This window comes from Pseudophryne corroboree, chromosome 3 (assembly GCF_028390025.1).
Source record: "Pseudophryne corroboree isolate aPseCor3 chromosome 3, aPseCor3.hap2, whole genome shotgun sequence".
In the NCBI taxonomy this organism is placed as follows: Eukaryota; Metazoa; Chordata; class Amphibia; order Anura; family Myobatrachidae; genus Pseudophryne; species Pseudophryne corroboree.
In genome coordinates this window covers 194,187,548-194,764,263 of record NC_086446.1, presented here as the reverse complement: position 1 = coordinate 194,764,263, position 576,716 = coordinate 194,187,548, and the positions used below count along the sequence as shown (strand labels likewise).

The 576,716-nt window shown below is 43.2% G+C and overlaps 4 protein-coding genes and 5 pseudogenes across 10 annotated transcripts; 2 read left to right on the top strand and 7 right to left on the bottom strand.

Annotated features, from left to right (window-relative positions):
- Nucleotides 1-37,618: 37,618 nt before the first annotated feature.
- Nucleotides 37,619-37,737, bottom strand: LOC134890151 (5S ribosomal RNA; annotated as a pseudogene).
- A 2,195-nt stretch (nucleotides 37,738-39,932) lies between these two features.
- LOC134897880 (5S ribosomal RNA) lies at nucleotides 39,933-40,051 on the bottom strand (annotated as a pseudogene).
- A 1,920-nt stretch (nucleotides 40,052-41,971) lies between these two features.
- LOC134897879 (5S ribosomal RNA) lies at nucleotides 41,972-42,090 on the top strand (annotated as a pseudogene).
- Nucleotides 42,091-113,357: 71,267 nt separating this feature from the next.
- Nucleotides 113,358-568,673, bottom strand: LOC135055101 (pulmonary surfactant-associated protein D-like). Of its 4 annotated transcripts, none has more exons than XM_063958750.1 (6): nucleotides 545,178-545,282; nucleotides 544,731-544,907; nucleotides 543,843-543,950; nucleotides 515,678-515,764; nucleotides 120,563-120,643; nucleotides 113,358-113,766 (listed from the first exon to the last, which is right to left on the bottom strand). In XM_063958750.1, exons 2-6 carry the CDS (start codon nucleotides 544,894-544,896, stop codon nucleotides 113,381-113,383), a joined length of 828 nt encoding a protein of 275 aa, XP_063814820.1. In that variant the 5' UTR covers nucleotides 544,897-544,907; nucleotides 545,178-545,282; the 3' UTR covers nucleotides 113,358-113,380. The 4 variants fall into 4 exon arrangements, with proteins under 4 accessions (XP_063814820.1, XP_063814819.1, XP_063814818.1 ...); XM_063958749.1 differs by lacking the exons at nucleotides 113,358-113,766; nucleotides 120,563-120,643; nucleotides 545,178-545,282 and adding exons at nucleotides 493,417-494,006; nucleotides 495,511-495,591; nucleotides 568,655-568,673; XM_063958748.1 differs by lacking the exons at nucleotides 113,358-113,766; nucleotides 120,563-120,643 and adding exons at nucleotides 493,417-494,006; nucleotides 495,511-495,591 and having other exon boundaries at nucleotides 545,178-545,281.
- Nucleotides 230,835-267,694, bottom strand: LOC135055102 (collectin-43-like). Of its 4 annotated transcripts, none has more exons than XM_063958753.1 (6): nucleotides 267,589-267,694; nucleotides 267,335-267,507; nucleotides 259,708-259,797; nucleotides 259,412-259,465; nucleotides 244,469-244,549; nucleotides 230,835-231,509 (listed from the first exon to the last, which is right to left on the bottom strand). In XM_063958753.1, the coding sequence occupies exons 2-6, from the start codon at nucleotides 267,498-267,500 to the stop codon at nucleotides 231,130-231,132; spliced, it is 771 nt and encodes a 256-aa protein (XP_063814823.1). In that variant the 5' UTR covers nucleotides 267,501-267,507; nucleotides 267,589-267,694; the 3' UTR covers nucleotides 230,835-231,129. The 4 variants fall into 4 exon arrangements, with proteins under 4 accessions (XP_063814823.1, XP_063814824.1, XP_063814825.1 ...); XM_063958754.1 differs by having other exon boundaries at nucleotides 267,637-267,678; XM_063958755.1 differs by lacking the exon at nucleotides 244,469-244,549.
- On the bottom strand, nucleotides 341,270-363,199 carry LOC135057584 (pulmonary surfactant-associated protein D-like). Its single transcript, XM_063963419.1, has 6 exons — nucleotides 363,126-363,199; nucleotides 362,872-363,044; nucleotides 361,976-362,065; nucleotides 361,684-361,737; nucleotides 356,685-356,765; nucleotides 341,270-341,939 (listed from the first exon to the last, which is right to left on the bottom strand). Exons 2-6 carry the CDS (start codon nucleotides 363,035-363,037, stop codon nucleotides 341,563-341,565), a joined length of 768 nt encoding a protein of 255 aa, XP_063819489.1. The 5' UTR covers nucleotides 363,038-363,044; nucleotides 363,126-363,199; the 3' UTR covers nucleotides 341,270-341,562.
- On the top strand, nucleotides 386,355-386,474 carry LOC134898444 (5S ribosomal RNA; annotated as a pseudogene).
- On the bottom strand, nucleotides 444,436-448,998 carry LOC135055986 (pulmonary surfactant-associated protein D-like). The gene is made up of 3 exons (XM_063960663.1): nucleotides 448,818-448,998; nucleotides 448,509-448,616; nucleotides 444,436-444,851 (listed from the first exon to the last, which is right to left on the bottom strand). The coding sequence occupies exons 1-3, from the start codon at nucleotides 448,996-448,998 to the stop codon at nucleotides 444,472-444,474; spliced, it is 669 nt and encodes a 222-aa protein (XP_063816733.1). The 3' UTR covers nucleotides 444,436-444,471.
- On the bottom strand, nucleotides 541,740-541,857 carry LOC134898299 (5S ribosomal RNA; annotated as a pseudogene).
- Nucleotides 568,674-576,716: the final 8,043 nt, after the last annotated feature.

The following is a 576,716-nucleotide window of genomic DNA, read 5'->3' as shown; positions in this document are numbered from 1 at the left end:
GGAAGTAGTACAAGTGGGCTTACGACTTCCCCTCTGGGATGACCATCGACTCCCAGCGGCAACAACAGCAGCGCCAGCAGCAGTAGGCGTTACACGCAAGGATGCATCGGAGGAATCCCAGGCAGGAGAGGACTCGTCAGACTTGCCAGTGACATGGCCTGCAGGACTATTGGCATTCCTGGGGAAGGAGGAAATTGACACTGAGGGAGTTGGTGGGGTGGTTTGCGTGAGCTTGGTTACAAGAGGAAGGGATTTACTGGTCAGTGGACTGCTTCCGCTGTCACCCAAAGTTTTTGAACTTGTCACTGACTTATTATGAATGCGCTGCAGGTGACGTATAAGGGAGGATGTTCCGAGGTGGTTAACGTCCTTACCCCTACTTATTACAGCTTGACAAAGGGAACACACGGCTTGACACCTGTTGTCCGCATTTCTGGTGAAATACCTCCACACCGAAGAGCTGATTTTTTTGGTATTTTCACCTGGCATGTCAACGGCCATATTCCTCCCACGGACAACAGGTGTCTCCCCGGGTGCCTGACTTAAACAAACCACCTCACCATCAGAATCCTCCTGGTCAATTTCCTCCCCAGCGCCAGCAACACCCATATCCTCCTCATCCTGGTGTACTTCAACACTGACATCTTCAATCTGACTATCAGGAACTGGACTGCGGGTGCTCCTTCCAGCACTTGCAGGGGGCGTGCAAATGGTGGAAGGCGCATGCTCTTCACGTCCAGTGTTGGGAAGGTCAGGCATCGCAACCGACACAATTGGACTCTCCTTGTGGATTTGGGATTTCAAAGAACGCACAGTTCTTTGCGGTGCTTTTGCCAGCTTGAGTCTTTTCAGTTTTCTAGCGAGAGGCTGAGTGCTTCCATCCTCATGTGAAGCTGAACCACTAGCCATGAACATAGGCCAGGGCCTCAGCCGTTCCTTGCCACTCCGTGTGGTAAATGGCATATTGGCAAGTTTACGCTTCTCCTCCGACAATTTTATTTTAGGTTTTGGAGTCCTTTTTTTACTGATATTTGGTGTTTTGGTTTTGACATGCTCTGTACTATGCCATTGGGCATCGGCCTTGGCTGACGACGTTGCTGGCATTTCATCGTCTCGGCCATGACTAGTGGCAGCAGCTTCAGCACGAGGTGGAAGTGGATCTTGATCTTTCCCTAATTTTGGAACCTCAACATTTTTGTTCTCCATATTTTAATAGGCACAACTAAAAGGCACCTCAGGTAAACAATGCAGATGGATGGATTGGATACTAGTATACAATTATGGACGGGCTGCCGAGTGCCGACACAGAGGTAGCCACAGCCGTGAACTACCGCACTGTACTGTGTCTGCTGCTAATATATAGACTGGTTGATAAAGAGATAGTATACTCGTAACTAGTATGTATGTATAAAGAAAGAAAAAAAAACCACGGTTAGGTCACTGGTATATACAATTATGGACGGGCTGCCGAGTGCCGACACAGAGGTAGCCACAGCCGTGAACTACCGCACTGTACTGTGTCTGCTGCTAATATATAGACTGGTTGATAAAGAGATAGTATACTCGTAACTAGTATGTATGTATAAAGAAAGAAAAAAAAACCACGGTTAGGTCACTGGTATATACAATTATGGACGGGCTGCCGAGTGCCGACACAGAGGTAGCCACAGCCGTGAACTACCGCACTGTACTGTGTCTGCTGCTAATATATAGACTGGTTGATAAAGAGATAGTATACTCGTAACTAGTATGTATGTATAAAGAAAGAAAAAAAAAAACACGGTTAGGTCACTGGTATATACAATTATGGACGGGCTGCCGAGTGCCGACACAGAGGTAGCCACAGCCGTGAACTACCGCACTGTACTGTGTCTGCTGCTAATATATAGACTGGTTGATAAAGAGATAGTATACTCGTAACTAGTATGTATGTATAAAGAAAAAAAAAAAAACCACGGTTAGGTGGTATATACAATTATGGACGGGCTGCCGAGTGCCGACACAGAGGTAGCCACAGCCGTGAACTACCGCACTGTACTGTGTCTGCTGCTAATATATAGACTGGTTGATAAAGAGATAGTATACTCGTAACTAGTATGTATGTATAAAGAAAGAAAAAAAAACCACGGTTAGGTCACTGGTATATACAATTATGGACGGGCTGCCGAGTGCCGACACAGAGGTAGCCACAGCCGTGAACTACCGCACTGTACACTGGTTGATAAAGAGATAGTAGTATACTCGTAACAACTAGTATGACGACGGTATAAAGAATGAAAAAAAAACCACGGTTAGGTGGTATATAATACAATTATGGTTGGACGGACTGCCTGCCGAGTGCCGACACAGAGGTAGCCACAGCCGTGAACTACCGCACTGTACACTGGTTGATAAAGAGATAGTAGTATACTCGTAACAACTAGTATGACGACGGTATAAAGAATGAAAAAAAAACCACGGTTAGGTGGTATATAATACAATTATGGATGGACGGACTGCCTGCCGAGTGCCGACACAGAGGTAGCCACAGCCGTGAACTACCGCACTGTACTGTGTCTGCTGCTAATATAGACTGGTTGATAAAGAGATAGTATACAATACTACTAATATACTGGTGGTCAGGCACTGGTCACCACTAGTCACACTGGCAGTGGCACTCCTGCAGCAAAAGTGTGCACTGTTTAATTTTAATATAATATTATTTATCATGTACTCCTGGCTCCTGCTATAACAACCTGCAGTGCTCCCCAGTCTCCCCCACAATTATAAGCTTTATATACAATACATTGATGTGCAGCACACTGGGCTGAGCAGTGCACACAGACTGAGTCACTGTGTGACTGTGTATCGTTTTTTTCAGGCAGAGAACGGATATATTAAATAAAACAACTGCACTGTCTCTGGTGGTCACTGGTCACTGTGGTCGTCAGTCACTAAACTCTGTCTGCACTCTGCACTCTCTTCTAATCTACAGTATCACAGCAATCTCTCTCTCTCTCTCTCTTCTAAATCTAATCTAAATGGAGAGGACGCCAGCCACGTCCTCTCCCTATCAATCTCAATGCACGTGTGAAAATGGCGGCGACGCGCGGCTCCTTATATAGAATCCGAGTCTCGCGAGAATCCGACAGCGTCATGATGACGTTCGGGCGCGCTCGGGTTAACCGAGCAAGGCGGGAAGATCCGAGTCGCTCGGACCCGTGAAAAAAAAAGTGAAGTTCGTGCGGGTTCGGATTCAAAGAAACCGAACCCGCTCATCTCTAATAAAAACTAATTCCTTTGAGACTAGACCTGACTCAGAGTGTCTTCAAGGGTTCCCACATTTCTCACCTCTCTACACCGGAGTGAAGAAAGTGAAACCTTAGTGGATCTCAAGGTAAACATACCTAATACATTACGCACCACCATGTGGGGGCAGATTACTATGTTGGGGAACAATATTGTGAGCTGTGAGGTGGTTAGATTGACTAGAAATTACTGGAAATTAATGTTATTGAGGTTAATAATGCTGTAGAAACAAAAAAAGAGCCAAATTATGTGATTTTAGCTTTGTTTGTCAATTTTTAGGAAAAATCCAAAACTAGAACCAGTCAAGGCAAAAATCCAAGAACAAATCCAAATTTAAACTGAAAAATAAATTAGAACCAAAACCATAACCAGCAAAAATGGTCCAATGCACATCTCTAATTATCACACACTGAAATTACAGTACATTTAGACTGAGAATAAATTGCAGTACATTACCTATCTAAAGTACTGTAAATGGAATTAACACCATAATATTAAATTAAAGTTTCTATAAAGTACCTATTCTGTGACTTAAGGAGTTTTTAGTTTGACCTGTGTCCTCTGAAATCCATGATAGCACACAGTCTGTAAACTAACTAGATCACCGCTGTCTTTCATACATGCTCATATCTATCAGGTTGTACTAAGTTTCTCTTTTAATTTTAGCAATTATACTGCTCATAGATTTGCTGATTTTTCTTGTAATGTTGTCCAACAGGAACTGTGGAGATAACAAGAATATATTTTTTTATATTTAAAAAAAAAGATATATATATATAAAAAAAAAAAAAAAATATATATATATATATATATATATATATAGGAAATGGAGAATACAAGCACCCAAATGTGTTATAAATTATATATAAAGGTAAAAGCAGGTGTATGGGATGATAAATTTAACCGGGTCACTTATCTGGTCTAAGTGGACATTGATATGTCAACCATCGTTTGGAGTTCAGTACATGAAAAATAAAGAAACAGCAAAATATAGTGTGTACCATTCATAAACGTATCATATAACACTGTCTGAATTCAAACAGCATTTTTAGGGAACTAGCATATTCCAACGGGTTCACTATGGTATGCCGGCGGTCGGGCTCCCGGCGACCAGCATACCGGCGCCGGGAGCCCGACCGCCGGCTTACCGACAGTGTGGCGAGCGCAAATGAGCCCCTTGCGGGCTCGCTGCGCTCGCCACGCCACGGGCACGGTGGCGCGCTATGCACGCCACTCTATTTTATTCTCCTTCCAGGTGGGTCGTGGACCCCCACGAGGGAGAATAAGTGTCGGTATGCCGGCTGTCGGGATTCCGGCGCCGGTATACTGTACACCGGGATCCCGTCAGTCGGCATACTGAAGACCACCCATTCCAGCTTGTAATCAATTGTCAGCCTCAGCAGTGAATAAGTTTAAAAAACATAAATTTAATAAAATGACATAAGAATGGCTGAATAACACACGTACAAGAATTAAAAAGTATATAGAGCTTATCTGTCCATATAGGAGATATCTGCAAAGTGTCCCAACGCGTTTCATCCATCCATGTCTGGACTTTATCAAGGGGATAAACACAAGGAATCTGGAGGCTCCATTTATACCAGGGAGAGGTAATTTCCAGTGTCCAATAGTTATGATCTCACTTCCTGTGCTCCTGAATTATTGTGTAATGAACTTAAACAAATGATTCATCTAGTGATATAACTTATCCAGTGATAGAGAGTGAGATTATATCCAGCTAGTAAGTGAAAAGAATAAAAATATATATAGAGTAAGCTAAAGTGACTTATTAGCGCATGTAATTGGCGCTAATAAGTCACTTTAGCCTACTCTATATATATTTTTATTCTTTTCACTTACTAGCTGGATATAATGTCACTCTCTATCACTGGATAAGTTATATCACTGGATAAATCATTTGTTTAAGTTCATTACACAATAATTCAGGAGCACAGGAAGGGAGGTCATAACTATTGGACACTGGAAATTACCTCTCCCTGGTATAAATGGAGCCTCCAGATTCCTTGTGTTTATCCCCTTGATGAAGTCCAGACACTGACGGATGAAACGCGTTGGGACACTTTACAGAAATCTCCTATATGGACAGATAAGCTCTATATACTTTTTAATTCTTGTACGTGTGTTATTCAGCCATTCTTATGTCATTTTATTAAATTTATGTTTTTTAAACGTATTCACTGCTGAGGCTGACAATTGATTACAAGTTGGAATATGCTAGTTCCCTAAAAATGCCGTTTGAATTCAGACAGTGTTATATGATACGTTTATGAATGGTACACACTATGTTTTGCTGTTTCTTTATTTTTCATGTACTGAACTCCAAATGATGGTTAACAGATCAATGTCCACTTAGACCAGATAAGTGACCCGGTTAAATATATCATCCCATACACCTGCTTTCACCTTTATATATCATTTGTAACGCATTTGGGCGCTTGTATTCTAAATTTCCTATAACTACTGTATGTGTCTAACAAAAACAGCTTTCTGTTTTACAAGCTGCCACTCATATAAAATACGAGAAGTGTTCGTTTAAACTTTTAGGTGTCTACACGCTTTTGTATAAGCTTAGTACCACAAATTGCACCTAAGCACGCCAGTTTCTCTGCTTCTATACATATATATATATATATATATATATATATATATATGTATATGTATTGTTATTGTTATTATTAAATAAAAACTCCTCTACACACCAATATTATTTGTTACAATTACCATTACCATTACCTAACTACCCACTGCCATCAGGATTACAGAGACGAGTCCTAGGGTTTGTTGAACCCAGGAGTGCTAAAAATAAATTTTATTTTAAACAAATGACAGGACACACACCAAAGAATAAAATATTTTGTCAAATAAAGACTCTCCCACACACCCTCTTTTACCCATTTATTATCCAGGGTTTGGGCAAAATTAAAGAGCCTTATGCTGGGACCTATCACGCGGTAAGTTAACGTCCATATGAATGAATAGGGATGGTCTGCAGTGGCACTCTACTGACTTTCGCTGTGCAGAAAAACTGTATTCATTGGATGCAGTGCTTTTCTGAAATTGATGCACATTCCTTCAGAAATTGTTGCACATGACATTAGAAATTATGTTTACTCAATGTTGACATGTGACTCTACTGTCTGTACAGGACTATTCACCAGTCAGGGCTCCATCCACTCTAGATGTAGCCATGCTCATTGTCGCTACATCTGCTGTTTGCAGGCATTTCCGGTGCGGCTAGGTGTGCCCATATATGGCTGCATTGAGCTGCGTTTAATGCAGCCCCCAATTCATGCAAATGGGGCGTGTGCATGTCTATGGCATGAACGCCTTTGACGGGCATAATGCTGCTGCAAACAAGGCGCAAATGCACCTAGATGTAGCCATGATGAGTGTAGCTACATATGTATGCTGTAGCTTTCATCAGAAAAGCACTGGCCACCCAGCAGTTAAGCTGTGTACTGTGTGGCATGAACCCTCTTAGCACTGCATTGTTACATTTAGGATGCATGTTTGGCACAACTGTGTACGAGGACACATCTGTAGCTGTCCACACTGTCCTATCTGAGGAACACTAGGTTCTTTTGTGTAGTGTCGGACTGGGGCATGAAGGGCCCTCCAGGGAAATGTAATGGAGGCCCATTAAGGAGTGTGGCCAGTTGCTGGAAGGGGTGTGACCATCCAAAGATGAGGGGTAAGCCATTAACAGATCACGATAGTATAGTTTATAAATAAAATTCCTATCATACTAGCAAGACATAGCATCATCTTTATCACAATAAGGGGAGGAACAGCAGACTAGGAGCAAGTGTGCTGGGATTGGAAGCAGAGGTGCTGAGATTTGGTGGGGAAGGGACAACAGACTGGGAGAATTTGTGTTGGGATGTGAGGAAATGAGGTCTGTGACAATTAATATAGCTATACCTCATTTCCTGTGTCAAATATGTACTTTTTATACCCATATCCATATGCATCTAATTTGTCTGTTTGTTCATTCTCCATAACATGTCCATTGCTGCTCACCCAATACTGTGTTTAAATCAACCTTAATATTGTTAATATATCCAAGTGTGTTATGTTATCTGTTACCCTTTAGATAATGTATTTATGTTAGACCTAGTTTCCTATTGTTTGCATACACCACAGTGGACACTCAAGGGTTGAGTCATATAAGGTACCATTGTCCCTTTTTGTTTACGCCCTATTGTCCAAAAGTGAGCTGAACAGGCAGGGTGGCTCTCTGGCTGATGTAATCACCTTGATTAGCATATGTATTGTATTCCAATGATGTAAGATCCTAAGACAAAGAGGTCACACACACCCCTGCAATATGAAGCTTCGGGGGGGGGGTATAAATAAGTAGAGCTACCCAGGGATCTGAAAGATAGATTCTTTGTCCCTAGGCTAAGAAGTAATATTCTGCCAAGGATCTGCGGTGGAATCCATTATATTGGATTTATCTGGGACTCTGTATTGCTGGAAGAGACTCTCTGCACTCAGTCTTATAGGCCCTACACACTGGCCGACATCACTGCATGATATGAACGATCTCGTTCATTAATGAACAATATAACGTTCATATCGTGCAGTGTGGAAGTACCAGCGATGAACGATGCGCGGCCCCGTGCTCGTTCATCGCTGGTGCCCCGTCAGCTGTGCTTGCAGGCTAATATGGACGATCTCGTCCATATTGCCTGCAGTTCTATGGAGTCGTGTGACGGGGGAGTGAAGTAACTTCACTCCCCCTGTCACTGCCCCCCTGCCACCGGGTCGCCCGTCAGCCGTATCCGCCGTCGGGCAGCTCAGCGACAGATCGACCAATGTGTAGGGCCCATAAGAAGTAATGTTTTATCAGTAGATTGTGGTGGGAATTGTCATGTGGAATTAGATTACAGAAGTGTACTGAGCTGTTTATAACCCATTCTGGTCAAAAAACCACTGTTGATTTTTCATCTACCACCATACCTGATTGATTGGGAACCCGGTATCTTCACATGGGATTTGGAGCAGGTGGGCTGGTACTGGAAAGGGAAGAAACAGCAGATTGGTAGATGGAGTGCTGGGACTAGGAGGAAAAAGAACATCAGACTGGGAAATGAGATGCTGGGACTGGGACGGGAAAGGACAACACAGAGAAAATGGATTTTGTGACTGGAAGCAGGGTTGTTTCAACTGGGAAGGGTAGAGACAGTACACTGCAAACAAATATACTGGGACTGGGGAATATGTGGTGGGAGCAGGGAGTAACAGCAACTTGGACAAGGGGTGATAGGAGGAGAAGACACAGCAGACTAGGAGCAACACTTACAAGAAGAAGCCCCAGTCACCTGGTGAAGCAGAGCAGGTCTCTCACACAGTCACTCCCATGAGGCTGCTGAGCATCTCCACAGGTTAGCGCAGCATATGATGAGCACCTCCAATCAAAGCTCAGCACATGCTGCTCTGACCCCTCAGTAGAGTCTCATGGCAATTATTTCCCAGTAGTGCATTGTGCAAGTAACTGCAGGACCCAATACCTCAAAAAAAAAAAAACTGCTTAAAAGCGCCTCAGAGATAAGCTGCGGTGGTGAAATAAATTCCCCTGGTAAATTGCGCTACTGTAAACACTATGTGGGTGTTTGTGGGGTAGGTAATTAAGGCAAAAAAATGGCTGCGCAGTATATCAGGGAAATAATTTTACAGGGTGAGATCCGACATGTAAAGATATAAAATTTATTAACAATAAACAAACTAAAATAAATGAAGTAAAATTGCCATAAAATACGTTGTTTAGCACACCTTGGTTATATCATAGATATTAGCTATATCATTCAACATATAACATTCAACACAGTATAACTGGTGCTGATTCTCTGGGTAAATGTCCGCAATCACAGAGAGAGATTCCAGCTCATGTGTACACTACAGAGCAATAAGCAGTGTTAACAGTCCCGGAGTTTCAGGGGCTTGCCGTCACCAAGCTAGGTGGAAATAGTAGTAATAAGTACCTCTCTTGTGGGCTGGCCAACAAACCGAGCGTCCTTGGTTGAGTGTCCTGCAGTGCCCACTAATGCTATGCAGCGGAGGAGGTTGAGGAGCCGCTGGGCTGATGTAGCTGGTTGGAGCCGCGTGCTGGAAGATGCCAGCCTGCGGGAGTGGACGGATCAGATAGGAGACACGCTGAATCAATGCAGCTTGCTTCTGATGTGAATACCTGATCCAAGGTGTGCTAGGAGGTGGGATCCTTACGGACATTTACCCAGAGAATCAGCACCAGTTATACTGTTTCATATGTTTTTGCCTTAATGGACCCAATAGCTGCCTGCTGCAAGCAGCCACCACAAGGTCAATCAAAACAGCCTTGATGACTGTTTTGGCAAGCATTTGCACTGCACCCTGCACCAACGTTGCTCTAGGACTGCCCTTTTGCAACAAGGGTTTGGTTACTAATCAGTGGGGACAACTGGGGATTTCTCCAAATCCCCAACAACCCAGTCTGAGCCTGCTTTTCTAGTCCAGTACTATATTGACTTACACATAGCTGTATATTTTTACTGCAAACATTTTCAGCTGAATATAAAATGTGTAGATGGAGCTATCTTTATCTTGGCCTTAAATAGGATTAACTGAACCAGAGTAGTCAGACTTAATCCCCTGCTGTAATGACTTAATCCCCTAATATATTGTTCACTCTGTATTGCAGCTGAGAACAATAGATGAAGGGCTTATGCTAATAAACCATGGTGTGCCTAGGTGCAGCAGAGAAGCCAAAATAAACAGGGCTCCATCCTTCACTTACTATGCTTAAAAATGGCACTTCTATATAATTCGTACAACTAGTGAAATAAATCATTGATAGAGAAGTCTGTGTAAGAAAAAAAGTATAATAACATTGATGTTTGCCCTAATCTCCATTATTCTTATATATTGGGTCCACCATTATCTCTGTATATATACAGTATATTTTTTTTCATTTATTGTATCAAATAGCAGAAATAGGAAGGAATCAGCGAAACAATTAATTTTTTTTTAAATAGTTGTCTGAATATTTGTCCAGAGTATGGAAGTGACTATAAAACTTGTATTACCTGTAACTTGTAATTTTTAGGTGACCTTTTTCAGAGAAACTGATTTCTAGCTTCAACTTTTATTTAGGCATTTAATTGAACATACCCTCTTAAGCTGTGAAGAGTCAATATTTTAAACAGCAAATTCTTCTCTAGTACTTTCTGAGAAGGAAATACTGTATGTAAAACTAACCTAATTTCATCTGATTATAACAAAGAAGTAAAAGTTTGCAATGTAAATGTTTCTTCCTTCTACAAATTATTATAATGAGACAGTGTTCCTAGCAGTGTTTGCCTAAGACAATATCACAACAACATCATTAGAAATTAAGAAATTATTTTAATTAAGAATGATATATTCCTGTAACATGCAGTTGTCTTTACTAAATTGACTGATTTATTAGAATATTTTTTTAAATAAGGGATTATAGATGATTTTAAATAATTAAAGCAAGATATAATTAAGGCTGATGGTGCCTCTAAATTGTGTAAACCCTGTTATTAATGGGGAATAGGTGCAGCAGGGTGCGCTAAATCTGTGAATGTTAGTTACACGTTTAAGCCCTTTAGCGTGAAGAAGCAATTTAAAACAATACTTCCCTTAATACTTCATATATGCATCCACTCTTAATAGAGTTCCATATGCAAGGAAACAGAGTGCTCCACTCCCCTGCTGCTACGCATTTCGGGAATGTCCCTTTATCAGGCACCTGCCTGATGAAGGGACATTCCCGAAACGCGTAGCAGCAGGAGAGTGGAGCACCTACCGGACTTAACCCAGGGGAAAGGCTGACCAGACGACGGTGTCGTGGACGAGGGAACCAGGTTCCAGAGCCAGTTGCCCTAAGGTTACATCTTAAATGCCCACTAACACTTTGTTTCTGGTAATCCTCCACCCTATTACCCTCCATTGGGAACTTTGAGAAAAAGACTTGTTTTAAATGTGTGATATTTGTTTTATCTGTATCTAATTTCTGTATTAAATTTTCCCTATACAAATATACTACACTATATGCTATTTTTCTGTTTCCTTGCATATGGAACTCTAATAAGAGTGGATGCATATATGAAGTATTAAGGAAAGTATTGTTTTAAATTGCTTCTTCATGCTAAAGAGCTTAAACGTGTAACTAACATTCACAGATTTAGCGCACCCTGCTGTACCTATTCCATACACATCTACATGTTCACTCTGATATAGGGGAATACCATTGGTGCAAACGGGGTTTGCTGCTCACAATCTGAATTGGCGCCACATAAGTTCTTTAAATCTTTCTATAATCATCCTGTTATTAATGGGCCTGATTCAGAGATTTTTGCAATGCCAATGTTGTACATATACACTGTTTATTTCTGATTTTTTGTGTATCAATATACAGGTTGAACTTGTTAATGGACGGCTGGGGGGCAAGTTTTAAGACACTCTGTAAAACTTTTTTGTTATGTTGGGACATAATTAAAGATGGTGTCATTATCTTTGGTGTGTGTGACTGAATACACTTTCTTCTTTTTTCTAACTTCACCTGTTCTTTCCCTCTTTCTAATGGTTGGTTGTTCTTCCTTTTTTTTGTGCAGACATTGTATGATCTGGTGGTTTCTTGGGGTTCCAGGCTAGGTCTAAAAGGTCTTCTTCTGTTTCATAATCATCTTGGTAATTTCTTTTTTTACATTTTTTCCTTGGTGAATTTGGCTGTGCAACAAAGTGCATAAATAAACAATTTCTTTAAAAGGAATCACCTAATTTCAGCTCCTCCTTCAGTTTCTCAGCTACTTTTCTAAGAGTCTAATAAGAGTAATTATGTGAATCAAGCTGACAGAGTCCGAAACGCACAGCAGTCCACTCTGTATGAGCGCAGCAGCTGATCCTGGCTAACAGCAGCATCACATTCATGATATGGTTGCCTGTCACTAGCGGTGACAAAGAGAAGATAGAATGAAGAAAACAGTTTGGCAAGCATACCAATGTACTGGGCAAGCACAACTCCGACCCTGCATTGGCACAGTGAGGGTCAGAAAAGAAAATACAGATATTTCTTTTTTGGAGGGAGGGGGGGGGGGGGGGGGGGACTGCAACCAAAATAACAGGCCAGGAGGCAAGGGGAGTGTGAAAAAAAAGCAATGGGGGAAACTGTAATAAAAAAATAGATAAGTTGGGAGAAGGGGCAATATAAAAAAAACAACAGTTGGGGCTAATACAAAAAAACAGACAGGAGAGGAGGGGGACTATAACAAAAAACAGAATATCCCATTGCTTCACAGAGCATGCGCATAACAGCCATGCATCATTAATTAGTGTATTTTGGAGCTCCTTTGCTGTTTTCTGACCAAAGCCCAAGAGCTACGGTTGTCTTGTAAATGGGGAAACTTCTTTAAGATATATATTTACTGGTGAGGAGAAATTAGTTCAAATGTCTGTGTTGTAGTGGGGGGTGTTCGCTTTTTTTAGGCTATCCAATTAGGTCTCTATTTTTTGCACCTGAAAAATACATAGATCTGTGAAAAGCCACAGACCTATGTATTTTTGTGGCTATGATCGTGGAAAAAAGGCTGCTTATCATGGATTTGGTAAGCTATGACATTGGGGCTAATTAGATAGTCCAATACAGTTTAGCTACTAACACTAAAGCCCACAGGCCATTGACTTATCTCTAAAGCTGGGTACACACTACAAGATATGTTGTCTATTCCCACATATTGGAGTGACATATTGTGCACATTGCCTAGTGCACAGGTTCTCGAACTCGGCCCTCTGGACCCCACACAGTTCCTGTTTTCCAGGTCACCTGTGGATTTTAAAATGTGACAGTTGGTGATACACAATGCACCTGCTGGGTGACCTCAAAAACGTGAACTGTGTGGGGTCCTGAAGACCGAGTTTGAGAACCACTGGTTTAGTGTGTACGGACTGTTGTGCAGTGCCATGGGTCGTTCGTTGCGTCTTCTGATTTGTCTGCAGTGTGTGTGTGGGTTGAGGAGTAGTGTTATGGATGGTTTGAAGCAGTGGTGCCCCAAATCCATGTCTTGCTCAAAGCATCATGAGGTGTAAATCTGCCACTGACAGTGGGCCTAATTCATGTTTGTATGCACATGCTTTAGCATGTGTGATTTTATCAGCTGATATTAGCAAGTGAAGCTGCCACACAAAAATGAAAAGAAACACCCACTGAAGCTATCACAAACTCATTCACAATTGCATACACATTCATAGTCTATATGCAAAAACTAGGAACATCAGGTCTAAGGGTTGGTCTATGGCTACTCAGTCTGGACATGGCAGTAGCATCACAGGCACTATGTGTTTGTACATACAAGCTTGCAGCTGTTGCCAATACATGCCCTGAAATGGGGCCAAGTCAAGCCTACCTTGTCAAAACCTCTCCCCGCTAATACATCCAAACCGTCACTTCCTGTCAATCACTTTCCCATGAAATCCTCATTGCGAGCAGGATCACAGTGGTACCTTGACAAATGCGCTGTGCAGTCTGCCGATAATCGCTCACTTGCGTGAACATCGGCCATAGCATACAGACATGAGTTAGGCCCATTGTTCTCTCAATCCACCAACGTGGAAGTCTATTTCAAGGTGATCACCCAAAATTTTAGTGTCATCTTGTCGATTGAAAAACAAATATTTTCTAATCAAGATTGTCCCTAGACTCCAAGGATTTGGTTTAAAAAAAGAGTGAAATCTCTGTATTTTATTTAACAGTTTGATATTAGTAGTGTAGAGAGCACTTTTTTTATCACATAAAAATGTGCTAATTGGTAGTGATAGTTGCTCTGCCCACTTTATATAATGTACCGCCTGCTTTATATAAAGTTAATATAAAGTTAATCTAAAGTTTATATATATTTTTTTGCGTGTTTTTTTAATTAACCATGACATCTAACAAAAACTGCTTACAAGACATGGGTTGCTTCAGATAAGGACTTGCAGCACAAAGTATGATATTAAATGAGGGATGGGGAACCTTCGACCCTCCAGCTGTTGTTGAACTACGCATCCCAGCATGCCCTGCAACAGTTTTAGCATGGCCAAATAGCAAAACTGTAGCAAGGCATGCTGGTATGTGTAGTTCAACAACAGCTGGAGGGCCTAAGGTTCCCCATCCCTGTATTAAATGATAGTTGTTTCGGTATTAAGAAATGATTAGCAGTTTGAAAAGTAACAGCATGATGCACAACAAGCGTATTCCGAAAAACAGGATTAAAAAAAAGAAAAAGTATTACAATGTTTTAAAAAGGGGTATATTTGAGTAGCTTTTTTTTAACAATACTTTTTATTGAACATTTTTCACAAATAAAGGGGATACAGAAAATGAGATAGGGAAAGCAAATAATATAAAATCAGACATTAGGGAAGCCAGATACACTTCATGCACCACATTTAATACCTGGTTGATCTTTAAGTATAAGAAAAAAATGAAATATTAGAATAAAAGTCATCAGAAATCCTACGAAGGAGAATGCAGCACAGACAGATCAGGTGGAGAGCTATAAATAGTGGAGTGGCCCATTTGTTCTCTATAAAGGTTCCAGCTATACCACTTCATAAGAATTAGAGATGAGCGCCTGAAATTTTTCGGGTTTTGTGTTTTGGTTTTGGGTTCGGTTCCGCGGCCGTGTTTTGGGTTCGACCGCGTTTTGGCAAAACCTCACCGAATTTTTTTTGTCGGATTCGGGTGTGTTTTGGATTCGGGTGTTTTTTTTCAAAAAACCCTAAAAAACAGCTTAAATCATAGAATTTGGGGGTCATTTTGATCCCAAAGTATTATTAACCTCAAAAACCATAATTTACACTAATTTTCAGTCTATTCTGAATACCTCACACCTCACAATATTATTTTTAGTCCTAAAATTTGCACCGAGGTCGCTGTGTGAGTAAGATAAGCGACCCTAGTGGCCGACACAAACACCGGGCCCATCTAGGAGTGGCACTGCAGTGTCACGCAGGATGTCCCTTCCAAAAAACCCTCCCCAAACAGCACATGACGCAAAGAAAAAAAGAGGCGCAATGAGGTAGCTGACTGTGTGAGTAAGATAAGCGACCCTAGTGGCCGACACAAACACCGGGCCCATCTAGGAGTGGCACTGCAGTGTCACGCAGGATGTCCCTTCCAAAAAACCCTCCCCAAACAGCACATGACGCAAAGAAAAAGAAAAGAAAAAAGAGGTGCAAGATGGAATTGTCCTTGGGCCCTCCCACCCACCCTTATGTTGTATAAACAGGACATGCACACTTTAACCAACCCATCATTTCAGTGACAGGGTCTGCCACACGACTGTGACTGATATGACGGGTTGGTTTGGACCCCCCCCCAAAAAGAAGCAATTAATCTCTCCTTGCACAAACTGGCTCTACAGAGGCAAGATGTCCACCTCATCATCATCCTCCGATATATCACCGTGTACATCCCACTCCTCACAGATTATCAATTCGTCCCCACTGGAATCCACCATCTCAGCACCCTGTGTACTTTGTGGAGGCAATTGCTGCTGGTGAATGTCTCCACGGAGGAATTGATTATAATTCATTTTAATGAACATCATCTTCTCCACATTTTCTGGATGTAACCTCGTACGCCGATTGCTGACAAGGTGAGCGGCGGCACTAAACACTCTTTCGGAGTACACACTTGTGGGAGGCCAACTTAGGTAGAATAAAGCCAGTTTGTGCAAGGGCCTCCAAATTGCCTCTTTTTCCTGCCAGTATAAGTACGGACTGTGTGACGTGCCTACTTGGATGCGGTCACTCATATAATCCTCCACCATTCTTTCAATGGTGAGAGAATCATATGCAGTGACAGTAGACGACATGTCCGTAATCGTTGTCAGGTCCTTCAGTCCGGACCAGATGTCAGCATCAGCAGTCGCTCCAGACTGCCCTGCATCACCGCCAGCGGGTGGGCTCGGAATTCTGAGCCTTTTCCTCGCACCCCCAGTTGCGGGAGAATGTGAAGGAGGAGATGTTGTTGACAGGTCGCGTTCCGCTTGACTTGACAATTTTCTCACCAGCAGGTCTTTCAACCCCAGCAGACTTGTGTCTGCCGGAAAGAGAGATCCAAGGTAGGCTTTAAATCTAGGATCGAGCACGGTGGCCAAAATGTAGTGCTCTGATTTCAACAGATTGACCACCCGTGAATCCTTGTTAAGCGAATTAAGGGCTCCATCCACAAGTCCCACATGCCTAGCGGAATCGCTCCGTGTTAGCTCCTCCTTCAATGTCTCCAGCTTCTTCTGCAAAAGCCTGATGAGGGGAATGACCTGACTCAGGCTGGCAGTGTCTGAACTGACTTCACGTGTGGCAAGTTCAAAGGGCATCAGAACCTTGCACAACGTTGAAATCATTCTCCACTGCGCTTGAGACAGGTGCATTCCACCTCCTATATCGTGCTCAATTGTATAGGCTTGAATGGCCTTTTGCTGCTCCTCCAACCTCTGAAGCATATAGAGGGTTGAATTCCACCTCGTTACCACTTCTTGCTTCAGATGATGGCAGGGCAGGTTCAGTAGTTTTTGGTGGTGCTCCAGTTTTCTGTACGTGGTGCCTGTACGCCGAAAGTGTCCCGCAATTCTTCTGGCCACCGACAGCATCTCTTGCACGCCCCTGTCGTTTTTTAAAAAATTCTGCACCACCAAATTCAAGGTATGTGCAAAACATGGGACGTGCTGGAATTTGCCCAGATTTAATGCACACACAATATTGCTGGCATTGTCCGATGCCACAAATCCACAGGAGAGTCCAATTGGAGTAAGCCATTCCGCGATGATCTTCCTCAGTTGCCGTTAGAGGTTTTCAGCTGTGTGCGTATTCTGGAAACCGGTGATACAAAGCGTAGCCTGCCTAGGAAAGAGTTGGCGTTTGCGAGATGCTGCTACTGGTGCCGCCGCTGCTGTTGTTGCGGCGGGAGTCCATACATCTACCCAGTGGGCTGTCACAGTCATATAGTCCTGACCCTGCCCTGCTCCACTTGTCCACATGTCCGTGGTTAAGTGGACATTGGGTACAGCTGCATTTTTTAGGACACTGGTGACTCTTTTTCTGAGGTCTGTGTACATTTTCGGTATCGCCTGCCTAGAGAAATGGAACCTAGATGGTATTTGGTACCGGGGACACAGTACCTCCAACAAGTCTCTAGTTGGCTCTGCAGTAATGATGGATACCGGAACCACGTTTCTCACCACCCAGGATGTCAAGGCCTCAGTTATCCGCTTTGCAGTAGGATGACTGCTGTGATATTTCATCTTCCTCGCAAAGGACTGTTGGACAGTCAATTGCTTGATGGAAGTAGTACAAGTGGTCTTACGACTTCCCCTCTGGGATGACCATCGACTCCCAGCAGCAACAACAGCAGCAGTAGGCGTTACACGCAAGGATGCATCGGAGGAATCCCAGGCAGGAGAGGAATCATCAGAATTGCCAGTGACATGGCCTGCAGGACTATTGGCATTCCTGGGGAAGGAGGAAATTGACACTGAGGGAGTTGGTGGGGTGGTTTGCGTGAGCTTGGTTACAAGAGGAAGGGATTTACTGGTCAGTGGACTGCTTCCGCTGTCGGCCCAAGTTTTTGAACTTGTCACTGACTTAATATGAATGCGCTGCAGGTGACGTATAAGGGAGGATGTTCCGAGGTGGTTAACGTCCTTACCCCTACTTATTACAGCTTGACAAAGGGAACACACGGCTTGACACCTGTTGTCCGCATTTCTGGTGAAATACTTCCACACCGAAGAGCTGATTTTTTTGGTATTTTCACCAGGCATGTCAACGGCCATATTCCTCCCACGGACAACAGGTGTCTCCCCGGGTGCCTGACTTAAACAAACCACCTCACCATCAGAATCCTCCTGGTCAATTTCCTCCCCAGCGCCAGCAACACCCATATCCTCCTCATCCAGGTGTACTTCAACACTGACATCTTCAATCTGACTATCAGGAACTGGACTGCGGGTGCTCCTTCCATCACTTGCAGGGGGCGTGCAAATGGTGGAAGGCGCATGCTCTTCACATCCAGTGTTGGGAAGGTCAGGCATCGCAACCGACACAATTGGAGTCGGACTCTCCTTGTGGATTTGGGATTTCGAAGAACGCACAGTTCTTTGCGGTGCTACTGCTTTTGCCAGCTTGAGTCTTTTCATTTTTCTAGCGAGAGGCTGAGTGCTTCCATCCTCATGTGAAGCTGAACCACTAGCCATGAACATAGGCCAGGGCCTCAGCCGTTCCTTGCCACTCCGTGTGGTAAATGGCATATTGGCAAGTTTACGCTTCTCCTCCGACAATTTTATTTTAGGTTTTGGAGTCCTTTTTTTACTGATATTTGGTGTTTTGGATCTGACATGCTCTGTACTATGACTTTGGGCATCGGCCTTGGCAGACGACGTTGCTGGCATTTCATCGTCTCGGCCATGACTAGTGGCAGCAGCTTCAGCACGAGGTGGAAGTGGATCTTGATCTTTCCCTAATTTTGGAACCTCAACATTTTTGTTCTCCATATTTTAATAGGCACAACTAAAAGGCACCTCAGGTAAACAATGGAGATGGATGGATACTAGTATACAATTATGGATGGACTGCCGAGTGCCGACACAGAGGTAGCTACAGCCGTGGACTACTGTACTGTGTCTGCTGCTAATATAGACTGGTTAATAAAGAGATGTAGTATGTATGTATAAAGAAGAAAGAAAAAAAAACCACGGGTAGGTGGTATACAATTATGGACGGACTGCCGAGTGCCGACACAGAGGTAGCTACAGCCGTGGACTACCGTACTGTACTGTGTCTGCTGCTAATATAGACTGGTTGATAAAGAGATGTAGTATGTATGTATAAAGAAGAAAGAAAAAAAAACCACGGGTAGGTGGTATACAATTATGGACGGACTGCCGAGTGCCGACACAGAGGTAGCTACAGCCGTGGACTACCGTACTGTACTGTGTCTGCTGCTAATATAGACTGTTTGATAAAGAGATGTAGTATGTATGTATAAAGAAGAAAGAATGAAAAACCACGGGTAGGTGGTATACAATTATGGATGGACTGCCGAGTGCCGACACAGAGGTAGCTACAGCCGTGGACTACTGTACTGTGTCTGCTGCTAATATAGACTGGTTAATAAAGAGATGTAGTATGTATGTATAAAGAAGAAAGAAAGAAAAAACACGGGTAGGTGGTATACAATTATGGATGGACTGCCGAGTGCCGACACAGAGGTAGCTACAGCCGTGGACTACTGTACTGTGTCTGCTGCTAATATAGACTGGTTGATAAAGAGATGTAGTATGTATGTATAAAGAAGAAAGAAAAAAAAACCACGGGTAGGTGGTATACAATTATGGACGGACTGCCGAGTGCCGACACAGAGGTAGCTACAGCCGTGGACTACCGTACTGTACTGTGTCTGCTGCTAATATAGACTGGTTGATAAAGAGATGTAGTATGTATGTATAAAGAAGAAAGAAAAAAAAAACCACGGGTAGGTGGTATACAATTATGGATGGACTGCCGAGTGCCGACACAGAGGTAGCTACAGCCGTGGACTACTGTACTGTGTCTGCTGCTAATATAGACTGGTTGATAAAGAGATGTAGTATGTATGTATAAAGAAGAAAGAAAAAAAAAACCACGGGTAGGTGGTATACAATTATGGACGGACTGCCGAGTGCCGACACAGAGGTAGCTACAGCCGTGGACTACTGTACTGTGTCTGCTGCTAATATAGACTGGTTGATAATGAGATGTAGTATGTATGTATAAAGAAGAAAGAAAAAAAAACCACGGGTAGGTGGTATACAATTATGGATGGACTGCCGAGTGCCGACACAGAGGTAGCTACAGCCGTGAACTACCGTACTGTGTCTGCTGCGACTGGATGATAAATAATGATATAAAAAATATATATATATCACTACTGCAGCCGGACAGGTATATATTATATAATGACGGACCTGCTGGACACTGTCTGTCAGCAGAATGAGTTTTTTATAGAATAAAAAAAAAAACACCACACAAGTCACACGACGAGTGTTTAACTTTTTCAGGCAATCACAATATAGTATACTACTAACTATACTGGTGGTCAGTGTGGTCAGGTCACTGGTCAGTCACACTGGCAGTGGCACTCCTGCAGCAAAAGTGTGCACTGTTTAATTTTAATAATATGTACTCCTGGCTCCTGCTATAACCTATAACTGGCACTGCTCCCCAGTCTCCCCCACAATTATAAGCTGTGTGAGCACAGTCAGATATATACATAGATGATGCAGCACACTGGGCTGAGCAGTGCACACAGATATGGTATGTGACTGAGTCACTGTGTATCGTTTTTTTCAGGCAGAGAACGGATTATATTAAATAAAACTGCACTGTCTGGTGGTCACTGTGGTCAGTCACTACTAAACTCTGCACTCTCTACAGTACTCCTAAGCTCCAGTAAATCAAGTGTCTCTGTCTCAAATCAATCTCACTCTCTCTCTTCTAATCTAAATGGAGAGGACGCCAGCCACGTCCTCTCCCTATCAATCTAAATGCACGTGTGAAAATGGCGGCGACGCGCGGCTCCTTATATAGAATCCGAGTCTCGCGATAGAATCCGAGCCTCGCGAGAATCCGACAGCGTCATGATGACGTTCGGGCGCGCTCGGGTTAACCGAGCAAGGCGGGAAGATCCGAGTCGCTCGGACCCGTGAAAAAAAACATGAAGTTCGGGCGGGTTCGGATTCCGAGGAACCGAACCCGCTCATCTCTAATAAGAATAGAGGACGGGGAGGAAGAGTATGTAGCACCAGCAGTTTCAAACAAATATTGGTTATGCATTTTATTCTGAATAACTAGCAAAGAGGGGACTGCCTCTGATTTCCAAAGCTAAGCAATCGCAGCCTTAGTGGCAACAAAGATGTGTCCCATAACATATTGATCCCCAGCAGACAGGTGACCTACATAAAGATGAAACAATGCTGTAGCTGGATATGCCGGAATAGACATTCCAAGAACATTACTCATCATTTGAAACACCTCCCTCCAAAGTGAATGTAATCTTAGGCAAGCCCAGAAAACATGATAAATACCGCCAATCCCCCCACATTTCCTCCAACAGTACGGTGACGTAGAAGGCCAGATATGATGTAGCCTCTCCGGGTTAAATATGCTCTCTGTATTAATTTAAAAAACATTTCCAGATGATTAATAAATTTAGAAAGTTTGAGACAAGTACCAAAGATTGAATCCGACTCTGCATCAGAAAAGGATCTGGCTAAGTCCCTCTCCCACTTAATCTGAGACTTTAATTTACTGTTTCTGCCATCATAAGTTTGGAATTGGTACCATCAGAAAATTCCCCCTTTATGAGAAGGCAAATCCAATTTGGCTTTAATAAAGGCCGGGAACATTGGTTTTCCATGGGTTTTAAACAAGAAAGTTCAAAGCCAACTTCTTATTTGTAAAAACTTGAAGAAATTGTGCTTCTGAATATTATATTGAGCCAGTAGCTGCGAGAAAGATAATAAACTATCCCCATCAAATAAATCTCCTAAAGTGGTTAGCCCACTACTAATCCAAGTATCCAATGCCAGGTTCTGGATAAATAACATCAGAGCATGCAGTGATAGAAATGAGGACGGTAAAGTAGCCTCCCCACAGTTTAAAATAAGTTTATGCCACACTACTATGGTGTGGTTGATTGATTTACAAGGGCCCACCCATTTGCTGGTAATGGAAGGTGGCATACATAGCAGATCAGGGAGAGTTACCGGATGACAACTACTACTTTCTAAAGTAACCCACAGCTTCGGTGATACCAGATCAAGCCAATCTCTGGTCTGGTTGATCAGACATGAGAAATGATATTTCTCGACATCGGGAAAAGCGACCCCACCTGCTGACTTAGGCAAAACTAGAATATTTTTCACAATTTTAGGTTTAGATCTCTTCCAAATATATTTAATAAATATCTGATTGAATTTAACATATAAAGGATTATGAAGAAGCAGAGGAATAGCGCAAAACAAATACATGAACTTCGGCAAAAGAACCATTTGGCAGCCGCTATCCTACCCAACCAAGAAACCTCTTGTAGCATCCAGTCTCCAGTCAACCCCTCAAGCGCCCTCAACAGAGGGCCATAATTACAATCAATAATATTGTCATCATTTTCCAAATTAATCCCAAGGTATTTCAAGGATAGAATCTAAAATTGTTCCAACAAAGCCAAATGTTTCCAGTGTTGCTTGTAAGAACACCCAATTCAACCTATCGAATGCTTTTTCGGCATCAAGCAACAATACTAAAAGGGGCTCCCCTTTAGACATGCAATGCTCTAAAACATTGATCACTCTTCTCATGTTGTCTGGGATCTGCGTGTTCAGCACAAATCCCACTTGGTCAGGTTTAATATTGGATGGGAGGAGGGATGAAAGGCGACTGGCTATTAATTTAGCAAATATTTTTACATCAGAATTAAGTAGACCTATCGGCCTGTAGTTTTGAACTGATGATTGGTTCTTACTCGGCTTAGGAATAGCAATAATTCGTGTTTCCATAATTTCTGTTGGGAAATATTTTGACCCAGAAGCCTCTGTAAACACTGACAAAAGGATAGGGGTCAGCTTATTTTTAAATGTTTTGTAAAAAATAGATGGATAGCCATCAGGGCCTGGGGCTTTGTCAATTTGCAACGAGTCTATAACTCGTTCCACCTCCTCCAGTGTCCAAGGTGCATTAAGAGCTGCACAGACCTCAGGCGGCAACGAGGGAAGACCAAGACCACTCAAAAATGACTTCACGTCCACCATATGAGGTTGGTGGATGGATTTGTCATCCTTCAGATTATAAAGTGTGGAGTAATAAGAATCAAAAACATTGGCTATGCCATTAGGGTCAAAAACCTTCATTCCTGTATCGGAATGGATATAGTGAATCCTTTCTCTTGCTTTCTTACCTCTCAATTTTCTTGTAAGCAATCTGCTGGCCCAGTTACTATACACGTAAAATTTCAGGTTAAATCTAGTGAGGTTACGTTGAACCTCAGCTAAATAAAAAACATTCACTGTGTCCCTAGCTGCACACAATGATTTAAAGAGAGATTTATCATGCGGGTTAGACTTGTGTGCAGTTTCTAATCTGGCAACTTTGGATTCAGCTTGCTCAAATTAATGCTTGTAGTACTTCTTAATTTTAGCTGCTATCTGTATTGCTGAACCTCGAACCACTGCTTTAAGAGCACGCCAAAAATTGAAAATGGTTGTTTCCTTGGGAGAATTGACACTCAAATAACAGTCAAGGGAAGATTAAAAGGCCTGCTTTGACTCTAACTGGTTGAGACTCTTTTCCCCAGATGCCAAGGACCAGGAGACGTCTTCCTATTCCCAATATCCCATACAATAGCCAATGGCAAGTGATCTGACCAAGTCATGGGGAGGATAGTAATATTACTAATAGACGATAAGGTCCACTTGTCAGATAATGCAAGATCAATCCTAGAATACTGTCATGAATGTTACATTCCTGATGCTCAGAACTGGAGAGATGTAGTGATGCGAGTTCAGAGCTCCAGAACGTGACGCTGAACTAAGGAGAGGTACGGGAATAGCCCCTAGCACCCTACCTCCATTGTCTTACCCGTGTGGTCGACTCACGCCTGAACGACTATGGTTTCTTGGGCCCACGGCAGCCGCGTTTGAAGGGCAGATTAGGTCTGCCAACTCCGATGCCCCCAGGTTTTAGAGAGAGACAAAGCGTGAACCGAGACAGGGTAATAACAAGGGGACCTCTAACTAAAACAAACAGAAGCTAGGGGCTACTAACAACCCTAAAACTAAAGGTATGTGCGGCACGCCGCCAAGGAAAAAGGACAACAAAAGATACCACTGTCCGTTCCCCCACACGGCACCGCCGAGTTCCGGGGAGGACAGTGAAAAGCGGAAACCTCCGCAAAAACCTCCAACACAAAAGTAATACAAAGTTAAAGCGGCCTAGACGTTACCAGGCAGGAACAGCATGCAGGAAGCTATCACCGGCGTCTGTGTGAGGCACTGATGAGGCATATAACAGGGAACCCTCCAATGGCAGTGCAGAGCCTGATTGATGAATGTCGTGCAGCTGCCTTGCTGCACGAGCAGGGGAGAACAGGTGTGAGTACTCTCATGGCAACGGGGAACGCGGTCCGCCTGTGGCGTCCCCGTTGCCATGGATCCGGCGGCCCTGGGTGCACGGCGTCCTAGCGTTGCCAGGGACCCGGCGGCTATCGCGCGCACGGCGTCCCGGCGTTGCTAGGCGCCGTGCGGGAGCATACAGAGCGAGAGGCTCGGTCAGAGCGTGGACAAAAACCGCCGCGCCTAACAGTACCCCGCCCTTGAGGAGGGGTTTAAGAACCCCTAGAGCCAGGTTTCTGAGGAAACTCCTGAAAGAATACCTTCTTAAGTTTAGGAGCATGTAAATCCTTATCCAACACCCAAGACCTTTCTTCAGGGCCATAACCTTTCCAGTGGACCAAAAAATAAAGCCGGCCACGAGAAAGCTTAGAATCTAAAACCTTCTCCAACAGGAACTCTTGTTGACCCTGAACATCCACCGGAAGTCTACCCTGGGAAATCTTCCGGGGGAACCTCCTGGAAACAATATATTTCTTCAAAAGAGAGCAGTGGAAAGTGTTGCCAACTTTAAGTGATTTAGGCAACCGCAGCCGAAAAGCCACAGGATTGACTTTCTTGACAATAAGAAACGGTCCAATAAATTTGGGTCCCAATCTAGCCGAGGGTTGTCGGAGCTTGATGTTACGGGTTGACAACCACACCTTATCTCCCACCTTAAGAGTGCACGGGGGTCGGAACTTATCCGAAATTTTTTTCTCTCGGAAGGCAGCCTTCTTCAGGGCAAGGTGCACGTTTTTCCAAATTATTCTGAGGCGGGAAGTTAAGGTCAATGAAGAGCCTGGAAAATGAGGATAAAAGGAATTGGCTCTAGGATGAAAGCCCAGGACCGAAAAGAAAGGAGACTCCTTGGTGGAAGAATAGCAAGAGTTATTATAGGCAAACTCGGCCAAAGGAAGAAATTCAGACCAATCATTCTGAAGTTTGGCCGAATACAGCCGTAAATACTGCTTTAATGACTGATTAACACGTTCAGTTTGTCCGTTAGACTGTGGATGGTATCCAGATGTTAAAGAGAGCTTCATATTTAATGAGGCACAAAAACGTTTCCAGAAACGGGCAATGAATTGTGGTCCCCGGTCAGAGACAATATCCATGGGTAAACCATGGAGCCTGAAGACATGGCGGAGAAACAAAACTGCCAAAACTTGAGCGGAGGGTAATCGGGGAAGAGCAATGAAGTGGGCCATCTTACTAAAACGGTCTACCACCACCCAAATGACCCGGAATCCAGATGAAAGAGGAAGGTCCACCACAAAATCCATGGAAATGTGTGACCATGGCCTAAGAGGGATGGCTAAAGGCATGAGTTGCCCGACTGGCAACGATCGGGATATCTTGTGCTGAGCGCAGACCTGACAAGAAAGGACAAATTCCCTTACGTCCTTAGAAAGATTAGGCCACCACACCGAGCGAGAAATTAATTCCAAGGTTTTAGTAACACCCGGATGACCGGAAACTTTGTTATCATGAAACTCAGGTAGAACATTGCCTCTCAGAAATTCAGGGACGAAGAGACAGTCCGCAGGAGTAACTTTGGGAGCCTGCTGCTGAAGCTGGACTAGCTGTGTAAATAAATCCTGTGTGAGGCCTGCCCGGATGACAGACGACGGAACTATGGGGGTAGTAGCTGGATGGTTATTGTGAACCGGAAGAAAACAACGTGACAAGGCATCAGCTTTTGTATTCTTGGAACCGGGCCTGAAGGTGATAATAAACCTGAAACGAGTAAAAAACAGCGCCCAACGTGCCTGTCGAGCATTAAGCCGTTTAGCTGACTCAATATACTGCAGGTTCTTGTGGTCAGTAAACACTGTAATGGTATGCCTAGCTCCTTCCAGCCAATGCCTCCACTCCTCGAAAGCCCATTTAACTGCCAACAATTCTCGATTACCAACATCATAGTTGGATTCTGCGGAGGAGAATTTCCTGGACATGAAGGCACAAGGGTGTAATTCCTGAGACTCCAGGTCTTCCTGAGAAAGGATAGCCCCCACTCCAACCTCTGAGGCATCTACCTCGACATTAAAGGGTAGCTCCGGGTTGGGGTGCCTGAGAACAGGAGCTGAGACAAAGGCCTGCTGTAAGGCCAGAAAGGCAGACTCGGCTTCAGGCGACCAATTGGAAAAGTCCGCTCCTTTCTTAGTTAATGCTACTATAGGAGCGACCAAATCAGAGAAGGTATGAATAAAACGCCTATAATAATTTGCAAACCCTAAAAAGCACCGAATTGCTTTTAAGTTCGTGGGTTGTGCCCAATTTAGGATGGCCTGGAGTTTTTTGGTTCCATGAAAAACCCCTTGGGAGAAATAATATACCCCAGGAAGGACACTTCTGTGATGTGGAAATCACATTTCTCCAGTTTGGCGTATAAATGATTCTCCCGTAATTTTTGAAGGACCAGTCGCACATGGGTAATATGTTGTTCAACAGACTCAGAGTAAATCAAAATGTCGTCTAAATAAACGACTACGAACTTTCCTAGGAAGTCCCGAAGGACGTCATTAATGAGATCTTGAAATACCGCAGGAGCATTTGACAGCCCAAACGGCATCACCAGGTATTCATAATGACCTGACTGTGTGCTGAAAGCCGTCTTCCACTCATCCCCAGATTTTATTCGGATGAGATTGTAAGCCCCTCTAAGATCGATCTTGGAGAAGATAACGGCAGACCGGAGCTGATCAAACAGTACTGAAATCAATGGCAAGGGGTAGGTGTTTTTAACAGAAATTTTATTCAGAGCCCGAAAATCAAAACATGGTCTGAGTGACCCATCTTTTTTCTCAACAAAAAAGAACCCTGCACTTAATGGAGATTTCGAGGGCCTAATGAAGCCTTTTTTTAGGCTCTCCTGAATATAATCATTCATTGCCGTGGTTTCCGGCCCGGACAGGGCATATAATCTCCCCTTAGGTAAAGAGGCACCGGGAACTAAATCAATAGCGCAGTCATAGGACCGATGGGGAGGCAGTACATCCGCATTACCCTTGGAGAAAACATCGGCAAAGTCCTGATATTCCAAAGGAATAAGTTCTGGGGTGACTGCCGCAACCCGGACTGGACGGGAAATACACTCCTTAACACAAAAGGGACCCCATTGGGAAATCTCCCCAGACTGCCAATCTATGGTGGGATTATGAAAGGCAAGCCAGGGGTGACCCAAAACTACGGGGACAGCCGGACAATGGGTAAGGTAAAATTCGATTTTCTCTGAATGTAGGGCCCCCACTGTCAGTTGTACTGGAGGTGTGTGGTGAGTGATAACCCCATTAGAAAGCGGACCACCATCCAAGCCGTGCATGGTGATACGTTTATCCAAGGGTATCTGTGGAACGCCTAAAGCCTGAGCCCAACCAAGATCCATGAAATTTCCCGCAGCTCCACTGTCGACGAAGGCCGACACCAACGAACTGAGGCTACCAAAGGAAATTTTTACAGGAACTAATAAGGAATCATTAGAGGAGATTAACTGCAGACCCAAGTGAACCCCCTCACTATTCACTTGGTCAGAGCGTTTCCCTGCTTATTCGGGCCATTACGTGCGATATGTCCCTTGCCACCACAATACAAACAAAGACCAGAATTTAGCCTTCTGGTTCTTTCCTCTGGGGACAGCCGGGAGAGACCCATTTGCATGGGCTCCTCGATGTCCTCAGGAAAAGTATATACACATGGACTAGGCCTAAAAGTAGCTCCTCTTTCAGCCCTCCGCTCTCGGAGACGACGATCAATTTTAATAGCGAGCTCCATGAGTTTGTCTAGAGTCTCAGGAGCGGGGTACTGAAGGAGACTGTCTTTAATAACTTCAGACAAACCGAGGCGAAACTGACAGCGCAGGGCCGGGTCATTCCAGCCACAGTCGTTCGACCAATGGCGAAACTCGGTACAATACGCCTCTGCTGGATTTTTCCCTTGCTTATGTGCACGCAGGTGGTTCTCAGCTGATGCTTCTCTATCAGGGTCATCATACAAAAGGCCTAAGGACTTAAAAAAGGCATCTACTGATAGCAAGGAAACATCATCCGCTCTTAGCCCAAAAGCCCTGGTCTGTGGATCACCTTGGAGTAAAGACATCACAATCCCGACCCGTTGAGACTCAGTACCAGAGGAACGGGGCCTTAAACGAAAATAAAGCTTACAAGCTTCCTTAAAATTAAAATAATCCTTTCGGTTACCCGAAAAACGGTCAGGTAAATGCATTTTTGGTTCTGGAACCATACTCGGGGAGGCTCGCAAAAGATCTTCCTGCGATCTCACCCGAAGAGTAAGGTACTGAACCATCTGAGTTAGTTCCTGAATCTGGTTGGCCAAAAGCAGGCTGGGATTTGGACCTAAAACTGCCGGATTCATGAGGCCGAATTTCTAGGCCCACCAATAAAAGAAAAAATTAACTCTTTTTTTTTTATGGCCGGTGATAATGTTACGTTCCTGATGCTCAGAACTGGAGAGATGTAGTGATGCAAGTTCAGAGCACCAGAACGTGACGCTGAACTAAGGAGAGGTACGGGAATAGCCCCTAGCACCCTACCTCCGTTGTCTTACCCGTGTGGTCGACTCACGCCTGAACGACTATGGTTTCTTGCGCCCACTGCAGCCGCGTTTGAAGGGCGGATTAGGTCTGCCAAACTCCGATGCCCCCAGGTCTTAGAGAGAAACAAAGCGTGAACCGAGACAGGGTAATAACAAGGGGACATCTAACTAAAACAAACAGAAGCTAGGGGCTACTAACAACCCTAAAACTAAAGGTATGTGCGGCACGCCGCCAAGGAAAAAGGACAACAAAAGATACCACTGTCCGTTCCCCCACACGGCACCGCCGAGTTCCGGGGAGGACAGTGAAAAGCGGAAACCTCCGCAAAAACCTCCAACACAAAAGTAATACAAAGTTAAAGCGGCCTAGGCCGCAACTCGCGGCAGAAGCCGCTACCCACAAAACCGATACCGAGACAGATACAGCTAAATCAGGAACAGACGTTACCAGGCAGGAACAGCATGCAGGAAGCTATCACCGGCATCTGTGTGAGGCACTGAGGAGGCATATAACAGGGAACCCTCCAATGGCAGTGCAGAGCCTGATTGATGAATGTCGTGCAGCTGCCTTGCTGCACGAGCAGGGGAGAACAGGTGTGAGTACTCTCATGGCAACGGGGAACGCGGTCCGCCTGTGGCATCCCCGTTGCCATGGACCCGGCTGCCCTGGGCGCACGGCGTCCTAGCGTTGCCAGGGACCCAGCGGCTATCGCACGCACGGCGTCCCGGCGTTGCTAGGCACCGTGCGGGAGCATACAGAGCGAGAGGCGTGGCGGCCGTGACCGCTGCTCGGTCAGAGCGTGGACAAAACCGCCGCTCCTAACAATGAACATGAGAGTAGAATGTAAAATCCTTTTCTGATGGATGTTTCGTATGCCAATCATCAAACAAGTCATATTCTGCTAACAAGAGGGGCCGACTGGAGAGTGGAGTTCTCTTATGCTATCTATCCACCAACAGGTCCAGGACTATATTAAAATCATCCAGTATTAATAAAGCACCTTTACGAAACTGTTGAATTTTAGAGCATAATTTCTTACAGAAAGGTAATTGCCTAGTATTAGGGGCCTAACCAACTACCAAAGTGGTCTCCACATTTTCGAGAACCCCAATCTAAATTAGGTACCTTCCCTCAGGGTCGGAATACTTGGAGTTGAGAGTGAATGAACAGTGATGCAAGAATAAAATTACCATCTCCCGCTTTCTTTGCTGGGCCATTGGCCATATAACAAAGAGGGTAGCTCATATTACTAAACTGAGGCGGGGACGAATGTTTAAAATGTGTCTCTTGTACTGCCACTATCTGTGCTTTATGTTTATGAAAATAGTTAAGAGCTAATCTTCATTTATGGGGGGATTTAAGCCCTTTTGCATTGATAGATATAACATTAACCATATTCATCGTTGGTAAAAACCTGAAAATCATGGTCAACAACTGTGCATACACAATAGAAATCAACTTTCTGGCAACAAGAAAAAAAAAAGAAAAAAAAAGAAAAGTAGAAATAAAAAAGGTAGATACAACAAAGAGGGAAAAAGAGTTAGGAACAGAAATAACCCCTCTTGGGGGCACAGTTGGACGCTGTACCATGGCGACACTAACAAAGAAGTGGGGGTGGTGGTAGTCACCCCACCCTCACCCGACATAACCAAAATGAAGAGGAGATCCTCACTGGGCAAGGACTAAAACTTCAAATCACTAGCAATATCATAAAGTAAAATTGTGGCTACATAGATAACAGTGTAAGATAAACTAAATAAACAAAACATACATCTGAGACATCTAGGGCAACGGACGTATAAATCACACAAGCATAGCTACTTCAAGCAGCCCTAAAAAAAAAACAGCATAGAGAATCTCCCTCAGCAGAAAAACTATAGATAACATGTTAATCAATACTCCTCAAAAATTACCTGTGAAGAAGCCCTGTAGAGAAGCAAATATATTATGCACATAAGAAGAAAAAACAAAGACCTGGAAGAACAAAAGAGTGGAGCATATAAACAATCATGAATTACATATTCTTGATACTTATGATTTAGTCCCTGCCGTAGCCCAGTCCCGCTGCAGACCATGGACAGGAGATGTAGTAGTAGAGGATTCTGCAATGTTCCACTTGTGTAAAAGGTTTTTGCCCTCTTTCAGGTCGACTATCACTGAAGTGAAGCCGTCACGTGTGCGCTAATAGCTTTGTTGGGAAGCCCCATCTATACAGGATATTGTGCCTGTGGAGAACTGATGTAATAGGGTAAAAAGAACGTAGTTTGAATAAGGTCGCCTGGGATAAATCGCCATAGACCTGAATGGGGCCCAAGATCTCCAAGGCATCATCTGATGATCTGGCAGCTTTGAGGATTGTTTCTTTAACATGAAAGAAATGTATTCTCAACAAAACATTCTTTGGGACTCCCTCCGGCGCATTTCTAGGTTTAGGGAGTCTATGAATACTGTCTATCAAGAGATCTGGCAGTCTAGTAGATGGCAACAGTTTCCTGAAGAGATCCGTTGCGAAGTCATTCAAGCTACTATTCGAGACGGTCTCAGGCACCCCGCATAGTTTTAAATTATTACGCTGGGATCTGTCCTCCATATACACGACCTTATCTTTAATGGCCACCACCTCTTCTTCTAGTAACTCATGGGATGTGATTAATTCGTTGTGTGAGCCAACTACCTCACCCATTTTGGTTTTCAGGTGGTCTCTTCCCCCCCCCCAGGTCATCTATAGACTGTTGACATGTTTGGAGAGTAGCTCGAAATTCCGCTGCAACCTCTTCCTTAAATTGCAACAGTAAAAGTTTCATAGTTTTTAATGTAACAGCGTTGTTGTCTCCCATAGGTTCCAGAGTGTTATCTTTTGGGAGTGGGGAAGAAGGGCCACTGTTAGTAGCCACAGCAAGCAAATCTTTCTTAGAAGTAGCCGCTCCATTATTTTTAGCACGCAAAGCTTGTGGGGAGGTCTTAAAGAAGGCCACCTGCGAAACCGGCTTAGAAGTTTTAACTTTCTTAGGAGGCATAACGAAGATGTATGACGTAAACAATCACAGAGACAGAGAAAAAAAATAAGGCTTACGGTAACACGAACAATATTGCACTCTGAGACCAATTAGAATATCATCACACAGATGGATTGAGCCAGCTCGGGTCAGGTGGGGACATTAAGGAGTCATATTAACGCATTGCCATCACTTGCAGAACTCTTGAGGGAAACACATTAGGCAGATGTGTCCTAACAGCTTCTGCCCACCAGATGTCCTTCCAGGATAACACAGCAGCAATGTGTAAAGGGCTTATAAACTGAAAAGACACCTCACAGTTACAAATCTCACTGTGAATTTCAATACAGTGACCTTTCTCTTTGAAGAGATATGTACTGCGGCTTGTGATAAAGGTAGTGCTTATTTCCACAGGGTCAGCTTCCCACTGCAGGGTACATAATTTTGCTAGGCCTTGGGGGAGAAGGGGAAGATGGCCAACCTGTACCACTCCCAGCTATACAGCAGATCCCTCCACTGCCCCACAGCTCCCCATACTGTGCCCTGCTGCTTGAAATTGAGGCCCCTGGCATCCTCTAGGTTCTGGGAGGAGAGTTATGATAGCCACCACTCCCCTTCTACCCCAGCAGAGAGGCAGCTTTCTGGAGCTACACAGCACCCTGCACTTTGCTGAGCAGAGCACTGGGAATGCGCCTGGTGTGCAGCACTCGCAGGGGACCTCCGTCCGGTCCCGCTATTCCACTGGCTTCCAAATTGCTGCCCCGCCTGTCCTCACCCATCCTGGAGCCCTCCACCAGCCACAACCGGACCACCGGTCCCCGGTCAAACAGGCGCGGACAGGCCGCAAGCTGCGGGAGTGCGATAATGCACTCCCCACAACTGCTGTGGATCTGCTGGGGCCCCTCTTAGCAGGCTGCATGTAGGAGCTGGTGAGTGGGGAGAGGGTAAAGAGGGACACTGGTGGGTTTAAATGCTCCGATTTGCCAGAGCTCAGGCCAAACACGTCCAGCTAGAATGGTGTCCATTCCATGCCCCCCATTTAAGTAGCTTTTAAGATCTATGTTACAGGAATTAAAAAGTGCATTTTTTTCAGCACTTATGGTTGTCACAGAGCTCATCTGTATGTAATTAGATATAACGACACCAAATTCTAACTATCTTACACAACTTCAACAATATTGAAAGCTTGTATGTATATGTGGGGTTTTAATATGTATGTTACAGGAATTAAAAAGTGCATTTTTTTCAGCACTTACGGTTGTCACAGATCTCATCTGTATTGTTCAGTTTGTTTAACTTTCAGGAAAAAGTAATACCTTATTACACAAGTGTTCGGGCCGCTGCGGCCGCTAAGTGTATTCGATAAACCTCTATGAAGTGTGTACATGCTGCGTAGGCATGCCGACACGCTGTGAGCACAATGTGGGGGTTGTGTAGCCACAAAAATATAAATTGCTATTATCACAGTAGGGTGCACAGAAAAAGGTCTCTTAAAATCTCCAGATGTTAAAGCACATGGAATAGCAACAGTGGGTGTGTTGAAATAGATACTCAAACTATCAAGCCCACGCGAAATAGCATTTAGAAGGTTTATTTGCTGAAGCCCTTTTGGTAAAATGAGTGCAGCTCCTATCAGGGTTTCAATAACTGTAGAAAAAACATAAAAACATGCTTCATTCTGGAATAAAGCACCACTTAACACATTGATTGTTTCAATTAAATGCTATTTATTTATTTATTTTTATTTATTTAAATTAGTTAAACAGAAAAATTAGACTTTAGGCAGAACATGTGGATACTGTTGCAGCATTGCAACAATGGTTTGGTTAAATTGCAACAGTTCCCATGACAATATTGAGAAGAATGCAGACTTGCCATTATCTAGGAATTAATTAATTTAATGAGCCATGCGGCACTACATACCTCAGTGGCAACAATAGTTAATATATTGATGGGGCAAATATTCGTTCATCACAATCTATCTACTTTCAAAAAGGGCATGCTCAGACTTGTTTTCTATATGTCTAATATATATATATATATATATAATTGATGGGATAAATATTAGATCATCACATTATATCTACTTTCAAAAACGGCATGCTCAGACATGTTTTCTATATGTCTAATATATGTGTCTATATATATATATATATCCATATATTAGATTTTCACAGAGGTTTAAAATCTTGTAGGACAGAGCAAACATAGTTAATCTAAAAAGTCTAAAAAAAATTCACAGTGGAGGGGGTTGGGGGTGGGTTTGTGGTCATAAAATATACGTTATGGTAAGAACTTACCGTTGATAATGGTATTTCTCCTAAGTCCACAGGTTCCACAGGATAACAATGGGATATGATGGAGCGACAGTGGATTTGCACCAATCAGTCAAAGCCTTCATGCCTCCCAGCATGCAACGGGCCCATTAATATATCCCCACCCCCTGGGTCAGGCAAGTCAGTTGCATTCCAAAGCTCAAGGCAGGAGCATCATGTTGAACCCTAATCCGAGAAGAAAACACATGCACACCCTTCCGTACAAGAAGGAAGAGATTAGTTAATGAAAGGATCCTCAAATCAGGTGCGTCAGGGTGAGGTCCCTGTGAAACCTGTGGACTTAGGAGAAATACCGTTATCAATGGTAAGTTCTTACCATAACGTATATTTCTCCAGCTGGGTCCACAGGTTATCCACAGGATAACAATGGGATTTCCCAAAGCAGTTTAGTGGTGGGGATGCTCCTGATGCACAGGAGAATCCTTCGCCCGAATTCAGCATTGTGAGAGGCAAAGGTATCCAAGGCATAATGTCTAATGAATGTGCAAACGGAAGACCATATGGCTGCCTTACATACCTGTTCTGCTTAAGCACCACATTGTGCTGCCCGAAAAGGACCTATCTTCTGAGTAGAGTGAACAGAGACATTAGCCGGAATAGGGAGATCAGCTAGAGAATATGCTTCTGAAATCATCATCTGAACCTATCTTGCCAGCATCTGCTTACCAGCAGGCCATCCTCTCTAGTAAAATGCATAGAGAATGAAGAGAGAATCTGCTTTTCTGATGGCACTGGTACAATCCACGTAGATCCCTAATGCACGGATCAAGTCCAGCGATGCATCTCCCGAAGAAAGGCCTGGAACCTGAAAAGCCGGGACAACAATTCCTTCGTTAAGGTGGAACTTAGTCATCACCTTGGGAAGATACCCAGATTTAGTTCTGAGAACTGGTTTATCTGGATAAAAAATCAGAAAATGGGGACAACATGACAATGCCCCTAAGTCTGATATTCTTCTAGCTGATTCCACAGTCAGTAGAAAAATACTTTATCTGTCAACCATTTATGATCCATTTTAATAAGTGGTTCAAATGGGCAACTTGAAGGGCTTTCAGGACTAACCTAAGTCCCATGGCACTGTAGGAGGAACAACCAAAGGTTGAATGTGCAGCATACCCTGGAAAAAAGTATGCATATCCTGTAAGTTGGTCATTTACTTTTGGACCCCTACAGTGAATGCCGACCCTTGCTCTTTCAATGAAGCCAACTTCAAACCTTTATCCAATTACTGCCTGAAATAATGCTAAGACCCTGGAAATTCTCAAAGATTTAGAGTCCAATTTTCTTTCACTGTACCAATGAATATAGGCTTCCCATATTTGGTGATAAATGCAAGCTAAGGAAGGTTTCCTTGCTTTGAACACAGTTTGAATTACCTGTTGAAAATATCCTCTTGACTTCAGGATAGAGGATTCAAAGGCCACGCTGTCAAAGACAGTCGAACCAGATGTCTGTGATAACCAGGACCCTGCGTTAGTAGGTCTGGACCTTGAGGGAGCAGAAGGAGAGCATCCATTGCCATTCTCTGCTGGTTTTCTTGTTTTAACTTTCTCACCACCCTAGGTAATAGGGTGATTGGAGAAACACCTAAGCCAGATGAAAGTCCCATCTCACCGATAAGGCATCCACAAAGATCGCTCTGGGATCCTTTGTTCTTGACCCGTATGTGAGCACTTCGTTGTTCAGACAAGATGCCATAAGATATATCTCTGGCCAGCACCTCTTGTTTTAGTAGAGTCTGGAAGATCTCTGGGTGTAGAGCCCATTCGCTTCCCTGAATGGCATGTCGACTCGAGAAAGTCCGCTTCCCCGTTTAGGATTCCCGTAATTAAAACAGCGGACAAGGTTGGATGATAAAGTTCTGCTCACTTTAGTATGTGACTTACCTTCTTCATCACTTTTCGGATGTGAGTTCCTCCCTGATGTTGAGGTACGCTACTGCCGTCGCATTGTCCGAGCGGAAGTGGAGTTGTATTCCGTGATGACTGTCCCATTCCTATGCTGGTGCCCTGTATATGGCCTAAGGTTCCAACCTTTACCGGCAGACAACTTTCTTCTTTGGGAACACAACCTTCCTGACACTGCTCCCCAGTGTCAGAATTTTCCCAATATGATATGAAAAAGATTTCCTTTTGTCCAGCTGGGATGTCTGTAGCCACCAAGCTAACGACCGTCTTACTTTTATCATAAGAACCATAGTCCGTTTTTATTATCTGATGCAATCCATTAATACCTACAGCACCTTGTATTCCCAGGTGGTCCCTCCAAGTACCAACTAGGCCAACATCGCTTAGCTTCCACGATCCGATTAGATTTGGGCACATCCAGGGTGGTGTGACTGTAGATTCTATTTGGTAAGTATCAGACGCTGCAGAGACCAGGAGTGGAATTGTGCATACTCCACCCTGTCAATGTAGATACCATTAAACCCATCACCCGCATTGCTGCGTGAATGGATACCATTTGACTGTGTAGCAAGTCCTGAATCCTAGACTGAACCTTGGATATCTTGTTGCAAGGTAAAAATTACTCTCTGCAGACCTGATCCAGTATAGCCATCAAGTGAGTTATCCAGTGTGACGGAACTGGTGACGATTTTGCCCAATTAATGAGTCACTCATGCCTCTGCAAACACGTTATTGTCTGTTGCAGATGACGTAACAGCAATCCCTGTGACTGTGCCAGGATTACAAGATCGTCTAGGTATGGGAAAACTGATGGAGATAAGGTATTATCACCCCCATATTCTTGGTAAATTCTCTGGAGGCTGTGGCTAACTCAAAGGGTAAGGCCTAGAACTGAAAATGCTGTTGGAGGATAGCAAACCTTAGATAACACTGATGGACAGTGGTATAGGAACATATAGGTAAGCATCCTGTATATCCAGGGATATAATTTAATCCCCTGGCTTCACATAACATAAGGAACGTAACGATTCAAAGTGCAACCGAGGTTCCACATGTGTTTGTTCAGCATTGTAAGATTAAGCATGGGCCAAAATGACCCATTTGGCTTCCAAACTAAAACCAGGTTGGAGTAAACCTTGTCCTCATTTGCAGGAGGAACTGGAATGACTATTCCTGACTGAAGCAATTTCTGAACTGCTTCTTGCAAAGCCTTGTCCTTCGTCTCTACTCGAGATGGGCTGTCTTGAAGGTGAAAGCATAACCTAGAGATACCATGCCACCTGAAGAAGTCAGCTACCCCAGCCTGGGTTCCCCCAGGCAGAGGCCCACACCATCAGAGTGAGGGTTTATTTTTCTACAGCACCTGGTATTCCCAGATGGTCTCCCATCCGAGTACTAACCAGGCCCAACACTGCTTAGCTTCCAAACTCAGATGAGATTGGGCCTATCCAGTGTGGTGTAGCTGTAGATCCCAACCGGACTTCTGGTAGCCCAATGCTTTCCTAGTCTTCCCAGACTTGTTGTATTGGCTTTTTCCTTTTGCTCTTCCTAGAGACCAAAAGGGGCCAAAATGCTGAACTTTAGGTTGGAAACTGTATGTGGAAGAAACTTGGCCTTCTTGCAATCTGCTTCTGACTCCAGAATATCTGTCAATTCTTTACCAAAAAGAATATCTCCAGAAAGGACAAAGATTCTAAAACCTTCCAAGATTCTGAATCCGCTTCCATGTACCCAGCTAAACTGCTCTGCCCCGGGGGGGGGAAATTACCCATATCCAATGCTAGTTCTCCAGGAACATTGCAGTCTGTTTTTTTATATGAGCTATATGAGATTTTTGCTCTATTGAAATATCTCCTTCCAATGCATCAGCCCAGGCAACCACTGCCTTTGCTATTCAAGCCGAAGCCAAGGCTTGGCCTTATGACTGCCCTAGACATGTTGAAAGCAAAGATAATGTAGAGTTTTGCACTATTCGCTTGCGTATCTACTTTAGGAGCCACCTCTCCTTTTTAAACAATCCCCAACTGGAAGAATATATTTAGAATTCCAATTCTTAGGAATTCTAAACTTCTTATTGGGTGTAACCCAAGCCTCTTCCATGATTTCCGTCAGCTGATCTTACCCTGGAAACTCAGGTTTTGGGACGTTTAAACACAGGTGCCTTGGTTTTTAACACAGGCTCTGCTGAATCCTCTAAGGATAGAATGGCTTCATCACTTTAATTAACTCAGCTATATTCCAGAGCTGAGACCTACCTCTTTTCCGTATGATGAAGTAGAATAAATTGGGCTTTCATCTTACAATAATCTGAACAATATGTAGCCTGTGAGGGTGAAGATTTACATATCACTGGGTCTGAGAAGCTGCTGCTGGGAGTGATACACCATAGGTGGATCTGCATGTAAAGGCTAATAATGTAACCCTATTCCTGGTACAGGATTTTGGAGGAATTATCCATTTAGCTTATTGGATCGAGTCTGTGCAAAGATAGCCCAAGGTGGATACATTTATACCTGAATCTGCCTTGTATTTTTGCTGAAGTTAACACATTATGCACACAACCATCCTGAACCAGACCATGAGAGGATAATACAACTTTGTAAACATGGTATGAGTGTCTTCACCTTTGCTGCTATTATACAAGAAAAATAATCAGCACTTCCACAGTGTACCATACAATTTTGTGACAGTAATCACTTTAACCTTTTTAAAATGATATCCTTCCAAACCTACCCATGCACCAGCATTGAGGATTTGCAAAACAAATTGACATATAGTAAAGTCAACATCATACTAGCAGTCATTCACATGTTATACATTAGTATAATAAGCAATATAAGTACATAATCAACTCCAATAACATTTTAAGTATGTAGGAGAACAGATTTACTGAATCATGTTTTAACCACGTAACTGATGATTTTTCCCTTCAAAAGCATTAACAACATTGTTTTTTAAAATTAATTTTATTTAATAAAGTTGAAAAAGTATTTTTTTAAATATTTAAACATTTTATTATGCACATCTGCAGAATGGATCTCCTCGTCAAAAATGGGGGGACAGGATGGGACGGCACAGCTGCATGATATCTGACCATGAAAAGAGAAAAATACAGAAGACTCTTGTGTGGGTGCACTCTTGTTTTATATATTTGTTGATATGACGATATTAAAACATAACTTTTATTTAGTATTCAATCTAAGAAGAAATCCACACTTATGTAATCCACCACAATTAATTCATTCATGACAGTCTGTATTACTGCATACAAATATGATTCAGCCCATCAACTCCTCTGAGGGATACCATATCTGTTGATGTGGCTGATCAGACTGAACAAGTTGCGGTGTGTATGAACCGCAAAAAATGTTAAAAGCTTAAAGAGAATAGGGAATGTTCTGGTTAGTCTCTATGGCAGACTTAAGGAGGGATGTAGACACTATTTCTCTACATCCTTCTCCTATCCCAACCAGCACAAGCTATGCTTGTATTAATAGGACCTGAAGGTCAGTGTACCAAGATGTTGAGAGGAGTTAGGATCCTGATTGGTATTGGACCAATTGGATCTGTGACGTATCAAGAGAGGCGGTACTGAAGGTAAGCAAAAGGAATGATTGTAGAAGAAAATGGTGATCCTGCTGTTGGCTTTGAGTCGAGTAGAACAAAAATTACAACACCGGGTATTCTCTGGGGGTCACCCTCACAGATACTGACCCAGCCCACCACTGTTTTGCTTCCAAGATCGGACGAGATCGGGCTCTATCAGTGGGGTATGGTTGTAATATCTCGGGCCTACTAGTGGCCGACTCGCCAATGAGAGTGCATCTAAAATAAGAGGGGAGGGGGGGGGCGGGAAAGGTAGGAGAGAAGAGTGGGGTGGGAGAGACAAGAAAAAAGGGGCGGATCTGCTGTCTATGTTAGGCACAGGGTAGACCTGTGGATCATGGATGAGAGTCCGCAGATGTAAAAAGAGAGAGGAAGGAGAGGAACAGAGGAGAGAAAGGGAGGGGGAGGGAGGAAACTGAATAAGGCAGATAACAATTATCCTCTGGTGTCTAAAACAAGATTAGTCGGAGTTGTCAGCAACTAGGCATAGATCAAATTGACTGGCAATAATGGGTATATTCCGTAGGTCATTTGGATTCAGGCTAAAGTATGGACAAAAGTTGATATCTCAGCCAAAATCTCATCAAGCACAATTGAGATAATAGGACAAAAGTCAGATTCACTGGAAATGCTGCATAAATTTCCGTAATCACTCATGTAAAGAGATAATTACCTATGCGTACTTGAGTGGAGCAACAGAGCTATAGTACCTGCCTATTATCCAGATAACACAGTAATTGACAAACAGAATATTTTACAGTATGCTCCTATTAGCAGTATAATAAATAGGAGGAAAAAAAAAAAAAAGGGAAAAAAAGCCAGCTTTTGCACATGCTACTTGGTTGAATACAATTACTAAATTTTCTAATTAGTATAGTGCTATAATAAATGGAGCGATAGGCTGTGCTACATGTCTATTAAGCAGATTTCACGATATTTGTAAAATAAGGTATGTTGGATTGTGCTCCTATTAGCAATGTAACACATAGGTGGAGAGGTAGGTTTCTGTGCATGCTGGTTGATTATGTACGATTGTCAACATGTTTAAATGGAAAAGAGGTGGGGAAAAAAAAAAAGGGGAGAGAGGTAAATAGAAAAGGTGTCGATAGGAAAAAGAGATGCTGGGAATTTCTTTAGATTGCTAGTTCTGGGTGTAGCAGTCTTAGTCCAGATCCCTGGACTACTTTGCTTAGGCCAGAGATAGAAATTCTCATGAAATGGAGAGGGAAAAAGGGGGGGTGTACCGGTCCCTGCCCAGGTCCCTGGGTCAGTCACTCAAATGACAGGGTGCCAAGTAAGTTCTCCTCAGGTCCTTAGTTCATGTTGAAAAAATTCATGCTGGAATCCTGGGATAGGTAGGGCTGGAAAACGCGTTTCACCCATCCTGCGGGCTTGTTCACTTCCAATGCTGCATTGGAAGTGAACAAGCCCGCAGGACGGGTGAAACACATTTTCCAGCCCTACCTATCCCAGGATTCCAGCATGAATTTTTTCAACATGAACTAAGGACCTGAGGAGAACTTACTTGGCACCCTGTCATTTGAGTGACTGACCCAGGGACCTGGGCAGGGACAGGTACACCCCCCCTTTTTCCCTCTCCATTTCATGAGAATTTCTATCTCTGAGTGATTACGGAAATTTATGCAGCATTTCCAGTGAATCTGACCTTTGTCCTATTATCTCAATTGTACTTGATGAGATTTTGGCTGAGATATCAACTTTTGTCCATACTTTAGCCTGAATCCAAATGACCTACGGAATATACCCATTATTGCCAGTCAATTTGATCTATGCCTAGTTGCTGACAACTCCGACTAATCTTGTTTTAGACACCAGAGGATAATTGTTATCTGCCTTATTCAGTTTCCTCCCTCCCCCTCCCTTTCTCTCCTCTGTTCCTCTCCTTCCTCTCTCCTTTTACATCTGCGGACTCTCATCCATGATCCACAGGTCTACCCTGTGCCTAACATAGACAGCAGATCCGCCCCTTTTTTCTTGTCTCTCCCACCCCACTCTTCTCTCCTACCTTTCCCGCCCCCCCTCCCCTCTTATTTTAGGTGCACTCTCATTGGCGAGTCGGCCACTAGTAGGCCCGAGATATTACAACCATACCCCACTGATAGAGCCCGATCTCGTCCGATCTTGGAAGCAAAACAGTGGTGGGCTGGGTCAGTATCTGTGAGGGTGACCCCCAGAGAATACCCGGTGTTGTAATTTTTGTTCTACTCGACTCAAAGCCAACAGCAGGATCACCATTTTCTTCTACAATCATTCCTTTTGCTTACCTTCAGTACCGCCTCTCTTGATACGTCACAGATCCAATTGGTCCAATACCAATCAGGATCCTAACTCCTCTCAACATCTTGGTACACTGACCTTCAGGTCCTATTAATACAAGCATAGCTTGTGCTGGTTGGGATAGGAGAAGGATGTAGAGAAATAGTGTCTACATCCCTCCTTAAGTCTGCCATAGAGACTAACCAGAACATTCCCTATTCTCTTTAAGCTTTTAACATTTTTTGCGGTTCATACACACCGCAACTTGTTCAGTCTGATCAGCCACATCAACAGATATGGTATCCCTCAGAGGAGTTGATGGGCTGAATCATATTTGTATGCAGTAATACAGACTGTCATGAATGAATTAATTGTGGTGGATTACATAAGTGTGGATTTCTTCTTAGATTGAATACTAAATAAAAGTTATGTTTTAATATCGCCATATCAACAAATATATAAAACAAGAGTGCACCCACACAAGAGTCTTCTGTATTTTTCTATTTTCCTAGTCTGTTTCTGACTCTGGGTGCACCACCAGACCCTACAATCACAACACGAATTACACGTGGATATTAGATGTTATTCTGGTACTGTAGTATTATCACTATCATACATTATCCTTTAGAACCTTCAGAATACTGGTGCGGAATCACGTCTACTTCGTGTGATATCTGACCATGCCAGTTAAGTGGTTTTAAACAGATCTAAAGTATTCAGACGCAATGCGAATGATACAACAGCAATGGTATACAGACTCATATGAAATAGGCACTTATCTAACTATTCGTACTCAAAAAGTAGATAGAAATTTAGTGCTGTATTACCTGTACTCAGTAGAGTGGGATACAGGGAGACTCACCCCCACTTCCAAGATCGATCATATGTTAGAAAACGCTGAGTGGATCCAGATGCTGCTAGAGTACACTGCCGCTCCATTAACCTAGTGAACACAGACGCTCAGTGAACACAGATGCACCAGTCACACAGCCACCTATGCTGCGACCGGGTCCACTCGTGATAGGGCTCAGTGAACACAGATGCACTGGACCCACAGCTGCCTATGTTGCGACCGGGTACCCTCGTGGTAGTATCTGGGACGGAAGCAAGGAAGCAGTTCATGACGGGAGACTCGGCGGAAACTGGTCATGAACCGGGGGTAGGGGCAACCAGGAGATCATCTGACTCCCCACTGCTGACATCAACTTTAGGGATCGCTGCATCATACTATACCTGGAGCCGCTTATCCCTAAGGCCTAGCGCTGGTGCACCCGGGTTGGCAGCAGCGTCAGCTACTGTTTGTTAGTCTCCTCCCAAAACAGTGCGGCTGTGTCCGTATTCCATCTACTAAGCGGAATCAATGCCTTACCTTCTCCCCATGCTCTGGCCACAGCCTGGTAACGTCTACTGGACCTGTAAGTATATCTGACACAGACGTCCGCCGAAACAGCACTTACTCATGGGTAAGCGTTGTTGCGACCCGTCGGAGAGTTGTTGGAGCGACTCTTTCTAAGGCAGCGTATAAGATGTTGTTTAGATAGATCACTCAATAATTACTAAGACTATAACAATAAAATAAGAATGCTTAGGGCTGCTAAAAAGCAGCAGCCCTCTGACCATGGTCCGGCTTCTGCCGCACCAAACAAAAAACTGATTTGCCTGAGCCAGGGGGCGGGAATATATGGATGGGCCCGTTGCATGCTGGGAGGCTGAAAAGCTTTGACTGATTGGTGCAAATCCGCTGTCGCTCCATCATAGACCATTTTTATCCTGTGGATAACCTGTGGACACTGCCGGAGAAAGTGTAAATAGCAATTATCACAGTATGTTGCACAAAAAAAGGTCTCTTACAACCCCTGTTGTTAAAACATATTGCATTCCAACAGCATATTGTGTTGGTATTGAAAATAAAGCAATCATAAGTCCATGCAGTGTATTTAACATTAAAACATCCAAGGCTGGATTAAAGGCCACATAGGCCTGGAGCTGAAACTATTTAATGGCCTATTGTGAGAAATGGGGAAGGTGTGATCAGTGCTATGTTGGTGTGGCCAGAACCATGTGGGTGTGTACACCCCTACAATGTCTCCTTAAATATAAAAAAAATATAAAAAATATAGAATTTTGTGAGAGAAAAAGAAATGCAATCCTAATTATTATGATTTATGTGTGACCATGTGACCAGCTGTTGCCTAGTGATCATCATGCTGCCATGGTGATGGGCCTACTTTTATGTGGAGGCCTGTAGCTGGAGCTCCATCCGCCCCATTGTTAATCTGGCCCTGAAAACATCTGGTATTACAAAAAAATTGCACAACAGATATAGCTTGCGATGCTTTTGAAAACCAAGCATTCAAACCCATGCGGTGTATTTAAAAATACATTGACTTTTATTTTTTGTTATAGTTTCAAAAATAAAGCATAATTCGGAATAAATAAATATATATATATATATATATATATGTGTGTGTGTGAAATGGTGTTAGTGTGTCCTAATGTGCGCTATTGTTAGCAGCCCGTGAATGATCTGCCAGATGGGACTCCAATATTCCGCGGATTGTGAAAAAGTAAATGGAAAGACCATATGGTGTAGTACGTGTTATGTAAATTTCATATATAGTCAGGTGACTATATATGAAATTTACATAAAACGTACTACACCATATGGTCTTTCCATTTACTTTTTCATAATCTGCTGAAAATTGGAGTCCCATCCGGCAGAAGATCCCTCCAAGACGAGTTTTTTAGGAAGACTGTACATCGCCTTGATATACAAGAGCTAAGGAAAGTTTCCATCATTCATTAATTCATTAAGTTAACGCCTGTATATAAATTGCTTACCAAACATATAAATATATATATATATATATATATATACTTTCCGGTCAAAATGGGCAATTAAAAGCAAAAACTATATAGCCATTATTCTTTTATTATGTATTCATTTGTTGTGTTCAGAAAAGTTTCCATATGCATATATATATATATATATATATATATATATATATGTAAGCGCAAATCTGTACTTTTCAGCCTATTGCATTTCGTGCATTTTTTAGTATAAGTCATATCAGAAACCTGGAAAATGTTTTCTACAGTTTTGGTTCTGTAAAACACGTCAACATATATATATATATATATAATATTACACTGCACAGTCCAGAATATATTATTTAAAAATATATGTGTTATTTCCATAATCATCTGTAGAAACATGTCATATTTGGTTTTAAAAAGTATTAAAAAAATTGCCGCTTTGATGACATTATAAATATTAAAATAAAATAAATGAGAAAGATTATGAATAGTTTCAGAAATAAAAGCAAATATCTATACAGCGAAAAAGAAAAAAAGTGTACTCCCAATTGAGGACTGTGACATTGCAAATGTTGGGGGCTGTAACATCATAAAGTGGCTATATGAAACAGCCTGTGTGAAAAGGTAAATATGTCTTTTATTATTAATGCTTAAAATGTTATATATATATATATATATATATATATATATATATATAATTTTTTATTTTATTTTTAAGCATGTAATGGAATGATTGTTTGTTGATTGTTGGAATAGCTTTTATTAGCGGTGTTAGATTTTAAACTAAAGGTGCCCATACACTAGTGCAATTTTGCCGGAAGTGCTGCACTAATGATATCTCATCCCACAGGCATGGCGGGGATCGCATGTGATACACCATATGCAAAAGGACCGCATATGATGTATCATATGCAATCCTGCTAACTGGGGAGCAGCTGGGTGGTTCAAGGGAAATCTTATGCAACTTGAGGGCCCGACCTGTCGCTGTAGTGTATGGGGCCCTAAATGCATAATTACACTATAATGACAAAATCTGATTGTAATATTATAAATATAAATTATATTATTTTATTATTAGTTTTGCCATTTGTGAGCGGTCCTATATGTTATATTTTTGATTGTGAAACCCCTTTTACTTGTGCACTGTGTTGTGATATGGTTTGTCCATTGTATGTGTTTTTTCCACCCCTATAATATGTTGTAATTCTGTGATTTGTATTATTAGTGTTTGAGCTAGTTAAGCTCTTTCAGAATTTACACTGTTGATGAAGTTCAGTGCAAATTATTGTATGACATTATTTTTATGCTAATTTTCTTGATTCATAAGAGTTTATAGATAATTATTTATTATGGGTTGCATTTGTATGTGTTTGTATGCTACTTACACAAACCTTTTAGAAATGTTGCTGTTAATGAATAATGTCATGTATTTTTTAATAGAAAGTATAGATAATTTTTTTTGTGGGCTTGTGTGTGTGCTATTGAGAGAGGCATTTCAGAAATTACTCTGTTAAAGAGCTATGTAATGTATTTTTTAATGGAAATTGTACAGCCATATTGTTTTTAGGAATATAGTGGGAATATGTACAGTCTGTATTCTGTAACAAACACAAAAAGTGTAAATAGCCAATGGTGTTTTTTGTATTGCAGTTTGTGAAGAAATATCTAAAAGAGTTAATTCGTGCAAACGCTATACCATAATGTAGGTCTGTGTTAAAGCTATGTGCGATGTGTAGATTAAATACCATTTATTGACATTGTACTTTCTTGTGCATATGTAATTTATGACTATTTTAATAGCGCCTGTGTAACAGGCCGTGATAGTTACTGTTTCAATAGCTATTTTACTAATGTATTTTAATTGTTTAAAATTGTAAATTAGTTTAAGCATGTAAGTCATTAAAAATGCATATGTCCATTAAGAAGGACACATTAAATATTTGTTTTAGAACTAACAGACATTGGTTGCACTATATTTTGTTTCATAAGCAGAAAAAACAAGCTATGCATGCTGTGTGGTTTTAAATACTATATTTTAATTATTGTGCCCTAGCTACTGACTAATTCATTTATGTGTGGTTTTCACCGACTTTTTAATATGTCATGATAGTCACTGTCTCAATAGCTGTTTTCTTAATATATTTTAATTGTTTAAAAACTGATGATTAGTTTAAGCATGGAAATCATTAAAAATGCATATGTCCATTAAGCAAGCCGCATTATATTTTTGTTATAGAATCAACAGACTGTAGCGGACAACAGCAATAATACGGTGTACATCCCAGTTTATGAAATGTTACAAAGTTTTTTTGGTAAGTTAAAAGTAATCATAGTGTAATTATAGCATCATCACAGTGTAGTCATAGAGGCTATAGGTTTTTGATTTATTACTAAAAATTTAATTTCATATATTTAACCAAAAACAGATTCTGTAAATTCGGAAGCCTGCGTTGCTAAAAAGCGTGATCTAAATGGCTCTGATTACATATTTGGTGCAGATATTTCAACATTTCAAAACACATTCAACATAAGGAGAAAAATCAGAATCTAGTTGTAATTTTAAGAACATGTGTCAGGAATTGGTTTTATACTTTTAAAAGAAAGTAACCAGAAATGTTTGCATTCAATAGATAATACGACAATTCCAAGTGGTACAGTATACGGGCTCTCTTAATGGATGTCTTAAGTTTGCAGACTTCGCAAATCTACATGCCATATACGGTTTAACTGCTTTTTATACAAAGTAAGTTAATCACATGATGTTATATGATCGGTTGTCTAAAAGAATGTTATTTATCCACAGGGAATATTTAAATGATACTGTGGAATAACTAATTTATATCATTATTATTTTTACAGATGCCAATGTAGCGAGTTGTTACGAACAAGATATAATACAGAAGCAGAGTCCAAAGCTATAACAATGGAGACAGAGCATGCTGTTCAATCAATCACAACGTCACAGATTTTCTATGATGATGTCAACAATTATCGCTGTACAACACAGCTGAAAGCACATTACCATCTAAAAGATGCTCAGACACTGATTATGAACAATGCAAACTGTAATACCAAGCCAAACAAACAAAGGAGAGGTATGCAAAGTGCAACGCTAAGGGGTCATGCTCTAAGTGCTAAGCAGAATGCCAAGTGTCTAAAAGAGGAAATTAGACTATTCAGATGAGGTCCCAGCTAAGCACAGATGCCTTTCAGTGCTGAGGGATGACAACATTATTGAAATACACAGTACAGAGAGACCCAGTACAAGTGACAATGCAAACTAAGTTATCACAACAGCAGAAACGCATGAAGATGAACACAACACAAAGAAATCATGGCGACTCTCAAGAAAAAAAAATAAGATTAAAATGCTACTACAATCTAACATTATAATAATACCAGACACACAGTTTGACACTATAACTATAGCAGAAAAACAGCAAGATTTAAATGCCAAGAGTTTTATATACAAGGATCGCATAACACCAAAAATTATTCAGAAACACTAAATACACTGGGTTATGTGGTTGCATCAGATAACGATTCTGCAGTAACAGAAGCCACTAGTGCATTGGAACCTGATGCTTTGGATTCTTTTGCAACAGTGTCAACGGCCATCGCTATACTGGGTGATGTTAATGCAACATCAGTCGTTGTAGCGAGCGGTCGACAAAAACCAGAACACTCAGACAAAGAGGCAATACAAATTTATGCTTTGCTGGGTAGAGTTTGTAAAGATGTTACATTTATGACACAGACAAAAAAAATCATGACAGCTTTAATGAAAAAGTTAATGAACAATGGTAAAAGACTGTCATACATTCTTGAAAAATTTATCACACCATATATTGATGCCATGTCAAAAATCAGAGAGCACTCTGACAAAATATGGGCCTTTGTTAAAGATCATGTAACTAGGCATGACTGGCTATGGTCTTGTCAGGTCCGGGTGTTTTTGTGAATCCGTTAACCTGGAACCAACCACAGGTGTAGGTGCTGGGGTATGAAGAAAGCAGGGAGGACGAAGAAAGTTCCGTTTCATATATTTATTAAAAATAACAATTCAGTAAAGAGTTAAATGACAAGTTGTTAATCATCATATTATACTGAAGTATTGCAGGAATGGCAGAAATAATATGCAGGATAAATCTCAAAAACAAATAAAAGAAATGTTCATGGAACTGTATATAAAACAAGCTGATGAATAAATGTTGAATTGTCCAAATATAAACAAGCTTTGATGCTGAACTGCAGAATGTGTTTAACTAGGTAATGCAGACATGAAGAAATAACTGTAAGGATTTTTAATGAAGTTTTGAGAGTTAACTGAGAGGCTGTGAAGAATTATCCTTGTTATGGTAACATAAAAAATAAAAGTACTGAATTGGGTTACTTGCGGGTTCCGGAGATCACTGTGAAAACTGTAGCAGATGACAAGGTGATGAACAGGTTTAATGCAGAGTAGAACAAACGAACAGCTGAGGGTAGTGGAATCCTCCAAACTTTGTATGATTGAAGGCAGGCAGACAAGGTAACCTCATGCAAGACTCTGGGAATCCAACTGTTTCCAGTAGGTGTGCAATTAACTGACAGCACAGCGGAGAGCCGGTGGATCTTTAGCAGTGAAGGCTGCAGACGGACCTCTGGGAACAGAGGCGATATCTGGGCCACGGGAATCACACAGGAATGCACGGAGAGAGCTCAGAGCTAGAGCACAGCGTTGATACAACAAAGCACTGGCCCAGAGTAACATAATCCCAGCCTACTTAAAGGCAGCACAAGCACGGGATTGGCTTACACCTGCCCACAGGTGTTTTCACAAGTGCTCTGTATTACCTATTTGGTCTCCAACATGGCCACCTCCTATACAGCAGAAACACCGCAGTGCCTTAGGCCATTTGGTCCCCGCACTCCCAGTTCCCAGACTCTGCATTACCTGTGCCACTGATCACGCCGCGTCCCCACACGGGCGCACAGCACCGCGAGCAACCGCACTGGCAACGGACGAACCCCAGAACCCGCAGAGGTGAGAGACCGGTTCGTGACAGTACCCCCTCTTCTAAGGGTGGTCTCCGAACACCTTTGAACCTTATCAGGATTTTTGGAGAAGTATTTCTGTACCAGTCTTGGAGCATGAACATCTTCAGAAAAAACCCAGGATCTCTCCTCCGGACCATAACCCTTCCAGTCGACCAAAAGCTGTAAACGTCCATATCGGGAACGTGAGTCCACAATCTCTTTAACTTCAAATTCCTCATCCTGCAAAGAGTGAACTTTAGGAGATTTGGACTGGGTAGTACGGAATTTATTGAGAATCAAAGGTTTCAATAAAGATGTATGAATGGCGTTAGGAATTCTCAAAGACGGTGGCAACTTGACTTTGTTTGACACAGGATTGAGTACCTTTACAATGGGAAATGGACCAATAAACTTGGGAGCAAATTTCTTAGAAGGAACTTTGAACCTGAGATTGCGCGTAGAAATCCAAACTTGGTCTCCCACCTTGTAATTCGGTACAGCTTTACGTTTTCTATCTGCAAAAGATTTATAACGAGCGGAAGTTTTGACCAACGACTTACGCACACAACTCCAGATTCTAGATAGACGTTGAAGCTCCTGATCTGCTGCTGGAACATCTAGGGCTGGCAATGGATGGAACTCTGGCACACGAGGATGAAAGCCGAAGTTAATATAAAAGGGCCTAGATTCTGAAGACGAATGGAAGAGATTATTATGAGCAAATTCTGCCAATGGAAGGTAGTCAACCCAGTCATCCTGTGAGGACGATATATATAGCCGGAGAAATGTTTCAAGGTCTTGGTTTACTCTCTCAGTTTGTCCATCTGTCTGAGGATGATATGCAGAAGAAAAATTCAACTTGAAATTTAAAGATGAACAAAGCGACCTCCAGAACTTGGCCACAAACTGTGTTCCCCGATCAGAGATGATCTCTCGAGGAAGGCCATGCAACTTGAAGATTTCAGAGATGAACAATCTGGCTAGTAAAGGGGCTGATGGTAATCCAGTTAATGGAATGAAATGTGCAATTTTCGAAAATCGATCCACTATCACCCAAATGGTATTTCGCCCTTTTGATGGAGGTAGATCGGTCACGAAATCCATTGAGATATGAGTCCATGGTTGTTTGGGTATGGATAATGGATGTAATAAACCCGGTGGAGAACTTCTTGGACTCTTATGTTGGGCACATTTAGGACATGCTGCTATAAACTCTTGGACATCGGCTTTGAGACGTGGCCACCAATAAGACTGTTGAATAAATTTGAGAGTCTTTAGAACCCCAGGATGACCCATGAAGGAAGAGGAGTGAGCCCAGGTAAGCAGCCGTTTACGAAGATTTGTGGCGACAAAGGTCTTGCCAGGCGGAGGAACTGGAGAGGTTCGAGTCATTAAAAAGGACGTAGGATTCACAATGGCTTGATTCGTGGTAGCATCATTTAATTCAGAAGAAGCAAAGGACCGAGAAAGGGCATCTGCCTTTTTGTTCTGAGACCCTGGTCGATAGGTGAGCTTGAAATTGAATCGTGTGAAGAAAAGCGCTCATCTAGCTTGTCGTGGATTCAAGCACTGAGCTGACTGCAGATATAGAAGATTCTTATGATCAGTATAAACTGTAATGCGATGTTGTGCTCCTTCTAGAAGGTATCTCCACTCCTCAAATGCCAACTTGATGGCAAGTAATTCTTGCTCACCGATTGCATAATTACGTTTGGCCGGGAGGAACTTACGGGAGAAATATCCGCAGGGATGGACCTTTTTATCTTCAAAGACTTGTGACAACACAGCTCCTACTGCTTCTGTAGATGCATCCACCTCTAGTAGAAAGGGACGATTCAAATCAGGCTGTCGAAGAATGGGGGCTGACACAAAGGCTTGCTTTAAATCAGAGAAGGCTTTGATTGCTTCAGAAGACCAGATCGTAGGATTTGCTCCCTTGCGAGTTAGGGCTGTAATGGGAGCAGCTAACGTAGAATAATTCTTAATGAATCTCCTATAGAAATTAGCAAAGCCAAGAAATCGCTGAATCCCCTTGAGAGTCGAAGGAGTGGTCCAATCTCGGATAGCTTGTACCTTACCGGGATCCATACATAGCTCTGATCCAGAAATGATGTAACCAAGGAACGGTATGGAAGATACTTCAAAGGTGCACTTCTCTAACTTACAATAAAGTTGATTTTTCCTCAGACGTGTCAGTACCTCTTTAACTTGGTGACGGTGAGACTTTAGATCCTTAGAGAATATTAGGATATCATCCAGGTACACTACTAGACACTTGTAGAGAAGATCACGAAAAAGTTAATTCACATAGCTTTAAAAAACTGCAGGTGCATTACAAAGACCAAAAGGCATTACAAGGTATTCGTAATGCCCATCCCGGGTATTAAAAGCAGTCTTCCACTCGTCCCCTGCCCGGATGCGGATTAAATTGTAGGCCCCTCGGAGATCCAATTTTGTAAACACAGTAGCTCCCTTTACCCGATCAAATAATTCTGGAGTTAAGGGTAATGGGTACTTGTTTTTTACAGTGATCTCATTGAGTCCACAGTAATCTATGCATGGTCGTAACCCACCGTCCTTCTTCTTAACGAAAGAGAATCCGGCTCCTGCAGGTGAAGAAGATGGTCTGATAAATCCTTTGGTTAGATTTTCCTGTATATAATCAGACATAGCTTGCGTCTCTGGGATGGATAGCGGATAAATTCGTCCCCTAGGAGGTGTTTTGCCCGGAACCAGGACGATTGGGCAGTCCCATTCGCGATGAGGAGGTAGAGAGTCTGCTGCTTGTTTACTGAAAACATCCGCAAAGGATTGATACACCGGAGGTAGGTCAGGAAGGCTAATTGACCGGAGAGGTACAATTGAGGCTAGACAGTCCTTGGTACAAGATTTACCCCACGAAAGGACTTCCATGGTTTGCCAATTAAGTTGAGGATTATGTTTCTGCAGCCAAGGTAAACCAAGTATCACATCTTGAGAGGCTTTGGGAATCACGTAGAAGGAGATGTATTCGGAATGGAGCACACCAACTTTCATCTTGAGCCATACGGTTCGATGAGTAATTATACCATCTGGAATTCGACTTCCATCCACTGCTGTAACAGCAACTGCTGCTTCCAGAGGCATGGTTTGAACTTTAGACCATAAGACAAAGGCTGAGGAGATGAAGTTCTCGGCTGCCCCGGAATCTAGGAGAGCTGAAACTTTCACTGTAGAACTTGGAACTTCTAATTGAATAGACAAGGTCGGCTCTTTCCCAGAACGTGATTCTAAAGTAACTCCTAGCTTAACCTCTCTTGAATAAGCTAGTAGCGAGAGTTTCCCGGTCGGAGTTTGCAGAATTTAACTAAATGTTCGGAGGACCCACAGTACATGCAGAGGTTACCCTGTCGACGATGAAGTCGTTCCTCCTCTGTGAGGCGAGAGCACCCAATCTGCATAGGTTCTTCTGTCGTTACCGGAGACTGTGATGAAGAATCTTGTCGAGGCCTAGGATGATAACGTGGACTGGATCGCTCTGCCCTGGATTTCTCTAAACATCGCTCCCTGTAGCGTAGGTCAAGTTTGTTACAGAGAGAAATCAATTCATCCAGTTTAGTTGGCACATCCCGGATAGTTAAATCATCCTTGAGTCTCTCTGAAAGTCCATTCCAAAATGCGGCGATCAGGGCCTCCTCATTCCAGTTTAACTCTGAAGACAACGTGCGAAACTGAATAATATATTGACTGACAGGACGTAAACCTTGACGTAGACGGAGAATCTCCAAAGATGCTGAGGTGGTCCTGCCTGGTTCGTCAAAGATTCCCCGGAAGGATGATACGAACTCCTTGTAATTAGAGAGGATAGGATCACCTCTTTCCCATAATGGTGATGCCCACTCCAGAGCCTGACCGGAGAGGAGGGCAATAATATATGCAACCTTAGTACGAGCTGATGGGAAACTGGCGGACAACAGTTCGAACTGGATCTCGCATTGATTCAGGAATCCTCTGCAAAGTTTTGGAGTTCTGTCAAACTTACTCGGAGAGGGTAACTGCAAGCGGGACGTATGCAGCGTCACAGGAGAAGCTGTAGTGGTAACTGGGACAACCGAAGTTGGAATCTGGACTTGAGACGTTTTAATAGCCGTATGAAGAGTCTCTAAACGGTCTGCCATAGTTTGCATAAACTGCACTATTTGTGTCTGTATAGACTCCTGGTTTTCCAGACGGGAAAGGATATCTGACGTAGCACCGCCTCCTGCGAATTGGTCACTTGACGGATCCATGTGGCCAGTGCTTACTGTCAGGTCCGGGTGTTTTTGTGAATCCGTTAACCCGGAACCAACCACACGTGTAGGTGCTGGGGTATGAAGAAAGCAGGGAGGACGAAGAAAGTTCTGTTTCATATATTTATTAAAAATAACAATTCAGTAAAGAGTTAAATGACAAGTTGTTAATCATCATATTATACTGAAGTATTGCAGGAATGGCAGAAATAATATGCAGGATAAATCTCAAAAACAAATAAAAGAAATGTTCATGGAACTGTATATAAAACAAGCTGATGAATAAATGTTGAATTGTCCAAATATAAACAAGCTTTGATGCTGAACTGCAGAATGTGTTTAACTAGGTAATGCAGACATTAAGAAATAACTGTAAGGATTTGTAATGAAGTTTTGAGAGTTAACTGAAAGGCTGTGAAGAATTATCCTTGTTATGGTAACAGAAAAAATAAAAGTACTGAATCGGGTTACTTGCGGGTTCCGGAGATCACTGTGAAAACTGTAGCAGATGACAAGGTGATGAACGGGTTAAATGCAGAGTAGAACAAACGAACAGCTGAGGGTAGTGGAATCCTCCAAACTTTGTATGGTTGAAGGCAGGCAGACAAGGTAACCTCATGCAAGACTCTGGGAATCCAACTGTTTCCAGTAGGTGTGCAATTAACTGACAGCACAGCGGAGAGCCGGTGGATCTTTAGCAGTGAAGGCTGCAGACGGACCTCTGGGAACGGAGGCGATATCTGGACCACGGGAATCACACAGGAATGCACGGAGAGAGCTCAGAGCTAGAGCACAGCGTTGATACAACAAAGCACTGGCCCAGAGTAACATAATCCCAGCCTACTTAAAGGCAGCACAAGCACGGGATTGGCTTACACCTGCCCAGAGGTGTTTTCACAAGTGCTCTGTATTACCTATTTGGTCTCCAACATGGCCACCTCCTATACAGCAGACACACCGCAGTGCCTTAGGCCATTTGGTCCCCGCACTCCCAGTTCCCAGACTCTGCATTACCTGTGCCACTGATCACGCCGCGTCCCCACACGGGCGCACAGCACCGCGAGCAACCGCACTGGCAACGGACGAACCCCAGAACCCGCAGAGGTGAGAGACCGGTTCGTGACAGGTCTGAAACATACTGTAATAAAGAAGTTGTCATTAAAAAATGTTGTAATGTGGAAGTTGTCAAAAAATGTAATCAGGAAATCAGTAAGATTTTTATTAAAATTGTAGAAACATAATATGGCCAAAGAGTTTAGTGAGCGGAATGACAGCTTAGCACAGGTGCCAACTCATGGAATAGCACCTGAACCAACATACTCAGATAATATTGCACCATTGTTTTCACCAGTAGCACCACATTATATTGCACCAGCATACTCACCAACACAGCCACGCAATGTTTAACATGCAGTATCACCCATACAAGATGCTGCACACAGGCGTGCAGTATCGGATAATATCAAGGCTAAGCAACCTGTATTTTTTAGAAGCAATTTATAGTTTTGAACGTCAACGCCCAAATTTCAGAGCAACTGAATACCATCATCATTATAGTTTTGTCAACTTGTATAGGATTACATCCTTTGTTCAGGGCATTCATGCTGTACACGAGGCTATTCAGGCTATGCTTGATAGTTTTCTATCTGATGTTGAACCTCATGACCACATTCAGCTAAGGTTGGACGGTGGTGGTTTACGCAATGCAATTTATTCACACAGACAGCTGCATGAGGCATTAGATGCCATTAGTTTCTTGAATCAGATAACAAACGCACTTCAAAGCATTGCTGAATTCTTAATATCAGATGACTTACGATTTGTGATAAGTGTTTTTAGAAATAGTTCTGGAGGTTCTCTTACAGGTCGATGTCTGAGATGTATACCACACAGTCTTACTATTGAAAAACAAGGACGTTTGTTGTATAATTTCAACAATGTCGGTAACAAGCTGCGTTTTGCCGCCAGCGTCTGCAAACTTCTGGACACTGATAATTCCAATGACTCTGTGATTTGCGAGAGAGCTCAAGAGCTGTGTAAAGCTTTGAATTTACCACATGACAATTGGATTTAGCGATGTGCACTTAAAAGTAAAAATTAAGATAATGTATTACAGCAACTCAGATTGGCAATATCTTTGCACAGACTGGCAGCAACATAGATAAAATTCTGTACATATTTCATCATGACGATTAATTCTATGGCATTTTAGGCATTAAAGCCTTTGTAGGGGCCCATTTCTTTTGCACATATTGCCACAGAGCATATCACCAAAAAATAACCATCAGTGCCTTTTGTTTTGCATAGCTTGTCTCAGACAGGAATGTGTTCATTCTGGCATGGCCGTACTAAGGTGTTCAGTTTGCAAGGTATTTTGTTAGTCAAATTATTGTTTAGAGACACACAAGGCTCTAGCATTGTCTCACAAGATACCCTGTCTTAAATGGCTTTATTGTTATCGTTGCTCAAAGTATACCATGCCGAACCATAACTGTCAGGGAATGAAGTGCCGTACATGCAAGTTATATGTTGATGGTTTTGCGGATCATTTGTGTTCTATACAATGCATCAAACCTGAGAAACCTACAATGAAATATATATTTTATGATTTCGAATGCATGCAGGATGAAATTTACCACTTGCCAAATAACCGCTACGCTCTAACACTAGTGGATGATGAATCCTGGGAGTTTAAGGGTGTTGCTTGTTTCGAAGATTTTGTAAAAAGATTCATGAGGCCTAAATTTGCAGTTTATACATTCATAGCACATAATTCAGGGCGTTCTGATGCATACTTTGTAATGCAACAGCTGATTAATGAGACAATTAAGCTGGATGTGTTGGCACAATGTGGTAAACTAATGTGCGTAACAGTGTCCGATTTAAAGATACGATTTATCGAGTCTTTACATTTTTTACCCATGCAAAAGCGATAGGTTTTGAAGGTGCCAAAGGCCATTTCCCACATTTTTTTTAACACAGCTGCTAACCAAAATTATATAGGACCGATGCCATCAATAGAATATTTTAGTGTACAATACATGATGGCTGAAGAAAAAAACGATTTTACAGAATGGTATAAAAAATACAAGCATAACTCATTTAACTTTCAGGATGAACTTGGACGCTACTGTAAGGCGGATGTCAAAATATTACAAACAGCATGTAGCTCCTTCAGAAATGCTGTTATAGCTATGACAGAACAGGAATTTGTAATAACTAAGACGAAAGGTAGCGCCATTGTTGAGAGGTATATTGACCCCTTTCAACTGACGACGTCAGCAGCAGTTTGCATGGCTATGTACCTTTGCAGTTTTTTACAGCCAAATACCTTAGCACTTGTACCTGCCGATAACTATCACAAAACGCAGACGCATTATTCAACACCTGCCATACAATGGTTGATGTACATAGAACACAAATAAAATATAGAAATAAGAAACACTTTACAAGGGGGTGAAAAGAAAGTTGGTTACTATCAACTGGATGGTTATGCCGTGATTAACGGCGTACCCACGGCTTTTGAATTCCAAGGGTGTTTTTATCACGGTTGTGGTGCATGTTACAATGCCGATGATGAAAACAAACTGACTAAAACGACCTACGGAAAACTGCGGCACAAAACGCAGGTGAGAATTAACTTTCTGAAATGATGCGTTTTTCACATATGCGTCATTTGGGCATTTGAATTGAAAAAAATGTTAGAGTCTGGTGAGAGTCTACATTTTTTCTGAAGGGTAAAGAATTACCCGAGCCCTTGGACCCATGAGCAGCGCTTTATGGTGGTCATACATATGCCATAAAGCTGTATCACAAAGCACAACAGGATGAACAAATACACTACTATGATTTTACCAGTCTGTACCCATTTGTTAACAAAACCAAAATTTATCCAATAAAGCATCCAAAAATAATATACCGTGATTTTGGGGATATTACAAAGTATTTTGGTATTGCTAAGGTGAAAGTTTACATGCACAGAAAACTCGTCTTTCCGGTTCTACCTGTTAAAATGCTTGGTAAACTGGTCAGGCTGAGCAGTTCACTAGTCAGCTCGCCTAGATAATCTCCCAATGTTGGATTCCAATCCCCGGGCCTGCTGACAAAAATCACAGAATCTGTATCATGGTAAATACAATGATCTTGTAATCTATCCAATAGTTTGTACAATACAATATGTGTGGATGATAGGAATGGATTGGATGATTTTGCATAATGATCTTTGCATACTTCCAATTCAACATTTCTGTGTGATCATCAATAAAGTCTAAAGCAGACACCTCATAGAGCAGTAAAAATGCGTATTCAAAAAGCTTGTCGGGGTCGGACACTAGACAAGTGTTGGACATGTTACTACGTTGTCCAAACTTTCCCCATAAGGAGTTTAAAAATAATTTTAAAATTTGTCTTTTTACGGGGTTGATTTCTATGTGGTCGGGTCGTAAAGACATGCCTTCATTTTTTTCATATGCGTCTATATACGCTTTCGTTTCATTATGTCACACATGCGCTGAGTCTGGACAGACCGAGCCATGCGATCATACTGCAGAAAGTCGTTCGATTATCGGAACTTGGTGTAGACAAGGGGTACAAAGTGTGTAAAATCTATGAGGTGTGGCATTTTGGTGAACGATCTTATGATTTGTTTTCAGGGTACATTAAAATGCATCTCAGGGATAAACAAGAGGCTTCTGGTTATCCCGATTGGTGTACAGACTCTGAGAAACGCAAAGCGTATATATACGCATATGAAAAAAATGAAGGCATGTCTTTACGACCCGACCACATAGAAATCAACCCCGTAAAAAGACAAGCTTTTTGAATATGCATTTTTACTGCACTATGAGGTGTCTGCTTTAGACGTTATTGATGACCACACAGAAATGTTGAATTGGAAGTATGCAAAGATCATTATGCAAAATCATCCAATCCATTCCAATCTTCCACACATATTGTATTGTACAAACTATTGGATAGATTACAAGATCATTGTATTTACCATGATACAGATTCTGTGATTTTTGTCAGCAGGCACGGGGATTGGAATCCAACATTGGGAGATTATCTAGGTGAGCTGACTAGTGAACTGCCACCAGGTTCCCATATAACTGAGTTTGTCTCAGCAAGCCCCAAATCATATGGCTATCGTCTAAACAATGGAAAGACCAGTTTAAAAGTTGAAGGCATAATGCTCAATGTTGATAATGCACAACATGTTAACTTTGACAGTCTGAAAGACCTGGTCTTAAATTATCCATTAAACCCAAAAGGTGACAGTCAGAAAAAGATTGTGATCCTTTAAACCGGTACAGTACAGCTTAAAAAGTACAGGCAGATTGAAACATGCACATTGCAGAAAATGCTAAAGTGTGTTTACACTAAACGGACACTTACAGATCACAACACTTCCATTTGGGTATTAAGATGGACACCAGACTACAACATCCCTGTTCATGTATTTTAGTTGGCCTCTCCAATTTAGGGAAAAGTTATTTTGTGAAAATGCTGTTGCAAAATTCTGCAACGCACATGCCTGAAAATATTGTTTGGCTTTACATATGTTGGCAGCCTATACAGTGGGGATCGAAAGTTTGGGCACCCCAGGCAAAAATTCATTTTAATGTGCAAAAAGAAGCCAAGGAAAGATGGAAAAGTCTCCAAAAGGCATGAAATTACAGATTAGACATTCTTATAACATGTCAAAAAAAGTTTGATTTTATTTCCATTATTTACACTTTCAAAAGAGCAGAAAACAAAAAATGGCGTCTGCAAAAGTTTGGGCACCCTGCAGAGTTAATACCTTGTACTGCCCCCTTTGGCAAGTATCACAGCTTGTAAACGCTTTTTGTAGCCAGCCAAGAGTCTTTCAATTCTTGTTTGAGGTATCTTCGCCCATTCTTCCTTACAAAAGTCTTCCAGTTCTTTGAGATTCCTGGGCTGTCTGTGACGCACTGCTCTTTTAAGGTCTATCCATAGATTTTCAATTATGTTGAGGTCAGGAGATTGTGAAGGCCATGGCAAAACCTTCAGTTTACGCCTCTTGATGTAATCCACCGTGGATTTTGAGGTGTGTTTAGGATCATTATCCATTTGTAGAAGCCAGCCTCTCTTTAACTTCAGCTTTTTCACAGATGGCATCAAGTTAGCGTCCAAAATTTGCTGGAATCTTATTGAATCCATTTTTACTTCTACTCATGAAATGTTCCCTCTGCCACTGGCTGCGATACAACCCCAAAGCATGATTGATCCACCCCCATGCTTAACAGTTGGACAGAGGTTCTTTTCATTAAATTGTGTGCCCTTCCTTCTCCAAATGTACCTTTGCTCATTCCGGCCAAAAAGTTCGATTTTTACCTCATCGGTCCACAGAACTTTATTCCAAAATGCATTAGGCTTGTCTAAATGTTATTTGCAAACTTCAAACGCTGATTTTTGTGGTGAGGGCGTAGAAGAGGTTTTCTTCTGATGACTCTTCCATGAAGACCATATTTGTACAAGTATCTCTTTATAGTGGAATAGTGTACCACAACTCCAGTGTCTGACAGATCTTCCTGGAGGGATCGTGCAGTCAAACGTGGATTTTGACTTGCTTTTCTCACAATCCTGCGAGCTGTTCTGTCTGATATTTTTCTTGGTCTTCCAGATCTTGCTTTAACTTCCACTGTTCCTGATGACTGCCATTTCTTAATTACATTCCGAACAGAGGATATGGGCATCTGATAACGCTTTGCTATCTTCTTATAGACTTCTCCTGCTTTGTGAGCGTCAACTATTCTCAGTTTCAGTGTTCTACACAACTGCTTAGAGGAACCCATGGTGCTGATTGTTGGAGCAAGGTCAGATGAGTCTGGGCTTTTAAAACCTTTGAGATTAACATCACCTGGTCTTTCCAGACGATGATTGAGAACAATCCATGACACTGCCAGGTCTCAGCTATCCAAATGGGGCAGTACAAGGTATTCACTCTGCAGGGTGCCCAAACTTTTGCAGCCGCCATTTTTTGTTTTCTGTTCTTTTGATAGTGTAAATGATGGAAATAAAATCAAACTTTTTTTGACATGTTATAAGAATGTCTAATCTGTAATTTGATGCCTATTGGAGATTTTTCCATCTTTCCTTGGCTTCTTTTTGCACATTAAAATGAATTTTTGCCTGGGGTGCCCAAACTTTCGATCCCCACTGTATATGATCAGCTTCTGCATGATTTCCCCGGCATTCGTTTTATAGAGGGTCTACCAGAGATTTTTAACGATGACCAACTTTTTCTCCCTGATATGATTAATTTAGTGGTTGTTGATGATCTGATGGAGTCGGCTAGTAAAAATTCTGAGACTGACAAAGTGTTCACAAAGTATGTACACCATAGAAATCTCAGCATTATGTACTTAGTGCAAAATGTATTCTGCCAAGGTAAAAAGAGCAGGATGATACATTTAAACACAAAATATATGGTCCTTTTCAAAAACCCCAGGGATAAATTGCAGGTGACAACATTGGCTAGACAGATTTATGCAAATAATAGTAAGATCTTTCTGGAAGCTTAGCAAAATTTGACAAGTTTACCTTATGGATATTTACTGGTTGATTTAAGAACCAATACGCCTGACGAGTATCATTTATGAAGCGGTTTATTTCCACCCGACAGGCCTGTGGCCTGTGTTATTAAAAACGCAGTTCTAAATAGCTATAATTGTGCAACTTTTAGTCATTCGTCATAGTTCTATTAACAGTGAACATGTCAGCTCGGGTACGACGTAATTGGGCACTATTAAAGACGTTTGTAAAAGCGACACCGACCCAAAGAACTGCTAATTTATCCAATGCTTCTAATGATTTGGTGACAGCCATTTGTGAGATAGCCCTCAACACACTTAAAGGAAAAATTCCATTGTCGCAACGCCAGTTGAAGTACCTTAAAAAGAAGCGGGCCCTTATAAAATCGCTTTGTAATAAGAAATGTGCCATTAGTAAAAAGAAACATTTGGTGAAACAATCTGGCAGATATATTGGATCCCTGCTTGGATTTGCTATTCCACTAATAACAGGGCTTCTGACTAATCAATGATGGAATACGCTGAGAAAATGTATCTGGTGCCTCAGCAACAGATAGAGCATTTACACAACAAACCGAGCAGCGATGACATACGTAAAACAGCAACACAAGGTATAGATGTAGAGATAGTCAACATACTACAGAATAACATTTTATCAGAATATGAAAAGGCAAAATGATACACAGCTGCGTTGCAGCGGTATCTGGTGTTGAGTAAACAGTCTGATAGCGAACTGTCAACATTAACTCTTTTATTGCCCAGTGCAAATGTTGTTGATAAATCAATTAACGCTACACAGCCGGCTGCTGCCGAAAGTGTTTATCATGAAATTTTGAGCTGCGTTAATACGAGGTATAAAAAAAACTGTGAAATACTATTGAGTAAAATGACAAGCTCTAAACATATCACAAACTGGAATGGTAAAAGCGAGTTTCTTTATAAAGATGTTGTTGTACCTGTATCCAACATGTTAGATTTAATAAGAAGCATCAAGCAAAACCACAGCGTGTCGAGTCATAAGATGCCAAATGGTTGGCCTGAATTTATACGTGCTATGTCTGGATTAAACATTCCATCCACTGTAGTTGGCAATGTCTCAAACAGACTGTACCTAGATCGTTTAAAAGCAGACCCGCAGGATTACTCTTATGGTACTGTCACAGAAACCACACCACTGCAGACCATTAAAAACACCACACGGCTAAATACTACCTAGAAAAAGAGCTGTAGAGCTGTTTCAGGAATCACAATAGTTGACTTTATAACGTATAACTATTTAATATTGTTTTGTTTTTATGTACATTAGAATTTGTGATTATTTTGTACCACAATGTTTGTTTTGTATTATTACTATATACTTCATATTTTAAAATGTTTAGAAAAGACGTGTTAAAATAATGTCACGACTACATATCTGTAAATAAATTTTTTATGCAACAATAAAATATGTTTATGATTTAGAAAGATCTGTGTTGTTCTTTGGTTCAGTGCGTTTGAAAGAAACTTACGATTACACAACATAAAGTTTAAAATATTGTTATTAATTTGAAAAAATCATAATAGTTATGATACATTGTACATAAAATGTATCAAACACAGCGGTTATTACAAGTTACACAGTTCTGTATATATTTATCAGCATAATGACTCAAACAATGACTTCTTGGCATGCGTCTTACTAAGTTGGAAACTATACAATCATTTAGTTTTGTATCATTACTAAATTGTGTCAAGAAATCCTCATATTTGTAATTTTTACACATAAAAATTATGAAATAAATACAATATTGTCCTCACACATCGCTTGAAACAGCTTGCAATTGGCATTTTTGGTGGTGAATACTTTTTTTAAAGTGTAAAAAATTGCTTATATTCTTTGGGAAAATGGTGCTGTCCAGTGAGAAGCCATAAGAAAAATAAATAAAGTCGTATTTACTAAAATAAACTGCTAACCAGTGTTCACCAGGTTGTTCGTTAGTGTGCGTGTTGGTTACAAATGCGCAAGGGTATTGTGTCAGTTTACTAGCCGGCAGCATATCACATGGATAGGTTCCTTTAAAAACATGCCGTGTGCTTGGCGTCAGGTACAGAATGCAATTATCTGTATTGCGTTCATTTTTCAGCATAGTAATGGTGCTTAAAATATGCAAAATATATTAAAACAAATTTTAATTTATAGATAATCGTACAAAACATCGCATCTTTGATTAATCTCGATGATATTATCAAATAGAGCATATATTATCACATTGACTGTATGGTCCAGTGCTTCTGCAAAGCGGAATTCAGCATGTAGGTTGCCTGTTCTTATTAGTGATAGGTGTTCCACACACTCCTGTTCAGGTGGCAGATCAAATGTGAAAAGTGTGTAACCATCTAGGTACTCATCGCGGTCAATCAGTATACCATAATCTGATTTCTGCTTATTTATAATCTGAATGAGCGACATGTACTCACTGCACCACATTACCGTGTTCAAAGTCCGATTGAAATGGTTTGGCTGGGTGAGGTGTTCCATCTAGGTAGAGGGATGCAAAGTTTATGTTTTTATGTTCAAAATGTAATGGGTTTCAATCATAGGTTCCTGAGAATGCTTTGTTGTCTACAAATGCTGCTATGACTGTTTTTGGTACTTGTCCTAAAAACACATTTTCTAAATTAAACACCCTACTGCCTACAAGCACCCTGTAGATCTTCATCCCAACACAGTCAATCGCATATTTTGCATTGCCATTTAGCAAAGCCTGCGCGTGTCCAATCTGGATGGCTGGCGAGACCTGCACTCCTTTCACAAACACCGATGCTGCGACGATTAAGCAGAATGAGTCTTTGTTTCTGGTTAGTTTTATCTTCAATCAACGGCATTTAAGATTAGTTTATGTTGATGAAAAAGGTCACAGTGAAGAGGCCCCAGTAGTTCAACTGTACGACTCTGCGCCATTGCTCTTGCGCATGTTATAAATCCTGTATTTGCTCCATCCAGAGCCCTGTTGTTATGTTCCCAAGCCACATCTTTGTAAAATAATCCTTTGGTGTGCTTTGTGGATAAAGCCTCAGAGCTTTAATTTAAAATGCTCTCAATGTAAACTCGATAGACGTAAAGATTGTTGGATTGTGATATGAGCCTGTCGCCTAAAGAAACATTAACCTGACTAAATAAAGTCGCTATGGGGTAATTAATAAGGGCAACCCGAGTCCCCTGGGCTATAGGATTGTTATCGGGTCGTACAATCTTACACGTCACATACAGCACCGTGTTGTTCAGATCAAAGTAGTGTTCGCCGCTGGCCGCTATATAAAATTCAAGCAGCGCTGTATCTGATAACGCTGCTAAAGGTTGAACTTCAACATATAGACTTTTCTCCATGCTAGTTTGCATTGGTGGTGCATCAAAAAGATCCAGCTCTGATTTTGCGCATTCAATGGACTCGTTATGTATGAAAGACATGGTTAAAAAATATAACCGACCCTTCGCGTTGATTTTCTTTTCTTATTTAAGTTGCGACATCTCCAGTTTTTGTTTAAAAGGGAATGCACCAAGGCGGATGTGTTGTTGACCACTTCCATTTTCTTTTACCCGCCCCTTACCTTGCATATACTAAACCAGAGCCTTCTTGTTTTGTTTGATTCACTGCATGTCATTTATTCATTGCCACCGCCGTAGCTTGTCCGATTACATCTTTTGCGATATTACGTGCAGCACTTTTCACGTGCGGTTTAGCTAATTCTAATCCTCTTTGGAAATGAGGAACCGCGTTTCTGAACAGGCTTCAAAAAATTCCACCTAAACCACAACCGTACATGTACGTGCTGCTGTGAAACCCCGGTAAGCCATTACCGGCTTGTGCTTTATAATATTGCGCGTACAATGCTGGATCACCATAGTTTTTAATGATGACTATTCTGTCTATTTAATAAAAATCAGTTTTGCGCCGTCTAAAATGCATTTTCACTATCGCTTTCCCAAACTTAAATGAAATGTACTTGTTCTGGTCGTTCTTTATCTCTATGTCTATCGTGTCAAAATAAGCTTTGCACAAAGGCACGTAATCGGGCTTCCCGTTTCGAATTGTAACCACCTCATTGTTACGACCCTTAATTACAACAGTGCAAAGCAGTGGTACATTACTATCCCCGACCCTCTGGTGATCGATAATGTCTGTGTACACATATAACGTATATTGACCCCCGTTGATATTGGCGCATGGTTTTAAAATCCTAGTTTTAGGCTGTAAACCCAATACTCTTGTCAGTTTAGCACCTGTTGTATGTTACAACACGTTCAAATCGACCGTACATTAGTCTTAACCCAACATCCAGTTTCTGTTGTTCAATTTCCGTGTTGATTACGCTCAGTAGCGCATCGATTGTTTCATAAAAACGAGTTTAATACACACGTTTGCGACTCTCGCCACTGAGTGATCCCCATTTTATTTGCAATCTACTATCGGATAAATCCAAAGTATTCCAAGTGTGAGGATATTGTATCTCTGTAAGAGCGACTTCCCATTCACTGGTTAAGTCTATCGCCTTTGACAGTTTTGTTGTGTAGTTAGATATTCTGTTTTGCAGAAATGTGTCTGCTGAGGCGTTACTCGGCCAGGTTATGTAGAACGATTTGTCATCCATCGTTTGCTTTGTCTTAGAGCCTGTAGTGTTTCATAAATCTTTTATCTCTGTTGCTATGACCAAACTGTTAAATTTTGCATTGTAACCGCACCACTTGACAAGTGTGTATTTCTGACGTCTGACCGTCTAATTTATTTAAATCTTTTCCACTTTATAAATTCTATTATAGATTTTTGGTACACTTTGAAGCTCTTCGGGGTAAAAACTGCCTGAAATATCTTTGCCGTAAAGATCCACCAACATATAAAGCGGCTTAAGTATTACAAATATTTCCTCTGAAAAATTCTGTTCATATCCTTTCTGAAATATATCCTTATATTTAAAAATACGTACATGATCACCAATGGATAAACATGGTGGATATTTCTTAGTTCTAAAGTAATCACCGTATGTCGTCTTCAAAATTCTCAAAGAGTTAGAGGGGGTCACTTCGTATGGCGTACACTTAATCGTTCTGTAGTAAGTGTTATTATAACTGTATATGACATTTTGTAAAACATCTATACATCTATATATCTGTGAGTATTCTTAGCTGTGAAATAGCACCACATACGTGTTTTTAAAGTTCTATTGAAGCGCTCTATAACAGCCGCTTTCACATCATTATTGGTCACAAAATGCTGTATACCGTTTTTTTATAGCACGTTTTTTAGGACCTTGTTTAGAAATTCTTTACCACGATCAGTTTGCAATTGTTTTTCCACGCTTTCCTGCTGAAATATTTTTTCAAAAGTGTTTGCGACTGTTATAACATTCTTGGATGTTAGACTGACAGCCCACGCTCTCTTACTAAATATATCTATAATGGTTAATATATATTTAAAGCCATCGTTGTACTTGCAATGTCTATGAGAGAAACCAGATCACATTGCCACTGCTGATTTATAGCCGATACGCAAATCATGTTCCTTTTATAGGTTTTTTGCGCTGGCATATGCAACGTATAGGCATCTTGATTTTTAAGCAATTTTTTTATGTCCAATCTTTTAAACTCGCCTTTACTAGCCTTATAATATTTATCAATGTTACAATAACTGCTGGGGTTTAACACACTGTAATAGCTTATTTTCATCCTTTTTTTAATATGTTTGTTGTGAATCATGCTGTTACTTTTCAAACTGCTAATCATTTCTTAATACCAAAACAACTATCATTTGATATCATACTTTGTGCTGCAAGTCCTTATCTGAAGCAACCCATGTCTTGTAAGCAGTCTTTGGTAGATCAGACAAGGCTAATTGAAAAACACGCAAAAAAAATAATATAAACTTTATATTACATTTATATTAACTAGAGATGAGCGCCTGAAATTTTTCGGGTTTTGTGTTTTGGTTTTGGGTTCGGTTCCGCGGCCGTGTTTTGGGTTCGAACGCGTTTTGGCAAAACCTCACCGAATTTTTTTTGTCGGATTCGGGTGTGTTTTGGATTCGGGTGTTTTTTTCCAAAAACACTAAAAAACAGCTTAAATCATAGAATTTGGGGGTCATTTTGATCCCAAAGTATTATTAACCTCAAAAACCATAATTTACACTCATTTTCAGTCTATTCTGAATACCTCACACCTCACAATATTATTTTTAGTCCTAAAATTTGCACCGAGGTCGCTGTGTGAGTAAGATAAGCGACCCTAGTGGCCGACACAAACACCGGGCCCATCTAGGAGTGGCACTGCAGTGTCACGCAGGATGTCCCTTCCAAAAAACCCTCCCCAAACAGCACATGACGCAAAGAAAAAAAGAGGCGCAATGAGGTAGCTGTGTGAGTAAGATTAGCGACCCTAGTGGCCGACACAAACACCGGGCCCATCTAGGAGTGGCACTGCAGTGTCACGCAGGATGGCCCTTCCAAAAAACCCTCCCCAAACAGCACATGACGCAAAGAAAAAAAGAGGCGCAATGAGGTAGCTGTGTGAGTAAGATTAGCGACCCTAGTGGCCGACACAAACACCGGGCCCATCTAGGAGTGGCACTGCAGTGTCACGCAGGATGGCCCTTCCAAAAAACCCTCCCCAAACAGCACATGACGCAAAGAAAAAAAGAGGCGCAATGAGGTAGCTGACTGTGTGAGTAAGATTAGCGACCCTAGTGGCCGACACAAACACCGGGCCCATCTAGGAGTGGCACTGCAGTGTCACGCAGGATGTCCCTTCCAAAAAACCCTCCCCAAACAGCACATGACGCAAAGAAAAAAAGAGGCGCAATGAGGTAGCTGTGTGAGTAAGATTAGCGACCCTAGTGGCCGACACAAACACCGGGCCCATCTAGGAGTGGCACTGCAGTGTCACGCAGGATGGCCCTTCCAAAAAACCCTCCCCAAACAGCACATGACGCAAAGAAAAAAAGAGGCGCAATGAGGTAGCTGTGTGAGTAAGATTAGCGACCCTAGTGGCCGACACAAACACCGGGCACATCTAGGAGTGGCACTGCAGTGTCACGCAGGATGTCCCTTCCAAAAAACCCTCCCCAAACAGCACATGACGCAAAGAAAAAAAGAGGCGCAATGAGGTAGCTGACTGTGTGAGTAAGATTAGCGACCCTAGTGGCCGACACAAACACCGGGCCCATCTAGGAGTGGCACTGCAGTGTCACGCAGGATGTCCCTTCCAAAAAACCCTCCCCAAACAGCACATGACGCAAAGAAAAAAAGAGGCGCAATGAGGTAGCTGACTGTGTGAGTAAGATTAGCGACCCTAGTGGCCGACACAAACACCGGGCCCATCTAGGAGTGGCACTGCAGTGTCACGGAGGATGTCCCTTCCAAAAAACCCTCCCCAAACAGCACATGACGCAAAGAAAAAAAGAGGCGCAATGAGGTAGCTGACTGTGTGAGTAAGATTAGCGACCCTAGTGGCCGACACAAACACCGGGCCCATCTAGGAGTGGCACTGCAGTGTCACGCAGGATGTCCCTTCCAAAAAACCCTCCCCAATCAGCACATGATGCAAAGAAAAAGAAAAGAAAAAAGAGGTGCAAGATGGAATTGTCCTTGGGCCCTCCCACCCACCCTTATGTTGTATAAACAAAACAGGACATGCACACTTTAACCAACCCATCATTTCAGTGACAGGGTCTGCCACACGACTGTGACTGATATGACGGGTTGGTTTGGACCCCCCCCAAAAAAGAAGCAATTAATCTCTCCTTGCACAAACTGGCTCTACAGAGGCAAGATGTCCACCTCATCTTCACCCTCCGATATATCACCGTGTACATCCCCCTCCTCACAGATTATCAATTCGTCCCCACTGGAATCCACCATCTCAGCTCCCTGTGTACTTTGTGGAGGCAATTGCTGCTGGTCAATGTCTCCGCGGAGGAATTGATTATAATTCATTTTAATGAACATCATCTTCTCCACATTTTCTGGATGTAACCTCGTACGCCGATTGCTGACAAGGTGAGTGGCGGCACTAAACACTCTTTCGGAGTACACACTTGTGGGAGGGCAACTTAGGTAGAATAAAGCCAGTTTGTGCAAGGGCCTCCAAATTGCCTCTTTTTCCTGCCAGTATAAGTACGGACTGTGTGACGTGCCTACTTGGATGCGGTCACTCATATAATCCTCCACCATTCTATCAATGTTGAGAGAATCATATGCAGTGACAGTAGACGACATGTCCGTAATCGTTGTCAGGTCCTTCAGTCCGGACCAGATGTCAGCATCAGCAGTCGCTCCAGACTGCCCTGCATCACCGCCAGCGGGTGGGCTCGGAATTCTGAGCCTTTTCCTCGCACCCCCAGTTGCGGGAGAATGTGAAGGAGGAGATGTTGACAGGTCGCGTTCCGCTTGACTTGACAATTTTGTCACCAGCAGGTCTTTCAACCCCAGCAGACCTGTGTCTGCCGGAAAGAGAGATCCAAGGTAGGCTTTAAATCTAGGATCGAGCACGGTGGCCAAAATGTAGTGCTCTGATTTCAACAGATTGACCACCCGTGAATCCTTGTTAAGCGAATTAAGGGCTGCATCCACAAGTCCCACATGCCTAGCGGAATCGCTCCCTTTTAGCTCCTTCTTCAATGCCTCCAGCTTCTTCTGCAAAAGCCTGATGAGGGGAATGACCTGACTCAGGCTGGCAGTGTCTGAACTGACTTCACGTGTGGCAAGTTCAAAGGGCATCAGAACCTTGCACAACGTTGAAATCATTCTCCACTGCACTTGAGACAGGTGCATTCCACCTACTATATCGTGCTCAATTGTATAGGCTTGAATGGCCTTTTGCTGCTCCTCCAACCTCTGAAGCATATAGAGGGTTGAATTCCACCTCGTTACCACTTCTTGCTTCAGATGATGGCAGGGCAGGTTCAGTAGTTTTTGGTGGTGCTCCAGTCTTCTGTACGTGGTGCCTGTACGCCGAAAGTGTCCCGCAATTTTTCTGGCCACCGACAGCATCTCTTGCACGCCCCTGTCGTTTTTTAAAAAATTCTGCACCACCAAATTCAAGGTATGTGCAAAACATGGGACGTGCTGGAATTTGCCCATATTTAATGCACACACAATATTGCTGGCGTTGTCCGATGCCACAAATCCACAGGAGAGTCCAATTGGGGTAAGCCATTCCGCGATGATCTTCCTCAGTTGCCGTAAGAGGTTTTCAGCTGTGTGCGTATTCTGGAAAGCGGTGATACAAAGCGTAGCCTGCCTAGGAAAGAGTTGGCGTTTGCGAGATGCTGCTACTGGTGCCGCCGCTGCTGTTCTTGCGGCGGGAGTCCATACATCTACCCAGTGGGCTGTCACAGTCATATAGTCCTGACCCTGCCCTGCTCCACTTGTCCACATGTCCGTGGTTAAGTGGACATTGGGTACAACTGCATTTTTTAGGACACTGGTGAGTCTTTTTCTGACGTCCGTGTACATTCTCGGTATCGCCTGCCTAGAGAAGTGGAACCTAGATGGTATTTGGTAACGGGGGCACACTGCCTCAATAAATTGTCTAGTTCCCTGTGAACTAACGGCGGATACCGGACGCACGTCTAACACCAACATAGTTGTCAAGGACTCAGTTATCCGCTTTGCAGTAGGATGACTGCTGTGATATTTCATCTTCCTCGCAAAGGACTGTTGAACAGTCAATTGCTTACTGGAAGTAGTACAAGTGGGCTTACGACTTCCCCTCTGGGATGACCATCGACTCCCAGCGGCAACAACAGCAGCGCCAGCAGCAGTAGGCGTTACACGCAAGGATGCATCGGAGGAATCCCAGGCAGGAGAGGACTCGTCAGAATTGCCAGTGACATGGCCTGCAGGACTATTGGCATTCCTGGGGAAGGAGGAAATTGACACTGAGGGAGTTGGTGGGGTGGTTTGCGTGAGCTTGGTTACAAGAGGAAGGGATTTACTGGTCAGTGGACTGCTTCCGCTGTCACCCAAAGTTTTTGAACTTGTCACTGACTTATTATGAATGCGCTGCAGGTGACGTATAAGGGAGGATGTTCCGAGGTGGTTAACGTCCTTACCCCTACTTATTACAGCTTGACAAAGGGAACACACGGCTTGACACCTGTTGTCCGCATTTCTGGTGAAATACCTCCACACCGAAGAGCTGATTTTTTTGGTATTTTCACCTGGCATGTCAACGGCCATATTCCTCCCACGGACAACAGGTGTCTCCCCGGGTGCCTGACTTAAACAAACCACCTCACCATCAGAATCCTCCTGGTCAATTTCCTCCCCAGCGCCAGCAACACCCATATCCTCCTCATCCTGGTGTACTTCAACACTGACATCTTCAATCTGACTATCAGGAACTGGACTGCGGGTGCTCCTTCCAGCACTTGCAGGGGGCGTGCAAATGGTGGAAGGCGCATGCTCTTCACGTCCAGTGTTGGGAAGGTCAGGCATCGCAACCGACACAATTGGACTCTCCTTGTGGATTTGGGATTTCAAAGAACGCACAGTTCTTTGCGGTGCTTTTGCCAGCTTGAGTCTTTTCAGTTTTCTAGCGAGAGGCTGAGTGCTTCCATCCTCATGTGAAGCTGAACCACTAGCCATGAACATAGGCCAGGGCCTCAGCCGTTCCTTGCCACTCCGTGTGGTAAATGGCATATTGGCAAGTTTACGCTTCTCCTCCGACAATTTTATTTTAGGTTTTGGAGTCCTTTTTTTACTGATATTGGTGTTTTGGTTTTGACATGCTCTGTACTATGCCATTGGGCATCGGCCTTGGCAGACGACGTTGCTGGCATTTCATCGTCTCGGCCATGACTAGTGGCAGCAGCTTCAGCACGAGGTGGAAGTGGATCTTGATCTTTCCCTAATTTTGGAACCTCAACATTTTTGTTCTCCATATTTTAATAGGCACAACTAAAAGGCACCTCAGGTAAACAATGGAGATGGATGGATTGGATACTAGTATACAATTATGGACGGGCTGCCGAGTGCCGACACAGAGGTAGCCACAGCCGTGAACTACCGCACTGTACTGTGTCTGCTGCTAATATATAGACTGGTTGATAAAGAGATAGTATACTCGTAACTAGTATGTATGTATAAAGAAAGAAAAAAAACCACGGTTAGGTGGTATATACAATTATGGACGGGCTGCCGAGTGCCGACACAGAGGTAGCCACAGCCGTGAACTACCGCACTGTACTGTGTCTGCTGCTAATATATAGACTGGTTGATAAAGAGATAGTATACTCGTAACTAGTATGTATGTATAAAGAAAGAAAAAAAAACCACGGTTAGGTGGTATATACAATTATGGACGGGCTGCCGAGTGCCGACACAGAGGTAGCCACAGCCGTGAACTACCGCACTGTACTGTGTCTGCTGCTAATATATAGACTGGTTGATAAAGAGATAGTATACTCGTAACTAGTATGTATGTATAAAGAAAGAAAAAAAAACCACGGTTAGGTGGTATATACAATTATGGACGGGCTGCCGAGTGCCGACACAGAGGTAGCCACAGCCGTGAACTACCGCACTGTACTGTGTCTGCTGCTAATATATAGACTGGTTGATAAAGAGATAGTATACTCGTAACTAGTATGTATGTATAAAGAAAGAAAAAAAAACCACGGTTAGGTGGTATATACAATTATGGACGGGCTGCCGAGTGCCGACACAGAGGTAGCCACAGCCGTGAACTACCGCACTGTACTGTGTCTGCTGCTAATATATAGACTGGTTGATAAAGAGATAGTATACTCGTAACTAGTATGTATGTATAAAGAAAGAAAAAAAAACCACGGTTAGGTGGTATATACAATTATGGACGGGCTGCCGAGTGCCGACACAGAGGTAGCCACAGCCGTGAACTACTGTACTGTGTCTGCTGCTAATATATAGACTGGTTGATAAAGAGATAGTATACTCGTAACTAGTATGTATGTATAAAGAAAGAAAAAAAAACCACGGTTAGGTGGTATATACAATTATGGACGGGCTGCCGAGTGCCGACACAGAGGTAGCCACAGCCGTGAACTACCGCACTGTACTGTGTCTGCTGCTAATATATAGACTGGTTGATAAAGAGATAGTATACTCGTAACTAGTATGTATGTATAAAGAAAGAAAAAAAAACCACGGTTAGGTGGTATATACAATTATGGACGGGCTGCCGAGTGCCGACACAGAGGTAGCCACAGCCGTGAACTACCGCACTGTACTGTGTCTGCTGCTAATATATAGACTGGTTGATAAAGAGATAGTATACTCGTAACTAGTATGTATGTATAAAGAAAGAAAAAAAAACCACGGTTAGGTGGTATATACAATTATGGACGGGCTGCCGAGTGCCGACACAGAGGTAGCCACAGCCGTGAACTACCGCACTGTACTGTGTCTGCTGCTAATATATAGACTGGTTGATAAAGAGATAGTATACTCGTAACTAGTATGTATGTATAAAGAAAGAAAAAAAAACCACGGTTAGGTGGTATATACAATTATGGACGGGCTGCCGAGTGCCGACACAGAGGTAGCCACAGCCGTGAACTACCGCACTGTACTGTGTCTGCTGCTAATATATAGACTGGTTGATAAAGAGATAGTATACTCGTAACTAGTATGTATGTATAAAGAAAGAAAAAAAAACCACGGTTAGGTCACTGGTATATACAATTATGGACGGGCTGCCGAGTGCCGACACAGAGGTAGCCACAGCCGTGAACTACCGCACTGTACTGTGTCTGCTGCTAATATAGACTGGTTGATAAAGAGATAGTATACTACTAATATTATATACTGGTGGTCAGGTCACTGGTCACTAGTCACACTGGCAGTGGCACTCCTGCAGCAAAAGTGTGCACTGTTTAATTTTAATATAATATTATGTACTCCTGGCTCCTGCTATAACCTATAACTGGCACTGCAGTAGTGCTCCCCAGTCTCCCCCACAATTATAAGCTGTGTGAGCTGAGCAGTCAGACAGATATATAATATATATAGATGATGCAGCACACTGGCCTGAGCCTGAGCAGTGCACACAGATATGGTATGTGACTGACTGAGTCACTGTGTGTATCGCTTTTTTCAGGCAGAGAACGGATATATTAAATAAACTGCACTGTGTGTCTGGTGGTCACTCACTATATAATATATTATGTACTCCTGGCTCCTGCTATAACCTATAACTGGCACTGCAGTAGTGCTCCCCAGTCTCCCCCACAATTATAAGCTGTGTGAGCTGAGCAGTCAGACAGATATATATAATATTATATATATAGATAATAGATGATGCAGCACACTGGCCTGAGCCTGAGCAGTGCACACAGATATGGTATGTGACTGAGTCACTGTGTGCTGTGTATCGCTTTTTTCAGGCAGAGAACGGATTATATTATGTACTCCTGGCTCCTGCTATAACCTATAACTGGCACTGCAGTAGTGCTCCCCAGTCTCCCCCACAATTATAAGCTGTGTGAGCTGAGCAGTCAGACAGATATATATAATATTATATATAGATAATAGATGATGCAGCACACTGGCCTGAGCCTGAGCAGTGCACACAGATATGGTATGTGACTGAGTCACTGTGTGCTGTGTATCGCTTTTTTCAGGCAGAGAACGGATTATAAATAAAAGTGGTGGTCACTGGTCACTATCAGCAAAACTCTGCACTGTACACTACTGAGTACTCCTAATGCTCCCCAAAATTAGTAAATCAAGTGTCTCTCTAATCTATTCTAATTCTAAACGGAGAGGACGCCAGCCACGTCCTCTCCCTATCAATCTCAATGCACGTGTGAAAATGGCGGCGACGCGCGGCTCCTTATATAGAATCCGAGTCTCGCGATAGAATCCGAGCCTCGCGAGAATCCGACAGCGTCATGATGACGTTCGGGCGCGCTCGGGTTAACCGAGCAAGGCGGGAAGATCCGAGTCGCTCGGACCCGTGAAAAAAAACATGAAGTTCTGGCGGGTTCGGATTCAGAGAAACCGAACCCGCTCATCTCTAATATTAACTTCATATAAAGTAGGCAGGACATGATATAAAGTGGGTGGAGCAACTGTGACTACCAATTAGCAAATTTCTATGTGATAAAACGTGCTCTCTATACTACTGATATTGCAACTACAATAGTTAAATGCATACTGCAGTTATTTTTAAGATAAAGAGTCCCTATTTTGCCATTTTAAAATATGAAAGCTACAGTATACAACTTGTATAGTCTGCATATAACTTTGGTGAAAATATTTACATAGGAATAAAAAGAAATTTCAATGATCTCAGTATGTCAGTTTAGGAAAGCACAGCATTGATATATGTATAATAATTTGTTTTCTTCATTGCTTCCCAATACATTTTTGCATCAAAATAAATAATACATTTTGTATCTTGAAAATGTCAGGGTTGTTTGTATAATATAGTACCATTCCACTGGTTTTAGTAAGGGATATGATTAACCAAATGTAGTTTTTTCATTGGTGTACAATTTTATAATATTAAACCATTAGTTCAGGGGTGTCCAAACTTTTTGCAAAGAGGGCCAGATTTGGTGAGGTGAAAATGTGTGGGGGCCGACCATTCAGCCTGACATTCTTTGAACCATTAATCACCTCAGAAGACTAACAAATAACATGTCTTACCTGCTTTAATGTGAAGGGTGATTACGAGATCTCAACTGCAGTAAATAGGCCAGGTCTGGCTCAAAGACAGTGGTTTTGATGTGGAAGATGTGACACAGGTGAGAGTCACTTAGGGGGACATTTACTAAGCATTGATAAAAGTGGAAAAGTGAGCCAGTGGAGAAGTGGCCCCATCAACCAATCAGCAGCACTGTATCAGACTATAGTATGCAAATTATAAATGTTACTTCAGTGCTGATTGGTTGCCATGGGCAACTTCTCCACTGGCTCACTTCTCTGCTCTTATCACTACTTAGTAAATGTCCCCCTATGTCTTGTCCTCACGCGTTTTTTGTTATAGTTCATAACCGAGAATGTCTTCTCGCACAAGTATGTCGAGCCAAACAAGCTCAGCATTTTCTTAGAAAATGTTCGAGTCTCTTGGAATCTGCCTTTATCCAGCTGGCGGTAAAAGTTGACAAGAGGGAGCTGTTGGCAGGGCCGCCATCAAGGGGGTGCCCTGTGCACAGTTGTCCCGGGCCCGGACACTCTGACAGAGTAGAGGGCCCGGGCTGCTCAAACAACCAGCCGTGAATATTCCCGGCAGCTGCCACCAGGGACACTGACCGGAGCTGGCCGCCTGTTAGTGTTACTACCAGTTACACTGCCCTTCAGATCCCAGCATCCGCTGTCATTGAGACAGCTGCCACCCACCGCTTGTCGCTCCCCTTCTGCTGAGCTTGCACCATCACTGTGCAGCTATCCTCACGGTGGGCTGCCTGCCTGCCCACCCACTGCCACTACCCGCCCACACACTGCCGCTGCCCGCTGCCCGCACCAGCCGCACCACTGATCACAATCAGCAAGCATCAGCTTGCTGTTTGATAAAGTTTTTTTTCTTCTAGATGTGGCACACCATGACGTCACACCATGTCAGTGAGTAGGAGCCACGGTGGTGAAAATTGAAGAGCTAGGACAGCCAAGAACAGCATGGGAGAGAGAGAGCAGAGAGTAGGACTCTCAGGCGGAGTAGGAAATGTAAGTATGTGTTTTTTGTGTGTTTTTTTGTGATTCTGAGAAGGGGGCCTGGGGCTGGCTCCACTATAATGTGAATGTGATGCATCATAACACAAAAAACCTCCGGAATTTTGCATGTTGGTTTGCCTGCCACTATAACCTCACCATTTGCTTCAACCATCTATAAACATCACCCTGTGGCATACTGTAAATAATATATAACATCATCTGACATACTGTCACACTGTACAGAATAAAATAATAGGGAATATTTTCTGAATAAAAGTGTATATAGCCGGATAGAAGGTGTGAAAGGACTGCATTGTGATGCATGAGAGTTCTCTGTCTCCCACTTTCACCTTCCAACCATTTCTTTTAAGTCCTGTCTGTCTTCAGCTGCCTAATAATGCAACCCAGTTGTGTGTGCTCTGTATAGTGCCGCACCTATATCCTTACACTCGTCTGATTGTGATCTGGGACTAAGTAAATAATAAGAATTTACTTACCGATAATTCTATTTCTCATAGTCCGTAGTGGATGCTGGGGACTCCGTAAGGACCATGGGGAATAGCGGCTCCGCAGGAGACTGGGCACATCTAAAGAAAGCTTTAGGACTAACTGGTGTGCACTGGCTCCTCCCCCTATGACCCTCCTCCAAGCCTCAGTTAGGATACTGTGCCCGGACGAGCGTACACAATAAGGAAGGATTTTGAATCCCGGGTAAGACTCATACCAGCCACACCAATCACACCGTATAACTTGTGATCTGAACCCAGTTAACAGTATGATAACAGAGGAGCCTCTGAAAAGATGGCTCCCAACAATAATAACCCGATTTTTGTAACAATAACTATGTACAAGTATTGCAGACAATCCGCACTTGGGATGGGCGCCCAGCATCCACTACGGACTATGAGAAATAGAATTATCGGTAAGTAAATTCTTATTTTCTCTAACGTCCTAAGTGGATGCTGGGGACTCCGTAAGGACCATGGGGATTATACCAAAGCTCCCAAACGGGCGGGAGAGTGCGGATGACTCTGCAGCACCGAATGAGAGAACTCCAGGTCCTCCTCAGCCAGGGTATCAAATTTGTAGAATTTAGCAAACGTGTTTGCCCCTGACCAAGTAGCTGCTCGGCAAAGTTGTAAAGCCGAGACCCCTCGGGCAGCCGCCCAAGATGAGCCCACTTTCCTTGTGGAACGGGCTTTTACAGATTTTAGCTGTGGCAGGCCTGCCACAGAATGTGCAAGCTGAATTGTACTACAAATCCAACGAGCAATAGTCTGCTTAGAAGCAGGAGCACCCAGCTTGTTGGGTGCATACAGGATAAACAGCGAGTCAGATTTCCTGACTCCAGCCGTCCTGGAAATATTTTCAGGGCCCTGACAACATCCAGCAACTTGGATTCCTCCAAGTCCCTAGTAGCCGCAGGCACCACAATAGGTTGGTTCAGGTGAAAACGCTGGAACCACCTTAGGGAGAAACTGAGGACGAGTCCTCAATTCCGCCCTGTCCGAATGGAAAATCAGATAAGGGCTTTTACAGGATAAAGCCGCCAATTCTGACACGCGCCTGGCCCAGGCCAGGGCCAACAGCATGACCACTTTCCATGTGAGATATTTTAACTCCACAGATTTAAGTGGTTCAAACCAATGTGACTTTTGGAACCCAAACTACATTGAGATCCCAAATTGGCACTGGAGGCACAAAAGGAGGCTGTATATGCAGTACCCCTTTTACAAACGTCTAAACTTCAGGGACTGAAGCTAGTTCTTTTTTGGAAGAAAATTGACAGGGCCGAAATCTGAACATTAATGGACCCCAATTTCAGGCCCATAGACACTCCTGTTTGCAGGAAATGTAGGAATCGACCCAGTTGAATTTCCTCCGTCGGGCCTTACTGGCCTCGCACTACGCAACATATTTTCGCCAATTGCGGTGATAATGTTTTTGCGGTTACATCCTTCCTGGCTTTAGATCAGGATATGGATGACTTCATCTGGAATGCCTTTTTTCCTTCAGGATCCGGTGTTCAACCGGCATGCCGTCAAACGCAGCCGCGGTAAGTCTTGGAACAGACAGGGTCCTTGCTGGAGCAGGTCCCTTCTTAGAGGTAGAGGCCACGGATCCTCCGTGAGCATCTCTTGAAGTTCCGGTTACCAAGTCCTTCTTGGCCAATCCGGAGCCACGAATATAGTGCTTTCTCCTCTCCATCTTATCAATCTCAGTACCTTGGGTATGAGAGGCAGAGGAGGGAACACATACACTGACTGGTACACCCACGGTGTTACCAGAGCGTCTACAACTATTGCCTGAGGGTCTCTTGACCTGGCACAATACCTGTCGAGTTTTTTTAATCATGTGGACGACTTCTGGGTGAAGTCCCCACTCTCCCGGGTGGAGGTCGTGCTGAGGAAGTCTGCTTCCCAGTTGTCCACTCCCGGAATGAATACTGTTGACAGTGCTATCACATGATTTTCCGCCCAGCGAAGAATCCCTGCAGCTTCTGCCATTGCCCTCCTGCTTCTTGTGCCACCCTGTCTGTTTACGTGGGTGACTGCCATGATGTTGTCCGACTGGATCAACACCGGCTGACCTTGAAGCAGAGGTCTTGCTAAGCTTAGAGCATTGTAAATGGCCCTTAGCTTCAGGATATTTATGTGAAGTGATGTATCCAGGCTTGACCCTAAGCCCTGGATATTCCTTCCCTGTGTGACTGCTCCCCAGCCTCGCAGGCTGGCATCCGTGGTCACCAGGACCCAGTCCTGAATGCCGAATCTGCGGCCCTCTAGAAGATGAGCACTCTGCAACCACCACAGGATGGATACCCTTGTCCTTGGTGACAGGGTTATCCGCTGATGCATCTGAAAATGCGACCCGGACCACTTGTCCAGTAGGTTCCACTGGAAAGTTCTTGCGTGGAATCTAACGAATGGGATTGCTTCGTAGGAAGCCACCATTATTACCCAGAACCCTTGTGCATTGATGCACTGAGACTTGGTTCGGTTTTAGGAGGTTCCTGACTAGCTCGGATAACTCCCTGGCTTTCTCTTCCGGGAGAAACACCTTTTTTCTGGACTGTGTCCAGGAACATCCCTAGGAAACAGAAGACAAGTCGTCGGAACCAGCTGCGATTTTGGAATATTGAGAATCCAATCGTGCTGCCGCAACACTACCTGAGATAGTGCTACACCGACTTCCAACTGTTCCCTGGATCTTACCCTTATCAGGGAATCGTCCAAGTAAGGGATAACTAAAATTCCCTTCCTTCGAAGGGATATCATTTCGGCCATTACCTTGGTAAAGACCCGGGGTGCCGTGGACCATCCCTACGGCAGCGTCTGAACTGATAGTGACAGTTCTGTACCATAACCTGAGGTACCCTTGGTGAGAAGGGTAAATTTTGACATGAAGGTAAGCATCCTTGATGTCCCGAGACATCATGTAGTCCCCTTCTTCCAGGTTCGCAATCACTGCTCTGAGTGACTCAATCTTGAATTTGAACCTCTGTATGTAAGTGTTCAAAGATTTTAGATTTTAGATTTAGATTTAGAATCGGTCTCACCGAGCCGTCTGGCTTCGGTACCACAATAGTGTGGAATAATACCCCGTTCCCAGTTGCAGGAGGGGTACCTTGATTATCACCTGCTGGGAATACAGCTTGTGAATGGCTTCCAAAACTGCCTCCCTGTCAGAGGGAGACGTCGGTAAAGCCGACTTTTGGAAACGGCGAGGGGGAGACGTCTCGAATTCCAATATGTACCCTTGAGATATTACCTGAAGGATCCAGGGGTCTACTTGCGAGTGAGCCCACTGCGCACTGAAATTCATTGAGAACGGGCCCCCACCGTGCCTGAGCTTGTAAGGCCCTAGCGTCATACTGAGGGCTTGGCAGAGGCGGGAAAGGGTTTCTGTTCCTGGGAACTGGCTAATCTCTTCAGCCTTTTTCCTCTCCCTCTGTCACGAGCAGAAAAGAGGAACCTTTTGTCCGCTTGCCAACAAAGGACTGCGCCTGATAATACGGCGTCTTATTTTGAGAGGCGACCTGGGGTACAAACGTGGATTTCCCAGTTGTTGCCGTGGCCACCAGGTCTAAAAGACCGACCCCAAATGTCCCTTTTCAAAGGCAATACTTCCAAATGCCGTTTGGAATCCGCATCACCTGACCATTTTACTGGTAGAATTGGACAACGCACTTATACTTGATGCCAGTCGGCAAATATTCCGCTGTGCATCATGCATATATAGAAATGCATCTTTTAAATGCTCTATAGGCAATAATATACTATCCTTATCTAGGATATCAATATTTCCAGTCAGGGAATCCGACCATGCCGACCCAGCACTGCACCTCCAGGCTGAGGCGATTGCTGGTCGCAGTATAACACCAGTATGTGTGTGAATACATTTTTGGATACCCTCCTGCTTTCTATCAGCAGGATCCTTAAGGGCGGCCATCTCATGAGAGAGTAGAGCCCTTGTTCTTACAAGCGTGTGAGCGCCTTATCCCCCCTAGGGGGTGTTTCCCAACGCACCCTAACCTCTGGCGGGAAAGGGTATACACCAATACTTTTTAAGAAATTATCAATTGTTATCGGGGGGAAACCCACGCATCATCACACACCTCATTTTATTTCTCAGATTCAGGAAAACTACAGGTAGTTTTTCCCTCACCGAACATAATACCCCTTTTTGGTGGTACTCGTATTATCAGAAATGTATAAAACATTTTCCATTGTCTCAATCATGTAACGTGTGGCCCTACTGGAAATCACGGTTGTCTCTTCACCGTCGACACAGGAGTCAGTATCCGTGTCGGCGTCTGTATCTGCCATCTGAGGTAACGGGCGCTTTAGAGCCTCTGACGGCCTATGAGACATCTGGACAGGCACAAGCTGAGTAGCCGGCTGTCTCATGTCAACCACTGTTTTTTTATACAGAGCTGACACTGTCACGTAATTTTCAACAATACATCCACTCAGGTGTCGACCCCCTAGGTGGTGACATCACTGTTACAGACACTCTGCTCCGTCTCCACATAATTTTTCTCCTCATACATGTCGACACAAATGTACCGACACACAGTACACACACAGGGAATGCTCTGATAGAGGACAGGACCCCACTAGCCCTTTGGGGAGACAGAGGGAGAGTATGCCAGCACACACCAGAGCGCTATATATATATACAGGGATAACCTTATATAAGTGTTTTTCCCCTTATAGCTGCTGTATGTTTTAATACTGCGCCTAATTAGTGCCCCCCTCTCTTTTTTTAACCCTTTCTGTAGTGTAGTGACTGCAGGGAAGAGCCAGGGAGCTTCCCTCCAACTGAGCTGTGAGGGAAAATGGCGCCAGTGTGCTGAGGAGATAGGCTCCGCCCCCTTTTCGGCGGCCTTATCTCCCGTTTTTCTGTATATTCTGGCAGGGGTTAAATGCATCCATATAGCCCAGGAGCTATATGTGATGTATTTTTTGCCATGTAAGGTATTTTTATCATGTTTTATTGCGTCTCAGGGCGCCCCCCCCAGCGCCCTGCACCCTCAGTGACCGGAGTATGAAGTGTGCTGAGAGCAATGGCGCACAGCTGCAGTGCTGTGCGCTACCTTATTGAAGACAGGAACGTCTTCTGCCGCCGATTTTTCCGGACCTCTTCGCTCTTCTGGCTCTGTAAGGGGGCCGGCGGCGCGGCTCCGGGACCCATCCAGGCTGGGCCTGTGATCGTCCCTCTGGAGCTAATGTCCAGTAGCCAAGAAGCCTAATCCACTCTGCACGCAGGTGAGTTCGCTTCTTCTCCCCTTAGTCCCTCGATGCAGTGAGCCTGTTGCCAGCAGGTCTCACTGAAAATAACAAACCTAAACTAAAACTTTCACTAAGAAGCTCAGGAGAGCCCCTAGTGTGCACCCTTCTCGTCGGGCACAGAAATCTAACTGAGGCTTGGAGGAGGGTCATAGGGGGAGGAGCCAGTGCACACCAGTTAGTCCTAAAGCTTTCTTTAGATGTGCCCAGTCTCCTGCGGAGCCGCTATTCCCCATGGTCCTTACGGAGTCCCCAGCATCCACTTAGGACGTTAGAGAAATATGACCTAGGCTAGGCAATCCAGATTGCCAACCAATATACATATCTTCTGTGCCCCTTCTTTACCTATCCAGAACAAACAAACCATTCACAAAATACACATTGGGGGTCATTCCGAGCTGAACGCTCGCTAGCAACTTTTTGCAGCCGTACAAATGCATAGTCGCCGCCCGCTGGGGAGTGTATATTTGCTGTGCAAGTGTGCGATCGCATGCGCATCCGAGTTTTACAAAAACAGTTTGTGCCATTTCTGAGTAGGTCTGAACTCACTCAGCCACTGCGATCACTACAGATGGTCCTTAAACTGGTGTCAGACACTTGCCCTGCAAACGCTTGGATAAACCTGCGTTTTTCCAACCACTCCCAGAAAACGTTCAGTTGACACCGATAAACGCCTTCTTCCAGTCAATCAGCTGTGCGAATGGATTCTTTGTTAAATCCATCCCCCAGCAACGATCTGCTTTGTACCCGTACGCCGCGCCTGCGCATTGCAGTGCATACGCATGCGCAGTAGTGACCTGATCACTGCGCTGCGAAAAACAGCACCATGAGATCAGGTCGGAATTACCCTCTCTATACCAGAAAATGGGTCTTCTGATTTTAAGGACAATTTAAAGTCACTATTGGCTTAAAATAGCTATGTATTCCTGGGCTCACATCTAGGGCAGCATTGCCTCTTTGTTTTGCATTTTATGTCAGCATAAAACATCTGTCTGCAAGTAACTTGTAACCTATATATACTGTACATGACACTTACATATGCTTTACATATGCTGCACACTTGTCAATGCTAAATTCACCTTTCTATCCAGATAGGGCTTCATTCTGGGTCAGGATGTTTTGTCAATTACACTACAGTGTGTGTGTATATATTTTTTTCTGACTGAAAGCTAATTTCAGCCCTCCAGCAGAAAATAAAACCTGACAATTTATAAATCCAGAATAGGTGCCTATCACTCAATCTTTGCATAAATTATCAACGTGAGCCCATAACCAGGCATCTGTTGTTAGCATTGAGGCCAAACTAACGGGTTTATTGATGGCTGTGTAGCACAATAACCCCGAACCTAACTGCCACTTAAGGCAGCCCTCCCCCCTTCATTGCAGGTCTAATTTAGATGGCAAGTACAATGACCTTCTAGATGCGATCACGTTCACCTTTTTCTACAGTTTGCCATCATGCCAACTTTCTTCTATAAATATTGCAGTATAGAGAACCCAATGTAGTTTATATTGTATCGCTCTAACTGTAGTATGCTAATTTTCTACCTTTTACATCAGTGTTATATTAGCTTTAAAAATCCATAATATATCTCACAAAAGACTGAAGACATCGGTAAAACAGGAAAATCTATTGAGGTATCATCTTCTATGGCTACAAATTATCCTAAACATGGCAAAACTTTTATTCATCTCCCAGGTGCTTGTATCTCTTATTAGGTATACTATAATCTATGTCCCAATAGAACTCTTTTCATTTCTTCCAATCACTTTTGATGTTCTAGAATTTTTCTTGCACATCAGTATATCTCTGCCCACTTTCCAGGGCAATATTATGTTTCTCATTAGCATCTTAAGATCTAGGTTGTTCATATATTTGGGCAGCACAGACGGTGTAATGGTTAGCATTACTGTCTCACAGCACTGAGGACATAGGTTTGATTCCCAAAGCATTACTACCTCACAGCACTGAGGTCATGGGTTCGATTCCCAAAGCATTACTGCCTCACAGCACTGAGGTCATGGGTTCGATTCCCATCATGGCCCTAACTGTGAGGAGTTTGTATCTTCTCTCTGTGCTTGCGTGGGTTTCCTCCGGGTACTCTAGTGTCCTCCCACAATCCAAAAATATACTGGTAGGTTAATTGGCTCCCTACAAATTAACGTTAGCTTGAATGTGTGTGTGTGTGTCTGTGTGTGTACATGTGGTAGGGATTATAGATTGTTAGCTCCACTGTGGCAGAGACTGATGTGAATTGCCACATATTATCTGTAAAGTGCTGCAGAATATGTGGCAATATTAAATGTCATGAATACAAAGGAAAGGAGTGGAGGAGGACACACAGGGCCTCTATGTCACACTGGCACTGCAGCACATAACTAGCCCATAGGGGAGGGGGGTAAACATCATTGAAATTATAAAAATGTCAATTAGCCAATTTAATAGAATAATAAAAGCCACTATATCAAATGAGGGCTTATAACCAATCAATAAAATTCAGCCGTTACTGTGGTCATGTGAGGGGCAGTGGCGTGCGGTGAGGTCAGTGACTGATGAGGCACTGCAGCCATAATGACTGTCGAGTCCCACCAAAGATTCCTACCACCGCAGAGCCAATGCCCGCTACTGCTAATAGTAGTGCAGAGGGGTTTAGTATGATTTAAATACTGATGGGATCCCGGCGGTCAGAATACCGACAGCGGCATCCCAACCATCAGAATGCCGACAGGTCCCTGTAAAGTACCCTAACCCTCCCATGCACCCTACCCTAACCGTCTCTTGTGGGTGCCTAAACCTAACCCTCCCCGATGCCTAAACTAAACCCTCCCCACTTAATGCCTAACCTCCCCTTCTATGTGCCTAAACCTAACCCTCCATCCCTGGTACCAAACTCTAACCTTCCCGTTCCTGCACCCTAAGCCTAACCCTCCTTCTCCTGCCTAAACCTGACCCCCCTGCAGCAGGACACCAGCGCGTCCCACTAAAAGGACATTCGGGAATCCGGCTGTTGGTATTTTGATACTGGTATCCTGAGCGGCGTCTGTATTTAGACGCCGGGCTTGTGGTGTCCTTCAGGATTCCGGCATCAGTATATCGCCCGCCGGGATCCAGTCCGTCGGGAACTTAACTGCATCCCGTGCAGAGTAGGGGCAGGCAGGGACTAATAGAAGGGGTGGCAGGATGGGAGTAGTGGTGGGAAGAAGTGGGCAGGATAGGTGTAGAGGGGACTCGGCGAGTATAAGTTAGTATAAGATGAACAAGGATCTCACCTCTTTACAGCTCACACATGACGTACACTCGGACAGCCAGAGTGGAAGTGATAGGTCCCGCTCCTCCGGCAGCTCACACCCGTCTCTTTCTTGCACTATCCAGCGGGGCTAGGACAAAGGGGTAGACCAGTGCCGTAACTAGACATTTTGGTGCCCTGTGCCAGAAAGAGAATTGGGGCCACACGGCAAATGCAAAATAAGGGACAGCGTGCGCCATAAATATGGTGGCAGGGGCGTGGCCACAGAATAGTTCCAATTCACATTACTCCGCGCGGTAGTGTCCGAAAGTCACATTACACCATACAGTAGTACTCCTTATACAAGTTACACCAGACAGTAGTGTCTGCACGTCACTTTACACCACATTAGTGTCCGAAAGTCACATTACACCATACAGTAGTACTCCTTATAACCTGCTGCAGCGCGCAATGGGATACAGCGCAGCTCAGAGGAAGAGGGAGACTGGAGGTAGGGGAAAATCCTGTACACACTTGTCCAATACACATATATTTTCATACTCATGCCATCTCTGTTCCCCTCCCTGACTCATACTTCCATCCTACTCCCCCCCCCCCTCCACACACACACTACTCCACCTCCAGTTTTCCCATTTCTCTACATCTGGGGTGCGCTGTATCCTCCATTGCATGACACCCTGCGATACAGTGCTACTTTTTCACCCCCACCCCCACTCCCACTCCCAAGGTGAGAGCAAGTAAATTACTGACCTGCTGCAGCGCTGATCTTCGTGTGCTGGCCGCGCTGTTACCATGGCTGGGAGCTTGGAGGTAAGGGCACCAAGAACAGAGGATGGAGAGAAATCCTCCCCTCCGCACCAGCCATGATCGGCTCTGACTGCAGCATACAGTCCCATGCGGCCATACAACATGCAATGCCGCGGTTGTGTTCTCCGGCGGCGGCGGGGGGGGGGGCGCAGGGGGGAATCGCATTTATGTAAGCTTGGTCGTGGTGGCTAACACTCGCGGCAGGAGAGGAGAGGGGCACTATGAACTCTCACTGACGTAAGCTCGGCGGGGTGGGAGGGCGCGAGCGGTAGCCGGCCCAAGACGGGAGGTAGTTTGGGGACGGGTTTCCACTCCAGCTCTGCCCACTGTCGAATCACAGCAACATTAGTGACAGGGGCGTGCTTTCATATGGGCTGAAGGCACGCCCCTGTCAAAGCGGCACTTCCAGTGGGTGCCGCTTACAGGGATTTTTTCAATGGTCTTTTACGGCCGATGCTTGGCCTCGCCCCCCGCTTCCGCCTTGTTCCCACAGACAGCAGGAGGCACCGGGAGCGGTGCCTCCGAAACACGTTTAAAACTTTTTTTTAACACAACAAAAATGATTCAAATAATATAAAGGATAAAGATGCTTATGACACAGTATATGTGTCATAAGTATCTTCTTTGTATTATTTTAATCCTTAATGACAGGGGAGGCACTGCCTCCCCTGCCTCCCCTGACTGCACGTCCCTGGTGAGGGGTGCCCTCACATGACCACAGGTAGTGGGAGTGACTTCAGCAACCAGATGTTGACAAGTGGAAACCCTTATATATACTGTACATATACAGTTTAGATAGATAGATATTTATTTAGATATAAAATGATTGGGTTTTGTCAGCTAGCGCTCTCTAAGATCTATTTGTCACACACATATATACACGTGTGCAACAGGCATTTTCAATATTTTAAGTGCAACCATGCATTATTTTTTTTAGAACCTTCAACCCTGAGGATAAGCAGGCTCTGCTACCACACATGTCCTTGTGTGTTGAAGCCTAGAGTCCCCTGCAGAAGACTGCAAGCAAGAAAAACATAAGGAAGGACTCATATTTTACTCGCATATTGTTTTCTTTAAAATGTATGTTGTTCACATTTGCTAAAAATTACAGCATAAAAATAAATTATTGATTTGTTTCACCTTTTTATGTTTGTATTCTGTATATTTGTTTTACCATACCATGATTATGATTTTTAAATAAAATATAAAAGCAATTAACTATGCACCAGAGCAAAACCATGTTGCACTGTAGGTGTGGAAGATGTAAAATGTGCAAAGATTTTTAGATTTGGGTAAGATGTGTCCAAGAAATGTAACTTGCATTGTCTAACATTTGTGGACTACAAGCAAAAGCAGCCAGTATTTATCCTGCACATAAAAAATATAAATGTATTTGTTACCCTCACATTGCAGCATGGTTTGTTCCAGATACAAAGTTACCACCTTTTTTGTTGCTTTACTTCCAAGTAGGTATCAGGCATAATGTACCACCGTAAATCTGGTTCACTGAAACTGAAGGAAAGGAAAGAAGGCCAGGAAGAAGAGGAAAAGCTTAAAGAGAAGAACACAATAACACGTTTTTTTTTTAAAAAAAAAAGCCTATCTCTAAACAGCAAGATGTTGGAGAACAGAATGTTTCCACTGAAGCAAATGTTCAAGTTCTTAGTGAGCTTATAGAAGAAGAGAGACCTTGCAATAGCACAGGTCTTTCTGCCAGGTGTACAGCTACTGCAAATGTAGAAGATATCCCTCAGGCCGAAAATATCCCTGAGGTCGAAGATATGCCTGAGATCGAAGAACATGCTACATGCTGTGAAACCACAACAAATATTACTGATGATGCATACTGGAAAAATCCAGCACAGTGGCCAGATATATTGAAGGGCAAAGACAGAGAAACCATTGTACGCAAAGGCTTAAGCAATGAAGCCAAATTAAAGGAAATGATTGGAAATTTGCCAAAAGATTGTGACGGACGTTCAATTTCTAATTTCCTCATATACTCAAAATCACCCAATCGGCGTGAGATGCTTATAAGGGACTGGCTTAGATGGAGCAATGTGAAACAATCATTATATAGCATCACTTGCTTTGCATTTACTTCAGATCATGATAAGTCTTCCAGTCTTCTCTGCAAGAAAGAAGGATTTGACCCATTAAAGATCAGCTTGCGTCATCTATACAGAAGGCTACCAGAACATGAAAAGAGCATGCAGCATAAGCAACATTGGTGGTCATTCCGAGTTGTTCGCTCGGTAATTTTCTTCGCATCGCAGCGATTTTCCGCTAACTGCGCATGCGCAATGTTCGCACTGCGACTGCGCCAAGTAAATTTGCTATGCAGTTAGGTATTTTAATCACGGCATTACAAGGTTTTTTCTTTGTTCTGGTGATCGTAATGTGATTGACAGGAAGTGGGTGTTTCTGGGCGGAAACAGGCCGTTTTATGGGAGTGTTTGAAAAAACACTACAGTTTCTGGGAAAAACGCGGGAGTGGCTGGAGAAACGGAGGAGTGTCTGGGCGAACGCTGGGTGTGTTTGTGACATCAAACCAGGAACGACAAGCACTGAACTGATCGCACTGGAAGAGTAAGTCTCGAGCTACTCAGAAACTGCACAGAGAAGTCTTTTCGCAATATTGCGAATCTTTCGTTCGCAATTTTGCTAAGCTAAGATTCACTCCCAGTAGGCGGTGGCTTAGCATGTGCAAAGCTGCTAAAAGCAGCTTGCGAGCGAACAACTCGGAATGAGGGCCATTATGTCAGCTTTAGGACACTGCAGATGTCTCTTACAGGACATGGAGTGGACTGTTTCATTCAGAAAAATCTGGAAATGGAAACTGAAAAGTTTGCTGCTCTACTGCAAATACTAGTGGATGTGACTTTATATTTGGCATCAAGAAATATGGCATTTAGAGGCAGTTCTCAACAGATTGGCGACATAAACAATGGACATTTTCTTGGTACACTGGAAGTGGTATCTTGTTATGATACACTTCTGCATGAGCACTTACAAACCGTGAAGGAAAGTCAGCAAAAGGGAAAAAAACTGCATGCTTATTATTTATCCTGGTCCATACAAAAGGAATTTATCAATCTATGTGGAAAACATGTTCTAGATGCCATATTAAAAGAAAGAGAAAAAGCAATATATTTGTCAGTGATATGCAATGCCACACAAGATATTTCACATACAGTACTGAACAGAATGTTATTGTTATCCGGTATGTTCTTAAAGATTCAATTTCCGGTGATTGGGCCATTTAAGAGAGGTTCATTGAATATTTTGACTTTTTCAACAAAACAGGAGTAGAGATTGCTGAAATGTTACTATCAAGACTGAATGCACATGGCATCAATGTTAATGACTGCAGAGGTCAAGGGTATGAGAATGGAGCAAATATGTCTGGAAAAATCAAAGGAATGCGTGCCCGTATAGAGGAAAAGTATTCTGAAGCTGTATTTTGTCCTTGTGCTGCCCATTCCCTACATCTTGTGGGTGCACATGCAGCATCGGTCTGTCCAGATGTGTTTACATTTTTCGGCTGTGTAAATCGTCTATATGTCCTATTTAGCTCAAGCCCTGAAAGATGGCATATTTTGAAAGAAATAATTGGAGGCTTATTGCATTGGTTAAGTGACACCAGATGGAGCGCTAGAATTGAAGCAGTTTGCCCAATAACTGAAAAACGGCCAGCTATTATTGAAGCATTAAAGAATGTTATTTCATCTAAAAAGTTTTCCAGTGATGCTCATTCTGAGGCAGAACATCTAAGGGATTATTTCTTGTCTTTCAAATCCATACTACTTTCACCTTTCTGGATCAAGATCCTGCAAAGTTTTGAAGAAAGGAATAAAATTCTTCAATCAAGATCAGTCTCAATGGATATAGGAGCAGCAACTATTAAGTCTCTTTTGGCAGAAATGCAGACACAGGGATTTGTGGCCTGTTTTACTTTCAGAGGCAAAACTTGTTGCTGACAGCATAGAAACTATTAAGGAGCTGTACCCACGTGATCGGAAGAATCAGAACAGAGAAGCTGCTGAAACATCTTTCAAGGTTAATGTGTTTCTTGTAGCACTTGATTCCATTATTTGTGATTTGAATCAGCGTTTTGAATCGATGCAAGCGATTTGCAGTTTGTTTTCTCCTATTTTAAAATTGACATCTATGCAAGATGAAGAATTGGTAACATCTACTCAAGCTCTGGTCTCCAAATATCCAAGAGATCTTACACCAAATTTAGTAGGTGAAATTCAGCATCTTCAAAAAATGTATGATGTTACATTTAAGAGCCACTCAACTCCACTGGACTTGCTAAATGCCATATGCAAACTACAGTTTCAAGGAGTATTTGGAGAAGTTTGTGATGCTATCAGAATTTTTACTAGTCTTCCACTATCTGTGGCAGAAGGTTAAAGAGCATTTAGCAAACTGGCCTTGATTAAGAATTACCTCCGCTCAACAATGAGTGAACAACGTTTAAATAGCCTTGCACTTCTTTCTATTGAACACAATCTTGCACAACAGCTGGATTTTAAAAACCTAGTAGAAGAATTTGCATCCAGTAAAGTGAGAAGATGGGCAACTCATCGTTCTTAGATTCTTGAAGGTATAATCCACTAAGCACTTTTTCAATGCATTGGTGAGGGATTTGCCAAGCTGCACATTTGCTTTTAATTCTAAATAAGGGCCCATGTGTGCATTACATTGAGCAACATATTGAAAGTGAAAGAAACTTTCAACTTTGTATTTAAAGTTGTTTTATTTTGATTGTATTTATTTTTTAAAAGTTATGTTAACCTTGTTACTTAGGTTTGATGCTTTTGGACAAAATATTAACCTAAAGGACTCTTGATTACTTCAAAATACTAGAATCCTACCATAAGGATCTGATACTTATTTGGCCATTCAGTTTTCATGGTTAGTTAACATGAAAACTAATTATTTAAAGGGTTTATTTAATGAGGGTGGTTAGGTACCTGCCTAAAGAGTTTACCTTGATGTGGTGGCAGGCTTGATAATTTTTGGCCAAAATATCTGCCTAAAATATTTTTTTTTGTAAAACTGTGTGTGTGGGGGGAGAAGGGGGATGCCTATTTTTTCAGTCCCGGGCCCCACAATTTCCGGTGGCAGCCCTGGCTGTTGGTACCGACTGCGACACTCGGCATCACACTGTAGCTCAATGAGCTCCAGCTGCAGGAGGTCTGGAGCATTATCAGGAACCACAGAAAAAAAAGAGGAAAAAAGTGTGATCTCCTTTTCAATAGCTGCAAAATCCTGAAAGTGCTGTTGAAACTCCTCAGCCAGAGATGAGTTGTGTGCTGCATACCTCCTCATTTGCACACTGATATTGTTCTCTGGAAAACTGGTCATTATTTCCTGCAGCGATGGGAAATGTGTGGTATTGGGCTGCATTTGTGACAATTGTCCTTGGAAAAGTTGCAGCTTGGTCCCAAAGGCATTGATGTGTGAATACAGTTGGCTTACCACTGCATTTTGCCCCTGAAGGCTAGTGTTTAGTGCATTCAGATGTCATGTTATGTGAACTAAAAATCCAAAATCAGCCAGCCAAACAGGATCAGATAGTTCTTGCATCATTTGTCCCTTGTTTGCCAAGAATTGTCATATCCAGATATAGCACACACTTATCCAGATATAGAAGAGGGGGTCTCAGTAATAGTGCACCTTGAGATATATATATATATATATATATATATACATTCTAAAAAGGAAGATTTAAAAAGGAAGATCAGAGGAGCGATTCATAGTGCATTATGCTTTTAATTCACAGACACATGTTTTAAATACAGCTGGTATCCAAATTTAGCTTTTCCTAATACCTCAGAATTCCTCTGAGTGGACTTAAAATACCACTTGGTTTAAGTTGACACACTTCTGGCATCAGCTCCACCAGCCGCCATATAGCATCAGACCTCCCTGTGACTCGTACCACTGGCTTCAGACCTCTGTACGCCGGGACAACACTGCTCTCGGCATGGATGGGAGACGATTCAGGACTCAGCGATCACATCACCGGGAAATTCTCCAACGCGTTTCGTCATAAGACTTCGTCAGAGGGTTGGCCTTGTTGATGGGAACTTGTGTTTTATGCTGACTCCAGCCAATCAGTGTTAGGCGCGGCGGTCTTTGGCCGTGCCCTGACTGAGCAGCGGTCACGGCCGCCGCGCCTCTCTCCTTCCCTGTCCCCCGCACGGCGCCTAGCAACGCCAGGATGCCATGCGCACGATAGCCGCCGGGTCCCTGGCAACGCAGGACGCCGTGCGTGCAGGGCCGCCGGGTGCATAGCAACGGGGACGCCACAGGTGGACCGCGTTCCCCGTTACTAAGAATAGTTAATTAGGTTGCTCGTGCAGCAGGGCAGCTGCACGGCAACTAGTAATTAGGGTCTGGGGGCTGGTCCTGCTGGCCCTCCTGTTATTGGCCAGCAGGGCCTTTTTATGTGAGCCAGCACACTGCAGCCCCGCTGGTGATAGCTTCTTGTATGCTGTTCCTGCCTTGCAGAACTCTGTTCCTGTCAGCCGTGTTTGATGGATCTTGCTCCCTGCCCTTTGGTACTTTGGAGGTCCTAAGCCGGTCCTGGGAATCCTTCTAGTCCTTGCGAACCTGTTTGTCATCTGGGGTTTTCGCCCAGTTTTGTGAGTAGCGGCTTCTGCCGAGTGTTGCGGCCTATGCCGCTTAGTGTTAACTTTACGGTGAATTGGTGCATTTGCGGAGGTTTCCGCTTTCCCTGTCCTCCCCGGAACTCGGCGGTGCCGTGTAGGGGAGTGGACAGTGGTTTCTTTGTAGTTCTTTTTCCTTTGGCGGCGTGCCGCACATACGTTTAGTTTTTAGGTAGTTTATAGCCCCTAGCGTGGTTGTTTCAGTTAGAGGTCCCCTTGTTATTACCCTGTCTCAGTTCACGCCTTGTCTCTCTTTAAGACCTGAGGGGGCATCGGAGTTGGGCAGACCTAATCCGCCCTTCAAACGCGGCTGCCATGGGCCCAAGAAACCATAGTCGTTCAGGCGTGAATTGATAACACGGGTAAGACAACGGAGGTAGGGTGCTAGGGGCTATTTCCTTCCCATTTCCCAATCCCAGCATTCCGTCTTGGTGCTCAGGACTCACTACATAAGATCTCCCCTGTCCTGAGCATCAGGATCATAACAATCAGTGCATATATTAATTAATTACAGCACATGTACAATTTCTAAATACTGTAGATACGCTTATGCCAGTTACAAACATAGCTTATTTAAAAAAAACACATACAACTTATTTACAATATTTTCAAAAAAGAAAATGAGCTTGTTTTAAGTGATACTGAGGTGTCTAATAGTATCTTTCAATTTTATATAGTGAGGCTTACTCGTCTGGTCCCAAATTGTATAGTATTGACTCACATGTTTTCAATTAGTTATTTCTCTTGTGATGAGTCTTAATTCAGTGAGTTATATAATTAAATTGCTCACATCGACTCTATTAAAGTTATGATTATCCCACTAAGCTTACATCTGTAACTAGCCACCTCATTATCACCCGTATCCGGGCTCCTTTTTATACAATGATTATTAACAGCAGTTCTTTCTCATATAGTATAGCTTTATACGATCTCAACTGTCCCGTGTTTATTAAAGAAACCTACTTCTGCAGCCCCAGTATAGTTGCTACATTTAGTCACATAGTTTACCACAGATACTGTGGTGGAAGGATATATATTTTGTTACAATGTGTCTCCCCAGAGACAGGAGGCAACATAGTTTCATATTTATCACTCTATGTAAACCTGAGTTAAGCCGCGATAGTTATGCTAAACGGCTATTTGTCCAGAGAGACAGAGTATAAGAGTTATAGCTGGTTCATTTAGCAGGTTAAAAGTGTTTTTACCTACATGTGCACACTTCTACAGGATAACTTAGTGCATCTCATGAATAGACCCGAACTACCAGCTCAAACATTAGGAAGGAAAGTTACATTCATATGACAATACATAAACCTCTATATAGGTACATATCTACAGTATATACACACAGCAGCAAATTAGAGACATATAGAGAGCCTTTCTTATAGATGTTTTCACACACATATTTAAAGGGAACAGTCACATAAAGACAACAAGCCAACGGATCAGCACAAAAACTGCAGTCTATACTTGATATTTTCTTTTCATTTCAGATAGCCAGGGAATTAACTATCTGAAATAAAAGGGGTTATTTCATAGTTCTCATTTAACCCATTAGGAACCAGAGTATCCAACGAAATGATCCAGAAAGTTTCAGTTTTTTCTTAATTTCTTATCCCTATCTCCATCTCTCAGATCTAGCATAACATTTTCAATCCCCTTAAATCTTAGTAGACTCGGGTCACTGTTATGAAACTGTTTAAAGTGTCGTGGTACACTATGAATATTTACTCCATTCTTTATATTTCTCATATACTCTAGTATTCTAATTTTTAGTTCTCTTTTCATTTTTCCTATAAAATGACATCCACATGGACAGGATAGCATATAAATCACATATGTGGTACTGCAATTTATAAATCATGTTATAGTCTGCACTTTCCTATTTTTATTTTGTGACTGAAATACTTTAGTTTTTTCTCCTAATGCACAAATCTTGCAGTGCCCGCATGGAAGAAAGCCTTTAACCACCACTTAACTGACGATTTTTCCCTTCAAAAGCGTTAATAACATTGTTTTTTAATATTTATTTTATTTAATGAAGTTGAAAAAGATTTTTTACAAATATTTAAACATTATATTATGTACATCTGCAGAACTGATCTCCTCGTCAAAAATGGGGCGAGAGGGTGGGACGGCCAGTTAAGTGGTTATGGCCATATAGCAAGGTTTGTTTCGCTTGGTTTTTATTTGAAGTCTTTTCTAAACAGCTCCTTGACACTTGTGATTTTATTCTATTTGCCCTTTTATAAATTATATCTGGCCTTTCTGAGAGATGTTCTGACAGGATAGGAAGCACATGCCAGTTTTTTTTAAATCAGGCCTTCAATTTCTTTATTATTGCTGTTAAACTGTGTTATAAAAGGGCAAAAAGTATTATTATTGGTTTTCTCATTCTCCTTACTTTTATACTCCAGAAGTTCCATTCTGTTCTTTTCCTAAGCTCTAGTTCTAGAGTGTCCTATCAGTTCTTTAGGGTAACCACGGTCTTTAAACCTTTTTTCATAAACTTGTGATTGTTCTTCAAATTTAGTTAAGTTTGTACAATTCCGTCTAAGCCTGGTGAATTGGGAAAATGGGATATTTATTTTCCACCTTGGAAGGTGACAGCTTGTGAACTCCAAATAACTATTACTATCCACATTTTTTAAATGGGTATGTTTCTATTTTTTGTTTGACTGCAAAATTTTCAGTGCTTATTACCAAATCCAAAAACTATATTTTAGTTGCGCTTGTGTTATATGTAAATTTTAAATTATACTCATTAATATTGATTTGTTCCATAAATCTCTCAAAGCTATTGGAATCACCATTCCATATTATAAGTATATCATCTATATACCTTTTAACCAAAATTATCTGTTTTCTCATATTTCCAATTAGGATCTGTTTCCCAGTCTCCCATATACAAATTTGCCAAGCTCAGAGCACAAATACTTCCCATCGCAGTTCCACATATCTGGAGGTACCATTCCTCTAAAAACATAAAGTAGTTATTTTTCAGTACAAACTGAAGACATGACCCTATAAATTCTACCAATAGCGAATCTATTTCTGGGTCTTTCTGCAATTCTCTCTTTATAACCTCAATGCCTTTTTGATGCGGAATGGCAGTATAAAGCAACTGGACATCTATTGAGCGCCATATATATTTTTCTGTCCATACGGTGTCTTTCAATATTTTCAATACATGTGTGGAATCTTGGATGTAAGAATCCAGTTTACATACATATTTTTTAATATAGGCATCCACATATTCTGACACTCTTGAAGTTAATGTGCCTATACCACTGATTATAGGAAGACCGGGGGGGGGGGGGGGGGATAGGTTTTTTTATGGCTCTTAAGGATATGATAGTAGGATGCTATTTTAGGACTTCTATTTAACATTCCTCTATGCTTATACTTATATTTTATAGACCTTCATTTTCAAGATCTTTTATAAACTGTTTAGTTGTATCTACTTCCAATTTCTTATATGAGATAGTGTCATTCAAGAGGTTATATGCTTCCATTTCATAATAGTCCCAATCCATAATTACTATCCCACCCCCCTAGTCAGCATTTTTAATTACAATCTCATGGTTTTGGCCCAAACCTTTCAAAGTTCTTTGTTCTTCTCAAGATAACTTATTACCTTTCAGATCAGTATTATGCTTATCATAATCGTTTTTCATAAGTTGTGAAAACATTTCTATAAAAGGTCCCTTTGATTCGATAGGAAAGAAGGTGGATTTTTCTTTTAGTCCAGATGTTTGTTTTGGACTACCTTCTTTCTCCTGCCAATTTCTTATTGGGGCATCAGATTTACACAAAAAATGTCTCTTTAGCATGAGCCTTCGCACATAAAAATTCAAATCTATATATAAATTAAATTTATTAGCTGAGCTCGAAGGTGCATATGATAAACCCTTTTTCAGTACTTGTTTATCAATATTAGACAGTGTCACCTTAGAAATATTGAATATACCTTTATCTATCACGTCTACTTCAGATTTCTTATTTTTTGCTTCTCTTTTTGGTGGCTCGCTTCCCTCTCTTTCGTTGAGTCATCTTTTCTGTCCTGTTGGAGTATAACTGCCTTTTAGTACAGACTCCATTGTCCTTCTTTTGTAACCTCCCTGTTCTAAAAAAACTTCAGGTTCAGCATCCATCTGTCTCAGTTCCTCAAATCTATTCCTATGCGTGTAATCTCTATAATTGTCAGTGGAAGGTTGTCGTCTACACTTTTTTGGTTGTTCCCATCTGTTCAATGGGTTTCTGTACCTAACACCTCTATTTTCATCCCTATTTTGAAAATTTCTATCTCTTCTATAGTTCTGTTCTGCATAGTTGTTTTCATCAAATTTTCGATGGGATGTTGGGTGAGGTGGTAATTCTTTCCTACGTTTTATATGCCATGTTCTAACTTCGTTACGCTGGTAGTCTTCCTTGTCTCTAATAAACTTTCTTCTCTTAGTTTCTTTAATCTTATTTTCAAGGTTTTGTACCTTTGTATCAATGTTTTTCTTAATATCTAAATAGGATTTTTTCTTTTTATCTCCCTGAAGATCTTTATTCAGATCCTCTAATTCTTTCTCTGTCTCCTTCAGTATTTTTTTCTTTTCCAATACCAGAAGACGCATAGAATCCTGTGAACATTCATCAAGGATCCTATGCCACTCCTTCAGAAACTTCTAATTTTCTTGCCCAAAAGTGGGAAGTTTATTCAATCTAGGATCTCTTGGAATACGTCCACATTTGAGATAGTTCTCTAACCCCATTATATCCCACCATGATTTAGCCTCTCTCTCTCTCTCTCTCTAGATATATATATATATATATATATATATATCTCCATACAGCATTACGCTGGCACTCTGGATGCCCCCTAGGGCTTGCTTACTCTGGTGCCCTCCATCTGGGTTTGGCAACCCCCATATGTAGATCAAAATGAGGCGGCACTCAGATTTGTTGAAGAGCAAACAGGTGTGTATTCAAATCATCACATCACATCAACATTTTGGGGAATGAATCCTCTTCATCAGGATTCCTCATGAAGGGGATTCATTCCCCGAAACGTTGATGTGATGTGATGATTTGAATACACACCTGTTTGCTTTTCAACAAATCGCTGAGTGCCGCCTCATTTTTGATCTCTATATATATATATATATATATATATATAGTTTAGTTGGGGGAGAGCATAAAATTAGGATCACAGACCTTTTCAAGATGGTCACCACCGCATGTGTGCCATCCCAGTCACACTGCAGAGTCCCAGGGGAGCACAGTAAACTAGCAGGCCATTCACCATCAATCCACGGCAGAAGCAGGCGTCCAGCAGAGCGGGGATGTCTAGCTGAGGATACTGCTAGCCACTTTACATCACACTGTATCTCTCCGTGTGGTCTGGGATGCCTGCGGATTAGGCGCGCTATGCTGCATATCCCGGCCTAAGGTGGAGTAGAAGGCCGCAGCTCATAGGATCAAGTCTATACACTCCTCTGATCTGCTGCTCAGTCCCCACTGGTCTCCTCAATATTGGGTGAGCAGTAGAGTGGGCTTAGCGGGGAGAAGATGTCTGCTTTAGCTGTTTATGGGTAGCCTTTGTAAGAGCTCAGCAGAGACATGGCTCTCTAGCCTTTAGATGCCAGGCCACACCGCTAAAATAGCTTTCACATAGGGTGCAGGCCAGTGGAAATTTGAGCACGGGCCGCAATTGACATGCCTGCATTAGTTTGAGTGCCCATTTTTTATTTCAATGATGTATCAAATTTTACTGGTACAAAACCACAGACAGCAATGTCTGTGAATAAAAAAGAGTGTCCAAACTCAATTGCACTGCAGTAAATAAAGCTGCCCGGAAATTACCCTAAATGCAAAAAACAATAAGAGTTATATACAGTATACAAAAGGTCGATTTTCAGCAATTGTAAAACGATGAAAATCAATCTAAATGTTTCCATGGAGAATTATAAAACTGTGTAGAAATAGTCCTGTTTCAGCGCAGTTGACTGAAAACCTACAGCAGATACTTCCATATTTTGAAAGATGTTACTATTTCCAATGATTTCCAATTTATTGGTAATCAATACCGTGTACTACCTTTATGCCTGATATTGCACAAGAAAATATTTGGAAATAGTAGTTAGACTTAAAAGAGGATGAACATATTTACAGGGCAGTAGAGAGCCTGGCTAGGCCCAGGTTCTCTTCAGGGTGTGTGGCTTAATCATAGGAGGTGTGACCATGCACCCATAGAGAAAAATATTTTATTTTTTATTTTTAAGCACATCCCTGTCCACACTGCAGCCCAGCACACAGGCTGAGGAGAGAAACTACAGCTGCCACTTGGGCCCTCCATCCGACCTGGGCCCGGGTAATCAGTACCCTCTCCCCATCCTCTTGGCAGCCCTGCAGATTTAATACACACATAAACAAACATTCAAAGTGCAGTGTCAATAACACAAATGTTAAAATAATATACAGTATATAGGATTCCATCGACCCATACCATGTCCGACTTGTGGTGTGTGCAAACAGAGTGTGATGGCCAAAATGTACACCCTACTAGGGTGGCCAATCACGGGATCAGGATAGACGGGATCCTGGCCTAAAATTGGCCAGTATTCAACTGTCTACATTCTGGAAACTGTAATGTGAATCTGATGTCTATGGTTTAGGCCAGTGGTTCCCAAACTTTTTTAGTCCAAGGCACCCTTTGGGTCTTCCTGACTTCTTCAAGGCACCCTTAAGCCAAAATAATTACCGAACTGTCCCTTTTTTAAAGTAGTTGGGTCAAAACAATGCTATCAGTACTATTTAGATGAGGAAAAAATGACTTATTAACTTGATTTAAAAATAATAAACATAAATCCAAGAAGAAAATATATTTCTTTAATTCGATTTCTTTTAAATAACAATTAACAGCACTCATTAACAGGAATAACATCAAACAAAATAAAACAATATGTAGGCAGTTATTAAAGAGTGTTAAAAAAATTCAACACTTATTAATGGGATATGTGAGCGTGTTGTGCACTGCTGGCGTATCTATAATGGGTGCCGTATGTGCGGTGCACACGGGCCCCTGGGTCCAGAGGGGGCCCACACCGCACACACTGCACCCATTTTTTCTATACTTACCTTTCCGGCGTCCATCTGTGTTCGTGTGGGCCCCCTCCTCTCCCGTAGCCGCCACCGCTGCTGCTAGCGCACTGAGCACTAGAGATTCTGGCACAGTGCCAGAGCCTACAGCGCATGCACAGGACTCCAAAAAAATGGCGCTGCGGCAATTTTTTCGGCATCCTGCGCATGCACTGTAGACTCTGGCACTGCCAGAATCTCTAGTGCTCAGTGGGCTATCAGCAGCGCTGCTAACTATGGGAGAGGAGGGGGCCCACACACACGGAGTCTGCACATGGGTCCCCTCCTCCCAGGAGACACCTCTGCATATAAGTCACTTACAGCAGGCACCCCCCTTCTATAGATTTCCCTATGCAGCATCTCATATACAGTATCACATATTAATATTTTACTCACTTTCTCAGCCAGCTCCTCTGTCACAGCGGCCAGGACTTCAATCAGCCGTCGGGTCCCTTGCCCAGCGCACTCCTCGGTCACTCCAGCGCACTCCTCAGTCACTCCAGCGCACTCCTCGGCCACTCCAGCGCACTCCTCAGTCACTCCAGCGCACTCCTCGGTCACTCCAGCGCACTCCTCGGTCACTTCAGCGCACTCCTCGGTCACTTCAGCGCACTCCTCGGTCACTCCAGCGCACTCCTTGGTCACTTCAGCGCACTCCTCGGTCACTTCAGCGCACTCCTCGGTCACTTCGGCCACTCCAGCGCACTCCTCGGTCACTCCAGCGCACTCCTCAGACACTCAAGCGCACTCCTCGGCCACTTCAGCACACTATTTGGCCACTGCAACCTGCTTGCACCCGCACCCCTGCCGGCTGATTCCAGTCACAGGTTCCCCAAAGGACCCAGTCACAACCTGCACAATAACACCTCCCCTCCCCGCAGGGTGACTCCCCCAGCACCTGAGCTGGTTGACTTTGGGCACAGCCACCAGCACATCCCGCACAAACACCCCCCCCCCCCCCACCTCCCCTCGGCGCTGGCTATATCCACACTGGTCGGACGCAGCTCTTCTCTTCCTCCCTCCCCCGCCGGCTAACTGCACACTGCCCAGCTGCAGCTGCCGCCTGCACTCTCTCCCTGCCCCCCACCCCCACCCCCCTCCTGGGTGCTGGCTAACTGCACACAGCAGTAATCAGCAGCTGCCGCCTGCACTCTCTCACTCCGTATCGCCCCCCCCCCCCCCTGTCCCGGCGCCGGCTAACTCTGCGCACTGTATGTCCGCATCTGCCGCCAGCACCCGCTACCCCCGGCGCCGGCGAACTGCCACCTGGACACTGGCCAGCCTCTCCTGGCCTGCCTCTCCTGCTGCCCGCACTCCCTTCCCGTAGCCACAATGGCGCTCAAATGTACAAAAAAAAAAAAAAGACATGCGGCTGCTAGGCTGCGGCACCCCTGTCACAGCGCTGCGGCACCCCAGGGAGCCGCGGCGCACAGTTTGGGAACCACTGGTTTAGGCACTTTAAGTTGTTAATGGGTATATTACATGAAACAATTTACAGTAAGAAAGCTTGATTGTAAGTTTCTTTCAAGATGAAATCTATATTATTTTAATCTGTTGTCGTGGGGCCCCTAAATAGTGCGGGCCCATAGGCCAGTGCCTACTCTGCCAAGTTGGTAATCCGGCACTGGGTGGAATAAAAGATTTGCAATGTGAAACTGAATTTGCAGTTGAAAAACAAGTTTTAAAAAAGCATCAACTGTGTAATGGTATCAAGTTGACATGGACAAGCATCGTTAAAGAATGTTTCTAAAACCTTGATGAATCAATGTCACAAATATTTCAGATTGTTCTAGGGGCAAAGTGGAAGAGGATGTACCCAGTACTACAAAGGAGTATGTAATAAAGTGACCACTGAGTGTATATTTATACACAGTACTTAGATCTTATTTATACATACATACATACATACATACATACATACATACATGCATACTATATTTGGGATATTACAAGTCCTGAATGCTGTTTATGTATTTATAAGTACACCCTCCACTACACATGCTATTTTTTTATACCCACCACCCGCATAATTTGACACACTTCCATACACAAATAACATTGATATTTAGTTATAAACTGTCTTGGAATCAAGGTGCCTAAAGTATAATCTGAATTTAACCAAAAAGTATTAACAATGTCAAATGCCAGTTTGAAAAGAAAAATATGGAGCATTGCTTGGATGCCTAACATAGCTGATGCACAAATGGAAAGCTCCATCTTCTACCTGCTTTCATCAGAGCCTTATTGCTTAAGGCCCCCATACATCAGCAATCACAATAAAACTATTTTCAGATTCTGAATTTTTTTTCTCCAGATTTAACGATTCCCTAATCCATCAATCTGCACCCATATAATACAGATATTTTCCAGTTATTTGCAGATCATTATCAGCAAATACAGATCTGCCAATCTTGAAAGGCTCATCAGTTTACTAGAAACTAGTCTGCAAATCTGCTGATTGTTATAATACACTATCAATACACTATCAATCTACTGCCCCAATTGATCTGTGAAATTGAACATGTTGGGCAACCTGATTTACAAATCCCAATCACTTTTTAGTTGGAATCTGCCATTTGTGAACCCATCTGAAAATCTCCAAATTTCCCCAATAGATTGCTGATGTATGGGGGCCTTAATCTACATTTGCAATTTCTAATAATATGTCCCTAGCATTGTGCACTTCCCATCGAGCTATTCATTTTCAGTATGCCCTAGGACCACTCTTTCTACAACTATTTAAACATGCAACTGCATCAGCTTCTACTAAGCCTTTTTAAACATTTTGTTGCGGTCATGATCCTGGTCACCTCAGGTCGTCCTCCAATAATGTTGCTGGAGAATCAAAATTAGCAATGCTTATGGACCTGCAGGATATTCATTTTACTCACCTTGCCACCAGTTTCTTGCTGAATGATAATTGCCGTACACCTCTCATGTCTGGAGTGTTATGTCCAGTTACTTTCTACAATGATCGTCTGCATGTCTTCCCAATTATGCAGTATCATCAATGCTACATATGCACTTAATCCCTACTGTGATGATTGGGATTTAACAGACTGAGGGCATAATTCAGTAAGGATTGCAAATTCTGCTAATTAGCAGAATTTGTAAACAGCCCATCTCAGGGCAAGGCCACCCAGAAGGCTGACCGCCACCCCACCCCCCTCAACAAGAGAAGTCGTGAACGCATAGCAATATCTGCTTATTAGCAGAAATGAAGTATGCCTCCTGCCGGTGCAGCTTAGTTTTGCCCACAGGAGGACCACTGCCATGTTCCCGATCGCGGTGGCTGTGTGTGACATCATGCAGCCACCGCGATCATGCTCCCGTTCGCATTGCACCGCCCCCTCCCTATTTGGCCACCTGTGCCCCCGCAGCGCTCCGTCTCCACCCTGGAAATAGAGCGTTGCCTTCCCCTAATCCACGGGGCACCCGCAGAGAGTGTGGGCCTATGCACAGGATGGGTGCTATGCAAGTACCCGCTGTGTGATTGAAATAATTCCGTCTGGTTCGCGATTTGTGATGCAACCTGAATTAGCAACAGAGACTAAAGGATTTTCCACCTGGTAATATCAATGGAGAGCCAGGCTATTTGATTATCAGCATATCCTGCAACTTTCCTTGCTCTTGGACTGACAGTGACAATTACCTACCTACTGCTATAGGAATGCTGTCTTCTCCATCTATTCTGTGTCCCCTATCTTAGCAGCTTTAGCTCTACAGATCCAATGTAGCTTTGACAGCTGAATGGAGGTGCTCAAACTAATACATTTTCCTGGTGCCAACCCTATGGCTGTTCCAGAGTCTTCCAGTGGGGTCCACCTTCCACTGGTTTTCCCCCTGGGTATTCTTACTTGAACTTCGAGGTCCATCACTTAATTAGTATTTGCTGTACATTAAACTAGTAATAGTTATGCAGTAGCCAGCCACTGTCTCTTAATTTATGAATTTACACTGTGCATACTCTAAAAGACTGATCCAGAATCGCTTGCAGGTTCACAAAAGTTTTATTTAACACAAGAACATATGAAACATAGAATTTGACAGCAGATAAGAACAACTTGACCCATCTAGTCTGCCCCTTTTTTACCATATTTTTACCTCAAACCTTATTTGATACTTATTTCTTTGTAAGGATATCTTTATGTCTATCCCATGCATGTTTAAATAGCTCTAATGTCTTGAGTCAATACCACCTCTGATGGGAGGCTATTCTACTTGTCCACTACACTTTCTGTGAAGTATTTTTTCCTTAAATTTCTCCTGTACCTCCCCCTAGTCTCAGTGCATGTTCTCGTGTTCTAATACTTCTCTTTACTTGAACAATGTTTCACTCCTGGACTTGATATATTTGAAAGTTTCTATCATGCCCCCATTTCCCTTCTCTAAATTCAGTTTAAGCAAACCCCTTGCAGGCTGCAGAGTATACAAATAAATACAGAATACAGTCACTAGGAAAATATAGGTCTACAGGAGATTTGAAATAGATTTTAAAACACTTTTTAATTACCATTGAAATATGCAGGTGCAGTAAGCTGAATGTTGTGGAACAATGCTTGGGATAATGTTCCAGATTGCACCGGGAGTAAACATGAAGATTCTGACACATAGATTAAGTAATAACATAAGAAGTCAACACAGAAAGTCCAACACAGGCAGCAAAGCTCTATCATTACATGGCAAAGACAAAACAATAATGGCATGCCACAAACTGCCTAAGAACAGCTGAAGACCAGTTGCAACTGATGAGGCCGATTAATTACTTGCATGTCATCTGTCCAGAGCAACAGGAGCAGAGACTAGGTAGAAGCCCTCCTCTGGTGGTTACCAGTACTACACAGGCCCAGCTAATGAAGTCTTTATGTTCTGCTGACTGCTCCTTTTCAAGTACTGTTCGTATCTATAATGTTACTGTAGCTATACAGAGTTTCCACTTAGTCTTAGTCTCCATGCTTCTGTAAATCCACACTGAATATACATGTCACCTGTTAGCTTACAGTGCAGTCACAGCTGTTTGGAGAGTGAGCTCCTTCATTTATCCACCATGATTCTTTAATGCAACCTGCCACTTAGTCATCATGCCAATATAACATTACCTATGGGGATCATGACTTTTACCAACGTTTAGCACACTGTGCCTTCTGAGGAGACATATTACTTCCCAGCTCAAGAGTGGTGAAAGATAAGAAGGACTCATAAACAAAACATGTGAGGAAAACCATGCTACAGTAGGTTCATCTACTGCAGGCATTCCCAACCACGGTCCTCAAGGCACACCAACAGTGCAGGTATTAGTAATATCCAGGCTTCAGCACAGGTGACTTAATTAGTAGCTCAGTTATTTTGATTTAACCATCTGTGCTGCAGCCTGGATATCACTAAAACCTGCACTGTAGGTGTGCCTTGAGGACTGTGGTTGGGAATGCCTGATCTACTGTATGTTGGAGGTTCACTTTTTTCTGAAACTGTCATACTCTACTGTCTCTCGGACAGACCCACTGTCTGCTGGTCAAGCTTATCCTATTGAAATGGATCAGGCCCCCAGCTTAGTGATTTACATACACAGGTCCTAAAACTGCATAGTGACATTTGTGAGATTCTGGTCATGTCATTAAGATTTCCAACAAAAAAGATATACTGGTGCTGAAATCACAACTTTATAAGTCAACCGAACCGTACTGGACTTCACGTCACGAGCCCGGACCCGAGTCAGGCTCGGGTTTTCCCGCCTGACTCGGAAACCAGAATGAGGCAAAACATCATCAACCCGCTGTCGGATACTCGCGGGATTTGGATCCATATAAGGAGCCGCACCATATTCACTCCAGTCTTGGAGAGTGTAGTGAGAGGACGTGTCTCCATCCTCAGTGTCTGTGTGGGCAGGAAAGTGGAGTGGCGATACTAGCGCTGTCTTGTGCTGCTCAGTCCAGTGTAGTCAGTGTCTTATGCTGCATCAGTCCAGCCAGTCACAGTGTTGGTGTCCCCTGCTGCTATATGTCCCCAGTGCTGCTGGCTGCTGTATAAGTCCCTTGCAGTTTTGCTGTGATGTCTTGCATCAGACCAGGTGTAGTGTCTCCCTTGAGCAGCATCAGTCTAGTGACCAGTCATAGTGGTGGTGTCCTCTGCTGCCATATATCCAGCGTTACTGGCATACAATACCAGTGATATTGCCGTAAAATTCCCGTGATATTGCTGTATAATTCTCGGGATACTGGAGTATAATTCCTGTGATATTGTCGTATAATTACAGTGATATTGCCATATAATTCCTGTGATACTAGCGTATAATTACAGTGAAATTGCCGTATAATTCTCTGGATACTGGCGTGTAATTCCTGTGATAATGCCATATAATTACAGTGATATTGCCATATAATTCCCGTGATACTGGCGTGTAATTACAGTGATATTGCCGTATAATTCTCAGGATACTGGCGTATAATTAATGATATTGCCGTATAATTACAGTGATATTGCCATATAATTCCCATGATACTGCCATATAATTAAAGTGATATTGCCATATAATTCCTGTGATATTGCCGTATAATTCCCGTGATACTGGCGTATAATTCCTGTGATCCTGCCATATAATTACAGTGGTACTGGCGTATAAGTCCAGTCCAGTGATACTGCTGTATATGTCTATTGGTACTGCTGTATAAATCCAGTGATCCTGCTGTATAATTCCAGTGATCCTGCCATATAAATCCAGTGATCCTGCCGTTTAAATCCAGTGATCCTGCAGTATAATTACAGTGGTACTGGCGTATAAGTCCAGTCCAGTGATACTGCCATATATGTCCAGTGATACTGCCATATATGTCCAGCGGTACTGCCATATATGTCCAGCGGTACTGCCGTATAAATCCAGTGATCCTGCTGTATAATTACAATGATCCTGCTATATAAATCCAGCGATCTTGCCGTATAATTCCAGGGACACTGGTGTATAAATTCAGTCCAGTGATACTGCCGTATATGTCCATTGATACTGCCGTAAATGTCCAGCGGTACGGCTATATAAATCCAGTGATCCTGCCATATATTTACAGTGATCCTGCCATATAAATCCAGTGATCCTGCCGTATAATAACAGTGGTACTGGTGTATAAGTCCAGCCCAGTGATACTGCCGTATATATATATGTATATATATATATATATACACCCTGTTGCAAGGTGGATTACTGAGGCCAAAACAACTATGCTGGCATTAGATGTGGGTCCGGTATCCACCACTAGTGCAGTGGGACTGCAGTGCCAACCCTAGATGGGCCAGGTGTTTGTGCCGCCCACTTGTGTCGCTTAGCTTAGTCATACAACTACCTCATTGCCCTCTTTTACTTCTTGACATGATGTGCTGTTTTGAACCTATTTTTATATCTGCCCTCCTTTCTGACACTGCAGTGCCACTCCTAGATGGGCCAATTGTTTGTGTCACTTAGCTTAGTCATACAGCTACCTCATTGCCCTCTTTTACTTCTTTGCATAATGTGCTGTTTGGGTACTATTTTTTTTACGTGCCCTCCTGTCTGACACTGCAATGCCACTCCTGAATGGGCCAATTGTTTGTGTCGCTTAGCTTACTCATACAGCTACCTCATTGCACCTCTTTTACATCTTTGCATGATGTGCTGTTTAGGGCCTTTTTTATATCTGCCCTCCTGTCTACCACTCCTAGATGGGCCAGGTGTTTGTGCCGCACACTTGTGTCGCTTAGCTTAGTCATACAGCAACCTTGGTGCACCTCTTTTTCATCTTTGCATCATGTGCTGTTTGGGGGGTGGTTTTTTAAAGTGCCATCCTGTCTGACACTGCCGTATAAGTCCACCAATTGCAGAATTTTTGAAAAATGACAGGGGTGTGCAGGAGATGCTGTCAGTGGACTGAAAAATTGCGGGCCACTTTCGACAATTAGCCACTGCAATACCCCTATTAGATGGGCCAGGTGGTTGTGTCGCTTAGCTTAGTCATACAGCAACCTCCGTGCACCTCTTTTTCTTCTTTGCATCATGTGCTGTTTGGGACCTAGTTTTTAAATCTGCAATCCTGTCTGCCACTGCAGTGCCACTCCTAGATGGGCCAGGTGTTTGTATCGCACACTTGTGTCGCTTAGCTTAGTCATACAGCCACCTTGGTGCAACCTTTTGTCCTAAAAACAATATTGTGAGGTGTTAGGTGTTCAGAATAGACTGGAAATGAGTGGAAATGAATGTTATTGAGGTTAATAAAACTGTAGGATCAAAATTACCCCCAAATTCTGTGATTTTAGCTGTTTTTATGTTTTTTATCAAAAATCACCCAGATCCAAAACCAAAACATGAAAGGGTGGTTTTGGCAAAACCAACCCCAAATCAAAACACGAGCAGGGAATTAGAACCAAACACGAAAAAGTGCACGCCGCACATCTCTAATTCTTGGTGAAGTTCCTGCATTCATTGCTCCCTCTAGTGAATCTCCTTTTACTGCTTAATCACTCAGCAACATTGTACCTATTCCTGCATTTCCTGCTTTTCAAGTTCCTCTCAAGTAGTTGCTCAATCAGACTGCAACATTGTACTTTCTCCTACCTTTGCTGTTTCCACCAGCACATCTCAAATTACTATGAACTCAAGACCACAGTACTACTTCAGTATCTACATCATCTGTCCCGTAGTGTCCCTCCTTCTACAGCATTTGTTGCTTCTGCACTTTTCATCTCCCTAAACTGCCTCACTCTGTGCAGCACTAGGGGATTGCAACTTCTCTGTAGTAAAGACTATTCTGTCTTGGCCAAGTTCTTGATGAATACAAGAGTTAGCTGTTCCAAACAGAGTAAGGAAGGATCATACCTGAGCTGTGATAGTAATATCAGGCCAAAATGGAACCATTCCAATTTCTGGCTGGGCAACGTGAAAAGTAAAAGGTATATCAGGCACAACTGATGATGATTATTATTATTATCTTTTATTATATGGCGCCACAAGGGATCCACAGTGCCCATTACACAGTACATAAGCAAATGAGCAAACAAGAATACAGCACTTACAGTTCTAGACAATATAGGACAGGTATAGAAAACCAGGGCTTAGGTGCCATCAAACGAAGTATGAATTATAAGAGTGTAAGTAAGAAAAGGAAAGGCACATGAGGAAAGTCCCTGCTCTTACGAGCTTACAATCTAAAAGGTGAAGGGCTAACAGACCAGGGTGACACAGAAGGGGTACACAGTGAGCATAGACAAAAGAGGATTAGGAGGAGAGTTGGCTGGGTTTGGTGAAGAAGTGGGTCTTGAGAGCCTGTTTGAAGTTTTTTTAGAGAGGTGGAGAGTCGGATGGGTAGAGGTAGAGAATTCCAGAGACAGGGAGCAGCACATGCAAAATCTTGTGGGTAGGAGTGGGAAGAGGTAATCAGTTAGTAGGAGAGATGGCTTGCAGTAACAGAGCGAAGAGGATGGGTGGGAATGTAAAGAGAGATAAGGTCAGAGATGTAAGGGAGAGAAGAGTGGGTTATGGCTTTGTAGGTGAGTGTGAGAAGCTTGAATTGGATTCTGAATGGGAAGGGTAGCAAGTGAAGATCCTGCAAGAGAGGGGATGTGGAAGTAGTATGTTTACTTCAAGAACTTTCCAAATTTTTTTTAACACCCTTCAAGTTAAACTTGACAATCCAACTACTTCCTTCCTACAATGTCTGATCAACCCTTAATTTCATCTACCTTTTTCCAGTTGCTGACACCACCCAATTATGATTGTAACTGCAAAATATTGACCTGGTATAGTATTCACTTTGAGCTAATATCAGGAAGTTTCCCCTCAGATTGTACTTATGTGGTGTGCATTATTTCTTCCTCACTGGGTCCACCCTGGCATGAGTATCACCTTTGTGAGAAATGTCTTAATCTATGCTACATAACCATGCCCATTTTTTGTCAACCTGTTCAAAGATCTATGACAATCTTAGATGCACTATTTTCGCTGCCTCATATATTTTTTGCTCATGACAAGTACCAGGTCCAACAAAAACAAAAGAAGGTAGTAACAAGGTGTACTAATCAAGAATATGTTAAAACACAACTTATATAGGTAATATTAATTTTGATATTAATTTAGTAAAATCCCCAAAACACATACAGAATCCATAAAATTGTGAAATATATTTAAAATAAGTAATAGCAAATAGATCTAAAAATTGCTCTTAGGAGCTATCTGTTGGCGCAGTTGGAGGCTAAATAGCAGGTACTGTATATCACTAAAGTATGGGTTATATCATTAAGGTCACCCTGAAAAAAAATGCTAATGAAAATTACATTTGAAGCCATTAGAGGTGTTAGTAAATATATTATGAGTAATAGATTCACACTGTGTCTAAATGCTTAGATTTCCATCATAATCAATTGCAGATAAATATTTTCTATTCTTTATTTTAAATATGTTTCACCAATTTATGAGTTCAGTATTTATTATTGGGATTATTTTAATACTACATATAAAAGTTTAACCTATTCTTTACTAGTGCACCTTGTTACTATCTTCTTTTGTTTTTGGTCAACCGTGTACCTTATGGTAGTTGGTAGCACCTCTCCATGACCGTTATACATGATAGCGAAGAGAGAAAGAAACATGCAGTTGTTTTTTGTCTATATTATACTCATGACAAGTACCTCAAACTGAGAAAAGTCATCCAATTCTGGATTTACAATGGAATAATAAAGCTATGATGGCAGTGGTTTGGCAAGGTCACTATGACAGGATCAAGAATAAATTGGTAACTAGAAACTTACCTAACTTTCTTGATCAGATGATCTCCTTATGTGATAAAGTTGATCTACATATCAGAGATTAAGCACAGGAGAAGTACAGTATAGTAAAGAATGTCTAAAGCTACTGTAGTCCAAGCTACTGTACTGTAGTTCCTCATATTCTTACTCCCTCTCCAGCTGAGGAAGAAGCTAGGCAGTTAGGATGCTCTTGGATATCCCCCAAACAAAGGAAATGAAGGCTAAGAGAAAAGCTCTGTCTCCACTGTTCACATTCTGATGACCTTCTACCTACTTTTTTAATTAGTTGAAGTAGTACTGTAAGGATCCTATTGTATTTCCTCTTTAGATCATTTATACAGTAGGATAATACATAACAACGAACCATACAAAATGTACTGATTGTTTATTTGATATTTTGATGGTCTTTTAATTTTGATACTAACAAATAGAAGAAAAAATTTATTATTCCATTACCCAGTGCACGACTTCAATGTACTGTACCTAGAACTTTTCTTATCTCTTCATCTTATATGTCTTGAAAGACCTCAGTAGGGATTGAGTACGATATGTCAACAGTCATAATGTGGATATTCATCCTGTTGACATAAAAATTTTGGGACGGTCAATTTGTTGACGTTTACCATGTCAACACTCATCGTGTACCTCTTGATGAAATGTTGACATGTTAGAATGTCAACATATCATCCCTGGTGGCCCAATGGTGACTAACAGCCTCCTGGTGACTGACATCTTCTGGATCCCGACAGTCATGTGACTGTCATTTCTAGATCAGACTTTTGAACCTCTCACATGCTCCACTAACCCTAATGCCTTCCCCTAATCCTCCCTCAAGAGCCTAACTTAACCTTCCTGCACAGCCTAACCCTAACTCACCTGCCCAAAGTATCACCCATATGTCAAAATTCTATTTATTGTTTTGTGATTGGTGATATACAGTATGGGGGCCTTTATTTGCTCTGTTTTGCTTTATTCAAACTGTACAAATAGGAATTTAATACCTACTGGTAATTCCTTTCCTAATAGTCCGTAGTACCATGGGGTATAGATCGGGTCCACTGGAGCCTGGCAATGTCAATATTTCATATGTCAACATTTTGAGAACATCGATATATGTTGTCTGTTGATATTTTTTAACAATGTCAACACCATAACTATCAACATTGTGGTGTAAACATTATAAATATTGACATTGTGATTGTCAATTTTTTAACTACATCCCCTCAAGAGTTTTACCTCTTCATACTAAATTATAAAAAAAAACACCGGGAAATCTATATAAATATAACAAAGAAACAAAGATTAGATTTGTTAGTTTACTTCCAATACACATATATGGAATAAAATAATGTTATTTGATTTCCTTTTCTATGTTATAAATTTGATGTAATAGAGCTGAACTTATAGATGAGAAATAAAAAAGAAAATTATAGGGTCTCACAAGTACAAATAGTAACATGTTATGAAATGAGTTGTCTGTAAGTAGTTCTACTGTAATTCACAAATAACTAGTCGTGGCAGAAAGCATGGAATATCATTCCATTTGCCATTATCTTGTATTTCTGTACAGTCTTCAGTGTCTTTGTTGTTGTTTGGCTCCCCAGGGTTCCAGTTAGTAAACGTGACTTTGTTTCCCGTCAGGTATAAGAATGTCCATTCTACTTGCATATCTGATATGCCTAGGAAAGCCTTGTTTGACTTCCCCTTGGAGAGGAGTACCTTCTGCACAGCACTGTTTTCTGCTGCATTTTTTTGGGCTGCTAGACTACCACCAGATTCTTTGCAGATCCTCTGATCATTTTCAAAACTTTCTTTCAGACCATTGGTTACAAACAATTTATCACCAGATTGTATAGCTCCATGGAAGAGCAGAACTGAAATAGATGAAAAAAAGGTAAATCAAAGTTATTACACTGGAAATCTATTCCTATCCTATGCTGGTGTTGGCTAGTCAAGTTTCCAGTTGATTCAGTAAAGGGACTCAAGACAATGAGCCTGATTCTGAGGTGGGAGTATAGAAAGTAACTGCACTTTGATAAAACCATATTGCCATGTAGGTGGGGCAGATGTAACATGTACAGAGAGAGATACATTTGGAGGGGGTTTGTCCAAACTCAAATCAAAATTTCAATCTAAAAATAAAGCTGCCCAGTATTTGTGGGCTGCATGCAAAAGCAGACAGTATTTACTCTACATGCGAAAATGATAAATGCATTTGCTCCCCTTGAACTGCAATATGGTTTGACCATGTGCACAGTAAAAGCATCACCAATCGATTGGGACAATTTGCTGTTTTGTAGATGATAGTGCAAATTTGTCTGCAATGCATGGGGTTCACAGGTCACGGATTCAGACCAAAAATTGATTGAGATTGTTTAATCAGGTTGTTCAACATGTTGGTTTTCACAGATCAATTGGGACTGTAAATTGCTAGTGTATGGTATAATCAGCAGATTAGCAGACCTTTTTTTAGTAAACCGATAAGCTTTCCAAGATTGGCAGATCTGTACTTGCTGAAAATGATCTGCAAATCACTGAAAAATATCTGCAATGTATGGGCACAGATTGGTTGATTGAGGAATCTCAGAATCTTGTGATTGTTTTTTGTGATTGGTGATATACAGTATGGGGGCCTTTATTTGCTCGGTTTTGCTTTATTCAGACTGTGAAAATAGGAATTGAATACCTACCAGTAATTCTTCCTCGTAGTCCGTAGTACCATGGGGTATAGATCGGGTTGACTGGAGCCTGGCACTTGAAAAACCTTTAGTGTGTGTATGTGTGTGCTGGCTCCTCCCTTCTATGCCCCTCCTACCAGACTCAGTCTAGGAAACTGTGCCCGAGGAGACTGACATACCACGAGAGAAGAAAACAGGTGCATCAGCGGTGAGGCACTAAGTCAACACACAACCATAACCGAAAAGGAGGGCGCTAACCAAAACAAAGGGTAGCAACACCAATCTAACCAAGATAGCAAAGCATATCCCAACAACATAAGGGGACCACAATGGTTGGCCAAGCAAACACTTAGGTAAGCAGGAATCGAAGCACTGAGGCGGACGCCCAGTATCCACTATGGTTTCCTATTTTCTCTTACATCGTAGTGGATACTGGGGAACTGTACTTTAGTACCATGGGGAAGTCCCAAATCCCCCAAATGGTGGGAGAGTGCTGAGCCCTCTGTAAAACCGCCTGACCAAACTGAAAGTCATCCTTGGCCAAGGTGTCGAACCGATAAAACTTAACAAAAGTGTTAGAACCAGGCCAAGTAGCTGCACGGCACAATTGCAAGGCCGAGACCACCTGGGCAGCCACTCAGGAAGAGCCCACAGACCTCGCCGAGTGGGCCTGCATAGACGTCGGCAAAGGCAAAACCGTTGAAGTATAGGCCTGTTGAATGGTCAACCTGAACCAATTGATTGCTTAGAAGACGGATGACCAATTTTGGTGGCATCATAAAGTACAAACAGCGAATCAGATTTCCGATGACGAGCAGTCTGTTTGACATAAATCTTCAGAGCCCTCACCACATCCATGGACTCTGGACCATAGGAAGCATCAGACAACAATGGAACCACAATGGGCTGATTCACATGAAAAGCCGATACCACTTTAAGCAAAAACCTGAGCTCCACCCTGTCTTCATGAAAAATCAAATAAGGGCTCTTACAGGATAAGGCCCCCAATTTAGAGACACGTCTGGCAGATGCCAAGGTTAATAACATCACCATCTTCCAGGTAAGAAATTTCCACTCCCCCCTATGTAAGGGTTCAAACCAATCTGATTGAAAAAAGGACAGACCCACATTGACATCCCATGGAGCTGTGGGAGGTACGAAGGGCCGTTGCATATGAAGAACTCCTTTTAGTAAAGTTTGTACTTCCTGCAACATGGCAAGTTGATTCTGGAAGAAAATCGATAGCGGCAAAATCTACACTTTGATCGAGCCTAAACGTAGGCCCATATCCACTCCCGCTTGCAGGAAAAGTAGAAATTGACCAATTCTAAATTCCACAGGAGAAACCTTTCTACTTTCAGACCAGGAAACATACTTTTTCCACATACGATGATAATGTTTTGACGTAACCATCTTCCTGGGCTGGACCATAGTGGAAATAACCCTGGAGGGAAGCCCTTTTCTGGATAGAATCTTCCTCTCAACTTACAAGCCGTTAAATGTAGCAACGGTAAGTCTGGATAGACGAATGGACCATGCTGAAGATCCTTTTGAAGCGGCAGAGGCCAGGGATCCGCCATGGTTAGGAGGTTCTAGTACTACGCCCGTCGAGGCCAATCCAGGGCAATTAGAATAGCTTGAACTCTTTCTCTTCTTAGTCTTTTTAGAACCCTTGGGATTAGCGGTAAAGGAGGGAACAGGTACACAAACCAGTACGTCCGTGGTTTCATCAGTGCGTCAACTGCTACAGCCTGAGGACGCCTCGTTCTGGAACAGTACCGGCATAGCTTCTTGAGAAGACATCAGATCTATCTGTGGACAGCCCCACTGTTGAATTAACTGTTGAAACACCTGGGGATGTAGGCCCCATTCCCCCGGAAGGAGGTCGTGTCTGCCAAGGAAATATGCTTCCCAGTTGTCAACTCCTGGAATAAATATGGCTGAGATGGCCATTGAGTTGGCCTCCGCCCAGAAGAGTATTTTTGACACTACTCGCATCACCGCTCCGCTTCTTGTTCCCCCTTGTCAGTTTATGTATGTCACTGCCAGGCGTTGTCCTATTAAACCTGGATCACCTGATCTTTCAGGAAATGGGAAGCTTGCAGAAGAGCATTGTAAATTGCCCTGAGTTCCAGGATGTTTATCGGCAAAGCAGATTCCTGAAATGACCATATCCCCTGGAACTGGGCCCTTTGGGTCACATCCCCCCCCAACCACAGAGGCTGGCATCCATTGTCAGAAGAATCCATGAGTGGATATTGAAATTCCAGCCTTCTACCAGGTGAGGAACTTTTATCCACCATAATAGAGAAATCCAGGCTTTCGGAGATAAGGTCACTTCCTGATGCATGTGAAGGTGAAATGGGCAGGCATGAAACCTACTGTATTGGATTGCCGTGTAAGCAGCAACCATCCTGCCCAGCAAGCGGATGCAAAGATGTATGGATAACTTGCGAGGAAGGAGCACTGAGCGGACCATAGCCTGGATAGCCAAGGCCTTGTCCATCGGAAGAAATACCTTTTGAGACACTGTATCCAGTATCATTCCCTGGAACTGAAGACGTTGGGTCAGTTCCAGGTGAGATTTCTGAAAATGTAGGATCCACCATGATCCGTAAGTAGGCGAGTCATCAGATCGATGCTGTGCAGCAGAGGCTCCCTGGACATAGCCTTTATCAAGAGATCATCCAAGTAGGGGCTATGTTGACTCCCATCATGTGCAGTTGCAGCATCATCTCTGCCATGACTTTGGTGAACACCTTTGGAGTTGTGGATAGGCCAAAGGGTAAGGCCTGAAACTGGAAATGGCCATCCAATATGGCAAACCCGAGGTAAGCCTGATGAGGGGGCCACATGAGAATGTGTAGGTAAGCATCTTAACATCTAGAGATACCAGGAATTCCACCTCCTCCAGAATGGACACCACTGCCCGCAGGGATTCCATCTTGAATTTGAACCCCTGCAGATACGGGTTTAGAGACTTCAGGCTCAAGATGGGTTGCACCGAACCGTCTGGTTTTGGAATGACAAAAAGACTGGAGTAAAAACCCATGTTGTGTAATGGAGGAGGTACTGGAACCACCAGCCCTGTCTGCAAAAGTTTTTGAATAGCCTCTTGCAAGGTAACTTTTGCTGCTGGCAAAACTGGTAAACCTGATCTGAAAAATCTGTGAGGAGGAAGAGCTTGAAATTCCAGCTGGTATCCCTGGGAAATGAGGTACCTCAGCCAACGATCCTGGCAGAACAAGTGTTGAAGGCGAGCACCTACCTGAAAGTCACCTTGCTGCTGGGGCCAACCATCACACGGAAGGCTTAGCAACAGGGGATCTGGTGTTCTGGTCCAGGGACACAGCAGTTGCAGGTTTACAGGACTTACAACGAGATCCTCTGGGAGTGGTGGAGACCCCTTGGCCCCTGCTTCTGAACCTTGCCACATGAAAGGACTGCAAGGAAGGTCCTGTGTAAGAGCTTCGAGCAGGTGGTGCAGCTGACGGCAGATAGGTAGACTTACCCGCCATTGCCTGGAAGATACATTTATTTAACTCGTCCCCAAACAAGGCATCACATGTAAAGGGAAGATTTTGTACACCCTTTTTGAAATCTGCGTCCGCTGACCATTGACGTAACCACAGAGCTCTTCATGCCGAAACTGCTATAGCAGTAGTGCGGCCATTTATCTTACACAATTCCTTTATAGCTTCACTCATAAAATTTGCAGCATCCTGTATGTGTTGCAGCAGAGTAATGACCTGATCCTGGGGCAGAGTGTCTAATCCAATAATGGACTACTGCCCTAGAAATCCAACCATAAACTATTGTGGGGCACTGTGCTATGCCCACTGCCATATATATTGCCTTGAGAGTGGTCTCAATTTTACGGTCAGCAGGGTCTTTTAGGGATATAGCCCCTGGCACCAGCAGTACCAATTTCTTAGACAGTCTGGACACAGACGTATCAACTGATGGGGGGTTTTCCCATACCTTTGTGTCCTCAGCCAGGATGGGAAAAGTAGATAAAAACCTCTGAGGAGTTTTGAATTTCTTGTCAGGGTTCACCCATGCCTCTCTGGCCAGGGAGTTTAATTCCTTAGACACAGGAAACGTTGCTGAGGTCTTGGGTCTAACATTAAAGTGCAACTCCTCATCTGGTTCTGCCTCCTGATCTGGATGTGTAGAACCTCTCCTACAGCATAAATGAGGGCCTCCACCCCGGAGAACAGAGGGCTGTCCTCATCCATATCATCATCACCCATATCCGGCTGGTCATAATCAGAATCAAACTGTAGCACCTGTGGCAGTGAGCGTTTAAGTGAAACCAACAGAGGGGGCTGAGAAGCCTTTCTGGTATCTGCTTTGGCCATACAATCAACCAACTGTTTTAACACCTGTCTCTCCTTCTTAGCTGCAGATAATTCTGAGTTCACATTGTGAATAATGCTCTTAAAGGTATCTAGCCAGTCAGGTGACTGTGAACTGTGTCCCTGTGGAGATACAGAGCACTGTTAACACATGAGGGTCCCCGCAGAAGAAGGGGTAGAGTTACAAGCAGCACACATAACCATGTCAACAGACATATTATACACAACCATAGTACAGCTCAACTCACTTAAAAACACATCCACACAGACCCTAGAGAGCCCCTGGAGTGACAAAGATAAATGAAGACCAGCACACAGAACACAGCAGCGCAGTGTGTGAAAATATGTGTATCACCTTATATATGTGCAGCGGCGCTACTGCTGATGTGCTCCCCACCTGATATGACCCCCTGGTACCAGTACAGAGTCTGTAACAGCGTGGGTCCATGGATGAGCAATGTGCATGCAGCCTTGATGATCCGCAGCAGCAGGAAATGGTGCCTTTCTGCCTCTAGTCCAGCTCTCCGGGTAGCCCCCTATATTGGCGCGCGGTCCAACTAAATAGCTTATACTGGCTGAATTAAAACACACAGTACACAAAAAGCCTACTGACAGTGAGCACTGTGGAGCAGAAAGTCCGCTGAGCCAGTGTAGTCCGTGATGGGTTCCGCAGCTCGTGGCCCGTGACCGCCATGTGACATGCCACCAAACCGCACTGGGGACCCTCTAACCGGGACCCTGGTGTTCACACTCACCGCATCTGATATCTTCAGCATCTGTTAGAGGGTGGCGGCTAGCTGCTGGCGTGGGCACACACAGTATGGTGTGTGAAACAGCATCTCAGGAGCTCAGTGTCGTGTCAGCTGGGATTATGAACCATTAACCCTCAGGAGGTTGGTTCAGTCAACCCCTCTAAGTCCCACAAAGCAGGTATACTAGTTGCCAATCAGTACTACCTGAAAATAAATAACTAAAATAAAAAAAATCAATTAAACTCTCTGGAGCTCCAGAGAAATGCACCCGGCCCCATGGGCACATTTTTCTAAACTGAGTCTGGTAGGAGGGGCATAGAGGGAGGAGCCAGCACACACATACACACACTAAAGGTTTTTAAAGTGTCAGGCACCAGTGGACCTGATCTATACCCCATGGTACTAAAGTACAGTTCCCCAGTATCCACTAGGACGTAAGAGAAATTAGGGCCAATGTTAACTCTTCTGGAATGCACATTTATTTTTGTAACAACTTAACTCATTGCTAAGTGGAATACCAATATCATAGGACAGAGGTTCTCAAACTCGATCCTCAAGGCACCCTAAAGGTCCAGGTTCTTAGTTTATCCACGCTTGGCCACAGGTGACTTAAGTAGCTCTGCAGTCAGTTTGATTTAACCATCTATGCTGAGCCATGGATATACCTAAAACCTGGACTGTTGAGGTGCCTTGAGGACCGCGTTTGAGAACCTTTGTCATACGATCTGTGTATTCCAATGTAAGAAATTTAAAGCAATATATTTAAATATGTCATTGTTATATTCCTTCAGTAACTTTCATCTCAGTAATTAACACAATTAGTAATTAAGAGATGTATTAGAGACAGAATAAGGGATTGAAAACAAATAATACAGGGCTTACTTTTAATATACTTAGTAAGGTTTGCTTGAAGTATCTGCAATTGACTCTCAAATACTTTTAATCGTTCCTTAGCAATGTCATCTGCAGAAAATGGTCTGGATTAATAGTTTTCTCATTTTATTATTATTTGAAAAAGTGTGCATATTTGTAATAGTCAAAACTCTGACACTCAGAACAATGTGAAAGCTTAATAGTCACAATATCCCATTATAAAAAAAACATGCATATACTTAAGGTTGCCATAATATCACTTTAAAAAAGTTTATCTATGATGTAAACAGGTCCTGTGGCTGGCTAAATTCAATCCTGCATTTTATCTAGTTTTAATCAGCCACAGAACCTGTGTAAAAATCAGGTGTTCCTGATTAGGGCTATTATAGAAAGCCTACTTATACTACCAAGCTTCCTACAACATAACATCACAAGACTACTAGTTGTGTTAGTTACATTTTAAAGCTCCACTGAAATTAAAGGGTAATTAATATGTATGGGCCATAAACATCATGCACATCAGTGAGTGTTTTCTTAATATACTGTATATATATATTATTAGCTTTTTTATGTGTGATAAGCTACACTATGGGGCTAGACCTTGTAACATGCATACAACTAATAAAGTATGCAGAGTTATAGTGATGAGTTTATGTATAACAGAGTAAAAGGTAAAATCAGTAATTAATTTAAGTAGGCTAGGTGTGATAAACTGTTAAGAACAGGCTGTGGGCCTTCATTGTGAATAAAAATTGGCCCCATTATAATATTAGTAAATACTGTATATGGAATTTGTGTAAATGTCATGGGGTGCTATTATAAACAGCTTTATCAGTAATGTAATAATATAACTTTGCATTTGCAAAAATTTAACTTTTCTTAAATAGTATTAAAATGTGTTGGAACAACAAAGATTCATGACAAACATATACATAAAATCTAGAACAAAATGAAAAAAGTAGGAAACAATGTGATTATTAAAAAAAGAATATCACACTGTGTGTACCCCAATCTATATTTTATTCAATTATTTATAGAGAGCAGAAGATAAGTTATTTATACCGGTGTATTACCTTTTTAAATATGCATATTATACACAATACTTACTTTCCAATGTAAATACACAATACCAGTATCCAACATAAACAGTAAAAAACGTGCCTTGGCTGTATCACGCATATTATGTCCCTTAGTACATATAAAGGGGTCTACTACGGTATGACAGTGCTCGGGATCCTGGTGCCCAGCATACCGGCGTTGGGTTCCCGACCGCATGCTGTCAGCGGGGCAAGCGCAAAAAAGCCCCTTGTGGGCTCGCTGCGCTCACCACGCTGCAGGCACAGTGGCGCACTACACACGCCACGCTATTTATTCTCCCTCCAGGGGGGGTCGTGGACTCCCCCAAGAGGGAAAATTATTGTCGATATGCTGGCTGTCAGGATTCCTGCGCAGGTATGCTGAGCGCCGGGATCCCGACAGCCAGCATGTGAAATGCATCCCCATATAAGATTGGTATTTGTAAACAATATAATACATTACTGCAGTTTGAGTCTCAGATTGGTTCAAATGGAGGAGCACTATATTATTAGGAATAGAAAGAATACCGTTTTTCAGTGGAGGTAGAAATGGCCAAAACTCAAATGGTTGCTTATCTGGATATAGCTGAGGTTATATGAAATACTTTTTTAAGTAGTAAGATTCACTCCAATTTAAGTGCTTTTAAGTTCAAATATTGATCAACAATCTTTGGGCAGTCTTATATGCTCCAAATTGAGTGCATCTGCATACTACATACTGTAGCATTAATTTTCTCATAAACAAAGGACGGTATCCAATAAGCTGCAGTAAAACGTTGGATACGAAAAATGACAGTTTTTCAGTTTTTCCTGACGTCTCACCAATTTTTATTTATTTATTTTTTTACGGGTTATCTAATTACATCACCATTATTTAAAAATGCTTTTTCTTCTGAAAACACACAGGTTCAGTGAAACATTTCTCGTGAGAAAGAACCCCCTTTTTTGCATGAAAACAAGGCTGTTTCTGGAGATTTGGTTTCATCTGCCTGAGGCAAGTGAAACAAAATCCCAGATAAGCCATGGCTTGCACTAATTTGTTGGGGCTAATAGCCTAGCCCCTGGCGAGACAATTAGCCATGGTAATTTACTGCAGCATTTTTTGTAGTTGCAGTAAATAAATTATTATGAATCATCACTGGGATTGCAACCATCAAATTGCTTTGATCCCCGGCTATTTACGGTTTATCCAATCTTACATATATTGTAGTTTTGTATCTGATTTGGACCCTTAACACACAGTCCGTTAATATTAAGGAGGTGATATTGTGTTAAACATTCAAATATCTTTTATTTTCACAATAATAAATGTTGGTCACAATAAAACCTACATAGTGTATATATTGAGTTATAGAAAATGGAAATAAATTTCAGTTGCAGATTATTGCTAACTTGCAGTGTCAATATGGCATATAGTAATTGTGTGCAGACATACAGATATGTCCAGTTCCTGTCCGGCAATACAAAAGAGATGGACAGTCTCAGACTAAAGTCTGAAAGTATCATGGCTTCACTCTCCATGACAGGTCATTTGAGAGATAACTCTTGGGAGAGGTATTCGGCCTTGATGATGCTGAATAAAGTCAAACCTGATTAGGACTGCATCCATTGTGTCTGCTGAGAGTTCAATCTGTTTAACCTATGAATATACTGCATTTTATGGTTGGTTAGTATTCAGGAAATTTCTCCCTTTCAAGAAGGTTCTCCACTGAGATGATGGCGAGTAACTTCTGGTTTCTTTGCAATATTAGTATATATATTACAACTTAATAGTGACCATGGGGATGGTGAATCTCTTTTGTTAGTCTGCACAGCACTTGCTCTACACTCCGATGTACCAACTTCAACATTTTATGCATGAATGTGACGGAAATACTGTAGTACAGGCAAAGAGGGGGAGAGACAGTTTAATGTTTCCAAAGAATGCTGTACTTGCAGAGTCCTTGTGTCCTACAGAGACTGCTGTTTGGTTTATGATTTTTTTCGGGCTAACATTCTGTGCTATTATAGATAAAATATATGTGTTACTTGTTATACCCAATGAATATCTGGAATGCCATGATTCTTTTGAGCACTGGCTAATCAAGCAATTAACTTCTCTTCAATTTTTAAGTCCCACTAAGCTAAATCTGGACTGATGGTAGGAACTCTTCTAAATGTTGGCAAAAATATAGATGAGGAGAGGTTGTTAAAAAGGAAAAACTACTCTAGTACTTCTTAGCTAACAGCACCCTATCAGCTTGACTATTAACCTTTAACAACTTTATATTTGTGCTTATTTCCATGTCACCTATGTTTGGAAGATGGATGATGCATTGCAAAAGTTGAATGACATATTCTCATATTCCTAGTGTCCATCATGTGTGTTAAAGGATTTCTGCCAAATGTCCATCTCCCAGAAATGGATAATGCAGTAGGTCCTCACAAGTCAGTTAGATAAAGATTGGAGTCTGATGGTGCACAAGGAACAGAGATCAGTGGAAAGGTGTACCAATTCTTGAAGCATGGTCTTAGTGAACCATCTTTCTTTGCCACAAAAAAGATTCCTGCCATGGACCTGGACTTTGTAGTGAACCCTTAGTCTATGTACTTCTGTATGTAGGTGGTCATGTTCATTGTATTAGGATTAAACTGCAGGTATTATCTTGGTGGCATTGGAAACAGGTATATTGTGCATTCTTATTCCCTATTGGGTGTCAGTTTCCCTGCCTTCTTTTGTCAAGATCCTGCTGAAACCTCAGTAATCCTAGGCTAGCCTTTAAGGTCTGAAAGTAGTCTGCTCTCTTTAGGTAGTAGGACATATGGGATAATCTGTAATAGACTGTGAGTTGCAAGCAGAGCCGCCCCTAGGCATAGGCAAACTAGGCAAATGTCCAGGGCATTTGGTATGCCCAGGGGCACCAGCAGCTTCTGCTGATTAAAATGATATGTGGCATGCCTATATTATGTGTGTAGCATTTCGTATGCAAATACAGCCACAGTCGCACACAGAATATAGGCATGCTGCATATCATTTTAATCAGCAGAAGCAGCTTGTGCATCCTAGCCACATAGCAATGCCAATAAGATGTATTTTCATTAAAAAAAGGCACCAGACATTAGCAGAGCTGTCAGCTGACTCACGCCATGCATCTCCTGCTGCATGGCGCATTGAGGCAAGATGTATAAGGACACATCTGTATCCAAGGAGAGGCAGAGGTCACAGTGTTAGCGGCTGTGTGAGTGTTGTGTGCGGGTGGGTTGGTTGTGCAATAATGGTTGGCATATGTGTAAGGGACATTATGTGTATGAGGGCATTAATAAAGGTTGGCATAATGTGTACGGCGCATTATGTTTATAAGGACATTAATAATGTGTGTCATATGTGTTAGGGGCTTTACTGTGTGGTATTATGTGTAGAAAGGCATTACTAATGTGTGGCATGTGTATAAGGTGCTCTACTGTGTGGTGTTACGTATAGAAAGGGCACTATTTTGTGGTGTAATGTGAATAAAAAGTAAGATGGTGTGGTGTAATATGAATAAGGGGCACTACTGTGAGGAGTAACGTATATAAGGTAAATTGGTACTACTGTGTGATGTAACGTGAATAATGGACACTATCGCATGATATAATGTGAATAAAGTTGCAGTACTGTGTGACATAATTTGAATTGGGGGTGCTATTGTGTGGCCATGCCGCTTGCCAGCAAAAACACGTCCCTTTTTGGGCTGTGCGCCGAATGTGCGCACTGTTCCTTTTTAAAATATAGGGTATAGGAACACCAAAATAAGGACTGCTATGGGTGCGGGGTGATGGTATTGGGAAAAGGGTGCAGGGACAGAGGCAGAACTAGCGGTGGTGCTAGGGGCACCAGCCAAAATCTTGCCTAGGGCATCATATTGGTTAGGGCCGGCTCTGGGTGCAAGCTGTTTGAAACTTTCTGGGAATCTGCCCATATTTTTAAAGTGGAAATCATATACCAGACAAAACCAGGTGGGGGTTGCCTTGTATATTATTGCTACTTTAAAAATACAGGCAGATTTGCAGAGATTCCTAAACAGCCTGCACCTCACAGGTTATTACATATTGCCTATGTTTCCACTTTTGCTGGTTGTAGACAAATGGTCTTGTATTACCGTTTCACTCTGTATGTTTCTAGCTCTAATTGGGGACTTTAGGATGAAATAGTGATGAAAAAAAACAGCTCCCTGTGACCGGAATAAATAATAAATACAACAGAATCTTGTTAGTCATGTGCACTACTGATGCTTGTGTTATGATTTGTTCATTCATAACTTTTACAGTCATTGGTCTAATCTTCAACACTAAGGATAATTCCATCTTGAGAGACAAGTCCAAATCTTTGGAAGTCTGCATGCAGTGGCGGAACTAGAGAGTGGTGTGCCCAGGTGCAAGAATATGCATTGGACCCCATATTGCTTATAGTGATAGTGTGCACCTCCCAAAAATGGGTTGTGATCTCATTGAGAAGGGGCATGGCCACAATAGTACCCCCAATTCAAATTAGACAGTGCAACCTTATTTACATTAGACTGCAAAGTAGTGCTCCTATTACCAATTATTCCACACAGTAGTGCTTCTTAAACACATTATGCAACACAGTACTACCTTTATACATGTTACGCCACACAGTAGTACCCTTATACACATTACACCACACAGTAGTGTTCCTTACACACATTACACCACACAGTAGTGCTAGTTATACACGTTACAACACACAGTAGTAACCTTATATATGTTACACCACACAGTAGTGCTCCTTATACACATTGCGCCACACAGTAGTGCTCCTTATACATATTATGCCACACAGTAGTGTTCCTTATACACATTATGCCACAGAGGAATGCTCCTTACAAACGATACACCTTATTGTAGTACCCTTACACATGTTACACCACACAGTAGTGCTCCTTATATACATTTTGGAACATAGTTGTGCTCCTTATACAAGCTGAAGCACACAGTACTACTCTTTATACATGTTATGCCACACAATTGTGCTCCTTATACACGTTACACCATACAGTAGTGCTCCTTATACACGTTACAGCACACAGTATTACTGCTTTACATGCTATGCTTGTGTCAACCTGATGTGTACCCCAGCATTTACTACCAGGTAAGTGCACTATATATATGTACAATATATATTGTGACAAAGAAAGCACAAACCTAACATGGGTGTAAAACTGAAGGATTGTGGCTGTAGTGAATCCAGGCCAGGTGTTGCTGTTGGCCAGGGTTTATAAGCAGCTGATTATAGGTACCTATCAATTTGTGCTAAAAGGGTTTCAAACACAAGAAGCAATGCTCCTGGTGGTAGACAAGCTGCCCATTTGATAGGCCAGGGGGTGACTATTGTTAGGGGTCCTGGATCATAAGGTCCACTGGAGAACTTGTTTTTGTGCATTCTGAAGACTCTGAACCCTGATTTTCTGTACCTGACCTGTGAATCTTGCACCCGCTTGGGTATTATTATTTCTGACTCAAACACATATTGAGTGACAATGTAGGTGGTACCTTGTTTCTACACATTGTGGCATGTGCTGGACCCCACTTTTTTGTTTTGTTTACTGACAGATATGAAGGATGAACAATTGACATACTAGTGCTGCAGGTGCTGCCACCAGTCATGAGGATACAAGTCCGTCAATGTCATCTACTAAGCCCAATTCCCAAGGGCATTATGGGCATGTAAAATTAAAAGAAGCAATTTAATTTTACAGTGGTAAAGAAAAAAAACATCAAAAGGGAACTAGGGGCAGAGAAACATGTGGCAAGGAAAGACTCAGCTCCTGGCCTTTAAGTAGTGGTTATCAGTGCCGTAACTAGGCATTTTAGCGCTGTGTGCAAGAAACAGCATTGGCGCCCCCCTATGCAAGATAGGGGCAGTGCGTGCCGTTGGTGCGCAAAAAATATATAGGGGTGTGGCTTCATGTGGAAGGGGCGTGGCCACAAAATAATAGCAATTCGTACTACGGTGCACAGAAGTCTCCATTATTCAACTTACGCTGCACAGTAGCGCCACTACACCAGGTAGAGCCCCTTTTATACATTACAGCAGACAGTCCCCCTTTTTACACATTACAGCAGACAGTCCCCCTTTTTACACATTACGGCAGGCAGCATCCCCTTTTTACACATTACGGCAGACAGCATCCCTTTTTACACATTACGGCAGACAGCGTCCCTTTTTTACACATTACATTAGACAGCGTCCCCTTTTTACACATTACGGCAGACAGCATCCCCTTTTTACACATTACGGCAGACAGCGTCCCCTTTTTACACATTACGGCAGACAGCGTCCCCTTTTTTACACATTACGGCAGACAGTGTCCCCTTTTTTTTACACATTACGGCAGACAGCGTCCCCTTTTTTACACATTACGCCAGACAGCGTCCCCTTTTTTACACATTACGCCAGACAGCATTCCTGTTTTTACACAGTACGGCAGACAGTGTCCCCCTTTTTACACATTACAGCAGACAGCGTCCCCTTTTTACACATTACAGCAGACAGCGTCCCCGTTTTTACACATTACGGCAGACGGTGTCCCCCTTTATACACATTGCAGCAGCCAGCATCCCCCTTTTTACACATTGCGGCAGCAAGTCCTCCTTTTTACACATTACGGCAGACGGTGTCCCCCTTATTACACATCGCGGCAGCCAGGCCCCCTTTTTACACATTACGGCAGCCAGCATCGCCCTTTTTACACATTGCAGCAGCCAGTCCCCTTTTTACACATTACGGCAGACGGTGTCCCCCTGAGAGAGAGAGAGATATATACTTACCATCTCCCCGCTGACAGGCTCCTCGTGCTGGCAGCTCCCTTGGTGCAGGCATCAGACAAGGAGGAGGAGGGAGGGGGACAGGAGCCGCCGCAGCGCTATGTCATTGGTAGTAAGCGCTGCTGCAGCAGTCCCCTCTCCTTCCGTATAGGCTGCACGGCGCCGCTATGAATGCTGGGATGGAGGAACCACATCCCAGCATTCACAGCAGCGCCGGGCAGCCTATACGGAAGGAGAGGGGACTGCTGCAGTGGTGCTTACTACCAATGACATAGCGCTGTTGCGGCTCCAGTCCCCCTCCCTCCTCCTCCTTCTCTGCTGCCTGGCACGGCTGCTTCTCTCTCCTCTAAAGCACGGCTCACGGCGCACACAGCAGAGGCGGCATGTATTGAGTCAATTTGACTCATTACATGCCGCTGGCCTTTGCGCCCTCAGGGCAACTGCGCTGTGTGCCAGGCACATCTGGCACACACGTAGTTACGGCCCTGGTGGTTATGCAACTGTCAGTGAGGCTTCTTCTGCATCTCATTACAATGTAAGAACTTTTCACCCAGACTCTAGAAGAGGTGTAAAAAAAATAAAAACCACTAAGGCAATAGTACAAACTGTGCATTCAGAACCATCACATATTCCTGAGGAACATTTATGGGTGGCCACGTTAACTATGTGTGTGTCTGACATTTCTCACACTATCCTGATAGAAAAGCTCTTTCATTGTTCTGCAGCATCTGCACAGCATCTGCACATGTGGGGAGCAGTACAAGTAAAGATGGTGGCGATGAGGGTAAAATAGAAACTGAGGATTCATGTGTGGAAGTGGAAGAGCATGATTAAGATATGTGTGTACTACTATCTGACACTGAGAATGTTGATGATGTTGTTTGTGTAAATCAGCCACCAGTGGCTACAGTTCTTGCCCATAATAAAAAGAGAGCCACTGTGATGCCTGGACATAAAACCAATAAAAGCAACCTCTTGGGTGTGGGATTATTTTTACCTAAATCCTGACAATGTTTGTGAAGGCATCTGCTCTATTTGTGAGGCCAAAGTTAGTGGAGGTAGGGACATTAGCCATCTAGGCAACTTTTCCATGTTACATCATTTGCAGTGGGTTCATGAAATTTATTGTGCAAGATTATAATGTAATTAACACCCTCATTATTAACCTTCTCATTAGTGATTGGATGTAGTCCTCCCCAAAAAATGTTTTGTGGGGGCCCAAACAAAGCAAGCACTTCAGCCACTGTGCTTGGTTTGTTAAACTGTGCATATCCTTTTTACTATCCAACATAAGGGTGGGAGTGACCATCTTGCACCACCAACCTAAGTGTGGGAGGGAACATATTGCATCACTTTTCTTTTGTGCACTACTGTGTGGCAATGTTTCATCGATGTGCTATAAACTGCCATGTGTTTGTGCCGCTGCTGTATCGGTTAGTAACCAGCCAGCTCGCTGCAACCTTTGGCCTAAAATAGATTAAAACAATATTGTAAGCTGTGATGTTGTCAAAAGTGACTGGAAATGAATGTGATTGAGTTTAATAATATTGTAGGAACAAATACAGGCCCATATTCTGTAATTTTAGCTGTTTTTATGATTTTTTGACAAAAATACAGATCCAAAACCAAAATACAGGGCTTGGCACACATCTCTAGTCACAACAGCACCTTTGTGCATACACACTGTGTAATGCATGTGCAATAGGAGTGTTTAGAGATTTTTATGCATGCGCATAGCAAAAAGTAATTAAACTCTGTGAATATTAGCATTGTGTGTCTCTTAAGCAGGCCCTTAGGCTAAAGCTTGGTAACACACAGCCGGCTGCTACTGTACATCTTCTTCACACAATATTAATTCATCCCCATTGGAATCCTCCATTACAGATGCTTCTGTATTTTTTTCAGATAATTTTCGGTAAAGGTCTTCCTCATGGAATTGGTAATTCATTTTAATGAACATAATCTTTTCCACATTTTGGGGATGTAACCTCTTTTACTGATTGCTAACTAAGGGGGTAATTCCAAGTTGATCGCAGCAGGAATTTTTTTTTTAGCAGTTGGGCAAAACCATGTGCACTGCAGGGGGGGGGCAGATATAACATTTGCAGATAGAGTTAGATTTGGGTGGGTTATTTTGTTTCTGTGCAGGGTAAATAATGGCTGCTTTATTTTTACACTGCAATTTAGATTGCAGATTGAACACACCACACCCAAATCTAACTCTCTCTGCAAATGTTATATCTGCCCCCCCCTGCAGTGCACATGGTTTTGCCCAGCTGCTAAAAAATTTCCTGCTGCGATCAACTTGGAATTACCCCCTAAGTTCCTGACTCTGCTGAGGAGCAAGGGCCTCCAAATTTACTTTTTTCCTGCCAGTAGTGAAACGGACTGTCTGACATACCTATTTGGATGCCATCACTAAAATAATCATCAACCATTCTTTTGTTACCGTATCAGATGGGATCATGTCTCTAATTGTAGGTAGTTCTTTTAGTACAGACCAGATTTAATAAGGTTTTGCTGACTGATGTGCATCACCACCAGTGGGTCTTTTAGGAAAATGTATTTATTTCCTGGCAGCAGCAGTTTCTAGAGAAACTGAAGAGGAGATGTTGCCATGTCACGTGCCACTTGAGCTGACAATTTGTTCACCAACAGCTTTTTGCATGTCTTCAGATTTGTGTCCATTGGAAACAAAGATACAATGTATAACTTAAACCTAGGCTCAAGTATGGTCTCCAAAATATAGTGATCTGATTTCAAGAGAATGACAACCCTTGATACTTGCAATATGAATGAAGAGCTTGATCTACAAGTCCGACATGGTTAGCAGAATCACTTCATTCAGCTCCTTCTTCAGTTTCCCCAGCAGCTTTTCTAAGCGTCTAATAGGAATTACTGAATTAAGTCAATCTCTCAGTGTCTGAACTTTCTTCACATGTGGCAACTTCAAATGGTTTGAGACCCTTGCACAACATGGAAAATATTCTCCACTGCATTTGAGTAAGGTATATTCTACTTCCTTTCCCTATGTCAACTGTCATTATGTAGCCTTGGATGGCCTTTTTGCTGATCATCCATCTACTGAAGCATATAAAGTGTAGAACTCCACCTAGTTACTACCTCTTGCTTTAGTTGATGCCTGGGTAAATTCAAAAGTACATGCAGGTGCTGCAATCTTCAATATGCACTTGCTGAATGTCTAAAATGTCCAAACATTTTTCAGGCCACAGATAACATCTTCTACACACCCCTATCATTTTACAAAAAATGTAATCACCAAATTAATTATGTGAGCAAAAACGGGTACGTGTTGGAATTCACCCAGCTGTAATGCTCTCACAATATTGGTGGCATTGTTCGAAATCACAAATCCCCAGGAGAGTCCAAGCGGGGAAAGCAGTTTGCAATGATTTCCCTGAGTTTTTCTAAGAGGTTGTCAGTTGTATGCCTTAGTGAAACCAGTGATACACAGAGTAGTCTACCTCTGAATGAGCTGGTATTTCTTAGATACTGCTGCTGCTGCTGCTGTTGGTGTTGAAACAGGCAATACACCTACCTATTGGGTCATTACAGTTATATAATCTTTAGTTTGCCCTGTTCCACTTGTCTACATATCCATGGTTAAGTGGACAGTGGGTACAAAGTCATTTCAGAGGACAATAATTAAGTTGTTATTGACGTCTTTGTACATACTAGGAATTACTGTCTAAAACCCTCTGCATTAAAGGTGGAATCTGGCTGCACATTTAACACTAACAGAGCTGTTATGGCATCAGTAATCTGCTGTGCAAATGGCTGACTGCTGTTCTACTTACTCCCCCTAGCAAAGGATTGTTTAACAGTCAATTGTTTTGTTAAACTTCTACAAGTAGTCTTCCTGGCCCCCTTCTGGGATGAAAATTCACTCACAGCATCAACAGCAACAGGCGTAACATTTAAAGATCCTTCGGAGGAAGCCTGGATAGGAGAGGAGTCAGTCTTGCTTATGAAACTGGATGCAGAAATACTTTCGATCATGATTGAGGCTATTGATGATGAAGGTGTTGATGGTGGAGATTGCAGGCGCTTGGATCTAACAGAGAGAGGGTAGTTAAGTGAACCTGGACCGGTTGTTGTTAGGTTTTTAGCCAAAGTTTCTGAATATTTCAAAAACTTTTGATGAATGCGCTGGAAGTGACGTAACAGACAGCAGGTTCCTAGATGGTTAAGTTCTCTACCTCTTCTTGCTATGGATTTGCAAAGGGTACAGATGGCTTAACACTTGTCTGAATATGGGTATAAATAACAGAAGAGGTGGATTTTTTTTTGTCTTTTGCCTAGACATGACAATGGGCTTTTTCATATCTTAGGCAACAACTGTTTTCACTGGTGCCTGATTTACACAAACAACATCCTCATCATCAATATCCTTATTAACACCAGCTACACAAATATACTCCTCATCCTGGTGCACTTCCACAGAAGCATCCTGAAGTTCTACAGTATGTCATCATGTTGACTTGTGCTCCTCATCCCTACATTTGCAGAGGATGCACAAATGGTGAAAAGCCTCCTCTTCAAGTACAGTATTGGTAGACTCTCCTCAGGGATATGTGATGTTTCTAAGCACACAGTTGGTTCCTGTGTCTTAATGAGTATTATTTTTTTGACACTTCTACAGAGAGAAGGGTTTACATCATAAGAAGCAGAACCACCTGTTATAAATAGAGGCCAAGGCTTTAGCCTTTCATTGACACTTTGTGTGGTAAATGGCATATTGCCAATTTTATGTTTCTCTGTAGCTAGCATCACTTTTAAATGTTTTTTTCTTTACCACTGTAAAACTATAATGCTTCTTTGATTTTACATGTCCTGATTTAAGTCCTTTATTCCAGAGGTTCCCAAACGCAGTCCTCAAGGCATCCCAACAGTCCAGGATTTAGGTATAGCCATGGCTCAGCACAGATGGTTAAATCAAATTGACTGAGGTGCTATTAAAGTTACCTGTGGCCAAGCATGGATACATTTAAAACCTGGACCGTTGGGGTGTCTTTAGGACCGCATTTAGGAACCTCTGCTCTTTGCCAGACAGTATGGAGGGATATGTTACCAGTGGAGTACCCCAGGGATCTGTACTTGGACCAGTTCTTTTAAATATCTTTGTTGCTGACATTGCAAATGGTATTGAAGGGAAGGTTTGCCTTTTTGCAGATGATACAAAAATATGCAACAGGGTAGACACACTGGGAGGGGTAAAACAAATGATTGATGACCTAGCTAGGCTTGAGAAATGGTCAAGAATGTGGCAACTACAGTTCAATGCTAAAAAATGCAAAATCATGCACTTGGGTCTCAAAAACCCAAAGGCTAAATATAGTATCAAAGGTACTATAATGGAAACTACTAAGAAGGAAAGGGATTTAGGAGTCACTATTTCAAGTGACTCTAAGGCAGGGCAGCAATGCAACAAAGCAATGAGAAAGACAAGTCAGATGCTTGGTTGCAGGAAAAAAGAAGTAATAATGCCACTGTGTAGGTCATTGGTACGGCTTCATCTGGAATATCGTGTCCAGTTCTGGAGACCATATCTCCAGAAGGATATAAATACATTAGCGAGTGTACAAAGAAGGGCAACTAAAATGGTGCACGGCCTGCATCACAAAACTTACCCATAAAGGCTAAAATGTATAGTTTGGAGGAGAGAAGGGAAAGGGGGGACATGATAGAAACTTTCAAATATATCAAGAGTTTTAACAAAGTTCAGGAGAGAAACATTCTTCAAAGGAAGAGAAGTATTAGAACTCGAGGACATACACTGAAACTGGAGGGAGGCAGGTTCAGGGGAAATTTAAGGAAAAATTACTTCACAAAAAGGGTAGTGGATAAGTGGGATAGCCTCCCATCAGAGGTGGTAGAGGCTAAGACTGTAAAGCAATTTAAACATGCTTGGGATAGGCATATGAATATCCTTACAAAGAATTAAGGTTCAAAAAGAGTTGAGATTACTTAGAGGATAAAAAAAGTGGCAGACGAGATGGGCCAAGTGGTTATTATCTGCTGTCAAATTCTATGTTTCTATGCCCTTGGTAGGTGACATTGATGGACGTATCTTCATGACTGGTGCCATCACCTGTATCATTAGTATGTGCTTCCTGCTCTCCTCTCAATTGTTTGTCCTCCATATCTATTAACAAACATGAATGAAGTGGGGTACAGCACACACCACAATTTGTAAAAAAAAAGTACCACCTACAGCGTCACAATACGTGTATGAGTCAGAAATAATAATCTAACACTGCAGATTACTTCCACCTACAATGTAACACAATATGTGCATGAGTCAGAAATAATAATCTAACACTGCAATTTGCTTTCACCTACAGTGTCACTCAATACATGTATGTCAGAACTAATAATTTAATGCTGTGGTTTAATATCACCTACAGTGTCACACAGTACATGTATGAGTCAGATTATATATTACACTACAGTATAATTCTGCCTACAGTGTCACACAATACATGTATGATACACTGCGGTATGACCATCCGTGTTACAGAAAAATAATAGTATAGTACACTGGGGTATAGCACAAAAATAAATATTATATTTTCCAGGTTTTTTTTGGCTTTTTTTATGATAGGGTCGCATCTATAGTTTGACAGCGCACCCCTGGATGAACACAGCAGTCCCTTGTCCAACATAGCACCCCTTTATGTAAGCAAAGCATGGGATTAGACCACCTACAGTATCACAATATATGTATGATACACTGCGGTACACTGGGGTATAGCACACAAAAAAAGTTACCATTCCGAGCTGGGATCCGGGTTCCGAGTCCACCTCGGGGTCTCCCACCTGACTTGGATCCCAAAATGAGGCAAAACGTTATCCTCCCATAGTCGGATTCTTACAGGTGTTGGACTGCATGATTGTCCCCGTTGATCTGCGGGCAAACTTCATTGCAGCTTTGGAGCTTCAACAGTGCAGTTCTGTATGTCCAGGGGTGCTGTGTCCGTCTAAGGGTGCATTGTCCATCCAGGGGTACTGTGTTGTCCATCCAGGGGTGCTATGTTGTCCATCCAGGGTCTGTTTTGTCCTCCAGGTGCTGCTAAGTCCGTCCAGGAGTGCTGTGTCTGTCCAGGGGCTGCTGTGTCCTCCAGGGGCTGCTATGTCCATCCTGGCTGTGTCCTTTCCAGAGGCTGTTGGCTGTGTGGGTCCAGGGGCTCTGCTGTGTCCATCCTGGCATTCTGTTCCAGTGTAAAAAAAAAATAAGTTAAAAAAAGTTTACCAATTTTTTTGTGCTATACCCCAGTGTAATATTTATACAAGTACTGGTACGCTGCAGGCCGTATCACAGTGTAATATTCATACATGAATTGTGATGCTGCAGGTCAGACCGCAGTGTAATTTTCATACAAGTATTGTGATGCTGTAGGTCAGACCACAGTGTAATATTCATACACATATTGTGACACTGTAGGTCGTATCCCAATTTCATATAAGTATTGTGACGCTGTAGATCATACTGCAGTGTAATATTCATACAAGTATTGTGACGCTACAGGACGTACTCCAATTTCATACAAGTATTGTTATAAGGCAGGTCAGACCACATACTGTATACGTATTGTAGCACTGCAAGTCGCACCGTAGTGTAATAAACATACAAGTATTGTAACACTGCAGGCCATACTGTATGACTGCAGTATAATATTCATACACTTACTGTGACACTGCATGTCATACTGCAGCTTAATATTCCTACACGTAATGTGATGCTGCAGGTCAGACCACAGTGTAACATTCATACAAGTATTGTGACGCTGTAGGTCGAACCTCAATTTCATAGAAGTATTATGTCGCTGTAGGTCGTACTGTAGTGTAAAATTTAGTGATGTGCACCGGACATTTTTCGGGTTTTGTGTTTTGGTTTTGGATTCGGTTCCACGGCCGTGTTTTGGATCCGGACGCGTTTTGGCAAAACCTCCCTGAAAATTTTTTGTCGGATTCGGGTGTGTTTTCGATTCGGGTGTTTTTTACAAAAACCCCTCAAAAACAGCTTAAATCATAAAATTTGGGGGTCATTTTGATCCCATAGTATTATTAATAATAATTAATCAATAACCATAATTTCCACTAATTTTCAGTCTATTCTGAACACCTCACAATATTATTTTTAATCCTAAAATTTGCACCGAGGTCGCTGGATGACTAAGCTAAGCGACCCAAGTGGCCGACACAAACACCTGGCCCATCTAGGAGTGGCACTGCAGTGTCAGGCAGGATGGCACTTCAAAAAATAGTCCCCAAACAGCACATGATGCAAAGAAAAATGAAATAAAAAAGAGGTGCAAGATGGAATTGTCCTTGGGATCTCCCACCCACCCTTATGTTGTATAAACAGGACATGCACACTTTAACAAACCCATCATTTCAGCGACAGGGTCTGCCACACAATTGTGACTGAAATGACTGGTTGGTTTGGGCCCCCACCAAAAAAGAAGCAATCAATCTCTCCTTGCACAAACTGGCTCTACAGAGGCAAGATGTCCACCTCCTCCTCATCGTCCGATTCCTCACCCCTTTCACTGAGTACATCCCCCTCCTCACAGATTATTAATTCGTCCCCACTGGAATCCACCATCTCAGGTCCCTGTGTACTTTGTGGAGGCAATTGCTGGTGAATGTCTCCACGGAGGAATTGATTATAATTCATTTTGATGAACATCATCTTCTCCGCATTTTCTGGAAGTAACCTCGTACGCCGATTGCTGACAAGGTGAGTGGCTGCACTAAACACTCTTTCGGAGTACACACTGGAGGGTGGGCAACTTAGGTAAAATAAAGCCAGTTTCTGCAAGGGCCTCCAAATTGCCTCTTTTTCCTGCCAGTATACGTACGGACTGTCTGACGTGCCTACTTGGATGTGGTCACTCATATAATCCTCCACCATTCTTTCAATGGTGACAGAATCATATGCAGTGACAGTAGACGACATGTCAGTAATCGTTGGCAGGTCCTTCAGTCCGGACCAGATGTCAGCACTCGCTCCAGACTGCCCTGCATCACCGCCAGCGGGTGGGCTCGGAATTCTTAGCCTTTGCCTCGCACCCCCAGTTGCGGGATAATGTGAAGGAGGAGCTGTTGACGGGTCACGTTCCGCTTGACTTGACAATTTTCTCACCAGCAGGTCTTTGAACCTCTGCAGACTTGTGTCTGCCGGAAAGAGAGATACAACGTAGGTTTTAAATCTAGGATCGAGCACCGTGGCCAAAATGTAGTGCTCTGATTTCAACAGATTGACCACCCGTGAATACTGGTTAAGCGAATTAAGGGCTCCATCCACAAGTCCCACATGCCTAGCGGAATCGCTCTGTTTTAGCTCCTCCTTCAATGTCTCCAGCTTCTTCTGCAAAAGCCTGATGAGGGGAATGACCTGACTCAGGCTGGCAGTGTCTGAACTGACTTCACGTGTGGTAAGTTCAAAGGGTTGCAGAACCTTGCACAACGTTGAAATCATTCTCCACTGCGCTTGAGTCAGGTGCATTCCCCCTCCTTTGCCTATATCGTAGGCAGATGTATAGGCTTGAATGGCTATTGCTGCTCCTCCATCCTCTGAAGCATATAGAGGGTTGAATTCAAACTCGTTACCACCTCTTGCTTCAGATGATGGCAGGGCAGGTTCAGGAGTGTTTGCTGGTGCTCCAGTCTTCGGCACGCGGTGGCTGAATGCCGAAAGTGGCCCGCAATTCTTCGGGCCACCGACAGCATCTCTTGCACGCCCCTGTAATTTTTTAAATCTGCACCACCAAATTCAATGTATGTGCAAAACATGGGACGTGCTGGAATTTGCCCAGATGTAATGCACGCACAAAATTGCTGCGGTTGTCCGATGTCACAAATCCCCAGGAGAGTCCATTTGGGGTGAGCCATTCTGCGATGATGTTCCTCAGTTTCCGTAAGAGGTTGTCAGCTGTGTGCCTCTTCTGGAAAGCGGTGATACAAAGCGTAGCCTGCCTAGGAACGAGTTAGGGTTTGTGAGATGCTGCTACTGGTGCCGCCGCTGCTGTTCTTGCTGCAGGAGGCAATACATCTACCCAGTGGGCTGTCACAGTCATATAGTCCTGAGTCTGCCCTGCTCAACTTGTCCACATGTCCGTGGTTAAGTGGACATTGGGTACAACTGCATTTTTTAGGACACTGGTGACTCTTTTTCTGAGGTCTGTGTACATTTTCGGTATCGCCTGCCTAGAGAAATGAAACCTAGATGGTATTTGGTACCGGGGACATAGTATCTCAATCAAGTCTGTAGTTGCCTGTGAATTAACGGTGGATACCGGAAACACGTTTCTCACCGCCCAGGCTGCCAAGACCTGAGTTATCCGCTTTGCAGCAGGATGACTGCTGTGATATTTCATCTTCCTCGCAAAGGACTGTTGGACAGTCAATTGCTTACTGGAAGTAGTACAAGTGGTCTTCCGACTTCCCCTCTGGGATGACGATTGACTCCCAGCAGCAACAACAGCAGCGCCAGCAGCAGTAGGCGTTACACTCAAGGATGCATCGGAGGAATCCCAGGCAGGAGAGGACTCGTCAGACTTGCCAGTGACATGGCCTGCAGGACTATTGGCTTTCCTGTGTAAGGAGGAAATTGACACTGAGGGAGTTGGTGGTGTGGTTTGCAGGAGCTTGGTTACAAGAGGAAGGGATTTAGTAGTCAGTGGACTGCTTCCTCTGTCATCCAAAGTTTTTGAACTTGTCACTGACTTATGATGAATGCGCTGCAGGTGACGTATAAGGGAGGATGTTCCGAGGTGGTTAACGTCCTTACCCCTACTTATTACAGCTTGACAAAGGCAACACCACGGCTTGAAACCTGTTGTCCGCATTTGTGTTAAAATAATTACACGCCGAAGAGGTGATTTTTTTTTGTAATTTGACCAGGCATGTCAATGGCCATATTCGTCCCACGGACAACAGGTGTCTCACCGGGTGCCTGACTTAAACAAACCACCTCACCATCAGAATCCTCCTTGTCAATTTCCTCCTCAGCGCCAGCAACACCCATATCCTCATCCTGGTGTACTTCAACAGTGACATCTTCAATTTGACTATCAGGAACTGGACTGCGGGTGCTCCTTCCAGCACTTGCAGGGGGCGTGCAAATGGATGGAAGGCGCCACCTCTTCCCGTCCAGTGTTGGGAAGGTCCGGCATCGCAGCCGACACAATTGGACTCTCCTTGGATTTGTGATTTAGAAGAACGAACAGTTCTTTGCTGTGCTTTTGCCAGCTTAAGTCTTTTCATTTTTCTAGCGAGAGGATGAGTGCTTCCATCCTCATGTGAATCTGAACCACTAGCCATGAACATAGGCCAGGGCCTCAGCCGTTCCTTGCCACTCCATGTCGTAAATGGCATATTGGCAAGTTTACGCTTCTCCTCAGACGCTTTTAATTTTGATTTATGGGTCATTTTACTAAACTTTTGTGTTTTGGATTTTACATGCTCTCTACTATGACATTGGGCATCGGCCTTGGCAGACGACGTTGATGGCATAGTATACTTGACGACACAGAGGTAGGTAGAGCAGTGGCCTACTGTACCGTACTGCTATATATTATATACTGGTGGTCAGCAAACTGTGCAAAACTGAAATGCACCACAGGTATGGATGGATAGTATACTTGACGACACAGAGGTGGGTAGAGCAGTGGCCTTCTGTACCGTACTCCTTTATATTATATACTGGTGGTCTGCAAAATTATGCACTGTACTCCTACTATATACTACAATGCAGCACAGATATGGAGCATTTTTCAGGCAGAGAACGTATAATACTGGTGGTCACTGGTCAGCAAAACTCTGCACTGTACTCCTCCTATATAATACTGCTGGTCCCCAGTCCCCACAATAAAGCAGTGTGAGCAAAGATATATGCAGCACACTGAGCACAGATATGGAGCGTTTTTCAGGCAGACAACGTATTATACTGGTGGTCACTGGTCAGCAAAACTCTGCACTGTACTCCTCCTATAATACTGCTGGTCCCCAGAATAAAGATATGCAGCCCCCTGAAACAAAGTGAGAGGACGCCAGCCACGTCCTCTCACTATCATTTCCAATGCACGAGTGAAAAATGGTGGCGACGCGCGGCTCCTTATATAGAATCCGAATCTCGCGAGAATCCGACAGCGGGATGATGACGTTTGGGCGCGCTCGGGTTAACCGAGCCATACGGGAGAATCCGAGTATGCCTCGGACCCATGTAAAATGGGTGAAGTTCGGGGGGGTTCGGTTTCCGAGGAACCGAACCCGCTCATCTCTAGCTCTAAGTAACCCCCACCTAGCCCCCCCTACAGTAGAGAACACATCCTGTGTACCAGAAAGCTTCTTACTGTACTGTACAATGGGGGACATTCTGAGTTGATTGCTAGCTGAAAATGTTCGCTGCGCAGCGATGATGCAAAAAAAGGCACTTCTGCGCATGTGGCGTAATGCGCACACGTGACGTACTTTCACAACGGCTGATGTAGTTTCACACAAGGTCTAGCGAAGCTTTTCAGTCGCTCTGCTGGCCGCAGAGTGATTGACATGATGTGGGCGTTTCTGGGTGTCAACTGACCGTTTTCAGTGAAAAATGCAGGCGTGCCAGGAAAAACGCAGGCGTGGCTGGGCAAACGCAGGGCGTGTTCGTGACTTCAAAACAGGAACTGAACAGTCTGAAGTGATCGCAAGCGCTGAGTAGGTCTGAAGCTACTCTGAAACAAAATTATTTTGTAGCTGCTGTGCGATCCTTTCTTTTGCACTTCTGCTAAGCTAAAATACACTCCCAGTAGGAGGCGGCATAGCGTTTGCACGGCTGCTAAAAACAGCTAGTGAGCGATCAACTCGGAATGACCCCCAATATCTCAATGTCTGCTAATACTCAGAAGTGTGAGGTGCAAATGTTTTATTAGTAATACAGTAGGTACTGTACGAAGAAACATAGATTTTGATGGAAGATACTGTAAGAACCACTTGGACCATTTAGTCTTTAGTTAGACAAAAGACTTTGGACAATGTTACTCTAAATTGCATTTGTAATTTAATGCATACAGTAGAGATCTGTCCACACTGTACTGTACATACAGTACTGTACAGTATCTACTTTATCATGCCATGTACAGTATGGCACGGCTTGAAATCTCAGACTATAAGAGGATTTAAAGTACAGTGGCCATGCTTTGTGATTTCTTTTAAGTTGCTTCTTTAATATGGTACTTTATACATACAGTATTCTACTGTATTATGGAAAATAAAATAGTTGCGTGCATAGTAGGCTGGTCTATACATATACTGTACAGTAAGTCAGTTTCCAAAGAAACACTGTTCAATACTGTACATCAGGGATGGTAAACCCTCAGTCCTCCAGCTGTTGTTAAACTAAACATCCCAGCATGCCCTGCAACAGTTTTAGCATGGCCAAATTGCAAAACTAGCATGCTAGTACTGTTTATGTAGTTTGTTCAACAACAGCTGTAGGACCAAAGGTTCTGTGTACAGTGCGAATTAAAAAAAATTAAATAAATGGATCAGTAAAGAAAATGCTCTATGTACAGTGCTGTATGGGACTGTACAGTCTTTTCCACAGGAATTGTGTATAGAGGTACTGTATACTGTATACACTAAATGTACAGTAAATTATTTTTTTTATTACAAACACACAAATGCATCCCAGACAGAAATCTGCTGTATACAGCAGACAGCTTATGGTGAGAGGGCTCACTTACTGTATCCCGACCCATAGTCGTGGTGGATTTTAGACAGCGGAATGAGATGCTCCTGCAGCATTGCCCTGATTCATGTAAAACCTGTGTGCATACAGTATCTCTATTGAATGTAAAGTACAGTAACAGTACAGTATAGTATATTACAATAGAAAAAAAATAAAGTGTAAGGGAAACTAACGCCTCATGACAGACACACAAGCTCATGTCTAAATGTACTGTAAACAGTGATCCCTTGCCATTGGTTTTAGATTATGTCCTAATGGCTAGGGGACTTGGCCGCTCACATACTGTACTGTACTGTACTGTATCCCTGACTTCAATGGACCATACTGTACTGTAGCTTAAACTCCTTGTTTTGCATCTGTATACACTATATTTATTAATTGATCACTCTACGGGACCTCTTTGCCCCTGTGTATTTTAGGTACTAGGTATTGAGGCACTTCTTCAGCATTGCCCTGTAGTCTTCAAAACCTATGCCGTTGTTCGCTCCATTGCTGATGGCTTCCATGGGGCAAGGGATAGATAACAGGTGGCAGCCATTTTGTTAACTTGCTATGCGATCAAGTCCAGTGTATCACATACAGTATCCTCCAACTTTACCTTTTTGGCAGGTACAGTACCTTTTTTATTGTCTGTACCTGCCAAAAAGGGCTTTGTACTGATTTTTGACTCTCCAAATGAACATTGAAAGTATAGGAAAGGGGACGTGACCACACCCCTTTTACCAGTGACCACGCCCCCTTTCCTAATTTGTAGCGGTTTTCATGTGTAAAATGTTTGGAGGGTATGGTACAGTATCTTAATGTGTATAGAGCTCACCTATCCCTATCAACCCTGTGTATTTTAGCTAGGGTATTCATTTCAGACGCTCCTTCAGCTTTGCCCAGTAGCCTGCGAAACCTGTGCCATTGCTCACTCCATAGCTGAGAGCTTCCATGGGGCTAGGTATAATGTGCGGCAGCCATTTTGTCAACTTGCTATGCGATTGAGTCCAGTGTATCATAATGTGCATAGAGCTCGCATATCCCTATCACCCCTGTGTATTTTAGCTAGGGTATTCAGACGCTTCTCCAGCTTTGCCCTGTAGCCTGCAAAACCTGTACCATTGCTAGCTCCATAGCTGAGGACTTCCATGGGCCAAGGGATAACAGGCGGCAGCCATTTTGTCAACTTGCTATGCGATTGAGTCCGGTGTATCGTAATGTGCATAGAGCTAGCTTATCCCTATTGCCCCTGTGTATTTTAGCTAGGGTATTGTGATGCTCCTTCAGCATTGCCCTGTAAATTGCAAAACCTATGCAGTCGCTGGCTCGACAGCTGAGGGCTTCCACGAGGCAAGGGGTCACGGGTGGTAGCCATTTCAATCGAGTCTGGCCTGCTACAGAATTGTATGTGATCTGTACCATGCATAGAACCTTATCCTCATAGCCGCTGTGTATTTTACAGTAGATAAGCTCCTGCCGATTTGCCCTGCTTTATGTAAAACTTGTGTGCACACTTCTATTGAATGTGAAAGTATAGTACAGTACAATAGATGCAAAAATAAAAAAATTAATGAAGTGTCAGAAAAAAATTAACATGCATTCGCACTTTGGGAATCGAACCCCGGACTCTAAGCATGGTGGCACACTTCACCACTCGGACATGTCACCGAATGACAGGTGCATAAGCCCATTAGTTTTGATTACGCTGTAATGACTATGGGATTTGGACGCTAACATATCCGTAACATCAATAGATCACACTGTACCTGTAACACGTTCGTTTCCATCTGTATACACTAATGGATTTATTTGTTGATTTGTCTGTGGGACTTGGATGCTCACATATTCCTAATGTCAATAGATTATACTGTGGCTTTATTATGTTTGTTTGCATCTGTATATACTGCACTACTGTATTTACATCTGTACACTGTGATACGCACCAGTAAAGTAGTTCTTACTATGTATTTCGGTATTGTATTTTAATGGAGATAACACGCATGCGCAATGGTGATTTTAAGAAGCGTCATCTGGTGGATGATTGCAGGTTTTACACTTAAAGGTAATGCCAAATGCTCTGTGTGCCTCCCTATGAGTAAGCGGGCCTCCCTATGATGCAGCACGCCTCCTTGCACTTAGGCACGCTGCGCATGCCTGATCATGACTAACACCTCAGCGAGCCAAGATAATGGAGGCTCCATCTGTATGCTGTAATAATTCAAGGATGCAGTGAAAATAAATGTACACTGGCCCTGTCTTGTATGCTGGAAAAAATCAAGAGCACAGTGAATATAAATGTACACTGGCCCTGTTTTGTATGCTGGAAAAATACAGGGGTGGTATGAAAATACAGGGGTGCTGGCACTGTCCTGTATGCTGGAAAAATACAGGGGTGCTGTGAAAATAAAGGTGCACTGTTCTGTGTGCTGTAATATAAAGGGGTGCTGTCCTATGAAATGGAGAACAAAAATTTGGAGGAAAAAATAGTAAAGATCAGGAACCACTTCCAGTTTCTAGTACTAGTGCTGAAACTGCTGCTGCCACCAGTCATGACATTGACAATGCAGTTCCATCAACGTCATCTGCTAAGGCCAATGTCATAGAGGGTATGTAAAATCCAAGAAGCAAAAATTAAGAACCTTAAAAAATAAAAAATCATATAAGAAATGTAAAATTGACAATATGCCATTCACGACACAAAGTGGCAAGGAAAAGCTAAGGCCTTAGCCTATGTCCATGACTGGTGGTTCAACTTCTCATGAAGATGAAAGCCCTCCGTCCTCTCAAAAAAATTAAGAAAATAAAACTTATTGAATTACAGGAAAAAAACATCTGTGCGTTCAGAGATATCACAAATACCCAAGGAGAGTCCAAGAGTGTCCGCAGTTGCAATGTCTAGGCCTGACCTTCCCAAAACTTTATGGGAGGGGGAGGCTCCTACCACCATTTACATGCCCCCCGCAAGTGCTGGGAGGAGCACCGCCAGTCCAGTTGCTGGTATTGAAATTGAGGATGTCACTGTAAAAGTACACCAGGATGAGGAGGATATTGGTGAAGGTGGTGCTGCGGAGGAAGTTGACAATGAGGATTCTGATGGTGATGTGGTTTGTTTTAATAAGGCACCAATGGAGACAGTTGTTGGCCATGGGATGAAAAAGCCCATTGTCATGCCTGGACAAAATACCAATAAAGCCACCTCTTTGGTGTGGAATTATTTCTCCACAAATATGGACAACAGGTGTCAAGCCATGTGTTGCCTTTGTCAATCCATAATAAGTAGGGGTAAGGCTATTTACCACCTAGGAACATCCTCCCTTATACGTCAACTGCAGCGCATTCATCATAAGTCGTTAAACCTCCAATTTTTTACCTTTTGCGCTATAAAAAATATATATGATATGGCTGACAGCAATAACAAACTCCTATTACATTAAAAAAATTTAATATTGCAAGAGTAATCACAAATAATAAAACAAGACCGGTCTTAATAGTTTAAACATCTAAGATAACAAATATAAATGCTTTCTATTAAAAGGAGGTGGACTTGAGCATATACTGTGCACAGAAGTGTATAAACTAGCTCTATAAGCAAATGACTCAATGTATATAGAAGTCAAATTAAATCAAGTGTAGCTGCTGGTGGAACCCGTATATTAGATGTTTCCAATGATAAGTCACTTAGTAACAGACTTCCTTTAAACGTGACAATCCAACACAGGACAAATAATGAATGAGAGCCGCTCCAACCGGAATCTTACGTGAGGTATAAGCAAGTAATGTCAGCAGGAAGGAATCCCGACATCTGCCATGCTGGCTTCTGGTTGCGGGGAAACCGGCACCTGCAATGGCGCCTGCTGTAACTTGTCCTGCTCGATCCGAATGTTCCACAGATCTCCACCTCTACATGCCGTTTGCAAGCACCGATATGCGGCTCCTCTCCACTCTAAAATAAATCAACCAGCGGATAGATTTTTCAGCTGGTGTATGTTACGGGTCCAACTGCAGCAGGGGTTCAACCGTAAAGCTTCTGACGCGTTTCGCTCCTCCTACAGGGGCTTCATCAAAGAAAAGATTCTTTGATGAAGCCCCTGTAGGAGGAGCGAAACGCATCAGAAGCTTTACGGTTGGACCGCTGGTTGATTTATTTTAGAGTGGAGAGGGGCCGCACATCGGTGCTTGCAAACGGCACAAAGAGGTGGAGATCTGTGGAACATTCGGATCGAGCAGGACAAGTTACAGCAGGCGCCAGTGCAGGTGCCGGTTTCCCCGCAACCAGAAGCCAGCGTGGCAGATGTCGGGATTCCTTCCTGCTGACATTACTTGCTTATACCTCACGTAAGATTCCGGTTGGAGCGGCTCTCATTCATTATTTGTCCTGTGTTGGATTGTCACGTTTAAAGGAAGTCTGTTACTAAGTGACTTATCATTGGAAACATCTAATATACGGGTTCCACCAGAAGCTACACTTGATTTAATTTGACTTCTATATACATTGAGTCATTTGCTTATAGAGCTAGTTTATACACTTCTGTGCACAGTATATGCTCAAGTCCACCTCCTTTTAATAGAAAGCATTTATATTTGTTATCTTAGATGTTTAAACTATTAAGACCGGTCTTGTTTTATTATTTGTGATTACTCTTGCAATATTACATTTTTTTAATGTAATAGGAGTTTGTTATTGCTGTCAGCCATATCATATATATTTTTTATAGCGCAAAAGGTAAAAAATTGGAGGTTTTGTGGATAGTTGCATTTGGGTAGTCCAGTGCAATGTGATTGACCTGCTAACCCCAGGTCATCTAACTTTTTGCAGCTGATTACTATAATATCCAAAAGGATTTGTTTGATAGTATTTGCTATTAGCGCCTGGTAAAAAGGTTTTTTCATCATAAGTCATTGTCAAGTTCAGAAACTTTGGGTAATAGCATAAGAAGTCCACTGACACCTAAATGATGTGGTTTGATTGAATATTATTTATCTGTGAGGATGAGGATGTAAACACTGAAGAGGGGAGGAATTGGAGGATGGGGATGAGGATAACATCTTGCCTCTGTAGAGCCAGTTTGTGCAAAGAGAGATTAATTGCTTATTTTTTGGTGGGGGCCCAAACAAAACAATCATTTCAGCCACAGTTGTTTGGCAGACCCTGTTGCTGAAATTATTGGTTTGTTAAAGTGTGCATAAATTTATACAACATATGGGTGGGTGGGAGGGCCCAAGGACAATTCCATCTTGCATGTCTTTTCTTTGTCTGCCACATCATTCCAGGATTGCTGCCCCACTGCCATTCAAGTACAGGGGTGCTGTTGCATGTCTGCTGTGCTGTGTAATTCTCCAGGGGTGCTGCATATGCTGTGTAAGTCCAGGGGTGCTGCCTATCTGCTGTAAAAGTCCAGAGGCACTGCTGTATAACTCCAGGGGTGCTGCTGTACTTAATCCTAGGTTTAAATTAAAGCCTATAGCAGAATATAAAACAAGCCTCAACATCATAAACAGATTTTTGAAAACATATAGCCGCAAAGGTGGAAATGGAACTTGCAATTTTGATGAAGTGTTTTCCAATGAGACCACATTTGTGGCCAAAATCAGTCAAACTCAGAAGAAACAGAATCATAATCCAGTGCCCAAACACACCTTTTTCTATATGTCTGCCATGTAATTCCAGGGGTGCCCTATCTGAACCCACTCATCTACATCTTCTAGTGTGCACTGTGTACCCAGCATTAAAGAAAAGTTCTACTCAATTGTTTCATGTTTGGGACTTACTCAAATGAATGGATCCAATTAGTCAACTTAATTTTAATTTATTAGTAATATTCCAGAATTTGGGATTATTTATTTATTTACAAGATGTGCATTTATTGTACAGGGTTCTTTTCCTAAGGGCTGCTTAAGGTTATTACAAGACCTTGCGGTGTTAGAAGACCAGAGTTTCAGTGATCTTGTATTGCATCAGCTTTCCATTGCACTGCAGCACTAGATGGGCCAGGAACTCCTGTGAGACACAAACAGTTACTGATTAAGGCCCAGTATGTAGTCTCATGGTGGCTTACAGCCATGAAGATGTCTGTCTTGCTGTGGGCACAGAGGTTAGCATTGCTTCTTTCCACAGTCCTACTTATGGTACAGTATGAAATGAGTTTTGACTTTACAGTAGTAAGCTCCACTAGGGCAGGGGCTCAATAACAAAAAATTCACTGCACAGTCCTGCTTAGTACTGTACAAAACCCACCCAAACTCAACTTGCCTGATCCGTGGCTGCTGTGGGGCTCAGGATGGGCTGCTAAAACATCTAAGGGGCTGCTAAAACATCTAAGGGGCTGCTTTATTTAAAAATAAAATATAAATAAAATAAACAAGACACACAGGTATGCTCATGTGTGTAACTGGGAGCTGTGAAAAATTAAAATAAGGCATCTGCATTAAAAAAAAAAATGGAAAAAAGAAACCCACAATATTTTCACAAATAAGTCTCCAGACTCTGTTGAGGGGGAAATATCCAATCTTGATCCTGTGGTATACACCAGTTTATTTGCATCCCAGCATTAAATCTGAGATTATCTTAGTTCCTGAAAATGGAGAAGAGGGTACAAATTCAGAGGCTTTGGCCCCTAATTTTTCAGTTTGTCCAGTAATGTGGTAATTATATATTTGCTTGGTTGCAGTTTTTTCCATTCCAAACCAATATAGGAGTGGAGGTGAAAGCCTGTGTGTTGTTCCTAATTGTGTGTGCCTCTAAATTTTAATCACCTCTTGATTCTCTCCTCTTCCTCTTATCTCTTCTCATAATGTGAAAAGTCATCAAAGAAGGAGGTGGTATGTTTGTAGCTAGCTATAATTCAGAGATGTTGGCAAGCTTTTTCCAGGGGAACGACCTGTCGCTGAAATGTTGGGTTTATTAAACTGTGCATGTCCTGTTTAAACAACATAAGGGTGGGTGGGAGGGCCCAAGGACAATTCCATCTTGCGTCTCTTTTTTTTCTTTGCATTATGTGCTCTTTGGGGTCGAGATTTTGAAACTGCCATCCTGTCTGCCACTGCAGTACCACTCCTAGATGGGCCAGGTGTTTGTGCCACCTACTTGTGTCACTTACCTTAGTCATCCAGCTACCTTGGTGCAACCATTTGGTCTAAAAACAATATTATGAGGTGTTCAGAATAAACTGGAAATGAGTGGAAGTGAATGTTATTGAGGTTAATAATACTGCAGGATAAAAAAAAAAACCTAAATTCTGTGATTTTAGCTGTTTTTATGTTTTTAAAAAAAAATCCAGATCCAAAACCAAAACCCGAAAGGGGTTTTTTGGTAAAAGCAATCCAGATCCAAAACACGAACGGAGATCCAGATTCAAAACCAAAATGCAAAACCCAAAAAGTGTCTTCTGCACATTTCTAATTCTTACTAAGTATGTATGAGCATCTCGCCCGCCTAAATCTAGCCCTGTCAAAAATGTGCTTGCCAAGGAGTATGGGAGGTTTGAATTTTCCTAATCTGGTTCTTTATCATGAGGCTTGTCTCTTGGCTCAAATTAAACCTTACTATAGGGATTATATGTGGCTTGGGTGGACATGTTTGGAGGATCTAGCTTGTCCTCAATTTCCCTTACATGATATGTTTTGGTTAACTAAAGATTTACGACCACCATCAATATCCCTTCTCCCTGCTACTCGTGCTACCTTGCAAGTGTGGGATAGACTGGCATCTAAGCTGTCTTAATACTCTTTACACTCTTTACACATCTCCCGTTATTATCTCTATGTATAGTTGCCAGACTTATACCAAACCTCAACCTTGCTAATTGTTACGTTAGCGGGATAAACTTACTGGTAGACTTGTTGGATGGGTTTGTCTTCTGCTCATTCTCCAGTATACTAGAGCGCTTCTCCCTGCCACATTGGTGGAATAACCTGTCCCATTCATGTAACCTGTGATCAAGCTAATTTGTGAAATGTACGTCAGAGGTACGGTCATGTTGTGCGTAGAGATGAGCGGGTTCGGTTCCTCGGAATCCGAACCCGCCCAAACTTCAGCTTTTTTTACACGGATCCGAGCGACTCGGATCTTCCCGCCTTGCTCGGTTAACCCGAGCGCGCCCGAACGTCATCATGACGCTGTCGGATTCTCGCGAGGCTCGGATTCTATCGCGAGACTCGGATTCTATATAAGGAGCCGCGCGTCGCCGCCATTTTCACACGTGCATTGAGATTGATAGGGAGAGGACGTGGCTGGCGTCCTCTCCATTTAGATTAGAAGAGAGAGAGTGAGATTGAGACAGAGACACTTGATTTACTGGAGCTTAGGAGTACTAGAGAGTGCAGAGTTTACTAGTGACTGACCACTGACCAGTGACCACCAGTGCAGTTTTATTTAATATAATCCGTTCTCTGCCTGAAAAAAATGATACACAGTGACTCAGTCACATACCATATCTGTGCTCAGCCCAGTGTGCTGCATCATCTATGTATAATATCTGACTGTGCTCACACAGCTTAATTGTGGGGGAGACTGGGGAGCAGTTATAGGTTATAGCAGGAGCCAGGAGTACATATTATTAAAATTAAACAGTGCACACTTTTGCTGCAGGAGTGCCACTGCCAGTGTGACTGACCAGTGACCTGACCACACTGACCACCAGTATACTATATTGTGATTGCCTGAAAAAGTTAAACACTCGTCGTGTGACTTGTGTGGTGTTTTTTTATTCTATATAAAACTCATTCTGCTGACAGACAGTGTCCAGCAGGTCCGTCATTATATAATATATACCTGTCCGGCTGCAGTAGTGATATATATATATTTTTTATATCATTATTTATCATCCAGTCGCAGCAGACACAGTACGGTAGTTCACGGCTGTAGCTACCTCTGTGTCGGCACTCGGCAGTCCATCCATAATTGTATACCACCTACCCGTGGTTTTTTTTTTCTTTCTTCTTTATACATACTACATCTCATTATCATCCAGTCTATATTAGCAGCAGACACAGTACAGTACGGTAGTCCACGGCTGTAGCTACCTCTGTGTCGGCACTCGGCAGTCCATCCATAATTGTATACCACCTACCCGTGTTTTTTTTTCTTCTTTATACATACTACATCTCATTATCATCCAGTCTATATTAGCAGCAGACACAGTACAGTACGGTAGTCCACGGCTGTAGCTACCTCTGTGTCGGCACTCGGCAGTCCATCCATAATTGTATACCACCTACCCGTGGTTTTTTTTTCTTTCTTCTTTATACATACTACATCTCATTATCATCCAGTCTATATTAGCAGCAGACACAGTACAGTATGGTAGTCCACGGCTGTAGCTACCTCTGTGTCGGCACTCGGCAGTCCGTCCATAATTGTATACCACCTACCCGTGGTTTTTTTTTCTTTCTTCTTTATACATACTACATCTCATTATCATCCAGTCTATATTAGCAGCAGACACAGTACAGTACGGTAGTCGACGGCTGTAGCTACCTCTGTGTCGGCACTCGGCAGTCCGTCCATAATTGTATACCACCTACCCGTGGTTTTTTTTTCTTTCTTCTTTATACATACATACTACATCTCATTATCAACCAGTCTATATTAGCAGCAGACACAGTACAGTACGGTAGTCCACGGCTGTAGCTACCTCTGTGTCGGCACTCGGCAGTCCGTCCATAATTGTATACCACCTACCCGTGGTTTTTTTTTCTTTCTTCTTTATACATACTACATCTCATTATCATCCAGTCTATATTAGCAGCAGACACAGTACAGTACGGTAGTCCACGGCTGTAGCTACCTCTGTGTCGGCACTCGGCAGTCCATCCATAATTGTATACCACCTACCCGTGGTTTTTTTCTTCTTCTTTATACATACTACATCTCATTATCATCCAGTCTATATTAGCAGCAGACACAGTACAGTACGGTAGTCCACGGCTGTAGCTACCTCTGTGTCGGCACTCGGCAGTCCATCCATAATTGTATACCACCTACCCGTGGTTTTTTTTTCTTTCTTCTTTATACATACTACATCTCATTATCATCCAGTCTATATTAGCAGCAGACACAGTACAGTATGGTAGTCCACGGCTGTAGCTACCTCTGTGTCGGCACTCGGTAGTCCGTCCATAATTGTATACCACCTACCCGTGTTTTTTCTTTCTTTCTTCTTTATACATACTACATCTCATTATCATCCAGTCTATATTAGCAGCAGACACAGTACAGTACGGTAGTCCACGGCTGTAGCTACCTCTGTGTCGGCACTCGGCAGTCCGTCCATAATTGTATACCACCTACCCGTGGTTTTTTTTTTCTTTCTTCTTTATACATACATACTACATCTCATTATCAACCAGTCTATATTAGCAGCAGACACAGTACAGTACGGTAGTCCACGGCTGTAGCTACCTCTGTGTCGGCACTCGGCAGTCCATCCATAATTGTATACCACCTACCCGTGGTTTTTTTTTTCTTCTTTATACATACTACATCTCATTAACATCCAGTCTATATTAGCAGCAGACACAGTACAGTACGGTAGTCCACGGCTGTAGCTACCTCTGTGTCGGCACTCGGCAGTCCGTCCATAATTGTATACCACCTACCCGTGTTTTTTTTTTCTTTCTTCTTTATACATACATACTACATCTCATTATCAACCAGTCTATATTAGCAGCAGACACAGTACAGTACGGTAGTCCATGGCTGTAGCTACCTCTGTGTCGGCACTCGGCAGTCCATCCATAATTGTATACTAGTATCCATCCATCTCCATTGTTTACCTGAGGTGCCTTTTAGTTGTGCCTATTAAAATATGGAGAACAAAAATGTTGAGGTTCCAAAATTAGGGAAAGATCAAGATCCACTTCCACCTCGTGCTGAAGCTGCTGCCACTAGTCATGGCCGAGACGATGAAATGCCAGCAACGTCGTCTGCCAAGGCCGATGCCCAATGTCATAGTACAGAGCATGTCAAATCCAAAACACCAAATATCAGTAAAAAAAGGACTCCAAAACCTAAAATAAAATTGTCGGAGGAGAAGCGTAAACTTGCCAATATGCCATTTACCACACGGAGTGGCAAGGAACGGCTGAGGCCCTGGCCTATGTTCATGGCTAGTGGTTCAGCTTCACATGAGGATGGAAGCACTCAGCCTCTCGCTAGAAAAATGAAAAGACTCAAGCTGGAAAAAGCACAGCAAAGAACTGTGCGTTCTTCGAAATCCCAAATCCACAAGGAGAGTCCAATTGTGTCGGTTGCGATGCCTGACCTTCCCAACACTGGACGTGAAGAGCATGCGCCTTCCACCATTTGCACGCCCCCTGCAAGTGCTGGAAGGAGCACCCGCAGTCCAGTTCCTGATAGTCAGATTGAAGATGTCAGTGTTGAAGTACACCAGGATGAGGAGGATATGGGTGTTGCTGGCGCTGGGGAGGAAATTGACCAGGAGGATTCTGATGGTGAGGTGGTTTGTTTAAGTCAGGCACCCGGGGAGACACCTGTTGTCCGTGGGAGGAATATGGCCGTTGACATGCCTGGTGAAAATACCAAAAAAATCAGCTCTTCGGTGTGGAAGTATTTCACCAGAAATGCGGACAACATTTGTCAAGCCGTGTGTTCCCTTTGTCAAGCTGTAATAAGTAGGGGTAAGGACGTTAACCACCTCGGAACATCCTCCCTTATACGTCACCTGCAGCGCATTCATAATAAGTCAGTGACAAGTTCAAAAACTTTGGCCGACAGCGGAAGCAGTCCACTGACCAGTAAATCCCTTCCTCTTGTAACCAAGCTCACGCAAACCACCCCACCAACTCCCTCAGTGTCAATTTCCTCCTTCCCCAGGAATGCCAATAGTCCTGCAGGCCATGTCACTGGCAATTCTGATGATTCCTCTCCTGCCTGGGATTCCTCCGATGCATCCTTGCGTGTAACGCCTACTGCTGCTGGCGCTGCTGTTGTTGCTGCTGGGAGTCGATGGTCATCCCAGAGGGGAAGTCGTAAGCCCACTTGTACTACTTCCAGTAAGCAATTGACTGTTCAACAGTCCTTTGCGAGGAAGATAAAATATCACAGCAGTCATCCTGCTGCAAAGCGGATAACTGAGGCCTTGACAACTATGTTGGTGTTAGACGTGCGTCCGGTATCCGCCGTTAGTTCACAGGGAACTAGACAATTTATTGAGGCAGTGTGCCCCCGTTACCAAATACCATCTAGGTTCCACTTCTCTAGGCAGGCGATACCGAGAATGTACTCGGACGTCAGAAAAAGACTCACCAGTGTCCTAAAAAATGCAGTTGTACCCAATGTCCACTTAACCACGGACATGTGGACAAGTGGAGCAGGGCAGGGTCAGGACTATATGACTGTGACAGCCCACTGGGTAGATGTATGGACTCCTGCGCAAGAACAGCAGCGGCGGCACCAGTAGCAGCATCTCGCAAACGCCAACTCTTTCCTAGGCAGGCTACGCTTTGTATCACCGGTTTCCAGAATACGCACACAGCTGAAAACCTCTTACGGCAACTGAGGAAGATCATCGCGGAATGGCTTACCCCAATTGGACTCTCCTGTGGATTTGTGGCATCGGACAACACCAGCAATATTGTGTGTGCATTAAATATGGGCAAATTCCAGCACGTCCCATGTTTTGCACATACCTTGAATTTGGTGGTGCAGAATTTTTTAAAAAACGACAGGGGCGTGCAAGAGATGCTGTCGGTGGCCAGAAGAATTGCGGGACACTTTCGGCGTACAGGCACCACGTACAGAAGACTGGAGCACCACCAAAAACTACTGAACCTGCCCTGCCATCATCTGAAGCAAGAAGTGGTAACGAGGTGGAATTCAACCCTCTATATGCTTCAGAGGTTGGAGGAGCAGCAAAAGGCCATTCAAGCCTATACAATTGAGCACGATATAGGAGGTGGAATGCACCTGTCTCAAGCGCAGTGGAGAATGATTTCAACGTTGTGCAAGGTTCTGATGCCCTTTGAACTTGCCACACGTGAAGTCAGTTCAGACACTGCCAGCCTGAGTCAGGTCATTCCCCTCATCAGGCTTTTGCAGAAGAAGCTGGAGACATTGAAGGAGGAGCTAACACGGAGCGATTCCGCTAGGCATGTGGGACTTGTGGATGGAGCCCTTAATTCGCTTAACAAGGATTCACGGGTGGTCAATCTGTTGAAATCAGAGCACTACATTTTGGCCACCGTGCTCGATCCTAGATTTAAAGCCTACCTTGGATCTCTCTTTCCGGCAGACACAAGTCTGCTGGGGTTGAAAGACCTGCTGGTGAGAAAATTGTCAAGTCAAGCGGAACGCGACCTGTCAACATCTCCTCCTTCACATTCTCCCGCAACTGGGGGTGCGAGGAAAAGGCTCAGAATTCCGAGCCCACCCGCTGGCGGTGATGCAGGGCAGTCTGGAGCGACTGCTGATGCTGACATCTGGTCCGGACTGAAGGACCTGACAACGATTACGGATACGGACATGTCGTCTACTGGCACTGCATATGATTCTCTCCCCATTGAAAGAATGGTGGAGGATTATATGAGTGACCGCATCCAAGTAGGCACGTCAGACAGTCCGTACTTATACTGGCAGGAAAAAGAGGCAATTTGGAGGCCCTTGCACAAACTGGCTTTATTCTACCTAAGTTGCCCTCCCACAAGTGTGTACTCCGAAAGAGTGTTTATTGCCGCCGCTCACCTTGTCAGCAATCGGCGTACGAGGTTACATCCAGAAAATGTGGAGAAGATGATGTTCATTAAAATGAATTATAATCAATTCCTCCGCGGAGACATTGACCAGCAGCAATTGCCTCCACAAAGTACACAGGGAGCTGAGATGGTGGATTCCAGTGGGGACGAATTGATAATCTGTGAGGAGGGGGATGTACACGGTGATATATCGGAGGATGATGATGAGGTGGACATCTTGCCTCTGTAGAGCCAGTTTGTGCAAGGAGAGATTAATTGCTTCTTTTTTTGGGGGGGTCCAAACCAACTCGTCATATCAGTCACAGTCGTGTGGCAGACCCTGTCACTGAAATGATGGGTTGGTTAAAGTGTGCATGTCCTGTTTTGTTTATACAACATAAGGGTGGGTGGGAGGGCCCAAGGACAATTCCATCTTGCACCTCTTTTTTCTTTTATTTTTCTTTGCGTCATGTGCTGTTTGGGGAGGGTTTTTTGGAAGGGCCATCCTGCGTGACACTGCAGTGCCACTCCTAGATGGGCCCGGTGTTTGTGTCGGCCACTAGGGTCGCTTATCTTACTCACACAGTCAGCTACCTCATTGCGCCTCTTTTTTTCTTTGCGTCATGTGCTGTTTGGGGAGGGTTTTTTGGAAGGGACATCCTGCGTGACACTGCAGTGCCACTCCTAGATGGGCCCGGTGTTTGTGTCGGCCACTAGGGTCGCTTATCTTACTCACACAGTCAGCTACCTCATTGCGCCTCTTTTTTTCTTTGCGTCATGTGCTGTTTGGGGAGGGTTTTTTGGAAGGGCCATCCTGCGTGACACTGCAGTGCCACTCCTAGATGGGCCCGGTGTTTGTGTCGGCCACTAGGGTCGCTTATCTTACTCCCACAGTCAGCTACCTCATTGCGCCTCTTTTTTTCTTTGCGTCATGTGCTGTTTGGGGAGGGTTTTTTGGAAGGGACATCCTGCGTGACACTGCAGTGCCACTCCTAGATGGGCCCGGTGTTTGTGTCGGCCACTAGGGTCGCTTATCTTACTCACACAGCTACCTCATTGCGCCTCTTTTTTTCTTTGCGTCATGTGCTGTTTGGGAGGGTTTTTTGGAAGGGACATCCTGCGTGACACTGCAGTGCCACTCCTAGATGGGCCCGGTGTTTGTGTCGGCCACTAGGGTCGCTTATCTTACTCACACAGCGACCTCGGTGCAAATTTTAGGACTAAAAATAATATTGTGAGGTGTGAGGTATTCAGAATAGACTGAAAATGAGTGGAAATTATGGTTTTTGAGGTTAATAATACTTTGGGATCAAAATGACCCCCAAATTCTATGATTTAAGCTGTTTTTTAGGGTTTTTTGAAAAAAACACCCGAATCCAAAACACACCCGAATCCGACAAAAAAAATTTGGTGAGGTTTTGCCAAAACGCGGTCGAACCCAAAACACGGCCGCGGAACCGAACCCAAAACCAAAACACAAAACCCGAAAAATTTCCGGCGCTCATCTCTAGTTGTGCGCACACGTGACCAGAACAGACGGTCCCAGCGGGTCCACGCATCCAGGTGAACCCACATGTCTAACCACACCCGGCAGTCACTATCTTACCGCCGCATCACCCCAGCCCTCTACATGGAGGCTGCAGCAGCATCCATGTGCAGAAACTTTTAGAGGAGTCATCTTGGTATCGTATACTATATTTCAATTGTGATAAACCCTCCGCTATACTTTTTACCCACGCTGTGCAATTTGCACGGACCTCAGGTACAGTGAAATATATCTACCATATATAGCACAGCATGCAGATTATCTGTTTTTTTATATTGTACATTTAGTACATAATTCACATTTCATATTGGATAGTCACAATCTACATTATTTACAATTTTGGTGTTGTATTAGCCCACTGTTACATTGGGCACTTGTTCCGTTGCAGCTGTATACTCAGAAGCTATTACTTACTGTTAGAAGTTATTTCTCCTTATTGGGCTATATTGTGCTTTGTTAGCTTATTGTAATAATTGGCATTTGCCTTGTTGCTATATATCTTACAGTGCGGTGACAGCCCACTGTTGTGTCTGGTACCCGCTCTGCTGCTGAAAGACCATTCTTATATCAGACACTTGTTGTAAGCTGACTGTTATATAAGGCACTTGTTGTAAGCCTATTGTTGTATTAGGTACTTGTCGTAAGCCTATTGTTATTAGAGATGAGCGGGTTCGGTTCTCAGAGAACTGAACTGTACCGAACCTCATTCTCTGAACACGGTTTCAAGCCGGGCTCGGGTTTTATCACGTGACTCGGAAACCCGAACGAGGCAAAACGTCATCATCCCGCTGTCGGATTCTCGCGGGATTTGGATTCCATATAAGGAGCCGTGCGTCGCGGCCATTTTCACCCCAGTCTTGGAGAGTGTAGTGAGGGGACGTATTTCCGTTCTCAGTGTCTGTGTGGGGGCAGGAAAGTGGGGTGTCGAGTCTTGTGCTGTATTGTGCTGCATTAGTCCAGCCAGTCACAGTATTGGTGTCCTCTGCTGCTATATGTCCCCAGTGCTGCTGGCTGCTGTATAATTCCCTTTCAGTGGTGCTGTGTTGTCCTGCATTAGACCAGGGGAAGTGTTTTGTGCAGCATTAGTCCAGTGACCAGTCACGGTGGTGTCCTCTGCTGCCATATATCCAATGTAGCTGTATAAGTCCCTTTCAGTGGTGCTGTGTTGTCCTGCATTAGACCAGGAGAAGTGTCTTGTGCAGCATTAGTCCAGTGACCAGTCACAGTGGTGGTGTCCTCTGCTGCCATATATCCAATGTAGCTTTATAAGTCCCTTTCAGTGGTGCTGTGTTGTCCTGCATTAGACCAGGAGAAGTGTCTTGTGCAGCATCAGTCCAGTGACCAGTCACAGTGGTGGTGTCCTCTGCTGCCATATATCCAATGTAGCTGTATAAGTACCTTTCAGTGGTGCTGTGTTGTTCTGCATCAGGCCAGTGGTAGTCTCCTGGCCATCAGTCATTACAGTGACCAGGCAGTCACAGTAGTATACGCTGCTGCTATATGTCCACTGCTGATGTATAATAATAATAATAATAATAACAACAACAGCAACAAGTCCCTTACAGTGTTGCTGTGTTGTGCTGCATCAGACCAGTGGTAGTGTCCTGGCCATCAGTCATTCCAGTGACCAGGCAGTCACAGTGGTATACACTGCTGCTGCTATATGTCCACTGCTGACGTATAATAATAATAATAATAATAATAATAACAACAACAACAAGTCCCTCACAGTGTTGCTGTGTTGTGCTGCATCAGACTAGTGGTAGTGTCCTGGCCATCAGCCATCAGTCATTCCTGTGCCGCATATTGTGTTATATAACTCCAGAAACATAATGGAGAACAAAAATTTGGAGGATAAAATAGGGAAAGATCAAGAACCAATTCCTCCTAGTTAATAAGAAATGACCACACTGTTTAAAAATGACTTGCTTACACAATAATAAATAGCAATGAATATCGTTATCAGATCAAATTTCAGAAATCCATCATAGTGTAGACCATCACTCCTAGAATTTAAAGGAGAATCCAATAGTGCAGATAAAAGATAGCACCATGAAGAGAAAGACTTGTTTATTAGTCCCACTCACATAAATACAGATGAATCAGCGCTTATCAACCTCATCACGAGGAAAATCTTCATATAGACAAATGCAGATCAATCAATGTTTATTATCCTCATATGGTCGACAGAAGATGAATCCTTATGTAACTAAAACTTAAAAAAAGCAATATAGTGCAATCCCATTTTTATTAGGAATAATTATTTAATATAACATTGCACTCACATAGAAAAAAATTCATAAAAGCATATATCACCAGTTCCCTGGTCAAAGTCCCCAACAGTCACGTCAGTCCAGATGTATTTTGGAGCCCTTCAAGGAATCAGATGTCACACCCAAAGCGGGGAGGATCAGTGAAGAGACTCCTGGTTCTGTTGTGGCTGCATGATCCAAGTGTCCCAGCATCCCTTTTGTCCTGCTTAAACGCTTTTTCGGATTCAACAATCCTTCATCAGAAGCATGGAGCAAGGAGGGCATCTATCCACCTTTTATACTCACCACAAATTGATGTACTAATTGAGAAACAGCTGCGGAGCCGCGCGAACCTGGACGCCGAAAGCGGAACTGCGTCACCGGAAGTGACGCGCGGTGAGTTCCACAGCTGACTCCCGAACTTCCTGTTTGCGTTCCAGCAACAGGAAGTAACTTCATAATACAGCGATTTTCGTCCTGAAGTCACTTTTTCCATTTCGGCATATATTACCATAACGTGGATAGCGATCAAGAGGCAATATAGACATATCCAACATAAAATACAAACATAAAAAATAATAATGTAAGAATAACATACAGTTATAATAAAATACATATATATACACCCATATCAATGCATGTGTCAACATATAATATACATATGCACATGCATGCACATATATTTTGTGAACAAACCCAGAAGGAGAATAGATAAAAGCTCCTCATACAGTCTCAGGAGATGCATTAAAACTTTAGGAACCATTTTAGTTCAAAGTCACTATTAAGACCTGCTGGTGCTAATGTGCCCAATTTGTATATCCAGCGCATTTCAGATTTTGCAAGGAATATATCAATATCCTTGTTGCGCCAGGTTGGGTTTACCAATTGGATACCCCAAAAGGATTTTATACCATTTGGATTACAACCATGTACCTTCTTAAAGTGGGCCGAAAAGGAGTGAGATTCTAGGCCCTTTCTGATGTTATATAAAGGTTCAGAAAGTCTCACTTTAAGGTTACGAGTGGTTTTACACACATAGACAAGTCCACATTTGCATTCAATTGCATAAATTACATTCTTTGAGTTACACGTTATGAACTCATTTATTGTGTTTATTTTTATTTACCTCAAAGTCTTTAATTTTACTTATGCCTGTTTTTGCCCTGCACATGTTACACATAGCACAACGATGGAAGCCTTTTGTTCTTCTACTGACTCTTTTTACTGGTTCAATAGATTGACTGGTTCAATCTGTCTTTAAGTGAGCGTGATTTCCTATAAATGAATACAGGTTTAGCAGGTAAATCATTCCCCAAAATGGGGTCTTTTTTCAAGATTTTCCAATATCTCCTAAAGACATTCTCTATTTCCCTAAATTGGGAATTATATTCTGATACGAAAGCCCACTTTACATTTTCCCCTTTACTTTTCTGTTTGCTATTTATGTTTGAAATTAGATCTGTTCTATCCAAGAGATCAACGCTTTCACGTGTCTTTATTAGTGATGTGCACCGGAAATTTTTCGGGTTTTGTGTTGTGGTTTTGGATTCGGTTCCGCGGCCGTGTTTTGGATTCGGACGCGTTTTGGCAAAACCTCACCGAAATTTTTTTGTAGGATTCGGGTGTGTTTTGAATTCGGGTGTTTTTTACAAAAAACCCTAAAAACAGCTTAAATCATAGAATTTGGGGGTCATTTTGATCCCAAAGTATTATTAACCTCAATAACCATAATTTCCACTCATTTTCAGTCTATTCTGAACACCTCACACCTCACAATATTATTTTTAGTCCTAAAATTTGCACCGAGGTCGCTGGATGACTAAGCTCAGCGACCCAAGTGGCCGACACAAACACCTGGCCCATCTAGGAGTGGCACTGCAGTGTCACGCAGGATGGCCCTTCAAAAAACTACTCCCCAAACAGCACATGACGCAAAGAAGAAAAAAAAGAGGCGCAATGAGGTAGCTGTGTGAGTAAGCTAAGCGACCCTAGTGGCCGACACAAACACCTGGCCCATCTAGGAGTGGCACTGCAGTGTCATGCAGGATGGCCGTTCCAAAAAATTGTCCCCAAACAGCACATGACGCAAAGAAAAAAAGATGCGCAATGAGGTAGCTGTGTGACTAACTTAAGCGACCCAAGTGGCCGACACAAACACCTGGCCCATCTAGGAGTGTCACTGCAGTGTCACGCAGGATGGCCCTTCCAAAAACTACTCCCCAAACAGCACATGACGCAAAGAAAAATGAAAGAAAAAAGAGGTGCAAGATGGAATTGTCCTTGGGCCCTCCCACCCACCCTTATGTTGTATAAACAGGACATGCACACTTTAACCAACCCATCATTTCAGTGACAGGGTCTGCCACACGACTGTGATTGAAATGACGGGTTGGTTTGGACCCCCACCAAAAAAGAAGCAATTAATCTCTCCTTGCACAAACTGGCTCTACAGAGGCAAGATGTCCACCTCATCATCATCCTCCGATATATCACCGTGTACATCCCCCTCCTCACAGATTATCAATTCGTCCCCACTGGAATCCACCATCTCAGCTCCCTGTGTACTTTGTGGAGGCAATTGCTGCTGGTGAATGTCTCCACGGAGGAATTGATTATAATTCATTTTAATGAACATCATCTTCTCCACATTTTCTGGATGTAACCTCGTACGCCGATTGCTGACAAGGTGAGCGGCGGCACTAAACACTCTTTCGGAGTACACACTGGAGGGAGGGCAACTTAGGTAGAATAAAGCCAGTTTGTGCAAGGGCCTCCAAATTGCCTCTTTTTCCTGCCAGTATAAGTACGGACTGTCTGACGTGCCTACTTGGATGCGGTCACTCATATAATCCTCCACCATTCTTTCAATGGGGAGAGAATCATATGCAGTGACAGTAGACGACATGTCCGTAATCGTTGTCAGGTCCTTCAGTCCGGACCAGATGTCAGCATCAGCAGTCGCTCCAGACTGCCCTGCATCACCGCCAGCGGGTGGGCTCGGAATTCTGAGCCTTTTCCTCGCACCCCCAGTTGCGGGAGAATGTGAAGGAGGAGATGTTGACAGGTCGCGTTCCGCTTGACTTGACAATTTTGTCACCAGCAGTTCTTTGAACCCCAGCAGACTTGTGTCTGCCGGAAAGAGAGATCCAAGGTAGGTTTTAAATCTAGGATCGAGCACGGTGGCCAAAATGTAGTGCTCTGATTTCAACAGATTGACCACCCGTGAATCCTTGTTAAGGGAATTAAGGGCTCCATCCACAAGTCCCACATGCCTAGCGGAATCGCTCTGTGTTAGCTCCTCCTTCAATGTCTCTAGCTTCTTCTGCAAAAGCCTGATGAGGGGAATGACCTGACTCAGGCTGGCAGTGTCTGAACTGACTTCACGTGTGGCAAGTTCAAAAGGTTGCAGAACCTTGCACAACGTTGAAATCATTCTCCACTGCGCTTGAGACAGGTGCATTCCACCTCCTATATCGTGCTCAGTTGTATAGGCTTGAATGGCCTTTTGCTGCTCCTCCAACCTCTGAAGCATATAGAGGGTTGAATTCCACCTCGTTACCACCTCTTGCTTCAGATGATGGCAGGGCAGGTTCAGGCGTTTTTGGTGGTGCTCCAGTCTTCTGTACGTGGTGCCTGTACGCCGAAAGTGTCCCGCAATTCTTCTGGCCACCGACAGAATCTCTTGCACGCCCCTCTCGTTTTTTAAATAATTCTGCACCACCAAATTCAAGGTATGTGCAAAACATGGGACGTGCTGGAATTTGCCCAGATTTAATGCACACACAATATTGCTGGCATTGTCCGATGCCACAAATCCACAGGAGAGTCCAATTGGGGTAAGCCATTCCGCGATGATCTTCCTCAGTTGCCGTAAGAGGTTTTCAGCTGTGTGCGTATTCTGGAAAGCGGTGATACAAAGCGTAGCCTGCCTAGGAAAGAGTTGGCGTTTGCGAGATGCTGCTACTGGTGCCGCCGCTGCTGTTCTTGCGGCGGGAGTCCATACATCTACCCAGTGGGCTGTCACAGTCATATAGTCCTGAGCCTGCCCTGCTCCACTTGTCCACATGTCCGTGGTTAAGTGGTCATTAGGTACAACTGCATTTTTTAGGACACTGGTGAGTCTTTTTCTGAGGTCTGTGTACATTTTCGGTATCGCCTGCCTAGAGAAATGGAACCTAGATGGTATTTGGTACCGGGGACACAGTACCTCCAACAAGTCTCTAGTTGGCTCTGCAGTAATGATGGATACCGGAACCACGTTTCTCACCACCCAGGATGCCAAGGCCTCAGTTATCCGCTTTGCAGCAGGATGACTGCTGTGATATTTCATCTTCCTCGCAAAGGACTGTTGGACAGTCAATTGCTTGGTGGAAGTAGTAAAAGTGGTCTTACGACTTCCCCTCTGGGATGACCATCGACTCCCAGCAGCAACAACAGCAGCGCCAGCAGCAGTAGGCGTTACACGCAAGGATGCATCGGAGGAATCCCAGGCAGGAGAGGACTCGTCAAAATTGCCAGTGACATGGCCTGCAGGACTATTGGCATTCCTGGGGAAGGAGGAAATTGACACTGAGGGAGTTGGTGGGGTGGTTTGCGTGAGCTTGGTTACAAGAGGAAGGGATTTACTGGTCAGTGGACTGCTTCCGCTGTCGCCCAAAGTTTTTGAACTTGTCACTGACTTATGATGAATGCGCTGCAGGTGACGTATAAGGGAGGATGTTCCGAGGTGGTTAACGTCCTTACCCCTACTTATTACAGCTTGACAAAGGCAACACACGGCTTGACAAATGTTGTCCGCATTTCTGTTGAAATACTTCCACACCGAAGAGCTGATTTTTTTGGTATTTTCACCAGGCATGTCAATGGCCCTATTCCTCCCACGGACAACAGGTGTCTCCCCGGGTGCCTGACTTAAACAAACCACCTCACCATCAGAATCCTCCTGGTCAATTTCCTCCCCAGCGCCAGCAACACCCATATCCTCCTCATCCTGGTGTACTTCAACACTGACATCTTCAATCTGACTATCAGGAACTGGACTGCGGGTGCTCCTTCCAGCACTTGCAGGGGGCGTGCAAATAGTGGAAGGCGCATGCTCTTCACGTCCAGTGTTGGGAAGGTCAGGCATCGCAAACGACACAATTGGACTCTCCTTGTGGATTTGTTATTTCGAAGAACGCACAGTTCTTTGCTGTGCTTTTGCCAGCTTGAGTCTTTTAATTTTTCTAGCGAGAGGCTGAGTGCTTCCATCCTCATGTGAAGCTGAACCACTAGCCATGAACATAGGCCAGGGCCTCAGCCGTTCCTTGCCACTCCGTGTGGTAAATGGCATATTGGCAAGTTTACGCTTCTCCTCCGACAATTTTATTTTAGATTTTTGAGTCCTTTTTTTACTAATATTTGGTGTTTTGGATTTGACATGCTCTGTACTATGACATTGGGCATCGGCCTTGGCAGACGACGTTGATGGCATTTCATCGTCTCGGCCATGACTAGTGGCAGCAGCTTCAGCACGAGGTGGAAGTCGATCTTGATCTTTCCCTATTTTTGGAACCTCAACATTTTTGTTCTCCATATTTTAATAGGCACAACTAAAAGGCACCTCAGGTAAACAATGGAGAAGGATTGATACTAGTATACTTATGGATGACGAGCGACTGCCGACACAGAGGTAGCTACAGCCTTGGACTACCGTACTGCGTCTGCTGCTAATATAGACTGGATGATAATGATATAAAAAATATATATATATCACTACTGCAGCCGGACAGGTATATATTATATAATGACGGACCTGCTGGACACTGTCAGCACTGCAGACTCCTAAAGTAAGCTACTAGTATCAAGAAGATAGAAAAAAAAAACCCAACAGGTAGGTGGTATACAATTATGGATGGACGAGCGACTGCCGACACAGAGGTAGCTACAGCCGTGGACTACCGTACTGCGTCTGCTGCTAATATAGACTGGATGATAATGATATAAAAAATATATATATATCACTACTGCAGCCGGACAGGTATATATTATATAATGACGGACCTGCTGGACACTGTCAGCACTGCAGACTCCTAAAGTAAGCTACTAGTATCAAGAAGATAGAAAAAAAAAAAAAACAACAGGTAGGTGGTATACAATTATGGATGGACGAGTGACTGCCGACACAGAGGTAGCTACAGCCATGGACTACCGTACTGCGTCTGATGCTAATATAGACTGGATGATAATGATATAAAAAATATATATATATCACTACTGCAGCCGGACAGGTATATATTATATAATGACGGACCTGCTGGACACTGTCAGCACTGCAGACTCCTAAAGTAAGCTACTAGTATCAAGACGATAAAAAAAAAAAAAAACACAACAGGTAGGTGGTATACAATTATGGATGGACGAGCGACTGCCGACACAGAGGTAGCTACAGCCGTGGACTACCGTACTGCGTCTGCTGCTAATATAGACTGGATGATAATGATATAAAAAATATATATATATATCACTACTGCAGGACAGGTATATATTATATAATGATGGACCTGCTGGACACTGTCAGCAGAATGCGTTTATAGAATAAAAACACCACACGACGAGCGTTTAACTTTTTCAGGCAGACAATCACAATATACTGGTGGTCAGTGGTCACTGGTCAGTCACACTGGCAGTGGCACTCTGGCAGCAAAAGTGTGCACTGTTAATGTACTCCTGCTATAACTGCTCCCCAGTCTCCCCCACAATTAAGCTGTGTGAGCAGTGAGCACTCAGCACAGTCAGATATACATAGATGATGCAGCACACTGAGGCTGAGCACAGATATGGTATACTGTGTCACTGTGTATCGTTTTTTTTCAGGCAGAGAACGGATTATATTAAATAATAATAAAACTGCACTGGTGGTCACTGGTCAGTCACTAGTAAACTCTGCACTCTCTGAGTACTCCTAAGCTCCAGTAAATCAAGTGTCTCACTCTCTATCTATTTCTATTCTAAACGGAGAGGACGCCAGCCACGTCCTCTCCCTATCAATCTCAATGCACGTGTGAAAATGGCGGCGACGCGCGGCTCCTTATATAGAATCCGAGTCTCGTGATAGAATCCGAGCCTCGCGAGAATCCGACAGCGGGATGATGACGTTCGGGCGCGCTCGGGTTAACCGAGCAAGGCGGGAAGATCCGAGTCTGCCTCGGACCCGTGTAAAAAGGCTGAAGTTCGGGGGGGTTCGGATTCCGAGGAACCGAACCCGCTCATCACTACTATATAATACAGCTGCTCCCCAGTCCCCACAATTAAGCAGTGTGAGCACAGATATATGCAGCACACTGAGCACAGATATGGAGCGTTTTTTTCAGGCAGAGAACGGATAACTGGTTGTCACTGATCAGCAAAACTCTGCACTGTACTCCTCCTATATTATACAGCTGCTCCCCAGCCCTCCCCATAATTAAGCAATAATGCACAATCAAGTTCAACAATAACGGAGAGGATGCCAGCCACGTCCTCTCCCTAACATTTCCAATGCACGAGTGAAAATGGCGGCGACGCGCGGCTGCTTATATAGAATCCGAATCTCGCGAGAATCCGACAGCGGGATGATGACGTTCGGGCGAGCTCGGGTTAACCGAGCCATACGGGAGAATCCGAGTATGGCTCGGACCCGTGTAAAAAGGGTGAAGTTCGGGGGGGTTCGGTTTCCGAGAAACCGAACCCGCTCATCACTAGTCTTTATTAGGGATTTTTGATCATAACCTTTCTCTAGGAAACGATTCATCATCTGGTCTGTCTCCTTATTATAAATCTCCACTTCTGTGCAATTTCGTTTTGAACGTATAAATTGGCTATATGGAATACCATCTAGCCAATTTGCATGATGTTGACTAGTTTTTTGAATAAAGCTTTTTGATCGCTATCCACGTTATGGTAATATATGCCGAAATGGAAAAAGTGACATCAGGACAAAAATCGCTGTATTATGAAGTTACTTCCTGTTGCTGGAACGCAAACAGGAAGTCCGGGAGTCAGCTGTGGAACGCACCGCGCGTCACTTCCGGTGACGCAGTTCCGCTTTCGGCGTTTCGGGTTCGCGCGGCTCTGCAGCTGTTTCTCAATTAGTACATCAATTTGTGGTGAGTATAAAAGGTGGATAGATGCCCTCCTTGCTCCATGCTTCTGATGAAGGATTGTTGAATCCGAAAACGCGTTTAAGCAGGACAAAAGGGACGCTGGGACACTTGGACCTTGCAGCCACAACAGTACCAGGAGTCTCTTCACTGATCCTCCCCGCTTTGGGTGTGACATCTGATTCCTTGAAGGGCTCCAAAATACATCTGGACTGACGTGACTGTTGGGAACTTTGACCAGGGAACTGGTGATATATGCTTTTATGAAATTTTTTCTATGTGAGTGCAATGTTATATTAAATAATTATTCCTTATAAAAATGGGATTGCACTATATTGCTTTTTTTAAGTTTTAGTTACATAAGGATTCATCTTCTGTCGACCATATGAGGATAATAAACATTGATCTGCATTTGTCTATATGAAGATTTTCCTCGTGATAACCCTATGAGGGTGATATGCGCTGATTCATCTGTATTTATGTGAGTGGGACTAATAAACAAGTCTTTCTCTTCATGGTGCTATCTTTTATCTGCACTATTGGATTCTCCATTAAATTCTAGGAGTGATGATCTACACTATGATGGATTTCTGAAATTTGATCTGATAACGATATTCATTGCTATTTATTATTGTGTAAGCAAGTCATTTTTAAACGGTAGCGCCACGTGTGGTCATTTCTAATTAACTTTATTCTTGTACTTAGAGGTTGGTGAAAGCTCTATTCTTGTGTCCGCACGGGCTGCCACTGTTTTTTTGCAAGCGCAATTTGAGAATAATTTTATCTATTGTACTTTTCCTTTTTCACCTTTTTATTCTCACTGCTGCTGCAATGTTGTCCTTCAGAGAAGGTAGAAAGGAGCTCCTAAATAGTCTTTTTTCAAGTGAAACTATAGCTATTACTGTGAAAGATGAGGATTTATCCTCTCTTCTCCACAAATTAGTTGGGGCAGTATTAAAAGAAAATCGTATGTGGTGGGAAATATGCACACTTGAGCGTTATCAGATTGAAAACCTAATACCTAGAGGGTTAAGGGTATCAAAGGTTCCATCTTTCGGGTCTGGTAATGAAGAGTTTAAGAAAGAATGGAATCTAATATGTGATCAATGCTCACATCGTTTGATAGATTTGATTATTAAAGAACGAAAAAGGAATTTGAATCAACTTAATAAGAAATGATGGTTGCACCATTTAAAGATCATGAAGAGTTTATAGAAGCAGAAATAGAAATAGTGAGGAAATTGAGTAAATAGACGAGGGATTTAAGAGAGAAAAAGAAGAGAATATATTTAAGAGACGTTGAGGATATTAAATCAGGTAATAAACAACAATCGAATATAGAAAAAATAGACAATCAGAGAGATTATGTCCCCAAGAACACACCAAAGGTGAATAAATATACTAAACCATCCCATTGGAGAAATAGAGATGAGGATCAGGATGGTAACTGGCATATCTACCATAAAAAGAGGCCACGCAATTTTAATAGGCCTCGCCCTAACTGGAGAAATGAGAATCATAATGAAAGGAGAGTTTTTAATGAGAGACGTGATTACTATAATGATAACCATTCAAGGAGATTTGATGAGTATGATGATAATCGAGGAAATAATTGGGGAAGGAGTGAGAGAAAAAAATTCCCCTTTTCAGGAGTGGAATCCCAGGACAAAGAGGAGAATATAGGTTATAATAAGGTAAAGTCCAAGAAAATAAAGGTAACAAGAGGGAAAAAAGCAGGTAAAAATAAAGGGAAAATTGTAAGACCCACGAAACAGGTACTGAAGGATCAGGAACCACAGGACAATTCTGTAAAAATCTTTAATCTAAGTAGTAGGATTTTGACTAATGATGAAGAAAAAGTACTCAAAAGAGGTCTGAAGTTTGCCCCCACTAGTCAAACCGACTCATTCGACTTTTATGTCGATTTACAAAAGTACATACGGAAACTAACCGTTAAAAGGTTCTTTTCTAATAAGAGTGAGATGGAGGGTGGAGATACTGGAGATCTTTCAGGTCCCCAATTTAAACCTAAATCATCATTTTATCCAACACATGCGAGAGGGAGTTTTCTGGATTGTTTTAATAAACTAATTTTGGATGATGTAGAACATATAATAAAAAGGAAACATAAGAATTGCAATCTGACGAGGAAGGAGTGGCAGGCACTAAAAAATCTTAGGGCAGATGAACAACTAATTATAAAACCTGCCGATAAGGGTGGGGGAGTGGTCTTTATGGACAAGGCAGACTATGTAGCAGAAATAGATCGCCAATTGAATGATGGCATTACTTACAGTAAATTAAAGGGAGATCCGACCCCCAGGATGATGAAAGCGTTATGAGAATTTATTGATAATGCATTACTTAAAGGGGTAATTACAAAATCGGAATATGATTATATAATTGTGGAATATCCTTCTATTCCGACGATTTATACACTGCCAAAAGTCCATAAGGACCCCCTCCACCCACCTGGTCGACCTATAGTATCGGGTGTAAATAGTGTTACAGCAAATCTTTCCTCGGTAGTTTTTTTTTTTTATATAATTTTTATTAAAGATTTTCAAGACATATCAAGACAAAGACAGCAGGCAAAATTCAAACTGTAGGTGACATAAACAAAATATAGTTGACATTAACAAATCAATCTATGCGGTGCATACTATCAGATAGGAAACATATTAGTCAATCAATCGTAGTCATATATTCCATATAATCCGATAGGGGAAATTGAGTGTGTCTCAGCAAGACTTTATTGTATTGGAAGCAAACTTAAAGAGTACCATAGTTATACACGCATCAATGAAGTCACCTACAAAATGAGAAAAATCCAAAAAGGGACTATTCTAGTTACAAAACAGACGTTGAGGGAATGTGGGATAAGAGTAGAAAGAATAGAAAGAAAAGAGAAGAAAGAAAGGAGAGAAATCTATCTGGCACTCTGGCCAACCTGAGTATCAATAAGGATCAAGCAGTATTAAGACCACAACAGTATATTGAATTTAGCTTAGGTATAGGGTGTGCTTGTTCAAAAACCATCATAATATGATTTTGTATGTGGGCGTCTAGAGTAGCAATAAAAGGCATCCATTTTTGATAAAATTTATGAACACCAGATTGTGCTTCCAATCTAGCATATTTGCGCTCAAAGTACAATATTTGGAGAAGTTTCTGTTTCACTGCACCCAACTGGGGAGCCGTTTTTTTAGTCCAGTGTGCCAAAATACATTTCCTGGCCACTGTTATAATCGTAATAAGTAAGGGAAAGGCAGGTCTCTCCAATTTCTGTGCAATCCAAACAGAAAAGTTAAGCCCCATGCATGCAAGCGGGTCAAAGGTTAATTTGGTGTGAAAAAGTGAGTTGACATAAACAATTAACTTGGACCAAAAGCGTTTCAACTTATAGCAATTCCACATGCAGTGGGAATAGTCTGCTATCATGGTCCTGCATTTCAGACAATAGCCTTGTTCCTCGAGGACCATGTGGCACCTTTGACTTGGTGTTATATAAGCCCTATGAAGAGTTCGGATATACACCTCTTGGAGATAACTGGACTGTAGAGTTTTCAGTGAAAGAGTGTGTAGAGAAAATACATCACCAATCTGAGTAACAGATGGAATATCTGATGCCCACTTTTGTACCAAATCCGTCCATTGAGGGTGAGTGCTGCAACAGGCTTTCAAAAGTATTGTATACATGTATTTAACCTTGTAGGGTTTATTTAGCAGGAATTCTAGTAAGATATCAATATTTATAAGTTGTGAGGGGAAAATTGGCGTGGGATGTCTAGTAGTCCAGTCTAATCTAACACTATTTAGGTAGTGTCTGACCTGAAAATACATAAATCTATGAGTGTGAGGCAGTTCAAAGTGTTTGGAAAGGTCTAAAAATGGGTAACTAGTTCCTCCGGGATCAAAAACCTTATGTGAGGTGTCCAGTCCTCTAGATTTCCAGTAATAGAATAGCGAGTTTGTCATGGACGGGGAAAAGGAAGGGTTACCCCATAAGGGGAGGAAATGAGAAATGCAGGGATTCCTATGACAAAGTTTGTTCAAAGAAACCCAGGCAGCATACGTATCTCTAAATAAAATATGCGATTTTATTTGGGTAGGAATATTAGACAATTTGGTCTGAATCAGGGCTCCAGGGGAATATGGGTAAAAAATAGCTTGGTCCAGGGTAGAATCTGTATAGGTGGAATTGTTCAGAATCCAGTCACTAATATATCTAAAAAAGGTAGCTAAGGAGTAACCATGTAAATCCGGGCATCCCATTCCTCCATTTGCCCGTGGTGTAATGAGTTTAATTTTAGCAATTCTGGGTCTTTTGCCTTGCCATATGAATTTCGAAAACAAATTGTCCACCCTAGCAATATCTGACTTGTGTAATGCCAATGGAATCATTTGCATGCAGTACTAAAGCTTCGGGAAGATGATCGACTGGATTATGGCCAGTCTGCCTAGTAAAGAGACTGGCAAGTCCTTCCATGATTCCAGTTTAGTTGCTATTTTGGATATAATGGGGGAAAAATTTAGGGAGTATAATTTAGCTAGATCCGAAGAAACTTGTACACCTAGATAGGGAAAGTGGGAGGAAGCTATTCTAAAAGGGATATCGTTTTTGATAATAAAGTCTGGGGCGGCTCCTCCGAGGAACATTATTTCAGATTTTGTCAAGTTGACTTTGAACCCCGAGAGAGTTCCAAAGGAGTCAAGAAGGTGAAGCAGGGCAGGTAAAGAGTGCGAGGGTTTGGAGAGGAAAATAAGTGTTTCGTCAGCAAATAGAGCTATCTTCAGTTCGAGAGAATGTATGCAAATTCCATGTATAAGGGGGGAGTTACGTATAGCAACAGAAAGGGGTTCAACAGCTAGAGCAAAGAGGAGAGGGGATAAAGGACATCCTTGGCGTGTGCCTCTGTGAAGTAGGAAGGGGGAAGATAGAAGGCCATTGCATGATACTAGTGATTTGGGGGAGGCATATAACGTACGAATTATCTGTATAAAATGAGGGGGGAAACCAAAATTGTGTAAAGTTTGAAAAAGATGGGGCCATAACACTAAATCAAAAGCTTTTTCTGCATCTAACGTAATCACCATGTTGGGAGAGGAAGCGCCAGACAGCGAAGAAGTTTGCTGAATGGCAGCTAACACTCTCCGTACATTCACTACAGAATGTCTGCCGGTGATAAATCCTGTCTGGTCTGAGTTGATCAAGAGAGGCAATATAGGCTTCAATCTCTCTGCCAATATTTTTGTCAATATTTTGTAATCCACATTTAGCAGAGAGATTGGCCTATATGAACCAGGGAGGCTGAGGTCTCGCCCAGGTTTGGGGATGACCTTTATAATAGCATCAGAAAAGTACATAGGGAGAGATTGTTGGTCAATTATAAAGTTGAAAGTGTCCGCCAGCGGCCGTGCTATCTGTGGAGACAATATTTTGTAAAATTCATTTGAAAATCCATCAGGGCCTGGCGCCGAGGCTAGTTTCAACTTTCCGATAGCCCAAGAAATCTCCTCAGGGGTAATGGGGTTTAACAGGTTCACCATTAACGTTTCTGGTACTTGCGGTAAGGTCAGGGAATTCCAATCGGAAGAAGAGAGAGAAGAGGTAGGGGGTGAAGAAGAGGGAGAAGGAAGAGAGGGGGTTGAGGTAGAGTTCTCTAATGACTCCTCTGTAACCGCTCCCGGGGCTGAGTACAGAGACTGGTAGAAACATTTCATAGTTTAGACTATCTGTGATTCAGAGTCAGTCTTGGAGCCGTCTGGACGTAACAAAGGGTGAACAACCGTATGTGGTCTAGACCCTTGTAACAGATTTGCTGGCGTTTCCCAACTTTATTCCCAAACTTATAAAATTTGGAATGCACATTGAAAAGGTGTTTGGAGAAATTCGTTATAAGTTAATTTAGTTTCAAGATAAGCAGTTTTGTGTGCAGGTGAAGGGTGCATCTTGAACATTTGGAAAGCATTAGAGAGTTTCTCTTGCAACTGCAAATATTCTTGTTTTTGTTGTCGTTTGGTATTTGCGACAAAGGCTATCAGTTCGCCTCGAAGGACCGTCTTGGCCGTTTGCCAAAAAAGAGGGGGGTTAGTAGAGGAATAGGATGCATTTGTTTCTGCATAATTGTTCCATGCAGTTAGGAGCTTCTGTTTTGGACCCTGGGACTGAAACATGTGTGAGGGGAATCTCCACATCGGAGGAGCAGTTTTAGATTTTGCAAGAACTAACTTCGCTGTGATCAACGCGTGGTCTGATAAAAGGGGGGGTTCAATCCCTACCGAGGTGAGGGAGGGAAACAGGGATTCAGCAAGTAGTATATAGTCTATCCTGGACCAAGTATTGTGGGTTAGTGATAAGCAAGTAAATTCCCTCTCTGTAGGATTGAGTGCTCTCCAAGAATCTATTAAGTTAAGATCTTTGCTGAGATAAGGAACTCCCAATCTAGGGAGAGGGGTATGTCGCTTGGAGGGGGGGGGATCTATCTAGATATTGGGAAGATATTAAGTTTAGATCTCCACATACTATCAAGGAGGACATGTCGTAGGTATGTAGATGTGTGAGGAGTTCAACAAAAAAGGATTTTTTAGATTGAGTAGGGGCATAAACATTACAGACAGTGAAGGTGGTGCCAGCATGGGAAAGGGATAGGGTCAGGTATCTACCAAGCGGGTCAGCAAAGACTGAGGTCACCTGTATATTCAAAGCCTTTTTTGCAAGTATTGCCACACCACATGATTTAGTATTGAAGGATGCTGAACCTAACAAGGACCAATTTATAATCTGAAGCTTTTTCACTTCATCCGGCATCAAATGGGTTTGCTGTAAACATATAAGATCAACATTGTGTTTGTTAAGGTAGGTAAAGAGTTTACGGCGCTTAGCCGGTGTATGGATACCCCTAATATTAAGAGAGCCTATGTTAAGAGACATTAAAGTGGTCTTCAAGTGGTAGCTGCAAGTGAATGCCAGAGAGAGAAAAGTGAAGAAAACAAAAGGGAAAAACATGAGGGTAAGGGGAGACAAAGGACAAGGGGAACCAAGCCATTCCTAAAAATAAACTAACGGACCTCCAGAGAAATTCCTGGTACCTGTATCGGTGTGATCACAGGTATCAGGGGGTGTCTCTTAATAACAAAACTTCAAAACAGACTATGAACGGCAGAGCTCCGCCCTCCGAGCTACTTCTTTAAACATATAACATCCAAACCTAGGCAAAGACATCCACACAACATGGACTGCCTTCCCATTATAACATTATTATATTATATAAGTGTATAAAGGGGTGAAGAACTTCAAACCTCAATTGAAACTAAAGTTCAGGCACGGTGTCAGACAGGGGAAGACACTTGTCAGATCTAAGATTAAACGCACGGTATATGCCTCATTGCAGGGATACCAATAAAATGCTAAAGTCAAATTCCAGGTAATAGGACCGCAGGAGTCTCACACAGCCATATCATCAGCTTCTGCATTAGGATCCGTCCCAATCTCCTCAGACTCTTCCTTGAGATAAGCTGCAGCATCCGCTGCGTTGGAAAAATCAGCAAAGCCTGACGCCGTGAAGATTCTGAGCTTGGCCGGGAATAACATATGAAACTTGCGGTTTGTTTGTATCAGCGTAGTGCACACCGTTGAAAAGGAACGTCGCGCTCTGGAAAGTTCCACGGAAAAGTCCTGGAACAGTCGTAGGGTGTGGGATTCCAAAGTGAGAGGGTTGTGTTTGCTAGAAGCAGACCAAAGCACCTGTTTATGCAGGAAGTTCAGAGTTTTAAAAATGACAACCCTCGGTTTGTGTGCTGAGGCAGTTTTCACTTCTCCCATCCGGTGTACCCTTTCAATCACTATATCAGAGCACTCAGATTCAACATGTAGTAATTTAGGTAGTGTGTGATGGACAAAAAATTCCAACTGCGTCCCTTTGATGGATTCAGGGAGTCCAGTAATACGTAGGTTATTACGTTGTGTCCTGTTTTCAATATTGTCCAGCTTGTCAGACATGCATTTGTTATCTAATATAAAGTCTTTAACTGACTTTTGCAGTGTATGGATATCATCCATGTTCTGGCTAATGTGTGCCTCAGCCCCTGTTATGCGGTCAGACAGGCGGGTGATCTGTGTGGTAATGTCTGCGACCGCTTTCTGTAGTAAAGGCGCCATTGTGGCTTGCATAGCCTTAGTGAGTTCCTCATATGTGAGGGAAGCCGTCTGTTTACCGTTAGGCATACCTTTGATCCCCTCCGTGGCAGAGATAGGTTTCTTCGCTGCTGGCGTCCTCGGACTAGTGTCCGTGCCGGGCGCCATATTGTGGTCGCCGCGCTCGTTTTTCCTGGCGTTGCTGCTGCGGTGCCGGAGGCTGTTTTGCGGGTGGCGGGGGGCCCAGAAACTTGTCCATATCAATGCCCGATCTGCAGGGGGACCGGGAGCGGTGTCTCACAGAGGTTGACAGGGTTACAGCTGAGTGAAGCAGCATGGAGAGCGGAGCTGCAGGGAGAAGCTGTACACTCTCCCATGCCGGAACCGGAAGTCCCTTTCCTCGGTAGTTGATCACCATCTACAACCTTTGGTAAGAAATACAAGAGCTTTTCTTAAGGATACAGGAGATGTGTTAACTTTATTAAAGAACACAACCTGGAATCAAGATTATGTCTTAGTAAGTGCAGACGTGTCCTCATTGTATACAATTATACAAGAGGATAAGGGGGTAGAGGCTGTTAAATATTTCTTAGAACAATCGGATTACTCAACAGATTTGAAATGGTTCCTGATAGAGAGCATCAGATTTATCCTTATAATCAATTATTTTGTTTTTAATGGGAATTATTATTTGCAGAAGGTAGGAACGGCAATGGGCACCAGGTTCGCCCCGAGTTACGTCAACCTTTTTATGGCCTACTGGGAAGATCTAACAGTATGGCAGGATGGTGTGCTTGGGGTGGGCCTGGTGCTCTGGCGCCGTTATATAGATGACCTCCTTTTTGTTTGGGATAGGAGCCTTGATGAGCTTGACTCCTTCTGTGAGCTCCTTAATTCTAATAATTTTAATATTAATCTTGTTATAACTAAAAGTAATAAGGAAATAACCTTCTTAGATCTGTGTATCTATGTGAACGAGCAAGGTTTGCAGACTCGTTTATATCGTAAACCCACGGATTCAAATAGCTTTATTCAAAAAACTAGTCAACATCATGCAAATTGGCTAGATGGTATTCCATATAGCCAATTTATACGTTCAAAACAAAATTGCACAGAAGAGGAGATTTATAATAAGGAGACAGACCAGATGATGAATCGTTTCCTAGAGAAAGGTTATTATCAAAAATCCCTAATAAAGACACGTGAAAGGGTTGATCTCTTGGATAGAACAGATCTTTTTTCAAACATAAATAGCAAACAGAAAAGTAAAGGGGAAAATGTAAAGTGGGCTTTCGTATCAGAATATAATTCCCAATTTAGGGAAATAGAGAATGTCTTTAGGAGACATTGGAAAATCTTGAAAAACGACCCCATTTTGGGGAATGATTTACCTGCTAAACCTGTATTCATTTATAGGAAATCACGCTCACTTAAAGACAGATTAGTTCATAGTTCTATTGAACCAGTAAAAAGAATCAGTAGAAGAACAAAAGGCTTCCATCGTTGTGCTATGTGTAACATGTGCAGGGCAACAACAGGCATAAGTAAAATTAAAGACTTTGAGGTAAATAAAAATAAACACAATAAATGAGTTCATAACGTGTAACTCAAAGAATGTAATTTATGCAACTGAATGCAAATGTGGACTTGTCTATGTGTGTAAAACCACTCGTAACCTTAAAGTGAGACTTTCTGAACATTTATATAACATCAGAAAGGGTCTAGAATCACACTCCCTTTCGGCCCACTTTAAGAAGGTACATGGTTGTAATCCAAATGGTATAAAATCCTTTTGAGGTATCCAATTGGTAAACCCAACCTGGCGCAACAAGGATATTGATATATTCCTTGCAAAATCTGAAATGCGCTGGATATACAAATTGGGCACATTAGCACCAGCAGGTCTTAATAGTGACTTTGAACTAACATGGTTCCTAAAGTTTTAATGCATCTCCTGAGACTGTATGAGGAGCTTTTATCTATTCTCCTTCTGCGTTTGTTCACAAAATATATGTGCATGCATGTGCATATGTATATTATATGTTGACACATGCATTGATATGGGTGTATATATATGTATTTTATTATAACTGTATTTTATTCTTACATTATTATTTTTTATGTTTGTATTTTATGTTGGATATGTCTATATTGCCTCTTGATCGCTATCCACGTTATGGTAATATATGCCGAAATGGAAAAAGTGACTTCAGGACGAAAATCGCTGTATTATGAAGTTACTTCCTGTTGCTGGAACGCAAACAGGAAGTTCGGGAGTCAGCTGTGGAACGCACTGCGCGTCACTTCCGGTGACGCAGTTCCGCTTTCGGCGTCCGGGTTCACGCGGCTCCGCAGCTGTTTCTCAATTAGTACATCAATTTGTGGTGAGTATAAAAGGTGGATAGATGCCCTCCTTGCTCCATGCTTCTGATGAAGGATTGTTGAATCCGAAAACGCGTTTAAGCAGGACAAAAGGGACGCTGGGACACTTGGACCTTGCAGCCACAACAGAACCAGGAGTCTCTTCACTGATCCTCCCCGCTTTGGGTGTGACATCTGATTCCTTGAAGGGCTCCAAAATACATCTGGACTGACGTGACTGTTGGGAACTTTGACCAGGGAACTGGTGATATATGCTTTTATGAAATTTTTTCTATGTGAGTGCAATGTTATATTAAATAATTATTCCTTATAAAAATGGGATTGCACTATATTGCTTTTTTTAAGTTTTAGTTACATAAGGATTCATCTTCTGTCGACCATATGAGGATAATAAACATTGATCTGCATTTGTCTATATGAAGATTTTCCTCGTGATAACCCTATGAGGGTGATAAGCGCTGATTCATCTGTATTTATGTGAGTGGGACTAATAAACAAGTCTTTCTCTTCATGGTGCTATCTTTTATCTGCACTATTGGATTCTCCATTAAATTCTAGGAGTGATGATCTACACTATGATGGATTTCTGAAATTTGATCTGATAACGATATTCATTGCTATTTATTATTGTGTAAGCAAGTCATTTTTAAACGGTAGCGCCACGTGTGGTCATTTCTTATTAACTTTATTCTTGTACTTAGAGGTTGGTGAAAGCTCTATTCTTGTGTCCGCACGGGCTGCCACTGTTTTTTTGCAAGCGCAATTTGAGAATAATTTTATCTATTGTACTTTTCCTTTTTCACCTTTTTATTCTCACTGCTGCTGCAATGTTGTCCTTCAGAGAAGGTAGAAAGGAGCTCCTAAATAGTCTTTTTTCAAGTAAAACTATAGCTATTACTGTGAAAGATGAGGATTTATCCTCTCTTCTCCACAAATTAGATGGGGCAGTATTAAAAGAAAATCGTATGTGGTGGGAAATATGCACACTTGAGCGTTATCAGATTGAAAACCTAATACCTAGAGGGTTAAGGGTATCAAAGGTTCCATCTTTCGGGTCTGGTAATGAAGAGTTTAAGAAAGAATGGAATCTAATATGTGATCAATGCTCACATCGTTTGATAGATTTGATTATTAAAGAACGAAAAAGGAATTTGAATCAACTTAATAAGAAATGATGGTTGCACCATTTAAAGATCATGAAGAGTTTATAGAAGCAGAAATAGAAATAGTGAGGAAATTGAGTAAATAGACGAGGGATTTAAGAGAGAAAAAGAAGAGAAAATATTTAAGAGACGTTGAGGATATTAAATCAGGTAATAAACAACAATCGAATATAGAAAAAATAGACAATCAGAAAGATTATGTCCCCAAGAACACACCAAAGGTGAATAAATATACTAAACCATCCCATTGGAGAAATAGAGATGAGGATCAGGATGGTTACTGGCATATCTACCATAAAAAGAGGCCACGCAATTTTAATAGGCCTCGCCCTAACTGGAGAAATGAGAATCATAATGAAAGGAGAGTTTTTAATGAGAGACGTGATTACTATAATGATAACCATTTAAGGAGATTTGATGAGTATGATGATAATCGAGGAAATAATTGGGGAAGGAGTGAGAGAAAAAATTCCCCTTTTCAGGAGTGGAATCCCAGGACAAAGAGGAGAATATAGGTTATAATAAGGTAAAGTCCAAGAAAATAAAGGTAACAAGAGGGAAAAAAGCAGGTAAAAATAAAGGGAAAATTTTAAGACCCACGAAACAGGTACTGAAGGATCAGGAACCACAGGACAATTCTGTAAAAATCTTTGATCTAAGTAGTAGGATTTTGACTAATGATGAAGAAAAAGTCCTCAAAAGAGGTCTGAAGTTTGCCCCCACTAGTCAAACCGACTCATTCGACTTTTATGTCGATTTACAAAAGTACATACGGAAACTAACCGTTAAAAGGTTCTTTTCTAATAAGAGTGAGATGGAGGGTGGAGATACTGGAGATCTTTCAGGTCCCCAATTTAAACCTAAATCATCATTTTATCCAACACATGCGAGAGGGAGTTTTCTGGATTGTTTTAATAAACTAATTTTGGATGATGTAGAACATATAATAAAAAGGAAACGTAAGAATTGCAATCTGACGAGGAAGGAGTGGCAGGCACTAAAAAATCTTAGGGCAGATGAACAACTAATTATAAAACCTGCCGATAAGGGTGGAGGAGTGGTCTTTATGGACAAGGCAGACTATGTAGCAGAAATAGATCGCCAATTGAATGATGGCATTACTTACAGTAAATTAAAGGGAGATCCGACCCCAGGATGATGAAAGCGTTATGAGAATTTATTGATAATGCATTACTTAAAGGGGTAATTACAAAATCGGAATATGATTATATAATTGTGGAATATCCTTCTATTCCGACGATTTATACACTGCCAAAAGTCCATAAGGACCCCCTCCACCCACCTGGTCGACCTATAGTATCGGGTGTAAATAGTGTTACAGCAAATCTTTCCTCGGTAGTTTTTTTTTTTTAATATAATTTTTATTAAAGATTTTCAAGACATATCAAGACAAAGACAGCAGGCAAAATTCAAACTGTAGGTGACATAAACAAAATATAGTTGACATTAACAAATCAATCTATGCGGTGCATACTATCAGATAGGAAACATATTAGTCAATCAATCGTAGTCATATATTCCATATAATCCGATAGGGGAAATTGAACTAGGTCGGACTGAGTGTGTCTCAGCAAGACTTTATTGTATTGGAAGCAAACTTAAAGAGTACCATAGTTATACATGCATCAATGAAGTCACCTACAAAATGAGAAAAATCCAAAAAGGGACTATTCTAGTTACAAAGCAGACGTTGAGGGAATGTGGGATAAGAGTAGAAAGAATAGAAAGAAAAGAGAAGAAAGAAAGGAGAGAAATCTATCTGGCACTCTGGCCAACCTGAGTATCAATAAGGATCAAGCAGTATTAAGACCACAACAGTATATTGAATTTAGCTTAGGTATAGGGTGTGCTTGTTCAAAAACCATCATAATATGATTTTGTATGTGGGCGTCTAGAGTAGCAATAAAAGGCATCCATTTTTGATAAAATTTATGAACACCAGATTGTGCTTCCAATCTAGCATATTTGCACTCAAAGTACAATATTTGGAGAAGTTTCTGTTTCACTGCACCCAACTGGGGAGCCGTTTTTTTAGTCCAGTGTGCCAAAATACATTTCCTGGCCACTGTTATAATCGTAATAAGTAAGGGAAAGGCAGGTCTCTCAAATTTCTGTGCAATCCAAACAGAAAAGTTAAGCCCCATGCATGCAAGCGGGTCAAAGGTTAATTTGGTGTGAAAAAGTGAGTTGACATAAACAATTAACTTGGACCAAAAGCGTTTCAACTTATAGCAATTCCACATGCAGTGGGAATAGTCTGCTATCATGGTCCTGCATTTCAGACAATAGCCTTGTTCCTCGAGGACCATGTGGCGCCTTTGACTTTGTGTTATATAAGCCCTATGAAGAGTTCGGATATACACCTCTTGGAGATAACTGGACTGTAGAGTTTTCAGTGAAAGAGTGTGTAGAGAAAATACATCACCAATCTGAGTAACAGATGGAATATCTGATGCCCACTTTTGTACCAAATCCGTCCATTGAGGGTGAGTGCTGCAACAGGCTTTCAAAAGTATTGTATACATGTATTTAACCTTGTAGGGTTTATTTAGCAGGAATTCTAGTAAGATATCAATATTTATAAATTGTGAGGGGAAAATTGGCGTGGGATGTCTAGTACTCCAGTCTAATCTAACACTATTTAGGTAGTGTCTGACCTGAAAATACATAAATCTATGAGTGTGAGGCAGTTCAAAGTGTTTGGAAAGGTCTAAAAATGGGTAACTAGTTCCTCTGGGATCAAAAACCTTATGTGAGGTGTCCAGTCCTCTAGATTTCCAGTAATAGAATAGCGAGTTTGTCATGGACGGGGAAAAGGAAGGGTTACCCCATAAGGGGAGGAAATGAGAAATGCAGGGATTCCTATGACAAATTTTGTTCAAAGAAACCCAGGCAGCATACGTATCTCTAAATAAAATATGCGATTTTATTTGGGTAGGAATATTAGACAATTTGGTCTGAATCAGGGCTCCAGGGGAATATGGGTAAAAAATAGCTTGGTCCAGGGTAGAATCTGTATAGGTGGAATTGTTCAGAATCCAGTCACTAATATATCTAAAAAAGGTAGCTAAGGAGTAACCATATAAATCCGGGCATCCCATTCCTCCATTTGCCCGTGGTGTAATGAGTTTAATTTTAGCAATTCTGGGTCTTTTGCCTTGCCATATGAATTTCGAAAACAAATTGTCCACCCTAGCAATATCTGACTTGTGTAATGCCAATGGAATCATTTGCATGCAGTAGTAAAGCTTCGGGAAGATGATCGACTGGATTATGGCCAGTCTGCCTAGTAAAGAGACTGGCAAGTCCTTCCATGATTCCAGTTTAGTTGCTATTTTGGATATAATGGGGGAAAAATTTAGGGAGTATAATTTAGCTAGATCCGAAGAAACTTGCACACCTAGATAGGGAAAGTGGGAGGAAGCTATTCTAAAAGGGATATCGTTTTTGATAATAAAGTCTGGGGCGGCTCCTCCGAGGAACATTATTTCAGATTTTGTCAAGTTGACTTTGAACCCCGAGAGAGTTCCAAAGGAGTCAAGAAGGTGAAGCAGGGCAGGTAAAGAGTGCGAGGGTTTGGAGAGGAAAATAAGTGTATCGTCAGCAAATAGAGCTATCTTCAGTTCGAGAGAATGTATGCAAATTCCATGTATAAGGGGGGAGCTACGTATAGCAACAGAAAGGGGTTCAACAGCTAGAGCAAAGAGGAGAGGGGATAAAGGACATCCTTGGCGTGTGCCTCTGTGAAGTAGGAAGGGGGAAGATAGAAGGCCATTGCATGATACTAGTGATTTGGGGGAGGCATATAACGTACTAATTATCTGTATAAAATGAGGGGGGAAACCAAAATTGTGTAAAGTTTGAAAAAGATGGGGCCATAACACTAAATCAAAAGCTTTTTCTGCATCTAACGTAATCACCATGTTGGGAGAGGAAGCGCCAGACAGCGAAGAAGTTTGCTGAATGGCAGCTAACACTCTCCGTACATTCACTACAGAATGTCTGCCGGTGATAAATCCTGTCTGGTCTGAGTTGATCAAGAGAGGCAATATAGGCTTCAATCTCTCTGCCAATATTTTTGTCAATATTTTGTAATCCACATTTAGCAGAGAGATTGGCCTATATGAACCAGGGAGGCTGAGGTCTCGCCCAGGTTTGGGGATGACCTTTATAATAGCATCAGAAAAGTACATAGGGAGAGATTGTTGGTCAATTATAAAGTTGAAAGTGTCCGCCAGCGGCCGTGCTATCTGTGGAGACAATATTTTGTAAAATTCATTTGAAAATCCATCAGGGCCTGGCGCCGAGGCTAGTTTCAACTTTCCGATAGCCCAAGAAATCTCCTCAGGGGTAATGGGGTTTAACAGGTTCACCATTAACGTTTCTGGTACTTGCGGTAAGGTCAGGGAATTCCAATCGGAAGAAGAGAGAGAAGAGGTAGGGGGTGAAGAAGAGGGAGAAGGAAGAGAGGGGGTTGAGGTAGAGTTCTCTAATGACTCCTCTGTAACCGCTCCCGGGGCTGAGTACAGAGACTGGTAGAAACATTTCATAGTTTAGACTATCTGTGATTCAGAGTCAGTCTTGGAGCCGTCTGGACGTAACAAAGGGTGAACAACCGTATGTGGTCTAGACCCTTGTAACAGATTTGTTAGGAGTTTCCCAACTTTATTCCCAAACTTATAAAATTTGGAATGCACATTGAAAAGGTGTTTGGAGAAATTCGTTATAAGTTAATTTAGTTTCAAGATAAGCAGTTTTGTGTGCAGGTGAAGGGTGCATCTTGAACATTTGGAAAGCATTAGAGAGTTTCTCTTGCAACTGCAAATATTCTTGTTTTTGTTGTCGTTTGGTATTTGCGACAAAGGCTATCAGTTCGCCTCGAAGGACCGTCTTAGCCGTTTGCCAAAAAAGAGGGGGGTTAGTAGAGGAATAGGATGCATTTGTTTCTGCATAATTGTTCCATGCAGTTAGGAGCTTCTGTTTTAGACCCTGGGACTGAAACATGTGTGAGGGGAATCTCCACATCGGAGGAGCAGTTTTAGATTTTGCAAGAACTAACTTCGCTGTGATCAACGCGTGGTCTGATAAAAGGGGGGGTTCAATCCCTACCGAGGTGAGGGAGGGAAACAGGGATTCAGCAAGTAGTATATAGTCTATCCTGGACCAAGTATTGTGGGTTAGTGATAAGCAAGTAAATTCCCTCTCTGTAGGATTGAGTGCTCTCCAAGAATCTATTAAGTTAAGATCTTTGCTGAGATAAGGAACTCCCAATCTAGGGAGAGGGGTATGTCGCTTGGAGGGGGGGGGATCTATCTAGATATTGGGAAGATATTAAGTTTAGATCTCCACATACTATCAAGGAGGACATGTCGTAGGTATGTAGATGTGTGAGGAGTTCAACAAAAAAGGATTTTTTAGATTGAGTAGGGGCATAAACATTACAGACAGTGAAGGTGGTGCCAGCATGGGAAAGGGATAGGGTCAGGTATCTACCAAGCGGGTCAGCAAAGACTGAGGTCACCTGTATATTCAAAGCCTTTTTTGCAAGTATTGCCACACCACATGATTTAGTATTGAAGGATGCTGAACCTAACAAGGACCAATTTATAATCTGAAGCTTTTTCACTTCATCCGGCATCAAATGGGTTTGCTGTAAACATATAAGATTAACATTGTGTTTGTTAAGGTAGGTAAAGAGTTTACGGCGCTTAGCCGGTGTATGGATACCCCTAATATTAAGAGAGCCTCTGTTAAGAGGGGTTCACTACGGGTGGCCGGCGGTCGGGCTCCCGGCGACCAGCATCCCGGCGCCGGGAGCCCGACCGCCGGCTTACCGACAGCTTGGCGAGCGCAAATGAGCCCCTTGCGGGCTCGCTGCGCTCGCCACGCTACGGGCACGGTGGCGCGCTACGCGCGCCACACTATTTTATTCTCCCTCTATGGGGGTCGTGGACCCCCACGAGGGAAAATAAGTGTCGGTAAGCCGGCGGTCGGGCTCCCGGCGCCGGTATACTGAGCGCCGGGAGCCCGACCGCCGGCAAACAGAAGACCACCCGTTAAGAGACATTAAAGTGGTCTTCAAGTGGTAGCTGCAAGTGAATGCCAGAGAGAGAAAAGTGAAGAAAACAAAAGGGAAAAACATGAGGGTAAGGGGAGACAAAGGACAAGGGGAACCAAGCCATTCCTAAAAATAAACTAACGGACCTCCAGAGAAATTCCTGGTACCTGTATCGGTGTGATCACAGGTATCAGGGGGTGTCTCTTAATAACAAAACTTCAAAACAGACTATGAACGGCAGAGCTCCGCCCTCCGAGCTACTTCTTTAAACATATAACATCCAAACCTAGGCAAAGACATCCACACAACATGGACTGCCTTCCCATTATAACATTATTATATTATATAAGTGTATAAAGGGGTGAAGAACTTCAAACCTCAATTGAAACTAAAGTTCAGGCACGGTGTCAGACAGGGGAAGACACTTGTCAGATCTAAGATTAAACGCACGGTATATGCCTCATTGCAGGGATACCAATAAAATGCTAAAGTCAAATTCCAGGTAATAGGACCGCAGGAGTCTCACACAGCCATATCATCAGCTTCTGCATTAGGATCCGTCCCAATCTCCTCAGACTCTTCCTTGAGATAAGCTGCAGCATCCGCTGCGTTGGAAAAATCAGCAAAGCCTGACGCCGTGAAGATTCTGAGCTTGGCCGGGAATAACATATGAAACTTGCGGTTTGTTTGTATCAGCGTAGTGCACACCGTTGAAAAGGAACGTCGCGCTCTGGAAAGTTCCACGGAAAAGTCCTGGAACAGTCGTAGGGTGTGGGATTCCCAAGTGAGAGGGTTGTGTTTGCTAGAAGCAGACCAAAGCACCTGTTTATGCAGGAAGTTCAGAGTTTTAAAAATGACAACCCTCGGTTTGTGTGCAGAGGCAGTTTTCACTTCTCCCATCCTGTGTACCCTTTCAATCACTATATCAGAGCACTCAGATTCAACATGTAGTAATTTAGGTAGTGTGTGACGGACAAAAAATTCCAACTGCGTCCCTTTGATGGATTCAGGGAGTCCAGTAATACGTAGGTTATTACGTTGTGTCCTGTTTTCAATATTGTCCAGCTTGTCAGACATGCATTTGTTATCTAATATAAAGTCTTTAACTGACTTTTGCAGTGTATGGATATCATCCATGTTCTGGCTAATGTGTGCCTCAGCCCCTGTTATGCGGTCAGACAGGCGGGTGATCTGTGTGGTAATGTCTGCGACCGCTTTCTGTAGTAAAGGCGCCATTGTGGCTTGCATAGCCTTAGTGAGTTCCTCATATGTGAGGGAAGCCGTCTGTTTACCGTTAGGCATACCTTTGATCCCCTCCGTGGCAGAGATAGGTTTCTTCGCTGCTGGCGTCCTCGGACTAGTGTCCGTGCCGGGCGCCATATTGTGGTCGCCGCGCTCGTTTTTCCTGGCGTTGCTGCTGCGGTGCCGGAGGCTGTTTTGCGGGTGGCGGGGGGCCCAGAAACTTGTCCATATCAATGCCCGATCTGCAGGGGGACCGGGAGCGGTGTCTCACAGAGGTTGACAGGGTTACAGCTGAGTGAAGCAGCATGGAGAGCGGAGCTGCAGGGAGAAGCTGTACACTCTCCCATGCCGGAACCGGAAGTCCCTTTCCTCGGTAGTTGATCACCATCTACAACCTTTGGTAAGAAATACAAGAGCTTTTCTTAAGGATACAGGAGATGTGTTAACTTTATTAAAGAACACAACCTGGAATCAAGATTATGTCTTAGTAAGTGCAGACGTGTCCTCATTGTATACAATTATACAAGAGGATAAGGGGGTAGAGGCTGTTAAATATTTCTTAGAACAATCGGATTACTCAACAGATTTGAAATGGTTCCTGATAGAGAGCATCAGATTTATCCTTATAATCAATTATTTTGTTTTTAATGGGAATTATTATTTGCAGAAGGTAGGAACGGCAATGGGCACCAGGTTCGCCCCGAGTTACGTCAACCTTTTTATGGCCTACTGGGAAGATCTAACAGTATGGCAGGATGGTGTGCTTGGGGTGGGCCTGGTGCTCTGGCGCCGTTATATAGATGACCTCCTTTTTGTTTGGGATAGGAGCCTTGATGAGCTTGACTCCTTCTGTGAGCTCCTTAATTCTAATAATTTTAATATTAATCTTGTTATAACTAAAAGTAATAAGGAAATAACCTTCTTAGATCTGTGTATCTATGTGAACGAGCAAGGTTTGCAGACTCGTTTATATCGTAAACCCACGGATTCAAATAGCTTTATTCAAAAAACTAGTCAACATCATGCAAATTGGCTAGATGGTATTCCATATAGCCAATTTATACGTTCAAAACAAAATTGCACAGAAGAGGAGATTTATAATAAGGAGACAGACCAGATGATGAATCGTTTCCTAGAGAAAGGTTATTATCAAAAATCCCTAATAAAGACACGTGAAAGGGTTGATCTCTTGGATAGAACAGATCTTTTTTCAAACATAAATAGCAAACAGAAAAGTAAAGGGGAAAATGTAAAGTGGGCTTTCGTATCAGAATATAATTCCCAATTTAGGGAAATAGAGAATGTCTTTAGGAGACATTGGAAAATCTTGAAAAACGACCCCATTTTGGGGAATGATTTACCTGCTAAACCTGTATTCATTTATAGGAAATCACGCTCACTTAAAGACAGATTAGTTCATAGTTCTATTGAACCAGTAAAAAGAATCAGTAGAAGAACAAAAGGCTTCCATCGTTGTGCTATGTGTAACATGTGCAGGGCAACAACAGGCATAAGTAAAATTAAAGACTTTGAGGTAAATAAAAATAAACACAATAAATGAGTTCATAACGTGTAACTCAAAGAATGTAATTTATGCAACTGAATGCAAATGTGGACTTGTCTATGTGTGTAAAACCACTCGTAACCTTAAAGTGAGACTTTCTGAACATTTATATAACATCAGAAAGGGTCTAGAATCACACTCCCTTTCGGCCCACTTTAAGAAGGTACATGGTTGTAATCCAAATGGTATAAAATCCTTTTGAGGTATCCAATTGGTAAACCCAACCTGGCGCAACAAGGATATTGATATATTCCTTGCAAAATCTGAAATGCGCTGGATATACAAATTGGGCACATTAGCACCAGCAGGTCTTAATAGTGACTTTGAACTAACATGGTTCCTAAAGTTTTAATGCATCTCCTGAGACTGTATGAGGAGCTTTTATCTATTCTCCTTCTGCGTTTGTTCACAAAATATATGTGCATGCATGTGCATATGTATATTATATGTTGACACATGCATTGATATGGGTGTATATATATGTATTTTATTATAACTGTATTTTATTCTTACATTATTATTTTTTATGTTTGTATTTTATGTTGGATATGTCTATATTGCCTCTTGATCGCTATCCACGTTATGGTAATATATGCCGAAATGGAAAAAGTGACTTCAGGACGAAAATCGCTGTATTATGAAGTTACTTCCTGTTGCTGGAACGCAAACAGGAAGTTCGGGAGTCAGCTGTGGAACGCACTGCGCGTCACTTCCGGTGACGCAGTTCCGCTTTCGGCGTCCGGGTTCACGCGGCTCCGCAGCTGTTTCTCAATTAGTACATCAATTTGTGGTGAGTATAAAAGGTGGATAGATGCCCTCCTTGCTCCATGCTTCTGATGAAGGATTGTTGAATCCGAAAACGCGTTTAAGCAGGACAAAAGGGACGCTGGGACACTTGGACCTTGCAGCCACAACAGAACCAGGAGTCTCTTCACTGATCCTCCCCGCTTTGGGTGTGACATCTGATTCCTTGAAGGGCTCCAAAATACATCTGGACTGACGTGACTGTTGGGAACTTTGACCAGGGAACTGGTGATATATGCTTTTATGAAATTTTTTCTATGTGAGTGCAATGTTATATTAAATAATTATTCCTTATAAAAATGGGATTGCACTATATTGCTTTTTTTAAGTTTTAGTTACATAAGGATTCATCTTCTGTCGACCATATGAGGATAATAAACATTGATCTGCATTTGTCTATATGAAGATTTTCCTCGTGATAACCCTATGAGGGTGATAAGCGCTGATTCATCTGTATTTATGTGAGTGGGACTAATAAACAAGTCTTTCTCTTCATGGTGCTATCTTTTATCTGCACTATTGGATTCTCCATTAAATTCTAGGAGTGATGATCTACACTATGATGGATTTCTGAAATTTGATCTGATAACGATATTCATTGCTATTTATTATTGTGTAAGCAAGTCATTTTTAAACGGTAGCGCCACGTGTGGTCATTTCTTATTAACTTTATTCTTGTACTTAGAGGTTGGTGAAAGCTCTATTCTTGTGTCCGCACGGGCTGCCACTGTTTTTTTGCAAGCGCAATTTGAGAATAATTTTATCTATTGTACTTTTCCTTTTTCACCTTTTTATTCTCACTGCTGCTGCAATGTTGTCCTTCAGAGAAGGTAGAAAGGAGCTCCTAAATAGTCTTTTTTCAAGTGAAACTATAGCTATTACTGTGAAAGATGAGGATTTATCCTCTCTTCTCCACAAATTAGATGGGGCAGTATTAAAAGAAAATCGTATGTGGTGGGAAATATGCACACTTGAGCGTTATCAGATTGAAAACCTAATACCTAGAGGGTTAAGGGTATCAAAGGTTCCATCTTTCGGGTCTGGTAATGAAGAGTTTAAGAAAGAATGGAATCTAATATGTGATCAATGCTCACATCGTTTGATAGATTTGATTATTAAAGAACGAAAAAGGAATTTGAATCAACTTAATAAGAAATGATGGTTGCACCATTTAAAGATCATGAAGAGTTTATAGAAGCAGAAATAGAAATAGTGAGGAAATTGAGTAAATAGACGAGGGATTTAAGAGAGAAAAAGAAGAGAAAATATTTAAGAGACGTTGAGGATATTAAATCAGGTAATAAACAACAATCGAATATAGAAAAAATAGACAATCAGAAAGATTATGTCCCCAAGAACACACCAAAGGTGAATAAATATACTAAACCATCCCATTGGAGAAATAGAGATGAGGATCAGGATGGTAACTGGCATATCTACCATAAAAAGAGGCCACGCAATTTTAATAGGCCTCGCCCTAACTGGAGAAATGAGAATCATAATGAAAGGAGAGTTTTTAATGAGAGACGTGATTACTATAATGATAACCATTCAAGGAGATTTGATGAGTATGATGATAATCGAGGAAATAATTGGGGAAGGAGTGAGAGAAAAAATTCCCCTTTTCAGGAGTGGAATCCCAGGACAAAGAGGAGAATATAGGTTATAATAAGGTAAAGTCCAAGAAAATAAAGGTAACAAGAGGGAAAAAAGCAGGTAAAAATAAAGGGAAAATTTTAAGACCCACGAAACAGGTACTGAAGGATCAGGAACCACAGGACAATTCTGTAAAAATCTTTGATCTAAGTAGTAGGATTTTGACTAATGATGAAGAAAAAGTCCTCAAAAGAGGTCTGAAGTTTGCCCCCACTAGTCAAACCGACTCATTCGACTTTTATGTCGATTTACAAAAGTACATACGGAAACTAACCGTTAAAAGGTTCTTTTCTAATAAGAGTGAGATGGAGGGTGGAGATACTGGAGATCTTTCAGGTCCCCAATTTAAACCTAAATCATCATTTTATCCAACACATGCGAGAGGGAGTTTTCTGGATTGTTTTAATAAACTAATTTTGGATGATGTAGAACATATAATAAAAAGGAAACGTAAGAATTGCAATCTGACGAGGAAGGAGTGGCAGGCACTAAAAAATCTTAGGGCAGATGAACAACTAATTATAAAACCTGCCGATAAGGGTGGAGGAGTGGTCTTTATGGACAAGGCAGACTATGTAGCAGAAATAGATCGCCAATTGAATGATGGCATTACTTACAGTAAATTAAAGGGAGATCCGACCCCCAGGATGATGAAAGCGTTATGAGAATTTATTGATAATGCATTACTTAAAGGGGTAATTACAAAATCGGAATATGATTATATAATTGTGGAATATCCTTCTATTCCGACGATTTATACACTGCCAAAAGTCCATAAGGACCCCCTCCACCCACCTGGTCGACCTATAGTATCGGGTGTAAATAGTGTTACAGCAAATCTTTCCTCGGTAGTTTTTTTTTTTTTATATAATTTTTATTAAAGATTTTCAAGACATATCAAGACAAAGACAGCAGGCAAAATTCAAACTGTAGGTGACATAAACAAAATATAGTTGACATTAACAAATCAATCTATGCGGTGCATACTATCAGATAGGAAACATATTAGTCAATCAATCGTAGTCATATATTCCATATAATCCGATAGGGGAAATTGAACTAGGTCGGACTGAGTGTGTCTCAGCAAGACTTTATTGTATTGGAAGCAAACTTAAAGAGTACCATAGTTATACATGCATCAATGAAGTCACCTACAAAATGAGAAAAATCCAAAAAGGGACTATTCTAGTTACAAAACAGACGTTGAGGGAATGTGGGATAAGAGTAGAAAGAATAGAAAGAAAAGAGAAGAAAGAAAGGAGAGAAATCTATCTGGCACTCTGGCCAACCTGAGTATCAATAAGGATCAAGCAGTATTAAGACCACAACAGTATATTGAATTTAGCTTAGGTATAGGGTGTGCTTGTTCAAAAACCATCATAATATGATTTTGTATGTGGGCGTCTAGAGTAGCAATAAAAGGCATCCATTTTTGATAAAATTTATGAACACCAGATTGTGCTTCCAATCTAGCATATTTGCACTCAAAGTACAATATTTGGAGAAGTTTCTGTTTCACTGCACCCAACTGGGGAGCCGTTTTTTTAGTCCAGTGTGCCAAAATACATTTCCTGGCCACTGTTATAATCGTAATAAGTAAGGGAAAGGCAGGTCTCTCAAATTTCTGTGCAATCCAAACAGAAAAGTTAAGCCCCATGCATGCAAGCGGGTCAAAGGTTAATTTGGTGTGAAAAAGTGAGTTGACATAAACAATTAACTTGGACCAAAAGCGTTTCAACTTATAGCAATTCCACATGCAGTGGGAATAGTCTGCTATCATGGTCCTGCATTTCAGACAATAGCCTTGTTCCTCGAGGACCATGTGGCACCTTTGACTTGGTGTTATATAAGCCCTATGAAGAGTTCGGATATACACCTCTTGGAGATAACTGGACTGTAGAGTTTTCAGTGAAAGAGTGTGTAGAGAAAATACATCACCAATCTGAGTAACAGATGGAATATCTGATGCCCACTTTTGTACCAAATCCGTCCATTGAGGGTGAGTGCTGCAACAGGCTTTCAAAAGTATTGTATACATGTATTTAACCTTGTAGGGTTTATTTAGCAGGAATTCTAGTAAGATATCAATATTTATAAATTGTGAGGGGAAAATTGGCGTGGGATGTCTAGTACTCCAGTCTAATCTAACACTATTTAGGTAGTGTCTGACCTGAAAATACATAAATCTATGAGTGTGAGGCAGTTCAAAGTGTTTGGAAAGGTCTAAAAATGGGTAACTAGTTCCTCCGGGATCAAAAACCTTATGTGAGGTGTCCAGTCCTCTAGATTTCCAGTAATAGAATAGCGAGTTTGTCATGGACGGGGAAAAGGAAGGGTTACCCCATAAGGGGAGGAAATGAGAAATGCAGGGATTCCTATGACAAATTTTGTTCAAAGAAACCCAGGCAGCATACGTATCTCTAAATAAAATATGCGATTTTATTTGGGTAGGAATATTAGACAATTTGGTCTGAATCAGGGCTCCAGGGGAATATGGGTAAAAAATAGCTTGGTCCAGGGTAGAATCTGTATAGGTGGAATTGTTCAGAATCCAGTCACTAATATATCTAAAAAAGGTAGCTAAGGAGTAACCATGTAAATCCGGGCATCCCATTCCTCCATTTGCCCGTGGTGTAATGAGTTTAATTTTAGCAATTCTGGGTCTTTTGCCTTGCCATATGAATTTCGAAAACAAATTGTCCACCCTAGCAATATCTGACTTGTGTAATGCCAATGGAATCATTTGCATGCAGTAGTAAAGCTTCGGGAAGATGATCGACTGGATTATGGCCAGTCTGCCTAGTAAAGACACTGGCAAGTCCTTCCATGATTCCAGTTTAGTTGCTATTTTGGATATAATGGGGGGAAAATTTAGGGAGTATAATTTAGCTAGATCCGAAGAAACTTGCACACCTAGATAGGGAAAGTGGGAGGAAGCTATTCTAAAAGGGATATCGTTTTTGATAATAAAGTCTGGGGCGGCTCCTCCGAGGAACATTATTTCAGATTTTGTCAAGTTGACTTTGAACCCCGAGAGAGTTCCAAAGGAGTCAAGAAGGTGAAGCAGGGCAGGTAAAGAGTGCGAGGGTTTGGAGAGGAAAATAAGTGTATCGTCAGCAAATAGAGCTATCTTCAGTTCGAGAGAATGTATGCAAATTCCATGTATAAGGGGGGAGCTACGTATAGCAACAGAAAGGGGTTCAACAGCTAGAGCAAAGAGGAGAGGGGATAAAGGACATCCTTGGCGTGTGCCTCTGTGAAGTAGGAAGGGGGAAGATAGAAGGCCATTGCATGATACTAGTGATTTGGGGGAGGCATATAACGTACTAATTATCTGTATAAAATGAGGGGGGAAACCAAAATTGTGTAAAGTTTGAAAAAGATGGGGCCATAACACTAAATCAAAAGCTTTTTCTGCATCTAACGTAATCACCATGTTGGGAGAGGAAGCGCCAGACAGCGAAGAAGTTTGCTGAATGGCAGCTAACACTCTCCGTACATTCACTACAGAATGTCTGCCGGTGATAAATCCTGTCTGGTCTGAGTTGATCAAGAGAGGCAATATAGGCTTCAATCTCTCTGCCAATATTTTTGTCAATATTTTGTAATCCACATTTAGCAGAGAGATTGGCCTATATGAACCAGGGAGGCTGAGGTCTCGCCCAGGTTTGGGGATGACCTTTATAATAGCATCAGAAAAGTACATAGGGAGAGATTGTTGGTCAATTATAAAGTTGAAAGTGTCCGCCAGCGGCCGTGCTATCTGTGGAGACAATATTTTGTAAAATTCATTTGAAAATCCATCAGGGCCTGGCGCCGAGGCTAGTTTCAACTTTCCGATAGCCCAAGAAATCTCCTCAGGGGTAATGGGGTTTAACAGGTTCACCATTAACGTTTCTGGTACTTGCGGTAAGGTCAGGGAATTCCAATCGGAAGAAGAGAGAGAAGAGGTAGGGGGTGAAGAAGAGGGAGAAGGAAGAGAGGGGGTTGAGGTAGAGTTCTCTAATGACTCCTCTGTAACCGCTCCCGGGGCTGAGTACAGAGACTGGTAGAAACATTTCATAGTTTAGACTATCTGTGATTCAGAGTCAGTCTTGGAGCCGTCTGGACGTAACAAAGGGTGAACAACCGTATGTGGTCTAGACCCTTGTAACAGATTTGTTAGGAGTTTCCCAACTTTATTCCCAAACTTATAAAATTTGGAATGCACATTGAAAAGGTGTTTGGAGAAATTCGTTATAAGTTAATTTAGTTTCAAGATAAGCAGTTTTGTGTGCAGGTGAAGGGTGCGTCTTGAACATTTGGAAAGCATTAGAGAGTTTCTATTGCAACTGCAAATATTCTTGTTTTTGTTGTCATTTGGTATTTGCGACAAAGGCTATCAGTTCGCCTCGAAGGACCGTCTTGGCCGTTTGCCAAAAAAGAGGGGGGTTAGTAGAGGAATAGGATGCATTTGTTTCTGCATAATTGTTCCATGCAGTTAGGAGCTTCTGTTTTAGACCCTGGGACTGAAACATGTGTGAGGGGAATCTCCACATCGGAGGAGCAGTTTTAGATTTTGCAAGAACTAACTTCGCTGTGATCAACGCGTGGTCTGATAAAAGGGGGGGTTCAATCCCTACCGAGGTGAGGGAGGGAAACAGGGATTCAGCAAGTAGTATATAGTCTATCCTGGACCAAGTATTGTGGGTTAGTGATAAGCAAGTAAATTCCCTCTCTGTAGGATTGAGTGCTCTCCAAGAATCTATTAAGTTAAGATCTTTGCTGAGATAAGGAACTCCCAATCTAGGGAGAGGGGTATGTCGCTTGGAGGGGGGGGGGATCTATCTAGATATTGGGAAGATATTAAGTTTAGATCTCCACATACTATCAAGGAGGACATGTCGTAGGTATGTAGATGTGTGAGGAGTTCAACAAAAAAGGATTTTTTAGATTGAGTAGGGGCATAAACATTACAGACAGTGAAGGTGGTGCCAGCATGGGAAAGGGATAGGGTCAGGTATCTACCAAGCGGGTCAGCAAAGACTGAGGTCACCTGTATATTCAAAGCCTTTTTTGCAAGTATTGCCACACCACATGATTTAGTATTGAAGGATGCTGAACCTAACAAGGACCAATTCATAATCTGAAGCTTTTTCACTTCATCCGGCATCAAATGGGTTTCCTGTAAACATATAAGATCAACATTGTGTTTGTTAAGGTAGGTAAAGAGTTTACGGCGCTTAGCCGGTGTATGGATACCCCTAATATTAAGAGAGCCTATGTTAAGAGACATTAAAGTGGCCTTCAAGTGGTAGCTGCAAGTGAATGCCAGAGAGAGAAAAGTGAAGAAAACAAAAGGGAAAAACATGAGGGTAAGGGGAGACAAAGGACAAGGGGAACCAAGCCATTCCTAAAAATAAACTAACGGACCTCCAGAGAAATTCCTGGTACCTGTATCGGTGTGATCACAGGTATCAGGGGGTGTCTCTTAATAACAAAACTTCAAAACAGACTATGAACGGCAGAGCTCCGCCCTCCGAGCTACTTCTTTAAACATATAACATCCAAACCTAGGCAAAGACATCCACACAACATGGACTGCCTTCCCATTATAACATTATTATATTATATAAGTGTATAAAGGGGTGAAGAACTTCAAACCTCAATTGAAACTAAAGTTCAGACACGGTGTCAGACAGGGGAAGACACTTGTCAGATCTAAGATTAAACGCACGGTATATGCCTCATTGCAGGGATACCAATAAAATGCTAAAGTCAAATTCCAGGTAATAGGACCGCAGGAGTCTCACACAGCCATATCATCAGCTTCTGCATTAGGATCCGTCCCAATCTCCTCAGACTCTTCCTTGAGATAAGCTGCAGCATCCGCTGCGTTGGAAAAATCAGCAAAGCCTGACGCCGTGAAGATTCTGAGCTTGGCCGGGAATAACATATGAAACTTGCGGTTTGTTTGTATCAGCGTAGTGCACACCGTTGAAAAGGAACGTCGCGCTCTGGAAAGTTCCACGGAAAAGTCCTGGAACAGTCGTAGGGTGTGGGATTCCCAAGTGAGAGGGTTGTGTTTGCTAGAAGCAGACCAAAGCACCTGTTTATGCAGGAAGTTCAGAGTTTTAAAAATGACAACCCTCGGTTTGTGTGCAGAGGCAGTTTTCACTTCTCCCATCCTGTGTACCCTTTCAATCACTATATCAGAGCACTCAGATTCAACATGTAGTAATTTAGGTAGTGTGTGACGGACAAAAAATTCCAACTGCGTCCCTTTGATGGATTCAGGGAGTCCAGTAATACGTAGGTTATTACGTTGTGTCCTGTTTTCAATATTGTCCAGCTTGTCAGACATGCATTTGTTATCTAATATAAAGTCTTTAACTGACTTTTGCAGTGTATGGATATCATCCATGTTCTGGCTAATGTGTGCCTCAGCCCCTGTTATGCGGTCAGACAGGCGGGTGATCTGTGTGGTAATGTCTGCGACCGCTTTCTGTAGTAAAGGCGCCATTGTGGCTTGCATAGCCTTAGTGAGTTCCTCATATGTGAGGGAAGCCGTCTGTTTACCGTTAGGCATACCTTTGATCCCCTCCGTGGCAGAGATAGGTTTCTTCGCTGCTGGCGTCCTCGGACTAGTGTCCGTGCCGGGCGCCATATTGTGGTCGCCGCGCTCGTTTTTCCTGGCATTGCTGCTGCGGTGCCGGAGGCTGTTTTGCGGGTGGCGGGGGGCCCAGAAACTTGTCCATATCAATGCCCGATCTGCAGGGGGACCGGGAGCGGTGTCTCACAGAGGTTGACAGGGTTACAGCTGAGTGAAGCAGCATGGAGAGCGGAGCTGCAGGGAGAAGCTGTACACTCTCCCATGCCGGAACCGGAAGTCCCTTTCCTCGGTAGTTGATCACCATCTACAACCTTTGGTAAGAAATACAAGAGCTTTTCTTAAGGATACAGGAGATGTGTTAACTTTATTAAAGAACACAACCTGGAATCAAGATTATGTCTTAGTAAGTGCAGACGTGTCCTCATTGTATACAATTATACAAGAGGATAAGGGGGTAGAGGCTGTTAAATATTTCTTAGAACAATCGGATTACTCAACAGATTTGAAATGGTTCCTGATAGAGAGCATCAGATTTATCCTTATAATCAATTATTTTGTTTTTAATGGGAATTATTATTTGCAGAAGGTAGGAACAGCAATGTGCACCAGGTTCGCCCCAAGTTACGTCAACCTTTTTATGGCCTACTGGGAAGATCTAACAGTATGGCAGGATGGTGTGCTTGGGGTGGGCCTGGTGCTCTGGCGCCGTTATATAGATGACCTCCTTTTTGTTTGGGATAGGAGCCTTGATGAGCTTGACTCCTTCTGTGAGCTCCTTAATTCTAATAATTTTAATATTAATCTTGTTATAACTAAAAGTAATAAGGAAATAACCTTCTTAGATCTGTGTATCTATGTGAACGAGCAAGGTTTGCAGACTCGTTTATATCGTAAACCCACGGATTCAAATAGCTTTATTCAAAAAACTAGTCAACATCATGCAAATTGGCTAGATGGTATTCCATATAGCCAATTTATACGTTCAAAACAAAATTGCACAGAAGTGGAGATTTATAATAAGGAGACAGACCAGATGATGAATCGTTTCCTAGAGAAAGGTTATTATCAAAAATCCCTAATAAAGACACGTGAAAGGGTTGATCTCTTGGATAGAACAGATCTTTTTTCAAACATAAATAGCAAACAGAAAAGTAAAGGGGAAAATGTAAAGTGGGCTTTCGTATCAGAATATAATTCCCAATTTAGGGAAATAGAGAATGTCTTTAGGAGACATTGGAAAATCTTGAAAAACGACCCCATTTTGGGGAATGATTTACCTGCTAAACCTGTATTCATTTATAGGAAATCACGCTCACTTAAAGACAGATTAGTTCATAGTTCTGTTGAACCAGTAAAAAGAATCAGTAGAAGAACAAAAGGCTTCCATCGTTGTGCTATGTGTAACATGTGCAGGGCAACAACAGGCATAAGTAAAATTAAAGACTTTGAGGTAAATAAAAATAAACACAATAAATGAGTTCATAACGTGTAACTCAAAGAATGTAATTTATGCAATTGAATGCAAATGTGGACTTGTCTGTGTGTGTAAAACCACTCGTAACCTTAAAGTGAGACTTTCTGAACCTTTATATAACATCAGAAAGGGTCTAGAATCTCACTCCCTTTTGGCCCACTTTAAGAAGGTACATGGTTGTAATCCAAATGGTATAAAATCCTTTTGAGGTATCCAATTGGTAAACCCAACCTGGCGCAACAAGGATATTGATATATTCCTTGCAAAATCTGAAATGCGCTGGATATACAAATTGGGCACATTAGCACCAGCAGGTCTTAATAGTGACTTTGAACTAACATGGGCCCTCATTCCGAGTCGTTCGCTCTGTATTTTTCATCGCATCGCAGTGAAATTCCGCATAGTGCGCATGCGCAATATTCGCACTGCGACTGCGTCAAGTATCTTTGCTATGAAGATAGTATTTTTACTCACGGCTTTTTCATCGCTCCGGCGATCGTAATGTGATTGACAGGAAATGGGTGTTACTGGGCGGAAACACGGCGTTTTATGGGCGTGTGGCTGAAAACGCTACCGTTTCCGGAAAAAACGCAGGAGTGGCCGGAGAAACTGGGGAGTGGTTGGGCGAACGCTGGGTGTGTTTGTGACGTCAATCCAGGAACGACAAGCACTGAACTGATCGCACAGGCAGAGTAAGTGTGGAGCTACTCTAAAACTGCTAAGTAGTTTGTGATCGCAATATTGCGAATACATCGGTCGCAATTTTAAGATGCTAAGATACACTCCCAGTAGGCAGCGGCTTAGCGTGTGTAACTCTGCTAAATTCGCCTTGCGACCGATCAACTCGGAATGAGGGCCATGGTTCCTAAAGTTTTAATGCATCTCCTGAGACTGTATGAGGAGCTTTTATCTATTCTCCTTCTGCGTTTGTTCACAAAATATATGTGCATGCATGTGCATATGTATATTATATGTTGACACATGCATTGATATGGGTGTATATATATGTATTTTATTATAACTGTATTTTATTCTTACATTATTATTTTTTATGTTTGTATTTTATGTTGGATATGTCTATATTGCCTCTTGATCGCTATCCACGTTATGGTAATATATGCCGAAATGGAAAAAGTGACTTCAGGACAAAAATCGCTGTATTATGAAGTTACTTCCTGTTGCTGGAACGCAAACAGGAAGTTCGGGAGTCAGCTGTGGAACGCACTGCGCGTCACTTCCGGTGACGCAGTTCCGCTTTCGGCGTCCGGGTTCACGCGGCTCCGCAGCTGTTTCTCAATTAGTACATCAATTTGTGGTGAGTATAAAAGGTGGATAGATGCCCTCCTTGCTCCATGCTTCTGATGAAGGATTGTTGAATCCGAAAACGCGTTTAAGCAGGACAAAAGGGACGCTGGGACACTTGGACCTTGCAGCCACAACAGAACCAGGAGTCTCTTCACTGATCCTCCCCGCTTTGGGTGTGACATCTGAGTCCTTGAAGGGCTCCAAAATACATCTGGACTGACGTGACTGTTGGGGACTTTGACCAGGGAACTGGTGATATATGCTTTTATGAAATTTTTTCTATGTGAGTGCAATGCTATATTAAATTATTTCTTATAAAAATGGGATTGCACTATATTGCTTTTTTAAGTTTTAGTTACATAAGGATTCATCTTCTGTCGACCATATGAGGATAATAAACATTGATTGATCTGCATTTGTCTATATGAAGATTTTCCTCGTGATAACCCTATGAGGGTGATATGCGCTGATTCATCTGTATTTATGTGAGTGGGACTAATAAACAAGTCTTTCTCTTCATGGTGCTATCTTTTATCTGCACTATTGGATTCTCCTTTAAATTCTAGGAGTGATGGTTTACACTATGATGGATTTCTGAAATTTGATCTGATAACGATATTCATTGCTATTTATTATTGTGTAAGCAAGTCATTTTTAAACGGTAGCGCCACGTGTGGTCATTTCTTATTAACTTTATTCTTGCACTTAGAGGTTGGTGAAAGCTCTATTCTTGTGTCCGCACGGGCTGCCACTGTTTTTTTGCAAGCGCAATTTGAGAATAATTTTATCTATTGTACAATTCATCCTAGTGGTGAAGCTGCTGCCACTAGTCATGACATAGACCATGAAATGCCATCAATGTCGTCTGCCAAGGCCGATGCCCAATGTGATAGTATAGGGCATGTAAAAATCCAAAAAGCCAAAGTTCAGTAAAAAGACCAAAAAAAGAAATTTAATTGGTCTGAGGAGCAACGTAAACTTGCCAATATGCCATTTATGACACGGAGTGGCAAAAAACGGCTGAATCCCTGGCCTATGTCCATGACTAGTGGTTCAGCTTCACATGACGATGGAAGCCCTCATCCTCCCACTAGAAAAAATAAAATAGTTAAGCTGGAAAAAGCACAGAAAAGAACTGTGCGTTCTGAGATGGTATCACAAATCCACAAGGAGAGTCCAAGTGTGTCGGCGGTTGCGATGCCTGACCTTCCCAACACTGGATGTGAAGAGGTGGATCGTTCCACCATTTGCACACCCCCTGCAAGTGCTGGACGGAGCACCCACAGTCCAGTTCCTGATATTGAAATTGAAGATGTCATTGTTGAAATACACCAGGATGAGGAAATGGGTGTTGCTGGCGATGAGGAGGAAGTTGACAATGAGGATTCTGTTGGTGATGTGGTTTGTTTAAGTCAGGCACCGGGGGAGAGACCTGTTGTCTGTGGGATGAAGAAGCCTGGACAACAGGTGTCAAGCATTGTGTGGCCTCTGTCAAGCTGTAATAAGTAGGGGTAAGGATGTTAACCATCTAGGAACATCCTCCCTTATACGTCACCTGCAGCGCATTCTTTATAAGTCAGTGTCAAGTTGTGAAACTTTGGGTAAGAGCGTAAGCAGTCCACTGACACCTAAATCCCTTCTTCCTCTTGTACCCAAGCTCCAGCAAGCCACACCACCAACCCTCTCAACGTCAACTTCCTCCTCAGTCAGGAATGTCAGTAGTACGGCAGGCCATGTCACTGTCAAGACTGAGAAGTCCTCTCCTAACCGAGATTCCTCTGGAGGATCCTTGAGTGGTACGCCTGCTGCTGTTGCTGCCGCTGCTATTGTTGCTGCTGGGAGTCAATCGTTATCCCAGAGGGGAAGTCGGAAGACCACTTGTGCTAGTTCCAGTAAGCAATCATTGCCCCCTTCACCAGTGTGTACACTGGCTCCCATTCCCCTACAGAATCCTTTTCAAACTCCTCACCCTCACATACAAGGCCATCTCTAATTCCACTGCTCCCTACATCTCAAACCTCCTCTCCCTTCATACTCTCTCCCGCCCACTACGGTCGGCTGATGACCGTCGCCTCTCCTCTGCCTTGGAAGAATTAATACTCTGTGAGGAGGAGGAGGATGTACACAGTGAAAGGGGTGAGGAATCAGAGGATGAGGTCGACATCTTGCCTCTGTAGAGCCAGTTTGTGCAAGGAGAGATTGATTGCTTCTTTTTTGGTGGGGGGATTAATTGCTTCTTTTTTTGTGGGGGCCCAAACAAACCAATCATTTCAGCCACAGTAGTGTGGCAGACCCTTTCACTAAATTGATTGGTTTGTTAAAGTGTACATGTCCTATTTATACAACATAAGGGAGGGTGGGAGGGCCCAAGGACAATTCCATCTTGCCCCTCTTTTTCTTCTTATCATCATGTGCTGTTTTGGGGACTATTTTTTTTTTTAAGAGCCATCCTGTCTGACACTTCCGTATATGTCCAGTGGTACTGCCATTTAGTTCCAGTGATTTGGACGTATAATTCCAGTGATTGTGCCATTTAATTCCAGTGATTTGGACGTATAATTCCAGTGATTTGGACGTATAATTCCAGTGGGAATTGTTTGTGTCACTTTTCTTAGTCATACAGCTACCTCATTGCACCTCTTCAACATCTTTGCATGAGGTGCTGTTTGGGGCCTAGTTTTCGAAAAGTGCCATCCTGACACTGCCGTATGAGTCCAGGGGTACTGCTGTATTAGTCCTGGGGTACTGCCGTATAGGTCCACCAGCTGCAGATTTTTTTTTTGAAAATGACAGGGGCGTGCTGGAGATGCTTTCAGTGGACCGAACAATTGCGGCCCACTCTCGACATTCAGCCACTGCGTGACACTACTAGATGGGCCAGGTGGTTGTGTCGCTTGGCTTAGTCATACAGCAACCTCGGTGCACCCTTTTTTTTCTTTGCATTATGTTCTGTTTGGGGGCTAGTTTTTGAATAGTGCTGTCTTGTCTGCAACTGCAGTGCCACTCCTAGATGGGCCAGGTGTTTGTGCCGCACACTTGTGTCTCTTAGCTTGGTCATACAGCCACCTCGGTGCAACTTTCAGGCCTAAAAACATTATTGTGAGGTGTTCAGAATAGACTGGAAATGAGTGAAAATTAATGTTATTGAGGTTAATAATACCGTATGAGCAAAATTACCCGCAAATTCTGTGATTGTAGCTGTTTTCATGTTTTTTTCAAAAATCATCCAGATCCAAAACCAAAACACGAAAGGATGGTTTTGACAAAACCAAGCCAAAACAAAACACGAAAGTGGAATTAGAACCAAAACACAAAACACGAAAAGTGCCAGCCGCACGTGTCTTGTTATATCAGGCACTTGCTCTGTTGGTTTACATTCAGAAGATACTAGTATTTGATTGTGCTCTATTATCATGTCTGGCTGCCCTGTTGTTATACAGTTAGAAGCTCTTATTACTTAGTGTGCCCTTGGCTACCTATACCCGGCACTTGTTTCTGTGCAACATGCACCTTTTATGTTGAATAGATACATCTTTTTCAGCACAGTTAGCATAACAGATTCATAGCAGGATAAACACAGATTATTGATACTAATTTGCATCTGTTGTGAAGGAACCACAGTTCTATACAATTCTATGATACCTCATCCTGCCCTTGAATAAGGTAATTTTTTAACCAATTATGTGCACACACCCTCTATGTCTTTAAGGTCTATATGTCAAATTTTCAAGAGCATGCCGCATGTTGTGTGAATTACACTGCATGAGCCCTGCAATACACAAGTAACAGGACCATTGGTGCTGATCACTACATGCTAGACAGCTCTACCTTATCCTTTTCTAACCTGTCTGTCGGTTCTCACTCTCTCATTCTCCATCCTATACTGTACCTTGGGGCAAGATGGAAGAAACGCAGAGGTGAGTAACCATCAGTACAACAGGGACTTGTTCTGTAACCTCTGTGTGCATCTATAATATATGACCCTTATTCTCTGCCTGTTACAACTAGTATTAGACTAACCATTTTTATTTCCCAATGGGGACATTATGAGTGGCACCCTATATGAATCAGTGTTCTAGCGGCATTCACCATTATTGAAGTACATATGTGTGATATATAACACATTCATAATTACCGCTCATTGTAAGAACCAAACCCCACTCTCATATGCGTTTACCAATGTATCTGTAGGTAGGCCTATGCTGTAACCTATCATCTGTGAAATTCACATTGCTCATTGAAGTGATAATTACCCATCAATACACTGTGACTATAAGGTCACATGTAAAAATAGCGGACATACCTCACTGGAGATACCCGATCTCATCTGATCTTGGAAGCCAAGCAGTGGAGGGCTGGGCTAGTACTTGGATTCGAGAACACCTTGGAACACCCAGGTACTGCAAAATATTATCGTTTGCCACATTTTTCTGTCACTATTAGGGGGCATCACTCTGCAAACCAGTACATTTAAAATTTTGGCCTTGACCTATGATTCAATTCCCTGCAACCTTTTTCCCTATTGGATCTCATGCAGGATTAATGATGGTCATATTGAAATGCAAGGGCAATACCCTGGCACTATATTGTCCACCATATATTTGATCCAGCTTTTTGAATAATTATAGCATTTTGCTACAAATTGTTTATTTCTATTTAGAATTTCCCCTTACTGTTAGCTGACATGTAGTGGATATATTGGAACTCCCTAATCTTAAATTGTATTCTATTAAAATCTTTATGACCTTAACAGTATTTTGAATATTAAAGTGTTCCTCTTACGTAGGGTGCACCTAGGGTGGCCAATCCCGGGATCGGCGGGATCCCAGGATTTGGGCCCAAAAATGCAGAGATTTTAATCCCGGGATTGGAGCCTCCAATCCCGGGATTCAAGGGATTACAGTGCGCATGTGCGGGAGGGTTGGAAGCGGCGCGGGAGGGCGGGTGGGTGTAAGTAATAACACTTACTATCAGGTGGCCACGGAAGCCCCTACTGTAATCCCGGGATCCCGGGATTGACCGTTTTTCAATCCCGAATCCCGGGAAAAAACGGCCCAGGATTGGCCTCCCTAGGTGCACCCCAACAAGAGTCTTCTTCTTTTCTACCTTCTTAGAATCCAATTTGATACTTATGACTCAGGGGAGCACCACTGATGGCCACCAGAGATACACCTTATAGGCTATATTTGGTTTTCAAGTGTATGGTTACCACACTAAGAAAATAACTCTTTAACACAAAGCAGTACTATCAGAGGACATTTATCTGACACACATTATATTATTTCAAACTGGTGTGGTTTCCCCCACAACCTTTTGTTAACTCTTTACACCTCTCCCATTATAAGCTCTACGTACAGTTGCCAGACTTATACCAAACCTCAACCTTGCTAATTGTTACGTTAGTGGGATAAACTCCCTGGGGGACTTATTGGATGGTGTTGTCTTCCGCTTCTTCTCCAGTATACTAGAGCACTTCTCGCTGCCTGAGTCGGAGAGATTGCAGTATTATCAAATACGACATTGGTGGAATAACCTGTCCCATTCAGCAACTGCCTCGGACCCTCGTATAGCCCCTATAAGAGCTCGACTGACCAAGCCAGGGTGTAAAGGGGAAATTTTCTTTTGGTATAATGTTTTAATGGAATTGACACCCTTTTCCAAATCTTATGCCAAAACCGCTGGGAATTGGACATTGGTGTCTCTCTTCCTGGTTATCAATGGGCAAACATATTTCAGTCCTCTTATACAATGTCTAGGTGCTTGAATCACTCTGAAATGCAGGTCAAATTGTTGCATAGGCTGTACCTCACCCCAGATAGACTCCACACAATTTGGCCTTCGTGCTCGAAGTTTTGTTGACACCTCTGCGGAGATGTTGGTCACCTATTCCATGTGTTTTGGACATGTTCTCTCCTCACTACTTTTTGGAATGAAATATTTGCCTTAATTAATTAGGCCTCTCCTTCCCCCCGTCCCCCCCTTCCCCCCTCATAGTTTAATTGAATTACTATCCGAGCTCTGTTGGCTCCCATTTACACTATGGGGGTAATTCCGAGTTGATCGCAGCAGCAAATTTGTTAGCAGTTGGGCAAAACCATGTGCACTGAAGAGGGGGCAGATATAACATGTGCAGAGAGAGTTAGATTTGGGTGGGTTATTTTGTTTCTGTGCAGGGTAAATACTGGCTGCTTTATTTTTACACTGCAATTTAGATTTCAGTTTGAACACACCCCACCCAAATCTAACTCTCTCTGCAAATGTTATATCTGCCACACCTGCAGTGCAAATGGTTTTGCCCAACTGCTAACAAATTTGCTGCTGTGATCAATTCGGAATTACCCCCTATGTTTTAGGGCATATCTGTATAGCGGCATGTGCTGCTCTGCCCCAGTGTTGGAAACAACCCTCATTACCTCCCCTTATGAAAATAATTCACAAAGTTCAGTTCCATTTTCTGTTATCTTTCTTGCCTTATTCTGTATTATTATTGTGGGATATGCACAATTCTGTTTCTGTACGTCTAATGTAATTTGAAGATATTATATTCCACTTAGGCACTCCTTGGATTTAACATGTAATGTACAGGTAACTAGTTCCTTCAAGGTCATAACCTATAAAGTGTGTCGCTTTGTGTTCACCCAATGGTGTGAAACATCAAAGATACACAGATAGAAAAGAAAAAACACAATAGTGTAGCAGCCCTTTTGAAATATATGTGTATTCTGTTTCAATACATCACACTCACTAGGATTCCAAAAATAATATGCATATCATGGTTTCTTTGCACCAGATGTTTATTCTCCAGGAAAACTCCAAGATGACCAGTAATCAGAATTCCTCCTCCTATATATGTGTATCCGTATACTCCAGGCACATATAAAATTAGAGAGAAAGACCAATAGTGCAGCAAGCCTCTAAATATAATACATTTATTTTTACACAAATGCACTCACATAAAATTAAAAATATTAGGCATATCTCATGTCGTTATCCTGAGTCCACCTAGAACAGCATCCACACTGGCTGCCTATGATGGTAAAGGCAGCAGGTGAAGTCAGAGTCCCGGTTACTCACGGCTCCACAGGTGTGGTGATGAAGATGCACAGGAACAACGTCAGGACATGCAAGGACACTCCGCTTAAGCGGAGCCGTGAGTAACCGGGACTCTGACTTCACCTGCTGCCTTTACCATCATAGCCAGCCAGTGTGGATGCTGTTCTAGGTGGACTCAGGATAACGACATGAGATATGCCTAATATTTTTAATTTTATGTGAGTGCATTTGTGTAAAAATAAATGTATTATATTTAGAGGCTTGCTGCACTATTGGTCTTTCTCTCTAATTGTATATGTGCCTGGAGTATACGGATACACATATATAGGAGGAGGAATTCTGATTACTGGTCATCTTGGAGTTTTCCTGGAGAATAAACATCTGGTGCAAAGAAACCATGATATGCATATTCTTTTTGGAATCCTAGTGAGTGTGATGTATTGAAACAGAATACACATATATTTCAAAAGGGCTGCTACACTATTGTGTTTTTTCTTTTCTATCTGTGTATCTTTGATGTTTCACACCATTGGGTGAACACAAAGTGACACACTTTATAGGTTATGACCTTGAAGGAACTAGTTATCCTGTACATTACATGTTAAATCCAAGGAGCGCCTAAGTGGAATATAATATCTTGAAATTACTGTGAAAATTCTTGAAGTAGGTGAAACTTCTCTATATCACCACAGGGCCGATCTTTGGATCTTATTGCGCACTTTAGCACCTCACTTTCATTTTGTTCTGTACGTCTAATGGTTAATGTCTGTACACATGCCTTTTTCATTGTACTGTCTCATGATGTCATTTATTGTTCCCCCCACCCTCCTTTTTCCCTTTATTCCTTTCTGAATCCCCTTTTAGTAACTGTAGAAATTCAATAAAAATTATTGACATTCAAAAAAAAAAAAAAAAGTACATGCACAGTTTAACAAACCATGCATTTCAATGACAGGCACTACCACTTTTGTGACTGAAGTGCTTGGTTTATTTGAGCCACCACAAAACAAGCTACCAATTGGTTTAAGGCAGTTAAGCTATCAGTGCTGTTAATGATCTCTATAGTTGGAAGATGTCATCATTATCATCCTCACCCTCATCAGTGTTTACATCATCTTCACACAATATTAATTACTGTAGTTCCCGCTGGAATCCACCATTACAGAAATCTATGTACTTTGACATAATTGCTAGTAAAGGTCTTCCTCATGGAATTTGTAGTTTATTTTGATGAACATCATTTTTTTCACATTTTAAGACAGTAACCTCCACCGATCATTGACAAGATTCCCTACTGTGCTGAAACCTCTTTCTGAGTACACACTGGAGAGTGGGCAGCTTAAGTAATGCAAAGTGAGTTTATGCAAATTGCATTTTTTTCCTTCCAGTAGTCAAAGGAACTGTCTGACATGCCTATTTGTACACTGTCATTAAAATAATCCCCCACCATGCTATGGATGGTGACCATATCAGATTGAGTTACTTAGAGGTGTCACTAATTTTGAGCAATTCTTTTAGACCTGACCAGATGTCCAAATGTTGTGTTGACTTATCTGCATCAGATATGTTGAGTTTTTTCTTGGTGTTGCTGAAGGAACTGTAGGAGATGTCAAGTGTCACTTGAGCTGCCAACTAGCTTTTTGCATCTCTCAAGATCTGGGTCAGTTTCAAAGAATGACACAATGTATGACTTAAACCTAGGCTGAAGCACGGTTGCCAAAATGTAGCTAACCAATTTCAAGATATTGGCAACCCTTGGATCCTGGTGAAGCAAATAAAGGACTTGATCTACAATTCTGACATACTTTGCAGAATGGCATTATCACAAATCAGAAATCCTGAGGAGGGTCCAAGCTGTGAAAGCCATTTTGATATGACATCCCCTAGTTTTTCTAAGAGTTGTCAGCAGTATGCCTCTTAGTGAAATCAGTGATACAGAGAGTAACCTGCCTCTGAATGAGCTGGCATTGTTTGTTAGATACTGCTGCTGCTGCTGAATGCGATTCACCGACTCATTGGGCTGTCACAGTCTTGTAATCTTTAGTTTGCCCAGTTCTGCTTGTCCATATATCTATGGTTAAGTAGACAGTGGTTACAGTGGCATTTTGTAGGCCAATAACTAGGTTTTTTTAATGTCCTGGCACAGGCGAGGAATTGCTTTTTGAGTATAATGGAACCAAGATCAAATTTGATAACTGGGACACAGGACTTCAATTAACTGACTAAAACCCACTGCATTAATGGCAGATATTAGATGCAGATCTAATACTAGCATACCCATCATAGTGTCAGTGATCCGCTTTGCGACTGGGTGACAGCTTTCATTCTTGCTTCCTCTTGCAAAAAGATTCAGTCAATTGTTGTTTTTTTAAAATACTACTAGTAGTCTTCTTGGGCCCCTTCTGTGATGAAGATCCATCTCCAGCAACAGCAGGCCTAGAGCTGAAGAATTCTTCTGAGGAATCCTGGATAGGGGAGGAGTCAGTTAGCCTTATCAAATTGGATACAGGACTACCTTCAATCATTAGTGAGGATATTGATGATAAAGGTGTTGGTGGTGGAGATTGCAGGTGCTGGGATCTAGCTGAGATAAGGAATCTAGCTGATGCTGCCCTGACTGTTGTTATTTAGCATAAGTTTCTGATTTTGATAAAAAAAAACATTTTATGAACTTGCTGCAAGTGATATAACAGGGAGAAGGTTCCTAGATGGTTAAGATCCCTACCACTACTTACTGTTGTTTTACAAATACTACAGATGACTTCACAACTGTTATCAGGATTTCTGTAAAAATAATTCCACACATAAGAGCTGGATTTTTTTTGTCTTATGCCCAGGCATGACAATGGCCTTCTTCTTATCATGTGCAAGTATTGCTTCCACTGGTGTCTGACTTACACAAAAAAATCTCATCATCAACATCCTTATTAGTACTCATGTCAGCTTCACAAATACACCACTCATCCTGTTGCACTTCTGTGGTAGCATCCTCAATTTCAGTGTCAGCATGTTGGCTTGTGATGCTCATCTCCTAATTTGCAGAGGGTGCAGAAATGGTGGAAGAAGGCTTTTCTATGAGTACAGTATCTGAAAGGTCAGACTAACACATAGCATTCATTACACTCTTACACTTTTTTCTTTACCGATGTAAAATATATTTTTTTCAGATGCTCTGAATCAAATCCTCTGTGCCCTTGTGCATCAGCTTTAGTAGAAGATATTGAAGGATAAGTATCATTATGACCGGTTGCAGCAGGTGAAGCGCAAGTAATATGTTATTGCTCCTGCTCTTTTCTCGACTGATTGTGATCCATATCGATGAAAACACATAAGTTGTACAAAAACAATTGTTTTTATTTTATTTTTTTCAGAAATGACAAATCACACTACGGAGTCACAGTACATATATTTATGTGAAAGCAGTCAGGTATGGCACCAACAGCACACATGAGTTGTATAAAAAAAAAGTTTGTAAACTTTTTTTCAGAAATAACATCTTACACTGTGGAGTAACAGTGCTTATATTTATATGAACACAGTGGGGTATGACATCTACAGCACACACAAGTTGTACAAACAAACAACAATTTGTAAAACTTTTTCACAAATCACACTGCGGAGTCACAGTACTTATATCTATGTGAATGCAGAGAGAAACGGCACCTACAGCACACATGAGTTTAAAAAATTTGTACCAGCTAATAGCCAGAGTAACCACTGCAGAGCCCCATATGCAGCAGGGTTCGCTGAACTGTTGTTTTAGACACAAGTCTGGTAGCACTAAGGGTCATTTTGATGGTGAGCTACTCCACTGCAGCATGTTGGTCATCCTCATGCACCTTCATAGTCAGCATTCACCTCTCACATCAGTGGCACGTTGTGGTCCGCAGTTTCCTCATTGATTATTCACAATGGTGTCATTTGTCCAGTCACGATACACCTTCACCACAGCAGCATGCAAACAGTTCACAGCCTGCGCTGTTTCAGAAATACTGCCACCTTTGGCCCGAAAGCCAATAATCATCCCTTTTTGCAACTCTGATAAATCGCCCCTTTTACCCATGACAGCAACGAGTGATATGTGTGCAGACAGCCTATTGCACACCCTATATACTGACTAACCCAGTTCACAACTGCCAATGTCAAATGTAGGAGGTAGTCATAATAATGTGACTCGACCATATATTTAAGTGAATGTAGTGGAGTACGGCACACACATGTTGTACAAATAAAACATTTTTTTACTGTTTTAAACTTTATTAGATATATTTTTTTCACCAAAAACTTTTGCTGGCACCAGCATGCACTGTGCATCAAAAAAGGGTTATTGCTGCTGCCCTGTATTAGGAGCTCTGGGCTGCAATGTACACTAAGCAATGACAAAAAACTCCAATGTGCATCAAAGATTCATACTGCTTCTGTATTAATTAAATAAAATATTATAATAATATAAAATGCTAATTCTCATGTATGTCCATAGGATTTCTTGTCTTGGCCGAGATATACATAAAGGGGAAATTTGTAATAGGGTGTGAGAATCAGAAAGTGAGAGATTTTGGTAAAATTCTCCTGTTTTTTTTAAGTGGCAATCATTTACATGGCAAAACCAGGTTGATTTTGACATGTAAGTGAATGCCACTTAAAAAAAACAGGAGAATTTGACCGAAATCTCTCACTTTCTGATTCTCACACGCTATTACATTCCCCCCATACTGTGTAACATTCACATGAAAATGACAATGTATCGATCATAAGAAACACTCTTTGTAAAAAAAATTGTATAAAATCATAATCAGACATTAGGATCTCCATTGTATATTATTGCTTGAGTGCTGTGCTATCCTTTCGGTTATAGTCTATGTTAAACACGGGCATCCCAGTGAGCCTGATGTATCAGTAATTACCATCACTGAGAGTGAGAAGTGAAAGAAAACACTTGTTTGAGAATAATTACCTTACCCGGATAGATAGATAGATAGATAGATTTCTTGTTGCACCGGACGGGTATAATGTCTGTCTGTAACTTAGGACTGCTCCGTGCTGCTCGGGAACGATTGGCAATAAGTATACAGCTGGGGACGCTTGCAGGATCCCCTGTGCAATGCAAGCTGGTGTCTGTGAAGTGCAGCGGGAGCCGTTCGAGTGAGCGCTGCACTAAAATGGCTGGACTGCTGCTGCTCAACGTACGGGAGCGTCCCGGCTGACAGAGTCGACCATAGGCATAGGCAAACTAGGCAATTGCCTAGGGCATTTGATATGCCTAGGGGCATCAGCAGCTTCTGCTGATTAAAATGATATGTGGCATGCCTATATTCTGTGTGTAGCATTTCATATGCAGATACAGCCACAGTCTCACACAGTACTGTATATAGGCATGCTGCATATCATTTTAATCAGTAGAAGCTGCTTGTGCATCCTAGCTATATAGCAATGCAAATAAGATGCATTTTCATTAAAAAAAGGTTCCAGATGTTAGCATTGAGGCAATATTTATGAGGACACATCTGTATCCAAGCAGAGGCAGAGGTCACAGTGTTAGTGGCAGTGTGAGTGCTGTGTGCATGTGAGTGGGTTGGTTGTGCAGTAGTGTTCGGAATATGTGTAAGGAGCATTATGTGTGTCATGTAAAAATGCATTAATAATGTGCAACATATGTGTAAGGGGCACTATGTGTGTCATTATGTGTATAAGGGCATTAATAATGTGCGGCATATGTGTAAAAGGGTACTACTGTATGTGTGTCATTTTGTGTATAGGGGCACTAATAATGTGCAGCAAATGTGTAGGGGGCACTATGTGTGTCATTATGTGTATAAGGGCATTAATAATGTGCGGCTTATGTGTAAGGGACATTATGTGTAAAAGGGCATTAATAAAAGTTGTCATAATGTGTAAGGCGCATTACTGTGTGGAATTACAGTATGTGTATAAATGCTATACTAATGTGTGGCATTATGTGTATAAGGTGCTCTACTATGTGGCATTGCGTATAGAAAGGGCACTACTGTTTCGTCTAATGTGAATAAAGAGCAATAGGGTGTGATGTAATGTGAATAAGGGGCTCTACTGTGAGTAGTAACATTTATAAGGTAAAGTGATACTACTGTGGGATGTAATATGAATTATGAGCACTATCGCATGATCAAATGTGAATGAAGTTGCAGTACTGTGTGGCGTAATTGAAATTGGGTGCAAACTGTTCCTATTTAAAATATAGGGGTTACAAACACCAAAATAAGGACTGCTATGGGTGAGGGGTGATGGTGCTGGGAAAGAGGTGCAATGTCAGAGGCGGAACCAGCGGTGGTGCTAGGGGGCACCAGCCAAAATCTTGCCTAGGGCATCACATTGGTTAGGGCCGGCTCTGCCGGCTGATGATCCCTTAGCTGATGGAGTCCGGCTATGCAGGTATCATAGAGGCCCAGCGATGGTAAGTACTGTCTCAGTGATGGTAATTACTGATATATCAGGCTCACTGGGACGCCAGTATTTAACACAGACTATGGGGGTCATTCTGAGTTGATCGTAGCTGTGCTAAATTTAGTACAGCTACGATCATCTTCCTCGACATGCGGAGGGACGCCCAGCACAGGGCTAGTCCACCCTGCATGTCAGTCCGCCCCCCCCACACACAAGTACAAAGCATCGCACAGCGGCAATGCTTTTGTACTTGTGGAGTAACTCCCGGCCAGCGCAGCTCCTGCGGCTGGCTGAGAGTTGATCATTGCTGTCCCTGGTTGCAGCGGCTGGGTGTGACATCATGCAGCTGCTGCGGACCGCCCCCCGCACAGTACGGCCATGCCTGCATTGGCCGGACCACAGCCCCAAAATGGCGGACAAATGCAGCCGTGCCGTCCCCTCCCACCCAGCAACTGCCTCTGCCTGTCAATCAGGCAGAGGCGATCGCTAGGGAACAATGGCCTTCGGCCGTTCGGCATGCGCCAGCGCAGTGCGGCGCGGGCACATGCGCAGTTCAGACCCGATCGCTGCAATAAACTGCAGCGAGCGATCGGGTCGGAATGACCCCCTATAACCGAAAGCACAGCACAGCACTCTCAAGCAATAATATACAAAGGAGATCCTAATGTCTGATTATGATTTTATACAAACTGTTTTATAAAGAGTGTTTCTTATGATCGATACATTGTCATTTTCATGTCAATGTTACACTGTATATGTATGTCTCAGCCGAGACAAGAAATCCAATTGACATACATGAGAATTAGCATTTTATATTAGTCTACAAATGTTTTTATAAATATCAACTGAATGTGTGTGTATATATAAAAAATAAACCCATTGAACTAATCTACGTTAATAGTGTTATTTATTGGGAAGCATATACCACTTAAATAAATTATTATATTAAATCCGCGCAGTGATCCTTTTTTGTTTTATACGTTTTTATAATTGTTCAAGCCTTCACGAGGCTCTTGTCATTAGCTGCAGAGTTTTAACGTATGTGCGTCTACTTTATATTAAATTGAATATTATTATCTCACTTGCGCCAGGAATTTCTGAACAGGTTAACTGTTCATGAACTATTTTTTGCACTGCATGTAGTGACAACAAAACACCAGTGTGCTGTGCACTACTGGCCCATGCACTCCACCAACAGCAGACATTGCACTTTATTCCAAAACTTAAGGATAGTACAGGCTAACCTCAACATCTCTCTGTGGACATCTTTCATACATATTATAATGAGCTTTCTAACTTGAACTCTGACAAATAAATGAATACTTAGAATATATTGACTACCCAAAACTATCAGAGGAATTGGAGCTGAGTTGGAAGCTGCTGTTTTGTATTCTCTGACAGGCAAGAGCCCAGGTCCTTATGGTGTAACCATTACATACTACAAAACATTCTTGGATAAAGTTCCCCAATTTTATTACAAGCCTTAAACCAAATTTCTGACGCATACCCGTGGTCCCAACAATCTCTTGAATCACAAATTTCAGCCATCCCAAAAAATGGAAAGGACCCTGCACAACCCTCCAGTTACCACCCAATATCTTTATTAAATATTGATGTGAAATTGTGAGCACAAATGATTGTTACAGTACGTGTCTACAAACATTCATACCTCATATTATTCATCATGACCAGGTGGGATTTGTCCCGGTCGAAAGGCAAGGGATAATACTACAAAGGTTCTTAATCTTCTTCCTCAAGTCTCCAGCTCATCTATCTCTACAATTTTCTTGTCCACCGAAGTAGAAAAAGTGTTTGATCGCGGATAGACTGGTAGTTTCTAACTAGGATATTATGCCGCTTGGGCCTAAGCCCTAACTACCTCTCCAAAATCTTATCCCTCTATCGTAATCCAAATGACAAAGTCAAGGTGAATTGAACTTTCTCTCATTCCTTCTATTTCAAATGGCACTAGACAAGGCTTCCCTCTATCTCTTTTGGTATTCATTCTGTGTATAAAGGCCCTGGCTAGGGCAATTTCAATGAACCCAGATATTGGAGGTGCACAAGTCTGTTCCAATGTCTATACAGTAAGTGAGCACTTTATGCTGATGACCTCCTGGCTTTAATTAGCAACCATACTATAGCTACCCCCTATCTCTATGCTGAACGCCAATGATTTGCTCTGCTGTCCAATTTAAAAATCAATTATTCCCAATGAATTGCATTGAATGTAATTACACCTACACACATAATAGGATTACAACAAGAATTTCCCTATGTATGGCACCCCTCTCAAATTAGATATTTGGGTGTTTTCCTTGCAAGAGATAATTCAGACTTAATCAAATTAAATTTTGACCCACTCCCCACTCCTGTGACAGTGGCTTCCTTTAATTGTTTCTTGGTTGGGGCATAATTAAAATTAATATTCTACCAAGAATACTATATTTATTACTGACAATACCCGTGCATGTCACACCTAGGGGTGTAGAGAGCTGTGGCGGGCCCAGGTACTTTTTGGGGGCATGGCCTAATTGTGGGAGGCATGACCACACACCATTATACAAATTGATGTTAAAAAAAGTGTATTCTACAGGGCTCTTTTCCCCCCATGGTGACCCATCACTTGAAAACTCCCTCTGGTGAATTAACAAAGTCCAATATAGAAATCTCCCAAGTCGTGCACTCATTCGAGACCACACTGTATTCTGGTGCTCCTTCTCCTTGCCCCTCTGCTTTGTCTGGACATGCTTCTTCAGATATTGTATCCTGCCCTCTGTCCTGATGATGCCCAACATCTTATTACCCCAATCACTATTGTCGAGGTCCATGGCCTGATAAAAAATCTTCGGTGAGAAAAAGCACTTGGCACTGTTGGCTTTTCCGCAGATTTCTACAAGATCCTGTTAACTAGTGAGTCTCTTGTCTCTGTGGTCTGAGTTCTTAATGCATTATTGACCTCTACCTCCTTACTCCCTGCATTTATACAGAGCGATTCTAAAAAAAAACCTTACCTAAACCTGGTAGAGATCTGGCCCTCCCTGGATCCTATACAGAGCGATTCTAAAAAAAACCTTACCTAAACCTGGTAGAGATATGGCCCTCCCTGGATCCTATACAGAGCGATTCTAAAAAAAACCTTACCTAAACCTGGTAGAGATCTGGCCCTCCCTGGATTCTATTGCTCCATTTCTTTAATGAACCCAAATGATAAACTACTCAATTTTTTTTAGCTGATCGCATTAAGCGCCCGCTCCCTCGTATCATTCACCCAGATCAAACTGGTTTTATCTGTGGTCGTCATTCTGAACTTAATGCTAGGCGTGTATTATCAGCGGTATATACCTCCAAGGATTCTCCTCCCTCACAATCTAATCTTATTCTTTCCTTAGATATAGAGAAAGCCTTTGACATGGTTGACTGGACTCACTTGTTCAAAACTTTGTTGAACTTTTGCTTTACTGTCCCTTTTATTGATCTTATTTAGAGGCTTTACTCTGGTTCCCAAACTTAAATCTTCTGTAATGGCATCTTGTCTTTTGCTATACAAAAAGGTATAAGACAAGGTTGCCCCTTGTCCCCTCTCCTATTTGCGATTGGCCTAGAACCTCTAGCGATTGTTCTAATGAGCTTGACATCCTTCAAAGGTGTCACACGCCAGGGGCAGTGGCCACCGCGCTTACCCCGGCGTGCCCGTTGGTCCTCCGGTGGTCGCCGGGTCCCGGCGTCTGGCTGGCACTGCTCCCGGCGGTTCCCCGGAGTGTGGGCGCCGCCATTGCACCCAGCGATCACGTGGGGGTGGTGGGCAGGTGATGTCACTGGCTCCCCTCCACCTATCAGAGGAAGGCGGGGAATTCAAAGGTGGACGCCGGATAGAGCCCGGCGCCTGAGTATCGTCACTTCTTGGAAGTGAACTTCAGTGCTCCTTTGTGCAGGGTGGCTCTCTGCTGTTTGAGCTCCAGTGCTTCCAGCATTTAGCGTGTTCCTCTGCCTTACAGTCTCCAGTGCTTCCAGCATTCTGCGTGTCCCTCTGCCTCACAGTCTCCAGTGCTTCCAGCATTCTGCGTGTCCCTCTGCCTCACAGTCTCCAGTGCTTCCAGCATGCAGTGTGTTCCTCTGCCTTACAGTCTCCAGTGCTTCCAGCATTCAGCGTGTCCTTCTCCCCTACAGTCTACAGTACTTCCGGCATCCAGTGTGTCTCTCCGCTGTACAAACTCCAGTGCACTCAGTGTGCTTCAGCATCGCTCACAAGTTTCTCATCACTCAGTGTGCTTCAGCATCGCTCACAAGTTTCTCACCACTCCGTGTGCTTCAGCATCGCTCACAAGTTTCTTACCACTCAGTGTGCTTCAGCATCGCTCACAAGTTCTCACCACTCCGAGTGCTTCAGCATTTGCCCAAAAGTCTGCCATCATTCAGTGCGTTCTAGCATTGCTCTCAACTCCCTTTCAATAGGTGATTCTTCAGCATCATTCTCGAACTCCAGTTGCCATTTTGGTCCTGCATGAGGAAGACCTATATCCGGCCGTCCCTACTCCTTCCCAGATGCGGTTCCTCTTCCCGACCATCGAAGAACCCCCGAGTTCTCAACTCTCTCAACCCAGGTCAGTGACAAAAGGTATCCAAAATGGTAAAATTGAGCTGAAAATTGCCCTCCGATGATATGTTACTCTTTGTTTCGGACCCAGCAAATCCTCTCCCGCCTATCTCCTATATATTTGCAAAGATCTGTCACTTTATGAATCATTTGCTAACGCTGGGTGGAGTCACAATGCTGGGTGGAGTCACAGATCTGGTGTGTCGCCCCCCACTCCTGTGTGTGCAGCCGCTGAACCTGGTAGTGCTGTTGTGCTCTCCTCACCTCCCTCCTCTACACGTGTCCCGGCGGCGGTGCAGGACAGGCAGGCAAAGGATCCCTGTTTGCCCCTGTGATCACACGATCTGCCGCCCATGCCTCAGCCTCCTTCTGCCTGGCCCACCCAGGACCACGGCCTTGCACCTGCTGCTGGACCACCAGCGCCCCACGAGCCCCGACACATGGGCATTCTAGACCAGAGCCTGGACTCCGCCACCTCCACTAGGTGATAAATCCACCGCTGGACTGCGCCCTGTGGCCAAAGGGGGAGAGAGTCCGGAGAGGGAGCGGGACACCCATGCCTGACATCTTCCCTGTGTCTTTGCATGAGTGATAAGCTCCCACCACACACAGTGAGTATGTGATCTTATATTATATAGTCATATATAAGTAGGGATAAGCCCCCAGCACACACACTGTGTATGTGATATTAATCTGCATTTCCCTATGCCTTCCCTAACCACCTGTATTTCTACAACACCCCTATAACACCCTGCGTGTCCCTAGACTACCCCAACTGCCTTTCTGTATGTCGTTCTGAAAGCCCTGCATTCAAGTATGCCCTTCTTACCTGCTTCTTTCTATGTTTTAATGACAGTACGCCGTCTGCCGTTGCCCTCCCTACCTCCCTTCATTTTTGGAAGATCTCACTGTTTATTTCTAAATTATGTACACATAACATATTATTAACACACTAGGTCATTAATCCTGCCCTGCGTCTGCTCTTCACGCCATCACAAGGACCTACGCCCCCTTAACCACTGCACACCCTTGCCCCGTAAAATATGTAACCACTACCAACATTAGTCTTGAATGTAATACTCCATATAATACAAATTTTGCCCTCCAAAGGACATGCAGGGGTTAAGGGGGCGTAGCCCCTTTCAATGGTGTGAAGAGCGCCCGTAGGTTGCGATAAATCACCTAGTTATTCATAACATCTCTCTATTTGGAACCAGAGCCGGCTATCAAATAAATTTATCCAAATCAGAATTTTTACCTTTAGGCCAACCCCCACGTAATCTTTCTCTGATACCAAATATTTCCTCATTCCACCTCACTTATACCCAGATTACGTATTTAGGAGTACAAATTCCAGCAGCTATCTCCAGGTTTTATGTGATTAATTTCTCAATGAAAATTGTGAAAGTTTCTGCGTTATTGGAGAATTGGAAAATATTACATTTGTCCTTACTGGGCAAGGCTGCCGTCCTCCGGTGTATTGTCTTCCCAAAGATATTTTATATAAAGCAAATGTTACCCATTGGCCTAACTAAAAGTGATATTTCTTACCTACTGTACTGTATATAAAATCATGACTAGATTCATGTGGCGAGGTAAGAAACCCTACCTTGCTCTAGAGAAGTTAATTGCTCCGAGAGCAGAGGGAGGAATAGACGTACCAGATTATGCCAATTACTCCATAGCTGTGTTATTTAGATGTGCTGCTGATTGGTTGTATGACAAGAGCACCTACACAGACCCTGACCTTGGAGCAGATCTTCTCCATCCATTTTCATCAAGTGCACTTATACATTCTAAACCATCAGATATCCCCTCTCACATAATGCATAACCCTCTCTTTCATGACATTTACTATGCTTGGGTTACTTTAAATAAGAAACTAAAGAGGAACTCATCCTTCTCCCCTCCCTCTCTGGGGTAATCCAGTTTTCTTCCCTTCTCTTTCCAATACTATCTTCATCACTTGGAAAATTAAAGGATTGTCAGGTCAGTGTTTGACCCCGGTGGCACCATACTTCATTTTTCAGACCTCAAAGACAAATATGGTCTGCTTCAGACTCGCTTCTTTATGTACCTACAACCGCGACACTACCTTTTCATAGTTATCCCCCCCTAAAGGCTCCCCACCAGATCCTCTCCTTCCCCTTCTTAGCCTCAGTGAGCGGAGTCTATATTGTATCCGATATATTTACACAATTTTGTCTAAAATCTCAACTGATAGCAAATGGGCCAAATTATTGTCCCAAGGGCAGAAAGACACTCCTTCCCTGACTGACTATCTGAAGATCTCCCTTTCTTGGATGTTACATAACTGTGAAACCTCATCTTATGTCTGTTTCCCCCCCCCCCCCCCCCCTGACCCTCTTACCCTCGTCCTCACTCTTTCCTTGTGAGAGTTCCTAGTATCCTACTTCTATATCCCCCACTCTCTTTTACTGCTTCCATATATTGGTCTGTCACCTACTGATTGTGTTGTGTAATCTTATGACTATGGGGGTCATTCCGAGTTGTTCGCTCGTTGCCGATTTTCGCAACGGAGCGATTAAGGCAAAAATGCGCATGCGCATGTTACACAGTGCGCATGCGGTTAGTATTTTAGCACAAAACTTAGTAGATTTACTCACGTCCGAACGAAGATTTTTCATCGTTGAAGTGATCGGAGTGTGATTGACAGGAAGTGGGTGTTTCTGGGCAGAAACTGACTGTTTTCTGGAAGTGTGCGGAAAAACGCAGGCATGTCAGGGAAAAACGCGGGAGTGTCTGGAGAAATGGGGGAGTGGCTGGCCGAACGCAGGGCATGTGTGTGATGTCAAACCAGGAATGAAACGGCCTGAGCTGATAGCAATCTAAGAGTAAGTCTCGAGCTACTCAGAAACTGCTAAGAAATTTCTAATCGCAATTCTGCTAATCTTTCGTTCGCAATTCTGCTAAGCTAAGATACACTCCCAGAGGGCAGCGGCTTAGCGTGTGCAATGCTGCTAAAAGCAGCTAGCGAGCGAACAACTCGGAATCACCCCCTATGCCTCTATTATGTTGCACAATTTATCAGGAGTCGGGCACAATTAACTATATATTCACAACAATTGTCTTTTTTATATAAGATATATAAGCAGCTCCTACTTGATCATCTGGAAATTAGTAAAGTGATCAAAGGAAATTTTGTGTTACTTAATAAATAAATAAATAATTAAATAAATAAGTAACAGCAAGGAGTGCTCTAGATTAAAAATAGAATAACATTTAATAACATTCAAAATAATTTCTTTAAAAATAACAAATGCTTTCATAATAGCAATATTAAACCACAAGCAGTTGCCGTAAACATAGGGTTAATACCCTTACTATCGATATGACTGAATTGAGTCCAGAAAAAAATGGTTTTTATAACAGTCAATCATATGCAATCCTGTATAAAAACTCACAGATGCAACTTCCAAGTTGTTACTGATTATAAACGGGTACGCTATGCTACTACCCCTGACTTATACACAGTTCCCACCCACAGGACTTGATTTATCTATAATGTTGGTTGACTCCAGGGCACAAGTTACAGGATATTCCACTGCTCTACCTACCTCTGTGTCATCAAGTATACTATCCATCCATACCCGTGGTGCATTTTAGTTGTGCGCAGTATATTTAGTAGGAGTACAGTGCATAATTTTGCTGACCACCAGTATATAATATATCGCAGTACGGTAAAGTAGGCCACTGCTCTACCTACCTCTGTGTCGTCAAGTATATTATCCATCCATAATTGTGGTGCATTTTAGATGTTGTGCACAGTATATATAGTAGGAGGACAGTGCATAATTTTGCTGACCACCAGTATATAATATATAGCAGTACGGTACAGTAGGCCACTGCTCTACCTACCTCTGTGTCGTCAAGTATACTATCCATCCATACCTGTGGTGCATTTTAGTTGTTGTGCGCAGTATATATAGTAGGAGTACAGTGAATAATTTTGCTGACCACCAGTATATAATATATAGCAGTACGGTACAGTGGGCCACTGCTCTACCTACCTCTGTGTCGTCAAGTATGCTATCCATCCATACCTGTGGTGCATTTTAGTTGTGCTCAGTATATATAGTAGGAGTACAGTGCATAATTTTTCTGACCACCAGTATATAATATATAGCAGTACGGTACAATAGGCCACTGCTCTACCTACCTCTGTGTCGTCAAGTATACTATCCATCCATGCCTGTGGTGCATTTTAGTTGTTATGTGCAGTATATATAGTAGGAGTACAGTGCATAATTTTGCTGACCACCAGTATATAATATATAGCAGTACAGTAGGCCACTGCTCTACCTACCTCTGTGTCATCAAGTATACTATCCATCCATACCTGTGGTGTATTTTAGTTGTGCGCAGTATATATAGTAGGAGGACAGTGCATGATTTTGCTGACCACCAGTATATAATATATAGCAGTACGGTACAGTAGGCCATTGCTATTGATATATTACTGGCGTATAATTCCACACATTAAAAAATGGAGAACAAAAATGTGGAGGGTAAAATAGGGAAAGATCAAGATCCACTTCCACCTCGTGCTGAAGCTGCTGCCACTAGTCATGGCCGAGACGATGAAATGCCATCAACGTCGTCTGCCAAGGCCGATGCCCAATGTCATAGTAGAGAGCATGTAAAATCCAAAAAACAAAAGTTCAGTAAAATGACCCAAAAATCTAAATTAAAGCGTCTGATGAGAAGCATAAACTTGCCAATATGCCATTTACGACACGGAGTGGCAAGGAACGGCTGAGGCCCTGTCCTATGTTTATGGCTAGTGGTTCAGCTTCACATGAGGATGGAAGCACTCATCCTCTCGCTAAAAAAATTAAAAGACTTAAGCTGGCAAAAGCACAGCAAAGAACTGTGCGTTCTTCTAAATCACAAATCCCCAAGGAGAGTCCAATTGTGTCGGTTGCGATGCCTGACCTTCCCAACACTGGACGGGAAGAGGTGGCACCTTCCACCATTTGCACGCCCCCCTCAAGTGCTGGAAGGATCACCCGCAGTCCAGTTCCTGATAGTCAAATTGAAGATGTCACTGTTGAAGTACACCAGGATGAGGATATGGGTGTTGCTGGCGCAGAGGAAATTGACAAGGAGGATTCTGATGGTGAGGTGGTTTGTTTAAGTCAGGCACCCGGGGAGACACCTGTTGTCTGTGGGACGAATATGGCCATTGACATGCCTGGTCAAATTAGAAAAAAATCACCTCTTCGGTGTGGAATTATTTTAACAGAAATGCGGACAACAGGTGTCAAGCCGTGTGTTGCCTTTGTCAAGCTGTAATAAGTAGGGGTAAGGACGTTAACCACCTGGGAACATCCTTCCATTTACATCATCTGGAGCGCATTCATCAGAAGTCATTGACAAGTTCAAAAATTTTGGGTGACAGCGGAAGCAGTCCACTGACAACTAAATCCCTTCCTCTTGTAAACAAGCTCCTGCAAACCACACCACCAACTCCCTCAGTGTCAATTCCTCCTTAGACAGGAAAGCCAATAGTCCTGCAGGCCATGTCACTGTCAAGTCTGACGAGTCCTCTCCTGCCTGGGATTCCTCCGATGCATCCATGAGTGTAACGCCTATTGCTGCTGGCGCTGCTGTTGTTGCTGCTGGGAGTCGATTGTCATCCCAGAGGAGAAGTCGGAAGACCACTTGTACTACTTCCAGTAAGTGATTGACTGTCCAACAGTCCTTTGCGAGGAAGATGAAATATCACAGCAGTCATCCTGCTGCAAAGCGGATAACTCAGGTTTTGGCAGCTTCGGTGGTGTTAAACGTGTTTCTAGTATCCAGCGTTAATTTACAGGGAACTAGATAATTGCTTGAGGTAGTGTGTCCCCGGTACCAAATACCATCTAGGTTCCATTTCTCTAGGCAGGCGATACCGAGAATGTACACAGACCTCAGAAAAAGAGTCACCAGTGTCCTAAAAAATGCAGTTGTACCCAATGTCCACTTAACCACGGACATGTGGACAAGTGGAGCAGGGCAGACTCAGGACTATATGACTGTGACAGCACACTGGGTAGATGTATTGCCTCACGCAGCAAGAACAGCAGCGGCGGCACCAATAGCAGCATCTCGCAAATGCCAACTCGTTCCTAGGCAGGCTACGCTTTGTATCACCACTTTCCATAAGAGGCACACAGTTGACAACCTCTTACGGAAACTGAGGAACATCATCGCAGAATGGCTTACCCCAATTGGACTCTCCTGGGGATTTGTGACATAGGACAATGCCACCAATATTGTGCGTGCATTACATCTGGGCAAATTCCAGCACGTCCCATGTTTTGCACATACATTGAATTTGGTGGTGCAGAATTATTTAAAAAACGACAGGGGCGTGCAGGAGATGCTGTCGGTGGCCTGAAGAATTGCGGGCCACTTTCGTCATTCAGCCACCGCGTGCCGAAGACTGGAGCACCAGCAAACACTCCTAAACCTGCCCTGCCATCATCTGAAGCAAGAGGTGGTAATGAGGTGGAATTCAACCCTCTATATGCTTCAGAGGATGGAGGAGCAGCAAAAGGCCATTCAAGCCTATACAGCTACCTACGATATAGGCAAAGGAGGATCACCGCATATGATTCTGTCACCATTGAAAGAATGGTGGAGGATTATATGAGTGACCGCATCCAAGTAGGCACATCAGACAGTCCGTACATATACTGGCAGGAAAAAGAGGCAATTTGGAGGCCCTTGCACAAACTGGCTTTATTTTACCTAAGTTGCTCCCCTCCAGTGTGTACTCCGAAAGAGTGTTTAGTGCAGCCGGTCACCTTGTCAGCAATCAGCATACGAGGTTACTTCCACAAAATGTGGAGAACATGATGTTCATCAAAATGAATTATAATCAATTCCTCCGTGGAGACATTCACCAGCAGCAATTGCCTCCAGAAAGTACACAGGGACCTGAGATGGTGGATTCCAGTGGGGACAAATTAATAATCTGTGAGGAGGAGGATGTACACAGTGAAAGGGGTGAGGAATCGGACGATGAGGAGAAGGTGGACATCTTGCCTCTGTAGAGCCAGTTTGTGCAAGGAGAGATTGATTGCTTCTTTTTTGGTGGGGGCCCAAACCAACCAGTCATTTCAGTCACAGTCGTGTGGCAGACCCTGTCGCTGAAATTATTGGTTTGCTAAAGTGTGCATGTCCTGTTTATACAACATAAGGACAATTCCATCTTGCACCTCTTTTTTCTTTAATTTATCTTTGCATCATGTGCTGTTTGGGGACTATTTTTTAAATCTGCCATCCTATCTGACACTGCAGTGCCACTCCTAGATGGGCCAGGTGTTTGTGTCGGCCACTTGGGTCGCTTAGCTTAGTCACACAGCTACCTCATTGCACCTCTTTTTTTCTTTGCATCATGTGCTGTTTGGGCACTATTTTTTAAATCTGCCATCCTGTCTGACACTGCAGTGCCACTCCTAGATGGGCCAGGTGTTTGTGTCGGCCACTTGGGTCGCTTAGCTTAGTCACACAGCGTTCTTGGTGCACCTCTTTTTTCTTTGCATCATGTGCTGTTTGGGGACTATTTTTTTAATCTGCCATCCTGTCTGACACTGCAGTGCCACTCCTAGATGGGCCAGGTGTTTGTGTCGGCCACTTGGGTCGCTTAGCTTAGTCACACAGCTACCTCATTGCACCTCTTTTTTTCTTTGCATCATGTGCTGTTTGGGGACTATTTTTTAAATCTGCCATCCTGTCTGACACTGCAGTGCCACTCCTAGATGGGCCAGGTGTTTGTGTCGGCCACTTGGGTCGCTTAGCTTAGTCACACAGCGTTCTTGGTGCACCTCTTTTTTTCTTTGCATCATGTGCTGTTTGGGGACTATTTTTTTAATCTGCCATCCTGTCTGACACTGCAGTGCCACTCCTAGATGGGCCAGGTGTTTGTGTCGGCCACTTGGGTCGCTTAGCTTAGCCATCCAGCGACCTCGGTGCAAATTTTAGGACTAAAAATAATATTGTGAGGTGTGAGGTGTTCAGAATAGACTGGAAATGAGTGAAAATTATGGTTATTGAGGTTAATAATACTATGGGATCAAAATGACCACCAATTTCTATGATTTAAGCTGTTTTAAAGGGGTTTTTGTAGAAAAACACCCGAATCCAAAACACACCCGAATCCGACAAAAAATTTTCAGGGAGGTCTTGCCAAAACGCGTCCGAATCCAAAACACGGCCGCGGAACCGAATCCAAAACCAAAACACAAAACCCGAAAAATTTCTGGTGCACATCTCTAATTCTAATATTGGTCCGGAAACAAAACTCAAAGTTCACATATCTATTTCGACTTGAGTTGACCCTTATCTCTTAACTTAACCTCTCCTTCTTTTGTATTAACCCTCTTCTTTTTTTGTTTTGGTTTTGTTTATTTTGTTGTTCTTTTTTCTGTTATACAGTATTGTTAAAAAATGAACTTTATTTATTGGTTCTTCCATTGTTACTACTGTATCGATTCATATGTGATTGCTAATAAACATTGATTAAACAAACTGTTGTCCTGTTTGGAGCTCTGAGCTGCAGCTGCAGTGTGGGCAGTGACAAATAAAACCACAACACCAGTGTGCAGTTGCACCAAGAGTTAATGCTCAGCACTATTGAAGATAAAGAAACTATGATTTGCTAACTGCCAATCAATTGCTATTTTTAGCTTAGCTAGTATTAACACTAAGGAGCCTGAGGGGACTGAAGTGGACAGACAGATCAGCTCAGCAGTGATCAATTTACGTTCACAAACCGTCAGCACACAGCTCTCCAGCGGTACTGTCCGAAATGGCACACGAATCACGTGGGAGCGACTAACAGTATATGGAATTTAAAATATGCGAGATCCGAGAACAGGAAGATGGCGTTTTTCCTCAGTTTGGAATCTGAGCATGGTAAGAAAACCCAAGCCATTACTCAGATTGCCTTGGATCCCAGAAGTTTGGATGGGTTTAGTTTCCGGAAAACCGAGCCCACACATCTTTAGTAACTAAGCACCTCGGCAAAACCATGCTGCACTACAGATGGAGTAGATTTAGAATGTGCAGAGAGGATTAGGGTGGTAATTCAGACCGTAGGGTGAGTTTTTTTATTCCTGCAATCAGGTAGTCTCCGCCAACAGGGGAAGGGTATTACCTTTGTGCAAGTGTGTGTTTGCTTTTGTTGTAGACCTGCACAAACATCAGTTTGTGCAGTCTCTGCACTGGCCAGGACTTACTCAGCCGCTGCGTTGATCGGGTCCGGAGCTGACGTCAGACACCCTCACTCAAAACACCGGGTCCCTCCTGCATTTTCCCGGACACTCCTACAAAATGGTCAGTTGTCAATCACCTGTGCCATCACTTTTTTCGCACCATCCTGTTGCTATGCACTGATGCCCGGTGCAGTTGTCTGATGAGCCAGCGCATTGCGATGCATACGCATGCACATTTCTAATCTGATCGCAGGCTGTGAGAAAACGCAGCCCAGTGATCAGGTCTGAATTGGCCCCTAGATTTGGTAGGTGAATGTCTAAACTCAAATCCAAATTGCAGACAGTATGTACCCTGTATTAAAAAAATTAATGTATTTGCACCCGTCGCATTGCAGCATGGTTTGCCGAGGTACAGTTATTTTGCTTTACTCCCAACACAGCCAAAGGCTCTATCTAAGACTGTATGTACATACAGCCTTTAGGGCCCTATTCAGGTTTGTTAGAAAACCAAAAAAATTGCAATTGGGCCAAAACATGCTGCCCTGCAGGTAGGGAAGATGTAACATGTGCAGAGGGGTGTGGTATGGTTTGCCAGTGGACGGGGTCCCGGCGAACAGCATACCGGCACTGGAATCCCGACCGCTGGCATACCGACAGCTGGGTGAGCGCAAATGGGCCCCTTGCAGGCATGCTGCAGGCACGATGGCGCGCCACGCTATCTATTCTCCCTCCAGGGGGGTCATGGACCCCCAAGAGGGAGAAAAGATGTCAGTATGCCGGCGGTTGGGACCACCCGTGCAGAGAGATTATATTCATATTGGGCCTAATTCAGACCTGATCGTAGTAGCAACTTTGTTAGCAGATGGGCAAAACCATGTGCTCTGCAGGTGGGGCAGATGTAACATGTGCAAAGAGAGTTAGATTTCGGTGGGGTGCGTTCAAACTAATATCTAAATTGCAGTGTAGAAATTAAGCAGCCAGTATTTACCATACACACAAATGATATACAGTAACCCACCCAAATCTAAACCTTTCTGCACATGTTACATCAGCCCAATCTGCAGTGCAGGGGCGTATCTATCCATTAGCCAGGATGGCACTCACCAGGGACACCAGCAAAGGAAGAACATTTTTAGAGGCAGTACCTGGCGCAGTGTGACTGTGTATAAGGGGCTACCTGGTGTAGTGTGTATAAGGGGCTTCCTTGCACAGTGTGTATAAGGGGCTACAAGGTACAGTGTGTATAAGGGGCTCTATCTGGTGCAGTGCTTATAATTGGCTCTATCTGGGACAGTGTGTATAAGGGGGGCTGCTCTACTGTGGTGTAATGCATCTAATGGGCTCTAACATGGCATAATGTGTATAAGGGGTACTACTGTGTAGCATAATGTAATAAGGGGCTCCAGCTTGTGGCATAATGTATATAAGGAGTGCTACTGTGTAGCAAAACGTGAATAATGGACATTACTGTGTGGTGTAATGTGAGTAAGGGAAACTACTGTGTGGTGTAATTTTAATTGGGGGTACTATTGTGTGACCATGCCCCTTTTTTAGCACAGGGGCCTTCCCTATTTCAAGTGTGTGTGTGTGTGTGTGTGTGTGTGTGGGGGGGGGGGGGGGGAGGGGGGGCGTTAGTCCTTTACTTTGCCTGGGGTGCGGACACCTAGATACATCCCTGCTGCAGTGCAACATGGTTTTGCCCAATTGCTAAGTTTTTTTGTTTGCTAGCAAACCTGAATAACCCCCTTAGTGTTTTGTTAGTAAATGATCCTCACATCTAATATTGGTATAGAATGATCCTCACATCTAATATTGGTATAGAATACGTAAACGGCTCATAGTAATACTGTATTTTCCACTTTCACATAATTTTAGAGAAAATGTAAAATTTATAATACAAGTGATATACTGTATAAAAGGAAAGTTCTGCTCTTTTTTTAATTCCTAATTATTATTTTTAATCATATGCTTATTGCTTATTTTCCATTTCAAAAGAAAATTAAAAATGTAAAAAGAAATTCCATCAAAATAATTTTCTAACTATAAATAATGAGAAACAATAGAAAAGTATATCAATAAATCTTCTTAGAATGTTTACCATTTTAGATGGTAGTGTTTTTCCTGAATAGTATATAACAGTGTCCAGACAGAAAAGAGAGCATATTTTATGTTTTTTAAGATAAAACATTGAGGTGTTAAAATTACCAGCCGGTGGTTATGGATGTTTGAATGTTACTTATTAAATCTTATTGTTATTTTTATTGGAATGAAGTAATAAAAATATATTTGCCCAATCTATATGCGCTGCAATACTTTCCATATTTAATAATATAAGAAAACTGCATAAATAAGAAATCAATGCATTGCATACTGTACAGTATATTAAGCATGCAGACTGTATGTAACAGACTAATGTGTATAAGAACATTGTAAAGCTAGTATAAAAAGTAAAGAAGTTATGACATGACATAGGGGGAGATGTACTAAGGTTTGGAGAGTGATAAAGTAGAGAGAGATAAAGTATCGATCAATCAGCTTCTAACTGCCATGATACAGACTGTTTGAAAAATGGCAGCTAGCAGCTGATTGCTAGGTAGTTTCAGGGCCAGCAACAGAAATCTTGGGTCCCGGTACAGTGATATCTCTGGGGCCCCTTAATATATACATTAAAGCGCAATGGAATTTGCTGGCTGCTCCATATAAGAAACTGTTTATATATATATATATATATATATATCTATCTATCTTCTTCCTTCTTCTTCCTCCCTCACACACCGCACAGTCTGTCTCCCTCCATGCTGCATTCCCAGCTCCCCCACCCCACCCCACCCCAATGCCCTGTAACCCCTCATCAATCCACTCTTACCCCAGGGAGAGACTCATCGGCACTGCACTGTCCAGTACCCAGACACGAACATCGCACAGCAGATCCCACCAGAAGGGCACAAGAATCATGGCCAGCAGAACTGCTGCCATGTCCTGTAACCGCCTGCAGCAGAACTGGACCCAGAAGAGTGGGTGCACACTCGCGCTGCACAGTCACTGTGTGTGAGACGCTCCTGTCACTCTGAGACTGTACCCACACTGTCTACAGCTCGCTGCCCTATTTGGACAAGATGGCACACAACGCTGCCCGGCACTAAACAGTGTGTCCTTTGGTTCCCTCTGACCCTTGGGGCCCGGTACAGGTGTCCCTTTTGACCCCCCTTCCTGTCACCAACCCTGAGTATTTTATCTCTCTCAACTTTTTCACTCTTCAAGGGGCATATGTAATAGGGTCAGAGTTTGCCGAAAGTGTAGGATGCCAGCTGATCTCTGGCTTTTTTTCCAAGTGGCAATCATTTACAAGGCAATACTGTTTAACACATGTAGTCAGGATTTATTGAAAGTTTATCGAGTTGAACAAAGCCGCAGATGTTTTTTCATATCAGGTCATTTTGCAGAAGTACAAAGTTCCAGTGATACACAGAATTTATAGTCTACAAATAAAGTTGGAATGACTGCATCAATTCAGTCTTTGTCAGGTTATGGCTCAAGTACAAGGATGGAGATTTGTACATTTAAAAATAAAAAAAATGATAAATCCTCACTGTTAATATACAGACATGAAAAATTTAATTTGTGGAACTCTGCTGTTTCCAACAGAAATACTTCTAAAATTCACACACAATCAAATTTCTATGATTACAGTGGATATCAATCCACTGTCCTTGTTCGTATATTTGTACACAGTTTTCACCTCGTCCTCCATTAGGTTCTTTTTGGTACCAATTTTTATAAGAAATTTGGTTGCCATTGAGATAGACAAAGGAACCTTCCACGCTTTCATCATTGATGCCAAGAAAAAATAGCTTGCCTCTTGCCTTCGCTAGCTGTTGTAAGGCATCATTTTCAAACCTATTTAAAGGAGTTGGCAGCGTTCCTTGTGCTCCACGGCAGGTGGCTAGGGCAGTATCGTAATTACCTTCCAATCCATTTGTGACATAAATTTTGTTTCCTGATGTTACCACTCCACTTTGGAAATAGGCCACTGCTGCAGAAAAGATGGAATTGTCATTAAATTAACAAAACAAATAAAGGTTCATTCGTATTTATACACTTTGGATAGATGACAGTGGCATAAACAACAATTTTGTTAGTCATTTGTATATCATAGTATTGGGAGGTCACAGTGCAAATGTGTAATTGAAACTTCCAAGCTCCTCAGCTGGGGCAAATGTACCTAGATTTACAGCTCGGATGCATAGGCATGTGGAGCAGAATGGGTGCTATTGGGCATGAGTAAAGCAGCACTTTTCACATACAGAGAATGATTCTGGGTCTTATGCAAAGGCGTTGGGTATGGGATGCTGGCGACCGGGATCCCGACGGTCAGCATACCGATGCCCGGATCCTGGCCACTAGAATGCCAGCAGGGGGTGCGAGTGCAACGATGCCCCTTGCAGGCTCAGTGGCTCACTGCGCTCAACACAGGTTTTATTCTCACTCTATGGTCGTCGTGGACACCCATGAGTGGGAATAGCCCCTGTTAGTTGGGATTCCAGCTGTCGGCATTGTCAGTGATCGGGATTCCGGCATCGGAATCCCGACTGCCGGCAATGTAACTACATCCCTATGCAAAGTGGCTGTAACTGCGGGCAGCTGCAGAAAGCCAGATTTACTAATTTATGCTAATGCAGGATTCCATAGGGCTAATGCAGGGCCATGCACACATAGTGATGAGCACCGGAAATTTTTCGGGTTTTGTGCTTTGGTTTTGGGTTCGGTTCCACGGCCGTGTTTTGGGTTCGAACGCGTTTTGGCAAAACCTCACCGAATTTTTTTTGTCGGATTCGGGTGTGTTTTGGATTCAGGTGTTTTTTTCAAAAAACCCTAAAAAACAGCTTAAATCATAGAATTTGGGGGTCATTTTGATCCCAAAGTATTATTAACCTCAATAACCATAATTTCCACTCATTTTCAGTCTATTCTGAACACCTCACAATATTATTTTTAGTCCTAAAATTTGCACCGAGGTCGCTGGATGACTAAGCTCAGCGACCCAAGTGGCCGACACAAACACCTGGCCCATCTAGGAGTGGCACTGCAGTGTCACGCAGGATAGCCCTTCCAAAAAACACCCCCCAAACAGCACATGACGCAAAGAAGAAAAAAAAGAGGCGCAATGAGGTAGCTGTGTGAGTAAGCTAAGCGACCCTAGTGGCCGACACAAACACCTGGCCCATCTAGGAGTGGCACTGCAGTGTCACGCAGGATGGCCCTTCCAAAAAACACCCCCCAAACAGCACATGACGCAAAGAAAAAAAGAGGCGCAATGAGGTAGCTGTGTGACTAAGATAAGCGACCCAAGTGGCCGACACAAACACCTGGCCTATCTAGGAGTGGCACTGCAGTGTCATGCAGGATGGCCTTTCCAAAAACTACTCCCCAAACAGCACATGACGCAAAGAAAAATTAAAGAAAAAAGAGGTGCAAGATGGAATTGTCCTTGGGCCCTCCCACCCACCCTTATGTTGTATAAACAGGACATGCACACTTTAACCAACCCATCATTTCAGTGACAGGGTCTGCCACACGACTGTGACTGAAATGACGGGTTGGTTTGGACCCCCACCAAAAAAGAAGCAATTAATCTCCCCTTGCACAAACTGGCTCTACAGAGGCAAGATGTCCACCTCATCATCATCCTCCGATATATCACCGTGTACATCCCCCTCCTCACAGATTATCAATTCGTCCCCACTGGAATCCACCATCTCAGCTCCCTGTGTACTTTGTGGAGGCAATTGCTGCTGGTGAATGTCTCCACGGAGGAATTGATTATAATTCATTTTAATGAACATCATCTTCTCCACATTTTCTGGATGTAACCTCGTACGCCGATTGCTGACAAGGTGAGCGGCGGCACTAAACACTCTTTCGGAGTACACACTTGTGGGAGGGCAACTTAGGTAGAATAAAGCCAGTTTGTGCAAGGGCCTCCAAATTGCCTCTTTTTCCTGCCAGTATAAGTACGGACTGTCTGACGTGCCTACTTGGATGCGGTCACTCATATAATCCTCCACCATTCTTTCAATGGGGAGAGAATCATATGCAGTGACAGTAGACGACATGTCCGTAATCGTTGTCAGGTCCTTCAGTCCGGACCAGATGTCAGCATCAGCAGTCACTCCAGACTGCCCTGCATCACCGCCAGCGGGTGGGCTCGGAATTCTGAGCCTTTTCCTCGCACCCCCAGTTGCGGGAGAATGTGAAGGAGGAGATGTTGACAGGTCGCGTTCCGCTTGACTTGACAATTTTCTCACCAGCAGTTCTTTGAACCCCAGCAGACTTGTGTCTGCCGGAAAGAGAGATCCAAGGTAGGTTTTAAATCTAGGATCGAGCACGGTGGCCAAAATGTAGTGCTCTGATTTCAACAGATTGACCACCCGTGAATCCTTGTTAAGCGAATTAAGGGCTCCATCCACAAGTCCCACATGCCTAGCGGAATCGCTCTGTGTTAGCTCCTCCTTCAATGTCTCCAGCTTCTTCTGCAAAAGCCTGATGAGGGGAATGACCTGACTCAGGCTGGCAGTGTCTGAACTGACTTCACGTGTGGCAAGTTCAAAAGGTTGCAGAACCTTGCACAACATTGAAATCATTCTCCACTGCGCTTGAGACAGGTGCATTCCACCTCCTATATCGTGCTAAGTTGTATAGGCTTGAATGGCCTTTTGCTGCTCCTCCAACCTCTGAAGCATATAGAGCAGGGGTGGGCAATCATTTCAGCTGAAGGGCCACTTGACACTTTCCTGTCAGTATCCGAGGGCCGCACACAAAATAGCAGCTCCCCCGCGTGCCAAAAATATAGGGACGTGGCATCATAGGGAAGGGGTGTGGCCAAAAAATAATATAGATACATATTAGGCTGCACAATAGTCTCCATTATTCAAATTATGCCACACAGTAGCGCCACTTACACACATTACGCCAGGTAGAGCCCCTGTCACACATTACGCCAGGTAAAGTCCCCTTTTACACATTACGGCAGGTAGAGCCCCCTTTTACACATTAACATTTTATTTGGGATAATCATTGCACAGCAAGCAAATTATCCAGTGTCTCATGGCCCCTGGGGAAAGGTGTGACAGTGACAGAACACGGGTGGTGTGACGCGGTGACAGAACACGGGGGGTGACACGGTGACAGAACATGTGGAGTTGAGTCAGTGACAGAACGCGGGGGTGACACAGTGACAGAACACGCGGGGTGTGACACAGTGACAGAACACGGGGGGTGTGACATGGTGACAGAACACGGGGGGTGTGACATGGTGACAGAATATGTGGGGTTGAGTCAGTGACAGAGCACGGGGGGTGACAGAACATGCGGGGTGTGACACAGTGACAGAACACGGTGGTGACACGGTGACAGAACACGGGGTGACACGTGACAGAACATGTGGAGTTGAGTCAGTGACAGAACGCGGGGGTGACACAGTGACAGAACACGGAGGTGTGACGCAGTGACAGAACACGGGGGTGACACAGTGACAGAACACGGGGGTGACACAGTGACAGAACACGGGGGTGACACAGTGACAGAACACGGGGGTGACACAGTGACAGAACACGGGGGTGACAGTGACAGAACACGGGGGTGACACAGTGACAGAACACGGGGGTGTGACATGGTGACAGAACACGGGGGTGACACGGTGACAGAACATGTGGGATTGAGTCAGTGACAGAACACGGGGGTGACACGGTGACAGAACTCGGGGGTGTGACGCGGTGACAGAACACGGGGGTGACACGGTGACAGAACATGTGGGGTTAAGTCAGTGACAGAACACGGGGGGGGGTAGGGGTGGTACATCGAGCGTTAAAGATCTCCCCCCTAACCTAAAAACAGTCTGACGCCACTGCCTGCACACACAAACATATACACACACACACACACTCTCACATATATATACACACACACACAAATACACTTTCTCTTACTTTTTCCATTAACTTATCTGGCTGGCTGGCTGTGGCAGGAAGGATGGATCTGTAGCAGTTGCTCTTGTCCCATGTAGCTCCGCCCCCTGAGGTCCGTGTAGCCCCGCCCCCTCGTCCTCGCATAGCTCCGCCCCCTTTTTGGCTGGCCATGAACACTGCCGTTGTCACTGGAGGCGGGAGGGGAGGCTACAAGGCAAGAAGACAGTGTGGCAGGCGCCGTGCAACAGCTGCAGGGGAGACAGGCACCGGCGGCTTGTAGGTACTGCAGAGCAATGACAAGCAGCCCAGCCTGTCGGGCCACTTGTCATTGCGCACTGGGGGGAAGCAGTGGGCCGGGTAGGATCGGTTTGCGGGCCGCATCCGGCCCGCGGGCCGTATTTTGCCCACCCCTAATATAGAGGGTTGAATTCCACCTCGTTACCACTTCTTGCTTCAGATGATGGCAGGGCAGGTTCAGGCGTTTTTGGTGGTGCTCCAGTCTTTTGTACGTGGTGCCTGTACGCCGAAAGTGTGCCGCAATTCTTCTGGCCACCGACAGCATCTCTTGCACGCCCCTCTCGTTTTTTAAATAATTCTGCACAACCAAATTCAAGGTATGTGCAAAACATGGGACGTGCTGGAATTTGCCCAGATTTAATGCACACACAATATTGCTGGCGTTGTCCGATGCCACAAATCCACAGGAGAGTCCAATTGGGGTAAGCCATTCTGCGATGATCTTCCTCAGTTGCCGTAAGAGGTTTTCAGCTGTGTGCGTATTCTGGAAAGCGGTGATACAAAGCGTAGCCTGCCTAGGAAAGAGTTGGCGTTTGCGAGATGCTGCTACTGGTGCCGCCGCTGCTGTTCTTGCGGCGGGAGTCAATACATCTACCCAGTGGGCTGTCACAGTCATATAGTCCTGAGTCTGCCCTGCTCCACTTGTCCACATGTCCGTGGTTAAGTGGACATTGGGTACAACTGCATTTTTTAGGACACTGGTGACTCTTTTTCTGAGGTCTGTGTACATTTTCGGTATCGCCTGCCTAGAGAAATGGAACCTAGATGGTATTTGGTACCGGGGACACAGTACCTCCAACAAGTCTCTAGTTGGCTCTGCAGTAATGATGGATACCGGAACCACGTTTCTCACCGCCCAGGATGCCAAGGCCTCAGTTATCCGCTTTGCAGCAGGATGACTGCTGTGATATTTCATCTTCCTCGCAAAGGACTGTTGGACAGTCAATTGCTTGGTGGAAGTAGTAAAAGTGGTCTTACGACTTCCCCTCTGGGATGACGATCGACTCCCAGCAGCAACAACAGCAGCGCCAGCAGCAGTAGGCGTTACACGCAAGGATGCATCAGAGGAATCCCAGGCAGGAGAGGACTCGTCAGAATTGCCAGTGACATGGCCTGCAGGACTATTGGCATTCCTGGGGAAGGAGGAAATTGACACTGAGGGAGTTGGTGGGGTGGTTTGCGTGAGCTTGGTTACAAGAGGAAGGGATTTACTGGTCAGTGGACTGCTTCCGCTGTCGCCCAAAGTTTTTGAACTTGTCACTGACTTATGATGAATGCGCTGCAGGTGACGTATAAGGGAGGATGTTCCGAGGTGGTTATCGTCCTTACCCCTACTTATTACAGCTTGACAAAGGCAACACACGGCTTGACAAATGTTGTCCGCATTTCTGTTGAAATACTTCCACAATGAAGAGCTGATTTTTTTGGTATTTTCACCAGGCATGTCAATGGCCATATTCCTCCCACGGACAACAGGTGTCTCCCCGGGTGCCTGACTTAAACAAACCACCTCACCATCAGAATCCTCCTGGTCAATTTCCTCCCCAGCGCCAGCAACACCCATATCCTCCTCATCCTGGTGTACTTCAACACTGACATCTTCAATCTGACTATCAGGAACTGGACTGCGGGTGCTCCTTCCAGCACTTGCAGGGGGCGTGCAAATGGTGGAAGGCGCATGCTCTTCACGTCCAGTGTTGGGAAGGTCAGGCATCGCAACCGACACAATTGGACTCTCCTTGTGGATTTGTGATTTCGAAGAACGCACAGTTTTTGCTGTGCTTTTGCCAGCTTAAGTCTTTTCATTTTTCTAGCGAGAGGCTGAGTGCTTCCATCCTCATGTGAAGCTGAACCACTAGCCATGAACATAGGCCAGGGCCTCAGCCGTTCCTTGCCACTCTGTGTGGTAAATGGCATATTGGCAAGTTTACGCTTCTCCTCCGACGATTTTAGTTTAGATTTTTGAGTCCTTTTTTTACTGATATTTGGTGTTTTGGATTTTACATGCTCTGTACTATGACATTGGGCATCGGCCTTGGCAGACGACGTTGATGGCATTTCATCGTCTCTGCCATGACTAGTGGCAGCAGCTTCAGCACGAGGTGGAAGTGGATCTTGATCTTTCCCTATTTTTGGAACCTCAACATTTTTGTTCTCCATATTTTAATAGGCAAAACTAAAAGGCACCTCAGGTAAAAAATGGAGATGGATGGATACTAGTATACTTATGGATGACGAGCGACTGCCGACACAGAGGTAGCTACAGCCGTTGACTACCGTACTGCGTCTGCTAGTATAGACTGGATGATAATGATATAAAAAATATATATATATCACTACTGCAGGACAGGTATATATTGTATAATGACGGACCTGCTGGACACTGTCAGCACTGCAGACTCCTAAACTACTAGTATGAAGAAGATAGTAAAAAAAAACCCACCACAGGTAGGTATACAATTATGGACGAGCGACTGCCAGTGCCGACACAGAGGTAGCTACAGCCGTGGACTACCGTACTGCATCTGCTAGTATAGACTGGATGATAATGATATAAAAAATATATATATATCACTACTGCAGGACAGGTATATATTATATAATGACGGACCTGCTGGACACTGTCAGCACTGCAGACTCCTAAACTACTAGTATGAAGAAGATAGAAAAAAAAACCACCACAGGTAGGTATACAATTATGGACGAGCGACTGCCAGTGCCGACACAGAGGTAGCTACAGCCGTGGACTACCGTACTGCGTCTGCTAGTATAGACTGGATGATAATGATATAAAAAATATATATATATCACTACTGCAGGACAGGTATATATTGTATAATGACGGACCTGCTGGACACTGTCAGCACTGCAGACTCCTAAACTACTAGTATGAAGAAGATAGAAAAAAAAAACCACCACAGGTAGGTATACAATTATGGACGAGCGACTGCCAGTGCCGACACAGAGGTAGCTACAGCCGTGGACTACCGTACTGCGTCTGCTAGTATAGACTGGATGATAATGATATAAAATATATATATATATCACTACTGCAGGACAGGTATATATTGTATAATGACGGACCTGCTGGACACTGTCAGCACTGCAGACTCCTAAACTACTAGTATGAAGAAGATAGAAAAAAAAAAAAACCCACCACAGGTAGGTATACAATTATGGATGAGCGACTGCCAGTGCCGACACAGAGGTAGCTACAGCCGTGGACTACCGTACTGCGTCTGCTAGTATAGACTGGATGATAATGATATAAAATATATATATATATATCACTACTGCAGGACAGGTATATATTATATAATGACGGACCTGCTGGACACTGTCAGCACTGCAGACTCCTAAACTACTAGTATGAAGAAGATAGAAAAAAAAAACCACCACAGGTAGGTATACAATTATGGACGAGCGACTGCCAGTGCCGACACAGAGGTAGCTACAGCCGTGGACTAACGTACTGCGTCTGCTAGTATAGACTGGATGATAATGATATAAAAAATATATATATATCACTACTGCAGGACAGGTATATATTGTATAATGACGGACCTGCTGGACACTGTCAGCACTGCAGACTCCTAAACTACTAGTATGAAGAAGATAGAAAAAAAAAACCACCACAGGTAGGTATACAATTATGGACGAGCGACTGCCAGTGCCGACACAGAGGTAGCTACAGCCGTGGACTACCGTACTGCGTCTGCTAGTATAGACTGGATGATAATGATATAAAAAATATATATATATCACTACTGCAGGACAGGTATATATTATATAATGACGGACCTGCTGGACACTGTCAGCACTGCAGACTCCTAAACTACTAGTATGAAGAAGATAGAAATATAATGAATGACGGACCTGCTGGACACTGTCAGCAGAATGCGTTTATAGAATTAAAAAAAAAAACACCACACGAGTGTTTAACTTTTTCAGGCAGACAATATACTGGTGGTCACTGCTGGTCAGTCACACTGGCACTCTGGCAGCAAAAGTGTGCACTGTTAAATATGTACTCCTGCTATAACTGCTCCCCAGTCTCCCCCACAATTAAGCTGTGTGAGCAGTGAGCACTACTCAGCACAGTCAGATATACATAGATGATATTATCATGCAGCACACTGAGGCTGAGCACAGATATGGTATGTGACTGTGTATCGTTTTTTTTCAGGCAGAGAACGGATTATATTAAATAATAAATAAAACTGGTGGTCACTAGTATAACTATCAGCAAAACTCTGCACTCTCTGAGTACTCCTAATGCTCCAGTAAATCAAGTGTCTCACTCTTTATCTAAACGGAGAGGACGCCAGCCACGTCCTCTCCCTATCAATCTCAATGCACGTGTGAAAATGGCGGCGACGCGCTGCTCCTTATATAAAATCCGAGTCTCGCGATAGAATACGAGCCTCGCGAGAATCCGACAGCGGGATGATGACGTTCGGGCGCGCTCGGGTTAGCCGAGCAAGGCGGGAAGATCCGAGTCTGCCTCGGACCCGTGTAAAAAGCGTGAAGTTCGGGGGGGTTCGGTTTCCGAGAAACCGAACCCGCTCATCACTATGCACACAGGACTGGATTAAGGCAGGCGGGAGCAAAAAAGTTGTGTGGGTGCCCTCGTTACTATACATGCTTACAAACACCCCTGAGCCCCCACCCTCCATGACTGACACACACACACCCACACCCCTTCTCTCTATTTGGATGAATGTCCCAGAGCAGCAGCAGTAGCACCAGAGCAACAGGCTCTGTGTCTTACAGGATTTAACTTCACTATTCCACAAAACTGCATCTACATGGGCCAGTTCAAATAGCACTCTGTGGGGGGCACAAATATGTGGGGTCCTCAGGATGACGGTCCCTGTTGCCCCTCTTTTAATCCAGCCCTGTTTACACCTGCAGTGTGCTGCCCATTAATTTCACATCAGCCAGTGCACTCTTCATCATTATTTGCCCTTGTACCAGTCCAATGCTAAGTGCATGAAATCCATCAGAAGCAGGATTCCCTTCCCCATGTGCATGACTCAGTAATGAACGTTTGATACATGTCCATGACACTCCCACAAGCCAGGGCAGTTCTGTGCAGTTGCATTGATGCTGCCCAGTTCCTTCCCTAAAATGCCCAATTTCACATAAAGACAGATCCAACTTAGCATTTGTATCCAAGCACAGAGATCCACCCAACTCAGAATCAGCTCCACAGATGGATGAAATAGGCAGAGTAATAGTTTTCTAGCAAAGAATAGAATAACCTTCATGTGATCCTTGTTTGCAGTACAGAATTGCTGAGCATAATTATTGTAAGAAGATATGAGGCAGAGGGTGCATTTTAGAGGTGTTAAACCAGCCCCTCTTCTAGATTTAATGACTAGTTTCTACTGTAAAGAAAGTGAGATTCCCCCGGCTATAGTCATACCTAGTCCAAGGCTGGTCAAGAGCTAATAGACCGTGTTGGAAAAAGCAAGAATAGTTTCTGAGCTGCTGGTTTGTGTGCACCAGATTATTTAACAGTAGTAAATCAAGGTGGGGCAATTTTACCATTTTAGTAGTACCATAGGATAAAACATAAAGATGCTCAATTTCCAAATAAAATGTATGTGTATATAGCTGGGATTGTTAAACCCAAAAACTAATAGCACAGCGGCTCATTTTGGATTCTGGGAGAATATGCAGTTCATTGTGTTATATTTGCTGATATTTATTTTACAGCACTGCAGTGTAGTGTAGATGAAGGCTGGTTTATCAAAGTGTCAAGAATGCATACAGATTGTGATCTCAGGTTAGTCTTACTAGATTGCTGTTGACTAAACAGAAAGGGACTAAAGTACATACAGGCTGAATTTCAAGATGGCTGTTCATGGCTGTTTCAAGATGGCTGTTCATGTTCATGTTACTAGTAAGCAAGGTTAGAATAAGCCATCTGTAATATCTGTAAACAGAACATCAGACAAAACAAGAAGAATCTCTAACAAAACAAGGATGAAAACTTGATATTTGGGCATCAATTTAAGTTCTAATCATACTGTAGTTAAACAAAGACCAGAATAAGATTAAGGACATGAGTCAGAAAGTACTAACTCGTGACACTCGAAACGCCCAAACAGCATCCATAAAGATAGCACATAATAAGGGGCAATCACAAATAAAGCTATCACTGCAACCAGACAAGCATGTGACTGGAAGAGTACAAGAAAAGAGTCTGAGATCATGCAAAGCAGGGCCATTACTAGGCCATAACTAGGTGTGTGCTAGACTTGTGCTCTTGATGTGGCCAGCACCCAGGTCCCAGGCACCTGTACCATGATGTCATGACATCACATGTTCAGAGGGCGGGAGGCCAAGGGCCTGGAGCAGGGCACATTAGAGCTCTGCTACAGCACTGAGTAATGTAAAAGATAATTATACCTGCCATATATCTACTGTAATGTCTCATTTATCTATTTTGAATGAACAACAAAGTTTGGTTATTGTGTATCATAATGATTTGAATCCATATGGAGAGATTATTCAGAAGTGGTCGGGGTGCAACATTATGTGCAAAGTACTGATTATTGGTAATTTGTGCATGTGCAGGACCCATTCTGCGAGTGTGTGAATGGGTCCTGCAATGTAGGCAGCAGAGTGTCAGTGATTGACAGTCTGCTTCTATCCACGGAGCAGGGAAGGGGGGGTGATGGCCTCCGTTTGTGAAAATGGAGAAATGTTGCCGCCGTCTAGGAGTCTGAGAAGAAGCTGGGGATCTCCATAGTAGGACAGAGATTTCCTGGCCTCGGTGACAGGCAGATTGTGCAGCAGCGTGGGATCCGAAAGCAACCCAATGATGGGGGAGAGATCCCATGCTGCGTCCTAGGATGCAGGTCAGATCACTAGTGCAGCAAGAAGTGTCTGCTTGTAATAGACGTCTCCTGCTGCATTACCATAAGGTGCTATCACTGCTGCTTCCAACTAAATAACAGCCACTCAATCCACATCTGAATCAGGCCCAGGGAGCTAGGAAATCAGCTTACTATGCAGACATGGGGTAAGAAACAATAAAAATGAGCAATGCTATGGATAGTGGCATGAAAACTACACTGCTCAAAAAAATAAAGGGAACACTAAAATAACACATCCTAGATCTGAATGAATGAAATATTCTTATTAAATACTTTGTTCTTTACATAGTTGAATGTGCTGACAACAAAATCACACAGAAATTATCAATGGCACCTATTCTTCTCCACATGCCTATGCATCCGAGCTGTAAATCTAGGTACATTTGCACCAGCTGAGGAGCTTGGAAGTTTCAATGACACATTTGCACTGTGAACCCCCTAATACTATGATATACAAATGACTAACAAAATCTTTGTTTATGCCACTGTCATACATCCAAAGTGTATAAATATGAATGAACATTTGTTTGTTTTGTTAATTTAATGACAATTCCATATTTTCTGCAGCAGTGGCCTATTTCCAAAGTGGAGTGGTAACATCAGGAAACAAAATTTATGTCACAAATGGATTGGAAGGTAATTACGACACTGCCCTAGCAACCTGCCATGGAGCACAAGGAAAGCTGCCAACTCCTTTAAATAGGTTTGAAAATGATGCCTTACAACAGCTAGCGAAGGCAAGAGGCAAGCTATTTTTTCTTGGCATCAATGATGAAAGCGTGGAAGGTTCCTTTGTCTATCTCAATGGCAACCAAATTTCTTATAAAAATTGGTACCAAAAAGAACCTAATGGAGGACGAGGAGAACGTTCTGCTGCCTGCAACATCCTCCAGCATGACCGGTTTGGCAGTGGGTCAGTAATGGTGTGGGGTGGCATTTCTTTGGGGGGCCGCACAGCCCTCCATGTGCTCGCCAGAGGTAGCCTGACTGCCATTAGGTGCCAAGATGAGATCCCCAGACCCCTTGTGAGACCATATGCTGGTGCGGTTGGCCCTGGGTTCCTCCTAATGCAAGACAATGCTAGACCTCATGTGGCTGGAGTGTGTCAGCAGTTCCTGCAAGATGAAGGCATTGATGCTATGGACTGGCCCGCCCGTTCCCCAGACCTGAATCCAATTGAGCACATCTGGGACATCATGTCTCGCTCCATCCACCAATGCCACATAGCACCACAGACTGTCCAGGAGTTGGCGGATGCTTTAGTCCAGGTCTGGGAGGAGATCCCTCAGGAGACCATCCGCCACCTCATCAGGAGCATGCCCAGGCATTGTAGGGAGGTCATACAGGCTCGTGGAGGCCACAAACACTACTGAGCCTCATTTTGACTTGTTTTAAGGACATTATATCAAAGTTGGATCAACCTGTAGTGTGTTTTTCCACTTTTATTTTGAGTGTGACTCCAAATCCAGACCTCCATGGGTTAATAAATTTGATTTCCATTGATAATTTCTGTGTGATTTTGTTGTCAGCACATTCAACTATGTAAAGAACAAAATATTTAATAAGAATATTTCATTCATTCAGATCTAGGATGTGTTATTTTAGTGTTCCCTTTATTTTTTTGAGCAGTGTACAAACAAAGCACTTGTAATATTGTAACTGGAAACAATTTATTTTCATAGCTTTTATCCTCACAATAGTAATATTATTTTTTATTATTATTATTATTATTATTATTTATAGATCTTAGGATGCCAGCAGGATTTTGGTGTTACATTCTTATGTCTCCACCCAATACATTTTTCAGAGCAGCTATAATTAGAAATAGTGATGATTTTATTTACCTTTCTGTTGAGAGGAAAGACTCTTCTCCAGAGCAGCTATTTTGTTTTCCAAGTCTGTGACTTTTGTTGCCAGAACAGTATCTAAGAATTAAAATCCATTGGAAAGAAAACCTTAGTGATATAAAACTAGAGCAGACATGGATCATAAATGGTTCTTACCACTTCACATAGATATACAAAGGCAACAAACATGTTTCAGTATGAGGAGATCTATGTATCTATCTATCTATCTATCTATCTATCTATCTATCTATCTATCTATCTATCTATCTATCTATCTATCTATCTATCTATCGTTCATATCTCAGGCCTGGCCGATGGCTATTTGTTTTGATTTAAAATATAACAAAGGAAAGATATTCTAGGTTTTATTGTTAAAATACAAAACCTCATGGGGAATATTTAAAAAACATAATTATCTAAACAAAATCGAAGAGATTAATATCTCTTGGCAGTTACAGCACAGTCCAAAATTCAAATAGGGGAGCCACACCAACTGCCACCCCAAACACTACCACACATTGCTGGCCAGGACTCACTGGCAGTTGGTGTGGCTCCCCTATTTGAATTTTGAATGTGCTGCAACTGCCACTGGAAAAGAGATATTTATCTCTTTTTGTTATTTTTTTAAGATAATTATGTTTATTAAATATCCCATATCTTTCAAAAGTCTGCAAAGGCCATTTAACTCTTTGTGTTCCTTGTGGAAATGTAATTTTATAAACTTTTACAATAAACTTGATATCATCAGTTAAGATTTGTTTTCATTAAAGAATAATCAACCTATCTGAATCTCCCTTGTCTCCTTTAACGCCTTTTACACCGGGTTCTATTTAGTGATGAGCGGGTTCGGTTTCTCTGAAACCGAACCCCCCCCGAACTTCACCTTGTTTACACGGGTCCGAGGCAGGTTAGAACCTTCCCGCCTTGCTCGGCTAACCCGAGCGCGCCCGAACGTCATCATCCCGCTGTCGGATTCTCGCGAGATTCGGATTCTATATAAGCAGCCGCGCGTCGCCGCCATTTTCTCACTCGTGCATTGGAGATGATAGGGAGAGGACGTGGCTGGCGTCCTCTCCGTTTATTGTAGAACTAGAAGTTGATTGGTTTATTGCTTTTGCTTAATTGTGGGGAGGATTGGGGAGCAGCTGTTAGGAGGAGTACAGTGCAGAGTTTTGCTGATAAGTGACCACCAGTTTTTATCCATTCTCATCCTGAAAAAAACGCTCCATACCATATCTGTGCTCAGTGTGCTGCATAATATATATGTGCTGAGTGCTCACACTGCTTATTTGTGGGGACTGGGGAGCAGCTATAGCAGGAGTACAGTGCAGAGTTTTGCTGACAGTGACCACCAGTATACGTTGTCTGCCTGAAGAAAAACACTCCATATCTGTGCTCAGTGTGCTGCTTTATTGTGGGGACTGGGGACCACCAGTATAATTAATATTATATAGGAGGAGCACAGTGCAGAGTGCACTGCTGTACCTACCTCTGTGTCGTCATCCATTAAGTATACTATCCATCTACATTCTATACCTGTGGTGCATTTTAGTTTTGCAGTTTGCTGACAGTGTCCACCAGTATACTATATATAGCAGTACGGTAGGCCACTGCTGTGCCTACCTCTGTGTCGTCACTCGTCATCCATTAAGACAGTTTTGCAGTTTGCTGACAGTGTCCACCAGTATACTATATAATATACTTATAGCAGTACGGTAGGCCACTGCTGTACCTACCTCTGTGTCATCACTCGTCATCCATTAAGTATACTATCCATATACATTCTACACCTGTGGTGCATTTTAGACAGTTTTGCAGTTTGCTGACAGTGTCCACCAGTATACTATATATATATATACTTATAGCAGCACGGTAGGCCACTGCTGTACCTTCCTCTGTGTCGTCACTCGTCATCCATTAAGTATACTATCCATCTACATTCTATACCTGTGGTGCATTTTAGACAGTTTTGCAGTTTGCTGACAGTGTCCACCAGTTTATTATATATATACTTATAGCAGTACGGTAGGCCACTGCTGTACCTACCTCTGTGTCGTCACTCGTCATCCATTAAGTATACTATCCATCTACATTCTATACCTGTGGTGCATTTTAGACAGTTTTGCAGTTTGCTGACAGTGTCCACCAGTATACTATATATATACTTATAGCAGTACGGTAGGCCACTGCTGTACCTACCTCTGTGTCATCACTCGTCATCCATTAAGTATACTATCCATCTACATTCTATACCTGTGGTGCATTTTAGACAGTTTTGCAGTTTGCTGACAGTGTCCACCAGTATACTATATAATATACTTATAGCAGTACGGTAGGCCACTGCTGTACCTACATCTGTGTCGTCACTCGTCATTCATTAAGTATACTATCCATCTACATTCTATACCTGTGGTGCATTTTAGACAGTTTTGCAGTTTGCTGACAGTGTCCACCAGTATACTATATATATACTTATAGCAGTACGGTAGGCCACTGCTGTACCTACCTCTGTGTCGTCACTCGTCATCCATTAAGTATACTATCCATCTACATTCTATACCTGTGGTGCATTTTAGACAGTTTTGCAGTTTGCTGACAGTGTTCACCAGTATACTATATATATACTTATAGCAGTACGGTAGGCCACTGCTGTACCTACCTCTGTGTCGTCACTCATCATCCATTAAGTATACTATCCATCTACATTCTATACCTGAGGTGCATTTTAGACAGTTTTGCAGTTTGCTGATAGTGTCCACCAGTTTATTATATATATACTTATAGCAGTACGGTAGGCCACTGCTGTACCTACCTCTGTGTCGTCACTCGTCATCCATTAAGTATACTATCCATCTACATTCTATACCTGTGGTGCATTTTAGACAGTTTTGCAGTTTGCTGACAGTGTCCACCAGTATACTATATATATACTTATAGCAGTACGGTAGGCCACTGCTGTACCTACCTCTGTGTTGTCACTCGTCATCCATTAAGTATACTATCCATCTACATTCTATACCTGTGGTGCATTTTAGACAGTTTTGCAGTTTGCTGACAGTGTCCACCAGTTTATTATATATATACTTATAGCAGTACGGTAGGCCACTGCTGTACCTACCTCTGTGTCATCACTCATCATCCATTAAGTATACTATCCATCTACATTCTATACCTGTAGTGCATTTTAGACAGTTTTGCAGTTTGCTGACAGTGTCCACCAGTTTATTATATATATACTTATAGCAGTACGGTAGGCCACTGCTGTATCTACCTCTGTGTCGTCACTCGTCATCCATTAAGTATACTATCCATCTACATTCTATACCTGTGGTGCATTTTAGACAGTTTTGCAGTTTGCCGACAGTGTCCACCAGTATTATATATAATATACTTATAGCAGTACGGTAGGCCACTGCTGTACCTACCTCTGTGTCGTCACTCGTCATCCATTAAGTATACTATCCATCTACATTCTATACCTGTGGTGCATTTTAGACAGTTTTGCAGTTTGCTGACAGTGTCCACCAGTTTATTATATATATACTTAAAGCAGTACGGTAGGTCACTGCTGTACCTACCTCTGTGTCGTCACTCGTCATCCATTAAGTATACTATCCATCTACATTCTATACCTGTGGTGCATTTTTGACAATTTTGCAGTTTGCTGACAGTGTCCACCAGTATACTATATAATATACTTATAGCAGTACGGTAGGCCACTGCTGTACCTACCTCTGTGTCATCACTCGTCATCCATTAAGTATACTATCCATCTACATTCTATACCTGTGGTGCATTTTAGTTTTGCGCAGTAAATATAGTAGTAGGCCATTGCTATTGATACTGGCATATAATTCCACACATTAAAAAATGGAGAACAAAAATGTGGAGGTTAAAGGGAAAGATCAAGATCCACTTCCACCTCGTGCTGAAGCTGCTTCCACTAGTCATGGCCGAGACGATGAAATGCCATCAACGTCGTCTGCCAAGGCCGATGCCCAATGTCATAGTAGAGAGCATGTAAAATCCAAAACACAAAAGTTCAGTAAAATGACCCAAAAATCAAAATTAAAAGCGTCTGAGAAGAAGCGTAAACTTGCCAATGTGCCATTTACGACACGGAGTGGCAAGGAACGGCTGAGGCCCTGGCCTATGTTCATGGCTAGTGGTTCAGCTTCACATGAGGATGGAAGCACTCATCCTCTCGCTAGAAAAAAGAAAACACTTAAGCTGGCAAAAGCACAGCAAAGAACTGTGCGTTCTTCAAAATCACAAATCCCCAAGGAGAGTCCAATTGTGTCGGTTGCGATGCCTGACCTTCCCAACACTGGACGGGAAGAGCTTGCACCTTCCACCATTTGCACGCCAACTGCAAGTGCTGGAAGTAGCACCCGCAGTCCAGTTCCTGATAGTCAAATTGAAGATGTCACTGTTGAAGTACACCAGGATGAGGATATGGGTGTTGCTGGCGCTGGGGAGGAAATTGACAAGGAGGATTCTGATGGTGAGGTGGTTTGTTTAAGTCAGGCACCCGGGGAGACGCCTGTTGTCCATGGGAGGAATATGGCCATTGACATGCCTGGTCAAAATACAAAAAAAATCAGCTCTTCGGTGTGGAATTATTTCAACACAAATGCGGACAACAGGTGTCAAGCCGTGTGTTGCCTTTGTCAAGCTGTAATAAGTAGGGGTAAGGACGTTAACCACCTCGGAACATCCTCCCTTATACGTCACCTGGAGCGCATTCATCATAAGTCAGTGACAAGTTCAAAAACTTTGGGTGACAGCGGAAGCAGTCCACTGACCACTAAATCCCTTCCTCTTGTAAACAAGCTCCTGCAAACCACACCACCAACTCCCTCAGTGTCAATTTCCTCCTTACCCAGGAAAGCCAATAGTCCTGCAGGCCATGTCACTGTCAAGTCTGACGAGTCCTCTCCTGCCTGGGATTCCTCCGATGCATCCTTGAGTGTAACGCCTGCTGCTGCTGGCGCTGCTGTTGTTGCTGCTGGGAGTCGATCGTCATCCAAGAGGGGAAGTCGGAAGACCACTTGTACTACTTCCAGTAAGCAATTGACTGTCCAACAGTCCTTTGCGAGGAAGATGAAATATCACAGCAGTCATCCTGCTGCAAAGCAGATAACTCAGGCCTTGGCAGCCTGGGCGGTGAGAAACGTGGTTCCGGTATCCATCGTTAATTCAGAGGCAACTATAGGCTTGATTGAGGTACTGTGTCCCCGGTACCAAATACCATCTAGGTTCCATTTCTCTAGGCAGGCGATACCGAAAATGTACACAGACCTCAGAAAAAGACTCACCAGTGTCCTAAAAAATGCAGTTGTACCCAATGTCCACTTAACCACGGACATGTGGACAAGTGGAGCAGGGCAGACTCAGGACTATATGACTGTGACAGCCCACTGGGTAGATGTATTGCCTCCCGCAGCAAGAACAGCAGCGGCGGCACCAGTAGCAGCATCTCGCAAACACCAACTCGTTCCTAGGCAGGCTACGCTTCGTATCACCGCTTTCCAGAATAGGCACACAGCTGACAACCTCTTACGGAAACTGAGGAAGATCATCGCAGAATGCCAAACCCCAATTGGACTCTCCTGGGGATTTGTGACATCGGACAATGCCAACAATATTGTGCGTGCATTACATCTGGGCAAATTCCAGCACGTCCCATGTTTTGCACATACATTGAATTTGGTGGTGCAGAATTATTTAAAAAACGACAGGGGCGTGCAAGAGATGTTGTCGGTGGCCCGAAGAATTGCGGGCCACTTTCGGCATTCAGGCACCGCGTACAGAAGACTGGAGCACCACCAAACATTCCTGAACCTGCCCTGCCATCATCTGAATCAAGAGGTGGTAACGAGGTGGAATTCAACCCTCTATATGCTTCAGAGGATGGAGGAGCAGCAAAAGGCCATTCAAGCCTATACATCTGCCCACGATATAGGCAAAGGAGGGGGAATGCACCTGACTCAAGCGCAGTGGAGAATGATTTCAACGTTGTGCAAGGTTCTGCAACCCTTTGAACTTGCCACACGTGAAGTCAGTTCAGACACTGCCAGCCTGAGTCAGGTCATTCCCCTCATCAGGCTTTTGCAGAAGAAGCTGGAGACATTGAAGGAGGAGCTAAAACAGAGCGATTCCGCTAGGCATGTGGGACTTGTGGATGGAGCCCTTAATTCACTTAACGAGGATTCACGGGTGGTCAATCTGTTGAAATCAGAGCACTACATTTTGGCCACCGTGCTCGATCCTAGATTTAAAACCTACGTTGTATCTCTCTTTCCGGCAGACACAAGTCTGCAGAGGTTCAAAGACCTGCTTGTGAGAAAATTGTCAAGTCAAGCGGAACGTGACCCGTCAACATCTCCTCCTTCACATTCTCCCTCAACTGGGGGTGCGAGGAAAAGGCTAAGAATTCTTAGCCCACCCGCTGGCGGTGATGCAGGGCAGTCTGGAGCGAGTGCCACTGCTAACATCTGGTCCGGACTGAAGGACCTGCCAATGATTACTGACATGTCGTCTACTGTCACTGCATATGATTCTCTCACCATGAAAAGAATGGTGGAGGATTATATGAGTGACCGCATCCAAGTAGGCACGTCAGACAGTCCGTACGTATACTGGCAGGAAAAAGAGGCAATTTGGAGGCCCTTGCACAAACTGGCTTTATTCTACCTAAGTTGCCCTCCCTCCAGTGTGTACTCCGAAAGAGTGTTTAGTGCAGCCGCTCACCTTGTCAGCAATCAGCGTACGAGGTTACTTCCAGAAAATGTGGAGAAGATGATGTTCATCAAAATGAATCATAATCAATTCCTCCGTGGAGACATTCACCAGCAGCAATTGCCTCCAGAAAGTACACGGGGACCTGAGATGGTGGGTTCCAGTGGGGACGAATTAATAATCTGTGAGGAGGGGGATGTACACAGTGAAAGGGGTGAGGAATCGGAGGATGATGATGAGGTGGACATCTTGCCTCTGTAGAGCCAGTTTGTGCAAGGAGAGATTGATTGCTTCTTTTTTGGTGGGGGCCCAAACCAACCAGTCATTTCAGAGTCATGTGGCAGACCCTGTCGCTGAAATGATGGGTTCGTTAAAGTGTGCATGTCCTGTTTATACAACATAAGGGTGGGTGGGAGGGCCCAAGGACAATTCCATCTTGCACCTCTTTTTTATTTCATTTTTCTTTGCATCATGTGCTGTTTAGGGACAATTTTTTGGAAGTGCCATCCTGTCTTGATTGACACTGCAGTGCCACTCCTAGATGGGCCAGGTGTTTGTGTCGGCCACTTGTGTCGCTTAGCTTAGTCACACAGCCACCTTGGTGCGCCTCTTTTTTTCTTTGCATCATGTGCTGTTTGGGGACAATTTTTTGGAAGGGCCATCCTGTCTTGATTGACACTGCAGTGCCACTCCTAGATGGGCCAGGTGTTTGTGTCGGCCACTTGTGTCGCTTAGCTTAGTCACACAGCCACCTTGGTGCGCCTCTTTTTTTCTTTGCATCATGTGCTGTTTGGGGACAATTTTTTGGAAGGGCCATCCTGTCTTGATTGACACTGCAGTGCCACTCCTAGATGGGCCAGGTGTTTGTGTCGGCCACTTGTGTCGCTTAGCTTAGTCACACAGCCACCTTGGTGCGCCTCTTTTTTTCTTTGCATCATGTGCTGTTTGGGGACAATTTTTTGGAAGGGCCATCCTGCCTGACACTGCAGTGCCACTCCTAGATGGGCCAGGTGTTTGTGTCAGCCACTTGTGTCGCTTAGCTTAGTCACACAGCCACCTTGGTGCGCCTCTTTTTTTCTTGCATCATGTGCTGTTTGGGGACTATTTTTTTGAAGGGCCATCCTGTCTTGATTGACACTGCAGTGCCACTCCTAGATGGGCCAGGTGTTTGTGTCGGCCACTTGTGTCGCTTAGCTTAGTCACACAGCCACCTTGGTGCGCCTCTTTTTTTCTTTGCATCATGTGCTGTTTGGGGACAATTTTTTGGAAGGGCCATCCTGTCTTGATTGACACTGCAGTGCCACTCCTAGATGGGCCAGGTGTTTGTGTCGGCCACTTGTGTCGCTTAGCTTAGTCACACAGCCACCTTGGTGCGCCTCTTTTTTTCTTTGCATCATGTGCTGTTTGGGGACAATTTTTTGGAAGGGCCATCCTGTCTTGATTGACACTGCAGTGCCACTCCTAGATGGGCCAGGTGTTTGTGTCGGCCACTTGTGTCGCTTAGCTTAGTCACACAGCCACCTTGGTGCGCCTCTTTTTTTCTTTGCATCATGTGCTGTTTGGGGACAATTTTTTGGAAGGGCCATCCTGTCTTGATTGACACTGCAGTGCCACTCCTAGATGGGCCAGGTGTTTGTGTCGGCCACTTGTGTCGCTTAGCTTAGTCACACAGCCACCTTGGTGCGCCTCTTTTTTTCTTTGCATCATGTGCTGTTTGGGGACAATTTTTTGGAAGGGCCATCCTGCCTGACACTGCAGTGCCACTCCTAGATGGGCCAGGTGTTTGTGTCAGCCACTTGTGTCGCTTAGCTTAGTCACACAGCCACCTTGGTGCGCCTCTTTTTTTCTTGCATCATGTGCTGTTTGGGGACTATTTTTTTGAAGGGCCATCCTGTCTTGATTGACACTGCAGTGCCACTCCTAGATGGGCCAGGTGTTTGTGTCGGCCACTTGTGTCGCTTAGCTTAGTCACACAGCCACCTTGGTGCGCCTCTTTTTTTCTTTGCATCATGTGCTGTTTGGGGACAATTTTTTGGAAGGGCCATCCTGTCTTGATTGACACTGCAGTGCCACTCCTAGATGGGCCAGGTGTTTGTGTCGGCCACTTGTGTCGCTTAGCTTAGTCACACAGCCACCTTGGTGCGCCTCTTTTTTCTTTGCATCATGTGCTGTTTGGGGACAATTTTTTGGAAGGGCCATCCTGCCTGACACTGCAGTGCCACTCCTAGATGGGCCAGGTGTTTGTGTCGGCCACTTGTGTCGCTTAGCTTAGTAACACAGCCACCTTGGTGCGCCTCTTTTTTTCTTTGCATCATGTGCTGTTTGGGGACTATTTTTTTGAAGGGCCATCCTGCCTGACACTGCAGTGCCACTCCTAGATGGGCCAGGTGTTTGTGTCGGCCACTTGTGTCGCTTAGCTTAGTCACACAGCCACCTTGGTGCGCCTCTTTTTTCTTTGCATCATGTGCTGTTTGGGGACAATTTTTTGGAAGGGCCATCCTGCCTGACACTGCAGTGCCACTCCTAGATGGGCCAGGTGTTTGTGTCAGCCACTTGTGTCGCTTAGCTTAGTCACACAGCCACCTTGGTGCGCCTCTTTTTTTCTTGCATCATGTGCTGTTTGGGGACTATTTTTTTGAAGGGCCATCCTGTCTTGATTGACACTGCAGTGCCACTCCTAGATGGGCCAGGTGTTTGTGTCGGCCACTTGTGTCGCTTAGCTTAGTCACACAGCCACCTTGGTGCGCCTCTTTTTTTCTTTGCATCATGTGCTGTTTGGGGACAATTTTTTGGAAGTGCCATCCTGTCTTGATTGACACTGCAGTGCCACTCCTAGATGGGCCAGGTGTTTGTGTCGGCCACTTGTGTCGCTTTTTGCATCATGTGCTGTTTGGGGACAATTTTTTGGAAGGGCCATCCTGCCTGACACTGCAGTGCCACTCCTAGATGGGCCAGGTGTTTGTGTCGGCCACTTGTGTCGCTTAGCTTAGTCACACAGCCACCTTGGTGCGCCTCTTTTTTTCTTTGCATCATGTGCTGTTTGGGGACTATTTTTTTGAAGGGCCATCCTGCCTGACACTGCAGTGCCACTCCTAGATGGGCCAGGTGTTTGTGTCGGCCACTTGTGTCGCTTAGCTTAGCCATCCAGCGACCTCGGTGCAAATTTTAGGACTAAAAATAATATTGTGAGGTGTGAGGTGTTCAGAATAGACTGGAAATTAGTGGAAATTATGGTAATTGAGGTTAATAATACTATGGGATCAAAATGACCCCCAAATTCTATGATTTAAGCTGTTTTTTAGGGTTTTTTGAAAAAAACACCCGAATCCAAAACACACCCTAATCCGACAAAAAAATTTCGGTGAGGTTTTGCCAAAACGCGTCCGAATCCAAAACATGGCCGCGGAACCGAACCCAAAACCAAAACACAAAACGCGAAAAATTTCCGGTGCACATCACTAGTTCTATTCCCACTCTATGGGTGTCGTGGACACCCACGAGTGGGACTAGTCCCTGCTAGTCAGCATGACGATTGCCGGGATTTTGATGCGGTGGGATGTACAGTTAGGTGTCGGTATTGTGACCAGTGGTCACATAACTATATCCCGTTACACCTTTAGCACATGCTGTACCTGCAGGACCTGTTGAATTGTTGTCTTCCTTTGCACCTTGACCTCCTTTGAAATCAGATAGATCATATAAAGTAAAATATGCATGTATTAATTTATTCCTTGCAATGCTGATATGTATTTATCAAATAAATGATCATTTTAGGGATGAGCGAATCAACTCAAATCTTTATCTGTTAACATAAATTCACAGAAAAGATACCAAGCACTGGAGAACTGGACAACAACTTTCCTTCTATAAAGCAGTAGTGACATCCAATAATGAATTTACTGGAATCCACTGCTTTATTATTATATCCTATGGGGACAGGCCAACAAATTTAGTAGAATTGTCCCAAATCCCATATCTTTATTATATTGTGTGTATATACACTAGTGTGTGCTATGTGTGTACCATTTCCCACATCTTCATCCTCTTGCTTTAGGATTTAATATATATTAGTTTGCACTGGTCAAAGTTTCATTATAGGCCAGCTATGCATGTGACCCTAGTAGTTTCTTGTCCATGTAATCTGTGGACTGTGTAATTCAAGTCCATCAGACCATGCCTTGTACATGATTGCCCCTTTAAAAAAAAAGTCAGAATTCAGCAGGTATCTGCATTGCTGCCACATTCGGACTTCTGTTGTGCATCTTGCATTAGTTTGCTTTGCACATGATCAGTAAGCTATTTTATTTTTAAAATTGGTGGGTGTTTTTTTCATAACAAACTTATATGTCTATGGGCATCAAAACAGATTTTGTGGTCAAACCTCTGAAAACATGATCGATTCTGGAGCTTTACCCAGTAGAAGCCTATAGTCTTCTATTCTCATTGCCCTCTGACAGGGATTCAATCAGATTTCTCCCAGTATGCCCGTGGCACGTGTGGCACTCAATGTATGCACAGAAGGACTCCCGGGTCCTAAACTTGGAAATCCCAATACCGCGAAGGACAGCTATCATTGGGAGAGTTGTCCTTTGCTAAACTCTTCATGCATACTGCATTAATAAATGCCGATATGTAGGGGAGGATCTAGACTTTTCTTTTATGGGGGGCAGTTTAAGGCTTAATCCTAACTCCTCCTCTCTTTACACATTACTCATCCTACTTCCTGTCCTGGTCCCTCCCATAAAAAAAAAAAAAAAAAAAATGGATCACTGGTGCTCTATATACGTCAGCATGCACAATTTGTTATAGTTCATAAATCTGAGATGACCGAACAGCATCTCATCATGCATGGGCCATGTAATCTCTTTTCTTATCTGTGAGGATGGAAATGCACTGCCAGCCCTCCTCACTGCCATAATGCTAATGTTACAAACCTAGGAAGTACATGACAACATCATATAACAGATTAGAGTGCAAGCCTGCAATATACAGTACTACAAACTGGTAATGGTGGAAAGTATGTAAAAAGGGAAACTTTAACATACTGTATGGAGCAGGGTATTGCACAACAAACAGCTGTGCCTTAGTATAAATGTTTAACACATTATTCCAGCATGCTATGAAAGCCATAGCATGCAAAGCAGTGTGAATCATCCTGCTCTGCTCACAGTCTCCTCTGTGCATACAGTGCATTATTAGTTTCAAGCAACCGTACCGTATATACATACCTCCAAACATTTAGTTCAGGAAGAGCGGGACTCCTCTGTGCGGTAAAAGGTGGCGTAGCTTCACTGTGACCACCTGTCACGCCTCCCATTTACCTCACAGTGGGGGCATGGCCAGCCATGAGGTTAGTAATACTGTAGGGTCAAAATTACCCACAAATTCTGTGATTTTAGCTGTTTTTATGTTTTTTTCAAAAATCATCCAGATCCAAAACCAAAACCAAAACACAAATGGGTGGTTTTGGCAAACCCAATCCAGATCCAAAACACGAGAATGGAACCAGAACCAAATCCAAAACACAAAACACAAAAAGTGCCCGTCGTTTTAAGCTAGGTTGACATTGTCCGATCTTTGGCCCGATTTTTTGGCATATCGAAGGCCGCAATATCAGAGCTACAGACTGAGCAATTTTTGTTTTAAGTTACAGATTTTCTGCCACACCACCCTGAATTTGCATATGTCTGCCCACAAGGAGGATGATGTAGTCTTGGAAATACTCGGTAAATGTTGTCAGATTATGTCCACATACTGCATGATATTGGGATACTGAGGCCAAGATTATGTTATTTGGATGACCATTTGGATCGGTCTGCGTTGCGACCATGATTTTTCAGGTATATCGTCAAAACGCTGAAATGATCAAAACACTATACTATAAAACAGTCAGATCACCCAATTAGTGGCAAATTGGCCCAATAATTATATAGTGTGTATGCTTTATGGTGAGATAGCACTTATTTAGGAGAGATAAAATTGTGAGAGATAAAATGCTAGCCAATCAGCTTCTGCCTTACATGTTACAAGCTGTGTTTGAGAAATTACAGTTAGGAGCTAATTGGTTGGTACTTTATCTCTCACAATTTTCTCTCTCTCCAATCTTAGAGAATTACCCCCTTAGCCTTGTAAAAAAGCTGTTTAAAACCTCATGGCTAAAAAATATACATGTTATAAAGCCATAAAAGATGGTTTTATGGTGACTCATTTAATTAATGTTCTTTTAACTTTTGTGTATCTTTTATTTACTAAACTATTATATAGTATTCTAAGTAAAAGTGGAGACAAGACAAGCGCCTGATAGTGTAGTGGTTTACAATATATATTCATGCACTTTATTAAGTTATGCGTACTGTAACAGTGTCTTGATATGTCACATATAATGTAATTCCTGTGATTCAATCAACTCTCTGTATTCTATAGAAGAGGCACCATTATGCCTTATGGTTCATTATATCCTATAAAAGAGGATTTATTTGACATTGTTTGTAAATATTGCTTTTTGTGGTGTGTGTTAGAATTTGCTAGATTAAGAATGGCTTGTGCCATAACTCCTCTGCTAGCTACATATAATATAGTATTGTTATAGAAAATAAAAATCTGTATTAATTCACATAGCTTTAGAAAAGATTTCCAGTTTTTAGTGGTTTCACACACTTGTTGTCCCCCTGCTTTAGTGGTAACCAGCCCAGGCTATTTACAGTTACTGGAATTAGGAATTTTGTAAAATGTGCCTTGAACATATGGTTCCGTACTGCAGCAAGTGTGCTGATATGCTGCAAGAAACTGTTTGGTATAAGACTTTGCATTTATTTCACCAAGATCTCATATTCACTTACACCAAAACGTAAAATTTATGTCAAAAAGTTTGCTTTTATCTAGTTTAATAACAGTGAGACTAAGGATGTCTATTTTTGTTAATTATTTTATAGTTTTTCATAATAGTAAAATAAAGTTCCTAAGATGACTTCTAAGGTCTTTTATTTCACATAAATAACGTTTTTATGAGTCTTTTAACTAAAATATACCAATGGATTTACAAATTGTTGAAAAAAATAAGAAATGAGGGGTTAAATATTTTAGGGTAATTCTGACCCACCTGCCTGCCAGTGTAACAGTTTTCTACCGTACTGATGCCGGTTTAATAGTGCCTCCCACGCCATGTGGGGAATCTAGTATGATATCTCCCTCTAAAGCCACTTCCTTAAGTAGACCCAGGTCCTCTTGGCCCCCATCATCTAACAATACAGGGGCCACATCCTCATCCTTGTTTTAACTTTCAAATGTTTTATGGCAAAGTACCTCTTAGATTATCCTGTTGTGTAAACAGCGCACAGTGATTTACCAGCATTTTAGCTTTTATATTCTGCTTTTTGGCACTTGCACTAGTTTATTCGATTTCCTTCAGCTGTGCATGGACTGCCTATTATAGTGTTTTGGCTGCCTGAATATCAAATTCCATCATATAGACCAAATTGCAAAACTGCATCTTCCATTTGTTCAGAAACGTTTTTAGCCGGATCCAATTTTACCATAATTCTATGCTTTATAAACTGAATATTGTCCACCTGCACATCCAATCCATTGTTTTCATTTCTTTTATTGGTGTATTAGAACGATTTCTTCCAATGCAATTATCTATTTTAATAATTTTATGTGTGATTACTAGTATATTGTCAAATCAACATTTTACATACTTGCATTTAAACCAGCAGCCTTTTTACAAGTGCTCCTATTTCTTTGTTATATGAAATACTGATAAGATACCATCATATTCAGAAAGCTTTCCCATGTCCAGTAATGAAGAGGCGTGGTCTAATCATGGAGGTGTGGCCAAGTCTCCTTTAAAAAAATAACTTTATAACTCACTGTGCCCCTCAGACTGGATCAGATCCCTCCTGGAGGTACTCAGTAACAGCAGCCTCCCTGTACCTACTGTAGAACAGCACACAGCAGCACATGCTGGGATGGGGAAAGAGGCTACTGCAGGCTGACAGGTAAGAGTGGGGTGCAGGGTCACGTGGACTCGGGCTCCTCTGTGGCCCCTACAAGAAACTCGAGCCTGGGTAATTAGTACTCATCTTTCTTGGTGCCACTGCTCATATCTACCATACACAATATACAATATGGTCACAGAATTTTTATTAAGGGTATAAATTTGATTAAAAAAATGTTTTGAATATACTGTACTGTGTTTACCTGGTGCTCCAATATCGCCAGTGGCTCCTTTGTCACCTTTCTCACCTGATGTTCCTGAATAAAGAGAGAATATGAGCCGAATATTAAATGTAACAAAAATAACAGTAATAGTATTGATATATGATATTTTGTCTTAAAGTGACAGATCATGCTGGTATAAGAAATCTTTACTCAGCATCCTGTAGATATAAATGTAGGCACAACACCTTGGAATGAACAGCCATAAATATGTACATGAAATGTCTCTTCTCTTAAATTAATTAATAAGATTATATTATTCAGACAGACTCTGTTACCTTTATCGCCTGGACTTCCGCTAGGTCCTACTTTTCCTGGTGGTCCGTTACCACCTCTTATACCGGGTGTTCCTTGTTCCCCAGGGGGACCTGAATAAGGATATATTTTTTAGAGATGAGCGGGTTCGGTTTCTCTGAATCCGAACCCGCACGAACTTCATGTTTTTTTTCACGGGTCCGAGCGACTCGGATCTTCCCGCCTTGCTCAGTTAACCCGAGCGCGCCCGAACGTCATCATGACGCTGTCGGATTCTCGCGAGACTCGGATTCTATATAAGGAGCCGCGCGTCGCCGCCATTTTCACACGTGCATTGAGATTGATAGGGAGAGGACGTGGCAGGCGTCCTCTCCATTTAGATTAGGAGAGAGAGAGAGAGATTGACCTGAGGCTGATACTGTAGAAGAGAGTGCAGAGTTTAGTGACTGACCACAGTGACCACCAGCAGTGCAGTTGTTTTATTTAATATATCCGTTCTCTGCCTGAAAAAAACGGTACACACAGTGACTCAGTCACATACCATATCTGTGTGCACTGCTCAGCCCAGTGTGCTGCATGCCTGCATCATCTATGTATATATTATATATCTGACTGTGCTCAGCTCACACAGCTTATAATTGTGGGGGAGACTGGGGAGCACTGCAGTGCCAGTTATAGGTTATAGCAGGAACCAGGAGTACAAGACAGTCACATACCATATCTGTGTGCACTGCTCAGCCCAGTGTGCTGCATCATCTATGTATATATTATATATCTGACTGTGCTCAGCTCACACAGCTTATAATTGTGGGGGAGACTGGGGAGCACTGCAGTGCCAGTTATAGGTTATAGCAGGAGCCAGGAGTACATATTATATTAAAATTAAACAGTGCACACTTTTGCTGCAGGAGTGCCACTGCCAGTGTGACTGACCAGTGACCTGACCACACTGACCACCAGTATAGTTAGTAGTATACTATATTGTGATTGCCTGAAAAAGTTAAACACTCGTCGTGTGACTTCACTTGTGTGGTGTTTTTTTTTTTATTCTATAAAAAACTCATTCTGCTGACAGACAGTGTCCAGCAGGTCCGTCATTATATAATATATATACCTGTCCGGCTGCAGTAGTGATATATATATATTTTTTATATCATTATTTATCATCCAGTCGCAGCAGACACAGTACGGTAGTTCACGGCTGTAGCTACCTCTGTGTCGGCACTCGGCAGTCCATCCATAATTGTATACCACCTACCCGTGGTTTTTTTTTCTTTCTTCTTTATACATACATACTACTACATCTCTTTATCAACCAGTCTATATTAGCAGCAGACACAGTACAGTACGGTAGTTCACGGCTGTGGCTACCTCTGTGTCGGCACTAGGCAGTCCGTCCATAATTGTATACCACCTAACCGTGGTTTTTTTTTCTTTCTTCTTTATACATACATACTACGACATCTCTTTATCAACCAGTCTATATTAGCAGCAGACACAGTACAGTACGGTAGTTCGCGGCTGTGGCTACCTCTGTGTCGGCACTCGGCAGTCCGTCCATAATTGTATACCACCTAACCGTGGTTTTTTTTTCTTTCTTCTTCATACATACATACTACGACATCTCTTTATCAACCAGTCTATATTAGCAGCAGACACAGTACAGTACGGTAGTTCACGGCTGTGGCTACCTCTGTGTCGGCACTCGGCAGTCCGTCCATAATTGTATACCACCTAACCGTGGTTTTTTTTTCTTTCTTCTTTATACATACATACTACGACATCTCTTTATCAACCAGTCTATATTAGCAGCAGACACAGTACAGTACGGTAGTTCGCGGCTGTGGCTACCTCTGTGTCGGCACTCGGCAGTCCGTCCATAATTGTATACCACCTAACCGTGGTTTTTTTTTCTTTCTTCTTCATACATACATACTACGACATCTCTTTATCAACCAGTCTATATTAGCAGCAGACACAGTACAGTACGGTAGTTCACGGCTGTGGCTACCTCTGTGTCGGCACTCGGCAGTCCGTCCATAATTGTATACCACCTAACCGTGGTTTTTTTTTCTTTCTTCTTCATACATACATACTACGACATCTCTTTATCAACCAGTCTATATTAGCAGCAGACACAGTACGGTAGTTCACGGCTGTAGCTACCTCTGTGTCGGCACTCGGCAGTCCGTCCATAATTGTATACTAGTATCCATCCATCTCCATTGTTTACCTGAGGTGCCTTTTAGTTGTGCCTATTAAAATATGGAGAACAAAAATGTTGAGGTTCCAAAATTAGGGAAAGATCAAGATCCACTTCCACCTCGTGCTGAAGCTGCTGCCACTAGTCATGGCCGAGACGATGAAATGCCAGCAACGTCGTCTGCCAAAGGCCGATGCCCAATGTCATAGTACAGAGCATGTCAAATCCAAAACACCAAATATCAGTAAAAAAAGGACTCCAAAACCTAAAATAAAATTGTCGGAGGAGAAGCGTAAACTTGCCAATATGCCATTTACCACACGGAGTGGCAAGGAACGGCTGAGGCCCTGGCCTATGTTCATGGCTAGTGGTTCAGCTTCACATGAGGATGGAGGCACTCAGCCTCTCGCTAGAAAAATGAAAAGACTCAAGCTGGCAAAAGCAGTAGCACCGCAAAGAACTGTGCGTTCTTCGAAATCCCAAATCCACAAGGAGAGTCCAATTGTGTCGGTTGCGATGCCTGACCTTCCCAACACTGGACGTGAAGAGCATGCGCCTTCCACCATTTGCACGCCCCCTGCAAGTGCTGGAAGGAGCACCCGCAGTCCAGTTCCTGATAGTCAGATTGAAGATGTCAGTGTTGAAGTACACCAGGATGAGGAGGATATGGGTGTTGCTGGCGCTGGGGAGGAAATTGACCAGGAGGATTCTGATGGTGAGGTGGTTTGTTTAAGTCAGGCACCCGGGGAGACACCTGTTGTCCGTGGGAGGAATATGGCCGTTGACATGCCTGGTGAAAATACCAAAAAAATCAGCTCTTCGGTGTGGAACTATTTCAACAGAAATGCGGACAACAGGTGTCAAGCCGTGTGTTCCCTTTGTCAAGCTGTAATAAGTAGGGGTAAGGATGTTAACCACCTCGGAACATCCTCCCTTATACGTCACCTGCAGCGCATTCATAATAAGTCAGTGACAAGTTCAAAAACTTTGGGTGACAGCGGAAGCAGTCCACTGACCAGTAAATCCCTTCCTCTTGTAACCAAGCTCACGCAAACCACCCCACCAACTCCCTCAGTGTCAATTTCCTCCTTCCCCAGGAATGCCAATAGTCCTGCAGGCAATGTCACTGGCAATTCTGACGAGTCCTCTCCTGCCTGGGATTCCTCCGATGCATCCTTGCGTGTAACGCCTACTGCTGCTGGCGCTGCTGTTGTTGCTGCTGGGAGTCGATGGTCATCCCAGAGGGGAAGTCGTAAGCCCACTTGTACTACTTCCAGTAAGCAATTGACTGTTCAACAGTCCTTTGCGAGGAAGATGAAATATCACAGCAGTCATCCTGCTGCAAAGCGGATAACTGAGGCCTTGACAACTATGTTGGTGTTAGACGTGCGTCCGGTATCCGCCGTTAGTTCACAGGGAACTAGACAATTTATTGAGGCAGTGTGCCCCCGTTACCAAATACCATCTAGGTTCCACTTCTCTAGGCAGGCGATACCGAGAATGTACACGGACATCAGAAAAAGACTCACCAGTGTCCTAAAAAATGCAGTTGTACCCAATGTCCACTTAACCACGGACATGTGGACAAGTGGAGCAGGGCAGGGTCAGGACTATATGACTGTGACAGCCCACTGGGTAGATGTATGGACTCCCGCCGCAAGAACAGCAGCGGCGGCACCAGTAGCAGCATCTCGCAAACGCCAACTCTTTCCTAGGCAGGCTACGCTTTGTATCACCGGTTTCCAGAATACGCACACAGCTGAAAACCTCTTACGGCAACTGAGGAAGATCATCGCGGAATGGCTTACCCCAATTGGACTCTCCTGTGGATTTGTGGCATCGGACAACGCCAGCAATATTGTGTGTGCATTAAATATGGGCAAATTCCAGCACGTCCCATGTTTTGCACATACCTTGAATTTGGTGGTGCAGAATTATTTAAAAAACGACAGGGGCGTGCAAGAGAAGCTGTCGGTGGCCAGAAAAATTGCGGGACACTTTCGGCGTACAGGCACCACGTACAGAAGACTGGAGCACCACCAAAAACTACTGAACCTGCCCTGCCATCATCTGAAGCAAGAAGTGGTAACGAGGTGGAATTCAACCCTCTATATGCTTCAGAGGTTGGAGGAGCAGCAAAAGGCCATTCAAGCCTATACAATTGAGCACGATATAGGAGGTGGAATGCACCTGTCTCAAGCGCAGTGGAGAATGATTTCAACGTTGTGCAAGGTTCTGATGCCCTTTGAACTTGCCACACGTGAAGTCAGTTCAGACACTGCCAGCCTGAGTCAGGTCATTCCCCTCATCAGGCTTTTGCAGAAGAAGCTGGAGACATTGAAGGAGGAGCTAACACGGAGCGATTCCGCTAGGCATGTGGGACTTGTGGATGGAGCCCTTAATTCGCTTAACAAGGATTCACGGGTGGTCAATCTGTTGAAATCAGAGCACTACATTTTGGCCACCGTGCTTGATCCTAGATTTAAAGCCTACCTTGGATCTCTCTTTCCGGCAGACACAAGTCTGCTGGGGTTGAAAGACCTGCTGGTGAGAAAATTGTCAAGTCAAGCGGAACGCGACCTGTCAACATCTCCTCCTTCACATTCTCCCGCAACTGGGGGTGCGAGGAAAAGGCTCAGAATTCCGAGCCCACCCGCTGGCGGTGATGCAGGGCAGTCTGGAGCGACTGCTGATGCTGACATCTGGTCCGGACTGAAGGACCTGACAACGATTACGGACATGTCGTCTACTGTCACTGCATATGATTCTCTCACCATTGAAAGAATGGTGGAGGATTATATGAGTGACCGCATCCAAGTAGGCACGTCACACAGTCCATACTTATACTGGCAGGAAAAAGAGGCAATTTGGAGGCCATTGCACAAACTGGCTTTATTCTACCTAAGTTGCCCTCCCACAAGTGTGTACTCCGAAAGAGTGTTTAGTGCCGCCGCTCACCTTGTCAGCAATCGGCGTACGAGGTTACATCCAGAAAATGTGGAGAAGATGATGTTCATTAAAATGAATTATAATCAATTCCTCCGCGGAGACATTGACCAGCAGCAATTGCCTCCACAAAGTACACAGGGAGCTGAGATGGTGGATTCCAGTGGGGACGAATTGATAATCTGTGAGGAGGGGGATGTACACGGTGATATATCGGAGGGTGATGATGAGGTGGACATCTTGCCTCTGTAGAGCCAGTTTGTGCAAGGAGAGATTAATTGCTTCTTTTTTGGGGGGGGTCCAAACCAACCCGTCATATCAGTCACAGTCGTGTGGCAGACCCTGTCACTGAAATGATGGGTTGGTTAAAGTGTGCATGTCCTGTTTTGTTTATACAACATAAGGGTGGGTGGGAGGGCCCAAGGACAATTCCATCTTGCACCTCTTTTTTCTTTTATTTTTCTTTGCGTCATGTGCTGTTTGGGGAGGGTTTTTTGGAAGGGACATCCTGCGTGACACTGCAGTGCCACTCCTAAATGGGCCCGGTGTTTGTGTCGGCCACTAGGGTCGCTAATCTTACTCACACAGTCAGCTACCTCATTGCGCCTCTTTTTTTCTTTGCGTCATGTGCTGATTGGGGAGGGTTTTTGGAAGGGACATCCTGCGTGACACTGCAGTGCCACTCCTAAATGGGCCCGGTGTTTGTGTCGGCCACTAGGGTCGCTAATCTTACTCACACAGTCAGCTACCTCATTGCGCCTCTTTTTTTCTTTGCGTCATGTGCTGATTGGGGAGGGTTTTTTGGAAGGGACATCCTGCGTGACACTGCAGTGCCACTCCTAAATGGGCCCGGTGTTTGTGTCGGCCACTAGGGTCGCTAATCTTACTCACACAGTCAGCTACCTCATTGCGCCTCTTTTTTTCTTTGCGTCATGTGCTGATTGGGGAGGGTTTTTTGGAAGGGACATCCTGCGTGACACTGCAGTGCCACTCCTAAATGGGCCCGGTGTTTGTGTCGGCCACTAGGGTCGCTAATCTTACTCACACAGTCAGCTACCTCATTGCGCCTCTTTTTTTCTTTGCGTCATGTGCTGATTGGGGAGGGTTTTTTGGACGGGACATCCTGCGTGACACTGCAGTGCCACTCCTAAATGGGCCCGGTGTTTGTGTCGGCCACTAGGGTCGCTTATCTTACTCACACAGTCAGCTACCTCATTGCGCCTCTTTTTTTCTTTGCGTCATGTGCTGATTGGGGAGGGTTTTTTGGAAGGGACATCCTGCGTGACACTGCAGTGCCACTCCTAAATGGGCCAGGTGTTTGTGTCGGCCACTAGTGTCGCTTAGCTTAGTCATCCAGCGACCTTGGTGCAAATTTTAGGACTAAAAATAATATTGTGAGGTGTGAGGTATTCAGAATAGACTGAAAATGAGTGGAAATTATCGTTTTTGAGGTTAATAATAATATGGGATCAAAATGACCCCCAAATTCTATGATTTAAGCTGTTTTTTAGTGTTTTTTTAAAAAAACACCCGAATCCAAAACACACCCGAATCCGACAAAAAAAATTCGGTGAGGTTTTGCCAAAACGCGGTCGAACCCAAAACACGGCCGCGGAACCGAACCCAAAACCAAAACACAAAACCCGAAAAATTTCAGGCGCTCATCTCTAATATTTTTGCCATTTTAAACTGTTACTTTTATATTCATATAGTGCATTATACTACAGTATATCTTGTTTATGTTTAATAGACTGCGAATCTAAAGACAGCATATACTGTACACTTAAAACAATGAACCGCAGTTAAATATTTTATTTGAATATGCATTTATTCAATGGTAAATGATGTAATTGCTAAGCTTAGTTTAAGTTTAAACTTAGTTTAGCTAAGTTTAGCTAAGTTTAATACACAACTTTCTCCATATAAATATTGCATTGCAGTGGGACATTGCTTCAGCAGTTGTTAGAGATGTGTTTCACGCTACATAACAGTCACCAGTGTAAGAAACTTTAAGAGCTTAAGGGTTCTCACATTTTTCACAACTGAACAAACTAACATGCCAAATATATTTTAGTTCAATTATATTTCTGTTGTGTGCAAATTAAGGAAAATATTATATTATAAAATGCACAACAGTTGCAAGTCTTTAAATAATATTACAATATTGTTCTCTTCCAGTTTATTATTGCTAGTTAAAAATATTGCTACACAATTATAACTATAGAAACTCAGCCTCAACTTCTTGGACATTTATTTTGTTTCCCTTGTTATTAATGATTTTAAAATATATTGGCACTAATTATCAGGTATAATGAATGCTGGATAACATGTGTGAAGTATATAGTTTAAAAACAAATATCTTTATATATGAAAGTATTATTTCATTCCTGAAATGTTGGATAAAATATAATTTTGCTTGCAAAGAAATATTTTTTCCTATTTTTTATAGAACAATCTCCAGTGTATAAATCTGCAAATGTTTTATACTGTTTTTTTTTTACCTGGATCCCCTTTTAAGCCATTGACCCCATCTCTTCCATCTCTTCCATTGAGACCTGGAAGTCCTTGTACCACAGAACACACGGGTGATGTATCTGACAAAGCCTTGGAGAACAATATCAGGAATATTGCAGCTACAAAGGACATGCATTGGAAGTGCAGGATCATGTCTCACCTAAAACACATGAAGTTTAGAAATTTAAAAATAATAAAAAGAATCAGTAATGTTAATTAAACATCAGTACACAACACTCACCAATTTAAGTGGTTGTAACAAAAAATATCAGAAACAAAAAATGAATACCGTATCAGTATTTCACCAACATGTGAGCCTGCAGCAAATACTATAACGTAAGAGATAGCATAGGTTTTTATATGGGAGTTTATCGATTGCTTAGACGTATCTCAGTGAACTTTGAGCAGTGAAGGTCAATAAAAATGTTTTTTTGTAAAAGGGGTTACACTGTGTTACGCACATTATTTGTAGTGTGAAGGTCGTCTTGTTTGTGCATCTACTGAAAAGGACTAATTGTTAAGGTTTATGTACCTACACATAACAGTGCATTAAACAATGACATTAGTTTTGACAAAAATTATGTCCATATAAATAGTCATTTGGCAAAGACCTTACCCATATAGCTTGGCCCTCTGCAGCACACCTTTGGTACTGCTTTGACTTCTCCAGAGCAGGAGAAAATCTGATAAGAATAATTGTAAAAAGTTTATTTCACAAGCATCAGTAAAAGTTAACAATTTCTATCACTGAAAATCTTCCATTGTCATAATTCCGGATATACACTGTCAGATTAAATTCACCATCAGACAGATACATTCATTTTCTGATTGATTGGTTTGTCTGTCTGTCTGTCTGTCTGATGGTGAGTATATTCGAGCACAAATTATTTCATCTGTCGAGTATGCTGAAAGATTGTTTATGCCAGACAGACTGATATTTGGTACTCAGCTGCTGCCACACACTGTGCAATTATTCACCCAAGCAGCCAATAATTTTCTGATTGGGCCGATAATTGCACAGTGTATGACCAACTTAACTTATTTCATTACACTGTCTGATAATTGGTCTGTCTGTATGATGGTGAGTACCTTCACTGTCCAATCTGAGCACAAATTTTGGGGCATATGTAAGAGGGTCCGAGTTTGCCAGAGTTGCAGGATGCCGGCCTATCTTGGACAAGGCACAATTAATATTTTTTCTCTTTGTGTGGGACACTATAAGCCTCAGTAAGGTAGCAACTCTCATTACATGTAGCTAGGGTGTGCAGTCTACAGCTCTGCCCTTTAGCCCATTATATATTGCTAAATTCTATGTTATAAACAAATCCAATAACTCTTCTGTTCAACATAAAGAATAATAGTTGCGTAAATGTGATATGTACAGCACGGAGAATGATCCATTCTAGACTGAAATGACATAAAAAAATAATTTTGTGTTTTTGACATTGTGGCAAACAATGATTTTAGAACACAATCTTGGTTTTATGTACTGTATAATCTCCCTTATATAATTTATGAGTTGTGGTTTTAGCTTTGCTGCTTTGACCTCCACTCTACAATCCTTTATACAGTCTTAAGACTTAACTGTTTACTCAAGTATTTTACTAATATCTATAAGTTCTTAAAAGATTATTTTATTTTGTATCTTGTGTTTTTTTAAATGCAAATATAAAGCACTTTGTGCAGTATCCAACTAGCCACTGTAACCATGCTAACAAATTCAACAGTGACTATTCAATTAGCCATGATAAACAGCACTTATTGGGGATTATGCTTCATGTGCCTCATAACCAGCCCTCAGAGCCACGATAATATATGGATCTTGATACTTATCCCAGATCCCATGAATAATCGACCAATGGCGGGGATTTTGTTGGCCGATAAAAAGGGCTATAAATAGCCCGATGATGACCATCAGTCAAAAATACATTCATATCAGCTGTAAATCTAGTGCAGCTAATTGGACCCTGAGAATCATATTGGGAGAAAATGCTATATACAGTAAATAACATTATTATTATAATTATTTGTCACAATCGCGCTCGCACTCAGAACTCCTTTCAAGTCGGTTGGTTGTGATATTGGTGTTATGCAAATTATCCTAACAATAAAATATACCTCTGCCACCACCAATGGGATTAGTTTACGAAGGAACCCCTCCCAGTGCGGCCCTTCAGTTCCACTCACAGTATATACGCATTAAAAATCAGTAGGACGCCCCATGAGGTTGTTGGTCTAAGAACACAGAATATTAGAACTACAAATTAAGTTTTACTTTCAATAATAATTTCAAAGCTTATAGTTAAAAATAAGAATTAGAAAGAGTATTATGATTAAGTGCATATAGATTACAGACAATTTCAATGTAAATAAAAAGTATAAAAATCAGCTTTCACCTTCGGATTTGAACAAAGTTCAGACTAATGACCCTCCTGATAGAAGTTGGAGCATTCCAGCAATGTGGCTACCTTAAGAGCATGAACACTGGCTATACAGTTTCCTGGTTATTATACCTATTCTGTCATGCTTCTTATCTCTCAGAAATGGATGCTTCCTCCTCATTGCGCATGGGAATGGGAGACAGAAAGTCTGAGATGTTATTACCTCCTGGGTATCAGGTGTGATGGCCTGACACTTTTTTCAGAACCGAGTTCCTGTACAGCAAATAAGGATGACAGCATGGGCAGCTTGAAATAGGACATGATCAAGTGGATGAAAGGGGACACATCTGTACATTGGCCCCTTGATGAGATAAAATCAGATAAAAACTGGGAATGGTTAATGAGAATTAGAATTATGAACCCATCGCTATAATATATTCATTATAAATTCTACAACACAACATAATATCTGCCTAGATTCCTTAAAGACTGAAATAGTCAGATGGCAAAAGGATTTGCTAAAATAAGCTTTGAAGTAATGATGCAGTCTTTTATGAACTTAATAGGGTTTAATTTCTAAGCATCGGTTTGTAAAACCTGGTGTTTCTAATCATGTTTATGCTAGGGGTGAGCACTGGGCCATTTTTCGGGTTTTGTGTTTTGATTTTAGATCTGGATCTCCTTCGTGTTTTGGATCTGTATTGGTTTAGCCAAATCCGCCCTTGCAGGTTTCGGTTTTGGATCTGGAGTTTTTTTTTAAATCATAAAAACAGCTAAAATAACAGAATTTGGGGGTGTTTTTGTTCCTAAGGTATAATTACCCTCAAAAACATTCATTTCCACTCATTTCCAGTCTATTCTGAACACGTCACAGCTCACAATATTGTTTTCATCCAGTGTAGGCCAAAAGGTTGCACTGAGGTAGCTGGATGATTAATTTAAGCACAGAAGTGGGCGTCACAAACACATGGCACATCTAGAAGTGGCACTGCAGCAGCAGAGAAGATGTCAGTTTTATAAACTACGGCAAAAAAAATGCTCCAAAGAGCACATAGTGCAAAGAAAAGAGGTGCAAGATGGAATTGTCCTTGGGCCCTCAAACCCACCCTTATGTTGTAAATTAAACAGGACATGCAAAGTTTAAAAAACAATCATTTCAGTGACAGGACTGTCACTTGTGGCTGAAATGATTGGTTTGTTTGGACCCCCACAAAACATGCCGGCAATGGGCAGTGCATGAACTTGCTTTAGTACTTTAAATAGGAACTGAGACCAAGCCAATAGTCACATGATCGCTGGGTATTATTTATTGTCTGTGGCTGTGCTCCAGACTAGTCATGACCACATGACCGGATGTTGTCACAGTTGCCGGTCATTTAGATCGGCATGAGAGTCAGAACAGGGACCAGATGCGGTTGAGAAGAAAACACCAAAAAGAAACAGAATTTAAATTTAGAGGATGACGGGGAGGAAAAAAGGAGAAATATAACAGATTAAGATCTAGTAAAATAAAAAATAATGTTAAAAGCATTTTTTTAATCTGTCATCAAAAATGTAACAGAGAATGAGATTTCCCTCCTATGTAAAGGACTTAAATTCTCCCCTTCCGAGATGCCTAATTTGTTTGACCTTTATGTCGATTTGAATCGATTTGTCCGGACATTTTGTAAGGAAGCGTTTTTTCGCAAAAGAGAGTGGACAACACAATGGATAAGGATGCTATACCCATTGCATTGGATTCTATGGATGATCCAGCTTTACAAATCTTGGAGTAGTTAAATTAGGAAAGTATTAATTTATCTTCGAAAAAAATCTTTAATATTGATAAAAATTCATGTAGATTGAAATACGATTTTTTTCGTATCATCTTTAAAACCAGTCAAGTGGAGACGTTTTGTAAAACTACTTTGGATGACTTTAGGTCACTGTGTGGATCAGATCATAAAAAACATAATTTAAACAAGTGGGAAAAATAAGCTTTGAAAAACTTTCTCAAAATTCATCATTAATTATAAACAAGGCTGACAAGAGGGGTGGGATAGTCATACAGGACAGACAGGATTACATCAGGGAGACCTTCAGACTACTCCATGATATTAACTTCTATGTATGTTCTGTTAGATGATCCCATCCCCAAATATCAGAGTGAATTACATACACTCCTATATACAGCTTATAAAGATGGTTTATTATAATTTGCCAAAAATTCACAAGTCCCTCAGTTCACCCCCAGGATGTCCTATTATTTTGGGTAATAATTTTTGATTTATTTCTTATCAGCCTATGTTGACAGTTGTTTAAAGCCTCGTATCTCTCGGTTAAGGTCACATCTATGGGATACAATGCATTTTTTTACAACTTTTACAAAATGTAATTTGGAAATCATCATATTCATTTGGGACATTGGATGTCACAGGCCTGACATGAATATCCCTCATGGATTAGGTGTGCAGGTCATAAGTGATATACTGGGGCACGATGATGACCTCTCCGAGAGACATAGGCAGTTCATTTTAGAAACCATTCAATTCATTCTCTCTTACAATTATTTTCTTTATTCGAACATGTTAAACCACTAAAATATGGAAACGGCCATGGGGACCAGATTCGCACCGAGTTATGCCAACCTTTACGTAGTGCACCTGGAAGAGGAACTCGTGTGGTGTGGCAGACTCAGCGCGCATCTGGTCCTCTATGGCCATTATGTAGATGATTCATTTATCATTTGGGATGGGGATTTGGTCACTTTTTTAGCTTTTGTTTCTTCTCTCAACACGAACACTTATAATTTATCCTTTACCTCTAATTTCAATTCTAAAAAGATCAATTTCCTGGTTATATCACTCAAAATTGTTGATTATCAAATCCACACCTATATTTATACTAAAGTAGTAGGTTGTAACTCATATCTAAATTATAGGAGCACTCATCATAGACCGTAGAAGAACAACATTCCGAAAGGTCAACTTCTCTATTTAAAAATACATTTCTCCTCTCTTGAATCGTTTAAGAAACAAGACAATATTTTAATAGAATCATTCAAAGATAAAGATTATCCAAAATATTTATTAGATATGGCACTACAAGAAGTACTTGATATAGATTAACGCTCCTCCATCCAAAAGTAAAAAAACATGTTAAAAAAGGAATATAGAGATTTAGCGTTTATATCAAAATTTAATGCAAGGTCAAATAATCTCAAAGGCATAGTTAAACAAAATTTTCATATGCTTAGGAGTGATCCCATTTTGTGCTATATATTACCTGAATTCATTTTTAAGAAAAATAAAACTTTTAAAACAATATTATCACCAAGCCAACTTAAACCTGAAACATCTGTTTTAAGAGTGGTATCAGATCAAATGTGGTTAAAAACAATAACAAAAGGGTTTTTTAAATGTGGTGCGAATAGATGCACAACATATCTACATGTCTGTAATAGAACAAAACTGTTAATCTGGCTATAGAAGGAAAGACCATTAATATCACAAGTTTAATTAACTGAAATACCAAATGGCTAATTTACCTTTTAGAATGTGGATGCAATTTAAAATATGTGGGGAGAACCACTAGAATGCTTAAGACCCACTGTACGGAGAACCATAGAAATTTTTTCAATGGTGTTACCAAACATAGCGTGTCTACACATTTTTTCCAACATCACAATTAAGATCCTAGTTCCTAAAGAATACCAGGATTGGAAAATATTGCAACTAACGAATCGAGGTGGTGACAGATTCAATAAACTATGTAGGCAAGAGATTTTTTGGACTTTCCAATTAAACTCACTATTTCTGAGTGGCTTGAATGAAGCCTTAGAATTGAATATAGTACTATAATACATTGGTGGAATCACTCTTTAGCTCTACATGTATGACTGATTTAGTTAGGTATTTTATAATGAATCATATTAGTTCTTTAAAAGGGTGTATTATTGGCATTTGACCACAAGATGGCAGTGGTATTCTGTTTATATAATATGATAAGATATTTTTCATTGTTACTTATATTTATCTTCGACATGTTGTTATAATTTAAATGAAATAGAGCATGATATAATCCACAACAGAGGTTTTTTTTATTTGCACTCCTTATTTGTTTGTATATTGAAGGGTAAGAACATGATTCGTTTAAGTTAAATGACAATTTGCCCTTTTGCTCACGTGACTAGATCATTCGATCGAAAGGCCAGGTTACAGACAGACTGATAAGAGCTCTGGACGCTTCCGCAATGCATGCACCACCTGACCGGAGATGACATTTACATCCGGTCTTTTGGTTGCGTCTCATGTAATGTAAACTTCTGGGAATAGCAGCCACATGACCGGCAATGATGACAACATCCACTCATGTGGTTATGACTAGTCTGGAGCATGGCCAATGATTGTTGGCTTGCGTTCCAGACATAGGAAATAATACCTGGCGATCATGTGGCTGTTGGCCAGATCTCTTTGGATAATCAATATGATGTATTTTACTAATGCTCAAAAGATATCCCTGTCTATTAGGACATCAGTCTATGTCTGTTGATATGAATTTGAACTGGATATGGTAAGATTTTTATGCATAATTGATGACTTGTAATTAACATCACCTGTCAACCATGGGCAATTAGCACTGCTTTAAAAAGTGCACTCAGGCACTGGGCAATATCACCTTGACAAAGCTGTGGTATACAGCGAAACGCTTTGGTGCAGGAGCTGAGTAGTACTGGACATTGGACTTAACGCCTGGAGGCAAGCCTAGACATCCATAAAGGGGAATACTGCAATTCATCTGTTGCATAAAGACCAGGAGCTGAAAACAGGCCTAAAATTGGGATCGTAATCAAGCTGCCTAAAGGTCATCTATTGATTTACTCCTGCAGTGGGTAACAACTGACATCGCTGCCTTGCTGATTCCCAGGACTGTGACCATTCTCCATGTACAGATTCACACGTAAATCCCAGCTTTCATTCAGTTTGCCCAATATATATGTTAATATTTGTCGGTACCATTTTTAATATATGACAGATTTTATATGATTTTTGCAACACTTATGTTTCATAATATTGTGTATGAATAAATGTGACCTATTTTTACCATATCCAGTTTATAGCACTTTATATACTGTATTTTTTACTAAGCGTAACAGATCCCATCAGGGAAAGAGGATACAGAGCAGGAGCAAACCAGTACTCAGAGCCAGAGTGTAATTCTCTTCCTTAGATGTGAGCTGCTCTTGCAATGATAAAGTCACTGGTTACTGTTTAAATAGAATGCTCATAACACCCTGTGGTGGAGTATGTCATATGAGTGCAGCTCTGGGTTAGATTTTGCAGGAGAGTTCACCTGACAGAGATCCAATATGGCTGTACCCTTGCAGCAAGACAGTCTGTGTACAATGCAGGGCAGCGCTGTGGACGGTCAGGAGAAGTGTACTGAACAGTATAAGTGGGGCTAAAGACCCTATGTGACACCACAGCAACATAAACTTTAACATTTTGGAAAAATCTCCATCTTGGAAGAATAGAAACAGGCCTCTGAATCTCACTTCTCCAGTGAAGTGGGTGTTCTGTGGGCTTGAAGACATGACACCCATCAAATGAATGTTACTGTATAGGGTTATTAACCTGCTTGTTATAAGACTGTTTCCTTTATCTATTTTCAGTAGATTACATATGTAAAAATTAATAATTCTGCATTTTTGATAGAAATACATTAATACTTAGATATGACTTAACTGCCATTTACTGTAGTTACTAAAGATATAATTTAATTTTACATTAGTTCTATATATAAGATGTTGAACTTAAGGTGTGGCTTTGATATTAAAAACATGCTGCCTGACAAATTTCTTACAGAAAAAAGATGAGATTCTAAACTTAATTTTTGAACTTTATTATCTTACATATCGGATAAAATTACTTTATTTCCAGTTTAGTTTTTTCTGTAAAATAAATATTATTCTTTGATCTTAATAGAAAAAAAGATAACATCACAAAAAACCCTCCTCTACTGACACATACTGTAGATATTCTCTTCAATCAATTTTTTCTTTATTGAAGTATGACAAAGAAAAAGTACAGTACAAACAAGTGATAAATCAGATAGTACAAATATCTAACAAGAGGAATGGAACATCATAATCTGAACCAATAACAAAGTAGTCATTTGAAATTCTTAAGGACAGCTACTAATCACCATAACACTATTAAGATTTTAATAACTTCATTGCTGCCGCATTTGCTCAAGATTAAAGAAGACTTCTGGGGTCTATTCATGAAGCAATGAAAACAGTGGAGAAGTGAGTCAGTGAAGAAGTTGCTAATGGCAACCAATCAGCGTTGAGGTAACATTTATAAAGTGCATTCTATAAAATTATATGTAGCAGCTCATTGGTTGCCATGTGCAACTTCTCCACTGGCTCCCTTCTCCACACTTTTCAATGCTTCATGAATAGTCCATCTTGAATGCTCACTGGCCATTAGTTGTACAGTAGAATATTTATTTCATAAAACCAGTTTTCAGTTTCAGTATTTCCAGATGCAAATCCATACTGTAGTGTTAAGTTCAATTAACTTACAGGGAAATGCAGTACTTTATTACCCTAGGGTTCGAGCTGCTGCAGCCGCCAAATGTAAACAATAACCCCTACGATGTGTATACACGTTGCGTGTACACGCTGACATGCAATACGCACAATACAGCGACACTTGTGGCTGAATACACCTTATTCCCCAAACAAGAATGGAATGCGACACCAGTAGCTATATGTTATGTTGTTGTCCAATGCATCAACAATATTTACTCAAAAGAAATACAAGTAAAGATACAACAGTAATACAGGGAAAGAGCTGCAACCAATAGTACATACGTTTGTTCGCCAGCGCTCCCAGATCCGGTCCTCAGTCAGTCTTAGCAAGATGACCTTCAGAGAATAGACTGAGCCCAGCCAGGAGACCTTTCTTTTATACAATAGGTCCAAAGTACAATACAAAAGGAAATGTAAGCTCTTCTTCCATAGGTCAAGGAGCAGGTCATTTACAGTACATGAGGGGTCATAGGTTGGTTTGAATAAGTGGGCGATGCTTGGTCCAGGTGAGCTTGCAGGTCTCCACCACCGGGTTCCCGCCGAATATCATGAGTACAGTAATTACAGTATTTATGAACATTACAATTCTGTGCACATCTATGCTCAGAAACATGCGATTAACTGCACATAATCAGAATATAGGTCTCGAAAAACTGCACGTCTGGATACCAAACACTAAGTCCTAACCTGGTTCTGTCCCCTCACATCCTGTAAAGCTGGATATCTCTATTGTTCTGTCCTTTGAGTAAATGTAATTTGCTGGCCATGTGTGTGGAGACTATGGGGTATATTTACTAAAAATCGTATTTCTCAGAATGAGATTAAAGTTCCAACACGAATGACATCGAATGTGTAAAGTTGCAACTTTTGGAATTTATTACGACTCATTTACTAAGCTGTCGTATTTTTCATTTTCGTGTTTTCCGATGTCGATGTCAATCGTGTTTTTCAAAAGTAGAATGCGGCCGATTTTGAGGATTTGCGGCCGTGTTATGAGGTTTTTTCACGACTGCGTCATTTTTTGTTTACGGCAGTGTTTATCCATTCCCGGACGCGTTTTTTCGTTTTTGTCACTCGTCCGTGATTGGTTTGATTCGTGATGGAGGAGTGTCTGTGCTCATTACTATAAAACCGCACCAAACCGTCCGCACCTCGTGAGTTTAGCTAGTGGAGAGGTCAGAGGAAGGTGTGTTAGGAGTTGGTGAGTTGTTTGGAGTTTTTGGCTGTTTTGAGGAGGCTATTTGCGATTGTTGAGTGCTGTACTGTGTGTGTAAGTAGTCTTGTCATACTTGTTGTGTAGTTATTTAAAAGTCTGTCTAGTATTTTGTCTTTGTTTTTTTTAACGTCTATTGTCATTGTTTGTGAGTGAGTGAGTGAGTGAGTTAGTGAGTGTGTGTGTGTGTGTGTGTGTGTGTGTGTGTGTGTGTTTGTGTGTGTTTGGTGTGTGGTGTGTAGTGGTAGTGGAGGAGTGTGTTTAGTGTTTTTTTTATCAGTGTTATTTGTTGTTTGTCCTGATTATGTCCCAGTCAGAGGTGAGTGTGGTGGAGGAGGTGAGTGAGAGAGAGGAGGTGAGTGAGGTGGAGGAGGTGAGTGAGAGGGAGGAGGTGAGTGAGGTGGAGGAGATTAGTGAGGAGGAGGGGGAGGTTGCTGCTGCAGCCTCCAGTAATAGTGACAGTGATGGTGCTGTGGCTCCGCAGCCACGCACCACTACAAAGATGGGCCGCAATGTTAAATTCAGTTACGCTGAAAATATGGCTTTGGTGAGGGAGCTAATGAGGCATTATCGACAGCTGTTTGGCCATGATGCTGCAAAGGTTTCGTCATGCAGGAAGAGTGTTCTGTGGGGGAAGGTTGTTGCGGCTGTGAATAGTGAGGGTGTGGTGAGGCGGACCGAGGACACGTGTCGTAAGCGATTCTACGACATCAAGCGCCGGGTCAAGGCTAAGATGTTAAAGGAGGCTAAAACAGCCCGCCAAACAGGGGGTGGACACCCCTTCCAAGCGTCCTATCGGGATTGGGAGGAGCCTGTGCGTACTCTAATTCCGCCAGAAGTGGTTGGTGCGACTCATGTCCGGGATTCGGATCGACCAAGGCATTATGGTAAGTTTATTATTGATTTTTATTTATAATTTTAACATCTGTGCTTTGTCCTTAGTTGTCTGAAATGTCTTCTAGCTGATTGTGATTGTAAGTTGGTTCATTCTTATAATGTGTTGGTGATGTAGTTTTAATCACAATTAGTTTTGTGTTTTTCCTTTGTATTGTACAGGGTAGATAAAAATGTATTATTGCGCTTACACTGTATATGATGAAACGATTCTAAGTAGAAGTTCTCATGTAGTCAAAGGCATGGAACACTGAGTTGTAGGAGAGTGAATCCTTAGAGGATACAACTGTAAAAAAGAACACTACAATAGTGCAAATACGCTAGTAAACAGAAGATTTCCTTTAATATTCTGTAAGTTCAACTCACAAACACAGGTTTAAAAAAGGCGTGTCACAATTGGGATAGTTCACAGATGGAAGTACTCAGGCGAACCCCAAACTTCTTTTCTTGTGGGGGAGACTGGAATGGAAAAGTGCAATAGTGCAATACCAAATGTGCAAGTATAACAAATTTAATAAGCACAAAATGCACTCACAAACATAGATTGAAAAAAAGCATATAATAAACGACTGGATGGAGGGAGTCACATATACTTATCGACTGATAAGTTCCACAAATGTCCCACAGGGTTCCGGATACTCAGGGGGATTTTCTTTGAAGGTGCTCCAATTCCAAACAGTTCCAGGGTAGCCACAGCTGCTTAATGCATTTCGAACCAACAGGGTTCTTCCTCAGAAGCGTTTAGTGGCTAGATTGATTTAGAGGGCATATATATACCCCCACTTGATTTCCAAATCATTTTCAGGTGTTTGGCAAATTAGTAACAGATGCATCCAAATGAAGCTTTTCATTAATCCATAGACAGGAAGCGGCGATATGCGTTCCACAGCATAATACGTCACTTCCTGTCTGTTAAGAACAAGGACGCGGCGGACTGAGGAATGAAGACAGAACACAGCGTGACGCGCTCCTTCACACGGCGCGTCACTTCCTGTGCAGTGAATTCAACGCTGCTCAAGAGAGGACGGAAGTCATGCGTTCCATCCAGCGGCTATGCGTGTCACACTCCCCAGTACGGCACGTAATTTGCTGTGTTTTGTAAGGCACAGTAAAAACAAAAATGTGTATATTCGTTATATATTGCATCACCTCCGATAGATAAAAACAACAACATGATACAAATAAAATATACTTTAAGACTTATAAAATGTGCGTTCCAATGATGTCCATATATCACAGTTGTATGCGTTCCAGAATGCAGGAAGTGTTCCAAACAGGTAAATAGGCAGGGGTTTAAATGATAAAACCAAAATCTCAAAGGTTTGTTGATCAGTCCAGTGAATCCAGATACATGGTACCCAAAAAAGAAAAATAAATAACAATTCTCAAATGCAGAATGGGAAGATACAATAAATGTATTGAGACAGGTATAAAAGAATAAATATGGGATAATTAAGTTAAAAACCACTTCATTTCAAAATCTGTATTCAAACCTTTTGGTTGTAAGGTGCCTAAATTAAAAATCCATCTCATTTCAGATTTCGCCAGCCTACTTTCCATATCCCTAGTTTTCCAGGTTGGCTTAATCTGTTGGATACCTAAAAAGCTTTTTATTTGGCATTCTTTTTTATCATGATGGTTTTTGAAGTGGTAGGAAAGTGAATGAGATTCAAGGCCTTTACGAATATTGTATATATGCTCGGCTAGACGTGTTTTTAAATTCCTACATGTCTTGCCGACATAGAAGAGGCCACAAGCACACTCAATAATATAAATAATATTTTTAGAGTGACAGGTAATAAAATCTTGAATGTTAAAAGTTTCCCCATTTACAGTAAAATTGACAATTTTGCTTTGTGGGCTTTTTACTGTCCGACACATTAAGCACTGGCCACACCTATGGAAGCCCTTAGTTCTATTACTGACTCGAAAGCCGTCATCTAAGGTACTTCTAACCAGTTTATCTTGCAGTGATGGAGCTTTTCTATATATGAAGGTTGGACCTTCAGGGATTATCTTTCCTAAAATTGGATCCTTTTTTAAAAGGTGCCAATTTTTCTTAAAGATTTTTTCAATATCTTTAAACAAAGGGTTAAATTGACTTATAAAAGCCCAATTAGCTTTATTATCATCAGTGGTTACTTGTTTCGGCTTCTGTATAAGTAGATCTTCTCTTTTTATGTTGCCAACTTTATTTTGTGCCTTTTCAAGTAATTTTTCAGAATAACCTTTAGCTAAAAGTCTTTCAGAGGTTTCTTTTATTTGATTATCACATATCACTGGATCAGTGCAATTTCTTTTTATTCGCATAAATTGGCTGAAGGGGATGCCTTCCAGCCAATTATGATGATGCGAACTCTCTCTTTCTATATAGCTATTCGAATCGGTCATTTTTCTAAACGTCTTTGTTTTAAAACTGCCATTTTCTACATAGATACACAGATCAAGGAATGAAATTTTTTCAACACTATTGTTAAAAGTCAGACAAATGTTAAACTCATTGGCATTTAGTTGATCTGAGAAGACAGTAAGGCTTTCTTCACTGCCATTCCATAAGAACATGATGTCATCAATATATCGATGCCAGGATACCAGACTCGTCCCCAGTTGATGACCACTGAAGATAGTGAGGTCCTCCCAGTAGGCCATGTAAAGGTTGGCGTAACTGGGGGCGAATCTGGTACCCATGGCAGTGCCCACTTGCTGGACGTAATATGCTCCGTCAAAATAAAAATAATTGTTATCTAAGATAAAGGAAATGGCATCCAAAATAAATTTCTTAGTTGCTTCATCATAATTACTTTTATCAAGGAAATAGGACACAGCTTGAATGCCCTTTTCCTTAGTGATAATCGTATATAATGTGCTGACATCAGCACTACATAAAATACTGGAGTCAGTATAAGTGAATTTATCAATAATTCTCAAGGCATCACCAGTATCTTTTAGATATGCAGGAGTTTCTAGTACTAGGGGCTGAAGAAAAAAATCAATTAGTGCTGACAAATTTGAAGTGAGGCTGTTACAGCCCGATATAATGGGACGACCGGGAGGGTGGAGGGGGTCCTTGTGAATTTTGGGCAGAACATAGATGGTAGGGACAGAGGGTTCTTTTATATTGAGAAAGTCATGTTCCTTTTCATTTATTACTCCATCTTGTAATGCTTTGGTGATTAATGCTAATAGATCATTGCTGATCTTCTGTGTGGGATCAGACTTAAGTTTCCTGTATGTATTGCCTGATTTTAACTGTTTCATAATTTCGGCTACATAGTCTGATTTATTCATAAGGACCACCCCCCCACCCTTATCTGCCGGTTTTATGATAATGTTTTTATCATCTTTTAGAGCTCTAACTGCCTCATACTCTTTTTTTGATAAATTACATTTTACCCTTTTTCTTCTTTTTAATAATTTTTCAATTTCATCATTAATGATTTCGTTAAAGCAATTGATAAATTTGCCTCTTTCAAAGGTGGGATTAAAATTAGATTTGTTTTTAAATTTATCCCGACCTGGATGATAATTAGTATCAGAGGTATTATCTTTGTTTGCAAAGAACTTTTTTAGGGTGACCTTTCTAATGTATTTTTGGGTGTCAATGTAAAGATTAAACGGATCTGTTTGTCCAGTTGGGGCAAATTTTAGTCCCTTTTGGAGTACCCTTGTTTCTATTGGGGTTAAGGTTCTACTACTCAAATTGAAAATTTTACCTACACAGTCTGACAATTTGGAGCCGTTTTCCTTATTAATTGTTCTGGATTTAACCTGGACTTTCTTTTTGCCTGCTCTTTTTCCACGTTTAGTTTTGATCTTTGGAATATTTTGTATTTGATGATGATTTATCTTATTCTCATTGGTCTTTGGTCCCACTGAAAAGGGGATTGGTTACGTAGAGGAGTGAGTGGATTAAGCGGCTGATACCTATTAAAGGTTCTCAATGGTTTTCTATTTTGCTCATAGGTTTCATTAATATGATGACGATTCGTTCTCCAATTATCTCTATATTGGGGTCTGTCATCGTTCCAATAATTAAGTTTAATCCCTCGATTATCATTAAATTTGTTGTATTTGAATCTGTCATTATGTTGATAATTTCTGGGAATCCTTTCCCATTTTGGGCTTGGTTCAGCTCTTATTTTGCCAGCCCTAAGGGGGCGGGTGCTCTGAAATTTTTTTGGGGGATTGGTTAATTCCACTTCCTGTATGGCGGATTCTTTCTCAGAATCTTTATTTAAGAGCTTTAAATCCCTCTGAAATTTTTTACTTTTCTTATCACGAAGCTCTTTTGTATTCCTTTTAATTTTATACAATAATTCATTCTCTGCTTTTCTAAAGTCATCCAATTCCCGAAAGGGGTGGACGATTGTATGCAAATTGGAAATTTCTATGTTGAGGGATTTGAGTGTTTCTCTCCTTTCCCTTAAGACTAAATCTACGAGGGCACAGGAGCAATTTTCCAAGATGGCATCCCAATCTTTCCTAAAAACATCACTGGATGGTGCAAATGATGGTGGTTTAATGATTTTCAAACCCTTGGGTACCATCTTGGACATTTGATACTGCTCCAGAGTAGATATTTCCCAAAATATCTTATTTTCTTTCAACATAACAGTTTCCAATTTCCTAAAAGCAGACTCTAAATTTTCATCACATATACTAATGTCATTAGTCTGAGAGAAAGTGGTTTTAAGGAGTTCTTGTCTATCCTCCCTATACGTAAACATCTTTGCAGCAGAAACACAATTAGTGATAGTAAACAGATTAATAGGTAAATATTGTGGTATCTGCGCAAAACATACAGTGCTTAAAGCAGCATATACATTTAAAGAAAAAATCACTTATTTTTCAGAAAATACAGTACAGGGTAGATAAAAATGTATTATTGCGCTTACACTGTATATGATGAAACGATTCTAAGTAGAAGTTCTCATGTAGTCAAAGGCATGGAACACTGAGTTGTAGGAGAGTGAATCCTTAGAGGATACAACTGTAAAAAAGAACACTACAATAGTGCAAATACGCTAGTAAACAGAAGATTTCCTTTAATATTCTGTAAGTTCAACTCACAAACACAGGTTTAAAAAAGGCGTGTCACAATTGGGATAGTTCACAGATGGAAGTACTCAGGCGAACCCCAAACTTCTTTTCTTGTAGGGGAGACTGGAATGGAAAAGTGCAATAGTGCAATACCAAATGTGCAAGTATAACAAATTGAATAAGCACAAAATGCACTCACAAACATAGATTGAAAAAAAGCATATAATAAACGACTGGATGGAGGGAGTCACATATACTTATCGACTGATAAGTTCCACAAATGTCCCACAGGGTTCCGGATACTCAGGGGGATTTTCTTTGAAGGTGCTCCAATTCCAAACAGTTCCAGGGTAGTCACAGCTGCTTAATGCATTTCGAACCAACAGGGTTCTTCCTCAGAAGCGTTTAGTGGCTAGATTGATTTAGAGGGCATATATATACCCCCACTTGATTTCCAAATCATTTTCAGGTGTTTGGCAAATTAGTAACAGATGCATCCAAATGAAGCTTTTCATTAATCCATAGACAGGAAGCGGCGATATGCGTTCCACAGCATAATACGTCACTTCCTGTCTGTTAAGAACAAGGACGCGGCGGACTGAGGAATGAAGACAGAACACAGCGTGACGCGCTCCTTCACACGGCGCGTCACTTCCTGTGCAGTGAATTCAACGCTGCTCAAGAGAGGACGGAAGTCATGCATTCCATCCAGCGGCTATGCGTGTCACACTCCCCAGCACGGCACGTAACTTGCTGTGTTTTGTAAGGCACAGTAAAAACAAAAATGTGTATATTCGTTATATATTGCATCACCTCCGATAGATAAAAACAACAACATGATACAAATAAAAGAACATAGAAATTTCCAATTTGCATACAATCGTCCACCCCTTTCGGGAATTGGATGACTTTAGAAAAGCAGAGAATGAATTATTGTATAAAATTAAAAGGAATACAAAAGAGCTTCGTGATAAGAAAAGTAAAAAATTTCAGAGGGATTTAAAGCTCTTAAATAAAGATTCTGAGAAAGAATCCGCCATACAGGAAGTGGAATTAACCAATCCCCCAAAAAAATTTCAGAGCACCCGCCCCCTTAGGGCTGGCAAAATAAGAGCTGAACCAAGCCCAAAATGGGAAAGGACTCCCAGAAATTATCAACATAATGACAGATTCAAATACAACAAATTTAATGATAATCGAGGGATTAAACGTAATTATTGGAACGATGACAGACCCCAATATAGAGATAATTGGAGAACGAATCGTCATCATATTAATGAAACCTATGAGCAAAATAGCAAACCATTGAGAACCTTTAATAGGTATCAGCCGCTTAATCCACTCACTCCTCTACGTAACCAATCCCCTTTTCAGTGGGACCAAAGACCAATGAGAATAAGATAAATCATCATCAAATACAAAATATTCCAAAGATCAAAACTAAACGTGGAAAAAGAGCAGGCAAAAAGAAAGTCCAGGTTAAATCCAGAACAATTAATAAGGAAAACGGCTCCAAATTGTCAGACTGTGTAGGTAAAATTTTCAATTTGAGTAGTAGAACCTTAACCCCAATAGAAACAAGGGTACTCCAAAAGGGACTAAAATTTGCCCCAACTGGACAAACAGATCCGTTTAATCTTTACATTGACACCCAAAAATACATTAGAAAGGTCACCCTAAAAAAGTTCTTTGCAAACAAAGATAATACCTCTGATACTAATTATCATCCAGGTCGGGATAAATTTAAAAACAAATCTAATTTTAATCCCACCTTTGAAAGAGGCAAATTTATCAATTGCTTTAACGAAATCATTAATGATGAAATTGAAAAATTATTAAAAAGAAGAAAAAGGGTAAAATGTAATTTATCAAAAAAAGAGTATGAGGCAGTTAGAGCTCTAAAAGATGATAAAAACATTATCATAAAACCGGCAGATAAGGGTGGGGGGGTGGTCCTTATGAATAAATCAGACTATGTAGCCGAAATTATGAAACAGTTAAAATCAGGCAATACATACAGGAAACTTAAGTCTGATCCCACACAGAAGATCAGCAATGATCTATTAGCATTAATCACCAAAGCATTACAAGATGGAGTAATAAATGAAAAGGAACATGACTTTCTCAATATAAAAGAACCCTCTGTCCCTACCATCTATGTTCTGCCCAAAATTCACAAGGACCCCCTCCACCCTCCCGGTCGTCCCATTATATCGGGCTGTAACAGCCTCACTTCAAATTTGTCAGCACTAATTGATTTTTTTCTTCAGCCCCTAGTACTAGAAACTCCTGCATATCTAAAAGATACTGGTGATGCCTTGAGAATTATTGATAAATTCACTTATACTGACTCCAGTATTTTATGTAGTGCTGATGTCAGCACATTATATACGATTATCACTAAGGAAAAGGGCATTCAAGCTGTGTCCTATTTCCTTGATAAAAGTAATTATGATGAAGCAACTAAGAAATTTATTTTGGATGCCATTTCCTTTATCTTAGATAACAATTATTTTTATTTTGACGGAGCATATTACGTCCAGCAAGTGGGCACGGCCATGGGTACCAGATTCGCCCCCAGTTACGCCAACCTTTACATGGCCTACTGGGAGGACCTCACTATCTTCAGTGGTCATCAACTGGGGACGAGTCTGGTATCCTGGCATCGATATATTGATGACATCATGTTCTTATGGAATGGCAGTGAAGAAAGCCTTACTGTCTTCTCAGATCAACTAAATGCCAATGAGTTTAACATTTGTCTGACTTTTAACAATAGTGTTGAAAAAATTTCATTCCTTGATCTGTGTATCTATGTAGAAAATGGCAGTTTTAAAACAAAGACGTTTAGAAAAATGACCGATTCGAATAGCTATATAGAAAGAGAGAGTTCGCATCATCATAATTGGCTGGAAGGCATCCCCTTCAGCCAATTTATGCGAATAAAAAGAAATTGCACTGATCCAGTGATATGTGATAATCAAATAAAAGAAACCTCTGAAAGACTTTTAGCTAAAGGTTATTCTGAAAAATTACTTGAAAAGGCACAAAATAAAGTTGGCAACATAAAAAGAGAAGATCTACTTATACAGAAGCCGAAACAAGTAACCACTGATGATAATAAAGCTAATTGGGCTTTTATAAGTCAATTTAACCCTTTGTTTAAAGATATTGAAAAAATCTTTAAGAAAAATTGGCACCTTTTAAAAAAGGATCCAATTTTAGGAAAGATAATCCCTGAAGGTCCAACCTTCATATATAGAAAAGCTCCATCACTGCAAGATAAACTGGTTAGAAGTACCTTAGATGACGGCTTTCGAGTCAGTAATAGAACTAAGGGCTTCCATAGGTGTGGCCAGTGCTTAATGTGTCGGACAGTAAAAAGCCCACAAAGCAAAATTGTCAATTTTACTGTAAATGGGGAAACTTTTAACATTCAAGATTTTATTACCTGTCACTCTAAAAATATTATTTATATTATTGAGTGTGCTTGTGGCCTCTTCTATGTCGGCAAGACATGTAGGAATTTAAAAACACGTCTAGCCGAGCATATATACAATATTCGTAAAGGCCTTGAATCTCATTCACTTTCCTACCACTTCAAAAACCATCATGATAAAAAAGAATGCCAAATAAAAAGCTTTTTAGGTATCCAACAGATTAAGCCAACCTGGAAAACTAGGGATATGGAAAGTAGGCTGGCGAAATCTGAAATGAGATGGATTTTTAATTTAGGCACCTTACAACCAAAAGGTTTGAATACAGATTTTGAAATGAAGTGGTTTTTAACTTAATTATCCCATATTTATTCTTTTATACCTGTCTCAATACATTTATTGTATCTTCCCATTCTGCATTTGAGAATTGTTATTTATTTTTATTTTTTGGGTACCATGTATCTGGATTCACTGGACTGATCAACAAACCTTTGAGATTTTGGTTTTATCATTTAAACCCCTGCCTATTTACCTGTTTGGAACACTTCCTGCATTCTGGAACGCATACAACTGTGATATATGGACATCATTGGAACGCACATTTTATAAGTCTTAAAGTATATTTTATTTGTATCATGTTGTTGTTTTTATCTATCGGAGGTGATGCAATATATAACGAATATACACATTTTTGTTTTTACTGTGCCTTACAAAACACAGCAAGTTACGTGCCGTGCTGGGGAGTGTGACACGCATAGCCGCTGGATGGAACGCATGACTTCCGTCCTCTCTTGAGCAGCGTTGAATTCACTGCACAGGAAGTGACGCGCCGTGTGAAGGAGCGCGTCACGCTGTGTTCTGTCTTCATTCCTCAGTCCGCCGCGTCCTTGTTCTTAACAGACAGGAAGTGACGTATTATGCTGTGGAACGCATATCGCCGCTTCCTGTCTATGGATTAATGAAAAGCTTCATTTGGATGCATCTGTTACTAATTTGCCAAACACCTGAAAATGATTTGGAAATCAAGTGGGGGTATATATATGCCCTCTAAATCAATCTAGCCACTAAACGCTTCTGAGGAAGAACCCTGTTGGTTCGAAATGCATTAAGCAGCTGTGGCTACCCTGGAACTGTTTGGAATTGGAGCACCTTCAAAGAAAATCCCCCTGAGTATCCGGAACCCTGTGGGACATTTGTGGAACTTATCAGTCGATAAGTATATGTGACTCCCTCCATCCAGTCGTTTATTATATGCTTTTTTTCAATCTATGTTTGTGAGTGCATTTTGTGCTTATTAAATTTGTTATACTTGCACATTTGGTATTGCACTATTGTACTTTTCCATTCCAGTCTCCCCTACAAGAAAAGAAGTTTGGGGTTCGCCTGAGTACTTCCATCTGTGAACTATCCCAATTGTGACACGCCTTTTTTAAACCTGTGTTTGTGAGTTGAACTTACAGAATATTAAAGGAAATCTTCTGTTTACTAGCGTATTTGCACTATTGTAGTGTTCTTTTTTACAGTTGTATCCTCTAAGGATTCACTCTCCTACAACTCAGTGTTCCATGCCTTTGACTACATGAGAACTTCTACTTAGAATCGTTTCATCATATACAGTGTAAGCGCAATAATACATTTTTATCTACCCTGTACTGTATTTTCTGAAAAATAAGTGATTTTTTCTTTAAATGTATATGCTGCTTTAAGCACTGTATGTTTTGCGCAGATACCACAATATTTACCTATTAATTTTTCCTTTGTATTGTCAATTTAGCAGGTTGTCTGCCTTTTTCTGGTGTTTTAATTCAAAAGTAAATTGTTGTCGGTGTATTTTAATGAAGTGTGATTCATGTGTTTTTTGTAAAGTTTTTTTTTTTTATTTTTCAATGGACTTATGGTTATTGTGTGTTGATCTGGGTTTTCTTTTGTGTGGTTGATGTGATTTTTCAAGCATATTTTTTTTTATGCTTACAATTTGTTGTAGATATTTGTGGGTAGTGGTTTGTTGTTAGCAGCAAAATTTAGTAACATATCGTGCTATATTCTGGTTGTGTCAAGCTATTAAGATGGGATGTTGCCCATAGCAACCAATCAGATTCTACTTCACATTTATCTAGCACCTTCTAGAAGATAATACCTGGAATCTGATTGGTTGCTATGGGCAACATCCCATCTCAAATAGAACTCCCATCTTAGTAAATTTACCCCCAAGTTTGGGTTTTAAGTAGTATAATATTGTTCATTATGCACCTTTTTGTATGGATTGGTTGGTTAAATTGTTTCTTAATTCAACTATACACACCCAATGAAGTCAGGCAGAAAAGCATAAGAATAGTTTAGTTTACTTCTCATCAGGTTCCACATATGTTTACATCACAATAAGGAATTTGCATAAACAGATAAACATAATAGTATGTTCATTAGTACATTCTTCATATTTTTACAGTACAAAAGAGAAGCAGCACAGCCAGGCCACATCCCACACTGCCAAGAGATGCAGATGCTGGCGATGCAGGTAAGAATTTAGTATAAACACATATTCTGAAAACACAGAGAAAAGCAGAATGTTAATGTTTATCTTATCACATAGGTTCTTCTTCAGCAAAACCCCCTCCACTAAGGCGCCCATCACAGGGCTCGGATCCTCAACATAGGAGGCCAACCAAGAGACGCCGTCTTGAGGCTGAATCACCAGCAGCATCCTCACCACCCCAACGGCGCATCCCCATAGTGTCGGCCCTGCAACCACAAGCCATTTTGGCAAGCCCACAAAGCGAGGATCCTCAATCCCCTCAGCTGTCTGGTGAGTAAACATAACAATTACTTGTAAAGAAGTTAAAAAACAGTGGGGTAAATGTATTAACCTGGAGAAGGCATAAGGAAGTGATAAACCAGTGATATGTGCATGGTGATAAGGGCAGCAGCCAAACAAATCCTAACTGTTAATTTACATATTGGAGCTGTTTGGCTTGTGCCTTTATCACCTTGCACATATCACTGGTTTATCACTTCCTTATGTCTTCTCCAGGTTAATTCATCTGCCCCACTGTTTGTGCACAGAAAAAAAAATGTGTCACAAATAAACATTCATACATGTAATAATCATCAACAGCAAGCACATGGGGGTTTATGGGTTTTTTTTGTGCATAATTTTCAGAGGTGATGTTGGGCATAGCAACAAATATTTTTTTTTATGTTTGCTAGAAACAGCTACATAAATGTTAAGTTTCATCCAATTGTTTTGCATGCCCAACATCACCAGTTCGAAACATAGGACACCTTAAGACTTTTTCCCCCATTGTTAATGTTTACATTTGTTACCACTATATTTGTTTAAGTTTTGGCCAGACCACTGACTGCCTTGAACAATGTATGAGTGTATGGCTCAACACATTTATTGTATTGTGTATGTTCTTCAAAAGGAAGCTTCATACACAATATGTAAATGTAGTAATTGGTATTTGTTAGAGTTCTTCGTGTTCGAACATTAATTATGGCTCAGAGTCCAACAATACCCTTAAACATTTTTCAACTGAGTAGTGGACGTTAAAAGCAACATATTTATACAAAAAGGTGAGCTAAATTGTGAAGTTTAGGCAACAATCTATTTATCAATACCAACATGAATATTAAGAAGTAATGCATGTTGATGTAAAGCTATAATTAGACCAATGCTAAATAATGACTAAATAGTGGCTGTCTTCAACCCCATACAGAACCACCCATCATGGCCGAGGATGCCCAGCAGGAAAGTGACCAGCAGGATACCTACACACTACACCTGCAAGCCATAGATCCTACCCAGACAACCACGCCGCAGGACATACCCCAACCACCCCAAACATCCCACAGCCCCCAATTGAGCCCAACACCACCCCAGCAACAAATGGCCCCCGAGTTTTGGAGCAGTTGGGCCACACAACAGGCGCAACACTATGCGTGCCTGAACACCCACACCCAATACCTTGCCAGTCTGCCCCATCATCTGCCGCGACTCAGTCGGAACTCAGGCAGACTGATAGTTCAGGTTGACAGAATTGCCAATTCAATGGAGCAGATGAAGGCAGACAACACCCAAATGCAAGCCAATCTGCAATGCATTATGGATGAACAACAGCGGCAACAACAAACCCTAATTCAACTGATTCAACACAACCAAATGATTAACAAAAATCTGTCCAGAATTATAGCAAACAACACTGCCGCTAATACCCAAATGACTGCAAGCCTAAATAACCTCAGCCAAAGCCTTAATGTGTTGACATCACACCAAGTAAGCTCTAGCTCGGGAACAACTACACCAAGCCAGACCCCAGTTAACTCCCCATTTAGACGATCAAGCAGAACCCGGCCCAACGAACCAGGGCAAGCCTCTGCACCCAGCACACACACACAAAAATTATGATGCCTGCAGAAAATAGTTTGTTCCAAATAATGTTCTTTGATTTGTTACACAAAAAATGCCTGTGTTCAAGGAAATAAATTATTCACATGGAATATGTGTATTGTTTAATTTGCAACACAAACCACCTGCACATTACTGGATTGGCGCAGATGTCTATTGGTATAAATATATTGCCTGCCCCTAGGTGGGCTCAGCTCAACGTGTGTGCAATCTATGGCACCCAGCACATTGTCCATGCCAGCAAGCTCAGAGAAAGCTACCCTGACTGCATGCCACTGCGACTCCTGGGTAGGGAAGCAGAGAGAGGCATCTATGTGGGCATATAAGACATCCAAAACCTGAGTGGACATTACCAAATTTAAGGTGAGTGTCATGACCTGTAATCAATACAATACTGTGTTATATTACATAACAGAAGCACCACTTAGACATAGACGTGTATGTATGTTTTAACTCACCTGAATTAAATATTTAGAAATGGTGGCCTGTGAGATGCTAATTACATCGCCAGTCACAGGCTGGAAGCTGCCAGTAGCCATAAAGTGCAACACAGCCGGTAGTTTGTGCAGGCCTGAGACAGAGCGAGAGCGTGCTGTCTCAGGGTCTAGGTTCAGTTTGACAAGGTCATACAGACGGAAAATGTTTATTCTATTTAGCCAGACCATCTGTATAACCTGGTCATCGGCCAATTTGTTCAAGTTTAAACGTCCCCTAAAAAAAACAGACCTGCCCAGCCTACGCGGAACCTTTACAACCTGCTGACCATGTTCAGTTTCCTGGCCTTGCTTTATTGTAGCCTCATGGAGCAGTATCAGGTATCCCCCAGCAAACAAGAAATCAGTACTACACACGGTAGCAGCAATTTCAGAGTGAGAGATGTGAAACATGTGCTTGGGTCCCTTTTAAAGGTCCAAAACATCAGGTGTGAGTAATATAGAATTGGAAACACATGTAAACACGCTTCTCAAAAGCAGGTCTACTTTTTTTTAGGCTTATCTTACGATTTGCATTTTTTTACGGCCGCACATGCATTTTCACGGAAGAGATTTAAAATACGAATGCTTAGTAAATGACCGAGTTCTATACCTTAACTGCCGCGTTTGACCGATGGTGTATTCATTCGTATTTTTACTACACAGCCGTAAAAAAAATACGAATGCCCTCATCACTGCCGTGATTTGAGTTTAGTAAATTCCCGAGATGACACTTTGAAGAAAATACACCATCTTGGTCAAAATCGGGAGCTTAGTAAATATACCCCTATGTGTAAATTGTGCACTATATTAATTTAATATTGAATATGTCTTTGTAGCTTTTCTGTGCGAATGCGTATGCTACCGTATATATTCATACCACGTGCCAATATGCAGGGCTCATGAACCATTGTATGTAGCATGCGTGTATGCGTTCGCACAGTGAGAACGTGCCCACACAGAGGCCACTCTGTGTGGTGTTTGCACATGGTGAGTGTTGGTGTAATATTTTCAACTTCAACAGTCCACCCTTTGGCAGAAAACAATAACTGCCATAAATTACTAACAGCAATGAAAATATTTCAAAACACATAATGGGTGACCCAGACACATGTATGTACTTATTTCGCAAATCAGACATTGACTGTGGTTGGGGAAGACAGGGAGGAGAATGAGACATCCTCTATATGCACTTGGCGGTCAAGGGACCACTGCTTAGGTGTGGGACAACATTCAACCTATAGAGTATGCTGGGGCAGTGCTATAGCCTAAGATGTCTGATTTGCATGAACATTGCATACATACATGTACCTATGTCTTTGCACACTGTTGTCCGGCTTTGGTGGAAGTTTTGCTGGGTAGAGGTAGAGAACACAAAAGACGGTGAAAGAAACAGGCCATGAAATTCATTAACATACCTATCACAGCACTGTCTCTATCATCGGATCGTATACCAAATCTGCTGCATTTACAATGCACCCGCTCCTTACACTCATCAAATTTGTAATACAGATGTAGCCTCCGTTATCTTGACTGTTTCTCCGCCTAGACGGGCGTTTAGTCACGCTAAGGCGATAGCTTAGCTTGCTGAGTTCAATCACGGGCAGGCGCATTGAGGCGATACTAGATACTCTGAATGCATTACATATCTCCACCACTGGGTGGCTAATGCTCCACTAATCCAGTACTTTCGATCGTATAGCGGCGGATTTATCTACAGCTCTGGCAATTGGTCAGTGATGAATGTAATGTTAATACTGTAGATGATGACCAATGGTCAGACGGTGAGAGTTCTTAATATACAGTACTGTAAATACTATAGTTTATACAGACACAAACGAACATGTTAAAACACTTTTGTATGCAGATGCAAGTTTGTGTATGGAGTACTGTATGTGTATGGAGTATGTGTATGGAGACACAACTAATTGATGAAAAGGAAGAATGTACAATGCATAAACACTGTGCTTTTGAAATACATGTACATGAGCATCTGAGTTCCCTAAGGCATAATGGGGATGGTGGAAAATACAGTGCTTTTGAAATGCGAGCGTCCGAGTCCCCTAAGGCATAAACCAACACCAATGGGGAGGGGTCGCTGTTTGCAGTACTTTTATACATGATATTGTGAATCTCTCAAGAGGTGTCGTGGGCTAGCGATGAAGGCTCCCACCTCCCACGCTGGGGGTCCAGGGTTCGAGTCCTGAAGTGCCATTTTTTTTAATGTGTTCCCAATGACATTCACTTACAGTACACTACATATTATAATTTTTTTCTTTGTAAGACATTCAATGGAAGTGTGCACACAAGTTTCACATAAATCAGAGTAAATCTGCAGGAGCGATTCTTTACGCTAAATGCAAATACACAGCGGTAATGAGTATAAATGAGTGTATTCTGACTGAGCAAAACAGTACTGTAGATCTTTGGCATCTGTGTATTGCACATGACCTGAACTGCCTCCCAGTCTACTGCATGACCTGTGCAGGCTCCAAGGGGGGAAGGGCGATGGGGGGAGGGGGAGGCTTTGGAAAATACCGTGCCTTTGAAATACAAGTTTGAGCGTCCGAGTCCCCTAAGGCATAAACCAACACCAAGGGGAAGGAAATGCCAACCTTTTTTTAATGTGTTCCCATGGCATTCACTTTAATATTATTTTTTTTTCTCTCTAATACATTCAGTGGAAGGGTGCACACAGGTTTCACATAAATCAGAGTAAATCTGCAGGAGCGATTATTTACGCTAAATGCAAATACACAGCGGTAATGAGTATAAATGAGTATATTCTGACTAAGCAAAACAGTACTGTAGATCTTTGGCATTTGTGTATTGCACATGACCAGAACTCCCTCCCTATCTACTGCATGACCTTTGCAGGCTCCCAGGGGGGAAGGGCGATGGGCTAGCGGGAGGCGGTGGAAAATACAGTGCTTTAGAAATGCGAGCGTCCAAGTCCCCTAAGGTATAAATCAACACCACTGCGGAGGGGTCGCTGTTTGCAGTACTTTTATACATGATATTGTGAATCTCTCATGAGGCATCATGGGCTAGCGATGAATGCTCCCACCTCCCACGCTGGGGGTCCAGGTTTCGAGTCCTGAAGTGCCATTTAAAAAAAAATGTATATGTTCCCGTGACATTCACTTACAGTACAGTACATATTATTATTTTTTTCTTTGTAAGACATTCAATGGAAGGGTGCACACAAGTTTCACAAATCAGAGTAAACCTGCAGGAGCGATTCTTTACGCTAAATGCAAATACACAGCAGTAATGAGTATAAATGAGTGTATTCTGAGCAAAACAGTACTGTATACCTTCGGCGTTTGTGTATTGCACATGACCTGAACTGCCTCCCTGTCTACTGCATGACCTGTGCAGGCTCCAAGGGGGGAAGGGCGATGGGGGGAGGGGGAGGCTTTGGAAAATACAGTGCGTTTGAAATACAAGTTTGAGCGTCCGAGTCCCCTAAGGCATAAACCAACACCAATGGGAAGGAAGTGCCAACCTTTTTTTTAATGTGTTCCTGTGACATTCACTTTAATATTATTTTTTTTTCTCTCTAATACATTCAATGGAAGGGTGCACATAGGTTTCACATAAATCAGAGTAAATCTACAGGAGCAATTCTTTACGATAAATGCAAATACACAGCGGTAATGTGTATAAATGAGTGTATTCTGACTGAGCAAAACAGTACTGTAGATCTTTGGCATTTGTGTATTGCACATGACCTGAACTCCCTCCCTATCTACTGCATGACCTGTGCAGGCTCCCAGGGGGGAAGGGTGATGGGCTAGCGGGAGGCGGTGGAAAATACCGTGCTTTAGAAATGCGAGCGTCCAAGTCCCCTAAGGTATAAATCAACACCACTGGGGAGGGGTCGCTGTTTGCAGTACTTTTATACATGATATTGTGAATCTCTCATGAGGTGTCGTGGGCTAGCGATGAAGGCTCCCACCTCCCACGCTGGGGGTCCAGGGTTCGATTCCTGAAGTGCCATTTTTTTATTTGTTCCCGTGTCATTCACTTACAGTACAGTATATATATATTTTTTTCTTTGTAAGACATTCAATGGAAGGGTACACACAAGTTTCACATAATTCAGAGTAAATCTGCAGGAGCGATTCTTTACGCTAAATGCAAATACACAGCGGTAATGAGTTTAAATAAGTGTATTCTGACGCAACTAACTGAGCAAAACAGTGCTGTATATCTTCGGCGTTTGTGTATTGCACATGACCTGAACTCCCTCCCTGTCTACTGAATGACCTGTGCAGGCTCCCAGGGGGGAAGGGCGTAGGGCAAGACAGTGGAAAATAACGTGGTAAACAAAAAAGGCATAATCAAAACCAAGGGAAACTGTCACACAGTAACAACGTAGAATGCCTGGAACACACGACGTCTGAGACGCATGACGTCTGAGACACTCATTGCGCATGAGGACGGTGTCATGGCTGCTGTTAGGGACCGTCCTTATGCACTCGGAGAGCTCCATCTCCTAGTTCGCTGGCGGGACAGAACTCTCGCCAGCAACGAGAAGGTGAGAGCCTATAGAAGGGCAAGCAGGGAGATCCTCCGGAAATACAACCGGAGAAGGTCTGTGAGGTCACTCCAAAGGAGGTGGAGTGACCTCGTCCGGAGGACTCCAAGGCGCCTGCAGGCCATAAGGGATTCTAAGTACAGTACATTATTGTAGATTACTGTACTTTAAGTTACTGTAGTTACAGGTACAGTACATTATAGCACGGGCTGCTGTAGACGGTGTAATGTAATGTGCATAGACCTCGCTTATCCCTATCGCCCCTGTGGCTAGGGGAGTGTGATGCTCCTTCAGCATTGCCCCGTGGCCTGCAAAACTTATGCCATCTCTCACTCCATATCCGAGCGCTGCCTGCCACGTGGTGGGGATTCACGGTCGGTGGCCATTTTGTCAGTTTGCTTTGCGATCGAGTCCGGTGTAACGTAATGTGCATAGACCTCGGCTATCCCTATCGCCCCTGTGGCTAGGGGAGTGTGACGCTCCTTCAGCATTGCCCCGTGGCCTGAAAAACTTATGCCATCTCTCACTCCATTTCCGAGCGCTGCCTGCCACGTGGTGGGGGTTCACGGTCGGTGGCCATTTTGTCAGTTTGCTATGCGATCGAGTCCGGTGTAACGTAATGTGCATAGACCTTGCTTATCCCTATCGCCCCTTGTTATTTTGGCTAGGGGATTGTGACGCTCCTTCAGCATTGCCCCGTGGCCTGCAAAACCTATGCCACCTCTCACTCCATATCCGAGTGCTGCCTGCCACGTTGTGGGGATTCACGGTTGGTGGCCATTTTTAATGTACTGTACATAGAACTCGCTTATCCCCATAGGCCCCTGTGTTTTTTAACTACCATATTGAGATGCACATTTCTAGGCCTACAGTATTTAATATACAGTAAGCAGCATTGTTGGTAGGCAATAATTGAAGAATTTACATACAGTAAGTGACATGTACTGTATGTAATGCTGGTACATCATGTCAGTCGTCCCTTATGCTGTACACTACTGTAAGTCTCACAGGGCCCATGCACTTCCAAGGAGGGTTATTTACAGTATCTGTTTTATACAGTAAAGTAATTGCAGTCCATAACACTGATGTGGTATTTTCAGTACTGTACAGTATACAGTACTAAAATTTGAACATCAGGTACAGTACTATACAGTAAATATGTACAGCATTAACTTTTATCATAAAACTCTTGCAAATTTTCAGATGTGTAAATTTTAGACTACAGTATTCATAAATGTTTTTTCTCCATACAGGAATTACAGTTGGACAACATGCCAGTAACTATCAACTAAACTATGAGTAAGATAATCGCCAACATGAAAAAAGAAAATAAAACCATCAAAGAGATCCATGCATGGCTCAAGGAAAGTGGCATTATAGTCACTTTAGAAACGGTGCGCTCTCATGCTTTCAAGAGAACAACGACCAGATTTGTATTTCCTACAAAATGCACATGGTACGTACTGTACAGTACTGTAATGTTTAAATGACTTACTGTATACAATAGACAATTTTTTGGAAATAAAAAAAATAACACTTCATCTAACTGTGATTGTGCTGTTCATTAATTCATATTTTTCATACTGTATTGTACTGTAGGAGAGTGCAACAAATTGTGGAGGAACTAACTCGTGAGGATGATGAGAGTACTGCTTTGCAAATAAAACAAATTCATCATTCCAAGTATGACCTGGACATATCGGCCACCAGTGTCAGAAGGATGCAACGGAAAATGGGATGGACCTTTGGCGCAACAAGGTAAAATACTGAAAGCAGTATAAACCATACAGTAAATGCACACTTATTCACTGTTAATAATCCCTTGACAAGTGATATAACAATGACGTAAATCATTATATAGAGTGTGTACTTTATACTGTATACAGCATATACAGTATGGGGTGTAGTATGGTATGCCGGCGGTCGGGCTCCCGGCGACCAGCATACCGGCGCCGGGAGCCCGACTGCCGGCATACCGACAGTATGGCGAGAGCTAATGAGCCCCTTGCGGGCTCGCTGTGCTCGCCACGCTGCGGGCACGGTGGCGCGCTATTTAATTCTCCCTCCGGGGGGGGGGGGGTCGTGGTCCCCCACGAGGGAGAATAGGTGTTGGTATGCCGGCTGTCGAGATTTCAGTGCCGGTATACTGTGCGCCGGGATCCCGACAGCCGGCATACTGAAGACCACCCACAGTATGTGTATGTTTTTATATATATATATATATATATAATCTCCCAAAAGAGATACCTGTAGGCACTCATTGTGATGATTATATACTGTATACTGTGTTTGTGTGTGTGTGTGTGTGTGTGTGTGTGTGTGTGTGTATATATAGTACTGTGTATATACTGTAGTGTATATACAGTTTAATATATACAGTAGGTATATAATACAGTATACTGCACATACAGTCTACTGTATATACAGTAATCTCTTTCATTACTGTATCTGATTCATTATTTTTGGCTCTTCACAGGATATCTCCCATGATAAGAGATGTGAATAAAGAAAAGAGAGTTGAACAGGCACGGCGATGGATTGAGAGTGGTGAAACATTTCATGATGTCATTTTCACAGATGAATCATCTGTTGCCCTTGAGCGGTTCTCCAGAACTTCATTCCGGAAACGTAACCATATCTCATTAAAACCACGCCCAAAGCATCCATTGAAAGTCCATGTATGGGGAGGCATTTCACGATTAGGAGATGGTCCCCTATTATTTTTCGAAGGTATAGTACTATACTTTATTCTGTGCCTGTGTTCTGTAAATATACATGCTGTACTGTAAAGTACATGTAACTGCACAATAAAATGAGTTGCTTATTAATGAACATTTTTTTATTTCTGTAGGGATCATGGATAAGAAATGTTTCCAACAATAGTAGAGGGGTGTATGGTGCCATTTGTGAATAAATATTACCCAACTCACCATAGGATATTCCAAGACAATGATCCTAAACACTCTGCCTCAGCCAAATTTATGGAAGAGAAAGGTATGAATTGAGAACGCACACCACCAGAGTGAGTATTCTTTTAACACTGTACAAGTAAAATTTTGGATAGCACTCTAGTACTGTAAATGTATTTTTTAGGTTAATAAACAGTACAATACCGTATGTTTAATTTTCTCTATTTAACGTCATTAATTGACTAACATTTTTTTCTGTACTCTTTTTTTTTTTTTTTTCAGATCACCAGACATGAAACCAATTGAATTAGAGTGGGCTCAATTGAAGAGATACATTAGGAGTGTTGCGAAGCCAACAACAAAACAGCAGCTGTTGGATGGGATACAGAAATTTTGGCTAGAAGTACACCTGAACATTGTAATAATTATATAAATCACCTGTATAAAGTATTACCTGTTATAGTCGAAATAAATGGTCAAGCCACAAATATGTAGTTCTGTACTGTATTTTCTGTTTAAAATTTAAAATTGATGCATTATTAAAAATGTTTATAAAATTGCCTTTGTATGATTATTGCATAAGCTAACGTACAATATTTTACATTATACTACACAGTAGTAATGTTTTTAATGTGTATGAACAGTTATTTTCAGTTTCATAAGTCCTGAATAAGAGTACTGTACATTTTTGATCAGTACAGTACATGGAAACGGATGTTGTAATAAATACTTTTTTTACATTAATATTGATACTTTTCCAATAAATATTCCATTATACAGTATGGTATGGTACAGTACATGGGGGTAAATGTACAGTATGATGTGCTGTTATGGGGGAGAAATACTGTATACACTTAATGTACAGTAAATGTTTTTTTTTTGTTACAAACACACAAATGCATCCCAGACGGAAATCTGCTATACACAGCAGACAGCTTATGGTGACAGAACTTACCTACCGTATCCCCACCCATAGTCGTGGTATATTTTAGATAGCTTAATGAGACACTCCTGCAGCATTGCCAATGATTTATGTAAAACCTGTGTGCAAACAGTATCTCTATTGAATGCAAAATACAGTAACAGTACAGTATACAGTATTACCAGAGCCGTACCTGACCAACATGATGCCCTAGGCTAGATTTGGGCTGATGCCCCCTTGCACAGATGCTAGTTCCGCCTCTAACCCTGTACCCCTTTCCCAGCACCATCACCCATTTTGGTGCTCCTACACCCTATATTTTAAATAGGAACAGTGTGCACATTTAGTGCCAGCCCAAAACAGTGCATGTTCTTGCTGGGAAGGGGCATGGCAACACAATAATTCCCCCAGTTGAAATGACACAACACAGTACTGCAACTTTATTCACATTATATCATGCAATAGTGTCTCTTATTCTCGTTACATCATATGATAGTACCACCTTACTCCTCACAGTATTGCCCCTTATTCACATTACACCACACCACATTGATATTTATTCACATTAGACCATGCAGTAGTGCCCTTTCTTTGTTACGCTAGAAAATATTGTAGTACACCTTATACACATAATGCCCACATTAGTAATGCATTTCATATTTAAATTTTCAATTTTGTTTTGGGTCTGTATACTGTACATTATACAGCATTTATTATTTGATCATTCTACGGGACCTCATTGCCTCTGTGTACTGTTATTTTAGCTAGGGGATTGTGATGCTCCTTTAGCATTGCCCTGTAGCCTGTAAAATTAATGCCATCTCTCACTCCATATCCGAGCGCTGCCTGCCATGTGGTGGGGGTTCAGGGGCGGCAGACATTTTGCCAGTGTGCTATGCAATCGAGTCCGGTGTACCGTAATGTGCAAAGACCTCGCTTATCCCTATCGCCCCTGTGTACAGTATTTTAGCTAGTGGATTGTGATGCTCCTTCAGCATTGCCCCATAGCCTGCAAAATGATGCCATCTCTCACTCCATATCCGAGCGCTGCCTGCCATGTGGTGGGGGTTCAGGGGTGGCGGACATTTTGCTAGTGTGCTATGCGATCGAGTTCGCTGTACCGTAATGTGCATAGACCTCGCTTATCCCTATCACCCCTGTGTACAGTATTTTAGCTAGGGGATTGTGACGCTCCTTCAGCATTGCCCCATAGCCTGCAAAACCTGGGCTGTTACTTGCTCCGTAGACTGGGGCCTCCATGGGGCAAGGAGTCACAGGTGGTAGCCATTTCTATTGAGTCTGCCCTGCTACAGAATTGTATGTGTACTGTACGGTGTATAGAACCTTAACAGTAGAACTGCTCCTGCAGTTTTGCCCTGGTTTATGTGAAAAAAAAAGTGTCTGGAAAAAACTAACGTGCAATCGTACTTCAGGAATTGAACCCGGGACTCTGAGTATAGGAAGCGGAACACTTCACCACTTTGCCGCAGACAGATTAATACATTCATCGGTTTTGATTATGCTGTAATGGCTACGGGATTAGGACGCTAACATATTGTACAATATTCCTAATCTCAATAGGCAATAGTGAACTTCTAACACGTCCATTTGCGACAGTGTACACTACTGGTTTTATGTTGTTTTGTCTGCGGGACTTGGACGCTCACATATTCATAAAGTACTGTAAATGGATCATATACTGTATGCTGTACTATTTGCATCTGTACCTTATATACTGTATTAAATAATGCAGTGTAATGAGTATTTACTGTATGCAGCGTAATGAGACGCCTTAGTAAAGTAGTCCTTACTATATATTTCAGGATTGCATTTTACGGGAGACCACACGCAAGCGCAGTAGTGATTGTAAAAAGCGACATCTGGTAGATAATCGCAGGTATTACACATAAAGGTAACGCCAAATGCTTTGTCTGCCTCAGTGCGATTGGGCACGCCTCTCTGTGACTAGGCGCGCCTCCCTGCGTCCCGGTACACTGCGTATGCCTGATCGGGACAAATGCCTCAGCCAGTCAAGATAACGGTGGCTACATCTATATGCCTTTTTCACTGCGTCAGAATTCGAACACATCTAAATATCAAGCCGATAATTATGACGACACCCAGAATACAGAGGAGAAACTTTCCCACATTTGCGATCACGCCTTGTGCCCACTCTCCTAACCCAGAGAACCATTTGAATGGGTTCAACCATGAGGCCCAACCGGTCAATTCATTACCCACTGCCGCTAAAGTGAGATTGTGTTTCCTTCTGAACTCCCACTTCAACTGCAAGATCTCATCCATCTTTTGATCAATGATCTCCGTTGGGTCCTCGGTACTGTTCGTAATATACATGCAGCACTTCACACCATATTGAGTCGCCAAGGTAACACAATACCCACCTGTCACGGCCGTGACATAATTTAAGACCATCCTTTGTTGCACCAGTTCCTTCTTGTAGGCCTGTAGTTCCCTACCTGTATACCTGAAGGTGTCGCCATACATTTCAGTGATATTCTCTATCAAGTTCGCTAGCGCATGGATATACCTATAATTTATAATTCCTCTGGGAGTATGGGTGATATCTAATGCAAGAAGAATCTGAATCCCGGTGAATTCATGAATCAAATTTGAGGCTGCGAGCTCTCTCCTGTCTAGGAGGTGTCTCTTGAAAATGTGTTCATAGTGGGTGTGAGTATAAGGAGGCAAAGCGCTGTGGTGAATGTCCTTCATTTTGTCATGTGCGATGGTCATGACCTCTGGTAGTACTCTGCCTATATAACACAATCCTTCAGAACTCGGAGTAAGCAACTTGTACACCTTCCTTCCACATATGAAATAAGCATCATCTGGGAGAACATAGGGGACAAAATGCATTAATATCATATCACAGATAATCCTTACAAAGAAACCTGTCCCCAGTTTTTCCATCTGCTTGATACAAGTATCTGGCTGGATAATGTGTGCACAATATCCCTGTGGCACTGTTCCAGCCCACATGGTTTTGATCCCACATGTATACTTGTATCGGAAGTACCTCCCACTTGTGGCTATCCGACGTACAAGTTCAGAGTTGATGGGTTCTTTATCAGCTCTGTGTGAGAAGGTCATTGTCTGATTGTTCCAAGTCACTTCCCAATTTCCTGGTTTCCGGAAATTGGATACATTGAAACACAGTAGTGATCTATCTACGTGGTACTGGTGGAACTTTATGCTAGGGGTTCTAGATATATTGAATTTTCTGTCCACCAGTCTCCCCTTATGCAATTCGAGTACCTCATTTACTGTTAAGGGGTATGGCACTAATCCTGATTTACTCTGTCCTTGAGGTACTTGTGAGCACACCCAGCATTCTGTCTGGTTTAAGATCGTACCCACTAATGAGTGATAGTCACTCAAAGGATGTCTGTCAATATTGATATTATTGTTTGACTGACATCTCTGGATGCACCCATCTTTGACTATGTTATCGCAGTACTTACATATGCAGTATTCATCAGACAATAACCCTTCACGTTGCCTCTGAGCTCCTTGACTACCAGATCTCTTACTGATACCAGCTTTGACCAAAGTGATGGACTGATCCTGGGGTCCTACAAATTCATCCTCTCCATCAGAACCCATTCCAGATCCTTGCTCGACTTCTCAGGAGCCCTCACAAAAACAAATTGTCTTGATCAAAAATAGAATCACAAGAAAAATCCAGAATACAGTCTCTTGATGTGGATCCATTTCGGTAGGAAAAAAAGGAGGGGAGGAAAAGAAAATGAAGAGGGGGGGGGGGGGGGTGTTTGGAGAGTGATTTTTTTTTTAAGACAACCGGCCTTGATTTTGTTTTTCACCACGCTCAGGTGCCGTTCAACAGTCCTGCCTTTCAGCTTTCCCGGAACAGATTCTCCAGTGATTTCAGGTTTTCTTCACCTTTCTCATTCTCACGAGTTTTCTCTGGGTCAGCGACCTTCTTGCAGTGGGACGAGTGGACCCAAGTCTCTCTCTCGGCAACCTTCAGTGCTGTCGTGCTGGTCAACAAAGCATGATACGGTCCTTCCCACCTGTCTATGAGGCAACCAGAAAATCATCACATAGTCCGCAGGTTCAATTTCATGACAATTACTGTTTGGTAGGTCAGGAATCGCCAGTTTCAGATTACTTTGCTTTTCTCAGTTGCTGGCTCATCCTAACCAAATATTGCACAGTCATTTCATTATTGCATTTCAGATCATCCTGGGGGTCTATCATCACATGGGGCGGTCATCCAAAAAAGAATTTCAAAGGTTGATATGTTAAGCGGTGACCTGGGAGTGGTTCTGATGCTGTAAAACACTAGTGGCAGTGCTTCCGGCCACAACAGTCCAGTTTCAGCCATCACTTTGCTCAGCTTGTTCTTAATAGTGCTATTCATTCTCTTCACCAACGCACTGGCCTGTGGCCGGTAGGGAGTATGTAGCTTACTATTAATACCCATAAGTTTGCACATGACCATAAAGATTTCACCTGTAATATGGGTGCCCCTATCACTTTCAATAATCTTAGGGATACCATACCTACACACAAATTCTTGCACAATTTTCTTAGCGGTAAATACAGGAGTATTTGTGGCGGCAGGGAACGCCTCTACCCAGTTTGAGAAGACATCAGTGCATACCAAAACATACTTCAAGTTCCTACAGGGTGGTAGCTGTATGAAGTTGATTTGTATTACCTGGAAAGGTCCGTCTGTAGGAGGGATATGGGATGGCTCAGTTGTTATTGTCTTACCAATAATCTTCCTCAAACAAGTAAGACATGTCATTGCTTTCTTGCTCGCCTGAGAAGAGAACCCTCATGCACTCCAGTAGGCTCTTACCAATTTGCACATACCTTCCTTGCCCAAATGAGTCAGACCATGTGCCGCCTCAGCTAGGCTTGGGAGATATGCCCTGGGGGCCACTGGCTTACCTTGTCCATCTCTCCAAAGTCCTGAGGACTCCTGACCATATCCATTTGCCTTCCAGACCGCCTTCTCCTGTAGGGAACACAAATCTTGCATTTCAATTAACTGTTGCGTGTTTACCATATTGAATGTCATCAGTTGTGTGGTGTTAATTTTTGTGGTGGTGCTTGCTGCTGATTTTGCAGCTTCATCCGCTCAGCTGTTACCAAGTGATATTAGGTATTGGTTTGTAGGTGTGTGCTTTACACTTGATAACAGCAACTCTGTCAGGTTCCTGTATGGCTGTCAGAAGCCTTTTGATGTGTGACGCATGCGCCACAGCTGAGCCAGCTGCCGTCATGAAATTTCTGAGGTGCCACAGGGCCCTGAAATCATGTACCACTCCAAAAGCGTATCTAGACTCTGTGTATATATTAGCTGACTTACCCTTTGCCAACTCACATGCTCTGGTCAGTGCCACCAGCTCAGCGACTTGTGCTTAGTGAGGTGGACCAAGGGGTTCAGCTTCTATGATACCTTGGTTATCTACAACTGCGTACCCGGTGCACATGTCTCCTGAGTCCGTCTGTCTGTGACAACTACCGTCAGTGTAGACAGTAAAGTCTACATCTTCCAGTGGGTTGTCACTAATGTCAGGTCTCGCAGTGAAATTCTGGTTCAAGTATTCCATACAATCATGCATATCAGTGTCTATACTAAATCCTTCACCATCATTCTCATCTTCCACCCTTTGTGCATGACCAGGCACACTTGGCAAGTAAGTTGCAGGATTTAATGTGCTACACCTCTTTATGGTGATGTTTACAGGGGCCATCAGTGATAGTTCCCATTTTGTAAACCAAGCGGATGAGACATGTCTGGTTTGGGCGGAGTTCAGCAAGGCTGATACTGCATGAGGTGTATAGATTGTCAGGTCATGTCCTAACACTATGTCTTCACTTTTACTTACCAACAAAGCTATGGCTGCAACACTTCGTAGGCAAGTGGGGAGAGACCGAGCTACAGTGTCCAGCTGTGCACTGTAGTAGGCTACCGGTCTGCTGGCATCACCATGTTTCTGGTTTAGGACTCCCTACGTGCACCCAGCACTTTCAGTACCATATAACTCAAAAGGTTTCTCATAATCTGGCATCATCAATGCTGGTGCTTGTGACAAGCACTCTTTTAGTCTCTCAAATGCCAGTTCGGACTCCTCTGTATGAGAGACCCATTCTGGTTTGTTTGAAGAGATCATTTCTTGCAGTGGTAGTGCCAGAATAGAGAACCCCGGAATACAATTCCGACAATACCCACACATTCCTAGAAAAGTGCGAATTTGTTGCTGGATTTGTGGCAGAGTCATGTCATGGATGGCCTGTATCCTGTCTGTGGTCAGGTGTCTGAATCCTTGCATCAAGCAGTGTCCTAAGTATTTAACCCTAGTCCGGTACAATTGTGTCCTTAGAAACCTTGTGTCCTGTCTGGGAGAGATGAAACAGAAGCTGTTTAGTGTCTGCCAGGAACGACACAAATGAATCAGAGCATAACAACAAGTCATCAACATATTGTATCAACACTGACCCATTCTCAGGTTGTAAGGATTGTAAACAGTCATGTAGGGCCTGGGAGAAAATACTTGGGCTGTCAATGAAACCTTGGGGGAGATGGGTCCAGGTGTACTGTACTCCCCTGTAGGTGAAAGTGAAAAGGTACTGACTGTCAGGGTGAAGAGAAACAGAAAAGAAAGCAGAGCAGAGGTCAATCACAGTGAAGTACTTGGAGGTAGAGGGAATCTGCATAAGGATGACAGCTGGATTGGGCACTACAGGAAATTGTCTGTTCACTATTTTGTTTATACCCCTTAAATCCTGCACTAGCCTGTAACCCCTCCCCCCACTCTTTTTTACAGGAAAGATGGGACTATTGGCTGTGCTTGACATCCTGACTAGGATGCCCTGCTGTAGCAGCTGTTCTATGACAGGGTATACTCCTAATTCTACCTCTGGTTTCAGAGGATACTGGGGGATTTTTGGAGCTATCCTGCCATCTTTTCTCTGCACTACTACTGGGGCTACATTCGCTATCAATCCAATGTCCTGTCCATCTTTGGTCCATAAGGAACCCGGTATTTGTGAGATCATTTCCTCTATCTGCGATGGACATGTGTCTAGAATGGTACCAAGTAGATTAGTCAGAGCCGATGCAGCCAACAGGAAAGAATGTTTGGTATTCAAGGGCCGTATCGTAACCTCTGCAGGTCTAGTCAAAGGGTTTTGTTGCACTTTTCCCATTACTCCCATTGCCGAAATGGTTTTGCCCGTGGTCGTTATTGCTGTTGAAGATTTTAACACTGATCTGGCCGCCCCCGTATCTACAAGAAAAGTTTGTCTTGTGCCAGCTACATTTACCATAAGCTCAGGTTCCCCGCTAAGGCTGGTGGTCAATCTTACTGGCTGCAGAATACAGGTATGACCTGACCTCTATTGTGGATTTGGGCCTTCCCACAGAGCATTGGCAGCCACTATGTGTGAGGGTAATAACTGTGAGTTTTCAGAGGTCTGCCAGTCCCTCCTTGGTGGGTATCTCCGTGTTTCCCCTCTGTGTGGCTCGTAATCTCTCCTATATGTTCCCTGATCCCGTCTATGTGTTTGGTACCATGGCTCTTATTCTTGTCTAGGGGGTCTATACTTGTTATGTGACCCTGTACTTCTACAATCCCTGGCAAAGTGCCCCTCCTTTTTGCAAGCATAAAATGTTATTGACCTTCTCAAGTCTTCAGGGATCTGGGGTTTTGGTCGGTTGAACATCCCTTCAAGTGCCTGTTTACTTACCAACATCAACCTATCCCCTTGCGATTCCTTGTTCTTAAGGATATTCCGGTCGTGTTCAATAGCCGACTCTCTCAGGGCATCTACCATAATCCCCCCACCCCCCAATTTGGCAAAGAGGTTTGTGCTCTTGCTCTCAATGCTTATTTGAGCCCATCCATAGAACAGAGACAGCTTCCTCCCTGTGGTTTATATTTTCCTTTATATCCTCTATCCCAGTGTATCTAGCCATTTCCTGTAAAGCTCTATGGAAATATTCAGATGCCATTTCACTTTCTTTCTGTTTGATGGAAACATTTTTATTCCACTTGAAAACTGTGGGGAAATACAATCCTAGTTGTATTTTAATTTGTCTTACATTCTCCTGATTGTGTTCATCAGTCAGAGGCATGTCTGATTCTATCTTGCAATCTGTTATAAATTTCTAGGTGTCAATATTTGGGGGTAGGCTCACTCTTACTGCTGTCCGCCAATCTTTATTTGTGGGTTCATGGGCATTGCCCAAATTTTAATACATTTCTGGCATCCGACTAAATCTCTCCTGGGATCGGGGAATTCTGACATGATTGAGCGCAGTTCTGACCTGGACCACGAGCAATACATTGCAATATTCCTGATGGGGGTAACTCCTTAGTTATCAGTTCTCCCATTGGAAACTGCTATTACCCAGACAGGGTTTAACCCAACCACTTCATTCCTGTTTGTCTCAGTGCGGGGAGCTACTGTCTCTGCGTAATGAACAGTCCCAAACTTACCGGTGGCTATGATCTCACCCATCCCTCCAGTGGAAGACACCGCCACTGCTCTTACTGGTTGGGCCATGCCCACCTGTGTTTCCAGTATGGTGGCTGCCTGTGAGAGAGCTGAGATCAGCCTGGGCTCACCGTCCTCCTCCGAACTACAACCTTTGGAAGGACTTAAGACAGGGTACAATTTGTATGGGTTAGGGTTAGTACAATTTGTATGTATATTCCTATCATTTCCCGATGCCCCATTGGTTGTAGCTGCCTTCTCTCCATCGACATATGGCAGTGGTGGTGCACTTGCATTCGCATTCTTGTTTGGTTTTGAATTTGTTGCGCAAGCAAGTTCCCTTTGCATATCTCCCTCTTGTTGCCATATGTTTAAACAGTCGTTATGGCTGATCCTTTATTTCTTAGATTTGATCAAACATATTCTATTTCTAATATTCTGCAGCACCTCTGGTTCAAAACTACCAACCCTAGGAAATGATGCCCTATCATCAACAGTCATTTGTACCCATTTGTCACAAAAAGCCTCTGCGTTTGGACCATATTTCCTTCACATAATATACCGAGCGGACCCTCTTGACCTCTGCTCTCCATCCTGAACCCTGGCTGCAGAACGTTTCTCATTTGTGAATTTGGCTCCCATTGTGGACTTTTTAAACACAATCACCAAATGGACAATGTAAGCAAACGGTGAAAGTCCTCCAAGTTCTTTCACCAACTCCTTCTCCACTGGAATGTACCACGACTCACTCCAATAGTGACCCCTGCATACCCAGTGAGGCACCTACCAGACCCATCATCACTGGAAGTATGACATTTTAACAGCAATAAATCAATATGCCACCTTTTTTAATGGAGGTTAAACAGCCTAATCTTTTCGGTATCTATCTGCTGGAATTTTTCTTTGGTGAGAAGCAACTTATCGATCACCTTTTCCAGGGAATGTCTACCTTGGAAGATTTCCTGAAAGAGGGTCAGCGAAAAATTCCTTCTACTTTACACAAATCACATCTGCATGATGACGCAATTGTGAACAAAGAACGCAAATGGTATCACGTTGCGCCACGTATCACACACACAGACATGCGGTCCAATCGCACAGCTTATAGATACTTGTTATCTATACACCCTATGATCACAGGAGTCGAATTCACAAGCTGCGCTCCACAGCCGGAGCGTAACACCAAAACCTTAAAACAATCTATCATGCTCCCCCGCATGTTTTTCCTGTAAAAACACACAACCTATGTGCCTCAATGTCAATAATGTCAATGTCAAGTGCCTCAAGGTTGCTAGCCTTCACGCTGCCAAGCCTCTGCTAACTCATCGTCTCCCACGGGATCCCGGTTTCCGGGGTTCAATACATACACACCTACTTTCAACTCACACTATTACATAATGTTTTCTGTACAGAAAAATATAATTTCCTTTGATTAATAGCTTGTCCCAGAGGTAGTACACTTTAACCAAGTATTATAGTAATCTGCTTTTAAAATCAGATAGTTATTTGTTAATGTATAACTATAAATCTTTCATCCCACCTTTTAAGTGAAACTTCTATTGTGTGGTTAAAAACCTGCGCTCACTTCTTTACGCAACCTTGCCTAAGCACGCAACCATGTGCATAATCGCGCCACGCGTGCGTTTCCGTAGCTCATCTCACGTACTTTTTCTACTGTACCACATGTACACCGTGCGTTCACACCTAAATATTCCACACTTATCACGATCAATGTAAGCAAACTTCTACTGCTCACTACACAATACACCTTTCTTCCTCACACCCGCTGGAAGTCGCCCTCAAGGGTAATCCTCCTTTGAGTGCTACCTAAACTGTTAGGCCGGAACTGCGTTTTGTGTTTTTACAATTATCCACTTAAAGAAATAGACCAAATGTATAACAAATAAATGTATCCGATTCTATGCAGATCTATAATAACTATTACAATCTATGGCAACAATATGTGAGAATGTATGCAAAATATCAGTACGCTTTGTGCGCGTTTTCTCGCCAAAAGTTACACACACAAAAAATGAATGTGTAACTTTCCTCGGCTCGCACCAGCACCTCTGAGACTGTACAGGACAGACGTGGTCTAACAACATTAGATAGTTAGACGTGGTCTAACAAGACGTAGTCTAACAACATTAGATAGTTTTAAACACAATACAAAAATTACTTTAGAAGCGTCTCCACACTTTGGCCCTCATTCCGAGTTGTTCGCTCGCTAGCCGCTTTTCGCAGCAGTGCACACACTAAGCTGCCGCCCTCTGGGAGTGAATCTTAGCTTAGCAGAATTGTGAACGAAGTATTCGAAACTTACTCTTCCAGTGCGATCAGTTCAGTGCTTGTCGTTCCTGGTTTGACGTCACAAACACACCCAGCGTTCGCCCAGACACTCCCCCGTTTCTCCAGCCACTCCCGCGTTTTTCACAGAAACGGCAGCGTTTTTTCACACACTCCCATAAAACGGCCAGTTTCCGCCCAGAAACACCCACTTCCTGTCAATCACACTACGATCACCAGAACGAAGAAAAAAACTTGTCATGCCGTGAGTAAAATACCAAACTTCTTAGCAAATTTACTTGGCGCAGCCGCAGTGCGAGTATTGCGCATGCGCAGTTAGCGGAAAATCGCACCGATGCGAAGGAAAAGAATGAGCGAACAACTCGGAATGAGGGCCTTTGTTGTTAGACCAAAGTCTGTTAGGACCTGCAAGTCCAGGAGTATGTGGTGAAACGGACGGGCCTCCAACTGTTAAGTTCGATTAAACTACAGGGAAATGCAGTACCTTATTACACTAGAGTTTGAGCCACTGCGGCCGCCAAATGTAAACAATAACCCCTACGATGTGTATGCACATTGCGTGTACACGCCGACACGCAATGCGCACAATACAGCGACACTTGTGGCTGAATACACCTTATTCCCCAAACAAGAATTGAATGCTACACCAGTAGTTATATGTTATGTTGTGGTCCAACGCATCAACAATATTTACTCAAAAGAAATACAAGTAAAGATACAACAGTAATACAGGAAAGAGCTACAACCAATAGTACATACGTTTGTTCGCAAGTGCTCCCGGATCCGGTCCTCAGTCAGTCTTAGTAAGATGACCTTCAGAGAATAGACTGAGCCTGGCCAGTAGGCCTTTTTTTTATACAATAGGTCCAAAGTACAATACAAAAGGAAATGTAAGCTCTTCTTCCATAGGTCAAGGGGCAGGTCATTTACAGTACATGAGGGGTCATAGGTTGGTTTGAATAGTAGGCAGTGCTTGGTCCAGGTGAGCTCGCAGGTCTCCACCACTGGGTTCCCGCCGAATATCATGAGTACAGTAATTACAGTATTTATGAACATTAAAATTCTGCGCATATCTATGCTCAGAAACATGCGATTAACTGCACATAACAATCAGAATATAGGTTTCAAAATACTGCACGTCTGGATACCAAACACTAAGTCCTAACCTGGTTCTGTCCCCTCACATCTTGTAAAGCTGGATATCTCTATTGTTCTTCCCTTTGAGTAAATGTAACTTGCTGGCCATGTGTGTGGAGACTATGTGTAAATTGTGCACTATATGAATTTAATATTGAGTATGACTTTGTAGCTTTTCTGTGCAAATGCGTATGCTACCGTATATACTCATACCATGCGCCAATATGCAGGGCTCGTGAACCATTGTACATAGCGTGCGTGTATGCGTATGCACGGCGAGAACGTGCCCGCACAGAGGCCACTCTGTGTGGTGTTTGTACGTGGTGAGTGTAGGTGTAATATTTTCGACTTCGACAGTAGCTAAATACCAAGTGTCAAACTTAAACCTCACTACTGTATGTACTAATATCTGCAAACATTACTGAAGTGACATAACATTTCTTACAGTACATACTCTTGTGCTTCTTTTTTTGAGTCACATTTACTTCTATGCTTACAGAGATAGACACACAGGGGTAGATGCATGATGAGTCAATATGTGGGGGAGGTGGTATCAGCACAGGTTATGTGTGCTGATACCGTTTCCCCCATGTATTAATGTGGCTGTGTATGCTGCATGAGAGGAATGCCCCTGTCTATATCAGCGCTGCTATCTACAAGATAGTGCGTCGATATGCAGGGCAATGTCTGATAGTCACTGACCGTTTTGACACCTGCAGCTATGATTTTAACAGCTGCAAGTGTCATTGCCCATACACCTCCGCAGAGAAAGTTCTGCCCACTGGAGCCAGCTGGGGGTGAGACACAGCACATCAGCACTGGGCGCTGTGGGTGTCAGACAGGCATTGCTGAAGGAGAGTGGAGTTTTCACTCCTCATCTAAGACAGCTGAGATAGTAATACATCTTGGTGCTACTGCTTTCTGTTTCGCATCAGTACTGCATCTTTCTTCTGACATTGATATTGTACTGCATTGTGCAGTTCATTTCATTCTTCATGCATTTTATTTTATTGCTAAAATGTAATTATCTTTTTGCAGTTGCATTACTCTGCATATTTTCATACACTTCTAGCTTACAATTTAAACTATGTGATGTAAAGGCTCATTACTGATCAGGTTTCCAGGTATAAGGATACTGGGCATTTTCCATTATTGTTTCATATCACTTATCCCCGTTAATTGTAAGCACATGTGTGTGTTCATTAAAACTGAGTGGGGTTGGTTTTTCGCAAGCCTCTAGTGCACCCTGGAAAGACCCACAACATGAAAAGAAAGATCTAACAATAGTCTTTAAAGTAGCTACTACTTAGGATAAAATTAAAAGTATTTTAAATAACTTATACAGTTATCCCTATTTTGCATCATCCTCCATATGTATCTTTATTTTTAATTATTTTCCCAAACGCTCTATAAGTTTTCCCAAAGACCTGTTACTCACCACCTTTTATGTTATACACCTTTCACACACAAATCCCGGGTCAGAGATTGTTTACTGGCCATGGCCTGGGATGTAGACCTGGGTCATATATCTGGGATGATTCATTCACACTAAAACATCACCTGGGATCCTGGGTTTTCCCGGGACCTTCCCTCTGTGTGAAAGGGATATTACTTTTTATACACATCTTAAGTACTCTGCCATATATTGTAAGTTTTAATTTAAAAAAATAAATGTCTTTCATTTATTTATAATTATTTACATGTCTACTTGTGAAAAAATTACCATTTTTATTAATTTCAATAATTAACTTTATTTGAGCACTAAAACATTTTATACAAAAAGGAATGGTATAATGTAAATGTTTAAAATACATTAATATTAGAACTTTGTAATATTTACATATTGCTATTCAAAATTACCAATTATTGTGTCTATTTTCATTCAGATATTTATAGTTTTTTAATTCCGCACACTACAGTAGAAATACAAAAGAAATTATTGCTGTCTGTGAAAATAATTCAATACAATTAATTGCTCTATAATGTAATACAGAAAAATATTTATATACATTTGGTTCATCTGTTACTTTTTTGGGTGCATAAATATATTGGGCCATTCATGTTTGCTATTAGTCAGCTGCATCAATATCTACTGTTGTTTTAAACTTAAAATACTACCAGAAATTTTTTAACACGATTTGATTTCAATTTACTTTCCCCCCGGGCTGGAAATAGAGGTGTAAAAATGATGCCATCGCATAGAGCACAGGATCTGGGGGGCGGTATCATCACTGCCCCACTGCCCCATGCTTCTGACTAGCATGGTGTCTGGAATCTTATTTGAATGATCCAGACATTTGCTTAGCAGCCTATACAACCTCCCTGGAGTAACCTGATGATGCCTTGCTGTTCTTCCCTGCGGTTAATGCCCTACCCTGTCAGCATGATATAGTGTGCTCAGGGAGTGGTTGTACAGGATGCCATAAATCCCTGTTATGGCACTGGTTTTCACAAATGCACACACCCAATGTAATGACATGAAGGAATGAGTTGGGAGCAAAACAAAAAAGAGGAAGTAACTATTAGAGATGTGTGTCGACCCCCGTGTTTAGGTTTTCATTTTGGTTCTATTTTGGCATCAGGTTTTGGGTTTGAAAAAGTCGAAATCATCGGTTTTGGATATGTATTTTTCTAAAAGGATGCTAAAAACTGCTAAAATCACATTATTTGGGCCTGTTTTTGTTCCAACAGTATTACTGTATTAACCTCAATAACATTGCTTTCCAGTTATTTCCAGTTACTTTTTACCACCTCACAGCTCATAATATTGTTTTCACCAATATTGGCCAAAGGCTACAGCGAGCTGGCTTGTTACTAAGCAACAGAGCAGCAGCACAAACAGTGAGCAGTTTATAGAACACATATTAAACTTAGCTTCACAGCAGTGGCAAAAGAATTGGTGCAAGATGGAATTATCCTTGGGCCCTCCCACCCACCCACCATTATATTGTATATTAAAACGTACATGCAGCTTAACAAACCAAGCACTTCAGCGACAGGGACTGACACTTTTGTGGCTGAAGTGCTTGGTTTGTTTGAGCCACCACAAAAACAAGCTTCCAATGGGCTTAAGGCAGTTAAGCTAATAGTGCTTTCAATCATCTCTACAGTTGGAAGATGACATCATCCTCATCCTCACCCTCATCTGTGTATACATCATCTTCACACAAAATTAGTTCCCATTGGAATCCATCATTACAGAAATCTCTGTATTTTTAAATAATAGCTGGTAAAGGTCTTCCTCGTGGAATTTGTAGTTCATTTTGATGAACATTATTTTTTTCCACATTTCTCCTGCGGGGTACAATGGGCTCCACAAGGAATAGACATAGGGGTGTAGAGTAGGATCTTGATCCGAGGCACCAACAGGCTGAAAAGCTTTGACTGTTCCCAGAATGCATAGCGCCGCCTCCTCTATAACCCCGCCTCCCTGCACAGGAGCTCAGTTTTGTAGTTGGGGCCTCAGATAGCAGGCACATAACAGAGGAGCTGCTCCAGGCAGCCCTAAGAAGAGCTGTTTTGAAGAAAAAGTGAAGACTACAAGGGCAGCAGCAGTGTGTAAATGTCAGAGACATTCACTGCTGCATCTCCGGCTCTCCCCAGCGGCACTGTACACTCCCGAGCCCTGGTTGCCGGGTAACTACAGAAGGAGGCTCCGGTTTTCTTCATGGTCAGGCACACACGACGGGGGCTCTCCGGGATCGCGTGGCCATGCTTCGGGAGGTGGTGAGTGGGTCTTTATAGCGATCCGGCATGGTCAGTGGGAGGCGGGCCGCATGCGCTGGCGGTGGACACTGTGGCAGTACAGGCGATCCCACTATATCACCAGGGCATGGGCGCAGGTCAGGTTTTCTCTCTAAACCATTTTAATAGTAGCCCACAGTACCTGGTGGTTTTGCCAGCAGGGTAATAAGGCTTAGACCTGAAGCCCCTCCCCCAGCCCCAGGGCGCCATTTCCCACAAATGTTCCCGCCCTGGAGCTGCATATCTGTCTCTCCCTCACTCCCTGTCAATGTCTGGGTGCCATTTCACTCAGCTTCACTGTTCCTGGGACTGCTTGGGCAAATCCTCCTGTGTAAAGCCACCTGGTTGTCAGAGCTGTGACTTTACATGACACTTAAGTAGTCTACCTGCCTTTTAGACAGTGTTAGTTAAGAAAGAGTGCATTTAGTCAGGGTTTTCTAGTACAATTACCCTGTGATATACATCCAGTTCTTACTGTGCAGTGTTATATCTATTGACTACATAGCTATATACTGTATATATATAAGCTAGTCCAGTGCAGGATTATTGTTAGTAATAACCTCTGCATTGTACAAACTGTGACTTTCTGTGTGTGCATAAGCTAGCTGAGTGGTGTCCATTTCGTGTCTCTCACTCAACTTGCTATCCCTATATTTTGTAACCTGAGGGGGCTTGGTGCGTCAGGTTTTATATTTATAAAGGATTTTCACAAATATATACTTTAATACGTATTTTTCTGTCATTTTAGTCACCATATCTCTCCTTTATCTCTGCTAGTGCTGACTACACTGCGCAGGGGTTTGGGTAAGAGTCATTGTGCTGCTGCCAATTGTACTGTGTTACCTGATACTGCAAGTTACATCATGTCAGCTTCCTAGGGTAACGGTTCTGGGGCTGAATACACTGCCGGTGTTGCTGAAGCCACAGATCCCTATGAGGAGAATATAGCCGCTGTGGGCTCTGGTTCTGGAGGCTCCTTGCCCCCCAGTGGGACTGTGGCAACAAAGGGACTTAATGTCCCACTGTGGAACGCTTTTTCCATGCTTCTACATACGCTAGTTAATAAACTAACACTCCCTATGGGACCCCCTATGCCGGTACAACCGTATGTGGTCCCTGCAGCTAACCCGCCATGGGCGGATGACTTATCTGCTCAATTGAAGAAGTTGAACCAGTCCCTTACTACTAAAAAGTCTGACCCTCGCTTGCCCAAGCCCAAGGGGTACTCTAAGCGAGCTCTTATCTCTTCGCAATCCACTGCTGTCACTGACACCTCGTCTGATGAAGACGGCACTTACACTGACCCCACAGATTCTGACACAGATACTGCTGATGGGGAGGGTGGTTCACATGTGGATGTTCCTGATCTTTTGGAGGCTATTAAGTTGATTTTACAGATTACGGATGATCCCGAGCCATCCGTCCCTCCTAAGAAACCAGATAGGTTCAAGAGTCAGAAGGTGTTTAAACAAGTTTTACCTTACTCTGACCACCTAGTGTATATATACGTCAGGAACCCTGGGAAAACCCGGGTAAGAAGTTTGTGCCTCAACAGAAGATGCTGGCTCGCTATCCCCTCGCGCCAGAGCTGTCTAAAAATTGGGAAATGCCTCCTCCAGTAGACTCACATGTGGCTAGGATGGTGGTTTTCTGTTAGGCGCCGAGGGTCCGCTCGTCAGTGCGGCCGGCGCCTAGCAACGGGGACGCCACTGTCGGATCGTGTTCCCCGTTGCTGGGTCTAAGTTTATATCATCACTGGTTTCCTGGCTGTGTAGCATGCAGCTGCACGGCATGTTGTAATTATCACTCATCTGTTTCCCTGGCCATGCAGCTTGTCAGCTGCATGGCATTTAATCCAATCAGCCTCCAAACAGCTGATTGGAAGACTCTCTGTTAAAAGCACTCCCAGGACTCCTCACAGACGCCGGTGATAGCTTCCTGTTTGCCTGATTCTGCTGCAGAGAGAGTTCCCAGTCCCGGTCTGTTCGTTTGTTCCTGTTCTCAGTGATCCAGTACTCGGAAGTTACCATCTGTTCCTGGAGTCTGACCGAGCACCTTTTACATCTGGTGGTGTTCGTGAGTCGCGGCGCAGCCGTGTGTTGCGGCTTGTCCGCTACTATTTATTATTGTGTTTATTTTGAGTTCTGGAGCTTTGCGGAGGATTCCGCTTCCACAAGATCCACTCTGGTGTCCAGCGGTGCCGGATAGGAGTGTCGGATCCGTGGATCCTTGGTTGTCCTTTTCCCTGGCGGCTAGTCCGCACATACCTTTTGATTTAGTTAAGTTAGCTTGTAACCCCTGGCTTGGTTGCTTAGTCAGAGGGCCCCTTGTTATCTCCCTGTCTCGGACTTCCCCTTGTCTCCCATTAAGACCTGCGGGGGCATCGGGGTTGGGCAGACATAATCCGCCCTTCGAACGCGGCTGCCATGGGCTCAAGCAACCATAGTCTCGCAGGGGATTTCTGATAACACGGGCGAGACAACGGAGTTAGGGCGCCAGGGGTTACTAGGCTCTCCAGCTCCCACAACCTGTATTTCATTCCTGTACTCAGATCTCTGCCATAAGATCTTCTCCAGTCTGGAGTACAGGAATCGTAACATTATCACCGGCCAGACAAAAGAAAAAATTTCAACAGGAGTTAATTTTTTCAATTATCCAGTAGGGAGAATTTTGTCGGCCTCATGAATCCCACCGGTGTTGGGCCAAATCCTGGCCAGTTTTTGGTTAGTCAGATTCAGGAACTTACCCAGATGGTTCAGGATCTGTCCCTCCGGGTGAGCTCACAGGAAGATCTGTTACGGACTTCCCCGAGGGTCATCCCTGAACCAAAAATGCATCTGCCTGACCGTTTTTCTGGGGATAGAAAACAGTTTTTTAATTTTAAAGAGTCTTGTAAACTGTATTTTCGTTTAAGACCAGTTTCCTCAGGTACGGAGGCTCAGCGGGTTGGAATTATAATTTCTCTGCTTCAGGGGGATCCTCAGACCTGGGCTTTTGGTTTAAAGACAGACGATCCGGCCTTATCGTCTGTAGACGCTTTTTTGAAATATTTAGGGCTATTGTATGACGACCCTGATAGAGAGGCATCCGCAGAAAGTCAGTTGCGTGCTCTAAGACAGGGTAGGAATCCTGCAGAGAATTATTGTACGGAGTTTCGCCGTTGGTCGAACGACTGTGGCTGGAATGATCCTGCCCTGCGCAGTCAGTTTCGCCTCGGCTTATCTGAATCTATAAAAGACAGCCTCCTTCAGTATCCCGCTCCTGAGAACCTTGATAAACTCATGGAGCTCTCTATTAAAATAGATCGTCGGCTCAGAGAGCGGAGGACTGAGAAAGGGGCATCTGTAGTTTCTTTTCCCTGTGTTTCTTCCGTTCCGATAGACATGGAGGAGCCTATGCAGATTGGTCTCTCCAAATTGTCTCCGGAAGAAAGAACCAGGAGGCAAAATTCTGGTCTGTGTTTGTACTGCGGAGGTAAGGGACATTTTGCCCGTAGTTGCCCAAACAAGTCGGGAAACTTCCTGACCAAGTGAATAGTGAGGGGGTTCACTTTGGTCTACAGCTCATCTCCTCAAATAATTCACTATTGGTTCCTGCTAAAGTTTCTTATGACAGCCTCTGTTCCTCGGTCTCTGCTTTTGTGGACAGTGGAGCTGCAGGAAACTTTATGGACTTAACATGGGCCAAGGCCTTAGGTATTCCTCAGTTAACCTTAAGTAGGTGTATCACCATGCATGGTTTAGATGGGAGTCCCTTATCCAATGGGGTTATTTCTCTATGTACACCTCCTGTTTTGCTCTCGGTGGGAGCTCTACATTCTGAAAAGATTGAGTTTTTTCTTACCCATTGTCCAGCAGTTCCTGTGGTTCTGGGTCACCCTTGGCTGGCCTTTCATAATCCCATCATAGATTGGCAGTCTGGGGAGATTCTACAATGGAGTACCATCTGTGATAAAGAATGTATTACACTTCCTATCCGAGTAGCTGCTGCCAGGTCCGCACATATTCCTGGAGAGTACCAAGATTTTTTGGATGTGTTTTCCAAGGGCAATGCGGATATTTTGCCTCCCCATAGGCCTTATGATTGTACCATTGAGTTAATTCCTGGTGCCACGTTGCCTAAAGGAAGGTTATATGCATTGTCTGGTCCTGAAACTGTGGCCATGAATGAGTATGTGAAAGAAAGTCTTGAGAAAGGGTTTATCAGGCCATCCAAATCCCCTTTAAGTGCAGGGTTTTTCTTCGTAGAGAAGAAGGATGGTTCCCTCAGACCCTGCATTGACTTTCGAGCCCTGAATAAAATCTCAGTAAAGAATACTTACCCTCTGCCTCTGATCTCTGTCCTCTTTGATCAGCTACGTTCGGCTGTTATTTTTTCCAAGATTGACCTGAGAGGAGCATATAATCTCAATTCAGCGCTTTTTAGGGTTTGCGAACTACTACAGAAGGTTTATTCACTCTTTCTCTGACATAGTTGCTCCCATTGTGGCACTCACTAAGAAGGGAGCAGATCCTACCAATTGGTCATGTGAAGCTAAAGTATCTTTTCAGGCCTTGAAACAAGCCTTTGTCTCAGCCCCTGTCCTTAGACATCCCAACCCAGAATTGCCTTTCATCGTTGAGGTAGATGCCTCGGAGGTTGGTGTAGGGGCTATCCTTTCTCAGAAGGATCCAGATTCCCTTGAGTTACATCCTTGTGCCTTTATGTCCAGGAAATTCTCATCTGCTGAATCCAACTACGATGTTGGTAATCGGGAGTTGCTGGCTATTAAATGGGCTTTTGAGGAGTGGAGACATTGGCTTGAAGGAGCGACCCATACCATTTCTGTTTTGACAGATCACAAAAATCTTCAATACATTGAATCAGCTAAGCGACTGAATGCCCGACAGGCTCGTTGGGCTTTATTTTTCACTCGTTTCAAATTCATTATCACCTTCAGACCTGGTTCCAAGAATACCAAGGCAGATGCCCTCTCACGCAGTTTTCTTCCCGCTCAAGACAACAGTCCTGTTACTCTCATACTTCCGCCTTCAGTCATTCAGGCAGGTCTCACACAGGATGTTTTTTCTCAATTGAAGCTGCTTCAACATCAAGCTCCGGGAAATACTCCTGCTGGTCGTCTTTTTGTTCCTGAGTTTTTGAGAGCAACTGTTTTGGAGGAATTTCATGATAGCAAAGTTGCAGGGCATCTGGGAGTCGCTAAAACTTTTGAATTGGTATCCCGCTCAGTGTGGTGGCCTGGTCTTTCTAAAGACATTAAAGAGTTTGTTTTTTCGTGTCAGGTCTGTGCACAGCATAAAGTTCCCCGTTCTTTGCCTATTGGTCAATTTATGCCATTGAATGTTCCTCTTAGACCATGGTCGCATATCTCCATGGATTTTGTGGTGGATCTCCCTCTGTCAGCTGGATGCACAGTCATATGGGTGGTAGTGGACCGTTTTAGTAAGATGGCTCATTTTATTGGTCTTCCCCGATTGCCATCTGCCCAGGGATTGGCAGTCTTGTTCCTCCGTCATGTTTTCAGACTCCATGGGTTACCCACTGATATTGTTTCTGACAGGGGTCCACAATTCATTGCACAGTTTTGGAAGTCTTTTTGTGCTTCGTTAAAAATGAAATTATCATTAACCTCCGGTTATCATCCACAATCAAATGGACAGACTGAGCGAGTGAACCAATCCTTAAAACAATATTTGCGTTTGTACTCGGCCAAACTCCAAAATGACTGGTCTGAGTTTCTTCCATTGGCAGAGTTTGCTTATAATAATGCCTGTCATTCCTCCACCAATGTGTCTCCATTTTTTGCAGTTTTTGGTTTCCACCCCAGAGCTAATTCATTTTTCCAACATTCCTCTGTCTCCTCTCTGGCCCTGACCTCTCATCTTAAACTTATTTGGAAAAAAGTGCACATAGCTCTCAGAAAAGCAGCTTTCAAGGAAAAAGATTTTTCGGACAGGTTCCGGCGGCCGTGCACTTTTAGAGTAGGAGACAGGGTGTGGCTGTCGACTCGCAATATCAAACTTCGACAAACCTCAGCCAGATTGGGTCCTAGATTTATTGGACCATTTCTCATTATCAAAAAAATCAATCCAGTTGCTTTCCGGTTACAGCTACCAAAAACGTTACGAATCGGAAATACCTTCCATTGCTCTTTGCTCAAACCATATGTTTCATCTAGCAGATTTCCTCGTAAAAAACCTCAGGGGAGATCACCAGTTAATGTACAGGGTCAGCAGGAGTTCGTGGTTGAGAAGGTTCTCGATTCCAAGCTGTCCCGGGGTCGGCTTTATTTTTTGGTGCATTGGAAAGGTTATGGTCCTGAGGAAAGGTCGTGGGTCCTAGATGAGGACCTTCATGCCCCAAGGCTCAAAAGGGCATTTTTTCAAGAATTTCCTCAGAAACCCGGATTTAGGGGTTCCTTGACCCCTCCTCAAGGGGGGGGTACTGTTAGGCGCCGAGGGTCCGCTCGTCAGTACGGCCGGCGCCTAGCAACGGGGACGCCACTGTCGGATCGTGTTCCCCGTTGCTGGGTCTAAGTTTATATCATCACTGGTTTCCTGGCTGTGTAGCATGCAGCTGCACGGCATGTTGTAATTATCACTCATCTGTTTCCCTGGCCATGCAGCTTGTCAGCTGCATGGCATTTAATCCAATCAGCCTCCAAACAGCTGATTGGAAGACTCTCTGTTAAAAGCACTCCCAGGACTCCTCACAGACGCCGGTGATAGCTTCCTGTTTGCCTGATTCTGCTGCAGAGAGAGTTCCCAGTCCCGGTCTGTTCGTTTGTTCCTGTTCTCAGTGATCCAGTACTCGGAAGTTACCATCTGTTCCTGGAGTCTGACCGAGCACCTTTTACATCTGGTGGTGTTCGTGAGTCGCGGCGCAGCCGTGTGTTGCGGCTTGTCCGCTACTATTTATTATTGTGTTTATTTTGAGTTCTGGAGCTTTGCGGAGGATTCCGCTTCCACAAGATCCACTCTGGTGTCCAGCGGTGCCGGATAGGAGTGTCGGATCCGTGGATCCTTGGTTGTCCTTTTCCCTGGCGGCTAGTCCGCACATACCTTTTGATTTAGTTAAGTTAGCTTGTAACCCCTGGCTTGGTTGCTTAGTCAGAGGGCCCCTTGTTATCTCCCTGTCTCGGACTTCCCCTTGTCTCCCATTAAGACCTGCGGGGGCATCGGGGTTGGGCAGACATAATCCGCCCTTCGAACGCGGCTGCCATGGGCTCAAGCAACCATAGTCTCGCAGGGGATTTCTGATAACACGGGCGAGACAACGGAGTTAGGGCGCCAGGGGTTACTAGGCTCTCCAGCTCCCACAACCTGTATTTCATTCCTGTACTCAGATCTCTGCCATAAGATCTTCTCCAGTCTGGAGTACAGGAATCGTAACATTTTCTCAGCTCTACCTGTCACTACCATCACGTCTCTAAAAGAGCCTACAGCTAAACATGTGGAGGGTTGTCTGAAAGCGATTTACACCCTCACGGGTGATGCAGAAAGGCCCACTATTGCAGCAACATGGGCTGCAGAGGCTATTGAAGCATGGGCCTTGGAGTGAGAAGCTGAAATCTCTTCTGACCATGCTAGACAATGCTTGTCATATATTGTCACAGCTTCTCGCTATGTTAAAGAGGCGGGTTCTGATGCCGGTATCCTAGCAGCCAAGGCCTCTACTACATCAGTCCTGGCTTGCCGGATATTGTGGCTGAGAACCTGGTCTGTGGATCTGGACTCTAGAAAAACCCTGGAGGTACTCCCTTTCAAGGGAGATATTCTGTTTGGGGAGGACTTAAATAAGATAGTGGCTGACTTGGCTACTGCCAAAACTGCCTCTCTGCCAAGTACCACTCCTTCTGTGTCGAAGGCTAAAGATACTTCCTTTCACCCCTTTCGTCCTTCAGGTAAAGCAAAAGGTCAGGCATACAACAAGCAGACCCGCACTTCCAAACCTGGTAAGCTAAAGCCCAAAAGACCGATAAGCCTGCTGCATGATGGGGCGGGCCTGCCCCTGCGGGATCCCAGGGGTGGGGCGGCTTCTAGGGTATACCCAGGAATGGTTGAAGACCACTTCAGATGCCTGGGTATGGGAAGCCATCACTTGAGGTTACACCATAGCCTTCAAAAACTGACCCGCTCATCGATTTTGCCGGAGAGACGTCCCGTTGGACCAGACAAAGGCAAACACTCTACATTCGGTGGTACAGACCCTCCTGGATACAGGAGTCGTAGTACAGGTGCCTCTTGCGCAGAGAGGCCGGGGGTACTATTCTCCGCTGTTTCTAGTCCCGAAACCGAATGGGTCCTCCCGGCCCATTCTCAACCTCAAAGCATTGAACAGGTTTGTGAAGGTTTCCAAGTTCCGTATGGAAACCCTTCACTCTATAGTTCTGGCCTTGGAACCTGGGGACTACATGGTCTCCCTGGATATACAGGATGCTTACCTGCATATTCATAGCAGCGTCACATCAGCAATACCTGAGGTTTGCGATTGACAACCTCCATTACCAGTTACGGGCGTTACCTTTTGGTTTAACTACGGCTCCGCGAGTCTTCACCAAGGTCATGGCGGTGATGATGGTGGTACTCCGCCGTCAAGGGGTCAGGATACTGCCGTATCTGGATGACTTGTTAATCCTGGCAAATTCCCAAGAATTTCTCCTACGTCATCTGGATATGACGGTCCGGTTTCTACAAGTCCACGGGTGGCTCATCAACTGGAAGATATCCTCCCTGGTCCCTGCTCAGAGCATGGTGAACCTGGGAGCGCTATTGGACACTCACAACCAGAGGTTGTTCTTGTCTCAGGAGAAAGTCCTGAAGCTTCAGGACAGGATTCATTGCTTCCTTTCTCGTCCGCAAGTGTCGATACATTCGGCAATGCAGGTGCTGGGCCTCATGGTCTCAGCATTCGACATGGTGGAGTATGCTCAATTCCATTCTCGCCCCCTCCAGAGGCTAATTCTAGCCAAGTGGGACGGCCTGCCTCACAGGATAAGGTCTCACATGATCTCATTGACTCCGGAGGTCCGTCTGTTGCTGCACTGGTGGCTCCAGGACCAACGATTGTGCAGGGACCGTCCCTTCTGGATATCCAACTGGGTCCTGTTGACGACAGATGCCAGTCTCAGAGGTTGGGGAGCGGTGTTGGAGCAACACTCCCTTCAGGGTCGGTGGACCAAGGAGGAGTCCCTCCTCTCAATCAACATTCTGGAGTTGCGGGTGGTCTTCATTGCGTTAAACCTGGCCCAGCATTTAATTCAGAACCGTCCTGTTCAAGTACAGTCAGACAACGCCACCACAGTGACTTACATAAATCATCAAGGCGGCACTCAAAGCCACTTGGCAATGAAAGAAGTCTCACGGATTCTACATTGGGCAGAACGCCATCTACCGGCCATATCGGCAATATTCATTCCGGGAGTCCTGAATTGGGAAGCAGACTTTCTCAGTCGTCAGGACGTACATGCCGGCGAGTGGGGCCTCCATCCAGAAGTGTTTCAACTCCTAGTGGAAAAGTGGGGCCTTCCAGAAGTAGATCTGATGGAGTCTCGACACGATCACAAGGTTCCGGTCTTCGGAGCAAGGACAAGGGATCCTCAAGCAGCATTCATGGATGCGTTGGCGGTACCGTGGAGGTTTCGGCTGCCGTACGTGTTCCCTCCGGTGTCACTCCTGCCCAGGGTAATTCGGAAGTTCATGCAAGAAAAAGGAATTCTGTTTCTCATAGCTCCAGCGTGGCCCAGACAGCACTGGTTCTCAGACCTGCAAGGCCTATCGTCAGAGCGTCCAATTCTACTTCCACAACGCCTCGTTCAGGGCCCCTGTGTCTTCCAGGACCTAGCCCAGCTGTCTTTGACGGCGTGGCTCTTGAGCTTCTGTCTTAAGTGCTAATGGGTTTTCTGAGGCGGTCATTCAAACTATGTTGTGGGCCTGAAAACCGGCTTCGGCTCGGATTTTCTATAGTTTCTGGCATTCTTACTTTGTTTGGTGCACATCTAACGATTATGACGCTTCCAAGTTTAGTATAGCCAAGTTGTTTGCTTTTCTTCAGCAGGGCCTGGACTTAGGCCTGCGTCTGGCCTCCCTCAAGGTTCAAATATCTGCCTTGTCAGTGTGGTTTCAGAGAAAAATTGTGACCTTACCTGATGTGCATATCTTTACTCAGGGCGTGTTGCGTATCCAACCTCCCTATGTCCCGCCTGTGGCTCCTTGGGACTTGTCGGTGGTTTTGGAGGTGTTACAAGAGTCTCCGTTTGAACCTCTTGGTTCAGCTGACCTTAAGTGGCTTTCCCTTAAGGTGGTGTTTCTACTGGCTATTGCTTCAGCTAGAAGAGTGTCGGATTTGGGTGACTTGTCCTGTAGTTCCCCATATCTGATATTTCACCGTGGCCAGGCGGTTCTTAGGACTCATCCCGGATCTTTACCTAAGGTGGTTTCTTCGTTCCACCTTAACCAGGAGATTGTGGTTCCAGCTCTTGTTTCTCCTGATCTGTCTCCCAAAGAGCGGTCTTTGGATGTGGTACGGGCTCTCCGTATCTATGTGAAGAGAACTGCTTCTATTAGGAAATCTGATTCTCTCTTTGTGCTGTTTGGATTTCACAAACGTGGCTGGCCTGCTCACAAGCAAACTTTGGCCAGATGGATTAGAATGGTGATTGCACATGCTAATGTGAGGGCTAGTCTGTCAGCTCCTGCTCACATTCCGGCCCATTCTACTCAGTCTGTTGGACCTTCTTGGGCGGCCCGCCGTGGTGCGACCCTTGGACAATTGTGCAAGGCGGATACGTGGTCCTCTGTGAACACGTTCATAAGTTTCTATGCCTTCGATACTGCCGCTTCCCAGGATGCTTCCTTTGGACGCCGGGTTCTTGTGCCCACTGCAGTGCATCCCCTCCCATAAGGAACTGCTTTAGGACATCCCCTATGTCTATTCCTTGTGGAGCCCAGTGTACCCCGCAGCAGAAAATGAGTTTTATGGTAAGAACGTACCTTTGTTAAAACTCTTTCTGCGAGGTACACTGGGCTCCCCAAGGCACCCACCCTGACGCACTTAGCTTCTTTGGGTTGGTATGGCATTAGCCGCTGACACTTCTCCATTGTCGTCTCTTTTCCTGCTACTGCATTGGGCTGATTAACTAAAAACTGAGCTCCTGTGCAGGGAGGCGGGGTTATAGAGGAGGTGGCGCTATGCATTCTGGGAACAGGCAAAGCTTTTCAGCCTGTTGGGGCCTCGGATCAAGATCCTACTCTACACCCCTATGTGTATTCCTTGTGGAGCCCAGTGTACCTCGCAGAAAGAGTTTTAACAAAGGTAAGTTCTTACCATAAAACTCATTTTTGAGGAAGTAGCCTCCTACTCCGATCGCTCATAAGGTTCCCAGTTGTGCTAAAATCTCTTTCTGAGTACACACTGGAGAGTGGGCAGCTTAAGTGTTGCAAAGCGAGTTTGAACAATTGCCTCCAAATTGACTTTTTCTCCTTCCAGTAGTCAAAGGGACTGTCGGACATGTCTATTTGTATGCTGTCATTAAAATAATTCCCCACCATGCTATGGATGGTGACCATATCAGATCGAGTTACGGTGGAGGTATCACTCATTTTGGGCAATTCTTTTTGACCTGACCAAATGTCAAATTGTTGTGTTGACTTATCTACATCATCACTTGACTTTTTGAGAAAGCTGAGTTTTTTCCTGGCTGTTGCTGAAGAAACTGAAGGAGGAGATGTCAAAGTGCCATGTGTCGCTTGAGCTGCCAACTTGCTCACCAGGAGATCTTTGCATCTATCAATATCTAAGTAAGTTGAAAAGAATGACACAACATATGACTTAAACCTAGGCTCAAGCACGGTTGCCAAAACGTAGTGATCCAAGTTCAAGATATTGGCAACCCTTGGATCCTGGCAAAGCGGATAAAGGACTTGATCTAAATGTCTGACATACTTTGCAGAATCGATTTCATCTCCTGCTTCAATTTCTCCAGTTGATTTTCCAAAAGCCTAATTAGGGGAATCACCTGACTCAAACTGTCTGTGTCTGTACTCACTTCACAGTGACTACTTATACTTTTTGCTGCTCGTGAAATCAACTAGACACCGCCTATGGGGGAGTGTATTTTAGCATAGCGGGGCTGAAATCACTTTTGCAGCCCTGCTATGCTAAAAAGGTTTTGTGTAAAACAGGACTAGCCCTGCAGTTACTTATGCTGTGCAATGGATCCAGCGATGAAGGTCCCGGAACTGACATCAGACATCTGCCCTCCAAACGCCTGGACATGCCTGCGTTCAGATCTCCATGCCCGGAAAATGGTGAGTTGATGCCCGGAATGCCCTTCCTCCTGTCAATCTTCTTGCGTTCGCCGCTGCGACCGCTTTCTTTGTATGCATTGTCGCTGCCCAGCGACGGCTGTCGCCGAGCACCGATGCGCCTGTGAAATGCGGCTGCCAAGCATGCGCAGTTCAACCCGTTTGCACCGCTGCGATGAACCGCAGCATGCGAACGGGATGGAATAACCCCCATAGATTCAGCACGTTACACAACATGAAAATTATTCTCCACTGCGCTGGACTAAGGTACACTAAATGTCATTGCTTGTTGTGTAGCTGTGGATGGCTTTTAGCTGTTCCTCCATGTGCTGGGGTAGATTTCCACCTTGTTACTAGCTCTGCTTCAGCTGGTGTGCACTACTGGCCCATGTTCTCTGTTGACAGCTGACACTGACCTTTATTCCAAAACTTAAGAATAGTACAGGCTAACCTCAACATCTCTCTGTGGATATTAGTGATGTGCACCGGACATTTTTCGGGTTTTGTGATTTGGTTTTGGATTCGGTTCCGCGGCCGTGTTTTGGATTCGGACGCGTTTTGGCAAAACCTCACCGAATTTTTTTTGTCGGATTCGGGTGTGTTTTGGATTCGGGTGTTTTTTTCAAAAAAACCCTAAAAAACAGCTTAAATCATAGAATTTGGGGGTCATTTTGATCCCATAGTTTTATTAACCTCAATAACCATAATTTCCACTCATTTCCAGTCTATTCTGAACACCTCACACCTCACAATATTATTTTTAGTCCTAAAATTTGCACCGAGGTCGCTGGATAGCTAAGCTAAGCGACACAAGTGGCCGACACAAACACCTGGCCCATCTAGGAGTGGCACTGCAGTGTCAGGCAGGATGGCACTTCAAAAAAATTGTCCCCAAACAGCACATGATGCAAAGAAAAAAAGAGGCGCACAAGGTCGCTGTGTGACTAAGCTAAGCGACACAAGTGGCCAACACAAACACCTGGCCCATCTAGGAGCGGCACTGCAGTGTCAGGCAGGATGGCACTTCAAAAAAATTGTCCCCAAACAGCACATGATGCAAAGAAAAATTAAAGAAAAAAGAGGTGCAAGATGGAATTGTCCTTGGGCCCTCCCACCCACCCTTATGTTGTATAAACAGGACATGCACACTTTAACGAACCCATCATTTCAGCGACAGGGTCTGCCACACGACTGTTACTGAAATGACTGGTTGGTTTGGGCCCCCACCAAAAAAAGAAGCAATCAATCTCTCCTTGCACAAACTGGCTCTACAGAGGCAAGATGTCCACCTCATCATCATCCTCCTATTCCTCACCCCTTTCACTGTGTACATCCCTTTCCTCACAGATTATTAATTCGTCCCCACTGGAATCCACCATCTCAGGTCCCTGTGTACTTTGTGGAGGCAATTCCTGCTGGTGAATGTCTCCACGGAGGAATTGATTATAATTAATTTTGATGAACATCATCTTCTCCACATTTTCTGGAAGTAACCTCGTACGCCGATTGCTGACAAGGTGAGCGGCTGCACTAAACACTCTTTCGGAGTACACACTGGAGGGAGGGCAACTTAGGTAGAATAAAGCCAGTTTGTGCAAGGGCCTCCAAATTGCCTCTTTTTCCTGCCAGTATACGTACGGACTGTCTGACGTGCCTATTTGGATGCGGTCACTCATATAATCCTCCACCATTCTTTCAATGGGGAGAGAATCATATGAAGTGACAGTAGACGACATGTCAGTAATCGTTGGCAGATCCTTCAGTCCGGACCAGATGTCAGCACTCGCTCCAGACTGCCCTGCATCACCGCCAGCGGGGGGGCTCGGAATTCTTGGCCTTTTCCTCGCACCCCCAGTTGCGGGAGAATGTGAAGGAGGAGATGTTGACGGGTCATGTTCCGCTTGACTTGACAATTTTCTCACCAGCAGGTCTTTGAACCTCTGCACACTTGTGTCTGCCGGAAAGAGAGATACAACGTAGGTTTTAAATCTAGGATCGAGCACGGTGGCCAAAATGTAGTGCTCTGATTTCAACAGATTGACCACCCGTGAATCCTGGTTAAGCGAATTAAGGGCTCCATCCACAAGTCCCACATGCCTAGCGGAATCGCTCTGTTTTAGCTCCTCCTTCAATGACTCCTGCTTCTTCTGCAAAAGCCTGATGAGGGGAATGACCTGACTCAGGCTGGCAGTGTCTGAACTGACTTCACGTGTGGCAAGTTCAAAGGGTTGCAGAACCTTGCACAACATTGAAATCATTCTCCACTGCGCTTGAGTCAGGTGCATTCCCCCTCCTTTGCCTATATCGTGGGCAGATGTATAGGCTTGAATGGCCTTTTGCTGCTCCTCCATCCTCTGAAGCATATAGAGGGTTGAATTCCACCTCGTTACCACCTCTTGCTTCAGATGATGGCAGGGCAGGTTCAGGAATGTTTGGTGGTGCTCCAGTCTTCTGTACGCGGTGGCTGAATGCCGAAAGTGGCCCGCAATTCTTCGGGCCACCGACAGCATCTCTTGCACGCCCCTGTCGTTTTTTAAATAATTCTGCACCACAAAATTCAATGTATGTGCAAAACATGGGACGTGCTGGAATTTGCCCAGATGTAATGCACGCACAATATTGCTGGCGTTGTCCGATGTCACAAATCCCCAGGAGAGTCCAATTGGGGTAAGCCATTCTGCGATGATCTTCCTCAGTTTCCGTAAGAGGTTGTCAGCTGTGTGCCTCTTCTGGAAAGCGGTGATACAAAGCGTAGCCTGCCTAGGAACGAGTTGGCGTTTGCGAGATGCTGCTACTGGTGCCGCTGCTGTTCTTGCTGCGGGAGGCAATACATCTACCCAGTGGGCTGTCAAAGTCATATAGTCCTGAGTCTGCCCTGCTCCACTTGTCCACATGTCCGTGGTTAAGTGGACATTGGGTACAACTGCATTTTTTAGGACACTGGTGAGTCTTTTTCTGAGGTCTGTGTACATTTTCGGTATCGCCTGCCTAGAGAAATGGAACCTAGATGGTATTTGGTACCAGGGACATAGTATCTCAATCAAGTCTGTAGTTACCTGTGAATTAACGGTGGATACCGGAACCACGTTTCTCACCGCCCAGGCTGCCAAGGCCTGAGTTATCTGCTTTGCAGCAGGATGACTGCTGTGATATTTCATCTTCCTCGCAAAGGACTGTTGGACAGTCAATTGCTTACTGGAAGTAGTACAAGTGGTCTTCCGACTTCCCCTCTGGGACGATGATCGACTCCCAGCAGCTACAACAGCAGCGCCAGCAGCAGTAGGCGTTACACTCAAGGATGCATCGGAGGAATCCCAGGCAGGAGAGGACTCGTCAGACTTGCCAGTGACATGGCCTGCAGGACAGTTGGCTTTCCTGGGTAAGGAGGAAATTGACACTGAGGGAGTTGGTGGTGTGGTTTGCAGGAGCTTGGTTACAAGAGGAAGGGATTTAGTGGTCAGTGGACTGCTTCCACTGTCACCCAAAGTTTTTGAACTTGTCACTGACTTATGATGAATGCGCTGCAGGTGACGTATAAGGGAGGATGTACCGAGGTGGTTAACGTCCTTACCCCTACTTATTACAGCTTGACAAAGGCAACACACGGCTTGACACCTGTTGTCCACATTTGTGTTGAAATAATTCCACACCGAAGAGCTGATTTTTTTTGTATTTTGACCAGGCATGTCAATGGCCATATTCGTCCCACGGACAACAGGTGTCTCCCTGGGTGCCTGACTTAAACAAACCACCTCACCATCAGAATCCTCCTTGTCAATTTCCTCCCCAGCGCCAGCAACACCCATATCCTCATCCTGGTGTACTTCAACAGTGACATCTTCAATTTGACTATCAGGAACTGGACTGCGGGTGCTCCTTCCAGCACTTGCAGGGGACGTGCAAATGGTGGAAGGCGCAAGCTCTTCCCGTCCAGTGTTGGGAAGTTCAGGCATCGCAACCGACACAATTGGACTCTCCTTGGGGATTTGTGATTTAGAAGAACGCACAGTTCTTTACTGTGCTTTTGCCAGCTTAAGTCTTTTCATTTTTCTAGCGAGAGGATGAGTGCTTCCATCCTCATGTGAAGCTGAACCACTAGCCATGAACATAGGCCAGGGCCTCAGCCGTTCCTTGCCACTCCGTGTCGTAAATGGCATATTGGCAAGTTTACTCTTCTCCTCAGACGCTTTTAATTTTGATTTTTGGGTCATTTTACTGAACTTTTGTTTTTTGGATTTTACATGCTCTCTACTATGACATTGGGCATCGGCCTTGGCAGACGACGTTGATGGCATTTCATCGTCTCGGCCATGACTAGTGGCAGCAGCTTCAGCACGAGGTGGAAGTGGATCTTGATCTTTCCCTATTTTAACCTCCACATTTTTGTTCTCCATTTTTTAATGTGTGGAATTATATGCCAGTAACTATCAATAGCAATGGCCTACTACTATATATACTGCGCACAACTGAAATGCACCACAGGTATGGATGGATAGTATACTTGACGACACAGAGGTAGGTACAGCAGTGGCCTTCCGTACCGTACTGCTATATATACTGGTGGTCACTGTGTCAGCAAACTGCAAAACTAAAATGCACCACAGGTATAGAATGTAGATGGATAGTATATTTAATAACGACACAGTGGTAGGTACAGCAGTGGCCTTCCGTACCGTACTGCTATATATAGTATACTGGTGGTCACTGTGTCAGCAAACTGCAAAACTAAAATGCACCACAGGTATAGAATGTATATGGATAATATACTTAATGACGACACAGAGGTAGGTACAGCAGTGGCCTTCCGTACCGTACTGCTATATATAGTATACTGGTGGTCACTGTGTCAGCAAACTGTAAAACTAAAATGCACCACAGGTATAGAATGTAGATGGATAGTATAATTAATGACGACACAGAGGTAGGTACAGCAGTGGCCTTCCGTACCGTACTGCTATATATACTGGTGGTCACTGTGTCAGCAAACTGCACAACTGAAATGCATCACAGGTATAGAATCTAGATGGATAGTTTACTTAATGACGACACAGAGGTAGGTACAGCAGTGGCCTACTGTACCATAATGCTATATATTATATACTGGTGGTCACTGGTCAGCAAAACTCTGCACTGTACTCCTCCTATATAATATTATACTGGTGGTCCCCAGTCCCCACAATAAAGCAGCACACTGAGCACAGATATGGAGTGTTTTTCAGGCAGACAACGTATACTGGTGGTCACTGTCGGCAAAACTCTGCACTGTACTCCTGCTATATAATACAGTTGTTCCCCAGTCCCCACAATTAAGCAGTGTGAGCACAGATATATGCAGCACACTGAGCACAGATATGGAGCGTTTTTTTCAGGCAGAGAACGGATAACTGGTGGTCACTGATCAGCAAAACTCTGCACTGTACTCCTCCTATATTATAGAGCTGCTCCCCAGCCCTCCCCACAATTAAGCAATAAAGCACAATCAAGTTCAACAATAACGGAGAGGACGCCAGCCACGTCCTCTCCCTAACATTTCCAATGCACGAGTGAAAATGGCGGCGACGCGCGGCTGCTTATATAGAATCCGAATCTCGCGAGAATCCGACAGCGGGATGATGACGTTCGGGCGCGCTCGGGTTAACCGAGCCATACGGGAGAATCCGAGTATGGCTCGGACCCGTGTAAAATGGGTGAAGTTCGGGGGAGTTCGGTTTCTGAGAAACCGAACCCGCTCATCACTAGTGGATATTGCTAACATCTTTCATATATACTATACTCAGGTTTCTAACTTGAACTCTGACTTGCCTGGCTGCGATATGCAAAAGAGATTGAGACAATCAAATGAATACCTAGAATATATCGACTACCCAAAACTACCAGAGGAACTGGGAGTTTCACTAGAGAGTCCTTTCACTTTGACTGCAATGGAAGCTGCTATTTGTGTTCTCTCACAGGCAATAGCCTGGTCCTTTTCATTTAACCATTACATACAGTACTACAAAACATTCCAGGATAAAGTCTGTCCACTATTATTACAAGCCTTAAACCAAATTTCTGATGCACACCCCTAGTCCTGACAATCTTTTGAAGCACATATCACAGTCATCCCAAACGATGGCAAGGACCCTGCACAATGCTCCAGTTACCACCCAATATCTTTATTAAATATTGATGTGAAATTATTAGTAACAATTATTGTTACTTGCCTACAACCAGTCATACCTCATATTATTCATCATGACCTGTCTGGATTTGTCCCAGGATGAGAGGCAAGCGATAATACCACAAAGGTCCTTAATCTTCTTCCTCAAGTCTCCAGCTCATCTATCCCTACAGTTCTCTTGTCCACAGATGCAGAAAAAGTGTTTGATTGGGTAGACTGGCAGTTCATGACTAAGATATTATAGTGCTTGAGCCTTGGCCGTACCTACCTCTCAAAAATCTTATCCCTCTATCATCAACCAAACGACAAAGGGGGTAATTCAGACCTGATCACACAGCAAATTTGTTAACAGTTGGGCAAAACCATGTGCACTGCAGGTGTGGCAGATATAACATTTGCAGAGACAGTTAGATTTGGGTAGGTTATTTTGTTTCTATGCAGGGTAAATACTGACTTCTTTATTTTTACACTGCAATTTAGATTTCAGTTTGAATACACCCCACCCAAATCTTACTCTATCTGCACATGTTATATCTGCCCCACTGCAGTGCACATGGGGGGTCATTCCAAGTTGATCGCTCTTTGCCGATTTTCGCAACGGAGCGATTAAGGCAAAAATGCGCATGGTACGCAGTGCGCACGCGCTATTTTAGCACAAAACTTAGTAGATTTACTCACGTCCAAATGAAGAATTTTCATAGTTGAAGTGATCGGAGTGTGATTGACAGGAAGTGGGTGTTTCTGGGCGGAAACTTGCCGTTTTCAGGGAGTGTGCGGAAAAACGCAGGCGTGCCAGGATAAAACGCGGGAGTGTCTGGAGAAACGGGGGAGTGGCTAGCCGAACTCAGGGCATGTTTGTGACGTCAAACCAGGAACGAAACGGGCTGAACTGATCGCAGTGTAGGAGTAAGTCTCGAGCTACTCAGAAACTGCTAAGAATTATCTATTTACAATTCTGCTAATCTTTTTCGTTCGCAATTCTGCTAAGCTAAGATACACTCCCAGATGGCGGCGGCTTAGCGTGTGCAATGCTGCTAAAATCTGTTAGCGAGCGAACAACTCGGAATGACCCCCATGGTTTTGCCCAACTGCTAACAAATTTGCTGCTGTGATCAACTCTGAATTAGGCCCAAAGTCAAGGTGAATAGGACTTTCTCTTATTCCTTCTCTATTTCAAATGGCACTAGACAAGGATGCCCTTTATCTCCTCTGATTTTCATTCTGTGTATAAAGGACTTGGCTAGGGCAATTTGAATTAACCCAAATATTGGAGATGTAAAAGTCTGTTCCAATGTCTAAAAGTTAGCACTTTATGCTGATGAGCTCCTGGCTTTAATTACCAACCAATATCTACCCCCTGTCTCTATGCTGAACTCTAATGATTTGCTCTGCTGTCAAATCTCAAAATTAATTATTCCCAATCAATTGTATTGAATGCAAATACCCCTGCACACATAATAATAGGATTACAACAAGCATTTCCCTATGTATGGCACCCCTCACACATTAGATATTTGGGTGTTCTCCTTACAAGAGATAATTCAGACTTGGTCAAATAAAATTTTTACCCTCTCCCCAGTCCTGTGATGGTGGCTTCCTTTGATAGTTTCTCGGTTGGGGCTCCTTCACATAATTAAAATGAATATCCTACCTAGAATACTATATTTATTATAGACAGCACCCATGGGTGCAAAGAGCTGTTGCAGTACCAGGCACTTTTTGTGGGGCATTTCCTAATCGTGAGAAGTGTGACCACACACCCTTATACAAATTGATGTTAAGAAAAAGTGTTTTCAACAATGCGAAGTATAGATTTGGGGGGCTCTTTCATTCCCCTCAGCCAGGGGCAAATCCTGAAGGTAGCACAATCAGTGTGATTGCTCCTGTGTAACCCTCGCACAGGCAGAAGAGACTGCTGCTGCTGCTGTTTAGCAGCAGGAACCTCCCTTCACCACCACCTCCCAGCCAGCACACAGCAGAATGTTCTGGCTGAAGAACAAAGGTGCTGCTGACAGATATGGTGGATGGTGGCAGGTACTTCCCTAGCATTGCTGCACTGGTAGGTGACTTTTTGCCAAGTCCCAGGTTGCAGCGGCTGCATGTGATGTCACGCAGCTGCCACGGCCTTCCCCCCGCATGGTCCGGGCATGCCTGCGTTGCCCGGATCGTGCCCCCAAAACGGCGGCCGAACACCACCGGCCCACCCCTCCCACCCAGCGAACGCCTCTGCCTGTCAATCAGGAAGAGGTGATCGCTGGACTGAGATGCTGATCGTATCTCTGGCATGCACATGTGCACTGCGGCGCATGCGCAGTTCAGACCTGATCGCCCACTGTGTGAAAACGCACAGCAGCGATCAGGTCTGAATTAGCCCCATAGTCTTCAAACAGTGGGTTACTATTCAAATACTATTGAAAATATGAAACAAAAACAGAGGTTGGAAACTAGCGCTGTGCTGAAGCCAAATATCGATATAAGGCCTAATATACAGGGTGGGAAATAAACCACCCTGGGGGGGGGGGAAAGTACATTCAATTGTCCTCAATAGCTATACAGACTATGTTCTTTTCTTATTGAAACCGGACAAATATCTATATAAGGCCTTAGATATAAGGTGTTGTGATTTTCTGTGGAACTTTTTTACCTAATTAATAAATCCGTTTGGAAAATTTTGTGGTGATCCATGTCTATGTGACTAGAAGACCTAAAGATACTGCTACGTGTACTCGTGGCAGAAATTATATGTAAGTTCAACTGTTTTGTGATATTTCCCTGCCGTCTTTCAAGTATAGAAGATTTGACAGTGTGAAAGATACCTTTACATGCATTCGTGGAAGGAACGTTATGTAAGTTCTGTTCCAATAAGGAAAGAACACAGTCTTTACAGCCATTGAGGAAGATTTAATACACTTCTCCCTCCTAGTGTGGTTTATTTTTCCCTCTTATATATAAGGCCTTATATAGATATTTGTCCGGTTTCAATAAAAAAAGAACATAGTCTGTATAGCTATTGAGGACGATTGAATATACTTTTCCCTCCCAGGGTGGTTTATTTCCCACCCTGTATATTAGGCCTTATATCGATATTTGGCTTCATCACAAATTTATCAAACCTTCATCAAACCTTCCTTTGCTGACACACTCGACAATCTCCCCTACATTATGCTGCAGGAAAAAATATAGGACTCTCACACATATGTCTTTGTTGCCTTCTGCGCTTACCTCCATCTTCTACAATCCTGATTTTTTTAAGGCATACGCCCTCGTTCATTCCCACATTAATGCTCACCAAATCCACTTTGTCTTGGTCAGCTGGTGGAGAATGATGCAGTGTCTTCCTTCCCTACTATACATGAGTGATGGTATTTGCAAATGGAGCGCTTTGGCAGTATTTTCAACTAAAACATTTCCTACTAAAATATCTTATGCAGATCTCACTCTCAGATATCACCCCATTTGATTCTCTTTGTACTGCTTCTCTTCAGCCTTCACATACTCAGTTTACTCACTACTTTTAAAACTGTCTTACAGCGGGAATTGGGACTCACAATCAATGAACAACAGTGAGAATTTTTTTCCCTATACACTAAAGTCTCCTCACAACCCCATTGTTGAGACACACCAACTCTTGTTGGTGCTGTGGAGAAACACAGGGGTCCCTTTACCATTATTTGGTGGGATTAAGGAGTTTTGGACTATGGTTATACAGATTACCAAAGCCATAGATAGAGAGTGGATGCCATCTGATCCTAAATCTTGGCTGTTTAATTTAGTTGACCTACCTTTTTCTAAATATAAGAAGTCTCTTTTATAACACTTTGTCAATGCAGGAAACCTATAATTTCAGTTTACTGGAAGGCTCCTCATCCTCCCCGAATAGCTGCATGGTTTCATAGAATAGACATGTATTTGGATGTGGAGGATATATCCCTATCTATGCAGGATAGACGTCAGCAGTTTACCGTAACATGGTTTGCCTGACTGGAGTACAAAGAGCCTGATGAATATCATAAATGTTTATCAAGATAGAACGGTTTGGTGACTATGGGGTAAATTAATTAACTGTCGGTATGGGGGAAAAGTGGTATCAGCGCACGCTCTATGCACTGATACTGCTTCTCCCCCATGTAAGACACTTACGGTGCCGGTTCATCCATATCAGCACTGCTATCTAAAAGATAGCACGCCGATATCCAGGGCAATGTGTGCGGACATTGGTGAAGGGACAGAGCTGTCCCTGTTTGTGGCAGGTGCTGATTTCGGACTGCGCAGGGGATCTCGCATGATTAGCGAGATCCTGCGCATGCGCAGTGGAGCTGGGCAATCATGGAGATGCTGTGCGCTCAGAGGGGAATCGCCGGATGGGGGAGCTTTTGCTCCTCTGCTTCAGTAGACAAGATGTTAATACAAATTGTCGATGTCCCTTCCTGCTTTGCTTCGGTAATGAGGCAAAGCAGGAAGTGTGATAGCGGCACGATCCATGCTGCTATAATACATTTACCCCTATATATTATATTTATTGTATCTTCTAATATTGGTCCGGAAACAAAACTCTCTATGCTCACATACCTATTTGGACCTGAGCCAACCCTTATCCCTTAACTTAACCCCCCTTCTTTTGTATTATTCCCCCTTCTTTTTTCTCTTTTGTTTTTGTTTCTTTTGTTCTTTTTGTTATATTGTAAAAATGTACTCACACTGTGATGTTATTTATTGCTGCTTCCATTGTTACTACTGTATCGATTCATATGTGCCGGGGTCCCAACCACTGGGATTCTGACCAGATCCCCTTCTTATATTGGTAATATGTAGTTTTATGTGTAGTATAGAATAAGTAATAGGCTCATTGTAATACTCTATCTTCCAATTTTCACTTAGTTTTAGAGAATAATTAAACATTTAGAATAAAAGTGATATATACAATTAAAACTCTCCTGTCTTTTTTAATTCTTATTTTCTATTTCAAAGGAAAAATAAAAATGTAAAATGTAAACTCCATCAAATTATTTTTTGTATCATCTAACTATGAAAAATGAGAAACAATAGAAAAGTATCAATAAATCTGCTTAGGTATGCAGTTTTCTTATATTATTCACTGGGAAACATTCTAAGAGATCAATGCATTGTTTACTGTATATTAAGCTTGCAGACTGTACAGTATGTAACAGACTAATGTGTACAAGAACATTGTACATCTGGTATAACAAGCAAGTTATGACATGACATAGGGGAGATGTACTAAGCTTTGGAGAATGGTTAAAATAGAGAGAGTGAGAGATAAGTATCGACCAATCAGCTCCTAACTGTCATGATACAGACTGTTTGAAAAAAATGGATGTTAGGAGATGATTGCTTGGTAGTTTATCTCTCTCAACTTTATCACTCTCCAAGGGGCATATTTAATAGGGGCAGAGTTTGCCGGAGATGTGGGCTGTCGACAGATCTCGGATGTTTTTTCAAAGTGGCAAAAAATTTCCAAGGCAATGTTGTCAGGATCCCGGCAGTCATGATTCATATAGTCAGAATATCGATAGCGGCATCCCGACAGTCAAAATCCTGACAAGTACTGGGGTTAGACACTTGGGGCAGGGTTAGTGAGCGAATGCGTGGGGGGGTGGTTAGGGTTAAAATACTTTCCCGGGATTTGACTGCTGGGATGGCGCTGTCGGCATTCTGATGGTCAGGATAGTGACTGCTGGTATTTTTATATCATCCCTTAAAATTAGCCCACACATACAGATCAGTGATAAGTAAACTTATACACTTATGTGGGCCGAGACTTTCAAAAGGAACACAGATTACCCTTAAATTCAGGAATAAATTAAAACAATACTTTTACTTAGGGCCATATAGAGCAGGTGAGATGGGTGCTGGTTACTTAGACTCTGATGTGTCTGGGGAGCCTCGGCTAGCCATGGAGACTGAGGAATGCCCCATGTATATAGTTATTTTTCTGCTCACTGTTTAAATTGTAATATCAGATTCATTTACTGTAAATTAATAATAATGTTTTAAGTGTAAAATTTGATATGGAACTTACAGTAACAGCAGGGCCGGTGCAAGGTTTTTCAGCACCCTAGGCAAAACTTCTGCCTACTACCCCTTCCCCCTAGCCGCCCTTCAGGTGAAAGCCATGCTGCTACTCTCCCCCACCCCCCAGTCTGTTGCATAGCTGCTCTTTTCTCCCCATCTTCCCAGTCTCTGCGGGTGCCTGCTGCTCTCACACCCTTCCCACTCTGTTAAATGTCTGCTGTTCTATTCCCCCCACCATCTGTGTGCATGCTTCTGCTCATCTACCTCCCCCGACTGCTGCTCTTCCCCTCCTTCCTTTCAAATGCAGAGAGTGCACTGTGCAGCCACCTTACCAGCAGGCGGTTTTGCAGAGTTGGGACTGAGTAGTCTTTGAAAGAGCCTGTAATGAAGAGCAGCACCGCATGTCAAGACTCCAGGAGCTGTCAAAGTTACTGCCTGTGCCGAGTGGAGGCGGAGCTGGAGGCTGCAATACGGGAGCTTGGCAGTTGTGGCTACTGTAAGATAAGCGTGCTGGGGGGATTGCCACAGCTGTGAGAGGTAGGACCGCGTTAATTTTTTCAGGTAGCTGTAGCAGGCCGCCCCCTCAGGTCCCGGCGCCCCTAGGCAGCTGCCTAAAGCTGCCTAGTGGAAGCTCCGGCCCTGAGTAACAGACTATTTTTTTTCCAATGTCTGTACTTGAGAGACTTACTGTAATTTGTATCAAACCAGTGGGTTATGATTGAACCTATCCCACCATCAAGTGTACTCCAGCAGTCTATATAGTGTAAGGCCAACACAATCCATGTAATAGCCATTCAGTGTTGAGTATTTTTTATGCTATAAAATAGATCAATTTGTAGTCATAGTACCTACAACACTGTACAAGAGTATAATGTGGTGGCATCATTCTTTTAGAAATTCCATATTGTGATCTACTGTGCAAAGGAGGACATACTGTAAGAAAAATATATGATAATGGTTCAGAAGTCTTTATTGAGAGTTTATATAGTTGAACAAAGCTGCAGAAGATTTTGTTCATATCATCAGGTAATTTCGCAGAAGTACAAAATTCCAGTGATACATTTTCAAGTTCTCCTTTAATTTTGACATTGCACAGAATTTATAGTCTACAAATAAAGATGGAATGATAACTGTGTTAATTCAGTCTATTCCCGAGTATAGCTCGAGTACAAGGATGGAGATTTGTACATTTAAAAATCCTCAGTTTTCATATGCAGGCATGAAAAATGTCATACAGAAATACTTCTAAAATTCACATACAATCAAATTTCTCTGATTACAGGTGATATCAATCCACTGTCCATTTTCATACATTTGTACACAGTTTTCACCTCGTCCTCCATTTGGTTCTTTTTGGTACCAATTCTTATAAGAAATGTGGTTGCCATTGAGATAGACAAAGGAACCTTCCACATTTTCATCATTCATGCCAAGAAATATCATCTTGCCTCTTGCCTTTACTAGCTGTTGTAAGGCATCATTTTCAAACCTATTTAAAGGAGTTGGCAGCGTTCCTTGTGCTCCACGGCAGGTGGCTAGGGTAGTGTCGTAATTACCTTCCAATCCATTTGGGACATAAATTTTGTTTCCTGATGTTACCACTCCACTTTGGAAATAGGCCACTGTTACAGAAAAGACAGAATTTTCATTAACTTAATAAAACAAACAAAGGTTCATTCGTATTTATACACTTTGGATGTATGACAGTGGCATAAAGAAAAGTTTTGTTAGTCATCTGAATATCACAGTATTGGGGGGTCCACAGTGCAAATGCTGCTTTGGAACATCCAAGCTCCTCAACTGGTGCAAGTGTTCCTAGATTTACAGCAGGAATGCACAGGCATGTGGAGCAGAATGGGTGCTATTGGGTATGAGCAGAGGAGAACTTTTCACATACAGGGACTGATTCTCGATTGCTTTCAAAGTGGCTGTACTGAGGGCAGCTGCAGAAAGCCATATTTACTCAATAATGCTAATGCAGGATTCCATAGGGCTAATGCAGGGGTACATGCACCCAGGATCGGATTAAACAGGTGGGGGCCCAGGGGCAATAAAGTTGTGTGGGTGCCCCCTCTACTATGTATGCTGTCAAACACCCCTGACACCCCCCCTATGACTTACACACACACCCTCACAACACACACACCCTCTATCTGGATGAACGTCCCAGAGCAGCAGGGGTAGTGCCAGAGCAACAGGCTCTGTGTCTGTGTGAAGGATTTAACTTCACTATTCCATGAGACTGCATCTACATGGAGCGAGTTAAAATAGCACTCTGTGAGGGGCCCAAATATGTGGAGGCCCCGGACACGACCATCCCTGTTCCTGCTCCTTTAATCCAGTCCTGTTTACACCTGCAGTGTGCTGCCCATTTATTTCACATCAGCCACTGCAATCTTCATAATTATATGCACTTGTACCAGTTCAATGTTAAGTGCATGAAACCCATCAGAAGCAGGATTCCCTTCCCCATGTGCATGACTCAGTACTGAACTTTTGATACATGTCCATGACACTCCCACAAGCCAGGGCAGTTCTGTGCATTTGCATTGATGCCCTCAGTTCCTTCCCTGAAATGCCGAATTTACCATAAAGACAGATCCAACTTAGCATTAGTATCCATGCACAGAGATCCACCCAACTCAGAATCAGCTCCACAGATGGAGGAAATAGGCGGAGTAATAGTTTTCTAGCAAAGAATAGAATAACCTTCATGTGATCCTTTTTTGTAGTACAGAATTGCAGATCATAATTATTGTAAGAAGATACAGCATGAAGCGTAGTTTGCATTATTAGAGGTGTTCAACCAGCCCCTCTTTTATATTGCATGACCAGTTTCTACTGCAAAGAAAGTGAGATTCCCCCGGCTATAGTCATAGCTAGTCCAAGGCTGGTCATGAGAGATGCAGAAAAACAGCTAACCGACAGTGGGGTCTATTTACTAAGCCTTGGATGGAGATATGGTGGACGGAGATAAAGTACCAGCCAATCAGCTCCTAACTGCCATCTTGCAGGCTGTGTTTGAAAAATGACAGTTAGGAGCTGGTTGGCTGGTACTTTATCTCCAGGGACTTTATCTCCAACCAAGGCTTAGTAAACAGACCCCAGGGTTGGAAAATGCAAGAATAATTTCTAACCTGCTGGTTTGTGTGCCCCAGATTATGTAACAATAGTAAATCAAGGTGGGGCAATTTAGCAATTTTAGTAGTACCAAAGGAGAGAAAAAAAAAGATTCTCAATTTCCAAATAAAATATATGTGTATATAACTGGAATTGTTAAACTCAAAAGCTATTAGCACAGGAGCTGATTTAGGATTCAGGGAGAATATGCGGTTTGTGAGGAAATGAGTGGTCTGTGACAATTAATATAGCTACAGATGGAGCCGCTCTTATCTATAGCGGCCCCATTGCAAATGTGTACTCCCGGCGTGACTAGGCGATCCGTCCGCCTAGTAACGCTGGGAGTGCACAGAGATGCTTCCCATTCTGAGTGTCTCTGTCTGGGCGCACGCGCCTGACCAGATGGAGATGCTCACAGTGTCCAGACGCGCCTAGTCACAGACGGAGCTACGATTAGCATGGCTCCATTTGTATGCCTCATTTACCATGTCAAATATGTACTTTTTATTCCCATATCCCTATACATTCAATTCAACTGTTTGTTCATTCTTCATACATATCCATTGCTGCTCACCCAATATTGTGTTTAAATCAACCTTAATATTGTTAATATATGCATTTGTGTTGTTATCTGTTACACTTTAGGTAAAGTATTCATGTTAGACCTAGTGTCTTATTGTTTACTAATACCACAGTGGACACTCAAAGGTTGAGTCATATAAGGTACCATTGTCCCTTTTTGTTTACTCCCTATTGTCCAACAGTAAGCTGGCCAGACAGTGGGGTTCTTTGGCTGATGTAATCACCTTGATTAGAATATGTTTTGTATTTCAATTTTTTAAGTTCCTTAGACAAAGAAGTCAAACACACCCCTACAATATGAAGCTTCTGGGGGTATAAGTAGATCTACCCAGAGAGCTGAAGGGAGATTCTTTGACCCTCGGCAAAGAAGTGACTTTCTGCCAGGGCTCTGCTATGGGACCCATTATACTAGATTTATCTCCTTGACTAAGAAGTAATGTTCTGTCAGGAGTCTGGTGGGAATTGTCATGTGGAATTGGATAACAGAAGTGTGCTGAACTGTTTATAACCCATTTCGTTCAATAAACCACTGTTGTTTTTTCTTCACACTGTTTATTGTCTTATATTTGCTGATACTTATTTTCTATTACGTCCTTGAGGATGTTGGGGTCATTCAAAGAACCATGGGATATAGACGGATCCGCAGGAGACATGGGCACTTTAAGACTTTACAAGGGGCGTGACCTGGCTCCTCCCTCTATATCCCCCCCAGACTCAGTTTAGAAAATGTGCCCTGCGAGATGGCTGGCACTGAGAGGAGCTCCTAGAGTTTCTCTGAAAAGACTTAATGTTAGGTTTTTTTATTTTGGGGAGATCTGTTGGCTACAGACTCCCTGCTTCGTGGGAAAGAGGGGAGAGCAGTCTAGACCCACTTCTATTGAGTTTAAGGGCTCTGCTGCTGCTGACAGGATGCCTTCAGCTCCTGAGGGGAGACGATCGCCGGGCGCTCCTGGATGCTCCCTCCCACAGCCTGCCGTCCCCCCTCTTCAGTCAGAAGACAGGTGAGTATAAGAGGAAAAGAAAACTTCTCTTCAGAAAGACAGCATATAAGAGGTACCGCGCAGTGTGCATTACGCGCCTGGCTCCCGGACTGTGTACACCGCAGGGTGCAGGGTGCTGGGGGGGCGCCCTGGGGAGCAATAAGGACCTCAAAATGTTGGCTGGCATGAATGGGTACAGTGCCTGGGCACTGTACAATACCCCCGCCAAGATAAATATTTTTTTAAAAATGCAAGACGGAGCCGCGCCATTTTGGGGGTGGAGCTTCGTCCCCTCAGCTCACTTGGCGCCATTTCCTCCTCCACATTGCACCGCTGGGTCCTTCTTCAAGCAGCAAGTACCAGGGGATTGCTAACATGCAGGGGGAGGCATAATTGTTATTTATTTGCTTAGCGCCGCAGCTCTACAATATCTAAGGATATTTTAGACCTGCTTATTTGGCGCTGGGGTGTGTGCTGGCTATCTCCCTTTGTTTTTCTAACAGGCTGTGTGTTGTGAGCTGTCTGTGGGTTATGAATATGTCTGAGGCAGAGTTTTCCTCCCTGGGGGATAACTTGTTGGGGACACCTACAGTGTTGGGGTCCCGTTGTCGGCACAGCCGACTACCGACTGGGTGTCTACATTAAGTGTTTTAAATGCAAATGTCTCTCTATTAAGTCAGCAATTTGCTCAATCACAGTCAGAAATGCATTTATTACAGGACCCTGAGGGATCCCTTAAACGTAATATTGACCAGTTAGCCGACACTGGTACCGACACGGACTCAGATGCCAATGTCGACTATGCGGATTCTAGATTAGATCCTAAGTTGGCTAAGAGTATTCAGTATATGATTGCGCCAATTAAAGAGGTTTTGAACATTAATGAGGACCCGTTTACACCTGAAACTAGGTTCCTCATGTACGGCGAGAAGAAACGCGCTGTTACGTTTCCTCCCAGTTTTGAGTTGAACTCTCTGTGTGAGAGTATTTGGAATACCCCTGATAAGAAATTCTTGATCCCTAAAAGAAATCCTGCAGTGTACCCCTTTCCCGCTGCTGACAGGGAAAAGTGGGAGACGCCACCCACGGTTGACAAAGCCCTGGCGCGCTTATCCAAACAGGTAGCTCTCCCTGCGGCTCGGTCGACTACCCTTAAGGAGCCGGCTGACCGTAGGCAGGAGGCTACTTTAAAAGCTATTTTTACTACTACAGGGACGCCATTCAGACCAGTAATTGCGTCTGCGTGGGTGTGTAGCGCCATTGAGAAGTGGGCTGATGATTTATCTGCCGGTTGGGATACCATAGATAAAGATCCTGCCCAGATGACACTGGGTTATATCAGAGATGCAGCTGCGTACTTAAAGGAGGCTGCTAGAGACGCTACCTTGCTGTGTGCTAAAGTGAATGCTATGTCCATTGCAGCTAGGCGAGCCCTTTGGACTTACCAGTGGAATGCTGACGTGGATTCCAATAGAAATATGGAGGCACTACCCTTTAAGGGTGGTGAACTTTTTGGTGATGGTCTTACTGAGTTAGTGTCGGCAGCTACCGCCGGCAAGTCGACCTATTTACCTTATGTTCCTGCGCAACAGAAGAAAATGCAGCACTATAACATGCAGTCCTTTCGGCCCAACAAATATAGGAGAGGCCATGGTAATTCCTTTCTTGCCCATAGAGGCAGAGGTAGAGGAAAGTCCTCCCCGGCCTCTGCTAAATCCTCAGCATGACGCCGAGTCTCCCCTTCAGGAGACCACTCCAGTGGGGGCGCTTCTGGAGAGTTGTTCAGCCAGGTTTGGGCTAGCTCGAACCTGGACCCTTGGGTGTTGCAAATTGTGACCCAAGGGTACAAGCTGGAATTTCTAGACCCCCCCCCCCCACGACGTTTTTTCAAATCAGCCTTGCCGGCTTCAGCCCAGACAGAGCTCTAGTCTGTGGGGCGATACAAAAATTAAGCCAAAATCTAAATCTGGTCATTATACCGGTTCCCCCGGAACAACACAGGGAGGGGTTTTATTCAAGCCTGTTTGTAGTACCAAAACCGGACGGATCGGTAAGATCCATCCTCAACCTGAAGTCTCTGAATTTTTTCCTGAGAAAATTCAAATTCAAAATGGAGTCTCTCAGAGTAGTGATCTCCAGTCTAGAGGAGGGGGAGTTTATGGTATCGTTGGACATAAAGGATGCTTACCTCCATGTCCCCATTTTTCCCCTTCATCAGAAGTACCTGAGATTTGCAATTCAGGATGCTCACTACCAATTTCAGACGTTGCCGTTTGGCCTGGCCACGGCTACGAGGATTTTCACCAAGGTCCTGGTAGAAATGCTGGTACTCCTCAGAAAGCAAGATGTTACAGTTATCCCGTATTTGGACTATATCCTGATAAAGGCGAAGTCCAAGGACAAATTGCTATGGGACATTGCACTGTCACTGTCCATCCTGCAGCGTCATGGCTGGCTTTTAAACCTGCCAAAGTCACAGTTAACCCCGACAACGCGGTTGGCGTTTTTGGGCATGATTCTGGACACTGTCCAGCAGCGAGTGTTCCTCACCTTGGAAAAGGCGTTGGAACTTCAGAGTCTAGTAAAACTCCTACTAAGACCAAAATCTGTCTCCATTCATCAATGCATTCGATTACTGGGGAAGATGGTTGCGGCATACGAAGCCCTCCAATTCTGGAGGTTTCATGCCAGGGTTTTTCTGGGGGACCTATTGGACCAATGGTCGGGGTCCCACCTTCATATACACAGAAAGATAGTTCTTTCTCCCAACACCAGGATATCACTCCTGTGGTGGCTCAGCAGCTCCCACCTCCTAGCGGTATGCAGGTTCAGGATCCAGGACTGGATCCTAGTGACCACGGATGCAAGTCTCCGGGGGTGGGGGGCGGTCACTCAGGGGGTGACCTTCCAGGGAAGATAGTCAGCTCAAGAGACTCATCTTCACATAAACATTCTGGAACTAAGGGCCATTTACAACGGCCTTCTACAAGAAGATCATCTGCTTCACAACCTGCCGGTCCTGATCCAGTCAGACAACATCACGGCAGTAGCTTACATAAACCGCCAAGGTGGCACAAAGAGCAGAGCGGTGATGGCAGAAGCCACAAAGATTCTTCGCTGGGCGGAGAGGCACATAAGCGCTCTGACCGCAATATACATTCCGGGTGTGGACAACTGGGAAGCAGACTTCCTCAGCAGACACGATCTGAATCCAGGAGAGTGGAGCCTCCACTCAGAGGTATTCACACTGGTGACAAGTCTCTGGGGTGTTCCCCAGGGATCGGTATGAAATACCTCCAATCAAAATCCCAACGTTCAAAATCCAGACACCAATTGACCGATGGTCAAAATACCGACAAGGTCAAAATACCGACATGGACAAAATACCGACATTTAAAATACCGACAAGGTCAAAATACCGAGATGTAAAATGCCGACAGGTCAAAATACAGACATGCGTTTTTTGTTGTTTTTTGTGTGTATGTCGACATAAGTCAACATGGACACCATATACAGTGTACCGCGTCCCCTCGCATGGCTCTCTGCGCTCGCCATGCTTTGGGCACGGTGCCTCGCTGTGCTCGGCACACTATTATATTCCCCCTCCAGGTCCACTGGGATGGTAAAGTATGAACAAGTCGGTTTCAATGAAAAAAATCATGAAAAACTGATGTCGGTATTTTGACCTGTCTGCAATTTACATGTCGGTATTTTGACCTTGTCGGTATTTTAAATGTCGGTATTTTGTCCATGTTGGGATTTTTCCCTTGTCGGGATTTTGACCATCGGTCAATTGGTGTCGGGATTTTGAATGTCGGGATTTTGATTGGAGGTAAACTGACTGCATCCCGTTCCCCACATAGACATGATGGCTTCTCACTTCAACAAGAAGATTCTGAAGTATTGTTCCCGGTCCAGGGACCCTCAAGCAGCGGCAGTGGATGCCCTGTCAACACCTTGGGTGTTTCCGTCAGTGTACATATTCCCTCCACTGACTCTCATTCCAAGAGTGCTGAGAATTCTAAAAAGAACAAAAGTTCCATCGCTCCTTGTGGTCCCAGACTGGCCAAGGAGAATTTGGTACCCAGATCTTCAGTCCTTACTGTTAGAAGATCCTTGGCCTCTTCCTCTTCGCGAGGACCTACTACGGCAGGGGCCATTCGTCTATCAAGACTTACAGCGGCTACGTTTGACGGCATGGCGGTTGAACGCCAGATTTTAAGCCGAAAAGGTATTCCTGATGAAGTCATCCCTACCCTTATTCTTGCTCGAAAGGTTGTGACGTCAAAGCACTATCACCGTATTTGGAGGAAATATGTTTCCTGGTGCGAATCCAAGTCAGCTCCTGTGGAGAAATTTGACCTTGGACGTTTCCTCCATTTTCTGCAAAATGGAGTGGATGCGGGCCTTAAATTAGGCTCCATAAAGGTGCAGATTTCTGCATTGTCAATTTTCTTTCAGAAACAATTGGCCTCACTTCCTGAGGTGCAGACCTTTGTGAAAGGGGTCCTGCATATACAACCTCCCTTTGTGCCCCCAGTGGCACCTTGGGACCTAAATGTGGTTTTAGCTTTCCTTCAATCACATTGGTTTGAACCCTTGCGTAAAGTGGAATTGAAATTCCTCACGTGGAAGGTTGCTATTTTATTAGCCTTAGCATCCGCAAGACGCGTGTCTGAGTTGGAGGCCTTGTCTCACAAGAGCCCTTATTTAATCTTTCATGAAGATAGAGCAGCATTGAGAACTAGACAACAATTTCTGCCAAAGGTGGTTTCCTCCTTTCATATCAATCAGCCTATTGTGGTGCCAGTGGCTACTGGCGCTTTGGCTGAGGACAAGGCTCTGGATGTGGTCAGAGCTTTGAAGATTTATGTTGCCAGAACGGCTCCAATCAGGAAAACAGAGTCTCTGCTTGTCTTATATGCTTCCAACAAGATTGGGTGTCCTGCTTGCAAGCAGACCATTGCACGCTGGATATGTCAGACTATTCAGCAGGCTCTTCTACGGCAGGATTGCCGTTACCGAAATCGGTAAAGGCCCATTCCACTAGGAAGGTGGGCTCGTCCTGGGCGGCTGCCCGGGGTGTCTCGGCTTTACAACTTTGCGGAGCTGCTACCTGGTCGGGGTCAAACACATTTGCTACGTTTTACAAATTTGATACCTTGGCAGATGAAGACCTTAAGTTTGGTCAATCGGTGCTGCAGAGTCATCTGCACTCTCCCGCCCGTTACTGAGCTTTGGTACATCCCATGGTTCTTTGAATGACCCCAACATCCTCAAGGACGTAATAGAAAACAGGATTTTAATACCTACCGGTAAATCCTTTTCCATGAGTCCGTAGAGGATGTTGGGCGCCCGTCCCAGTGCGTACTGTATCTGCAGTTAGTTCTGGTTACACACAAGTTGTGTTGGTTTCTTCAGCTTGTTGCTGAAGTTTTGTTCATGTCCGTTGACAGTGGTTTCTGTTGAATGCCATGTTCTCGGCATATTATATGGCGTGAGCTGGTAGTGCTCACCTTGTTAATAATTCCTCTCCTTGTAATGTCCATCTCTCCGGGCACAGTTCCTAAACTGAGTCTGGGGGGGGATATAGAGGGAGGATCCAGGTCACGCCCCTTGTAAAGTCTTAAAGTGCCCATGTCTCCTGCGGATCCGTCTATATCCCATGGTTCTTTGAATGACCCCAACATCCTCTACGGTCTTATAGAAAAGGATTTACCGGTAGGTATTAAAATCCTGTTTTACAGCAGTGTAGTGTAGATGTTGGCTGGTTTATCAAGAATCCATACAGATTGTGATCTCAGGTTAGTCTCACTTGGTTGCTTTTGAATAATGGTGACTAAAGTACATACAGGCTGAGTTTCAAGATGGCTGTTCATGTCAACATACATGTTACTAGTAAGCAAGGTTAGAATAAGCCACCTGTAATATCTGTGAAATCTGTTATATCTGCGATATCTGTAAACAGAACATCATACAAAACAAGAAAAATCTCTAACAAAACAAGGATGAAAACCTGATGTTTGAGCATCAGTTTAGGTTCTAATCATACTGTAGTTAAACAAAGACCAGAGTGAGACCAAGGCCATAAGTCAGAAAGTACTTACTCATCTCACTAGGAATGCCTAAACAGCATCCATAAAAATAGCACATACAATAACAATAATCACAAATAGAGCTACACTGCAACCAGACAAGCATGTGACTGGAAGAGTACAAGAAAAGAGCATGAGATGATGCAAAGCAGGGCCATAACTAGGCGTGTGTAAGACTTACAGTATGAGGCAGAGTTTGCTCTTGATGTGCCCAGCACCCAGGTCCCAGGCACCTGTCTTATGATGTCACATTATCACATGTGCGGAGGGTGGGAGGCCGAGGGGCTGGAACAGGGAACATTAGAGCTCTTCTACAGCACTGATGTAATGTAAAAGACAGGATAATTATAGCTGCCATATATCTACTGTAATGTCTCATTTAACTAATTTGAATGAAAAACAGTTTGGTTATTATTGTATGTGTCATAATGACAAATAGATTTGGAAGCATTAGTGGGGTTATTGAGATGTGGTTGGAAGTGCGACATTATGCGCAAAGTACTGATTATTGGTAATTTGCGCATGCCTAGGACCCATTCTATTGCGTGAACGGGTCCTGCCATGTAGGTAGCAGAGTGTCAGTGATTGACAGTCTGTTGCTGTCTGGAGGCAGGGAGGGGGTGGCGATGGCCTATGTTTGTGAAAATGGAGGCATGTTTCCACCATTTAGGAGGGGGAGAAGAGGCTGGGGACCTCCATTGTAGGACGGGCAGCTTGTGCAGCACCATGATGGGAGAGAGATCCAATGCTGCATCCTAGGACACAGGTCAGATCACTACTGCAGCAAGAGGTGTCTGCTTGTAACTAGAGATGTGCAGCGGGCACTTTTCGTGTTTTGTATTCTGGTTTTGGTTCTGGTTTTATGCTCGGGTTTTGGATCTGGATTGGTTTTGCCAAAACCACCCTTTCATGTTTTGGTTTTGGATCTGGATGATTTTTTTAAAAACATAAAAAAAAGCTAACATCACAGAATTTGGGGGCAATTTTGATCCTACGATATTATTACCCTCAATAACATTCATTTCCACTCATTTCCAGTCTATTCTGAACACCTTAAACCTCACAATATTGTTTTTAGGCCAAAAGGTTGAACCGAGGTGGCTGTATGACTAAGCTAAGTGACACAAGTGTGCGGCACAAACACCTGGCCCATCTAGGAGTGACACTGCAATGTCAGACAGGATGGCACTTAAAAAAACTAGTCCCCAAACAGCACATGATGCAAAGAAGAAAAAGAGGTGCAATGAGGTAGCTGTATGACTAAGCTAAGCGACAGAAGTGTGTGGCACAAACACCTGGCCCATCTAGGAGTGGCACTGCAGTCCCACTACACTAATGGCAGATACCGAATGCACGTCTAACACCAACATAGCTGTCAAGGCCTCAGTTATCCACTTTGCAACAGGATGACTGCTGTCATATTTCATCTTCAATGCAAAGGACTTTTGGACAGTGATTTGCTTAGTTGAAGTAGTACAAGTGGTTTTCCGACTTCCCCTCTGGGATGACGATCGACTCCCAGCAGCAACAACAGCAGCGGCAGCAGCAGTAGGAGGAAGTGGTTCTTGATCTTTGCTATTTTATCCTCCAAATTTTTGTTCTCCATTATTTTTCTGAAGTTATATAACAAAATGCAGCAAAGGAAAGCATACCTCTACACCACACAGGGCAAACCCTGTAAAAAATTATTTGGATTAAATATTAATTACCCCTTTATTTGGAGTAAATAATATACAGCACAGGACAGCACCACTGAACTTATATGGCAGCACCACTGGACTGGACTTATACGGCAGTACCACTGGACTGGATTTATACGTCAGTACCACTGGATTTATACGGCAGTATCACTGGACTGGATTTATACGGCAGTACCACTGGACATATACGGCAGTATCACTGGACTTATATGGCAGTATCACTGGACTGAATTTATATGCCAGTACCACTGGATCTATACGGCAGTATCACTGGACTGGATTTATGCGGCAATACCACTGGACATATACGACAGTATCACTGGACTTATATGGCAGTATCACTGGACTGGATTTATACACCAGTACCACTGGATCTATACGGCAGTATCACTGGACATATACAGCAGTATCACTGGAATAATATGTCAGTACCACTGGACATATACGGCAGTATCACTGGAATTATATGGTAGTACCACTGGACATATACGGCAGTATCACTGGACTGGATTTATACGGCAGTATTACTGGACACATACAGCAGTATCACTGGACTGGATTTATATGCCAGTACCACTGGATTTATATGGCAGTACCACTGGACATATACAGCAGTATCACTGGAATTATATGGCAGTATCGCTGGACTGGGCTTTTTCAGCAGGACCACTGGACATATACGGCAGTATCACTGGAATTATATGGCAGTACCACTGGACATATATGGCAGTATCACTGGACTGGATTTATACGCCGGTACCACTGGATTTATACGGCAGTATCACTAGACTGGATTTATACGCCAGTACCACTGGATTTATGCTGCAGTATCACTGGACATACACGGCAGTATCATTGGACATATACGGCAGTACCACTGGACAGTTCCTGTCAAATGAGATCACAGCAGCAAACAATAGGCCAGCTCAACTTTTCCGCACAGTGGAGATGTTTTGCAAGCCAGCATGCCTGCAGACTGATGAGACCCTCTCCCAGGCAAGATGCAACGAGTTTGCAAACTTCTTTGCAGATAAAATATCCACCATCCGTGCTGGAATCTCCACAGTGCCATCAAAGGAGTGCCAAACTACAAAGCCTGCCAATATAAGCTACCTGCCTTCATGGACCAGCTTTGATCCAGTGGATGTAAAGGACACTGCTGAAATTGCTCGGATTTTGCATCCCACCACCTGTGATCTGGACCCAGCCTCAAACAAGCTTCTAATAGGTTGTATGGATATAATTGGTCCTGTCTTTACAAAAATTGTTCAATGCTCTTTGCAGACAGGCATTTTTCCTGGACCCCTAAAGGAAGCAATTGTTAGACCGCTTCTTAAAAAACCTAATTTAGATCCCGACTGCATGACCAACTACAGACCGGTATCAAACCTTCCTTTCCTCGGAAAGGTTATTGAGAAAGTCGTTGCAAATCAACTGGAAACCCGCCTGACAACCCATGATATTTATGATCCATTTCAATCAGGATTCAGGAGAAGACATAGCACTGAAACAGCCCTGGTGTGTGTGTTAAATGATCTTCTGATGGCAAAAGACAGAGGTGACTGTTCAATATTAATCCTTCTGGATCTCTCGGCAGCATTTGATACCGTGGACCATGGGCTTCTGATTGAGCGACTGATACATTTCTGTGGTCTGGATGGCACAGTCCTAAGCTGGTTCAAATCATTTCTCACAGGCAGGTCACAGAGAGTATCATCTGGATTATACTCATCACCACCAGTGCCATTGCCATGTCGTGTCCCACAAGGTTCTGTACTATCCCCCATGCTTTTTGCAGTATACATGCTCCCATTGGGCGAAATAATCAGGAGCCATGGCCTGGTCTACCACTGCTATGCAGATGATACACAACTGTACTTGTCCTTTGCTCCGGGCACTGATAACCCAATAGCAACCCTAAATGGCTGTCTAGCTGAACTACTGGAGTGGATGAGCGCCAGTTGGCGGCGACTGAACCCGGATAAAACAGAGGTCCTTATGATACGACCGCAACATCAAAGGACAAGACTGCAGCATAGCCAACCAACTGGATTTACACTAGGGGATTCAGAATTACAGACCAGTGATCGTGTGCGGAATCTTGGCGTTGTCCTGGATGGTGGCTTGACACTTAAACATCAGATATCAGCCACAATCAAATCCTCATTCTTTCACCTGAGGAACATAGCCAGAATCAAGCACTTGATTCCCTCAGATGATATGCCAAAAGTCATACATGCAGTTGTATCATCTTGTTTAGAGTGACTACTGTAATGCCCTCTACCTTGGTCTACCAGCAAAAGAATTGCAGCGCTTACAGCTGGTGCAAAACACAGCTGCCAGGCTATTAACCAACCAGCCCCGGTCTAGCCACATAACACCCATCCTCTACTCCCTTCACTGGCTGCCTGTACGATGGCGAATCATCTTCAAGATTGGCTTACTGAGTTTCAAAGCATTACATGACCAAGGCCCAAGGTACCTGAAACAGCTTCTGACCCCATACTGCCCCACTCGATTACTGCGATCTGTAGATGAAGGACTTTTAGCAGTACCTAGAATCTACCGTAATTCATCTGGGGGTCGAGCTTTTAGTCATGTGGCTCCGACTCTATGGAACTCACTTCCCCGCACAGTGCGAGAGGCCCCAACTATAGGATCCTTCAAAAGTAGACTCAAGACTTTCCTGTTTACTCAAGCATTTCCATAATGTCCCTTTTAGTATCTTCATGCTTCTGTATTTTATGAAAATGTACTTCATTATTTTCTGTACTATATTATGCTATGTATCTGTTAAGCGCCTTGGGTCCTATTGGAGAAAAAGCGCTATATAAATAAAATTATTATTATTATTATGATTATATACAGCAGCACAGGGACACCACCACTGGACTGATGCAGGACAACACAGCACCACTGCAATGGACTGGACCTATACAGCAGCACTGGACATATGGCAGCAGAGGACACCACCACCGTGACTGGACTGATGCAGCACAATACACCACCACTGGACTGATGCAGCACAACACAGCACCACTGGACTGGCCTTATACAGCAGCACTGAACATATGGCAGCAGAGGACACCACCACTGTGACTGGACTGATGCAGCACAAGACACTACCACTGTACTGATGCAGGACAACACAGCACCACTGGACTGGCCTTATACAGCAGCACTGGACATATGGCAGCAGAGGACACCACCACTTTGACTGGACTGATGTAGCACAAGACACTACCACTGTACTGATGCAGGACAACACAGCACCACTACACTGGACTGAGCAGCACAAGAGAGCACTGAAATCGCCTCCTGACTTTCCCTCCCGCACAGACACTGAGGATGGAGACACGTCCTCACGCTACACTCTCCAATGCCAGAGTGAAAATGGCGGTGACGCGCGGCTCCTTATATGGAATCCAAAACCCACTAGAATCCGACAGCAGGATGATGACGGTTCCCTGAGAATCATCTCTACTTGTAATAGACTCCTCCTGCTACATTACCATACAGTGCTATCACTGGTGCTTCCTTCCAAGGAAGCAGCAGTGATAACATCTCTGTCCGCATCTGAATCAGGCCCATGCAGCTTAGAAATCAGCTTACCATGCAGATATGGGGTAAGTACCAAAGAATTAGCTATGGATAGTGGCATGAAAACTACAAACAAAGCACTTGTAGCTGGAAACAATGACTTTATTGTTTGTTAGAAGGGAATTTATTTTCATAGCTTTTATAAGCAACAGTAATATTTTTTATTTTATGAAATAAAATCACTTAGATCTTAGGCTTGCAGCAGGCTTTTGGTGTGACATTGTTATTGACTCCACCCAATGCATTTTTTTAGAGCAGCTATAATTAGAAATAGTGATGATTTTATTTACCTTTCTGTAGCGAGGAAAGACTCTTCTCCAGAGCAGCTATTTTGTTTTCCAAGTCTGTGACTTTCGTTGCCAGAACAGGATCTAAAAATTGAAATCCAGTGAAAAAAAACCGTAGCCATATAAATCTAGAGCAGACACTGAATATAAATGGATATTATCACTTCACATAGATATCTATCATATATTTATCTACAGTATCTATCAGTGCCGTTTCTTGCAGCGGGCGAGCCGTGCAACAACGCAATCGCGTCATTCTGTGAAACCCCGCCCCCAGAGCTGGGCACTCGGGAGGAGGGAGAAGGGGGAGCCAAGCCGGCCGGCGCCGCGCAGACGAGGGAGAGGCGGCTTAAGAGCGGGAAGAACCGCTTCAAATGTAAGTCAGCCCCTCTCCCTCTCTCTCCCTCCCTCCACCCCACCACCACCTGCCGTACAGTGTAAAATGGGGACACCTGTCTGCCGTAATATGTAAAATGGGGACTCTTGCCTGCCGGAATGTGTAAAATGGGGACTCTTGCCTTGCGTATTGTGTAAAATGGGGACACCTGTCTGCCGTAATGTGTAAAGTGGGGACTCTTGCCTGCCGTAATGTGTAAACTGGGGACACTTGCCTGCCGCAATGTGTAAAATGGGGACACTTGCCTGCCGCAATGTGTAAAATGGGGACACTTGCCTGCCGCAATGTGTAAAATGGTGGCACGTGCCTGCCGCAATGTGTAAACTGGGGGCACGTGCCTGCCGCAATGTGTAAAATTTGTACATTTGCCAGTTGTACTGTGCAGTGCCGTTTCTTGTGGCCGGCGAGCCGTGCAACCGCACGGGGCGCCCGCCACGGCACTTGTTGAGCACTAAATCCCCCCTCCCCTCTCCTCACGAGTGCCCAGCTTGGGGGGCGGGGTTTCGCGGAATGACGCGTTTGTGTCGTGACGTCACGATGCAATTGCGTCATTCCGCGAAACCCCGTTCCCCGAGCTGGTCACTCGGAAGGAGGGAGAAGGGGGAGCCAAGCCGGACGACGCCGCGCAGACGAGGGAGAGGCGGCAGAAGAGAGGGAAGAACCGCTTCAAATGTAAGTCAGCCCCTCTCCCTCTATCTCTCTTCCCCCCACCACCTGCCGTACAGTGTAAAATGGGGACACCTGTCTGCCGTAATGTGTAAAATGGGGACTCTTGCCTTGCGTATTGTGTAAAATGGGGACACCTGTCTGCCTTAATGTGTAAAGTGGGGACTCTTGCCTGCCGTAATGTGTAAAATGGGGACACTTGCCTGCCGCAATGTGTAAAATGGGGACACTTGCCTGCCGCAATGTGTAAAATGGGGACACTTGCCTGCCGCAATGTGTAAAATGGGGGCACGTGCCTGCCACAATGTGTAAAATGGGGGCACGTGCCTGCCGCAATGTGTAAAATTTGGACACTTGCCAGTTGTACTGTGTAAAATGGGGGCACGTGCCTGCCGCAATGTGTAAAATCGGGACACTTTCCTGCCGCAATGTGTAAAATGGGGATACTAGCCTGCTGTAATGTGTAAAATGGGGACACTTTCCTGCCGCAATGTGTAAAATGGGGACACTTGCCTGCCGTACTGTGTAAAATGGGGGCACGTGCCTGCTGCAATGTGTAAAATGGGGATACTTTCCTGCCGCAATGTGTAAAATGGGGACACTTGCCTGCTGTAATGTGTAAAATGGGGACACTTTCCTGCCGCAATGTGTAAAATGGGGACACTTGCCTGCCGTGGTGTGTAAAATGGGGTCGCGTGTCTGCTGTAATGTGTAAAATGAGGACTTTTTTTACTTTTTTATCCTGTGGTGGCCGTGATGATGAGATCAGATGAGGCCACGCCCATCTTAAAGCCACGCCCATTTTAACGAGATCACGCCCCCTTGCCGGGAGCGCATGGTTTTCCTCTTTATATCTATGGGGGGGGAGGGGCGCATTTTTTCTTATGTGAATGGGGGGGGGGGGCGCATTTTTAAATCTCGCACTGGGAGCCAAATTGGCTAGAAATGGCCCTGGTATCTATCTATCTATCTATCTATCTATCTATCTATCTATCTATCGGGTGTGGATCACAGGTTTGACAGTAACTAGGTCGACCACTATTGGTCTACAGTGACTAGGTCGACAAGGTAATTAGGTCGACATGAACAAGGTCGATATAGAAAAGGTCGATGTGAGTTTTTTTTTTTTTTAAATTGGTGTCGTTTTCTTTGTAAAGTGACTGGGAACCCCAGTTAGTGCACTGTGTTCCCTTGCATGGCGAGCAAAGCTTCGGGCAAGGTGGCTCGCGCAGGTTACTATTCCCAATCATAGTCCACGTGGATCGTAAAGTATGAAAAAGTTAATACAATTAAAAAAGGTGAAAAACTCATGTTGACCGTTTTCCATGTCGACCTTATCCACGTCGTCCTAGTGACCATGTCAACCTAATGCATATCGACCAATAGTTGTCTACCTAATGATTGTTGACCTACTGTAAGTGCAGTTGACCTAAAGACCGGATCATCCATCCATCCATCCATCCATCCATTATTTTTATGCATGTTTGAAATGCAGATGGCTATTTGTTTTAATTTAAAATATAATAAATTAAAGATATACTAGGTTTTATTTGTAAAATACAAAACCTCATTGGGAATATTTAATAAGACAAATATATTTTTTCCAGTGACAGGTGCAGCACAGTACAAAATTCAAATAGGGGAGCCACAACAACTGCCACCCCAACCACTACAAACATTGTTGTCAGGGACTCGCTGGCGGCTGGTGTGGCTCCCCTATTTGAATTTTGGACTGCGCTGAAACTGCCACTGGAAAAGAGATATTTATCTCTCTTTGTGATTATTTTTTTTAGATAATAATGTTAATTTAATATCCCATATCTTTCAAAGTCTGCAAAGGCCATTTACATCTTTGTGGGATATATTCTTGAAGCAGTGAAAAGAGTGGAGAAGTGATGAGCCAGTGGAGAAGTTGCCCATGGAAAACAATCAGTGTTGAGGTAACATTTATAAAATGCATTCTTTAAGATTATACGTAGAAGGTGATTGGTTGCCATGGCAACTTCTCCAATGGCTCACTTCTCCACACTTTTCACTGCTTCATGAATAGACCGCTGTCTTACTTATGTAATACACTTGTGGAAAATTTTATCATCTTAGAATGTCCTTTAATAAACCTTTACAATAAACTTGATATCATCAGTCAGGATTTGTTTTCACCAAAGAAAAATCAATCTCTCTGAATCTCCCTTGTCTCCATTAGCGCCTGTTACACCATTAGCACCTGCTGTACCTGCAGGACCTGTTGGACTATTGTCTCCCTTTAGACCTTGTACTCCTTTGTAATCACATGGATCATATAACGTTAAATATGCATGTATTGATTCATTCCTTGCAATTTTGATATGTATTTATCAAATAAATAGTCATTTTAGGAATGAGCTAATCAACTGAAATTTTTCTCTGGTATCATAAATTCATGGAAAAGATACCAAGCACCGGAGAATTGGACAGCAACTTTCCATCTATAAGGCAGTGGTGACATTCAATAATTAAGTGACTGGACTCCACTGCTCTATTATTATATTCTATGGGGACCTGCCAACAAATTTAGTAGACCAGTCCCTAATCCCATATCTATATTATATTGTGACAAAAGTCCAACAGTGTGGAGGTGCACTCGTCGAGTTCAAACAGTCAGCGACTTCAATTTGTTCACAACAGCTTTATTTCAGTCTATATTCGGCTCATTAGGTCGACGTTTCGATCCTCATTCAGGGATCTTTCTCAAGACAGGCTTCGATTTACATACAATATTTTGAAAGCATCATATATTGATTATCAGAAAATCAATATGTCATGTTCAGACAATAAATGTGCTGTATGGTTTAGTCAGGCTTACTTCTAACGGGATTTGGTGTGGTTACTTAGACACACAATCACGGGGCAACTCAGACAACATAGGAAATCACCACAGTGTGAGAAATGCTGACACCCTCTACAGCCACAATTGTTAGAAGTAAGCCTGACTAAACCATACAGCACATTTATTGTCTGAACATGACATATTGATTTTCTGATAATCAATATATGATGCTTTCAAAATATTGTATGTAAATCGAAGCCTGTCTTGAGAAAGATCCCTGAATGAGGATCGAAACGTCGACCTAATGAGCCGAATATAGACTGAAATAAAGCTGTTGTGAACAAATTGAAGTCGCTGACTGTTTGAACTCGACGAGTGCACCTCCACACTGTTGGACTTTTGTTTAAATATTGTGGGTCTACCCTGTTAGGGAGATCTCCACTAGGGAGCACCTCACTGTTGTTTATTGTTCCGATGTGAGTGCAGGAACATACATGTTATATATTATATTGTGTGTATATACTGTATACTAGTGTGTGCTATGTATGTAACATTTACCACATCTTCTTCCTCTTGCTTTAGGATTTAATATATATTAGTTTGCACTGGTCAAAAGTTGATCATATAGCCCAGGTATGCATGTGACCTTAGTAGGTTCTTGTCCATGTAATCTGTGAACTGTGTAATTTAAGTCCGTCAGACCATGCCTTGTACATGATTGCTAGTTTAAAAAAAAGTCAGAGTTCGGCTATCATCCCACACGGCCGCCAAACTCGGGAGAGCTGTCCTTTGCTAAACTCTTCATGCATACTGACCCAGCTTACCAATCCGCCCCTGGTATACCCTCATATTAAGCAGCCTCCCTGTACCTACTGCAGATCAGCACACAGCAGCATGTGCTGGGCTGGGGAAAGAGGCTGCTGCTGGCTGACAGGTAAAGAGGGTGGTCGTGGTGCATGGACTCAGGCTCCTCTCTGTACCCTCCATGCAATACGGGCCTGGGTAATTAGTACCCCCTCTTCTCGGCGCCATTGCTCATATCTACTGTCCACAATATATGGCCACAGAATTTTTATTAAGAGCATAAATTTGATTGCTATGAATTTGTTTTGAATATACTGTACTGTGTTTACCTGGTGCTCCAATATTGCCAGTGGCTCCTTTGTCACCTTTCAAACCTGGTGTTCCTGGATAAAGAGAGAATATTAGCCGAATATTAAATTTAGCAAAAAAAACATTAATAGTATTGATATATGATATTTTGTCTTAAAGTGACAGATCATGCTGGTATAAGAAATCTTTCACCGGCATCCTGTAGATATAAATGTAGGCACAACACCTTGGAATGAACAGCCATAAATATGTACATGAAATGGCTATTCCCATAAATTAATTCATAAGATTATATTATTCAGACTCTGTTACCTTTATCTCCTGGACTTCCACTAGGTCCTACTTTTCCTGGTGGTCCATTACCACCTCTTATACCTGGTGTTCCTTGTGCCCCAGGGGGACCTGAATAAGGATATATTTTTGCCATTTTAAACTGTTACTTTTATATTCATATAGTGCATTATACTACAGTATATCTTGTTTATGTTTAATAGACTGCGAATCTAAAGACAGCATATACTGTACACTTAAAACAATGAACCGCAGTTAAATATTTTATTTGAATATGCATTTATTCAATGGTAAATGATGTAATTGCTAAGCTGCAATGTTTAATACACATCTTTCTCCATATAAATATTGCATTGCAGTTAGATATAGCTTCAGCAGTTGTTAGAGAGGTGTTTCACGCTACATAACAGTCACCAGTGTAAGAAACGTTAAAAGCTTAAAGGTTCTCACATTTTTCACAAGTGAATTCGTTTTAACAAATTAAAATGCCACATATATTTTTGATCAATTCTATTTCTGTTGTATGCAAACTAAGGAAAATACTATATTATGAAATGCACAGCAATTGCAAGTCTTTAAATAATATAAAAATATGGTTCGCTTCCAGTTTATTATTGCTAGTTAAAAATAACACAACAACATTATAAATATGAAAACTCAACCACAACTTCCTGGACATTTATTTTGTTTCTGTTGTCATTAACGATTTTAAAATATATTGTAACTAATTTCTAGGTATAATGAATAACATTTATGAAGTATATAGTTTAAAAACAAATATCTTTATAAAAAAAAAATGTCATTCCTGAATTTTTGTATAAAATATAAATTTGCTTGCAAAGAAATGTTTTTCCCATTTTTTATAGAACAATCTTCAATGTATAAATATGCAAATGTTTTGTACTGTATTTCTTTACCTGGATCCCCTTTTAAGCCATTGACCCCATCTCTTCCATCTCTTCCATTGAGACCTGGAAGTCCTTGTATCACAGAACACACGGGTGATGTATCTGACAAAGCCTTAGAGAACAATATCAGGAATATTGCAGCTACAAAGGACATGCATTGGAAGTGCAGGATCATGTCTCACCTAAAACACATGAAGCTTAGAAATGTAAAAATAATAAAAAGAATCAGTAATGTAAATTAAACATCAGTACACAACACTCACCAATTTCAGTGGTTGTAGTCAGTCACAAAAAATGAATACCCTATCAGTAATTCACCAACATGTGAGCCTGCAGCAAATAATACTGTATAATGAAAGAGATGGCATTGGTTTTTATATGGGAGTTTATCGATTGCTTTAGACGTATCTCAGTGAACTTCGAGCAGTGAAGGTCAAAAAAAATGTTGCTTTTTGTTTTTAGAAAAATGAGTAATGGTACACTATGAAAACATTATTTGTAGTGTGAAGGTCGTCTTGTTAGTGCATCAACTGAATTGGACTTATTGTTTAGAGTTATTTAGATAATGTAATACCTGCACTGAGACTGGTTTTGGCAAAAATGATTTCCATATAAATAATCATTTGGCAAAGACCAAACACATATAGCTTGGACATCAGTTGCTCACCTTTGCTGTGTTTTCTCCATAAAGAAGTAAATCTTAACAACAATAAACAATTTTCTGATCGGGATGATAATAGCACTGTGTATGGCCACTTTAACTTATTGCATTACACTGTCAGATAATTGGTGTGTCTTTTTGATGGTGAGTATCTCCACTGTCAGATCTGAACACAAATTATATTTCTTGGAACTTGTGACAAAAAGGGCATGTAATCCAATGGAATACGCTATTAAATAAGCAATTGTAAATTTATCATATATAAAAAACTACACTCTGGCAGCTAACTATCATATAACCATGAACTGCATGGTAAACAAATATATATACTACTGTATTTTTATAGAACAGGCCTTAAGCCCAAATATAAGCTTAAGTTCTTTTCTATACACAAATTTTATAATTCTTCCGTTAAAGATAAAGAATAATAGTTTAAAAAATATAACATCTATAGCATGGAGAATGATCCATTCTAGATTGAAATTATCTAAAAATCCATCTCTCCCCACTTTAACACACTCCAAGGCTTAGTACATCTACCCCTTGATGAGATAGTCATATAAATAATGTGACAATTTAATAAGAATTAGAATTATGAATACTTTCTACAATATATATATATATATATATATATATATATATATTCTGTATATATATCAGGGATGTGCAGTCAGGGGAGGCAGTGCCTTCCCTGTCATCAATGATTAAAATAATACAAAGAAGATACTTATTACACATATTCTGTGTCATAAGTATATACTTTAACCTTTGCATTATGTTAATAATTTTTTACCTACTAAAAATAGTTTCAATGTGTTTTGGAGGCACCGCTCTCTGTGCCTCCCGCTGTTAATGATGTAGGTCCGGATGCAGGGGGCGGAGCCAAGCATCGGATAGTCATAGCCCATTAAAAAAAAAACCCTATAAGTGGCACCTCTAGAAGTGCCACTTTGACAGGGGTGTGTTGACAGCCCATATCATGCAAGCAAGCCCCTGTCACTGATCTCATGTGACTGGCCGATTCCGTAATATTTCTTTTTATTTTTTAGTGCTTAGTGTGTTTAGTATGCTTGAATTTTTTTGTATTTTATCTGTTTTATAAATGTGGTGACAGTTATACTCGAGCCTCAAACATACGAGCTGCTTCTGCGCCATCTAGGGAACCCTCCATACTTATTGCTTTGTAGTTTTTTCTTTTAAGGTAGAAAGAAGATCCCTTGGGTTAACCACTATAATCCAATGAGCAGCGAGATACGCTATAAGGGTAAACAATTATGGCATATTGTACAGTCTGACAAAAAACTTAAGTTGGGCAATACTGACCTAATGCCCTGTTATACTGGTGGGCAAACTATTAGGGACTGGGTCATGCGACCTGATATTAGCAATATGCGACAGTACACCCCAACTCAAAACTTCTTGACATTAAAAAATGTATGTTACAGGTGCTTAAATTGCAATACGTGTCAAGCTTTTAACACTGGGACTAGCTTAAATCGCCCCCATAGTGGGAAACGTATTCTGATTAATCACAGAGTTTCGTGTCTCACCAAATTCATTGCATACTGTATATGATAAACTGCCACTGCGGGCTCAGTATTGTGGGAAAGACTGAAAGGACCCTGTGTGAGAGAATGACGATGCATCGCTCTGCAATTAAACAAGCTATTGAAACTGGGGTAAGTGATCAACCTGTCACGCGTCATATTCTAAACGCAGGGCATAGTCTTTCAACTCTACGCCTCATCATTATAGACCACTTTCCTGATTCCAAACGACACCTACTGTATGAGAAGCTTGGGATAATTACTATTGTTTTAAACTGGATGTTCTGCCTATATTGTGTGTGTGTGTGTGTGTGTGTGTGTGTGTGTGTGTGTATACTTGCTGGTTGGACCGGCACTCCTCCCTTCATACGGCTTATAACTAAACTAGCACCAACTGGTCACAAACAATATTATTTAAGGGGGTCATTCGGAGTTGATCGCATGTAGCAACTTATTGCTGCCCGTGCGATCAACTAGACGCCGCCTATGGGGAGGGCTTTTTTGCATAGCAAAGCTGAGAAAGCTATGCAAAAACATTTTGTGCAGTTTCTGAGTAGCTTTCAACTTACTCAGCCGCTGCAATGTCTTCAATATGTCCGGTCCCGGAATTGACGTCAGACACCTGCCCTGCAAATGCCTGGACATGCTATCCCCAGAAAACGGTTAGTTGCCGACCAGGGAATGCCTTCTTGCTGGTAATCTTCTTGCGATCACGGCAACGATCACTTTCTTCGTTCTTCTTGTCATTGCCCAGCAAATAAAGACCAGTATGATGTCCGTAGTACAGCACATGCTGAGCAGTCTTAAATCCTCTGTACATCATAGTCACAGATGGGGGCCAGCAACAGTCAATGAGGATAGTGATACTGTAGGTCCTGTAAGTGCTGGATGCCGCTGTACAACATCCAGACGCAATGGTATAAGACTTTTAGCTTGCAAACTATTTGAATTCTAACCAGTAAAAGCATGTTGATATAATTTCTGTATTTTGGTATAGAGAAGTCAACATAATTCCTCCAGCTACATTCTTAATCCAGTCTTTTTCATCACATATAAGAAAGCAAGACTTCTCCAACTCAACTCCTTCTATGATATATGTTGACAGTTCATGAAGACAGTATATAATAACAGCAAATATACTGTACCAACTAATTGTTTTATTAGAGTAAAATATATTTCCCAGGACTAATGGTTGCCTAAATTCCAGTGTTGCCAAGCTCTCAGGCTTTAAAAAAGCATAACTGAATGTCTTAAACTGGGTTATACAAGTGGATGTACAGCAGGGGCAGATTGGGATGGAAAACCAGCCCGGGAAATTTATGAAAGCAGCCCTAATGGGGGAGGGGTCTGTTGTGGAGGTGGGGTCTGTTGAGGGGATCTGATTATGAGTTCATAGGGTCTGATTATGAGTTCAACGCTGTTGTCTCCTTGTTTTCATCTTTTGCTGAATTTCTATCTATGACTTTATGCTAATGCTGCTAAAATGCCCTTCTCTGGTGTAAATCAGTGCATCTAAATTTGCAAGTACTGAGATGCCCACTTTCAATGTCTACAGATGCTGAAATTATTCTTTGTGCATCTTTAGATGCCACAATCGGTCGCACCATTGAAACTATCACCAGCCCTATGCTAGAGCAATTCAACGTCTCTTTATGTAACCACTGTTAGCAACATGCCCCCACTATGTTACATCTGCATCTGATTGGCCAACCCCCTGTAACCACTGGGTGGTGTAGAGAATGTTGGCTCTAGACACACTGTACCTTGTGTGTGTTTTTCTATATACTTATTACTGCATTTCATCTTGCATGTCAAATTAATTGTCTTGCTTTAACAAAAATGCACTTCAGTCTTATTCAAACACAATCACTTTTATTGATATTTTAGTGTTTTGATAATCAGGAAAATTCACATACAATCAGACGTTTTTCTGAGCATACTCGATCATTCCATTTACCATACAGATTCATTTCAACACAATCCTTGTCCCCTGTCTGGTTAGGTTCTCCAGGCTTCCAATTTGAATACTTAATTATGTCTTCATTTGAGTATTTAAAAGTACCTTCAGGGCCAATTCAGTAAGGACTGTAAAAATTACAAATGTGCAAAAATTGCGATCATTTGCAAAATTGCGAAAGCACAGCCAAACGGAAAAACTGCAACACTAATTTAAAGTTACAAAAACAAGGTGGGCTTGTGAAATGTGCAAATATTGCGAAAACCATCCAAATACTCGTTTATTTGTGTTCATATTACAAATGTACGCATTTTTTGCGTATATGTTTCTGATGTAGCATTATTTGCTAACAACAGTGTTTTACCCTTAAAAATTGCATTACCTACTTTCCTGCACCAAAATAAAAAAAACTACTCAACAATTAAAAATCAAATCAATCATCACTTAATTGGTAAAATTAACTTGTTGTAATTTATCAATTAGTATCTTAAACACACCAAAGTGTTTTTCTTCCAACATTGAGTAATGGCCATAACTGTTGACAAAAATATACAACTAGGGAGATATGATTTCTAGCCTCTAAACCCTATACAACAACAATTATTGTTAGATGTTTAAAAAAAACACTTTTTTGTAAAAAAAATATTTTACTTATGAACCATCAGTAAAATTTTTAACCAAAAAAAACCCCATAAACAATAACTTGGGAAAACAAAATACATTTTGCAGAACGATCACTTCCTGCAATAACCCCCTCAGATATCCCTCAATATTGGGCAAACAATCCTGAATGAGGGTATCTCTTTGCACAGGAACATCTATAAGACAAAGGTGAGTAAAAAGTATTTTTAGTTTGTAAAGAAATGTAAACACATCACATTCAATATAGTAGTCCAAGACACTTTAGCCATTTTTTTTTTGTACATTAGGACCCATATCTCCTTTTGACAAAATAACTTCCTTGGCCATGGTTACATTTACCCTTGCAACCACTATGATTATTTTTGTTTGAAAATGGGGAGCATGTATAATTTCTGACTGGCTGCCATTGTTTGCCACAGATTTTGCACCTTTTATAGACTCAAACAAACCACAGAAAAACACACACATCACCTACTTTAAAAATTCCGAACCATTTCTAAAGGCTTACTTTGTTGGCTTTGGGATGTTGGCTCAGCAGCGTCATCCCCCGAAGCTGTGCCCTCACCATTATTAGTGTTGAAGGTTGTTTGTGTACGAAATTGAGAGGGGGTTTCAGAAGTAGAGGCAGAGGGGGTTTGTAAGTGAGAGGGAGAGGGGTTTCAGATGTAGAGGAAGTGGGGGATTGTAAGTGAGAGGGAGAGGGGTGTTCAGAAGTAGAGGCAGAGGGGGATTGGAAGTGAGAGAGAGAGGGGTGTTCAGAAGGAGAGGCAGAGGGGGATTGGAAGTGAGAGGGAGAAGGGAGTTCAGAAGGGTTTAGAAGGCGAGGCGGTTACTCAGAGGGTGCCCTTGCTTGCCTCCTGGTGTTAGCCAGATGGTGTCTATGCCTCCTGCATTGTCGTTGTGCCTGCCCTAAACAAAGTTGAAGTAAATGATACCAATTAACCTATGAATTTTGTACATTTGCAACCATAAAATCAGAAATCGATAATGTTATGTCTTTTTTGTGTAGGCAAATGGAGGCATTATGTGAAATTGACTTAGATGGAATTTATATTTACGATGGGATGTTGGCCAAAGCAACTAATCTGATGTAAGGTTTTATATTGTAGAATGTGCTAGTGAAGTGAAAAGTTGAATCATATTGGTTGCTATGGGCAACATCCCATACAAAATAAAAGGCACAACTTTGTTTTAAAAAAAAAATAAGGTCTGCTGACATTTTGCTATACAGACATCCCACACAGACAATCACATACATACATTAACACACCAGCACAAACTCACTGACACCCAAATACTAACAAACAAACAAACACACACTCAATAACAAACACAATAACAAACTCAGATGCTAATACCACTCTAACATGCATGTTTACTTATGTGTGGGTACTTATGTGTTTCTACTTACACCTGTGTATGTCCGCTTGAATACCACCGCCTTTCCAATTGCGTTTGTCCGCATTTGAAATATAGGGGTGTGTGCCCCCCAGCCTCCTATTCATCTCCTGCGTAAGAATGTGCAGCTCCTGTGCAGTGAATGCAGCTGCTCTTATGTTGTCAATGGCGTATGGGTAATAATATCTGTTATTATAATATTTACTTGATACTGATTGGTTAAGGTATTAAAGATGGCTAACATATGATAATGCTGATTTGATTACCTTATAACCTTCACTATATACAGGTATATACCTGTATATAGTAATCAATATAACTATCAATAGCAACAAATCTTTCTCAGCACGTTATCAATTATGAAATGGCAACCAGGAGAGTGATGTGAAAATACACAAATGAAAAGAAATGCAGATGTATGCGTGCATGCGTACGCAAGACAGAAATAAAACAGTTTTAAAAGACAATAGCGTATTGTTCTTACCTCCGGTTCCGGATTCCACCAGCACTCCTACAACGTAGCGAAACAGACGCTTATCTAGCCAGCACTACTGCCTTCCCGCCCTTGCTGACAGATAACGTCTGTTTTCGTTAGTGTGGATATGTGGAGGACGGACGAGCCCCCAATTGATAATGCTGATTTGATTACCTTATAACCTTCACTATATACAGGTAAGAGACTCAGTACGCAATTGGCGTATGGGGTACCGTAAGGGTACGCACTTAGCGTAGCATACGCTCGGCCGTGATCGAGACGCACATGCGACACGCTCGCACACAGCTTAATGCGTGGTGTCGAGCACGCTATAGGCGGTCGACTACCGTAATGCTATGCTACCAGCATAGCGGACGCTCGAGTCCACGAGGAGAACACGAGCGGCGCAGACGCTCACGGGATGACACTCAGTAAACCTTGAATGCAACACACAGAAAGGATACTCTTATACTGTAAACCTTGTACTGAAATACTGTAGCGATGTAACGCTGCTTAACCTTGTTAATGCTAAAGCTGCTTGAGCGATTGAGACGCTCCTATTACCCACAGTAATGTAATAAACACACAATACCTTGCTAAGGTTCCAACACCTTTACTAACAATGTCTAGCTGATGTAAAAAGAATACAGTTAACAATTCATACACTACACTCTAACATCAATATCTAAGCAGAATCACTACACATAAATATACAATAGCGTCACAATCTTATACAATAACAGAGTGAGAGAGAGTATAGCCAATACAATCAGGGAACAAGTTGATTACAGAGAATAACTTACACACACTGGGAACGATCGCTGCGCAGCTTCTGGTACCAGCTCCAAGTTAGTCAAGATGAAAACCGTTTGTGGAGAGTCAGAGAGAGCTGCCCAGGCTGGCTGATCTTATATACACTGCATACAGTACACTACAAAGGGACCTATAATCTCATTGTTCATTGGACACAGGAATGTCTCTCTGCACTGTAACAAAAGGTCATAGGTGGATTTGAACAGGTGGGCTGTGGCTATTACAAACTGCTCAGGTGGGAGGGAATCGCCGGATTCCCGCCGCATGGATAATGAACTGCAAATATAAGAAATGTCCAGAAACTACTAACGGCCATAACTATACGCAGGAGCGATTAATCTTTACCTAACCAACACCGGATTATTGCTATTAAAATACTCTTCGGTAAGGTACCAGACACCACTGTTCAACCTTAATCAGATCCTTTGTACCACGTAAAGAGGGATTCCCAAGTCCGTGAACAAGTCACATTAAACAAATTTACAGTTATCATTAAGGGGAACATTACCTATAAAACCTGCTATATGGATCTATTAAGTAACGATTGAGTCGCCCGCTAGACGCACACGAACTCTACCGTAAATGCACATACCATGCGCTCGAGCGCATGCCCGTAGAGGCGCCGTCACGCAATTGCGAATATGTGCACGCACGCCAGAGAGAGTGCATGTGCAGCGGGCAAGCGCATGAGGTGAATATATGGCAACGTGTAGCATGATATTTTTCTGACTTTGACAGTCCACCCTTTGGCAGTCATCAATAACTGCCACTTCCTAAAACAATTCAAAAAGAAAAAAAAAAAATATATATATATATATACCATCATGTTAGTACCATTTTATGATTGAGGAAAAGGGAGGAGAGGAGAAGGTGGGAAAAAGGTATGACCTAGTGAGAAAGTAGAAGCATGTGTGTATGAGTCCATGTTTGAGGGGTCATGTATCATCATGCCGTACGTGTTTTAAATCAAGCTTCGAGGTATTGCGAAGTATACATTTGAATTCCTTCTTATCCCGTATTAAGGGTCTGTGGATGGGCTGTCAAACTTTACCGAGCTCTTTTTGGCTTTTGGTTGCAACAAAATGGGGGAGCACATTTTAGTTGATGATACATGAATGGGGGGGTATGTGAGTGCTGATATCTGTGTCTATATTCCCTATCGACTATGTGTGCTATTACCTGAAGGTTGTAGTGGTGAAGATAAAAAGTAATTAGTACAAATGCAGTCATAAACTATGTGAGCTTAATATGCATTCGCCGATTGAGGTCTTGTCTTGTGTCTTGTCTTGATGTACATGTTGACTGTAGTCTCCCGATGCTTTTGCTATAAATGGCGACAAAAGCTTTTCCATTGTCCAGAAAGTTACAGTCACTAAAATATTTGGGCTATCGTAAAAATTTAAAGTCACTAGGGATATTGGGGGTCTGTATTATAGTCCATCTATGGTCTGTATAAAAGAGGTTGTCAAATTCTTCTTCCAAGCGGATGTCTTTGTACCTTGGAGGAAAACAAAGGAGAAACGGGTGAAAGAAACGGACCGTGGAATCACATTTTCATCACAACATTGTCTCTATCGTTGGGTCATAAATCAAATTAGTCGTTGTAATTACAGTGTCTTCGCTCCTTAAACTCATCACTCGGGTACTACTTTTACACTTTGTTAAAAACCGAACGCATCTAAATATCAGGCCAACAAATATGACGACTCCCAATATACACACAAGAAATTTCCCTACATCCATGATAATACCTTGGGCCCATTCTCCTAAGCCTGAGAACCAATTTCGTGGGTTCAATCATGACACCCAACCGGTCAGCTCATTGCCCACAGCGGCGAGAGTGAGATTATGTCTCCTTCGGAACTCCCATTTTAATTGCAAAATGTCATCCATCTTTTGGTCTATGACCTCGACCGGGTCCTCAGTGCTGTTTGTAATATATGTGCAGCACTTTATTCCATACTGAGTCGCTAGGGTAACACAATACCCGCCTGTTACTGCCGTGAGGTAATTGAGAACCATCCTATGCTGAACCAGTTCTGTTTTGTAGGCTTGTAACTCTCTCCCTGTATACCTGAATGTGTCGTCATACATTTCGGTGATATTGTCTAATAAATTTGCAAGCGCAGATATATATCTATAATTCAACACTCCTCTGGCGGTACGAGTGACATCTAACGCGAGTAGGACTTGAATCCCGGTGGATTCATGGATCAGGTCAGAGGCCGGATGCTCTGTTCTTTCTATCAGGTGCCGTTTAACGATGTGCTCGTAATGAGTGTGAGTATAAGGAGCTTGGGCACTACGGTGAATATCTTTCATTTTAGTGTGGGATACAGTCATTACTTCAGGCAGTACTTTTCCAATATAACACAATCCCTCTGAGTTTGGGGCAAGCCACTTATACGCCTTCCTCCCGCATATGAAATATGCATCATCGGGGAGAACATATGGGACGGAGTATGACATTACCATATTACAAATTTTCCATGTGAAATCTCCTAACCCTAATTCTTCCATCTGTTTAGTACACGTATCAGTTTGTACGATCTGTGCACAGTATCCTGGTGATACTTCTCCAACTCGCATGATCCTACTTCCTAAGGTGTACCTATACCGAAAGAATTTCCTATGGTCGGCTATCTGGCGTATAAGTTCTGTGTCTATGGGCATTCTGTCGGCTCTGTGTGAAAATGTCATGGTTTGATTACTCCATGACACTTCCCAATTTCCCGGCTTTCGGGGATTGGAAATGTTAAAGCACACTAAGGACCTATCCACATGATATTGGTGGAGCTTCAAACTAGGAGGACTAGAGATATTAAACCTCCTGTCCACCGGCCTCCCACCACTTAGCTCAAGTACCTCTCCTACCGTTAAAGGGAATGGTACTAGTCCTGATTTGCTATGGCCTTGAGGTACTTGAGAGCATACCCAACAGTCTGTCTGGTTTAACACTTTACCCACTAAGGAGTGATAGTCACTCAATGGATGCCGGTCCATATGGATATTAAAACTGGATTGACATTTCTTGATGCACCCATCCTCGACTATACTGTCACAGTGTCTACAGATGCAGTTCTCTTCTGCTAACAATCCTTCACAATTCCTTCTATTGTCAATGCTATCAGATCGTTTTCTGATACTCGCCTTTACTCTGTGATTATGTTGTTCTTGGAAATCTACGCCTCCATCCTGGTCATCAGAACCCATTCCAGATCCTTCCTCGACCTCCATGGTACTCTCACCGAAACAGACTGCTCTGGTCAACATCATGGTTAACAGGAAAATCCGTATCACAGTCTCTTGCGGCAAGTCCATCTTAGAGGAGTAAAAGGAGAAAATAAAAAGGGGGAAGGGAAATAGGAGGGAGGTGGGAACTAGAGAAAATAACAAATGGGAAAAAGAAATCTGGCTCGACAAGCTTCTGGTCTTATTATTCTCCACGCTCAGGTGTCGTCTCAATCTTCCCTGAACAGACACTCTAGTGATACAACCTCTACCATCTGTTCTTTATCACACGACCTCTCTGGATCAGCAACCTTTTTACAATGAGACGTATGGACCCAAGTCTCTCTCTCGGCAACCTTCAAAGCAGTTGTGCTGGTCAATAAGGCTTGATATGGTCCTTCCCATCTGTCAATAAGGCAACCTGAGCGTAGAAAATTCCGTATCATTACATAATCCCCAGGTTCAATGTCTTGACAATTACTGTCTGGCAAATCAGGAATCACCAACTTTAGATTATCATTCTGATTCCTCAATTGCTTACTCATCTTAACCAAGTACTTTATGGTTACTTCATTGTTACATTTCAAATCATCCTGGGGGTTAATCATAACATGGGGTTGTCGACCAAACAGAATTTCAAAAGGAGACAGATTAAGAGGGGACCTGGGAGTGGTTCTGATGCTGTATAATACGATTGGCAAAGCTTCAGGCCATAACAGTCCTGTTTCAGTCATTACCTTGCTCAATTTATTTTTAATAGTGCTGTTAACTCTTTCCACCTTCGCACTCGCCTGGGGGCGATACGGAGTGTGCTGCTTACTATTAATTCCCATCAACTTACACATTGTTTGAAAGACTTCACCTGTAAAATGGGTACCCCTATCACTCTCAATGATTCTAGGGATACCGTACCTACACACAAATTCCTGCACAATTTTCTTTGCAGTAAATACAGCGGTATTTGTGGCTGCGGGAAATGCTTCGACCCAATTTGAGAATACATCAATACAGACCAAAACATACTTTAAATTTCTACAAGGTGGTAATTGTATGAAATCAATCTGTATTACCTGGAAAGGGCCATCTGTCGGGGGGATGTGGGATGGCTCTGTCGGTATTGCCTTTCCGATATTCTTCCTCAGGCAGGTGAGACATGTCATTGCTCTTTTACCCGCATGGGAGGAAAATCCTGGGGCGCACCAATAAGCTCTTACTAGCTTACACATTCCTTCTTTGCCTAGATGAGTCAGCCCATGTGCCGCTTCCGCTAGACTTGGAAGGTATGCTCTGGGTGCCACTGGTTTACCATGTCCATCTGTCCAGAGTCCTGAGGACTCCTGGCCATATCCTTTTGACCTCCAAACTGCCTTTTCCTGTGGGGAACACAAATTTTGCATTTCACACAATTTCTGTGTGTTTACAGTATTAAATACCATCAGTTGTGTGGTGTCTGTCTGTATGGGGGTACTGGCTGCTGATTTAGCAGCTTCGTCTGCTCGGCTGTTACCAAGTGATACCGGGTCTTGGCTATATGTGTGAGCTTTACACTTGATAACAGCCACTCCGTCGGGCTCCTGTATCGCTGTTAGAAGTCTTTTGATGTGGGCTGCATGTGCTACGGGTGTGCCAGCTGCCGTCATGGAATTTCTGAGGCGCCATAGTGCTCCGAAATCATGGACTACTCCGAAGGCGTACCTAGAATCTGTGTAGATATTGGCTGACTTGCCCTTAGCCAATTCACATGCTCTGGTTAGGGCAACCAGTTCAGCAACTTGTGCTGAGTGTGGTGGGCCTAGCGGTTCTGCTTCTATGGTACCTTGGTCATCTACGACTGCGTATCCAGTACACAAGTCTCCCGAGTCCGTCTGTCTGTGACAACTACCGTCAGTGTAGAAGGTGAAATCTACATCTTCCAGTGGGTTGTCACAGATGTCAGGCCTTGCCGTGAAATTTTGGGTCAAATAATCCATACAATCATGTGTGTCGCTTTCCCCACTAAATCCTCCCTTACCATCACTCTCATCCTCCACCCTTTGTGACTGTCCAGGCACACCTGGAAGATATGTTGCAGTATTTAGTGTGCTGCATCTCTTTATAGTGGTGTTTACCGGGGCCATTAATGTCAATTCCCATCTAGTAAACCGTGCTGATGAGACGTGTCTGGTTTGGGCAGAATTCAGCAAGGCTGACACTGCATGGGGCGTATGGATTGTGAGGTTGTGTCCTAGCACTACATCTTCGCTTTTCGTAACTAGCAATGCTATTGCTGCAACACTTCGCAAGCATGTGGGGAGGGATCGCGCTACCGTATCTAGCTGAGCGCTGTAGTAAGCTACCGGTCTGCTGGCATCACCATGCTACTGGGTTAAAACACCTGCTGCGCAACCAGCACTCTCTGTTCCGTACAGCTCAAAGGGTTTCCCATAATCTGGCATACCTAATGCCGGTGCCTGCGTTAGGCACTGTTTAAGTCTCTCAAATGCCATCTCAGATTCGTCTGTGTGCGAAATCCGATCAGGTTTGCTTGATGAGACCATCTCCTGCAAAGGTAAGGCCAGTATGGAAAAACCTGGGATCCAGTTACGGCAATACCCACACATTCCTAAAAACGTTCTAATCTGTTGCTGGGTTTGTGGCAGGGTCATGTCACGAATTGCTTGAATTCTATCAGCGGTGAGGTGTCTCGGTCCTTGTGTCAGACAGTATCCCAAATACTTCACCCGGGCCTGGCATAATTGTAATTTGTCCTTGGAAACCTTGTGTCCTGTGTCTGAAAGATGAAACAAGAGTTGTTTCGTATCTCTCAGGGACGCTTCCAGTGAATCTGAACACAGTAGTAAATCATCCACATACTGTATCAATACTGATCCACTCTCTGGTTGGAAAGACTGTAAACAATCATGCAAAGCTTGTGAGAAGATACTTGGACTGTCTATGAAACCTTGTGGTAAGCGAGTCCATGTGTATTGAACTCCTCTGTATGTGAATGCGAATAAGTATTGACTGTCGGGGTGCAGAGGTACCGAGAAGAAAGCGGAGCAGAGGTCAATCACAGTGAAAAATTTGGCAGTGGGAGGGATTTGCATAAGGATGACAGCTGGATTTAGCACATTGACTCTCAACTATTTTGTTGATCCCTCTTAGATCCTGCACTAATCTGTAACCCCTCCCCCCACTCTTTTTAACAGGGAAGATGGGACTATTGGCAGTGCTGGACGTCCTTACCAGAATGCCCTGTTGTAGCAAGCGCTCTATTACAGGGTAAACTCCTAACTCCACCTCTGGCTTCAGAGGGTATTGTGGGATATTTGGAGCTATCCTACCATCTTTTACTTGCACAACTACTGGGGCTACATTTGCCATCAATCCAGTGTCTTGTCCGTCCTTGGTCCACAGTGACTCTGGTATCTGGGAAGTCATTTCTTCTACCCTGGACGGACACCTATTTACAATAACAGTGTGTGACATTAATCTTGTTGGGGAGTCTAGCATATCTTGTGCTTCCTGAGCGTGGTTTTCGGGTATGTCCAAGAACACACCTTCAGGAGTACAGTATATGACGCATCCCATTTTGCACAGTAAATCTCTCCCTAGGAGATTAGTCGGAGCCGATGCAGCCAACAGAAAAGAGTGTTTGGTATGCAAAGGCCCTATCGTAATCTCTGCTGGTTTGCTTAAAGGATATTGTCGTACTACTCCTGTTACTCCCATGGCTGGAATTGTTTTACCAGTGGTTCTCATGCCCACGGTCGAATTTATCACTGACTTGGCCGCCCCCGTATCTACAAGGAAATTTAGAGATTTACCAGCTACATCAATTGTGACCTCGGGTTCACTTCCAAGGCTCGCAATCAATTTCACTGGCTGCAGATTACAGGTGTGGCCCCACCCCTATGGTGTGTGGTGACCTCCCTGTATCGCACTGGCAGCTATTACTTGTTAAGGGGGTAAATGGGAACTGTCGGAGACTTGCCAGTCTCTCCTTGGGGGATACCTTCTTGTTTCCCCTGCATGTGGCTCATAACTCCGTCTCTGCGGTCCTCGATCCCAATTTCGTGTGTCATGTCGTTGTCTAGGGTTTCGGTATGAGTGTTGTATGTTTTTACTTTTACAGTCTCGTGCAAAATGTCCGTCTTTATGACAGCAATAACAAGTTACCACATTTGACTTACCCACAGGGGTCTGAAACTTATGCTGAGGTGGCCTTGTGGTCAGGGCCTGTATACTTACGGCCATTAACTTATCACTCTGTGACTCCCTGTGTCTGGTGATATTCCGATCATGATCAATAGCGGCCTCTCTCAAAGTAGCCACCGACAAACCTCGCCAACATGGTTGGGTGGTCTATACCCTCGTCCTCAATACTTCCTTTAAACCATCCATTAACACAGATACTGCTACTTCTCTATGATTTAAATTTGTTTTAATGTCTTCTATCCCTGTATACTTAGCCATTTCCTGCAGTGCCCGATGAAAATAATCATCCGCTGTTTCTCCCTCCTTTTGCTTGATGGAGAAAATTTTGTTCCATTTAGCAACAGCTGGGAAATATACTCCCAGCTGCAAATTAATTCTTTTCACATTATCTTGATTGTACTCCTCAGTAAGGGGTACTTCTTCATGTAGTCTACAGTCAGTTATAAAACTCGCTGAGTCGACATTGGAGGGTAAACATGCCCTCAGCAATGTCCGCCAATCTTTGTTGTTGGGCTCTACCGTATGTCCTAGCTCTCTAATGTACTTCTGGCTTGCAACTAGATCTTTCCTAGGATCAGGGAATTCAGACACCATTGATCTTAATTCCGCTCGGGAAAAGGAGCAGTGCATGGTGATGTTTCTGATAGGAGTGGCTCCTAAAGTGTCAGTTTTCCCATTTGGTACTGCAATTACCCTGACAGGATTTAGTTCAATAACGTCCTTCTGAGTAGATTCTACAACATGTGGTGTAATGGTTTCAGCATAATGTACAGTGCCGTACTTACCGGTTGATACGACCTCACCTGTCCCTCCGCTAGGGGCCTTTGATACTACTCTTACGGGTTGGGCCGTGCCCACTGTTGTTTCTGCTATGGTGGCTGCTAGAGAGAGTGCCAATATTGTTGTTGGCTCATCCTCTTGGTCACAATCCTGGGGAAAGTTTAAAACAGGGTACAGCTTGCACGGATTAGTATTTGCATCAGTAATCTTAGTTACATTATTCTTAACATTTATACAGTTACTAAGTGCATGTTTATCATACACCAGTGTGTCATTCTCTGCAACCACTTTCTCTCCCGTTATGTATGGTGGCGGTGGCTATCAGTTTTCTGATAGGGTTAGATCCAGCCGCTTGAGCCAATCCTCTCTGTATTTCACCCTCCTGTTGCCATAACTGTAAATAGTCATAATGCTTGATCCGTCTCTTTGCAGATTTAATGAGACATATCCTTCTCCTTAGATTGTGTAACACCTCTGGGCTAAAACTGCCCACCCATGGGAACTTTTCCCCATCATGCACAGTCATTCTTTCCCATTCTTTGCACAAAACCTCTGTGTGTGAACCGTATTTTTCACACATGATATACCTTGCCGACCCTGTTGGCCGGTTTACTACATCAACCGGAACCATGGTTGATCGCCCCCTACCTGAACAACTGGCCCCCATCTTTGCAGGTGTTGGCTTCACTACCTCTGACCTTCAAATCAGGGTCTTCAGCGAACCCTTACAAAAACCAAGATGTCCGGGGTAGGCCGACGGTGAAACTTTACCGAGTACCTTCACAAACTCTCACCCACATTGGCCAATACTGCAATCACTGACTCAGAGCTGCTGTACCCAACCTAGGGCCCCTATAAACCTTTATTTCTGGGGCGTTGTGGGAGTAGGTTACCCGTCCCCAGCAAGTATCAGTTGTTAGAGAATTCCCGAGTGACCAGCGAACCTCCCTTAAAATAAAATAAAAATTTCACAAATCACGTTAGAATGTACAAATAGCGTTTATGACCCCTCTAGCGTACGCAAACGGTACTGGGTCAAGTTACTAACTAATGCACACAATTACGTGCGGTACAATCGTACTGCACATAAGCAACTAATCTTATGTACGGAACGACCAGTGGAATCGAAAATTGCGGCTGCGAATTCCTTCAGCCGGAGCTTAATGGCCTATATGGGTACTGCACCAACCCTTCCTGGTGTTGTGCTTCTTGACTCTATCTATAGCGGACTTCCTAGTCTGCTGTACCTAGACCTCCTGGTCTGTCTCTCTGGACCTCCTGGTCCGTGACCTCCTGGTCTGTGTCTAGACCTCCTGGTCTGTGACCTCCTGGATTGTGTCTACAGTAGACTTTTTACTCTGCTATACTCTAATGCTCCTATATATGTTTAACAAGGGATGCCTCCCAAGCCACCACACGCCGTCACTTTCGTGTATGTCCTCACGAGAACTCGACTTCTACATTCCAATCAAAAATGAAAGAATACTTATATATGTATACACACACTTTCACCTCATATACACTTCACTTTCGTTTCTGCGCAGAAATCCCTTTCATTCAGTAACACAGTCTAGTCCAGAGGAGTTGCAACTTAGAGAAGGATCTTTTAGCTTAAAATTTTGGACACTGAGATTGACTTGCGCTATTATCGCGTTGCCTCCTTTTCGCCAATTTAAAACAATACTATCGTGTGATTTGTATCATGTGGGCGTACCCAGACGCTCCGTTGCGTAAATACGCTCCGTGCGTCGGCCCTTGCGTCGCGTACGCTAGTCTCACCCTTTTGTTAGAGACACGTGTACGCCGGCCAGATATGTCCACAGAAATACAATTAACACGTTTATATCAATGTAGATGATCTTTAACTGTAATCATCTACCGAGCACCACACAGGTCTTTCCTTATATCTTTAGGCAAAGCTGTGTGCGTGTTTTACAAATTACCTCTTAATGTATTATTTTTATTTTTAACTATCAATAGCAACAAATCTTTCTCAGCACATTATCAATTATGAAATGGCAACCAGGAGAGTGATGTGAAAATACACAAATGAAAAGAAATGCAGATGTATGCGTGCATGCGTACGCAAGACAGAAATAAAACAGTTTAAAAAGACAATAGCGTATTGTTCTTACCTCCGGTTCCGGATTCCACCAGCACTCCTATAACATAGCGAAACAGACGCTTATCTAGCCAGCACTACTGCCTTCCCGCCCTTGCTGACAGATAACGTCTGTTTTCGTTAGTGTGGATATGTGGAGGACGGACGAGCCCCCAATTGATAATGCTGATTTGATTACCTTATAACCTTCACTATATACAGGTAAGAGACTCAGTACGCAATTGGCGTATGGGGTACCGTAAGGGTACGCACTTAGCGTAGCATACGCTCGGCCGTGATCGAGACGCACATGCGACACGCTCGCTCACAGCTTAATGCGTGGTGTCGAGCACGCTATAGGCGGTCGACTACCGTAATGCTATGCTACCAGCGTAGCGGACGCTCGAGTCCACGAGGAGAACACAAGCGGCGCACACGCTCACGGGATGACACTCAGTAAACCTTGAATGCAACACACAGAAAGGATACTCTTATACTGTAAACCTTGTACTGAAATACTGTAGCGATGTAACGCTGCTTAACCTTGTTAATGCTAAAGCTGCTTGAGCGATTGAGACGCTCCTATTACCCACAGTAATGTAATAAACACACAATACCTTGCTAAGGTTCCAACACCTTTACTAACAATGTCTAGCTGATGTAAAAAGAATACAGTTAACAATTCAAACACTACAGTCTAACATCAATATCTAAGCAGAATCACTACACATAAATATACAATAGCGTCACAATATTATACAATAACAGAGTGAGAGAGAGAGAGAGAGAGTATGGCCAATACAATCAGGGAACAAGTTGATTACAGATAATAACTTACACACACTGGGAACGATCGCTGCGCAGCTTCTGGTACCAGCTCCAAGTTAGTCAAGATGAAAACCGTTTGTGGAGAGTCAGAGAGAGCTGCCCAGGCTGGCTGATCTTATATACACTGCATACAGTACACTACAAAAGGACCTATAATCTCATTGTTCATTGGACACAGGAATGTCTCTTTGCACTGTAACAAAAGGTCATAGGTGGATTTGAACAGGTGGGCTGTGGCTATTACAAACTGCTCAGGTGGGAGGGAATTGCCGGATTCCCGCCGCATGGATAATGGACTGCAAATATAAGAAATGTCCAGAAACTACTAACGGCCATAACTATACGCAGGAGTGATTAATCTTTTCCTAACCAACACCGGATTATTGCTATTAAAATACTCTTCGGTTAGGTACCAGACACCACTGTTCAACCTTAATCAGACCCTTTGTACCACGTAAAGAGGGATTCCCAAGTCCGTGAACAAGTCACATTAAACAAATTTACAGTTATCATTAAGGGGAACATTACCTATAAAACCTGCTATATGGATCTATTAAGTAACGATTGAGTCGCCCGCTAGACGCACACGAACTCTACCGTAAATGCACATACCATGCGCTCGAGCGCACGCCCGTAGAGGTGCCGTCACGCAATTGCGAATATGTGCACGCACGCCAGAGAGAGTGCATGTGCAGTGGGCAAGCGCATGAGGTGAATATATGGCAACGTGTAGCATGATATTTTTCTGACTATGACACATATTTCCATATTTAAATTATTATAACTTTATGGATTACAAACACTACACAATTATGACATTGCTGTGATTTGTTAATGGGCAAAAGATGGCTGACATGTACTGTGAATATAAAATATATCATTAGAAGTGTATGACTTATAAAAGCCACAAAATTAGGGGTTAGTGTTGTAGCATACTTCTTTCTCAGGTACGTACGTACGCACTGGTAAGGCATGTCAGTGGTTTGTAGCTATTTTTCAGCAACAGTAAGCTCACATTTACTCTCTAAAACACACACCTCAGATGTTAGCTATGACTGTTATATATACTGTTTTAACTAAATTATTTACAAAAAATGTTCCTCAAAAATATTGTGGCCTTTCATGAGTTTGTGTTTTATTAACATCAGTAAAAATGTTTTATGTAATTCCAAAAAAAACATGATAATAAAGAAATTAATCTCATTTCAGATTATTTAGAAACAGAACAATATATTTATACTTTTTAAGGGGAAAAAGCAAAAAAATATATGTTGGTCCCAGAAATCCACTTTTCAAAGGCTATTCGGTATTATGTTGGGAAAAGGGGAAAGAATGAAAAGCAAAATTTATATTTTTTTTAGTATGTGACATTCATTGTGTTATAATCAACAACAGTTTGAATATGAGTTTGTTAAAGCACATTACATGGCTAATTTTGCAGGTTAAATAGCATGCTGTTACCATGGCAACAACCGTGACTACTGAATCAGCAACTCTGCTTCAATACTGGCTAGCATCATTCTCCTTGGAGTTAGGAATATATAAATGCGCAACTAGCCTTTTGGAATCTAATGGTAGTTTGTTGCAAACATCTCAGGCTACTACAAACTGAAATGTCCTGTATGTACATTAACTAGAGATGTGCACCAGAAATTTTTCGGGTTTTGTGTTTTGGTTTCGGTTCCGAGGCCGTGTTTTGGATTCGGACGCGTTTTGGCAAAACCTCCATGAAAATTTTTTGTCAGATTCGGGTGTGTTTGGATTCGGGTGTTTTTTTACAAAAAACCCTCAAAAACAGCTTAAATCATAGAATATAGGGGTCATTTTGATCCCATAGTATTATTAACCTCAATACCCATAATTTCCACTATTTTTCAGTCTATTTTGAACACCTCACAATATTATTTTTAGTCCTAAAATTTGCACCGAGGTCGCTGGATGACTAAGCTTTGCAACCCAAGTGGCCGACACAAACACCTGGCCCATCTAGGAGTGGCACTGCAGTGTCAGACCGGATGGCACTTAAAAAAATTGGCCCCAAACAGCACATGATGCAAAGAAAAGAGAAAAACAGGTGCACTGTGGTCGCTGGACAGCTAAGCTAAGCAACACAAACACCTCAATATCACAGGAATTATTTGTTCTAATCAATGGTATTATTGGTCCAAATCACTGGAAGAAAATGACAAAATCACTGGAATTATTTGTTCTAATCAATGGTATTATTGGTCCAAATCACTGGAAGAAAATGGCAAAATCACTGGAATATTTCATTCTAATCAATGGTATTATTGGTCCAAATCACTGGAAGAAAATGACAACATCACTGGAATTATTCGTAAACATTTGTAGAACGTCGCTACTTTCTGATTACAGAAATGCTTAGATCAGTGATGGCTAACCTTGACACTCCAGCTGTTGTTGAACTACACATCCCAGCATGCACTGCATCAGTTTTAGCATGGTCAAATAACAAAACTGTAGCAGGGCATGCTGGGATGTGTAGTTCAACAGCAGCTGGAGTGTCAAGGTTAGCCATCACTGGCTTAGATATTCCTGCGAATCCACAATTCCTTCCCAGAGGAAGAAGACATTGAGAAACCGTTGTTTGAGAACGTTTGTTCTCTTTCCCTTACAAAGGAACAAACCACTTTCCAAGAAGACTGACGTTTTTGGGATTATGGAGACATAATGTTTTTGAATATAAATCCTAAAGCAGGTGGTGTATTAGAGCAAAAGAGTGCAATAGACCAGCCATGCAGTTTCTGAAATATTATGACAAAATGTTACTGTATTTCATAAGCACTCATTCCTAACTCTGCTAAGTACTGTTTGGTATACTGTATCTGGCTTCCATGAGGTAGTTGTCAATTATTTCAGCTTCCATTGACCTTTTTGAAAGCGGTAGAAGTTATCAATTCTTTTTTATTTTTTATTTTTTTCCCCTATTTTTTTTCCCTGCATAGCCCAGTAAAATGTTGCAATGCTAAGTATTGATTTGTGCCTTCTGGGGGTCCACTTCTTCATCAAACCCAGCAAAATCTCATCCTAACCCTCTGTTCCACGTTCTTTATGTACACCATCTGTGTCACCTATGTCTGTCTACCCCTCCCCTTTAGATTGTAAACTCTCACGAGCAGGGCCCTCTTCCCTCATGTGCTTATTCTTTGTCTTACTTTAATAATCTTCAACTATACCACATCCAGCAGTCTTCTGCCACCTGATACTTATTCCAGTGTCATCTGCTGATGTAACTATGTGTATTTACACTGTACTTATCCTATACTGTCATCAACTGTAAGTTGCTGTTTTCCTGTTTGATTATTTATGTGCTGCAGAACCCTTGTGGCGCCATATAAATAAAGGATAATAATAATAATATAGGGTGTATAATCCCCAGGTGTATCTCACACATCACACAGTAGAGTATATAGGGTGTATAATCCCCAGGTGTATCTCACACATCGCTCAGTACAGATTACAGGATGTATAATCACCAGGTGTATAACACACGTCGCACAGTACAGTATACATAGTCATACTGGTCACAACAATACAGCAGATATTGAGCACTGATCAGGATACTAGAAGTGACACAGAGCTGCAAGAAACAGCAATGGCCTACTGTACTGTATTGTACTATATATGTATACTGCTGGTCACCAAAATGCTGCACTGTCCTACTATATACTGCTCACAAAATGCAGCACAGATATGGAATGGATACTTGCAGTGACACAGAGCTGCAAGATACAGCAATGGCCTACTGTACACAACTATATACTGTTGGGTCGCCAAAATGCTGCACTGTAATACTATATATACTGCTCACAAAAAAGCAGCACAGATATGGGATGGATACTTGCAGTGACACGGAGCTGCAAGATACAGCAATGGCCTACTGTACACAACTATATACTGTTGGGTCACCAAAATGCTGCACTGTAATACTATATATACTGCTCACAAAAATACAGCACAGATATGAAATGGATACTTGCATTTCGAGAGACGAAAAGAAAAACACAGTCGCTTTCATCACCACCTACAGTCAACACGAGAGAACTATAAGGAATTCGCTTAAAAAGCATTGGAACATTCTTCTTATGGACACAGTACTAAAAGACATCCTACCGCCCGAACCAACACTCATTTTTACAAAATCAAGAAACCTGAAGGACCACCTGGCACCCAGCATGATAAAGGAGAAACCTACCCAAAGTGTCCCGATGATGAAATGTGTAGGATCTTTTAAGTGTGGGAAATGTAACATATGTAAATATCTACATCGGAATAGAAAAACCTTCAGAGATATGGAAGATAAGAAAGAGTACACTATTAAACATTTTATGAACTGCAACACCACGTCCGTGATTTACCTATTGGAATGCACCTGCAAAATGAAGTACGTAGGCAAGACCAAGAGACCTTTGAAAATAAGGATCCAGGAACACATTAGGAACATTAAGAATAAGGTGGAGAGCCATACAGTTTCCAGACATTTCACACTACAACATAATTCCAATCCAGAGGATTTCACGTTTAAGGCGATCGAGCATGTGGATCTGGGTGAGAGAGGAGGTGACCTTGCAAACAAACTCTCAAGATGAGAAATGTACTGGATATTCCAGCTACAGACCCTGCAACCTACTGGTCTAAACGAAGGATATGAGATTGCACCTTTCCTGTGAGGTGCAGCATCCTCCATTATCCCTTTCTATGTTATCTTGCTCCTCACGCTTTCACAATTCCCTCTAGTTCTAGCAAACACAATGTTGCACTTTAATGAATAAATTAATAAGCCACTTGATCTCGAGTGTTATTAAGCGATCGGGTCCCCGGTGTTACGATGTCTCATACGTGTGTACAGTCAAACCACACTGGCACGCCCAATCTCGTCCGATCTTGGAAGCTAAGCAATGTTTCGGGCCTGATCAGTACCAGGGAGGGGGACTACCTGGGAAGATCAGGTACTGTAAGGAGTGACAAAAGGACGTCAAGCCAACTGGTGGGCGATCAAGTATCTTTTGGCATCTTCATGGCTAAAAAAGTCTTTTAGAAATAGGTTGATTAATTTTGGATGATCTTTGAATTATTTTTCAGCTAATTTTAAAATAATTGGTTTTTGATAAATAGGGAATTGATCAATATATTATCTAAATTATTTGGTCCTACTTTGGCACATAATATATCTCCTTGATATATTTGTTTACATTATGTGCTGAAATGATACATTGCAAATGCGTGCAAAATACAGCCGTGTTAATTGCAGTATACATATGTGGTTTAGGCACACCCACTTCACCGTAGATTCACCTGAGAGATCCCTGAAGAGATTTAAATAGATCACTGCATTGTACATATATAATTACGTTTAAACACATAACTAATACAGCTCTTGTATATTAGCCTATGGGTTAATATGATATTGGCTATTGTCTGTTTTATGATAAGAAACTCCAATATAAAGTTTACTACCAATTGTTTATTTTTTATTTTGCATGGAAACTATTAAGTGCAAGAAATATGGGTTTTCTAAACTCCATCAAAATGGCCACCGCAATTCCTATGAGCCCTATGGACTTTCCCCACAAAGAAATGGCCGCCGTGGAAACACACCCCGAACTTGGACTGATGAAACACAAGAGCCCATGCTGACTAGAGATGAGCGGGTTCGGATTTAACGCCAGAATTAACGCCAGTTCGGTTTTATCCGGATTTTTTTCTATTGGCTATCCAAAACACGTGACACCCGTGAGCCAATAAGATGCCGTTTTGAGAACCGAGTAAATCCGAGTAAAACCGAGTAAAACCGAACCCGCTCATCTCTAATGCTGACACAGGCACAGAGACCGGGATTCGTCGCCGGCGCATGCGCAGATGCACACAGGAAGTGGGGCGGAAGTGCCCGAAGTCACGTGACCCGCAACCTCCGTCACCGGAAGTGTGGCGGAAGTGCAGCAATTTACTGTTCAACACCTTTCCACACGTTATTTAAACAATTTTGGGACTTAGAAACCACCCATTTTAGATGTAAATATGCCCTTGATGATATTTACTGACTGCTGCCATGTGTTGAATTCACTATCATGTTTATTTTTATGTGAGATTTCTAAATTGAATCACCTGACCAATTGTGATGTCACAACCCCTATGCTAGTATGTAGGGGTATAAATAGGCTTGAGAAATCATTCTGTCCCTACCCTTTGAAGAAGTCTGAAGTGACGAAACGCGTTGAGTTCCCTGCACTGACCCCCTGCCTATTTTTAAGTTAAGTCGGATCTCCTACCTTGCATTGAGATTTTATATGCTTTTATTTGTGCTATAGATCTCTTATATATTATATATTTTATATAGTATACATTTTTTTTTTTATCCTTCATACATTATTAAAACTGGTTTAATTTTATATATATCTTTTTTGGCTCATAAATTTGTATTTTTTAGTAAGCACTTTTCAACAACACAGGTCGCCGGAACCCTTATCCCCCCCTTTTTCCAAATATATATATATATATATATATATGTGTGTATATATATATATATATATATATATATATATATATATGTATATATACATATATATATAGGGAAATGTAAAGATTGTGGCACTCACGGGACTGGGAAACAATCACAGGCTAAAACCACATCCTAGCAGCACACTCCATGATGCAGTAAACTCATGTCAATATTTCCTTTTCATGTTTTAAAATTTCATCAGGACAACATAAAATACAAGCTTCTTACCATAAATAGGGTATAAGAGGAGAAAAAAGACCCCCACCGGAACTATCACTTCACCGCACGTCTCTGCTGTCGGGGCTCAATGACGCTACAGCTTGCGCGATGTGCTCCAGTCTGCGCCGCTGCCATGGCAACCAGCCAGCATGCGCTAGAAACGGATAATGAAGGACACCATAGTAAATAAACATGCAGTTCAGCTACAAGAGCACTAGATGGCAATAGAGAGACCCATAGAAATGTCCAAATACATATTAATATCAATCAATTATGAAAGGTATACATTAAGATAGTTACTCTAAATTCAGAGACAAGAGACTTTAAATTCCACCAGGAGAAATAATTACAGGTGAATGCGAAAATTGGAGTTATCCAATACAATTAACAAATATTACTGTAAACACATTCACAGAAAGCATCCCAGATTGTTAACCTCATTAAGCCCAAGGGGGAGGGGGGGCACAGTTTGCAGTAAATGGATCCAACAGGCTTCCATTTGTGATAAATGTATGTCCCTGTCCCCACCTCTAATGCTAGGTGGCGCATGATCGATGATCTTATATCGTAATGTCGCCAGTGTATGTTTGGCTTCCATGAAGTGCTGGGCAACTGGTTGTTCTTGTGGCTTAGCTTTGAGTGCATGCCTAATTGCCTGGCGGTGGAGTGCCATTCTCTCCCTGGACAATCTAATTGTCTTTCCAACATACATAAGCCCGCAAGGACAGCGTATAAAATTTATAATATGAATACTTAAGCATGATACCACATGCCTTAGTTTGATCTCCACTCCAGTGTGCAGGTGTGAGAATGAATCACTTTCCATATATCAACAAGTGATGCACCCAAGGCACTGATAGCACCCCAGTGGTTTCGTCAGAAAATGTTGTGGTTGAGTATTGCCTAATCCAGAAATGACATTACGTACTAGTAAATCACGGAGATTACTTGTCCTCATAAAACTAGGCATCAAACTAGTGCCTTTCAAGCTCTTTAGATCCGTGTCACTGGTAATGATTGGCAACAATTGCTTGCCCAACTTCATATTAGTACTAATATACGGATGATACTGCTGCACAAAGGGTATCCTCTGGCTGGTGTCCTTTCTTGACAATGATGTCTGTAGAGCGTTGGTAAGTCGGGTAGACAAGGCCTCTGATTTTAATTTTCTCAATTGTGTGATATCATAACCTCTGGTTTGAAATTTTAGGGACATTTCATCAATCCATGCCTCAGACTTTTTACTATCGTCTCAGATCCTCACTGCTCTTAAAAACTGTGAACGGCGAAGACTGTTGGTCAATGACTTGGGATGCTGATTGTCTGATCTTAATATAATTCTAGGGAGGGGCCTTAAGACTGCACACCTGTAGCTGCCAGTAATGTGAGATGCTACCTACTGAGACTTGTAGATCTATAGAAAAAGGGGGTGGGGGTTGTAGGTGCACTATCTCTAGCATTACTGATATCATACAGCTTAGCATATAATAAATAGTGGAGTTTGGTTATGTATTGATCAATGCATGTAGCTGCACCCCCGCGGCAAGGGTCTCCACTCTGCTGCAGTACCTAACACTATAGGGGTTCAAACCTAGGGCACGAGATCCCCCCAAAACTACCACAGACAAGCGCCCACAGGGTATCACAGGGAATGATTATGTTTAGTGATAATGATAAGGAATAGGTGCATAATACGCATAATACGCAGAATCTTTTATTCTATCTTTCTGCAAGTAGGAACTGCAAGACTTACTCATGAGAGTTTAACTTCCTTTATGGTTGAAGTCTGAGCAATTGTCAATGCCAGACCCTTAACTTCAGTTTCTAATGACCCAGGAGATCCACTTCTGCTTACCGCTGCCACTCTTCTTACTCAAAAGACTGGGATTACCTATGCTCCTTCTGGAGAATTAAACACCAAAGACTTGTTCATACGTCAATGGAGACAAGTTCAGAGCCTTGCAAACACCTTTTTGGACAGGTGGAAAAAACAGTATGTCTCTATATTGTAGCCAAAAAGCTAACCTAAAACCAGGTAACATTGTGCTCGTTAGAGATGGTCAGTCACAACGCAATGAGTGGCCTTTAAGTCTTGTCACCAAAACATTCCCAAGCCAGGGCCGAAACTGGGATTTTTGTCACCCGGGGCAAGGTAGTCATTTGACCCCCCCCCCCCCCCCCCCACAAAAAATAAATAAAATATTTTACAATAAATAAATAAAAACAATAAAATAAAATAAAATAAATAAAAAATAAATGAATAAAATATATATATATATATATATATATATATATATCTCTTTCAGAACTTTTTTTACCTGAAAAACTGCCTTTTCTAACATAAATTTCATATCCAGGAAAAAGTGTCCCCATTTTACACAGTACGACAGGCAAGTGTCCCCATTCCCCATTTTACACATTGCGGCAGACAGGTGTCCCCATTTTACACATTGCGGCAGGAAAAAGTGTCCCCATTTTACACATTGCGGCAGGAAAAAGTGTCCCCATTTTACACATTGCGGCAGGCACAGGTCCCCATTTTACACAGTACGCTGGCAAGTGTCCCCATTTTACACATAGCGGCAGGCACAGGTCCCCATTTTACACAGTACGCTGGCAAGTGTCCCCATTTTACACATTGCGGCAGGCACAGGTCCCCATTTTACACATTGCGGCAGGCACAGGTCCCCATTTTACACAGTACGCTGGCAAGTGTCCCCATTTTACACATAGCGGCAGGCACAGGTCCCCATTTTACACAGTACGCTGGCAAGTGTCCCCATTTTACACATTGCGGCAGGCACAGGTCCCCATTTTACACAGTACGCTGGCAAGTGTCCCCATTTTACACATAGCGGCAGGCACAGGTCCCCATTTTACACAGTACGCTGGCAAGTGTCCCCATTTTACACATTGCGGCAGGCACAGGTCCCCATTTTACACATTGCGGCAGGCACAGGTCCCCATTTTACACAGTACGCTGGCAAGTGTCCCCATTTTACACATAGCGGCAGGCACAGGTCCCCATTTTACACAGTACGCTGGCAAGTGTCCCCATTTTACACATTGCGGCAGGCACAGGTCCCCATTTTACACAGTACGCTGGCAAGTGTCCCCATTTTACACATAGCGGCAGGCACAGGTCCCCATTTTACACAGTACGCTGGCAAGTGTCCCCATTTTACACATAGCGGCAGGCACAGGTCCCCATTTTACACATAGCGGCAGGCACAGGTCCCCATTTTACACATAGCGGCAGGCACAGGTCCCCATTTTACACATTGCGGCAGGTGGTGGAGGGAGAGAGAGAGAGAGGAAGGGAGAGGGGCTGACTTACATTTGAAGCGGTTCTCGACGCTCTTCAGCCGCCTCTCCCTCCTCGTCTGCGCGGCTCCGGGCTCCCCCTTCTCCCTCCTCCGGCGGGGTTTCGTGGAATGACGCGTTTGCGCCGTGACGTCACGACGCAATCGCGTCATTCCGCGAAACCCCGCCCCCCGAGCTGGGCACTCGGGAGAAGGCGGTTTAAAAGTAAGTGCCACGGCGGGTGTTAGGGGGTCTCGGCGCCCCCTCCAATCTGGCGCCCAGGTTGCCTGCCCCCCTAGCCCCCCCTAGTTTCGGCCCTGCCCAAGCAAGGAGGGGAAAGTCAGCAAGGTTGATGTCAAGATGTATAAGCAAGGAGAGACTAAGTTGTTCCTCAGACAAGTATTTGAATTGTTCTTACTGTTACCTTCTTAGGATCTGAAATGTGGTATCAGTGATATCAGTGTCATGCCTTCCAGCATAGTTTTGTTTAAATCCATTTGTTTCTGTGTCACAATAACCTGCATAACAAACTTCTTCTAATGGTCAGCACAGAAAATCTCAAAGTTGTCTGTTCTATTTTGTACCTCCTAACTTGTTGTAGTTAGCTAGCTATGCATGCTGGTTCAAGGGAGCTGTGAGTAGCCATTTTCTATTCATACATGGACAGAGACACATTGGATATACCCATCCTATAGCTGGCAATTTTACTAGATGGTGAGTTAATGACTCTAATCATGTCAACATAGGCTTTTTTAGTCAGCCAGACATGCTAGCTATATTGGTAGCACTACAATTTATGTTCGTACATGTAATACCAGTTAGGTTTGTATACTCATGTCACATGTATGCTTGAGTGCTCTTTTCACATGCATATTGTAATTGCATCTTATTGTTTTATTCAGTTTTACCACTTTCATCACAATTGTATTACATCATCTCATCATTTCAAATACTTTTATGATTCCTTTTACTAAATAATAAACACTGTTCTTCAGACATCGCTTCTGAAAGGATTATCGAAAAGTAAAAGGCGGTTATACTGTAGGCTTCGAATTTGCTTCAAGTACTGTAGCTTAGTGAGAGGCTGAACAGAGAGGCTTCACTAAAAATGTACTTCAGCTAGAGCACAAAAACATAACATACAGTATGACAGAACTTATCCCCATGGTAGCCCAGTACAAATGAGAGATCACATGTGTACACTATTATTGGAATGAATAGGACCACTTTAATTGTCAGAGCAAGGGCGTAGCTACCATAGGTGCAGGCAGTGCAGCTGCTATGGGGCCCAGAGCTGAGAGGGGCCCACCTACCATGTCAAAATTACATGTGTTATATACAATTTTCGCCATTGGGTGGTAAGTAGGGTTCCTTTCAAACTTTTTCTTTGGGGCCTGCAATATATCTAGTTATGCCCCTGGACCTGCTCATTGTAGTGTGGTATAAAATGAACTGGAAGGCATTCTAATGTTATATAATATGAACTTGGGGACTGTAATGAGGCACAGTATTAACTCTAAATATCAATGTGAATTGGGGGTACTGTGTGGCATATTGTGTACTGGCATCTCTGAAATGTGACATATATTGAACTTAAGCACTTACACGATTCTTAAAAGAAACTAGGGCACTACTATGGGGCATAACATTAAATAAGGCTCTACTATGGTTCAGAAAATGAACTAGGGCACTATTATAGGGCATAAAATGAACAACTGCAGCAGAGAAGTGTCTTTCTAGAAACACTGGGACGGGGCCCCTTCAAAATGTTGCTATGGGGCCCACAAAATTCTGGCTATGTCCCTGTGTCAGAGCATGGAAGAATGTTATATATTGTACTATATTTAACTGTATCCTGAAATCACTGAGGATTTCAAAATGCCATCTAATGTCAGAATTAGAATTCTGGGACAAGATCTGATACTATAGTGTATATATCATTCAGGGTGCTGGGGGAAACAAATGCCTTTTTTTCTTGCTTAGAAATACTCCTCCCTTTCGAGCACCTGAATGATATCACTAAGCTAATTGAGCATCTACCAATATTAGTGATGTGCACCGGACATTTTTCGGGTTTTGCGTTTTGGTTTTGGATTCGGTTCCGCGGCCGTGTTTTGGATTCGAACGCGTTTTGTCAAAACCTCACCGAAATTTTTTTGTCGGATTCAGGTGTTTTTTTTCAAAAAACCCTAAAAAACAGCTTAAATCATAGAATTTGGGGGTCATTTTGATCCCATAGTATTATTAACCTCAATAACCATAATTTCAACTCATTTCCAGTCTATTCTGAACACCTCACAATATTATTTTTAGCCCTAAAATTTGCACCGAGGTCGCTGGATGGCTAAGCTAAGCGACACAAGTGGCTGATACAAAAACCTGGCCCATCTAGGAGTGGCACTGCAGTGTCAGGCAGGATGGCACTTCAAAAAAATAGTCCACAAACAGCACATGATGCAAAGAAAAAAAGAGGCGCAATGAGGTAGCTGTATGACTTAGCTAAACGACCCAAGTGGCCGACACAAACACCTGGCCCATCTAGGAGTGGCACTGCAGTGTCAGACAGGATGGCACTTCAAAAAAATTGTTCCCAAACAGCACATGATGTAAAGAAAAAGAGAGGCACTCCAAGGTAGCTGTGTGACTAAGCTAAGCGACACAAGTGGCCGACACAAATTCCTGGCCCATCTAGGAGTGGCACTGCAGTGTCAGGCAGGATGGCACTTCAAAAAAATAGTCCCCAAACAGCACATGATGCAAAGAAAAAAAGAGGCGCAATGAGGTAGCTGTGTGACTAAGCTAAGCGACCCAAGTGGCCGACACAAACACCTGGCCCATCTAGGAGTGGCACTGCAGTGTCAGACAGGATGGCACTTCAAATAAATTGTCCCCAAACAGCACATGTTGCAAATAAAAATGAAAGAAAAAAGAGGTGCAAGATGGAATTGTCCTTGGGCCCTCCCACCCACCCTTATGTTGTATAAACAGGACATGCACACTTTAACGAACCCATCATTTCAGCGACAGGGTCTGCCACACGACTGTGACTGAAATGACTGGTTGGTTTGGGCCCCCACCAAAAAAGAAGCAATCAATCTCTTCTTGCACAAACTGGCTCTACAGAGGCAAGATGTCCACCTAATCATCATCCTCCGAATGCTCCACTTGTCCACATGTCCGTGGTTAAGTGGACATTGGGTACAACTGCATTTTTTAGGACACTGGTGACTCTTTTTCTTACGTCTGTGTACATTTTCGGTATCGCCTGCCTAGAGAAATAGAACCTAGATGGTATTTGGTACCGGGGACACAGTACCTCAATCAAGTCTCTAGTTGCCTCTGAATTAACAGGGGATACCGGAACCACGATTCTCACCACCCAGGCTGCCAAGGCCTGAGTTATCTACTTTGCAGCAGGATGACTGCTGTGATATTTCATCTTCCTCGCAAAGGACTGTTGGACAGTCAATTGCTTACTGGAAGTAGTACAAGTGGTCTTCTGACTTCCCCTCTGGGATGACGATCGACTCCCAGCAGCTACAACAGCAGCGCCAGCAGCAGTAGGCGATACACTCAAGGATGCATCGGAGGAATCCCAGGCAGGAGAGGACTCGTCAGACTTGCCAGTGACATGGCCTGCAGGACTATTGGCTTTCCTGGGTAAGGAGGAAATTGACACTGAAGGAGTTGGTGGTGTGGTTTGCAGGAGCTTGGTTACAAAAGGAAGGGATTTAGTGGTTAGTGGACGGCTTCCGCTGTCATCCAAAGTTTTTGAACTTGTCACTGACTTCTGATCAATGCGCTGCAGGTGACGTATAAGGTAGGATGTTCTGAGGTGGTTAACGTACTTATTCCTACTTTTTACAGCTTGACAAAGGCAACACACGGCTTGACACCTGTTGTCCGCATTTGTGTTGAAATAATTCCACACCGAAGAGCTGATTTTTTTTGTATTTTGACAAGGCATATCAATAGCCATATTCGTGCCACGGACAACAGGTGTCTCCCAGGGTGCCTGACTTAAACAAACCACCTCACCATCAGAATCCTCCTTGTCAATTTCCTCCGTAGCGCCAGCAACACCCATGTCCTCATCCTGGTGTACTTCAACAGTGACATCTTCAATTTTACTATCAGGAACTGAACTGCGGGTGCTCCTTCCAGCACTTGCAGGGGGCGTGCAAATGGTGGAAGGCGCAAGCTCTTCCCGTCCAGTGTTGGGAATGTCAGGCATCGCAACCGACACAATTGGACTCTCCTTGGGGATTTGTGATTTAGAAGAACGCACAGTTCTTTGCTGTGCTTTTGCCAGTTTAAGTCTTTTCATTTTTCTAGCGAGAGGATGAGTGCTTCCATCTTCATGTGAATCTGAACCACTAGCCATGAACATAGGCCAGGGCCTCAGCCGTTCCTTGCCGCTCCGTGGCGTAAATGGCATATTGGCAAGTTTACGCTTCTCATCAGACGCTTTCAATTTAGATTTTTGGGTCATTTTACTATGACATAGGGCATCGGCCTTGGCAGACGACGTTGATGGCATTTCATCGTTTCGGCCATGACTAGTGGCAGCAGCTTCAGCACGAGGTGGAAGTGGATCTTGATCTTTCCCTATTTTTACCTCCACATTTTTGTTCTCCATTTTTTAATGTGTGGAATTATATGCCAGTATCAATAGCATTGGCCTACTACTATATATACTGCGCACAACTAAAATGCACCACAGGTATAGAATGTAGATGGATAGTATACTTGACGACACAGAGGTAGCTACAGCAATGGCCTTCCGTACCGTACTGCTGTATATACTGGTGGTCACTGTGTCAGCAAACTGCAAAACTAAAATGCACCACAGGTATAGAATGTAGATGGATAGTATACTTAATAATGACACAGAGGTAGGTACAGCAGTGGCCTTCCGTACCGTACTGCTATATATACCGGTGGTCACTGTGTCAGCAAACTGCAAAACTAAAATGCACCACAAGGTATAGAATGTAGATGGATAGTATACTTAATGACGACACAGAGGTAGGTACAGCAGTGGCCTTCCGTACCGTACTGCTTTATATACTGGTGGTCACTGTGTCAGCAAACTGCAAAACTAAAATGCACCACAGGTATAGAATGTAGATGGATAGTATACTTAATGACGACACAGGGGTAGGTACAGCAGTGGCCTTCCGTACCGTACTGCTATATATACTGGTGGTCACTGTGTCAGCAAACTGCAAAACTAAAATGCACCACAGGTATAGAATTAGAATGTATATGGATAGTATACTTAATGACGACACAGAGGTAGGTACAGCAGTGGCCTTCCGTACCGTACTGCTATATATACTGGTGGTCACTGTGTCAGCAAACTGCAAAACTAAAATGCACCACAGGTATAGAATGTAGATGGATAGTATACTTAATGACGACACAGCGGTAGGTACAGCAGTGGCCTTCCGTACCGTACTGCTATATATACTGGTGGTCACTGTGTCAGCAAACTGCAAAACTAAAATGCACCACAGGTATAGAATGTAGATGGATAGTATACTTAATGACGACACAGAGGTAGGTACAGCAGTGGCCTTCCGTACCGTACTGCTATATATACTGGTGGTCACTGTGTCAGCAAACTGCAAAACTAAAATGCACCACAGGTATAGAATTAGTATGTATATGGATAGTATACTTAATGACGACACAGAGGTAGGTACAGCAGTGGCCTTCCGTACCGTACTGCTATATATACTGGTGGTCACTGTGTCAGCAATCTGCAAAACTAAAATGCACCACAGGTATAGAATGTAGATGGATAGTATACTTAATGACGACACAGAGGTAGGTACAGCAGTGGCCTTCCGTACCGTACTGCTATATATACTGGTGGTCACTATGTCAGCAAACTGCACAACTGAAATGCACCACAGGTATAGAATGTAGATGGATAGTATACTTAATGACGACACAGCGGTAGGTACAGCAGTGGCCTTCCGTACCGTACTGCTATATATACTGGTGGTCACTGTGTCAGCAATCTGCAAAACTAAAATGCACCACAGGTATAGAATTAGAATGTAGATGGATAGTATACTTAATGACGACACAGAGGTAGGTAAAGCAGTGGCCTTCCGTACCGTACTGCTATATATACTGGTGGTCACTGTGTCAGCAAAACTCTGCACTGTACTCCTCCTATATAATATTATACTGATAATATTTTACTGGTGGTCCCGACTCCCCAGTCCCCACAATAAAGCAGCAGACTGAGCACAGATATGTAGTGTTTTTCAGGCAGACAACGCATACTGGTGGTCACTGTCAGCAAAACTCTGCACTGTACTCCTGCTATATAATACAGCTGCTCCCCAGTCCCCACAATTAAGCAGTGTGAGCACAGATATATGCAGCACACTGAGCACAGATATGGAGTATTTTTTTCAGGCAGAGAACGGATAAAACTAGTGGTCACTGATCAGCAAAACTGTGCACTGTTCTCCTCCTATATTAATATAAAGCTGCTCCCCAGTCCCCACAATGATATAAGCAAGCACAAATATTTGCATCAACTCAACAATGAATAAACGGAGAGGACGCCAGCCACATCCTCTCCCTAACATTTCCAATGCATGAATGAAAATGCCGGCGACGCGCGGCTGCTTATATAGAATCCGAATCTCGCGAGAATCCGACAGCGGGATGATGACGTTCGGGCGCGCTCGGGTTAACCGAGCCATACGGGAGAATCCGAGTATGGCTCGGACCCGTGTAAAAATGGTGAAGTTCAGGGTGGTTCGGTTTCCGAGAAACCGAACCCGCTCATCACTAACCAATATATATATATATATATATAGGTTTCTCCAATGAGACCCCAGTACTTGGAAGTTTCTACCCTCCGCATAGGCATGAGAATGTCCCAGAACTTCTCCTGTCTGCCTTTCTTTGCTTCCACCAGGAATCAATTCAGTTGTGTCACTGAGCTTGGTCACGGGACACAGTGCAATTTAATTTAAAGCAAATCATTAGGAATAACATTTTATAAAAAATTGGTAGCATCATCAAGACATGCTGGTCAAACCCTTTGATATCAGTGCCCCCCTCCAATATGAGCTGATCTGACCAGTGTTATTTAGTAATACATCTGATGTCATATGTTCTCTATACTGAAATGACCACTGTTCTCATACACTACACAATTAGAAGATAAATAATTATAGTCTCATCCATGTATTGCACAGTACATTACACAGTGATAAGGTCATTGACAGTTATGTATCATCCCAACAGTACATTATCTACAGTTTTTTATAGCATGAGACATATACCCATTGCCACCCCCTCTCGCGATCGCATGGCTGAGACAGCAGTTGGCTGTTTGGCATGCACCAGTGCACTGAGGTGCCGGCACATGCGCAGTTCAGACCTGATCGGCTGCTGTGCGAAAACGCACAACAGCGATCATATCTGAATTAGCCCCATTGTCAGTACTACATTATATACATTAATAGCGCCATTGTCAGATTAACAGTCATACACTGAGTAGCAAAAATATTACTACCACTGGGTCAGTACCCTATATATGGCTTGAATTCTTCTATGCATGGATTCTACTAACTGTCCACATAGATCTTAGTGCCTAGGCACTCCCATGCAGTGGTGCTGAGAGGTGATGATGGTGGTGGTGGTGGTGGTGGGGGGGGGGGGTAGAGGGTTCTAACTATCTGGACTCAGGTCTGATGTAGGGGCCTAGTGGTTTAATTGGTTTGGGGCCTAATTCAGATCTGATTGCAGCAGCAAATTTGTTTGCTAATGGGCAAAACCATGTGCACTGCAGGGGGGGGAGCAGCTATAACATGTGCAGAGAAAGTTAGATTTCGACGTGGTGTTTTCAAACTGAAATCTAAACTGCAGTGTAAAAATAATTCAGCCAGTACTTACCCTGCACAGAAACAAAATAACCCACCCAAATCTAACTCTCTCTGCACATGTTATATCTGCCCCCCCTGCAGTGCACATGTTTTGGCCATTAGCTAACAAATTTGCTGCTGCGGTCAGATCTGAATTAGGCCTTTGTACCAATAGTACAACCGTGCCACCTGTTGGATAAATATCCTCAGGAATACCAACATAAACTATATTCAAATCTACTTGTGAAAAATCTAGAAGAAACTCCTCTTAACAAAAAACATGTTACAATTGAGCAGTGTCTGCTGACAAGTAACTCCAACAATACACTGTTACCACTGATCATATATGGCCAGTACAAATAGTATCAGTGTAACAATCTAGAAGATCATTTAATTATCACACACTGAAGGAATTAGATAAGGTGAATAGAGATATCACCTCTCTGTCACACAAAACACATCTTACCTCTTTCCTTTGGAACATGCCAATATTTCCACATACTGTAGACTAAGATCAAGTGGAATAAAAAATCACAACTAATTACACGCCAACTGCATCTCTCAATTTAGTTGTGAAACTGTTTGTGAACCAATAAGGGAAATCGAAGATGTATGCCCTTTTTAATGTTATTTGTTTGTCTTGCCTTTGTCCTGTTCTTTGATCTCCAATTATTTTAACATTCATCAGTAAACTTTAAGTTTTAGAAAAGTCATAATTTCTTTAACAGGGTAGGTGAGTGCCCTGCCAAGAGATACTTTCTTCTTCTTGATTTAGTAATGCAAGAAAGATCTATGCTTTCATGCTGTTGCCTCCATGTCCTCACCCTACCATCTGCATTGTTTAATTTAAAACATGATCCACGAGACCACATTACTCATTTCCAATCATTTATTGTGAAACTCCTGTTTTCCTGGGCAACCTGGAGGTGTTTCACCTTGCTTGCAGCAGATAGCAATGGCGTATTGACAGCCTTCTGCTTCTGTAGTCCATACAATGAAATGTGTGGCATACTGGTCATAGGGAGGCCCCCTGAACTGGTACATGATACAGATTAACCATAATTTAATGCACTGTTGCCAATCTGTGGGATTTAGAGATGTGGAGCGGCCTTTTTCGTGTTTTGTGTTTTGATGCAAGAGTAGAGGATTTTACACTGCGCTCTCCCCCGGTTTTTAGTTTTTCATGTATATGTACTGGTGTAATAAATGGTGAAATGCCTGATTAGGTTTCAAAATGATGTTTATTTAAATACAATAGCTGATAGTCCCGAATTCATATGAATGCGTGAATGAGCTCTGTTTGGCTGTCTTAAGCCTTTTTGCTACTTGTGCAGGAGCACGCTTGCTTCTAAATATAATGAGATGAAGTCCGTATGCAGGATGATAAGTGGATAAGTGAAAAAATGAAAATGGTAAAAAAGTCTATTTGTTATATTACAGGCCGCGGCGTCCCGCTGGTCTGTATGAAATGAGTGCACTTGTTTAAAATGACATTCCGTTACTGATGTACAAGCAGCAGTGGAGAGTGCGTGAGAAAGAAAGGGACTCCGGACTGGTCTGCCTCCCCCTGCTTCAGCCGCCGTCACTGTGACTGTGTTCGGTCACAGGTCGGAGGCCGGTCAGCCTGGGTTCGGTGCCTGTCTTGGGGGGGGGGAGATGCACGCACTGCGACCGCTCTCAGAGTGGTTCGTTGCCGCACTCCCTCCGCCTACAGAGACTCACCTTAGTTCTCCTTCTCCGCTGCTGGATGTGTCAGTGGCAGGTTGTCTCCTCGATGCTTCTCCGTCGTCCGTGATCTGCAGACACTTCCTGGTCTTCAGTCACGTGACCGGGTTCAGTCTCTTGTTCCGCTCCTTCTGCTCGATCGTGCCGCTGTTGTGGATGGTGTTAGGAAAATGCTCCAACGCGTTTCGGCCCTTGGGGGCCTTCCTCTGGGAGAAAAAAGTGTATGGAATTTCTCCTGTGGTGAAGAAATAAATAGGCTGATCTGTGGTTCCTTCGCTCTGATTGGTTGTCGTTCTTCATGTGATGATAGGCAGTTTTTCTTGTCAATCACATTGTGTACCCAATGAGAATGACAAGACAGTGTTTTGTGTTTTGGTTTTGGATTCGGATGCATTTTAGCAAAACCACCCTTTTGGGTTTTGGATTCGGATGTGTTTTGGATTTGGGTGTGTTTTGGATTCGGGTGATTTTTGAAAAAACACACAAAAACAGCTAAAATCATAGAATTTGGGGGTAATTTTGATCCTATAGTATTATTAACCTCAATAACAATAATTTCCACTCATTCCCAGTCTATTCTGAACACCTCACACCTCACAATATTATTTTTAGTCCTAAAATTTGCACCGAAGTTGCTGTGTGCTGAGACGAGCCAAGTGAGCAGCGGCAGAGTGCCGATTTGGCTTTCCATCATCGTGCACGTGCAGTTCCAGTGAGCTGGAAGCGGCGGCTACACATAGCAGATCCACTGGTGCGGGTGTCTCCAATTGGAGAGAAGGTGTGCTATCCATCCCGCACATTGGAATCGGACACTGACACGACTGTTACTAGAGGCAACGTGCAGCTATATGTGGGGTGAGCATACACCGGACACTATTACCATTTGAACAGTATCCTGGACCGTGACGCCGGTAACAGGTTAAACAATACTGCTACAAATTCATCCTATAGCAGGACTTTGTCAACTATACTGTGGGTGCTCACAAATTGTAGCATTCTCTGCTACCTAATATCAACACGTGGCTACTTTATTTCAAAGAGTAACATTGTTGCTTCAAATACTAAAGATACTAAATATATTCAAATCCTGGCTCTGGTCCAGAACGGACTTTAGATATCCAGCTCTGTGTTTTTTATTATAATTTTATTTTTGTACATTGCACATATAATTATTATTCAATTGTTATTCAAATATATATGAACCCAGTAAAGGTTTTTTATTAAAAGCAAGGTTCTCAATGTATTCAATGAATCCAAACACACTGTCTATTTCAGTTGATACCTAAATAACTAATTGTTAGCACATCAAGTGCACACAATCTGTTGGTTTAGCATTTGTGTTCTTTGGGGCTTCGCAAAAAGCTCAATATTGGGTGCAGCTGATGAGTGTTTGACTTTGGTAATTATTCAGTTAATTTGCGCCGGGAGATAGGGTGTTTTTACAAATAGTAGTTTTATTATGTGCAGTTAGCACTAACCTTATAGTCCTTGGTGAAGTGAGATGTGGAAGAGGAGCACTTGTAGCAGATACCATTTTCTCTTAAGAAGGCTTTGCGGTTGTCTAGGGACTTCTCACTGAAGGCTCTGCATTTCAGGAGAGGTTGCGGTTTGTGATGCAGAGGACACTGCTTAGCAGAATCTGCTTAGCAGAATCTTTATCTCTGGTCTCTTGAGAACAGAGCTGGTAAACCTGTGGGAATAATCTGAATAATGCACATTAGTCTTATGAAATGCAACTAAGTGGAACTAAGGTCTAGTGCGCTGAAGAGACAATGGCCCTCATTCCGAGTTGTTCGCTCGCTAGCTACTTTTAGCAGCTTTGCACACGCTAAGCCGCCGCCTACTGGGAGTGAATTTTAGCTTTGCTGAATTGAGAATGAAAGATTCGCAGAATTGCGAAAATAAATTTCTTTGCAGTTTCTGAGTAGCTCGATACTTACTCTGCCACTGTGATCAGTTCAGTCAGTTTCGTTCCTGGTTTGACGTCACAAACACACCCAGCGTTCGCCCAGACACTCCGCCATTTCTACAGCCACTCCCACGTTTTTCCCAGAAACGGCAGCGTTTTTTCGCACACACCCATAAAACGGCCAGATTCCGCCCAGAAACACCCACTTCCTGTCAATCACACTCCGATCACCAGAACGAAGAAATTTCTTTGTTAAGCCGTGAATAAAATACAAAACTTTTTTGCAAATTTACTTGGCGCAGACGCACTGCGAACATTGCACATGCACAGTTTGCGACTAATCGCTCCGTTGCGGAAAACACTAACGAGCGAACAACTCGGAATGAGGGCCAATATGCAGCCAAATATGTCTAATACCAAAAAAGGAGGATTCCTCCAACCTCCACCACAATGTGCAAAAAACAAAATATAGGTATAACTTATCCGGCGCTGTTGTTTGGATGATGATCTTTGAATACGATTCTGGTGTAACTTTCTCTCAGAGCAATGCCAGGCAGGGCCGTTTCTAGACAATTTGGCTCCCAGTGCGAGATTTAAAAATGCGCCCCCCCTCCCCCCATTGCTATAAAAAAAATTGCGCCCCCCCCATATAGCTATAAAAAGAAAAAGTATGCGCGCGCCGGAGGCGCGCGCGCTCCCGACAAGGCGTGGCCTCATCTGATATCATCACGCCCACCACAGGGGGGAAAAAATAAAAAAAATCCCCATTTTACACAGTGCGGCAGGCAGGTGTCCCCATTTTACACAGTGCGGCAGGCAGGTGTCCCCATTTTACACAGTGCGGCAGGCAGGTGTCCCCATTTTACACAGTGAGGCAGGTGTCCCCATTTTACATAGTGCGGCAGGCAGGCGCCCATTTTACACAGTGCGGCAGGCAGGTGTCCCCATTTTACACAGTGCGGCAGACAGGTGTCCCCATTTTACACAGTGCGGCAGGCAGGTGCCCCCATTTTACACAGTGCGGCAGGCAGGTGTCCCCATTTTACAGAGCGCAGCAGGCAGATATCCCCATTTTACACAGTACGCAGGCAGGTATCCCCATTTTACACAGTGCGGCAGGCAGATATCCCCATTTTACACAGCGCGGCAGGCAGGTATCCCCATTTTACAAAGTGTGGCAGGCAGGTATCCCCATTTTACACAGTGCGGAAGGCAGATATCCCCATTTAACACAGTACGCAGGCAGGTATCCCCATTTTACACAGTGCGGCAGGCAGGTGTCCCCATTTTACACAGTGCGGCAGGCAGGTGTCCCCATTTTACACAGTGCGGCAGGCAGGTGTCCCCATTTTACACAGTGAGGCAGGTGTCCCCATTTTACACAGTGCGGCAGGCAGGCCCCCATTTTACACAGCGTGGCAGGCAGGCCCCCATTTTACACAGCGTGGCAGGCAGGTGTCCCCATTTTACACAGTGCAGCAGGCAGGTATCCCCAGTGTGGCAGGCAGGTATCCCCAGTGTGGCAGGCAGGTGTCAAGTGGTGGGGGGGAAGGAAGGGGGAGAGAGAGAGATATACTTACATGTTCCGCTCTTCGGATCCCGCCGCCGGACGTCCCTCGCGCCGGCCGCCCCCGCCGCCTCCTTCCAGGCTTCTCTCCTCCCTCTCCCCGAGCGCTCCTGCTCGGGGGGGCGGGGCTTCGTGGAATGACGCGTTTGCGTCATGACGTCACGACGCAAACGCGTTATTTCGCGAAACTCCGCCCCCTCGAGCAGGAGCGCTCGGGGAGAGGGAGGAGAGGGGGAAATAACACTTAAAGTGCCGCGGCGGGCGCCCCGTGCGGTTGCACGGCTCGCCCGCCGCTAGAAACGGCACTGATGCCAGGTTACCCAGATAATACATAAGGAATGAAAGTAGTAATATGGTGAAGTACAATTTAAACACCTTTAATAACATAAAAAGCACAATCTATTTTGCTCCACATAAAATGCATATGCTGCAGTTCGTCCAGCACAGTTATAATAAATGCAATTAACAGAGTTTTTTGAACTGAGAAATCAGTTCAAATCAGCATGTGAAAGGTGAGTCCCGGGCACCTTGGTGTTAAAAGATGCTGTAATGAATTCCCCGGTGTCACAGTCATACAGCTGTCCTAGGCGGCCTTTGCTGTCACCTCCGACGCGTTTCCACCCCTGCACTGGGGTCTTTTTCAAGGAGTCTGTATGTGGAGCTTCCAAACACATGAATATTTAAATGTCCTTTATCCAATGGCCACTCTCCGATCACAGCTGATCTCTAATACATTCATTCTTCTAACAATCCCACGATCAGCTGTGACCATAGCGCATTGCCATGGTGACGTGACGTCACTTCCGCTACCGGACCACAATAAACTACATCTCCCATGATGCTTTTCATAGTTGGCGTCTGTTCCCATAGCAGTCTGTTGCATCACTTCCGCCCAGTGGCGTCTTCATAACATGGTCATTGTTTTGTCCGTTGCACTGGAAGCGGCGCCGTTTAGCGATTGGCTTCTATTATCTGCTGTCATAGAAGCGGCGCCTTTAGTGGTCTTAATGGTAAAAAAGACTGGTATCCTAAATGATGTGCTGTATAATAAAACACAATGCACAATATATATAAAAAAACAATAATGTATATAAAAAACAGTACCGGTATATATAATGTAAAAACATTATCCAAAATATATAAAAGGTGAGCATATCTTCAATATAAAGTGCCAATGCTAATAATTAAAGTGCTTATATTGAAGTGCCAATACTAAAAGTGCTTATATTAAGTTGAAGGGACATATGAGATAAACTATTAATATGAGAGTATATATATATGTCCAATTTTTTCAAAGCAACTAAAAGGTCAAACAAAGTTTCTATAAGAACCATTTAATTTCAAAGTCTGAGTTGATGCCCCCTGGTTTTAAAGTCCCCAATACAAAAATGAGTTTCATTTCTGCCTTCGCTAGTTGGGCAGCCAACTCCCTTTGTCTGCGGTGTACTAATATATGTTTCAGACCAAAAAACCTTCTAATTTCAGACGTCTTACTGTTATGTTTTAATCTGAAATGTTCAGATAAGGCATGGATTTGTAGGCCCTTCTTTACATTCCGTAGATGTTCTCCTAGTCTTACTTTTAGTGGTCTGGACGTTCGTCCTATATAGTACAAACCACAGGTACATTCAATTCCCTAAATTACATTTTTAACATTACATGTTATGAACTCGTTTATTTTCTCTGTTTTACCATTAATCATTACCTCCATCAGTTTTTTATTATCACCTTTAACTTCTCTGCAGCCAATGCAAGATCCACATCTGTAAAAACCTTTAGATTGTATAGTACCGAGTTTGGTTTTATCTGAAGGGAGTAAGCTCTTTACCACATTGGATCTATGGTGGGCACTCTTCTATAAATGCATTTGGGTCTATTAGGTAATAGCTCCCCTATAATGGGGTCTTTCTTTAAGATCCCCCAATGTTTTGATATACAGGTTGAGTATCCCTTATCCAAAATGCTTGGGACCAGAGGTATTTTGGATATCGGATTTTTCCGTATTTTGGAATAATTGCATACCATAATGAGATATCATGGCAATGTGACCTAAATCTAAGCACAGAATGCATTTATGTTTTATATGCACCTTATACACACAGCCTGAAGGTCATTTTAGCGAATATTTTTTATAACTTTGTGCATTAAACAAAGTGTGTCTACATTCACACAATTCATTTATGTTTCATATACACCTTATATACATAGTCTGAAGGTCATTCAATACAATATTTTTAATAACTGTGTGTATTAAACAAAGTTTGTGTACATTGAGCCATCAAAAAACAAAAGTTTCACTATCTCACTCTTGCTCAAAAAAGTCTGTATTTCGGAATATTCCATATTTCGGATATTTGGATACGGGATACTCAACCTGTAATACTTTCTAGATGCTTGGGTAACCTGGCATTGCTCTGAGAGAAAGTCAGACCAGAATTGTATTCAAAGATCATCATCCAAACAGCACTGGATAAGTTATACCTATATATTGTTTTTTGCAAGAAACTTAACAAAGTCTAATGTGTCTTGATCGGCTCTAGGAGATGCTGCTGGTACATTAACATGGTAGGTAAGTTGTGTGCTGTCATACCTGTTGGGATTGTCTGGTACCTGCTGACTTGTATTGTGCCATTTTTGAATGTGGGAGGCTGTGCCTTTGTTGCAGTTAGCAGATTCGGACATCTGGCGTGAAAGAGAGTCATCCCTCGTGAGCTCACTGTTAGGGAGGCCAATCCCGGGCCGTTTTTTCAATCCCGGGATTCGGGATTGAAAAACGGTCAATCCCGGGATTCCCGGGATCCCGGGATTGCAGTAGGGATTAGAGAAAATTGTAGGGAGCAGCGCTGGAGGGAGGGTGTAGGTAGCGGTGCGGGAGGTTGGGAGTGTGTAGGTAGTGGTGCGGGAGGTAGGGAGGGTGTAGGTAGCGGTGCGGGACTCAGGACAGAGGGTGTAGGTCGCGGCAGGGAGGGAGGAAGGCGAGGGAGAGAGGATCATGTGTGTAAGTACTAGTACTTACTATTAGACGGGCTGCAACCATTAACACACTGAACACGGCGGCATTTCAAATGAAGCGCCGGCCGCCAGCCAACCAGAGCTGGCGGACCGGCAGCCAATCAGGGAAGCGGCCACAGCAGTCGCTCCTGATTGGCTGCCGCTGCAGCTTCCCTGATTGGCTGCCGGTCCGCCAGCTCTGATTGGCTGGCGGCCGGCGCTACATGTGAAGTGCCGCGCGCGTTCAACTTGTTCATGGCTGCTGCCCGCCTAAATGAGTAAGTACTATTACTTACACACCCACCCTCCCGCCGCCGCGCATGCGCAGTATAATCCTGTGAATCCCGGGATTGGATGCTCCAATCCCGGGATTCAAATCCCGGCATTTTTGGGCCCAAATCCCGGGATCCCGCCGATCCCGATCCCGGGATTGGCCTCCCTACTCACTGTGTCCAGGGTTCTCCTTATTGCAAGTTTAGAGTTTGTTGCTGACTTCTGGTGGCACTGTATAACGGGTGTGGTTCGTTTTATCGACAGTGTCTAGGTCGACAATGTTTAGGTCGACCACTATAGGTCGACAGTCACTAGGTCGACATGGATGGAAGGTCGACAGGGTTTCTAGGTCGACATGTGCTAGGTCGACAGGTCTAAAGGTCGACATGAGGATTTTTTTTTTTTGTCGTTTTCTTCGTAAAGTGACCGGGATCCCAAATTAGCGCACCGCGTCCCCTCGCATGGCTCGCTTCGCTCACCATGCTTCGGGCATGGTGCCTTCGCTCCGCTACCGCTTCGCTCGGCACACTTTACCGTTCCAATCGTAGTCCACATGGATCGTTAAGTATGAAAAAAAAAACAAAAAAAAAAACTCATGTCGACCTTTAGACCTGTCGACCTAGCACACGTCGACCTAGAAACCCTGTCGATCTTCCATCCATGTCGACCAAGTGACTGTCGACCTATAGTGGTCGACCTAAACATTGTCGACCTAGACACTGTCGATCTTCAGACCGGATCCCCTGTATAACATGTTTGGCTTGTTTTACTGATGACATCTGATTTATTTCCCTGCACTGATGAAGAGTTGCTGCCATTTTTAGAGACTTGGCATACATATTCTGATGTGCGTTGCATTGAATTCTGTGATCCAAGGTCTGCATCAAATACATTAATGGTGTCAAAGAGTTCTACAGACTCTAAGAACTCTGCTTCAGCTATGGAAGCTTTGGCTTCCTTTTAGCAGCAAGTTTCTAGCTAATTGCTTCTAAGCATTTTTTCTTCATATCCTTTTCTGCTTCCAGATATGCTTTTTCTATTTTTAACTGCATTTCTTGGTCAGCAAAGTTGGCCCGTGCTTTTGTGGCTTCAGCTTTTGCAAGGATGGCTGCATGACTGACAGATACTGATTTTGAGGAACCAGAGACTTGGGACCAGTGCCAGATTAAGGTCCACATGGGCCTGGAGCTGAAATCTATGAAGGGCCTATTGCATGTCGCGCATTTGGTGTGATTAGCGTCACAGAGTGAGGGCAGGGGGGGGGGGGGGTGTAGTGGCATACAACTGCACTTCCTCACTCCCACACTACATCTCTTCACTATACCACTACTACACTACATCTCCGCACTATGGGGCATATTTATCACAATCCGCATCTGACATGTGCACGGAATGTGATAAATTCGACCAAAATCGCATTGAGAGGATTGAATACATAGCAAGAAAGTATCAATTATGGCATAAAGGGACAGAGCTTGTGAGAAAGCTTTTTCATGAAAAATACCCTGAGATTGTACAGCGCATGAGCCGCCACCGTCTACTCCCCTTTCCCACCTGTGACATCCCGTCCCACCTCTGCTTACACTAAGCTGCACGGTGATCAGTGAGCTCTCTCCCCCAGTCATATGGTCACTGGGCTCCTGCTCTGTGTGACCCAGATCAGCTGAGCTGTAAACCGGCATCTCATACACTGTAAATGGAGGTACCGGTTTACAGGACAGCTGATTGGTGTCACAGAGCAGGATTCCGATGTCAGCTGACTGGGGGAGAGAGCTCACCGATCAACACTACGTTACCTACTTACACTACATTCCTGCACTATATCACTACGCTACCTCCCCACACTATATCCCCGCACTACACCTCACCAACCTACCTCCCAACACTACATTACTGTTACCTACTTACACTACATTCCTGCACTATATCACTACGCTACCTTCCCACACTATATCCCTGCACTACATCTCACCAACCTACCTCCCAACACTACATTACTGTTACCTACTTACACTACATTCCTGCACTATATCACTACGCTACCTCCCCACACTATATCCCCGCACTACACCTCACCAACACTACATTACTGTTACCTGCTTACACTACATTCCTGCACTATATCACTACGCAACTTCCCCACACTATATCCCCGCACTACACCTCACCAATCTACCTCCCAACACTACATTACTGTTACCTACTTACACTACATTTACTGCACTATATCACTACGCTACCTCCCCACACTATATCCCCGCACTACACCTCACCAATCTACCTCCCAACACTACATTACTTTTACCTACTTACACTACATTCCTGCACTATATCACTACGCTACCTTCCCACACTATATCCCCGCACTACACCTCACCAACCTACCTCCCAACACTACATTACTGTTACCTACTTACACTACATTCCTGCACTATATCACTACGCTACCTCCCCACACTATATCCCCGCACTACACCTGACCAAGCTACCTCCCAACACTACATTACTGTTACCTACTTACACTACATTTCTGCACTATATCACTACGCTACCTTCCCACACTATATCCCCGCACTACACCTCACCAACCTACCTCCCAACACTACATTACTGTTACCTACTTACACTACATTCCTGCACTATATCACTACGCTACCTCCCCACACTATATCCCCGCACTACACCTCACCAACCTACCTCCCAACACTACATTACTGTTAACTACTCACACCTCATCCTTTAGAGTGAAGCAGAACAACAGGATAGAGGGAAAGGAGGGGTGAGCCTGAGGAAGGAAGGAGTAGGAAAAAAAGGGGGACAGCTGGGTATAGAAGCAGGGAGGGGTGCGTACCTGGTCCTGGGGATGGGAGGGACTACGCTGGATGTCTAAATACTCACTACAGTGCATCAGCTTAGTGGCTGGATTAGGCATGCGCAGGATCTTGAAACAGGAATGTGCAGGACATACCCCCAACACAGACTACTGTCCTGATCTTCACATTGTATTCAGGGTCCCCTGCATTACTCATATTAGGAACTCTGATGGCTCCATGATGAAACTGCTGCTACATTTGGTCTATCAGGCACTGCCCTCTTTTCTACACAGTTTGTGAGAGGCGCAGGTGGCAAGAGGGGTGGAAGTACGGGTTGTGAAAGGAGTAGAGACACAGGTGGGGGGAGGCAGAGATACATTTGGAGAGGGAGACTGAAGCGTAGATGGGGAGAAGACAGACACACAGGTGGAGAAGGGGGTAGAGATACAGGTGGGGAGCGAGGCAGAGATGCATTTGGAGAGGGAGGCGGAAGCACAGATGGAGACAAGGCAAAGACACAGGTGGAGTGGAAGGTAGTGACAGAGGTAGAAGCACAGGTAGAGAGAAGGCAGAACCATAGGTGGGGTGGATGGCAGAGAAAGAGGTTGATAGGAGCAGAGACACAGGTGGAAAGGAGGGCAGAAGCACAGGTGGGGAGAGGGCAGAGAAACAGGTAGGGAGGGGGCAATGGCACAAGTGGCGAACAAGGCAGAGGTACTAGTAGGAAGGTATAGGGGTGGACACACAGGTAGTGAAGGTGGCAGAGAGACAGGTAGTGAAGGTGGCACAGAGACACAAATGGAGAGAGTGGTGGAAGCACAGGTAGAGAGAAGGCAGAAACATATGTGGAGAGGGGGAGTCATACAGGTGGGGAGGGGGTAGGATACAGGTGGTGAGGGAGACAGAGACACAGGAAGAGAGGTGGTAGACACACAGGTGGGGAGGTGGTAGACACACAGGTGGGGAGGTGGTATAGATACAGGTGGAGAGGTGGTAGACACACAGGTGGGGAGGTGGTAGACACACAGGTGGGGAGGTGGTATAGATACAGGTGGAGAGGTGGTAGACACACAGGTGGGGAGGTGGTAGACTCACAGGTGGGGAGGTGGTATAGATACAGGTGGAGAGGTGGTAGACACATGGGGAGGTGGTAGACACACAGGTGGGGAGGTGGTAGACACACAGGTGGGGAGGTGGTAGACACACAGGTGGGGAGGTGGTATAGATACAGGTGGGGAGGTGGTATAGATACAGGTGGGGAGGTGGTAGACACACAGGTGGGGAGGTGGTAGACACACAGGTGGGGAGGTGGTATAGATACAGGTGGTAGACACACAGGTGGGGAGGTGGTAGACACACAGGTGGGGAGGTGGTATAGATACAGGTGGAAAGGGAACAGAAATGTTTTCCTAAGAAAAAAAAAAGTGTGCAATTAAAAGAGGACATGCAGCTGTAGATTCTCAATTAGAGCATTCATCAGTACTCCATTAGATTGAATGTGCGGGATGCGGTCGTTAGCAATGTCGACCTTCAGTGGTCGACCTGTTAAGTCGAAAGGCAATAGGTCGACATGGGCGTTAGGTTGACATGTACTAGGTCGACAGGGCAAAAGGTTGACATGAGTTTTCAACATTTTATTTTTTATTTTTTCATACTTAACGATCCACGTGGACTACGACTGGAATTGTAACCTGTGCTGAGCACAGCGGTAGCGGAGGGAAACACCTTGCCCGAAGCATGCAAGGGGACATGGTGTACAAATTGGGGTTCCCCGTCACTTTACGGAGAAAACAACACCAAAAACAGTCAAAAAACTCATGTCGACCTTTTTACCTGTTGATCTAGTACATGTCGACCTAATGCCCATTGCCTGTCGACCTAACAGCAATGTGGACCTTCAGTGGTCGACCTAAGTTGGGTTGAGCCAACGACCCATACCTGAATGTGCATCTATATCAGCGCTTCCCTGTTGCAACATACACACTTGAACATCAAGATACAGGTGGGGAGGGGGGGGGGGGGGGAGAAGATACAGGTGGGGGGAGATACAGGTGAGAAGGGGGGGAGATACAGGTGGGGGGATATACAGGTGAGAAGGGGGGGAGACACAGGTGGGGAGGGGGGGAGATACAGGTGGGGGGTGATACAGGTGGGGGGAGATACAGGTGAGAAGGGGGGGAGATACAGGTGGGGGGATATACAGGTGAGAAGGGGGGGAGACACAGGTGGGGAGGGGGGGAGATACAGGTGGGGGGAGATACAGGTGGGGAGGGGGGGATACAGGTGGGGAGGAGGGGGGATACAGGTGAGAAGGGGAAAGATACAGGTGGGAAATGCAGGTGGGGAGGGGGGGAGATGCAGGTGGGGAGGGGGGGGAGATGCAGGTGGGGAGATGCAGGTGGGGAGGGGGGGGAGATACAGGTGGGGAGGGGGGGGAAAGATACAGGTGGGGGGAGATACAGGTGAGAAGGGGGGAGATACAGGTGGGAGGGGGGAGATACAGGTGGGGAGGAGGGGGGAGATACAGGTGGGGAGGAGGGGGAGATACAAGTGGGGAGGAGGGGGAGATACAAGTGGGGAGGGGGGGGGAGATACAGGTGGGGGGAGATACAGGTGAGAAGGGGGGAGATACAGGTGGAGAGGAGGGGGGGATACAGGTGGGGAGGAGGGGGGGGATACAGGTGGGGAGGAGGGGGAGATACAGGTGGGGAGATACAGGTGGGGAGGGGGGGGGGAGATACAGGTGGGGAGGGGGGGGAAAGATACAGGTGGGGGGAGATACAGGTGAGAAGGGGGGCGATACAGGTGAGAAGGGGGGAGATACAGGTGGGGAGGGGGGAGATACAGGTGGGGAGGGGGGGAGATACAGGTAGGGAGGGGGGGAGATACAGGTAGGGAGGGGGGGAGATACAGGTGGGGAGAGGGGGAGATACAGGTGGGGAGGGGGGGGATACAGGTGGGGAAGGGGGGGGGGGATACAGGTGGGGAAGGGGGGTGAGATACAGGTGAGAAGGGGAAAGATACAGGTGGGGAGGGGGGAGATGCAGGTGGGGAGGGGGGAAGATGCAGGTGGGGAGGGGGGAAGATGCAGGTGGGGAGGGGGGAAGATGCAGGTGGGGAGGGGGGGAGATGCAGGTGGGGAGGGGGGGGAGATACAGGTGGGGGGGGAGATACAGGTGGGGAGGGGGGGAAGATACAGGTGAGAAGGGGGGAGATACAGGTGGGGAGGAGGGGGGAGATACAGGTGGGGAGGGGAGGGGGGAGATACAGGTGGGGAGGGGGGGGAGATACAGGTGAGAAGGGGGGAGATACAGGTGGGAGGGGGGGATATAGGTGGGGAAGGGGGGGAGATACTGGTGTAAGAGCAGCAGATGACATGAAAGGAGTAAAAATGGGATGGGGGAGTGTGCAGCATGTTCACAGGAGGAGCTGCGACCCCCTGTGTGAACGGTGCAAACAAGCAGCAGACCTCTGTCCTAAATGATCTAGCACTCACAACTCCCCGCCCCCTTCCCCGGCAACCCCACTGACCCCCAGCTCTACCCACCTGCTGAAGATCCATCTTCAAAGTTCTAACACTGTCAGCAGAGTCTGCAAAGCTTCAGGCCATCCATGATCCAAAGGTGCACAGGAGGCAGGGCTTTGGACGGATCCTGGAGGCGGGGCTTTGCACGGATCCTGGGGGCGGAGCTTAGACGGATCCCGGAGGCGGAGCTTTGACGGGTCCCGGGGGCGGAGCTTGGACGGATCCCGAAGATGGAGCACTGGACGGGCCCCGGGGGCGGAACTTGGACGGATCCCGAAGATGGAGCTCTGAACGGGTCCCGGGGGCGGAGCTTGGACAGATCACAGAGGCTGAGCTGTGGGCGGATCCTGGAGGCGGAGCTTCATACAGGTCTGGGAGGTGGTGCTTACGGCTTAGGCCGGCTCTGGTCAGGGGGAGAGTATGCTGGGCTGGTGGGTGACAGGAAACATTTTTTCCTGTCAACACTGGCAGTACTGCAAGGGATCCTGTGGGCCTATTTTGAATGGGGGGCCTGGAGCTGCAGCTCCATCCGCCCCATTGTTAATCCGGCCCTGCTTGGGACCTTGTTTTGTTTGAAGATGTCGTGTTCTGAGACATAATGATGGGGTATAAATGCTTGACTGTGTAGAGACTACTGTATTGCTATGTGCAGAGAAGGTCTCTGGGATGTCAGGGTCTTGGAACTGTTGTTAAGCTGTTTGACTGTGCAGGGACTGTTGTATTGCCGTATGCACGTGGCTGCACTGACAGTGTGAGGTTTCTGTGAAGTCAAATGGCGGTACTCCTATTTCTGAGCTGCCACGGTTAGTAGACTGCATATAAACTTGTGCTGTTATATGCAGAGAGCTGTGACTGGCAGTGTAACAGATCTGTAAGTCAGTATATGTAATTCACTTGCTGACAGACAATGCTGCTGACAAAGTCAGGATATACTGTATGTGTCCCACTCACTGGCAGCATAGATGTTTTACTGTTCAGCCTATCACTAAGCTTCATTACTTAAAGCAAATTCAAAGCCTACAGTATAACCGCTTTTTACTTTGCAATAATCCTTTCAGAAGCGATGTCTGAAGAATGGTGCTTATTATTTAGTAAAGGGAATCATAAAAGTATGTGAAACGATGAGATTATGTAATACAATTGTGATGACAGTGGTAAAACTGTGACTAAAACAATAAGATACAATTACAATATGCATGTGAAAAGAGCACTCAAGCATATACAGTACATGTGACATGAGTATACAAACCTAACTGGTATTACATGTATGAACATAAATTGCAATGCTACCAATATAGCTAGCATGTATGGCTGACTAAACAAGCTTATGTTGACACAATTAAAGTCATTAACTTACCATATCGTACGATTGCCAGCTTGAGGATGTGTATAGCCAATGTGTCTCTGTCCATGTGTGAATAGAAATTTTCTACTCACAGCTCCCTTGACCCAGTATGCATATCTAGCTAACTACAACAAGTTAGAAGGTACAAAAGGGAAACAGACACTTTGAGATTTTCTGTGCTGACCACTAGAGGGAGTTGGTTATACAGGTTACTGTGACACAGAAACAAATGGATTTAAACAAACTATGCTGGAAGGCATGACACTCTCCAAACCCAAGTCAGGCCATGGGACAGTACACAATGAACTGCTTTCATAAGTCTAAGCCAGTGGAACCTGTGAGATTTGAAAATAGCTTGACCTTTTGATTGGGCAGCAGTAGGAATGCAACAGATTATGTCTGAGCTCAGAGATAATAGGAATGGAATGGTGGATTCATGCAACTAGAGCTGTTGTTCTTTTCAGTTTCCAGCAGAAAAAGTGCCCCATGGTAATAACCCTGCAAAAAAATTGAGCAGTCCCAAAGGATACTGCAACTGTCACAAGGACACTTTGTGATATGCCAAAAACCAGGAAACTACAGTAGAACCTTAATTAGCCAATTTATTCCCAGGATAGTGGCAATGCCCCTTAAGGCCCCTCTTTAGAGATTGGCACACCAAAATTGTGAAATATTGACTGCAACAAAAATAAGGATCAGAATTTGTCCAACAGCAGGAGGCCCAACAAGCAGGAAATCATCCAGATAGTGGGCAACAGTCAGTTTGTACTCATCACGCCTTTTGAAAAGCTGCAGCATATGCAGCGAAACATATCGAGAGAACCTCCATAACCACCAACAGGACCTTTTTAATCATCCACTCAGTGTTTGGACACCTCCTGTGGACCATTGCAAACCTATAACTGGAACTTGGACTAGGACATTCCTTATATTTACCTGCTAAGTCCAAGTGTGGATACCACTCAATTAACAAGGACCTTTTATTATGGGACATCATGGATTCAAAAAGCAGCAATCCTTCTCTAGTGGGATATTGGCAAACATCAGGTTTATGGGCTAAGCACCATCAAATGGAAGGTAACATTCCAGTACTGTCCAGATGACCTTTGTCCAGTTTACTATTAGCGAGACCAACACCATTTTGTGCATTTAATTCTTGATTGGTGTGGTTACTGGATCAGAACATTTTATGTAATGTAATTTTAACCAATTCTATCAACATTTTTTTTTTTTTTATTACATTTTAGCATTATTATTGACATTAAGAAACCTTACAGATATAGAAACCAGGGTTTTGAAGAAGGGCCTCAAATATGCGCCTTCCCCCATTGCTGATGCCTTCGAAAAATTTGTGGATCTCCAGAAATTTACAAGAAAAATCACCCAAAGAAAATTATTTGCGATGCAGGAGTCTAATCCATCAACCACAGACCACACATCCAATGAGGAAAAGTGTAACAGGACATTTAAAAAGAAATCACATTTTTATCCAGCACATATTAAAGGGAATTTTATTGATATCTTTCAGAAATTAGCCACTGAGGACTTCAGGAAGAAGAAGAATAATTAAAAGAAGATGCAGCACAACCTATCGAAGAAAGAACGACAAGTCATCACTGACCTAACTAAGGTCATCACTATCAAGCCCTGTGACAAGGGAGGAGGGGTCACAATTCTCAACACAGATGATTATATCAAGGAGATCATGGGACAGCTAGCAGACACTAATACCTACCAAAAGTTAAAAACAGACCCCTCGACATGTATTAAGAATCTCTACGAAAAATTCATTGAGAAACATCTTCTATCAGGAGGCATAACAGAGAATGAACATGGGTGTCACGATCCGGGTATCTGGACGCCATTTCTTACCCATCAGATGCCTCCTAAGGCTGGCTCAGCGCTCCAAGACCGGATCCCATCTGTTATCCTAATGTTCACATTCCTGCATCCTCTCCTGTCTCTCTGAGACGCTGTCACAGTAACGCCTTATTACATCTGGCATGGCGTCTCCCGCGGCCTCCACCGCCGTCCCTGAGCTTCTGCATGCAGAGTGTCAGAGTGGCGATTACGTCAGCCGCGGCCTCCGCTGTGTCCGCGTAGTTGGATGTGCACTTGTCAGCCTAGCGTCTCCTGTCTCCAGTGGCCGGCGCCGCCATTACTGTTTTCATTACCACATGGATTACAAACCAAACTTCCCTCCAAGTGTCTGCATGGGCGCAGCCATCTTGGATTCTGTCAGCTGATCATTTCCTCCAATCTGTTGTCAGTATTGTTAATCTGCATAATTGCCTAGCCAATCCCTTCCTTGCTGCAGGTATAAATACACTGTGCCTGAGCAAGGAAGGCGTCAGTGCTTTGGTTGTCAAACCTAGTTCCTGTTTGTCTCTCTCCTGTGATTGTCTTCCAGGTTCCAGCTCCTGTCTCAAGACTTCCACCATAGAGACCCGCACCAGCATTCCACCTGCGGTGTAGCCTGACTCTCCAATCCATTGTGGATTCATCTGTTTCCAGCTACAACATTACCTGCTTCCAGCTCAGCTTCCAGCAGAGTACAGCTTCCCTTAAAGGGCCGGTGTCCTTTCTACACTTTACCACTCTCCACCGGTATTATTATTTCTCCGCTCTCAAGTTCTACATTTCAGTTCATATTTCATCGCTCCCAAGTTCATTTATTATTTAACTGGTTCCAGCCAGTATCCACTCCGTGCTAACAACAGTCTGGTTCCAGCCAGTATCCACAGCAGCTGTTTTATCTTCAGCAACCCAGCTTTTCCTGGAACACCAGCTGGCACAATCCTGGGTTATCTCCATTGCTACAGTCGGGCCTGGTAAGGACTTTCCATCTAGAAGATCATAAGAACTATCTCACACTACCAGTGCCCTGTGGCTCCTGCCATCCTGTAGTACCCAGGAACTGTATTTATTCTTTGCTGACTTTTACGTTTTCTTTTACTGCTGCTGTGTTGCGGAGTTGTCATAATAAACATCATTGACTTTTATCCAAGTTGTCGTGGTCACGCCTTCGGGCAGTTATTATTCATGTTACTTACATGTCCAGGGGTCTGATACAACCTCCCAGGTTCCGGTACATCTCAGCCCCTACAACTGAGGCTGCCTCCCGTCAGCTCAGGCCCTCAGTTGTGACAGTAAGCACTGACCTAATGAATCCAGCCGGAGACCAGGATCAAGCGGCCAGGCCGATGCAAGAACTGGCAGCCCGACTAGAACATCAGGAGGCTGCACAGGGCCACATCATCCGCTGTCTCCAGGATCTCTCTACTCGGCTGGATGGGATTCAGACAACTCTCCGTGGATCAGGCGCGTCTGGTGCGTCAACCACAGTGACTCCAGCTATAACCCCACCCACCTTACCCATTTCTGCTCCACGTCTTCATCTTCCAACGCCAGCAAAATTTGACGGATCTCCAAGATTCTGCAGGGGATTTCTCAACCAGTGTGAGATTCAGTTTGAGCTACAACCTGGCAATTTTCCCAGTGACCGTACAAAAATTGCCTACATTATTTCTCTTCTCAGTGGCTCAGCCCTTGATTGGGCATCACCGTTATGGGAGAGGTCCGACACCCTGCTATCTTCCTACACTGCCTTCGTGTCAACATTCAGGCGCATCTTCGACGAGCCAGGCCGGGTAACCTCAGCTTCATCCGAGATTCTCCGTTTGCGCCAGGGGTCACGTACTGTAGGACAATATCTGATACAGTTCCAGATCCTGGCATCCGAACTGGCATGGAACGACGAGGCCCTGTATGCTGCATTCTGGCATGGCTTATCTGAGCGTATTAAAGATGAGTTAGCTACCAGAGACTTACCTTCTAAGTTAGATGAGCTAATCTCACTCTGCACGAAAGTTGATTTACGTTTCAGAGAGAGAGCAACTGAGCGTGGAAGATCATCTGCTCCAAAATCTTCTGCTCCTCCTCCTCGTCAACTGTCACCATCTAAAGATGAGCCCATGCAACTTGGCCGTTCCCGTTTAACTCCTGCTGAGCGCCGAAGACGTCTCTCCGAGTTTCTCTGTCTCTATTGTGCAGCTCCGTCTCACACCATTAATGCCTGTCCCAAACATCCGGGAAACTCCAAATCCTAGCTCGCCAAGGAGAGGGCCGGCTAGGAGTAATGATCTCCTCTCCATCTCCTCAAGATTGTAATCTCCCAGTCTCGCTTCAAGTTGCTCAACGTTATCGGAACGTCATTGCCCTCCTTGATTCCGGAGCAGCTGGGAACTTTATTACCGAAGCCTATGTTAAACGGTGGTCCCTACCCACCGAGAGACTTCCTTCGTCCATTTCTTTAACTGCCGTGGATGGCAGCAAAATTTTTGATGCAGTTATTTCTTTAAGGACTCTACCAGTTCGTCTGAGAGTGGGAGTTCTTCATTCCGAACTTATTTCTTTTTTAGTGATTCCAAGAGCCACACATCCTGTGGTCCTGGGTCTTCCATGGCTCCGTCTTCACAATCCTACAATTGATTGGACGACTACGCAAATCCTGGCATGGGGTTCCTCCTGTGCTGAGACATGTTTGTTTAAAGTATTGCCTGTCTGTTCTTCCTCCCCCAGGTCGTCTGATGTTCCACCTCCTCCATATCAAGATTTCACGGATGTGTTCAGTAAAGCTTCTGCTGATATCCTTCCTCCTCATAGAGAATGGGACTGTCCGATTGATCTCGTTCCAGGGAAGGTTCCACCTCGAGGCCGAACTTATCCGTTGTCTCTGCCTGAGACGCATTCTATGGAGGAATATATTAAAGAGAACCTAGCAAAGGGGTTCATTCGACCTTCTTCTTCTCCAGCCGGCGCAGGCTTCTTTTTTGTAAAAAAGAAAGATGGTGGTCTGCGGCCGTGCATCGAATACAGAGGTTTGAACGACATTACCATCAAGAACCGTTATCCTTTACCCCTGATTACTGAGCTCTTTGACAGAGTTAGCGGAGCTACCATCTTTACAAAGCTGGACTTGCGAGGTGCATACAATCTCATCCGGATCCATGAGGGTGACGAGTGGAAGACCGCCTTTAACACCCGTGACGGACATTATGAGTACCTCGTCATGCCCTTCGGATTGAGCAATGCTCCAGCTGTCTTCCAGCATTTTGTCAATGAGATCTTCAGAGACATTCTATACCGTCATGTCGTGGTCTATCTAGACGATATCCTCATTTTTGCCAACGATTTAGAGGAACATCGTTTTTGGGTTAAAGAGGTTCTGTCCCGTCTCCGTGTCAATCATCTCTATTGCAAATTAGAAAAATGCGTCTTTGAAGTCAAGTCCATTCCGTTTCTAGGGTACATTGTGTCCGGTTCCGGACTAGAGATGGATCCTGAGAAACTACAAGCAATCCAAAATTGGCCGGTACCCTTAACCCTCAAAGGGGTCCAGAGGTTCTTAGGGTTCGCCAACTATTACCGAAAGTTTATACGAGACTTTTCCACCATTGTGGCGCCTATTACTGCTTTCACTAAGAAGGGTGCTAACCCGTCCAAGTGGTCTGAAGAAGCCATGCAAGCATTTCATCTTTTAAAACAAAGGTTCATCTCTGCGCCTGTTCTGAAACAGCCTGACATCGACTCTCCTTTCATCTTAGAGGTGGATGCCTCCTCCGTTGGAGTAGGAGTGGTGTTATCTCAGAGGGCTAAAGATGGCCATTTACACCCTTGCAGTTTCTTCTCCCGGAAGTTCTCCCCAGCTGAGCGCAACTATGCCATTGGCGACCAGGAGTTGCTAGCCATCAAGCTCGCTCTAGAAGAGTGGAGGTATCTGTTGGAGGGAGCTTCTCATTCAATCACCATACTTACAGACCACAAGAACCTTTTATACCTGAAGGGCGCACAATGTCTCAACCCTCGTCAGGCCAGATGGGCACTTTTCTTTTCCAGGTTCGACTTTAAACTCCAGTTCTGTCCGGGCTCTCAGAATCGCAAGGCCGATGCCCTTTCCCGCTCATGGGAGCAAGAAAATGAGTCAGAGTCTTCAGACAAGCATCCTATTATAAATCCGTTGGCATTCTCCACGGTAGGGATGGACTCTACGCCCCCATCAGGGAAAAGTTTTGTGAAGCCGATGCTAAGGAAGAAGCTCATGCATTGGGCCCATGCTTCCCGTTTTGCCGGACATACAGGTATCCAAAAAACCCTGGAGTTTATCTCTAGGTCCTATTGGTGGCCAACTCTGAAAAAGGACGTCTTGGAGTTTATTGCATCTTGCCCAAAGTGTGCCCAACATAAAGTATCCCGCCAGTCGCCTGCGGGGCAACTGGTTCCACTATCCGTTCCCCGTCGACCATGGACCCACTTGTCGATGGATTTCATTACAGACTTACCCATGTGCAACAAGTTCAATACCATCTGGGTGGTAGTTGACCGGTTCACCAAGATGGCACACTTCATTCCTCTCACCGGTCTTCCGTCAGCTTCCAAGTTGGCTCAAGTATTCATACAAGAGATCTTCCGACTCCACGGTCTTCCTGAAGAAATTATCTCAGATCGAGGAGTTCAATTCACAGCCAAATTCTGGCGAAGTTTATGTCAAGTCCTCCAAGTCAAGCTAAAGTTTTCCACGGCTTACCATCCTCAGACCAATGGTCAAACCGAGAGGGTGAATCAGGACTTGGAGGCCTTCCTCCGCATCTATGTGTCCTCCTCTCAAGATGACTGGGTTCAATTACTTCCCTGGGCCGAGTTCTGTCACAACAACCAGTATCATTCTTCATCTGCTTCAACACCATTCTTCACTAACTTTGGATTCCACCCTAAAGTCCCTGAGTTCCAACCGCTTCCAGCAACTTCTGTTCCCGCAGTGGATATCACCTTGCATCAGTTTGCCAATATCTGGAAGAGCGTACGATCAGCTCTGCTCAAGGCATCGTTCAGGTACAAGAAGTTTGCGGATAAGAAGCGTCGAGCAGTTCCTGCTCTCAAGGTGGGTGATCGGGTATGGTTATCCACGAAGAATTTGAGGTTAAGAGTTCCCAGTATGAAGTTTGCACCTCGCTATATCGGTCCTTTCAAGATTGAACAAGTCATCAATCCTGTTGCTTACAGACTCCAGTTGCCTCCCTTCTTAAAAATACCCAGGACATTCCATGTTTCCCTGTTGAAACCGCTGATCTTGAATCGGTTTCATTCCTCACTTCCTCCAACTCCGAAAGTCCAAACTCAACGAGGCGTTGAGTATGAAGTGGCCAAGATCCTGGACTCACGTCACCGTTACGGTCAACTACAATATCTTATTGACTGGAAGGGTTATGGTCCTGAGGAACGTTCATGGACCAATGCTTCTGATGTCCATGCTCCTGCCTTGGTCCGGAGATTCCATTCCAAGTTTCCTCAAAAGCCAAAGAAGTGTCCTGGGGCCACTCCTAAAGGGGGGGGTGCTGTCACGATCCGGGTATCTGGACGCCATTTCTTACCCATCAGATGCCTCCTAAGGCTGGCTCAGCGCTCCAGGACCGGATCCCATCTGTTATCCTAATGTTCACATTCCTGCATCCTCTCCTGTCTCTATGAGACGCTGTCACAGTAACGCCTTATTACATCTGGCATGGCGTCTCCCGCGGCCTCCGCCGCCGTCCCTGAGCTTCTGCATGCAGAGTGTCAGAGTGGCGATTACGTCAGCCGCGGCCTCCGCTGTGTCCGCGTGGTTGGATGTGCACTTGTCAGCCTGGCGTCTCCTGTCTCCAGTGGCCGGCGCCGCCATTACTGTTTTCATTACCACATGGATTACAAACCAAACTTCCCTCCAAGTGTCTGCATGGGCGCAGCCATCTTGGATACTGTCAGCTGATCATTTCCTCCAATCTGTTGTCAGTATTGTTAATCTGCATAATTGCCTAGCCAATCCCTTCCTTGCTGCAGGTATAAATACACTGTGCCTGAGCAAGGAAGGCGTCAGTGCTTTGGTTGTCAAACCTAGTTCCTGTTTGTCTCTCTCCTGTGATTGTCTTCCAGGTTTCAGCTCCTGTCTCAAGACTTCCACCATAGAGACCCGCACCAGCATTCCACCTGCGGTGTAGCCTGACTCTCCAATCCATTGTGGATTCATCTGTTTCCAGCTACAACATTACCTGCTTCCAGCTCAGCTTCCAGCAGAGTACAGCTTCCCTTAAAGGGCCGGTGTCCTTTCTACACTTTACCACTCTCCACCGGTATTATTATTTCTCCGCTCTCAAGTTCTACATTTCAGTTCATATTTCATCGCTCCCAAGTTCATTTATTATTTAACTGGTTCCAGCCAGTATCCACTCCGTGCTAACAACAGTCTGGTTCCAGCCAGTATCCACAGCAGCTGTTTTATCTTCAGCAACCCAGCTTTTCCTGGAACACCAGCTGGCACAATCCTGGGTTATCTCCATTGCTACAGTCAGGCCTGGTAAGGACTTTCCATCTAGAAGATCATAAGAACTATCTCACACTACCAGTGCCCTGTGGCTCCTGCCATCCTGTAGTACCCAGGAACTGTATTTATTCTTTGCTGACTTTTACGTTTTCTTTTACTGCTGCTGTGTTGCGGAGTTGTCATAATAAACATCATTGACTTTTATCCAAGTTGTCGTGGTCACGCCTTCGGGCAGTTATTATTCATGTTACTTACATGTCCAGGGGTCTGATACAACCTCCCAGGTTCCGGTACATCTCAGCCCCTACAACTGAGGCTGCCTCCCGTCAGCTCAGGCCCTCAGTTGTGACAATGGGTACCTCACTAACAACAATCCAGTTACTTCCACCATTTATATATTGCTGAAAGTGCATAAAAGCCTGACTGCCCCGCCAGTATGTCCAATCATTACTGGAACTGGTATCCTCACTGCTAATTTGTCAGCTATGATTGACCATTTTCTCCAGCCCAAAGTGACAAAGACACCATTATTCTTGAAGGATATGGGTGATGCTATTAGAAGAATCCAGGCGATAGAATGGGAACCGAATTGCCACCTCGTTACTGCTGATGTCTCATTCCTTTACACATTGATCAACCATACTGATGGGATTAAGGCCGTCTCATGATTCTTAGATCACACCGAAGAAAGCTATGCAAGAAAGTCCTTCATTCGGGAAGCCATTCAATTCATTCTCACCAACAACTTTTTCTTCTTTAATGGCGAGTGCTACCTCCAACGTAAAGGCACAGCCATGGGCACCCGCTTTGCCCCAAGTTACGCTAACCTGTTCATGACATACTGGGATTCTTTAACCATCTATTCTAGCGTAACTTGGGGTACAAAATTGCAACATTGGAGTCGATATATCGACGATATTCTATTCACCTGGAATGGAAGTAAAGAAGATTTGGACGTTTTTTGTCAGAGTCTGAATGACAATCAGGTTAACCTAAATTTGTGTTCTCCATCAGTCAAACCGAAGTGAATCTCCTTGACCTTTTGATATGTATTAAAGAACAAAACATTCATACCAAAACCTTCTATAAACCCACGGACACACAAAACTACATATCCACGGATAGTGAGCATCATCAGAATTGGCTCAAAGGGATATCAAAAATTCATTTTATCAGGATAAAAAGAAATTATAGTGAGCAAATAGAATGTGAAACCCAAATTAACCATCTGAAGGGAGCTTTCCTCAAGAAAGGATACCATTCGAAAGATATTGAAAGAACTACTCAAGAAATTAAATCCATAGAAAGGAAGTCACTTATTCAAGATCAGAAAAAGACCAAACAGATGCCCACTTCAGATAGCAAATGGGCTTTTCTCCCAGGCTTTGATTCAGACCACAAATATTTCTAAAGGATAATCCAGAGACATTTGGCATGTGCTTCAAGGAGATCCGATATTAAAGAGTATCATCCCCAGCAAACCAAAGTTCATATATCAGAAGGCAGCTAACCTTAAGAATAAATTGGTACGGAGTTCCCTACCCATAAAAAACGCTAATCCTATCAGAACAGCTGGTTTTCTCAGGTGCGGTCTATGTTTGGGCTGCAGAAACATTAAAACTGACAAATCCAAGTTCATCAAAATGAATTCAGCCCATATATCTTCCAGAATCTGGAAATCTAAACCACCAATTCTCACTGAAAAACAGTGTAAACACTATAAGGGTACCACTCTAACCATTTGGCCATGGGCCTCAACTAAATGGGAGCTGCCTTTCTACTTACAGCTGACCCAATGGGCTGGGTACCAAAGAGGTTGGAATAATCTTTTGCTGTGTGCATGCCTGCTTAGCCTAGGAAGACATCTTTAAAGGGACTGAGATCCCTTAATACACTGGCCATTATTAAACAAGTAATACTTAACCCTCAGCTTTATCAAGGATATTTATGACCAGGCCCTGCAATCTGACCAGCAATTTGTCTTTCCACCTATCAGGCAATCGCTTCCATATCCTTACACTCAAATTCAATCTCCAGAAAGTACAACGGGGTCATCTGGTTCTCATGTGCGATTTCAACTTAATGTTGGATGAAAAACTTGATAAGTCTCTGATCGCTCATGGCTCAGTTTCAGGTCAGAGTTCCTCGAGTGGTTTGTGCAAACTGCTTGCAGAATTTGATCTTTATGATGTATGGCAGATTCATTCCCCATTGGTTAAAGACTATGGACTATGGCGGATTCACTCCCCATTGGTTAAAGACTTTTTTCACATACATCATTTTTATTCTCGTATTGTTCTGATTCTGCTTAATGAGTGGACGCTACAACATACTCGATGCTCAAATGTCATCCCTTATAGTGTGGTCTGACCATGCTACTGTGACTTGGATGTGAAATTTTTTATTTCCAATGTTCATCCTCAGCCTTGGCATTTCCCATTCTATCTGTTGTGTTGCCCTGATGCAGTTACCACCCTATCTGATTCTCTGCCTGCTTGTTTGGCAACTAATTCTCCCATTGATATGTCAATCTCCATGTTCTGGTGTGCTCCTATTGCAGTGTTAAGAGGGGTGGCTATTGAGATTAGTGATGTGCACCGGAAATTTTTTGGGTTTTGTGTTTTGGTTTTGGGTTCGGTTCCGCGGCAGTGTTTTGGGTTCGAACGCGTTTTGGCAAAACCTCACCGAATTTTTTTTGTCGGATTCGGTTGTGTTTTGGATTCGGGTGTTTTTTTCAAAAAAACCTAAAAAACAGCTTAAATCATAGAATTTGGGGGTCATTTTGATCCCATAGTATTATTAACCTCAATAACCATAATTTACACTCATTTCCAGTCTATTCTGAACACCTCACACCTCACAATATTATTTTTAGTCCTAAAATTTGCACCGAGGTCGCTGGATGGCTAAGCTAAGCGACACAAGTGGCCGACACAAACACCTGGCCCACTTAGGAGTGGCATTGCAGTGTCAGGCAGGATGGCCCTTCAAAAAAATATTCCCCAAACAGCACATGATGCAAAGAAAAAAAGAGGCGCAATGAGGTAGCTGTGTGACTAAGCTAAGCGACCCTAGTGGCCGACACAAACACCTGGCCCATCTAGGAGTGGCACTGCAGTGTCAGGCAGGATGGCCCTTCAAAAGAATACTCCCCAAACAGTATATAGTATAGTATTATATTACTTATGGACGATGAGTGCACTGACGACACAGAGGTAGGTACAGCCGTGGCCTACCGTACTGCTTATATATATATAATATACTGTATAATAATAATAACGGACCTGGTGGACACTGTCAGCAGACTGCTAAACTAGTATGAAGAAAAAAAAAGCCACCACAGGTATACAATGTAGATGGATGGATAGTATAGTATTATATTACTTATGGACGACGAGTGCACTGACGACACAGAGGTAGGTACAGCCGTGGCCTACCGTACTGCTTATATATATAATATACTGTATAATGGACCTGGTGGACACTGTCAGCAGACTGCTAAACTAGTATGAAGAAAAAAAAAGCCACCACAGGTATGCAATGTAGATGGATGGATAGTACAGTATTATATTACTTATGGACGACGAGTGCACTGACGACACAGAGGTAGGTACAGCCGTGGCCTACCGTACTGCTAATATATATATAATAAATATAATATACTGTATAATAATAACGGACCTGGTGGACACTGTCAGCAGACTGCTAAACTAGTATGAAGAAAAAAAAAGCCACCACAGGAGTGTTTTTCAGGCAGACAAACGTATACTGGACTGGTGGTCACTGTCAGCAAAACTGTGCACTGTACTCCTGCTATAACTGCTCCCCAGTCCCCACAATTAGGCAGTGTGAGCAGTGCACTCAGCACAGATATATCATGCAGCAGTGCAGCACACTGAGTGAGCACAGATATGGTGGAGCGTTTTTTTCAGGCAGAGAAACAAAGGATTGAACTCACTGGTGGTATAATCAAAACCCTGCACTGTACTCCCTAACAGCTGCTCCCCGTCCCCAATCCTTCCCACAATTATAACTAAGTCACTCAGTCTTTACTGGTCTTTTCTAATATAACGGAGAGGACGCCAGCCACGTCCTCTCCCTATCAATCTCAATGCACGTGTGAAAATGGCGGCGACGCGCGGCTCCTTATATAGAATCCGAATCTCGCGAGAATCCGACAGCGGGATGATGACGTTCGGGCGCGCTCGGGTTAACCGAGCAAGGCGGGAGGATCCGAGTCGCTCGGACCCGTGAAAAAAAAGGTGAAGTTCGGGCGGGTTCGGATCCCGAGGATCCGAACCCGATCATCACTAATTGAGATATGTGCCAGACTACAGAATCAAACTCGGCCCTCCTGCCACTAAAACGTGAGATAGTTTCCATTCAGAAAAAGCTTAATAAATTGTTTCTTAATCGCATGCAGTCTGCTTTTACCAAGTTACAACAGAAGTTCTATACCTTAGGCAATAAATCGGGTAAATTCCTGGATCGCAAACTCTGGGCGCGTCAGCTTAGAAACAGGTCTAAAGCCATACAGTCCCCCATTGGGAAGATATTAATTAACCCTTAAGATATAGTCGGTGCATTTGCCTGATACAGGTTGAGTATCCCTTATCTAAAATTAAAAATGTGTGGGTCCCCTACTGAGATAATGACATAAATATTATATATATTATGTATATTATTGATAAATATATATATTTAAAGATAAAATATATAATACATATGTCATTTTCTCAGCAGGGGATCCAAAAATGTGTGATTTTGAATTTTGGATAAGGGATACTCAACCTGTATTACGAAAAATTGTACAATTTTAAATCTGACCCCTCTATTCCCCAACCAAATGCACTGGTTATTTCCTCCTTTTTAAAAGATCTACTCCTCTTCAAGCTGAAAGTTGAAGATTTTAATTCCATCAATGTCCCCATGGACTGATAGGGAGATTCTGAGTGTTATTCAATCCCTCCCCATAAGGAAGGCACCTGGTCTGGATAGATTTACCAACTCTTTATAAAAAATTTGCCTCCCGACCTTGCCCCTACTCTCACTGCTATTTTTTATATGCTACTGACCAAGGTTCTATCCCTACGGAAATGTTGCAGGCTTGAATTAATACTATTTACAAGCAGGGGAAAGACCCCTCTCTCTGTCAGAACTATAGGCCAATTTCCCTTCTTAACATTGATTTTAAAATATTTTCTAAATTGATTGCCAACAGACTCGCACCGTTTATACCTCAACTTATCCATCTGGACCAGGCTGGCTTTGTAACGGGTAGTCAGGCTTCGGACAATACTTGCAGGGATTTTGACCTGGCTGAAATTCTCATGAAAGAGACATGAAGCCATATTTATTTCGCTCTATGCCGAAAAGGTATTTGATCGCCTACACTGGGGCTTCCTTTATGCTATTCTATTAAATTTTGGATTACATGGAGTGATTGCGTTCTCTATATCTGCCCTATATAGCGCCCCGACTGTTACGGTATTTAGCAATGGCTTTGACTCCTCTCCATTTATCATTTCATTTTTTAAACCCAACAAGGATGTCCCCCTTTTCCCAACTTATGTATGTCTTCACTATTGAACCCTTTCCTGCTGCAATAGGCCAATCTTTATCCCTTTACAACCAAAAATAGGACGGCTCCCAAGCGCTGTTATGATACGTATGTACAAATCCCTTTCTGTCGGACTTCAACACTGTCAATCCTCAGAGAAGAAAACAAAGAGGAATATATTCATACATTAAATATATTCGTATGTATATCTATTCACGTTGATTGTCCTCAACTGACCTTTGGGCAGTGCCCTATGTGCACATCAAGTTTTCTTTAAAATCTTCCAAGTTCATAACATAAAAGCAATCTTCTTCTTAACTTATTGGTATATGGCTTACCCTTGGTAAATGCCCTATATGCATCAAGAGGTATCTTTCTTGCACTCCTTCCCCAAGACAGGACTGGAACCGGTCCAGCTGTTCTCTTTCTAGGATTAATGGAGCACACCAACGAGAAAGTCCAGGCAATATTGGGTATAAACCAATTTATTTACATAAAAATATAAAAAATATATAAAATATTTCCACTATGCCATAGGCCACAAACACCAGAAATAATCTTAGTTGGCATGGTCTACTACACCTCAGACCCCTCAGATGGAAAAAAAGGGGGAGGGGGAAAATCACGGATGGTATAGATTGAGAAAAGGTTATATATCCCAAAAAAATGGCATACAAGTCCTTTACCAATTTCTCCTGGTGAGTGACTCTGTCTGACCTATGGAAAGTGCCAAATTTCACCGACGTGTTTCGGAACCAGATGTTCCTTCTTCAAGGTGTGGGATAGTAATGGACCCTGCCGGTCCTTTTATCCCCCCTGGTTTGGTCACATGTCATCAATTATCCAACCAGAATTAATTCATTTAAAAAAGCCATATACACATAAACATAACAATCAAATTCCATCATTATAAAGAAGGGAATTTCATATATATCAGAATCAGCCTATCCATATTTCTTAAAACACTGCAAAACTTCTTAAGATTCCATTTTACATAAATTGAGTAAAATCCAAAATGTGCACTGAACCCATAAATCCCAAAGCTACCTAGACAATAAGTATCCTAACTAGCATATTCCATCTGTTTGAAAACCACGTATTCCCTCCAACTTTTCCCCACAATGCAACAACTTTATTCCCATGCTCCTTTGCGGGATCCAGCAACATAAAGTGTCCTCGTTGCCATAGCAACCGCACGTATTTCCATCCATCGTGTTTCCATAATGTATAGATCACAATGAGCTTCTCATTTTTCTCAAACTCGTCCTCCCACATTACAGATTAGGGATTCCACGCATCTCGGGAGTCTCCTCCTTCCCCCTGCGATTCACAAGCTCCGTCTATTCGGAGCTCTGGCCGGACCGGAAGTTACGATGACGTATTTCCTGTCTTTGGAACGCAAATACGGAAGCGGACCCGGAGGCAGTGGAATGCATCGCTCTTTAGTATCAGGAGTGTACAGTGTACAGATGTTGCATAATAACTCTTATTATCATAGCCCATTGGTGCCATAAGAGAAAGAACAGAAAGACAAACATCATAATCTTACATTATACAGTTATACATTCCACCTCTAATTAATTAATATTCATAATCGCTCAGTATTTCTTAAACCAGCATATCAAATAAGCGTTTCAATTAGTGAATCAACATACTTTCATTAATCACCACAATTTATAGGGAACATGCAGCACATTGCTCTGTTATTGACATCAGTATTTGTGCCTATAGGAACCATTTGGTCTCAAATTCAACATTGAGACCACGAGGTACCAATGTTTGTAACTCATCAATTTTTCTCATTTCAGCCTGTGCTAATTTTTCTTCCCCATTATTCCTACGCCAGTCAGATTTAATATGCATAATCCCACAGAAACTGGTCAATTGCTTAATATTACAATCATGCTTAAGTTTGAAATGCGCTGAGACATTGTGGCTATCTAGCCCTTTCTTCACATTCCGCACATGCTCTGCCATCCGTATTTTTAGTCGGCGTGTAGTTCGTCCCACGTATTGCGAACCGCAAGAGCATTCCAATAGATAAACACAGTTAGCTGTGTCGCATGTGATAAAGTCTCTAATTTGATGGATCTTATTATTTTGAGCAGACCTATACTCCGTAATCTTACTGTTCATGCTCTTACATGCTTTACACATAATACATGTGCCACAGCGGAAAAAACCTTTTGACTTTATTCTAGTGGTCATTTTATTTGGCATTATCATACTCCTAACTATTTCGTCCTTGATACTATTAGCACGTCGATAGGTAAAAGAAGGGTTTTTGGATATATACTTAGTAAGCAATGGGTCCCGTTCAAGGATACACCAATGCTTCCTAATTATTTTTTCTATTTGCCTATACTGGCTATTATAGTCAGTAATAAAGGGAATACCGTTAGATTGTTTTATTGTTTTACGTTCCTTCCTTAGCATATCATCACGATTCATATCTGCCCCGCATTTCATGGCCTCTGCTACCATGTTACCATTGTATCCCTTTTCTTTAAATTGATTACTCAATGTTAGGGCATGGTGATGGTACGTATCTATATCTGTACAGTTACGTCGAATTCTTTGAAATTGACTCATTGGTATACTTTGTATCCAATTTACGTGATGATTACTTGTAGATTCTATGAATGAATTACAGTCTGTCGCCTTAAGATAGTTGCTCGTCTTAATCTTAAACTCTTCTATATAAATATGCAAATCTAGAAAGTACACCTCCTTCTCACTAATATTGAACGTAAGCTTTATATTAGACTGATTGTTATTAAGATAAAGACAAAAAGCATCCAAATAGGCTTTATCTCCTCCCCATATAATGAGTATATCGTCGATATACCGGACCCTCGGGATTCAGGTTGGCCTGTACTCACACGAATTGAGTTTATTTGCAGATGATGTGCTCCTCTTTATCACGACTCTGAATCTCCCTCCTTGCCCTACATACAATTATTGATCATTATAGTGCAGCCTCCTTTTATAACCTAAAAACTACCAAAACAGAAGCCCTACCCTTTCATTCAAGATTGGAGACCCTGACCCGACTCAAACTCGTTTATAAATACAACAGGAAGAAAGACTTTATTTTGTATTTGGGTATCCACATTCCAAATGCTGCATCTAAATTTATGGAGACTAACTATACACCCCTTTTGCATCAGATTGAAACCTTGTTACAGAATTGGATGAGTTTTGAGGTTTCCTGGTTAGGCAGACTAGCAACCTTCAAAATGACAATTTTGCAAAACTTAGTGTATCTATTTCATATGATGCCTTATATGAACTCCCAGTGGTTTCTTAGTCAAGTCAATACCTTGATACTGCACTTTGTTTGGAAAGGCAAAACCCCTCAGATTGCCTATAAAAGTTTGACCCAGGCTAGATGTATGGGGTGACTAAAGGTGCCTAACTTAAAGGTATATCAATTTGCCTATCTAGTAACACAGATCAGTGAATGGTCCATTACCCCCTGGTACCAAACCCTGGGTTAATTAAACACTGCTACCCTACTTCCACCTTTTGGAATTAGTGTAGACTCAAAAACAATTACATCCTTTATTGTCATATTCTCTGCAAGTCAGATCCAATACCTTAGAGCATAGGATGCCACTGTGGTCTCTTCTAACTGTTTTTCTTTACCCACTCGCAATCTGTCCCTATATGCTCTTTCTCAGTTAATTCTCGATTTGAATGTGGCAGTCAGACTCACTCTCTGCTTGTAGCTGTGCAGCAAGGTTACTTCTGTCCTGTTACACCACTCTCTGGGCTGCTGCAGCACCTCTCTCTGTCCCAGCTGCTGATGCAGCACCTCTCTCTGCATTTAATAGCTGCAGAGTAACATATATAAGCAACTCTACTGTGGCATAACATGTATAAGCGGCTCTACTGTGTTGTCTAACATGTATAAGGTTCTCTACTGTGTAGTGTAACGTGTATAAGGGGCTCTACTGTGTTGTGTAACATGTATAAGGGGCTTTACTGTGTGGCGTAACTTGTATAAGGGTCTCTACTGTGTGGATTAACATGTATAAGTGGCTCTACTGTGTTGTGTAACATGTATAAGGGGCTCTACAGTGTGGCAAAATGTGTATAAGGGGCTCTACTTTGTGGCGTAAAGTGTAGAAGGGGTACTACTGTGAGGTGTAATGTGAATAATGGACAATACTGTGCGATGTAATCTGAAATGGTACTATTCTGAGCCATGCCCTTTCCCCATGAAGCCATGCTCCCATATTTTTGTTGTGCGCCTTAGGCTTGCACTGTGCCTATTTTTAAACATGGGGTGCCCAAAGGAAACTTTCACCCTGAGATCCACAAGGTCTAGAACTGGCCCTGTCAGCAATTTAGGATTTTGAAATATTTTTCTTTTGAAATGAAACATGCACCCTATTCAGTACTGTAGAGGGGGCGCTGAAACATACCCTTGAACCGGGCATTATGGCTACACCTTTGCTTCCATTGCCCCATTCTCTTCCCTGCAATCACAGTGCAACCTCCCCCACATGGAATTGTTTACATATACCAGAATTAGCCTTTGGATCTCTAGCATACTTTGAACCTCTGGATCATTTCACCTCTCCCCACCTAACATTTTGTCTAAGCTATCATCTGGTAATTATAGAGGTTCCATAAGGTTTTATTATTCCACTTATCATGGTAATGAGACAGGCGGCAACTTGCCCATACAATACAGGGGGTGACTGATTTACAAACTACTTTTAGGCTTTAGCAAAAGTAGTTGATCTACCTTACAGCACACATTTTCTCGAAATACTATAATATTTTGTAAATTCAATTTAAATTGTTACATTTTCTTTACTTTATGCCAGCAAAACTTCATAAAATTTGTCTCTCTCAATCAAAATCTTGTTGGAGTAATTGTATGGAGATAGGCAACATGTTTTGTGTGTTTTGGACCTGTCATAAGACTCGCACTTCATGGAAGGGGTGTGATATGGCTGCCCGATGGTCTCCTGACTGCCAGTCAGAATACCGACGCTGGGATCCAGGCAGCATACCGATGCCAGGATCCCGGCAGGGAGGGGTGAGTGCAGTAAGCCCCTTGCAGGCTCGCTACACTCGCAATGCTGAGGGCTCAGTGGTGAGATTCTGCTCCCAATCTATGGGTGTTGTGGACACCCACGAGTGGGAATAGTCCCTGTTGGTCGGCATGCCAAACGACGGGATAGTGAAGGGGCGGGCTGTGTTGGGAGGTCATGTGACTATCGGTCTCCTGACCACCACCCTATGGAAGAAAGTGTTTGCCCTAGCTCACAAAGTTCTTCATTTATTTTTTCAAGAGTCACCCTCTCTAGCTTTATTTCATATGTACCCATCAGATCTGTCAAAGTCAGAGCGCTTTGTTTTAGGGCATATTTTTATTGCTACTAGGGTGGCCATAGTGTAGAATTGGAAAATTCCAGCTCCTCCACCCCTTCATAAAATCATCACGAGTTTACTACAGCTGGGGAAGGTGCAGCACTACTTCTTGACACCACCTAAACTCCCAGAGGCAGCTGTCCCCTCCTTGCATGAATTTATTAATTCCCTGGTTACTTGCTATATATGTGACATGCACTTTTATTGTTTCTGTGTATGTAGTGCTGGAATTGATATCATGATTCCTGACTCCCTTACCTACCTTCCCTTTTTCCTTTCTGTACCCCTTCCCCTATTCCTTGGTTAATGGAACAAAACCTTGATAAAGATTATTGATGAAAAAAAAAAAAAGAATCTATGACAGCAGCAAGAATATAAACCATGGTATAAACCACTAACTCCAGAAGGTCACCCAAAGACAGCATAGAGCCAGCAGGAACTACGACATGCACCTAATATCAGCAGGCAGGATAAGTCTAGCAAGTTCCACTAGCAATAGCAACTGGCAGTAAAATGCACACCCAGAAGGGATAAAGCCCGTACTGTTGGGTGAAATGCATCAGAAAGTGGAAGTTTGTCATTAAATTGAAGAATGCGGCCCCTCCCACAAACTAACTAGCAGAGTTATGGACAGAGAGAGGCCATACAGGACTCAAGGTAGAGTGCCACATGGACTAGGGGGACCAGAGGCTGAGCCACCCACCCCCAAAGGGGCAGAGAAAGCTGAAGTGGTTGTATGCAAAACAGGCATCAATGCCACAATGTGCACTGCACTAAACAACAAAGGCCTTGTTTGAAGATATTTAGTTACTAAGTATACATTTTAAGTAAATTCTCAGTCATATTGCTTTATCATACTGTACTGTATTCTTCAGTTGGTAAAACTTAATATAAAGTTTCTATAATTAAATACGAGAGATGGTAGTTATAAGCCAAGAGAGTCTATGGTTTGACCTTTGCCCTTATTTGTAGTAATCAATAGAAAATCTAATAGGAAACTTTTTATTTTCATGTAAAGAGTACATCAGGGACACTGCCAGCATATTTCTACAGAAAAATAACCTTATACCCCTAGATTGTAATCTACTGTATAAGTAAGACACTCAGACATAGTCCTCTAAAACCACATACAAGCATGGTAGTCCTCTAAAACCACATACAAGCATGCTAACAAAATTCCTGCTGCGATCAACTTGGAATACCCCCATTTTTAGTGTGTAAGGGGGTAATTCAGAGTTGATCGCAGTAGCAAATTTCTTAGCAGTTGGGCAAAACCATGGCCCTCATTCCAAGTTGTTCGCTCGTTCTTTTCCTTCGCATCGGTGCGATTTTCCGCGAACGCTGGGTGTGTTTGTGACATCAAACCAGGAACGACAAGCACTGAACTGATCGCACTGGAAGAGTAAGTCTCGAGCTACTCAGAAACTGCAAAGAAAAATCTTTTAGCAATATTGCGAATACTTCGTTCGCAATTCAGCTAAGCTAAGATTCACTCCCAGAGGGCGGCGGCTTAGCATGTGCACTGCTGCGAAAAGCGGCTAGCGAGCGAACAACTCGGAATGAGGGCCCATGTGCACTGCAGGGGGGCAGATATAACATGTGCAGAGAGAGTTAGATTTGGCTGGGTTATTTTGTTTCTGTGCAAGGGTAAATACTAGAGATGTGCACCGGAAATTTTTCGGGTTTTGTGTTTTGGTTTTGTATTCGGTTCCAGAGCCGTGTTTTGGATTCGGATTCATTTTGGCAAAACCTACCTGAAAATTTTTTGTCGGATTCGGGTGTGTTTTGGATTCGGGTGTTTTTTTTTAAAAAAACCCTCAAAAACAGCTTAAATCACAGAATTTTGGGGTAATTTTGATCCTATAGTATTGTTAACCTCAAAAACCATAATTTCCACTCATTTCCAGTCTATTCTGAACACCTCAAACCTCACAATATTATTTTTAGTCCTAAAATTTGCACCGAGGTCGCTGGATGACTAAGCTAAGCGACCCAAGAGGGCAGCACAAACACCTGGCCCATCTAGGAGTGGCACTGCAGTGTCAGACCGGATGGCACTTAAAAAAAATTGTCCCCAAACATCACATGATGCAAAGATAAATAAAAAAAGAGGTGCAAGATGGAATTGTCCTTGGGCCCTTCTACCCACCCTTATGTTGTATAAACAGGACATGCACACTTTAACAAACCCATCATTTCAGCCACAGGGTCTGCCACTCGACTGTGGCTGAAATGAATGGCTGGTTTGGGCCCCCACCAAAAAAGAAGCAATCAATCTCTCATTGCACAAACTGGCTCTACAGAGGCAAGATGTCCACCTCATCATCATCATCCTCCGATTCCTCACCCCTTTCACTGTGTACATCCCCCTCCTCACAGATTATTAATTTGTCCCCAGTGGAATCCACCATCTCAGGTCCCTGTGTACTTTCTGGAGGCAATTGATGGTGAATGTCTCCATGGAGGAATTGATTATAATTCATTTTGATGAACATCATCTTCTCCACATTTTGTGTAAGTAACATCGTATGCCGATCGCTGACAAGGTGAGCGGCTGCACTAAACACTCTTTCGGAGAACACACTGGAGGGGGGGCAACTTAGGTAAAATAAAGCCAGTTTGTGCAAGGGCCTCCAAATTGCCTCTTTTTCCTGCCAGTGTACGTACGGACTGTCTGACGTGCCTACTTGGATGCGGTCACTCATATAACCCTCCACCATTCTTTCAATGGTGACAGAATCATATGCAATGACAGTAGACGACATGTCAGTAATCGTTGGCTGGTCCTTCAGTCCGGACCAGATGTCAACACTCGCTCCAGACTGCCCTGCATCACCGCCAGCGGGTGGGCTCGGAATTCTTAGCCTTTTCCTCGCAGCCCCAGTTGCGGGAGAATGTGAAGGAGGAGCTGTTGACTGGTCACGTTCCGCTTGAGTTGACAAGTGTCTCACCAGCAGGTCTTTGAACATCTGCAGACTTGTGTCTGCCGGAAAGAGAGATACAACGTAGGATTTAAACCTAGGCTCGAGCACGGTGGCCAAAATGTAGTGCTCTGATTTCAACAGATTGACCACCCGTGAATCCTGGTTAAGCAAATGAAGGGCTCCATCCACAAGTCCCACATGCCTAGCAGAATCGCTCTGTTTTAGCTCCTCCTTCAATCTCTCCAGCTGCTTCTGCAAAAGCCTGATGAGGGGAATGACCTGACTCAGGCTGGCAGTGTCAAAACTGACTTCACATGTGGCAATTTCAAAGGGTTGGAGAACCTTGCACAATGTTGAAATCATTCTCCACTGCGCTTGAGTCAGCTGCATTCCCCCTCCTTTGCCTATATCGTAGGCAGATGTATAGACTTGAATGGCCTTTTGCTACTCCTCCAACCTCTGCAGCATACAGAGGGTTGAATTCCACCTCGTTACCATCTCTTGCTTCAGATCATGGCGGGGCAGGTTCAGGAGTGTTTGCTGGTGCTCCAGTCTTCGGCACGCAGTGGCTGAGTGCCGAAAGTGGCCCGCAATTCTTTGGGCCACCGACAGCATCTCTTGCACGCCCCTGTCATTTTGTAAAAAAATCTGCACCACCAAATTCAATGTATGTGCAAAACATGGGACGTGCTGAAATTTGCCCACATGTAATGCACGCACAATATTGGTGGCTTCGTCCGATGCCACAAATCCCCAGGAGAGTCCAATTGGGGTAAGCCAATCTGCGATGATGTTCCTCAGTTTCCGTAAGAGGTTGTCAGCTGTGTGCCTCTTATGGAAAGCGGTGATACAAAGCGTAGCCTACCTAGGAACAAGTTGGCTTTGCGAGATGCTGCTACTGGTGCCGCTGCTGCTGTTCTTCCTGCCCCCCGCAATACATCTACCCAGTGGGCTGTCACAGTCATATAGTCCTGAGTCTGCCCTGCTCCACTTGTCCACATGTCCGTGGTTAAGTGGACATTGGGTACAACTGCATTTTTTTAGGACACTGGTGAGTCTTTTTCTGACGTCTGTGTACATTCTCGGTATCACCTGCCTAGAGAAGTGGAACCTAGATGGTATTTGGTACCGGGGACATACTACCTCAAGAAATTCTCAAAGTCTCTGTTAACTAACGCCGGATACCGGACGCATGTCTAACACCAACACAGCTGCCAAGACCTGAATTATCCGATTTGCAGCATGATGACTGCTGTGATATTTCATCTTCCTCGCAAGGGACTGTTGGACAGTCAATTGCTTACTGGAAGTAGTTCAAGTGGTCTTCCGACTTCCCCTCTGGGATGATGATCGACTCCCAGAAGCAACAACAGCAGAGCCAGGAGCAGTAGGCGTTACACACAAGGATCCATCGGAGGAATCCCAGTCAGGAGAGGACTCGTCAGACTTGCCAGTGACATGGCCTGCAGGACTATTGACATTCCTGTCTAAGGAGGAAATTGACACTGCGGGAGTTGGTGGTGTGGTTTGCACTGGGAGCTTGGGTACAAGAGGAAGAAGGGATTTAGTTGTCAGTGGACTGCTTCCGCTGTCACCCAAAGTTTTTGAACTTGTCAATGACTTCTGATGAATGCGCTCCAGGTGACGTATGAGGGAGGATGTTCCTAGGTTGTTAACGTTCTTACCCCTACTTATTACAGCTTGACAAATGCAACACACGGCTTGACACCTGTTGTCAGCATTTCTGTTAAAATAATTCCACACCGAAGAGGTGATTTTTTTTCTGTAATTTGACCAGGCATGTCAATGGCCATATTCATCCCATGGACAACAGGTGTCTCCCCGGGTGCCTGACTTAAACAAACCACCTCACCATCAGAATCCTCCTTGTCAATTTCTTCCTCAGCGCGAGCAACACCCATATCCTCATCCTGGTGTACTTCAACAGTGACATCTTCAATTTGACTATCGGGAACTGGACTGCGGGTGCTCCTTCTAGCACTTGCAGGGGGCATGCAAATGGTGAAAGAAGCCACCTTTTCCCGTCCAGTGTTGGGAAGGTCAGGCATCGCAACCGCCGACACAATTAGACTCTCCTTGGGGATTTAGAAGAACGCACAGTTCTTTGCTGTGCTTTTGCCATCTTAACTCTTTTCAGTTTTCTAACGGGAGGATGAGTGCTTCCATCCTCATGTGAAGCTGAACCACTAGCCATGAACATAGGTCAGGGCCTCAGCCGTTCCTTGCCACTCCGTGTCGTAAATGGCATATTGGCAAGTTTACGCTTCTCCTCAGGCGTTTTAATTTAGATTTTTGGGTCATTTTACTGAACTATTTTTTGGGGATTTTACATGCTCTCTACTATGACATTGGGCATCGGCCTTGGCAGACGACGTTGATGGCATTGAATCGTCTCTGCCATGACTAGTGGCAGCAGCTTCAGCACTAGGTGGAATTGGATCTTGATCTTTTCCTATTTCACCCTCCACATTTTTGTTCTCCATTTTTTAATGTGTGGAATTATATGCCAGTAATATTATGATATCAATAGCAATGGACTACTGTACTGTACAACTATATACTGTTGGTCACCAAAATGCTGCACTGTACTTCTATATAGACTGCTCACAAAAATGCAGCACAGATATGGAATGAATACTTGCAGTGACACAGAGCTGCAAGATACAGCAATGGCCTACTGTACTGTACAACTATATACTGTTGGTCACCAAAATGCTGCACACTGAGCACAGATATTTGCAGCACACTGAGCACAGATATGGAGCTTTTCAGGCAGAGAACGTAGATATTAACAGCACACTGAGCACAGATATGGAGCTTTTCAGGAAGAGAACGTAGCCACGTCCTCTCCGTTCAATCTCCAATGCACAAGTGAAAATGGCGGCGATGCGCGGCTCTTTATATAGAATTCGAATCTCACGAGAATCCGACAGCAGGATGATGATGTTCGGCCGCATTCGGGTTAACCGAGCAAGGCGGGAAGATCTGAGGCTGCCTAGAGCTGTGTAAAATAGTTGAAGTTCGGGGGGGGGGGGGTTCGGATCTCGATGAACCGAACCCGCTCATCTCTAGTAAATACTGGCTGCTTTATTGTTACACTGCAATTTAGATTAAAGTTTGAACACACCACTCCCAGATCAAACTCTCTCTGCACATGTTATATTTGCCACACCTGCAGCTCACATGGGGGGTCATTCCGACCCGTTCATCGCTGCGGTGTGAACGGGTCAGAACTGCGCCTGCACGGCAGCCGCATTGCACACAAAGCGACCAGAATAAAGAAAAAAGTGATCACTAGCGCAAGAAGATTGTGTTTGGAGGGCGGATGTCTGACGTCAAATCTGGGACCTTCATTGCTGGATCGATCGCATAGGGTAAGTAACTGCAGGGCTAGTCTACTTCTGCACAAAACTTTTTTAGCCTAGCTGGGCTGCACAAGCGATCGCAGCCCTGCTATGCTAAAATACACTCCCTCATAGGCTGCGTCTAGTTGATCGCATGAGTAGCAAAAAGTTGCTACGTGTGATCAACTCGGAATAACCCCCATGGTTTTGCCCAACTGCTAACAAATTTGCTGCTGCAATTAACTCTGAATTAGGCACTAAATCCACTTCAATTCTTCTCTGTTTATGGTTTTCTTAAAATAGACTCCTCTCCAGTTTTTGGATATTTTCTGGAAGCCCAGGAAGGTCATACCACTTGGATTTTGGTTATGCTGTAGTTTGAAGTTATGTGATAGGTTGTGGGTTTCTATTCCTTTCTACAATACTTAACCTTGTCCTCCATCAACTTATCGGTTGATACCTACCAATATTATCTGAGGATTGCCTACCAAGAACACATTAAGCCTGGTACTGTTTAATTAAAGAAGATATCAATGTACCCATTCTATTAGAAAACTGTTTGGCATAGATCTTAATATCAGTATTTAGTAATGCTATCAGACTATAGTTGGAGACCAAGGAAGGATTCTTCCCAGTTTTAGGGAAAGCAACAATCTGATTCTAACATTCAACATGGGCAGAATTCAAAGCTAGACAGTTGAACTGATAGTGGAGACAAAAGGGGTAATTCAGACCTGATCACAGATATGCTAAATTTAGGACATCTACGATCAGCTTCCCTAACATGCGGGGGTACGTCCAGCACATGGCTAGTCTGCCCCACATGTCAGGCCCTATCCCCCACCCCCCACAGAAGTTTAAAAGCTTTGCACAGTGACAATGCTTTTGTACTTCAGGAGTAGCTCCCTACCAGTGCAGCTCCAGCGTGCTGGCAGGGAGATACCCGTTGCTGCTCAGGTCACAGCGGCTGCATGTGATGTCACGCAGCCGCCAAGGCCCACGCCCCCCAATGGTCTGGGCATGCCTGCATTGCCCAGACCGTGCCTCCTAAATGGTGGCCAAACGCCGCCGGCCCGCCCCTTCCCTTCCCACCCAGCGACCACCTCTGCCTGTCAATCAGGCAGAGGCGATCGCTAGCCTAAGACAGCCATCAGCTGTCTGGCATGCGCCGGTGCACTGCGGCACCGGTGCATGCACAGTTCAGAACTGATCGCTGCTGTGCGCAAACAGAAGATAACTCATTGCTCATGGAGAGTAATTAAATAATTATGAGAGCCCACAGCCTCATCTATTTTAGTCTTAAGGTTGTCAGTACAGACTCCCAAATCAACGGACTGATGACAAGACTGAAGACCATCTCTAAATTCTGCAATAATATTAGCCTGCTGGGAATTAACAGAAAAACTAGGAACAGAAAGCAACAACAGAGGTTACAGGAGAGTTGGTTCCCATACTACAGTTAATTACAGGAAAACACTTCAAATTGAAAAGGCACAGCAGACTCACAGAAATAGAAGGAGAATAAGGCAGTGTGCAACCCCACTCAACCAAGCCAATATAGGGCATAATATAGCATCTCAGTTCCCAAACATACTGTAATGTGACTAATTAAGCAGGTAATGCCCCTCAGTACAGCACAGCCATATCTAAAATGTCTGCTAACCCGGTTATATTGTTCCAGCAATTTGTGTGAGAGAAGGATTCCCAGAGTTCTACTGAGTGTGGAGTCCACTTAAGAGATAGCTGCCCAACCAGGGATTAGCTAAGGGCCCCAATTGCAGCTGGAAGGTCTTTCAGCTGACATGGTCATGCCAGCATCAGCACACCCCCAGAACTCAAGGCAGTGGCATTGCACTCCAGGACTGGGCCACAGGCACAAGCAGCTCTGCATGTAGTACTGTTGGGCAGAGGAGCGAAACAGAACCTGACAAGCACTGTGTATGTGGGCTGCAGTGCAGGTAAGTTCCGTGTGGCTGCCTCCAACGCCACAAAACCCCGGAGCGACAGACAAACATGTCTGCCTCGTTCTTTGCTAGGCCATGCCAACAGTGTAACACTTTTTCATTTTAAAATTAATTTTAGATCAACATATTTTAGTTCTTGTTGTTGGAAATAAAAAGGCAATTACAACAACAATTTATACCCAAATGTGTTTTTTCATAAAAAATCATTAAAACCACCCAGTGTTATTTAATGAGTACGCAAAACAATTATCAGTTAACTATAGCGTTAATCTATATATATTATTATAAAGTTAGAGGTAAAGAATAAAAACAATATGCATACCATGCTTAGATAACAATATTTGCCATGCTTATATAAATATGCTGTGCTTAGTAAATATTATTTATGCCATGCTTAGTCAATAAAGAGCCATTAGATGCTAAAAATAAAAAATATCCATTTATTAGTGCTTTACCAACAGTAGATGTTCAATTTGTTTGACAATTTATTCAAGTTCCAAAACTATCCAGGAACAATTTTATTTATTGCTAACAGCATCATAAAATGTATTTTACTGGCTATGCTATAGCGAAACAGAACCTGACAAGCACTGTGTATGTGGGCTGCAGTGCAGGTAAGTTCCGTGTGGCTGCCTCCAACGCCACAAAACCCCGGAGCGACAGACAAACATGTCTGCCTCGTTCTTTGCTAGGCCATGCCAACAGTGTAACACTTTTTCATTTTAAAATTAATTTTAGATCAACATATTTTAGTTCTTGTTGTTGGAAATAAAAAGGCAATTACAACAACAATTTATACCCAAATGTGTTTTTCATAAAAAATCATTAAAACCACCCAGTGTTATTTAATGAGTACGCAAAACAATTATCAGTTAACTATAGCGTTAATCTATATATATTATTATAAAGTTAGAGGTAAAGAATAAAAACAATATGCATACCATGCTTAGATAACAATATTTGCCATGCTTATATAAATATGCTGTGCTTAGTAAATATTATTTATGCCATGCTTAGTCAATAAAGAGCCATTAGATGCTAAAAATAAAAAATATCCATTTATTAGTGCTTTACCAACAGTAGATGTTCAATTTGTTTGACAATTTATTCAAGTTCCAAAACTATCCAGGAACAATTTTATTTATTGCTAACAGCATCATAAAATGTATTTTACTGGCTATGCTATAGCCAGTAGACAACACTTGTATGTAGTAATTAAGCCTACATCTGATTGTTACTAATCTTAATATTAAGAAAATAAAATGACCGACTTCACTAAAGATAATCCATAGTACATTATTAAAGCACAGCAGTGTAATGCTTTCTAAATGGATCAAAACTCACAAATAATACGTCGCATTTCTGCACAATTTTCATCATTCCATCTTCCAGTGTCATACATTTCTACACAAACCTCTGCTCCCCTCTCATTATTCGGTTCACCAGGATGCCAGTTTGAGTAGACAATGTTTTCACCATTTGGATATTTAAAAGTGCCCTCTTTTTGTACATCATTTATGCCCAGAAATATGGCTATCGGAGATTTTTTACGAATATCTAAGATAGCTTGGTTCTCCTCTGCATTTACAGGTGAAGGTAGCTGACCACCTGCACGGGCACAAACTAACTTTGCTTCATTATAATTAGCTTGGGCATTATTTAAAACATAAATCTTTCCAACAGATGTTGTTCCTCCTTCGGAAAATGTAAAAGCTGAAAAAGAATAAATATATAATATATTATATATGGAACAAGAACAAATAAACATTATAAGTGTTATTATAATACATTTTGATAAAAAGGCTAAGTTATTGTTTATTATTTATGTAAAGTACTTTGTGCAATATATTATAATGCACAAGTATTGATATGTATAAAATTGATTTACAGTCTGAAGTAAATCATTATCAATAATAAATTCTCATTTGCAAATGAGCAAAGCTTTGTTGTATTTGGTAATCTAATTTGCAGGACTTTATTTTCGTGGTACATACATTTACTGCATATGTCTGCATCCCACCATAACAAACCAAGAGAATAATAGTGGGGATTGTGAGTGGCATAGTAGTTAGCTACTGTAACAAAATAGGGGACCCCTTAAAGCACATCAAAGCTGTACCTCGTTGTGCTCAAATGCAAAATGCCTGCCGTGAGTGAGTCAGCAGTTTGCAGGCAGCTTTGATAATGGGTGTCTTATTAGGCAAAAATACATCTTATTCAGATGATTATTCAAATGAGATGCGCAAACACTGTGCTGATTAAAATGATATGCACCATGTGTGTGACTACGGCTTTATCTGCATACAAAATGCTATTGTATGTTACAGTGTTTTCCAGGAAAACACTGTAATGTAGCATCTGTTCACCTCTTTATAGAGGAGGGTCCAGAATGTGAGGGAAGGAACATGGTGATTACAGGGGGGAGAGGAGAGGCCAGAGTGTGATGGAGGAGAGCATGGGACTGGAGTGTGAGGGAAGGAGCAGGGTGATGAAGGAGAGGAGGGGCAGGAGTGTGAGGAAAGGAGTAGAATGATGGAGGTGGGGATATTGGCAATGTGTGAGGGAAGGGACAGGGTGATTTAGGAGAGAATGCGGCCAGTGTGTGACGGCAAAGGATGAACAACCATTGAACAGATCAGACTGCAGCCTAGGGTTCCAGTGCTTGGATGCTCCCTATTGGAGCATAGCCTCACCAATCATGGACAACTTTGAGATGTACCCAACTCCTCCCAGTAATTTTAGCATTGTGAAATTGTGGCAGATGTCAGGGTAGAGGTGCTGGAAGGGAGCAAACACCAAGAAAGAAGATGCAGAGTACATAGAACAGAGTTTGACGATAAGTAGTTAATTCTAATTATAATAAGTATGATGTTGGATTGGTTTTGAGAGCTGGTGTTTTGAGTTTAATAGGAATGGGGATGGGTGGAGTTTAATGAAGGTTGTGGGGCTCTAGGGTTCATTGTGTTGTAAAGAGAAGGGACAAATCCTCCTAGCCTCTCACATCAGCTAGTTATACTAGTATTAGGCAGTATAACAGTTATGTGAACTTATTTTGAATAGTAATTAAGAATATATGGAGGGCGAGGCAGGCAAGAGCAACATTGAGTTTCATTGTGAGTAATTAAAATATTGACCACAAAGCAGTGCATTTCCCACACACTGGAGAAGGCATATACCTTATGCCATCTCTGGCTTTATTAGTAACCTATTAACAGCCAATTTTTCCCCAAAAAAGTTTACTGGCCATTCTTTGTCACCTTTGTTTGACAACCACTCCACTATAGATTGCAAGCTTAAATAAGTGGGGTCTTCTTCCTTCATCTACTCTTTACTTTGCTTGTCTGCACCATCTCCTCTTCCTTAGTATTATTTTGCAATCAGTGGCTCTAAAATCAGGGATGAAGCTATGCTTCTGTCACCCAAGGCAAAGTCTCAGATTGGTACCGCCTCCCCCTGTCTTCCTTTCCCCCACATACTTATATACCATGAGTCCATACAGATGCCCCTTACATGCCCTTAGACTCTATCATATACCTTATATGCCATCATACTCACCTAGATATGCCATCAGACCCGGTCACATTCACAGACTCCACCCCATTTACAGCTGTTTTTGAAATTTCCCATGCTGGCTTTTGAACACTGTTAAAATGCAATACCAGTTCTACTATATAGACCCACAATGAGCATCATGTATGTATTGGGTCTTAAAATCTCTCATTTTTGTTTGCACATCTATTGGATGCATCATGAAGGGACTACAGTATATAACTGAATTGTTGCTAGCACTACAGATGTGGTAAAGTGATTAGTGAATCAACTCACACATAGGGGGTCTATTTACTAAGCCTTGGACAGAGATAAAGTGGATGGAGATAAATGACAAGCCAATCAGCTCCTATCTGCCATGCCACAGGCAAGGTTTGAAAAATGACGGTTATGAGCTGATTGGCTGGTACTTTATCTCCGGCCACTTTATCTCCATCCAAGGCTTAGTAAATAGACCCATACATTGAATATCCACCATTGTGTCTCTCTTTTTGACCACAAACTATTTGGCAGATGTTTTTGTCAAGTGAAATTATTTTAAGAACTGCTTGTGTTGCCGAAAGGACAAGTTCAAGCTATTACATGTAATCATGTATCTAACTGCAGCTTATACACACTTCTAGAGTATTATTTTGCACATACTGTGCTATTTTCTTTCACAAATATAAGAAATACATAACCAAATATCATAGCATTACACATAGTAATACAAACCATTTTTCTGCTGTGTTAAGCTTGATTGCAGTTTATTTACACGCTCATCAAAAATTGCAATTTGTTTTCTAAGAGCTTCGAGTACTAGAGAAAGAGTACTAATTAATATCTGTATGCCTAGTGGTCCAAGTAGCAATGAAACATGATATATAGCAGCTCACACATAATTATAATGCTTGCTATAGTTACAAGGCAATAGTGTCATCTTGAAGTTATTCAGATACTTTCAGGCAAATGTATTAAGACTGGTGAAGTGATAAGTGGAATGTGATAATGCACCAGCAAGTTATTACGGGTTAGAAAAATGACAGTTAGGAGCTGATTGGCTGGTACGTTATCACCTTCTACTTATCACTTTTTTATTACTTCTCCAGGCTTAATACATCTGCCCCCTTATTTGTAACTTGTTTTGTTGTTCTATTTGTCACTTAGTGTCAATAGCTGAAAGATGAAGCCAATAGTATTGACCACACGTGCATCTATGGAACCTGGAGGGATCTTCTCTATCTGTGCTCAAGGCTCCTTAATCTTTTATTCTCTCTACCACTTAGGAACATACAGTATTCACTGACTATTTTGAGTAGTATCGACATCAGTGCACACTGTCCTATGCGATTTCAGAAACATAAAGTCTCCAATATCTAATAAACAGGCAGTGCTGCTGATTTCACCAGTTACAAACAAATTTTAAAAAGATCAATACTTTTTTTAAATTGTATGTGATATATGTGAAGTATTTTGAAATATAACAAATAGAAATTCTGCTTAATTTCATACAGTTTGCATTTATAACACTTAACCCAAAATATTATATACCAAAATACTGTATTTATTCAATCATTACTTGCTGGACTACAGGTTGACAAAAGTGCAACAATATCAATAATTTCCAAAATACCATTTAATGCTAGGTTTACAATGTTAATATTTGATGCACTTTTTTTAAATAAAAGAAAATCACCACTGACTTTAAGGTTCAGGTAATACATTCTATACAATAGTTATTGATATGGGTATTGTTTAAAAAATAATTGTTTAAAAAATAATTATTTCAAACTCAGTGGCATAGTACTGTATAAAGTAATTGCAACAATCTAATAAGTTTACCTAAGACTCCACTGTCCCCTCTGTCACCGTTTGGGCCAGGAAGACCCTGTTCTCCTCTTAATCCGGGTGGTCCAGCAATTCGTTGTAGTCCAGCTGGTCCTGGAAGTCCTGAAATTAATGTTTTTAAAACACTAATAAATATATATGTTAATTTTGATATTAAATGTGAATCATTGCATTGCTTCCTATGTTCCTAACGAATATATTCAAAAGACATTTTCACAAATAAAATGTAATTTATTACTATGAAAAAGTTGGAAAGCAAATTCAGTTACACCATTCTAATATACAGTGGTTGTAGTATTTCACCTTGTTCTCCTGTTTCTCCTTTAAGTCCATTTTTACCATCCTTGCCTGGTAGACCATCTTTACCGGGGGCACCACATGCGATAATGGAATAAGCATTGATGTCTGGGTCTTTACATATCTGAGTTCCGGATAACACTAAGGATACATTTAGCAGGACACAGAAAACACGGAAAGCTTGCATATTCCAAATGTCATAGATCTACAGTATAGATGAGGAAAGAAACATTTATTAGAGGTACTGTAATAGTATTCCCATTACTGCAGATGAGTAAAGTTGTTGCTGCAAGGGAGTTGCACAATAGTTCTATTTTCAGAGTATAAAGACACAATACTTTCATAAATATACCAAACAGAAAAATATATATACTGTAAGCAATCTTTAAAGCAATAAACAATTATTCATAAAGTAAATGTGTTATTTTTCTCTTTGGATCATGCTGAAAATTACCAATCAGATATGAAGAATATGAGAGTTAATGTTACCAGCAGTAGTACAAGTAAAGAAATGCTTACAGTGCAGACCTTTTATACTACAGGTTGAGTATCCCTTATCCAAAATGCTTGGGACCAGAGGTATTTTGGATATGGGATTTTTCCGTATTTTAGAATAATTGCATACCATAATGAGATATCATGGTGATGGGACCTAAATCTAAGCACAGAATGCATTTATGTTACATATACACCTTATACACACAGCCTGAAGGTTATTTTAGACAATATTTTTTATAACTTTGTGCATTAAACAAAGTGTGTGTACAGTCACACAATTCATTTATGTTTCATATACACCTTATACACACAGCCTAAAGGTCATTTAATACAATATTTTTAATAACTTTGTGTATTAAACAAAGTTTGTTTACATTGAGCCATCAAAAAACAAAGATTTCACTATCTCAGTCTCACTCAAAAAAGTCCGTATTTCGGAATATTCCGTATTTCGGAATATTTGGATATGGGATACTCAACCTGTAATAAATTGTTTCCTTATTTGAATAATTTGTATGGGCGGATCTGTCATGTTTTAAAATGGGACAGAATTCAATATCCTGAAAGTGATAAATAAGGAAAATGTATTAGTATAACATAAATAAACATATGAACAAGACAATAATGAGCAAAATATCTAAACTAAATAAAAATAAAAAAGTATTTTCCATTTATAATATTGCTCAAAGTGAATGTTGTAACTTGTGTACTATGCACATGCATTATGGTGCTAGATACCAAGTTTTTGTACCAATTCCTTTTCTACTTTCCTGTTTTCTCTTAGCTAGTGTGTGGCTCATATCTCCATGTCACATTCACTAAGCTATTCACATATTTATTCAACTAGTGGTTGACGTGTGAATTTAGAAGTGGGTGTAAATTTAAATTGAATGGCCAGAGATCACCCAGTCCTCCAGAATCTTCAGGGACTAAAATAGTGTGAAATAAATTTTAGATTCTTAATTAATATTCCTGCCACCAGCTGAGCATTAGGTCCCTTAAAATAAGAATTTACTTACCGATAATTCTATTTCTCATAGTCCGTAGTGGATGCTGGGAACTCCGAAAGGACCATGGGGAATAGCGGCTCTGCAGGAGACTGGGCACAAAAGTAAAAGCTTTAGGACTAGCTGGTGTGCGCTGGCTCCTCCCCCTATGACCCTCCTCCAAGCCTCAGTTAGGATACTGTGCCCGGACGAGCGTACACAATAAGGAAGGATTTTGAATCCCGGGTAAGACTCATACCAGCCACACCAATCACACCGTACAACCTGTGATCTGAACCCAGTTAACAGCATGATAACAGAGGAGCCTCTGAAAAGATGGCTCACAACAATAATAACCCGATTTTTGTAACTATGTACAAGTATTGCAGACAATCCGCACTTGGGATGGGCGCCCAGCATCCACTACGGACTATGAGAAATAGAATTATCGGTAAGTAAATTCTTATTCTCTCTGACGTCCTAGTGGATGCTGGGAACTCCGAAAGGACCATGGGGATTATACCAAAGCTCCCAAACGGGCGGGAGAGTGCGGATGACTCTGCAGCACCAAATGAGAGAACTCCAGGTCCTCCTCAGCCAGGGTATCAATTTTGTAGAATTTTACAAACGTATTTGCTCCTGACCAAGTAGCTGCTCGGCAAAGTTGTAAAGCCGAGACCCCTCGGGCAGCCGCCCAAGATGAGCCCATCTTCCTTGTGGAGTGGGCATTTACAGATTTTTGGCTGTGGCAGGCCTGCCACAGAATGTGCAAGCTGAATTGTACTACAAATCCAACGAGCAATAGTCTGCTTAGAAGCAGGAGCACCCAGCTTGTTGGGTGCATACAGGATAAACAGCGAGTCAGATTTTCTGACTCCAGCCGTCCTGGAAACATATATTTTCAGGGCCCTGACAACGTCTAGTAACTTGAAGTCCTCCAAGTCCCTAGTAGCCGCAGGCACCACAATAGGTTGGTTCAGGTGAAACGCTGAAAACCACCTTAGGGAGAAACTGAGGACGAGTCCTCAATTCCGCCCTGTCCGAATGGAAAATCAGATAAGGGCTTTCACAGGATAAAGCTGCCAATTCTGACACGCGCCTGGCCCAGGCCAGGGCCAACAGCATGACCACTTTCCATGTGAGATATTTTAACTCCACAGATTTAAGTGGTTCAAACCAATGTGACTTTTTGGAACCCAAAAACTACATTGAGATCCCAAGGTGCCACTGGAGGCACAAAAGGAGGCTGTATATGCAGTACCCCTTTTACAACGTCTGAACTTCAGGGACTGAAGCTAGTTCTTTTTGGAAGAAAATTGACAGGGCCGAAATTTGAACCTTAATGGACCCCAATTTCAGGCCCATAGACACTCCTGTTTGCAGGAAATGTAGGAATCGACCCAGTTGAATTTCCTCCGTCGGGCCTTACTGGCCTCGCACCACGCAACATATTTTCGCCAAATGCGGTGATAATGTTTTGGGGTTACATCCTTCCTGGCTTTGATCAGGATAGGGATGACTTCATCCGGAATGCCTTTTTTCCTTCAGGATCCGGCGTTCAACCGCCATGCCGTCAAACGCAGTCGCGGTAAGTCTTGGAACAGACAGGGTCCTTGCTGAAGCAGGTCCCTTCTTAGAGGTAGAGGCCACGGATCCTCCGTGAGCATCTTTTGAAGTTCCGGTTACCAAGTCCTTCTTGGCCAATCCGGAGCCACGAATATAGTGCTTACTCCTCTCCATCTTATCAATCTCAGTACCTTGGGTATGAGAGGCAGATGAGGGAACACATACACTGACTGGTACACCCACGGTGTTACCAGAGCGTCTACAGCTATTGCCTGAGGGTCCCTTGACCTGGCGCAATACCTGTCGAGTTTTTCCCAACGGTTTATAATCATGTGGAAGACTTCTGGGTGAAGTCCCCACTCTCCCGGGTGGAGGTCGTGTCTGCTGAGGAAGTCTGCTTCCTAGTTGTCCACTCCCGGAATTGCTGACAGTGCTATCACATGATTTTCCGCCCAGCAAAGAATCCTTGCAGCTTCTGCCATTGCCCTCCTGCTTCTTGTGCCACCCTGTCTGTTTACGTGGGTGACTGCCGTGATGTTGTCCGACTGGATCAACACCGGCTGACCTTGAAGCAGAGGTCTTGCTAAGCTTAGAGCATTGTAAATGGCCCTTAGCTTCAGGATATTTATGTGAAGTGATGTCTCCAGGCTTGACCATAAGCCCTGGAAATTCCTTCCCTGTGTGACTGCTCCCCAGCCTCGCAGGCTGGCATCCGTGGTCACCAGGACCCAGTCCTGAATGCCGAATCTGCGGCCCTCTAGAAGATGAGCACTCTGCAACCACCACAGGAGGGACACCCTTGTCCTTGGTGACATGGTTATCCGCTGATGCATCTGAAGATGCGACCTGGACCATTTGTCCAGCAGGTCCCACTGGAAAGTTCTTGCGTGGAATCTGCCGAATGGGATTGCTTCGTAGGAAGCCACCATTTTACCCAGAACCCTTGTGCATTGATTCACTGAGACTTGGCTCGGTTTTAGGAGGTTCCTGACTAGCTCGGATAACTCCCTGGCTTTCTCCTCCGGGAGAAACACCTTTTTCTGGACTGTGTCCAGGATCATCCCTAGGAACAGAAGACGAGTCGTCGGAACCAGCTGCGATTTTGGAATATTGAGAATCCAATCGTGCTGCCGCAACACTACCTGAGATAGTGCTACACCGACCTCCAACTGTTCCCTGGATCTTACCCTTATCAGGGAATCGTCCAAGTAAGGGATAACTAAAATTCCCTTCCTTCGAAGGAATATCATCATTTCGGCCATTACCTTGGTAAAGACCCGGGGTGCCGTGGACCATCCATACGGCAGCGTCTGAACTGATAGTGACAGTTCTGTACCATAAACCTGATGTACCCTTGGTGAGAAGGGTAAATTTGGACATGAAGGTAAGCATCCTTGATGTCCCGAGACATCATGTAGTCCCTTTCTTCCAGGTTCGCAATCACTGCTCTGAGTGACTCAATCTTGAATTTGAACCTCTGTATGTAAGTGTTCAAAGATTTTAGATTTAGAATCGGTCTCACCGAGCCGTCCGGCTTCGGTACCACAACAGTGTGGAATAATACCCCGTTCCCTGTTGCAGGAGGGGTACCTTGATTATCACCTGCTGGGAATACAGCTTGTGAATGGCTTCCAAAACTGTCTCCCTTCCAAATGCCGTTTGAAATCCGCCTCACCTGACCACTGTCGTGTCCATAACCCTCTACTGGTAGAAATGGACAACGCACTTAGACTTGATGCCAGTCGGCAAATATTCCGCTGTGCATCACGCATATATAGAAATGCATCTTTTAAATGCTCTATAGGCAAAAATATACTGTCCCTATCTAGGGTATCAATATTTTCAGTCAGGGAATCCGACCACCCCAACCCAGCACTGCACATCCAGGCTGAGGCGATTGCTGGTTGCAGTATAACACCAGTATGTGTGTAAATACATTTTAGGATACCCTCCTGCTTTCTATCAGCAGGATCCTTAAGGGCGGCCATCTCAGGAGAGGGTAGAGCCCTTACAAGCGTGTGAGCGCTTTATCCACCCTAGGGGGTGTTTCCCAACGCACCCTAACCTCTGGCGGGAAAGGATATAATGCCAATAACATTTTAGAAATTATCAGTTGTTATCGGGGGAAACCCACGCATCATCACACACCTCATTTAATTTCTCAGATTCAGGAAAACTACAGGTAGTTTTTCCACACCGAACATAATACCCCTTTTTGGTGGTACTCGTATTATCAGAAATGTGTAAAACATTTTTCATTGCCTCAATCATGTAACGTGTGGCCCTACTGGAAGTCACATTTGTCTCTTCACCGTCGACACTGGAGTCAGTATCCGTGTCGGCGTCTATATCTGCCATCTGAGGTAACGGGCGCTTTAGAGCCCCTGACGGCCTATGAGACGTCTGGACAGGCACAAGCTGAGTAGCCGGCTGTCTCATGTCAACCACTGTCATTTTATACAGAGCTGACACTGTCACGTAATTCCTTCCAACAGTTCATCCACTCAGGTGTCGACCCCCTAGGGGGTGACATCACTATTACAGGCAATCTGCTCCGTCTCCACATCATTTTTCTCCTCATACATGTCGACACAAACGTACCGACATACAGCACACACACAGGGAATGCTCTGATAGAGGACAGGACCCCACTAGCCCTTTGGGGAGACAGAGGGAGAGTTTGCCAGCACACACCAGAGCGCTATATATATACAGGGATAACCTTATATAAGTGTTTTTCCCCTTATAGCTGCTGTATCTTTAATACTGCGCGTAATTAGTGCCCCCCCTCTCTTTTTTAACCCTTTCTGTAGTGTAGTGACTGCAGGGGAGAGCCGGGGAGCTTCCCTCCAACGGAGCTGTGAGGGAAAATGGCGCCAGTGTGCTGAGGAGATAGGCTCCGCCCCCTTATCGGCGGCCTTATCTCCCATTTTTCTATGTATTCTGGCAGGGGTTAAATGCATCCATATAGCCCAGGAGCTATATGTGATGTATTTTTTGCCATCTAAGGTATTTTTATTGCGTCTCAGGGCGCCCCCCCCAGCGCCCTGCACCCTCAGTGACCGGAGTGTGAAGTGTGCTGAGAGCAATGGCGCACAGCTGCGGTGCTGTGCGCTACCTTATTGAAGACAGGACGTCTTCTGCCGCCGATTTTCCGGACCTCTTCTGCTCTTCTGGCTCTGTAAGGGGGACGGCGGCGCGGCTCTGGGACCCATCCATGGCTGGGCCTGTGATCGTCCCGTTGGAGCTAATGTCCAGTAGCCTAAGAAGCCCAATCCACTCTGCACGCAGGTGAGTTCGCTTCTTCTCCCCTTAGTCCCTCGATGCAGTGAGCCTGTTGCCAGCAGGACTCACTGAAAATAAAATTTAAACTTTTACTCTAAGCAGCTCAGGAGAGCCACCTAGATTGCACCCTTCTCGTTCGGGCACAAAAATCTAACTGAGGCTTGGAGGAGGGTCATAGGGGGAGGAGCCAGTGCACACCAGCTAGTCCTAAAGCTTTTACTTTTGTGCCCAGTCTCCTGCGGAGCCGCTATTCCCCATGGTCCTTTCGGAGTTCCCAGCATCCACTAGGACGTCAGAGAAAAATAAAAACATGTTCTATGTCATCAGTTTCTCTGCAATGAGGGACCTCTGAAGAAATTAAGTCTTCCAGGACAGACAGTGTCTTGAGCTCGCCTTTGGTATGCATACAGGAGATCATGTGGTACAGAAGCCACCTATTTGCATAGGAATAATATGTCATTTTCATACAACAGAGGTTCAACCAGATAATGAATAGTGATGGGGCAGGACAAAATGTGAACTTCTCTGATCAAACATCCTGGATAGACACTAACATCCCATGTCACTCCAGTTGTCACCCCTCTGTGTCTCTAAAATGCCATTCTCTATGAATATCTAGACCACCTTGCCCCAAGTCTCTACTGTACCATTTCCCTTGCATTATTAATTATTATTATTATTATTATTATTATTATTATTATTATCCTTTATTTATATGGCGCCACAAAGGTTCTGCAGCACCCAATTACAGAGTACATAAACAAATAATCAAGCAGGAAAACAGCAACTTACAGTTGACGACAATATAGGACAAGTACAGGGTAGATAAACATAGCTACATCAGCAGATGACACTGGAATAAGCATCAGGTGGCAGAAGACTGCTGGATTTGGTGCAGTTGAATATTATTAAAGTAAGAAAATGATAAGCACATGAGGGAAGAGGGCCCTGCTCGTGAGAGCTTACATTCTAAAGGGGAGGGGTAGACAGACAGGGGTGAGACAGATGGGGTACATAGAGAGCGTGGAACAGAGGTTTAGGATGAGATTTGGCTGGATTTGGTGAAGAAGTGGGTCTTGAGAGCCTGTTTGAAGTTTTGTAGAGAGGTGGAGAGTCTGAGGGGGAGAGGTAGGGAATTCCAGAGAAGTGGTGCAGCAAGTTAAAAATCTTGGAGGTAGGAGTGGGAGGAAGTAATCCGAAGGCAGGAGAGTCGGCGTGCATTAGCAGAGCGAAGAGGACGGGTGGGAGTGTAAAGGGAGATAAGGTCAGAGATGTAGATGGGAGAGGAGTGGGTGAGGGCTTTGTAAGCAAGTGTGAGAAGCTTGAAATGGATTCTGAAAGGGAAGGGGAGCCAGTGAAGGTCTAGTAAGAGAGGTGAGGTGGACGTAGTGCGTTTGGTAAGGAAGATGAGCTGGGCAGCAGCATTGAGGATAGACTGGAGTGGAGAGAGGTATTTGTCAGGAATGCCAGTCAGGAGGAGATTACAGTAGTCCAGTCTGGAGATGACCAGTGAGTGGATAAGAGTCTTAGTAGCATCCTGGGTCAGAAAGGGTCTGATCCTGGAAATATTTTTTAGATGAAAATGGCAAGTTTGTGAGAGGTGCTGAATGTGTGGTTTGAAGGAGAGAGAGGAGTCAAATATTACTCCAAGACAGCGCACTTGGGGGCTAGAGGAGATAGTAGTGCCATCAATAGATAATGAGATTGTAGGAGGTTAGGTTATGCGGGAGGGAGGGAAGATGATCAGCTCGGTCTTACACATGTTAAGTTAAAGAAAGCGCTGGGACATCCAGGAAGAGGTAGCAGAAAGACAGTTGGAGATACGAGTGAGGAGAGCAGGGGAGAGGTCTGGATAGGAAAGATAGATTTGAGTGTCATCCGCATAGAGATGATATTGGAAGCCAAAAGAACTAATGAGCTTACCTAGTGAGGACATATAGAGAGAGAAGAGAAGAGGACCAAGGACAGAACCTTGGGGTACCCCTACAGTTAGTGGAAGTGAGGGGGAGGTGGAGTCGTGAGAGGAGACAGAGAATGAACGGTCAGAAAGGTAGGAGGACAGCCAAGAGAGGGCAGTGCCACGCAGACCAATGGAGTGAAGGATTTGCAGTAGGAGAGGATGGTCCACGGTGTCAAAAGCAGCAGAGAGATCCAGCAGCATGGAGGTCATTGCCTACTTTCGTAAGGGCAGTTTCAGTGGAGTGGAGAGGACGGAAGCCAGACTGGAATGGGTCAAGCAGTGAGTGTGAGGAAAGAAAGGAAGTAAGGCGGTTGTAGACAATACGCTCAAGGAGTTTGGAGGCAAAAGCGAGGAGAGAGATGGGTCGGTAGTTGAAGACAGTGTTTGGATCAAGGGTAGATTTTTTTAAGAATAGGAGAGATGAGTGCATGCTTGAAGGCAGAGGGGACAGTGCCTGATGAGATGGAGAGATTGAGAAGGTGGGAAAGATGGGAACAAGCAGAAGGAGAGAGGTAGCGGAGGAGGCGGGAGGGGATAGGGTCAAGTGGGGAGGTGGTGAGGGGACAGGAACGAATGAGGGCCATGACTTCCTCTCCAGATGCATGGGAGAAAGATGTCAGAGTTGGTGCGAGGGATGAGGAGGGTTGGTAAGGGATGGGAGAAGGCTGGTTACTGATGGTTTGGTGTGATATGATGTCCTGACGTATGGAGTAAATTTTGGATGTGAAGTAAGTGGCAAAGTCAAGAGCAGAGAGTAAGGAAGGGAGATGAGGTGGAGGTAGGCAGAGGAGTGAGTTGAGAGTGGAAAAGAGGCGCCGGGGGTTGGAAGACTGGGAGGAGATGAGGTTCTTGAAGTATGACTGTTTAGCAAGAGAAAGGGCAGCACTGAAGGATGAGAGCATAAGTTTGAAATGGAGAAAGTCTGCCTTAGAGCGTGATTTCCTCCAGTGTCGCTCAGCAGTACGTGAGCATTTTTGCAGATATCTGGTGCATTTGTTGTGCCAGGGTTGAGGTGTTAATTTGCGAGGGTGAATAGTGGTTGGTGGAGCAACAGAGTCAAGAGCAGAAGTAAGGGATGCATTGTATGTGGAAGTGGCTTGTTCAGGGCATGAGAGAGAGAGAATAAAAGAGAGAAGCGAGTCAAACAGGGAGAAAAGGAATGTGGTGTCAATAGCTTCAATGTTACGCTTAGTGATGGTAGCCTTAGGAGGTAGAGATGGGGAAGTCGAGAGAGATAGATTAAAGGAGAGCAGGTGGTGGTCAGAGAGGGGAAATAGGGAGTTGGAAAAATCAGAAATATCACAGCGGTGAGTGAAGACCAGATCCAGTGAGCTCTCATTCACATGGGAGGGTGAGGAGGTCCACTGGGAGAGACCAAGTGAAGAGGTGAAGTTAAGGAGTGTAGAGGCAGGGGAATGTGTGGGGATGTCAATAGGGATGTTGAAATCGCCTAGGATAATGGAGGGAATGTCAGAAGAGAGGAAGTGAGGAAGCCAGGAAGCAAAGTTGTCGATGAATTTGGAAGCAGTGCCAGGGGGGCGGTAAATGATAGCTACTCTAAGATGTACTGGTTGGAAGAGGCGTATAGTATGGACCTCAAATGTAGAGAATGTAAGGTATGGTTCTGGTGGTATGAGTTGGTAGGAGTAACTAGAAGGTAAAAGGACCCCAACACCACCCCCATGGCGACCCCCAGGTCGGGGTGTGTATGTGAATGTGAGGCCCCCAGCAGAGAGAGCAGCAGGAAAAGTAGTGTCAGAAGGCGTAATACAAGTTTCAGTAATGGCTAGTATGTGTAGGGAGTTGGAAATGAAAAGGTCATGAGTGGGGACCAGTTTGTTACAAACAGATCTGGCATTCCAGAGGGCACAGGATAGAGGGTATGAGTTTGTGGGAGAGATGTGAATGAGATTATCATGGTTGCTGTAGCGATGAGGTGAGATTAACTTTGAGGGCAGGTATGATGAGAGAGTGGTAATTGCATCTCTACAGTTCCACTTCCTCCTCTGTGTATATCCATCATCATCCCCTCGGCATGTCTTCAGCACCATCCTCATGCATCTCTCCAGCACCATCCTCGTGCATCTCTCCATCTCATCTCTTGCATCTCTCCAGGTCAGCCTCCTTCATCTCACCAGTGCAGTCCCCTGTGTCACTCTTGTTTACCCACCTGCATCTCTCCATTTCATGCCCACTGCCATTCCCCATGCTTCTCTTCACCACCATCTTCCTGTATCTATCCAGCATCCTCCTCCTTTGTCTCTCCAGCTCAGGCCCCTGTGTCTCTCCAGATCCCCTTCAGTCTCTCCAGGTTAGCTCCCTTGGTCTCTCCAGACCCCCTTCTGTCTTTCCAACTCACTTTCTTTGTCTCTCCAACTCCCTATTGTATATGGATTTTCAGCCCCTTTTATTTCTCTACTTCAGCCCTCTATACCTCTCCAGTCTGCATTGTATCTGACCTGCAGGCACGGAACACTGTTTTTATAGTCAGGGAGATTTTGATGAACTGCTCAACAAAAAGGCTGATTGATCAGGGCCTTACATGAGAACAGAGTGCAAGTCATAATTAGCCCAGGGCCCTCAGGAAGGAGGTACAGATTAGGCACTGAGAATAGATATGTGATTGGGGCATATGCACTTGTGTAGGGGGCATCCACATCTGCTGTTGCTTTTTTAAACATGGTTTAGGGTTTTTATCTTTGCTGTTTGTTAACTAATACTACTTTACAGTAATGATAATCCACACAAGATTCTTAGTAAATTTCTGTGTATTATTGTTTTCTATTGGAAATACTTGTGATTTGGTTTGATTGGCTATTGGTAATACATTACTATTTTGCAAAGTATTTTTAAACAGAAATAACTGCTGTGTGTTTCTGCCACTGCTCTGTTACTTAGTTTAGCCAGGTAGCCTGTGGCCTATGGTGGCACCCCTGAAAGTGGATTGTGGCACCAAAAGTACCAGCATACCCCTGTGTGATCTAGAGGCATGCAACATACAGCTGTGGCACTACAGACCCCAGCCTGCCCTTTTATATTGAAACACACCTGCAGGCCACAGCTGAATAGCTCAACATAGGGTTAATGCAGGCCACATCTAAAACAATGGCCCTCATTCCGAGTTGTTCGCTCGTTCTTTTTCATCGCATCGCAGTGAAAATCCGCTTAGTACGCATGCGCAAAGTTCGCACTGCGACTGCGCCAAGTAACTTTACTATGAAGAAAGTATTTTTACTCACGGCTTTTTCTTCGCTCCGGCGATCGTAATGTGATTGACAGGAAATGGGTGTTACTGGGCGGAAACACGGCGTTTCAGGGGCGTGTGGCTGAAAACGCTACCGTTTCCGGAAAAAACGCAGGAGTGGCCGGAGAAACGGTGGGAGTGCCTGGGCGAACGCTGGGTGTGTTTGTGACGTCAACCAGGAACGACAAGCACTGAACTGATCGCACAGGCAGAGTAAGTCTGGAGCTACTCTGAAACTGCTAAGTAGTTAGTAATCGCAATATTGCGAATACATCGGTCGCAATTTTAAGAAGCTAAGATTCACTCCCAGTAGGCGGCGGCTTAGCGTGTGTAACTCTGCTAAATTCGCCTTGCGACCGATCAACTCGGAATGAGGGCCAATGTATCCAGGTAGCCTGCAGTCTCCTACCTGATTAGCTGCCTGCAGGGAGAGGGGATGGAACCTTGCCCTAGATAGGACCGAGGGGAGGAGATAAGCTCATGCTTTTGTAGGCAAAGTGTGCTGAAGTGTGGTGCAAGTAGGACACTGTGATGTAAAAGGTGCAACTGGCTGAGAGGAGAGCAGTATGCCCAGCCGGCAGTGTGTGTACACAGGAGCACCACCAGAGAGGAATCCAAGAGAAAAGAGTGGCCCTGCATTTAAAAGTGAGACTTCAGCAGCAGCATCAGAAAACCTCACTGTGAAAACAGCTAATAGAGTTCAGCAGCACAAACTAATATAAGAAGGGAAACCATGCAAGGAAGAGGGTTTATGACAGCCAAGGGAGATCCCATTTTGGGTAGCAGTTATCCCCAATATGTGTTATAGAATCTGTGAGCCCAGTACTAATAGCAGCCCTGCAGCTCAGAGGGGAAAGCCCAACAGCAGCATAGCACACATAGCCTGCAGGTAAAACACAGTTTTCCAAGAGCCAGCCTGCATGCCAGCAGAAAATTAAGCCTACATAGGGAAGCAGCCCTGTATTAAGAATGCAGTCTGCCTTCAAGACATTCTCGCACTTAAAGACACAGCTAGGTTTAAAGACACAGTTGCAGTCAAAGTCACAACCTCATCAAGAAGAAAGCAGCCCCGTGGCTCACAGCACAGCAGAGTTTCAGGCAACTGCTCAGTGACCGCCGAAGTATGCCAGAATGAGACTGGGTGTAAGTGGATGACAGCATTCTTAAGCCATGAGTAACCAATATGCCCCGTACCCTGGTACATTTAAGGGAACGTCTTTAGCCGGTATAACTTATCCTCTCTATTTAACGGAGTTCTCCCATCTTTGCCCATAGTGAGAAGCAATATACATTGTGCATTTATACACCAACATTTACGTTGCTATCCAAGGGTCCATTGTACAGTGTGTTACTTCATGCTATTCTGCCACTTCTTATTTGCATATTCACAGAAAAGGAACATTCCTGCTATTTCCCCTTTGCCATTGCGAAGTGACATTGCCTGACTTTAATTGCTTATATAGTGACCCTTTGCCAAAAACCCTGTACACAGGTAGAGGAGGAACACTTTTGCAGGACGCTAGTTTCATAACGGGTACCTGACACATATCCAGGTATATTGTTTGATTTATTGAACGTTATAATATTGATGCATATTATTGATGTGTTTTGATGTATTTATGATATTGAATGTGTTATGGTCCATCATTGTCGTAAATGCTAACGTATTGAAAAGTTCATTGTCATGTGGTGCACATGCACATTCTCATGTGGTATGCATGAAAACTGTGATACAGTCTATGCATGCTATTTAGCCATTATTTATTGTGATAGTGAATATCAGACTTGTATATTGCCTTAGTAAATGTTATCCCGCATTATATCGTGATTTGCCATAGTTAATACACAGGGTAATGCTCTTTGCTAATTTACAGCTTGTTTTATACGTATGTCATGAGCTGTTGAAAAGTCTCTGCTGACCCTCTAATAAAAACTAATTTCTTTGAGATGAGACCTGATTCAGCGTGTCTTCAAGGGTTCCCACATTTCTCATCTCTCCTCACCGGAGTGAAGAAACCAAAGCAGATTTCAGGGTAAACACACCTAACACATTACGCACCATGTGGGGGTACATGAAGTGGCGTCAAGAACAGGATTCGCGGAGTCCAAAGTGAGAAGATTGGCAGCTCGAAGAGACCATATCGACTGACCAGCCAGCCCGAGCCCCGGATTACCATCCGGCAGCGGAGTGAATCCACCAGTTCCATCAGCATCACAGAATAACTCAATTACCCTTCCTTATTACTTTGAGGCCCAATGGCTCCCACAAACACTGAAGAAACCCATGTTGCAGAAGGAAGCACTCTCGCCGAGTTCAAGTTAAAGATGCGTTCTATGTTTTGACTGTATTCGCTAAGTGACCAGCAACAGGTTGAATTACTTATTGGGCAACTTAAAGGTTCGACCCTTTTTGACATGACGTCCTGGTCGATAGAGGAGAAGAAGACTGCTGAGCAAGTGTTGAAGCGTTTGTCAACTACATTCGATACCTGAACTGCATTCACTTTGGAAGTGCAATTTTACGGGTGCAAGCAGAAAGCAGGAGACTTCTCCCTTACCCTGCAAGTTCAAGCTGTCGATAAAGATGAAGTAAAGAATACAGACAAGGCGTTAATCAATCAGTTGATCGAAGAAGCCAATGGGGAGGGAACTCAAGCCCAATTGAGAATTCTGCAACTGCAACTCCAGCAACATAAGTTCTTGAACGTCAAAGAGACAGCTATTGAGGTGATAGGTACAGCTGCAATGCCAAGCGAGTAGTTTCCAGAAATGCCAGGATTCTCAAGTTAAGCACACCCTATGTCTCTGGGAGCGAACACTGTTTCTCAAGGGTCGACCCACTACAATTGTTGATGAAGCAAATGGAAGATCTGACATTCGTAATGGCAGTGATGCATAGAGAGGTATACAGTTTGGCCCAATCTCCAGCATCTGATTATGGGGAGTCAAGATGGAGGCCGAGAAGACGGAGGCCTGATGATTGGTGGAAACCACCCTGAGGACAAGAGAGGAGACATTCAGATAATTTTGATTTGCAAGGCCGCCGCATTTGCCGGAGGTGCCAGAGGGCTGGGCACATTAAGAGGCAATGTCGGCAAGAAGTGTCTTTAAACTGCAACACCGAAAGGGTGGGGTCGAAGCCTCAGGGTGAATAGGAGTAGATCTGAGTCCTGAAGAATGGTGGCCTCTGTACTTTGGAATGTGCCCAACCATCCCCATCATCTTAAATGGCATAGAAATCATAGCTCTGGTGGACACAGGATCCCAAATTACTACCATTCAGTTATCAGTGTTCAGACATTATTGGGATGACGAGCAACTGTTGATGCCACCCTCTTTGTGGCTACAATTGGTCGCTAGTATTGGTCTGGGAATCCCCTGTGTAGGATACTGGGAGGCTGATATGAGAATTGGGAAGGTCCACCTCCCACTACAAGGATGCCTGATCACTAAGAGCAATGAGGGAAAAGCACATCCCATGATCTTGGGGATAAAAGTTTTACAGCAATGCCCAGTTAAGTTACTGTACGCTTTGAAGAGCGAGGTGCCCCACCTAGTGACAAGGCAGTGGCAAGTCATGCAGAAAACCATTAAGGTACTCCAGGGTCACCAAAGATTCACCCATGCTTCCATAGAGATAGGGACTGTTAGATTGACGCACAACAACCTGTCCATCTCCAAACGAACTCAGAAACCATCCTCTGGGAAAAGCACGCTGTAGACCCATGGACAAGAGTTACGAAGCTTTGATTGAACCATGTTTGGCATCTCCTCAGCAAGCAGTCATGGTAGCCAGCAGTTTAGTCACAGTGACAAATGGTAGGGTACCAGTCCGGATACTTAGCCCCCACAACCACACTGTTAAATTATATCAACAGCAACCATTGGCCAAGCTCTTATGGACTTCATTTCAAGATGTCATCTACCCATCACTACAAGCTAATCAGCACCAAGTGCTTACCAAAGGTGGTGCTGCAGGCACCTCAGCACAACACTGGTGGAAGGAGATACAGATTGGAGATTCACATACCTCAGAGGATCACAAAGATGGAGTCCACCAAGTGGTAAAAGAAAATCACAATGCATTCAGCCATAGTCCCACAGACCTGGGGGTGGTGAAAGAGATACAGCACCGGATTCTGACTGGAGATGCACCGCCAATGAAAGAGAGACACCGCCCATTAGCCCCAGCATTGTATTAGCCCATGTGATAGATGTTAGAAGACTTGAAGGCCAACGATATCATTCAGAAGAGTCATATCCCATGGGCAGCCCTGTTGGTGCTAGTCCAAAAGAAGGATGGCTAGCTAAGAGTTTGTGTGGACTCAATGCCATCACTCATAAGGATACATATCCTCTGCCCCAAGTTGAGGAGTTCTTGACAGTGCTCAAATCAGCTAATTACTTTTCCACTCTGGACCTGACCAGTGGCTACTGGCAAGTCCAGATGAAAGAAGAAGATAAAGAGAAGACTGCCTTTGTTACCCCAATGGGACTCTATGAGTTCAATTGAATGCCATTCGGCCTATGGAAAGCCCCCGACACCTTCCAAAGCGTGACTGAGAATTGTTTGGGCCATAAGAATTTTGACATAGTCCTTTTATACTTGGACAACATCATCATATTCTCGAAAACATACCCCGACCACCTACAACATCTCCTGGAGGTCTTCCAGCAACTATCCAAATTTGGGTTAAAACTGAAGCCATTCAAGTGCTACCTTTTGAAGCCACAAGTTCAATACCTATCCTGAGAAAAATAAGGCAGTAGTAGAATGGCCTATTCTGCAGACCGTCAAACACATCCAACGCTTCCTAGGATTTGTAGGATACTATAGGTGGTTCGTAAAGCATTTTGCTAAAGTTGCAGCTCCATTACTGGAAACACTGTGAGGGGTCCTCAAGGATGTCTATAACAAACGGATCCCCATCCAATGGATGACTGAGCGGCAGAAGGCATTTGACAAGTTGAAGAAAACTCTGACTGAGTCTCCAGTGTTAGCTTACATAGATTACAATCATCCTTTCCAGCTGTACATGGATGCTAGTAAGCAAGGGTTGGGAGCTGTATTCGTCAAATTCCAGGATGGTCAGGAGTGGGTAATCGCATATGTTAGCTGCAGCCTATGCACCACAGAGCGGAACGAAGCCAACTACAGCACATACAAGCTCGAATTCCTTGCATTGGTGTGGGCGGTAACTGAAAAATTCCAAGACTACCTCACTGCAACACCTTTCTTGGCTTACACAGACTGCAACCCACTGACTTTCCAAGTTACCACCCCACTGGGAGCATTGGAGCAGCGGTGGTCCTCTCGACTGGTTAACTACCGGTACCATGTAGAGTACTGAAGTGGGCGCAGCAACGCAAATGCTGATGCACTCTCCCAGTTGCCCTTAAGTGACAGAAATGCAGAAAACATGGGAACAGATAGAAACCTCTAACTTCAGCCTGCAGACTGAGGTGCCCATGTAGTACTCAATGTTCCCTGCCCCCGCTGGGTCGCCAGATGAAGGTACAAATGATGACTGGGCTGTCTGGCAAGGCGAAAGTCGGACGTTACAATGTGTGATACAGTTGCTATTCTTCCAGCAAGACCTGTCCAGAACTGAAAGGCAGGACGCAGCCCCAGAGTTACTTCAGTTGTGGAGGCAAAGGGACTATTTAAAAATACAAAAGAGTTTGCTCCTGCGATAAAGCATTGACCCAAAGACACACCTACTGGTTGAGCAAATGGTGGTGCCACCTTGGAGGCATGCCACGATCGCTCTGGGCACTTCGGGTCTCAGAACACAGAAGCAACTGTACGCCGATGGTTCTATTGGGGAAATATGCTTCAAGATATCGAAAACTGGTGCAAGTCGCGTGAACGGTGTATAGTGCAAAGACCAACTCCATTGAGGGAAAAATTCCCACTACATCCAATTGTGACTCGACAACCATTGGAGATAGTGGCCATCGATCATGTGAAACTGGAGACAAGCAGTACAGAATACCAGTGTACCATAACCATCTTTACCACTATACGAAATTTGCTGTCGTCCTCCCAGTCTGAAATCTCACTGCAAAACAACCACAGAAATTGTATGGGGAACCTTCATATGACCCTATGGGTATGCCACCATCTTCCTTTCATATCAAGGCCCCGCATTTAAAGCCCTTCTCTTTCAAGAATTGTGCCAACTGTATGGATGCAGGAAATTGCACAACACTGCATACCATCCTCAGTGTAATGGGGTCTGCGAAAGAAAAAAAAACAAATGGCGATCAATATGCAGTGCCTCTACCCCAAAGATGTGACACTGCTAGCCAAACTCATATTCGTGTACAACAACTCTGTGCACGCGTCCATCAGGTACACTCTGTACTACCTGATGTTCGACCATCAAGGTAAACTACCTGCCAATGTTCAAATGGAGCTGCCTGCCCTTGATATCGCTGAATCCAGCTTTCAAACTATTTGGTTGGTGGAGCATCAACACAGACTAAAGATTGCTCAAGCAACAGTGGATTGGAGAATGGATGTCATCCGTGAACGACAAAAGGACTATTATGATGAGAACGTCTATGCAAGTCCACTGACTATAGGCACCAGAGTTTGAAATGCATCAATCAGTGACATAGCAAACTGGATCACCATTGGGAGCCTGAACCCTATCTAATTGCATGAATACCTGATCCTGAGATTGCAATCTACCAGATAGCCAAAAGATACGGAGGACGCTCGAAAGTAGTAAACCGAACAACCTGTATCATTGCTGCCACAAGACCCGTTGAGCCTATTGCTGAGCATGTGGTGGCCTGTTGTAACCATGGATAGGGACCAGGACACCAGTAGCCTACAAATACTTGATAAAATTCCTGAAAATGCCCCTGCAGATAATGAACTGAGACGCTCATCTAGAAGCACCCAAGGAACTTTTCCTGCACATTATACAGTATAGAGAGGTTGGCAGGTAGAAATTGTTAATATTTACAGTCTTCTCTTTTGATTGCATTTATATGTTTTGCATTTAACTGTTGTTTATATGAAAATGTTATGTTTTATGCAAAAACTGTAGAGATAGTCAGAGACGTGCTCTGGTACACCTCATGAACATTTGACATTTGAAACATGTTGACTGGAACGGCCAGTGTCATGGAAATGATTCATGAACTACTGTGTGATCTAGGGGCATGCAGCATTCAGCTGTGGCACTACAGACCCCAGCCTGTCCTTTTATATTGAGACAGACCTTCAGGCCACAGCTAAATAGCTCAACAGAGGGTTAATGCAGCCCACATCTAAACAATGTATCCATGTAACCTGTGGTATGCTACCTAATTGGCTACCTGCAGGAAGAGGGAATGGAACCTTGCTCTAGACAGGACCGAGGGGAGGAGAGAAGCTCCTGCTATTGTAGACAGAGTGTTGAAGTGTGGTGCAAGTAGGACATTGTGATGTAAAAGGTGCAACTGGCCGAGCAGCATGCCCAGCCAGCAGAGTGTGTATACAGGAGCACCTGGCATGGGGCAGCACAAACAGTGGCGGCTGTGCTCTGTGGGAAGTCCCAGGGGGAAAGTGACAGCAGCAGGGAGACTGCAGCCCTGGTAGAGACGCACTGAAATTGACAACGACAGGTCTAAGGTGCCATTTCACGCGGCTCCCAACTGGGACTAAGAGGTGAGCTGCCACATTAATAGCCTCCACAGCAACTAGAGAGGAATCCCAGGGAAAAAAGTACCCATGCATTTAAGAGTGAGTGTTTCATTCCGAGTTGATCGCTTGCTAGCTGCTTTTTGCAGCCGTGCAAACGCATAGTTGCCGCCCACTGGGGAGTGTATATTTGCTGTGCAAGGGTGCGATCGCATGTGCAGCTGAGTATTACTAAAATAGTTTGTGCAGTTTCTAAGTAGCTCAGAACTTACACAGCCCTTGCAATTACTTCAACCTGTCCGGTCCCGGAATTGACGTCAAACACCCGCCCTGCAAATGCTTGGACACGCCTTCATTTTTCCAAACACTCCCAGAAAATGGTCAGTTGACACCAATAAATGCCTTCTTCCTGTCAATCTCTTCGTGATCGGCTGTGCGAATGGATTCTTCATTAAATCCATTGCACAGCAACGATCCGCTTTGTAGCCATACGACGCACCTGCGCATTGCGGTGCATACGCATGTGCAGCAGTGACCTGATCGCTGTGCTGCGGCAGCGTGCGATCATGTTGGAATAACCACTGAGACTGCAGCAGCAGCATGAGAAAACCTCACTGTGAAAATAGCTAATAGAGTTCAGCAGCACAGGCTAATATAAGAAGGGAAACCCTGCAAGGAAGAGGGTTCATGGCAGCCAAGGGAGGTCCCATTTTGGGAAACAGTTATCCCCAATATATGTTACAGAATCTGTGAGCCCAGTACCAGCAGCAGCCCTGCAGCTCAGATGGGAGAGCCCAGCAGCAGCATAGCACACATAGCCTGCAGGTAAAACACAGTTTTGCAAGAGCCAGCCTGCATGTCAGCAGAGAAGTAAGCCTGCATAGGGAACCCTGGGGTATATTTACTAAGGTTCGTATTTCTAGTGATTTGGTGGGAGATTAAACTCAAATTACATTGTTCAGGTTTTTTTTCAACTTTTGGAATAAAGTGCATGTAATTTACTAAACTGCAGAGTTGTCGTCTTTTGTATTTTCCGATGTCGATGTGATTCGTATTGTCGGGCAGTGTTTTACAGGAGTGATTTGTAAAACACTGCCGGACTTAACACAAAAAAATCCCCTCCGGATCAGTGAGATCCGTACAGGGCTACTTTGTGTACATTATATGAAGTTAGTAAAGTGTGAAAAATCCCCCAAAAAATTGTGTGGGGTCTCCCCTCCTAAGCATAACCAGCCTCGGGCTCTTTGAGCCGGTCCTGGTTGAAAAAATACAGGGAAATAAATGACTAGGGTCCCCCCATATTTAATCAGCCAGCACTGGGCTCTGCGTCGGGTCCTGGTTCCAAAAATACGGGGGACAAAAGACGTAGGGGTCCCTCTATATTTTTTAAACCAGCACCGGGAACCACTAGCCAGAGAGATAATGCCACAGCCGGGGGACACTTTTATAGTGGTCCCTGCGGACGTGGCATTACCCCTTAACTAGTCACTACTGGCCGGGGTACCCTGGAGGAGTGGAGACCCCTTAAATTAAGGAGTCCCCTCCTTCAGCCACCCAAGGGCCAGGGGTGAAGCCCGATGCTGTCCACCCCATCCATGGGCGGTGGACGGGAGGCTGATAGCCATTGTGCAAAAGTAAAGAATATTTGTTTTTGTAGAAGAACTACAAGTCCCAGCAAGCCTCCACCTCAAGCTGGTACTTGGAGAACCACAAGTACCAGCATGCGGGAAAATAACGGGCCCACTGGTACCTGTAGTTCTACTACAAAAAAATACCCCAAAAAATACACAAGACACACACCGTGACAGTATATATTTAATTGACATCCATGCACACTTACACACACACATACTTACCTATGTTGACACGGAGCACCTTGGTCCTCTTGTCCAGTAGAATCCACGGGGTACTTGTAAATAAAAATTATACTTACAAACAATCCGGTGTAGATCTATCCTCTTCCTTCACTTTGTTATCCTCGTACTTGTTGAAAATAAAAAAACGAAGAACCCGGTCCACGCTACTAAAGGGGTTCCATGTTTACACATGGAACCCCTTTCCCCGACTTGCGGAATCCCCATGACTCCTGTCAGTGAAGGTCCCGCCAGCCAATCAGGGAGCGACACGTCATGGCACTCTCCTGATTGGCTGTGCGCTCCTGCACTGTCAATCAGGAGGAGCGCACTGGTTACAATGTAGCGTAGTGGCGCTCCATTATAACCAATGATGGGAACTTTATGGTCTGCGGTTAACCACAAAGTTTTTTGGGGTTACCCACAAGTAACGTGGACCGGGTTCTTCGTTTTTTTATTTTCAACAAGTACGTGGATTACAAAGTGAAAGAAGAGGAAGTACCTATTCTGTGAGTTTTTAGTTTGACCTGTGTCCTCTGAAATCCATGATAGCACACTGGGGGTAATTCAGAGTTGATTGCAGAAGCAAATGTTTTAGCAGTAGGGCAAAACCATGTGCACTGCATGTGTGGCAGATATAACATTTGCAGAGAGAATTAAATTAAATTTCAGTGCTTCGCTGTGGCCAGCAAAGCACTGGCTACAGAGCAGTAAAGCTGTGTACTGTATTGCATGAACCCTCTTAGCACTGCATTGTTACATTTAGGATGCATTTTTATCACGACTGTGTACGGGGACACATCTGTAGCAGTCTACACTGTCCTATCTGAGGAACACTAGGTTCTTTTGTGTAGTTTTGGACTGGGGCATGAAGGACCTACCAGGGAAATGCAATAATAGAGGCCCATTAAGGAGTGTGGCCAGTTGCTGGAAGGGGTTTGGCCATCCAAAGAGCAGTGGTCAGCCATTAACAGATCACCACATACCTCCCAACATGAATCATCTCCAGGAGGGACATAATGCTCTGCTTCTGGATTTTTTCTCTTAATTCAAGATTGCGGGCATTTATTTTGAACAGGTAATGGATAAGAAAGGTGTTTCAGCATAGAAGATGGCAATCCTAAATTAAGAGGGAAGTCCAGGAGCAGAGCATTCTGTCCCTCCTGGAGAGGGTCATGTTGGGAGGTATGTCACCATAGTATACTATATAAATAAAATTCATATCACACTAGCAAGACATACGGTCATCTTTATCACTATAAGGGGAGGAACAGCAGACTAGGAGCAGGTGTGCTGGGATTGGAAGCAGAGGTGCTAGGATTTGGTGGGGAAGGGACAACAGACTGGGAGAATTTGTGCTGGGATTTGGAGCAGGTGTGCTGGTACTGGAAAAGGGAGGAACAGCAGATTGGGAGGAGGGACTAGGAGGGAAAAGAACTGGTGCTAGGTGGGACTAGGAGAGAAAAGAACAGCAGACTGGGAAATGAGATGCTGGGACTGGGACGGGAAGGGACAACAGACTGAGAAGATCAATGTTGTGACTTGGAGCAGGGTTGCTGCAACTGGGAAGGGTAGAGAAAGTACACTGCAAACAAATATGCTGGGACGGGAGGGGACAGCAGAATGGGAGAATGTGTGCTGGGAGCAGGGAGTAACAGCAACTTGGACAAGGGGTGCTAGGAGGAAAAGACACAGCAGACTATGAGCAACACTCAGAAGAAGAAGCTTCAGTCACCTGGTGAAGCAGAGCAGGCCTCACAAACAGTCACTCCCATGAGGCTGCTGAGCATCTCCATAGGTTAGATCAGCATTTGATGAACTTCTCCAATCAAAGCTCGACACATGCTCCTCTGACCCTTCAGCAGAGTCTCATGGCAATTATTTCCCAGTATTGCATTGCGCAAGTAACTGCTGGACCAATTACCTGCCTGCCGCAAGTAGCCACCACCAGGTCAATCAAAACAGCCTTGATGACTGTTTTGGCAAGCAAGTGCAACTGTGCCAATATCGCTCTAGGCCCACTCTCCTGTGACATAGGGCTTGGCTACTAATCAGTGGGGACAACTGGGGATTTCTCCAAATCCCCGACAGCCCAGTCTGTGCCTGCTTTTGTAGTCCAGAACTATAGTCACTTAAACATAGCTGTATATTTTTACTGCAATCATTTTCAGCTAAATATAAAATGTATCATTCACTTACTATGTTTAAAATTGGCACTTCTAAATAATCCATACAACTAGTGAAATAAAATCATTGATAGAGAACAGTGTGTAAGAAAAAAGTATAATAACATTGATATTTGCCCTAATTTCCATTACTCTTATTTATTGGGTATTATCTCTGTATGTTTTTTTCCCCATTTATTGTAACTAATAGCAGAAATAGGAAGAAATCAGTCAAACAATGTAATTTTTTTAAAAATACTTGTCTGAATATTTGTCCAGAGTATGGAAGCGACTATAAATCTTGTATTAATTTGTAATTTTTAGGTGACCTTTTTCAGAGAAACTGATTACTAGCTTCAACTTTTATTTAGGCATTTAATTGAACATACCCTCTTAAGTTGTGAAGAGTCAATATTTTAACAGCAAATTCTTCTCTAGTACTTTCTGAGAAGGAAATACTGTATGTAAAACTAACCTAATTTCATCTGATTATAACAAAATACAGAAGCAATAGTTTGCAATGCAAATGTTTCTTCCTTCTACAAATTATTATAATGAGACAGTGTTCCTAGCAGTGTTTACCTAAGACAATATCACAACAACATCATTAGAAATTGGTAATACCAAACTATTTTAATTAAGAATTACATAGTTCTATAACATGCAGTCGTACTTACTAAATGGACTGATGTATTAGAATACTTTTTAAAATAAGGGATTATAGATGAAGATCCAGTTAATTTTAAATAATTAAAGCAAGATATAATTGAAGCTGATGGTGCCTCTAAATTGTGTAAATCCTGTTATTAATGGGCCTGATTCAGAGATTTACGCAATGTCAATGTTGTTCACAGACTCTGTTTATTTATACATTTTTGTGTATCAATATACAGGTTAAACTTGTTAATGGATGACTGGGGGGGAAATTTTAAGACACTCTGTAAAACTTTTTTTATGTTGTTAATACTTTGAGACATAAATTAAAGGTGGTTTCATTATCTTTGGTGTGTATGAATGAATACACTTTCTTTTTTATAACTGGTGGCTTCTTGGGGTTCCAGGCTAGGTCTAAAAGGTCTTCTTCTGTTTCATAATCATCTTGGTAATTTCTGTTTTTTTAATTTTTTCCTTGGTGAAGTTGGCTGTGCAACAAAACGCATAAATAAACAGGTTATTCAAAAGGAATCACTTCATTGCAGCTCCTCCTTCAGTTTCTCAGCTACTTTTCTAAGAGTCTAATAAAAGTAATTATCTGACTCAAGCTGACAGAGTCCGAAACGCACAGCAGTCCACTCTGTATGAGCGCAGCAGCTGCAACTGGCTAACAGCAGCATCACACTCATGATATTGTTGCCTGTCGGAGGAATAGTGGTAACTCAGAGTAGATAGAATGAACAAGACAGCTTGATTCGTACACTAGTGTAATGGGGAGCATAACTCCGACCCTGCATTGGCACAGTGAGGGTCAGAAAAGAAAATACAGATTTTTTTTTTTTTAGGTGAGCACTGCAACCAAAATAACAGGCCAGGAGACAAGGGGACTGTGAAAAATAAAATAATAAAAAAAACAAACAATGGGGAGAACTATAACAAAAAAAAGATAAGTGGGGAGAGGGGGCAATATTGCAAGATAAAAAAAAATAAAAACAGTTGGGGGCTAGTACCAAAAAACAGACAGGAGAGCAGGGGGACTATAACAAAAAGCAGAATATCCCATTGCTTTACAGAGCATGCGCATAACAGCCATGCATCATTAATTAGTATAGTTTGGAGCTCCTTTGCTGTTTTCTGACCAGAGACCAAAAGCTACGGTTGTCATGTAAATGGGGAAACTTCTTTAAGATATATATTTACAGGTGAGGGGAAATTAGTTCAAATATCTGTGTTGTAGTTGGAGGGTTCGCTTTTTTTTAGGCTATCCAATTAGGTCTCTATTTTTTGCACCGGAAAAATACATAATATCCGTGAAAAGCCACAGACCTATGTATTTTTGTGACTGTGACCATGGAAAAAAGGCTGCTTATCACGGATTTAGTAAGCGGTGACATTGGGGCTAATTGGATAGTCCAATACAGTTTTGCTACTAACTTTAAAGCCCACAGGTCATTGACTTATCTCTAAATCTGGGTACACACTAGAAGATATTATGTCCAATCCCACATATTGAAGCAACATATTGTGTACATTGTCTACTGCACAGGTTCTTGAACTTGGTCCTCAGGACCCCACACAGTTCCTGTTTTCCAGGTCACCTGTGGATTTTAAAATGTGACAATTGCTGATACTCAGTGCACCTTCTGGATGACCTGGAAAATGAGAACTGTGTGGGGTCCTGAAGACTGAGTTTGAGAACCACTGGTTTAGTGTGTACGGACTGTTGTGCAGTCCCATTCGTTGCATCTTCTGACTTGGCTGCAGTGTGTGTGTGGGGTGTGGGGTGGGTGGTAGTGTTATGGATGGTTTGAAGCAAGGGTGCCCCAAATCCAACTCTTGCTCAGGGCTTCATGAGGTGTAGATTCGCCTCTGACAGTGGGCCTATTTCATGTTTGTATGCACATGCTTTAGCATGTGTGATTTTATCGGCTGATATTAGCAAGTGAAGCTGCCAGACAAAAATGAAAAGAGACACCCACTGAAGCTATCACAAACTCATTAGCAATTGCGTACACATTCATAGTCAATATGCAAAAATGAGGAACATCAGGTCTAAGGGTTGGCCTATGGCTACACAGTCTGGAAATGGCAGTAGCAACAGTTATGTTTTTGTACATACAAGCTTGCAGCTGATGGCAGTTACATGCCCTGAAATGCGGCCATGACAAGCCTACCTTATTGAAACCACTATCTGCTAACACATCCAAACTGTCACTTCCTGTCAATCACTTTCCCATGAAATCCTCATTGCGAGCAGGATCACAGCGGCACCTTGACACATGCACTGTGCAATCTGCCGATAATCGCTCATTTGCATGAACATCGGACATAGCATACAAACTTGAGTTAGGCCCATTGTCCTCTCAATCCACCTATGTGGAAGTCTATTTCAAGGTGATCTCCCAAAGTTTTAGTCTCATCTTGTTGATTGAAAAACAAATGTTTTCTAGTCACGATTGTCCCCAGACTGCAGACAGAGAGGGGGGTGCTCCCCCCCCCCGGTATCTCCTCAGCACACGAAAAGTGATCTGTAACCATATCTAAACCTATCTTGTAATAGAATTTCAGAGAAATTTGTCGCATGCATTTGCAAAGACATGTTTAGCTGCTATGCTGTCTTTGCAAATGCATGCAAGCAATTTCTATGAAATTCTATTACCAGATAGGTTCAGATATGGTTACAGATAATTTTTAGTGTGCTGGGGCGATACCAGGAGGAAGGAAGCACCACCCCTCTTTTTCTGCTCTTTGTTTGTGACCCCTCTCCCTTTCTAGCTCCTGATATATAATTATCTCTAGGAATGATTGAGCAATTGCCACTGTTTGTCTGCATGTGTGAGAAGGCATTGAATGGGAGCAGCATTTGGAAGGCATGCTGTTACTTGTAGTGCTAATGGGAGATCCTGGGGGTGGCTCCCAGGTAAGGTAGCCCCCTGTCTGTATGTGTTTTAGTATGAGCCTTTATCGTGAAGCCTTACTGTAGACAAATCACATGGCCCTATGTGGGCACTGCCATTATGTAGTGTTAGGACTGCTGATACCGGAGAAGCCTTGATGCGGCTCAGCAGCTAAACATGTCTTTGCAAACGCATGCGACCAATTTCTCTGTGTTTCTATCACCAGATAGGTTCAGATATAGTTACAGATGATTTTTATTGTGTTGGGTGGATACCAGGGGCGGTACAGCACCCCCCCCCCCCCCCGTCTGCTGTTTATCGGTGACCACTCCCCCTTTCTAGCACCTGATATATGTTTATCTCCAGGAATGATTGAACAACTGCTACTATTTGTCTTCATTGTCCCTAGACTCCAAGGATTCAGTTTAAAAAGAGTGAAATCTCTGTATTTTATTTAACAGTTTGATATTGCAACTACAATAGTTAAATGCATAGTGCAGCTTTTTATGATAAAAGAGTCCCTGTTTTGCAACTTTAAAATATTATAGCTACAGTATACAATTATTCAAACAATCTTGTTCTGGTTAATAACTTGTATAGTCTGCATATAACTTTGGTGAAAATATTTACATAGGAATAAAAGGAAAGTTCAGTGATTAGTTTTGGAAAGCACACCATTGATTTATGAATAATCATTATTTGTTTTCTTCATTGCTTCCCAATACATTTTTGCATCAAAATAAATAATACATTTTGCATCTTGAAAATGTTAGGGTTGTTTGAATAATTTAGTACCATTCCACTGGTTTTAGTAAGGTATATGATTAACCAAATTTAGTTTTTCATTGGTGTACGTTTTCATAATATTAAACCATTAGTTTGATTGCCCATTTTTTATTTCAATGAGGTATCAAATTTTACTGGTACAAAACCACTGACAGCAATGTCTGTGAATAAAAAAGAGTGTCCAAACTCAATTGCACTACAATAAATAAAGCTGTCCAGAATTGACCCTAGATGCAAAAACAATAAGGGGTATATACTGTATACAAAAGGTTAATTTTCAGCAATTGAAAAACTATGAAAATCGATCTAAATGTTTCCATGGAGAATTCTAAAACTGTAGAAATAGTCCTGTTTCAGCGCAGTTAATTGAAAACCTACAGCAGACACTTCCATATTTTGACAGATGTTACCAGTGGCGTAACTACTGCCCCCGCAGCCCTCGCGGTGGCTTGGGTGCGAGGGGCTGCGGGAGCGCCACTGACAGAACAGATTGACATGCGGACGAGCGTCCGCATGTCAATCTGCGGTTTCCTCTCCCTCCTTCCCTCCGCTGCTGCCTACTGTGTACAGAGGGACACGGAGCGCACATCGCGCGCCTCTCCTGTGTCCCTCCTGGCTCTCCCCCGGCCGGTCTAATAAAGGAAGTGCCGTTCGTGAGCTCTGATTGGCTCACGAACCGGCACTTCCTTTATTAGACCGGCCGGGGGAGAGCCAGGAGGGACATTGGAGAGACGCGCTATGCGCTCCGTGTCCCTCCAACACAAAGAAGGGGGAGGGGAAGCAGGCACTGGGGGGGCATATACCTGGCACTGGGGGCATATACCTGGCACTGGGGGCATATACCTGGCACTGGGGGGCATATACCTGGCACTGGGGGCATATACCTGGCACTGGGGGGGAAGCAGGCACTGTGGGGGAATATCTGGCACTGGGGGGGCATATACCTGGCACTGGGGGCATATACCTGGCACTGGGGGCATATACCTGGCACTGGGGGGGCATATGCCTGGCACTGGGGGCATATACCTGGTACTGGGGGGGAAGCAGGCACTGTGGGGGAATATCTGGCACTGGGGGGGCATATACCTGGCACTGGGGGCATATACCTGGCACTGTGGGGGAATATCTGGCACTGGGGGCATATACCTGGCACTGGGGGGGAATATCTGGCACTGGGGTGGCATATACCTGGCACTGGGGGGGGCATATACCTGGCACTGGGGGCATATACCTGGCACCGGGGAGGAATATCTGGCACTGGGGGCATATACCTGGCACTGGGGCGGAATATCTGGCACTGGGGGGGAAGCAGGCACTGTGGGGGAATATCTGGCACTGGGGGGGGCATATACCTGGCACTGGGGGGGGAATATCTGGCACTGGGGGGGAATATCTGGCACTGGGGGCATATACCTGGCACTGGGGGGGAATATCTGGCACTGGGGGGGCATATACCTGGCACTGGGGGGACATATACCTGGCACTGGGGGCATATACCTGGCACTGGGGGGGAATATCTGGCACTGGGGGCATATACCTGGCACTGAGGGGGAATATCTGGCACTGGGGGGGAAGCAGGCACTGTGGGGGAATATCTGGCACTGGGGGGGGCATATACCTGGCACTGGGGGCATATACCTGGCACTGTGGGGGAAGATCTGGCACTGGGGGCATATACCTGGCACTGGGGGGAATATCTGGCACTGGGGGCATATACCTGGCACTGTGGGGGAAGATCTGGCACTGGGGGCATATACCTGGCACTGTGGGGGAAGATCTGGCACTAAGGGCATATACCTGGCACTGTGGGGGAAGATCTGGCACTGGGGGCATATACCTGGCACTGTGGGGGCATATACCTGGCACTGTGGGGGAATATCTGGCACTGGGGGCATATACCTGGCACTGTGGGGGAATATCTGGCACTGGGGGCATATACCTGGCACTGTGGGGGAATATCTGGCACTGGGGGCATATACCTGGCACTGTGGGGGAATATTTGGCACTGGGGGGAGCAGGCACTGAGGGGGCATATGTGGCACTGTGGGGGAATATCTGGCACTGGGGGCATATACCTGGCACTGTGGGGGAATATCTGGCACTGGGTGCATATACCTGGCACTGTGGGGGAATATCTGGCACTGGGAGCATATGTGGCACTGGGAGCACGGCCCTAGCAACAAGCACTACCCCCTAGCAACGAGCATGACACCCAGTGCATGAAACCCCTGGCAACGAGCATGACACCCTGAGCATGAAAACCCCTGGCACCGTGCATGGAACCAAGAGCATGAAACCCCTGGCAACGAGCAGGTAATTTAAAAGTAATTGGAAGCCTTACTGTAGAACTTAATGTGTAATGGGCATTACGGTGTGTGGTATACTATATCACGGGCATTGTGTGGTATGTGGTATAATGTCTCAGGGTCACTGCAGGGTTTGGCATAATGTATCACGGACATTGCGGTGTGTGTCATAATGTGTCAGGTATTACGGTGTGTTGTATACTATATCACGGGCATTGTGGTATGTGGTATAATGTCTCAGGATCATTGTGGTGTGTGTCATAATGTGTCACAGACATTGTATGTGCTTAAATGTATCAGGGGCATTGCAGTGTGTAGCATAATGTATAACGGGCATTGCGATTCCTGTCATAATGTGTCACAGGCATTACGGTGTGTGGCATAATGTGTCGGGGGCACTATGGTGTGTGCATATTGTGTCATGTGCATTATTGTGCGTGGAATAATGTCTAAGGGCCATTGCAGTATGTGGCATAATGTATACTGGGCATTACTATAGGGAGGAAAAATGACAAATAATGTAAGGGGCATGAATCAGGATTATTTTTCTTTCCTGTGGTGGCTAACGTCTGGGCGTGCAGGTTGCAAAACTGGGGTATAAGGTAGTCTTTTCCTGCAATGCCACGCCCCTGTCAAAGAAGCCACACACCCTTTTTGGTGGCGCGCGCCCGCGGCGCGCACATATGTGTCCCTTTACTAGTGCCAATTATGGGGGGTATGGGGGGGGGGCGTCGAAGGATTTTTTGGCTTGGGGGAGAAAAATTTCTAGTTACGCCACTGGATGTTACTACTGTATTTCCAATGATTTCCAATTTATTGGTAATCAATACCGTGTACTATCCTTATGTCTGACATTGCACAAGAAAATATTTGGACATAGTAGCTACACTTCAAAGAGGATGAACATATTTACAGGGCAGTAGCCACCACCTTCATTATTTTTATGCCAGGCATAGAAATAGCTTCAGGAGGCTCAGACGCTGCCCGGCTCCCTCGACCTGGTGGTACACCCTGCACAGCATGACGTGATGTCAGAGGTCACGCTGGGCAGCCACCTGCCGGAATTCATCACCACCCTGCACCTCCAGCAAGTGGCCTACCCTCCCTCCCATCCTGTTTGGGATTAGTTATGTGGGTTGGGCAGGGAAGGGGGGGACACTGAAATTAAGCCAATCCCGGGATTTGCAGTTGGAAAAAAAGTTTTTAAAAAGCATCAACTGTGTAATGGCATCCAGTTAACATGGACAAGCGTCTCTAAAGAATGTTTCTAAAACCTTAATGAATCAACATCACAAATAAATCAGACTGTTCTAGGGGCAAAGTGGAAGAGGATGTACCCAGTACTACAAAGGAGTATGTAATAAAGTGACCACTGAGTGTATATTTATATACAGTACTTGGATCTTGTTTATATATACATACCGTATTTGAGATACAAGTCCTAAATGCTGTTTATGTACTGTATTTATAAGTACACCCTGCACCCCACATGCCATTTTTTATACCCCCCACCAGCATAATTTTCACACACTTCCATACACAAATTATATTGATATTTATTTATAAGCTGTCTTGGAGTCAAGGTGCCTAAAGTGTAATCCAAACTTGACCAAAAAGTATTAACAATGGGGGTAATTCCAAGTTGATCGCAGCAGGATTTTTGTTTGCAGTTGGGCAAAACCATGTGCACTGCAGGGGAGGCAGATATGACATGTGCAGAAAGAGTTAGATTTGGGTGGGTTATTTTGTTTCTGTGCAGGGTAAATACTGGCTGCTTTATTTTTACACTGCAAATTAGATTGCAGATTGAACACACCCCAACCAAATCTAACTCTCTCTGCACATGTTAAATCTGCCTCCCCTGCAGTGCACATGGTTTTGCCCAACTGCTAACAAAATTCCTGCTGCGATCAACTTGGAATTACCCCCAATGTCAAATGCCAGTTTGAAAAGAAAAATATGGAGCATCGCTTGGATGCCTAACATAGCAGATTCACAAATGGATAGCTGCATTTTCTACCTGCTTTCATCAGAGCCTTATTGCTTAAGGCCCCCATACATCAGCAATTACAATAAAACAATTTTCAGATTCTGAGATTTTTATCCTAGATTTAAAGATTCCCCAATACATCAATCTGCACCCATACAGTACATTCTACTATCCAAAATGCACAATGACTGATAAATAACACTACATAATAATCAGATAATACAGAGATCTTAGTTGCGTATATCGGCAGATATAGGGTTAAGCCCCCTGGCCAAATGGCAAGGCGTCTCTGTCACCGGGGGTCCCTAATACTAGGTGTGGGTCCAGGGTGCGGGACCCCATCATGTCGGCACAGGCCAACTACCCCAGGATAGCACACAGGTGAAAATTAGTAAGGGTTTATAAGAAGCACATAAGTGCTATGTAAGTGAGGTGTGATTAAAATAATACAAAAATATATACAATGTGGTAGGAAAAAACATAAGTGTTAATAAAGTGTTAGGGTGTGCCAACCTGAGGCAGCCCAGCCATACTAACACAGGGAAAATCACACCCCAAACCCACCCCATAAATAATGACAAATATGTCTGGGTCTAATAGCCCAGTGTAAGGCCACATGATATTGGCTCCTACAGCTTCTGAGAGCCAGCTTACCTGGAAAAGCCCCTAGCAACTAAGATCTCTGTATTATCTGATTATTATGTAGTGTTATTTCTCACTCAGTGTGCATTAGGGAAAGCAAAATGTTTTTCTCTTACACAGAATTACCCCTCCCTTTTAGCACCTGAGTGACATCACAATCTGATTGAGCAGCTTACCAATAAATGTGCATTGTATTTCAGAGAGGCATGGATGGGTCTGCATTAAGAGGGGTGTCTCCAGGTAAAGCTGTAGTAGCCATTATCATGTGGCCTTACACTGGGCATTCAGACCCAGACATATGTGTAATTATTTACGGGGTGGGTGTGGGGTGTGATTTACCCTGTGTTAGTGCGGCTGGGCTGCTTCAGGTTGGCAAACCCTAACACTTTATTAACACTTACAGTATGTTTTTTCCTATCACATTGTATATATTTTTGTATTATTTTAATCACACCTCACTTACATAGCACTTATGTGCTTCTTATTAACCCTTACTAATTTTCACCTGGCCGGCCTGTGCCAACATGATGGGGTCCCGCACCCTGGACCCACACCTAGTATTAGGGACCCCCAGTGACAAAGACGCCTTGCCAATCATCCTGGGGGCTTAACCCTATATCTGCAGATATATGCAACTAAGATCTCTGTATTATCTGATTATTATGTAGTGTTATTTCTCACTCATTGTGCATTATGGATAGCAAAATGTTTTTCTCTTACCCAGAATTACCCCTCCCTTTTAGCACCTGAGTGACATCACAATCTGATTGAGCAGCTTGCCAATATATGTGCCCCATACAGTACATTACAGATATATTCCATTTATTTGCATACCATTTTCAGCAAATACAGACATGCCAATCTTGAAGGGATCATCAGTTTACTAAAAAAAAGTCTGCATTTCTGCTGATTGATACCATAAACTAGCAATCTACATACCGAATTGATCTGTGAGATCCAACACGTTGGACAACCTGATTTACCAATCCCAATCACTTTTGGTTGGAATCTGCAATTTGTGAACCCCATACATTGCAGATTTATTTACAATTTCATCTGCAAATCTCCAAATTTCCCTGATGGATTGCTGATGTATGGGTGCCTTAACCTACATTTGCAATCTCCAATAACATGTCCCTAGCATTGTGCACTCCCCATTGAGCTATTAATTTGCAGTATGCCCTAGGATCACTCTTTCTACAACTATTTAAACATGCAGCTGCATCTACTTCTACTAAGCCTTTATAAAAATGTTGTTGCTGTCATGGTCCTGGTCACCTCAGGACGTCCTCCAATAATGTTGCTGGAGAATCAAAATTAGCAATGCTTATGGACCTGCAGGCAGTGGAGTCACAAGGTGGGTGCGGCCACCCGGCTCCTGTCACAGAAGAGTAACCGACAGCGCACGGAGACTGTCTCTGGGGGAAGCCCAGCATCTCCAGAGATGCTGGTCAAGCCCCCAGAGTGACGATTCTGGGATCCCAGTGAGGCCATGCCCCCTGTATATAAGGCCATGTCCCCTTTTTATAGCGAGAACAGGGGTGCGCACCGGGTGTCACCACACCTGGTAACACATCTGCCTGCAGGATGCCCATTTTACTCACCTTGCCACCAGTTTCTTGCTGAATGATAATTGCCAGACACCTCTCATGTCTGGAGTCTTATGTTCAGTTACTTTCTACCATAGTTGTCTGCATGTCTTCCCAGTTATGCAGTGTCATCACTGCTACATATGCAATTTGCATTCTTTTGTTAGCATGCTGGGAGCCGCCCATCTTAGGGCAAGGCCACCCAGCATGCTGACCGCAGCATCCCCCTTCCCCCCATTCAACAAGCAGAAATTGCGAACGCATCACAATTTCTCCTTGCTAGCAGAAATTAAGGATGCCTCCTGCCGGCGCATCTTAGCTGCGCCCGCAGAAGGCCCACCGCCACATTCCTAATTGTGGTGGCTGCATGTGACATCACGCAGATGCCGCGATCATGCCCCCGCCACACACCCATTCATGCCACAACACTCTGTTTACACCCTGGAAGTCCTCCCCCTGGGTACCCGCAGAAAGTGTGGGCGCATGCACAGGATGGGCACTGCGCATGCACCCGCTGGGCGATTGCAATAATTCCGGTTGAATTGTGATTTGTGATTCAACCTGAATTAGACAAAAGGATTTCCCACCCAGTAATATCAATGGAGAGCCAGGCTATTTGATTATCAGCATATCCTGCAACTTTCCTTGCTCTTAGACTCACAGTGACACTTACCTCACTACTGCTATAGGAATGCTGTCTTCTCCATCCATTCTGTGTCCCCTATCTTAGCGGCTGTAGCTCTACAGATCCAATGTAGCTTTGACAGCTGAATGGAAGTGCTCAAACTAATAAATTTTCCTTGAGCCAACCCTAAGGCTGTTCCAGAGTCTTCCAGCAGGGTCCACCTTCCACTGGCTTTCCCCCTGGGTATTCTTACTGGAACTTCCAGGTCCATCACTTAATTAGTATTTGATGGACATTGAACTAGTAATATTTATTTATGCAATAACCAGCCACTGTCTCCTAATTTATGGTTTCACAATGTACATACACCAAAATACTGATCCAGAATCGCTTATGACGCATAGAAAAATAGAATTTGACAGCAGTTGAGAACCACTTGACCCATCTAGTCTGCCCCTTTTTTTTTTACCATATTTTTACCTCAAACCTTATTTGATCCTTCATTTTTTGTAAGGATATCCTTATGTCTATCCCATGCATGTTTAAATTACTCCACTGTCTTAAGTCTATACCACCTCTGATGGGAGGCTATTCTACTTGTCCACTACACTTTCTGTGAAGTTTTTTTTCCTCAAATTTCCCCTAAACCTCCCTCCAGTCTCAGTGCATGTCCTCGTGTTCTAATACTTCTCTTCACTTGAACAATGTTTCTCTCCTGGACTTGATATATTTGAAAGTTTCTATTATGTCCTCCATTTCCCTTCTCTAAATTCAGTTTTAAGCAAACCCCTTGAAGGCTGCAGAGTATACAAATAAATACAGAATACAGGGCCTAATTCAGACCTGATTGCTGCTGTATGTTTTCGCACAGCAGTCGATCAGGTCTGAACTGAGCATGCGCCGGCGCATGCCAGACAGCCGATGGCCATCTCAGCCCTGCAATTGCCTCTGCCTGATTGACAGGCAGAGGCGGTCACTGGGCGGGAGGGTGTGGGTAGGTAGCATTTGCCCACCATTTTAGGGGTGCAGTCCGGGCAACACAGGTGTGCCCAGACCATGCGGGGGGGCGGGCCATGGTGGCTGCATGACATCACACGCAGCCGCTGCAACCCAGACTTCGACGAGTAGCTCCCTGCCAGCACACAGGAACTGTGCTGTTAGGGAGCTACTCTTCAAGTACAAAAGTGGCAATTTTTTTATGATTGTGCGGCGGGGTAGGGCCTGACATGCGGGGTGGACTAGCCCTGTGCTGGGTGTCGTCCCCCCCCCCCCGCATGTCAGGGAAGCTGATCGTAGATTTGCTAAATTTAGTACATCTTTGATCAGGTCTGAATTAGGCCCACAGTCACCAGGGAAATAGAAGTCTCCAGGAGATTTGAAATAGAATTTAAAACACTTGTTAATTACCATTGAAATATGCAGGTACAGTGAGCTGAATGCTGTGGAACAATGCTTGGGCAAATGTTCCAGATTGCACCGTGAGCAAACATGAACATTCTGACACAGACATTAAGTAATAACATAAGACGTCAACACAGAAAGTCCAACACAGGCAGCAAAGCTCCATCATTACATGGCAAAGACAAAACAATAATGGATTTCCACAAACTGCCTTAGAACAGCTAAAGACCAGGTGCAGCTGATGAAGCAGATTAATTCCTTGCAGGTCATCTGTCCAGAGCAAAAGGAGCTGAGACTAGGTAGAAGCCCTCCTCTGGTGGTTACCAGTATTACATAGTCCTAGATGACCAGAACAGATTCCTAACACTGGGGAGTAGGAATATCTGCCCGAGTTAATGAAGCCTTTATGTACTGCTGACTGTTCCCTTTCAAGTACTGCTCTTATCTACCTACATAATGTTACTGCAGCTTTGCAGAGTTTCCACTTAGTCTTAGTCTCCATGTTTCTGTAAATCCACACTGAATACATGTCACTTGGTAGCTTACAGTGCAGTCACAGCTGTTTGGAGAATGAGCTCCTTCATCTATCCACCATGATTCTTTAATGCAATCTGCCACTTAGTCATCATGCCACTATAACATAACCTATGGCAGTGGTTCCCAAACTGTGTGCCTAAGCACCCTGGGGTGCCTCGGGACACTTGTAAGGGTGCCTTGGATTGGTGGTCCAGGACCAATTGAAATTATTTATGTTTAATGTAATTGGCAAAACCAGTGCTGGTGGCTGCTAATCAAAAAATATGTGGACAAACAGAAGCAAATCTTGTCCCTCACCATACAATTTAACCTAAAGATGACATATAATCACAATTTACTTAATTTAATATTTCTTTCTAAGTTTCTCAATAAGAAACGTTTGTCCTGGAGGTGCCGTGAAAACAATTCTAGGGCACCCTGATTCCAGAGAGTTTGGGAACCACTGACCTATGGGGAACATGGCTTTCATCAACGTTTAGTCACACTGTGCCATCTGAGGTCACATACTGTATTATTACTTCCCAGCTCAAGATTGGTGAAAGATAAAAGGACTCATAAACAAAAGATGTGAGGAAAACCATGCTACAGTAGTTCATCTACTGGATGTTGGGGCTTCACTTTTTTTCTGAAAATGTCATACTCTATTGTGTCTCAGACAGACCCCATGTCTGCTGGTCAAGCTTATCCTAATGAAATGGTTCAGGCCCCCAGCTTAGTGATTTACATACACAGGTCCTAAAACTGCATAGTGACATTTGTGAGATTCTGGTCATGTCATGAAGCTTTACAACAAATAAGATATACTGGTGTTGGAATCACAACTTCATAAGTCAATAAAAAAATAGATATACCATGTCCGAGCAGACATCATCCACCTGGACTTGAGCGTTGCACACAGGAGGTTGACAAGGATGCCTCTGATTGGTTTCTTACACAATTGCATGACCCACCAAGCCACCAGAATGAGTGACATGCAATTCCAAATCTGCTGGACCTCGGTCCTCACTAGCTCTGGAAGGTTCTTGGCTCCCCTCCTCTGTCCTGCAGGGTTCACCATGTTGCAATTTCCTCTCATATGTTTGTCACTGGCCAGGTAGGTTACACTTATGATTAATCAGCCTATTTCATTCCTTCCTGGTCTCTACAGCATTGCCTGATCTTCATTTCTCTGTGGATTGATGATGAAGGTTCTTGGTGATTTTTCTACTCTTTAGCAAGTACCTGCATTCATTGGTCCCTCAAGTGAATCTCCTTTTACTGCTTAATTAAATCAGCAGTACTGTACCTATGTAAATAGTGTATCAACCAAGGTTAAAAAATCAGGTGCAAATTGGGTTGTTGTTCAAATGCTGCTGCTATATAAACAGGGCTAGTCAATCCTGTTAACCACAAAAACCACACACATTAAAAGATAGTAGCGCTAATAGTGAAGGATTGTTAAAAACCAGATGGATAGGATGAAAAGGTTAAACATTTAATAAAAACAAACATACGACATTTAGGATAAAATTACAGTAGGTCACCAATTATTGGCTGCTCAATTTCTATAGTGTCCGTTCCTTTTCAATATATATTGGTCTGCAGATAGGTGTACAGATATTTAATGATGAACTGATGGCACAGTCCGAATAAATAATCATTACCATAAATGCACCACTGGAGGTATACTGTATTCCCTTGTAGGAGTCCCTTGTATGCAGTTAGGGTGTCCAAAGTCCTCGGTCCTCACCAGACTGCGGTGTCTTTGGTATGGAATGAAGCGTTAAGTATGGCATCCATAAACGAATCTGTTCACCAAGATAGTTCTGGCAAGCTGAAAGAAGATCCAGTACTAGTCCAGTCCCACAGACAGCAGCAGAAAACTTTGCATAAGTGACCAGCAGGTGACAGCTGACGTGTTTCGTTGCGATTACTGCAGCTTTTTAAAAGTGAGCAGCCGATAATTGGTGACCCAATTTTATCCTAAATGTTGTATGTTTGTTATTATTAAATGTTTAACCTTTTCATCCTTCACTATTAGCACTGCTATCTTTTAATATGTGTGAGTATTGGCCCTCATTCCGAGTTGTTCGCTCGGTATTTTTCATCGCATCGCAGTGAAAATCCGCTTAGTACGCATGCGCAAAGTTCGCACTGCGACTGCGCCAAGTAACTTTACTATGAAGAAAGTATTTTTACTCACGGCTTTTTCTTCGCTCCGGCGAACGTAATGTGATTGACAGGAAATGGGTGTTACTGGGCGGAAACACGGCGTTTCAGGGGCGTGTGGCTGAAAACGCTACCGTTTCCGGAAAAAATGCAGGAGTGGCCGGAGAAACTGTGGGAGTGCCTGGGCGAACGCTGGGTGTGTTTGTGACGTCAACCAGGAACGACAAGCACTGAAATGATCGCACAGGCAGAGTAAGTCTGGAGCTACTCTGAAACTGCTAAGTAGTTAGTAATCGCAATATTGCGAATACATCGGTCGCAATTTTAAGAAGCTAAGATTCACTCCCAGTAGGCGGCGGCTTAGCGTGTGTAACTCTGCTAAATTCGCCTTGCGACCGATCAACTCGGAATGAGGGCCATTGTACCTATTCCTGCATTTCCTACTTTTTCAAGTTCCTCTCAAGTAGTTGGTCAATCAGACTGCAACATTCTACTTTCTCCTACCTTTACTGTTTCAACCAGCACATCTCAAATTACTATGAACTCAGACGCAGTACTACTTCAGTATCTACATACTCTGTCCCGTAGAGTCCCTTCTTCTGCAGCATTTGTTGTTTCTGCACCTTTCAGTTCCCTAACCTGCCTCACTCTGTGCAGCGCTAGGGGGTTGCAACCTGAAAGTTCTCTGCAGTAAAGACCATTATGTCTTGGGCAAGTTCTTGATGAATACAAGAGTTAGCTGTTCCAAACAGAGTAAGGAAGGGCCATACCTGAGCTGTGATAGTAATATCAGGCCAAAAGTGTGGACTTTGCAGGGAAACAGAGTCAGAAGATGGATCCATTCCAATTTCTGGCTGGACTACTTGAAAAGCCAGAGGTATATCAGGCACAACTGATTAATTCAAGAACTTTCCACTTTTATGGACACCCTGCAAGTTAAACTTGTTAATCCAACTACTACCTTCCCTACAATGTCTGATCTACCCTTAACTTCATCTACCTCTATCCAGCTGCGAACACCACCCAATTATGATTTTAATCACATAATTTTGACCTGATATAGTATTCACTTTGAGCTAATATCAGGAAGTCTCCCCTCTGATTGTACTAAGGTAGGGTGCATTATTTCTTTCTCATTGGGTCCACACTGGCATGAGTATCACCTTTGTGAGAAATGTCTTACCCTATGCTACATAACCATTCCCATTTCCCGACAACCTGTTCAAGATCTATGACAATCTTAGAATCACTATTTCCGCTGCCTCATATATTTTTTGCTCATGACAAGTTCCAGGTCCAACAAAAACAAAAGAAGGTAGTAACAAGGGGGTAATTCAGAGTTGATCGCAGCAGCAAATTTGTTAGCAGATGGGCAAAACCATGTGCCCTGCAGTGGGGGCAGAAATAACATTTGCAGAGAGAGTTAGATTTGGGTGGGTTATTTTGTTTCTGTGCAGGGTATATACTGGCTGCTTTATTTTTACACTGCAATTCAGATTTTCAGTTTGAACACACCACACCCAAATCTAACTCTCTGCACATGTTATATCTGCCCCCCTGCAGTGCACATGGGTGGTCATTCTGAGTTGTTCGCTCGCTGCTAATTTTAGCAGAATTGCTAACAGGCTAAAATCCGGCAGTTCTGCGCATGCGTATGCACAGCAGGGCGCACGCGCTAAGCAAATTTACACAAAACTATGCTATTTTACTCACGGGCGAACAAAGCTTTTCAATCGCACTGCTGATCGTAGTGTGATTGACAGGAAGTGGGTGTTTCTGGGCGGAAACTGGCCGTTTTCAGGGAGTGTGCTAAAAAACGCAGGCGTGCCAGGTAAAAACGCAGGAGTGGCTGGAGAAATGGAGGAGTGGCTGGACGGACGCAGAGCGTGTTTGTGATGTCAAACTAGGAACTAAATGGACTGAGGTGATCGCAATCTAGGAGTAGGTCTGGAGCTACTCAGTAACTGCAAGGAAATACTTAATGGCAGAATTGCTAATCTTTCATTAGCAATTCTGCTATTAATAGCAGAATTGCTAATCTTTTGTTACCAATTCCGCTATGCTAAGATACACTCCCAGATGGCGGGGGCCTAGTGTGTGCAATGCTGCTAAAAGTAGCTAGCGAGCGAACAACTCGGAATGAGGGCCATGGTTTTGGCCAACTGCTAACAAATTTGCTGCTGCGATCAACTCTGAATTATCCCCACAGTGCACTAGTCAAGAATATTTTAAAACACAACTTATATACAGTAGGTAATATTAATTTAATAACATCCCTAAAATACATACAGAATCCATAAAATGGTGAAATATATTTAAAATAAGTAATAGGAAATAGATCTAAAAATTCAGGAGCTATCTGTTGGTGCAGTTGGAGGCTAAATAGCAGGTACTGTATATCACTAATGTATGAGTTATATCATTAAGGTCACCCTGAAAAAAGTGCTAATTAACATTTAATTTGAAGCCATAAGAGGTGTTATACACTGTTTATAAATGGTTAGATTTCAATCATTATCATGGGGGTAATTCTGAGTTGATCGCAGCAGGAACTTTGTTAGCAGTTGGCCAAAACCATGTGCACTGCAGGGGGGGGCAGATGTAACATGTGCAGAGAGAGTTAGATTTGGGTGTGCTGTGTTCAATCTGCAATCTAAATTGCAGTGTAAAAATAAAGCAGCCAGTATTTACCCTGCACAGAAACAAAATAACCCACCCAAATCCAACTCTCTCTGCACATGTTATATCTGCCCCCCCTGCAGTGCACATGCTTTTGCCCAACTACTAACAAAGTTGCTGCTGCGATCAACTCAGAATTACCCCCCATGTGCAGATAAATATTTTCTATTCCTTATTTTAAATAAATTTCACCAATTTATGGATTCATTTATTGTTGGGATTATTTTAATACTACAGGTTGAGTATCCCTTATCCAAAATGCTTGGGACCAGAGGTATTTTGGATATGGGATTTTTCCGTATTTTGGAATAATTGCATAACATAATGAGATATCATGGTGATGGGACCCAAGTCTAAGCACAGAATGCATTTATGTTACATATACACCTTATACACACAGCCTGAAGGTAATTTTAGCCAATATTTTGTATAACTTTGTGCATTAAACAAAGTGTGTCTACATTCACACAAATCATTTATGTTTCATATACACCTTATACACACAGCCTGAAGGTCATTTAATACAATATTTTTAATAACTTTGTGTATTAAACAAAGTTTGTGTACATTGAGCCATCAAAAAACAAAGGTTTCACTATCTCACTCTCACTCAAAAAAGTCCGTATTTCGGAATATTCCGTATTTCGGAATATTTGGATATGGGATACTCAACCTGTATATATAAAAATATAACATATTCTTTACTAGTGCACCTTGGCCCTCATTCCGAGTTGTTCACTCGCTAGCTGCTTTTAGCAGCATTGCACACGCTAAGCCGCCGCCCTCTGGGAGTGTATCTTAGCTTAGCAGAATTGCGAACGAAAGATTAGCAGAATTGCGATTAAATAATTCTTAGCAGTTTCTGAGTAGCTCGAGACTTACTCCTACACTGCGATCAGCTCAGCCCGTTTCGTTCCTAGTTTGACGTCACAAACACGCCCTGCGTTCGGCCAGCCACTCCCCCGTTTCTCCAGACACTCCCGCGTTTTATCCATGCACGCCTGCGTTTTTCCGCACACTCCCAGAAAACGGTTAGTTTCCACCCAGAAACACCCACTTCCTGTCAATCACACTCCTATCACTTCAACAATGAAAATTCATCATTCGGACGTGAGTAAATCTACTAAGTTTTGTGCTAAAATACTTAGCGCATGCGCGCTGCGTACCATGCGCATGCGCATTTTTGCCTTAATCGCTCCGTTGCGAAAATCGGCAATGAGCGAACAACTCAGAATGACCCCCCTTGTTGCTAACTTCTTTTGTTTTTGGTCAACCGTGTACCTTATGGTAGTTGGTAGCGCCTCTCCATGACCATTATACATGATTTCGACGAGAGAGAGAGAAACCTGTGCAATTGTTTTTTGTCTATATTATACTCATAACAAGTATGTCAGCCAATTCTGGACAATTCTGAAATAACAATGGAATGACAAAGCTATGATGGCAGTGGTTTGGCAAGGTCACTATGACAGGATCAAGAATAAATTGGCAACTAGAAACTTACCTACCTTTCTTGATCAGATGATCTCTTTATGTGATAAAGTTGATCTACATATCAGAGATTAAGCACAGGAGAAGTACAGTATAATAAAAAATGTCTAAAGCTACTGTAGTTCAAGCTACTGTACTGTAGTTCCTCATATTCTTACTCCCTCTCCAGCTGAGGAAGAAGCTAGGCAGTTAGGATGCTCTTGACTGTCCTTCAAACAAAGGAAATGAAGGCTGAGAGAAAAGCTCTGTCTCTACTGTTCACACTCTGATGACCTTCTACCTACTTTTTAATTAGTTGAAGTAGTACTGTAAGGATCTTATTGTATTTCCTCTTTAGATCATTTATACAGTAGGATAATACATAACAATGGACCATAACAAAATGTACTGATTGTTTATATCATATTTTGATGGTCTATTCATTTTAATACTAACAAATAAAAGTAAAAATGTATTACTCCATTACCCAGAGCACGACTTCAATGCACTTATAACTTTTCTTATCTCTTCTGCTTATATGTCTGCTTGAAAGACCTCAGTAGGGATTGAGTATGATATGTCAACAGTCATAATGTGGATATTCATCCTGTTGACATAAAAACTTTGGGACAGTCAATGTGTTGACGTTGAACATGTCGATATTCATTGTGTACCTCTTGATGAAACATTGACATATTATCCCTGGTGGCCCAGTGGTGACTAACATTCTCCTGGTGGCTGCAGTGGTTTTAGTGGCATCTTCTGGATCCCGGCAGTCATGTGACTGTCATTTCTAGATCAGACTTCTGAACCTCCCATATGCTCCAATAACCCTAATCCCTTCCCCTAATCCTCCCTCAAGAGCCTAACTTAACCTTCTTGCACAGCCTAACTTTACTCACCTGCCTGAAGCCCCACCCATACAATATGTAAAAATTCTATCAATGTCAATATTTCATATGTCAACATTTTGAGAATGTCGAAATGTTGTCTGGGGTACGAGTCATTTGGTCAACAAGACTTAGGTCGACAGTCATTAGGTCAACCGCTATTGGCCGATATGCATTATGTCAACAGGGTCACTAGGTCGACATGGTCATTAGGTTGACATGAACAAGGTCGACATGGAAACTGTCGACATGAGATTTTTTCCTTTTTTGGTGTTGTTTTCTTCGTAAAGTGACAGGGAAACCCAATTAGTGCACCGTGTCCCCTCGAATGGCTCGCTTCACTCGCCATGCTTCGGGCAAGGTGCCTCGCTCCACTACCGTTGCTCTCGGCACAGGTTACCATTCCCAATTGTAGTCCATGTGGATCGTAAAGTATGAAAAAAGGAAAAAAAATTTTTGCAAAAATGTATGTTGACCTTTTTCCATGTTGCCCTAGTACATATCGACCCAATCACCATATCAGCCTAGTGACCCTGTCGACCTAATGCATGTCGACCTATAGTGGTTGACTTAATGACTGTCAACTTAAGTCTTGTCGACCAAATGGCCATAAGCTGTTGTCTGTTGTAATTTTTTAACAATGTCAACATCATAACTGTCAACATTGTGGTGTCAACATTATGAATGTTACATTGTGATTGTCAACTTTTAACTACATCCCCCTAAGAGTTTTATCTCTTCATACTAAATTATTTAAAAAAACAGGAAATCTATATAAATATAACAAACAGACAAAACTTAGAATTATCAGTTTACTAACAAAACAAGTGTGGTAAACACATATATGGAATAAAATAATGTTATTTTATTACTTTTTCTATTTTATAAATTTGTTGTTATAGAGCTGAACATATACTGTAGATGAGAAATAAAAAAGAAAATTATAGAGTCTCATACATACAAATAGTAACATGTTATGAAATGAGTTGTCTGTAAGTAGTTCTACTGGAATTCACAAATAACTAGTCGTGGCAGAATGCATGGAATATCATTCCATTTGCCATTATCTTGTATTTCTGTACAGTCTTCAGTGTCTTTGTCGTTGTTTGGCTCCCCAGGGTTCCAGTTAGTAAACGTGACTTTGTTTCCCGTCAGGTATAAGAATGTCCCTTCTACTTGCATATCTGATATGCCTAGGAAAGCTCTGTTTGACTCCCCCTTGGAGAGGAGTACCTTCTGCACAGCACTGTTTTCTGCTGCATTTTTTGGAGCTGCTAGACTACCACCAGATTCTTTGCAGATCCACTGAGCATTTTCAAAACTTTCTTTCAGACCATTGGTTACAAACAATTTATCACCAGATTGTATAGCTCCATGGAAGAGCAGAACTGAAATAGATGAAAAAAAGGTAAATCAAACTTATTACACTGGAAATCTATTCCTATGCTGGTGTTGGCTAGTCAAGTTGCCAGTTGATTCAGTAAAGGGACTCAACACAATGAGATTGATTCTGAGATGGGAGTATAGACTGTAACTGCACCTTGATAAAACCATATTGCAATGCAGGTGGGGCAGATGTAACATGTACAGGGAGATCTACGTTTGGAGGGGGTGTGTCCAAACTCAAATCAAAATTGCAATCTAAAAGTAAAGCTGCCCAGTATTTGTGGGCTGCATGCGAAAAACTGACAGTATTTACCCTGCATGCAAAAATGATAAATGCTTCCCTTGAACTGCTACATGGTTTGACTATGTGCACCATAAAGGCCCCATACATCAGCAATCGATTGGGGCAATTTGCTGTTTTGCAGGTGATAGTGCAAGTAAGTCTGCAATGTATGGGGTTCACAGATCGTGGATTCAGACCAAAAATTGATTGAGACTGTTAAATCAGGTTGTCCAACATGGTGGATTTCACAGATCAATTGGGACTGTAAATTGCTAGTGTATGGTACAATCAGCTGATTTCCAGACCTATTCTAGTAAACTGATGAGCCTTTCAAGATTGGCAGATTTGTATTTGCTGAAAAATATCTGCAAATCACTGAAAAATATCTGTAATAAATGGGTGCAGATTGGTGGATTGAGGAATCTTTAAATCTATGAAAAATCTCAGAATCTGCAGATTGTTTTTTGTGTGATTGCTGATATATGCGGGGCCTTTATTTGCTCTGTTTTGCTTTATACCCACTGTAAAATTAGGGCCATTGTTAACTCTTCTGGAATGCACATTCCTTTTTTTTAATAACTTAAGTCATTGTTAAGTGGAATACCAATATCATAGGACAGAGGTTCTCAAACGCGATCCTGAAGGCACCCCAACAGTCCAGGTTTTAAGTTTATCCATGCTTGGCCACAGGTGACTTAAGTAGCTCTGCAGTCAATTTAATTTAACCATCTGTGCTGAGCCATGGATATACCTAAAACCTGGACTGTTGAAGTGTCTTGAGGCCCGCGTTTGAGTACCTTTGTCCTAGCATCTGTGTATTCTAATGCAGTATATGTAAATATGTCATTGTTATACAGATGGAGCCATGCTAGTCGTGGCTCCATCTGTGACTAGGCGTGCCCGCCCGGGCACGCCTATCGCCAAGGGCGTCCCCATCCACCTGGGCGCGCGCCCGGACAGAGACAAATGGAGAGCGTCTCTGTCCGCGCGCCTGGACAGAGACGCTCTGAATGGGAGCATCTCTGTGCACTCCTGGTTTGACTATGCGGACAGATCACCTAGTCACGCCAGGAGTGCTCGTTTACGATGGAGCCGCCTCAGATGAGCATGGCTCCATCTGTATTCCTACAGTAACTTTATCTCAGTAATTAACACAATTAGTAATTAAGAGATGTATTACAGAGACAGAGTAAGGAATAGAAAACAAATAATACAGGTCTTACTTTTATTATACTTATTAAGGTTTGCTTGAAGTATCTGCAATTGACTCTCAAATACTTTTAATTGTTCCTTAGCAATGTCATCTGCAGAAAATGATCTGGATTAATAGTTTTCTCATTTTATTATTATTTGAAAAAGTCTGCATATTTGTAATAGTCAAAACTCTGGACACTTGGAACAATGTGGAAGCTTAACAGTCAATATATCCCATTATAAAGGAAAAAACCATACATATACTTAAGGTTGCCATAATATCACTGTAATCAAGTGTATCTGTGATGTAAACAGGTCCTGTGGCTGGCTAAATTGAAGCCTGCATTTTACCTAGTTTTAATTAGCCACAGAACCTGTGTTATTCTCAGTTGTCCCTGATTAAGGGTTATTATAGAAAGCCTACTTATACTACCAAGCTTCCTACAATAAAACATCACAAGACTACTAGTTGCAGGTTGTGTTTGTTACATTTAAAAGCGCCACTGAAATAAATGGGTAATAGAAATGTATTGGCCTTAAACATCATGTATCTCACTAGTGAGAGTTTTCTGAATATTGCTGTGTTTTTATGTGTGATAAGCTATACTATGGGACTGAACCTTGTAACATGTACACAACATGTACATAAAGTATGCAGAGTTAAGGGGGGTACTCACGGGAGAGATGTGTGCTGAGCGATCTTAACACAGACCGCTCAGCACACATCTCTCTCCCCGCTCAGCACAGCGCGATGTGCTGAGCGAGGGGGAAAGCCGACGGGGAGCCGCTCACTTCACACAACGGTGAAGTGAGCGACCCGCTAGATTGACCAGCGATGATTGACCAGCGCGGGGCCGCGCATCGTTCATCGCAGGAGTCTCCACACTGAAAGATATGAACGAGTTCTCGTTCATTTATGAACGAGATCGTTCATATCTTTCAAAAAATCGGCCAGTGTGTAGGGCCCTAAATAGTGATTTTATGTTTAATAGAGTAAAAGGTAAAATCAGTAATTAATTTAAATAGGCTAGGTGGGATATACTATATACTGTTAAGAACAGGCTGTGGGCATTCATCGTGAATATAAATTGGCCGGGCCCCATTATAATATTAGTCAGTATCTGGAATTTGTGTAAATGTCATGGGTTGCTATCATAAACAGTTTTATCAGTAATGTAATAATATAACTTTTCAATAATGTAAATTTCTTAAATAGTATTAAAATGTTTGTTGGGACAACACAGACATACAAGACAAACATACATAAAATCTTGAACAAAATGAAAAAAGTAGGAAACAATGTGATTATTAAAATAAGAATTTGACACTATGGGGGAATTCAAATGTATGAAAAGTCGGTTGGGTGTCTGTTTTTTCCTATCTATTAGACAGGAAAAAACAGACACCCAACTGACTTTTTAAACAGTTGAATACCCCTTCTATGTGTACCTCAATCTATATTTTATTCAATTAGTTATAGAGAGCAGAAAATAAGTTATCTATACCTGTGTATTCCCTTTATATTTATTCATATTATACTTGATTAACTATAGTTGTCACAGTACTTACTTTCCAATGTAAATACACAATACCAGTATCCAAAATAAACAGTAAAAAATGTGCCTTGGCTGTTTCACGCTTATTATGTCCCTTAGCACATATAAGGATTGGTACTGTATTTGTAAACAATATAATAATTTACTGTAGTTTGAGTCTCAGATTGGCTCAAATGGAGGAGCACTATATTATTAGGATCAGAAAGAATACTGATTTTCAGTGGAGGTAGAAATGGCCAAAACTCAAATGGTTGCTTATCTGGATATAGCTTAGTTTATATTACAGTAAGTAATTTTTTAAGTAATAAGATTCACTCCAATTTAAGGGTATCCGGACTCCAGGTCAACAACAAAAAGGTCGACACACCTTAGGTCGATGCCAATAGGTCAACACACCTTAGTCGACATGGACAAAATGTTGACATGGGCAAAAGGTCGACATGAACAAGGTCGACATGGAAAAAGGTCGACATGAGTTTTTCACAATTTTTTTCTGTTTTGGAACTTTTTCATACTTAACGATCCACGTGGACTACGATTGGAATGGTAATCTGCGGCGAGCGAAGCGTGCCATGCGAGGGGATGCGGTGCACTAATTGGGATTCCCGGCCACTCTACGAAGAAAACGACACCAAAAAAACATAAAAAACTCATGTCGACCTTGTTCATGTCGGCCTTTTGTCCATGTCGACCTTTTGCCCATATCAACCTAAGGTGTGTCGACCTATTGGCATCGACCTAAGGTGTGTCAACCTTTTTGTTGTCAACCTGGAGTCCCAGACCCAATTTAAGTGCTTCTAAGTTCAGCTGTTGATCAACAATCTTTGGGTAGTCTTATATGCTCCAAATTGTGAGTACATCTGCATACTATATACTGTACCATTAATTTCCTCAAAAACAAAGGACGGTATCCAATAAACCGCGGTAAAACATTAGGTATAAAAAAAATTGCAGTTTTTCCCAATGTTTCATCAATTGTTTTTTTTTTTTGCAGGCTATCTAATTAGATCGCCCATTTTTCCTGAAAACACACAGATTCAGTGAAACAGTTTTCCAGACAATCAGCCTTGCTTCTGTATGAAAACCAGGCTGTTTCCGGAGATTTAGTTTCACCTGCCTGAGGTAGGTGAAACAAATTCCTAAATAAACCGTGGCTCGCGCTGGTTTATCATGGCTAACAGCATAGCCCCTGGCGAGATAATTAGCCATAGTAATTTTCCGTGGCTAATTGGATACCACCCAAAGAAGCAGCATTTTTTGTTGTTGCAGTAAATAACAGTTGTTATGAATCATCATCACAGTGATAGCAACCATCAAATTGCTTTGATCCCTGGTTATTTACAGTGTATCCAATCTTATATTGTAGTTTTGTATCTGATTTGGACCCTTAACACACAGTCTGTTAATATTAAGGAGGTGATATTGTGTTAAACATTCAAATATCTTTTATTTTCACAATAATAAATGTTGGTCACAATAAAACCTACATACTGTATATATTGAGTTATAGAAAATGGAAATAAATTTCAGTTGCAGATTATAGCTAGATTGAAGTGTCAATATGGCATATAGTAATATTGTGCAAACATATAGATGTGTCCAGTTCTATCTTTGATGCATATAGCAATGTTTTATAGTGGTACCGCATTGAGTCACAGCCGGTGCCATCCCCATTGAAAGTAATGCATCGTGGGAGCATGTGTATGTGCGCTCCCTGCTATGATGCAATACGAGTTTGCTTGCATAATCTAATGCATTCAATAGGTTCCATAGGGGACACTAATTGTGTGTGGGACAGTAAGGGGAGAAGTCATAGGGGCACATGCAGGATTTTCAAGGGGGGGTTTCCAGATATGTTTTATTTATATATATATATATATATATATATATATATTGATAAAGCCTATATATATCCTATATTAAACACTCTAAAAGGTTAAGAGACACAGTACGCAATTGGCGCAAAAAGTACCGCAAGGGTACGCCCTTAGCATAGCGGACGCTGTGCACAGGGTGTGCACACAGGCGTCGCAGACACTTACAGAATTAAACTTTAATAACTATACCTTAAGGAATGTACTTATACTGTAAACCTTTGTGCAGTGATAATGTGTAGATGTAATGCAGTGTAACCTTGTTAGTTTAAAGCTGTATGAGCGTATGTGACGCTCAGAGAACCCTTTAGCAATATAATAAACACTCAAATACCGGTCTAAGGTTCTAACACCTTTAAGGGAGAGAATGAACGTTCAATTGCAAAAGAATACTGTCACAACTGAGGGCCTGAGCTGACGGGAGGCAGCCTCAGTTGTAGGGGCTGAGATGTACCGGAACCTGGGAGGTTGTATCAGACCCCTGGACATGTAAGTAACATGAATAATAACTGCCCGAAGGCGTGACCACGACAACTTGGATAAAAGTCAATGATGTTTATTATGACAACTCCGCAACACAGCAGCAGTAAAAGAAAACGTAAAAGTCAGCAAAGAATAAATACAGTTCCTGGGTACTACAGGATGGCAGGAGCCACAGGGCACTGGTAGTGTGAGATAGTTCTTATAATCTTCTAGATGGAAAGTCCTTACCAGGCCCGACTGTAGCAATGGAGATAACCCAGGATTGTACCAGCTGGTGTTCCAGGAAAAGCTGGGTTGCTGAAGATAAAACGGCTGCTGTGGATACTGGCTGGAACCAGACTGTTGTTAGCACGGAGTGGATACTGGCTGGAACCAGTTAAATAATAAATGAACTTGGGAGCGATGAAATATGAACTGAAATGTAGAACTTGAGAGCGGAGAAATAATAATACCGGTGGATAGTGGTAAAGTGTAGAAAGGACACCGGCCCTTTAAGAGAAGCTGTACTCTGCTGGAAGCTGGGCTGGAAGCAGGTAATGTTGTAGCTGGAAATAGATGAATCCACAATGGATTGGAGAGTCAGGCTACACCGCAGGTGGAATGCTGGTGCGGGTCTCTATGGTGGAAGTCTTGAGACAGGAGCTGGAACCTGGAAGACAATCACAGGAGAGAGACAAACAGGAACTAGGTTTGACAACCAAAGCACTGACGCCTTCCTTGCTCAGGCACAGTGTATTTATACCTGCAGCAAGGAAGGGATTGGCTAGGCAATTATGCAGATTAACAATACTGACAACAGATTGGAGGAAATAATCAGCTGACAGAATCCAAGATGGCTGCGCCCATGCAGACACTTGGAGGGAAGTTTGGTTTGTAATCCATGTGGTAATGAAAACAGTAATGGCGGCGCCGGCCACTGGAGACAGGAGACGCCAGGCTGACAAGTGCACATCCAACCACGCGGACACAGCGGAGGCCGCGGCTGACGTAATCGCCACTCTGACACTCTGCATGCAGAAGCTCAGGGACGGCGGCGGAGGCCGCGGGAGACGCCATGCCAGATGTAATAAGGCGTTACTGTGACAGCGTCTCAGAGCGACAGGAGAGGATGCAGGAATGTGAACATTAGGATAACAGATGGGATCCGGTCCTGGAGCGCTGAGCCAGCCTTAGGAGGCATCTGATGGGTAAGAAATGGCGTCCAGATACCCGGATCGTGACAAATACACAATACAAGTTATACACTACCAATATAACATAAAATACCTAACCGAATTACTACACATAAAATACAATAATGACACGATTACATTTAAGGGGAAGGAGAGAGAGAATGGCTTACAACATTAATAAGAGACAAAATGTCTGCAGAGAACTTACACATGTGGGAATGATCGCTGCGCAGTTAGTCAGTGCTGAGAACCTTTGTGTTGAGAAACTTGAGCTCACCCAGGCTGGCTTTCCCTATATACACAACACACAGCAACAACACAATGGTCCCTAAAATACCGCATGGGACAGAAGCTAGACTCCATTTTGGGAAAAACTCCCATGATTCCAAAGTCTGTAACATATGGTTCAAAAGGGAATGCCAGCAGCCATTTTAGATTTGCAAGTCCAAACACATGGCATTCTTTGCTACACCATAATCACATAGCAGAAGACATAAGACTCCACTATATTCCAAAATGTCTAAGCTTCAATATAATGCATATGTGCTGATTTTACAATTCCAAACCATCTAACTCACCTTTCACAATTTCAAGCCAACACAGTATCAGCCTGCTATTGCTACAAGCACATGACTACAGTAACAAAAGGAAGTATGTTTTGACTTCTAACCTTCAGCAAGATGCATCATGTAAAACTACTATAATCTGTTATAAATCACCATCCATAAATGTATACCAGAGATGCTATGCTACAGATTGTCTACTGTTCCAATTCATTACAGATTTCATAGAGTATCATCACAAACACCCAACAATCACACAACTGCACAAGCATCATTAACCTTAAGCCATTTGTATCTCCGAACTAACTATTCTATGCCAATCATTTCACAACTACTTTACCACAAACACATATTTAAACTATTCTATGCCATTAAGCCATGTGTATACAATACTTAGCCTTCGTAAGGAGATCAGTCCTGGTGACGAGCCAGCCATGCTTCTGGGTGCTAGGTAGCTGTGTGCAGCTACAGTACATCTGCCATCTGTGGTTTTGGGAGAGTGAGCTCTGATATCAAGTTCTCAGGTATGCATGCAACCTGTGGGTGTGTCTTTCACAGCATGTGGGCTAGCTGTATCAGTGAGCTGAGCTGGCCATGTGATCTTGGTTATGCAAAAACGTTGGGTGATGACTAACAAATTCCTGTCTTGTGGGAAGCTATTGTTTGGCGAATACAAAACAACCCCTGTCTCTGGGTTTTGTTCTGTATTCTCACTGTCCATTGTCCACTTTCAGTTGAGACAATGACATCTCAGCAATCATTCTTCTGGAGAGAAACCCAGCCCCATTCGTAAACAAAGTGCCAGCCCTCTTCATTGAATCTTAAAGCTTAGAGTAATTAAAGGCTATTGTATTCCATCTGCGGGAAAGAAACTGACTGGTCTTAGGTGTAATTTATTCGGAATACAATTAATCTTCAATTACTATTCCTGTGCTTAACTATGCATAAGATATGTGGAGTCCTCCCAACATGCAAAGGGGAATCTCTAAGGTCAAAGAGCCATTTGAGACCCACTGATACCTGCTGGACTCAGGGGAATATTAACTTATAAAATACATTATTTTGATTAAATATGTAGCGATCGAGTCGCATGCTAGACGCACACAAACTCTACCGTAAATGTGCATACCGTGCGCACGTGACGGCGAGTGTGCGCACGCACGGGAGGGTTCATGCACGTGCAGCGTGCACACGCATGAGGTGCATATATGGCAACGTGTAGCGTGATATTTTTCTGACTTTGACAGTCCACCCTTTGGCAGTCACCAATAACTGCCACTTCCTAAAACAGTTCAAAAAGAGAAAAATATATGTCATATGTAAATACATTTCTATGATTGGGTAAGGAAGGAGAGAAGAAGGTAGGAAAAGGGTATGACCTAGTGAGATAGCAGAAGCATGTGTGTGTGAATCCATGTTTGGGGGGTCATGTATCATCGTGCCGTACGTGTTTTAAATCAAGCTTCGAGGTATTGCGAAGTATACATTTAAATTCCTTCTTATCCCGTATTAAGGGTCTGTGGATGGGCTGTCAAACTTTACCGAGCTCTTTTCGGCTTTTGGTTGCAACAAAATGGGGGAGCACATTTTAGTTGATGATACATGAATGGGGGGATATGTGAGTGCTGATATCTGTGCCTGTATTCCCTATCGACTATGTGTGTCATTACCTGAAGGTTGTAGAAATGAAGATAAGGAGCAATTATGGTAAATGCAGTCATAAACTATGTGAGTTTAATATACATTTGCCGATTGAGGTCTTGTCTTGTGTCTTGTCTTGTCTCGATGTACATGTTGACTGTAGTCTCCCGATGCTTTTGCTATAAACGGTGTGCAAAAAGCTTTTTCAATGTCCATAGACTTACAAAAAATGTTGGGCTAGCGTAAAGTTAAAGTTACTAGGGATATGGGGGGGTCTATGGCATAGTCCATCAGTTGTCTGTGTAAAAGGTTGTCACATTCTTCTTCCAAGCGGATGTCTTTGTACCTTGGAGGAAAACAAAGGAGAAACGGGTAAAAGAAACAGGTCGTGGAATCACCTTTTATCACAGCGTGGTTTCAATGGTTGGGTCGTAAATCAAATCAATTTTGTTATGCGATACAGTCATTACTTCAGGTACTTTTTCAATATAACATAATCCCTCTGAGTTTGGGGCAAGCCGCTCATACGCCTTTCTCCCGCATATGAAATATGCATCATCGGGGAGAACATATGGGACTGAATATGTCATTACCATGTTACACATTTTCCATGTGAACTCTCCTAACCCTAATTCTCCCATCTGTTTAGTACACCTATCAGTTTGTACGATCTGTGTACAGTATCCTTGTGATACTTCTCCAACTCTCATGGTCCTACTTCTTAGGGTATACCTATATCGGAAATATTTTCCACTATCGGCTATGTGGCGTATGAGCTCTGTATCTGTAGGCATTCTATCGGCTCTATATGAAAAGGTCATGGTTTTGTTATTCCATGACACTTCCCAATTTCCCGGCTTTCGGGGATTGGAAATGTTAAAACACACTAAGGACCTATCCACATGGTATTGGTGGAGCTTCAAACTAGGAGGACTAGAGATATTAAACCTCTTGTCCACCGGTCTCCCACCACTTAACTCAAGTACCTCTCCTATCGTTAAAGGAAATGGTACTAGTCCTGGCTTGCTGTGACCTTGAGGTACTTGAGAGCATACCCAACAGTCTGTTTGGTTTAACACCTTACCCACTAATGAGTGATAGTCACCCAATGGATGCCGGTCCATGTTAATGTTAAAACTGGACTGACATTTCTTGATGCACCCATCCTCAACTAAGTTATCACAATGCCTACAGATGCAATTTTCTTCAGCTAACAATCCTTCACAATTCCTTCTATGGTCAATGCTACCAGATCGTTTTCTGATTCTCGCCTTTGCTTGGTGATTATGTTGTTCTTGGAAATCTACGCCTCCATCTCTGTCATCAGAACCTTTCTGGATCCTTTCTCGACCTCACTGGTACTCTCACCGAAACAGACTGCTCTGGTCAACATCATGGTTAACAGGAAAATCCGTATCACAGTCTCTTGGGGCAAGTCCATCTTACAGGAGGAGAAAGGAGAAATTTGTAATGGGGGTACAGGAAAACAGTTTGAGGGGGAGAGAAACTTGTTACGATAATTAGTTCTCTAGTCTTGTTGTTCTTCTTGTTCTGCTGTCATCTCAAAGGTGCTGTCTCTCAGTCTTCCAAACGATCACTCCGGTGATACAATATTTCTTCTAGCTCAGCGCTCTTTCTGTAAGGAGAATAAATCTTGCATTACCATTTGTCCAACTAATGTGTGACATACCATCTTTAAAACATGAGAACATGAGAAAGAAGAGAGAGAGAGAAAAAAAACAACGAGAGAGAGAGAACCGTTCATATATATATGCATCACATAAATCAACAATAAACAACAACAGGAAAAAAAAAATTTCAAACATTTTTCAGGAGAGAAAAAAAACATTGTCAGATCTTCCGTTCACCATCAGGCTGTCACATCTACATGTCCAATGGTATCCTTGCATAGTCTCTCCCACCAGTATTTCCATACCTACCCTTTGTTTCTGGCCAGGATACATCGATGCTGGTAGGTCATACTGGGGTTTGGTAGACTTCTGCAAGGACCAAATAGCTATGTGATATTTGGGTCCTGCCGATGAACGTCAGAGATGGGGAAAAGAACATTTACAGATAAATTACAACGTCTACCCGGCCGTCCTTGTGCCTGCAAGGAACTGACCTCCCATTTCATTAACTGTAACCTCAGGCTTACTATCAGTCCTAATGATCACCTTTCCTGATTACCTTTCCTGATTGCATGTTACAGGTGCAGCCCAAACTCCTTCCTATGTGATCCCTGATTACAATTTGGTGTGTCATAACTTTGCTCATATCTTTGTCTAGGGGGATTATATGAATTTGGTCTACTTCTTGATCTACAATCTCTTGCAAAATGACCTTCCTTCTTGCAATTATAACACCTTTTCACCTTTGACTTACCCACAGGGATCTGGGGCTTCTTTGTTTCCCTGTGCTTGATGATGTTTTGCTCATGCCCAACAGCGGAGTTCCTTAATGCAGTTACTGAGTTATTTCTCCAGTTAGGTAGAGAGGCTTGTATACTCGTTCTTAATACTTCCTTTAAACCATTTATTAACACATAAACTGCTACTTTCCTGTAGTGTACATTTGTTTTAATATATTGTGTTCACCCTGACAGGATTTTGTTCCATTATGCTATTTTGTGTTAACTCTTTGGTGTAAGATGCATTTGTCTGTGAGTAACATACAATACCGTACTTACCTGTTGACACGACCTCACCTGACCCTCCATTAGGGGGTTCTGCTATTGCCTTTACCAACTTGGCCGTGTCCCTCTGGGTGTCTCGTATGATGACTGCTGGGTAGAGTGTTGACATCGTGTTGGTTTCACCTTCTCGCTGGTAATCCTGAGGGGAGTTGAACATGGGGTGCGACTTGCACAGGTTAACATTTGTAATTTTGACACTTTCATTTTTATAAACATTATTGCATTTGTTACTTTCATTCTTAATACAGTTACTAAGTGCATTTTTTTATCGTACACCATCGCGCCATTCTCTGCAGCCATAATCCTCTCCATTGCCATGTCTCTCCTCCCAAGATGAGAGTCAGATATGCAAGTTAAATTTCTTTGCATTTCACTTTCCTGTTGCCACAATGTTAAATAATCATAATGTCTAATACGCCTTTTTGAAGATTTAATCAGGCAAACTCTTCTCTTTAAATTTTGTAACACTTCTGGGTTAAAAGTACCTACCCGGGAAAACTTCTCCCCGTCATGCACAGTCATCCTTTCCCATTCATTGCACAACGTCTCTGTGTGATGACCATATTTCTCACACATGATATACCTTGCCGACCCGATTGGTCGGTTTACTAAATCAACCTGAACCTTGGTTGATCGCCCCTTACCTGAACAACTGGCCCCCATCTCTGCAGGTGCTGCTTTCACTACCTCTGACTTCAAATCAGGGTCTTCGGCAACCCTTACAAAAACCAAGATGCTCGGGGTAAGGCTGCGGTGGGGGTTTTGCTCCGAAGTCCGCCCACTTAACTCCCGTCCACGCTGGCCAATACGGCGACCAAAGTTCCCAGAGGTTCCGTACCCAACCTAGGGCACCTAAGTACGTCTACTTGCTCGGGCGTGTGGGAGTGTCTTACCCTCCCCAGCAAGTATATGTCGCTGGAATGTCCCTGAGTGATCAGGCTACTTCCCTTAAAATAAAAAAAATTACACAAATCACGTTAACAATGTGCAAGTAGCGTTCTTCTGAATTCAAGACACGCTAATGCACACAATCACATGCGGTACAATCGTATCTGCACACAAGCAACTAATATTATGTGCAGAACGATCAACGGAATTGAAAATTTCGGCTGCAAATTCCTTCAGCAATGAGCTTCTTTGGCCTATATGGGTCTCGCACCAACCCTCTTCGGTTGTGCTCTCTACTTCTAGTCTGCTGTACCTGAACCTCCTGTTCTGTGACCTCCTGGTCTGTGAACTCCTGGTCTGTGACCTCCTGGTCTGTTATGTACAGCAGACTCTACTGCTCATAATATGTCGAGATTAACAAGGGACGCCTCCCAAGCCACCCCACGCTATCACTCTCGCTGGTGTACCTCCTTCTACTGGCCTATGGTTCCCACTTCCGTAATAAAAGAGAAATCTTATATATACACACTCTTACATTCGAACACTCTTATTTCTGTACAGAATTCCTTTCATTCGGTATTAGCCTAACCCAGAAGAATTGCAACAGAGAAGGTTTTTCTTTTAACTTTAAACTTTTGGATTTGAGATAGATCTGTGTTATTATCGCGTTATTTCCTTATCGCCTACTAAACAATACTATCGTGCGGTTTGTATTATGTGGGTGTATCCGTACGCTCCGTTGCATAATATACGCTCCGTGCGTCGACCCTTGCGTTGCGTATGCCCTGCCCTTGTAAGGGCACGTGTACACAGACCAAGTACGTCCATAGTAACACACTACACGTTTATCAATGTGAATGATTTTTTAACAGTAATCATTCACTGAACACCACCCAAATCTCCCTTGTTTTCTAGGCGAGACTGTGTGCGTGCCTTTTACAATTATTCCCTTAAATATTACTTTTTATCTTTTAACTATTAATAACAACAAATGTCTCAGCACGTTATCACTAGTATGTGGCAATCAGGAGAATGATATGTGAAAATACACAGATGAAAATGCAATTCTAAATTTAATCTAATAACATACATTGATGTAAGCACACGCATATAGATATTACATATATGTACCAATCACTATTCCTTATGTGAGACCTTATTCAGTGCTTTTTTTTTTTAACTAACTCTGTAAAGGCGATTTCTTTCACTGCTGGGAGAGAAAAAAAATAAAAATCCAAAGGTTAATTTGCACTTCAATGGTTATCCTACACCAAGCAGAGTTAAAGCTCTTGAAGAGAGACAGTGACAAAACAAAAACAAAACAAAAAAAACACTACGTTTTATTTGTGTATTTCCTAAATCAAATATTTAATTTATTATTAACTTTTATTAAACTGTATCTGAACCACTTATGATTGACTATGATATAGATTAAATAAATGCATTAAAAAAAAAGCTCATTAAATGATGATTTCTTTTTGACAATGGATGGCTGATTATTTCCTGAGTCAACTGAAAATCAGCCGCTTAGGGGAAAAAAAATTTTTTCCCTTCCCAAAATGGCCGCTGCTCCTCCCCCTTCCACCTCCATGAGGTTTACACAAAATGGGGGACAGACCTTTTGTCACAAAGAAAATCATCATGCCAGCTCCTTTTAGTTATCACGCTATGCAGAGCGATTAAAAATAATTTTAAACCTATTTAAACAGACAAACCATCCAATCTGCGTGTGTAGTTGGCACCAAATAGAAATAAGAAATAATAAAACCAGATTTACAAAGACAATAGCTTAATGTTCCTACCTCTGGTTCTGGATTCCTTCAGCACTCCTTACTAAGTGAAGCAGACGCTTATCTGGTCAGCACTACGAGGGATAACACCTCCCGCCCTTTGCTGACCGATAATGTCTGCTAAAATTACCTAGTGCAGATATGTGAAGAGCGGACGAGTTCCCCAATTGATAAAGCCTATATATATCCTATATGAAACACTCTAAAAGGTTAAGAGACACAGTACGCAATTGGCGCAAAAAGTACCGCAAGGGTACGCCCTTAGCGTAGCGGACGCTGTGCACAGGGTGTGCACACAGGCGTCGCAGACACTTACAGAATTAAACTTTAATAACTATACCTTAAGGAATGTACTTATACTGTAAACCTTTGTGCAGTGATAATGTGTAGATGTAATGCAGTGTAACCTTGTTAGTTTAAAGCTGTATGAGCGTATGTGATGCTCAGAGAACCCTTTAGCAATATAATAAACACTCAAATACCGGTCTAAGGTTCTAACACCTTTAAGGGAGAGAATGAACGTTCATTTGCAAAAGAATACACAATACAAGTTATACACTACCAAAATAACATAAAATACCTAACCGAATTACTACACATAAAATACAATAACGACACGATTACATTTAAGGGGAAGGAGAGAGAGAATGGCTTACAACATTAATAAGAGACAAAATGTCTGCAGAGAACTTACACATGTGGGAATGATCGCTGCGCAGTTAGTCAGTGCTGAGAACCTTTGTGTTGAGAAACTTGAGCTCACCCAGGCTGGCTGTCCCTATATACACAACACACAGCAACAACACAATGGTCCCTAAAATACCGCATGGGACAGAAGCTAGACTCCATTTTGGGAAAAACTCCCATGATTCCAAAGTCTGTAACATATGGTTCAAAAGGGAATGCCAGCAGCCATTTTAGATTTGCAAGTCCAAACACATGGCATTCTTTGCTACACCATAATCACATAGCAGAAGACATAAGACTCCACTATATTCCAAAATGTCTAAGCTTCAATATAATGCATATGTGCTGATTTTACAATTCCAAACCATCTAACTCACCTTTCACAATTTCAAGCCAACACAGTATCAGCCTGCTATTGCTACAAGCACATGACTACAGTAACAAAAGGAAGTATGTTTTGACTTCTAACCTTCAGCAAGATGCATCATGTAAAACTACTATAATCTGTTATAAATCACCATCCATAAATGTATACCAGAGATGCTATGCTACAGATTGTCTACTGTTCCAATTCATTACAGATTTCATAGAGTATCATCACAAACACCCAACAATCACACAACTGCACAAGCATCATTAACCTTAAGCCATTTGTATCTCCGAACTAACTATTCTATGCCAATCATTTCACAACTACTTTACCACAAACACATATTTAAACTATTCTATGCCATTAAGCCATGTGTATACAATACTTAGCCTTCGTAAGGAGATCAGTCCTGGTGACGAGCCAGCCATGCTTCTGGGTGCTAGGTAGCTGTGTGCAGCTACAGTACATCTGCCATCTGTGGTTTTGGGAGAGTGAGCTCTGATATCAAGTTCTCAGGTATGCATGCAACCTGTGGGTGTGTCTTTCACAGCATGTGGGCTAGCTGTATCAGTGAGCTGAGCTGGCCATGTGATCTTGGTTATGCAAAAACGTTGGGTGATGACTAACAAATTCCTGTCTTGTGGGAAGCTATTGTTTGGCGAATACAAAACAACCCCTGTCTCTGGGTTTTGTTCTGTATTCTCACTGTCCATTGTCCACTTTCAGTTGAGACAATGACATCTCAGCAATCATTCTTCTGGAGAGAAACCCAGCCCCATTCGTAAACAAAGTGCCAGCCCTCTTCATTGAATCTTAAAGCTTAGAGTAATTAAAGGCTATTGTATTCCGTCTGCGGGAAAGAAACTGACTGGTCTTAGGTGTAATTTATTCGGAATACAATTAATCTTCAATTACTATTCCTGTGCTTAACTATGCATAAGATATGTGGAGCCCTCCCAACATGCAAAGGGGAATCTCTAAGGTCAAAGAGCCATTTGAGACCCACTGATACCTGCTGGACTCAGGGGAATATTAACTTATAAAATACATTATTTTGATTAAATATGTAGCGATCGAGTCGCATGCTAGACGCACACAAACTCTACCGTAAATGCGCATACCGTGCGCCCGTGATGGCGAGTGTGCGCACGCACGGGAGGGTTCATGCACGTGCAGCGTGCACACGCATGAGGTGCATATATGGCAACGTGTAGCGTGATATTTTTCTGACTTTGACAATATATATATATATACATAGTGATGGCAACACTCTAAGGCTGTAGTAACTCGAGAAAGTGCTTTATTCTAGCAACGTTTAATGACAATACCCATCGTCAGGAGATGACAGCGGGTACAATCCTGAAACATTGAAAGGATAAAGTACTTTTTCAAGTTATTACACTCTCAGAGTGACGCCATCACGCTACATATATTGGAGGTCATCACCTCATGGGCTCTAGGGCAAGTAGGCACATTCATTTAGGAGGACAAGGTATCTTGATATGTGTGTGTGTGTGTGTGTGTGTGTGTGTGTGTGTATATATATATATATATATATATACATATCTGAAAGCCCTTTGCAGATATAATGTATGTGTGTGTGTGTGTGTGTGTGTGTGTGTGTGTGTATGTATGTATATATATATATATATATATATATATATACAGGTATATATACTGATACACATACATAGATACACATACATACACAAACAAATAAGAAATAAATACTGTACATCCACCTCCTCTGCTGGCCGCCCTCCTCTGACAGACTGTAGTGCAGTCGAATGTCATCTTCAGCCAACTGGCCACAGCGAATGCCCAGCCGCTTGCCGCCACTGAGTTCCTGCATCCTACTTGCAGGCAGCTCATCTCACCCATCATGCTGAATGCTGTAGCCCGCCTCTGCCTGCGGCTCTCCCTGGCAATTTCCTGTGCTTTGCAAAGCACAGAGAGTTGGCACGATCACAGCAGTCACTGTAAGGATCAGGGCCGTCTTAACGGCAGTGTAGGCCCCTGGGCACAGCAATGCATTGGGCCCCCTACCCATCCTCCAGCGGTAGGGGTGGGGTGTGCTATCAGCAGCAGCTTTGATGTCCCGCGGGCGGTATGGGGTGTTCTATCTTCCTCTCAGCATGTAGGACCTGGAGCAGTAATTTCTGCTAATTGCTCCTTTACTGCACAGATGGGGTGGGAGGGAGAACACTAAACTGTAGAAGGGGGCATTGGGCTGAATGACGGCGCTCTGGTACATGACTTCCGAAGTGGTAGGGGGTGTTTAATACGCTGGGGAGGCGTGGCTGATGGAGTGGGCTTAATATTCATCATTTTCTGGTGGGAGGGCAGCTTGCTTGACTGCAGATATCTCAAGTTCCTGAAAATATGTTTCTTAGCTTTGCATGGGATAAAAAACTAGAGAGTCCCACCTTTCAGAAGGTTATGGGGACTTGGGGATCAGAGGTCAGGAGCCAGAGCAATCCTCCAATGAATATATAAAACTGTATACCAGGCGTGTGGAGCTGGAGCAGGGACCAGCTGCTGGAAGGCTGATATCTCTGGTTCTGGGCACAGTAGAGACAAGCTGCCAGTGTCCAGCAAAAGGGGAGAGTCTCAGCTTTTGGATTATACCCTCAGAAAAAACTCTATGTTAGACAGAACCTGAGATATCTGGCTGGGAAGAGCAATTAACAGGTTCGGATGGGGACCACTGCTTTCACGTTGGATATCTCCGGTTCCCCAAGGCCGATTTTCAAAAATCTGGTACCCCTGGAAAGAGGGGACCCTCAGCTATCAGCCTAGGGCCCTTATACTCCTGGGGCCCTTGGGCAAGAGCCCATTGAGCCCATACGAAAAGACGTCCCTGGTAAGGATGGAGACAGAGCTTCTCCATCTCAAACTTCTCAGTATAAAAAAACAACATCTTGGTCCATCAGGGGTGGTTTCTGGGTGCTCGGAAACCCCCCCTGCATGCACCACTGAGTCAGTATTAATTCTTATACCACTCTCCATAAAAGTAAAGTCTAGATCTGCCACTTAGTAAAGATATTTATGCACTTTACCTTCGTTGACACATTTATTACAAAATCACAGCATCTGCCAAGATACCAGCATATTAGATTGAGCATAGTTTCTTCTAAATATACTGTTGTTTCTCTTTAGTATAGAGTCGACTGTTTTCAGGCAAGTGTGCTTGCACCCACTTCCATAGGAATGCATGGTGGGTATGCACAGTGCGGCAAGGTGCGTATAATTGCAGCAGTGGTTATATGTAGGATAAATATTGTCACATCTGTAGGTTTAGATTCAGTCTGTAGCTGTCAAGTCAGTTAGCAACATTGTGACCATCTTGGTAATACACATACAATTGTGTTGGATGAGATCAGGCAGCCCTTGCAACACAGTTAGTGCAGAACTGGATATATCACATTCATACAGTCAGATGTTGACTACACCCTGCAGGTCAAGCTATTGCTAATAAAATATAATATACATATTTATAAAAGTATTCAGGTATATTTAACACAGATATATATAAAACAATTTTCTGCTCACTACAACTAATTTGTTCCTACTTTTTTTACACAAACATTTTGTGTATATGTTTGTCTTGAATATTTCACGTGTTATTCCAACGAACATATTAATATTATTTAATAAAAGTTACATTATATTTATTGCTTATAATTTGTGCATCTTGATATACTGTAACAGCAAATTTTCTCTCCTACTTCTGTTTGCCAAATGTCATGGAGTCACCTGAAACATCCTTTCTTCCTCCAGACTGACTCTCTCTCACCTGGTGAAATTATTTTTGGTTGGGAGTTGGCTGGATCTTAGTTTTTAATTGACTGCTGAATGCTTAAATAACAGCTAGATTATGGGGTCTATTCATGAAACAGCAAAAAGTGTGGAGAAGTGAGCCAGTGGAGAAGTTGGTCATGGCAACCAATCAGCATTGAAGTAACATTTATAATTTGCATACTATAAAATTATACAGAGCAACTGATTGGCAGCCATTGGCATGAATAGATCCCTTTATCTGTTGAAAGAGGAGTGTGCTACTGTGCAAGCTCCAGTCTCCCTGTTGTCCTGGAGTCTTCATCCCCTAACCCAATATGGCCACTGAGATCTCTACTGAGCATGTGCAGTAGCCATCTTGTCTTCAAACTGTGTTAGAGCATCACTGTGAGAGACAAATATCTTCCACTTAGCTACAGTGTGACCTGTGATTACCTGCAATCCACCACTTTTTACTGCATCCCTATACCTATCCCCATTTGCAGTATACACTCCCTGCTGGTGGGCTGTATAAAACCAGACACCTCTCAAGGTCCTGCCATCACCAGTGTACATGTAACAGTGAGTATGGCTGTACCTGCTATCTATCAATAAACCATCCCCACTTGTTAAGTAACTGGACTATTCATAGTTTGGGTCATACGCCAGTGTGGGCCTCTATAACTCTGTAGTATCAACATCTGCACACATATCATTTCCAACAGTTTCTCCTGGGCCAGTGACAGGTCCTACATTTGCTGCATTTTCAAAATGGGTTCCTGTCTCCTATTCTTGTTGCTGACTTGGTTTTAATTTTGGATATTGTTACACTCTTCTGTCCATACCTTGACTCTTGTCATCTGATTTCAGCTCTCTAATGTATAGTGTATTAGTTATTGCCTGTCTTCTGATAGTGCTGGATTGCATACTTAATAGTTGTTTGCTGTAAACTTCAGTCATTAGATAGTATCTCTGCTACATGAGCATATTAAGAGAGGACGGGGCCCATGTGCAATCTCTATCTGGGCCCTTTCCTCTTCAGCCAGAAGGCTGTAGTTTTTGAGCACTAGGGTCAATAGGACACCCAAGCGCTGTGCCAGAAACTAGTGTGCATATGCAGGACTCTGGGAAAATGGAGCAGCAGTCATTTTCCTGCTGTGCATGCTCTAAACATAGGTAAAATGGCCACAACACCATTTTCCAGGTGGCTTTTGCAGGGCTGCTTCCACTGATTCAAAATTGGTGCAGAGTTTGTGGTGTGCCCCCCTTGAACACAGGAGCCTGTGTACACCACACACGTTGCACCCATAATAGATACGGCACTGCCCTGTTACCAGATCTGTTATGTGCAAGATTATTTTCCGTTTGCTTTGGTAATATCATCTGCAGTGTGGTACCCTGTTCTAGTACCAGCTAGTTGGTATGTTAGATTAGTGAGCCATCCATTATTAAGCATAGGTGTGCGCAGGGGGGGGGGGTTCCTGGTGTGCACAGGCACCCCCTAATGTCTGGCACCACGATCTGACATGCCTGATGCAGCGATCGCCGAGCAGGCTGATTACTGTCCCCTCTGCGCTGCACCCTGTCAGGACTGCATTACTGACTGGACGCCTGGGTTAATCAAGGGTGCCACTGCCACCGGCTTTCAAATTCCAAGCTCCACCACCATGTACAAAAACAGCGTGATGTGACGTGATTACGTCATGCTGCTCGCATGCCCTCCCGTCACACCCACCACATACACACCTCTCTCCTTCTATGCTATGCCAATGCCAGCCACTGATGAGGAGCAGCATGCAACCAGCGTTCCTCTTAAGAAGACAAATTCAATACTGGCAGACGGCCGGCAGCAGCATTGACACGTCACTAGTTTTTCCAGCAGCAACAGCAGCAGCAGCAGCAGTACTAGTCTGCGACTGTCAGTGTCAGTGAGTGACTGATTTGTAAGTAAGCTGCTGCAGCTTGCAGGTGAAAGAGAGGGGGAGCCAGACCAGGCTGAGGAGGAGCAGTGGAATTGCAGTTAATGCCATCAGGGGTGCTTGTTTGGTGCACACCACAACATCTGACAATGTATCTGCTTTATTAGGATTGGTACAAAGGTGTATATTTTATGCATTGACCATCAATAGATAGTGCTAGACACGCCCAAAAGGCGGTGCTAGACACACACCTCCGACGGTGCACCCCCTAATAAAATGTGCTGCGCACGCCAGTGTTATTAAGCCTAGACAATATCTTGAGGTGATAAGCCTTTACTACCTGGAGTAGAAGACCTGGTGGCATCTGAGTACTAGTAAGCATGAATAGTGGCTTGCTATTCATGTTTTCACGTCTGCATTGGTACTGCCATGCCATCTCCCAAAAGCAATACATTTGGTCTGGCAAAAGAATGAACAATAAGGCTCAGGATCTTCAATATCACTCAAAATGACTAGGTGACTATAGAGCCTTTTAGTGTATGAATCTTCATTAGGTAATTTATGTGTATTATTAGAGGTTATCAATTGGTTATGGCTAAAACCAAGTTGGAGACAGGACCCCTGATGTCACTTCTCCGCTTTGCTCCCCACCAGGTTACTAAAGGGAGTAGTTGGTGGCGTGGATAAGTGCTATCCCACCAGCCTAGCTCCTCCTCCTTACATCAGAGGTCCTTTCTCCAACTTGGTTCTAGCATCTACCGTTATCAATTGCACAAAATACCTGGACTTCCTTTTTCGCCTTTGTTTCCCTGCAAACCTGGCAAACCAAGTCCAGTGGCTCCTGTGGATCCTTTCTCGCCTTTGCTTCCTGATGGATCGAGAAACAGACATGGTATACAAATTATGTTTCAGATTATGTTTAAAAACTGTACATTTAATAAAATAAGTAACTTAATTTACATGACTAACATACTGTAACCTAAAGGTTTCTGCAGTGCACTTCTCACTGAGGATACCGATCATTAGGGAAAGTAAATACATTTCTCAAATAATATGCCTATCTATTGTTTTTTGGTAATACTGGGGGCAGAAATCATAAACAGTAGATAAGGTAAATCTATGGAGTCCTTCATCAGGTTATTATGTGAGAACTCTACCACACAAGCAAACAGGAAGAATCGTCTTGTGTATCTAAGAAAAAGCACTGTAGAAACTTAGGGCCTAATGCAGTGTGAGATGTAAATTTGCAAAAAATCGCAAAACTACAACTCATTTCTCGAGCATGCGTGGGGGCGCCCAGCACAGGACAAGGCCGCCCCACATGCTGCACCCTGCTGAAATGTGAGTGCTTCGCTATACAGAGATGTGCTCACATTTTAAGGGTTGCCACCTGCCTATTCAGCCTAGCTGTGAAGGCAGTCGCTGGGTAGCCATGTTTCGGGTTGCAGGGCTGCGTGTGACATCACATAGCTGCCGCGGCCCACCCCACAAATGATTCAGACACACCTCCATTATCTGGACCGCGTCCCCTCCAATGGCGCATCAATGCCTACAAAATGCTGTGTAGACACACCGTTCCTGCCCCCGCATGGACTTAGACTGCGATCGCATATGCAAAAGTGCTGCGATTTCATCACTTCTACGATTAGTACGGAATTAGGCCCTTAGTAATTTGTTAACATGTCTTATCTGACTGTTCAGCTGGGAGTGTTACCCAGATGAGAAACTGAGTGAAATTACCTATCAGAAGTTCTTTCAAAACATAACAAGCAGCTTGATTACTTGGCCTGAGATGAATCCCGAGTGAAATCCATGCAGCTGGAACATTGCTTTGATAACAATCTGAGAAATTTGAAGTACCAAAGTAGTTTTTCAAGGCCAAGAAGTTACTTGCTTAGAGCAGTTATCCACTACTGCCATAATAATGGTGTTACCTTGGGAACACCATTATTATACAGATATAAGTCCATTATCTGGTGGCAGGGCCGGATTAACAATGGGGTGGATGGAGCTGCAGCTCTAAACCCCCACTGAAAATAGGCCCACCAGAGATCCCCTGCAGTGCAGCCAGTGCTGACAGGAAAAAATATATTTCCTGTCATCACACAGCAGCGCACTCACCTCCGGCTGCCCATTCACCCCACCACGGCACTAAACATAGTAACATAGTATCTAAGGTTGAAAAAAGACAATTGTCCATCGAGTTCAACCTATTCGTGGTCTCCTGTGCAGAATTATTTTGTATCAAATTTTGACTGATGTTGATGACTGCCGTTACGTTTTACCCCTCTTTTTTATAATAACCATAGTGCGTGACTATGCACCGTAACCCTGGATATCCTTATCCATTAGGAATTTATCTAACCCATTCTTAAAGGTGTTGACTGAGTCGGCCATTACAACTCCCTCAGGCAGGGAATTCCAAACACGTATCGTCCTTACCGTAAAAAAGCCTTTACGCCGTATTGTGCGGAAACTCCTCTCCTCTAACCTGAGCGAGTGTCCACGAGTTCTCTGTGTTGATCTAACCAAAAACAGGTCCTGCGCAAGATCTGTATATTGTCCCCTTATATATTTGTAGATGTTGATCAGTCCCCTCTTAATCTCTTTTCCAGTGTAAACATGCCTAGTCTGGCAAGCCTTTCCTCGTATTCCAGCGTCTCCATACCCTTAATTAGTTTGGTCGCCCGCCTCTGAACCTTTTCTAGCTCCAGGATATCCTTTTTGTAGTATGGTGCCCAGAATTGTACACAGTATTCAAGGTGTGGCCTCACAAGTGATTTATATAACGAGAGTTTAATACTCTCATCCCTAGCATCAATTCCCCATTTTATGCATGCTAATATCTTATTAGCCTTCTTTCCTGCAGTCCTACTTTGGGTACTACTGCTTAGATTGCTATCTATGAGGACACCTAAGTCCTTTTCCAGTACAGAATCCCCTAATTTTATCCCATTTAGTAGGTAGGTGTTATTTTTGTTCTTGTTACCACAGTTCATTACCTTACACTTGTCTGTATTGAAGCGCATTCTCCATTTCGCTGCCCAAGCTTCTAATTTAACTAAGTCGTTCTGAAGCGACTCAGCATCCCCCTCCGCATTTATAACTATACACAATTTGGTATCATCTGCAAAAATTGACACCATGCTCTCTAGACCTTCTGTTAGGTCGTTAATGAAAATATTGAACAATAGCGGTCCTGATATTGAGCCTTGCGGCACACCACTTAGCACTTCAGTCCAATTTGAAAAAGATCCATTAACCACAACGCACTGCTCCGTATAATCTAACCAATTTTTGACCCAAGTGCATATTGTGCTTCCTAGCCCTGATTCTTGTAGCTTGTAGATAAGTCTCATGTGTGGTACAATGTCGAATGCTTTGGCAAAATCTAAAAATTACATCCACCTCTTTACCCTGATCTAGGTTTGCGCTTACTGTTTCATTAAAGCCAAGTAAGTTGGTTTGACAGGATCTGTCCTTCTTTAACCCATGTTGATTCCTTTTAATGACCTTATTGACTTCAAGGAACTTCTGAATACTGGCCCTCATTCCGAGTTGTTCGCTCGTTAGTGTTTTTCGCAACGGAGCGATTTGTCGCAAAGTGCGCATGCGCAATGTTCGCAGTGCGTCTGCGCCAAGTAAATTTGCAAAAAAGTTTGGTATTTTACTCACGGCTTAACGAAGAAATTTCTTCGTTCTGGTGATCGTAGTGTGATTGACAGGAAGTGGGTGTTTCTGGGCGGAAACTGGCCGTTTTATGGGTGTGTGTGAGAGAACGCTGCCGTTTCTGGAAAAAACTCGGGAGTGGCTGGAGAAACGACTGAACTGATCGCAGTGGCAGAGTAAGTCTCTAGCTACTCAGAAACTGCAAAGAACTTTCTTTTCGCTCTTTTGCGACTCTTTCGTTCGCAATTCTGCAAAGCTAAGATTAACTCCCAGTAGGCGGCGGCTTAGCGTGTGCAAAGCTGCTAAAAGCAGCTAGCGAGCGAACAACTCGGAATGAGGGCCACTATCTCTTAGAATACCTTCCAATACTTTCCCCACTGTAGATGTAAGACTAACTGGTCTATAATGACCTGGTTCAGCTTTACTTCCCTTTTTGAATATAGGCTCTACTTCCGCTATACGCCAGTCTTTGGGAACCATACCTGATATTACTGAATCATTAAAGATCAAAAATAGCGATTTTGCAAGTTCAGAGTGAAGCTCCATTAGAACCCTTGGGTGAATACCATCGGGACCTGGTGACTTATTAATCTTTAAATGTTTTAATCGGTCACAGACTACTTCCTTGCTTAAATAAGTACCTATCGGTGGGTTATTCTCATTATTGAGATTATGTGTTAGTCCCTGAATTGGGTCCTCTCTAGTAAATACTGTTGAAAAAAACTCATTTAGTGTGTCCGCTATGTCATTATCATTTTTGCTTAAGACTCCCAACTTGTCTTTTAAAGGGCCTATACTCTCCTTCTTTAATCTCTTGCTATTAATGTATTTAAAGAATTTTGGGGGATATGCTTTGCTTTCCTTTGCTACTAGTTTTTCAGTTTCTACTTTAGCCGCTCTTATTTCCTTTTTGCTTATTTTGTTACATTCCTTATAGTGCTGAAATGACTCGTCAGATTTGTATTTTTTAAATGCTCACCTTTCCTTGCCAGTATCGATGTGAGGCTCCGCCCCCATTACTGCCCAAAGCACTGCCCCCATTTGACCCGAGGCTCCGCCCCCTACCAATCCAAAATGCATGCTTATACTGTATAAGCATGCATTTTGGATTGGTAGGGGACGGAGCCTCAGGGCGAATGGGGCGATGCTTAGAGCGGACCTGGGGGCGGAGCCTCACATCGATACTGGCAAGGAAAGGCAGGTTTAGTGCCGTGGTGGGGTGAATGGGCAGCATTTTGGATGGTAGGGGGCGGAGCCTCATGTCGAATTGGGGCGGAGCTTTGGCAGACCTGGGGGCGGAGCCTCACATTGATACTGGCAAGAAAAGGCAGGTTTAGTGCCGTGGTGGGGTGAATGGGCAGCTGGCTGCAGCAATGTGTCTAGCTGCTTCAGGGTCCAGGAGCTGCGCTGCGGCCCCCATCACCTCCCAGCGCTCACCAGCCCCGCATCGCCTGCACACTCCCGCCTGCTGGTTTCCTTCTCTTGAGAGCCTCTTTCCAGTGTCTGGGTGGCTTACTTTCTACCCGCAGTGTGTCAGTGTACTGTCCCCCCCTCCCTCCCATGTGTCAGTGTACTGTCCCCCCACCTCTCCCTCCAATGTGTCAATGTACTGCCCCCTCCCACTCCACTGTGTCAGTGTACTGTCCCTCAACCTCTCCCTCCAATGTCCCACCCTCCAATGTGTCAGTGTACTGTCCCCCTCTCCCTCCAATGTATCAGTGTACTGCCCCCCCTCTCCCTCCAATGTGTCAGTGTACTGCCCCTCCTCCAATGTGTCAGTCTACTGTTCCTCCCCCCCCCTCTCCCTCCCATGTGTTTAGATGCTTCAGGGTCCAGGAGCTGCGCTGCGGCCCCTGCCACCTCCCAGCGCTCACCAGCCCCGCATCGCCTGCACACTCCCGCCCGCTGGTCTCCTCCTCTTGAGAGCCTCTTTCCAGCATCTGGGCTTCTGACTTTCCACCCGCAGTGTGTCAGTGTACTGACCCCCCCTCTCCCTCCGATGTGTCAGTGTACTTCCCCCCACCTCTCCCTCCAATGTGTCAATGTACTGTCCCTCCACCTCTCACTTCAATGTCCCCCCTCCAATGTGTCAGTGTACTGTCCCCCCCTCTCCCTCCAATGTGTCAGTGCATTGTCCCCCCTCCAATGTGTCAGTGTACTGTCAACCCACCTCTCCCTCCAATGTGTCAGTGTCCTGTCCAACCACCTCTCCCTCCAATGTGTCAGTGTACTGCACCCCCTCCTTCCAATGTGTCAGTGTACTGTCCCTTCACCTCTCCCTCCAATGTCAGTGTACTGCCCCCCCCCCTCCAATGTATCAGTGTACTTGCCCCCTCTCCCTCCAATGTGTCAGTGTACTGCCCCCCTCCAATGTGTCAATGTACTGCCCCCCTCCAATGTGTCAGTGTACTGTCCCCTCTCTCCTTCCAATGTGTCAGTGTACTGCCCCCCTTCCCTCCAATGTGTCAGTGTACTGTCCCTACACCTCTCACTCTAATGTCAGTGTACTGCCCCCCCTCCAATGTGTCAGTGTACTGTTCCCCCCTCTCCCTCTAATATGTCAGTGTACTGCCCCCCCTCCAATGTGTCAGTGTACTGTCCCCCTACCTCTGCCTCCAATTTGTCAGTGTACTGTCCCCCCTCTCCTTCCAATGTGTCAGTGTACTCCCACCAATGTGTCATTGTACTGTCCCCCCACCTCTCCCTCCAATGTGTCAGTGTACTGCCCCCCCCCTTCCCTCCAATGTGTCAGTGTACTGTCCCTCCACCTCTCACTCTAATGTCAGTGTACTGCCCCCCCTCCAATGTGTCAGTGTACTGTCCCCCCCTCTCCCTATAATGTGTCAGTGTACTGTCCCCCTACCTCTGCCTCCAATTTGTCAGTGTACTGTCCCCCCACCTCTGCCTCCAATGTGTTAGTGTACTGTCCCCCCACCTCTCCCTCCAATGTGTCAGTGTACTCTCCCCCCATCTCTCCCTCCAATGTTTCAGTGTACTGCCCCCCTCCAATGTGTCAGTGTACTGTTCCTCCCCCAATCTCCCTCCCATGTGTCTTGCTGCTTCCTAGGTCTGGGAGCTGTGCTGCAGCACCTGCCACCTCCCAGCGCTCACCGGCCCCAACATCGCCTGCACACTCCCACCCACTGATCTCATCCTCTTGGTGTCCTCATTCTGGTGGCTGACTTTCCACCCGCAGTCTGCTGAGCTGCCGCTAAGTTACCAAATGCTTGCTGGCCTGGAGACCCTGTGCTGCAGCCTGGCTCGATCAACTGAGCTTCCGGAGACCCCTGCACTGCTGAGGAGATCTTCGGGACCATGACCCATGCCACTGAGTGAGAACCAGAGGACCTGCCCATCAGTGTGAGTGGTGCTGTGAGAAGGGAGATTGCAGGGACCACATGTCAGCCTCAATCTTGCTGCATGCACGCTTACCAGCTGCACCTCTGGGGGGTGGTTAGGGTCAGGCACTAAGGTGTGATGTTAGATTTCGCTTACGGGACTGGATCCGGGAACAGCTCCTGGATGCTGAGCAGGATTGAATAGCTTTAGAACAAGGTACCCCACAGAGGGTACCACCCTGCCCTTCCTGTCTGATCTCATTCAATTCCTTTTATCAACTGTCACCCACTGTCTCCCTAGTAACCCACTGCCAGTCACCCCCAGTACTGCCCCAGCTTCTGTCTGCACTTACCCCTTACTACCCCCAGCACTGCCTGCCCTTACCCCCAGCTCTTCCAACTTCTTCCTGACTCTCCCCCCATGATATGTGATGGGACCCAGAATCAGTGGACTAGGACCCCAATTTTTTAAAGTAATGGGTCCCTGAGACCCACAATTTTTTTCCACTCAGCGCGATCACTGTATATATACACACATACAGTACACACACACACACACACACACATACATACATACATACATATATATTTACATATATATTTTGGATGAGACATACTGTGTCTTTTGACATACTGAGTTGAATCCAATTGTTTCTTGCATGCCCATAAGTAATGGCTGCTCGACAGAGCTTTTCAATTGTAATGCAAATGTAAGTGAGTTCCGCAGGCGCCTATTGCTTATCACTCAAAAGCACTTGGTTAAACTGTGTAAAGTAGCTAAACCAGTCTAAACTATTGGCCATGCTGCCAAAACAGTAGTTTGGGCACTCCAACAGCCAATTGTTCACATATTTCTGCTCACCACCTCAAGAGACTGCGAGCAGAAATCATGCAGTCATGGCAAAACAATTGAATAGTCCTGTTGGGTGCCCATTACTTATGGGCACCCAAAAAATAAATTCCCCCAGTGACTCTCTCCTTTCTCTCTCTCTTGCTGGATAGATAAATAGATATATTCAGGGGGAAATTTACTATGCTACCGATTTTGACCGAGATGGTGTTTTTCTTCAAAGTGTCATCTCGGGAATTTACTAAACTCAAATCACGGCAATGATGAGGGCATTCGTATTTTTTTGGAAGTCAAAGAAAAATATTACGAATGAATACACCATCGGTCAAATACACCTGTTATTTGGTAGAACTCGGTAATAAACTAAAAAGAGTAATTCACAAATACTGCTGGCAATAGCCAAACACTGCCGTGAAAAAATACAATTCGTAAAAAAAAGCTAAAATAAAACAGACCTGCTTTTTTTTACCGTATTCTGATAGGCATGCACGGATCCATGAGATCCGTGCATGTTTATCAGTGGGAAGGGGTTTGATTATGTTAAATTTGCAGGAAAAAAATGTGTGGGGTCCCCCCCACTAAACAAAACCAGCCTCGGGCTCTTTGAGCTGGTCCTGGTTCACAAAATATGGGGAGGAAAATGACCGGGGTTCCCCCATATTTCAAAAACCAGCACCGGGCTCTGCTCCTTGTCCTGGTTCCAAAAATACGGGTGACAAAAACCGTAGGGGTCCCCCATATTTTTGAAACCAGCACCGGGCTCCACTAGTCAGGTACATAATGCCACAGCCGGGGGACACTTTTATATTGGTCCCTGCGGCCCTGGTATTACATACCCAACTAGTCACCGCTGGCCGGGGTACCCTGGAGGAGTGGGAACCCCTTAAATCAAGGGGTCCCCCCCTCCAGCCACCAAAGGGCCAGGGGTGAAGCCCGAGGCTGTCGCCCCCATCCAAGGGCGGCGGATGGGGGGCTGATAGCCTTTTGTGAAAATGAGAATATTGTTTTTAGTAGCAGTACTACAAGTCCCAGCAAGCCTCCCCCGCAAGCTGGTACTTGGAGAACCACAAGTACCAGCATGCGGTGGAAAACCGGGCCCGCGGGTACCTGTAGTACTACTACTAAAAAAATACCCCCAAAAAAACAGGACACACACCGTGAAAGTAAAATTTTATTACATACATGCACACCACCATACATACATACTTAGCTATGTTCACACGTGGCTCGGTCCTCTTCTCCATGTAGACTCCACGGGGTGCCTGTGAAAAAAATTATACTCAAATAATCCAGGGTATCTTCTTTCCTTTGTATAATCCACGTACTTGGCAAAAAAATAAAACGGAAACCCGACCACGCACTGAAAGGGGTCCCATGTTTACACATGGGACCCCTTTCCCCGACTGCCAGGACCCCCCCTGACTCCTGTCAAAGAGGGTCCCTTCAGCCAATCAGGGAGCGCCAGGGGTATTTTTTTAGTAGTAGTACTACAGGTACCAGCGGGTCCGGTTTTCCATCGCATGCTGGTACTTGTGGTTCTCCAAGTATCAGCTTGCGGGGAGGCTTGCTGGGACTTGTAGTAGTGCTACTAAAAACAATATTCTCATTTTCACAAAAGGCTATCAGCCCCCCATCCGCCGCCCTTGGATGGGGGGGACAGCCTCGGGCTTCACCCCTTGCCCTTGGGTGGCTGGAGGGGGGACCCCTTGATTTAAGGGGTTCCCACTCCTCCAGGGTACCCCGGCCAGGGGTGACTAGTTGGGTATGTAATGCCAGGGCCGCAGGGACCAATATAAAAGTGTCCCCCGGCTGTGGCATTATGTACCTGACTAGTGGAGCCCGGTGCTGGTTTCAAAAATACGGGGGACCCCTACGCTTTTTGTCCCCCATATTTTTGGAACCAGGACCAGGCGCAGAGCCCGGTGCTGGTTTATTAAATATGGGGGAACCCCGGTCATTTTTTACCCCATATTTTGTGAACCAGGACCGGCTCAAAGAGCCCGAGGCTGGTTTTATTTAGGGGGGGGACCCCACGCATTTTTTTTTGGGATTTTTAACAATGTTTTTTTTTTTTACGAAAGGTGCACAATGAAGCCCGGCACGGATCTCACAGATCCGGACGAGATTCATTGTGTTAATGTCGGCAGTGTTTTACAATTCACTCCCGTAAAACACTGCCAAAAAATACGAATGACATCGACATCGGAAAATTCGAAAATGCAGAATACGACAGCTTAGTAAATTAGTCATAATTTATTCAAAAAGTTGCAATTTTACACTATCGATGTCATTCGTGTTTGAAATTTAACCTCATTCGGAAAAATACGAATTTTAGCAAATTTACCCCATAGAGAGAAAGATATGTAGATAGAGTTTTGTATTTTTCAAACACGCATACACCCACGCATTTATATATTTAAATACAGCACTGGTCACACACCCATATCCATAGCCCCCATCACAGCCCCACACCCTCTGCAGAAGCACACAACAGGCCCTTCAAAAATTTCAGCTCCAGGCCCATTAAAACCTTAATTTGGTACTGTCTGGTGGTGTGTGTCTTTTTCAACCTGGTTCTTGTCCGGCAATACAAAAGAGATGGACAGTCTCAGACTAAATATAATTGGCAAAAGAGAGAGAGAGAAGATCCCTAAGCCTTAGGAGCAGCTGCAGCAAATGTGGACAAGAATGTATCACCAATCACATTCAAAGAAACTAGACATACAGAAAATTTTTGGTACACACTTTCAATAGCACTCCATGCAAAAAGATATATATATAGCGGATAGTACCGAGAGTGAGTCTTCATATAATTCTAGATGGAATTCCTAAAATCTTCTAATGAGGAAGAGATCTCTGGGTATCTCCGTCAGTACAAATCATAAAGAAAAGGGGAAAGAGGAGGAAAAGTCTCAGTTCCTATGATATGATAAATCCAATATTGAATGTAGATATTATAAGGGGAATCCTAATTCTTCCTCCGTATGTAATCACTCTTAAGATTCTTATGGGCTCACCCTTGCGGTAAACAGTCGATGTGTGCTCACAATGTTCTTACATAAAGCCCTTTAGTGAAATACTCCTCAAGGTTTCTTTTTCCATCACCAATGTGACAAATGATGCAGGAAAGTGCTCACGTGTGCTTACATGAGGGATGATGTGGGTTTTCACATAAAGGTTTCTTTACCGATCCTCCCTGATTCCTTCAGATCTCTCCTCGCGATTTCCAAAGTGGAGCCACAGGAAGTAAAGCAGAAGGAAGGGGTTAATATGATAAAATACAAGTAAGATTTTTTTCTCCTGTCGGGGATGCCCTTATAGTTATGGGATAAGTGCAGAGGAATACTTTTATGGGGTCACCCATTCAGTGAAACCAAATGAAAACAAGAACTGCTCACATGTATGCTTACATGTGAATGAACATGGAAATACACATAAAGGTATATTTATACTAATACTCAGATCTCACATTCGGATTATCACAATGGACAATCTGGAATGCTCACTTTGTTTGCTTACATCAGCAAGAATATATCATGCTCATAGCGGTTTCTTTTCCCGAAGACGGATGGGTTCAGAGGATATCAAATAATGAATCGCACAGATAGTCCATGTAATTAAAAACAACTTCTATAAAATTAGAAGATTTTATTAATTCCATCTAGAATTATATGAAGACTCACTCTCGGTACTATCCGCTATATATATACCTTTTTGTATGGAGTGCTATTGAAAGTGTGTACCAAAAATTTTCTGTAAGTCTAGTTTCAGACTAAAGTCTGAAAGTATCATGGCTTCACTCTCCATGACAGGTCATTTGAGAGATAACTCTTGGGAGAGGTATTCGGCCTTGATGATGCCGGATAAAGTCAAACCTGATTAGGAACTGCATCCATTGTGTCTGCTGAGTGTTCAATCTGTTTCACCTATGAATATATTGCATTTTATGGTTGGTTAGTATTCAGGAAATTACTCCCTTTCAAGAAGGTTCTCCACTGAGATGATGGCGAGTAACTCATGGTTTCTTTGCAATATCATTATATATATTACAACTTAATAGTGACCATGGGGATGATGAAACTCTTTTGTCAGTCTGCACAGCACTTGCTCCACACTCCGATGTATCAACTTCAACATTTTATGTGTGACTGTGATGGTAGTACAGGCACAGAGGTGGATAAACAGTTTAAGGTGTACAAAGAATGCTGTACTTTCAGAATCCTTGTGTCCTACAGAGACTGCTGTTTGGTCTATGATTTTTTTTATGGCTAACATCCTGTGTTAATATAGATAAAATATATGTGGTACTTGTTATACCCAATGAATACTTGGAATGCCATGATTCATTTGAGCACTGGCTATTCAAGCAATGAACTTCTCTTCAATTTTTAAGTCCACTAAGCTAAATCTGGACTGATGGTAGGAACACTTCTAAATGTTGGCAAAATTATAGATGAGGAGAGGTGGTTAAAAAAAACTACTCTAGTACTTCTGAGCTAACAGCACCCTATCAGCTTGACTATTTCCTTTTAACAACTTTATGAAGGAGAGTAAAGGTTATTATTCCCCAGTATCTGTCAGAAAAAGGTAATTAAGCTCCATAATATCTCTGGACATTTATAATATTTATTACCAGTTATTTATATAGCGCACACATATTCCACAGTGCTTCACAGAGAATATTTGTCCATTCACATCAGTCCCTGCCCTAGTGGAACTTATGTATATTCCCTATCACATGTACACACAGACACATTCACACTAGGGTTAATATTTGTTGAGAGCCAATTAACCTACCAGTATATATTTTTGGATTGTGGGAGGAAACCGGAGTACCTAGAGGAAACCCACGCAAGTATGGGATAATATAAAAACTCTGCACAGTTAGGGCTATGGTGGGAATTGAACCCGTGACCTCAGTGCTGTGAGGCAGTAATGCTAACCATTATACCATCCGTACTGCCACTATTGTGACTAATATTGTGACTGTTACATATTGGCGGGACTTAGGTCCTGGAATACAATTTGTACTTTACGTTTTTGTCAAAATAAACGTTTACTATTTATAATGATTGGGACTAAATTTATTTATCGATAAATTTATAACGTACTGTATGTCTCATATATAGTTTTTTTTAAATAAATGCCTTTTAGACTGCAGTTTTGTCAAACTCACATTTACAGTATGATTTGTTGTTGTCCTGTTCATTATGTGTTAATAAATATATAAAGGTGATACTGACTTTGTATATTTTGAAATTGCTGCATAAGCACTTCAAGTATATTTGTGCTTATTTCCATGTCATCTACTGTATGTTTGGAAGATGGCTGATGAATTGCAAAAGTTGAATGACATATTCTCATATTCATAGTGGCCATCATGTGTGTTAAAGGATTTCTGCCAAATGTCTTTCTCCCAGAAATGGATAATGCTGTAGGTCCTCACAAGTCAGTTAGATAAAGATTGTAGCCTTATGGTGCACAAGGATCAGAGATCAGTGGAAAGGTGTACCAATTCTTGAAGCATGGTCTTAGTGAACCATCTTTCTTTGCCACAAAAAAGATTCCTGCCATGGACCTGGACTTTGTAGTGAACCCTTAGTCTATGTACTCATGTATGTAGGTGGTCATGTTCATTGTCTCAGGATTAAACTGCAGGTATTATCTTGGTGGCATTGGAAACAGGTATATTGTGCATTCTTATTCCCTATTGGGTGGCAGTTTTCCTGCTTACTTTTGTCAAGATCCTGCTGACACCTCGGTAATCCTAGGCCAGCCTTTAAGGTCTGAAAGTAGTCTGCTCTCTTTAGGTAGTAGTACACATGGGATAATCTGTAATAGCCTGTGAGGTGTAGGCTATTCTGAAATTTCTGGGAATCTGCCCATATTAAAAAAAGTGGAAATCATTTACCAGCCAAAACCAGGTGGGGTTTGCCATTTAAATTATTGCTGCTTTAAAAATACAGGCAGAAATTCCCGAACAGCCTGCACCTCACAGGTCATTACATATTGCCCATGTTTCCACTTTTTTTGCAGGTTGTAGACAAATGGTCTTACATTACTGTTTCACTCTGTATTATTCTAGCTCTCAAAGTGGATTTTTTGTGTAGGACAAGGTATAATCCAATATAATTGGGGACTTCAGGATGAAATAGTGATGACTAAAACCATCTCCCAATGACCAGGATAAATAATAAATACAACAGAATCTTGATCATCATGTGCACTGCTGATGCTTGTGTTATGATTTGTCCATCCATAACTTTTACAGTCATTGGTCTAATCTTCAACACTAAGGATAATTCCATCTTGTGAGACAAGTCCAAATCTTTGGAAGTCTACATGCAGTGGCGGAACTAGAGAGTGGTGTGCCCAGATGCAAGAATATGCATTGAACCCCCATATTGCTTATAGTGATAGCGCGCACCTCCCAAAAATGGGTTGTGATCTCATACAGAAGGGGCATGGCCACAATAGTACCCCCAATTCAAATTAGACCACAAAGTATTGCAAACTTATTTACATTAGACTGCACAGTAGTGCTCTTATTATAAATTATTCCACACAGTTGTGCTTCTTATACACATTATGCCACACAGTACTACCCTTGTACATGTTACGCCACACAGTAGTGCTCCTTATACAAGTTACGCCACACAATAGTACCCTTATATACATTACTTCAAACAGTAATGTTCCTTACACACATTACAGCACACAGTAGTTCTCCTTATACACGTTACGACACACAGTAGTAACCTTATACATGTTACACCACACAGTAGTGCTCCTTATACATATTGTTCCAAACAGTAGTGCTACTTATACACATTATGCCACACAGATAGTGCTCCTTATACACATTATGCCACACAGGAATGCTCCTTACACACGTTACACCACATCGTAGTACCCTTATTCACGTTACACCACACAGTAGTGCTCCTTATATACATTTTGGAACACAGTAGTGCTCCTTATACATGCTGAAGCACACAGTAGTACTCCTTATACATTTTATGCCACACAGTTGTGCGCCTTATACACGTTACACCACACAGTAGTGCTGCTTATACACGTTACAGCAGTATTACTGCTTTACATGATACGCTTGTGTCAACCTGTTGTGTTCCCCAGCATTTACTACCAGGTAAGTGCACTATATATATGTACAATGACATGGGTGTAAAACTGAAGGATTGTGGCTGTAGTGAATCCAGGCCAGGTGTTGCTGTTGGCCAGGGTTTAGAAGCAGCTGATTATAGGCACCTGTCAATTTGTGCTAAAATGGTCTCAGACACAAGAAGCAATGCTCCTGATGGTAGACAAGCTGCCCAGGTGATAGGCCAGGGGTTGACTATTGTTAGGGGTCCTGGATCTTAGGGTCCACTGGAGAACTTGTTTTTGTGCATTCTGTAGACTCTGAACCCTGCTTTTATATACCTGACCTGTGAATCTTGCACCTGCTTGTGTATTATTATTTCTGACTCAAACACATATTGAGTGACAATGTAGGTGGTAGATTGTTTCTACACATTGTGGCGTGTGCTGGACCCCACTTGGTTTGTGTTTATTGATAGATATGGAGGATGAACAATTGAGAAGAGAGCAGAAAGTACACACTAGTGCTGCAGGTGCTGCCACCTGTTGTGAGGATACAAGTCCGTCAATGTCATCTTCTAAGGCCAATTCCCAAGGGCATCAAGGGCATGTAAAATCAAAGAAGCAAGTTAATTTTACAGTGGTAAAGAAAAAAACACCAAAAGGGAAGTTAGGGGCAGAGAAACATGTGGCAAGGAAAGACTCAGGTCTTGGCCTTTTAGTGGTGGTTCTGCAACTGTCAGTGAGGCATCTTCTTCTGCATCTCATGATAATGCAAGAACTTTTCACACAGAGTCCAGAAGAGGTGTCAAAAAAATAAAAACCACTAAGGCAATAGTACAAACTGCATTCAGAACCATCACACATTCCTGAGGAACGTTTATGGGTCGCAACGTTAACTATGTGCATGTCTCATATTTCTCACACTGTCCTCATAGAAAAACCTCTTTCACTTCCTTCCACCTGTTCTACAGCATCTGCAAATGTGGGGAGTAGTACAAGTAAAGATGGTGCTGATGAGGGTAAAATAGAAACTGAGGATTCCTGTGTGGAAGTGGAAGATGATGAGGGGTATATGTGTGTACTACAATCTGACACTGAGGATGTTGATGATGTTGTTTGTGTAAGTCAGCCACCAGTGGCTACAGTTCTTGTCCATAATAAAAAGAAAGCCATTATGATGCCTGCGCATAAAACCAATAAAAGCCTTCTCTTGGGTGTGGGATTATTTTTATCCAAATCCTGACAATGGGGGTCATTCCGAGTTGTTGGCTCGTTGCCGATTTTCGCAACGGAGCGATTAAGGCAAAAATGCGCATGCGCATGGTTCGCAGTGCGCATGCGGTTAGTATTTTAACACAAAACTTAGTAGATTTACTCATGCCTGAATGAAGATTTTTCCTTGTTGAAGTGATCGTAGTGTGATTGACAGGAAGTGGGTGTTTCTGGGCGGAAACTGGTCGTTTTCTGGGAGTGTGCGGAAAAACGTAGGCATGTCAGGGAAAAACGCTGGAGTGTCTGGAGAAACGGGGGAGTGGCTGGCCGGACGCTGGGTATGTGTGTGACGTCAAACCAGGAACGAAACTGACTGAACTGATCGCTATTTGTGAGTAAGTCTCGAGCTACTCAGAAACTGCTAAGAAATTTGTTTTTGCTATTCTGCGAATCTTTCGTTCGCAATTCTGCTAAGCTAAGATACACTCCCAGAGGGCGGTGGCTTAGCGTGTGTAATGCTGCTAAAAGCAGCTAGCGAGCGAACAACTCGGAATCACCCCCAATGTTTGTGAAGGCATCTGCTCCATTTATGAGGCCTAAGTTAGTAGAGGTAGGGACATTAGCCATCTATGCAACTTTTCCATGTTACATCATTTGCAGTAAGTTCATGAAATTTATTGTACAAGATTATAATGTAATTAACACCCTCATCATTAACCTCCTCATTAGTGATTGGAGGTAGTCCTCCCAAAAAAAATGTTTTGTAGCGGCCCAAACAAAGCAAGCCACTGTGCTTGGTTTGATAAACTGTGCATATCCTTTTTAATATCCAACATAAGGGTGGGAGGGAACATATTGCACCACTTTTCTTTTGTGTAGTGCTGTGTGGCAATGTTTCATAGATGTGCTATAAACTGCCACGTGTTTGTGCCGCTACTGTGTCGTTTAGTAACCAGCCAGCTTGCTACAACCTTTAGCCTAAAATAGGTGAAAACCATATTGTAAGCTGTGAGGTTGTCAAAAGTGACTGGAAATTAATGTTATTGAGTTTAATAATATTGTAGGAACAAAGGCGGTAATTCCAAGTTGATCGCAGCAGGAAATTTTTTAGCAGTTGGGCAAAACCATCTGCACTGCAGGGGAGGCAGATATAACATGTGCAGAGAGAGTTAGATTTGGGTGGGTTATTTTGTTTCTGTGCAGGGTAAATACTGGCTGCTTTATTTTTACACTGCAATTTAGATTGCAGATTGAACTCACCACACCCAAATCTAACTCTCTCTGCACATGTTATATCTGCCTCCCCTGCAGTGCACATGGTTTTGCCCAACTGCTAAAAAATTTCCTGCTGCGATCAACTTGGAATTACCCCCAAATACAAGCCCATATTCTGTGATTTTAGCTGTTTTTATGATTTTTTTTACAAAAATACAGATCCAAAATCAAAACACAAAATGGCGGTTTTTGGCAAAACCAAATACAGGTCAAAAACACGATAGAGATACAGATCCAACACCTAAACCAAAACACAGGGGTCGGCACACACCTCTAGTCACAACAGCACCTTTGTGCATACACACTGTGTAACGCATGTGCAATAGGAGTGTTTAGAGATTTTTATACATGCGCAATAGCAAAAAGTCACTCAACTCTGTAAAAATTAGCATTGTGTGGCTCTGAAGCAGGCCCTTAGGCTAAAGCTTGATAACACACAGCCGGCTGCTATGTATCTAGACTGTGTGTTGTACAATCAGGGCTAGCAACAGGGGGGGTCAAAGGGGACACCTGTACTGGGTTTCAAGGATCAGAGGGGCCCCAAGTATATGCTGCTTAGTGCCCGGCAGGGATGTGAACCACCATGTCCATTAGGGCAGTGATCTGTAGGCAGTGTGGGTGTAACCTCAGAGTGACAGAAGATTCTCACACACAGTGACTGTGCTGCACGAGTGTCCGTATCCGGATCTGTTGCAGGTAGTTACGGGACATGGTAGCAGCTCTGCTTGCCAGGATTCATGTGCCCTGCACCAGCCTCTTCTGGTGGGGTGTGAGGGCCGCATGGTTCCTGATGTATATTAACAGTTTCTTATATAGCACAGAAAATTCCATTGTACTTTAATAAATATATATAAATAATCTGAGGGGGGGCCCACAGTTTTCACTTTATGGGACCCAAATATTTGATCACATGATCTCCCAGTGCCGCCCTTCCATTCCATGTGAACGGGAGCCGTGTCGCATCGACATGGCTCCCGTTCACACTACACACTTCACAGTTCACACTACACAGCTTACCGGGTTGAACACGTGTTCAACCCGGCAAGCTACCCAGGTAGGATTCCCAGATCACTTGATCTGGGAATTTGCAGGGGGACCCTTTTCCCTGCACAATTACCTGTGTTTTTAAAGCTAGTGGAAAAGGGGTATGACTAAAAGACATCTATCACTATCATCACTATTGCAGTGCAAACAACTGGAACACTTGACTGATATGAGTGACGACTACAAAGAACTTGACTTTTTCAATAATAATTAGCTTTATCAAAAGAGAACTAATATGTGATGACCAATCAACACAGCCCCATTCATTCTTACGGAGAGTGTCTGCTTGTGACATCTTATCAATGGTGGTGTTTCTGACGAGTACAGATAATGCCTTCATTGAACTAAGAGGATATTTCCCATTGACTTAAGTGAGCAATAAATGGGTAAATGTTTATTTAATAAAATATGTTTTTAAGGTGAGTGGTTCATGTGTTCTTTCCAATAATTGTTTTTACAGGAGAAATTGGTTGACTACAGTTGGTTCTCAGAATCATGCATTGACAACCTATCTGGGACCAGTAGTCCACCTGTTAAAACCAATATTACTATAATATTAGCATACATGAGGAAGAACAACTCTTGCAGCAAATCGAAAGGGCTGCGGGATTAGGGACATCCTAGTGATTGGAGATTTTAATTATCCTGACATAGATTGGAGTAATGATTCATGTGTTAAAGCTAGGGGCAACAAGTTCTTAAATATGTTAAAGGATCACTACTTGTCTCAATTAGTCGCAGACCCAACTAGGGGTAAAACTACTCTGGATCTAGTGATCACTAATAATGTGGACATTATATCAAACACTAAAGTTGGTTAACAGTGATCACTATATGATCACATTTGACATCAGTTTCAGGAAACAGCTATAAGGGTTCAACCAAAACATTAAACTTTAGGAAGGCTAATTTCAGTGTGCTGAGATGTGCACTTAACGACATTGAGTGGGAAGTTTTGTTTCATAGCAAGAATACTTCGAAAATGTGGGATGCCTTAAAAGGGTTGTTAGATAGCAATATTCACAAATTTATTCCCATGGAAAGTAAAAGCAGGAGTACTAAACTCAAACCGATGTGGCTTAACAAAAAAAGTCAAGGCAGAAATGGATAAAAAGAAGCGTGCTTTCAAAGCATTTAAATCTAATGGAAAGGAGCGGTCATTCCAGTATTACAAGGAATGCAATAAATAATGCAAAAAAGCAATAAGAGCAGCTAAAATGGAAAATGAAAAGCAAATCACTATAGAGAGTAAAAAAACGAATCCTAAAAAAGTTTTTATAATACATAAACAGTAAAAGGTTAAAAAAGGAGAACATAGGACCAATAAAAGATGAATTTGGAGTATTGATAAATGATGACGAAATAAAAGCGAAATACTGTACAAAAAAATTTTCGGCAGTGTTCACCAGAGAAGAACTGATGGTGGGAGTAGTGCATAATATAGTGACAGTAATGATTCGTGGTTAGATACTTGTTTAAGTGAAGAAGTAGTCCGGGAGAGACTAAGCAAAACTAAGGTTAATAAATTACCTGGTCCTGATGGACTTCACCCGAGCGTTCTTATGGAGCTTAGCTCAAAACTAGGAAGACCCCTATACTTGATTTTCAATAGTTCAAGTAGATCAGGCATGGTACCGAAGGATTGGCGTATACTGTAGCTGAGGTAGTGCCATTATTTAAAAAGGGATCCAAAAATCATCCGGGTAAGTACAGACTGGTTAGTTTGACGTCTATAGTGGGGATAAAATTGGAAGGAATTCTAAGGGATAGCATACAGGAGTGTCTACAGACCGCTAAGATTATTAGCAAGAACCAGCATGGGTTTGTGAGGGACATGTCAAACTAACTTAATTAGCTTCTACGAGGAAGCGAGCGATAATCTTGACCAAGGAAAAGCAGTGGATGTTGTCTACTTAGATTTTGCAAAAGTCTTTGATACAGTGCCTCACAGGAGACTTATCATCAAATTAAAGGAGCTTGGCCTAGGAAAAACTGTTTGTACATGGATAAGTAACTGGCTGGATAACAGGGTACAGCGAGTAGTGGTCAACGGGAAGTCCTCAAGCTGGACCTCAGTAGTCAGCGGAATACCACAAGGGTCCATACTCGGGCCACTACTGTTCAACATATTTATCAGTGACCTAGAAATAGGCCTGGAAAGCACAGTGTCAATCTTTGCAGATGATACTAAACTTTGTAAGGTAATTAATTCGGAAATAGAGGTGGAGTCTCTGCAGAATGACATATCTAAACTTGAAATCTGGGCGTCTAAATGGAGAATGAGGTTCAATATAGAAAAATCCAAGGTTATGCATTTTGGGACTAAAAACAAACGTGCATCCTACATATTAAACGGGGAAAGTCTAGGGGTAACAGTATTGGAAAAAGATTTGGGGGTATTCATTGATAATAGGCTTAATAACCGTATACAATTTCAATGCGCAGTAAAGAAGGCAAGTAAGGTGCTAGCATGCATAAAATGGGGAATTGAGACAAGGGACGGGGATGTAATCCTGCCGCTGTACAAATCATTGGTATATTCGCACCTGGAATATTGTGTTCAGTTTTGGGCACCACTGTATAAAAAAAGATATCGGTGAACTTGAAAGGCTTCAAAGGTGAGCTACTAAATTGTTTAAAGGGCTAGAGGGACTGGATTACGAGGAAAGGCTTACTAAGATTAATATGTATACACTGGGAAAGACGAGTCTAAGAGGAAACATTATTAATATCTTCAAATATGTTAAGGGACATTACAAAGAGTTATCAGAGGAATTATTTATTAAAAGAACTCTGTTTAGGACACGTGGGCACTCGCTGAGGCTGGAGGAGAGAAAATTATGTACGCAATGGAGGAAAGGGTTCTTCACTGTTATGACAATAAGGATTTAGAATTCCCTGCCAGGGAAGGTGGTAATGGTGGACTCTGTAAATGCATTTAAAAATGGATTGGATAAATTTAGGATTGAAAATGATATAACATTTAAAATATTGACATTGATAATCCGGGTGTAACATGATTTATAGTTGTTAACTAATCATAAAACATTACTTCAGCAGGTACATTATAATCAACTCAACTTAATACAGAATACAGGTTGAACACGATTGGCATTTTGTGTCTATTCAACCTCAATTACAATGTTACTAATTTCCTAATACTTAATTTCCATCCTACACACCACTCAAGGCATTCAAAAAAAAGTCCTGGTCTTTTAGCCCATTGCTAGTTGTATTTGAAAAGTTAAGACCTAATTTTTTGAGTGTCCACACTTCCCTAGGTAGTCTAGCACTGGGATTACCAGTCTAGGGACGGTTGGCTTTATGGCGGGCAGGGGGGGGGAGCATATGCTGCGTTTCTTCCTGCTATTGTATAACCAACCCTGGTTGGTTCATCCCAGTGCTTGTTAGTGAAAAATTGTGGGAGCATACAGTGTTTTTCCATTTATTTTCCGTTACCAACCATGGCTAAAAAAAAAACATATGAGTGTTAATCAATTATGGGATCACACACACCATATTTTCTTGCAATTTTAGCAAATATTTGCAATTCTAACATGAAAGGTTGCACAGATCCTGTTACAGTAGCTTGTGTCTTGCTATCTTTAAGCTCACCTCTTAGTAGCTAGTCTGTTATTTGGTCAAGTTTCCCATCCATTTTTCAAATGTTTATTAAGTTAATGCTTAGTAAATATGGGCCATTACATCTGTTGTTAAAAAAAAACATTGATAGGAATCAAATGTTCAGTTGTGTTCTAAATGTTTGTATTGAAGCAGTTTCTTGAAGGTTTTGCCTTCAGTAAATCAGAAAATATTTTTTTTAATTGAAAAACCAAAACTGATGCTTAGTAGATATAGCCCTCAGTATCTTTGGAGCAAATCCTCCAGGAGTGGTAAAGTATAGCTTAAATCAGTGAAAGGAATAAGGAGGACCAATTGCCCCATTGTTCTGCTTAGCGAAACTGCTTCCCAAGAGAGAATGTGTGATACAGGTAAAAGTCTGGCCAGTTAGAATGAAAAATACATTTCACTTTGTTCCCCCCTCATCTGTTAGGGGGGAACAGTTTTATATATATATATATATATATATATAACATACAGTATCTCCACTATGTGGAAAAGATAGCACTCTCCAGACTAGAGTATCAAAAAATAAATTAAAAAAAGTTCATATTTATTTCAAAGTCAATCTCACAGTTTCCAGGAAGTGTCCAACGTTTCAGTCCACACCAGGACCTTTTTCAAGGTATACGGCAACACAATCAACAGGTTCAGCAATGCAGCATAAGTCAAAGTGATGGTAGGAAACTGGAGCACCAGATAACAGCCTAACAGGCCACTATTATATACCTAAAAAGGCACCAGTTCCGCCTCCAGCGGCGCTGGAGACGGGGTGGAACGCACGGTGGAACGCAGGCGTCACTTCCGGTCAATACCGGAGGTGAGCCGTGTGTCGCTACTAAGCAATACAAGGGCATAAGATAGACATCCAGTGGCACACATATATCATATGGGGCACCATTAGAGAGCATAATGCTCGTAATTGGCTTTAAGTACAGTGGTTTCCACAGTATTATGGGACGGGTTGAGACTCACGGTGGACCACAGGCGTCACTTCCGGTCAGTACCGGAAGTGAGCCGTGTGTCGCTGCTGCGCAATGTACGGGCATAGATAAGACATACAGTGGTGCACATAATGCTCTTAATGGCTTTAATTACAATGGTTTCCATGGTATTAGGGGACGGGTTGAGACGCACGGTGAACCGCAGGTGTCACTTCCGGTCAGTACCGGAAGTGAGCCGCGTATCGCTACTGCGCAATGTAAGGGCATAGTAGAACATACAGTGGCGCACATATCTTATAGGCACAATATGGGAGCATAGTGTTCTAAATAACTTTAAAACACAGCGGTTTACATCGCGATGGTGCGATGGTGAACCGCAGACCTGGACCGCTGACCTCACTTCCGGTATTAACCGGTAACCATGGAAATCCATCTGTAGTTGTCCATTGCTAGTAGGTATAACACAAAAATAAACATGAAGATAAAATATGTGAAAATATGGGAAAATATGAAAAATGGTATATAAAGAGACCTGTGAGATCACTAAAGAGAAAACACACATGTGTAAATCAACAATGACAAAATTGTGCAAAACATAGAGATAACTATACACACTGTTTGAGGCTATGTGTATCTAAAGAGGTAAGGGGTACATGAATTGGGGTCATCAACAGAATACATGTAAAGATTCAGAGTTATTTCAAGAAAATGGACAACGGATTGTTTTCATTCATGCCCCTGGGGGCAATAGTGTCCAGTATACAGATCCATGAACTTTCCTTTTTTCTAAGCAAAAGGGTGCGATCACCCCCTCGAGGTGGTGGGGGGATCCAATCGATTAGCTTCGATCTGAGGTCCGATACTTGATGTCGGGATGTCATAAAATGCCGGGCTACTGGCAGTGTAGCTGTCCCCGATAAGATTGCTTGGTGGATAGACGTTCTGTGGTTGGCCATCCTGTCACGGAATTGCCTGGAGGTCATCCCGACATAGTAAAGTCCACATGGGCAGGTTAAAATATAGATGAGATGGTCCATCATACAGTGCAGTCTATATTTGATCGCTATCGGTCGTCCAGAGTGGGGATGGGGAAAGGTTGATCCTGTAAGCATACCCCTGCAAGTAGTGCACCCTGTGCATCTGAAACAAGCAGGGCATTGTTCATGGAGCCATGTTGATGTCGTGGAGGTGTTGTGTTCAGCCAGGGGTCTCATCAGTAGTTGTTAAGGTTTGCTGCTCTATGGAAAGCCATCATAGGGGGAGCACTTTTTTTCAATCTAAGGTGGTCGTCTGTTGTGAGGATCGGCCAATGCTTGCGAATTGATCTGGTAACATTATTGGATTGGTTGCTGTATGTGGTGGTAAACACCATCCGATTCGTAGTCGGTGTACCCTGTGCGCTGGTTATAGGAGCCGCAAACTTCTTCCTGGCTTTCATTAGACACCCTGCAATTGTCTCCTTCTTGTAGCCTCGTTGTAAAAATCGCGTGGTGATCTCGGACAATTGGCTCTCCATGGTCTCCTTTTCAGAATTGTTCCGCATCACCCTGAGGAATTGTGAGACTGGGAGGTTATTTTTTAAGGCCGGTGGGTGTTGACTGCTTGAGAGTAGCAGAGTGTTTCTGTCAGTGGGTTTTCTGTATAGACTCATACTAATATGGCCTTCCTCCAGAGTAACCGTGATATCCAAAAAGTTGATGCTTCGTAAGTCACTGTGACAGATGAATTTGACCGGGTTTTTGAGTCAATTCAAAGAGTTGATCATCTGATTGAATGTTTCCATAGGGCCTTTCCACAATAAGAAAATGTCATCTATAAATCGTTTATAGAATAGTATCTGTGTCCCATATATGGGCAGGATGTGCGATTGCTCATATTCAGTCATAAATATGTTCGTATAGGCCGGTGCGAGGTTTGATCCCATAGCTGTCCCCTCTCGCTGCAGATAATACTTTCCTCGGTACAAAAAATGGTTTTGTTTAAGGACTAGACTTGCTAGTTCCAAAAGGAATTCTATTGGTGGTCCGATGGGTGGTTGTTGTAGTAGGACCCTTTCCAATGCTTGAAGGTCTTGTTCGTGGGGGATGATAGTATATAAGGAACACACATCCATTGTCGCCAGTATGGTGTTGCCCAAATTTTGAGGTAGAGTGGACAATTTGTGGAGAAAATCTGAAGTATCCCGCACATAGCTACTGCTAAGTTGTACTATGGGTTGTAAAAAGGTGTCGATATAGATGGCCAGTGGTTGTAGAAGCGAGTTTCTGGCCAAGATTATTGGCCTGCCTGGTGGGTGTGAGAGGGTCTTATGAATCTTAGGAATGGTGTAAATAATGGGGCATACCGAATAGTCAACAGTCAGAAATTCATATGTGTGTTTATCGATATGCTGTGATTGGAACCCTATATGTAATAGGTCATCCACCCTTGTTTTTATGTTTGGGATGGGGTTGCTCTGGAGACAGGTATAGGTCAAGTCATCAGTGAGCTGTCTCACTATTTCTGTGTTGTAGTCATCCCAATCCTGCACTACCACCGCGCCACCCTTGTCGGCTGGCCTAATAACAATGCTGGTGTCTTTTTTTAGCGCAGTGAGGGCCTTATGTTCTACGTTGGACAAGTTATCAAAGCGTTTTTTAGGTGTAGGCATATGTGCATCATGTTCAACGAGCCGGGTGAAGGTCCTAATACTAGGATTAGAGGAGGTCAGATCGAATGTGGACGGCATATGGAAACGTGTGCTCTCTCTCTCCAGGTCTGTGGGGAAATATTCTCTGAGTTTACGGCCAAATTTGTATATATCAACTGTGGTGTCAAACTGGCTATGGGGAGTTGTAGGGACAAATGAGAGGCCTCTGGAAAGAAGTTTTAATGTGGCCTCATCTAGGGTCTTACTAGATAAGTTAAAAACTAGTTCAGGGTCTTGTCTCTGCATTTGCGCCATGTGTCTCCCCTTCCTTGGGTGCGGTCTCCGTGGTTTGTGGCTGGAGGTCGGCTGGCGGTGGTGGTGTGATCTAAAAAAGGTCTTTGTGGTGGGCGGCTATCAGAGGATTCTGTCTCAGAAGCCGATGCAGAAGAACCAGTTTAGTTGAAGTTAAGCTGTCTACGCCCTGGTTTACGTGTTCTATAGGGCCTTTGTGGTCTACTGGATCTAGAGTTGCCAATCAGCCACCTATACACCATATGATTTTGATAATCAGACGTAACAGTAGAGAGTTTACTGCATTTGAATGCGGTAATCTCTTTTTTATAGGTGTCTACCTGTGTCTGCAATTTATCGATCAAGTTGTTAGTCTTGTCGTTCCTAATGGTGACCAGGTGTGTATCGTTAAAGGTATTAATTTGTGTTTTGACTTTCTTCAACTCAGTACCGACCTCCTCTATAACCAAAAGCATAAGGTCCAGGGAGCATTTATTCAGGACCCCACACCACCGGCTACAAAAAGTGGGGTTATTTCTACCTAGTGTCGGAATGCTGTTAACCCTGAAATCCCTGGGTATCTGTTTCTTCCTATGATATTCAGACAAAAACTGTCCATGTAGGGTAAGGTCTATTTCCCTTCTCCTTAGTCTAAGGAGTTGATGGTATAAATCAGTCGGAGTCTCAGCCGGGAGTGTGTCAAAGTCTAGTTGGTCAAATAAGACTTTCTCTGCATCATCGTCCGTGAGGGAAATCACACCATGTTCAGCCTGTGCGGGTAGATTGTCATTGAGAAAACCCACCTGGCCCCACGCCATACCAGTGGATTGGTGCAACAATAGCACACCTGTCTATGCGGGTACTGTTACTTACCGTACCTGGTATTCCACGAGGTCCCCCTAACGTGTACTGACCAGGCCCAGCACTGATTAGCTTCCAAGTTCGGATGGTATCGGGCTTGACCAGTGTGGTATGACAGTAAATACAACCAAATAGACAGATAATCAGACCTTACCTTTAGACAAACATACCCTAACACATAATAAAACATGTATGCATCCCAAAGTGATGAATCCAGTGCTAACAGTACCTACTACAAGTAAATAGTATAATACAAGGTGGGTGCAGGAAAAAGAAGCAATGCGACTAACCGGATTGGGTCTATACATGGGTGGGTATCCCTGCACTCTCACTCAACACAGGCAACTGCTGGGGTGCCAATCAAGGTCCAACCTAATACAAGATGGGACCCATAGTACAACATACAGTATCTCCACTATGTGGAAAAGATAGCACTACCCAGACTAGAGTATCAAAAAATAAATCAAAAAAAGTTCATATTTATTTCAAAGTCAATCTCACAGTTTCCAGGAAGTGTCCAACGTTTCGGTCCACACCAGGACCTTTTTCAAGGTATACGGCAACACAATCAACAGGTTCAGCAATGTAGCATAAGTCAAAGTGATGGTAGGAAACTGGAGCACCAAATAACAGCTTCACAGGCCCCTATTATATACCTAAAAAGGCGCCAGTTCTGCCTCCAGCGGCGCCGGAGACAGGGTGGAACGCACTGTGGAACGCACGGTGGAACGCAGGCGTCACTTCCGGTCAATACCGGAGGTGAGCCGTGTGTCGCTACTAAGCAATACAAGGGCATAAGATAGACATCCAGTGGCACACATATATCATATGGGGCACCATTAGAGAGCATAATGCTCGTAATTGGCTTTAAGTACAGTGGTTTCCACAGTATTATGGGACGGGTTGAGACTCACGGTGGACCGCAAGCGTCACTTCCGGTCAGTACCGGAAGTGAGCCGCGTGTCGCTGCTGCGCAATGTACGGGCATAGATAAGACGTACAGTGGTGCACATAATGCTCTTAATGGCTTCAATTACAATGGTTTCCATGGTATTAGGGGACGGGTTGAGCCGCACGGTGAACCGCAGGCATCACTTCCTGTCAGTACCGGAAGTGAGCCGTGTATCCCTACTGCGCAATGTAAGGGCATAGTAGAACATACAGTGGTGCACATATCTTATAGGCACAAATTGTGTGATCCGGCACTCAATGTAAATCAAGGTGGCTTACCCCAGTGTCCTCGTCCTAGGCAGGTACCCAGCATACAGAAATACAAAGGGGGACGGCACTCAGAGGATTTTTTATCCATCAACGTTTCTGTGCTAGACAACACCGTCTTCAGGATGTGCAGCACACATTTCACCTTTGTGCTGCACATCCTGAAGACGGTGTTGTCTGGCACCGAAACGTTGATGGATATCAGTATGTTTTTTACTTGAATATAAGCCTTTCTAAAAAATCCTCTGAGTGCCGCCCCCCTTTGTATTTCTATATACATATATATATATATATATATATATAAATAAAAAACAATACTTTTTTGAATTACAGCGCCAAAGAGGCCCAGAATTTTTTCATGGCAAGACTAGGCCAAAAGTTTGTTTTTGACAAAGTTAGAAAGAAATATCAAATTAAGTACATTATGTTTATATGTCATCCTTAGATTGAGTTGTGTGGTGAGGTACAAGGTTTGCTTCTGTTTGTCAACGTATTTTATAACTGACAGCCACCAACACTGGTTTTGCCTATTACATTGACCATAAATAGTTTGAATTGGTAATGAACCACAAATCCAAGGCTCCACTACAAGTGTCCTGAGGCACCCTAGGGTGACAAGGCACACAGTTTGAACCACTGTCCTACACCCTTCAGTGTTGCCAGTAGAACACAAGGATACAATTTATCCCCCATTGTCCATGTTGAAGCATGAGCAAAATGTTGTGGTGCTGGATACTCGCAGGAAAGTTGCATCACCAAATCAACATAGATTTGTCTGGTTCGAAGCTGAACCAAAAGTTCAAGTCTACTCATCTATGGAATCTTTGGAAAAAAGTATAATTACCATAAAAAATAAAAGTTAATTTGATTAAACAGTCAAATAGAGTTACCTGCAACTCCGTCATTTTCTTTATCCCCCTGATTTCCTTTCGGTCCTACTTTTCCCGGCGGACCAGCACTGCCTCTTTCACCTGGGATTCCAGGCTCCCCACGCAGACCTTAAAAGATATACAGTATGGAGATAATAATTAACTCTGGTATACTGTAACAAGTGAATATATCATTATGGAATCTAGGTTTAATGATACTTTAAAGGGGAGGTAATTGATAGACATTCAAAGGTTCGACAGTCAAAATGTTGACAGGGTCAAAAGTTCAACAGGGTCATAAGTCCGACTTATGGTCGACACATGTTTTTTAGGGTTTTTTCATGTTTTTACAAATTTTGCTGCATTTACTATCCATGTCACAAACTATTACCTTTTACTAGCCTTCGAGGCCGAAGCGTGGCAAGCATAGCACATTTCAACAAATTTACTATCCATGACACAAACTACTACCAGTAGTAACCTTCTGGCGAGCGAAGCGAGCCACTGAGCCTGAAGCGTGACGAGCGCAGCAAGCCGGCGAGGAGCCGCATTTCAACAAATTTGGGTACAAAATGTTTAAAAACACAAAATAACACCACATTTTTTTGGAGGGTGGTCGACCTTTTGACCCAGTCGACCTTTTTGGCTGTAGACCCTATGGTGTAGACCTAATGACTGTCTATCTTTTTAAAGTCTATCTTCTGTATTGCACCCTTTTAAAGCAGAGTTTAAGATTTTGCCTTCTTCACAGTGGCTTTTCTGCCGAAAATGCATGTTACTGTAGTTACAATGGGATGTGATTGGCATGCATCAGGAGACTGTGCGGATCAATTTTGTATGTGACATTTGTATATTTGCTTGCAATGTCTGAGGACAAATCTTTATGAAACAATGAACATTCGTAAACACCTGGGTCTCCCTTTAATCCATTTGTTCCATCTCTTCCATCTCTGCCATTTAGACCTGGAAGTCCTTGTACAACAGAGCACATGGCTGGTGTATCTGAATAACCCATGGAGAACAGCATCATTGCCATACTTATTGTTAGGTAAATAATCTTCAAATGGTGATTCATATTGTTTTAACCTAGAGCAAAGATAAAAGTACCAATTTTACTATGCCAAGTTTACATATTACTCAGATATCCCATATATAGTTTACTTTTTTTTTTTTTTTTGAAAGTTGCATACTGTGGGCGAGATTCAAATGTTTGAAAAGTCAGTTGGGTGTCTGTTTTTTCGTATCTAATAGACGGGAAAAAACAGACTCCCAACCGACTTTTCAAACATTTGAATCTCCCCCTGTATGTCAAATTATTATTGCTGAATAAATATTACAAACAGAAAAATAACTCACTTCTATTCATCCGGAGTATTTCCCAACTGAAATGAACAGTAAACCATTTACATGAAAGAAATCACTTTGGAGGTTTTCTACTTATTTGTACAGAAATTGTTTATTTTGAATTGAACTTTGCTCCAGGAATTGTACCAGAGGTCAGTGCTTATACAGCACCTTCCCAAATATTTGGTTTCTTTTGAAAAAATATACTATGTTTTTCCTTGCGAATATATAGTTATTGTTCACTAATCCTAAATTTAAACCCTGTTGACTTTTTTTCTATATTAAATATGAGTATATGATCTAAAATGTTATATCACAGTCATGAACAAAGCAAGCAAACTAACTTGGTTCTGCCTATGTACTACACACATATATACTTTACACAAGTGCAATACATATCCTAAATATTTAGATTTTATATATAATTGAATTCACAACTAGATCAGTAAAAGTAATTAAGAACTGTATGTGCTGAAACTAAGCTCCTGTAATTATTTTTTTATTTTCTTTAAATTATTATCTATATTCAATGGGCTAAGTAATCATCATGGCTGATTTACCATGCATGTGAAATTAGCATTAGCAGACAAAGGCCCTGGTAGCCGTTCTGTCATTACTGAAGAGGATCTTTTATCATTAATACTGTACTTTCTTTAATACAGTGAACCCTTGGGTTTTCCCAACAGGTCATATTTTGAGAATTTGATTCTGGTGAAGCAGGCAGGATAATAACTGACCCAGCAAAATAATCTACCTTTCAGATTGAAATGCTGGGTCACACCCGGGATTTTGTAAACGACTCCAACCCTGATGCGACCCGGCTGAGAGCCCTTTCAGACTGGTGGCACGACCTGTCAGCAATGGCACTGCTCAATTGTGCAGTGCCAGTGTTTCGAGATCAGATCCTCTTCTAATGCCGGCTCTTCCTATGTTGTAAACAGGTCCATTGTCACATCAACCTGGCTTACTCGTTTACACTGCACTGCAATCCGGGTAGGTTCCTGGTTCAACCTTTGTACCCAGTGTCAGACTGGGGCATGTAAGCCCAACCAGGGAAATGCAGTGGTAGTGGCCCATGGTAGGGGTGTGGCCAGTCTGCAGAGGGAGTGTGGCCTGCCACCTCATTGGTTTGACTAACCATTAGAGAGTTCAACGTCTGGGCCCCTTCATAAATATATACAGTAAATTAAGCTGCTGCATGCTTGCTAATGTGCCAGATTAATAACAGTAATGCATTGTAGAAAATACACCATAGTCCAGTATAAGGTAACATATGTATAATGTATAATTCAAGTGCATAGACTGGAACCTGATCCTTAGAGCAGGACGTGGGCCCCGGGCAGTGGGGCCCACCAGTGGTTTCCCCTGTACCCCTGTAGGCCAGTCCAAGCCTGTTTGTACCTACCTAGGTTGAAATAAATGACCCAGGGTTATTTTTCTTGGCCCCTTTCAAACTAAACAAAACCTGGGTTGCTGCACGTTCACAACAATCCAGGATATTTCTGCAAGTCTGAAAGGGGTATTAGTAAACTCCACTGTGCATGATTAAAGACATCCACAAAACATAGAGGCACTTAAGAACCCTAGCTTTAAAGCAAAGAAGTCTTTATGTACTCTATGGAAGTTAATAGAGAGCTTCTCTAGAAAAAATAAAGGACTTGAATGTCTTTCATCTTCCCCAGATATTGCACAATTGTCCAGGTTTTAGGCTATGGCATCCCAAACAAATTACCTGGGCTAATCTAAAATATCAAATAGGAGCCTTATGTCTCTGATGAGATACTTTTAAGCCTCATTGCAGCTTAGCCACGCTGAGCTGCGTCTTTTGCCACCCCACTTTGAATAGGGCGCATGCGCATCTAAGACATCTGTGTGTCTAGACATACATGCGGAGATGGCAAATGAGGTACATTCACAGCCTAGATGTATACATCTGTATATCAACATACGGCACTGTGCAGCTGTCACTTGTGAGAGCTCTGAGTGTTAGGAGACAGGATGTCTGAGAGGCATCCTGAGCGGAGTATTGGGTATGGACTCTCAAACCTTAATTACCGATTTTGACAGGATAGAGAAGATAAAGACAAGAAATACTTTGCAGGGAGGTAAGAAGAACAGTGTAAGTGGAATGGCCATGGTAGTGCTGAAGCTGTAAAATGAGATGAAAGGTAGCAAACCCAATTAGTAAGCATCATGTCAGGTGATATGTTTCAGCCGTGATTTATGCAACCAAAAACTATGAAGGACAAATAAGAAGTTATAGATTATTTCAAAAAAGAGATGTGGAGTTTGTATGTTCTCCATGTGTTTGCATGGGTTTCCTCTGGTAGGTTAATTGGAATCTGAAATAAAATTACCCTAGTGTATACAGCAGTGATGGGTGGTGGGGTGAGGCAGAGCCTTTTCTGCTATTCTAACTTTTGTGCCAGTGTTTTGACTGCATAAATTATATGAAAAATACAAAGAATATGTTGGAAATATCTACTTTGCATTATTCAAATCATTTTTATATTCAAATCTCTGGAGTATAAAGTCTATGGCAGGTGAGGCAGTGCCTCCCCTGCCTACCTTATCCGCACATCTCTAATCAGCACTAACCACATTTCCAAGAGCTTATACTGCTGCACCTGTGTATAATTCCCACATGTACCCTTTGGCTCATATATTGCATGTAAATCTGGCTATGGTGCTAGCCACAGTGCCTCCTGAGCCATTTACCTCACCACACATCCCTGGTATACAGTAAGTATGTCTGTACATGTGGTAGTGAATATACAGTAGATTGTAAGATGCGAAAGGGCAGTGTGTATAGCCAAAATTTTGTCTGTAAGCCGTTTGTGCTATTTAAATAACTGTTAACAGATAAATAAAATAAGTATAATAAATAATGACATCCATTCATTTATCAACTTTGATTACCCTGAACTACATTGTCCATGTATGCACTACACTCACAGTATATGAAATATACCTGTGGAGGAGCAACTCTTGGTATAACCAACCACTGCAGAAGTAATGGTACAGATATATCCTCATACACTGAGCATTTTTACGCCATATAACACGAGACGGCTGGTGTGGCTGAGATGCTCCAAGACGAGTAGTTTCTTTACATGTTGTAGCTTTATTGCTTTACAGATGCAACAAGAAGCCACAGACAGTGTACTAGAGATGCTAAGCTATTACTTTAACCACACTGACTTGGTATAACACTAGAAATGTGCATTTCAATGTGGCACAGTATGAAATGGAGGCACTATAGTATGGCATAATTTGAACTGGAGGGCACTCTAATGTGGCACAGTAGGAACATGGGGCACTGTAATATGGCATTCTATGAACTGGGGACACGGTATGTTATAATGAGAATTAGGGATACTGTGTGGTATAATGTGTGATTATGTGGCACCCCACCAAAAAAACCTTCTCCCCTTGTACATTTACTGTGGAGTGCCTTATTTATATTGATACTGTATATATATGTGCACCTGATCTATTGTAATAGTATATATATATATATATACATACATACATAAGATGTCCTGAATGTTATTCCCCTAATACATTGGTGACAGTGGGGTATGTCGTCAGCCATCCTGTGGCCACAACATGCATTGGTGTCAGTGTATAATAAGGGACCCAGTGAAGCTAGCATGTGTGGAGAATGTGGCACCCCATCATAGCTGCCATGAGCTGTAGTGTGACTTTTGTGCCCCTTTCCCTGCTGAATGCATCCCTGACTGGACACTATTAAACTTACAGCAGGGATAGGGCTACCTGTGCCTTGAGTGCTGGGTCTGGCATGGGGACACTGACCAATAAGCAACAGGCATATTAATCCCAGAGAGAGAGAGAGAGAGAGAGACAGCTTTGGCAGTGGCAGTTGCAGCCATCTACAGAAACAGTTGACAGTTGGGCAGCAGCCATCTTAGAGGGACTCGGAGCAGCAACTTGGAGCAGTGGCAGCTGCTGGTGTGTGACAAGAGTGCTGTACAGCTTATGAAAAGCCAGATTCTATTCCCGGTGACCGGAAATCTTCATTGTAGCAGCCAATTAGTAATACCAGCCTCCTGTGGGGATCCCACTGCTTCCAATGGTGCTGACTGACAGGCATCTGACAGAGCAGAACAGTGATGGGCTCTACTGACTGTGTAGCTGGAAACTACTGTAGGCCATGCAGCATACCCTCCATTTTGTAGGACAGCCATGAAGGTAGCCCTGCTTTGAAGTAACAGATGGTGGGAGGAGCAGAGACAGTGTCTTGCTGCAGCTGCAGACAGAGGTCAGCTTATGATGGTTAATTGAGGCCAACCTAACCCTTGTAACACAGGTTGGTAACACTGTTGCACTAGCCACACATCACAAGCTTCCTCAGGGACAAAAGACAGTTTAGCGGCTTATATTCTATTATGGTGGCCAATCCCGGGATCGGGATCGGCGGGAACCCAAGATTAAGGCCCAAAAATGGCCGGGATTCAATCCCGGGATTGGAAGCTTCAATCCCGGGGATTGGAAGCTCCAATCCCGGGGATTGAGGGATCAGCGTTGAGCGTCCACAGGACACTCAAATGCTGCCCGGCTTCCTCCTTCCGGGTCCCCAGCACAGCAGGTCACAGGTCACGCTGCGCTGTCAGCTGCTGGTGGTAGCCGCCAGCAGCGTTCTCAGGATGTTCCCCTCCCGCCCGCCCCCGGTATATGGTGAGTTATATGTGTGTGGCGGGCGGGGCGGGGCGAGGGGATGGCCACCTAGGTAATAGCCAATACCGGATATCCCGGGAATCCCAGGATTGGCCATTTTTCAATCCCGATACCCGGGATTGAAAAAATGGCCTGGGATTGGCTTCCCTACATTCTATATTAGCTCAAATGCTACAGGCAAGCATAGTTTTGGAACATAAAGCTGCATAAGTACTTTATAAATACAATTCCAATCAGCAGCTAGTTTTATCCAAGGACACCATTAATTGTCTTCAGTTGTTAATCTGCAGTTAAAGGAGCATCAGCATTGCAGGGAGCATAGTGATACAGTACTTCCTCTATCTAAATTTGCAGTTTATAGACATCACTGTCACACAGCTATACAGGGAAACTGTCAGCTAAGGACAGATCATTTTGTCACAGAAGTTATATGGAGGTAGTTACAGGGTAGCAAGACTGTCTGACTGTGGCCTTGCTCTTTGTATTTCAGTCAGGCTAGTCCTGCAAGAGCTACAAATTTTATATAAGACTGAGAACTTTCAAAACTGTGATCACTGAATAAGGAGCTATAGTTATTATGACTGAGTTCTGCAACATGAACTATTTAATGGATATAAACTAGTACTTGGGACCCCACTAGTAATGCAATATCTATGTTATTACTTTTGTTGCTTTTATTAGTTCGATAAGATTGTTGGTGGTGGATAATACATTCTGTAATGTTTTGTGGTAATGTGTATTGCCATGCCGTATGATTTTTGGGGTCCCATGGTTACCTACATATGCTGGAAACACTCTTTTTGGGCACGAACACCTTTAAAGAGTGTAAGGATAAAATGCACTCAATGTTTTGTTTATACCCACTGTGTGAGAAACAGCAAGTTGAGATTTTAATGGGACAATTGAAGGGTGCTGCATTGTGTGAGGTCAAGACCTGGGAAGACAGTGAAAAGGAGATAGTAGAGTGCATCTTTAATAAACTGGCGGGTATATTTGATTCAAAGATGGTGGCGTAGTTTAAAAGTCGACAAACAATGGTAGTTGCTAGGTCATTCCTGGAGTTAATTATGTATCAGGTGCTGGAAGGGAAGAGGGGTCACAGACAAACAGACAGAGAGGGGAGGGGTTGCAAATCCCAACCCTACATTTCCCTTCAGCACACTAAAAATGACATGTAAACATACCTGAACCTATCTGGTAATAGAAATTCAGAGAATTAGTTTACACATGTTTGCTAACACATGTTTAAGCTGCTGAGCCACTTCAAGGCTTCTCCGATGTCAGCAGTCCTAACACTACATAATAGCAGTGCCCACATAGGGCCATGTAATTTGTCACAGTAGGCCTCATGATAAAGGCTATTACTAAAACACATCCAGACAGAGAGCTAACTTACCCAGGAGCCACCCCCAGGATCTCCCATTGGCACTACAAGAAACAGCATGCCTTCCAAATACTGCTCCCATTCAATGCCTCTCGCACACAAGCAGACAAACAATAGTAGTTGCTCGGTCATTCCTGGAGATAATTATGTATCAGGTGCTGGAAAGGGGAGGGGTCACAGACAAACAGACAGAGAGGGGAGGGGTTGCAAATCCCAACCCTACATTTTCCTTCAGCACACTAAAAAAAAATTGTAACCATACCGGAACTGATCTGGTAATAGAAATTCAGATAATTAGGTTACACATTTTTGCAAACACATGTTTAAGCTGCTGAGCCACTTCAAGGTTTCTCTGATGTCAGGAGTCCTAACACTGCATAATAGTGTTTTAGTAATAGCCTTTATCATGAGGCCTACTGTGACAAATTACATGGCCCTATGTGGGCGCTATTATGTAGTGTTAGGACTGCTGACATCGGAGAAGCCTTGAAGTGGCTCAGCAGCTTAAATATGTGTTTGCAAACATGTGTAAACTAATTCTCTGAATTTCTATTATCAGATAGGTTCAGGTATGGTTACAGGTAAATTTTAGTGTGCTGAAGGGAAATGTAGGTTGGGATTTGCAACCCCTCCCCTCTCTGTTTGGAGTTGATAAGTCGCCTTTACGCCAGGAAACAGAAACCCAATGAATCATTGCAGGAGTTTGCTCTTGGGCTGCAGGAGGCCATGAAAACAGTTCAAGCTCTTGACACCCGAGAGGTTGGGCAGGCCGATAAGACTCTAATCAACCTGTTTATAGAAAGAGCACAGGGGGAAGCAATTGGTTCACAACTGTGAAAGTGGAAATGACAAGAGCCAAAAAGCTCCTTCTCCAAGTTTAAGGAAAACGTTTTGCAAATACTTGGATTCAATCAAAGTGATGATGCCGAGGATGAAACATCATCTGAAAAAATTGAGGATGAAGGGTCCAATGACACTAAACTGTGGACCAAGCTTGAAACCCTGACACAGAAAGGAGCAGTCCTCCAACAGGCCCAAACACCAACTGGGTCAGACCTTGTAAGCCTTCTTGGAAGCAAGCTTACATAACTAACACTAAAGCCGGCTCAGATGGATCAGAGGTTGGAAGAGCTTGACCGAGGACAAGATCAAGGCTGATGCCGGGAATGGCACCAATGGCGCAGTGAAAGGAGTCTCTCTCGCTGGTATGTACCCAGGAGATTGGGCCAATGGATGACCAATCAATTCAACTCTCAGAGGAGGTCGATTTGCAGAGGTTGTCATCAGAGTGGACATATTGAGAGAAATTGTCCTAATGTTAATTTAAACCGAGATCCCGAGGCAATGGACAGACCATCAGGCGGAAGCTCATTAAAAGGTCTATCGTCACAAGAGTGGTGGCACAGGTACGTTGGTGAATGTCCACATCTGGAGATTCAGGTCAATAGAGTGGAAATAACAGTGCTTCTGGACACTGGCTCTTAAGTGTCGACCATTCGACTCACAGAATTTCTCCAGCACTGGGACGAAACTGCTACTGTGACTCCACCAGTTACCTGGCTCCATCTACAGGCCAGCAACAAACAGCCGATTGCATATCAAGGTTATTGGGAACCTGATCTGGTGATTGGTAAAGCCAAATTGTATAGACAGGGGTGTCTAGTTATGACTACATCTAAGATACATCTACCTCCTGTGATCTTGGGCATGAATGTCCTGAGGAACTGCCCCGATGAGTTGGTAGAAGCTCTGTGCAGTGAAATGAGGTCCGCTACTCCTTGGGAGTGAATGGCTTTAAAACAGACAGTTCAATTGCTAGAGAAGCAGAGGAGATTTACTAATGGGCGGGGGGAGATTGGTAAGGCTAGAATTACAGATCGGCAGCCTGTCCTGTTAAAGCCCAACTTTGAGCATGTGGTCTGGTGTAAGATGAAGATTGGCACCCTTGGACGCGACTATGAGGCCTTGATAGAATCCTATGACTATGATGGACAACAACCCTTTGCTGTGGTGAGAACATTGGCAACCGTAAAACATGGAAGAGTGCCTGTGCACCTACTGAATCTGCATAATTACCCCATATGACTCTACAAGCATTACCCAATGGCGAAAGTAAGCCAATTAGACTTTTATGACATCGTGGGACAAGGTGTGACTATGGCCCAAAATGGGGTCGCAGCGGGAGAACCGCTGGAGATAATCGAAGAGACTTCATGGCGGGCCGAGATACAAATTGGTGATGCGGATAATCCTGATGACAAAAGAGAAGGTGTGCTGCAGATGGTATGCAGGAATGCTGCGGCTTTTAATTAGTATCCTTCAGACTTTGGGAAGGCAGAGAAAGTGTATGACCATATCCGTACAGGAACAACAATAAAAGAGCGACACCGGCCTTTACCACCAGCACTGTATCAGCCAGTATGAAACAAGATCACAGAAATGCAGGAAGCTGGAGTTATTTGTGAAAGCCACAGCCCCTGGGCGGCCCTGGTGGTGATTGTGAAAAAAAAGGATTGTCAGTCTTCATTTTTGCATAGACTATCACAAATTAAATGCCGTGACACACAAAGATGCCTATCCACTCCCTCGAATTGAGGAGTCCCATGCAGCCCTGAAGACGGTAGCATTCTTCTCCACACTAGATCTTACCAGTGGATACTGGCAGATTCAAATGACTCCCGGGGACAGAAATAAAACAGCTTTCATAACCCCAAAGGGCTTATTTGAATTTGAGAGGATGACCTTTGGGCTCTGTAATGCACCAGCTATGTTCCAACGGGTTATGGAACACTGCCTTGGGCACCACAATTTTGAAATGGTATTGCTGTATCTCGATGATGAAATCATCTTTTGAAAAAATTATGAAGAGCACTTGGAGGAAGTGTTTAGATTATTAGCCAATTCTGGGCTGAAACTCAAGCCGGCAAAATGTCATCTTCTCAAGCCAGAATTACGGTATCTTGGTCATGTTGTCATCGCCAAAGGAGTGATGCCTGACCCAGAAAAAATACAAGTTCTTCAGGGTTGGCCGGTACCCAGAACAGTCCGAGACATTCTAAGCTTTCTGGGATTTGTTGGCTACTACCAATGCTTCATAAAACACTTTGCAGAAGTGGCCGCCCCATTACATGAACTTTTAAGGGGCAGATCTGTCCTTGAAAGGAAAGGGTCATCTTTTGTTAATTGGGGCAAAGAACAACAGGCTTTTGACAAGCTGAAGACTTCAGTGACTGAATCTCCTTTACTTGCATACCCCGATTATGACAAACCCTTTCAGGTGTATACTGATGTCAGTCACCGGGGACTGGGGGCTGTGATATCTCACCGACAGGAAGGGCACAAGAGAGATATTACATACGCCAGTAGGGGCCTGCGCAGTACTGAGCGGAACGGTGAAAATTACAACACCTTTAAGCTGGAATTGCTTGCTCTTGTCTGGGCCATCACTGAAAAATGTAAAAACTATCTAGCTGCCACGTCGTTTATCATCATGACAGATATTAATACATTGGCTCATCTAGATACTGCTCGATTAGGAGCCCTTGGACAGAGATGAGTATCCCATCTGGCCAATTTCAGTTACAATGTGTCCTATAGAAGTGGAAAATCAAACAGTAATGCTGACACCCTGTAACGGCTACCCACTACCGATGTGGCCGGGGAAAATAGGGGCATAAACAAAGATGTTGAAATCCAATTTTCAAACCCTCAAGAATGAAGAGGATTGTCAACCGATATGCATTCTGAGTGACTTCAGTGTGACGCCTCCACTATTGACTGGGCAGGAATCAAGCAGCAAAGTCCAGTGTTGAAAGAACTTATGGCCTTACTACGACAGCAGCGCCATTAGAACAAAAGCCAATGAGCCAAAGCGGATTCGGAGTTAGTGAAATTGTTGAGGCATCGTGACCGCATTCAACTGAACTGTGGCCTTCTAGTGGACATTAGCATAGACCCCGGAACTCATCAGACTATTACTCAAAATATAGTTCCAAGAGAAAGGGGCCGCTCTCCTGCTTGAAGCATATCATGATAAATCGGGGCACTTTGGCACCCAAAGCAGTATAAAGGAGAAGATATTTCTGGATAAGCATGAAGGATGACATCGAGGAATGGTGCCATGACTGTGTGCCATGCAGCCTTAAGAGACATCCTAATCTTAATCAGAAGTACCCTCTACACTTGATCAAGAGTCAATATCCATTGCAGATCATCACTATGGACCATATCAAACTTGAGCCCAGTACCAGCGGTTATCAATATGCTCTGTCTATGACGGATCATTACAGTAAGTTCCTGGTGGTGGTACTAGCCAAAGATCTCACCACAAAGTCCACAGCCGAACTGCTTCTCAAACACTTTGTCAGACCATATGGGTAGCCAGACTGTATTCTCACCGACCAAGGCCCTGCCTTCGAGTCACAATTGTTCTATGAACTTTGCTCTTACTATGGCTGCCGCAAAACTAGAACCATGGCTTTCCATCCACAGGGGAACGGACTGTGTTAGCAAGCTAATCAAACTATTATTGAAATGTTAAGAAGTCTATCACAGGACGATCGGGCAAAGTGGCCGACCCTATTGTCCGAGCTCACTTACCTGTATAATAATACCGTACACTGTTCAATGGGATTTACACCTTATTATCTCATGTTCAGCCAACAGGGCAAACTACCCCAGGACTTGGAGTTGAATTCCCCAGCGACCCATCCTGAAAAGCTTCAAACTAACTGGATCCGTGAGCATCAACAGAGGATCAAAATAGCTCTAGGCAATGTAGAAAAGAGAGTAGAAATTGTTCACCAGCATCAAGAGAGGGACTACAATGCACATATCCGGCCTGCGCCTCTAAAAGCGGGAGATACGGTCCGGAGGAAGTGGAATCATCGCTATAGCAAACTGGATACCAAGTGGGAACCTTTCCCTTACATCGTGATCAGTGTACTGGAAGGTGAGCAATATATTTATGAAGTTTGCCAAGACTCAGGGGGACCGGTCAGTGCCATGTCTTGTGATCAACTGAAGCGCAGTACTGCACAAATTCCTGAGGAAGAACAGGACTTGTCTGTGACAGAAGGGCAGGAAACTCCGGAGGGTGTTCCATTGCATGACCCCATAGAACTTCTGACATTCATGAGTGGTGCAGTTTTGTTGAACTCAGTACAACGGTCAGACCCAGAACCCATTGAAGAGATATCCTTGGCACATGGTGATCAGCCTTGTATTGAGCATTCCCAGGTTGGGGGGAAGGTATCTACCCCAGTCATCAGAAGGTCGAAACGCAGTACTAGAGGCACCTTACCTCTAAGGTACAGAGATTGAATTAGCCAGATCGGTATATATACTATAGAGATCGATTCAAGTGAAGAGGCCTGAATTGTTCCATAGATAGAGAGAGAATCCTGTTAACAAAATGTTAAAGGCCAATTTCTTTATTGTATGTGGGAAATGTCAGATGTGTGGGGACATGCATCATTTTAGCAGGATCGTAAGTGGCAACCCACCAAAAGAACCTTCTCCCCTTGTACATTTACTGTGGAGTGCCTTATTTATATTTATACTGTATATATATATATATATATATATATATATATATATATAAAACAAAAGATGAGAATAGGCGCCTCCTAGTGCATTAACTCACATAAACATGTGACCTCCACCTTAAATAACACCCTGGTGAATTCAAGGTGTACCTTGTATGGTGGAATTCCAACCACCTAAATGAATCGCAACATACCATGTATTTCAGTGTGTAATGGGGATATTTTTCATCACGATGATCCTGGTGGAAGTCCAGGCCGTGGGCAAAGGACGAAACGCGTTGAGTGTTTTATCGTATGGACGACTAATAACAGATAAGCTGTCTTTCATCTTTCATATTGTACGGGCAACCGCTTTTATTTATGACCAATTTTTTGAAATAAATGTGTTTTTATTTGTTATGAAACATATTGCACTATTGGTCCCTTTTTGCTTTTATCCTGTTTTATGTGAGATAAAAACTAGGGAAAAGCACCACCAGGATCATCGTGATGAAAAATATCCCCATTACACACTGAAATACATGGTATTTTGCGATTCATTTAGGTGGTTGGAATTCCACCATACAAGGTACACCTTGAATTCACCAGGGTGTTATTTAAGGTGGAGGTCACATGTTTATGTGAGTTAATGCACTAGGAGGCGCCTATTCTCATCTTTTGTTTTTTAGATTTCGAACGGTTAGCCTGAACAGCAAACCACAGGAGAAAAGGGCTGCCACCCTATACAATACGGGTAGTGCACTTCCAAAAGGAAAGTCCTGTCACCACAGAGGAGGATAAAGGACATTTCACTGAGCTTTAAGGAGAGGAGTAGCGCCAATACCACCTTTTTTCTTTATATATATATATATATATATATATATGCACCTGATCTATTGTAATAGTATATATAGATATAAATGCATAAGATGTTCTGTTATGCCCCTTACAAATTGGTGACAGTGGGGTATGTCATCATCTATCCTGTGGCCAAGACATGCATTGGTGTCAGTGTATAATAAGGGACCCAGTGAAGCCAGCACGTGTGGAGAATTTGGCACCCCATCATAGCTGCCACAAGCTCTAGTGTGACTTTTGTGCCCCTTCCTCTGCTGAATGCATCCCTGACTGGACACTGTTAAACTTACAGCAGGGATAGGACTACCTGTGCCTTGAGTGCTGTGTCTTGCATGGGGACAATGACCAATAAGCAACAGGCATATTGATCCCAGAGAGAGAGAGAGAGAGAGACAGCTTTGGCAGTGGCAGTTGCAGCCATCTTCAGAGACAGTTGGGCAGCAGCCATCTTAGAGGGACTCAGAGCAGCAACTTGGAGCAGAGGCAGCTGCTGGTGTGTGACAGGAGTGCTGTACAGCTTATGAAAAGCCAGATTCTATTCCCGGTGACCAGAGATCTTCATTGTAGCAGCCAATCAGTAATACCAGCCTCCTGTGGGGATCCCATTGCTTCCAATGCTGCTGGCTGACAGGCATCTGACAGAGCAGAACAGTGATGGGCTCTACTGACTGTGTAGCTGGATACTAGGCCACGCTGCCTACCCTCCTTTTTGAAGGACAGCCCTAGGGGTAGCCCTGCTTTGGTGGAGTTTAGACTATGGTAGGAGCAGAGGCAGTGTCTTGCTGCAGCTGCAGACAGAGGTCATACAAGAAAACAGGTGGGTATACCAGCGCTGGCTGAATTACATAAACAATGAATGGATGGTTGGTTTAAAATTAAAATAATCTGATTTTATTATCTACAATAACAAGAAGAATAAAATCTCTTCTCTAAAATATGCAGATACAAAAATAATAAACAGTACATGGATTATTGCCACCAATAGAGATGTATATGTATATTGCAATACAAGAGAAGTTCCACTTCTGTACTCCTGTATAGTTCAGGAAACTTGGCTAGGACACTTTAGTCAAGTGTCCTAGCCAAGTTTCCTGAACTATACAAGCATAGTTTTGGAACATAAAGCTGCATAAGTACTCTTTAAATGCACTTCCAATCAGCAGCTAGTTTTATCCAAGGACACCATTAATTGACTTCAGTTGTTAATCTGCAGTTAAAGGAGCATCAGCATTGCAGGGAGCATAGTGATACAGTACTTCCTCTCTCACGACTCGCAATTTATAGACACCACTGTCACACAGCTATACAGGGAAACTGTCAGCTAAGGACAGATCATTTTGTCACAGAAGTTATATGGAGGTACTTACAGGGTAGCAAGACTGTCTGAATGTGGCCTTGCTCGTTGTTTTTCCGTCAGTTTAGTCCTGCAAGAGCTACATATTTTATATAAGACTGTGAACTATCAAAACTGTGATCACTGAATAAGGGGCTATAGTTATTATGACTGAGTTCTGCAACATGAACTATTTAATGGAAATAAACTAGTACATGGGACCCCACTTATAATGCAATATCTATGTTATTACTTTTGCTGCTTTTATTAGTTCGTTAAGATTGTTGATGGTGGATAATACATTCGGTAATGTTTTGTGGTAATGTGTATTCCATGCACAAAGTGTTATTATAAATTGTGATAACTACTTCTAAGCTTTACAGTAGAGAAAAAATTACCCAGAAGCATTCCAGCTAAATAAAAACTACTGAGGAGCAACTGTGTAATTAATGTGTGTGCTAATTGTAATTTAAACTATATTGTGAATTGGCAGGTAAAATTACATCCGTGAATAGGATACGTACAAGATGTCTGACCCACAGACTCCCACATCAACGTCAGGCCGGAGGCTTCTGCCCACTTCTCCCAGGCGGGAAAGCTCGACTACTACAATGACGGCATCACCTATTACCATGCCGTATGATTTTGGGGTCCCATGGTTACATAAATGTGCTGGAAACACGCTTTTTGGGAACGACCACCTTTAAAGAGTTTAAGGATAAAATGCACTCAATGTTTCGTTTATACCCACTGAGTGAGAAACAGCAAGTTGAGATTTCAATGGGACAATTGAAGGGCCCTGCATTGCGTGAGGTCAAGGCCTGGGAAGACAGTGAAAAGGAGACAGTAGAGTGCATCTTCAATAAACTGGCAGGAATATTCGATTCAAAGATGGTGGCGGAGTTGAAAAGTCGCCTTTACGCCAGGAAACAGAAACCCAATGAATCATTGCAGGAGTTTGCTCTTGGGCTGCAGGAGGCCATGAAAACAGTTCAAGCTCTCGATGCCTGGGAGGTTGGGCAGGCCGATAAGACTCTAATCAACCTGTTTATAGAAGGAGCACAGGGGGAAGCGATTTGTTCACAACTGTGAATGTGGAAATGGCAACAGCCAAATAGCTTCTTCTCCAAGTTTTAGGAAAACGTTTTGCAAATACTCAGATTGAATCAAAGTGATGATGCCGAGGATGAAACATCATCTGAAAAACTGGAGGCTGAAGGGTCCAATGACACTAAACCGTGCATCAGGCTTGAAACCCTGATACAGAGAGGAGCAGTCCTCCAACAGACCCAAACACCAACTGGGTCAGATCCTGTAAGCCTTCTTGGAAGCAAGCTTACATAACTAACACTAAAGCCGGCTCAGATGGATCAGAGGTTGGAAGAGCTTGACCGAGGACAAGATCAAGGCTGACACTGGGAATGGCACCAATGGCACAGTGAAAGAAGTTGCTCTCGCTGGGATGTACCCAGGAAATCAGACCCATGGATGACCAATCAATTCAACTCTCAGAGAAGGTTGATTTGCAGAGGTTGTCATCAGAGTGGACATATTGAGAGAAATTGTCCTAATGTTAATTTAAACTGAGATCCCGAGGCAATGGACAGACCCCCAGGAGGAAGGTCATTAATAGGTCTATCGTCTCAGGAGTGGTGGCACAGGTATGTTGGTAAATGTCCACATCTGAAGATTCGGGTCAATGGAGTAGAAATAACAGTGCTTCTGGACACTGGCTCTTAAGTGTCGACCATTCGACTCACAGAGTTTCTCCAGCACTGGGAAGAAACTGCTATTGTGACTCCACCAGTTACCTGGCTCCATCTACAGGCCAGCAACAAACAGCCGATTGCATATCGAGGTTATTGGGAACCTGATCTGGTGATTGGTAAAGCCAAATTGTATAGACAGGGGTGTCTAGTTATGACTACATCTAACATACATCTACCTCTTGTGATCTTGGGTATGAATGTCCTGAGGAACTGCCCCGATGAGTTGGTAGAAGCTCTGTGCAGTGAAATGAGGTCCACTACTTCTAGGGAGTGAAAGGCTTTACAACAGATGGTTCGATTGCTAGAGAAGCAGAGGAGATTTACTAATGGGCGGGGGGAGATTGGTAAGTCTAGAATTACAGATCGGCAGCCTGTCCTGTTAAAGCCCAACTTTGAGCATGTGGTCTGGTGTAAGATGAAGATTGGCACCCTTGGACGCGACTATGAGGCCTTGATAGAATCCTATGACTATGATGGACAACAACCCTGTGCTGTGGTGAGAACATTGGCAACCGTAAAACATGGAAGAGTGCCTGTGCACCTACTGAATCTGCATTATTAACCCATATGACTCTACAAGCATTACTCAATGGTGAAAGTAAGACAAGTAGACTTTCAGGACATCGTGGGACAAGGTGTGACTATGGCCCCAAAAAGGGGTCGCAGCGGGAGAACCACTGGAGGTAATCGAAGAGACTTCATGGCGGGCCGAGATACAAATTGGTAATGCGGATACTCCCGATGACAAAAGAGAAGGTGTGCTGCAGGTGGTATGCAGGAATGCTGCAGCTTTTAGCCAGTATCCTTCAGACTTTGGGAAGGCAGAGAAAGTGTATCACCATATCCCTACAGGAACAACTCCTCCAATAAAAGAGCGACACCGGCCTTTACCACCAGCACTATATCAGCCTGTACGAAACATTATTGCTGAGATGCAGGAAGCTGGAGTTATTTGTGAAAGCCACAGCCCCTGGGCGGCCCTGGTGGTGATTGTGAAAAAAAAGAATGTCAGTCTTCGTTTTTTGCGTAGACTATCACAAATTCAATGCCGTGACACACAAAGATGCCTATTCACTCCCTCGAATTGAGGAGTCCCTTACAGCCCTGAAGATGGCAGCATTCTTCTCCACGCTAGTTCTTACCAGTGGATACTGGCAGATTCAAATGATCCCCGAGGACAGGGAGAAAGCAGCTTTCATGACCCCAATGGACTTATTTGAATTTGAGAGGATGCCCGTCGGGCTCTGTAATGCACCAGCTATGTTCCAACAGGTTATGGAACACTGCCTTGGGCACCACAATTTTGAAACGGTATTGCTGTATCTCGATGATGTAATCCATCTTTTAAAAAAATAATGTAGAGCACTTGCAGCACTTGGAGGAAGTGTTTAGATTATTAGACAATTCTGGGCTGAAACTCAAGCCGGCAAAATGTCATCTTCTCAAGCCACAACTACGGTATCTTGGTCATGTTGTCAGCAAAGAAGGAGTGATGCCTGACCCAGAAAAAATACAAGTTGTTCAGGGTTGGCCGGTACCCAGAACAGTCTGAAATGTTTGAAGCTTCTGGGATTTGTTGGCTACTACCAACGCTTCATAAAACACTTTGCAGAAGTGGCCGCCCCATTACATGAACTCTTAAGGGGCAGATCTGGCCTTGAAAGGAAAGGGTCATCTTTTATTAATTGGGGCAAAGAACAACAGGCTTTTAATAAACTAAAGACTTTAGTGACCGAAGCTCCTTTACTTGCCTACCCCGATTATGACAAACCCTTTCAGGTGTATACTGACGCCAGTCACCAGGGACTGGGGGCTGTGCTGTCTCAGCGACAGGAAGGGCATGAGAGAGTGATTACATACGCCGGTAGGGGCCTACGCAGGACTGAGCGGAACGGTGAAAATTACAGCACCTTTTGCTTGCTGGAATTGCTTGCTCTCGTCTGGGCCATCACTGAAAAATGTAAAAACTATCTAGCTGCCACGCTGTTTATCATCATGACAGATAATAATCCTTTGGCTCATCTAGATACTGCTCAATTAGGAGCCCTTGAACAGAGAAGAGTATCCCGTCTGGCCAATTTTAGTTACAATGTGTCTTATAGAAGTGAAAAATGAAACAGTAATGCTGACGCCCTGTAACGGCTTCCCACTGCCGATGTGGCCGAGGAAAGTAGGGACATAAACGAAGATGTTGAAATTCTAATATTCAAACCCTCGAGAATGAAGAGGACTGTCACTTAAGACCTCTTGTCTGTGTCAACCAATATGCATTCTGAGTGCCTTTAGTGTAACGCCTCCACTATTGACTGGGCAGGAATTCAGCTGCAAGGTCCAGTGTTGGAAGAACTTATGGCCTTACTACGACAGCAGCGCCAGTTGAACAAAAGCCAATAAGCCAAAGCGGATTCGGAGCTAGTGAAATTGTTGAGGCATCGTGACCGCATTCAACTGAACTGTGGCCTTCTAGTGCACATTAGTATAGACCCCGGAACTCATCAGACTATTAATCAAATTATAGTTTCAAGAGAAAGGGGCCACTCTCCTGCTTGAAGCATATCATGATAAATCGGGGCACTTTGGCACCCAAAAGATGGAAGCAGTATAAAGGAGAAGATATATCTGGATCGGCATGAAGGATAACATCGAGGAATGGTGCCATGACTGTGTGCCATTCAGCCTTAAGAGACATCCTAATCTTAATCAGAAGGACCTTCTACACTTGATCAAGAGTCAATATCCATTGTATATCATCACTATGGACCATATCAAACTTGAGCCCAGTACCAGCGGTTATCAATATGCTCTGTCTATGATGGATCATTACAGTAAGTTCCTGGTGGTGGTACCAGCCAAAGATCTCACCACAAAGTCCACAGCCAAACTGCTTCTCAAACACTTTGTCAGACCATATGAGTAGCCAGACTGTATTCTCACCAACCAGGGCACTGCCTTCGAGTCACAATTGTTCTATGAACTTTGCTCTAACTATGGCTACCGCAAAACTAGAACCACGGCTTACCATCCACAGGGGATCAAACCCTTTCAGGTTTATACTGACGCCAGTCACCAGGGACTGGGGGCTGTGCTGTCTCAGTAAGGAAGGAAGTAAGAACAAACGCCTTACTTCCTTTCTTACCTCACACTCACTGCTTGACCCATTCCAGTCTGGCTTCCATCCTCTCCACTCCACTCCACTGAAACTGCCCTTACAAAAGTATGCAATGACCTCCATGCTGCTAAATCTAAGGTACACTACTCTCTACTTATTCTACTTGATATCTCTGCTGCTTTTGACACTGTGGACCATCCTCTCCTAGTGCAAATCCTTCACTCTATTGGTCTGCGTGACACTGCCCTCTCTTGGCTGTCTTCCTACCTTTCTGACCATTCATTCTCTGTCTCCTCTCATGACTCCACCTCCCCCTCACTTCCACTAACTGTAGGGGTACCCCAAAGGTTCTGTCCTTGGTCCTCTTCTCTTCTCTCTCTATACGTCCTCACTAGGTAAGCTCATTAGTTATTTTGGTTTCCAATATCATCTCTGTGCTGATGACACCCAAATCTATCTTTCCTCTCCAGACCTCTCCTCTGCTCTCACTCGTATCTCCAACTGTCTCTCTTCTACCTCTTTCTGGATGTCCCAGTGCTTTCTTAAACTTAACATGTCTAAGACCGAGCTGATCATCTTCCCTCCCTCCCGCATAACCTTACCTCCTACAATCTCATTATCTATTGATGGCACTACTATCTCCTCTAGCCGCCAAGTGCGCTGTCTTGGAGTAATTTTTGACTCCTGCCTCTCCTTCAAACCACACATTCAGCACCTCTCATAAACCTGCCCTTTTCATCTAAAAAATATTTCCAGGATCAGATCCTTTCTGACCCAGGATGCTACTAAGACTCTTATCCACTCACTGGTCATCTCAAGACTGGACTACTGTAATCTCCTACTGACTGGCATTCCTGACAAATACCTTTCTCCACTCCAATCTATCCTCAATGCTGCTGCCCGGCTCATCTTCCTCACCAAACGCACTACGTCCACCTCTCCTCTCTTACTAGACCTTCACTGGCTCCCCTTCCCTTTCAGAATCCATTTCAAGCTTCTCACACTTGCTTACAAACCCCTCAGCCACTCCTCTCCCATCTACATCTCTGACCTTATCTCCCTTTACACTCCCACCCGTCCTCTTCGCTCTGCTAATGCACGCCGACTCTCCTGCCTACGGATTACTTCCTCCCACTCCTACCGCCAAGATTTTTCACGTGCTGCACCACTTCTCTGCAATTACCTTCCTCTCCCCTCAGATTCTCCACCTCTCTACAAAACTTCAAACGGGCTCTCAAGACCCACTTCTTCACCAAACCCAGTCAAATCTCATCCTAACCCTCTGTTCTGCGCTCTCTATGTACCCCATCTGTGTCTCCCCTGTCTGTCTACCCCTCCCCTTTAGAATGTAAGCTCTCACGAGCAGGGCCCTCTTCCCTCATGTGCTTATCCTTTCTTACTTTAATATTCTTCAACTGCACCAAATCCATCAGTCTTCTGCCGCCTGATACTTATTCCAGTGTCATCTGCTGATGTAACTATGTTCATTTACCCTGTATTTGTCCTATACTGTCATTAACTGTAAGTTGCTGTTCTCCTCTTTGATTATTTGTTTATGTAATCTGTAATTGGGTGCAGTGGAACCCTTGTGGCGCCATATAAATAAAGGATAATAATAATATAAGTGTGAGCGAGCTAATCAAACTATTATTGGAATGTTTAGAAGTCTATCACGGGACGATCGGGCCAAGTGGCTGACCCTATTGTCCGAGCTCACGTACATGTATCATAATACTAAACACTGTTCCCCAGAAACCCATCCTGAGAAGCTTCAAACTGACTGGATCCGTGAGCATCAACAGAGGATCAAAACAGCTCTAGCAATCGTAGAAAAGAGAGTAGAAATTGTTCACCAGCGTCAAGAGAGGGACTACAATGCACATATCCGGCCTGCACCTCTAAAAGCGGGAGATACGGTCTGGAGGAAGTGGAATCATCACTATAGCAAACTGGATACCATGTGGGAACCTTTACCTTACATTGTGATCATTGTGATCAGTGAACTGGAAGGTGAGCAATATATTTATGAAGTTTGCTGAGACTCAGGGGGACCGGTCAGTGCCATGTCTCATGATCAGCTCAAGCGCTGTACTGCAGAAATTCCTGAGGAAGAACATGACTTGTCTGTGACAGAAGGGCAGGAAACTCCAGAGGGTGTTCCATCGCATGACCCCATAGAACTTCTGACATTCATGAGTGGTGCAGTTCTGTTGAACTCAGTACAACGGTCAGACCCAGAACCCATTGAAGAGATATCCTTGGCACGTGGTGATCAGCCTTGTATTGAGCATTCCCAGGTTGGGGGGAAGGTATCTACCCCAGTCATCAGAAGGTCGGATCGCAGTACTAGAGGCACCTTACCTCTAAGGTACAGAGATTGAATTAGCCAGATCGGTATATGTACTATAGAGATCGATTCAAGTGAAGAGGCCTGAACTGTTCCATAGATAGAGAATACTGTTAACAAAATGTTAAAGGCCAATTGTATGTGGGAAAAGTCAGATGCGTGGGGACATGCATAATTCTAGCAGGATCGTAAGTGGCACCCCACTAAAATAAACCTTCTCAACTTGTACATTTACTGTGGAGTGCCTTATTTATATTTATGCTGTATATATATATATATATATATATATATGCACCTGATCTATTGTAATAGTATAAATAGATATAAATGCATAAGATGCCCTGTATGTTATGCCCCTTATACATTGGTGACAGTGGGGTATGTCATTATCCATTCTGTAGCCAAGACATGCATTGGTGTCAGTGTATAATAAGGGACTCAGTGAAGCCAGCACGTGTGGAAATGTGGCACCCCATCATAGCTGCCACAAGCTCTAGTGTGACTTTTGCGCCCCTTCCTCTGCTGAATGCATCCCTGACCGGACACTGTTAAACTTACAGCAGGGATAGGGCTACCTGTGCCTTGAGTGCTGTGTCTGGCATGGGAACAATGACCAATAAGCAACAGGCATATTGATCCCAGAGAGAGAGAGAGAGAGAGAGACAGCTTTGGCAGTGGCAGTTGCAGCCATCTTCAGAGACAGTTGGCCAGCAGCCATCTTAGAGGGACTCAGAGCAGCAACTTGGAGCAGAGGCAGCTGCTGGTGTGTGACAGGAGTGCTGTACAGCTTATGAAAAGCCAGATTCTATTCCCGGTGACCAGAGATCTTCATTGTAGCAGCCAATCAGTAATACCAGCCTCCTGTGGGGATCCCATTGCTTCCAATGCTGCTGGCTGACAGGCATCTGACAGAGCAGAACAGTGATGGGCTCTACTGACTGTGTAGCTGGAAACTAGGCCATGCAGCCTACCCTCCCTTTTGAAGGACAGCCCTGGGGGTAGCCCTGCTTTGGAGTAACAGATGGTGGGAGCAGCAGAGGCAGTGTAACTAGCTGCAGCTGCAGACAGAGGTCATACAAGAAAACAGGTGGGTATACTAGCGCTGCCTGAATTACATAAATAATGAATGGACGGTTGGTTTAAAATGAAAATAATCTGATTTTATTATCTACAATAACAAGGAGAATAAAATTTCTTCTCTAACATATGCAGATACGTAAGAGGTGCGGCGGTGCGCGTGCTGGTGCCTGCTGCCGTGCAGGTGTAGTTTCGGTACTCACCAGGCGCCGCTCTCTCTCACCTTCAGGTACCGGAACCTTCAACGGACCTGGCAATGTTCAGTCGGATCCGGACACGGCGATTCCCTCTTAGAGCTGACAGACGAACGAGCTGAGGAGAAAATAGTCTACCTTAAGGGGGGTATCAACCCTTCTTCCACCGGAAGAGGGGATACCCCAGGGGTGACGGCGACCTTCACCGGTTGGGTGAAAGGTCATCACTGGCACAAAGCCTCAGCCACCCAGATTTCACACACTCGCACTCTCGCGCGTAGTGTGATGAAGGGGATTCTCACGTCCGTGAGCAATCCCTATTCCGGCACTCGGGGACAGACAAGGGACAAATGTACACAGATGCTACTCACCGTTACAAGTCTTGCACTCCGATCTTCTCCACTTACAGGTCCCTGTAAGGAGGTAAAGAGAAAACAGCCGTGCAGGGCCAAGAACTATCCTAGTGTGCGTCCGCTACACTAGCTACATAAACAGAGCCCTCAAACTAGCTCGTGTGGGTGGTGCAACACAACTATGCACAAACTTAAAACAAACAGACACTTTGCCCTGCACGGTAACAACATACATCACAATATCGGATTACAAGATCCCACGGTGCTGTCCCTTTAAGTACCCGACTCAGAACACCCGGTAGTGGGGGCCGCACAGTTCACCCACCTCCTGTACTCTCTTCTCAGGGGCTCAGGCTGAGCGGACCTGCCTACCTAAACACCTCAGGGTGGCCTGGGCCTAGTGCCCAGTGCCACCTTTATTCACCTCGGGGAGCACTTATTCACTGGGCCTAGCGCCCCCTGACTGCACACAGGCCGGAGGCCTGACTTCACCCACGGGCCTAGCGCCCGCCTAACTTGTTGCCCGTTGGGTGACCTGGGCCTAGTGCCCAGGGTCACCTTATATGTACCTAGCGGCCGCCAAATTTAACTAGGGCCTAATGCCCTCTAATGCCCCCCACAGGCCTATTGCCTGGATTGCTGCTCAGGCCTAATGCCCGCCTACTGCGCCGTTTAGGTGACTTGGGCCTAACGCCCAAACCACCAAACCTAATGGTGACCCCCAAGTTCCTATCTGCGCCACAGGCCTAGTGCCTGAACTTTGCCCCCGGGCCTATTGCCCGTCCCTGATGGTCTAGGGAGGAAAAGGGGAGGGGGTGAGCGTAGCCTCACTGAGGCCTCACCTGATCCAGGGATCTCCGGCACCCTCTTCTGCCGCTGACCCGTCCTGGCCAGCGCGCCGCGTCCGCTCTTCAGCGTCCAGCCGCCGCTGGACATCTTCCTCCTGCAGGCCGACGTCTTCTGGCCTCTTCAGCGGCCACCGGAGCTCCTCTTCACACGGCCGTCTTCTTCTCCTCGCGGCGTCTTCTCCTGCGCTCTTCCACGTGCGCGGTCTCTTCGGCTCCCGCCCGGCGTCTGACGTCAGACGCCGGGGGCAGGGCCTGTGACGCGGTGAGCGCCGATTGGCTCACCACGCCCGCTTCTGATTGGCCAGCGCCCCGCGAGCCACGATTGGCTCGCGGACGGCGCCGGATTTCAAAAGCCGCGGGCGGCGCTTCTGATTGGCGGCCAGAACGGCGCCAAGTTTAAACTGCCGCCGCGCCGCTACTCGCCGCCGCCGACAGCCCGGTGCAGGGAAACGTCCGATCCCTGCACCGGACACCCGCCGCCGCCGCACACCCAGCGCTGGGGACAGACAAGCTGCCCCAGCCCTGTCCACCCTCACGCTCTGCAGGGGACACAGATCCCCTGCACACTGTTGTGGTGATGTGCCCTGGGACACAGGGCACATCTCCACAGATACAAAAATAATAAACAGTACATGGATTATTGCCACCAATAGAGATGTTTATTTATATTGCAATACAAGTGACATTCCACTTCTGTACTCCTGTATAGTTCAGGAAACTTGGCTAGGACACTCTAGTCAAGTGTCCTAGCCAAGTTTCCTGAACTATACAAGCATAGTTTTGGAACATAAAGCTGCATAAGTACTCTATAAATGCAATTCCAATCAGCAGCTAGTTTTATCCAAGTACACCATTAATTGACTAGTTGTTAATCTGCAGTTAAAGGAGCATCAGCATTGCAGGGAGCATAGTGATACAGTACTTCCTCTCTCAAGACTCGCAATATATAGACACCACTGTCACACAGCTATACAGGGAGACTGTCAGCTAAGGACAGATAATTTTGTCACAGAAGTTATATGGAGGTACTTACAGGGTAGCAAGACTGTCTGACTGTGGCCTTGCTCTTTGTATTTCAGTCAGTCTAGTCCTGCAAGAGCTACATATTTTATATAAGACTGTGAACTTTCAAAACTGTGATCACTGAATAAGGAGCTATAGTTATTATGACTGAGTTCTGCAACATGAACTATTTAATGGATATAAACTAGCACATGGGGCCCCACTAGTAATGCAATATCTATTTTATTACTTTTGCTGCTTTTATTAGTTCGTTAAGATTGTTGGTGGTGGATAATACATTCTGTAATGTTTTGTGGTAATGGGGGTCATTCCGAGTTGTTCGCTCGCTAAGTGCTTTTAGCAGCATTGCACACGCTAAGCCGCCGCCCTCTGGGAGTGTATCTTAGCTTAGCAGATTTGCGAACGAAAGATTAGCAGAATTGCGAAAATAAATTTCTTAGCAGTTTCTGAGTAGCTCGAGACTTACTCACACATAGCGATAAGTTCAGTCAGTTTCGTTCCTGGTTTGACGTCACACACACGCCCAGCATTCGGCCAGCCACTCCCCCATTTCTCCAGACACTCCCACGTTTTTCCCAGACACGCCTGCGTTTTTCCGCACACTCCCAGAAAACGGTCAGTTTCCGCCCAGAAACACCCATTTCCTGTCAATCACACTACGATCAGCAGAACGATGAAAAAACTTTGTTACGCCGTGAGTAAAATACCAAACTTTTGTGCTAATTTACTTGGCACAGGCGCACTGCGTACATTTCACATGCGCAGTTTGCGACTAATAATAATGAGCGAACAACTCGAAATGACCCCCAATGTGTATTGCATGCACAAAGTGTTATTATAAATTGTGATAATTACTTCTAAGCTTTACAGTAGAGAAAAGTTACCCAGAAGTGTTCCAGCTAAATAAAAACTACTGAGGAGCAACTGTGTAATTAATGTCTGTGTGAATTGTAATTTGAACTACAGTATATTGTGAATTGCCAGGGAGACTTACTCCCTAATACTTACCTGTAAATTGTAACTTTCCCACGTGATACTTACCTAGAGTGTCACACTTACAGCCCTAAAATGTGACATAATGTAAACTAGGGAATTACTATGGATCTTAAATTGGGAAAAATATTAAGTAGGGCACTACTATGGTTCAGAATAGGAACTATTATGGTGCATAAAATTAATAACTGCTGTGGAGACATGTCTCTCAAAATGCATTGGTACAGAGGCCCCTTCAATATAAGTTAAGGTTACACCCCCGGGCATGGACTTGGTGCCGCATTGTCATTCTGCAGGCGATTATTCCAGTGCTACTCTGTCACCCAGCATATCAGAGGAGATGGATCTGGACCCCCAATGTATAATATGCTATGCCAGTGGTTCCCAAACTTTATAGAATCACGGCGCCCTAGAGCATCAGAAATTTTTTCACGGCACCTCCAGGCCAAATGCATCTTATTGAGAAATTTAGAAAGAAATATTAAATTAAATAAATTGTGTTTATATGCCATCCATAAGTTCAATTGTGTAGTGAGAGACAAGATTTGCTTCTTTTTGTCCACATATTTTATGATTAGCAGCCAGCAGCACTGGTTTTGCCTGTTAAATTGACCACAAATAATTTTATTTGGTCCCGGATCACCAATCCAAGGCACCCCTATAATTGTCCCGAGGCACCCCAGGGTGGCACAGCACACAGTTTGGGAACCACTGTGCTATGCTGTTTTACTGATTTCTGGTAAAGTCCCTTGAATTGACCACTGCTGTTTCCAAGTTTTATTGTTATTTTGGATAGACAAAAAGTATTTTATGGTATTTTGTTTAAAATCTTTTAACCACTTAACTGAGGATTTTTCCTTCAAAACTGTTCATAACATTGTTTTTTTAAATGTTAAAATGTTATTTAAATTAGTGATGTGCACCGGACATTTTTCGGGTTTTGTGTTTTGGTTTTGGATTCGGTTCCGCGGCCGTGTTTTGGATTCGGACGCGTTTTGGCAAAACCTCACCGAAATTTTTTTGTCGGATTCGGGTGTGTTTTGGATTCGGGTGTTTTTTTCAAAAAACCCTAAAAAACAGCTTAAATCATAGAATTTGGGGGTCATTTTGATCCAGTAGTATTATTAACCTCAATAACCATAATTTCCACTCATTTCCAGTCTATTCTGAACACCTCACACCTCACAATATTATTTTTAGTCCTAAAATTTGCACCGAGGTCGCTGGATGGCTAAGCTAAGCGACACAAGTGGCCGACACAAACACCTGGCCCACCTAGGAGTGGCACTGCAGTATCAGGCAGGATGGCACTTTAAAAAAATTGTCCCCAAACAGCACATGATGCAAAGAAAAAAAGAGGCGCACCAAGGTCGCTGTGTGACTGAGCTAAGCGACACAAGTGGCCAAAACAAACACCTGGCCCATCTAGGAGTGGCACTGCAGTGTCAGACAGGATGGCACTTTCAAAACTTAGTCCCCAAACAGCACATGATGCAAAGAAAAAAAGAGGCACACCAAGGTCGCTGTGTGACTAAGCTAAGCGACACAAGTGGCCGACACAAACACCTGGCCCATCTAGGAGTGGCACTGCAGTGTCAGTCAGGATGGCACTTCAAAAAAATAGTCCCCAAACAGCACATGATGCAAAGAAAAATGAAAGAAAAAAGAGGTGCAAGATGGAATTGTCCTTGGGCCCTCCCACCCACCCTTATGTTGTATAAACAGGACATGCACACTTTAACGAACCAATCATTTCAGCGACAGGGTCTGCCACACGACTGTGACTGAAATGACTGGTTGGCTTGGGCCCCCACCAAAAAAAGAAGCAATCAATCTCTCCTTGCACAAACTGGCTCTACAGAGACAAGATGTCCACCTCATCATCATCTTCGGATTCCTCACCCCTTTCACTTTGTACATCCCCCTCCTCACAGATTATTAATTCGTCCCCACTGGAATCCACCATCTCAGATCCCTGTGTACTTTCTGGAGGCAATTGCTGCTGGTTAATGTCTCCACGGAGGAATTGATTAAAATTCATTTTGATGAACATCATCTTCTCCACATTTTCTGGAAGTAACCTCGTACGCCGATTGCTGACAAGGTGAGCGGCTGCACTAAACACTCTTTCGGAGTACACACTGGAGGGAGGGCAACTTAGGTAGAATAAAGCCAGTTTGTGCAACGGCCTCCAAATTGCCTCTTTTTCCTGCCAGTATACGTACGGACTGTCTGACGTGCCTACTTGGATGCGGTCACTCATATAATCCTCCACCATTCTTTCAATGGTGAGAGAATCATATGCAGTGAAAGTAGACGACATGTCAGTAATCGTTGGCAGGTCCTTCAGTCCGGACCAGATGTCAGCACTCGCTCGAGACTGCCCTGCATCACCGCCAGCGGGTGGGCTCGGAATTCTTAGCCTTTTCCTCGCACCCCCAGTTGCGGGAGAATGTGAAGGAGGAGATGTTGACGGGTCACGTTCCGCTTGACTTGACAATTTTCTCACCAGCAGGTCTTTGAACCTCTGCAGACTTTTGTCTGCCGGAAAGAGAGATACAACGTAGGTTTTAAATCTAGGATCGAGCACGGTGGCCAAAATGTAGTGCTCTGATTTCAACAGATTGACCACCCGTGAATCCTGGTTAAGCGAATTAAGGGCTCCATCCACAAGTCCCACATGCCTAGCGGAATCGCTCTGTTTTAGCTCCTCCTTCAATGTCTCCAGCTTCTTCTGCAAAAGCCTGATGAGGGGAATGACCTGACTCAGGCTGGCAGTGTCTGACCTGACTTCACGTGTGGCAAGTTCAAAGGGTTGCAGAACCTTGCACAACGTTGAAATCATTCTCCACTGCGCTTGAGTCAGGTGCATTCCCCCTCCTTTGCCTATATCGTGGGCAGATGTATAGGCTTGAATGGCCTTTTGCTGCTCCTCCATCCTCTGAAGCATATAGAGTGTTGAATTCCACCTCGTTACCACCTCTTGCTTCAGATGATGGCAGGGCAGGTTCAGGAATGTTTGGTGGTGCTCCAGTCTTCGGCACGCGGTGGCTGAATGCCGAAAGTGGCCCGCAATTCTTCGGGCCACCGACAGCATCTCTTGCACGCCCCTGTCGTTTTTTAAATAATTCTGCACCACCAAATTCAATGTATGTGCAAAACATGGGACGTGCTGGAATTTGCCCAGATGTAATGCACGCACAATATTGGTGGCGTTGTCCGATGTCACAAATCCCCAGGAGAGTCCAATTGGGGTAAGCCATTCTGCGATGATGTTCCTCAGTTTCCGTAAGAGGTTGTCAGCTGTGTGCCTCTTCTGAAAAGCGGTGATACAAAGCGTAGCCTGCCTAGGAACGAGTTGGAGTTTGCGAGATGCTGCTACTGGTGCCGCCGCTGCAGTTCTTGCTGCGGGAGGAAATACATCTACCCCGTGGGCTGTCACAGTAATATAGTCCTGAGTCTGCCCTGCTCCACTTGTCCACATGTCCGTGGTTAAGTGGACATTGGGTACAACTGCATTTTTTAGGACACTGGTGACTCTTTTTCTGAGGTCTGTGTACATTTTCGGTATCGCCTGCCTAGAGAAATGGAACCTAGATGGTATTTGGTACCGGGGACACAGTACCTCAATCAAGTCTCTTGTTGGCTCTGAATTAACGGTGGATACCGGAACCACGTTTCTCACCGCCCAGGCTGCCAAGGCCTGAGTTATCCGCTTTGCAGCAGGATGACTGCTGTAATATTTCATCTTCCTCGCAAAGGACTGTTGGACAGTCAATTGCTTACTGGAAGTAGTACAAGTGGTCTTCCGACTTCCCCTCTGGGATGATGATCGACTCCCAGCAGCAACAACAGCAGCGCCAGCAGCAGTAGGCGTTACACTCAAGGATGCATCGGAGGAATCCCAGGCAGGAGAGGACTAGTCAGACTTGCCAGTGACATGGCCTGCAGGACTATTGGCTTTCCTGTGTAAGGAGGAAATTGACACTGAGGGAGTTGGTGGTGTGGTTTGCAGGAGCTTGGTTCAGGCATGTCAATGGCCATATTCAGGCATGTCAATGGCCATATTCGTCCCACGGACAACAGGTGTCTCCCCGGGTGCCTGACTTAAACAAACCACCTCACCATCAGAATCCTCCTTGTCAATTTCCTCCCCAGCGCCAGCAACACCAATATCCTCATCCTGGTGTACTTCAACACTGACATCTTCAATTTTACTATCAGGAACTGGACTGCGGGTGCTCCTTCCAGCACTTGCAGGGGACGTGCAAATGGTGGAAGGCGCAAGCTCTTCCCGTTCAGTGTTGGGAAGGTCAGGCATCGCAATAGCCAACACAATTGGACTCTCCTTGGGGATTTGTGATTTAGAAGAGCGCACAGTTCTTTGCTGTGCTTTTGCCAGCTTAAGTCTTTTCATTTTTCTAGCGAGAGGGGATGAGTGCTTCCATCCTCATGTGAATCTGAACCACTAGCCATGAACATAGGCCAGGGCCTCAGCCGTTCCTTGCCACTCTGTGTCGTAAATGGCATATTGGCAAGTTTACGCTTCTCCTCAGACGCTTTTCATTTTGATTTTTGGGTCATTTTACTGAACTTTTGTTTTTTGGATTTTACATGCTCTCTACAATGACATTGGGCAACGGCCTTGGCAGACGACGTTGATGGCATTTCATTGTCTCGGCCATGACTAGTGGCAGCAGCTTCAGCACGAGGTGGAAGTGGATCTTGATCTTTCCCTATTTTACCCTCCACATTTTTGTTCTCCATTTTTTAATGTGTGGAATTATATGCCAGCATCAATAGCAATGGCCTACTACTATATATACTGCGCACAACTGAAATGCACCACAAGTATAGAATGTAGATGGATAGTATACTTGACGACACAGAGGTAGGTACAGCAGTGGCCTTCCGTACCGTACTGCTATATATACTGGTGGTCACTGTGTCAGCAAACTGCACAACTAAAATGCACCACAGGTATAGAATCTAGATGGATAGTATACTTGACAACACAGTGGTAGGTACAGCAGTGGCCTTCCGTACCGTACTGCTATATATACTGGTGGTCACTGTCAGTAAACTGCAAAACTAAAATGCACCACAGGTATAGAATGTAGATGGATAGTATACTTGACGACACAGAGGTAGGTACAGCAGTGGCCTTCCGTACCGTACTGCTATATATACTGGTGGTCACTGTCAGCAAACTGCAAAACTAAAATGCACCACAGGTATAGAATGTATTGGATAGTATACTTGACAACACAGAGGTAGGTACAGCAGTGGCCTACTGTACCGTACTGCTATATATACTGGTGGTCACTGTGTCAGCAAACTGCACAACTGAAATGCACCACAGGTATAGAATGTAGATGGATAGTATACTTGACGACACAGAGGTAGGTACAGCAGTGGCCTTCCGTACCATACTGATATATATATACTGGTGGTCACTGTGTCAGAAAACTGCAAAACTAAAATGCACCACAGGTATAGAATGTAGATGGATAGTATACTTGACAACACAGAGGTAGGTACATCAGTGGCCTTCCGTACCGTACTGCTATATATACTGGTAGTCACTGTGTCAGCAAACTGCACAACTGAAATGCACCACAGGTATAGAATCTAGATGGATAGTATACTTGACGACACAGAGGTAGGTACAGCAGTGGCCTTCCGTACCGTACTGCTATATATACTGGTGGTCACTGTCAGCAAACTGCTAAACTAAAATGCACCACAGGTATAGAATGTAGATGGATAGTGTGAAGATACGGATTCTCTGATCACTCAGGTAAACAGTTTAGTAAAGTGGCAACTGCCCTTTATTGTAAATATACACACACAGTACACAATAACATCATTAATTACAAGCCAGGATGGTATCTTACTTACTAAGTCCCCACAGTAGTTTAGAATTACAGATGTGTGAGGGAGTATCTGTATAGCAGAGCCAACAAGTCTGCACTCCAAGGAAAAGCTTGTCATCCAGTGTCCACAATGCATACAGACACGATCCTCACTCAGCACACTG

Coding starts and splice junctions, on each gene's coding strand:
- LOC135055102 (XM_063958753.1), bottom strand. CDS start 267,500: ATGATCCTGCACTTCCAATGCATGTCCTTTGTAGCTGCAATATTCCTG. Junction 259,798..267,334: donor TGGCTTAAAAGGGGATCCAG/GTAAAAAAAAAA, acceptor ATCCTTATTCAG/GTCCCCCTGGGGAACAAGGA. Junction 259,466..259,707: donor CGGAAGTCCAGGCGATAAAG/GTAACAGAGTCT, acceptor CTCTTTATTCAG/GAACATCAGGTGAGAAAGGT.
- LOC135057584 (XM_063963419.1), bottom strand. CDS start 363,037: ATGATCCTGCACTTCCAATGCATGTCCTTTGTAGCTGCAATATTCCTG. Junction 362,066..362,871: donor TGGCTTAAAAGGGGATCCAG/GTAAAGAAATAC, acceptor ATCCTTATTCAG/GTCCCCCTGGGGCACAAGGA. Junction 341,940..356,684: donor TCTTTCCTCGCTACAGAAAG/GTAAATAAAATC, acceptor TTTCTGTAACAG/TGGCCTATTTCCAAAGTGGA.
- LOC135055986 (XM_063960663.1), bottom strand. CDS start 448,998: ATGCAAGCTTTCCGTGTTTTCTGTGTCCTGCTAAATGTATCCTTAGTG. Junction 448,617..448,817: donor AGGAGAAACAGGAGAACAAG/GTGAAATACTAC, acceptor CATTAATTTCAG/GACTTCCAGGACCAGCTGGA. Junction 444,852..448,508: donor AGGGGACAGTGGAGTCTTAG/GTAAACTTATTA, acceptor ATTCTTTTTCAG/CTTTTACATTTTCCGAAGGA.
- LOC135055101 (XM_063958749.1), bottom strand. CDS start 544,896: ATGAATCACCATTTGAAGATTATTTACCTAACAATAAGTATGGCAATG. Junction 515,765..543,842: donor AGAAAATGACGGAGTTGCAG/GTAACTCTATTT, acceptor TCGATCCATCAG/GAAGCAAAGGCGAGAAAGGA. Junction 495,592..515,677: donor AGGCGAAAAAGGAAGTCCAG/GTATTTTGTGCA, acceptor CATTTTCTGCAG/ATGACATTGCTAAGGAACAA.